This window comes from Desmodus rotundus, chromosome 10 (genome assembly GCF_022682495.2).
Source record: "Desmodus rotundus isolate HL8 chromosome 10, HLdesRot8A.1, whole genome shotgun sequence".
Lineage (NCBI taxonomy): Eukaryota > Metazoa > Chordata > Mammalia > Chiroptera > Phyllostomidae > Desmodus > Desmodus rotundus.
The window spans coordinates 49,986,157-50,533,037 of record NC_071396.1 but is presented as its reverse complement, the minus strand read 5'-3'; the positions used below and the strand labels follow the sequence as shown (position 1 = coordinate 50,533,037).

Below are 546,881 nucleotides of genomic sequence, written 5' to 3'. Positions count from 1 at the left end.
ACATACAGGCCTGTCCAAAGACACGACATACGTAAAGGCGGAAGGATATTCATAGCTATGTAACAATCAAAAACACCTAAAAACCAATCAATAGGTAATTGGTTAAATGAATTTTGAAGTGTTATTAAAAAGATGGATGCTCATTGATGTAGAATGGCATCCATAAATTTTTAAAAGTAGGCTGCAAAACAGCATTTATAATCTAAAATTATACACACACACGCACGTGTGGTATGAATGCAAATGTCTGATAGCAGTATCTATAGGTGGTCACATCTTGAAAGATTTACTGTCTTCTGTCTTGTACACTTTATATTGTCTGAATCCCTGTGAATGCTTGAGTTGAATTTATAAACAGGAGAAAAATCACACTTGAAATGAAGTCTTCCACATTTCTGTAGTAATTTGCTAATAGCCTTGTCCCTATGCTCACTTGTATGATGTACAGATTATGTATACCCAAGCATTACCGAGTCTTGAGTAAGGGCCTAGCACTGTGCAGGGAAGCAATGGTCCCTGCTCTGTTTATAATTCATGTAGGGAGATAAAACTTCATTCGACAAACTTTGAATGCATTCTACGTGCCAGCACTGTTAAAGACACTGAGGATACACTAAACAGTACATGGCATAATCTTTTCCTAGAAAAGCTGTAGTAAACGAACTTTAAATGATACCACCTCATGTTTACTATCAAATAAAAAAATAATATAAGCGAGGATGTGAAATTGTACTTGTGCATCGCTGGTAGGATCATAAAATGGGACAGTCGCTATGGAAAACAGTACGAGGTTCCTCAAAAAAATAATAGAATTACCCTATTACCCAGCAATTCTACTAGTGAGTATATACTCGCAAGACCTGGGAAGTAGGGTCTTGAAGAGACATTTGTACATACGTGTTCACAGCAGCATTACTGGCAATACTTCAATCATGGCAGCAAATCTTTCTGTCAATGGAGGAATAAGCAAATGTGGTATATGAGGTCTGTCCAGAAAAAGTCCAGCCAGTTAATGTAACGGGAATGGATTGCATGACACAGATGTAACCTCGGTGGCCCAGGAGAGTGGACTGGAACCCACGTACATGAACAATGACTTCAGATTTCACTGTTCTAGTCAGTGGTGGTGTTAGAGGCCTTGAGTGAGCATGTATACTGTGTGGCTATCACATTCATGACGACTTGAGTATAGCAACAAATCTGCATCAAATTTTGCATTGAGTTTGAACATTCCTCTGCAGGAACTATTCAGATGATCAGAAGGCCACAGCTATGGGTAACTGGTGTTTGGCAGCTTCATCACAATGCTCCCATTCACGCATCACGTCTCACATTTTGGTGAAACATCACCCAGGTGACTCAGCTGCCCTATAGCCCAGATTTGGCACCCTGCCAATTCTGCCTTTTCCCCAACTAAAATCACCTTTGAGAGGGAAGAGATTTCAGACCATTGGTAAGATTCAGGGAAATATGATGGGGTAGCTGATAGCGATTGGGAGAACTGTGTGAGGTACCAAGGTGCCTACTGAGAAGGGGACTGAAGCACCATTGTCTTATGTACAATGTTTCTTTTATCTTCGATAATGTCTTTTTCACATTACCTGGCTGGGTACCTTCTGGACAGACTTCATATACGTATCGTGGAGTGTTATTCAGCCTTTAAGGAAGGAATTCTGCAACATGTGACTTACATCACATTAAGTGAAGTCACAAAAGACAAATACTTTGATTCCACCTACATAAGATAGTCAAAATTATAAATTGTAATGATGGTTGTGAAGGGCTGAAGAGTTAACAGGTATAGTTTGTATTACAGTGGGGATGGTGATGGTCATACAATGTGGTATTATCAGTTAAAAATAGGATAAAACTCAAAACAAAATTGCCTAATAGGTAAAGGTCTTAGGAAAAGGGTGATGTGTGCCTACGTGTGTGGAGACTGGAGGGCATAGGCAGTTCCTCTTCTCCAGTCCGAGCAAAGTCCTTTCCTGCCACTTGTTTTGCGTAGCTTGACAGCTGCAAAAGAGTTGGAGACACACTTGGTGCTGTGAGCCCAAGTAGGCAATCAGGGCATCAGGGAAATGAATTAGGAGGTATCAAGTTTCAGCATCCCTTACACTAAAAAGTATTTAAACTGTAACTCTTCTCCCACAGGCACTCATGACACCACAAAAAGGAATACAGATTTTCCACAGACGTTTAGGTTTGTGAGATCACACTCTGGGAAACTGACCCCAAGATCATAAAATGTTAGGACATCCTGCTATCAGGGTGGGCACTTTTTGGTCTAATACACCCAACAGATTGCTCCTTTTCATACATTTGGCCTTTACATAGCTTGTATTTTGTGGAAATTAGATCTATAGTTCGAGAGGCCAGGAGTAAAAATTTTACAGTCCTTTAAGTCTTAAAAAATTAATACTGCCTTCTGAGGCTTGTCATCCAAAATTTTTCTATCTCAAGTAATTGGTATCTGTATCTTCAAACATTTGCCTAATACATTATCTTTTTTTAAAGAAAGGAAACCTGCATTTAATCAGTGGGGAGGGAAATGAACGACACAGATTTTCAGAGATAATTTACTATTGAGATGGTATGTGAGGGAGTTTTGGGGAACCACCACTGGAAAGCGGAAATGTGGTTTCTGAAATTCACACACAGCACGGAAGAACGTTCTTCCTTCCTGGTAGTCCTCAAGAGAACATCTGAATTACCCCTAATTACCTTTGAAGTACCACACTATTTGCTGAAAGTAACTCCCCAGAGACTGGGACACATGGGACCCAATAACCACCAGGTTGTATGTATGAAGCACTTTGAGCTCAGTGTCTGATAGAGTAAATGTTATTTTTCTTTTGGCTCTTAATTACTCCCAATTATTTGATGACCTAAGGATTATCAACCTCAAAGCCGTGGGTCCCTAGTCTCCTTCTGCACAAAGAATCCCCAAGTCAGCCTGTGCCCGACTTCTGCTTGAGCTTCTTTCCATGTACCTATGTGTCAGATACTCACTGAAAAAGGTGGCTCCTGGCCAGAACACAGCACTGGCAAATCTAAAGGTCCCCAAGAGCCCAGAGCAATGGGGGACAATCGTCAGAGGAGTCCAAGCACAGTCTCAAGCCACTTGATTCAACCCAGGAGACAGAAGCGACAGTATTTTAATCAAGCCCGAGCCAGTATCAATCAGCAAATTAACTGTATCTGAGTGATGAGAGGCAGTTACATCCATTTTCCTGTTCACTTGAAACTTCAACAGTTATCAAGCCTTTTCCTTAGCTCCTATGTTGTGATTAAAAGTGATGATAGTAGAAAAAGAAAAACAAAGGAAAAAAAACCTCTGGTCAGGCAAAATAGTGAATTCCCAAGACTTCATGTATCTGATTCTTTCTTCAAATGTCTAACTGCATCAGGTCCCCAGAAAATGATGACTTTTAAAATATTCTTAGCAAAAAATAAAGGATAGACTTGGAAAAGCAGTACCTATGGTTCTAAAATGGGGTGATTTTTTAAAGAAATCCTTTGCCCAGGCCCCCAAAAGGTAATTTATTTTCGTGTTTCCTAGATTTAAGATTTGGCAAGAGTAACAAAACCAGTTACTTCAATAGTATCTAAGCCACACATCTGACTGCAATAGCCTAGCAAAAACACTTCAACTACAGGTAAACCAATTTCCTCTTAAGTGTGGCCTCTATCCTTGATGCCACTACTACCCATTAATTTGTTAAAAATGCAAATTAAGACCCACCTGAAACCTAACACATCAGAAATTCTACACACAGGGCCCAGCAATGTTTCAAAGGAGCCTCCATGTAATTTTGACACTTGCTAACATTTGAGAACCATTAGTATAAAGAAAAAATATCTTAGCTTTACCCCTGACTTTCATAGGACAGGAATCAGAGTGAAGAAGGAGCACTTTAACCCCAGCTTAATTAAAACATCAGATTCCTTGCCAAGCACTACAATCACAAACTCATTACCATTCAATACTTGAGCTTTGAGCTATACACTAAACCCTATTTTATGGAATACAAAGCTGCTCTGAGCACTACTGCAAATCATCTTAAACAGCCTATTGGCGCTACCGTTTTTAAACTAATCTGATTTATAAAAAATGTTTTGCTGTATTCCTGCAGAATTCTACCACACAGCATGAGCCTGTTTATTTTACTGTTTTGAGACACTGAAAATCCATTGTGAACAAAGCCAGGTAAAAACTATGTGCACTCTTTCACTTTACAACCTTAATAATACCTTTCATAATACCTAATAGGTGTTCCTAAGCTTCCCTCAACAGGTTTAAGATTAAACTAAAGGATAAAATGGAGGCGGAAAAAACATTCTTAAACTCTACAGCAGCCCTGGATGTGAAACTGAAAGGTCCCCAGTTTGATTCCCAGTTGCACGCCAGGTCCCCAATTTGGGGATGTGCAAGAAGTAACTGATCAACATTCTCTCTTTTTCACATCAAGGTTTGTCTCCCTTTTTCTCTCTCCCTTCCCCTCTCTCTAAAAATAAATAAATAAAATCTTAAAAAAAAACTTTATAGCAGGTTTAAGTAGAAACATTCCTACTAAATAAAGGTTTGCCATAATCTGGGAAATAGTTGTTACTGTTTTATTTATCACTAGCAGTTTATGAGACTTTCTGCTTTCTAAATGCTCTCAAAGGAATATATTAAACATTTTCTACAACTTGGTACTTTGACAAGTAAAACCTATGGGAAAAAAGCTATCATTGACAGGAAACAATTAGGAATGCCATTGTACACACAAAGCTTTGTGTTGTTGCTGTTAGTTAAAAGTTAACATTGAACTACAGTAGGTAATTAGTAAAGACCAAAATTAAACTGCAGAAGTAAACTGGCAAGGATTTTTTGTGCATGTTACATTAAGAAATTATCACCTGACCCTCAGAGGTAGACCTTAAAATTTTATCCAACTACTTGATATACTTTTTTAACACACTTGGACATTTCAAAAAATATTCCTATAGCCTTGGCTGGTGTGGCTCAGTGTTGGCCTATACACTGAAAGGTCACCGGTTCGATTTCTGGTCAGGGCACAAGCCTGGATTGTGGATTTGGTTCCCAATTGGGGCTTGTGTGGGAGGCAACCAATCAATGTTTCTCTCCCTTCCTCTCTAAAAATAAGTACAACTTTGAAAAAACTGTACACAGATAATCCGTTATACCAAGAAACCCAACATATTAAAAAGGCTGATACAACTATTTCTCGCTATTCCATGTTACTTCTAATTTTACTGTTAAATACTGAAACATGTCTAAACTTCAGTGTTTGCTATTTCTTCATCCTTAGCATTTAACTCCCAAGGTTTTACATGACCACGAACAGCTTAATTTTGTTAAACAACAGGAACAAGAAATCCACCAGCACCCAAAACTTTAAAACTCAGCTCTTTAGTAGCACGCTTTAGAACACTCTAGATTAAAAACGTAATAATTTGTTAAAGCATGCAAAAAAGGGTAACAGTGAATAAAAACCACAAGTGACAAATATATTGGTTAACATTCCAAACATGTATAACCAGTGAACATGACCTAAGCTTTTATTGTATTCACTTCAGAAACTTGAATCCACAGATATAAGCAGTATATAACCAGAAAGTTACAAGTAAACACAGATTATACATGCAAATTTCTGTTCACAAAGGTCACATGTGCAGGTATATGGATTAGAAGCGTGCGTCTAGATTATAGCCAAACTGTTTTTAAAATGCGTAAGTGTAAAATTACATCTTGAAAATATGAAAAGATGGTCTACACACTTCAAGAATCAGATGTTGCTTATACCAGATGTATGACAGCTACAGGATTCAAGTGACAAGCAGTAAGGTTTCAAAAAATTAATACTGGTCGAAGAGAATGGGAATTTTTTTTTTTTACATTTCACCAAAATACATTGACTACTAGAGTACGAAATCTAGCAGAAACTTAGGGGAAAAAAATTACAAAATCTAAAGCCAATTATAATTAATATTTCTTATTACCTAAACAACAGCATAACATTAAAAGAAAACTGCACCTGTATTTAAATTGCTACTCTCAGTTAATGAAGTTCTGAAAAAATGAAAAGCAATCAAAAAAGCTTCAAACTCAAAAGAAAAGTCTGCAAGGCTCAGAGTAAAATGTGGAATGTTTCAGATGAAAGTAATAAAAATACAACTGGTTTTGTTCTTTATTGAATGGAATCAAAAGTCTTGACATTTCTTTGAAGCTCAGAACTACTAAATTTCATTTCTTTGAATAGTTCTATGTACCTTTTTCTTAGCGGTGCAAGTTGTCTTAAGTAGTTTACGAAGTCAGTCACTACAAAGTACTTGTCTGTTACCATTCTGATAAAACAAAAACAATTCTTCATTAACTTAACCGTATGTTTTTGCTGTAACACCTAACACATGAACAGACATCTATTATTTTTCCACTAAAACAAAAAGAGTACAATAGTTTTCTTCTAACTATCAGTATTGTATTTAAAAAAGGTTAACATTAAAAACAAAGAACCATTATTTCCTCTGAAATCTTTAAGTTTCTTGCACATCTTAAGTTTCCTTCTTCTGCCTGCGTTCTTCGGCCAATTTATTCAGAAATTTCTGAAAAGAAAAAAAAAAAAAAAATTACAGGGATTGAGAAACACAAATGAATTAACTCCAAAATAAAAGTCTATCCAACTTTGGGGATTTGAGTATAATTTAGCCTATAATCTTATCACTATTTTAAAGACTCACATTCCTATTATAGTATACAAAACTAATCTGGTTCAGGACACCACAATAAGGCATGGGAGGAAAAAAATGGTAGAATGTGAAAAACAATTATTTCAACGTGCAATTAACACTAACATAAAGATGAGAAAAATAAGGCCACAGTCACAAAATAGAATTGCTACCACTTCAAGAATATAGATTGGTTAAAATGACATGAATTTATTCAATGCTCCTTCCACTAAACCAAATGGGCAACATTTTCTTAAAAGGGTCAGCAGTAAGTTTTTAGGTTTGTGGACCATTTGGTCTTTGTCTCAACTATTCAATTCTGCCATTATAGCAATATAAGTGGCCATAAACAATACTTAATGAATGGTAGTAGCTGTATCCCAAGAAAACTATAAAAAATGGCAGCTGGGCTGCAAGTGTAGTTTGCAGATCCCCGTATTAGAGCTGTAATTTGTAGAGGTCCCAACAACAGAGATTGGTTAAGACATTCATGAAAGTACAAAAACTATAAATAGTATTGTCCTGGCTGGTGTGGCTCAGCGGACTGTGTGTTAGCCTGTGAACTGAAAAGTCACTGGTTGGATTCCCAGTAAGGGCAAATGCCTAGACTGTAGGCCGGGTCCCCGGTTGGGGGCGTGTGAGAGGCAACTAAACTGATCAATGTCTCTCTCCCACATTGATGTTTCTCTCCCTTTCTTTCTCCCTCCCTTCCCTTCTCTCTGAAAATAAATAAAATCTTAAAAAATTTTAATGAAAATCTAATCTAAAACATCAAAACCTTCTTTACTTTTGGCTGAAATTCATCAACTGTACAGTTACTGGAAATCGATGAGGATTAGAAGCCATTATAGCCTTAAAAAGTAAAAAGTAAAAATAAAGTATCAAATAATTTATCATTAGCAAGATACTACTTAATAATTCTTGAAGTTGACAAAGATCTTTTAAAATACGAAGAGCCACCTCCTAAAGTATATCTAGAAAATATTAGAAAGCATGATATTCTTTATAAAGTATCAAGCACCCAGAGACATTTATATATCTTTAAATAATACATAGTTTTTGCCACTGAACAGCTTAATATCAAACCAGGTAAAATATGAAATTGCTTCTACTGTTGAAAATAACCATCATTCTTTTTACATATTCACGATGGTAAGGTACATGTAGACAGCAAAGAACACGTTTCTAAAACAAGTGATACAAGCCAAGAACTAGATTATTTCATAAATTTTAATATCCATCTAGTCAACTCATAGAACATGTTTGATGACTACTTTTGTAGTTTTATATTATAAAGCAGTGTAAAAAACCAAGTTATCTACAATTATGAGTTCAGTTCTTTAACTTCTACTTAGATGTTGTTTTCCCATCATCTACTTCAATACTCAGTCCTTAAAGAAGCCACTAAATTACCAAATTTTAAATTATTGAAATAGAAATTTCTTAGTCTTTTGGAACCTCCATCTTCCAGTAATTTGCCAAAATGACTAACACAAAGGGAAAGAGGAGAGGTACCCGTTATATGTTCTCTGGGCCTTTTAGAAAACATGGAGTTGTTCCTTTGGCTACAGAGGAACAGAAAGGAATGCCCCACAAATGTTACCATGGATAAACTGGAAGAGTCTACAATGTCACCCAGCATGCGGTGGGCATTGTTGTTAAACAAGCTAAGGGCAAGATTCTTGCCAAGAGAATTAATGTACAAATTGAGCATATTAAACACTCAAAGAGTCGAGATAGCTTCCTGAAACGTGTGTAGGAAAATGATCAAAAAAAGAAGGAAGCCAAAGAGAAAGGTACCTGGGTTCAACTGAAGCAAAAGCCTACTCTACCCAGAGAAGCACACTTTGTGAGAACTAATGGAAAGGAACCTGAGCTGTTGGAACCCATTCCCTATGAATTCATGGCATGACAAGTGTGGAAAAAAAAAATGACTTCTATACTGATAATAAAATAAAATAAAATAAAATAAAATAAAATAAAATTCTTAGTCTTTTGTGCTTTATTAATTTATCCCATTAACCTTATATTCTGTTGGTCATAAAAGTTACTGAAGACTATCATTATTAACAAATAATAATTTAAAGTCCGTGTAAAAATCATTAAGTATGACAGGACATAGCACTTAATAAAGCTGAAATTCATATTCAGCTTTATATTATGCCACTTGGTCTTCTGGCATCCAGAATTTTCCAAATTAGACAAATTATAGTCCACTACCCACTTGAGAATACTACGACTAATTTTATGACATGGTTAAAAATTACTAAATTATCATCATTTAATCAGTGTTATTATAGATAGTCTGAATAAATGTTTATAGAATTGATTTAACTACTTAGGGCCCATCAATAAAGACAGAAAACTATTATCTCTGGGTCCAACAAAGGTAATGTACACATTTTATTTTCCATAAACTTGTATGATTTGTTTGTTTTAACGGAGCTCTTCTAAGATTTAGCCTTACCTTTAATTTCTGATAATGAGGAAGGCTGCTGCAATGAGTATTCTTTGCAACTTCTTCATTTGTATAAAAGAGTGAACACAGCTTACAGTAAAACCCTGTTTTAGGTATCACATAGTCTATACCTAGAACACAAACATACATTCTTACAAATTCAGTAAACTGAGTATTAGTGTTCTCAAATTTTTGTGTGTGTGAGAAGTCCAATATAACCTAAGCTAAAAAAAAATCCAACAAAAAACATGACATTATTGAGTTGTATTTAATTGATGTTCAAGGTCCCACCTAATAGTACTCTTAAAAAGGCACAAATATACAGGTAAACAAAACAAAAACAAGGTGAAATTCTCAGAAAGCTTTGAGAAGAGTACATATTGTGTAATGTTAACAAAAGATAATACAAAATAAGGTGACTTGAGTAAGAAAAGAGAATATATCAAGATTTACAAGTTGTTCTGTACAGAAATAAATGTAAAATGCTATCAGAGCTTATGTAAGACCAATTTTAAAATCATGTAAGAGTTTGGGAAGGGTGAGAGGGGTAGAACAAAGCCTTAAATCTCACCAACAGGAACATTGGGCTGATATGGTCCAATTCTATACTCATCTGGGATTGTATAGTCTTCCTTGTTTTCATCGCTTTGGCCATCTGCATTTTCACTTGTGTCTTTGTTGGGATCATCAGCATTCTCAGCAGACTCAGCACCAGGTTCTGCATTTTCCTCATTTTTAATTCCGTTTTCCAACGCTGCTTCATTTTCTTGATCAAGTTCCTCCATCTTGTCCACCTTAATTTCAACCAAACCATCATCATTTTTGTCACCAGATTTAAATGCCATGCCCGATTTACGAAGTTTCTGAAGTTCCGAATCTTCCTCATCACCAACCTCATCTAGAGTGACAAAACCTTCCATATTCCCTGGGAAACGACGCTGTTAAGAAAGACAAATTTACTCTGCAACAATTGTCCTGCAGCATCCCTTCCATTTGCTTTACTTGAAGGGAAAGGAATAGCGTCTTTTGTCTCTATGCATTCTCTCAAAATACTGACTTTCCTTCCCCCCCCCCCAATCACTGATGATATAAAAAAAAAAAAAAAGCACAAAAACTTAGCTTGTTTTAAAGCTAAATAACTGAAGACTTGCCTTACACAAAGACTACAAAATAAACGAAACAAGGGCATTCATATTCTACACTGAGACTTTTATACTAATAGGGAATATATCAAAAAAGCTGATTAGTTACAAATAATCAAATGATGTCCTTTGGAAGGCAGTATCTTACAATACCACTCCTTTAGAAAATACTCAATCTGAAACAGTGCAGTGGATTAAAAAACAACAACAAAAAGCAAGCAAGCTCTGGAGCATGACCCGCCTAGATTTAAATTTTGGCCTTGTCACTTATAAGCAATATGATGATGGACCATTTACAATTTATGGAACTTCTCCATGCCTCAATTTCCTCATTCATAAGATACAGATAACAAAGGCATCTACTGTACATGGTTACTGTTAAGATTAAGTTAACGTACACAAAAGAGGTTAGAAAAATTTACGGCATATAATAAGTGCTCAATAATCACAAGCTCTTAACAATCTGGAGGTAAACATTAGTTTTCCAATAGCTGAATGTTGTTTAGAAGAAACTAACAAACTATGATTACAAAAATCTCATTTCAAGAGCCATTTAACATAAGGGGCTTCAAAGGCAATTTAATGCTCAACTCATTAATGTAGGTAGTTAGTGTAACATAGGTCTTTACTGTTCTTTGCATCATGTATGTATTTTTATATTCATATTCACCTGATATGCTCTTTCCATAACGTGTTCTAAGAAAAATAAAAGTTATTCAAGTATCTGTCCTGGCTGGGTGGCTCATGGTTGGAGCATCATCCTGTATACCAAAAGGTTGTGGGTTCAATCACAGGTCAGGGTACGTACGGGACACAATTGATATTTCTATCTTTCTCCCTTTCTCCCTAAATTCAATAAACACATCCTTGGTGAGTATTAAAAAAAGATTGTTTTTAAAAAGTTATTAAAGTATATGATCAAGCTCACGTTTTTCAAATATAAAAAGTCTTTGACAATTTTTGAATGAGTGGAAAAATGTTTTAAGTATCTTTGGTCAGTTAACTTAATGCAAACTCACACCCCATCTTTTAATAAACAGGATGAACTATATAGCTGCCTCCAAGTACTCACACACTATCACTACAATACAGAAAAGTCTTTCTCCATTACTAGAAAGTTCTCTGTGAGTTGGAGTTTTTAGGCAACGACAAGAGGTACTATTTAATCTATTTATTGCAGAGTTTAGACTTAAACGTTTGTATTGTTGTTCATATCTGATTTTTTTCCCTAACATAAATGACTAATTCTCTTTAATCTGATCCTGCCAGGGTGAATAATTTGAAACACTGATCTAGTTTTCTGTTAGAACAGGTTAATGTACACAATCTTCTTTACCTTTTTAAGCTTCTTCTTTGCAGCTGAAGCACTCATACTTCCATCTTTTTTCACAGCTTTGTCTGAAGGTTCCTTTTTCCCATCAGAAGTCACATCACCTAAATTAGCAAGATCTGTCTCATCTCCCACTGAACTGCCACTTTCTAGTAGTGCTGCTGCTTCTTCTTCATCCACGAGTAGCTCATCTTCAGATTCAAGAAGCATGCTAGGTTCTTGTTCTGCCTGGTCATCTTTTGTATCTTTTTCACCATCTTCACCTGATTTCTCTTCTTGTTCTTTACCTTCAGTTGTATTTTCAGTCTTCTGGGAACCGTCAGTTTTGGATTTCTTATCACTTGGAGATTCTTTGCCGTCTGGAGAGTAAGACCTTTTTCTGAAATCAAGATACACGTCAATTAATTCTAAGTTGGAAAACAAAAGTTTAATACAATAAGGTTTATACACACACAGATACAATGAAATTACCGAGATTTATCTTTTTTCAGTAAGTCAATGCCTCTGTTAGGAATCTAAAAGACAAAATTTTGCATTAGTTACGTTAATATATTAAAATATTCATTTGCAGGATATATAATTATCTCATTAATTGATAATCATCCTTCATATAATCAAATAAGCTTATTCAGTCCCTATAAATATACCCAAGAATTTAAGCTACCTACAGTAGGCAGTTCATTACAAACAGCATTTCAATAAAGCAGTAGATAATAAAACATTTTGGTAGCAGAAATGTTAAAATCTAACATACAATAAATATATAAAAGCAATAAAGGTGCTTTTATAGAACACTAGATAAAAAAAAACTTCTGCTACTGTAGAATACCGGAAACGGAGAAGATGTTGCTCTTTTAATAAACAAACCCTATATTCTTAATAATTATAAATGAAGTACTACATACCCTTAGTACCAATTTTTTGTATTTTTCAGAAAGGTCAACTTTCACACATCTCCCTTGAAACCAAAGGGCCTTTTTCAAACAGTGGTCAACCATTGCCATCGCATCTTCTCTGGTCTCCATCTCAATAAAGGCCTTAAAAAAATAAGAAAGAACATTATTTTTCAAAGAATTGTATAGAACTCTAGTGCTTATTATTCTTTCCATCCACTTGTTAGGAAAATTTCATCTTTAGCAGAGCCATTGGTTAAGAGTAAAAAGTCACCCAATAAAATAAGGACAACTTAGATTTACAAAGTAGCACCAAATATTAAACCATGTATTTGAAAGCTTTCTGCAAAAAGCAAAGTAATAAGCTTAGAAGGTATTACTCAAAATACTGTAATAAAAAGAACAAGAAGTTAATAAAAATGTCTGAAAGGATATAACCTCAGAATGTAAATTATCAGATGGTGCACCAATTAAGTATCAGCTGAAAAAACAAATGAGCAAACCAAATTTTTAAAAATCATGTATAATTTTGGTTGAAGTAAAAAAGAGAGAGAGAACGAGCGAACAAGCACACACACACCCTGGCCAGTGTGGCTAATTTGTTTGAACATCATCCCACAAAGTGAAAGTCTGTCAGTTTATTCCCGGTCAGGGCACTTAGAAGAGGCAACCAATCTATGTCGTCCCCTTCATGCCACTCTCTCTTACTTCCTTCCCCTCTAAGAATAAATAAATAAAATTGAGAAAGAGAGTGAGTGACAGAGAGAGAGAGAGAGATAGAGAGAGAGAGAAACATCTATACAAACACAGGAAGATTTTTAGAAGCAAACCCTGGAAACAAATAGAGTTACCAGCCTGAGCAAGAGAGCTTTACTTTCCACTATACTCTTTGGTTATTTATTCAATGCTTTACTCTGTATCCCCCACAATGTAGTACAATGTGGGGGAAAGAAAAACATCAACCCTGGCTGGTGTGGCTCAGTGGATTAAGCAAGAGCCAGACTGCAAACCAAAAAGGGTAGCTTGTTCAATTCCTAGGTCAGGGCACATGCCTGGGTTTTGGGCCAGGTCCCCAGTAGAAGGCGCTCAAGAGGTAACCACACACTGATGTTTCCCTCTTTCTCTCTCTAAAAATAAATAAAATCTGGACTTCTGACCAAGATGGAGGCGTAGGTAGAGACACACTGTGCTTCCTCACACAACCAAAAGAAGGACAACAATAATTTACAAACAAAAAACAATCAGAACTGACAGAAAATTGAACTGTATGGAAGTCTGACAACCAAGGAAATAAAGAAACATTCATCCAGACCAGTAGGAGGGGAGGAGATGGGCGGAGGGGACTTGTGGCAAGGCAGAGGCTGGCAGACCCAGCAAGGTGGCAGATTGTGGAGTGGGATAAGCAAAACTGCAGCTGGCCCACAAGGTAGCAGCTGGCGGACCCGGTGACAGCGTAACCCAGAGGTCCAGTGTGGGGAGGTGAAGTCTCAAACCACTGGCTGAAAACACTTGTGGGGGGTTGAGGCAGCAGTGGGAGAAACTCCCAGCCTCACAGTAGAGTTCGTTGGAGAAACCCACAGGGACCTAGAACATACACAAACCCACTACTTGGGAAGCAGCACCAGAAGGGCCCAATTTGATTGTGGGTAGTGGAGGGAGTGACTGAAAACCAGCAGAGAGTGGAGCAAGCGCCACTCCTCTCTATCTGACCAACCCCCACATATAGCGCCACAGTGCAGCTATGAGCGTTACCCTGCCCTGGTGAACACCTAAGGTGCTGCCCCTTTATGTAACAGGCCAGCCAAGACCAAAAAAATGGCCCAAATGACAGAACACTTCAAAGCTCCTGAAAAAATACAACTAAGCGAGGAAGAGAGAGCCAACCCATCAGATGCACAGTTCAAAACCTGGTAATCAGGAAGCTCACAGAATTGGTTGAATTTGGTCACAAATTAGATGAAAAAATGAAGGCTATGCTAAGAGAAACAAAGGAAATTGTACAGGGAACCAATAGAGGTGGGAAGGAAACTGGGACTCAAATCAACGGTGTGGACCAGAAGGAAGAAAGGAAACATCCAACCAGAAAAGAATTTAGAAACAAGAATTCAAAAAATGAGGAGAGGCTTAGGAACCTCCAGGACATCTTTAAACGTTCCAACATCCAAATTATACGGATACCAGAAGGAGAAGAGGAAGAGCAAAAAATTGAAAACCTCTTTGAACAAATAGTGAACTTCCCCAATCTGGCAAAGGAAATAGACTTCCAGGAAGTCCAGGAAGCTCAGTGTCCCAAAGAAGCTGGACCCAAGGAGGAACACACCAAGGCACATCATCATTACATTACCCAAGACTGAAGATAAGTAGAGAATCTTAGAAGCAGCAAGAGAAAAGGAGACAGTTACCTACAAAGGCGTGCCCATAAGACTGTCAGCTGATTTCTCAAGAGATCTTACAGGCAAGAGGGGGCTGGAAAGAAGTATTCCAAGTCATGAAAGGCAAGGACCTACATCCAAGATGACTCTATCCAGCAAAGCTTTCATTTAGAATGGAAGGGCAGATAAAGTGCTTCTCAGATAATGTCAAGTTAAAGGAGTTCATCACCACGAAGCCCTTATTATATGAAATGTTAAAGGGATCTATCTAAGAAAAATAAGATCAAAAATAGGAACAGTAAAAATGACAGCAAACTCACAGCTATTAACAATGGAACCTAAAACAAAAACAAAAGCAAACTAAGCAAACAACTAGAACAGGAACAGAACCAAAGAAATGGCGATCACATGGAGATCACATTATCAACAGGGGAGGGGGAAAGAGGGGGGAAGGTACAGAGAATAAGTAGCATAAATGGTAGGTAGAAAACAAACAGGGGGAGGGTAAGAATAGTATAGGAAATGTAGAAGCCAAAGATCTTACATGTATGACTCATGGACATGAACTATAGTGGGGGAGTGTGGGAGGGAGGGGGTGTGTAGGATAGAGTAGAGTGAAGGGGGGGGAAGGGGACAACTGTAATAGCATAATCAATAAAATATATTAAAAATAAATAAACAAAATTTTAAAAAATGAAAACATTTATCATTGTTTGGCTAAGGAAATTTACCTGAGATAATAAAGAAAGTTACTTCTCCTTGCTTTATTAAAAATGAGGATATACCAAAGAAAAAAATTTTAAGAAATAATCTTTCTTAAAACCTCTACACATATATTACCTGACTTTTCATTCTCATCAGTATATAATTCTTTATTTTCCCATAAGGCTCAGCAAGCTTAAGGACAGCACTGTCAGAATAGCCAGAATGAGGTAAGTTGCTGAGATGTATCACACGTCCAAGCTCTTGCTTTTGATCAAATTTCTGGTCTGGCTTCCCTTCAGGTTTCTTTAATTTAATAAACAGAAAAAAAAGGTAGTGTCACATGTTGGTAGGGATGCAGTAATTGTTAGTTAATACTTAATATTATCCTAGTTATTAGCAGCAATTTAAAGTAGTTACTAAAATGATACAAAAAATGGTAATACAAATACAATTCTGAAAAAAATATAGGTATTACCTTTATTCTTTTGTACTTCTGGGATAAATGAACTCTCACTGGCTTGCCAAATACTAATGCTGGTGTTGTTGTATAATAATCTACTGCAGCTTGAGCATCTTCTGTGGTCGCCATTTCAATAAATGCCTGAAATTGTAAACACACAGGCAAAAAACCATTTCAAACAAATATTGTTGAAAGTCTTTCCAGACATTTAACCATTAAATAAAAAATACTTTTAAGAATCTAAAAGTAGAAATACCAACACTGCTGACTTGCTATTTTATTAAAGGTCCCCTCAGATTTTATTCATGCTGCTAAAACTATCACTTATGCCTAATGGACTTGAAATAACAATTTAGCACAATTTTGGTAGAAGTTTGAAATGGCTTTCCAAAGAATTATCCTTTTAGAGAACTTACAGTAGTTTAATAATGCCAATTTACAGCTTAAGAATCTCAATTTATAAACTCAGTAATTATCCATTAGTAGAATTTAGTATTGCAACAGGTTCTTGAATAGTGTTTCGTTATAACATTGTTGAGATGGTATAGGAACTTAACTCTTGTTTATACTAATTAGCTTGTGGTAAAAATGGTTTCATTTTATGTCATTTCATTTAAAGAGCCTATTAACACTATATCAACACACTTCACTGGTTTTTCCTCTACTTCATTCCATATTGATGATTTAAGGTTACATTAAGTTCTTTTTCTTTGCATTTGTTTACATCGAGTTCTTTTACTAATACAAAACCATGTAATCTGTTTAGGAAATATATTAGTGATGAATATATGTTACATTTATTTCAACTCATACCTCATTAATTTTATTTAAAATGAGATGATTTGAAATGACTCCAAATGGTTCCACCAGCTGTAGTAATTGGTATCTCAAGTTTTTCCCTCGCTGAAAATCCATGATGTGAACAACTCGGCTAGTTTCCTATGCATTAGAGGAAAAAAAAAAAAAACCCAAGCCAACAAATCCTTTTAAAAGCAGTGAGACAGGTTATGTGTCACAAATTTGACAAGTCTAGTCTAATGTTAACCAGAATAGATTATTTAAAATGACAACTCACATAACATTCTAGAGGATTTAAAAACTAGACATAAAATGTCAGTGGGGTAGGGTAGACCTCATTATTTCAGAAAACAGTCTCTACACTGATTTTTAAATTGAATGCTGTGAACACTACTGGATAGCAAAGTTCTTAAGACCTTGAATCAAGGTGGGATCTCTCCATTACAAGTATATTAAAGTTTTATGCCCTGGCTGGTGTGGCTCAGTGGATTAAGTGCCAGCCTGCGAACCAAAGGGTCACCAGTTCAATTCCTGGTCTAGGGCACATGCCTGGGTTGCAGGCCAGGTCCCTAGGAGGGGGCACAAATGGCAACCATACATTGATGTTTTTTGTTCCTCTCTTCCCCTCTCTAAAAATAAGTAAAATCTTAAAATAAAAAAAAGTTTTAACTCTTATCAATGTCCTAGAAAAGCCTGATGGCTTCAAACTATAGCAGTTTTCTGATAGTAAGGACTATGACATAGATTCAATTAGCAAGGATTTAAGTCAAATCACTCGTAAATACAGTGATCACAACAAATAGAGTAAAATCAAGAGCCGTGTTACTGACCACTCTGCCTTTTTGCATGTGTCTTGGTCCTTGCAGGTTCCCGTTTCCAGCACCTTTATTGGGGAAAAAGCACTTTTTTCAGTCTTGTAACAAACTTACTTGCTGTAAGCCCCCCCGAGAGGGCCCCGGGGAAAGCCCAAGGCCTGGTGGAGGGGCTCCCGTTGCCTCCCTGGGCTCCTGCCATGGGGCCTGGTCCTACTTGCTGTAACAGGCAATTTCAATAGAAAAACAAACAACTTTCAAACACTAAAAGGATATTAAAAATAACACGAGTGTCATGTCTTTCTGTGCAATGTTATTTCTGAGTAACAGTTTAATAATCCTTCTTTTGCCCATAACCACTATTTATTTTTACAGTAAAGCTCTTAGGGAATAACAACAACATAAATTTTATAATCACCCAAATTTCCTCTTGGTCCAACTGCTGGTCCCCCAAGGTGAAATGAGGGAGGTGGAGGCCCCAGAATTCCTGGTGCTGGGTTTGTAGATTGCTGCAACATGAACGGGTCACCCCTGGTAATGTGAAGACAATTTATGAGGAGCATGACAAAGACATCCGTCAGAAATAATTAAGATTTATTTTTAAAACACTCCTTGTATAACTATGATTCTAATCTTTGGGGGCATTTGTGTATGAAGCAACTAAGGAAAAAAAATCTTAATAGTAATAAAATAAAAATTACTACATGAAATAGTTTTTTAAAATTCTTTCATACACAGTGACTTTTCCCTCATATTCAAAAAATTCAGAAAATATTTTGAAAGTTTAACCTGAATTCCTTATACTGATCTCCTTTACAAACAATAGCTTAAAAGTTTTAACTTACATGGTGTGTCCTGTATCATTGTCAGGATTCCATTCTGGGTAGCTTTAAAAAGACCAGAAAATTAACTTTAAAATAAAACTATCCTTTTCACAAAGTAGCCTTTTTGGCCTTTAAAGTAGAAATTACTTACTAGTAAAGTCATATGAGAGTCTAAATGTTAGAAATATTATAGTTTAAACGTGTCATATATAGATATTTCCCAAAGAAAAACTTCAAAACTCCAAATTAATCCAAATGAACAAAAACCAAACCAAACCAAACCAAACCTTATTCTGTACTGCTTGAAAATGTAGGTAGTCAATACTAAAATTAAAGTTTTGTGTTATTTGTTAAGTCTCAAGTAGGAAAAGTATTGTATGAGGAATTGGAAGGATGGGCTGTATGGAGAAGGAAGGACCAACCACAGGTTTTCTTTCTCCATTTTAAGTACCAAGAGCACACTGGAAAGGACAGCCCCAACACAGCTAGGTATATACGAAAATTGCAATCCCAGGACAATGGTTATTGTGTGTGCTACTTAGGCAGGGAGATTCTTCAGGAATTCAAATTTCATTCTAGCTTCAAATCAGAAACAAAGGTATTGCAAAACCAAAAAATACATCCTGAAGGCTTTTGCTTAACAACTAATTTGTAAATGCTAAAGACTTCCCTCTTTTGTGTATTTGGTATTTTTAGAGCCTGTGTTATGGCTATTGAAAATATTCTATGTATCAAAAGCTATCTTAAAAATTGTCTTGGTTTGTATAAAAGAAGACCGATAATTTACTATAGAAATATTACGTAACAAAGTACTACTATCACTGAATCTAATATTCCATATAAGATCCCTTGTAATTAGCATTGCCTGGGCAGTTATCAATTATGCAGTAATAACAATGTGGATATTAGAAGTAAATAACCAACTTCCAAAAATCAACCAATGGCTGTTTCTGATTCAGGATTAAGGATGCTTTAAAGGTATTTCAAACTCCTACATTTCAAGAAGAAGCTGGCATCGACGACTGTGACTTGCTCCATTGATATGTTGACTCCACTCCTGCAGCAAAGTAAATTAGTAGAATTAACAAAAATAAACCCAAAATATTTTCATTTGAACCATTCAAACTCTTAGGATGTCAATCTATATGCGTATCATAGGCTGTACAAACACCTGCACATTCACTAATCATACTGAATTTAAAACCATTTCTCCGAAGCCATATATCTTGATCCTGCCCTCAAATACGCCAAGCACATTCTTGGAAAAACTGGATTAATTTGGTTAATATACTAATAGACTTGACAGGGAAAAGATACAGAGTTAATAAAGATCAAGAATAGTAACTGACCTTGAGATCAGCAAGACAATTTGTTGTAGACCAAACTAAATTACTCATGTCATTTTAGAAATGCTTTTTTACAGCATTCTAAATATGACAAAATAGTCACTCTTATATATCTACTTTCCTAGGAAATATATGCTTTAAATGAGAATTAAAGATATAAGCTTTAATTTCATCCAGCCTTTGAGGTATGATCCAAGTATGTTACAGACGTAAAAAGCTAAGATGATTAAACAGAAATGGCTTTTCTAAGGAAATGCTCCCCATTTATCCAAAAATGAAGCCCCCATTATATTTAGCAACAATAAAGAAGCAATTTTCAATGCCTGTTTCCAACTTTTAATGAAAGAAACAGTATAGTCAGTATTTGCTTTTGGTCATCTTAAATTTAATGGGATTAATATTTTTCGTATTTCATATATAAATGATTGATGTTTTAGGTGACGTAAGGAGAAGTTGTTAGGACAAGTAGGCTGTGCTATACACTGCCTGGATTCCGCTTCCAAGGTTTCACTTACTTGCTAGATGTGAATCCCTGGTACAAAATAAATCCACTGTGATTCAGTATTTTCCTTTGGTTTTATGAAAAGTAAGTAACGAAAGGTAAACTGCTTATCAGAACAGTGCCAAGCACACAGAACGTGCTCAAAAAGTGAATTATTTATTACACTGCTTTATAAAAGCTATCTTGTTTTACAATTCCTGCTTTTTAAGTATTGTTGTTTTATAAATTCCCACAAAATGAGGCAACTTTTGCAATACCCACACTACCTAATACAATCATATTTGGAATATAAAACGTGGTCGGGCAATGTTTTTAAAAAGGGTCTCACTTAGAGCTGAATTAAAAGAAGGGAGTAAATTACAAGAGATGCCTTTTTGAAAAGCTTTAGTTGTATCTTATAAATGGGATCCTAATTTTAAAAACTGATTTATATGACAAGTTTATATACATTCCCATGCCATAAGAGAATTAAGTAAAATCCTGTGAGAGCACTATGATGGAATACATCCACACAGAACGGAACTTTTCAGAACTTGAAGATCTAGCTCTCAAATCTAGATTGTCTTTTGAAAATAATGGCTATTAACTAAGAAATTCAAAGAGATCTCTCCAGCTGGCTCTACATCCAGATATTTGGGATATAAAAAGGTTTTTACTTGTAAAGCAACAGACCACTGACTTGTTGGAGACCATTTTTAAAATGGCTGTAAGCAAGGGGCACCATAGGTAAGTTCACAAAATCCAGAAGAGGGATTAAACAAGTAATTTAGAATTTTCTGAACTAAAAACATTCTTCAAAAGTAGTGTGTTGGGAGAGGAGTAAGAGAGCCTATTAAGGCATGGTTCTAATTCATAGGAGATGGAAAGGGTCTCTTAGTTGAACAGAAAGTATTAACATCCAATCCCCCATACCCTTTAAAGGTTCAAACTTATGCTAAGTGTGGCTAACCTTTGTAAATACTGAAGTACCAGAAGGAAGGCCAAGATGAAAGAATCAGTTACCAATCTCCCAAGCCCACCCATACTATCTGTATTACCACACCTCATCTTTTACTGTTTGGTTTAAGGTGAAGATTAAGAGTCAAAGGGTTTTTTGAAAACCCCTTTCTTTGGATTCTACATTGAGGTAATTCTCACATCAGATTAATAAAGAACAAGAATTCATGGTCTGAATTCAGAAGTTCTGTCAGAAAACAGTTATATAAAGAAAGGATAATTTGGAGAAGCAATTCTGGAATGGCAGAATAAAGAATAACATGTCTTCTAGAATAATAGTAAAAGGAAAACTATGAACTCAAGTGACAAGACAGCGAAAGGGTAGCTTTCTTTAAGTGAAAGAATTTGAGGTTGTAGAGAAAAGCAACTTGACGTTCTAAAATGACGTAGAAAGAAAGAAAAGCAACACCATCACTGAAAGTCACTTAAAATAGCAAAAATAATGATGACTAATTAGAGGAGGCTTTTCACCTAAAAGTTTCTCATTTCATTTTACTAAGTTTTGATTGTGTACGTTATTTAATGCTACCACTAAGTGGAAAGAACAGATTTTCCAAGTTATGCAGCAATACCAGAGAGCAGGATTAAATGTTAAAAAAAAAATTTCATTATCTACTTTCACTGCAGGAATTTTCTCTGAAGTCATTGTTTCTGTATCAGCTATCAAATAATTAAGGACCACTGCTAAATGTGAATGTTTATTTTTTCCAATAATGCAGGTACCCAGAAAACATCAGCTCTATTAAGGAAGCTAGAATACATGGAAAATCAATCCAGGTTGCTTACACTTCTTAAAATTAGTCCAATTTACAATTAACTATAAATGTTGTAAACAAAAGAATCAAAGGGCCTCTAAAAACTAGTTCTTAAATATTCCCAATACTAAGAAAACCAAAACAAGCTAGGGCGTAAGTATTTTTACAGGTTAAAAGTACCTCTTGCACTAAAGTTAGGATACCTTATTCTTGAACCCAAAGTTTCACCAAAATTTTTACTGTTCTATGTTAATTTAGACCTATTTACTATCATTTACTAATATCGTTGTCCAGGAACTAGAAGTAGCAAAATTTGGAGATAAGTGAATCATATATATAAAATAATTTTTTTTTTGTTCAAGTCCTCCCATGGCTTCCTTTTTTGTTCCTTTACTCAACTGATTTTCTATATGCAAGCAACAAGGTTAAATTACTGCTCAAAGTCAGGAAAAGGGGACTTCTAACAACAGGTTTTGATTTATGATGACTTCAGTAACCAAGACTTTAAATCCCTACAATCACTTTCATTTGAGACACTTTAGTGATTTTCCTTGGAATTTAGAGATCCTACCTGAAAACATCAATCAATATTGCAATTACTGCAAATAGGCAACAAGTTAAAAATATTGAGTCACGCAAGTTTAATGAACCTCTTTGTTAAATCAGCTCCCATCAGATCTAGAACTTGAAATTTAGTACTGAACAAAACTAAATTCCATGATATACACAGTATTATCCAACAAATTTGAAAAAGAAAACACCAAAAACACCTACCAAACAAAATTTCCAAATTTCTGAGTTTTGGATTGTCTTAAATGAAAATCTATGAACTTAAATTTAGTATTTAATGTTATTGACTTTGGTATGAAATAAAGATTAAAATATTCCTTGTTTGTCTATAAAATATTTCTTGTATAGTACTTAAAACTATACATGAATTAAGACTTTTATAATAAATACATATTAAGAATTATGTTTAAAAGACATTTTTAAAGTACTCTGTAAATTCAAATATACATTGTCTTAATTATCTGAGACAAAAATACTAAGATACAGATTAAACAAAATCTATTAATTTATGATTTAGTTTACTCAAAAAACAATATTCACTAAAAATTGCATCTAAGAGGAATAAGAAAATGACCTTTCCAGATGTTACTGTAAATTAAAAAAACCCATGTTAACAGTAACCATCAATTTCATGGCAGCAACATGTTCCCATTAAATAGAATTAACTATACAGCACATCAGGAAAAACGGATGGTCAGATTATAGATCAAACCAGTAGAGTGCTATAATGTTGACTTTTAAGTCAACTGCACTGTATATTGAAAAAAATATCAGAGAATAAGTAAAATGGCAACATTGAAAGAGAAAGGACAACATATTTAAAAGGGCATTTTGAAAAAGTTCCCATTTTGCCAGATGTGATAATTAAAGCAAAGGAGAATTCGATATACCTTTATTTATTTATTTTTTTGCTCAAATGACTATACCAGATGTCTAAGCCTAAGTCAGAAAAAGAATATGCTTATGAGGAACATAGAGCAGGATACTGCAGTAGTCGATTTTTCTAAGTCTCTAAAGGGATAGATGCAGTATGTGATAATAAAAAGTGAGTTCTGAAGTATGTTTAAGAAAGTTGTGGAAAAGGAGAAAAAAAAATGATGAAAAACTCCAGTCATAGTATGAGAATTTGTGTTAAAGGGAAATTAAAAAAGGAAGAATGAACTAATTTAAAATATAAAACATACTGAAACACACACCAGGGCTCTACATTAACTCTTTCCCTGTAGCCACAGATAAGGAAAAAAAGAGAATTGTTCAAGAATCCATCTTTACTACATACAAATCAGCAATCAAGACAGATGGAGAGCTAAAATCTAGCATCCTGAATGGCAGAGCGCATTGACTGCAAAAAAACCCAAAAATAATTAAAACAATTCAACAAAGCAGACAAAAAAAACTGCTTAAATATGATTAAGAAGAATATACTGATGCCAAAAACCAACAAGATAATCCGAGTGGATGACAGCTTTGTGGCCAGAAGTAATCTAGGCAGATTGCATTAATGTAAAGCCCTGGTTTAAAATGCTCAAAAAACAATTAACCTTCCAAATAAAGTGTTCTCAAAAGTGTAAAAATTCTTGATCAGCTCAGTGTCACCAGACTACAGAATTAGAGTAAAAGATATAGGTAAATACAGAATAGACACTACAATGTAAAAGAAATTAGAAGCATCTGTTGCATTAACTCACCTTATTAGAATGAACTGGCAAGTCACATATAGAGCACAGATGGGGATAACCCTTCGGTAAGAGTCCATGGAAGTCTTCAATATTGCTACTTGGAGGAGCGCCCCTCTTTTTCTCAAAGAGAGATCTCTCTTGTAAGGGGCCAGGACCACGTCCCATTCTCTCATACTCACTGTCAAATTTATGATAGTTATGCGAAGTCTCGCCAAAAAAGGAATCATCCCTACACCTTTCTCCATCTCTTAATCTGTCATCTTCATAATCCATTCTGTCATAATAACCAGATTCTTGAGAACGACTTCCATGGTCATAATCAAGCACTGGGTTGAGACTAGGACCACGATCATCAAAACTATCTCTTCTAAAGTGCCTTTTATCTTCCCAATCATCCCTAGGTACTCTGTATGGTGGCTCCCGTGTAGCAGATCTGCCATCTCTACCATAACTCAATGTAGGGCCTTCTTCAGTTCTCCTCCTTTTAAGTTGTAGAAGGATTTGGGGCAAATTCTCAGGAGTAATCTTGTCCTCTGGATAACGACTCAGTTCATCTAAGTCTCTAGCAGACAAACCAAAGCTGGCCAAAATGTTACTGGCCTGGTCTGCATCTCCACGGTGTTGAGAAGACAAAGGGAGTGGACCTCTACTTCCAATGTTAAATATAGACTGCAAATTATGGGAAGAAGTACTAGCAGAAGACAGTGCACTATGAGCTCCTTGTTGATTCAATGAAGAACTCATTCCAAGATTCATTAAACTAGCAAGGCGTGCAGTACCCTGGTTCATCCTTCCAAGAGATGCTGGCATACTTAAAGACTGGGTAGCAGCAGCAAGAAGGCCTATTCCTGCTGCAGACAGGTCACGCCCATGACTCTGCGCGTCCCTACCGAGAGATGACTGCTGGAATGACTTGGACATTGTAGAACTATTTCTTGTCTAGCTTATAGATTAAAAAAAAATTTTTTAAGATGGCCAAAAAGAAAGCTCAAACTAGAAAACTAGGTTAACTGTGCTTCAAAAAATGGTAACGCCAAGAAAAAGGATCAATAAGGACTGTAGAATCTTCTTCAAGCTGAGAACCAGCAGACAACTCTGTAGAAAAATAAGCAATTTTAGTCATAAATCCCTTTAAGTAGATGCCGTTTTTTAAAGAAAAAAACTTATGCATCATGTTGATTAAAAAAAAAACATTCAAGATCTCAAACTTAACAAGGAATTTATTATATATCTTAAACAGATTCCAGATGTATGCAGAGCCTGCATATATTTAAAAAGTAGTCTTCCATGCTAAAGTTTTACTATTAAAGGGAATTTCATACTAAATTTAAAAACATTTCAATTGAAGGGTTAGATGTCTGAGTACATCAAAATTTTGGTAAAAATATAGATGGGACTCTTCTTTCAGAAGAATAAAAATACACCCTATAGTATGATGCTTAAGTTCTAGAAGACTAAAAACAAACAAAAAAAAATCAATGTCAACAAGTCAAAGATGAATCAGTAGTATTCTGCTTTAGAAAATGAGACCTATTGTAAGTATCAGAAAGAACCAAGTAAAATCACAAGTAAGTGAAGTTTAGGTGTCAAGTACCTAGTATAAGATCTAAGACCAAACACAATAGCTGAGATCTTTATACAGCAAAATCAATTTGAGGTGAAGACAGATGTGAAGAAAATTAAGTGACTTCCTAAAGTTCAAGGATTTCCGCACAAATTTAGGCCATATAAACTAACTGCCTTCTCAGTGTCTACCCTATGTTAGGCAGTGCTTATTTCATTTCTAATCTTATAAGCTAAGAACTAAATATGGTGAGTATAGAAATAAGAGACCTTCCAAGGGGGGAAAAAACCCCAAATACAGGAAGTGTAGGTGATTTAAAGAAGTGGAACTCCCCAAATTAGCATCCACCAACACTTATTTAATGCTCAGGGCTTCAGTACCTCTAGAGCTCAAAACACATAAAAAATGAAAACAAGATCTTGCTTGCGTAGACTTCTGGAAACTCCTCCCAAGAATAGCCATAATCAACTGAGAAATTTAAATTCCGAATACAATCACCCAAGTTGTGTTTCTAGATGAAATTATTTTCACTTTCTTTCTTACTTTCACCTCAGAAAGTCATGTAGGAATTTGCAAAGTATTTACGCACGATTCTCATAAAATTATTAAATGATGTACATAACAAATGGCCTTGATGAAACAATTTTTTATAATCACAACTACATACAGAAGTTGAATTGCTTGCTGTGGAATTCTACGTAAAGGCTTTGTTCGGTCAAGTTTTATGTTTGATCATTAACTTTATTAGTAAAAACCAGGCAATAGTCAATAGCTACAAGTCTATTATGGAACCAATCCCACCAATGATAGAATAAAGCAAGGAAACACTGGACAAATACAGTGGTAGAGGAAGCATTTTTCAAAAAAGGCTTACAGGCAGGGCTACATGTTACAAAATGATGTAAAAAAGTTAAAAAAGACACAGAAATGCTATCAGAGGTGACTGAATTACAGATGTTTTTGCACACCAAGAAAGATGAACTTGAGAAAGGACATCAAAGAAACTAGTTCTGGATGAGATCCACTATATAAACTACGTACGCTTTAGATAAGATTAATAAAAATAAAGACAAGAGTGAGTGGACTTCTTTGGATGAAAGTTTCTTTGATATGTCTTATAAAGGCCATACAGAAAAGCATTTGAAATACTGTGTAAAAACATTGGTAGGACCTTCTAAATTTTCATGTATACTTTATTGTAAAACATCAAAACTATAGGGTTTTCAAAATCAGTACTTCAAAGTACCAATGTTGTTATTAATTGCAGGTTTGCTCTTCATGTTATAGCCAAAGCTTTGTATTATTGAAAAGCCAGTTTTTAAAAAGAACTATTCTTTTCCCTTAGGGAAATTATACAATAGTATTATGATCATGTGTAAAACTTTTAAATTCATCACATTTTAAGAAAATGCTTGTTGGATTAGAGATCTCAATTACTTTTCTTTGTAAGATACAATGAAAACAATGGATCTGCAAAAAAGAAAGGTTAAGAGAAGGTAGAAGATAACCTTAAAACAGAAAATGGATGTCAGAAAAAGGGCAAGACAAAAAAATGTAAATTCCATGACAACTTGCAATTTCATTAAGAATAACCTTAAATATTTTTGACCCAGAGTTTCAACTTAAATACACCCCCATACAAGAATGTGAGAATAATATTAGTGAAAAGGCAATCAACCCAGACCCTCGAAACACACACAATTAAACAGAAGTCTTAAAATTTTTTTTTCTTGTTAGAACGAAGAAAGTAAGAGAAATCAGACATGACAACACTGTTTAAAGAGCTTTTATAAAAGAATTCCTTTAGCATCTTTGGTCAATGGTAAACACAAGACAAGCCATTTTATAAGGCTCATTTAAGTGAAAACTACCACCTATTAAAATTAGCATAATACTGGATGTTTAGTAAAGATTTTAAAAAGAGTAGCTTCTTTTACTGTAGGTTTCCCCCTACAGTAAGTCATAATAATAAAATTGCCTTTACACAGTATACGAGAGGTTAATAAAAGTTTGAAAATAGATCCTTGAAGAGAATTCTAAAATGTAATGTCAAAACCTTAGTTACCCACTTTAGAACCTCTCACTTACGAAAAAGTATCTTCACTCCCAAATGAGGAAAACATTAAAAAAGAAGGGTTATCATCATTATCCATAATTAGGTTTCACAAATGCCATTTACTACAATCTGACACTCAAATTCATTTCTTCTTTTAAAATTTTATTTATTTGTAGAAAGAGGGAAAGTGAGGGGGAGAGAGAGGGAGAGAAACATCAACGTGCAACAGAAACACCCATCAATTGCTTTTCACACACCTCCAACTGGGACCTGGCATGCAACCCAGGCATGTGCCCTGACTGGGAATCGAACCTGCGACCCTGTGGTTTGCAGGCCGGTGCTCAATCCAGAGTCACACCAGCCAAGTCAAATGCTTAACAAACAAGCCTAAAACTCATTTTTATAGACAATTTTATTAAATAATTAACCTAGAACTTAAAGGTAGTTTATGGCCTCATTGTAAATGCTACTAAGTATGTTAGCTTCATATTCAACATCTGAACAAATATTACTTGTATGCATCATTAAGAATTAACTTTGAGTTAGTAATGTTCAATCCTCCCACTCCATGGATAGTTAGCTATCTGATACTCTTTACTAGATTTGTCTCCAATTAAAAGTGGAGTACTAAAATATTTCAGAAAACAAAAGTTTAACACTCAGAAAGTTCATGAAGAAAAAAAGCAAAGACATGGTTGTTCCATATCTAGATTTTCTCCTATGTAAAATAAAATTACCTATTAGTTCTATTATTCATTCCTTCAGAGGATTATTTATTTAGCACAATTACTAAAACAAGCATATAATTCTTTTAAAGATATGATGAAAGAAAATCTTTAGCTTCTAACTTCAAAATTTTAAAATGCTATGTTTTAATGGAACCTACTACCATATGGATCTTTAGCTATGCTCTTAACTGTGTGAATTACTTCTTTAAAACAACTAATTTTAAGATGACAGAACCATCAAATTTGCAGCGATAACTCAGGAAAAAACACCTTCATGCTGACATTATTTTTACCCTTTTCACATAAAAACTTACAAGCACCAGCCAGAAAACTATGGTTTCTAACAGTATTCCCCCTTCTGATTTAAAAAACACAAAGGGTAGAAGAAATTTTCAGATTTCCCAAATGTTCTATCAAGGTCAAACATCCTTGATTTGTTAACTTATTCTTATGAAAATGTTAAATATTGTTTAAGGAAGTAACCAACAATACCAATGACAGTAAAAATGCCCTAACCGTGTCAATCATAGATGGCAGGGATTGCTATTAATTTCAAACAAGCATCATTTAGGAAGGTAGCTGCTTAACTTTTGTCAATCACAAAAAAAAGAATTGATTCCTGTGGTCAGAACTTCTAAACCAAGCACCTCAATCATTTCCAATTAAAGTACAGGGTTAGGCCCTGGCCAGGTAGCTCAGGTGGTTAGAGTGTCATCCAGATATACCAACATTCAGGTTCAATCCCCGGCCAGAGCACACACACAAAGCAACCAATGAATGCATAAATGGGTGGAACACCAAATCTATGTTTCCTTCTTTTTTCCAAATCAATTTAAAAAAAAAGTACAGATTGCTGGTATCCATGAGAAAACTACTGAATTTACTGGAAATGGCGCCTGGAACTTTGCATAAAGTCAGGGTTATGTTAGTAATTCCTTAAAATTTTCTTATTAATTTTATAAATAGTTCTTTAACACTTTCCATTTTAAAGTGTTAGTAAATTTTCATTTTAAAGTTAGTCACCATCAATTATTTTCTCAATGTATTTTATATTTAAGGGTTTAATTTTTCAAAAACAATTGTATGAGGAACTACTCAGTTTTTTATAGACCTTAAGCTACTTTAAAACCTTATACTTTCTTATCTACTCTTCAGTGCTTAATTTTATACCACTACTGCATACCTATGAGTGACTTGAAAGGTTTTTCAAAATAATTAATTTAAATAATAAACTCCTTAAGAAATAAAGTCTCAGTTCTATTAATTTCAGTTTTGTATAAAGCAATACATGCAGTATGTGCCTCATCACACAATAGGAAAGATGAAACATTATAAAACGCAGTGCCCCCCCAAAAACCCCAAAACAAAAACAAAACACCCCTCCCCCCCAACAATTAGTATTTTTAAGTGCTTTAACACTATTGCTCTTAATCCACTTTATAGACCTGGATTCAAACTTCTAGACCACTTCCTGATTCTTAGGCTACTGATCAAAGTGTTGCAAAGTGTCTTCAGCTGCTAAAGTAGAAAGTATGTTAATCAGCAGAAAGAATTCCTATTCAGACTTGGAATATTTTTCTTCTTCCTAGCTTTAAAATTATTTCCTAGTGACTTTCAATTAGACATTAAATATTTTAAGATTTAAGCAATAAAGGAAACTAATTAATAAACCCATACTACAGGACAGAAAGTTATTCCACTTACTGGACAAAATTTTGACCCTTTTATTTGATCCGATACTACTAATATGGATGTCTCTTTTCTCTACTTATAAATAGCAAAATTAGTAGTTTTCATTAAGTCACCATTCTGCACGCTTTAGATTTTTCCCTATCCTCACTTCATGTTCTACTTTCCTGGCTTCCATAAACACTTATACAACTCTTTGATTTGGTGTATACTGAGATTTTTGGAGCTCACAATGCCTTGATTTAAATCCTGGTTCTATTACAAAATAGCTGTGTGACCTTGGACAAATTACTTGCTTCCAATATGTAAAATGAGAATAAAAATAATACCTATTCCATAAGACTGTTAAGATTTAATAAATTAATCTATATAAAATACCTAGAATGGTGTCTGTCACACGGTAAGATCACAATCATCTACGTAATCTGGTCCTCAAGACCAAGGAGAAAACAAACTTTAGAGATAAAAGGACTGACCAAGAGATAGATGCATAAAGAGCTTATAAACCATTCACTTGCACTGTATCTTTATGTCCCATCCATTTCTATGAAAGTCAGAATTCATATTTGAACCTTGTTACCAAACCTGAAGTCATCTTAAAAGACCAGATTTAAAGACTGGTAGTAACTCAGACAAGTAAAATCAATGAACAAAAGTGAATTCTAGTTAAAGTGGACAAATTAAACCTCTACCTTCTTCATTCTCCATGCCAATCTACCTTTAAATTACCTTCTAATTCTCCAGAACAAAGTCTTTACCTGTCTATTTCCTCTGCCATAACCTTACTAGAGATCTTCAGTCCTGCTGCCTTTTGGGTGGCCTCCTTGCATGCATCCATTATATTCAGCTTCCAATATAAACTTCCAAAAGCATCACTCATTATCTTCCACTCTCCTGCTTAAAAACATACTACACACCTCACTACTTACCACATGAATTTCACACTATGGTTTTCAATGCCTTTCATATACTGGTTGCCTCCTACTTACCTAAACCACTTTCCACCATACAGCAACACCTTATGAGAGAGATCATTTTATGAGCAGGTACAGAGGCTGCTCAGTACCTGTACAAATTATTGGCCAGAATGTCTCTCTCCCCTCACATTTTCACTGCAATATAGATACTATTATGGTACATATACTGATCTATTCTGTAACTGATTAACATTTAGGCTGTTTCCAGTTTCTGGACTTACCAAGAGGACTATAAAAATTTCTTGGTGTCTCCTGATGCTTAAGTATAAAACTGCCTCCTTCACGGTGCTTTTCCAGAATACCACAGCCCATACAAGGGCACAGTTAAGCATTAAAGTTATTCCAATGTTTCACAACTCACAGCAAGAATACTGGGTTGGCCAAAAAGTCCATTATGTTTTTTCTGTACAATGGTTCTAGCAGTGCTTAGCTGTCTTTATTGGAAACAATTTTGTTAGATTGCATTGTCAGAGCTGTCATATCAGCGTATGTTAATTAAAAAAAAAAAATCAAAATCGGTGAACTTTTTTTGCAGAAGATACAAAACATTTTTGGCGTATTATGTTTTATTATTTCAAGTAAGGCAAAACTGCAACTGAAATGCAAAAAAAAAAAAAAAAAAAAAGATTTGTGCAGTGTATGGAGGAGGTGCTGCTGTGACTGATTGAACGTGTCAAAAGTGGTTTGGGAAGTTTCCTGGTACTGCTGACCTCTGGCCAAATACTTCTTTGCTATGGGGCTGTCTTATGCATTGGAAGTTGTTTAGCAGCATCCCTGGCCTCTACCCACTGGAATCCAATAGCAGGAGATAGCCAACATACTCAAAATATCCAAATCAATAGTTATTAGTGAAAAAAAAATGTGTCATTTATTTTACAGAAAAAACTAAATGGACCTTTTGGACAACCCGATACAGATGTTTGTATTTACTTGTTATTGCTATTCCTTTTCCAACCATTGCCTGCTCAAACACCTGACTTTAAAATTTCACACATGGTATAGGTTCTTCTATACCAGAGGAAGATGTTTAATATCCTAATAATCCCCACAAAGGAGGAGGGAGAAAACCATACAAATCACCTTGACAAACTATAAAGTTCTTCACTAGCAACCTATGATACTGCAAATCAGAGATCCTATTTCAGACCCTATTATCAATTTACTACTTTCCATGCCTGCTGCATTGACTACCTGCCCACTACGACATCCACTACAGGTGGTCTCCCCCAGCCTTTGCTCCTCTTATCCAGTAGTGTATCAAAGAGCAGTAGCTGGGAAGAACTACACCCAGCCCCCATCAAGGCACCCTTTTTTGTTTTTCCCACTAATGGATTTTTGCCTAAGATATGTACCACAGGCTAATTGGGACTCTAGATCGAAGAAAATGTCAAAGATACGCTATTTAAAAAGCTTTCAAGAAAAAAGTATTTATTTTATATCAATTAGCCTTTAAAGAGACTAGCTTTTTCAAAATTTTAATTGATCCAGTGAGAAGGGCTCACTACATAGCTACAAATTAAAAGAGCAAAACTACACCAGGTACAACCTTTCACCCCACCTCAAAGAACTTAGTAACCTCTATCTGAAAGCCAGTCATGTACACTCAGAACACATTGCCACAAGCGTGGGACACTTAATGCAACTGTAACTAAACGAAGTATATAAAAACAAAAGATGTGCTAAGAACATCTAATAAATCCTTATCCAATTCTTTGGTTTTGCCCATTTGTAAAATAGTTAATGGCTATGATTCATATTGTAAACTAAATAGCATAAATCTCAGTAATAGCAAACTTAGTATTTTAAAATAAGAATGTTTTCAGATTCCTGTGTGTCTACATATAACCAGAGTATCTTACACAACAAGAACTACTACTTTTTGTCACTTGTAAACTGCATTTCAGACTTCAAGATGCTGGCTCACTTCTAACAATTTCCATCAAAAATACACGAGGATCCTAAAAAAACAACAAAACTCTGATCTTTTTAGCACTTCTAACATTTACAAAAATGTTTCCTTGCCCTCCCTTCTTTACAAAAGTAAATATAATTTCTTGAGGAAATTTCAGAAAAACTCAGGGAAGGAAATATGAATCACACATAACGCCAACATTCAGAGCTAACATTTTGGGGTATATTTCTATTTTATGCTTATTCACACATTCCTTTAAAAAACAAAATATTAAATATGGCATCAGCAGTTTTATTATTTTTTCTTCCCAATTTATGCTATATTCCGTTATCATTTCCCTGTCATTACTCTCCTTTTATACACATTTAATAGCCATACAAGAATGAGATCTCCAAATGTTGAATCTTCCAGGTTTTTAATATGCTTAATAACAGATTAACATTTATGTACATAAATCTCTAACTTCCTTGGTCTTTAACCCTCTATAAAATTAATGATATGAACTAAATTTTATTTCTAAAATTATGCAACAATTTTTTTTGTATTCCTCCATTAAAACTTGTTATCATTAACTGACTTGTAATATTATTACTGTTTACACTTCCCTAAAAATATTAGCAAAATAAGTATGCTTAAAGACTCCTTTAACACATGATATTCAGGTCAAGAGTGGTTAAATCCTTAATTAGTTCAAAATGCTACATAAAAGCAACCGCACTAACACATTGCTGAGAAGAGAGGTATGTAAAGATGGTAAAAAGGAAATTTCCTTTCTGGGTATACACTAATATTAGAGTATCATGTTAAATGTAAAGGAAGAAATGTACATTTAAAGCACTTCAACACAAACATCTTCTGGCTAAAGATTGCTTTTCCAAAATGTTATGTAACCAACCAGAAAAATGTAGTACTGAATGTAGTACTTCAATTGTGTTTAATTTCAAGTTTGCAGAAACATTCTTACAGTTAAGTAGATAGACACCACAGAGCTTTCTCCCAACAATCAGTCTTCCCTGCCTTCTTGATTACTAAAACAATACTAACGTTGAAAAACTTACGTCGATAGACTGTATAGGTGACTAACCATTGAGTTCTTAAAAGGAAATTTTATTCTGAACATTTAAGCCTCAGATACTATTTTTGCCTGCAGAGTACAGGTTACATTTACCTAGGAGAAAACTGTCTTACCATTTAAAAATGTTCATCCAAGCCCTCTTCCACGAGCAAAACACAGCATCAAAAATCTACGACCTGGGAAATCAACGACTCTCACATTACTCCAGGGCACTTGAAAAGACTAGAAATTTAGGAATATCCATGACCGTTCTAGAAATATCTGGATGGAAAAATTGTCAGTGGGCCAATAGAAATATTCCACATAATAGGGCCACAGAACAGTAAAAACACCAAGGAAATATTCCTCTACGGTAAATGGTTAAAAATCCCCGTAGAACACAAAAAGAACACTGCACAGCGCTGGCAATGAAAAGAACAACGACGCGAAGCCTACGCCGCGGTACTCCAAGCCCTTTGTCTGGAAACCGGAAGGTCCCACACGACACGATCCTCCCGAGAGGAACCTAGGTTTGTAGTATTTTAATAAAGGGAAAAGGAATGTGAGGCGACTCTTTAAACAAGAACAAATCTCGTGCCTTGCAGCGTACTGCAGATGGCTTTATCCACGACGCAATACGAAAAACAAGCGTTAACGTTTCATTTTTCGGCCATTTTCAAGCGCTTGGGGGTGGGGAGGGATTGTTTCTGAGGTCCGGCTAAAATAGCGCGCGCATGTGCGGGCGGCTGGCGGGGGGGGGCCGTGGAGTCTTAAGGGGCGCTCTGAAGCGATGGGCGAGGAGCAGAGCGAAGGCCTTGATACCGGGGGGGAAAAAAAAAAAAAGGCACGAGCTGCTTAAACCGCCAAGCTTTTCAGTCTGCGAAATCCTCCATTTTGGGACACATTTTCAGGCCCAGAGTGGTAAAAATAAAGCCAACATGTGGAACCGGCACTACCCAAAGACTTCGCTCTCTTAATTATCCTCCCAAACGGCAGGCCCCCGACGGACAGTCGGTCCCTCAGGCCTCCGGGGCTCCTCCCGTGCTCCTCCCTTCTCAACGCCGCAGCTCGCGTGTAACGGGCTCGTCGTCCCGCCCCCGCCCACAGAGAGTCCAGGACGCGGGAGGCTCGGCTGATCCGCTGCCCTCGGCACCCCCCAACTATACCACCGCACCCCAAGCCCTTGGCTGGCCGCGCGTCTCCCTCCGGGACCGCTCACCTCCGCCGCCCGAGGAGACTGGTTGCGCCGCCACTGCGCTCCTAACATGGCGGCCGCCGATGAGGCGGCTCACATACGCAGAGAGGAGGGAGGCAGAGCGGGCGAGCGGGAGCGAGCGAGAAAGGCGCGCCGCCGGCTCTCCACAGCCCCTGTCGCCGTCGCTGCCTCCTCCCGACGGATGCGGAGAGCCCCCGGCCACCCCACCCCGATTCTTACCCGCTTAACGCCTACCTTAAGAAGAGAGAGAGGGAAAAGGAGAGCTACCTCTCTCCTAGCAAGCGGGACGCGGAGGCTCCCACAATCCCTCGCAGCAACGGCGCTGGTAGGAGGTGGCGGCAGCGGCGGCGGCCAAAGCACCCACTCTCGCGAGAGAGCTTGCCCCCACCCACCTCGGATTAGGTTCTGCGAGCGTCAGGCCCCTCCCCCTCCCCAGCGTTCGCCTTCTTCGCGGTGGTCGTTGTTCTCTAATCCTGGAGCCCGCGGATGGCGGGAAGTAGAGGGGCGGCTACAGCCTTCGGGTTCGAGACCCATTCACCCCCAAAGCCTTTTTCCAAACCCTTAAATTGCACGGTGTAAAATTTAAATAGGACATGTGTTAGAATCGAGTCGCAGGAGTCCCTGGCTTAGACCTTATTTCTACCCTCAGGTAATTTTGACTATTCGCCGAGGAATTGTAGGAAACGTCAGGAAGGGGGAAACGACACCATTTTGGCTGGTTTTTACTATCAGGGATTCTGTGTAGGATGGTCTTTGAGGCGTAAGACAGCGAACCCATGCCACCGAAAAGACCGCCATCGCCAATTGGTGAATTTGACTAAATGTAAAACACTCCTGAGACAGTCTCCATGAGCAAAGGAATAGCACGTGTGAAAAACCTGTGGCGGACTTTGATAAATTGCATAGATAAATCTGCGGGGAAATAGTCCTTGCCCTGGGGTTTCGAATGCAAAAGCAGAGGGACAGTCATCTTTTGAAGTCTGAAGTAAATCAGTGAATACAAGTCCTGATTTGATAGCATTCCAATTTTTGTAATCTTATATGTGCTCGGTCAAATTCTCACCTTTGAAAAATTATTCTGGGTCCACTGTGAGGATAGTAGAGGGGCGTACATAGATGGAGAAGAGTAGAGACAAGCAGAAAATTGAAGAGATCATTTAGGACAAAAAAGTAGCTAGTTCTGTTAATTTGGATATGGAAGATGAGGGAGAGAAGTGTCATGGAAGAATGACAACTAAAGTTAACAGTACTATTGAGGGGGCAATGGAAAATCTTTCAGCTGAGGAGGAGACAATAGGCAAGTTGAGTCTGGTATCAATTTTTAAAGTCAGGAGTGGTATTCACGGGTCTTGAGCTTGGAGAAAAGGGTTTGCGTTAGTGACAAATTTGACTTGATAGAAATGAAGCAATGGGAATTGATAGTGTGGTGAATGGAGGCCTTAGGAACAAGCCTTGAAAAACGAACTAGGTGGAACTGAATGGCAAAGGAGACCAAGTTGGGAGGGGGGGTTGGGGGGAGCAATAAAAAAAAATCATGACAAAAGAGGCGGCACAGAAATTTTGCTGCTTTGACAGCCAAAATACATAAAGGACAAAATGACCAACAGAGTGAAAGGCAATCAAGGTCAGACCAAGAATGAAACCATCTCCAAGAGTTAGGAACATGGGCATCATTATGTATGAACATTGAACTGCTTCCAGTAAAGCAGAAGAAATCAGACTGGAGGTGCTGAAGTTTATGGGAAGCAGAAGATGGAAACTACCCAATGCAGAAGAGGCTGACTATTAAGAGACTGGAGGAGAAAGCAGGGTTAAGGAAGGGTTTTTGTTTCACTGTGGGAAATTTTGAGCACACTTAAGTTGGCAGGAAGGGCATCTTAGGTTCGAATTGGTTGAAAAAACAAGGAAAAGAAAGGATGATTCATAAGGAATGCTAAAACGGATGGGAAAGAAACATGTCTTTACTGTAACAAGAGATACGTAGTGGATGATGTTTTCACTAGGTTTGAAGATATGGGAATTATGAAGTCAGGGTGACTTCAATCTTCTGTGACTAAGTTTTCTGTTGAGAGGTCTAGAGTTGTACCAATGAAAATTTTAAGTAGCCAATGTGAAGACTGGAACTACAATACAATCCCACATCTCCAGGTGTGCTGTATGATTTTCTACAGGTTTTGAGAAGGCATTTCAAGGCATGGGGCTCCCTTGAATAAATGTTTAAGCCCATACTGCATATTCAGCTTTGGAATGAAATCTTGGGGGATCCTAATTCCCCAGTGGATCTTGGATCTTCTACTCAAAACCAGATATGCATTCTATTTTGAGCCCTTTGATTCCAACTTATCTTGGCTAAGACGTCCCTTTATGTTGTGTCCAGTTCTTAGGGGAAAAGCTCTACTACTCTGGAGACAGAAACAAACATGAATGAATCTTAGTTCAGATATGTACTTACTTAATGCTTCTGTATAAGGCTGTAATGTCATCTGATGATTTTAAGAAGAAAAGTCAAACTTTTTCAACTGAGCGGTTATTTATTTAGAATCTGCTTAGTGGCTCATCAGCAAAAAGATACATTGGAAACCACACACAAGATTTCAGTCATCAAGTGCCTATTTCATGAAGGACACTGTGTAAGAGTGGGGATAGCCCTGGCTGGGTTGCTTAGTTGGTTGGAACATTATCCTGATGCACCAGGGTTGCAGGTTTTGTCCTGGTTGGGGCACATATAAGAGGTGGCCAATGAATGTGTGAGTGGAACAACAGAGCAATGTATATTTCTCTCTCTAAAAATCAATTTAAAAAAACAAGTGGGTATATGCTCTGGCTGGTGTGGCTCAGTTGGTTGCAGCATTGTCCCTTAATTGAAAGGTTGAATGTTTGCTTCCTGGTCAGGGCACATTCCTAGGTTGAGGGTTCATTCCCAGGTCGAGGCCTGAATGGGATGCAACTAATCGATGTTTCTCTCTCCCTTCCTCTCTCTGTAAAAGCAATGAAAAAAATGTCCTCAGTTGAAGATTAAAATATATATATATATATATATTTTTTTTTTCTAACAAGTGGGGATAAAATGATGGGTAAGAGCAATTGCCAGCTTGATCATCATGGTCTGATGAAGGAGTTTGGACAGAGTCTAGCCTCAAGGTGGACCTGTGTCTGAGAAGAGATGGATCAAGAGCTCTATTCATGTTTGTGTTACTGGAGAGTGGTTATGGTGGGCACCAGGGATGGTAATGAATATGGCTACAAAGCAAGACTATCTATTGAGACTTTGAAAGGTCCAAGTGACAAGGTTAGTACAGTTGTATTTTATAAGCCTTTAAAATTTTGTGTTGATTTTAGAGAGAAACATCAATTTGTTGTTCCACTTATTGCATCCATTAATGAATGCATATATTTATGCACTCATTATTTTTAGAATGAGGAGGGAGGGAGAAAGAGAGGGAGAGAAACATTGGTAGGTTCTCTCTCACATGTGCCATAACTGGGGACCAAACCCGCAACACAGGCATGTGCTGTGACCAGGAAACAAACCAACCAGTGACCTTTCACTTTGCAGGGTGATGCCAAACCAACTGAGCCACACTGGTCAGGGCCATTGGTTGATTCTGGTATGTGCCACAAGCAGGGATTAAACCTGCAACGTTGGTGTATAGGTGCTCTAACCAACTCAGCTGCCATGACAGGGCCTATTACGTAAGCCTTTAATAACAGGATAATCACTTCTTGGCCTTTTGGCTAAATTCAATTGTAAAAGGACAGCATCTCAATTTGAGACCATAATGAAGACGTTTGCAGTTTTGAGCACAGGAGACATTGAAGACACGGACTGGGTTGGCCAGAAAGTTCATTAGGTTTTTTCCATAAGATGGCTATAGTAGTACTTAGTTGTTTTTAACTTTACTTGAAAAAATTTTGTTGGATTGTATAGTGACAACTGTCATATCAGTGTGCATTTAAAAAAAACCATCAAAATTGGTGAATTTTTGTGTAGCCATTTTAATATTGAAGATGGAAGATATACATTTTCAGTATATTATGCTTTATTATTTCAAGAAAGGTAAAAACATAACTGAAATGCAAAAAAAAAGTTTTGTGCAGGGTATGGAGAAGGTGCTGTGGCTGATTGAACATGTCAAAAGTGGTTTGCGCCCTGGCTGGTGTGGCTCAGTGGATTGAGTTCCAGCCTACGAACTGAAAGGCCACAGGTACGATTACCAGTTAGGGCACATGCCTGGGTTGTGGCCCAGATCCCCAGTTGGGGGCATGCGAGAGGCAACAGGTTGATGTATCTCTCCCTCTCTTTCTCCCTTCCTTCTCCTCTCTCTAAAAATAAATAAATAAAATCTTTAAAAAATAAGTGGTTTGCAAAGTTTACTGCTAGAGATTTCTCGCTAGACAATGCTTCACAGTTGGTAGACCAGCTGAGGTTGACAGAGGTCAAATTGAGACATTACTGAGATCAACATTATACCATGCAGGAGATAGCTGACATACTTAAAATATCCAAATCAATAGTTATTGGTGAAAATGAAAAATGTGTCTTTTATTTTATGGAAAAACTAAATGGACTTTTGGCAAACCTGGTATTTTGACACCACACATTCGCTAAGCAGTTGATAATGCATTATAATTTTCATGGTCAAGTGCCATTATTCCTATTTTACGTAAGAGATTAAAAATATTGCCTAGCACTGACTTGTGTGGTTCAGTGGGTTGGGCATTTTCCCAGAAATCAAAAGGACTTCAGTTGATTCCTGGTCAGGGCACATGCAGGTTGGGGGCATTAGAGAGGCAACTGATGGGTGTTTCTCCCCCCTTTCTCTCTTCCTTCCTTCTAAAAAGAAACAAAATCCTAAAAAAAAAAAAAAAAAAGAAAAAAGCAAAACAAAACCAACAACCTTGCCTAAGGTCATGAAACCAAAAAGCCAGGATTTGGATACAATTCTGAATAAATCTAAATCCAGCTTTTAAGCATTATACTGTACTGTCTTCAGCAGACCCATAGTCTCACAATCTCCTGGCAGGCTACCATCTTTTCGATACTTTAGGTTATTTCAAAGCAGAAAACTGCTAATCAGTGGTTCTTTCATCAGTGGAGGTAGAGAAGGAACTTAAAGAGGAGCTTTTGAATAGGGAATACATATAATAAAATTCAAAGAACACAACAAACTTTCCCTCCAACCTGTATTTCCCTACATGAAAGCAACCACTAGCAACCATTTCTTGTGTATTCTAAGGATTTTCTATAAGTATATGAACATTAAAAATTGTCTTTATTTATTGATTTTAGACAGAGAGGAAGAAGGGAGGGAGAAAAACATTGTTGTTCTACCCCTTTATGCATTCATTGGTTGACTCCTGTATGTGCCCTGACCTCGGATCGAACTCAAAACCTTAGCACATTGGGACAATGCCCCAACTGAGGCACCTGACCAGGGTAAATATCTAAACATTTTGTGTTTGCACATAATATGATGAATTAAAGACAGCCATGAGTTCCACTCTTCTCATGGACTAGAGAAATCAATTTCCCCTCTACTTGAATCTGGAAGGTACCTATAATTGGTTCTGATGAACACAATGTGTAAGTGACTTTTAAGATCTGCTTTCACCCAAATGGAACCCAGTTGCCATGTGGTGAATATCTCAACCAATTTGAGAAGGCCACACATCAACAGAACCACAGCACTTCAGTGCAGAGACTCAGTTGAGCTCCTGGTGACAGCCAGGGCCAACTGCCAGGCAAACTGAAGCCACCAGATAGCTGTAGCCCCAGCTAAGTCCAATTAACCCACATTAGTTTAATATCTGTTTGAACTAGGACAAAGTTTTAAGGTGCTTTGTTGTGCAGTGGTACATTAAACAAAGCTTTAAGACTGTACACTGTTCTCATTTTATTTCTTTGGTTATCTTTCATTAAGTCTGTCTAGTATTCCATTATATGGATAGTATAAAATTTAACAAATGTTCTTCCAACTTACAATTTAGGTATTTTCCTATTTTCTTCTATTCAAAGCAGTGATAAAAAATTCATGCACATATTACTCTAAACATGTAAAACTACGTGTAGTTCAAAATAAACCCTTTGTTTTCTAGAGCTATGCTGTTCACTGTTTAACAGCCATAAGCTACACTCCTTTTCTCAACCTTACTATCTACACTTAGCTAGCAGACAATTGGGAGAACATTTTTGTGATTGCAGAAACCTTTTTTATACAATGCTATTCTAGAGCAGGAAGCAGGCAGTTTCTGTAAAGGGACAAATGAAATTTCAGGTTTACGGGCCATGTGGTCAGAAAAAGCAGTCAGACTGCTGTGTGTCTTTTACTCTATTGACTTTACAGAGAAGGAAGAAACATAATTTGTTCCACTTATTTATGCAATTCATTGGTTGATTCTTATATATGACCGGAATGGAGACCGAACCCACAACTTTGGCAAATCGGGAGGCCTCTCTAACCAACTGAGCTACAAGGGCCAAGGATGACTGTGTTCTTAACATTAAAATTGGAATATCGTAATTTTTGTGTCACAAAACATTCTTTTGGTTGCATTGGAATTGCTTAGTCAGAATGTCTTCTAAATACTAGATTGCCTTCCTTAATGATTATACCAATTTTCTCTGAGCCAATGAGTGCCTGTTTCTCCATTCCTTTAGTAGCTGCTGTTGAAATCTATTTGAAAATTGACTGCTAGAGAATGGAATCTCAACTATGGATTTTATTTGCTTTAACTAAGGTTAAGTATCATCTTCCAACTGTTCGTATCTTTTGCCCATTTATATATTGGGTTGTTGAGCTTCCACTTTTTGATTTATAGAAATTAAAGAAAATTAACCTTTGGCAAACATTCTGTATGTTGTGTTTGCATACAGAATCTTTAAGATCTAGTCACATCATCCATTCTTTTTAAGTATTCTTCATTTTGTTTTTAACTTAGAAGGCAAAGCCACTACACGATTATATGAAGAACAAAACTGCCTGTTTCCTTCCTGTACTTTTACAATTTGTCTCAGGATCTATCTCTAGACTTTTTTTTTTTAAAGGATTTTTTTTTCTTAAAGATTTTATTTATTTTTAGAGAGAGAAGGGAGAAAGAGAGGGAGAGAATCATCAATGTGTGGTTGCCCCTTGTGCGCCCCCAGCTGGGAATCGAACCAGCAACCCTTTGGCTTGCAGGCCAGCACTCAACCCACTGAACACCAGCCAGGTATTTCTAGACTTTCTTACCTGTTCCATTCATTGAGTAATGTATTCAGGTACCAGTACTACCCCATTTTACTCTTTTTGCAATATTTTCATATGGCGTAGGCCTAGTTTTCCTTTGAGTTGTAATTCTGCACATTATAGTTTTCCAAATGTATGTTAGAATCAATTTGTCTAGTTCCAAAAATATTCCTGTTATTTTTACTCAGATTTTTTAAAACTTAGTTTTCTTTCAAATTATTTTTATGTTGAGATTTCTTTGACATGGTATAGCTTACCATTTAAAGTCTCATTTGCCTATCAATATTTTAATGTTTTCTTTGTATGTAACCTATGCATGTCTCAAATATTCCAAGTTTTATTTTCCTTCCAGTTTACCTTCAAACTTGCTAGTTCAATGAACTATTTTCAATTGACACTCGCAGTATTTAAGTAATTCACCATCTACAAGTAATTTTCATCTTCTTTCCCATTTACACGTTTACTTTCTTCTCTTGCCTGACTACCTCTGAACGAAGGTCTCTTTTTCAGTAGGAATGCTTCTAGAGTTTCCCTAATATGCATTGCATAGGCTTTTAGAGTAAGATACATTTTTATCAGGTTAGGAATCGTGACTCTCAGCAATTTTAGCAAAAGCCATTTTAAAGCTATAGGGAGATTATGTAATTTTTGAGATTAATTGCAAATATTCTCAGTGTATTCTTAAATAACCTGGAAATGACTTCTGTATTGTGTCATTACATAATGTTTTTTTAATGTGTATCTACAGATGAAGTCTTTATCCCTTAATTTAGCAGGTATGTACCAGTATATATGTGAAGTTAAAAAGGAAACACATCACTCCCATCCTCTAAGAAAGTAAATCCTTGAAGAATTTAATAGGAAGTGATAAACCCGGTCATAGGGCAAGACTAGGGATAGGGATGTGTGACCCATTCAGGCCCTCCAGAGGGACATTTTTTTTTTTTTTAAGATTTTATTTATTTATTTATTTAGAGAGGGGGAAGGAAGGAGAGAAAAACATCGATGTGCAAGAGAAACATTGATTGGTTGCCTCTTGTATGTACCCCACCTGGGGACCGAACCCACAACCCAGGCATGTGCCCTGCCCAGGAATCAAACTGCTAACCTTTCAGTTTGTAGGCTGGTGCTCAATCCACTGAGAAAAAGGAATCATCCTCAAGCTATAGCAAGAGTGGCTATGATGCTGATGGCTTGAAAAAGGTTTTTTGGAATTTTAACAGGTATAAGACACTAGAAGACAGATATTTCAGTAGTCCCTGAAAGATGTTAGTCTGAATGAGGTTGATGATGGTAAACACAAGTAGATATTTATAATAATTAGTTGGAAAGACTTGGGGTACTATACATGAAAGCCCCAAACCAACCACTAGCTTTGGAGATTCAATGAATACCACATTAGTTCTTGGACCCACCAACTGTGTGACCTTGGGTAAATAACAACATGTACCTTGTAGTAGAGATTTGTTGAGAGGATTAAGAGATGAATAGAATAAATTTATTAGCAGTTCTGGAACATGGTCAATATACAGTAAATGTCATCAATTTCCTACGCTGCCACATGTTCTGCAAAATATTTACATAAATATGCTAAAATGACAAGATCATAGATTCAAAGATTATTCATTTTTATAGAGCCCCAAGGTAAATACGTTAAAATTATCCATTTAAATCTGGTTCTAAATTTCATCCTGGCACCTACTTGTTAGTTATAATTTATAAAGATGTTTCACAAATTTTCTTAACTATGAAGACAATTATGTGTTACCAAAGTGACAAAAGTCCACACATATAGTTAACGGATGTCTCAAATTTGAACAAATCCTCTGCAAATCAATTATTTTCATTTAATACTTTTTGAAACTAAATTTAGTTCCATGTAACTGTGCACTATGGTATATCTTTAAGGTCCATTAGCAAATGACTTGGAAATCTGACACCTTGTTTCCATCTTTTGTTTCAAAAAATAATTTTTTTAATCCTCACCCAAGGTTATCTTTATTGATTTTAGAGAGAGGAAGGAAGAGGTGAAATACTGATCAATTGCGTCCTCTAAGTGCCCCAACCAGGAATCAAATCCACAACCTTTTGGTGTTTTGGTGGACAGGACGATGCTCCAACCAAGCCACCTGGCCAGGGCACAAAATTTTTTAAAAAGAACAAAACTAGCACTCCCATTACATTTACTTGAGTACTATTGAAAAGCAGGATATTCCTATGACCTTCCTCTAGGGTACATTACACATAGATATTAATATTTACTAGTGAAGGCTCTTTAGTTAGTTGTCGGTAGAACTGAGGCTACTTGGTTATACGGGAGTGAGATAAACCTTTAGAAGCTGGAGAATGCCTTTTCAAAGGACTCTTGCATAGCATCTGACTCTAGCTCTGTGGTAAAACATGGTGCAATGACACATATATTGGGTGTTCAGACAGTCAGGAATGGAGGCTTCTCTGCAGAAGTGCAGCTGAGATTCTAAAGTAGACAAAAGGGAGAAGGAAAATGGAACCAAAAAGAGAAACAGTATGTGCAGAGACCTAGTCTCAAAAGGCTTATTATAAAAACCTGAAAGAAACCAGTATGGCCAGAAGGTAATCTGAGGGTGATAGATGGGGCGAGAGTTAAGGGCTAGACTGTACAAGTCCTGGCATGTTAAGTTAGGGTAAGCAGGGACTGTATCTCTTTCATCACTTATCCCCAAAGTCTAGCATAGAGTTCAGTGGATAAAAGCCACGAAAAGGTATCAGTCTTCTGACAAGATGAGTAATTGGCTTGGGTTATTTCTTCCTCTAACATACCCATGAAAGTATTATACAAAGAGGGATTTAGGATCTGAGATATGTAATGTGAAACGTCCTCTGGAGAAACAGATTATGACTGGATCCTACTATACAAGGGCAAGAAGTGGAAAACCCATTGTGGAAAAGAGAAAATGCATGGGAGTAGTAGTATAGGCTGAGACAAAACTTTGCTATTATGTCCTTTCCCTCTCCTGTTCATTGCCTCATGTCTAAACCATCACTGGCTGGGGTGGCCAGTATGTCACAACTTTACTTAGCCCCTTGAGTTCTCCTCTAGAGAATTACAACTGAGAAGAAGTAGAGGAAGTTCTACTATCTGCCACTGGTGAAGCCATGATTCTAACGCAGAGCCTCTGTGCCTTGAGGGTATCTCCCTTCTCCTTCAACTCATTGGAACACTAGGGCCTGGGCTCGTCTCCTCCCTGTTACAAGAAACTGGTAACAAAATTCCCATCCTTTACTGTGAGCTCCTAGGGTAAAAAATATCAGTCACTTGGGGAATACAGTATCCACTATAAGAGACAATAGGCTCGATCCCTGTTCTACAGTAAAGGGAATAAACAAAGGCAATGGGATAAAATGTACTGAATATTAAAAACAGAATGTTTGTAACATAAAGGAGGTAATGAACTATGGATCCTAGTTAGCACACACATAGATCTCATCGTTCTATCTTCTAGACAGGGCCTAGAACACACTCAGCATGAAGAGGGGCTGTGTCCTACCACACAGGTGCTAGCACTTCTAGCACCCAGATCTTGGTTCCTTAACGCCATTAAATTATAAAGGAACCAGGGCCCCTTCAATGACTGGTTGACACTGAAATTGGGCCAGGAAAAATAAAAGATGAGCCTGGAGCATTTTGTAGTGCCATAAAGTGAGAAGTCCTCAAAAACAATAACCCCGCAATGATGGGGGCATACTGAAAAGACACAGGAGCCAAATGAAACAGCTCCAAATGTCAGGGCTGGAATGATTTGAAAATAAACTATTATTGGATTATTTCCCCACGTACACAGTAAGTATCCATGAGTCCATAGTTATATAAATAAGTTGCACGAGCCCTGGCTGGTGTGGCTCAGTGGATTGAGTGCCGACCTATGAACCAAAAGGTCACTGGTTCAATTCCCAGTCGGGGCACATGTCTGGGTGGCGGGCCAGGTCCCAGCGGAGGTGCATGCAAGAGGCAACTGATTGATGTATCTCTTGTAACATTGTACATCAATGTTTCTCTCCCTCTCCTTCTCCCTTCCTTCCTCTCTCTAAAATTAAATAAGTAACATCTTTAAAAAAAGTAAGTTGACTGAATGAGGGAGAAAAGATCAATTTCTTTCTAAAAAATTCTAAGTAACTTATGTACACATTCCACCTTTAAGGAGGGCAAAACTCCCCTCTCCTTAAGTGTAGGCTGCACACAGTGATTGGGAAGAGTACAGTATTGGGGCTCTGGCCACATAGCTCAGTTGGTTAGAGCATCATCCCAATATGCCAAGCTCCTGAGTTAGACCCTTGGTCAGGGCAAATACAGGGGTCAACCAATGAATACATAACTAAGTGGAACAACAAACAGATGTTTCTCTCTAAGATCAATAAACTTAAAAAAGGAAAGGGCACAGTATTGGATAAAGGGGAGGAATTTTAGAGTGGACAAACCTGGCCAGTAAGACCTCAGCCAGGTGATCAAGGCTAAAATCAACAGTAACAAACCATACTGATATTATGTACATTAAAAAAAAAATTCTTTATTTTTAGGGAGGGGAAGAGAGGAAGAGAGGGAGAGAAGTATCAATATGAGAGAAACATGAATTGGTCGCCTCTAGTATACCTCTTCACCAGGAACCAAACCCACAACCCAGGCATGTGCCCTGACTGGAAATCCTTTCACTTTGCGGGATGATGCCCAACCAACTGAGCCACAGTAGTTAGGGCTGATATATGCATGTTTTTTTGTCTTGTTTTTTAAGATTTTCCTAAGCATGTGTCTGACGGGGAATTGAACCGGCAACGTGTCACTCAATCCACTGGGCCACACCAGCCAGGGCTGTATTATTGATTATGTGATAAGAATTGCACTTTTCCTCTGGGGTCTTCCTCTCAAAATCCCTTAAGCCCAAACTAATCACGAGAAAAGCTCGATCCTAACTGAAGGACTTTCTACAGAATACCTGACTCAAAACTCAAGGTCATCAAAAACAAGGTAAGTCTAAGAAGCTGTCACAGCAAAGAGGTGCCTAAAGAGACATGACGACCAAATGTATCTTCAATGGGGTCCTGGAACAGAGAAAGGACATTAGATAAAAATTAAGGAAATCAGAAGAAAGTATGGACTTCAGTTAATAATAATGTATGACACTGGTCCTTTGTCACAAAGGTACTATTCTAATGTAAAATGTTATTAGGGGAAACTGCGTGTGGGGTATGCAGGAATTCTTTGTACTATCTTCGCAACTTTTCTGTGCATCTACAATTATTCTAAAATAACAGAAATTTCAAGTTCCATTTTATCACCCCCCTCCCATGTAGTACAAGCAGTACAGAACATTCTCACAACCCAAAGCGATTTTACTGGAGAACAGGGTGGGCCAAAGTAACAGTGTCCCCTTTAAACCAGGCCTTAAGGTACTCAATGGACAAATACATGATCCAACACGCTGGCTCATTAAAATAGGAATAAACAGAAAGATGTTTTTAAGCATTTTAAGTATTATAGTTAACTTGTTAATTCAGTGAAATTGTTTCCCAAGAGAATATTGACAGGACCATTAACTGGAGCAATTTATAAAGCCCCAGTTAAAGCAGCAAGATTAGATTAACAGGAGTCATTGTCACCTTGTTTTTTTTTAAATGAGAGCTTGAGTAGTTTAACAAAGGTCACACAACTTGAAAGTGGTAGAGCCAAGGCAGTCTAGGGATGTGTTCTTTTTTAATTTTTAATTAATTTTATTATTTGTTTTAAGATTTTATTTATTTCTTCATTTTTAGAGAAGGGGGAGAGAAAGAGAGGGAGTGAAACATCAATGTATGGTTGCCTCTCGCACACCCCATACTGGGGACATGGCACGAGACCCAGGCATGTGCCCTGACTAGGAATCAAACTTGGGATGCTTTGGTTCGCAGGCCCGTGCCCAATCCACTGAGCTATACCACCTCGGGCCCATTGTCACTTTTTAAAGTTTTTAATTAGCTGCTCTTATCAGGTTGTTTTCCTTTGTGTAAATTCCTAGGCACTGAGCCTCCTTTCCATGTCCCTTTGGAGCCTGTAGAATTTATTCCTCAGGGATTTAGTTTTCCTGATTAAAATTAGACATGAAATCCAAAATTTCAATGCAAAAGTCCATTGACAATAGTTTTTTGACCCTGAAAGGAAAATAAATTGATAGGTGACAGGTTAGCATTCAATACATGGGGCCCCCTATTCACCCTGCTTTATTTTTTCCTCTTAATATGCAACAAAGAGGGGCACTTGTGTTTACTGACGGTTACTTATGGCCAGAGGTGGCAGCTTGGATATTTACAGACTGGTAAATCTGCCAGTCCAATCTCAGCTTCCATTGCAACATGGAAAAAAAATAAGGAAAGAGAAGGAATAAATAAAAAAAGCTACTTTGAAATGTTTTATTTCATCTTCTTAGGCTCACTGGGGGGTTAAAAATATCAAGTCAACAGGGAGTAGTAGGTGACTAATTAACTTCATTTATGAAGTAGGAAATCCCATTAAATTACCTTAATGTGCATGATTAAGCCATTGAAACCTCTTAGGGTATTAAATACAGGCACAAATACCAAATAAATTATCCCTTTTCAAGTAGCAACATAGGGACCTCTCTCTGCACCTGGGTGGCCTTACCATGGTCAGGAAGGCAATCTGCTCAGCGGAACTAAGATCCTCTATTTAAACCCTGGCTATTCATGATACTAAGTATTTCCCCTTAGAAGCCATTTCTATTTCACTATCTAGGACTGAGGCTGTGATCAGGATCTGCAGGAAATGAAAGGCTGCTCTCCTTAGGACCTCTTTCTTAGGTGTACATCAAAAAGAGAACCACTATGACAAAAGTAATCCATGCAAAAGGTATACATAGACCCCGAATATAAGAAATAAGGACTATTCTGCCCTAAAGGGTCACCGGTTCGATTCCCAGTCAGGGCATATGCCTGGGTTACAGGCCAGTCCCCAGTTGGGGGTGTGTGAACAATGTTTCTTTCACTGATGTTTCTCTCCCTCTCTTTCTCACAGCCCCCATATAAAAAATAAATTAAATCTTTTTTTTTAAAAAAAAAGACTATTCTACTACTAAAGTCACCTAAAAGACGAAGAGTTGAAGGTTGTATGGTAAAGTCTTGCTAACATGGAATTTTTTGCATGTTAGCACTAGCCCTGAATCTGTCACTAATGAGCTGTCAAGTCTCAAGGCCTAAATTCCATTCTCTAGAACAGGGCTTGCTACACTATAGCCTGCAGGCCAATTCTGGCCTGTTTGAACGACCCTTAAGCTTAAAATGGTTTGGGGGAAAATGTTTTTTGCAACACTGAAAATTTTATGAAATTCTAATTTCAGAACCCATAAATAATGTTTTATGGGAACACAATAATGCTCACTTGTTGCCATGTTGTCTGTGGCTGCTTTTACAATGCAACTGCAGAGCTGAGTGGTTGCAACATGTGGTGCACAAACCTAAAATATTATCTGGCTCTTTACAGGAAGATTGCCAACCCCTCCTCTAGAATAACAGTGTATAATAAAACTTTCTTCATTGATGGAATTATTCTGAGCTTTCCAATATGGTAGTCACTAGATACTGAGATGGAGAAAATGATTTTATTTAATTTTCGTCCATTCAAATAGACACATGTATTGCACAGCAGGGCTCTAGGAAATGAGAGCTTAGTTTAGGTTTAGTTTTCCACCTGAAAGAAAACCTCACTTCTGTTTTTCCTTTGCTCTCACAATACTACCACACTCTCAATACTTCTGACACCAGATATGTAGGTTTTTTCTCAAACCAAGCAAATCTGTGTCACCAGCTGGGTTTCCTACAATTTAACTCAATTCTGACACTATCTACAGCTGGAGACAGCATCAGATACCACAGGTTAAGGACACATTCCCCATGTCTGTCCCCCACTCACTGCCAAATCAGAAGTCCAGCTGTCCTCGTGCTTCTGACTGATAGGCTAAAAATTGGAGGTTCTACACTAGCTGGGTGGCTTAGTTGGTTGGAGCATCATCCCATACACCAAAGGTTGTGGGTTTGATTCCCCATTGGAGCACATATAGAAGGCAACTGATCAGTGCCTCCCTTTCTCTCTCAAATCAAAAAACACATATTTGGGGGTAAGGATAAAAAACAAACAAACAAACAAAAAACAAAAAAATACCCCCCTGGAGGTTCCCACAACCTCCTCCTCAGATTCAACTAATTTGCTAGAGCAGCTCAGAGCTCAGGAAAACTGTGTACTTACTGTTTACTGAAGTATTATAAAAGGACATGATAAAAGACACAGAAGAACTTCTGGATGGGAGAGGCCCAGGACAAGGTATATGGAAAGGGGTACCAAGCTTCCATAACCTCTCTGGGTGCATCACTCTCCCAGCACCTCCATGTGTTCACCAGCCTGAAAGTTCTCTGAATCCCACAGTACTGGGATTTTTATGGAGGCTTCATCACATAGGCATGATCAATTATCAACTCAATTTCCATCCCCTCAGCCCTCTCTGGAGAATGGGGGAGCGGTGGGACTGCAAATTCTAAGTTTCAGTCCTTGGTTTTTCTGGTGACCAGCCCCCATTAGAAGACACTCCTGTCAGCTGGGAAATTCCATGGGATTTAGGAGCTCTAGTCAGGAACCAAAGTAAAAAACTGAGTATTAAACACAAGGTGCTCTCGTTACTTACAAAGTTACAAGTGTTTTAGGAGCTCTGGGCCAAGAACCAGGGGCAGAGACCGATATATTTCTTTCTATTATTTCATAGCATCCATCAGGGCTGAAGCAAGTTAGTTAGAACCCACATGACAAAAGGACTACATACATTAATTATCCTGCTGCCACACAGGGCTGTCTGTCAGACATCTGAGGTCCTGATGGAGGCAGGTTGCTCACTCAGGCGAAGATACCTAGGGTTCAGAGAAAAGGAATGACAGGCTATCCCTAACAGGGGTCCTTTTCTAACAGAAAAAAAATTGTTCACACCCAGACTAGGACCAACTCCACAACAGGAGTTATTCCACTCTCAGAGGTGCAAAACGCTGCCCAAAGGTACTTGGCTACAACACCAAAACAGTGATCGGAGCCAGACCTCATGAAAGGCAGTGCTTGCTCTTCCAACAGTGTAACACCATCCAAGGCATCACACTAGCCTGGATAGCTGACAACCGCTGGATAATACTTGAAACAGCTTTCTTATTTGTTTCAGATACCCAGGAACCCAAGGCAAAAGACATGGATACAGGTATCCCTATGAATTAAATCTTAACTACAAAACAGAGGCCTGGAAGCACTGATTACAGACACTGCTGCCAAATCCTTTAAATAAACAGGACACAAGAATCCCTTTCCCATGCCTTCAGTCATTTTATCTAACATTCAGGGAATACCTGCCATGTACCAGGCACTGTGCTTGGGATCTAGCAGTGAGTAAGGCAAGATACAGTATTGTTTCCCTTATGAAATTTACAATCTCCCTATAAATTCCTTAGATGGAATGATACAGATACTCCACATGCCTTCAGACCATAACCATCAAAATCATACTCAGGCTTAATTTACTGGGGAAAAATATAGGTAATTTTGCCTCCCAGTGTTTTCTGATGGACACCAACTAACAGAGGCCTGACACATAGTCAGTGTTGGAATGAATAGGGACATTTACCTGCAAACTCCATAGACTGTCCACCTGCCACCAATTTCCTCTCTTCAAGATGGCCAAGGATGCCCTACTTTCAAGTCATCCTAAAAAGAAAAAGATTTCACTCTTGAACAACCCAGACAAAAACAGCAGCTCCTAAGGCTGCTGTTCTGTAAAGATGTAAGCAGAATGCCTCCTGCCATTTATAATTTAACCATATTTTACACCCTCAGAAATCATTTTATTTTCCATTAGTTGCCTTTTTCTTGCCTATGTTTACCATGAAAACTAACCATCCCTCAAGCCCTCTAAATATCACTAAAGACCCCATATATAAAAGGCTTTATTCATGACAAATATCCGAGGTAGTCAAACAAAGCACTCAACTTTTAGCTAAGAGAATCCTTTTAAGGGGAAGCCAATTGATAGAACAAAACTAGCTTTGATAAATAACTTCCCTGCCTCCCAACACCCTCACCAGTTCCTCCTATGGAAACTAGGATGCTACTTTTCACAGATGCAGCAACTAAGGCAGCCCTATTGGACAATCTCCAGCATCACCCGAAGTGATAAAATGTTTGCCGAGAACTGAGAACCATCTCTTCTCAGAAAATTAGTATTCCAAAACAAAATCACTACCAAAGGGGCTCAAGATTTACTGTTTCGAAGAGGCAACAACTCTGTTCACTCCTGGAAAATCAGTAAGAAACCAACACAAATATACTGTCAGCCTAAAGCAGAAATTAGTATGGTTGTAGCTAAGCCTAGTGTCTAAAGGCCCTCAATCAATTGCTATTTTTATATTTTATTAATGAACTAAAGAATGCCCATAATTTTAAAGCAAATTCACATCAACATTTCCCTATAAGGCATTCTCATAGATAAACACAGCTATGAAATCCCTCTACAAAGGGATCATCCTATCTAGCTTTATGGTGGGGGGAGTGGGAGTCATGACCTTGGATTTCAGTGAAATTAGCAAAAATCCCATGGACTTCCTCCCTGTATAAGGCATCCTTTGAGCACTTGGTAGGCACTCAAAAATAAAAGCCTGACTTTTCTTCTGTACTTATACATCCCTTCATGGCTTTATTATCTTTTTTCTGTTTCCAAAGTGTGATTCACACAAATTAATATCAGCCAAACCTGTTGAGGCAGAACCACTCAGAAAGATCTGAATTTTTAGGTTTCTCTCTGCAAAGTCATGCTCTTACATATTTAACCTATAGGATAAGCAACTGTGCTGGCATTCTGGTACAGTTAACAACAGTGTTGGCATGAACCAGGCCCAGAACGCCAACCAGCGACTGGCTGCTGTTCTCCCAGCAGTGGAACACTTGCCTAGGTACAAGGCAACCTAGGCAGTTGCCTACAGCTGGGGCCAAAGGTAGGCGAATGGAGTTGCACTCACCTGACATGCATCTGTTCAAAGTCCAGAACTGCCATCAAAACATTCCAGGTTAGAGCCAGCCAACAGTCAGTGAATACTTGTGTGGAGTTCAAGACCCCTGCCCTCAAAACTCCGTAACAGGACCTGGCCAGCGTGGCTCACTTGGTTGGGTGTCAGCCCGCAAAGCTAGAGTTCCATTCCTGGCCAGGTCACAAGCCTGGGTTACAGGCCTGGTCTCAGGTTGGGGCACTTACAAGAAGCAACCAATTGATGTTTCTCTCCCTCTCTTTCTCCCTACTTTCCCCTCTCTCTAAAAATAAATAAAATCTTAAAAAGAGAAAAATGAAATGGTGAGGCCTGAGCCACAGAAACAATAGCAGGCAATAACTTCTTCTTGGTTAGTGTTATTTTCACATGTTATTGTTACTTATGTCTCACAGCAGTTCAATGGAACAAATAAATGGTCTAGTAAAGAAGTATCAGGAAGCTTAACAGCCAAGAAACAGCTGACAAGTCTCTACCTCAATCTCATTTGTAAAATCGGAATGTTATTAACAGTACTCTGTATACAAGGTGGTTTGGAGGCTTAAATGGAACATAAATTATGCCAACAGGATGATATCTGGTATAGAATGGGTGGGCAGGCAGTAAACACTTGCTATTATCAGGATCTACATTGCAGGCAAGGAGATGATGGATACAAGTGAGTAGAAGGGAAAAGCTGCCCTGACCGGTGCAACTCTGGGTTGGTTGCAGACCTGCAAGCCCAAAGGTTGCTGGTTCATTCAGCGTCCAGGTACATACCTGGGTTTTAGGGGTCCCGGGTTGGGGGCAAACAAGAGGCAACTAATCAATGTTTCTCTCCCTCTCTCTAAAAATAGATAAACAAAAACTAAAAAAAGGGGAAAAGTTACCATGGGAGAACAATGGGCAGTGAAAATTGGCAAGCTGATTAAAACTAGGTAATGGAGGGCCTCAATTGTGGGATCTCATTAAGAAATATAAAAGCAGCACTTTGGAAACATAATTGAAGCAGTAATGGATTTGAAAGGGATCATCCCGACTAGCTTTGCAGTGGTGGGCGAGTAGGAGCCATGAACTTTGAAAGGAAATTAAGACAAGTTGACATTATTGCCAAAGACCTCGACTATTAGTCGAAAATAACCAAAATGTTTGTAATGTTAATAAACATTCCTACTCACTCACCCTTGTAATTTACCTTTTTAATATAAGGTTAGGGTATCTAAGACCATACCTTTTAATGTTTTTAAAAGATTTTATTTTTAGAGAAAGAAAGGGAGAGAAACATCAACGTGTGGTTGCTTCTTGTGTGCCCCGAAATGGGGACCTGGCCTGCAACCCAGGCATGTGCCCTGACTGGGAATCCAACAGGCAAGCCTTTGGTTCGCAGGCTGGCACTGAATCCACTGAGCCACACCAGTCAGTGCGCCTCCAAATAATGTAGAGGAAAAGTAAATTACAGTGGGCTCATTGTCCAGGGCTAAAAACGAAATCTAAAAACGGCCTGCCCCTTTCACGGGCTTGGGTTGAAGGAAGTGAAAAATTCCACCGGACACGTGTTCCTCAGAACCGTCCCCAAGTCTCTGGGCCTCTTGCCTGGGGAATGAGGCTGTCAGCGACCAGCTCTAGACGACTCTTCAGGGACAATAGGGATGGTAGAAAACGGGACGACTCTACGGCTACGAAGTCCCAGCGACTCTTTAAGGTGCCCTCCAAACCCGGGGTCACGAGGAAACGAACCCCAATTTCGTCTCCTGCCTAGAAAGAAGCCTCCCCACAGCTGCCTCTCGTCCCGGCCTGGTACACCTCCAGGGCCTCTTCCTACCTGGCCCTTACTCACCCTCAAGAGCCCGGAGCTCCGTGGGGCCGCTCCGGCCCAGGCAGAGGCCGCAGAAAAAAGGGCAGCCGGGCGCCGAGGGAAGTCCCGCCCCCGGGAGGCTTCAGGGCGGGGCTCCAGTGAGCGGGCCCGGAAGCCCCGCCCAGGAAAGACCGAGTAGGCAAAAAATGCACTGCGGTGGCGTAGGTGAGCATGCACGTTTTATGAGTTAGGACCCAGAAGAGAAAGGGTTAGGACCCAGAAGAGAAGGGTTGGAGTACACTTATTTGACCGCCATCCCCTTTGCTGCTTATGGATGGAAGGGCCGCCGAGTTTGGAATGGCCAAAGAGAAAACCTGGTGTGTCTTAGTGCGGCAGTGCTTTCTGCCCACAGACATCCAGGCTCCGCACGTCCCCCGCCCCCATCCCCACCCCGCCGGACGTTGGTTCTCACACACCTGTCGCCTTTCGTTTCCTGCAGGCTCAACCCACGCTTTTTCCATCTCCCACGCAGATCCTCTGTCTGGCTTTCTCCAGCAGTACTTTCACTCGGCTAATGGATCGTCCACCCACAAAAGTCACCTTGGTTTTCAGAATCTCTCTGGTAGGTTTTCTTGTAGATTATGCCTGTCACTCCTACAGCCTAACCCTGCGGGACTACATCCCTGGTGCCTGTAGTGTGATCCTTAGCTAAACTGCAGCAGCCAAAGAACACCGGCTTTCTCTGCCAGACTTGCACCGTGGCACAATCAGCCAGAGAGGCCACATCTTGGTCTGGACAGATTGCTCACCAAATTACCAGCATTTCTTTTGAACACTAAAACTTGCCCCTCTAGCTGAAGTCAATATGATTCTGTCCTGCTGATCAGGTGGTGAAGCTGGAGCCCAGAGGGGCAAGGCTCAACACCAGTAATTCCTAAATCCAGTCCCCAAATTCTAGAGCCCCTCCCATCCTCTGCAGCATTCTACCAGCTCTACTGATCTATTGCACCTGGCACCTTTGCCAGGCGAGCCTCTGGGAATCAGCCAACATGTTTTATTACCTTTTATCAGCTTTTTCATAATGGAAAAAAAATGTGCTTCCTGTGCACACAGACCTCTGCTGAGAAAGCCCAGAGCCCTACACTGATTGTAGCAAGCGACCCTATGTCAGAAGGCCAGAGAGTCACTGGAGAAGTGGCAAGCACAAATTCTCTCCAGTTTTGATAGATTTGGACACAGGCTGTGGTTGGAAAAAGGCTTACATAAATAGGATAATTTAAAAAGTCACATGAGCTGTGCTGGCCTGGTAGGCAGGAGCTCTGCTTTGCAGTTAAATAGGAAGGTGGCTGAAGCCTGCTGCCGTAATCAATGCCCACATCCAACTGTCATCTTGTGTTCGTAAAGGAGGGTTATGAAAGCTATAAAATCGGGCAGATTGGGTGGGTAATTGTCCTGCGGAGCTCTACTAAAAAAGAAAGTACATTAGCATCTCATATATTTTGCTTTCTTTCCTTCCAAACACACAAAATGGAGAAGGCAGAGCTGCCCTGAGGATTCAGGAAAAGGAAAGATGAGGTTTGTGTGTATGTATGCATATGTGCTTTCAGAGAAGAGACAGGAAGTAACTGAGGCTAGAGAGATATCAAGGCCTTTGGGGAGAGAGGAACCAATGACCTGGTGTCAACTGGATTCACAGATTAGTCCAGGTAGAAGGCAGGATTGTGTGGAGGGGAGGCCATCCATTATGAGTAAGACTGAGTGGTGGGCCATGTTCTCATGTTATATTGCAAAGACATGCCCTAGCTGGTGTAGGGCATATGCCCTTGGTGGATTGAGCGTGGGCCTGAGAGCCAAAGAGTCACCGGTTCGATTCCCAGTTAGGGCACATGACTGGGTTGCAGGCCAGGTCCCCAGTAGGGGGGCACGCAAGAGGCAACCACATATTGATGTTTCTCTCCCTCTCTTTCTCCTTCCCTTCCCCTCTCTCTAAAAATAAAAAAAAAAACCTTAAAAAAAAGAAAAGATGGATACAATTTTTAGTTATAGGCTGTTCAGTGTGTCTTTTGGAGGAAAACCTAGATTATGGTTTTATCATTTCCTAAAAATCTTTCATTCTTAACCTCCATCCTTTTAATTCTGAATTCATTTTGGTGGGTTGATTTATGTGGTCTTCGACCTGTAATAACTACTTTTCTACTTGTTCACTTGTTTCTTGAAGAAAAAATTGTTAGGAATAATAACAAAAAAGAAAAGGAAAAATTCCAGGAAAAAATTCAACCAGATGAAAAGCAAAGGATTAGGGTAGGTCCCTTAGTTCTGAGTTTGACCTCATAATTGAAAGGTTGGCCCCAAGGGATAATAGGTCTCCAACCTGCTTGCCTGCCTTTCCCTTTCTCTATCTATCCTCTTCTTCTTGCTTCCCTCCTTGAAGCCTTTTGCTCCTAAGACTGTTCTTTTCCTCTCCTACCTGGACAGGAAATACCAGTAGAGAAATATTGTATTTAATCATTTGTTCAGTCAGTCAATCAATCAACATTTATCAAGCATCTACTTACCATTTGCCAGACTCTGTTCAGGCACTACAGATAAAGTCAGAGCAATAGAGATCAATTCCTGACTAAAGTTTACAATCTAGTGGGGAGAAAGACAAGTATAGGTATCCTTGGCATATGTCAGGGGTAGCTAACCTAGGCCGGGGAGTGAGGGAGAGTACTAGAGAAGGCAGTATTCCCTCTGGCTGATCCTCAGGGCTTAGAGTAGAGGAGAGATTTCTTCACCATCCCTGTCTTCCTCTTGTTGCTGCTTTCTGTAATAGCTACCCAAGTTAGAGTGGGGTCCTGCAGTTGTTATTATATCTCAAAAGCACAGTTGGATTAGCAGGGACAGAGAGAAATTGGAACCCTCATACACTGCTGGTGGGAATGTAAAATGGTGTAGCCATGTTGGAAAAAAGTCTGGCAGTTCCTCAAATGATTAAACATAGTTACTTTATGACTTAGCAATTCCACTTCTGGGTATATACCCAAGAAAATGAAAATGTATGTTCACACAAAAACTTGTACACAAATGTTCATAGTAGCATCATCCATAATAACTGAAAGGTTGAAACAACCCAAATATTCATTAAGTGACAAATGGATAAACAATGTAGTATATCCATAGGTGGAATATTATTTAGCTTTAAACAAGAATGAATGAACCTTGAAAATATTACATTAAATTAAAGAAGCCAGACCACATACTGTTTGATTCTATTCATATGAAAGTCCAGATTAGGAAAATCTATAGAAACAGATAGTAAATTCGGGGTTGTCTAGGTCTGGGGATTGTGGGATGGGGTTATAGCTAAAGGTTATGGGGTTTCTTTGTAAAGTAATGAAGCCCTGGCTGGTATGGCTCAGTGGATAGACTGATGGCCTGCAAACCAAAGGATCGCTGGTTCGATTCCCAGTCAGGGCACATGCCTGGGTTGTGGGCCAGGTCCCTAGTAGGAGGGCATGCGAGAGACAACCACACATTGATGTTTCTCTCCCTCTCTTTCTCCCTCCTTTCCCCTCTAAAACAAATAAATAAATAAAATATATTAAAAAAAATAAAGTGATGGAAATGTATAGTGATGGTTACACATATCTGTGAATATAATAAAAACCATTGAATAGTAACTTTAATGGATGAATTGGATGGCATGTGACTTACATTTCAATAACGCTATGAAAACAATGAAAAGCAGACTCAGGGACATGAAAGATCTGCAATTCTGATTCAAATTGTGGGTTCAAATTGTAGGTAACATGGTCCTTGCTTATTCTAAGGACTAGAGAGGACTTCATGTGGGGTCCTGTGTCCTCTCAGAGGTCCTGCCTCCATATACAGAGAAACTTAATGCATTTGTGTGGGCAGCACAAACAGATACAAAGGGGTAGATTGTGCATTCTCATACTTCCTCTCCCTCATAATGATCAATTCTCTCAAAATTATTTTGTTCAACCTTTATAGTGTACCTACTGTGTAAGGTATATGGACTTGAAAGAGCCAGAGTCTCTTCATTCCTTCCAATGGTTGAAATTAAATTATTAACATAAAATCCTCCATGTAAACAACGCTCTTTAGAAGATAGGCAATGTGGTACAAAGAATAGCTGCAAGGCATCCTGGGATGCCTTGGCTCCCTCTGTGGCGCTTAGGGAAACATCATGGTGACATCAGCGGGAGCAAAACCAATTCCCAGGCTTTCGTGATGTTGAGCAAGTTCCAAAACTTGGCTCTCTCCTCACATGCCTCCAATCACCCCTTCATTTGGTTTCTAGACTCAATTAGTCTATTTCCATACCCCTCATTTTTGCACCATCCCCACCCCCACAATGTCCAAATTGGCCCTCCAATACTAAACCCATTTGCTGGAAATTCATTAGCTGAACACATGGGAAATTACAGAGGAGATTTCACTTGTCACTTAGGCTCAAATATAGAAAGTAATTTTAAAAGGACAGTGGCAAGAGGCTATATTTATCTTGCTTGTTTGTGCTGATTTTTATCTTACTGCCTCCCATTCTCTTTCTGGCTACCTCACTTTTTCCTTGCTTCTTTTTAAAATAAAGTTTGGCCTTTTAATCTTTGTCTCAGGTTCTTTTATCTTGCTTTGTAGATTCTTCTGCCTTCATCATCAAATCATTCATTCATCAAATATTGAGTGTCTACTATGTAGCAGGACCTGTGCTAGGCATTAGGAGGGATGCAGTAATGAATAAGACAGACATATCCTTATCATGATGGAGACTACAGTCTGATGAGGCAGGTGGACATCACGTAGAGCGAATTCAGACTTGATCACAGGAAAGGCTTAAGGGAGTTAATTGTACTTTTCTGATGTTTAGTTTACCCTGCAGTGAATAAATGGGCATGAGAAAATAGCTAGAATCTTAGCATGTTTGTGGGGTTAGAGAACAAATGAAATATATTCCAGGAATACAAGGAAATGGAAGACACTGATTTCTGTGTGATACGTACAAACCCCCTGGGTAAAGAGAACAGGGATTTGGGAGTCAGATGTGGATCTGATTCTGACTTCATCATTTACATATTAGCTATTGGACTTTAGGCAAGTAACCTCTGGACCTCAGTTTGCTCACCTGTAAAATGGGAATTGTAATCTCTACATTTTAGGTAGTGAAGGTTTAATGAGATACCATATTTAAGGGACCAGGCAAATGCCCAAAGTATGCCACTTCCTTTAACAGTACTCTCTATTCCACCTTTGAATCCCACAACTACAAAAAAAAGCCCACCCACAAACACTGTCCCCCTCCCCTCAAAACATACCTGTCTCCCAACTGGTGGGAAATGAGTTTCTTCAAATGATATTCACTAACCATATAGCCAGAGAGATGGGTTGTTACTACATTTGTTACTATGCATGCAGCTTATGCCAGTCAGATCACTCCCTTCTTCTGGGGTAAGGGAAAGGCAGTAAAAAAACGAAATTATAGGGAAAAGATTGAAATGAAATACAGCAAAGGACTCCCTCACTATGCGGGGTGGAAATGTGGGTGGATGCCAGTGAGAGCTACAGAATCTGCTTTTCTAGGAGTATCTGTTTGGACTGGGGTGAGACAGGCCTACCTTGAGGTGGAGAATAAACGTGCCAACCTCTTCATGTCCCATTTAGCCCAGGAAATCTTTGTGGGAGGAATTGCTATTCCTTTTCCAAGCCACGCGTGCTCTGGGGAGGCGAATGCTGCCAAGAAGGCTTATTGCTCACAAGAAAAGGAAAACTGGCAGCTGCCATTTCAGGCACTTAATAAGTGCACTAAATTGAGAAGCTGCTGGTTTGGTTTACCTGCTTCCTCCCCGCTGATGAAGGAGAAATCTCTTCAATCAGAGCTTCTTTGAAGCTGAAAAGGAAGGCTGGGCTCCAACTAAGAAATTGGTAGAGGCGACTGTCAGAGGAATAAGAAGGCTCAGTGGGCAGCACCAGGATTCCTGAATTCCCAATCTCACCCCCACTCCTGGGAAATTTCAGAATGCCTTTGTTATGCAGGGTTCTTTCCAAAGAGGATGAGTTCAGTTGTCCTGTATTCCTTCAAAATCATTTTTCTTTCATCTTATTTCTCCTTTCCTTGTTCTTGGTTTCCTTTTCTCCTCTCTTGTGCCTTCTTTTCCTTTTTCTCCTCTTCCTTCCTCCTTGCTCCCTTTATCTCTCTCCTTCAAATCTCCATTTCAGCTGTTGGATCTCCTCACCCACCCCAAATGGGATTTCTGTTTGAAGAATTTTAAAATTCCTCCTTGATCTAAAATACTATCCTGATAACAAAGGCAATGCTCTTAGCAATATTTCTCCAAATGCGGTCAGGTACCTTGGGGGAAGACCTTTCCTGCAGGATTTTCAGGGCCTTTCATGTGCTAATGTAGATTGTGAATGTTGGAGGGGTCAATAGAAATTGAAACCCGCCCTGGCTGGTGTGGCTCAGTGGATTGAGTGCTGGCCTGCAAACCAAAGAGTCCCCGGTTCCCAGGCAGGGCACAAGCCTGGGTTGCAGGCCAGGTCCCCAGGAGGGGCGTGTGAGGGGCAACCACACATTGATGTTTCTCTCCCTCTCTCCCTTCCTTCCCCTCTCTCTAAAAATAAATAAATAAAATCTTTAAAAAAAAGAAAGAAACTGAAACCCATATTTCCCAAACCTCGACTTTTTCTCCCCCAAAAGGGCTTACTCTGGGATGTGGTCTTTGGAGCACATTTCAGAAACATTTACCATGGGTTAGATTTAAAAAAAAAACTGTAATATTAATCATCATTTGATTTCTACAAATCACACCCATTTGATTTCTACAAATGATAATTAATACCATAATAACCTCATTTTACAGATGAGTAAAATCGAGGCCCAGAGAAGTTACATGCCTGGCTCATAGTAAAATAGCTAGCCAGCAAGCAACAAAGCCAGGTCTTCTCACGTATGACTCTAGTCTGTCTGCACTGCCTTACACTGCATTTAAGTATAATATGTATAAGACATCATATCATGGCATGTGATACATGATATGGAATCTAGAAGACATACATACTATCTTTGGTGAAGTATGACAGTCATTGTTTTCTCGCTCATTAAATGTGTATTACACATCTGTTATGTGCTTATCACTATTCCAGGTGCTGGGGATAGAGCAGCGATAAAAATAGGCAAACATCACAAATTCTTGCCTTCATGGAGCTTATTACATTCCAGTGCAGGAGACAGACATTACAAGATAATTAAGTAAACCATATTTTATTCTTATGTTATATAATCATAAGGGCTAAAAAATAAAAATTAAGTGGCAAAAAGGATAGGCAGATGTGGGAGTTGCAGTTTCAGGGTGCGAGGGGTCAAGGCAGGCTACACTGGAAAGGCTCCATGTGAATAAAGACCTGAAGTAGATAAGGGAATGACGATGTGGATATTCAGGGGTTGCTGGGAGGGAGCAGAGAGAAAAGCAAATTCAATGGTCCTGAGGCAGGAGTGAGCCTACGGTGAGGCTGAGCTGGGGAGAAGGTGGGATAGTAAAAGATGAGGTTAGAGAGACTGAGAGTGTGGGATGCAGATGCCAGCTCTGATAAGGAAATAAAGTGATATAATGCAGATGATATACCGTGATGTAATAATACCATGACAATTTATTATGTTTCTCCACAACAAATTACCCCCAAACTTAAACGTTTATCTCGCCCAGTTCTGAGAGTCAGGAACTGGGAGCAGATCAGCTGAGCTGGCTCAGGGTCACGCATGAGGCTGCAGTCAGGCTATCTGCTAGGGCTTCAGTCACCTGTTAGGCTTGCCTGAGGCTGAGCTGCCTCCCAGCTCACTCTTGTTGCTGTTGACAGATGGCCTCAGTTCCTTACATGAGCCTCTCCATAGGGGTTTTGTAACACGGCAACTAGCTTCTGCCAGAGTGATGTATGTGTGAGAGAGAGAGAGAGAAGAAAGCCAGTGGTGTCTTTTATTACCTAATCTTGGAAATTATATACCATTACTTCTGCCATATTCTATTGGTCAAACAGATAAACCCTTGTACTATGTGGGAGGGGACCCTTTTTTTGAAAGAGAGGCATCCTACCTAGTCTAGAAGAATGATGACAGGGAACATAAACATTTGTTCTGTCCCTGAGGCCCACTACTGGGTCTGTCCGGAGACAAATATGGTTGTCCTGAGCCCTAGGCGGGCCCCTTGTCCAATGCCAGCCAGGTTTGGCCTTGGTTGTGTAACCAGAGTCAGCCAGTTTCTGAAGTTGAGCAGCAGATGGCATCACAGCCTCAGGAGCCAGCAGCTGAGGCTGCTGGCAAGAGCAGCAGCTCTATCAGAAACTCAGGCTTGTTCTGGGCCTCAGGGAGCTCCTGGGTGGTGGGGCCCTGCCTCCCTAGCTCTAACTCAGGGAAGTTTCTGCACTCTGCTTGAGTATTGGGTATCGTTGGGCCGGTATCTCAGAGAGCAGAGCCTGGAGCCCCAGTTAGGAAACAGATGGCAAACACAGGGTCTTTTCTATGATCTTTTCTGAGGAAGATGAAAACCAGAAGTTGTTGTGCCAGAGTGACTGTGATTTTTCATCACAGCCTGACCCTTACTCATGAGGGTCTGCATGAAATATATCCTGGTTTGGAGGCTGGCAGGTCCCTGGCAGAAGCCTCCTGGGGTGGCCAGATGGCGCCAGAGACAATTTGCAGGATCAGAGGGCTCTGGAAAACATCTAGGGAATCCTAAATGCTCCAAATTGAATCCTTTTTTCTTTTTTTTCCACAGTGACCCAGACAAGGAGCTATGCCCAGAGCTGCCTTCCCAGCAACACAGGCAGGGTTCAGCCCTGCAGGCCTTCTGTTTGTGCCTCATTCTCCCTCCCTCTCCTTGTATTTCTGACTCCTCTCTGTTCTACTTTTTCCCTCTTCCCTTTTTCCTCTGTCATCTCTATCCATTTATGTCTTTCCCTCTGTGGATGGATCTCTCTTTCTCTGCTCCAGGATAAAGAAGAAAGCCGGTTACCACACTGCCTTGGCCCAGGGCTCACTGGCATTGGGCTGTAGCACCATTGCCTGTCCTTAGGGACTCGGACCCCTTCACTAAGCCTACCCTTCCTACCCTTATTCCCTTTCTCCCTGCTGTTGCTGCTTGACTGCGAGTCCCAAGGAGACCTGGACAAAGGGAGGTCCAGAGGTCACCAAGAGAATATAGTCTCCTTCCCCTGAGTTTGTGCTCCTTGTTTTGTGGCTCTGGGAAGGAAAGCCCTCAGGGACTTCCCAGTAGGACTGAGATTCACTGAGCTTCCTCCTCACTAGGCACCCACCTATGCCCCTAGAATGTGAACTCAAAGGCAGGACCCCTTCTACCTCGTTCACTGTTGCATTCACAGTCTCTAATACTCAAAAAATATTTTGTTAAAAACAATGAGAGGATGGATAGAAGGATGAATGCTGACCTCTGTATTAGGCATTGGAGTACAAACATTAAAGGTACTGTCCAGTCCATAAATAGAGAGGGATACCCAGAGAAGCAATCACCTATCATCCAGAATAATGACTATGAGGTTGGTGGTGGCAGAGGCTGCCGTGGGTGCCTGAGTCTGCACTGTGAAGACAGGGAAGGCTTTGTTCACTCGCTACTTTAACAATTGTTCGTGGAGAGCCCACCAGTACTAGACTCTGGGTTATAGCAGGAAATAAGGTAGGCTCCCAGGTAGAGGTCGGAGTAAATAAAAAGGTAGTAACAAACAGATAAATGTTGTCCTAGGGGGAATAGTGTGGGGGCAGAAAGCAGAGGCAGCTTGCCCAGTCTAGGGGGTTCTGCAAGGCACTGTGGTAAGGTGAGTTTAGGCTGAGACCTGCCTGAAAGGTTAGTAGAAGTCAGCTGGGGAAAAAGGAGGGAAAGGGAATTCCAGCCAAGGGAACACCATACAAGGTCAAGAGAGAACAGCAAGTTTCAACGAACTGAGTAACTGTGTGTAAAAATCTGACTGGAGTACCAGTAGAGTAGTGGGCAAGGTGGGACAGGGCGGGAAGACATGAAGCAAGAGGAGTGGGTGGGAGTGAGGTGGAAGAACTGCCAAAGCCAGGTTAAGAAGTTACATCTTTAGCCCTCACTGGTGTGGCTCAGAGGTTTGAGTGCCAGCCTGCGAATCAGAAGGTTGCTGGTTCGATTCCCAGTGTAGGGCACATGCCTGGGTTGTGAGCCAGGTCCCCAGTAGGAGGTGCATGAAAGGCAACCACACATTGATGTTTCTCTTTCTTTCTCCTTCCCTTTCCCTCTCTAAAAAATAAATAAAATCTTTCTTTAAAAAAAAGAAGTTATATCTTTACCTGGAGGACATGGGAAACCATCGACAAGTTTTAAGAAGGGTGCATTGGGGGAAATGGATGGTGTAGAGGCCAAGTGGCAGCCTAGAGACCAGTGAGGGAGTAGTTCAGGCAAGAAATGATAGACTAGATGATAATGTCGGTGGGCTAGAGGTCATGTTTGAGTCAAGACTGAGGATAATTAGTTTTCCTGGTGAAATACTTGGGGCAGGGCAGACGCTGGCATTCCAGAGAGAGAAAATGCATATGCAAAGGTTTCAAGAACTTGGCATGTTCTGGGAAGCATATGTGGTTATGTATTTTTAGCTAGTGAGAGGGCATAAGGGTAGATAGTGGGAGATGAGGTAGGGAGGAACAGCTAATCTTTGCTGAAGAGCCTTGGAATCCCAGGAGGAGGCCAGACCTCTTTTGTTAGAGTTGGGGGACGATAGGGGAGGCCATCCTCTACAGATACCTGAATTATCTGAAGGGCTTCCAGAGGGTCCTAGTCCATCCAGGCATTTTCTTTCTTTTTTCTTTTTTTAAAGATTTTATTTATTTATTTTTAGAGAGAGGGAAGGGAGGGAGAATGAGAGGGAGAGAAACACCAGTGTGATCTGTGAGAGAAACATCAACGCGCCCCAACTGGGGACCAGGCCTTTAACACAGCAGGTCCCCCCACTGGGAATCGAAATGGCAACCTCTCACTTTGCAGGACGACACTCAACCAACTGAGACACACCAGTCAGGGCCACCCAGGCATTTTCTGAACAAATATAGAACCTGAAAGACAAAAGCAGACAGAGTCCAGGGAAGTGAAAGAGGATATGGGAACTGGAGAAAGCAAGCTGGCCAAGACAAGGAGTGGGGATATGGGAAAAGAATGACTGCCTGCTAAGCATAGTGACATGAGCAAGACTGGGTAAGATGGGCCCCATTAGAACCTGGCAATTCGTCCTCCACAATTATCCAGTCTCTGCGTTACTGTTTTCTTTCCCTGTTCTGTCTTTAGACCTCAAAGACTTCCCACAGATATCTCTAAGTTTTTCTCCATAGGAGGGATTTGGAAAAGGATAAAGGGCATGATCAACTAGTGCAATGATTACGAAAATGGGCTCTGCTTCTTCCCTGATTTGCAACTTAGGGCAAACCACTTCCTGGAGTCATGTTTCTCACCTGGGAAATGGGGACAATAATAATAATGCCTACCTTCTATGTGCCAAATGGTTAAGGTAATATGAACAGAAACTTTACCCAGTTAAGGTTCTCAAAAAATCTTTGATGTTATTAAAATTTTGCTATGAGCCAAATGGGATGGCAGGGGTGGGGTGGGATGGGGGTTCGAGTTGAGAAGGGGGGGATGTAGAAAGGGATGTATGTAAATGAGGACGGCTGAGTGGAAAGGGGGTGAGTTCCAACCTGTACAGAATTCTTCAATGGCTTTCATGGCCTCTGGGACAAAATCTTCCACCAAGACTGGTTCCTGCCCCTGTTCTGCCCCATCTGCCACCGCTCTCCCAACCCCACTTCACAGACTGACCATGACACTACCATCTGTGATTCCCAGAGCATACCAGGTTCTTCACACCTTACACAAACTGCTCTTCTGGAGAGAAAATGGCCCCTCACACCTGACTTCGCACCAAATTTCAGGAAGCTCTCAGAGACCTGGAGCAGATGTTGGGAAGAGACCCAGGGTGAGTTCTTTGAGGAAGGGGGCTGAGGGACAAAGGGGGGGAGGAGCAGAAAAATGAGAACATGGCTCAAATAAATGGCATTTGACATAGTATAACAGGCCCTTGATTTAACACCATTTCATTCAACATTGTTTTGTCATAACATCTATGAGATGCCATAGGAACTTAACTCTTGTTTATATCAATTAGCCTATGGTAAAGTTGGTCTCATTACTTGTCGTTTTGCTAAAAGTTGCAGAACTTATCAATGACATTAGGTGAGGACTTACTCATCTATTCAGGTGAGACAGAAGGGCAGGCAGGCCAATGGATATGCTTGTTTGGGTGGTGAAGTAAAAACTTAAGGAGAGGCAGAAAAGGGGAAAGGTTTAGGGGAGTCCCAGCATTCACCTGGCCTTTCACACCCCCTCCTCTGTTTTCTCACTTCTTCCTTCCTTTAGGGTCTAAGTTCCCTGGGAGAGAGTGTAGCCCAGAGACTTATCTGTTCCTGTTAGGAGCGAAGGCCCCCGTTACACAAAGGTCCCATTATTATACAAGGTGGAAAGTGATTTATAAAGACTTGTGCTGGAGGGCTCTGGGAGCCTAGAGGCACATGTAGCTAACTTTGTTCTGCTATGCCACAGGGCTGCTGTGAGGACTGTGGGAGATTTAATACAAGGAAGCACTCAACACAGTGTCTGGCAGGGAGAGCTCTCATCACTATTACCCTAGTGTGGGCAGGGCCTCTTTCTTAAGAGGAAGTTTGGTTACCTTCATTGGATTATACTTTCTTGGAAGGAAATGACTACTATCTATCTTGTTTTCTGTTATACAGACAATACCATATCACACTGCCTGGCACACGATCAGTAAATATTTGTTGGATGGATGAATAAATTCCTATTTTCCCAATAAACAAACCAGGACTGAGAGTTTAGGGGATTAAAACCCTTCAGCTAAGTTAGTGGCAGAGCAGGAACTGAAATCCAAGCCTCCGGATCAGAAAGATGCAGGCCCGGGGATTCTTAGATCTCAGTCCCAGTGCCCCTAGAGCCCACCTGTTCTCTGATACAGCTGAATGGAGTGATGGGATGTGTGGGAATGGCGTGGTAGGAAGAGGTACACACGGGCCTTCAAAAACACCTCAAGTGGACTTTGAAGGAATCCCGTGCCTGTGACTCTCCTTACTCTCCCAGCCTCTCCTGACCAGCTATGAAAGTGAGAGAGCCTGACACCCACCCAAATAACCTCTGAACCTTTTGCACCCCACTACTATGGGCTGCCCCCCAACAGCCAACCATTCCTCGTGCAGAATTGTTCCATCCCTTTCACCACCACATTCTTGACTGCTGAGAAACCTTTCTTCCCTCCCTTCCTCCTTCCCTTCTTCCCTCCCTCCCTCCCTTTTTTCCTTTCTTCTTCCCTCCCTCCCTTCCTTCCTTCATTCCTTTTTCCACTTTGCCTAAAGTTCTCCGTTTCTTCCTATCTCTTCCCCTCTCATTCATTCCTCTCTTTCTAGATTTTTGATCTTGCTCCCTCCTCTTCTCCTTCTTTCCTTCCTGTTCCTCTCTCCCTTCATAAGGCAATAGCCTTGTTCTTTCCTCCCTAAATTCAAGGGCAGTAGTGCAGTAAAACATATCACTGTCAACAGAGTACATTTCCACTGTATTCATCCCCATGCAGAGAAGATTTATCAGGGTCCCTCACCCTATACTGTTATGTAAATGTGGTAATCCAGTGAAAATGTGATATCTGAGGAGTCTGAGGATAAAGTCACCATAAAAACTATCAATTTTGCTCTGGGGCTTGGGTTTGGTTAACTCACTCACTTCCTTGCTGGCCTCCTATCTTTCTCCCTGGGGTGGGGGGTGACTTGACAGGTGGTGACAGCTTATGAAAGATGCTTTCTGCCTCCTTGGGTCCTCAGAGGTCAGCTGGAGGATCAAATGGTTGTAAAGTGCCTGGGGAATTATAAAGTGCTACATAATTCAAGGGTATTATTATTTCTATTTTCATGTGGGCCATCTCTGTGCCTTTTCAGTGTGACAGATGTCTGCTCTGTCTGCAAGCTTGGACTAACCCCACAGTTAGGTGTCTGTACCTCCTTCTGCCAGCCTGTAACTATAAGCAATGCTCCTTTTCTCTCTTTCTAGGTAGCTCCTGGGCACCCCAGAATCACATTGGTGTTTGTTTGTCCTAGGTGTTTAACAGGAAGGTAAGATTTTGAGAGGGACAAGAATCCTCTGAGTAGCCCTCCACTTTCCCACCGCTCAGGAGTGGAGTGGGGCAGGCCCACCATGCCATGGGGAATACCAGGGAGGCGAGTGTCAAAGCCCTTAGCCCCAGACTTCAGGGCAGCTGTACTGAGGGCCTCATAATTGCATGTTCTGCCCTAACTACACTGACCCCCATTCCCAAACAGGCAGGTGAACCTGGTGGTTAAGAGTCCTGGGTCCTGGGTTCGAGTCCCAGTTCCAGCCCCAGTTCGAAAGTATTTGGAAAAATACTTTCCAAATTATTTTTTTTCTCTTTTCTCATTGTCAAAATGGCAGTGATGACACACACTATTGGCCTCACAGAGTTGTTGGGAATAATAAATGACAAAGCATGTGAAACACTTAGCATGTAGTAAAATAGTTTTGTTGTTGTTTTAAGTGTTGCTCAGGAGGCTTTCTTTCTACATCATGGGCCCTGCGCCTCAAAGGTCTGGCCATCGGGATATAGACCTTGCCTGGACACTTCCCCTGGGAAAGGGTCTCTAGGTCTGGGTTGGGCCTGCTTCCCTTGGGATTAGGCTGTTTCAACCCAGCAGCCCCTGGAGGCCAGAGTTAAGAGAAAGGAGGAGGTAATGGAAAAGCAAGAAGAGTTTTGGGGGAGGAGGAAATGTCGAGTCAGAGCTGGAAGTAGAGAAGGTGGCGGGGGTGGGGGGAGGAGGGAAGAAGATAGGATGTCTCTAAACTGCCAGAATCTGGATAAGGCTGCAGCTCTAGGGCCCTGGCACTTTCTGCCACCCCCAGTCTTGTGAATGAGTCACTAGAAGGAGGAATGATGGAGGTGTCATGCTCTGCCCACAGAGCATCGGGCTGTTCCCCAAAAGAGGGCTGGTGGGAGGGAGAAGGAGATGCAGAGGCTTAGGGGCTGCGAAGAGCTAGGAACAAGAAGAGGAGACAGGAAGCACTCCTAAGGCTCCGCTCACCTTTTGGAGGTCAGGGAGGCAGTCCCCATCCCCTCCCTACCTCTTGTGTCAGCTTCACTGCCCATCCTGGCCTAGAGTAATCAATCCACAATTCTGTTCTCTTCTTCCTCTGTCCTGGGCTGGCTCTCTCCAGTTTTCACCACAAGGGAGTGCTTCACATTCCTCTGGTCACCCACAATGGGGGGAGGGGACAACTCAAAATATCCTCCCCTTTTACATTATATTAAAAAATTTTTTTTAATCTTCACCCAAGGATATGTTTATAGATTTTGGAGAAAGAGGAAGGGGGAGAGAGAAAGATAGAGAGGGAGAGATTGATGTGAGATGTGAGAGAGAAACATCTATTTCATAAGCACCTCAACAGGGGATCAAAACTGCAACCTAGGTATGTGCCCTGATGGGGGGTGGAACCTGCAATGTTTTGGGTGTAGAGGACGATGCTCCAGCCAACCAAGCCGCTTGGCCAGGGCATATTCTCCCCTTTACAAGTCTTTCCTTCTGTCCCTGAGCAACTTTTCCATGATGATTGCATTTTCCCTTCCTCCCTTCCTTCCTCTCTCCCTCCCTCCATCCCTCTCGCTCTTTCTCTCTCTCTCTTCTCTCCTTCTTTCTTTCTTCTGTTCCTTCCCTCCCTCCCTCCCTCCCTTCTTCCTTCCTTCCTTCCTTCTTCCCTCCCCTCAGCCTTCTTGCTCGTCAAAGTCAGGGACTTCTTTATGTCCCTGGAGCCCAAGTAAGCATAACTGTACAGATGTGGCCTTGGCCCACAAATACTGTTTCTTCTTCTCCCCTTCTCTAGTGACCACTCTTTTCTATATTTTTCATTTATTGAGCAACTACTACATGCCAGGTGTCTTTACAAGATAATTTATTTAATCCTCACGAAGACCTGATGCCCATTTTAAGATGAGAAAAATGAGCTCAGTGAGAATAAGTAACTTGTCCAAAATCACAGGGTCAGCAGGTACCAGAACTGAGATTTGCCAGCAAAGCCCTCAGATGTTGTTTTGAGAATTTTATTATACTTTAAAATACAATAATCAGACTTCTTAGTTGTAACAATTGCATGCAGAATTTTTAGTTAATTTTTGAGTTGCCCATTGCTTTTTATCCACATGTATGTATGTGTATATATATTGTATTTATTGAAATATAATTTGCATGCTATACAATTAATTTAAAGTGCACGATTCAGTGGTTTTCAGTATATTACAGAGTTGTGCAACCATTATCACAATCAATCCCAGAACATTTTCATCTCCTCAGAAAGAAACCCCATCTGATTTGGAGTCACTTCCCATTTCCCCCTCAACACCCTCAGTCCTTGGTAATCTCTAATCTACTTTCTTTTTCTATAGATTTGCCTATTCTGGACATTTCCTATAAGTGAAATCATCTGTATATGGTCTTTTGTGATTGGCTTCTTTCACTTAGGATAATGTTGTCAAGGTTAATTTATGTTGTAGCATTTATCAGTACTTCATTTCTTTTCATTGACAAATAATATTGCATTAATATTAATGAAATGGAACAATAATGTTCCATTGTATGGATATTGTTTGAATATACCATATAATACCATGTTGTGTTTACCCATTTATCAGTTGGTAGGAATTTGGATTGCTTTCACTTTATGGCTGTCATAAATAATGTTACTGTGAACATTCATGTATACATTTTTCTGGGAACACCTGTTTTCAATTCCCTTGGGTGTATATCTAGGAGTGGAGTTGCTGGGCCATATGGTAATTCTATGTTCAACCTTTTGAGTAAATGCCAGACTGTTTTTCAAAGCAGCTGCACCATTTACAATCCTACCAGCAGTGTATGAGGGTTTCAATTTCTCCACATTCTGTCCAACACTTGTTGTTATCTATCTTTTTTATTATTGCCATCCTTGTGTTATAAAGTAGTAATTCATTGTGGTTTTGTTTTTCATTTCTCTGATGACATAAAAGATGTTGAACATCTTTTTATGTGCTTATTGTCCATTTGCATATTTTCCTTAGTGAAATGTCTGTTAAGGTCCTTTGCGCATTTTTATATTGGGTTATTGGCCTTTTTATTATTGAGTTGCAAGAGTTCTTTAGATAGTGTGGATTCAAGTTTCTTATTTGCAAGATATATGACTTGCAAATATTGTCTCTCATTATGTGGGTTGTCTTTTCACTTCAGTGGCGGTACCCTTTGAAGCACAAGAACGTTTACTATTGAGAAGTCCAGCTTAGCTTTTTTTTCTAGCTTGTACTTTAGGTGCCATATTTATGAAGACTTTGCCTAACCCCAAATCATGAAGATTTACTCTTGTATTTTCTTCAGAGTTTTATAGTTTTAGCTCTTACATTTAAGTCTATGATTTATTTTGAGTTCATTTTTATGTATGATTAGGAAGGGTCCAAGTTCATTCTTTTGCATGTGGATATCGAGTTTTCCCACCATTATTTGTGAAAAGACTGTTCTTTCCCTATTGAGTTATTTTGACATCTTCGTTGAAAATCAACTAACTATAAATGTGAGGGTTTGGTCTGTAGTCTCAAGTCTATTCCATTGATTTATATGTCTATCCCTGTGACTGTAACACTCGGTCTTGATTATTATAGATTTGTAGTGAGTTTTAAAATCAGGAAGTGTGAGTGTTCCAACTTTGTTCTTCTTTTTTAAGATTGTTGTGCTATACTGGGTCTCTTGCATTTCCATATGATTTTTTAGGATTGCCTTGTCAATTTCTGCAAAGAAGCCAGCTGGAATTTTGATAGGGATTGTGTTGAATTTGTAGGTCTATTTGGAGGAGAAAGCACTTGCTCTTAACTAGGACATCATAACAGCTATCAATCCCAATGCAAAAGAAGACAGAAGGAGCATACCAGAGGAGAGAGATAGAGATAGAGATAGGAAGAAGAAGAAGGGGAAGAAGGAGAAGGAGGAGGAGGAGGAAGAGAGAAAGGAGAATAAAGGAAGAACAGTGGTTATACATATGGAGCAAGTGGAAATGATTCCAGATATGAGAAGGCCCCAGGCCAATCAAGAGGCAGAATCTTGCAAACACTAAATTCTTCCTTACCAGACACATCTCCAGTGAAATCAGTTTCAGTTATAGGTTGGTAGATGGCATGACTTCTCTCTTCTCAAGATCATTCCTTTCTTTCCCCTAAGAATCTCTTTCCAATACCCAAAGGTTATGAAAATGCTTCATATGCCTTTATTTGTGGGTTTAATGAAAGCTCCCTGTTGAACAGCTCCATGTCTCAACAATGGAAAGAAATGAATCTCACCTGTACCCCCTTTTCTGCAGCAGGAAGTGTTGTAGCCCCTTCTTGGTGAGTAGCAGGGAAGTTGGCCTGCCCTGGGGCTTCTTTTTTAGGGAGACTGGCATATGGAGGGTGTGCATGGGTCTCCAAGGGTGCTCTGGGATGTGCAGGGTGGGGAATGCGGTGACACTCTTTTACAGTCTCATGACCTGGAGAACTCAGGCCCAAAGAGTCTTGCTAAAATTGTACCTTCTGTACCACCTTTCTTGCTAATAGCTGGTGAGGGAGTGAGGATAAGGGAGCTGGGGGTACAGGCTGGAGGAGAAATGAGCTTAACTCCCTCCTACTAAATGGAAAAGAAATGATTGAAATTGTTCATTTAGCAAACGATTTAACATGCTGTAGAAACCCCTGTTAAATGACTGTTCTTATCTCAGTCCCTGTCTCCTGGAAAGAGCAGCTCTGGGCTTTGTGAAGACCAAGGCACAGTGTCTTCTGAACCTGGTCAAACAATCATCACCAATAGGAAGCTAAAAGACACAGGCAGGAAAACTTCACCAGGTTTCCCTGCCTCTTCCCACCCATTCACCCTAGTCCCTCATATCATCAGTCAATTATCTGGTTAGCTGAGCCTTTTTTCTGCCCATTGTAATATAAATAGAAAGCCTTTTATGGGTCCCCATTAAGCAATGTGATCAGCATCAATTACCTAATGAGACTCTGGAAAGTTGTGATTTAAAATCCTGTCCTTAATTGTGACTCAGTTTTGTCTAGAGCCAACATGATAATTACAGTGACATCCAAACTAATGACACTCCAGGTGTGGGGCCTCTGCTCCCAGCCTGGGTTTGACCCTGGGGAAAATTTACCCTCTGCTAAGGGGGCTGATCTCTGTACTTTGTTCTGAAAGGGGCAGTTTTATATGTCCTACGAGGCTCAGGGGGCTATGGGTAGATCTGCCCAGTTCTGCCCTATAGCCTCATGGTTTCTGGGCATGGAACAAAGAGGGTGAGACCAGAGGAAAACGCAGGGACAGGGAAGATCATTAGCTCCTGAGGACAGGGACTTCTGTCTGTTTTGTTCTCTGCTATTTCTATTGAGCCAGTAAGACTACTTGGCACATAGTAGGGGACTCCATAAATACTTGATGAATGAACGAATAGAATCCTGGTTTGGTCCCTTCGGGCGGCAAGCCCTTTTCTTTGCAAGTTTAGGTGTAGTTCCTTGTTAGACAAAGAGATTTTTGTGTTTAGTGATGATCTTTCTATCCTGAAGATTTAGAAATCTTACCACATTTGGCTTAGTGGCCTCAGACACAAGTATTTCAATATTGACAGTCTGGAGGGTTCCATCTTTCTCTCTAAACACCGCTTCCAACCCCTACCAGGCAGCCTGGTTAAGGATTATATTCTGGGTTTTTTCCAGAGCAACACAGTCGATTCCTTTTCTTTCTCACTTTTCTTAGCTTCCCCACCTTGGGTACGAAGCAACTTGCCAAACTGAATTTTCAATTGTCAGTTGTCATTTATTCTACGTCTCAGCAGCATTTGACCTAGTTGATCACACCCTTCCTTTGGAAACACTTTCTTCGCTCGGCTTCCTGGGCACTAAACCTCATGGTTTTCTTCCTGCCTTCCTGGCAACTGCTTCCCCTATCTTCATGCCCTCAGGCTCATGAAGGGACTTATGCCTTGGGGCCCTCTACATGTTCAAGGCCCCAAGCAAGGGTCCCTCTTTTGTCCAGACTCATTTCTAAGTGATCTTCTGTAGCATCCAGACTCCTAATTTATATCTCTAGTTTGGATCTCTCAAATTGTTCCTATTTTTTCAAAGATTTTATTGATTTTTTTTTTAGAGGGAGGGGAAGGGAGGGAGAAAGAGAGGGAGAGAAACATCAGTGTGCCCAACGAGGGACCAGGCCTGCAACCCAGGCATTTGCCCTGATCAGGAATTGAATCAGTGACCTTTTGGTTCCCAGGCCAATGCTCAATGCACTGAACCACACCAGCTAGGGCTCAAATTGTTCCAATTTTGATTATTGTGAGATCTTTTAGTTGTCTATTATGTTCCTTTGATATACCTCCACTATTGGATTTTTGATTGAGCTTGCTCTTTTCTTTCTTTGTTTCTTTGTTCCTTCCTTCCTTCCTTCCTTCCTTCCTTCCTTCCTTCCTTCCTTCCATCCTTTCTGGAACTGCAAGATGCTTTAGGCTCCTATTATATATTTCATGCTCCAGCCCTAGAATCAGCCATTTCTCCCAAGGGGAAATTATTACAAAAAAATTTCACTACCTGAAATTACATTATTTCTTTACATTCTATCTGTATCTCCCACTAGATCATCAAGTCTTTAAACAGGACCTTTTCTGTATGTTTACTGCTATTATATATATTTTATATTATATATTATATGTTATATGTAATAATACTTATTATATAAAAACTATACTATCTAGATTGGTACCTGGCACACAGGAGGATATCAATAAAAGTTTAGTGAATGAATGAATAAATGAATAAGTAAGTATTATGCCTTTTACATACATGCATTCTTCATGGTGCTTTGACACTCAACAAGAATTTGATCAAAGAACAGATATATAGATGGATGGACATATGAATGTATGAATTAAGAAATGAATAAATGAATGACTAAACAGATGGACAGATTATTGGATGCATGAATGAATTGAGAAATGGACGGAAGTCGGTGTTACCATTCTGTGCTTGTTATTCATGACAGAAACTGAAGGGTAAGGGGCCTCATTCTTGATTCCTTTCACGCTTTCTTCTCCCACATTCAATCAGCTGCTAAGTCCTGCCAATTTTACATCTCGAATATTTCTTAAATCCATTTCCTGTTCTTTATTTCAACTGCTATTGCTTTAGTGCAGGGTCTCTTGTCTGGATGCTGCAGCCACCTCCTAACTCATATCTCTGTCCTCAACCTTGTTCCCACCTCCACCACTATCCACATTCCTGTCAGAGGGATCATTCTAAAATACAGCTATACCTGTGTCATGCCTCTGCTTCAATCCTTAGTATGAAATCTAAGCTCCTTAGCATGATATAAAGCATCTATGATGACCTGGACCTTGGCCATCTCTCTCGCCTCTCTTCTGTGCACTGATTGGTGAGCCTCCAAAATACCAAACTGCTGATAGTTTCCGCCAGCAATCATGTTGCTTCCCTGTTCTGTCCTTTGCTCATATTAGTTCCCCTGCCTGAAATGTCCTTTTTCACATCCATAGCTCAGAATTCTTGTTTTAAGTTTTTGAAAGCATGTGACATTGCAGTTGTGATTATGCTTATTAGCAGGGCCAGGAATAGGGTGCAAAATTTAAGGAGAGCTGTGCAAGTAAGAGTGAACACATCCTTAAATTTGGTACCCCAGGTATCTCACTTGATTCACCCTAGTCCCTGTTCTAGTATGTTCTAGACTGGGAGCTTCTGGGGGGCAAAAACTTTCTCTTTTATTCTTACAATCTAGCACAATGACTGGTGTCTAGCCGATGCCCACTAAATGTGGGATGGAGGGAGGGAGGAAAGAGGCCCACTAGAGGCCCACTGCCTGGGTCTTCAGATCCAGACTCTATCTCTTTCTAGCTATGGGAATCTGAACCAAGTTCCTCTTTGTTCCCCAGTTTCTTCATCTGTGGAAAAGAAATAATATCTCCACTATAGGATCACTTTTTCCATTTTAAGGGAAATTATTCATTTCATCAAAAATGTAAAATGTATTGACCTAAAATTCTTTATTGTATTCCTTCATGACTAAGTTTTCTACTATATCTGCAGGCATATCCCCATTAAAATTTTTTGATATTGTTTATATCTTTTTCTTTTTTAAACATTTATTTTTCAATTACAATTGACATTCAGTATTATTTTACATTAGTTTCAGGTGTAAAGCATAGTGGTTAGACAATTATATAATTTATGAAGTGACCCGCTGACAATTCAAGTGCTCACCTAGTACCGTACATAGTTATTACAGTATTATTGACTGTATTCCCTATGCTGTACTTTACATCCCTGTGACTGTTCTGTGACTACCAATTTGTACTTCTTAATCCCTTCGCCTTTTTCATTCAGCCCCTCAATTCCCTTCCCGTCCGGTAGTCATTAGTTTGTTTTCTGTATTAGTCTGTTTTTGTTTTGTTTGTCCATTTATTTTGTTCTTGAGACGCCACATATAAATGAAATCATATGGTATTTGTCTTTCTCTGACTTATTTCACTTAGTGTAATACCCTCTCATTCCATCCAAGCCTTCTTTTTGCCTTTATGAAGCTTATCAAAAAGTTTTCTTAGTCCTGGCTGGTGTGGCTCAGTTGGTTGGAGTGTTGTCCTTTTACCGAAATGTTGAGGGTTCAATTCCTGGTCAGGGCACATGCTTAGGTTGCGGGTTCAGTCCTGAGCTGGCGCAATTACGAGAGGCAGCCCATCAATGTTTCTTTCTGGTATTGATGTTTCTCTCCCTCACTCTCTCCCTCCCTTCCTCTCTCTCTAAAATCAATAAGCATGTCCTTGGGTAAGGACAAAAATATAGTTTTCTTGATCTTCTATAGCACCTCTATTTCTAATTCGTTAATTTTTGCCTTTCTCTTGTGATTTCCTCCTTTTACTCTTTTTTGGATTAGTCTGTTCATTTTTAACTTCTTGAGTTGGATGCTTTTTTTCAACTTTTGCTTTTCTTTTTTTTTTAGATTTTATTTATTTTCTTTTAAAGATTTTATTATTTAGTTTTAGAGAGAGGGGAAGGGAAGGAGAAAGTGAGGGAGAAAAATATCAATGTGTGGTTGTCTCTCATGTGCCCTCAACTGGGCACCTGGCCCACAACCCAGGCATGTACCCCCACTGGGAATTGAACCAGCGACTCTTTGGTTCGCAGGCCAGCACTCAATCCACTGAGCCACACCTGCTAGGGCCTGCTTTCCTTATATAAACATTTAAATCCATACATTTCCCTTTAAGTACCACTTTGCTTGCCTTCTACAACTAACTTTCATTTCTAAATATTCCTTTTTTTTTTTTGCCCATGAGTCTAAAAGTGTTTGCAATGGGGCCCTTGTTATCTTTCTGTTGTTAAGATCTATTTTGATTAGAGAAAGTGGTCTATTGATTTTTTTTATATCTGATGAGATGTGCACACCAGTCTTGTATGTGACCCATTTTTTATATGTTCCATGGGTGCTTGACAGGATAATTGTTAGCTGCCTCATAGGATTATTGTAAAGATAAATATTAGATAACATCTATGAGCACTTAAAACAGCGCTTGGCACTTAGTAAGATCTCAAGAAGCAGGGGCTCCTGTTGTTTTGTTATTGTTGATGGATGGCAGTCTCAGTTGCTCCATGTGACACTAGGTGTCCTGGGAATTAGAGAAATTGAGCTTTCTCCTGCAAGCCAGTGCTCTACAGCTCATTGTATACTCTGGCTACAGCGTCAATCAATCTTTTTTTAAAAAAGATTTTATTTATTTATTTTTAGAGAGAGGGGAAGGAGGGAGAAAGAGAAGGAGAGAAACATCGATGTGAGAAAGAAACATCTATTAGTTGCCTTTTGCAGGTCCCCAAGTGGGGACCTGGTCTGCAACCCAGGCATGTGCCCTGACCAGGAATTGCACAGGCAACCTTTCGGTTTGCAGGATGATACTCAACCCACTGAGCCACACAGCCAGGGATCAATTAATTTTTGACACACACAGAAATTTTTGACACACACACCTGGCTCATTACAGTTGAAAAAGTTCATCATTTGCATCAGACTGACCTGTGTTGGGTCCCTGGTGTGGCCCCTCACTAAATGTGTCATACTTTCCCTCCCACAAACTTCACTCTTTTCACCTGGGTATGATCTTGGACTTTGGCTGTTGGGAAAATTAATGTCAAAGCTTTCAGCATAGGGCTGGGCACAATGTAGACCTTTGTTGGCCTTGGTTTATTTATTTATTTTTCCTTTCACTGAGCTGGCAGGGACAGAGAGGAAGGAAAGTTAGAGTTATAAGGTTGCAGCCATCTTCCTTCTCTTTTTCTGGACTTCTTTCCTTGGGAAACCTTCTCGTCCTTGTGAGGCTGTGCTACTCTGATTCTCCTCTCCAGAAAATGGCTTGAAATAAGCCATGACTGAGGGAGAGGGGAGAGGGAAGGGAAGAGGATGTTGACATATGCAAATTAGCACTCAGCCTCCTGCCAAATTAATGTGACACCTGTTTGGACAGAATTTTCCTTTTATCTTTTATCTGGAACAGCCCAATTAATTTTTTTTAGGCCACCAATTACCATATTCCATAGATGACAGCTCCTTAGGCCCTCAGTGAGAGCATTCTCCTTGGCAGCCACAGAAACTTGGGATTTGCCTCTGCTTATTTCTGGGGTCCCCAGGTGGGACAAACATCTCAGGGACACTGACTTCAATTTCTCCTACTTTCTTTCCTTTAAGTCTCAGTTCCAAGTGTGTAAAGTAGGTTGGCCAGTTTTCTTATCTTTGAATCCAAGGAAGAGGAAGCATGAAACACACAGAGGGCAGAACTAAAAGGGGCAGAATGAGGGAAGCCCTGGACAGGGGTGTTTCAAAAGCACCCTCAACAGAACCACAGGCATGGAAACATGGAACAGACTGAAAGTGACCAGAGAGGAGCAGGGAGGAGGATAATGGTGTAAAGAAGGGGAAGGGACTAGACAAAGAACATGAAAGAACATGTATGAACCCTGGCTGGTGTGGCTCAGTGCATTGAGCCCTGGCCTGCAAACTGAGAAGGGTCACTAGTTTAATTTCCAGTCAGGGCACATGCCTGGGTTGCAGGCCAAATCCCCAGTTGGTGTGTGCGAGAGACAACTGATTGATGTATCTCTTACACATCAATGTTTCTCTCCCTCTCTCTCCCTCCCTTCCCTTCTCTCTAAAAATAAATCCTAAAAAAAAAAGAACATGTATGAATAACCCACGGACATGGACAACAGTGTGGGAATCTACTGTGGGAGCAGGGGTGGGGAATGGGCAGAGAACAAAGGGGGAAAAATTGGGACAATTGTAATAGAATAACAATCAAAAATGATTAAATTGAAAAAGGTAAGGACAAAGAAGCACCACAGACAAAGATAGTCACTTTGCCTTCATTCTCACCACCACCTCTACTTCATTTGCCCCTGTTATTTGTCCCTCCTACTCTAATTCTCACACACAGATCAGACAAGATTGATTTTCTCTGCTCCCGTCTCCAGGCTGCTAGAGAAAACCACAGACACATGCTTACTGGCTCCAATGTCTGATTTCCAGTCATGATCAGGTGTCTTCAGGGCCCCTTGGAGATCTTGATGATCACCCTCGGTCCTCAGCCTCCTTCATTCTCCTGTTATGGACATTGGGGCTTGTTTCCAGTTTTAGCCATTGGTAATAAAGATGCCATGGATAGTCTCGTACATGTCACTTTGTAGACATGTTTTCCTTTTTGTAGAGTAAACATCTAGGAATGGAATTGCAGGTTATAGGGTACCTGAAGCTGTTTATTTAACTTTATAAGAAAGTGACAACAATTTTCCAAAATGTTGTACTAGTGGTGCCTTTACTAAAAAGAAAGATCTCTGGATTCTATGCCAGACTTACTGAATCAGAATATTCCAGGAAAAAAGATCAGAAAGCTATATTTTTATAAAGTTCCTCCATGTAATTTTAATGCAGGTAGTTGATTAATTGGCACTTGGAAATCACTGGACAATTATTTGAATATTTACTTTTTTGTTTCCCATTCCTTTTTCGGTAAATGTAATTCTGGCTTCCATGTCCACCATGTATTATGGTTGCAAATAATAAAATAGTTAACTAACAGTGGGTTAAGCCAGTGATTTTCAACCTTGTTCACCTCATGGCACACATAATTACTAAAATCCTGTGGCACATCAAAAAAATATATTTTTTGCTGATCTGACAAAAATATAGGTATAATTTTGATTCATTCACATCAGATGGCTATTGTTGTGTTGGCTGTTGTCATTTTTTAATTTGATGACTTAAGGGAAAAGAGGTCAGAGCCCCTGAGTAAATAGGTATTACATGTTTTAAAAATTCCTGTGGCACACCAGTTGGAAATTGCTGATTTAAGCAATAAGGACATTTCTTTATGTCAGGTAACAAGAAATCCAGAGGTAAGTAGCTTCAGGTTCGATTGTTTAGGCACTCAGTAATGTCATCAAGAATCCAGGCTTTTCTCATTGGCCATCTTCAGGGTATTTATTCCATTCCTGGGCTTGTCCCTTCATAGTCTAAGATGCTGCCATAGCTCTGAACAGCATGAGCTCACACAACAATTTCCAAGGCAAGAAATAAAGGGGTTGAAGATATCGATTGTATTGAGGAGGAAAATCTTCTGGGAGAAGCTTCCAGACTCTCTCCCAAGTACCGTTATCCAGAAGTAGGTCACTTGTTTACCCTTAGGTTTAAAGTGGTGAGAGAAGGGGTACTGAGAAAATATGCGGCATTTTTGAGTCCCTGTAGTGGGAGGTAGTCTTACCCAGTAAGGAAGAGGAGTGGGAAAAATGGCTTTTGGGTAAGTAATCAGCAGTGTCTCCCCCAAGACCTCACTAAAACTGCTCTTAGAAAGTCACCTTATCTGCTAGATCTGATGACTTTTTCCAGTTTTCCTGGTACTTGGCCTCTCTGTGATATTTTACATTGCTGGCTTCCTCTCTTGAAACTCTTGCTTTTTTTTTTTTTGCTATACGTTCTCTCTGCTTCTCTGATCACTTCTCCTTGGGCTCCACTCCACTACCTTTCTGTTATTTATAGGTTGATGTTACCCTGAGGTTTTAACCAGACACTATCTGGGCACCTCTGAGCATTTAAACCAAGCAATCTGCTCTAACTGTGTGACCAAGATCCAATGAGATCTGTTTGCGGCCTATGCCTTGAAACTTTGTACTTGGCCATGGACTTCCTTCCCCCTCTATAGTCCTGATTCTCCCTCTGCCATGTCTTTGTCTCTTCTTTCCATTACAGAGCTATTGCTCTTGATAAGGTCCTTACCAGCTTTTCCTTAAGGACAAGTTTTTAAAAGTTATTTATAACATCTCATAGAGTAGGTCCTAAAACTGAAAGGGGCTGTTTGTTTTCTCACACTCTTTCGAATTTTGGAATAGAAGCTGGACTTCTCCACAAAATAAAGGGACGATGAATTTGGAGTACCAGAGTTTAAAATATCAAAGAGCAAGGGAGAGTAGAGTCAGTTGAGAACTGGGTGATGCAAGAGTTGAGAAGGACCTGCCACTTAATGATTACATAAGAGAATTTGGATAGACATGTCTGGAGCTGCCTTTTCTTTTTAAATTATTTTTTAATATACTTTATTGATTATGCTATTACAGTTGTCCCATTTCCCCCCTTTATTCCCCTCTGCTCTGCACACCACCTCCCACCTGCATTCCCTTTAGTTCATGTCCATGGGTTGTACATATAAGTTCTTTGGCCTTTACCTTTCTTACACTATTTCTAAACTTCACCCTGTCTATTTTCTACCTACCATTTATGCTTCTTATTCTCTGTACCTTTCCCCCTTATCTCCTCCTCCTACTCCCCCACTGATAACCCTCCATGTGATCTCCATTTCTGTGATTCTGTTCCTGTTCTAGTTGTTTGCTTAGTTTGTTTTTGGTTTTATTTTTTAGGTTCAGTTGTTAATAGCTGTATATTGTCATTTTACTGTTCATAGTTTTGATCTTCTTTTTCTTAGATAAGTCCCTTTAATGTTTCATATAATAAGGGCTTGGTGCTGATGAACTCCTTGAACTTGACCTTATCTGGGAAGCACTTTATCTGCCTTTCTATTATAAATGATAGCTTTGCCGGATACAGTACTCTTGTATGTAGGTCCTTGCCTTTCATGACTTCAAAGACTTCTTTCCAGCCCTTTCTTGCCTGCAAGGTTTCTTTTGAGAAATCAACTGATAGTCTTATGGGAATGCCTTTGTAGGTAACTGTGTCCTTTTCTCTTGCTGCTTCTAAGATTCTCTATTTTTAATCTTGGGAAATGTAATTATGATGTGCCTTGGTATGTTCCTTCTTGGGTCCAGCTTCTTTGGGACTCTCTGAGCTTCCTAAACTCCCTGAAAGTCTATTTCCTTTGCCAGATTGGAGAAGTTCTCCTTCATTATTTGTTCAAATAAGTTTTCAATTTCTTGTTCTTCCTCTTCTCCTTCAGGCACCCCTATGATTCAGATGTTGGAATGTTTAAAGATGTCCTAGAGGTTCCTAAACCCTCTCCTCATTTTCTTGAATTCTTGTTTCTTCATTCTGTTCTGGTTGAATGTTTCTTTCTTCCTTCTGCTCCAAACCCTTAATTTGAGTCCGGGTTTCCTTCCCGCCACTGTTGGTTCCCTGCAGATTTTTCTTTATTTCACATAATGCAACCTTCATTGCTGCCTGAGTCTTTTTTATGCTGTTGAAGTACCCAGTGAGTTCCTGGAACATCCTGATAACCAGTGTTTTGAACTGTGCATCTGCAGGTTGGCTATCTCTTCGTTGCTTAGTTGTATTTTTTCTGCAGCTTTGATCTGTTCTTTCATTTGGGTCATTTTGTTGTTGTTGTTGTTGTTGTTGTTGTCTTGGTATACCTGTTATATAGTAATCGGTGAAGCCTTAGGTGTTCACCAGAGTGGGGCAACCCACCTTGCTGGGTTGTGATGCTGTCTGTGGGGGAGGGGTCCAAGAGGGAACAGTGCAGCTTGCTATGCTCTCTGTTGGTTTTCAGTCACTTCCCCAGCTACCCTCAATGAAATTGGGCCCTTCTGGTGCTGATTCCCAGTGGGTGGGCTTGTGTGCATTCTAGGACCCTGTGGGTGTCTCCAATGAACTCTTCAGTGAGGCTGGGAGTTTCTCCTGCTGCTGCTTCAACCGCCAAGGATGTTTTTAGTCAGAGGCTTTGAGGCTTTATTTCCCCACACAGGAACCCTGGGTTGTGCAGTCTGTCTTGCTCCCCAGTTGTTCCTCTCAGTTTATTGTCAGGCAAATGTGGGACCGCCCAGTCCTCCAGCTGCCTCCTTGCTGTGAGTCCTCTTCACCCAGCTGCCCATCTCTGGCTCTCCTACCGGTCTGGATGAATGTTTCTTCTTTAACTCTAACTCTTTGATTGTTGGACTTCCATACAGCTCAATTTTCTGTGAGTTCTGGTTGTTTTTAAATTGGTTGTTGTCCTTCTTTTGGTTGTGTGAGGAGGCACCTACGCCTCCATCTTGGCTGGAAGTCTAGAGCTGTCTTTTCAAGTGAAACAATGTTTTGTGACCCTCCCTGTGACTGTACAAATTTTTACTGAAAACTTCTGAAGCCACCAAATGTGTAGTGTGACTCAATTCCAGGAAGACACCAGTGAGGGGGTCCACAGGTTTATGAGGCTGTAAGTGTGAACAGCCCCACAGTCTGAGTCACACCCAGACTATTAAAGACTCTCTGATCTCTCAATCTCTGGCCTCAAGCCACTTCCAGTCTACCTTCCATGTAGCTGCCAGAGTGATCTAAGACACAAACCTAGGTCATTTCCATGTTCAAATTATTTAGAGACTCCTTGATCAGTGTTTCTCAAACTTGGGGTCCATGGATCACTGGGACACATTCTTGGGGCCTTCAGTACCCTTTAAACATTTACTATTTAATTTCAGAATTAATTAAAAAATTTAAGCATAATCTGTAATACCCAGATGACCACCTTATAATCAAGCACTTTGAGGAGATCTTAGTGTTGGTTAACATTTGTATTTATTGATTGGGTTGGTGCCAAGTGATCTTCTGAAATGACAGCATTTAAATTTTAATACTGTAATTATTTTTATCTCCTTGTTCATGGATATATCCTCAGCACCTAGAAGAGTGCCTGGCACATTGTAGGTGTTCAAAAAGGAGTTCTGCAATAAATAAATGAATGAAGTGTCTCCAAGTGAGTTCTGCTATCCTGGAGGATTCTCTACAGTTTGACATTTCAGCATGGCATGTGAGGGTATTCACAATCAAGCCTGGAATACCAAACTAGTAATTTTACCAGACAGTCTGAGCAGGATGTGGAGGCGTAGCCCTTTTTAGAAAATAAAAAAGTGAAAGTACAAAGGATTTATGTACATTTTGACAGGGCAGATGTGATATGTAAATGAATTGCAAATATAATGCAAATGACATACAAGTCCTCATGGAAATGAGCATCTTGTCTTTGGAATCAACTGTGGGGGAATTCACTGATTTGTTTGTGGAACAGGCAGTAAATCTTTTGAGGACTTAGGATGCAAGTTGCTGTAGTGGGGATGTGTGTGTTTTGGGGAGGCGGGGTAATGGGAAGTGTTCTCTCAAGGGGGAGTCAGTGTAGTTCTGTAAGCCTGAAGCTTAGTGTGAAGCCTAACACAGTGTGCAACCTAATATGCAGTTATTCTGCTGTGATATTCCAAAGGCTGGCCTTTTGGAACTGGTGTAGGGTGGGGGGCAGTAAAATGCAACTCCTTGTATCCCTTCAACTTTTTGGTTACCTTGCATTTTTTGCCCCACCCATCTCACACTATCCAAACTTTGGTCTACCAGATTAGAGAGTAGGAAGTTAGAAATTCCTGGCCCCCGTTCCTCATCATGAAGACCACAGAAGAGCCTGTGATAAGAGCTCTTGTAAATCATACCTGAAGGTGGGTAAGAGGATGATACGGAGTTCTGCTTTTCCTAATCTCATGACAAGAATTTAGCTAGATTTCTGCTAGACCTGTTAGAAAAGATGGTTGGTTACAAGAAGCCCTGAGGGCTTTCTGAGAAATATAGCTGCTTAATTTCAATGCCAGTGATGCAGTATCTGACAAAATTGGAAGCTTAGTTGGAAATTGAAAGGAAAAAAATGTCAACTGTGATTTTTTTCATTAGAAAAACCTGTTCTTTCCTGTCCTTGAGGTGAAAGAAAATTTTTGGTTACACAGACTCTTCTCCAATGATTATAAAAATATTTGGCAAATGAAATAAAAGAGCCTCTAGCAGCTATATTTTAATATAACTCAAAATCACTTTTTTTTTCTCTTACACTTTGCTCTGCAGTAGACGTGGGTTTAAATTCCCACCTCCTGGGTATACAAACTTGGGCAACTTATCCAACTTTTCTGAGGCCCAATTTCCTCCTCTACAAAATAGAAATAACAGTAGAATCCCCATGAGGTTTCTGTGAGGGTTAAATGAGATAATACGTGTACTTAGCACAGTGCCTGGCTCTTAGTAAGCATTCAATAAATGTAGCTATTTTCAGTGGTCATCTGTGGATTTGCTACTTAGAATCCATTTACCCTCCATCTGATAAACATGCCCCATTTCCTTCTGGTGAACCATTATTCTCTCCTCAGTCCATGTGGTTCTAATGAAACCGATTCCGCCCTCAGCACCAGGAGTAGAACATGTGACTTAGATTTGAACCAATCAGACCATTCCAACCTCCAGGCCATATTGGTTGATTCAAAAACAGGGACATACGTAGAGTTACCATATGACCCAACAATTCTACCTCTAGGTACATATACTGAAGGGAATTAAAAACAGGTGTTCAAATAAAAGCCTGTACATGAATGTTTATAGGGGCATTATTCATAATGGCCAAAAAATGGAAGCAATGCAAATGTCCATAATCTGATGAGTGGATAAACAAAATGTTGATATAGCCACACAATGGGAATATTGTTTAGCCATAAAAAGGAAGTACTGATTCATTCTACAACTGAAAACATTATGCTAAGTGAAGGAAGACAAACACAAAAGGCCCTATGTTATATGATTTCATTTGTATGAAATATCCAGAATAGGCAAATCTATAGAAACAGAAAGCAGAGGAACCAAGATGGCGGCGTAGGTAGACACACTGCGCCTCTCACAACCAAAACTGACAGAGAATCGAACAGCAAGGGGGACCGACACCAAGGAAATAGAAAATAAACATTCATCCAGACTGGTAGGAGGGGCGGAGACGGGCACCGGGGTGGAGAGGACTCGTGTGGCTGTGGTGGGACTGAGACTGATGGAGTGTGGGACAAATGGCGCAGGCAGTCCGAGCACTAGCAGACCCTGCGGCCCCACATTTGCACGGATGAACCCAGAGGGCCGGACTCAGAGTGGCGGAGAGCGGGGCAGGCAGAGTGGCGGGTAGCACCTTGCGGCACCACATTCGCCCACAGATAAACCGGACGAACGGCGGGCCCCGAAGCAGACCGCGCAACCCAGGGCTCCAGCTCGGGGAAATAAAGCCTCAAACCTCTGATTGAAAGCGCCCCTGGGGGTTGGGGCGGCAGCAGGAGAGACTCCCAGCCTCACAGGAGAGGTTGTTGGAGAGACCTACAGGGGCCTAGAGTGTGCACAGGCCCACTTACTCGGGAACCAGCACCAGAGTGGCCCAGTTTGATTGTGGGTATCGGAGTGAAAGATTGAAATCCGGAGGAGAGTGAGGCGGGTGCCATTGCTCCCACTCGGCCCCTCCCCCACGTACAGCGTCACAGCGCAGCAACCAGCATTACCCCGCCCTGGTGAACACCTAAGGCTCCGCCCCTTAAAGTAACAGAAGCGCCAAGACCAAAAAAAAAAAAAAAAAAAAAAAATGGCCCAAATGACAGAACACTTCAAAGCTCCAGAAAAAATACAACTAAGCGACGAAGAGATAGCCAACCTATCGGATGCACAGTTCAAAGCACTGGTTATCAATATGCTCACAGACTTGGTTGAATCTGTTCGAAAAACATGAAAAAATGAAGCCTATGCTAAGAGAAACAAAGGAAAATGTACAGGGAACCAATAGTGATGAGAAGGAAACTGGGACTCAAATCAATGGTATGGACCAGAAGGAAGAAAGAAGCATCCAACCAGAAAAGAATGAAGAAACAAGAACTTGGAAAAATGAGGAGAGGCTTAGGAACCTCCAGGACACCTTGAAACGTTCCAACATCCGAATTATAGGGGTGCCAGAAGGAGAAGAGGAAGAACAAAAAATTGAAAACTTATTTGAACAAATAATGGAGAGCTTCCCTGATCTGGCAAAGGAAATAGACTTCCGGAAGTCCAGGAAGCTCAGAGAGTCCCAAAGAAGCAGGACCCAAGGAGGAACACAACAAGGCACATCATCATTACATTACCCAAGATTAAACGCAAGGACCTACATCCAAGATTACTGTATCCAGCAAAGCTATCATTTAGAATGGAAGGGAAGATAAAGTGCTTCTCAGATAAGGTCAAGTTAAAGAAGCTCATCATCACCAAGCCCTTATTATATGAAATGTTAAAGGGAGTTACCTAAGAAAAAGAAGATCAAAAATAGGAACAGTAAAAATGACAGCAAACTCACAGTTATTAACGACCACACATAAAACAAAAACGAGAGCAAACTAGGCAAACAACTAGAACATGAGGGTTGTCAATAAGAGAGTGGGAGGGGGAGAAGGGGGTAAAGGTACAGAGAATAAGTAGCATAGATGATAGGTGGAAAATAGACAGGGGGAGGGTAAAAATAGTGTAGGAAATGTAGAAGCCAAAGAACTTATAAGTATGACCCATGGACATGAACTATGGGGGGGGAATGTGGGAGGGAGGGGTGTGGGCAGGATGGAGTGGAGTGGGGGGGGGAAATGGGACAACTGTAATAGCATAATCAATAAATATATTTAAAAAAAAAAGGAAACAGAAAGCATGTTAGTGGTTGCCAGAAATTAGAGGTAGGGGACATGCTAATGGGTATGGGGTCTCTCTTTGAGGTGATGCAAATATTTTGTAATTAGATAGTGGTGATAACTGTAAAGCATTGTGCATATACTAAAAACCACTAAATTTTATAATGTAAAAGGATGAATTTTATAGTAAGTGAATTAAAACTAAACTAAAAAAAATGGTCACATGACTCAAGCAGACCAGTGAGAGCCAATAAGACTCAACCCAATTCTTTGGAGCCATGAAAGGAGCAAACTAGTTCCCTTTTTGTAAGACTCCAACTTGAGAGAACATGGGGTCTTAAGCTGCTGACCAATTTTGCTATGTGTAGAGACTGAGATTGAACCATCCAAATCTGAAAGTAGACCCAAGAAATGAAGTGATATCAGGACCTGGTTATACATTGGTTATTAGTAAGAATGACTAATCATCCCAGTTTGCATGGGACTTTCCTGGTTTTAGCATTGAAAGACCTGTGTCCCATTTTGGTCACCTGAGTTACAGCTCTAAATCTACCTCTGCTTGAAACTCAGAACTCTCCCTGTGGACTATCCGATTACATGAGTCACTAAATTCCCTTTTGGCAAGTGTCATGGGTTGAGTTTTCCGGAGGCTGGCCCTGAGACAGAGTTTAGGGTTCAAGATGTTTGTCAGGGAACAACATCTATGAAATGAAGGAGACAGAAACAGAATATTGGGCAGAAGTCAAAATGCGATGTAGGCTCTTGGCCAATCCAACAGAAAGCTATGGAACTAGCATTGTTCTTCAGAAGTCCCACATTGAGCCAAAAAGGCTGGGCCATTATACTCTTCCCTGCTTCTTTTCACCGGCAAACTTCTAGTCTCAGCCTAAATGTTTTCTTTTTGAGGGGTCCTTTCCTGAAGCCCTCAGTCATGTTAAGTGCCATGGCACCTGGGGTATGTGTAGCGATTTGATTATTATTATTTTTGGTTTTATGTTTGTCTTACTTGTATTCCATTAGTTTCATGAAGGAAGGGGCTGTTCTGGTTAGCTATTGCTAGGTAACAAACTACCCAAACCATAATGGCTTAAACAGAGGCTGGCAAAGTAGGGCCCATGTGCAGATCCAGCTCACAGCCTGTGTTAGTATAACTGGAAAACTAAGAATTTTAAAAACATTTTAAAGGGGTTGTTTAAAAAAACACAAACAAGAATAATACATGACATGGCCCACAAAATTTACAATATTTCCCATCTGGCCCTTTATAGAAAAAGTTTGCCAACCCCTGGATTAAAACAACAACTGTTTTGTTCCATCTCATAATTTTGTGCATCAGGCATTCAGGAAGAATTTGGCTGAATGACCCTTTTGCTCCATGTGATATTGACTGAGACCTCTCAGTGGCACTTGGCTGGAGGCTGGTCTGGTCTGGAGGGTCCAGAGAGGCTTCACTCATGTCTGGTACCTCGGCAAAATAGCTGAAAGGCTGGGCTCACCTGGGCCTCTCTTCCTTTCTACACTGTCTCTCCCTCAGGGTAGTTAGACTTATTAAAGAGTGGTTCAGGTCTCTAAAAGACCAAAATGGAAATTCTCAAAGACTAGTCTAATAACTGGATAGCTTCACTTCTTCTGTACTCTGTTGGTGAAAGCTAAGTCACTCTCTCATCACTACATCCCCAGCTCTTAGCACAGCACCTAGCATATGAACTCAATAAATTTGTTAACTCATGGACACACTCTGGGAGGTAGAATCTGACTTACTTGTAATATGAAAATATTGGATTTGGAGCTAAAGGTCTACTTGGCCCCTTAGGAGCACTTTGTTCTACATGCTCTATTTTGGGACTATCATGGGCCCAACACTGTGGTGCATCTCTCAGAGTATTTGAATTTCAGTTTCCTTTTTGGTTAATGAGGGGCAATAAAACCTGCATCCCACAGGATTTCTGTGAGAATTAAATCGTATGATGAGTGTGAGAAAGCGTTATAAACCGCACAGTTCTGTTTAACGTTGGGTTGTAATTATTGTCATTGTTCCCTCGGGTGGGGTGTGGACAAGGCTAAAGCATCTAGATCCCTGCCGTGGAGAAAGACCCCTCAACTTTTACTCCACTCTCCAAATCTTACCCCTGCCAGTTCCTGAGGAACAGACATTAGGAGAATGAAGCAGGGTTCCTATGGCTATGCTACTCGCTTTCAGCCAGGGAAGATTTATTTCCCCACAGGGATTCTAATGATGATTTGATGGATTTCATAATTCCATAATGGTCTTGGTGCCAGTGCCTCCCACCCTGGGTGTCTCTGCAGAGGCCGTGGGGAAATGGGTAGCCACGCTAGTTAAATAAATAAGAATGATAAGTTGCCTGTGACCAGCCCCATGTTGCCTGAGTGGGCCTATTGTGGGCTCCGACATATGGAGTAATAAAGATGCTGCTGAGAAAAACTACGTAGAATTTGTCATCCTCACCCAGCTCAGAGAATATAGTTTTCCTTTCCCCAGAAGAGCCTCCCTGAAATCCTCTGTCCCAGAGACACTTCATACCTTTCATTTCCTGTGCATCTCATTTTTGACTGCAAGGACGATTTGTTTGCCTGAGTAATACTTCTTTTTCCATCCTTTCCACAAAAGCTCCTATATAGCCTGGGCATGATGTATAATGTGCATGTGATGTGTGTAGGTCTAGGGGTGGGATACTTACTTAGAAAGCAGAGATATAAAGTGGGATCTCCTGTGCGAGTTTGTAAGTACGTGCATCTGTGTGTGATTTAACTTTGCCCAGCCTGCAGCACAATTTATGCATAGTCAACAGGCAGGGAAAAGAATAGTACTAGTAGCTAGAACTATTCAGTACTTGCCGGGCCAGGCACTGGGATGAAAGCTTTATACACATCATCTCATTTAATCTCTTATTATAGAGATAAGGAAATACCCCTCCAAAGTTAGTTAGTGTTAAGCAGCTTGCTTAGTAGTTGCTTAGGGGCAGTCGGGACTTGAACCTATGTCTGTCCAATTCCAAAGTCTGCTCTTAAGCTGCTCCACAATGCTCGATTCAGGATCTCTGCTGACAGTGACATTGGATTCAATCATCTAATGTTCTGAGACATGCCATATGGCAAGACCTTATCCCCACATTTGATTTCCCAAAGCTTTGGTGCTTGGGAACCTTTATTAAGGATAGTATCAGAGGAGAGAAGGGTTCTCTTTATTGGGTTGCTCACCTAGGACTGTGCTGGCACAATCACTCACTGTACCAACCATGCCCAGGATTCCCTTGTCACAGACACCATCCCTTCTGCAGCTCCCTGCTGGGAGAGGCAGCCCTGACTCTTGTGCAGTGGTAAACACAGATTAGACTAGGGAGAGGGCCTACAGAGACTGTCCTACAACAGCCTGCGGTGGCCTGGGTCTTAGGGCTCTTCCAGGTGTGTGCATAGGAGTGGAGATTGCAATTGGAGCCATTCTGGCTCACCCCAAATTTGGTATGTGAACTTCAACTGTCGTAGCCAGTCATATGTTGGTGTGATGCAGGTGACAAGAGTGAGAGAACAAATGGTCCAGGAGAAGGAGAGACAAGAGAGTAGTCTGTCTTTAGACAGGTCACCAGGTTTTCAGTTCCAGCCCCTACCTGTCTGTTTTTACACCAGGTCTGGGCAAACGTGAACTTCTCTGTTGATAAAGGGGTGAGGAGTTTGGAAGCGTGAGGGGGAAAAAAGCCAGGAAGAGGTGGTATGAACTGGCTGGCTAGGTGCTGCGAAACAAAAAATGATCCGTGGCGGTGGTGTAGGTGAGCCAAGGACTTGGGAGGAAAGGACCGCTGAAATAGCTTTTCAAGTTGTCTGCTATGGGATGTGTGGTTTTCACGTTCTTCTCCATCACCACTATGATACCTTCACACTGATGCTTTTTCAGGTATGGGTTCCTGAGGGGGAAATGGAACAGGGTGAGGGAACAGCTGACATCTAGGTTATATTTCATCTGTCCCTGGTCTAGTTTCCTTATGATCTCTGATTGGTTCTCAAGGCTACTCTATGTGTATGTTTGCATAGTTCACTAGATGTGCCTAATTGCATAATTATGTATGTAATATATCTCTGGCAATGGACATATCACTGTGTGGCAGTGTGTATGTATGTGAATGCAAGATGTTTTAATTTATCTACACGTCTAAACATGTCTGTGCACTGGGTGTATGAGCCTGGACGTGTAAGTTGTGTGCATGAGTGTGGGTGTTTGTATGAGGGTGTGGGGCTTGTGGCCTACTGTGTTTTCCAGAGGTGGCTGCCATAATATTTCATCCCACATGTTCTTTTTACAATATGACACTAACACTCCTGTCAAGAGATGGGCTTGGTTCCTTCTCCTTAAATATAAAGACAACTTTGGGACTCCATCACTGATAGAATATGTGACTTCTGAGGCTAGGTCATAAAAATACCATGCACTTTGCCCTGACCAGTGTGGCTCAGTTGGTTGGTCATCGTCCACAAAGCAAAAGGTCACCAGTTTGATTTCTGGTCAGGGCTCATGCCTGAGTTGTGGGTTCGGTCCCCAGTTGCACGTGCTGGAAGCATCTGATTGATGTTTTTCTCTCCTATTGATGTTTCTCTCCCCCCTTCCTCCCTCTCTCTGAAAATAAGTAAATAAAATCTTAAAAAAATACCATGCACTTTTACATATTGTTCTCTTGGGACGCTCATTCTTGAAAACCAGCCACCGAGTTTGAGGAGGCCAAGCAGCTAATGCAAGAGGCCGCTTGTCAATGTCCTGGCTGACTACACCAGCTGAGGTCCCAACCAACAGGCAGCATCAATTGCCAGTCATGCTAGTAAGCATCTTGCCTTAGTTGAGTTAACCCAGCTGGCAGTACATGGAGCGCAGTTGATTCTTCCCAGCCAAATCCTGCTCAAACTGCTAAATAAATTATTGTTGTTTGGGGATGCTTTGTTATATGGCAGTGGATAACCAGAACAGGGCTGTTGCTGTGTCTGTCCTAACTGTGTGTGTGTTCCTGTGACTCGGTGTCTTCACAGGTGCCTATAAGCAGTGCATTTGTGTCAGATGTCTGTGCACATGAGTAGGTGTGTAGTTGAAGGTGTTTCTGGAGACAGAATCATGGTTGTCAGGGGTTTGCTTTGGCCTCAGTGGCAGCTGTTTGGTGAGAGCATTTTGAAATCTTGTCTGTCTTCTAGGTCTCTTCTTTTGAGTGTTTTCCCTGTGAACCAGAGGGGCCTATTTAGCTGAAAGCAAATGCAGCTTGCATTTTACTTTTTCTGGTCAAAGCTCCCTGGAGCTGCCAAGACCTCCCATGAGGTGGGAGACTGCCACTTGGAGGTCTTACAAACCTTTCACTGGGACTAGAAATACTGTTTTAAATTTTTTTTCCCCTCCCCTGGCTGGTGTGCTCAGTGGATTGAGCGTGGGCCTGTGAACCAAAGGGTCGCTGGTTCAATTCCCAGTCAGAGCACATGCCTGGGTTGTGGGCCAGGTCCCCAGGAGGGGGCGTGTGAGAGGCAACCACGCATTGATGTTTCTCTCCCTCTCTCCCTTCCTTCCCCTCTCTCTAAAAATAAATAAATAAAATCTTAATCCCCCCCCCCACTTTTCTGCAATTGAAGCCTTCAGAAATGATCCAGAAACAGAGCAAAGCACAGTCATTGTGGGATGTGAAGTCTCTTAGGGTGAAGAGACATAGAATTCCTGACTGCCACCAAGGAAGCTGCTGATACGGGCTCAGGTGTGCCCAGGTTCCAGAATAGTGATCATCTGGTCTCTGCACTGCCTTGGCTGCTGCAACCCAACCTTTGAGTGCAGTCCAGAAAGTGGAGGACTCTGATTCAGATAATCAGTTCCTCTTGGTCTCCTCTGCAATGTCCCCCAGCTTCCTGCTTTTTTCATTGGCAGCTTGACTTAGCTTTCCTGGGAACACCGAGAGTTCTGGCTTCACACTCCTGCCCTCATACTGCTTCTCAGGGCCTCTCAAGCACTGTTGTCCAGTAGAGTTTTCTACGATGACGGAAATGTTCTATAATATGACCATCCACTATGGTAGAAATTAGTCACATGTGGCTACTGAGCACTTTAACTGTGGGTAGTGTGACAGAAAAACTGATTTTTAAATTTTATTTAATTTTAATGAATTTAAATCAATATGCTACATACAGCTATCGGCCACTGTATTGGACAGTACAGCTCTGAAGAGTTCAGAGAGAAGAGTTTTTGTCTGATCTGTAAAATGGGGATACAACCATCTACCTCACAGGGCTGTCTGGAGCAAATAAGATGATGAATGTGAGTTTTACTCACATAAGGGAGACACCCGTGTGAGCTGAGTAGGCTTATTCTTATTGCTCTTTGCTAATATTTTTGTTTTTATGGCCCTTGCTGGGCTGTTTTGATCTAATTTGTTTACGTTTCTGTGTCTCTCATCAGACCCTGGGCTCTTTGAGGGTAAGAACCTAGTGGAGCTATTTCACACCTGAATCCCCACAGTCACGTGTGACTTGGTACTGATTTTTGAGTGAACAAAATGTCTGCAGTCCAGGCGGGATTCCTGACAGCAGGATTTAGAGTGTATGGTGAAAGCTGCTGGGGAAGAGAGACGTAGAACAGAGAGGGGAATGTAGGACAAATGGCGGTGAGAGAGAGAGCTAGGAACCGTGCTCCCCGCATTCTACATTCTAGGCTTATCCAGAGAAAGCAGGGAGCCAATTCTTGATGCCAGGAATGCTTTCACACAACTGGGTATCAGGCTTGTGGGAGATTAATTGAGAAAGGCTGATCAGAGGAGAAATGATCTACTCAACATGTTTTGCTTGTTGAGGAAGGCGAGATTGATTATATAATGCTCTGCCTAGCCAGGTGCTGTGGTTTCCTTTGATTGATGGTGGCCAGGTTGAAGGTGATGCCTCACGCTCTCTACCCTTCTAAGCTTTTGCTCTTCTGGGGATTGGAAGAGGGAACTTGGAAGATCTCCAACAGTTGCAAGGGAGAACTGGTTGTTGTTTCCTTATTTAAAATGAAAATTTAAACTTATTTCTGTTCAAATCCAAGCGTAATACAGGCAAACAAAGAGGAGACTACTGTGATCCCCACCTACCCACTCTGATCTGTAGACTTGAAAATTCCCACCTTTACAGTGGTCCTCCTTTTTGGGAGCCATGAAAGTAGAGGCTGTCTGCTTAGGCTTGGCCCTACACACTGGTTTCAGCAGCTCAGGAGAACTGAGCTCGGAGCTAGTTCTGCGAGGGTTCTCAGTCAGGGATTTTCAAGGTTAGGAGACTGGGGGACACAGAATTTCCCTTCCCTACACACTTGAGCTGGTTAGATCTTTCCCAAGAAGGAAGCTGGGCTCATGAGTGCTGGCAGCTCTGTGTCTAGCTGGACTCTTCTCTTGGCCCATACATTTACTTATTCATTCTATTATAAGATTTTAGCTTATTCTATTTTTAAGCATCTCACTCTTGTAGCACATTATAACTTTTGTCAGGCTTGATTGTAATTTATATGTTTTTTTAATTTTAGATTTTTAAAAATATATTTTATTGATTATGCTATTATAGTTGTCCCATTTTCCCCCCTTTATTCCCCTCCGCCCTGCACACCCCCTCCCACCCACATTCCCCCCCTATAGTTCATGTCCATGGGTCGTACATATAAGTTCTTTGGCTTCTACCGTTCCTACACTATTCTTACCTCCCCCTGTCTATTTTCTACCTACCAATTATGCTTCTTATTCTCTGTTCCTTTTCCCCCCTCTCCCCTTCCCACTCCCCCACTGATAACCCTCCATGTGATCTCCATTTCTGTGATTCTGTTCCTGTTCTAGTTGTTTGCTTAGTTTGCTTTTGTTTTTGTTTTAGGTTCAGTTGTTAATAGCTGTGAATTTGTTGTCATTTTATTGTTCATAGTTTTGATCTTCTTTTTCTTAGATAAATGCCTTTAACATTTCATATAATAAGGGCTTAGTGATGATGAACTCCTTGAACTTGACCTTATCTGAGAAGCACTTTATCTGCCCTTCCATTCTAAATGAAAGCTTTGCTGGATAGAGCAATCTTGGATGTAGGTCCTTGCCTTTCATGACTTGGAATACTTCTTTCCTGCCCCTTCTTGCCTGTAAGGCCTCTTTGGAGAAATCAGCTGACTCCTTTGTAGGTAACTGTGTCCTTTTCTCTTGCAGCTTCTAAGATTCTCTCCTTCTGTTTCATCTTGGGTAATGTAATGATGATGTGCCTTAGTGTGTTCCTCCTTGGGTCCAGCTTCTTTGGGACTCTCTGAGCTTCCTGGACTTCCTGGAAGTCCATTTCCTTGACCAGATTAGGGAAGTTCTCCTTCATGATTTGTTCAAATAAGTTTTCAATTTCTTGTTCTTTCTCTTCTCCTTCTGGCACCCCTATGATTTGGATCTTGGAATGTTTAAAGATGTCCTGGAGGTTCCTAAACCCTCTCCTCATTTTTTAAAATTCTTGTTTTTTCATTCTGTTCTTGTTTTTTTCTTCTTTCTGCTCCAAACCATTGTGAGTCCTAGTTTCCTTCCCATCACTGTTGGTTCCCTGTAGATTTTTCTTTATTTCACATAATGCAACCGTCATTGCTGCCTGGGTCTTTTTTATACTGTTGAAGTACCCAGTGAGTTCCTGGAACATCCTGATAACCAGTGTTTTGAACTGTGCATCTGATAGGTTAGCTATCTCTTTGTTACTTAGTTGTATTATTTCTGGAGCTTTGAAATGTTCTTTCATTTGGGCCTTTTTTTTTTTTTTTTTTGTCTTGGCGCACCTGTTATATAGTAATGGGTGGAGGTTTAGGTGTCCACCAGGGTGGGGCAACCCACCTTGCTGGGTTGTGATGCTGTCTGTGGGGGAGGGGTCCAAGAGGGAACAGTGCTGCTTGCTATGCTCTCTGTTGGTTTTCAGTCACTTCCCCAGCTACCCACAATGAAATTGGGCCCTTCTGGTGCTGATTCCCGGGTGGGTGGGTTTGTGTACGTTTTAGGACCCTGTGGGTCTCTCCAGCAAAGTCTCCTGTGAGGCTGGGAGTTTATTCTGCCACCTGAACCCCCACAGGTGTTTGCAGTCAGAGGCTTTGAGGCTTTATTTCCCTGCACTGGAACCTTGGGTTGCGCAGTGTGTCTCGTTCCCCAGTTGCTCCTCCCAGTTTATCTGCACGAGAATGTGAGACCGCCCAGTCTGCTAGCCACTGCCTTGCCTGCTGCAGTCTTCCAGCCGCAGCCTAGCCTGGAGTCTTCTCCACCCTGTTGCCTGTCTCTGCCCTTCCTAACGGTCTGGATGAATGTTTCTTCTTTATCTCCTTGGTGGTCAGACTTCCACACAGTTGGATTTTCTGTCAGGTCTGGTTTTTTGTTTTTAAATTTGATGTTGTCCTTTTGGTTGTGTGAGGAGGCACAGTGTGTCTACCTATGCCTCCATCTTGGCTGGAAGTAGTACCTAAATTTTAGATTTTATTTATTTATTTTTAGAGAGAGGGGAAGGAAGGGAGACAGAGAGGGAGAGAAACATTGACTAGGGACCTGGCCCACAACCCAGGCATGTGTTCCAATTGGGAATTGAATTGACAACTTTTCAGTTTGCAGGCCAGCACTCTATCCACTGAGCCACACTTTATTGTGCTAGGCAGTGATGGAAGCTAGGATTATTCCTGGGTCCAGCTACTTCTCTCACTGATCTCCTGAATGTTTCCACCCAGCCCCAGGGAAGTGTCCTATCTAGACCTTTCTAAAAAACTGGCACTACTCACTCAGCTATTGCCCAGGGGCTTGTTTTCCCACCCCAGGCTACTGACCAAGGTTTGTTTAGTGGCTGCAAAGTCAGTTTTGCACCTGGTTGAAGTAAACAAAATCGAGAAAATAAATAAATTTTTAGAAGCTCACATAATAACATAGAAAAGGGAAAGGAATGCTAGTGACAGGGTTGTTTCTTTTTTCTTATTTTGCTTGCTCTTGGGGGAATTCTTGCTATTTGGGGATGATACTTTTCTTCAGTCCTGAATGACCAGGTATCACTATCTGCACTCTGAGGGCTTGAGAGAGTACCCCTCAAGCGCTTGGTCAAGTGAGGCAAGGTGAAGGCTTAACAGTAACATGGGAAAAGAACAGGACTTTTGGAGGCACCCAAATGTGGCTTGAATTTCCAGTTCTATCACTTTCTGACTGTCTGACCTTGTATAAATCCTTCTACCGTTTTGAGCTTCAGCTTCCTCATGTATTAAAAGGGGAAGGTAAATCTGATCTTACAAAGTTATATAAATAAGTACAATGTGTATGTAAGCAGTAGACACCTATTCAGGGGTAGTGCACATTAGCGGCACAGGTGATTTTTATTTTTAAAATATTTGGTTATCAAAAAACCACACAATTCACACACATATAAAGGAGGTGACTTGCAGGTGACCTATTCTGCATGAATTTTCAAAGGACTATTTATTGTTTCAGACTCTTGGCTTTATCCCAAACTAAGACACAACAGCTTAATTAATTGTACTCTCCACACCTTCCAGTTTCTTTCTGAGAATCTTTCCCGTAGAAAGAAATTAGGGTGTTAGGCAATCGGATAAGAAACTTCGAAGTACAATTTTGGTCTAGCAAAATCAAGTCCGTGGCCATCTCTTCTAGACATCGCTCAGTCTGGCGGAGTGATTAGGCGAAAAACGTCCCAGGAAGTTTGAGAAAAGAGACGCTAGGGGGTGGGACTTAACAAAAACCGGAAAAGGCGGGGCTAACAATTATAGTGCCACTAGGGCAGTGAGGCGACTGCTTGCTTTTCTGGAAGGTGGCAATTGGGTGAGTCGGCGAGTGACGTAATAGCCGCACGCTCGCAAGTTCAGACAGTCACCGCCGCGTCTGCGCATCGGGAGCTGGTTGACGCTGCAGCCGCCTGGAATTGTGGGGGTTGTGTCTACCCCTCGGCTGCCAGACGGGAAGCCGAAGGTAGGGGCGGTGGGGGCCGCCCGTCCCTGGAGCTGGGCGGGGGGGCTCAGGGCACCACCCAGGCCTCCTCCTGCCAGCGGCCCCTGAGCCCTCCCAGCCCTGTGCTGGGGTCCCCACGCATCCACCCCTAGTGTCTTCAGAGCGGGACGTCCACGTGGGCCCTGGGCTCCTCAGTAGTGTCTGCAGATCTGTTCTGTCAGCCCAACGGCCGCTTTCGCTACTTTTCCCCACTCATAAGGTCTCTAGAAGCCCTTCCTATATGTCAGGAGACGAGGCAGTGGGCGTCTGAGACTGGCTTTTTGGCTCCGCATCTGTTACAGTTTCCTTTCCTGTTCCCTCGGCCTCAGTTTGTGCCTCTATCGAATGGCTCCAGTGTTGACACTTGTTCTAGGTTGAGACCTTTGCTGTCTCTTCCCCGTATGGAATTACGCCTTAACCCCCATGGTATTTCCACTCCTACCTTGTGTTTTTCTTTGTCCTGGTAGAGAAAGACTTGCTTTAAAGTGGGGGTTACAGACTTTGATTGTGTGTCAAATCACATTGGAGTTTGTGTGTAGCCCTGGCCTCAACTCAGGTGTTTCGGATAAAGCACAGCCTGGGCACCTGCAATTCTCAGGTGGTTCTGATTCAGGTGGTGCCAGAATCCTCACTTTGAGATTCTCTGCTTCAGAAGACAGGAGAGAATCAGTTCATCTATGAGCCCCTGTCCTGTGACTTAAGGTGGGAAAAACCAGGAGTCAGGAAATGCCCAACATTTGTGAGGCCAGTGGGGGCTTCCCTTTGCACTCTAAGAGCTCGAAGGCCATTTGGTGCCTTTAAAAAATATATTGGGGACTCATGTAAGATCAGTTTTCTAATATTTTTCGATGCCTGGTTTCAATGAAACCCAGCTGGCTTTCTGACCTCAATTAAACAAAACTGCCAAGTGCTTTTGGAGGGGGGTCGTTATATTAACCCAGACTATGTAGTCAGGAGGAAAATGAATCCTCCATGTTTGCTAAGAGAAGAAATGATATGTTTATAAACAGTTTGTTTTGACAGTGTAAAAGATGTTTTGTATCTGTGTCTTTTTAGCTCTCACCCTACCCACACTTTTTTCGTTTTTGATAAAAATATAGCCAGGTTTGGAGATTGGTTGGGATTTTACTGGAAGCCAGGGTGTGAGGATATCAGGATTGATGTTTGTGTAACATGGATCAAGGCTAGGTTTGTGATTTTAGTTGAGAACATGGGTCTTACTTTTTAAGGAAGGTATTGTCACATCAGATTTATTTTAACCTTCTGGATATTTAGTGAATTTAATATGCGAACACATAGTGTTCAGATGAAATTGGCTACAGAAAAGATTGGCCCCATTTTACAGATGGTGGGAATAGGGAATATGTTAGTAGTGATGAGGTAGCCTAGGAACGAAAAGTTACTCTGATTCCTGCGTTGTTAACCCTTTCTACTGTCTTTGAAGACCAGCTATTACTTGCTTCTCTGCAGAGGCCAGTTTTGAGCCCTGGTGTTTCATTGACACCAAAAAATTAAGTGAAATTGAAAAGTTAACAAAATGGATTTTAAAATAAACATGCCAGAACTTAACCCTTCAATAAGTGTTGTTCTCCTTGGAGTAATATGTGTAGGTGTGGGTGGTGGGGGTTGAGGGTGGCATCGCTTATGCGATATGGCCATTTTCTAAAGCAGTTTTGAAAATTCACTTCTGAAATGGTCTTCAGAGACATTACTACATGACACCATGCTGTATTAAAAATTTTTTTAAAATTCCAAATGGTGTGGTTGATAAACTTTGTTACCTGACTTGTCTACAGATGAGTTAACAGTTCTTTCGAAGTGGACATAATGCTTTTTGGGAGTGTGGCAAACATGAGTTTTGATTCTGAGTCTATAATTTATTATCTGTATGACCTTGGACAAGTTATTTCATCTCTTAGGTTTGGTTTTCCACTGCATAAAAATGGTGCCAAAAAGGTTGGGGATCACTGCTCTGAGGGTCCCCACCAGACTTGGCATCTAGGGAATCCGTGGGTAATGGCAGCTCATCCCCAGCTAACCCTCTGAACCTGTCTCTAAGACCCCCCTTTTCTCTGACTCTCCAGTTAGCTGACAGCAGACCTGCCTTGGCTCACTTTTTTCCTATAACGTTCCTGGACAGCCAAAGTAGCCCACCTAGGCTCTCTCCTGTCATTTCTTCTATCCTAGACCCTTCTTGTTTCACAGTCCCCAGCTTTAATAAACATACTCTCAAATTAAAAAAAGATACTTTGACCCTGGCTGGTATGGCTCAGTGGACTGAGCGTCGGCCTGCAAACTAGAAGGTTGCAGGTTCGGTTCCCAGTCAGGGTGCATGCCTAGGTTATGGGCCAATGTTTCCCTTTCTTTCTCTCTTCCTTTGCCTCTCTCTAAAAATAAATAAATAAAATCTTAAAAAAATACTTTGATTAGTGATTAAATGAGGTAATACATTCACATGAAAGCTCTCGGGATATAGGAATGCAATATCTGTTTTTACCATCAAAGAATGAAGATTTGTTATTAAGAATATTAAAAAATGGGAATCTCTAAAAGCAAGTTGCATGTTTTTGCAAATAGATGCCTTTGAATTCTCTTCATTTTGTTTGTGGATTCATGCTCTTCTCATCTTGCCTCTTGTTCTTTTTCTCCATTACATTCTATCTTTTTTTAAGTGGAGCTTTGCTGCAGAGGCTGTCTGCCAGTGTATTGGAGTAAGCCTCTTTTCAGGACGGCTAATCTCAACATTTTTAGAGTGCCATCCCTTTGGTTGTGTATTCCTGGGGATTTTTTCTGGGGCCTCAGATGGTGCTTAGATCATGCTCTGTAGCACAGGCTTCTCTAGCTCCCAGACTTCGTGTGTCAATTTGGAGATGTGTCCTTGCGGAGCTAATCTTTTTCTTTCTGAGTGAGTGAGGATGAATACTTTATGCTTTTCTGAGTTGGCTTTAGGCTGCCTTAGTCTCCCACAACACAGAGCTGCTTACTTTAATTGTATGTGGTGTAAGGGAATATTCTGCCCTTTTCTTTATTCACTTTCACCAAGGGTTTCACTGCTGAGTAGGGGAGGAGAAGAGCCTGTCACTATTCAGGTGGGTCTTAGGGTGGCCTCTGATTCCCAGCATCAGCAACAGTTGAGTTTGTCTTTGGGACAAACACCTCTAAAAGATTCAGGCCGCTCAGGACACATGAGAGGAGTCTCCCAGAATTTTTGTGGTTTGTTAAGGGTTTATACCTGGTGTCCTCACTTGTACAATTTTCTACCTTCTAGACAATGAGACTTCAATAGCAATATAACTAATTATGTTCAGCCCAGACTTGAGGTTTTTTCAGATTCCCTGAGGCAGCTCATTGGCAAAGGTATGGTTGTGATGGCTGGTCATGTCTGCCCCCATTCTCTCTCTCTCTCTTTTTTTATTTCCTGCTTTTTGCTTTTATTAGCATTTATTTTATGCTGAATTTATTCCTGGGCCATAAGTTTTTTGTTTCTATAGTTTTGCCTGGGATATCTTTTTCTTGTGTGCAAACTCTTCTTCTGGTTTAGGAATAATGTGCTGTTTTCCAGTAAGGATCATCACAGTGTGGCAGGGAGAACTGATATATGGGTTACTCCATTCATGAGCTCTTTAAGTTCTGCCTCCATCTTGGGAGCTTTGCTTACCTGGATGTGCTCAATAACCAGAGAGTCTGCATCTAAACCATTAAGTTCAGCATTACTCTCTGCACTCTTAAGCAGGTGCAGCAAAAATTTAGCACTCTTTTTGAGCCACTGACCTTGTATCCAGTCCCATTGTTTGGCCTGGGCACACCTACCAATTCTAGCATTGTAGTGATGGAATGGCCAACATTACTTCTGTAAAGTGACATCTTTCAGATACTTAGTGGCTTTTTGGATATGTATACCCTTGATGGTCTTGCCCTCATTTTCTTAATAGCGCCCTTGGCTTTGGTGTTTGAAGCATTGAGAAGTGTTTTAGTAAGTTACGGGCTGCTGTAACAGAATACTACACAGTGGGTAGCTGAAATAACAAGCATTTATTTCTTACAGTTCTGGAGGTTGGTATGCTCAGGGTCTTGATGAAGGCCCTCCTCTTGGTTCACAGCCGCCTTCCTGCTGTACCGTCACATGGCTCAGAGCAGAGTGAGCTCCTGTCTGGTCATCTGTCTATAAGGGCAGTGATCCCATCATTGGGCTTCACTTCACCCACATGACCTATCTAACCCTAATCACCTCCCAAAGGCCCACCTCCAAATACTATCACATTAGGAATTAGAGCTTCAACATATGTATTTGGGGGTGGACACAAACAGCCCATAACAAGACCGAAGTGGCATAGTCAGTGAATGAGTAAAAATTCCATGCCAATGCCTGAGCCTAGGGCTCGTCAAATGGCATATTTCAGTCTTGGTTCAGAAATGCTGCTGGAATGCTATAAATCCTTCATGACTGCTATAAATCCATCATGTTTCTTGGAGTCGCCTCATTTGTGAAATTTAATGCCTGTATTGATCTCTCCTATAAGGAAGGTGAACAATCATCCTAGTTTTCCCAGGACTGAGGGATTTCCCAGATGTGGGACTTTAGTGCAAAGTCTGGGGCAAACCAGTGCAAGTTGATCACCCTACCTGTGACTGTTATGCAAATTAATGACTGTCCTTATGGAAACTGAGTCTGCCCTTTGTATTGTACATCGTGTTTTTTAAACTTTTGTTCATTATCACTTTTTGAGACTTTTCCTAATTGGCACCGCCCCCCAAACCAACTGAATTTTAATACCACAGATATATTATGTACCTGTTTATGTACTTTGGCCCTTTGGAGGACCACAAACTGTTTCAATATCTAAGATTTTTCTTCCCCAACAATCAATTTTCACCCCCTTGGGGGCGATATTGCCCTCACTGAGAGTGCATGTCTTATATTCTCTCTCTAATACAGTCATCAAGGCTTGTTTTTTATCTAGTAGATCCAGCTATTACTACAAACTTTTATCTCATCCAATTCGCACATCAGCCTTCTAAGACAGTTGGTATTCCCATTTTATAGATGAAGAAACGGAGGCTCAGTGAGGTTAAGTGATTTAAGTCTGCTGTAGCCAGGCTTTAAACTCAGTTCTGACTCCAGAGCTCTTTCTGTCGCACTGTGCTACTGCCTCCCCACCCCCACCTGGGTGTCTGCAGTCATCAGAAAGGCATTTGACCATTCAGTTTATTTTGTCAAGGCCCTACTAGGTGCCAGGCCCAGTGGAAGATGCTGGGGACACTAATGTGAAAAAGTTCTTGCTGTTGAAGAGCTTACTTACTGTTTTTCCATGGTGGGAATGCCTTAAGGGCTAGTGTCCTTGTTACCCTTTCCTGTGTGGGCTTCTTGTGAGAAGGCTGGCTGTGGCTAAGCCATGGCTGGTTGTCATGGAAAGATTTCCATTAGTTGGCCTTTAGGAGGTTCAGAGCTGTGAATGTGTCCTTACTACAGGGTAGGGCAAAAGTAGGTTTATAGTTATTCATGTGGAAAATAATATAATTAATAAATAATAATACAAGTATAAGCCCTGTGTTTTGCATACTCACAACTGTAAACCTGCTTTTGCCCCACCCTGTATATCCATTTTCCAACCAGCTGAGCTGTTTCTAATTGCTGAGCATGTTGTGTATAGAGTATAACTGAAAGAGTAAACTTCTTAGCCATTATATACTCATGAGCATAAGGATCGGTAAGAATGACACTTTTGTTTTGCTTATTGATATTCTTAATAATTCAGAGCAGTTTTTTGTCCTCTTGTGAAGTTATTCATATTGTCTCAAAGCCTAATACTATTAAGAGAATTTGAGAAGCAATGGGATGTAGGTGAAGGTGGGAGGGATGATTTTTACCTGGCCTTTTCCAAAAAGGCTGGTGCAATGAAGTGTGTCCTTTATTTATTTTCTTTCAGATCTTGGACTTTTGAGGTGGTCCATTTACCATCTGCTTCTCTGTTGCCTCCTCTTCTTTTTTCATAGCTGAGCCTCCTGTGTTGGCACAGGTATTCCTGGACTGGAACTTGGAGCCTTTGGGTAGTGTCTGATGTTTGGCTCATGTCACATGCCATATCCATAGAGAAATGGTTAGGGGTGTGTTTTTGAGGTCTGCTTTCTGGCTATGCCTTCACAGAGGGAGGGAGATCTTGATTATGCCTTTTAATTACCACTTATTATCATCACAGGTATAGGGACATCACAGCAGTCACTGAACTGATCCATGTCTAGTCAGTTCTCTCTCTGCAAGTATTCTGCCTCTTCTATCTTATGAGGGGAGGCGTTCTAGAAACTGGAAGAATATGAGATGCATCCTGAAGTTCTGGTGAGGAAGACTAATGCCATTTTAAATGGACATTTCTTTACTTCTGACAATAGTTTCATACATATGCCTTACATTTCTGTGAGGATTCCAAGGTGGGCACCAGCCATCTGACCGAACTCTAGAAGACCAGCAGGCTTCAGTTCACTGCAGGTTATATAAAGTACAATAGGACAGTCAATAGATATAAGATTGATTGGTCATGCTTTGAATCCAGTGGGTAGGAAGCCTTGGAGGCGTAAGGGGCCAGCAGGTCCTAAGCAAGGTACTTAAGGTTGACTTTTGTGACCCTCCCTATCTGATACTCATGGGGTATTCAGTTTGATTGTATTCATGAAGCAAGGTCTCCATCCTTGGGCCCAGCTGCTGAAGTCTAAAATCGTGTATCTGGGCTGGAAGAGATCATCCTTGGGGTCTTTATGTCAATTTCGTTGCAGACATCAAGGTTGCGTCTGGTTCATTCGTGGTTCCTTGCGTGAGTGAAGAGTCAGGAGGTAGTCTTTTAGGTCTGTCATTGCTCACTGTTGTAGTTTTGCGTTTGATGGGTTCTTATTTTACTGATGACACACCTGAGCCCCAGAGAAATGAAATGGGTCGTGTACCTTTTTTAGGGCCACCAGTGTATTAGTAGCAGAGCTGAGGCTCAAGCCAAAGGCCTCACAGAGGGTGGCCATAGAAGTTGTTAGAATTATTTAAAGCCTTGTAAAGATGCAAGAGGCTATTGCAGTGAAAAATCTCTAGAGGGGGAGAAGGCCCCTCTGCTGACTATTTCTCCTGTTTGCGTTGAAGTGTTTCCTCTTGCTGTTACCCCTGAGAAAAGAGATTTGAAGTTTCTCCATTTTAGAAACAAATAGCTCTTAGGCCAGACTGCTCTGTGTTCTGTAGAGAATGGGGCCAGGGTATCAGTGGACCTTTTTGTGGTGACCCAAGCAAACCTTTAATACATGTCTAAAAGAAAAACAGAAGGAATGAATTGGTAGGTCAGAGTGGTTTAAAACACTTTGGAGTCAGCTCACTTGGTTTCATATTCTGCTATCTATTTGCTAGTTGTTAGATGGAAAGAAGTCACTTATTTTCTCTAAGCCTTAACTTCATGCTCTGTAGAATGGGAATAGTAATGGTTACTTTTGTAGCCATCTTGAGAACTAACTGAGGGAATACATATGGAAAGTACTTCTCCAGCACAGTGTGAGTGCTGTGTACTGTCAACAGCAGCAGTTGACAGTTCCTGACCCAGGACTTGGTTAGAGGATAAAGTTATGCTGATCAAGTAAGCTTTATCTTAACCATTACGTCATTGCCTTCTTTGTTGGTTGGTTTATCATTCATATCAATATTCACAGCCAGCTCATTCTGAATAACTGAAAGTTGTGAATAGGAAGGAACTTTGCAGCTTCTCTGCTGTCACCTTCCTTTCTCCATTCATTTCTCACCTTTTTGAGGCTTTCTTTAACCAGTGAGCTAGCCAGCAGGCCCTGTGTCCTGGGCAGTGTCTGACATGGGGATTTTATTTATTTAATTTTCAGAGAGAGGGAGAATGAGAGGGAGAGAAACATTGATTGGTTACCTTTTGCACATTCCCTTCCTGGTCCCTGGCCTGCAACCCAGGCATGTGCCCTGACTGGGAATCAAACCCGGTGACCTTTAGGTTTGCAGGATGACGCCCAACCCACTGAGCCACACCAGTCAGGGCTGACGTCGGGAATTTTTTTAAAAAAGATTTTTGTTTATTTGTAGAGAGAGGGGAAAGGAGGGAGAAACAGAGGGAGAGAAACATCAATGTGTGGTTGCCTCTCACATGCCCCCACTGGGGACCTGGCCTGCAACCCAGGCATGTGCTTTGACTGAGAATTGAGAAGTGACCCTTTGGTCCGCAGGCTGGTGCTCAATCCACTGAGCCACACCAACCAGGGCTGACGTCGGGATTTTAATGGAGCAGGACTGTCTGGTCCTGCGTGGGGCTTTCCAACAATGTGTTCTTGTCTCTTGCCTCTGCTCTTCAGCCAGACATGAAGCAATGAGCTCATTGAGGGAACTTTGACATCTGTCATGGCTTTCTTCTCATTTGTATGTCCATTTCTGGTCCAGTGCAAGGTGTGGGAGGCACAAGTAAATACATTGATCTGACTTTGTCAAGTTGACTCTCTTTCCCTTTGAAATTTACAACTGGTCCAGTTTAGCAATGGACGGGGGGAGTGGGAAAAAGCCCCTGAATCTCCTACCCCACAATTATATTGATCTCAAGCTGAGTTTTTAAAAAACTCGAGCACCATAACTATAGCCTGTGCGTTCTCTGAATGAAACAAATGAAAACACTATTTTGGGGGAAGACCAATCTGAATTGGTAAAAATAGGAATTAAAAAGTGTTTTCAAAGAAATGCCGTTGTCTTAAATTTTTGCAAGCACATGGCAGTATCTAGCTCACATAGTCTTACACTGCTCCTCCTGTTTCCCTAACTTCCCTAGAGTTAGGACATGAACCTCCTCCTATCTCCTGCTTCAGCTTCCTCCAGGACATTGTGTTCCATTGCCCCTTGGGGTCTTCCTAAACACAGTGCTGGTAGAGAACATTTATGCTTAGAAGCCTTCAGTGGCACCCACTGGCTGCTGAATAAATTCCAACGTTTCAGTTGTCTTAGTGTTTCATGCCTATTGTGGAGTATTCCTGTTCTGCCACTATAATTACATCCTCTACCGTTACCTGTGTGTACACTTTGCTCCTGAGAAGCTGGTCCATGTAGTCTCTAAGCATGCCTCATATGTTTGTGTCTCTGCCAGTTCTTTTGCCCAGAGTACCCTCTCCTTAATTTCCTACCTTATGCTGCACAGTTGCCTTCTTCAGGAATCCTCACCTGGGACCTCCTTATTTGTATCCCCATAGCAACTCTTTGATTATAGAATTCAGCATACTTTATCCTGGTTAGTTATTTTGTCTCTTATTATGTGAGTTTCTCAAGGACATTGACTATGCTTTACTTTGTGTCTGCACCATAATGCTGAGTGTAACACGGACATCATAAATACTTGTTGGATGAATGAGTACGTGAAAGCCTGACGAGTGGTAACCATCTTGCTCAAATCCCAGTTCTTCCCTGAAGCATTCCTTGGTCCCCAGCCATAGCGAGTCTGGCATGCTGGACTCCCTTTGTGTCTGAAGCAGTTCTATTCTTAAGAGTAAGTCTTATATCTTTCCTACTGGATTAGAAATTCCTGGAGGACAGGCACTGCATCCCTTATTCTTCTTTGTGTACCCAACCCCTAGCATAGTTCCTGGCTCATAGAGGGCGTTTAGTAAATGCTTGTGAATGCAGGAGTCCTGCTATTTGGCCAGCTATTGTGTTTACCAGTTGATCAGCCTCCTTTGTCACTCACTGGCCAGAGGTCTTCAACTCAGATGTTTTCAGGACCAGGTAGGGAATAGTCAGTGTGAGGCATTAGGGAATGATTGGCCTCTGTCAAACTGGAGTGCTCTTATGTTCCGTGGGGGCAGCTGCTACTCACCCTATCATTGTCATGCGTGAGTGTGGCTCTATGGCCCCATCATTTCATATTATAAGAGAAGCCAGAAATCCAGATTTATGTGAAACCCGAGGGACTACCAAAGCACATCTATGGTCCAGATTTGACCTATAAGCTACCTATTTGTGACCTTTCTGCCACTAGGTAGCAGAAAGGGTAGAGGCTGGATTTTACACATTTAAGTTTTTTGTGGAAGGAGAAAGGGAGAGGAGGTCATAGCCTGAATGCTTTTCAGGGAGTTTTGGTGAAAGCCTAGCTGTAGTCTTGAGTGTCCTGTAGTGTTCTGTGACTAGTGAATTAGTCTCTTCAACTGAGTCCTGAGTAGCCCCATCTACGGTCTAGGTTTTGTTCTCCCTTGTATTCTGTCCCTAAAAAGATGCTGACTCAGGGACTTTTGTGACTTTTGCCCTTTTTTGCCCAGCCTCCACCGAGGCAGGTTTGACTATTGTTCCTACTTCCATCCCTGTTAATGGCTCCTCTGAGAAGGCACTCTGGGTGAATAAACACAACCGACAGGGGATTACATTATACAAAATTATTGCCTAATAGAGGCCAGCCAAGGGGCAAAGAAGGATAGTAGCCAGAAGGAAATCTGGACCCCTGTGGAACTTTTTGCAGGGCAGTATCTTATCCTCTGGCTGTCCTGATCTTTTCATAGACCCTAAGCGCCCCCAACAGTGCTTACTTGCTTGGCAGTACCTTCTGGGTCTCAAAAGTGTTGCCACCAGTCGTGTCCCCATCTGAGCAGAAACTAGCTGATTGTAGTATCTCTGGAAGAATACATGAGAGACTGGAAAGAGTGGTTGTCTGTGGTGAGGGGCCCTGGGTAGCTGGAGAATGGGGAGGGAGGGAGACTGACTTTCACTGTATACCTTTGTGTGCTTTTTCAAATTGGAACCATATGCATATATTGTTCTTACTTTTTAAATTTTATTTATTTATTTTTAGAGAGAGAGAAAGGGAGGGAGAGAGGGAGAGAAACATCTATGTGCAACACATTGATTGGTTGCTTCTCACCCCGCCCCCCCCCCCCGCCCCGCCCCGCCCCCCCACCCAATTTGGAATCTGGCCTGCAACCCAGGCATGTGCCCTGACCAGGGATCAAACTAGCAACCTTTTGGTTTGCAGGCCAGCGCTCAATCCACTGAGCCACACCAGCCAGGGCTGTTCTTGTTTTTCAAATGTACCTGAGCAGACCCAAATGTATCTCCTCTTGAAAGTCACTCTGTTCTCACTTTATTCCTGAGTGTGAATTTCTCTACAGATTTCTATACCCAGTCACTGTAGAGTGCCTCTTCTGGGTGACAGTTTGCCTCTGAGCTCCCCAGAAGTGTCTTAGGGTTTCTCACCCAGCAGTCTTTGGAATAACAGGCCTAAAGTGTGTTCAATAATTTACTGTTTTTAAAGGGCTTCCAAATACGTTATTTTATCCGGTCCTCACAACATTGACATTTTATGAAGGTAAAAGATTGAGGTTTGAAGAATTTAAATGACTTAAGGTCATACAGCTAGTCAGGGTAGAGCAGTGACTAATCCAGGTAGCCTTATTTCATATTCAGGCCCTTTGCTATTAGCTCTTGCAATAGTGAGGTAGTCTTCTCTTTTTGCAATTCTCTCATGGGTTTCCAGAGTTGTTTTAGTTGGGGCAGGAGTGGAGCTGTAGTGTTCCCTCATTTGGTTCAAGCCTTTCTCTCTTAGGACTCTGATGTTATGTATGCCTGTGTTCTCTGGGAAAAGGGATCAATAGTATAGGTTTCTCCATTTTTCTAGACAGGGTAAGGCTTCACTGGTGCAGTTCTTTTCAGGGAAGCTTGAATTGACAGCTTGGTTTCCTATTCCTTGCTGAGTATTATTGCTGTTATTAGGCAGAGGACTTTGTTTCCAGGTTACAAATCCTTTTGGCAAAGAAGTAAGTGTGGAAGAGAATCGGAAGGACTCATGTAGTCCTTGGATATAATTTAATGCTCCACATCCCAAGAGAGTAAACGCTGTAAGTTGCACAAGATAGATTTGGATTAATATCCTGACAACATATGGCTTGACATGTAGGTCACCCCTGGGAGACCCTCCTCACCACACACAGCCCGCCTTTGCCGGTGGCCCCTTCCCACAAGTCTTCCCAGCAGCTGTTGTGCACCTGGGTGAATCATCAGATTTCCTACACTTCAAAACAAAACAATGTTAACTGATGAAAGCCCTCATACAGGAGGCAAAATAAACAGACAACCCTGAGAGAGAGGCAGTATATTTTAGTTTTACTTTGCTTCCCTCGAGTTTGTCCAGAGTATTCACTTCCATTAGAAACACTAGCTGATTCTCACCACTGGTCTCTTCAGAATACAACACTGGATATTATATTATGCCTTTTCTACTCTGCTGCCCCTGACGTCCTGGTGGTTGAAGGTCTCTGGAAGCTCCAGAGAGGCAGCAAGCAACATGGAGGGAAGGCTCTATTTGCTACTGAAGCCAAAGCAGAAATCCATTTTACCCTCTCTATTCCTACTTAAATCAGAATTAGATTACTTTTAAAGAGAATTCTGTGCATTACTGTCACAGCATAGAGTAGGAGAGGCTCCTGGTACCTCCTTTGCAATCTTTGAAGAGGACTCGTTGGGGACACGTACAGATCATGCTCAGGTTGGCTATTCCAAAGAGAGTTGTCCCAGAGATAGGTACCAGCTAATGGCTTAGTTAGGCTGTCACTGGTTGGTTAGGCAGCTTTGTAGGTCTGGAAACTCAGTTAGTTCACCCAGGTTTAAGTTTTAGTGGGCTGTCTGAAGAACAGAAATTCATGAGACCATCAAGTCACAGTTCTAGTTAACTAACTCTAAGAAACATGACTGCGTAGTTTGGTTTGTGTGGACAGGTAGGAGCATTGTCTCCTCTATAGGGAAGGTTATCTGGGAAGTCAGCTCACCCCTGAATGACGGGAAGGTGAAGTATGTGGAAAGCTCTTGGCTATATCATCAGCTATACCCAGATTTAAACCATGTACTAGCTGTGAGACTTCAGATGAGTTACTTAATCTCTGCTCCTATTTCTTCATCTGTAACCCCCCTGTGGTTTTCAGACACTCACATGCACGCACGTGCACACATATACACACACACATTGTAAGCACTAGGTAAAATATTTTGCCCCATATAGTCCCTTCTTTCCTTCCCTCTCCTCTTCTCTCATTGTAGCATAGTCCTTTTAGGGCTACATAGTATTGGGTTGGCCAAAAAGTTTGGTTGTTTTTCTGTAAGATGGCTCTAATAGGGCTTAGTTGTCTTTAACTTCATTTGAAACAGTTTTGTTAGATTGTATTGTGACATCTGTCATATCAGCATGCATTTAAAAAAAACAGCAAAACTGGAGAATTTTTGTGTAGCCATTTTAATGTTGAAGATGGAAGAAAATAATGTAACATTTTTGGCATGTTATACTTTTTTATTGCAAGAAAGGTAAAAATGCAACTGAAACACCACAAAAAAGATTTGTGCAGTATATGGAGAAGGTGCTGTGACTGATCAAATGTGTCAAAAGTGGTTTGTGAAGTTTTGTGCTGGGGATTTCATGCTGGATGATAGTCCAGGGTTGGGTAGACCAATTGAAGTTGATAGCGATCAAATCGAGACATTAATTGAGAACAGTCAATGTTATACCACATGGGAGATAGCTGACATACTCAGCATATTCAAATCAATAAAGTTATTGTTGAAATGAAAAATGTATCTTTTATTTTATGAAAAAAACTAAATGGACTTTTTGGCCAACCCAATAGTTTGATCAAAATGTTTCTTTCTTTTCCGTAAGATCAGGTACAAGACAGGGATGTTCACTTTCACCACTCTTATTCAACATAGTTCTGCAAGTCCTAGCCAAAGCAGTCAGACAGGAAGAAGAAATAAAAGGCACAAATTAGAAAGGAGGAAGTAAAACCGTCATTAGTCGCAGATGACATGATGTTGTATGTAGAAAACCCTAAAGATTCCGTCAAAACATACCAGATCTAATAAATTAATTTGGCAAGATACAAAATTAATATTCAGAAATTGGTGGCATTTTTAATACACCAATAATAAACTATCAGAGAAATTAAGAAAACAATCCCAGCCCTGGCTGGTTTGGCTCAGCGGTTTGAGCGCTGGCCTGTGAACTGAAAGGTCATTGGTTTAATTCCCAGTTAGGGCTCATGCCTGGGTTGTGAGCCAAGTCCCCAGTTGGGGGCATGCGAGAGGCAAATGACTGCTGTATCTCTCACACATCGATGTTTCCCTCCCTTCCCCTCTCTCTAAAAAATAAATAAAATAAAAAATATATCAAAAAAGGAAAACAATCCCATTTACTATTGTAACAAAACAATAAGATACCTAGGAATAAATTTAATCAAGGAGGTAAAATACCTGTACTTGGAAAATTATAAGATATTGAAGAAAGAAATTGAGGAAGATACAAATAAGTAGTAGCTTGTACAGTGTTAATGGATAGGAAAAATTAACATCATTAAAATGTCCATATTACCCAAAGCAATCTACAGAGTCAACTAATGGTATATCTCCCAGAACTAGAACAAATATTCCCAAAATTTATATGGAGCCTAAAAAGACCCCAAACAGCTTGAGCAATCTTGAGAAAGAAAAACAAAGCTGGAGGTATCACACTACCTGATATCAAACTATACTACAAGGCTGTAGTAATCAAAACAGCATGCTATTGGCATAAGAACAGGAAGTATAGATCAATGGAATAGAATAGAGGGTACAGAAATAAACCCATGCCTTTATGGTCAATTAATATTTGACAAAGGAGGCAAGAATATACCATGGGGCAAAGACTGTGTCTTCAATAAATGGTGTTGGGAAGATTGGATAGATGCATGCAAAAAAATGAAACTAGACCAGCAACTTGCAGAAGAATAAACTCAAAATGGATTAAAGACTTACATGTAAGTTACAAAACCATAAAGATCCTAGAAGAAAACATAGGCCATAAAATTTCAGACATCTCTCAGCAATATTTTTGCCAATATATCTCCTAGAGCAAAGGAAACAAAGGAAAAAATAAACAAGTGGGACCACATCAAACTAAAAAGCTTTCGCACAGCAAAAGAAACCATCAGCAAAATAAAAAGGGAATCCACCGAATGGGAGAACATATTTACCAATGATAGATCTGATAAGGGGTTAATTTCTTTTTTTTAATTTTAAGATTTTATTTTTAGAGAGAGAGGAAGGGAAGGAGAAAGAGGGAGAGAAACATCAATGTGTGGTTGCCTCTCGCACGCCCCCTACTAGGGACCTGGCCTGCAACCCAGGCATGTGCCCTGACTGGGATGTGAACCTGTGACCCTTTGGTTTGCAGGCCCACACTCAGCCTACTGAGCTACACCAGTCAGGGCGAATTTCTAAAATATATAAAGAACTTATATTACTCAACACCAAGATAACAAACAACCCCATTGAAAAATGGGCAAAGGACCCGAATAGACACTCCTCCAAAGAGGACATACAGATTGCCAATAGACAAATGAAAAGGTGCTCACTGTCACTAATCATCAGGGAAATGCAAATTAAAACTACAATGAGATATCATGTCACACTGGCCAGAATGGCTACCATCAATAAATCAACAAACAACAAATGCTGGCAAGGATGTGGAAGAACGGGAACCCTAGGGCACTGTTGGTAGGAATGCAGTCTGGTGCAGCCTCTGTGGAAAACAGCATGGTGTTTCCTCAAAAAATTAAAAATGGAACCGCCTTATGACCCAGTGATTCCACTTCTGGGAATAGATCCAAAGAAGCCCAAAACACATAATTCAGAAGAACATATGCACCCCTATGTTCACTGCAGCATTATTTACAATAGCTAAGATCTGGAAAAAGCCCAAGTGTCCATCAGTATATAGATGGATAAAGCTGTGGTATATTTACTCAGTGGACTTGGCCATTAAAAAAAAAAAGGGGGAATCTTATCTTTTGTGACAGCGTGGATGGACCTGGAGATTATTATTCTAAGTGAAATAAGCCAGTCAGAGAAAGACTGACCATATGATTTCACTTATGTGTGGACTCTAATGTACAAAATGAACTGACAAACGAAATAGATACAGAGGCATGGATACATGGGACAGACTGACAGCTGTCAGAAAGGAGTGAGGCTGGGGGTTGGATGAAAGAAGGTGCAGGGATTAAAGAAATATATATATAAAACGTAGAAACAGACATGGGGAGTGGAGGGTAGGTGGAGGTGGGCAAAGAGGGAAAATGGGGATGGAAAGAGACATTGCTTGGGGCAAGGGATACCTGATGCAGTGTGTAGATGATGATTGGTTGAGTTGTACACTTGAAACCTGTATGGTTTTATGAACCAGTGTCACCCCAATAAGTTTAATTAAAAAGACCCCCCAAAAAAAGTACCAATACATTTGGTACCAATACATTGGTACATTGGTAAAGTACCAATACAAAGAATACAATGTATTCTTTGCAGATTCTAGCTCTCATCAATCCTTTCCAACATAAGGAGTCTCTCTGGTTACCATTCAACCTACAGTTCTTTGCTGAGCACTCACTGTGTATTAAGTGCTGCTTGGCTATGGGAATAGGGAATATAATGGTGAGTGAGACAGATATGGTCCCTGCCCTCAGTAACACATCTCCAAATCCTCTCTTTGGATGGGTTACTTCTGTGGATGACTATTCTTGTTCACTCTTCGTTGCTTCATACTAATTTCCTTCTGAGAAGGCAGTCTTTTCCCCAGATCTAGGGGACCATGATCCTTTCTGCTGCCTGAGTCTTGCCTGCTGGCTTGACTACTACCAAGTGATGAGAGCAGTGGGCTGAGGCTGAAGGATGAAGCCCCATGCACTCCTACTGCCTAGGCCAGGCATGTCCCAACGGCCTGCACTTGGCACTCCCTTAAAAATTATTTATTTATTTATTTTCAGAGAGAGGGGAAGGAGAAAGAGAGGAAGAGAAACATCCATGTGTGGTTGCCTCTCACACACCCCCTACTGGGGACCTGGCCCACAACCCAGGCATGTGCCCTGACTGGGAATTGAACCAGCGACCCTTTGGTTAGCAGGCCAGCACTCAGTCCACTGAGCCATACCAGCCAGGGCTGCACTTGGCGGCACTCCTGAATGTTTCTTTTTCTCCTTAAACACAGATTACAGTGTTCACTGGTAATTTAGATTCAAATAACCTTCCACCCTCTTTCTGCCCCCCCCCCCCAAAAAAAAGCCCTGTGTATTAACAGGGTAGAGAACAAAGTAGGCCAAGCCTGGTCTCCTAGTGTTATGTTATTTTATCATGTATGTTTTTTATGTAGCCTCACTCGGGTTGCTAAGGGTTGCCTTTTAATAAGGTTTGTGTGTGATTCATGCATATTGATATTCTGCAGTCATAGAATCTCACATCTTTCTCTACCTTGTTTGTCATAAATAGTGTGACAGGCAGATTCTGGGCTTTGACTGACAGGAAGTGGAACTTGTTTCTGGCCCTTTGTGGACCCTGGATAAAGAAGCCTCAATAGCCAGGTCGATGGATTTCTCAGCTTCAGAATAGGGGCTTGAAGACTACCCTCCTCTCCCTCTTCCCCTCCCTTTTGCCAGTTTTACCAGCCGTTGCCAAGAAGTGTGTGTGGGGAAGCAGACTGGTCCTCTGGGAACCATTTATTTGAGGACTCCTAGTGGAGAGATGCATTTTCCTCTTCTCTTGCTGTGGTATGTGTCATTATGATTTGGTACTGCTTGTCCCCCTGCAGTACGAGGCTTGTTGGGGTGTTCAGCAATAAAGTGCTTGCTGGTTGGTGTTTTCCCCAAATTCCATCATCTTCCCAGGAGCAGGGGAGTGTGTCAACAATTAGGGACCTGGGTGAGTCTCTGTTTCTGGCACTGTGACCACTGAAAAAATGGTGGCTGAGCCCAGATAAGCCATGTTTCCTACTGCCGCTGGGGCTAGGCATTTGCTGCAACTAGATTTAGCTTTAGGAGTCACACTAGAGGTTTGGTTGAAAGGAGAGAGCGCTACTACTTATGGACCAGTTAAATCTATCAGCCAACATATGTCAAGTACAGGAAAAAAGTGAAATAATGTTATTATAATGGAATAATATTGTACTTATCATTATAATAATCAGTTGGCATAGTTTTTGATAAGAGGCACATCCTGAAATGAGTGCAGGGGAAAGGGTTAACCTTGAACTACAACACAACGAATGCTTAACCTTGCAGGAGATGCTGTGTGGATGTGGACGATTCAGGTATGGAGTTGCTACTCTATCTGCATAGCTAGAGGAGTTATGGAGACTAGCTGGGGTTGTCTACCCTGCAGGTACTATCTCTCTCATGGTGTGACCCAGCATACACTGTTCTTTGGTTTAAGGTGTTCTGGGTTGTAGGATTACCATCCCAGCATCCAGCAGCAGTGGCTTCTGAGAAAGGTGGACTTCATCTCTGTGGAACCATTTGGGATTTTCAGAAAATTCAGCCTCATCCCCACAGCTACAGATGATGAGCTCCACTCCCAGCTGCGAGCTGAGCTCCACATCTGGCCTGCATCCGTTCTGAAAAATACTGGTTGTGGTGGGCTGTGCTCATGGAAGAGAGCTTGTCCTCACCCAAGAGCTTGCCAGAGCTGCATTCCCATTCTGGTTAGGAAGGAGGTGATGAAGTGGGGAGGAGCAGAGCTGGGTCTGAGATGATCCACAAAGGCAGCACTGGGGTAGGAGAAAAGAGTCTTTGGATTCAGGCAGACTTGGGCGTGCTCCTGACCTTGCCATTCACTAGCAGTTGGACAGATTGTTTAAGCTTGCTGAGCCTCAGCTCCCTGTCTGCGTTTTGTGCTCATCTATATCTCATTTGTTTTTCACTAACAATCCTGTCTCTGAAGTACCAATCACTATACCTGCCACTAAACAGTGCTCAGTAAATGCTTCTGCTTCACCCATCCTACCCCCTGCTGCCTATACTGAGTAGTAAAAAGGCGAGGATGAGACCCTCCTTCTTCTGTAAGGAATTATGGCTTCAATTAGAGTTTTATGTGAGCTTATGTAGGCCATAGTGTTGCTTTTCTGAGCCATGATCCTAGACCTCCTCTGAAGCTGCCTCATCAGGGGAGACTTTGATATTTAATGTTTGGGCACCTCTCTGCTTTATCCAAAGAATAAAAGATACGTTACGTTTTAAAATCTCCTCAGGGAACGGCATACTGCTTCTGCCTCAGTCCCCTGCAGCCTTGCTCCCCTATCCCTTTTCCTTTGGGTGGTTCACTTGGGGGCACTGCCTGCCCTGGGAAGTACTTGCTTTTTCAGAGACTGCTAGTTGTTTGGCTCAGCCACTTTACTGAGTAAAGGTTTCAGTGTTTCTATCTGGCTGGCCTTTGCTGTGGACTTTTATTTCGGAAACCTGGAGCACTCACACAAGGTGATCTTTTTAGGCTATTTTTGGCTCTAGACCATCTTATCACTATGGCTACCATCAGCATGAAGAAGGACTGGACATAGAAGGTAATTTCTGTCAGAAATTTGGGAAAGATGAAGAAGGGAGGGGAAAGACTAATTTGGCCTGATGTCCCACAAGGGGAGAACACCTTCTCTAAGCAGAACCCTTTGATTTGACAGAGCTTCATTTCTCTCTGAAATTTTGTTCTTTCAGTGAACAAACATATACAGCAACTGTTACATTGTAGACACTACGATACGCCCAGAGATATTGTTGTGACCAAGTCAGATACAATACGTGCTCAAGATGTATTGATGAACATAGACATTAATCACACACACACACACACACGGTCACTAATATTTTGGTAACTGGCATGTATGTCTTTCTATGTACTTATACGTGATTTATGATTTTATATGAAGAAAAAAAAGGAAAGTGGTAACATGGGAACATTTGACAGAGATTTGACTTGGTTCTGGGTTCATAGGGCATTAGGAAAGGCTTCCTTGAGGAATGATGCTTGAATTAAGTTGTGAAGAATGAACAGGTGTTTACTAAGCAACTCTACATGCATTTCAGCCTGAGGGCCCAGCACTTAGAAAGGCTCTGGGGTAGGTGTTGGGGGGATGAAGAAGCCTGACTATGAGGAACTGAAAGGAAAAGTGGCGGGAGCACAGAGAGTGAGAAGAGATGGATATGAGATGAGGCTGGAGGGGCTGGCAAGGGCAGGCCAGGTCAGCGGTGGCGAGGCGTTTGTATTTACCTGGGGAACAGGGGAAGTCTTGGAGGGGGTTAGTGGTGAGGTGATTACATTTGCAGTATGAACAGATCACTCTGTCAGGTGTGGATTTTGATGAGGGAGTGAATGAAGATCAGAAAAGAAATATTATTGTAATAGGTTGCTCGTTTTCCTTCAGTCAGCTAAATGATAGCCTTGAGACCAACTCCCTGAAATGTTGCCTGTTCCTCCTGAGCCAAGTCCTCTCTCAGTGCCCATAGTCAGTTGTTGGGGCCACCTGGCCACTCTCAGACATGGCTCAGGGTGCTTGGCTTTTGATACCTTCCCACTTTCCCAGAAAAAGGCCTGGAGGTTTTAGGCCTGTCACTTGTTAATAACTGATAGCTACAGAGCCCTTTGTAATCTGTTGTGTCCCTGTTCCTTTGTTGGCTGTCCTACTGGCTGAGGGCTACCTCTTTCACCTTGGGCCACTTAAGCCGCTGATATGAGCAGCTACCTGACATATGATGTGCCAAGTTGACAGAGCTAGCACCTGTGGTTTCCCATTGTGATGGGATAATGTAGGTGTGCGTATGTTCTCTTTTTGGCAGCAGCCAATGTCTAGAGGGCTGGCAGTGGGCTGTAGTTATTTTTCCCACTGTGTAGCCAGGAAGACTGAAGAACAGGAGAGACCTGTGGCATAAAGAAGCCTGGATCAGAGTCGCTCACTGTCAGACCAAATGTTACGTGCATAAGTTGGTGGTTCCAGACCCTAGACCAGAGTTCTCCCTCAGTGGTACAGTGGCCTCGCCCATTGTTCTGTTCACTTACTAAGCTGGAAGGCTGTGTTGCTAAGTGGTTAGGAGCATGGCATGTCCTTTGGACTTAGGGCAGACTGTAGTTACAGTCATATCTTCACCACGTACAAGCTGTGTGAGGTTGGACAAGTTACTTCACTTTCCTGACTTACAGCTTTCTTAGCTTTAACTAGGGAATAATATTTTTTTAAAAAAGATTTTTACTTATTTATTTATCTTAAGAGAAAGGGGGAGGGATGGAGGCAGAAAGAGAGGGAGAGAAACACATCAATCTGTTACCCCTCCCATGCTCCCAACTGGGGACCTGCCTCCCAACCCAGGCATGTGCCCTGACTGGGAATCAAACTATTGATTTCTTGGTTTGCAGGCCGGCAGTCAACCACTGAGCCACACCAGCCAAGGCTGGGGAATAATACTTCTGTCTTATAGGGTTACTGGGAAGTATCAATGAGAATACAGGAAAGAGCTCAGGTTCCTTTACAGGGTAAATACTGAATAAAAAGTGTTCATATTGTTATGGTATTTGGCTACTAACTTTTGTTTGTTTTTTTAATGTGTCTACTATGTGCTGGGCTCCATTCTGGGGATAGTATAAAGATGTGGTCCTGGCTTTGAGATGCTTAGTCTTGTGGCCACCTTTTCTGTTATTTGTCTTCTTCTGTGCGGTCATGCTTCTGCAGAACAAGGGGATATACCTTAGGGAGTCTCCTAGAAGGGATCCAGATCGAATGTCCACTGTTGACTTGATCTCTTCCTTCAGCCTCCTTGTCCCTGGCCCCTAGCATGCCCTGATTCCTATTTGTTCCCTGCTTGGGGTGGGGAGTGGTCAGTTCTCAGTGGAGTAGCCCTAATTCTGTTAGGACTGTACCACCTGGAACAGCCTTCTCTCTGTGCTACCTCATGAGTCTCCATTTCTGGTAGCAAACATCTCTGGGTCCTCTTATTCTTAAAAAAACTCACAACTCTGATTTTGCTGTTACTTTTCTTTTGGAAAATGCCATGTAGGATGGTTGACATGAAAAAGACCATGAAAAATAAACTATTTGGTATTTTCTGTAAAGGTTTGTTCAGTACCTAGTTATATGAAATAAAATACTTCCCAATGGTCTTGGGGTGGTGGGGAGAATGACTTGTGTTTTGTGGAGGTGTTGGGGAAGGTTAATTTGATTCTTTTGGTGGGGTTGATGGGTTAGGGGAGAAAAGACAAAGCCTTTAATTGTCTCTGAATTGGTGCCTATATTGGCTGAGAACATGAGAGGATATATTTGTCTAGAGCAGGGGTGTCCAACCTTTTGGCATCTCTGGGCCACACTGGAAGAAGAGTTATCTTGGGCCACACATTAGATACACAAACACTAATGAAAACTGATGAGCAAAAAAAAAAGGTTTTAAGTGACTTTATGATTTTGTGTTGGGTCACATTCATAGCCATCCTGGGCCATATGCAGCCCACGGGCCAGACACCCCTGGAGAGTGTCTAGAGCTGGGTGTGTAGGCCTTGATCTATGCCTGTGCTTTTTCCCCCATTTATGGAGTGAGGGTTGCCATGATGAGTTTATATGTCTCTTCATTCACGCACCATTTAGTGAGCTGTGTGTACTGTATACTGTAAAAAGGAATGGAATTCTACTTCTGCTGATTGTTAGCTTCTTTACCTTGTTCTGTTACTTCTGTGACTCAATTTCCTCATGTGAATAAGGTTGTATTGATACTCATTTCCTGGGCAGTTAGGATGAAATAATGCACATTTAAGTGCCTGGCACATAGTAGGTGCTCAGTGAATTCTGAGGATTATCATGGCATAAAAGAATTTAGACCCCATCTGGGAGAGAAGCCACAGATGGGACCACAGGTGCTATGAAAGGCTGGCCAAGGACATGGAACAGTGAGATTGAACTTGGCTTGTTAGGGAAGGTTCCTGGGGAGAGTATTTGGAGTCAGACCCCAATCTGTGTCCCTTACTGGGGAAAATGAATGACTGTGTCAGTTAGAGGGAAAGCAGTAGACAGAAGGCTTCAGTGGTAACTTCAAGAAGAACTGTTGTCTGTTTTCCCTGTCAGGGAAGGGATGGAGTTATTTGAACATAGTGGCTGGGAACTCTGGCTCTTTCAAGTCAGGCTAACCTGGATTTCAGGTTTGGCTCTGCTGCACACATCCTGTGTGGCCTTGGAAAAGTCACTTCCCCTCCTTTATTGTCTTTGGTGTCCTCGTCTGTAAAATGGGAATGATAGCATCTACTTGTAGTGTTGATTGAAGATTGAATTAAACAATATATGTAAAACACTTAGCATAGTGCTTTTCCCATAGTCCATATTCAATAATGGATAGATTAAAAAGCAATTAAGCATTTCTCTTGGGAAATGAAACTCTTCTATACTTCTGTGGCCAGATAAACTTTTAAAAGTCAGTCTGCATCTTGGAATCATTATCAACTCCCCTCAATAATGAGGGGTATGTTATGCCCCTGCCTCACATCCTCTGCTGGCTTAGCATCATGCTCAGAATAAAGTCCTCGCTCCTGTGGATCGTGAAACACTGTAGGTTTCTCTGAAAGAAATGGGCGTGCCGAAGCACTTGATTGTCCTGATGTGTAACCTGTATGGTGGACAGGAAGCCGCTGTCAGGACAGAATATGGAGAGCCAGAATGGTTTCTAATGGGCAGAGGTATTAGACAAGGGTGCATTGCATACAGAACATACATGAAAAACTGGGCTAGACTCAGAGGAAGGAGGGATGGAGATTGGCAGAAGAAATACCAATAACTTAAGATATATAGATGATACTATTTTACTGGTAGAAAGTAGTGATGATTTGAAATGGCTTCTGATGAAAGTGGAGGAAGAAAGTGCCAAAGCAAGTCCGCATTTGAACATCAAGAAGACAAAAAGCATGACTTACACAAGAAATACGTAACTTTAACATAGACAATGAAGATAATGAAATTGTTAAAGATTTTGCTTATTTTGGTTCAGTCATCAATTTAAATGGAGACCACAGCCAAGGAATCAGGAGAAGGCTGAGACTCAGAAGGGCAGCAGTGGAAGAATTAGAAAAGATCATCAAGGGCAAAAATAATGTTAGAGACCAAGGCTAAGATCACCCGTACCCTTGTACTCCTGGTTACTATGTATGGACACAAAAGCTAGACAGCGAAGAAGACTGATAGAAAAAAAATTGGGTTCATTGGAAATAATAGTATGAAGGAGAGCTCTACAGATACTCTGAACTACCTGAAAGACAAACAGGTGGGCCCTAGAGCAAATTAAGCCTGAGACATTGCTGGAGGCAAAAATGACAAAACTGAAACTGCCCTACTTTGGGTACATCCTGAGAAGGCAGGTCCTTTGGAAAAGACAGGCTGAGAAAATAGAAGGCAGCAGGACAAGAGGAAGACCAAATAGGAGAGGGATCGACTCCATACAGAAGCCATATTCATGTGTCTACAGGAGCTGAGCAGGGCTATTGAGGACAGCACATTGTGGACATCACTCATTCATAGGGTAACCTCAGAGCTGACTAAATAGCAAGTAATTACACCCACCCTATTCTGGTTACGGGCTTTTCACGAGCAGATCCCTGCTTGCCTGCCTTGGCAGCTGCATTTCCTACACTCTGCCCTGCACCTTCAATATACTGGCCACAGTGACCTTTCTGCTTTTTGCACAGAGGGCCTTTGCTCCAACTGCACCCTCTGCCTGGGATACTCTTCCCTCACCTTCTCTTGATTGGCTCCTTGTCATTCACATCTCAGTTCTGCTGTCACTTAGGAGAAAGTGTCTTCCTTCCTTTCCTCTGGTGTAAAGTACTACTCCTGTCACCCTAACACAGCCATCTGTTATTTTCCTTGTTTGTTTGCTTCTTGTTGACTCTTTGTTTTCCCACGATGTAAATTCCAGGAGAGCAGGGACCGATCATATTTCTCATGCTCACAGCTGTGTTCCCAACACTAGGAACGGTGCCTGGCATATAGTAGATGAGCAGACAGCATTTGTTGAATGAATGAGTTTGGGGATGAGAATGGATTCTGTTATTCCTCAGAACCTGGGTTACACAGGTGTTCACATTCATACTGTTCTTTAAATAAATGTAATCAAAATACCTTGCTTTTTCATTACTTATTGTCTCCCCATATTAACTGGAACCTTCTGAGGAGAGGCTGGTTTTCTTGGCTTCATTTTATATGGTTCTCTTTCTTCCTGGCATTTTGTTACTAGAAAGGGGAATTTATGGTTGCTAGATTTTGGGTATAGATTTTTAGGTTTTCTGTTTATAATGAAGCCAGCTTTAGTGCATTTGCTTGGAGTGAAACAAATGCAGAAGCTCACCAAGATATGACAAACTTATCTTACTCTGATTTTCTGCCGGCACTTTTTGCAGTACTACCTGAGTTCTTCGACAAGGGCATTAGACAAGAATTGACAAATTGACAGTGGCAAGATAGAAACAACATATGGAATGCGAATGACAGGATGGGACATGGAGAGGTCAGAGGGGATAGTGCTTCTTTCTGGCAGTGGTCTAGTTTTTATGGAAAATATTAGTGGTATGAGTGAGACCCTTGCAGAGTGCCTATAACCTAGGAAGCTGCAAGGACTGTAGGGGGGGATGCTGGTGTGCCCACCTGGTGAAGCCTAGGCAATCCGTTTTCTTCATTTTGTGAGGGATGTGCTCCAAGCTCCCTGGAGTAAGGAGGAAATAGGACTCTAGCCACCTTTGTAGGTGTTTGGGTCCTAACTATTATTAGTGCTCAAAACCTGGTTCTGGATTTAGAGAATAAAATCCCAGGCATGATTAGGAGCAGGAGAGGATGTTTGGAGCCAGCAGAGTTGGACTTTATTCCTTAAAAGTTTCCGTATTTTTTTGATACCTAGAGCCCCACAGATCCTGGTCTCAGCTCATTCCCAACGCTCCTTTTCTCCCACTCAGAGCTGCATTCTCCTTTTCCTTCTCTAAGTACATGGTTACCTTAACCTACCTTAGATATTGTTGACTCTTCACTATTTATTAAGCTGTCAAAAGAGGAACATTGGACAGCCTCCTTATCAGTTCTCCCTTTTGCTTATTTTCCTTCTTTGAAGGACTTAGCCTTGTGGCTAACGCAGGATGTTTGGTCACTCGTGCTATAAAGTCAGTGTCTTATCTTGCTATAGTTACTGACCATCCCCTATCCACCTGGGACAGCGATTTTCAACCAGTGTGCCACAAGAATTTTCAAAACATACAATTCCTGATTATTTAGTCAGGGGCACTGACCTCTTCTCCCTTAGATTGTCAAATAAAAAAATGACAACAGCCAACACAACAATAGCGATCTGGTGTGAAGGAATCAAAATTATACCTATTTTTTGTCAGATCGGCAAATAATATACTTTTTTGGTGTGCTGCAGAATTTTAGTAGTTTATGTGTATGTACCATGAAGTGAAGAAAGGTTGAAAATCGCTGCTCTGGAGTAATCTTTAATTTATGTTTAATTAACATCTGTAAGTCCACTTATAGTAAGGCCCCCTCTTCCCAACCCCTTTTATTTTTTTTAAGATTTTATGTATTTATTTTTAGAGAGGGGCAGGGAGGGAGAAAAGAGAGGGAGAGAAACATCAGTGTGGGGTTGCCTCTTGCACGCCCCCAACTGGGATCTGGCCAGCAACCCAGGCGTGTGCCCTGACTGGGAATTGAACCAGCGACCATTTGGTTTGCAGGCCGGCCTTCAATCCATTGAGACACACCAGCCAGCGCCTAACACCTTTTATTCAAGAATTTCAGCTGCAAGCCAGCAAGACAAGCATTTGAAGATTCTGGCACCAGAGGTAGCTTTTTGGTAGGCAAGCCAGTGACTCTCAAGCAACTTTCACTGGACTCAAAAATCATTATTAAGCCTCTTTTCACTTCTTTCACTTTCACTTCCCCTTCTCAGTCTTTTCTGAGCTAAATGTGACCTCTATTCCTTTAATCTTTTCTTACTTGCTCTATTTCCTGGTCTTTGCATTGTTTCTGCTGGTTTTTATTCAAAGAAATGTTTTCTTTCAGAATCTCACAGCTTTCTTTCTGCCAGGGTTGCAGGTAACATGTTAGGCTTCATCTCCTCCTCCCTCACCCTCTGCTCCCCAGACTGTAACTTGTTTTTTTGTGATTATAAAAATGTGTTTGGGATGGGTAAAATGCACTGTTACACTCTTCCCATTTTGACTGTCAAACTAGAGATGCTGTTAGTCTTCAGAGGTGGTGCTGGCCTAAATTTCTGTGATGCCTAATCAGGCTACACTTTTCCTTTTTTTTTGGTTAAAAAGTAAACTTGCATCTTCTTATTTTGTTAGATTGATTTTCTCTTCTTAAATCCTTTCTTTTCTTTAGAAACAGTTGCTGATTTTGTGTTCACAAAAATTTGGAGGATCAGGCCTGTTAGCCCTGCCTCTATGTTCTTCACCTGTGCATCTGATAGAATAATAAACAGCTCTCAAATGTCTCTCTTCTCTTACACACCGCCCCCCACCCCCAACATGAACACATTAATTTTCTAAGGAATGGATACTTCTCTAAGAGGAATTCATTCTGTTTAATGGAAATGCCCTTCATTACATCAAAATTCAGGAAACTTTGAAAAAGGTAGAATTAGTGAGTCTCCAACCCCCCAAAGGCCTCAAAGTTCTTAAAATAAACCTTAAAAAACTTGGTACTCAGAGAACTTCAGCTAAGCAAATTGCAAACCTGATGTAATAAGACTCTTCTCTCCTCTGATCTTTTTCCTTTTTCTATATTTTAACATCCCCTTATATGGTCTTACCTTGCCAGAAAGTTGATTCTGTTCTTCCTTGATAGCTCTTAGCAGAAGTAGCAGGGCTTCTAGCTCTAAGTAATGATTTACATTTCTTCTTTATTCCCTCTTTTTTGCCCCCAATTCCTCATCTCCTGCACTCTGCTGACCCCTCCCCCGTCAGAATGGACAGTGTCACCTCCAGTGACAAGTAGCTTTGGAATCTGATGTCAGCAGTACTAGTCTAGTGATTTGGGCAGAATTTGGGGGCCCGTTTTGTGCATGTGCTGCTAGATGAGGAAATGGGGACTTTTTGGTCTTTGGTACCATCTTTCTTTCCCTTGCCCATCTAGCCCCTGTGAGCCCTGTTGCCAGGGGAAATGGAGAAATATTTCCATGATTAATTCATTATTCTATGAAGTTATAAAATAACATTTCAGAGCAAGATGTCAGGGAGTCTCCCTGAAGTTCCCATGGAACAAGTGACCTTTCAGTTACATTTTTTTTTTTTCAACATCTTCAGGGACCCATTTGAAGAGAGCTAAAGCAATAATTAGGACTTAAGCAAAGAAAACGAATTTGGAGCCAGAATTCTTTAATGAGAAGCTTAAAAAATCAGAACCAGCTGATACATAATAAATAGGAACTTGAGCTTTGTTCTCCTTACTTATTCCTTTCCTTTTTGCTGCATCATCATCATCATTATTTAATCCTTCCCAAGATTTGTGTATTCTCCATTATTTCCCTGGTGTGGAAGGAGGATCTTGGTGACAGCCTGCTGAGACTCAGGCAGGTAGAGGGAGCAGAGGTGGGCTGCCTTTAGGAATTGCTAAATCCAGGGGTTTGGGTTCATCCGGAGGAGGAGTTAAGCTTGCTTTCATTTCTGGATCCATTTGCATTCCCCCAAGGATTCTTTGGGACTGACTCTATTTGACAGATGATTATCTCTAACAAATGAAAGGAAATTTCTGGATGGTTCTTAGAGCATTTTTGCCAGTCTTTCTGAGCAGTGAGAGGCTCAAGTCAAAGATTTGTGGCTTTGTCTCCTTAATGTCTTTAGGTGACAGTAGTAAGGCTCCCAATTCATTTGGGAGGCAGGTAGTTTGATATAATAATTAAGAGCTTAGGGCATTGGAGTCAGATCTGTTTTCTAATTCTGTCTCTGCCACTGGTTAGCTTGTGACCTTGGAAGATGACTTAGCCCCTGGAGTCTTAGCTTCCTCATCTGTAATGGGATAATGATAGTACCTATGACATAGGGTTGTTGTGAGCGCAATATACATGGAGTAAATACTCTTCAAGTGTTAGTGGTATTGTTATTGTAAGACACTGATGGAAAATCAGACAGCCTTCTTGACAAAGGAAAAGGAGGAAGTTGTTAGAAGAACCTTGAAGGACAATATGGGGTTGAGGGGGAGAAAAAAAAGCATCTAGCAAAAAAGAAACATAGGAGAACTCTGGGTACTCTAATGAGTTACCTATTGTTTTACTACGTTAGTAAGTCCCAAGTTTTCCCCTTTGCTAATCCACCAAGCTGGTTACTGGCCCCTCAGCCAAGATCGAATAGCCATAGCAGCCACAATGTCCTCCATTACCAAGACATTGTTATTTTTACAAAACGTACTGCCGTGTTTCACCACCTGCTCTTTGAAGTGTTATAAATAATCAAAGCTGAGCCATACTTGTCAGAATAGGTTCAAAAACAGCATTTTGGGAGCTGTACCTTTGCCCTGACAATGTGTTTATTAGCCTGCTTATTAATTCCAGGATTGTTTAACTTGAGGCACCTCTGCACCAGCCTGTTCATATCAACAAATCCTGAAGGCTCAGAGACAGGGGCTCAGTGTACTTTCTCCTTCTCTCTTGTCCCTGGGGAGTCATCAAGTGATGAACAGGGAGCAGGGAGGAGACTGAACTCCTTGTGGCTGATGCTCCTCCCCAAATGTGTCTGTGTGGGAAAGAATAAATTGAAGGCTGGATGGTACAGAGCAACAGGGGTTAGGAACCTCTAGATGTTTTGGAAAACAGTTCAGTATTGATACAAATAAATTAGATCAAAACCTTTGTTAACCGGTTTGGTTTGCTTTCAAATCAAGATGTTGGCCTCTGGGTTATTTCTCTCCTTACCTGATAATTAGAATACTTAAGCTGTTAATTCAGCCCCTGATAAGGCTTTGCTGTGATACGGGATGAGGAAACAGGCTTGTCTGGGACACTGCAGCAGATGGGTTGTCAGTGCTGATTACTTCAGACCTTGGCAGGATCACACACCGGAGTGCTCTGATCTGTCTTGGAGAGGCTATGTGCAGAAACAGAGCACGGCACAGGGCTTGAAAGTACAGGCCTGGAGTCACAGATTCAAAGCCTGGCTTTGTCACTACTTGTTTGTTTCCTGTGGCTACTGTAACAAATTAACACAAACTTAATGGTTTAAAACAGCAGAAATATATTCTGTCCTAGTTCTAGAGGCCAGAAGTCTGAAGTCAGTATCACTGAACTGAAATTGAGGTGTTGGCGGGGCCACATTCCCTCCAAAGGTCTTAGGGCAGACTGTTCATTGCTTCTTCCAGTTTCTGGTGGCTGCTGACATTCCTTGGTGGTGGCTACATCACTCCACTCTTTAAGTTCACCATCTTCAGATCTTCAAATCTCTCTGTCCTGTCTTCATATCACCTTCTCTTAAACACTTGTGTCAAATCTCCCTCTGCCTCTTTCTTATAAGGACGTTGTGATTGTATTTAGGGCCTATCCAGATAATTCAGAATAATCATTTTAAGGCCCATAATCACATCTGCAAAGATCTTTTTTCCTCATAAGGTAACATTTATAGGTTCCAGGCATTAGGACGGATATCTTTGGAGGCCTCTTAACTCTGTCTACCACACCGGATGACTTTAGGAAGTGACTTTCATTAATATATGTTTGTTTCTTCATCTGTAAAATAAAAATGGTAATTGTATCTTCTACACCTTGTTTCTGTGAGGCTTAAATGACACCTTATGTGACAAACATTTGACACAGTGTTGTGTGTAGTTGTGCCTAGTACTGAGTATTATTATTTATATACATGTATATGATACATTACCGTCATTGTCATTCAGCTATCTTTTGTCAAAGGGAGAGAAATAGTTCCTTAGTTTATTTGACTTGGGACAGTTTTTCCCTCATGCTACCCACCATGACCCCCAGCAGCCCTAGGATCTTTGGCCATTACCTCCCACAGTCAGCAGGTGTGTTCCCAAGGCCACCTTCTTACCCAGTCCTTCATTTTCCAGTGTGGGCTGGTCTTTGGGAACAGGCCTCACTTTTCAGATCTGAATGTGTCCCTAAAAATTTATGTTATAGCCCTAACTCTTAGTATGGCAGTATTTAGAGGAAGGAAGTAATCAAGGTTAAATGAGATAATAAGGGTAGGACCCTGATTTGATAAGATTAGTGTCCCACTCTGTGCACCCCCACACTGAAGAAAGGCCATGTGAGTACATAGGGAGAAGGTGGCTATGAACAAGCCAGGAAGAGCACTCTCACTAGAAACCAAATGAGTCAGAACCTTGATCTTGAACTTCTAGCCTCTAAAACTGTGAGAAAACAAATGTCTGTTGTTTAAACCACCAAGTCTATGGTATTTTGTTATGGGAGCCCTAGCAGACTAATACAGGGGGTATAACCTGGCTTATACCCCCCTTGTGCCCAGAAACTTAGGGAGAAGCTTGGAATCTGGAATTATTCCTATTTACCATTCAAGGCAGTTTTCTGTGTTGCTGCTTTCCATGGATAATTGTAACTCCATAATGAAGCATGGAAGAATATTATTTTTACAGTGGCATTTAGTATCTGATAGCTATTTGCCAAAAGGTACATGTCCCCAGTGAAGTATTGTAAATATATTTTATCTATTCTATTACCTGCTATTTCATGAACACATCCCTGAAGCGTTTTAATATTGTTTTTCATACTTGTCTTCAAGTGAGGAATTATTCTGATTTGTAACTTTGGGGGATAATTACTATGTTCATTAATTTCTGTTCTTTTCCTCCCCTCCATTCATTACTGGTTTCTTGAGAAAATCTTTTCCTAAATCTACACCAGCCAAGATAGGTCACTTGATTAAAAGGGCATTTTACAACGCTGGTTTCTCTGGTTCCTCGGCACACTGATGGGAGAGCTGTGTCAGCATCTTCCTAGCTGGGGTGACCGTTTCCCTGGTCTGGTCTGAGACGAATAAGAGGCTTTTGGGGCGGGGGGCTCAGACCTCCGGGTACATTTCAGAATATTTTTTCATACTGGGATATTCCTGAGCAAGGGTCACGAGAGGCTCACCTGGTTTTCTTTTTCTTTTAAAAAGATTTTATTTATTTATTTATTTTTAGAGAGAAGGGAAGGGAAGGAGAAAGAGAGGGGAACATCAATGTGTGGTTGCTTCTTGCATGCCCGCTACTGGGGGCCCAGCCCTCAACCTAGGCATATGCCCTGAATGGAATCAAACTGGTGATCCTTTAGTTCGAAGGCCAGTGCTCAATCCACTGAGACACACCAGTCAGGACTCACCTGGTTTTCTTATCAGAGATTGAGTCAGGGGCATAAATTAAGCATGTGTTAGGTATAGGACATTGTGTGTGGCACTGTGGGGGACATGGTTCTTGGCTCACAGAGCTGCTCAGTACATGCTGATTAAGTGAATATGTGGCTGGTTAGAGTGGACTTAGTATTCATAGAGACCGAAAGGCAAGCCAGGGGGTCAGTGACTGGGGGCTTGTGGGTGGAGGGTGCTATAAACCTCCCTGGAAATCTAACAGAATTGGGAGCATTTTCTTGAGGGCCGTGATGGCCTAGCTCTTGAAACTGCAAGAGGAAGTAGAGGAGAAAGGCTATGTTGAGAATGATTAATTTTGCATTTTTTTGTAATTTTAGCCTAAATTTTGTAATTTAGTTATGTCCTGAGTAAGTACACAAGTCTCATAAATGTGATCACCCAAGACAGTTGAGGGAAGAGATGGAAAAATAGTAGTTTAGATTCATTGGCTCAGGGTAGGGTAGAGGCAGGGATGTATGTGAGTAAGGTGCCTGGGAAAAGAACTGAAGAAGGTGAGAAGGAAGCCAGAAAAGATTTGAATTAATGTGGAACTGAAGAGGAGCCCAGCTTAGAATAGTCTGATCTGAGCTAGATATCCAGGGAAAGAGCACCGGAGGGATTTTTGTCTGTAAAAATGAGGAAGGATAGAGAACACTTAGCCTGGACTACTGGGGACAAGGGACCATTGGGAAGAATGGCTTAATTTTCTCACTGCCCACACCCCATGCATCTTTCTGCATTATGAACTGTGTCCTGTCATGCGGCAGTTATTTGTTTATATGCCTTTTCTCTTACTAGAGAGTGGGAGAGGGGGCTCGATCATCTCTGTGTCTCAGTTACTTAATGCTGTGTTCGACACATAGCGCAGGTCACTGATGATGACCATGCTTGAGGTGAAGGCCTTGGTGAGCCACCCTTTAAGACTGAAGTATGAGGGGTAGGAGTGGGGCAGAGGGGAGATGAACACATAACTGGCTTTAGGGGTGACTCAGGATAAAACTGAGAAGTGAAGCCTGACATATAATCTAAACCATCCTTCAAGAATTCACTGAACATTGCTTTTGTGTCAAGCTTGGAGGTAGCTGGGCGGAATGGATGTGGTCCCTTTTGGACAACTATTATATATAAGAAAGTGTAATTAAGTGCTATAATCAGAGAAGTACACGTGCTGTGGTAGTACCTCATCTGGACTAGTGGGGAGGGCCTCTTAGAGGAAGTGTCTCATGGGACGAGTAGGAATTTGCCTGATAAAGAGGTGGGGAAACGGAGTTCTGAGCAGCGGGTTGGACATGTACAAAGGCCTGGAAGTGTGAGACAAGATGTCTTAGGGCATTGGAAACGAAGTTCCTTAAAGCCAGTTGTAGACAGGGAGAAGAAAGAAATAAAGCTGAAGGTGCCATCTAGGTTGGATGGTGAAGGGCCTGGGTATGGAATTTGGCCTTTATCCTGAGGGCTGTGGAAAATCATTGAATGTTTTCAGGCAGGGGAGGGTAGGAGCAAATTCATGCTCTGGCTATAGAATAAGCCCTCCAATATTTAGTCTAGGTATATACTGGTAATTTGCTGGTGTTCTACCCCAACATCTTCTGACACTGCAGCAGAGTCTCCCATTTGCTCTAAAACACTGAGTGCTGGAGCCTGAAGTGTGGGCGGAGAGTGTGGCCTGTCGCAGGCTGTAGGCTCTGGTGCTTCATCTCAGACCCAGAGCCCAAGGCTGTGTGGCTTAGTTTATGGTCTTCAGGACTGTAGCTCTCACTTCATTCCTTTCAAGCCGCTTAAAACTCCTCAGCCACTGCACATTTTTCTGCTCTGTGCTCTCAACAAATTGAAAATTTTTATGACAATGTCAAATCAATGGGAAAAGTTTTGAAAAGTAGGATTGAGAAATAAAGACTTCTTTGCCTTTTCTCCCTGCAAGGGAATTTGAAAAATACAGAAATTCTAAGTTATATGTTAAATATCCTTGGGGTTTCCTTTCCTTTCCTTTTGAAAGTGTTTTACGTTAACCAAAAAATCCAACAGAGATGCTTTTGGGAAGATAATTCCTTTTGGCTGAAGCTTAAGCTCCATGTTGTGAGCTTTTTAATTTTCTTTCTTCGGCAGTGAGTTGGGACCCAACTGTGCAGTCACCAGAGCTCATCACAGTCTTGTTGCTGGGCAGGTTATCTCCGTGAATCTCTGTTTTCCCCTTGTATTTACCTAATGAAAGCCAATTTAAATCAATTTTTAATCAAGGAGATGAATGACAGGTTTTTCCTTAGAAAAGAAACTTCAAGGCCCCAAAGTACTGGATACAATAAAAAGTGAAATTTTTATTTGCAGGTGTGTCATTAGGTGTGGCTTTAGTGTCAGGAAAATAGCAGGTGCTTTTATTTATTTATTTATTTTGACTGCCTGATGGAACCTGTGGCCCTTTCCAAGGCCACGGCTCTTGCAGCTTGCAGATGTCAGCCCTGCATCTCCCTGTGCTTGTGGACTGGTAGGTGATCCACTGGGGGTCAGGATTCCTTCTGATAGCCTCATGGAATGGATCAATGAGCACAGCCTCAAAGAATTTGTACGTGGAATCTTCACCAACCCAGTAAGAACTCGGGACTCTCAGAGTCCCACAGTGGCATCCTACTTGTCTGTTGGCAACAGACTGAAGGCTTTGAGCAAACTTCAGCTTGTTAGCACCATGACACACAGGCTTGCCATAGGTTACACCCTTAGGAACAGGGTTTTCGCAGCTGCCATAGTGCACATGAATCTGATATACGATATAACCTTGCTTGGCCTTCTATCCCAGGCTGTGCTTTATCAGGCTGGGTGGGGTAGGGGGGCCCTGTAAAGCGCAGAGTACTGCCAGCAGTGCACCCTGAGAAGGAAGTGCATTACATTGGACTGCTCCTGGATGTACCTGTAATCACCCACCTTGGCTTACTTGGTGGTTGTGGCTAGATGGAATGGTAGAGCCTTTCTCCCACCCAGGAAGTGCTTTTAAAGTTATATTTGGAAATACACCATTCCAGAAGTTGAACAAGAGCGCCTTTATGCTCTGCCCCTCTTCTCTTTAGTAGTTTGTGCATGCCTGTGTGTTTTCAACACCTTGTACAGGTACATAGTACATGGTAGGTACTTGGAGGCATATGAATGAATGAAAGGATAGTTTTGAGCAGGTCCTTTTTTTCTCTCCTGTTGCCCCTTCCCTCCAGCTCCTCAGCCTGCCATTTGTTCATTTCTTTATCCATTCAACATACATTTATTCTTTTGGGGCTAGTCTGCAGGCCAATGATAGGGAATGGGATGAAGGGAAGTTTCCATGGCTGAGAGGCATGGCCACATCTTTCCTTCTTCAATACCTATTTTGTCCTTTATTTTGGGAAGTTGGTTTCTAAGCTATCAGTACTAACATCATCCTTCTGAAAGTTGCCTTCTTCCACCTGTTTTGGTGGAAGGAAATGCTTCTTTTATGTTGAGGGAGGGTGACAGAGTAGGGATGAAGATTCAACTCAGTGGCTGCCCCTATAGTAGGTCTCCATGGGGTGGAGCTGTAGGGAGCCAAGCTTGCCTCACCTGGGATTTAATTCTCATAATCATAGGTCCAGTTGTGGGCTCCCAAGTCATTGGAATCTTCAGAGGACTTGTGCCAGGCACCAAGACCTCCCTGCAGCCCACATTGCAGTTACTACTGTGATGGAATGGGCTGCTTGAGTACAGAAAATGGCTTTTATTGATAGTGTTTCAGAGGGGTTTAGAAGGCTGGATTTTGGGTATTCCAAAAGCCCTGGGCTGAACAAATAAGAATGTCATTAAAACTGTGTGTGTGCCTTTGGTTTCTTCATTGTGCTACTTGGCTTGGTTCTTGCTTCATTGAAAGTCCACTTGGGTTGCCCTCACCTGAGAGGTTGGGGGTAGCTTATAGCAATTTGGGCAGGTGAGCAGGAAAGGGTTTAGCAGATAAAATTGATGTACTTGGTGATGGATGGACACAGGGTGGACGGGCAGATTGGGCAGAAAGGAGGGAGGTGTTGAGGAGAGCTCCTGGGTTTCTGGCTTGCACAGTTGATCTAGGCAATTTGAGAGGATTAGGAGTGTTGGGGGGAAGAGCATGAGCTTAGCTTTGAACCTGTTGAGTATGAAACCTATTAGAGGAGAGGAGAGTGGGCGTATCCCTCAGGGAGAAGTGGCACAAAGACTGTGTCTAGAATCTTAGGCTGCTTTCCTGTGCAGGTTATCTACTGGGGTTTTAGGCCACTGTAAGGGGTAATTAATACTGTCCAACTCCAGATTCTGTTTACTGGCTCTTTTTATTAATAGATGCTGAGAATTTGCAAGAGCCAACAAACCACTAAACTGTAAGGCAAAGGAATTTGTTCATAAGTAGAGTTCACAAACAGTGGTGACCCTCTTATCTTAGCAGGTTTATAACAGGCTTCATTTTCATCTCTTTGATCTCCCGTTTACCAAGGGGCTGTTCTGAAAAGGAGATTCTGGAAGTTTGCTGAAAGACAGTGCAATGAGCTATGTGTTTGAAACTCATCCAGCCTGCCTGGCAAAACGAGTTCTTGTCTATTATGTTGCCACTCCCCATAAGCCTTTTGCTCTAGCTGTTGTTGGAGTATGTGCTCATTCCTAGTCTCATGCCTCTAGGTCTTCAAAACACACTCTTGTCCCTGGGATGCCTTTCTCATTGCCTTTGTTTGGTTGGTTCTTTTTCCCCTTTTAATTTTTAAAGCTCACCTCTTCCAGGAAGTTCCCCTTGACCCCAATCTCCGAATGGAGATATCAGTTCTCTTCTGCCTCAGAGCCCTCTAGCTATCTCTGTCAGGCTCTTTCAACCCTATAGTAGTTATAGTGCTTATTATATAACTACAGATTTACTCATCTATCTCCATGGCCCATCTGGAAGCTCCTGGAAGACAGGATCCCTATTTACTTAGTCTTTGTATTCCTAGCACTTGGCACATGTTTGGGATACAGCAAGTCTCAGTAAATATGTGTTGAAAGATAAATAATCTGCTGGTTTGAGGTGGTGACAACTGAATATATGTTCTGTAGTAAGCAGTAAGGATTCCTTTATCTTTTCACAGTGCACAGATTTTTGGTCTTTTGTTAGCTCTCCTATATGGGAGTATATGGGAGAGTGAACAGGGTCTTTGAAAAAAATATTTTTCTGGATTGGTGTGGCTGTTAACTGCTCATCTGGGTTTGAAATGGCTTTGACACGGGTGTGAAACTGCAGGTAGTAAATGAGCAGTGTGTCTGGGTTGCATGGGTATAGCGCTCTTCTGTTTTTCTGGATGCTGTCCACGTTTTCATGAGCTACAACCCAAACATCTGGCTTCTCTAAAGTCAGGGTTCGTGCCTTGTTGTTTATTGAAATGGTTGCCTTTCAGGGTAAAAGTCTGTAATACTAACCAAGCTTCTTCTACAGTGTTTTCTGTGTTGGCACAACCAGAGGCTGCAGTAGCTGCTTTAAGGAGAGCTATCACAAGTGGAATCCCTGAGCAGTGAGAATCAGGATGGAATAATTGGGAAGAATTGCCTCCTACTTTGTGACAGAGCAAGGCCCTTCAGGCAAAATAGAAGAAGGTGTAGAGGAGGTGATGATGACAGAGACAAAAAAGCAAGGCCAACTGATAGGTGTGGTGGTAGTTTTGTAAGGAAACTAGAAAGAACTGGAGCCCCTGCTGTAAGGGTGAGGCAAGGGAGGACCTCTTGGCATCCCTCACACCGTTGATACTCTTAAAATGATAGTCTTACACATGACCCAGTGGGATTGGGTTCAAAGCATCTGCTGCCCATAACTTGGGCTCTAAATGCTTACTGATTATTGGCTAAACGTACTCTGCCTGGAGGCTGATTGTGAGGTTGATTGTTTCTAAGTTGTATTTACCTGGGCAGGTCGCTAGCTGGCAAGTCATTCCTTTTTAGCAAATCTGGGGCCGTGAGAAGGCGGCTGGCAAGTCATCCCCATGGAGTCTGCTGTGGCAGGAGAGACTTCCAGGGTCCCGCTGGCATCCCCATCACAAGCTCATTCACTGGAACCCAGAGGCTCCAGTCTAGGATGTTGCTGTTGGCTGAGCTGTACCCCTGTCAGTTGCAGGCTGATGACTCCTGGCAGGCTGGGATTTGGTTGGTGGCATCTTGCACAGCCCCCTGACCCTACCTGCTGTTATGCATCCTGTTGTATCTCTCTCGTACACATCCTTGAATGTCTTGTGATACACCACTCTTAAGAAGAACCAATATTAGAGGCAAAAGTGTCTGTCTTGGGTTTATATGTGCTTAAAAAAGGTACACTTTAAAAAATGTAGCTTGGTTTGGCGGTTTTCCATGCTCAGAATGTGTTTGTCATGTTTTTGCTGCCCTGCAGAGACCAGCAGGGCTGTGAAGAGAAACCACCTCATTAGGAGACTCTAGAAGAAAATGGAGCTCTGCTGGCACTTCTCCAGGGATATGGGCTTCTCCTCTTCCAGACTGCCAGGGCCAGGGCACGGGAACTGCTCCCCCGGGCCATGTGCTCTATGCCAGTGTCCAGGGATCTTAGGGAATTTAATTAAATAACTAGTAGACTAGGGGATGTTTAAAGTTAGATTTTTGCTAGGTTAGATTCCCAGTCAGGGCACATACCTGGGTTGTGGGCTGGGTCCCCAGTGGAGGGCGTGTCAGAGGCAACTGGCCACTGATCCATGTTTCTCTCCCTGTCTTTCTCCCTCCCTTCCCCTCTTTCTGAAAACAATTACCAAAAAAAAAAAAATCTTCAAAAAAGTTAGATTTTGTTGACATTAAACAGTTATTTAGTTTATTAGTGCTTTTTAATATTGCCCTTGAACTCTAGTTTGGTTACTGTAGTTCACATAGATATTTGACAAACCCCAGTTCAGTGTGGAGGCATGGGGCATAGTGGACGTGAAGCAGGAGGGGGAAGAGAGAACATATTTACAGCTGCTGAAATAACTCAGCTTTTTCCCTTGCTGATTGCTCTCCTCTTCTGTACTGCTTATGCAGTAAATTGTTAATGGGACGGGCTCTTGCTGTGCCAGTCAGGGTTGGGATGGGGCCATTTTGATTGTTGGGAATAAAGTCTGAGATTGGGAGGAACACTTTAAGTTTGAAACTAATGCCACATTCCCCCCACTCAGTCCCAGCACAGGATCTAAGTAAGCTTTGGGTTTGATGTGAGGGCTGCATCCTGTTGGGTGAAAGCAGGCACTGAACTGTCGTTGGTTGGGTAGTGAGGGAAAGTGAGATGAAAGTTCAGTTTACAGAGCTGCAGACAAGCTGAGGTGCCCATAGACAAAAGAGTTGACTTCGGCCTGGTTGGCAAGCCCTTGTAATGTCTCCCTGCCTGAAAAATCTGCTCTGCACACTTGCCATGGTGAGTGTCATTATTCTGGATCAAGGTGTTCATCTCTCTACCCATTCATTCACTTCTTTATCAGCCGTACTTCTGTTGCATGCCGGCTGTGTCCTAGAACCTGCACTAGCTAGGGATGGAACAGTGGATGAAGAAGGAGTCCTTGCCATCAAGGAATGTGTATTGGGTTGGCCAAAAAGTTTGTTTAGTTTTTTTCATATGATGGCTCTAGTAGTGCTTAGTTGTCTTTAACTTCATTCAAAACAGTTTTGTTAGATTGTATTGTGAAAGCTCTTATATCAGTGGCATTTTATTTTATTTTTATTTTCAAAAGATTTTATTTATTTATTTTTAGAGAGGGGAAGGAGGGAGAAAGAGAGGGAGAGAAACATCAGTGTGTGGTTGCCTATCACATGCCCCCTACTGGACACCTGGTCCACAACTGATGCATGTGCCCTGACTGGGAATCAAACCAGTGACCCTTTGGTTCACAGACTGGCACTCAGTCCACTGAGCCACACCAGCCAGGGCTCATCGTGCATTTTTAAAAACTTATCAAAATCGGTGAATTTTTATGTAGCCATTTTAATATTGAAGGTGGAAGAATATACACAACATTTTTGGCATATTATGCTTTATTATTTCAAGAAAGGTAAAAATTCCCTGTCCCCACCCCTGATCTACTTTCATCTCTATGAATTTGCCTATTCTAGATATTTTATATAAGTGGAATTATACAATATTTATCCTTTTGTGTCTGGCAACTGAAATGCAAAAAAAAAAAATTTGTTCAATGAATGGAGAAGGTGCTTGACAGATTGAGCATGTCAAAAGTGGTTTGGGAAGTTTCTTGGTACTGTTGACATTTTGGCCAAATAATTCTTTGCTGTGGGGCTGTCTTATGTTGGAAGATGTTTAGCAGCCTCCTTGGCCTCAATCCTCTAGAAGCAAATAGCAGGAGATAGCTGACATACTCAAAATATCCAAATCAATGAAGTTATTGGTGAAAATGAAATCTGTGTCTTTTACAGAAAAACCCTAAACTGAATTTTTGGCCAACCCGATATTTACATTACTGTTTGGTGGGCCGTTATGATAGCTACTTACAGAATTATGGGAGTATGTTGAATACCAACAAAATATGGCAAATCAAACCCAGCAGGATATGAAAATAATCATCTGACCAAGTTGGACTTATCCCAGGAACGCAAGGGGGGTTTCACATTAGAAAATCTGGGCATAAAATTTACTACATTAATAGGTTAAAGGGAAAACTTTATGATCATCTTAGAAGATACAGAAAACATATGTAATAAAATTTAGCACCCATCCATGATAAAACCTCTTAGCTATTTAGAAATACAAGGGAATGCTTTACCTTGACAAAGAATATGTACACAAATAAACTACAGAAAACATTTTTATTTCTTAAATGTTTAGAAGAGAGACAAATATAATTAATGTACTTATTTGCCTATTATCTAGTTTCAGTAATTGCCAACTTATGGGCCACCTTATATTCTTTTTTAGTGTGGTAAAACACATATAACATAAAATTTGTCATTAAGCCATTATTAAGTATATAATTCAGTGGCATTAATTACATTTACAATGTTGGGCAGCCATTACCACTATCTACTTTTAAAACTTTTGCATCACCCCAGTGATGAGCCCATTAAGCAGTAACTTCCCATTACCTATTCCCTGTCCCCACCCTCTGGTGACCTCTGATCTACTTTCATCTCTATGAATTTGCCTATTCTAGATATTTTATATGAGTGGAATTATACAATATCCTTTTATGTCTGGCTTATTCCACTTAGCATACTGTTTTCAAAATTCATCTGTGTCTTAGCATGTATCAGAACTTCATTTCTTTTCATAACTGAATAATATTCCATTTTAGTAGGTTAATAATAAGTAGGTTAATAATAATACCATAATTAATTAATAATACAAAAACTGTGTTTTGTCAACTCCCAACTATAAACCTGCTTTTGCCCACCCCCATATACACCACATTTTAAAAATCTCTTTGCTTATTGATGGTTAGATTGTTGCCACCTTTTGACTGCTGTGAACATTCACATGCAGGTATCTATCTGAGTCACTATTTTTCAGATATTTGGGTATTAGAAGTGGAATTTCTGTCCTGGCTGGTGTGGCTTAGTGGGCCGAGTGCTGGCCTGTGAACCAAAGGGTTGTCAATTTGATTCCTGGTCAGGGCACATGCCTGGGTTGCGGGCCACGTCCTCAGTTGGGGGTGTGCAAGAGGCAACTGATGAATGTTTCTTTCTCTTTCTCCCTCCCTCTCTCTTAAAAAAAAATAAAAATACTTCATTTAAAAATTCTGATGAAGTTTAACTTACGTATTTTTTCTCTTGTCTACTGTTTTTAGTGTCATAGTTAGGAAACTGTTGCCCAATCCCAGGTCATGAAGTTTTGCCCTTATGTTTTCTTCCAAGAATTTTATATAACTGTTAAATTTAGTTTTTTGATCCATTTGTAGTATGGTACCCTTGTTAAAAATCAGACTGCAGATGTGAGAGTGTATATTTATGTCAGTACCATGCTGTCTTGTTTACTGTAGCTTTGTGATCATGTTTTGAAATTGGGACATGTGACTCCTCCAACTTTGTTTTTCTTCAAGATTGTTTTGGGTATTCAGAGTCCCTTGAAATTCCATATGAATTTTAGGGTGTGTTTTTCTATTATTGCAAAAAATGCTTTTGGGATTTCAACAGAGATTGCATTGAATCTGTATATTGCTTTGGGAAGTATTGTCATATTAACAATATTAAGTCTTCTAATTTTTGAACACAGAATGTCTCTTTATTTAAGTCTTCTTTAATTCCTTTTAGCAAGGTTTTATATTTTTTAGTGTATAAATCTTTCACCTTGGTTAAAGTCTTTCTTCCTTTGGTAAATTTATTTCTAAGTATTTTGTTCTTTCTGATGCTATTTTATTTTATTACTTTATTTTATTTTTTTAAATATATTTTATTGATTATGCTATTACAGTTGTCCCATTTCCCCCCCTTCACTCCACTCCATCCTGCACACCCTCTCCCTCCCACCTTCCCCCCCTATAGTTCATGCCCATGGGTCATACATATGAGTTCTTTGGCTTCTACATTTCCTATACTATTCTTAACCTCCCACTGTCTGTTTTCTACCTACCATTCATGCTATACTTATTCTCTGTACCTTTCCCCACTCTCTCCCCCTCCCACTCCCCTGTTGATAACCCTCCATGTGATCTCCATTTTTGTGGTTCTGTTCCTGTTGTAGTTGTTTGCTTAGTTTGCTTTTGTTTTTGTTTTAGGTGTGGTTGTTAATAGCTATGAGTTTGCTGTCATTTTTATTGTTCATAGTTTTTATCTTCTTTTTCTTGATGAGACATTTAACATTTCTTATAATAAGGGCTTGGTGATGATGAACTCCTTGAACTTGATCTTATCTGAGAAGCACTTTATCTGCCCTTCCATTCTAAATGAAAGCTTTGCTGGATAGAGCAATCTTGGATATAGGTCCTTGCCTTTCATGACTTGTCTTGCCTGTAAGGTCTCTTTTGAGAAATCAGCTGACAGTCTTATGGGAACTCCTTTGTAGGTAACTGTGTCCTTTTCTCTTGCTGCTTCTGAGATTCTCTCTTTATCTTTCATTTGGGGTAATGTAATTATGATGTGCCTTAGTGTGTTCCTCTTTGGGTCCAGCTTCTTTAGGACTCTCTGAGCTTCCTGGACTTCCTGGAAGTCTATTTCCTTTGCCAGATTAGGGAAGTTCTCCTTCATTATTTGTTCAAAGAAGTTTTCAATTTTTTGCTCTTCCTCTTCTCCTTCTGCTACCCCTGTAATTCAGGTGTTGGAAAGTTTCAAGATGTCCTGGAGGTTCCTAAGCCTCTCCTCATTTATTTGAATTCTTGTTTCTTCATTCTTTTCTGGCTGGATGTTTCTTTCTTCCTTCTGGTCCACACCGTTGATTTGAGTTCCAGTTTCCTTCCCATCACTGTTGGTTCCCTGTACATTTTCCTTTGTTTCTCTTGCATAGGCTTCATATTTTCGTCTAATTTGTGACCACATTCAGCCAATTCTGTTAGCATCCTGATTACCAGGTTTTGAACTGTGCATCTGGTAGGTTGGCTATCTCTTCGTGGCTTAGTTGTATTTTTTCTGGAGGTTTGATCTGTTCTTTCATTTGGGCGCCTGTTATGTAAAGGGGTGGAGCCTTAGGTGTTCACCAGGGCAGGGTAACACTGGTTGCTGCACTGTGACGCTGTATGTAGGGGAGGGGCTGATAGGGAGCAGTGGCGCTTGCTCCACTCTCTGCCGGTTTTCAGTCACTCCCTCTGCTACCCACATTCACATTGGGCCCTTCTGGTGCTGATTCCCAAGTGGGTGGGTTTGTGTGCATTCTAGGACCCTGTGGGTCTCTCCAGTGAACTCTCCTGTGAGCTGGGAGTTTCTCCCACTGCTGCCTCAACCCCCACAGGTGTTTTCAGTCAGTGGTTTGAGGCTTCATTTCCCCATGCTGGAACTCTGGGTTGCCAGGTCTGTCACCTGGTCCCCCAGCTGCTGCCTTGACAGCCAGCTGCAGCTTTGCCCACCCCGGTCCTCAATCCGCCACCTTGCTGGGTCTGCCAGCCACTGCCTTGCCAAGAGACCGCTCAGTGGGGCTGCCCGTCTCTGCCCCTCCTACCGGTCTGGATGAATGTTTCTTCTTTATCTCCTTGGTTGTCGGACTCCATACAGTTCGATATTCTCTCAGTTCTGGTTTTTTTGTTTTTAAATTGTTGTTGTCCTTCTTTTGGCTGTGTGAGGAGGCACAGTGTGTCTACCTATGCCTCCCTCTTTGCCAGAAGTCCCCTTTCTGATGCTATTTTAAATGGAGGTATTTTCCTTTTAAGAACTTTTAAAAATACTTATTTTTAGGGAGAGGAGATGGAGAGAAAATTCAGTGGGCAAGACATGCATTGATTGATTGCCTTTCACATGCCCCCAAGTGGGGATCTTGCCTGCAACACAAGCGTGTGTGCTGACTAGGAATTGAACTGGTGATCTTTTTTTTTTTTTAAATTTAGACAAGTACCTTTATTTGGTTTTAAACACATAGCAGCAGTACACATGTGTGTGAGGAGGCTGATCAAGTCATGTAGGGGAAAGGTAACAAAAGATACAAATAACTGTCCATGTCAAAAGCATAAGAGTCCTGATATCCTTTCTTAAAGAACAATTGCATTCTATACAAATGAGAGGGTTGTGACAAATAACTTTGAAAGTTCAAGAGCATTTCACAGTATTAAGGTATAATAATACACAAGAAGTCGGATCATTGGGGAACCAAGATGGCGGCGTAGGTAGACACACTGCGCCTCCTCTCACAACCAAAACTGACAGAGAATCGAACAGCAAGGGGGACTGACACCAAGGAAACAGAAAATAATCATTCATCCAGACTGGTAGGAGGGGCGGAGACGGCACTGGGGTGGAGAAGACTCGCGTGGCTGTGGCGGGACTGAGACTGGCGGAGTGTGGGACAAATGGCGCAGGCAGTCGGAGCACTAGCAGACCCTGCGGCCCCACATTTGCACAGATAAACCCAGAGGGCCGGACTCAGAGTGGCGGAGAGCGGGGCAGGCAGAGTGACGGGTAGCACCTTGCGGCACCACATTCGCCCACAGATAAACCGGATGAACGGCGGGCCCCAAAGCAGACCGAGCAACCCAGGGCTCCAGCTCGGGGAAATAAAGCCTCAAACCTCTGATTGAAAGCGCCCCTGTGGGTTGGGGCGGCAGGAGAGACTCCCAGCCTCACAGGAGAGGTTGTTGGAGAGACCCACAGGGGCCTAGAGTGTGCACAGGCCCACTTACTCGGGAACCAGCACCAGAGTGGCCCAGTTTGATTGTGGGTATCGGAGTGAAAGATTGAAATCCGGAGGAGAGTGAGGCGGGTGCCATTGCTCCCACTCGGCCCCTCCCCCACGTACAGCGTCACAGCACAGCGACCAGCATTACCCCGCCCCGGTGAACACCTAAGGCTCCGCCCCTTAAAGTAACAGACGCGCCAAGACAAAAAAAAAAAAAAAAAGGCCCAAATGACAGAACACTTCAAAGCTCCTGAAAAAATACAACTAAGCGACGAAGAGATAGCCAACCTATCCGATGCACAGTTCAAAGCACTGGTTATCAATATGCTCACAGACTTGGTTGAATCTATTCGAAAAACAGATGAAAAAATGAAGCCTATGCTAAGAGAAACAAAGGAAAATGTACAGGAAACCAATAGTGATGAGAAGGAAACTGGGACTCAAATCAATGGTGTGGACCAGAAGGAAGAAACAAACATCCAGCCAGAAAAGAATGAAGAAACAAGAACTTGGAAAAATGAGGAGAGGCTTAGGAACCTCCAGGACACCTTGAAACGTTCCAACATCCGAATTATAGGGGTGCCAGAAGGAGAAGAGGAAGAACAAAAAATTGAAAACTTATTGGAACAAATAATGGAGAACTTCCCCGATCTGGCAAAGGAAATAGACTTCCAGGAAGTCCAGGAAGCTCAGAGAGTCCCAAAGAAGCTGGACCCAAGGAGGAACAAACCAAGGCACATCATAATTACATTACCCAAGATTAAACGCAAGGACCTACATCCAAGATTACTGTATCCAGCAAAGCTATCATTTAGAATGGAAGGGAAGATAAAGTGCTTCTCAGATAAGGTCAAGTTAAAGAAGCTCATCATCACCAAGCCCTTATTATATGAAATGTTAAAGGGAGTTACCTAAGAAAAAGAAGATCAAAAATAGGAACAGTAAAAATGACAGCAAACTCACAGTTATTAACGACCACACATAAAACAAAAACGAGAGCAAACTAGGCAAACAACCAGAACATGAGGGTTGTCAATAAGAGAGTGGGAGGGGGAGAGGGGGGTAAAGGTACAGAGAATAAGTAGCATAGATGATAGGTGGAAAATAGACAGGGGGAGGGTAAAAATAGTGTAGGAAATGTAGAAGCCAAAGAACTTATAAGTATGACCCATGGACATGAACTATGGGGGGGGAATGTGGGAGGGAGGGGGGTGGGCAGGATGGAGTGGAGTGGGGGGGGAAATGGGACAACTGTAATAGCATAATCAATAAATATATTAAAAAAAATAATACACAAGAAGTCTTACAAGCTTCTCTCTTGTCCAGTACTCTCTGAAGTCTCATTTGTTTTTCAGGGGGCCTTTAATGCTCACTGTCTGTTGGTTGTTCTTTGTGGTCTCCTCCTCAGAATTTACAGTGTCTGGTGTAGGTTCTGCCTCTTTCTTTGTCTGATCCACTGGGGCAGGCTTTTATCCAGACTTTCGCTGCACAAATTTGGGTGGAAATTTTTGTTCCAGGTCTAGGAGTAAAACATCCACACGTTGCCTTTGGAAAATAGAGCTTGGTTCTTCTTTCCTTTTGGTTTTAGGTTTGACTTTATCTTGCTCTTCATGATCTTTCAAGTGCCACCAATATATACCCTTTGGAAGGATGATATCGATGTATGACATAGCTTCATCAAAAGCTGACCGAATGCCATGCACCACAGTAAGCACTCTAGAGTTTATAACTGGTCCTGAGTCCGGTGTCTGATAGATCACTCCAGCAATGATACAGTAATCAGCCCAGTGGGATAACTTTGTTAGGGGACTGCTGCTGGTGCTTCCGAATAATAAAAAGAATGGGCTCTTCAGCATGTAAAAGGATGTATTCCACGCCAGCCATCTGATTTAAGTGTTCTACTGTTAGTCTCTGCATTTTGACCACTTCATTATTACGTGTTCTGTCGTAAAAGGGATTGCTTCTTTCTGAAAAGTAATCTAGGACATTTCCATTGTTCAAAGCGGGGATCCATGAATTGTCAACCCAAGAAATTCCCAGAAGATTGTCTTGGATATCCACCGCTGCCATCATTCCAAAAGTGTTCAGGGGCTCATTTTTGGGCACAGGGAAAACGTAACAACTATTGAACTGGTGATCTTTCAGTGTGCAGGCCAGTGCTCAATCCACTGAGGGCTGGAGTTAACTTCCTTTTTGGATTATTTGTTGCTAGTGTATAGAAATAGAATTGGCTTTTGAGTGATTTTGTATCTGCAACTCTGCTGACTTTGTTAGCTCTATCAGTCTTTTTTTTTTTTTTTTTGGCATATTCTTTAGTGTTTTATACATATAAGATCATGTCATCTGTGAATAGAGATAGTTTTGCTTCTTCCTTTTCAATGTGGATGCCTTTTATTTCTTTTTCTTGTGTAATTGCTCTGTCTAGGATTTCCAGTATTATGTTTAATAAGTGGCAAAAGCAGATATTTTTGTGTTGTTTCTGATCCTAAGAGAAAAACTTTTTCAGTCTTTCACCATTGAGTATGGTGTTAGCTGTGGGTTCTTCATATATGACCTTTAATTATGTTAATGAAGTTCTCTTCTACTTCTGTTTTATTGAGTTTTGTAATGAAAGGATATTGGATTTTGTCAGATGCTTTTTTCCTGTATCATTTGAGATGATCAGGTGTTTTTTTCCCTTTATTCTATCAATGTAATTTATTAAGTGGATTAATTTTCATGGGTTGAGCCATTCTTGAATTCCTGGGATAAATCCCTCCTGATTGTGTTGTATAATCCTTTAAATATACTGCTGAATTTGGTTTGTTGAGAATTTTTGCGTGTATATTCATAAGGGGTATTAGTCTGTAGGTTTGTTTGTTTGTTTGTTTTTTGGGGGGTGGATAAGGTCCTTGTCTTGCTTTGGTATCAGGGTAATTCTGGCCTCAGAGAATGAGTTAGGAAGTATTCCCTTCTGGGCTTTTTTTTTTTTTTTAATTTTAGAAGGCTTGGTATACTGCTCCCTTTAATAGGCACTTTGCTGGCTAGGTGGCCCTGGTCTGTGTGGCAGGAGGGTACCTATTTGGAGCTCTGGCCTTGAAGATGGGCCAGGTCGACTTTTCCATATTTTTTTGTCTCTAGATGTCCATCTCGGTCACTTGTTTAGGGAGCCAGTCACACTGTCGATGCAGACTGGGCGCTCTGCTGGCAAAAGGGTCACGTTGGTAAGTTGGTCTTTATGCTTGTGGTTTTTCCCTTGTGCTCTCTCTTTCCTTGGGTTGTTGGATGGATGGTCTATTCTTAGGGTTGCTGAATAAGAACAAGGCCTCTGAGCCATCCCAGGGGTCAGATCAAGTCAGCAGGCAATGGAGCTGGTCCTGTATTGAGAATAATATTTATTTTAAATGTTTTCTCATATATCTAGCATTTCAGGAAGAAAGACTCCATTGAGCACAGCTTTCCATAATTCTGACTTCTTCCTTGATCATAGAGGTTTTCTCACACTTTTTTCAAAGTAGTGATTCATAGATGTGTGCTGTTATGTTCTGCTTCTGCTCACCTATTTTATGTATCTGTTTTCGTGCATCACCGAAGTCTATATTTTCATCTATTCAATGATATTATTTTCTATTGTGCTGTTTCAGATGACCTCTTTTTAGATTGTTGACTTTATTCAATCAGTGCTGAGCAATGAAGATACAGCAATGGGTTAGGTGGACAGTTGCCCTTGCCCTTGTATAGCTCCCAGTCAGGTGGGTTCTAGTTGCTACAGGCCTGTGAAATGGAACTGTACTGACTACCTAACACAGCCTTGGAGAGGATGAGGAAGTTGTATAGTCTCTAGCCCTGGCTCCTGTTGCTGCCTTTTAAAAAGTAAGCGATGCCTTGGCAGGCCAGTGGCAGTTCTGCTTATAACCGGGCTCAGTGAAGCCCAGGGCGAGGAGTCCTGGGACCATGCAGAATTAGCTCTGAAATGGGGCTGCTATAACAGAGAGGACTGCTGTTTCCTAGGCAATAATACTCTGCTTAATATTTTTAGTGCAAGGTCGTGGCAGAACTAAATGTGGTTTCTGATCCCAAACTGGTAATAAGTGTAGACATATTTAGAGTCAGAAACAATACACTTAAAATTCTCTGCTCCTTAATTGTCCTGCCAAGTGCTGAGTTTAGGTTTCTTTGTTTCTTGGCTACCTATCCAGCCTCCCACCATCTCTCAGAGAAGGCGCCTGGATTTTCTCTGGGTGTTAGGTGGGATTGTGAAAGCCGTGAGTTATGGCTCCCTGAGCTGCATTGAGAGGCATCTGATTTTTATGTTTCTGCCCACGTATGTAAATGTGTACATTTAAAATTTCACCCTCCTTTTAAGTTTTTAAGGATCTGGGATTATACATAGCCTTGGACTCTGAGGCATGTTAAAAATAAAATATGATGTTTCAGTTGCTGACTTACCTGGAAGACACAGCCAGTGCCAATGTGGTAGTAGCGAGTTCTGGGCTTGGTGACCCGTCTTCATGCTGCTGCTGCATGTTTCTGTAAGTAAATGCTGTTTTCTAGGGGCTCCTCAGTCAATTTAAGGAGCACCCTAATTGTTGCTCATCTCATCATTTCAAAGCCATAATCTGTGCCTCAGTTTGCCCGGGACAGCATCTATTTTCTCATGGCATATTCCTTAAGAGGGCTTTCTTTTAAATATGGTGCTGTCTGAGACTCAATGTTAGAGCCATGCTATCCACTGGCTGTGAACAGGACGTCAGCTGAGGCCAGTGAGGGTATCGTTTCTACATTCTGTTTCATAGTATGGTGCCCACTGTGCTTAGGGGGCTGAGGCTGATGCTAACATATCTTTCTGAGGTTTCTAGAGTGTGAATGCTGAATACTTGTAATCCAGAGTGCCAGAGTGGCTGGCAGAATACGGGTTGGTGTGCATACTGATTTGCAGATAGTCCATTTGGCACTATAGACTGGAAGTCTTACCTTCTGTCCTATCATAGTCTCACTTAGAGGCCCTGACCTTCTCTGTAAGCTTGGAGACAGCAAGGATAAGGAATGATGAACTCTGGGGTGTGTGGATAAGTGTGTGAGAGTCCCTGGTATTCTTTGGAAAGCCCATTGTGCATACTGTCAGGAAATCTAGTTATTATTTTGAAAGGAGAGAGAAGAAGGCCTTGGGGTCCTTACCCTCTGGATGACAACTGGGTTGACATCTTGGGTTCTCTAAGCTGTGTAGGTTTGCCCTCACTGCTCCTGCTCTTCCTGCTCCCCCATAGAGGTAGGAGAGTAGGAGCAGGAATTTGGACACAGGCCTGAGTCACCAGGAAGCTGGGCTCTAAAATGGCTGTTCTCTGTCTGAAGTGGCTGTTCTTCAGTGGGCACTGATGCAGAGTCAGCCAGTATCGATGAAAGGTTTCAATGGAAGTGCCCCTGCAGCCACCTAGAGTGTAGTTCGGGTGTGTGGGCAGACCTGTGGTTCGGGGAAACTGGGTTCCAAGGAGAGGCTTGATTGTTAGAACAGAAGACAACTCTCTATGAGGGTGAAGCCCTCTCCACTTTTGTTTATCCTGTCCTTTGCTCAGAATTTGCTCTAACAATAGTTGTTAAAAACTTCTCAAACCTTCACTTGTGTCAAGCACTGTGCTATGTGTTTCAAGTTATCTCAATACAGACAAACATCTTACAAAATAGTTACTATCAAGTCCCTTTTCAGATGAAGGAATTAAACCCTGGAGAGGTTAAGCAGCTAGCCCAAACTCCCGCAACTACCTGGGAAGACCTGGGTTGAAATTCAGAGCACACGTTATTTTCATTACACTGGAGTGGAGATGGAGTAGAGAGGAAATTCTGGTAACCTGTGTTGTTGTCATCAGACACAGGCCTATTTCACTCTCAGGATCTCGGTCAGGGTCAGGAAGCGAGTGAAAGGAGTAGGTCTCTTTGCCCACAATCTGCTAGGAGCTTGCAATCTAGGGCTTACTGGAAAGTGCATTGACTAGGTCTGGGGTACTTCTGTAATTTACCTGGTCACTTGCTGGTGTGCTGAGGCAAGCCCTGTTCACCTTTTGGGCTCTGTTTTTTTTTCATCTGCCATGTCGAAATAATCCTGTCCTATATGTTTTCTGGCTGGGGAACCATGGCATATCAGGTTTGTGGACTGTTGGAAATGAGCTTGGATATCATCTTGGCCAACTATCACCTCATTTAGTTCTTTCCTCCTCTCTGTTGAGTGTTTGCCAGACAGTTGGTTATATATGAGGGGAGTGCATGGTGCTGGGCTCTGTGAGGAAGAGTAAGGATGCTTTTGCTTCCTGTACAGCTGGGAAACCTGAATGATGGGAGGTGAAAAGGTCAAGCCATACAGGGTACCAGTGATCTAGCTGCAATTTGAGTTAAGGGCCTTCTTCCTCTTGAATGTCTGTGCCTCTGATGTGGGCAGGGCTGTGCCAAGGGCATTCAGTGGTCAAAATGTATGTGTGTGCATGTACACTCTCGTGCATGTGTGATGTGCAGAAACTTGGAGAGAGGTGGGTCTCTCCACAAGAGGGCCCCAGTAGGCTCATTTAAAAATTTCTCTCCTGACACAATGTATACTTTTTATTTACACTGTTGCAGAGCAAATAAAGTGAGTCCAGTTTCTGTGGCTGATTTCATAGACCAATGGATGGGCCGCACGGTCTGTGGAAAGAGCATGAGTTCTGGGGCCAAACTGCTTTTAATCCTCATTCTATCATTTTCTGGTTGTGTGGACTCGGGCAAGTTACTTAACCTCTGTGAATTTTAGTTCCCTCATGGGCAAAATGAGCAGCATATGAGAAAAATGAGCAGCAGTCAGAGGGTTGTTGGGAGGAGCAAATGAGTTTAGAACTTTGCTTGGAACATAGAAAGTGCTCTATAAATGTTGACTATAATTATTATATGAAAGAATTTATTTTCCTCTACACTGCACAGGTCCTGCACTTGAGTACTACGGGCTTGGGTAGTATTCACTGGGGCATTTCTCTTCATCCCTCACACCAAGTGCTACAGTTATGATTAGTACAGCTCTCCAGAGTGTAAGGACTAAAGCTGCTTCTGTATCCTGAGGCATGGCTGAAAGCTCAGAGAAGGTGGAGTTGTGTCTGAGGGAGTTTGTTCTTGTGGAGTATGCTTCCCTGCCCCTCACTCTGCTGTCGTGACTGTGCCCACTACTGTCCCAAGATGTGTGTGTTGAGGGGTGGTAGCTCACGCCATCATAGGAATCTGTTTTATGGCATCAGAGAATCCCTCTATAGGACCACTGGAGTCAGTTTTTTCTGTTATTATTAAGACTACTGAAAATGTTGAAAAAACTGGATTCAGAGAAGTGGCTCCAAATCTCCAAATTTCAGCGGGCCAGTCAGCCTTTCAAAGTGTTCTATTCTTGTGCCCTCTTTTGAAGGTCCTCTGGCAGCCTCATTGCCAAATCCAGAGGATTTTCTCCTTGTTCTGATTGATCTCTTGACATTGTTGCCCATAACTTTAGGGTTCTCTCCTCTCTTGACCTGTGTAATTCTTCACTATTCTTGTTGTTTCTTGTCTGGTTCCCTTGCTCCTCTTTCTTTTCCTAACCTCCAGCCCTAACTTGGAGACTTTTCTTGGCTAATTGTTTCTTTCTCTCTATGGTTTCTCCCTAAGACAGGGATTTTATTCTTGTTGCCTTGGTTATTACTCTGTGTTGATGGCATCAAAATTCTTGTCCAGCGCTAGCCCTCTCTACCTTTTTTTGTCTTCAACAGGTGTGAAGTTGCCAGGGCCTTCCTGGATTCACTGACAAGCTCTGTGCCAAAAGGCACTGAACTCTGGTTATTCTGTATGTAGATAGGTATGGAGCCCCTGCTGTGTTTTCCAGATTTTTAGCAGTCCAAATGAAGAATGAATTTTAAGTTGTCTTCCAGCATTCAGATTCTGTGAAGGCTGTGGCTGAGTAGGATAGTCCGGAGAGGGCCAGGCTGCACAAGTAGATTTTGGCTTTGTAGCTCTCTGGTCAGGCAGAGGCTTGGGTTAGTTGTGAACTCCAGTGGAGACCTTCTAGCCTCCAATAGCGTCCTCTAATTACTTTCTTTCTTGGGTGCCTTGGATTTGTTGAGAGCAGTCCCCATTTGCTTGGCCTTAGGCATGACTTTAATATTTGGGGCAGATACTGTTCCCATTACATAAATGGTCAGTGGCTTAAGGATGGTCCAGAAGGGTCAGAAGCCACATTTCTTTTGCTGTTCAAAGGCTTTTTTCACTTAATTGCTATCTACCTCCTGAATTTTTGTTTAGTTTATGTCTTATGGGGGAAGAAGCCTGTTTGCCTGACTATTCCAAACTTATTTCCCTTGTCTTTTAAATTATTCTTTAAAAATCCATTTCTTTTCCCAAGCCTTTGCACTTTGTTCTCTCTTGTCAGGGCTGTCCTTTCAGTGCCCTCTTTGCATTGTTTCTTCAGCTTCATATTTGCCTGCTCAAATTAGGCAGCAAGTTTCTGTTTGTGTAGTGGCAAGTGACTGTGTGTGTGTGTGTGTGTGTGTGTTTGCATGAGTTTGTGTAGCCCATAAATAGTAATGAATGTGTGTCTATGAGAACAGCTCATCCTCTAACCTTCAGTTTGTAAAGCAGAAAATTGTTTGACAGCTGTTCCTGCAGCTGGCATCACTACATGATTGTGGCCTGGCTCTCTGGACACTAGCACGCTGGGAAGAACACTGAGTGGGCTGGGCGTGTCTTGGGGCTCAGCAGAAAACTGACTTGGGTCTCTCTATTTTCAGCTACAGGGTGGGAGGGGGGTGTCTTTCTCTAACACTTGTTTCCTTTACCTCCTGGCAGTAGATACCCAACAAAAGGCTTTGGTTCTAAAGTTTCAGGTGTGGGGTCAGCTTAGAGGGCATGTAGATTCTGCAAGAGGCAGGAGCTCTGGGGAGTGGTTCCAGGGTATCTGACGTTATCCTTACCGCCTTTGGGTCCAGGAGAAAGTTATCGCCCCTGCTTTAATGAGGTGTGATAACCAGGTGCGAGCTGCTGTGCCAAGCACTTTCCATGCATTGTTTTATTTAATCCTCCCTAACACTCTTTGAAATAAGAGCTCTTGTTATTATACCCATTTTTACAGATGGAGAAACTGAGGCCTAGTGAAGTAGTGTCCAATATCACATAGCTAGGAATTGGCAGAGCCAAGAATTGGCCTTAGGTCAGTCTGCCTTTAAATCCAGCTCTACAATGGTACCTCAGTACTCGTCATTAATCATTTTGGAACTTGTGATGAGACCAAAACTGACGAGTACTGAACGAATTTTTCCCATAAGAAATAATGTAATTAGAAATAATTTGTGAAAGTTCCCCAGAGCTTTCACATTTTACTGGGCTAATATTAAGTAATGAGGTGCTTTAAAAAATACGGAACCTTAAGACTAAACAGATACGGATAAAAAAGCCATTAATTACCTAAAAATAAAATAAAATTTAACTTCACTTTATCTGTACCAAGAGGAGTTCCCGGCATAATGGGATGGTGGAGAGGTAGAGGAGGAGGAGGAGGTGGAGGAGGAGGAGAGGGGTTAATTATTCGAAGAGGCCTCTTCAAGACAATTTCAGGTGACTTCTCAGAGGTTTCTTCTGTTTCTGTCTCTTGACTTCACTGAACACTGTTGGAAACTCAGGGAGTTTCACTAAAAACCTATTAAGAGAAACTTGTTTCTGTCTATGTTTCAGAATGTTTCTAAAGTGTGACATCGTTCATTAAACAGTTCCACATTTGGCTTGTAAGAGCTTTGTCTGGATGATACTTTTCCACAAAGTTTTGAACTTCAACCCATTTACTGTACATTTCTTTTATCAGTGCAATAGAGGCTTCCTCCCTTCCCTCCTCCTCACCAGAAGAAATGTCCTCAGTCACTATTTGTTGCTGCTCCTTTTGAAGTTCCTGCAGCTCCTCAGTGCTCAGCTCTGCTCTGTGCTCCTCCACTAACTTCATCATTGACCTCCAGGCCCATGGACCTGCCAAGAGACACAATATGCTCCACTGTTGGGCTACCAGGATCACCCTTAAAGCCTTCCAAGTCCCTCGGAGTTACAGCTTCAGGCCACAGTTTCTTCCGGGAAGAGTTCATGGTCTTGTAAGAGACTTTACGCCAGGCCTCATCTATGAGAGTAACACAGTGAAGGATATTAAAATGGTCCTTCTAGAACTCTCTGAGTGTCAGCTGTGTATCAGAGGTTACTTCAAAACACCTCTGGAAAAGGACCTTCGTATAGTTTTTTGAAGTTGGAAATGACCTGCTGGTCCATGGGCTGGAGCAAAGGAGTTGTGTTAGGGGGCCAGTACTTCACAGTTATGAAATTCAGCTCCTCAAGTAAGTCGTCTGTCAAGCCTGGAGGGTGAGCAGGAGCATTGTTCATAATTAACAAAGCCCTTCAAAGGCAGTTTGTTTTCCTGAAAATATTTTTTCACACTGGAGCCCAAAACTTTGTTCATCTACTCTAAAAGGAACTGCCTTGTCACCCAAGCTTTTAGTATTGGCCCCCCACATCACATGTAACTTGCTTTTTATCACATTCTTTCTCTTGAAAAGTCGTGGGTTTTCACTGTGATACACTAGTAGAGGCTTAAGTTTTCAATCCCCACTAGCATTCCCATACAACAACAGAGTTAGCTTGTCCTTCATCAGCTTGTGCCTTGGCAATGCCTCCTCCTCTTGAGTGATGTGGGTTCTGTTAGGCATTTTCTTCCAGAGCAAACCAGTCTCATCGTAGTTAAACACTTGTCGAGGGACAAAACCCTCAGCCTCTACATACTCCCTAAACTCTGCAGCTTCTTTGTTGTCACTGGCTGCCTCTCCATGCCTCACCATGCTATGAACGCCAGTTCTTTTTTAAAATTTATCAAACCATCCATGACTGGCTTTAAACACTTCAGTGCTCTCACACCCTTGTTCCAGGCTTGTCTTTTAACAGCTCAGCATGCAATTGCCTAGCTTGCTTGCAGGTTATTGCCTCAGAAATTCTATCACCCGCTGTTTTTCATTAGTCCAGATGTAAAGCAATTTTTCAACTTCTTCCAATGTCTGTGAATGTTGCTTACTCACAGACTTTATACCTTTAGCAGCATTGGCTGCTTTAATCGCTTCCTTATTTCTCACTATCATCGAGACCCTCGTTCTCCACACTTTGAATGTACGAATGATATCAGTCATACTCACACCACTTTCATACTTAGCTATGATCTCTTTTTTCTTTTTGATTATGGTTCTCATTAACTGCTTTTTAGGCTTAGTGGTATCACTCTTAACCTTTTTGCTACCCATGATTAGCAGTTAAAATGCACAAAAGTGTGAGACAAGTAATGATGAATATGTGGGGGTTCTGCACTCTTCAGGAGCTACCGTGAGACTGATGCATTGACCTCTGTTTCATCACAAGAGAGGGCACCAAGTGGCAAGCGAGCGGTGGGTAATGAAGATTTTCTCTTGTGGGGTGGCGTAGTGACTCATACAAGTTCTAGCAAGTGGGGTGAGTCCTAAGCAAGTGCGGAGAGTGCTGAAACTTTTTTTTTTTTCTCGTCCAAATGTGACGAGTACAGGGTTTGATGAGTTCTGAAGCTGACGAGTACCAAGGTATGACTGTTCTACACTTTCTGTCCAATGTTTTTATCTCTGCTTCAATTTTCTCCTTATAAGATGAAGGTAGGAATTCTTGTTCTTTTACTTTTCCAAAAATAATCGGGGAAACAAATACATAGACGTACTGTGTAGGTTAAGAGCATGAGCCTTTTATAAGGTGGAGTTCCAAATGCTCCTAGATAGGCTGCTGAGGTGCCTCTGCTTACTGAGGACCTTTGTGACCTTTTCCTGGTCCCCTGTGCTTGAACCCTGAGACTGGAAAGCAGACACTGTCCATGGGGCCTGCCAGCAGTCCAGTCTTCCTTCCTTTGTTGGCTTCCTGCATCCTTTCCTGCCTTAAGAGAAGATAGTTATGGGAGGATGTCTTATTTACATAGAGCCTAGTACCCTCCCCCAGTCCTGTCTGAATGAGTGGAGGACATGAGGCACCAAGGGAAGTAATGGCTAGCTAGTCCATAGGCCGCCTTTCCCCTACACTCCTATCATCTGCTCTGGCTGCAGTAAACTGGCAATACAGATTGCTGAGAGCATCCGACCTTAATTTAAGTGGAGGTACAGCCTACAAATGGCCAATTTTGATAGGAAAATGAGCATCTCAAATACCTTATCTCTTTTGTCCCAAAGCCCAAGGATACATAAGGAACATTGAAATGTTTCTCTTTCTTGGACTGAAAGATAGTATTTTAAGTTGGAAGGAGGATATAAAAATAAAGGTGTAGGTCTGTCCTCCATTGAGAGCCAAGGAGGGTTTGTTTGCTGGATGTGCAGAGGCAGCTGATGAGGTGAACCCAGGGTTAGCGGGTGGTAAGTGGTTTGCAGAGGGCACTAACTGCAGGCCGAGTGTGCCAACCTGTGCCTCAGTGGGTTGCCTTGACTTCGGCTTTATGTCAGGGTCTGAGGTTTTCTTTTGCTGCTGCTGCTTAGGTCCCTGCTTGAGGTGGTGGGCCACCCTGGCAGAACATACCTGTGTCCACTTCCCCTTCTTTCCTCCTGTCTTCCCAGCTTCAGCATTAAGCCCAGGGAAAACAATGTCTGCTTATTGTCCACCTGCCATATCCTGAATAAAGAGGAGAGCAGGTAACATGGCTGCAGGCCAGGCCACAAGAGGACAGAGGACACCGTTATCCATGCCTGCCTGCTGCAGAGTTTGCACTTGCCCTCTGGGGGCCCCTGCAAAGCCTGAGAAACTGTCTCACACCTTTCTTCCAGTCTCACTTCATCTAGGTCTCTCCTCACGCACCTTCTCACACTCCATGTTCTCTCTCTCCTTGTTTTATGGAAAAACATACATGGAGGTAATAAATTGGTCAGGTATGTAGTCCATTTAGAATTATTGGGAAGACACAAAAAATTTGCAAGTGATCTCCTCGTCTTTAGTATTGGCAGAAAATGCTTCTGAGGGCGTTAGTGTGCGTGCGGGAGTTGGAGGCACTGGGAGCCCTGTAGAAGCTGCCATTTATCTCTTCCCTCACTCCCCTTCCCACTCCAGGAGTGGGGAAGCTGCTGTTTGTGCATCATCCGCTGCCCCCAGTCTCTTCTTCCTCCGTCCCTTCTGGGCCTCCTGCTCCTGCTGATTTGTCGTCTCTGCCTTTGACATCTTTATTTTCGTTAATCTCTTCCTCCTCGTGTTTTCCCCAGCACCAGTTCCAGTGTTTGTCCCTGTCAGAGGGAGCATCTAACTCTGTGTGTACATGCATGTACACATGCATATACAATCTCATGTGGGGAGAGGAAATCTGTGGATTTGGGGATAATCTTTGTTCTCTCTTATTGTATGTTGTCCTCATCATGCTGTGAGTCCCCCACTTCCATTTTTATTCCTTTTTTCCCCCACAGCCAAGGCTGCAGGGGTAAGAAAGGTATCTCAGGACTCACTTCCCTTTCCAGCCTTCTCTCTCCTGATGTGGCAGCCTCTGCCCCTCATACATCTTCATCCAGCCTGACTCCCAGCCCCCTCACACCCAGGTATGGCCAGGCACCTGTCCAGAACCTAGTGCCATGCTGTGAACTCATTCCCTGTCTTTCAATGTGATTGGTGCCCCAGGGAGCCAGGTTGCTGAGGGAAGCTCATGTGGCATTCAGCCGGTCCACTTTGTTGACCAAAAAAGAGGGGAGAAGCTGGCAGAAAGCAAAGGCTTTTGCTGCTGGGTGAGTGTAGCAGCTATTTATAGCACCCAAGCCTTTGCTTTTCCATTTGGCTGTGCTTTTTTAGCACTGTGCCGGTCCAGCAGGGCTGTTTTCTTTCATGGCTCCAGATGTCCTTAGGGAAAGTTTCTGTCTGCCCTTGAGAAGGGGTGGGCTGGGCAAGAGGGTAATAACTTCTGAGAGTGGGTGCAGGCAGGGCTTTCGGTAGCACTGCAGTCCTGTCACAGGACCAATTTCTTGAGGTGGAACATGGAGGAGTGTGGCAGGAATAGGAAAGAGAAAAGGTAAACATCATATTCTTAAGAGATGTTTCCCCATCATTAATTCAGTTAAGCCTCTATTGAATAAATGGCCTAATAAGGTATATAGAGGCCGAGTGATCACCACACAAACCTTTTATATAAGGGTTTGGACTAATATTGACATGTGCTGAATTTTTCTGAGACTTTCTTTTTTTTAAATCTTTTATTTAGTTTTTCTTTCTGCCTTTCCTAGATTATTTGTCAATTTGGATAAATTCTCTTGACTTCCACGCTAGTTTACTGCCCAAATTATTGTCACCACTTCAGACAGAAACTTTGTACCCAGTAACTTCCCTGGTAACCTGTAACCTACTTTATCTCTCTCTGAATTTGTCTATTCTAGATATTTCATTTAAGTAGAATCATATAGTATGTCATTTTATGTCTAGCTTATGTCAGTTGGTATAATGTTTTCAAAGTTCATTCCTGTTGAAACATGTGTAAATAATATTCCATTGTATGTAGACACCACACTAAAAAAAATAACATTCATCTGCTTGATGGTTACTTGGGTTATTTCCACCTTTTACTTATTCTGAATAATGCTGCTGGCATTCACATGGAAGTGTCTGTTTGAGTCACTGTTTTCATGTCTTTTGGGTGGAATCTTACGTGTGAGTGGAATTGCTGGAGCATATGTAATTCTATGTTTAGCTTTTTGGGGAACTGCCCTATTGTGTCCCACAGCAGCTGCCTCATTATATATTCCCACCAGCAGTGTATGAGGGTTCCAGTTTCTCTACATCCTTGTTAACATTTGTCATTTTCTTTTGTTGTTGTTGGTGTTCTTGTTTAATTGTAGTGGATTTAAAGTGTTATGGCATTGTGGCTTTGATTTGCATTTCCTTAGTGATTAATGATGTTGGTAATATTTTCATATCCCTATTGCCATTTGTGTATCTTTTTTGGAGAAAGTCCATTTTTAATTTAATTTAATTTTTGATTTTAGAGAGAGGGGAAGGGAGGGAGTAAGAGAGGGTGAGAAACTTCGATATGCGAAACACCGATTGGTTGCTTTTCATGTGTGTGCCAGGAGACTGAAACCAGCAGCCTAGGCATGTGCCCCAACCTGCCTGCAACCCAGGCACGTGCCCTGACCAGAATTGAACCAGTGACCTTTTGGTTCGTGGGACCGTGCCCAATCAACTGAGCCACACTGGCCGGGGCCCATTTTTAATTTGGGTTGCTTGTCTTTTTCTTGTTGAGCTGATGGATTCGTTTATAAATTCTGGATATTAAACTCTTATTAGATATGTAATTTGCAAATACGTTCTCCCATTTTGTGGGTTGCCTTTTCATTCTATTTTTTAAAAAAATACATTTTATTGATTATACTATTACAGTTGTTCCACTTTCCCCCCCTTTGCTCCACTCTACCTGGTACCTCCCCCATTCCCTCCAGCAATCCCCCTGCCCTTAGTTCATGTCCATGGGTCATGCATATAAGTTCTTTGGCTACTCCATTTCCTATACGAATGTTCTTAACCTCTCCCTGTGTACTCTGTACCTACCAATTTGTACTTCTCAACCCCTGCACCTTTTCCCCCATTCTCCCTCTTCCCCCTCCCAACTGATAACCCTCTAAATGATCTTCATATCTATGATTCTGTTTCTCTTCTGCTTGTTTGCTTAGTTGCTTTTTTAGATTCAATTATTGATAGTGGTGAATTTATTGCCATTCTACTGTTCATAGTTTTTATCTTCTTCATTTTCTTAAATAATTCTCTTTAACATTTCATATAATAGTGACTTGGTGATGATGAACTCCTTTAGTTTTACCTTCTCTGAGAAGCACTTTATGTGTCTTTGGATTCTAAATGATAAGCTTTGCTGGATAGAGTAATCTAGGATGTAGGTCCTTGCTTTTCATCACTTTGAATACTTCTTGCCAGTCCCTTGTAGCCTACAAAATTTCTTTTGAGAAACCAGCTGACAGTCTATGGGAACTCCTTTGTTAGGTAACTATCTGTTTTCTCTTGCTGCTTTTAAGATTTTCTCTTTATCTTTAACCTTTGGCATTTTAATTATGTTGTGTCTTAGTGTGGTCCTGTTTGCATCCATCTTGTTTGGAACTCTCTGTGCTTCCTGGACTTGTAGGTCTATTTCCTTTACCAAATTATGGAAGTTTTCTTTTATTATTTTTTCTTTATTATTATTTTTTAAAAATATATTTTATTGATTATGCTATTACAGTTGTCCCATTTCCCACCTTTGTTCCCCTCCACCCTGCATACCCCTTGCCACCCACATTCCCCCCCTTTAATTCATGTCCATGGGTCTTACATATAAGTTCTTTGGCTTCTACATTTTCTATACTATTCTTAACCTCCACCTGTCTATTTTCTACCTATCATTTACGTTACTCTTTGTACCTTTTCCCCCTCTCTCCCCCTCCCACTCCCCCACTGATAACCCTCCATGTGATCTCCATTTCTGTGGTTCTGTTCCTGTTCGCTTAGTTTGTTTTTTGGGGTTTTTTTTTTAGGTTTGGTTGTTAATAGCTGTGAGTTTGTTGTCATTTTACTGTTCATAGTTTTGATCTTCTTTGTCTTAGATGAGTCCCTTTAACATTTCGTATAATAAGGGCTTGGTGATGATGAGCTCCTTTAACTTGGACTTTATCTGGGAAGGACTTTATCTGCCCTTCCATTCTAAATGATAGCTTTGCTAGATAAAGTCATCTTGGATGTAGGTCCTTGCCTTTCATGATTTGGAATACTTCTTTCCAACCCCTTCTTGCCTGCAAGGTTTCTTTTGAGAAATCAGCTGACAGTCTTATGGGCACACCTTTGTAGGTAACTGTCTCCTTTTCTCTTGCTGCTTTTAAGATTCTCTCCTTATCTTTAATCTTAGGTAATGTAATTATGATGTGCCTTGGTGTGTGCTTCCTTAGGCCCAACTTCTTTGTGACTCTCTGAGATTCCTGTACTTCCTGAAAGTCTATTTCCTTTACCAGATTGGGGAAGTTCTCCTTCGTTATTTGTTCAAATAGGTTTTCAATTTCTTGCTCTTCCTCTTCTCCTTCTGGCACCCCTATGATTCAGATGTTGGAATTTTTAAGGTTGTCCTGGAGGTTCCTAAGCCTCTCCTCATTTTTTTTTGAATTCTTGTTTCTTCATTTTGTTCTGGTTGACTGTTTATTCTTCCTTCTGCTCCAGATCATTAATTTGAGTGCTGGTTTCCTTCCCATCACTGTTGGTGTCCTGTACATTTTCCTGTATTTCACTTTTCATAGCCTTCATTTTTTCCTCTTTTTTTTTTTTTGTTTTAACATATTTATTGATTATGCTATTACAGTTGTCTCATTTCCCCCCCCACTCCACTCCATCCTGCCCACCCCCCTCCCTCCCACATTCCCCCCCTATAGTTCATGTCCATAGGTCATACTTATAAGTTCTTTGGCTTCTACATTTCCTACACTATTTTTACCCTCCCCCTGTCTATTTTCCACCTATCATCTATGCTACTTATTCTCTGTACCTTTCCCCCTCTCTCCCCCTCCCACTCCCTTAATGACAACCCTCATGTTCTAGTTGTTTGCCTAGTTTGCTCTCGTTTTTGTTTTATGTGTGGCCGTTAATAACTGTGAGTTTGCTGTCATTTTTACTGTTCCAATTTTTGATCTTCTTTTTCTTAGGTAACTCCCTTTAACATTTCATATAATAAGGGCTTGGTGATGATGAGCTTCTTTAACTTGACCTTATCTGAGAAGCACTTTATCTTCCCTTCCATTCTAAGTGATAGGTTTGCTGGATACAGTAATCTTGGATGTAGGTCCTTGCGTTTAATCTTGGGTAATGTAATTATGATGTGCCTTGGTGTGTTCCTCCTTGGGTCCAGCTTCTTTGGGACTCTCTGAGCTTCCTGGACTTCCCGGAAGTCTATTTCCTTTGCCAGATTAGGGAAGTTCTCCTTCATTATTTGTTCCAATAAGTTTTCAATTTTTTGTTCTTCCTCTTCTCCTTCTGGCACCCCTATAATTCGGATGTGGGAACGTTTCAAGGCATCCGGGAGGTTCCTAAGCCTCTCCTCATTTTTCCAAGTTCTTGTTTCTTCATTCTTTTCTGTTTGGATGTTTGTTTCTTCCTTCTGGTCCACACCATTGATTTGAGTCCCAGTTTCCTTCGCATCACTATTGGTTCCCTGTACATTTTCCTTTGTTTCTCTTAGCATAGGCTTCATTTTTTCATCTGTTTTTCGAATAGATTCAACCAAGTCTGTGAGCATATTGATAACCAGTGCTTTGAACTGTGCATCCGATAGGTTGGCTATCTCTTCCTCGCTTAGTTGTATTTTTTCTGGAGCTTTGAAGTGTTCTGTCATTTGGGCCATTTTTTTTTTTTTTTTTTGTCTTGGTGCGTCTGTTACTTTAAGGGGCGGAGCCTTAGGTGTTCACCAGGGCGGGGTAACGCTGGTCACTGAGCTGTGACGCTGTACGTGGGGGAGGGGCCGAGTGGGAGCAATGGCGCCCGCCTCACTCTCCTCCGGATTTCAATCCTTCACTCCGCTACCCACAATCAAACTGGGCCACTCTGGTGCTGGTTCCCGAGTAAGTGGGCCTGTGCACACTCTAGGCCCCTGTGGGTCTCTCCAACAACCTCTTCTGTGATGCTTGGAGTCTCTCCTGCTGCTGCTCCAACCCCCAGGGGCGCTTTCAATCAGAGGTTTGAGGCTTTATTTCCCGGAGCTGGAGCCTTGGGTTGCACGGTCTGCTTCGTTGCCTGCCGTTCGTCAGGTTTATCTGTGGGCTAATTTGGTGCCGGCGGGGTGCTACCCGCTGCTCTGCCTGCCCCACTCTCCGCCACTCTGAGTCCGGCCCTCTCGGTTTATCTGCGCAGATGTGGGGCCGCGGGATCTGCTAGTGCTCGGACTGCCTGCACCATCTGTCCCACACTCCGCCAGTCTCAGTCCCGCCACAGCAACGCGAGTCCTCTCCACCCCGGTGCCCGTCTCCGCCCCTCCTACCAGTCTGGATGAATGGTTATTTTCTATTTTCTTGGTGTTGGTCCCCCTTGCTGTTCGATTCTCTGTCAGTTCTGGTTGTGCAAGGAGGCGCAGTGTGTCTACCTACGCCGCCATCTTGGTTCTCTCATCATTTTTTCCTCTTAATTTGCAACCATATTCAACCAATTCTGTGGGCATCTTGATTACCAGTGTTTTGAATTGTGCATCTGATAGGTTGGGTACCTCTTCATTGCTTAGTTGTATTTTTTTCTGGAGCTTTGGTATGTTCTTTCATTTGGGCCATTTTTTTGTGTGTGTCAGCATGCCTGTTATGTAGTAAGGGGCAGAGCCTTAGGTGTTCACCAGGGCGGGGCAACCCACGTTGCTGGGTTTGATGCTCTCTGTGGGGGAGGGGTCCGAGAGGGAACAGTGTTGCTTGCTCTGCTCTCTGCCAGTTTTCAGTCACTTCCCTGCTACCCACAATCAAATTGGGTCCTTCTGGTGCTGATTCCCCAGTTGGGTGGATTTGTGTATGTTTGAGGACCCTGTGGGTCTCTCCAGTGAACTCTCCTGTGAGTCTGAGAGTTTCTCCCACTGCTGCCTTTACCCGCACAGGTGTTTTCAGTCAGAGGTTTTGAGGCTTTATTTCCCTGCACTGGAACCCTGGGTTGTGCAGTCTGTCTTGCTCCCCACTTGTTCCACCCAGTTTCTCTGCTCATGAATGTGGGACTGCCCAGTCCATAATCTGCTATCATGCCGTGTCCACCAGCTGCTGCCTTGCCACGAGTTCTCTATACTCCGGCTGCCCGTGTCCACCCTTCCTACTGGTCTAGATGAATGTTTCTTCTTTAACTCCTTGGTTGTCAGACTTCCATACAATTTGATTTTCTGTCAGTTCTGGTTGTTTTTTGTTTTTAAATTTGTTGTTGTCCTTCTTTTGGTTATGTGAGGAGGCACAGTGTATCTACCTATGCCTCCATCTTGGCTGGAAGTCCCCTTTTTATTTTTCAAATAAGTCTTCAATTTCATGTTCTTTCTCCTCGCCTCCTGCACCTCTATGATTCGAATGTTGGTATGTTTGAAGTTGTCCTAGAGGCTCCTTAGCCTATCCTTGTTGGGTTTTTTTTTATTCTTTTTTCTTCTTGTTGTTCTGATTGAATGTTTTTTTTTCTTCCTTATGTTCCAAATCATTGGTTTGATTCACAGCTTCATCCATTCCACTGTTGGTTCCCTGTAAATTTTTCTTTATTTTCTTAGTGTAACCTTCATTTCTGCCTGGGTCTTTTTTTTGTGCTCTTGAAATACCCAGTGTGATCCTCGAGCATCCTAATAACCAGTGCTTTAAATTCTACATCTGATAGAGTGCTTATCTCCATTTTGTTTCGTTCTTTTTCTGGAGTTTTGTTCTGTTTTTTCATTTGGGCCATATTTCTTTGTCTCCTCATTTTGGCAACCTCCCTGTGTTTGTTTCTATTATGTAGAGCGGTTTTGACTCCCTGTCTTAGTAGTCTGGCCTATTGTAGGAAAGCTCACCAATAAGTTAGATGGGGCAAAGCCTTTGGTAATCACTAGGGCGGGGCAACCCATGTAAACCACGTTGGTGGAGTCTCTGATATGCTGCTGCTCTGTGTGGGGGAAGGCTCAGAAAGGGGACAATGTTGCTGCCTGGCCTCTGGAGTTTTCTGTGGGAGGAAGCTATCCCCTGGCACTTGCCCTGATGCCAGACACTTCATTTTCTCCCCATATGCCACTGGAGCCCATCTAGCTGCTGCCCCAGTGCTGGAGGCTACAGGGAGTGAGTCTGTGTGAGTCCGAAGTGTGTTACTGGCCCTGTAACAGGAGACATCTGAAAATCCCACAGTTTCTTCCCATACCCCAGTGACCACTGGTTTTTATAGCCAGAAGTTATGGGGACTTATCTTCCTGGCACTGGAACCCTGGGCTGGGTGATCTGGTGTGGGGCTGGGATCCCTCTCTCCCAAGGTATCCCTCCAGATTTATCCACCGCACGTGAGCGTGGGACTGCCCATTCTGTGTCTTTGTGTATATCTGCCCCTCCAACCTGTCTGGATGAATGTGATTTCTTTAATTCTGTGGTTGTTGGTTTTTCATATAACTCAATTTTCTGATGATTCTGGGTGATGGTTGTTTTGTAGTTTATTTGTAATTTTTGCTGTGGTTGTGTGAGGAGGCAGCCTGTGTTTACTTACGCCTCCATCTTGAGCAGAAGTTCATTCTCTTGATACTGTCCTTTGACATGCAAGTTTTAATTTTGATGGCGTTCAATTTATCTATTTTTTCTTTTATCACCTGTGCTTTTGGTGTCATATTTAAGGAACTGTTGCTAAATGTAAGGTTATTAAGATTTTCCCTATGTTTTCTTCTAAGAGTTTTGGCTTTTAAATCTAGGTCTTTGATTCATTTTGAGTTACATTTTTGTGTATGGTGTAAGGCAAGGGTCTACTTTATTCCTTTGCATGTGGATATCCAATTGTCCTGGGATGGTTTGTTGAAGAGTCTGTCCTTTCTGTAGTGAATATTCTTGGCACTCTTACTGAAAATAATTGACCACATATGTGATTATTTGTGGGCTTTGAATTCTATTCCATTGGTTTATATGTCTAGCCTTATGACAGTACCACACTATTTTCATTACTGTAGCTTTGTAGTAAGTTTTGAAATCAGGAAGTATGAGTCTTCCAATTTTGTTTTTTTCTGCTCTGGGTCCCTTGAAATTCCAAATGTATTTTGGGGTAGTCTTTTCCATTTTTGTAAAAAACATAATTGGAATTGCATTGAATATGCATATTGCTTTGGTAGTATTGTCATATTATTAACTCTCCAGTCCACGAACATGGGATATCCTTTCATCTTTGTGTCATTTTAATTTTAACAGCTACCAGGGCCTGCACTTTGAGTTGCTTGGCTGTTTTAAGAGTGATGTGAAAGGTTTTGTGGCTTGAGAATATTGAATTTTGGTGGTTTAGGGGATGCTGATAGCATCTGTCTTCAGGTCTAACTGCAGCTATGGTTTAGAAGTGAATGATTATGAAGGCTTATGCAGATTTGGGCCCATGTCTGTCCACAACACAAATCAATTGGTTAGTTTCCTTTTCTTCTTACTATAGCCAATACCACCCTGTACAGTCTGTTATCAAGTTGATAATGAGGAAGAAAGAGACCAGGACTGGCTCAGTTCCAATAAAGGCATGTCTCCCCTTGGGTGGCTGGACTCCTTATGGGAGGTGGAGTCTTCATTCACATTGATTTACCCCTGTGGCAGAAGACCTATAGTACCTCTATGTGGGAAATGTTTGACATTCATTGAACAAGTGACATCATGGAATCACAATGCTGGGTGATCAGACACTGAGCTTCCTATTGAAATTCTGTTTTCTGTGTTTATATTCATCAGGTCTCCCTATGCTTCCCCAGGGCCTGGTCCTATCTAGAATGGCTCCTCTGGGCATGCTGCTCGGGCTACTGATGGCCTTTTGCTTCACCTTCTGCTTCAGTCATCAAAACCCAGTAAGTATCTTATCACAAGAGGGACCCCTATTGGGTTCAAAAAGGCCTTTATGCCACCAGGCTGCTGTGGGAGTGAGGTGAGCTTTTATTTTTCTTATAGGAATGTGGCCAGCACTGGGTCACAAAGTATGCATATTTCGTTCCCTCTATCCCTGACTGGACTCTGTTTAAAGCTCACAGTACAGTTTCTCTTTGGGGAAAGTATGATGATGATAATGATAATAATTTAATAATAATATGAAACTTACCATGTACTAGACATTGTTATTAAATGCTTTATATCTCTTCTCACTTAATTCCCCCAACAATACTGTGAAGTAGACAACTATAATTATCTTCAGTTTGAGGAGGAGGAGACTAAGGCTAAGAGATTTTAAGTATCTTGGCCAAATTCATACAGCCAATTTTTGGCAGAGCTGGAAGGTCAGGATTTTCCCCCAGAGCTGGTGCCTGTGTGGTAAGCATGAAGTAAGACTTTTCCTTCCTCTGCTCCAGTCTTCCTTGTGCTTTCTCAAGTCTGTCTGTATCTCTATATCCTCTTTTCTTCTGTCCTTTTCTTGCTGTTCCTTCCAGGCCTCTCTTTATTAACCTAGGCTTCATAGTTTAGGGTTTTTGTCATTGCCGCAGATAGGAGCAAAGTGCCCAAGAAGGTCCTGAACTTGGCCTGGCTGCAGCATGCTAAGGCCCCTGGCCCGGTTTCTCAGCAACAGCCTGCCCTTGACCAGGTCCTAATGTCCTCAATTTCCCCTCCCTTGGGAAGCCTTGACTGTCAGTTCTGACAGTTTTCCTCCCCTGGCCACCTTCCCCAACCCTGGGGACTTCCACTAAATGTTGGGTAAAGTGCTGGAGGCTTTGGAGCAGGAGAGCTTTGAAGTGTAAATAACAATTGTGATGAATTTAATGACAGTCCAGCTCAGATGAGGTTCACCTCTTGGCTCATGGCAAATTTCCACCTTGTCTCTGAAGTCATTTGTTTTCTGTCTGAATTTCTCCTCACTTTATGGAGCAGGAGAGGACATACAGTTGGGAGTTATGAATCCTTTTGAACTTTTAATGTTCTCTAGAATTTCGTTGGTACTGTTTTTTTGTCCTCTTCTTCAAGAGCAATGAGAATGAGATCCCATTGGCCCCTGAGGGTGGGACTGGCCATAGCATGAGCATTGGGGCTGCCTTTGGCATAGCCTGACCCAGAATAGCACCCACACGTCACAGGGGATCAGGGCTGTTTCCCCCTCCACACCCCCAACCTGCAGCTCATGAGGACCTGAGTGCTCCCCATCGTGAGCTTTAGCAGATGCACAATTAACAAAAGCATGCTGATGGATTTACTTACGGACTATGTGTAAGTAAGTCCCTTTTGGATAATAGTCCAACCAAAAAGATGAGCTTTCAGAGCCATAATTATTCTGGCCCATTTATATTAGTTCTATTGAGACTAGTCTCAGAAAAATGTTAATACTGACTTTCATCAACAGAAGCTGCTTTTATCCTTGTGCCTCTTCCTAAGCTGTAATCCATTTGTCATAATCTTTCATCATGTGCTTAGCACAAGTAGGAGTTGAAGCATCTTTTCTCTCATATCATGAAAATTGCTGCCCTGATGGCATTTAAACTCCAGATGATGCAGCCAGCCACCTTCACACCAGTGAAAATGGCCAGTGGGTGAGGTGGGGGGTGGTCACGATCCTTTCTTCAGAGCCTAAAGTCCAGGCAAGTGCTTTTGGAGACCTGGAATTGTCCTCCCTGAGGGCATTTGTGAAGATTAATGACCACCCTGGAAAGGTTAACCGTGTGTATCAGGTATGATCTGGAACTAGCCTTTCTTCCTGGCTCTTGCTGTGGCACCTCCTGGTGCTACATCTTAGAAGCAATGTGGATGGTGAAGTGATACGGTTGTGTGGTATACTGACCTTCAAAAAGGTGGTGAGTAATGAAGGAGATAGTGGAACCCAGTGGAAGGAGCACAGACCTTTGATAAAATCCTTTTGCCACCTATTTTGGCACTTTGACCATTTCTGAGCTTTGTTGCCTTATCTATACAACAGGGTTGGTACTTCCTTCTTAAGATTTTAGTGTAGATCAAATGTGACTCTCTCTCTCTATATATATAAAGCACCTAGCATTGGGACTGGCACAATAAGGTGAATGAGTGGTCAATAAATGGGAGCTATTATTTTTAGTAAGGGGTTGGCTGCTTCTGGGGTTTAATTTAGGGCTCTGTCAGACACGTTTCTGTCCCAGAATGTTACCCTGGCAGTCTGTTCCTGTCACAGCATCTACCAACCTACCATTAGAGATTCATTCATTCCCTTGGATCTTGAAGTTTTTGATCTTTAAGAATCTCTTATTCAGATACAAGTGCAAGGAAGTGTGACATGGTAAGCTGTTGTCAGCTAACACCTTAGCTGGGATTTCTTGCCAGTCAGTTGAGAGGAAATTGGTATTTGGAGTGATGGTGGCAGGGAGAAGAGAGAGCTGAGGATTCAGCATGGAAGGGAACCCTGAGAAGCCAGATGAGAGGGCACCAGAGTACAGGTCTTACTTCAGAGCTGACCAAGGGCTGTCTGGCTTCTCTAACCTCTTGGTCTTTCTTTCCTGTTCAGGACACTGCCCAGGCAGAGGGACTAGTCTTGCTTTCTTTGGGATTGTGGTTTCTCCCTGATCCATGAAAGCCTTCCCTTGGGAAAAGGGCTGTGCTGATAGATGTGCTAAGGTAATCTCATTGCCCCTGCTTTTATTTCCTCAGTATCCGGGACACAACCATTAGGACACATGACTAAGAATGAAAACACAGAAGTTAGTCAGAAATCATGCATTGGCTTTGGAGCCAGGCAGGTCTAGACTTAAATCTCTGCTCTGCCTTTCCCAGCATTGTGATTTTGCACAGGCCCCATATCCATCCTCATCTGGAAAATGGGTGTAAAAGTATGTGCTTCACAGATGAAACTTGGCTGAGTTGTGAGGCATGGAAGACACTGCACCCCAGTGCCAGGCATAGGTTAAGAAGGGCTTGGTAAATGGTAGCTACTGTTATCATAACAACCTCACCCCCTTGATGTTGCTTTTTCTCAAGACCTTTTATAGAATTCCTCTTTTGAACTGACTGTCTAACTTAGGGTATGTCCATATGACTGATCTTCTTCAGTGAGTCCAAAGTCACTCTGAGCCAGATTTGGTGAACAGGGCGAGCCGATCAGACAGGGGAGCATCAGCTTTGTATTACCCCCACTAAAACCTGAGGTGTGCGGTGAAATAATGACAGATTGTGTGCGAGTGGTGTGTGTGGTTATGGCTTAACATCTGGTTCAAAAGTGAAAGTAAAAGGAAGCCAAAAAACATTTTGAGCAGTGACAGGATTCTTGCAAAAGTGTTTGGCCTTCATAAGACTTCAAGTTTATGGCTCAGTGGTTCATTATTCTCCTCTAATCCTTCTTGAACCTACTCTGATAACCTTATTGAAGAAATCTAGAAAGAGGATTTCCCAGCTCTTATTAAAGCAAACACTAGACCTACTGCGATATTCTCATCATCACCATTCTTGCCTTTTTCTGCTTCTCTCTCTTAGTTTTTTTTTTTAAACATATTTATTTTTTTAGAGAGAGGGGAAGGAAGGGAGAAAGAGAGCGAGAGAAACATCGATGTGAGAGAGGTACATCAATCGACTGGTTGCCTCTCGCACGTTCCCAGCTGGGGACCCGGTCTGCAACCCAGGCATGTGCCCTGACCAGAAATTGAACTGGTGACCTTTTGGTCCTCAGGCTGGCACTCAATCCACTGAGCCACACCAGGGCTATAGTTAGTTTTCATTGTATTTTTTCCATTACCATTTATCCCTGCTATATCCTCTTCCACCTCCACCCACCTGCTTTTCTTGATGATGAGAATTTGGTGCTTGTTTATAGCCACAATTGCCAGGAGTTACCTGGTTAATAGATACACCGAGGCAAGAGTTGTAATTTAAAGCTTATAGATGCTTAGTTTGGTCCTCTTAGTGTTCTAAAAATAAGAAAATTTCACGTAAAAATCTAGTTTTCTATTTTCAAGTCGAAGGCCTTCATGGTGCTACTAAGGAGTAGCAGCTGCATTCCTTAGTCAAGGCAGAAGGCTCCAGTTTTTACAGTTCTTCCATTCCCTGTTGCTTTGTACCTGGCCTACCACACTCATTTATATCCATCCCTGCTTGGCCGTGGGAGGCATTTGACCCACATACATCGGAGGTAAATTTTATTAATATTTTCCTAGTTCCGCGGTCTAGTGTATGGTACTTCAGGCAGAGGCTGACCAGCATGACTAGGCCCTGGAGTAATAGGCTCCAGGTACTTAATGGACAAGGTGGTTTTTGTTCTGGAATGTGTGGCTAGTACCTGGCTTCCAGCAGACTCAGCTAATTTGTGCTTGGCCTCAGTCCAAGGCATCCAAAGGACGTACCTGTCTTTTGGGGGTGCTGGTGTTCCTTCCTTCCTTTGTTTGGTGATTACACATTAAGCCTTGTGCTAGGCGGATACAGGGTGAAAGAGACGACACAGAGCCTGTCCTCAGAAACTCGGCTGTTGGAAGTTTGATGTTCATGCTCTCAGAATGTAGGGTGCCTCCTGTCAGTGTGTCTGCTCTTTAGTCTCACGGGCACATTTTCTCTTCTATTCCTAGTATTCTTTTGAGTTCAGATTTGTGCAAACCTCAAGGAGAAGGAGTAGGAGGGATTTGTGGGGCCAGACTGCCCAGGTGACCACAACCCAAACCTGACCTGCCTAAGTGATGCCATATTGTGTAGTCTATGCTGGATATCACGGCACAGACTCATCCAACCTGGACCCTCTGACTGCCTTTACAAGTAATGAGAGTAACAGCTACTGTGTATGCAGGGCTAGTGCTTTATCTGATTTATGAGCTAGATGCTATTGTCTCCACTTCACAAATGTGGAAACTGATACTTAGAAAGTTAATTAACTTTCCTGGAGTCACAAGAAACTGGAATTTGAACTTTACATTATCTGATACAGAGCTTGAGTTCTTAACTATTATGCTACAGTCATTGCCTCTCATTACTTATGACATGATTTCAGGACCTATTTTTGCCCCAGATAGTTTCCTTACCGGTTCTTAATAAGATCTGAAATCCTGCCATCTGAATTTCATGTCTTCGTTTCTTGTTAAAATGTAAATCCTTGTAAGGGCTTTACATTGTTATCACCAACACCTTAATATCTTAACTTTTCCTCTGACAGTTAATTTAAGGTCAGACCTGAGGGACCCAGGCAGGTGGGGACACATCTGGAGCTGGGGCACTGCTTGAAAGAGATGCAGTGTTACCTCCCATGCAGGGTTTGAATTGTTGGGAACCAAAATGAGATATATATATATATAACGTACCTAGCACAGGTTTGGGTTCATGGGAGGAATCCATGAAATATACTTATTGTTGTTAGTGGGAGAGTTGGGAGGTGGAGGAAAAGTGATTGTGGGGGAGGTGGGAGGGCTGAAATAACATCCCCCCGTGCTGGTGTAGGTTCCTGCTTGCCCTCCCAAATGTAATTTTCCAGAGCTCTGGAAACCCCTGGTTCCAATTTCCTGAGGCCTTACTGTTTTTGTGTAAGAACAGGTTTAATAATGGGACAGGAAAGCTGGGAAGGAGCAAAATGAATAACACTTTGTATTTATCTTGCATCTCTGTCTCCTGAGCTCAAACTGCTCCACTGACACCATCTCATTAATCCTCCATGCTCTCCACAGGGTGGAAGGAAACAGATTTTAGGAAGAGGTTTCCAACCTGGGCTTCTTCCTCTCTCAGCCCAGCTGGACTCTCAGCTTCCCACTTTGCACCCCTTATGCATGGGTTGGAATGTCCCAAGTGATCATTTATGCACCATAGGCATCCTGGGGAATTGCCAGGTACTTACTGTGAACTGCTGGGCTGCTTGGGAATCAATTGGGCCTCAGCTGCTAGCCTTTGTACATCTGGGGTGGCCATTTGAGGCCTTATCTCCTGTTCATATGTGTGTTTTTTCTTTTATTTTAAAAAAATATATATATTTAAATTATAAGAGTAATAGATGTGAATTTTAAACATCAAACAGTGTATGGTAGCATATCAAGTAAAAAGTGAAAGGCTCTTATTATTTCTTTTTGCTAATCCGTGTTCCCAGTATGTTCCGTTAACCCCCTGAAGATAGGAAACCTGTGGACTTTTTCCTTACACATATACAGAAGTGCCATATACACACAGCACGTGCTATGTTCATTTAACCATATCGACTCACTCATATTGGTTCTGGGCTAACCTCGTGAAAGGTCCAAACCTGGCTGGAGAGGGGAGGAGAAGCATAGAGGGGAGACAGTACCATTTTCTTTCTATTGCCTCGTGCTTAGCTGTGGTCAGTCGTGCTCTGTGTTGTTTTTTTGTTTTTCTCTTTCTCTGAAGGAGTTTGCGCTGACCAACCCAGAGAAGAGCACCACCAAAGAAACAGAGAGAAAGGAAACCACAGCAGAGGAGGAGCTGGACTCCGATGTCCTGGAGGTGTTTCACCCAAGCCATGAATGGCAGGCCCTTCGGCCAGGTACCAACCCTAGCCCTGTCCCCATGAAACACATTCCGAATTCAAATTGCGTATATCCTGTGTCCTGGCAAGGCTCCTTTGAAGGAGCAGCCACTCTTTGACCAACTGGAGGGAAGCAGCGTGGTTCATCAAAGTGGTGGCTGCTGCTGCAGGGCTTAGGGACCTTCATTTTCCAGCAGAACAGAGATTTCAGTGCCCTCGAAGGAAGGCGGGTAGTGGGTGGCCAAGCTTTCTGAGCAAGTGATTGAAAACTTTCTTTCCTTGCATTTCTGAAGCACAGGAGAGGCAGTGACATGTGACTCACTCTGCAAATGCTATTTTGGGCTCTTCTGTCGGCTTAGTGCTGCTGAAATACTGTTCACAGGAGAGTCCTGAGCACTGGTGTGGGGCAGGAGTGTTCTTTTGCTAAAGGAACCTGTGCCAAGAAACAGGGGCTGGTCCTGGCCTGGATTTTAAATGGGGCATCCTTAGAAGGAACAACTTTCCTAACCTTTTTATGAACCCATGCCCAGGGCTTAAAATAATAATGAAAGTAGCTGGGAACTGTGGAGTGTTTATCACGTTCAGGTACTGTGTTAGGTACTTCATGTGCATAATCTCATTCAATCTTCACATAATAGGACCTATTACCTTTATTTTCCTATGAAAACATGGAGGCTTAGAGACGTTATGTAACTTGACCTATGTCGTTCAGCGAACTTGTCCTATGTTACTGACCTTAGAGCCCGGACCTATCGTCTTCCCCCCTTGTCCTTCTAGTCCCAATTGTCCTTGTCCCACTATGATGACACTTGGGACTGTTCTGAGGAGTAGGCTGTTTGCATTCTGCACTGTGGCAAGGTGGATGGTAAGCCCTGGCAGCTGCCACAGTGTGGTTTCATCAGCTTCTTGCCAGTATTTATCACCATATCCTCCCTGCCTCCATTGCTGTTCTACAGGCAGGGACAGCATTTGCTGTGCCAGCCAACTTTCTGGTAGTAATATCACTCCTGTTGGACTTGCATAGGGGTAGTTGCTGCCACAGAAGAGTGACAAAGCACCAAGGAAGCCAAGCAGGAACTAATGGTGTTAGGTAGAAGGAGGTTTTAGGAAGAGAGGTACTAGCTTCCGCAGATGCAACCTCTGTCTTCCCTCCCCTAGCTTCCTGGAGAACTGAGGACCCTGGTCCTTGCAGACTAAAACTGGAGGAGTTCTCAGGGGTGGGGATAGAAGATGTGGGCTGTATCTACTGTTTTTATGTGGTCGAAAGTGCTTGTACCACTTGAAACCAGGCAAGTGCCTGGAGTAGATAGAGATCAATGTCCCATGGCTCCCACTCCTACCTTCTCAGTTTTTGCGGTACTCCTCAAGGCCCTGGTCCACATTGCAGAACAAACCTGAAAGTTCTGACCCAGGGCCCTTACCCAGCCTTCTGGCCAGTGGAGCTGCTGTTAATGGTTAACAAAGAGCCCCCTCTGTAGCCTTGCGGGGAGAGAACCAGAGCATGTATGACACAGGAAGGCTGAGAGCTCTGAGTGCTTCCTGGAGAATTAGAGTGGAACATTGATTTTTACATTTAACTTGATGCCCCATCGACATCTTCCTCTGTCTTCTAGTTTCTCAAGAGCCCCTTGTAAATTCTTCTGCCCCAAATTCCCTAGAAGCTGTCCTGAAGGCTGTTGTATTATGGTTGAACACAGACACTCAGCCCCCACAGCTTAGGGGCAAAACAACTTTGCTTTCCAGGTGTACCTGCCCCATTTTAAGAGTTATTCTGACTCTAGTGCTTGAGAGTGCAACCAGTGGAGGAAGACAAGATTCTCTTAGGCCCTGGTGTAGGACTGAGGTGTTCCGTGTGTATATTGAGAAGTTTTCATATGTATGTCTTTCAGTAGGAAATTGACCTCGCAGTGGTCCGTGTGGATAGCTGGCACTTGTCTTCAGTCAGAGTATAAAATTTAACTCACCACATTCTAAATGCTGCCTGGGATCTTCCAACACAGCTACTTAAAGGAATGTACCCAGACCTGGGAACTTGTTTGATGGTAGACAAATGGGGAGGTAATATAATTTTGTGGTTAAGAGGATTGACTTTAGATTCAGCTGGTTCTGGGTTCAAATCCTAGCTTTGTTACTTAGGGGATCTTGGGCAAGTCACTGAATCCTTTTGCTCTTCAGTTTCCCCATTGGCGATGTGGGGGAAATGCCCTGCCCTACCTGCTGCAGAGGCTGTTGCGAGGGTTCTTGATGCGAAGACATCATTCAGTTCATAGCAGTTTCGATTTTTAAATGGTAATTTCTCCATTTGTGCCACTGCCTCAACTTGATTGTGGAATTAGATGCCAGTGAGGGTGTATGATTGTGTAGTCTTCCTGTCCTTTCTGGCCTTAGATGGTGAGAAGGAGAGACTTCCATTGTCATGAAATGCTTTCCCTCTCTCCCTCCTCAGAGGTTTTGAAGAGGGAACAGGAGGGGTTAGCAGAGCATTTCCTGCCAGAGTCAGGGACACGGCACGGGAAGATGGTGGTGTATCTTTTGGGGACCTTTAAGAAAATGGCAAAGTGGCTAGTTTATGTTGACCCTAGTTCAGTACCTTTTGTCCCCACCAGGCCTCTGAAGGGAGGACCTCAGCTCTGTTGTCCTCAAGCCTCCAAGGAGGAGATACTGGTATACATGGTCTGGGTTCATTTGAAGGCAGGTTTACAGTCAGGTGTTGGGATATCAGGGACCAATCCGTGACTTCATGGGTCTTTTCATCAGGCCAGGTGGGAATTGGGCTCCGGCCACTCAGCCCTGCAGGTCACTCTCCTGAAGAATGCCTGCCTCTGGTACCACTGTCAGCATCCTCACTGTGAGCCATTTGTTCCTGGAAGTGATTTTCTTGTCTCTCTCTCTCTCTCTCTCTCTCTTCTGGTTTATTTTGGGATCTATCTCACCTTATGGAAACACAGTAAGCATTTGAGTGTGGATTCAGCATCAGCTGTTCACAAGCAAACAGAGGAAAGCTGTTTGCTGGCGGTCCTGTGGGTCTGGGCAGGGAACTCAGGAATTTGTCCTGGGGCTGAGGACCCCTGAAACCCAGGGATTTGTGCCTGTACACTTGTTATTATGAAAGCTGGTCACAGCTATATATAGTGGGGCTTGTGCCCCTTGGGCATTTTCTGACATTGTGTTTTGTGCCAGACACTGTACCGGTAGCCAGAGATACAGAGAATAGATCACATTTACTGAGCATCAGCTGTGCCAGGCATTCTTAGAGGGCAGGTGCTATAACTACCCTCATTTTTATAATAGACAAAACTGAATCTCAGAGAGGAAAACTGACTTAGCCAAATGACCAATAAGTGGTAGTCAGAATTCAAACCTAGCTTTGTCTGGCCCTAAGCTTGAGCTCCTAGCCACTGTGCCATGACCCCTGCCTTCCAGTAGTGCATAGTCTCACAGAGGCTACAGAGACAGAAAAAAGCACCAAAGTGCCTTTTGGATGTTCTGGTGGAAGTGTCTTGTGCTCAGTAAGGGCACAAGGAAGGGGTATGGGGAGGCAAGGGCCTTCTCTCTCTCTCTCTCTCTCTCTCTCTCTCTCTCTCTCTCTTTCTCTCTCTTTGAGATCTTGGTGGAGTAGAGGGTCAAATTTTATGATGTTGAATCTGTATGGTCTTGGTCAGGTTGATGAGACTCTTTAAACCTTAGTTTCCTCATCTGAAAATAGGGATAAAAATATCTACTTCACAAAGATGAGATTAAAGCAAGATTAACATGTGTTAAATGTTTCACACAGGGCCTGGCACATAGGAAATATTCAATAAGTGGCTGTAGTTGTCGTATGAAAAAATATACCTTTGCTGCCTCCCTTTCCTTTGGGATCTGAAGGATAAGTGGAGGCAACAAGGCAGCCTGGGCCAAGGGCTCCCTCTCCCTGCCCATTAACCAGTGCTGCGTGTTGGCCTCGTGAGGGCTCAGGAGAGCGCAGACTTGGGGTTCCTTATTGACCTGAGCTGATTTCCAGGTGGCTGTGAGAACCTCTGAAATATTAGCATTAGCACAAAGAGCCCATTTGATGGGAGCACGCAGGAAGTCTTTGTAGGAACATGTTCATGTGAGGGGGTTAAAAAAAAGAAAATCCAAATCATCAACTGATGAGAGCAATCCAAGAATTATAGAGCACCAGCCATCTGGTCAGATCATTGCAGATCTGCATGAGCAATGGGAGGGAATTGAATTTTAAAAACCTCATTTATAGTAGACCAACTACTCTGTTTCAAGTATTTGAGAGAGGAGTCTGATTTCCTGCTGTCTGAAGGAACACTTGTCTGTTATGCCTTTGGCCCCTTGCAGCTTGGATGGGGCTGTGTGATTCTTCCAGTCCTCCAGCATGAACTGGGTGTCCAACAATTCACTTTAATTCTGATACTACATACCCGGACTTAGTGTCAGACCCCACAGTTTAATGGTGTAGTCCTTTTGCCTCTACTACAGATGCGTTGCAAGCTCCAGGCTGTTTGTACTTTTTGACTGACCAGCTATAAGTTGGGGTTTCCCATGACCCCCTTCTCAGGTTCAATAATTTGCTAGAACAGCTTGCAGAACTCAGAGAAACACTTTACTTACATTTATTGGTTTATTGTAAAGGGTACGACTCAGGAACAGCTAAATGGAAGACATGCATAGAGCAAGGTATGGGGGGGAGATGTTCATAGCTTCCCCGCCCTCTCTGGGAACACCACCCTCCCAGCACTTCTCTGTGTTCACCAGCCTGGAAGCTTTCTGGGCCTTGTTGTTTAGAGGCTTTTATGGAAGTTTAATTACATAGGCATGATTGATTACACTATTGGCCATTGGTGATAGAACTTAAATCTCCAGCCTCCCCGCCCCTGTAAATAGGGGAATAGGGCTAAAATATCCAACGTTCTAATCATAGCTTGGTATTTCTGCCATCCTAAAATTGTCTAATGGCCCCTTACCAAGAGTCATCTCACTGACATAATTCAGAAATAAAAAAAGATAATCAGCACTGACTGGTGTAGCTCGGTGGCTTGGGAGTCGTCCTGCAAACCAAGAGGTCCTTGGTTTGATTTCTGGTCAGGGCACATGCCTGGGTTGTGAGCCAGGTCCCCGGTTGGGGCGCATACAAGAGGAAACAGATTGATGTTTCTCTTGCACATCGATGTTTCTCTCCCTCTCTTTCTCCTCCCCTTTTCCTCTAAAAAATAAAATCTTAAAAAAAAAATTTTTTATTCAGTTACAATTGTCTGCATTTTCTCCCCTAAAAAATAAAATCTTTAAAAATAATAATAATAATAATTAGTCAGGAAATTCCAGGGGTTTTAGGAACTCTGTGCCAGGAACCAGGGATGAAGATCAGATATACTTTTTATTACACCACAGGCTGCAACTGAGATAGTACTAAGGGGTCAAGCTTCCAGTGCTTTCTGCCACCTCCCCAGCTCTGTGGCTGGGAATTAGGTGACCTTCCCTTTCTTCCCTAGTGTGGAAGGATCTTCATTAGGAGTCATCTCATTCCCCAGGATAGTTCACAGGAGTATGACTTGCTTCTGTCCCTTCCTTCTCACACAGGTGCACCCCCTCCTCCCCTCCCCTGTGTAGGCCCATGAGCACTGAGTGTTCATACCTAAGCTCCTGTAGCTCATCAGAGTGGTGCAGTGGGACTTCTTGGCTGCCACCAGGAGGTAATGGCCTGAGGGAAGCGTATAAGATGGGGCCTGTATTGCATGATCTTTCACCCTGGCCCAAGTGCAGTGGTGGAAGTGTGGAGCAGGAGCTGGATAGAGGTAACAGCATGGTTTTTGTGTGCTGTGGGGTAGTCTCTCTCCTCTCTTGAACACAAGTTGCTGTCTCTAGCAGTTTTTTAGAATGAAGTGTTCAACAGGAATTATCTTTGGTGCTACCTCTTTCTGCACAATGCTTTCTTCCCCAACTTTGAAGCCTTTCAGGTCTCCTGGGGATTCCCCAAGAACTTCATTTGTTCCTCTCCTCTTATACTTCTGGCCCATTTTCCTCATTATTGCCACCTTCCCAGCCTTTGTTCAGCATTCTCCACTCTGAGCATCTCTTTTGCTCCTTAGTAATATGAGTTAGTCAGAGGGAACTTGGGGTATAGCAGGATGTCAGGCCTCTTGAGGCCTGTAGGAGCAATTTCTGAGGCTCCAAAATATCCTTTACTGGGGGATAAAAGGATGGAAGGCGTGAAGGTACCAGAAGGTTCTATGAGAACAGTTTTGATCTCTTCATTTCAGAGAGACCTCCTTTCCCATATGTAGAGTTCTCCCAGGATGGCTGACCATTGCCCCGTAGCAGCCAAATCCCACAACCCCCCTAGGGGAACAGGTGGTGGCCAGGGCAGGAAGGCTGTGACCTCCATGGCAGCCACTGCCAAGGCTGAGGCCACTTTGAGAGTAGCTGGCTGAGCTCCGCGCTGGCACCTGAGCATCTCTGCCTGGGCTTTGGCCTTTATTACATGGATGTGGCAGGCCAGGGTCCAGTTTGCAATCTGTGAACTTGGGTGGTAATGGAGAGCAGCTGTTGGCCGTCCACTTTCTAATAAGCATTTGTATGCTTAATGCTCACCCTGGGCCCCTATCGTCTTATTCCTTTGCTTCCCCCATCCACCTGTTCTCTCTGAGGTTTAATAAAGAATATTTAGCAGAACAGAGTGGCACAGTTCCAGATCTCAAAGATCAGATACTCAAACTGACTGAAATGAAAAACTTAGACTGGAGTAGGGATAATGGAAAACTAGCTGCCAAAACCAGTTCCAGCCCTCATGCCCAGGGCTTGGCTTAATTTCCAACAATCTGTGTAGCCCTAACTTCCCTTCTTCCTCTAATATTGGCCTCACCCTGCTGTCTAAGACTGTCCAAACTATCTCCAAGGTTGGGTCTAACCAAGGCTGGGAATAGTTCTCAAGGGCTGGCCTAGAGCTGGAATGACAGGCGCTTTTCTAGAACCTGGTCCATTTTTACTTTTGGCACATCACTGGAGGTATGAACTAACCAGTAACTTAAGAGGAGATAATATTTGACTAGGTAGAGAAGAGGACAGGCAGGAAACATGAGTGGAAGGGGGATGACATGAATAGAGACATAAAAGTGAGAGGACATCTCCCTGATTGGAGAGGCAGGGGAATAATGGGATGGTGGTGGTGGGAAGCATAGGGGAGCAATGGGAGGAAGGGAGGGGAGATAAGGAGGAGAATTGACAAGGCAAGTAGATCTAAAGATGTGAAAGTGAGTTTAAGTTCTGAGTGAATAGTTTGAGTTCAGTCAGGGTCTGTGCCATGAATGGATGATGAAATGAAGAAGGATGATATGAACTACTGGGTTTGAGAATAGTGGAAAAAGAGAACCAAAATGGTAATTTTAGAGCTAGCCTCATAAAAACACTTGTTTATTTCATATTTTGTACATTTGTTGAACTCCTTTAATGTTTCAGGTATAGTGCTTGATGCAGGAGATACCATGGTGGGACTCAATAGAGGCTTGTCTGCATGGGCTCATGGTATAGGAGGACCCCCAATGGGAATATAGCTCCGAGAGAGCACAAAGGAGGCACTCTGATGGGAAGATTTCCCAGAGGCAGGGTCATTGAAGCTGAGTAGAGAGAGCTTTTATGTATGCTGGAAGGCAGAGGGGCAAGGAGCCAGTGTTGACAGATTTGAAATCCCAGAAAGGAGATCACTGATGAGGCAAAGTTGTTTACGTGGCAGATGGAAAGTCTTGGCCTTGTGAATACTATAAGCCTTGGAAATCGGAAGCAAAGGCCAGAAGAAAACAAGGAAAAGTGGGAGACATATAGAGGGAAATTAAGGAAGCTTCCATTAGATGTCTTCAGTTTTCTGAGCCACACCAAGGGTGGGGCTTCTACCTTGGCTGATGAAAGAGAAGGATTTGATTGGGTGCTTGGGGAATGGAGAGGTTAAGAAGCACCCCTGTGAGGAAGGTGCTTAGACATTCATAAGGTTAGAACTAAGCATCGCCCAGCATTAGGAAAGGCCCAGTTGACCTCCAACATTCTGACTTGGTAGTGGGCCAGGATAAGTAGATTTGGTGACTTTCTAGAGCAATCTGAGCCCTGGACAGTGGCTGGCTGGAGTATGAGGAGTGATAGATAGATCATTAAGGGATTGTCTTTGGAGGTCGGTGAGGGAAACCTTTGTCTGGCCTACGGGGCAAGCTAGAGGGCTTCACTGGAAGCTCCTCTGAATCTGCTCCAACCTTTCCTCTTCTGAAACAGGCAACATGAAGACTCTTGGAGGCCCCTGGCAATGCCCAAGGTCACAGAGGAGGTGGCACCCCACTGGCTGCTGATCTTCTAGGCAGGTTTGAAAAGAACCTGAATAATCGCAGCTTGTGTGCAGGGGGCTCTTTTGTAAGCCTTTTGTTGTTTGTGCTGTCCAGTCAGGCTGATTGTATTTCTGTTCATGGTAGGAGTTTGTTTTGTTATTGTCCATAAACTAATAGGTTGTTGATCTTGCCTTATTTCCCATAAATGTTGATTTGGGCAAACAAAGATTGAGTTGTATTTAATTTATTTAATTCCAGAATAATCTGTTTCTGTTTTGTGTAATGCAGTTGTTTGAAAGGAGAGAATCATTTCTTTGGATTAAAAACTTTTCAGATTTGATTATCTGTGGCCATAATTAGTTTATCTGGGGAGAGGTGAGTTTTAATGGAATAGTAATATGGCGTATTTGTAAAGGGTTTCCCCCCCCCCCCCTTAGGAAAAAAAAAAAACTCTTTCTGTCCCCAACCCAACAGTCTCCTGAAAGTTGCATAAACATCATGTTGTTAATCTCTGTTCTTCCTCCTGATTTTGCCAAGTCAGGCTTTTGGATAGAGGGTGAAGAGGTTGTCCAGTATTTCATGGCCAAGAATGACTGAGGCAGAATAGGGCCCAGGAATTCTAGTCTAACTGTTGGAGAAGGGAGGAGAACTAACATTTTTTGGGAAAGCCCCTCATGCTTGGTGCTTTGTGTACATTATTTAATAAGGCTTCAAGGTGTTCCACAAGGGAGTAAGTTACCTCTTGCATGGTCTCTTTTGGAACCCATGTTTGGTCAGTGAAGGAGCCTCAGGTCCCATTACTTTTCCTAGGATTCCCTTTCTTCTGAAGATAGAAACTGCAGGGTCATTAATTGAAAGCAGTACTATTTGGGGACAAAATACTGTGAATTATGGGGGAAATTATTCGAGAGGTTTCAGAGTTATTCGAGCTTCCCCATCTTCATTTCCTGGGTTAGATCATAGGGGTAGATCCAGATTCACCTAAACACAGTGGAATGAGTGGCCCTGTGCACAGTGTAATTTGAGGGCTGTAAACTGGTTTCAGATTCCCACCGGGTTAGACTGCAGATGGGGAGGCTGGAGGAATTGTTTTCTAAATACCATTAGCATTTTAACCTCTAGTATTCGATCAAAATGGCTAGCTGAGGGTGCCTTGGAGTTAGGTATAGTAGATTTCAAAGGGAAGGAACATTTTCTTGCACAAACCTGACAGTAATAGGGGTAGCCAGATGAAATACTTGATTTACAGGAGTCCGCGTTAGCGATAGGGTTGAGGGGTACACTTGGGGGGTGAAGGGAAATGGGGAGTAGTAAGAGACAAGTCAAAAGAAGGCCTAATCTTTTCACCTGTTGGCTGGTATTATCTAACACTGCTTATGCATGGCAGTGAAATTCTTGGTTCTCTAGTGACTCAATTTGAACAAAATGTCCTCTCTCACTCTCTTGCTTTTTACCCCCTCTCTTTCTCATTTTTACGCTCTCAGCTTTTCTGCCTTGCTGCCTGCACTCTTGCCTTCTTTCCTCCTTTTCTGTAATGGACTCTACCTGCAGCTGAGTGGCAGGTGGCAGGGATGGATAGATGTGGAGGTGTATAGTTGGGGGAATATTTTCTTGATGCTGCCAGCATCAGAGAAATACTTCCAAGCCAGTCCTTTCAGCCACATATTTCGCTGATCAGTTAGAACAAGAGGAAAAACACATTAGCATTGCCAGAGAAGGGATTTGAAGAAAATCAAGTCCGTGGAACTGAGTGATCTAGAGTCATAAGCATTAAAAACAAATCCTGGAGTACAGCTGGAGTTTTTCCTGGCTTATCTCCCACAGCCCTGTCCGTTGGCACACCCTCCCCACGGTGCTACATGAATGGGTTGTGTCTCAACTTTGCCAATGAGCCTAATGCTGAAGAGGAGGTACCAGCTTGTATTGCCTATCATTGGACATTTCTGGGCATGACATGGAAAAGAAGTAACCACAGAAGGGTGCATGTGTTCATTTTGCATCCCTCTTCTCCCCTCCCCTTGCCCTGTGACCACAATGTCTCAATATACTTGGAACGTCCTTGGAAAAGAGTTCTTTTGAGTTGAACACATCTAAGAACACATCTGACTTGCTCATATGTTTCCCATCTGCCTAGTACTAGTTGGGAGTGAAGTCTCAGGAGAACAATGACCTTTTCTTTGTCCTTAGGCTAGGAAGGTGTTGTCAAGAGAAGGAAATTTATGGTTGTATAGGCAGAACTTAGAAATGAAAGTGGATTAGTTTACCTCCTTTGAAAAAAAGACAAAATCCTAGAATGCCCTTTCTTCAAAGAGACATGTCCTTCAGAGAGGGGATTGATGGAGGGCATTGATGGAGGGCAGAATCCAGGCTGTATTTGGCATCTAGCTGTCACAGTGACATGACACTACAGACTAAATAGAGTGTTGTAATCAGTCTATCTGGGTTCACAGCTCAGCTCTGCCTTTACATGCAGGTGGGTAGCCTCGATCAAGTTACTTAATTCCACTAAGGTTTAACGAAATATCCTATAATGAAATATCATCTGCAAAATAGGGACAGTAACAATACTTACTTCAGAGGGTTGTTTTAAGTAGTAAGTGAGCATATGAAGTGTTTAGTGCCAGATGCATAGTTATAGCTCAATAAATGTTAGCCTCTTTTTAAAAAATATATTTTATGGATTATGCTATTACAGTTGTCCCATTTCCTCCCCTTCACCTCTTTATTCCCCTCCACCCTGCACACTCCCTCCCACCCACATTCCCTTCCTTTAGTTCATGTCCATGGTTGTACATTTAAGTTCTTTGGCATCTACATTTCCTATACTATTCTTAATCTCCCCCTGTCTATTTTCTACCTACCATTTATGCTACTTATTCTCTGTACCTTTTCCCCTTCTCTCACTGTCTCATTCCCCCACTGATAACCCTCCATGTGATCTCCATTTCTGTGATTCTATTCCTGTTCTAGTTGTTGGGTTTTTGTTTTGTTTTGTTTTGTTTTTAAGGTTTGGTTGTTAGTAGCTGTGTGTTTGTTATCATTTTACTGTTCATAGTTTTGATCTTCTTTGTCTTAGATGAGTCCCTTTAACATTTCATATAATAAGGGCTTGGTGATGATGAACTCCTTTAACTTTATCTGGGAAGCACTTTATCTGCCCTTCCATTCTAAATGTTAGCTTTGCTGAATAGAGCAATCTTGGATGTAGGTCCTTGCCTTTCATGACTTCAAAGACTTCTTTCCAGCCCTTTCTTGCCTGCAAGTTTTCTTTTGAGAAATCAGTTGACAGTCTTATGGGCACCCCTTTGTAGGTATCTGTCCCCTTTTCTCTTGCTGCTTTTAAGATTCTCTCCTTATCTTTAATCTTAGGTGTAATTATGATGTGCCTTGGTGTGTGCTTCCTTAGGCCCAACTTCTTTGTGACTCTCTGAGATTCCTGTACTTCCTGAAAGTCTATTTCCTTTACCAGATTGGGGAAGTTCTCCTTCATTATTTGTTCAAATAGGTTTTCAATTTCTTGCTCTTCCTCTTCTCCTTCTGGCACCCCTATGATTCAGATGTTGGAATGTTTAAGGTTGTCCTGGAGGTTCCTAAGCCTCTCCTCATTTTTTTTGAATTCTTGTTTCTTCATTTTGTTCTGGTTGACTGTTTATTCTTCCTTCTGCTCCAGATCATTAATTTGAGTGCTGGTTTCCTTCCCATCACTGTTGGTGTCCTGTACATTTTCCTATATTTCACTTTTCATAGCCTTCATTTTTTCCTCTTAATTTGCAACCATATTCAACCATTCTGTGGGCATCTTGATTACCAGTGTTTTGAATTGTGCATCTGATAGGTTGGGTACCTCTTCATTGCTTAGTTGTATTTTTTCTGGAGCTTTGGTATGTTCTTTCATTTGGGCCATTTTTTTGTGTGTGTCAGCATGCCTGTTATGTAGTAAGGGGCAGAGCCTTAGGTGTTCACCAGGGCGGGGCAACCCACGTTGCTGGGTTGTGATGCTCTCTGTGGGGGAGGGGTCCGAGAGGGAACAGTGCTGCTTGCTCTGCTCTCTGCCAGTTTTCAGTCACTTCCCTGCTACCCACAATCAAATTGGGTCCTTCTGGTGCTGATTCCCCGGGTGGGTGGGTTTGTGTATGTTTGGGGACCCTGTGGGTCTCTCCAGTGAACTCTCCTGTGAGTCTGAGAGTTTCTCCCACTGCTGCCTTTATCCGCACAGGTGTTTTCAGTCAGAGGCTTTGAGGCTTTATTTCCCTGCACTGGAACCCTGGGTGCAGTCTGTCTTGCTCCCCAGGTGTTCCTCCCGGTTTATCGTCAGGCAAATGTGGGACCTCCCAGTCCACCAGCCGCTGCCTCACCCACCCAGGTCCTCGAGCTGCTGCCTTGCCCCGAGTCCTCTATGCCCTGGCTGCCCATCTCTGCCCCTCCTACTGGTCTAGATGAATGTTTCTTCTTTAACTCCTTGGTTGTCAAACTTCCATACAGTTTGATTTTCTGTCAGTTCTGGTTGTTTTTTGTTTTTAAATTTGTTGTTGTCCTTCTTTTGGTTATGTGAGGAGGCACAGTGTGTCTACCTATGCCTCCATCTTGGCCAGAAGTCAATGTTAGCTTCTATTTCTGTTGTAGTAAAAATGAATTGATATCAGGCAAACCTAAGTTGAGGTACAATCTAAAAACATAACTGACCAGTACTCTTCAAGTATGTCCAAGTCAAGAAAGACAAAGACTAAGGAGCTTTCACAGGTTGAAGGAGACTAAGGAGATGTGACATCTAAATGCAATGTAGTATCCTAGGTTAGATCCTGGAACAGAAAAACGAATACTAAAGGAAAAAACTGGTGAAATCTGAATAAAGTCTTTAATTTAGTTATTACTATTGTACCAAAGTTAATCTTAGTTTTAACAATTGTTTTTTGGTTACATAAGATGTTAATATCAGGGGGAGCTGGGTGAAGGGTATATGGGAACTCTATAGTCTTTTTTCATCTTTTCTCTAAGTCTAAAATTATTTCAAGATAAAAAATTAAAACAAAGTAAGTGAATGTCCAAGTGACCTGTTAGATAAAGGAGAAACTGACCAGAGTGGAGCCATGCATAGCAGGTCACAGCTGCCTCTGTCTCACCTCCTGTATCAGAGGGAGGGCTCTTACTAAGGGGCCCTAACGCCTGCCTCGTTAGCCCCTGCACCTCTGCTGCAGCCTGGGTTCTAGGAAGATAATCAGTCAGGTAACTACGCAGACACACACCCCAGGTCTGATCCCTGCCATAGAGGGACTGGGGACGAGGCCACTCATTTGGCATTAGAACTGTGCAAGGCTGAGTGGTCAGGGCACTTGTCTCTGTTCCTTGGAAAATAACTGAATTCTGTCTGTTTTAGCTCTCTGTCTAAGCACCAATTACTATGGCACTATGTTTGCGGATTGGAATGCCTACCCCTTTGCTCATACTCACTGTTTGATCATCCAGAAGAGAGGAAAGTAAGCTCAAACACAGCTCTGCAATAATTTATTTTCTTTCCTGTTTTAAGTGCCTTGCTCTTGCGCAAAGCTGGTATTTTGCTTGTTCTTCTTGGGTGCAGAAGATACATGTGCTTTTCTTATGAGTGATGTGGCCATCTCTGTGGTGCTAGTAGCAAGGCTTGTAGAAGAAAGTCATTATTATCATTGGGAGAATGTGAATCTTGGAGTTTTTATTTTTGCATTGAAGGCAGCTGTCAGGGGATCTGGAAAGTATAAGTCTTTCATTCCAGTACACAACTCCCTCACAAGTATTTACCCTTGGAAACCCATATTTTCTAAGTTAAAAAAAAATCAATGCTAAAAAATGTTCTTTGTATTCTAACTCAGTGACTAGGTATACTGCTTTTGGTATTGATTTACAAATTTTATTGTCAGACCCTTGGGATGTGTGTGGATTACTCAATAGTGTGACAAATGGCTGGGCTCTGAATTATGTATAGTATTACATTGAGTTCGTAAACCATATTTCTCTATAGGTTATTTTAGGTGTAAGACTGGTGAACTGTCATGTCACACGTGACTGAAAGGAAAAGGAGGGGAATGGTGGTGTGAGATAGAAGTGTTTGGCTCAAGATTGATCAAACTACCTTTGAGGACTTGTGAATGCAAAGGCTTGAAGTGGACAGACCTTGGGTATTGATTGGGAGGATTGGGAGCGCTCGGGCTAGAGAAGAGAGAGACTGCTTCAAATCACACCTTTACTGCGTATGTTCAGGCTAGAGTCCCAGTGGAAAGACTGCTTCTACTCTATTGGGGCTTTTATTCAGTCACATACCAAGTGGCTTGAGACCAGAGAGTCCTACACCCTAAAAGGGCCTTCCACACTTCTTCCCCCCCGCCCCCACCAGCCACTTGTGCTGATGGATGTGCAAACCCTTTACAGACGGTTTGGCACTGCTCGGCTTGTGGAGCTCATCTGTCTCTTTTGAATGAGCAACTTTATGTTTACAGCTCCGTTTCCCCTGCACAGAGAAAAATTGCTTTTGCCTTTTGAGGCAAATGTTTACCTTCCCTAGGGAAAGGCATGTTCTTTGGGGGTAATGTCTGCTGGTCCAACCCCACCCCTTGTGGGAGCATAAGCCTCTGCTTAAGGGTGGACTGGAGGAGGTGGCCATTGGAGCGTGCACAGTTGCTACTGGGGCAGCCATCTGCCAGTTTCTCGGCTCACAGCCTGCCTCTGAGCTGGCTGTCGGAAGTGTCTCACTCCTGGGCCTGCATGCATTATGCACAGCCTATTCCTTAAATGAGCTTTCTAAGTGTATATAACTCCTTTCTACCCTGTTCTTGTATGGTCTGCCTCAGGGCACCATTCAGAATTTCCCCTAATTATGCTGGAGCTCAGCTTCTTAGTGTCTAGCATTTAGAGTTTCTGGTAATAGCTGGCTTTTTTTTTTTGTTTGGATAGAGTTTTAAAATTGCAGTGAGGGATTGATTTATGGTTATAGGAATATTTGTTTCTCATAAGGAAATTATCAGTACTGAGATGATACAGTTTCATGGCAGTGCTATTTTAAACTCTTATCAAAGCCACAGTCTAGCCCTCCTACCGTCCTCCAGAATGGACCCTTTGCAATTTGGGGAGGCTGTTTTAGTATTAGAATGGAATCTGTGTTTGCAGTTGCACACCAGCACCTTCCTGGCATGTTGTCTCTCTCTTCCCCACCTTCCCTTCCTGAGATGGAGTTTTTTCACGTGATGCTTAAAAAAAGGAGATTCTTAATGTGACTTAGTCCTCAGCCACAGATCTAGGGCTCTTGCCTTCCAGTAAATTTTGGCAGGCGTGCTATGTGCATGAAGAGCGTGTCATGCCTCCCTATCCCAGCGTGGGTCCCCTCCTTCCTTGCGTATGCATCTTGGGTAGAGTCTGCGGTGTCCAGCTTCTCATCTCTTTTTTCCTTCCAAGAAACCCCTGCTTCTCCTATAGGGCTATCCTTTAATATCCATGAGGTATAGGGAACAGTCGCTCAACATTTCAGGGATCTCGTAGAGAGACCTATGGGAAGAATTCAAGTCCTTCGGTTTTTGAGTGCTTGCTATGTGGTTACCACTGTGTTGAGTACAATGAGAGCATAGCTTAAGCACCAGAGCCCACGTAGGAATCCATTTGAATAAGAAGGCAGGCAGTTTCACTCCTCCACTCACAGATGTCTTTGTGCCTATCATTAGAGTGTTGACCTAAGTCATTTAGGCCTCCAGACTAGTGCTGGTGAGGCCATGAGGTTGTTGTTGAGAGTGAGTTACTGATGGCATTGAGGGGAGGGAAAGAAACATCAGGTTCTAGAAAATCCTCAGCTATGAGGACTTGGTTAAACTTTGTCTTCTTCTCACCTATCCCTAGATAAGTCAAAAGAACCTAAGATAACAGAGTGGAGGGCAGAATGGCACTTTGGGGGACCAGAAACAAATCTATGGGGCAGAGAGAGAATTCTGCTCACCCACCAACCTGTTAGAACAAGAGAAAGGAGTCCCCTCCTCAGCTTCGCCATCCAGGGAAGCCCACGCCAGGCCTACTGTTGGCACAGGCTAGGAGGGAGTGGTGAGCCCCTCAGAGACTGCTCCTTAGGGATATTGTTGCTACTTTGATTCTCCTGTTCCCCTCTTCACATAGGTAGACAGCCACAGGAAAGCAAAGGGGTCCTGAGCTACTTGGCTCCTGCAGCAAGGATACTGACCATATGGGGAGAGACTTAGGGCAAGTCTGGACCAGACCAGAAGTGGCTTCTTTTTACCCTAACCAATGGGAAGTGCTTGTTTTAGGAATAGTCTCCCTATCCCTTAGTCTGTGTAGGTGTATCTGTAGCTAAGTCTCTCCTTTCTAGTCTGATCTTTTTGGGCTTTTCTCCCCATCTTGGGCTTCAGCAAACTGACTTGCTGGCAGCTTTTGAAGCCTTCCCAGGCCTGTAGCACATAGGGTTTAGCAATAACAATATCTGTTGTAGGGTTGCATTTACTGGATGACCTTTGATATTACCTTCCCCATAGTCCATATATGCCCCACAGGGGCCTCTTCAAGGGTCTTGGCTTCCCTTGAACTTCATGCTTACTCCAAATCCCACACACATTTCTGCATTTTTTTCATTTTAAACATGGTTGTTGATGGATTGGAGCGATGGAGCGTGAGTTTGCTTTTCTCTGCACTGTACGTGCAGTGCTGCTAATTTCATTCTCCACACTCCGTCTCTGAGATGAGCAGGGTCCTCTGTGCCCAGGTTTAGTATTGCAGTGTTGCTGGACTCTCCTGGCAAAAATTAGGCTAATGTCTCCAATGACTACATTAGCCACTGAAATGAGGTTCTAAATTGAAGGCACAACACCAAGTCTCTCTCCAAGGTATCGCCTTGTTCTGGCTTTTATTATTCAAATTAATTCTCTCAGTGATTCTTTTCAGACTGACTGGTTCGCAGGTTCAGTGCAGTGCATTGCACTAGCTGAAAGGCAAGACCGCCTTTTAAGAGGAGGGAGAAGGGAAAGGAGAAAAAAGCAAAAGATGAATGCTGTGGTACAGAGTCAGCAGCTTGTCTGTTCTAAGAAATGCTTGGCTGGTCTGTGCAAGCCCTAGAGGTAGGAGAAGAAGGCGCCAGACCTGGGATGGGGTGGAAGGGATGGCATAGGGGTTGGGTGATGTCAGTGCATTAGTGGCATCTGTGCCTTATAAGTTCACGACACTTCCTCCTTCCCTGTCATGTTTACTGAGCACTTAAATAAATATACCGTATTTTTTGGACTATAAGATGCACCCCCCAAAATGTGGGGGGAGGAGAATGGGGGTGCGTCTTATAGTGCAAATGTAGCTTACCTGGCTCACTGGAGGGGGGGCGGCGGTGGTGGAGCTAGGGTTTTTTTTTCCTATTTTCCTCCTCTAAAACCTAGGTGCGTCTTATGGTCCGGTGCACCTTCTAGTTCCAAAAAATACGGTAGGCCTTACAGGGTGCTGAGAAATCCTGGGTGAGAAACCAAAGACAAACACACTAGGATCTTCTCTTCAGGAAGCTGATAGGTTTTTTTTTGTTGTTTTTTTTTTTTTTTTAGTAGTTATTATTTAAAATCCTAACACAAGAACACAAGGATGTTCATTGATTTTGGAGAGAGGAGTGTGTGTGTGGGGGAGAGAGAGAGAGATAGAAACAATGATATGAGAAACATTGATCTGTTGCCTCTTGTGTGTTCCCCAGAGATCGAACCCACAACCTAGGTATGTGTCCTGACTGGGGATCAAACCTGCAACCTTTTGGTGCACCAGCTGACTGGAGATCCAAGTGACTGAGCCACCCAGCCAGAGTGAAGCTATTAGTCTTACAGTTTCACTGGTTTTCTCTCTGTCTTGGGTGTGTGGGTGAGGAGATCGAGGGGACAGGTTTAGGCTTATGATTTTTGCATTTTATATCAGAAATAGGAGCCTTGTAGCAGTTAGATGCTTAGAGAGCTGAGAATTTGGCTCTTAGATATTTGTTAAAAAATTTTTTTTCCTGCTGACAAAGTAATGTTTTTAAAGCAGAAAACTTAGAAACACAAAAGCACAAAGGGAAATAACAAAATCACCCTTATTCCACTCTCTAGGTGTACAGATAACAACATTATGACTTGCCTTCTTCCAGTTGTTTTTACAGAAGTGCTGTCATTCTGCGTATGGTATTTTCAGGCACTTACTTTCCCTCTAGAAACTAGGGGCCCTGACTGGTGTGGCCCACAAACTGAAAGGTTGCTGGTTCGATTCCCAGTCAGGGCACATGCCTGGGTTGCAGGCCAGGTCTCTGGTTGGGGCCGTGAGAGAGGAAACCACACAGTGATGTTACTCTCACACATTGATGTTTCTCTCTTTGTCTTTCTTCCTTTCCTTCCCCTCTCTCTAAAATAAATAAATAAATAAGTAAATGTTAAAAGAAAAAGAAAGTGAGAGCTAAATTTTGCAGTTTTGAAAGCTTAGAGCCTCTAGCACATAATTAGGTGTGCAGTGAACATTTTCCAGGTGCTGGTCTTTTTCAATTGTATGAATATATCAAATTATGCTTAATTGATTATTACTATTGTATATTTAGGTGGTTTCCAGTTTTTTTTATTGTTATAAATAATTCTATAGTGGACACCCATATATGTGTGTGTGTGTGTATGTATGTATGTATACATACATACATACATATTTTTTATGTGCTCTCTATGTTCTTAGAAGAGATTCTCCAAAGAAGTGCTCATCTTTTATGATTCTTTTGCCCATCATCTCAACTGAAGCAACCTCTTGTCTGGGCTGTTAGATAACACCATGGTTTTGAGTATCTCTCAAACCTGTTCTTCATCACACATCAGATGCCCTGGGATTTCCTCTCTCTGTGGTTCCTGGGTACTTTTCTCCTGACCAGGAAATAGCTGGCTCCAGGGAAGACTGGGTATAAAACACAGGACACATGTTCTCATTTTTTTTGTGCCAAGACTGTAGGATCCCCAGGGACAGAAACATTGTCATCTACCTCCTTGACGGAAGCAGATATTGAGAGCCTGCTCACCTGTGTCCAGCCCAGTGCCAGATAAGGGATGAACACAAAACAGGTCCCTACTCTCAAGGAACTTACAGATTGATTGGATAATGGGATTGACATAAAAACAATTCACACACATTTATTGAGCACTTGCTATATGGTAGGTACATGTGCCAGGTTGTTAGGGGAATAGAAAAAAATGATACTGTTTTTCTTAAAGGAAGCTGCAGTACATATAAATAAGAGCTATACAGAGGTAAAGCTAATTAGACATACAGGTCAATAAGTGATAAATATCTAATTGTACAGATAGCAAGTGTTACAGGAATAATTCAGAGATTGGCCGCTTTGGAGAGGAAGGTCGTTCATTAGGGGTTGGAGTAGTTAGATAAAACTCAGAAGCCAGGACACTAGTTGGTGCTCATAGAAGAGCTGGCATTTGATGAGGTGGAGTAGGAAGGTTTTCTAGGTGGGAGGAACAGCTTACAAAGGGATGGTGGCGATAATGACTGACTTAGTTGAAGACCAGTTGCACAGTAGCAGAGGAACAGATCGTGGGTGGGAATTTTAGAGAGGTGAGAGAGAGTTAAAGTTGCCTACTGAGGGACCTGAGGATTATGGGCTACAGAGCAGTACTAGGTACTAGTAGGTAGGAAAAAACTTGCTAATTTGTTTCTCATTAAAGGCAGGTAAGAAGGCAGGTCTCTTAGTGACAGGGTATCCTGAGGCTTAGTCCTTGGACCTCTACTCTTCTCTATTGACACTTATGTCCTTGGTCATCTCATCGAGCCCAATGGCTTTACATTTCATCTGTATGCTGATGATGGCCAGATTTTTTTTTAATCCTTACAGAAGGATATGTTTTTTATTGATTTGAGAGTGAGAGAGAGAGAGAGAGAGAGAAAGGCTGATTGGTTGCCTCCCATATGCATCCTGACTGGGGATCGAACCTGCAACCTTTTGGTGTACAGGGCAATTTTCTGACTGAGCCACTGGCCAGGGCTTTTTTTTGTCTTTTTTAAATCTCCAGCCCATACTTCTCTGAACTCCAGACCCACATACCCATCTTTCTGCCTATGGGATACTTCTCTGTGGATGTTTAATAGGAATCTCAAACTTACATGTCTAAAACTGAGCTCCTATAACCTTCTTCATCTCAGTTAATGGCAACTCTCTCCTTTCAATTACTCAGGCCAAAAATCCTCATAGCCATTTTTGACTCCGTTTTTCTCTCCTGCCCACGTCCTATCTGACAGTATATCTTATAGCTCTATTTTCAGAATATTTCTGGATTCTTACCACTTTTCATTACCCCTATGGCCAGTGTACCCCATTATCTTTCACCTGGATAATTTTTTTCATTTTCACTAATAACTTTATTGATTTGGATATTTCGACTATGCTGGCTATCTCCCACTATTGGCTTCCAGTGGGTAGAGGCCAGGGATGCTGTGAAACATCTTCCAATGCATAAGACAGCCCCACAGCAAAAAATTATTTGGCCAAAATTTCAATAGTACCAAGAAACTTTGCAAACCACCTTTGACACAGTCAGTCAGTCACAGCACCTTCTCCATATACTGCACAGATCTTTCTTCACATTTCAGTTGTGGTTTTACCTTTCGTAATAAAGCATAACATTCCAAAAATGTTGTATATTTTATTTTGTCTTTAATATTAAAATGGCTGCACAAAAATTCACCAATTTTGATAAACTTTTAAAAAATCAATCTTTAACACCAATCCAAAAGAACCTATACACTCCAATGTTCATAGCAGCACAATTTACAATAGCCAAGTGCTGGAAGCAACTTAGGTGCCCATCAGTAAATGAATGGATCAAAAGAACTATGGTATATTTACACAGTGGAATTCTATGCAGCAGAAAGAAAGAAGGAGCTCCTACCCTTTATGACAATATAGATGGAACTGAAAAGCATTATGCTAAGTGAAATAAGCCAGGCGGTGAGAGACAAATACCATATGATCTCACCTTTAGCAGGAACCTAATCAACAAAACAAACAAGCAAAATATAACCAAAGACACTGAAACTGAGAACAGGCTGACAGTGAACAGAGGGGAAAGGGGAGGGAATTTAAGGGGAAAAGGGTGAAGGGTTTGCAGGAACAATTATAAAGGACATAAGGACAATAATGGGGGTTGGAAATGGGAGGGAGGTGGGGAGGGGTGGGGGGAAAAGGCAGAAACTGCTTGAACAACAATAAAAAAATCAATGTTTAAGTATATTTTATTGATTATGCTATTACAGTTGTCTCAATTTATTTTTCCCCTTTATCTCCCCTCCTCCTTGCACCACCCGCCACCCTCCAGCATTCTTCCCCTACTCCTAGTTCATCTCCATGGGTTATACATATAAGTTCTTTCGCTTCTTTGTTTCCTGTACTATTCTTAACTTCCCCCTGTCTATTTATGCCTACCAATTATGCTTCTTATTCCCTATACCTTTTCCCCCCATTCTCCCCTTCCCCTTCCCCCCTGATAACCCTCCATGTGATCTCCATTTCTATGGTTCTGTTCCTGTTCTAGTTGTTTGCTTAGTTTTTGTTTTTTAGGTTCAGTTGTTGATAATTATGAGTTTGTTGTCTTTTTACTGTTCATATTTTTGATCTTCTTCTATTTCTTAGATAAGTCCTTTTAACACTTCATATAATAAGAACTTAGTAATGATGAACTCCTTTAACTTTACATTATCTGGGAAGCACTTTATCTGCCCTTCCATTCTAAATGTTAGTTTTGCTGGATAGAGTACTCTCAGATGTAGGTCCTTGCCTTTCATGACTTCAAAGACTTCTTTCCAGCCCCTTCTTGCCTGTAAGGTTTCTTTTGAGAAATCAGCTGAGGGTCTTGTGGGAACTCCTTTGTAGGTAACTGTCTCCTTTTCTCTTGCTGCTTTTAAGATTCTCTCCTTATCTTTAATCTTGGGTAACTTAGTGATGATGTACGTTGGTGTGTTCCTCCTTGGGTCCAATTTCTTTGTGACTCTCTGGGCTTCCTGGAAGTCTATTTCCTTCACCAGATTGGGGAAGTTTTCCTTCATTATTTATTCAAATAAGTTTTCATTTTCTTGCTCTTCCTCTTTTCCTTTTGGCACCCTCTGATTTGGATGTTGTAGTGCTTAAAGTTGTCCCAGAGCTTCCTAAGCCTCTCATTTTTTTGAATTCTTGCTTCTTCATTCTGTTCTGATTGAATGTTTATTTCTTCCTTTTGTTCCAGATCATTGATTTGAATCCTGGTTTCCTTCCCTTCGCTGTTGGTTCCCTGTATATTTTGCTTTATTTCACTTTGTGTAGCCTTCATTTCTTCCTTCATTTTGTAACTGAGCTCAATCAATTCTGTGAGCATCCTGATTACCAGTACTTTGAAATCTGCATCAGATAGATTTTCTATCTCCTTGCTGCTTAGCTCTTTTCCTGGAGTTTTGATCTATTCTTTCTTTTGGCTATATTTCTTTGTCTCCGCCCATGTGTTATATTGTAAAGGGGCGGAGCCTTAGGTATTTGCCAAGGTGGGGCAACCCTCTTTGCTGCCTTGGCTCTGCCTGTGGGTGAGGGGCTAGGGAAGGAACAATGCTACTTGCTTCCACTGCTCTAGCCCCACTTTCCAACAAACTCTCCTGTGAGACTGGGAGTTTCTCCTGCCTTCACAACCCCCCACAGTATTTTACAGCTAGAGGTTTTGAGTCTTCAGTTTCCCAGACAGCCAGCCCCACCTTGCCCGTGGGGTCTGCTATCTTGCCACCTGTTCTGTCTGCCCAGCTGCCAATCTCTGCCTCTCCTACCGGTCTGGATGAATTTTTCTTTAACTCCTTGGTTGCCGGAGTTTCATGCAGTTTGATTTTCTGGCAGTTCTGGTTGTTTATTGTTTTTAAGTAGGTTGTTATCCTTCTTTTGGTTGTGTGAGGAAGCAAAGAGTTTCTACCTATACTTCCATCTTGGATGGAGCTCCTCACCTGGGTTATTGTGATTATTATAGTAGGCTTCTAAATTGCCTTCCCCCGTCTGCCCTTACCGCCTACAGTAGTCATCAACACGGCAGCTAGAGTGGTCCTTTTGTCATGTGTGCAAAATATCCTTTGGCTTTTTTTCTCCTATAAAGTAATAGTCGGAGTCCCTTCCATGGCCTACACAGCCCTATGATGTGATTTATGATTACCTTTGTCACTTTATCTCCTACTACTTCCCCTCACATTTCCTTTCCTCTAGCCATCCTGGCCTCACTTCTGTTCCCTGAACGCACCAGGCGTTTCACACCTTGTGACCTAGAATGCTCTTCTCCTAGATAGGTTTGTGGCTAGCTTCTTATTTCTTAGGTCTTTATGCAGAAGTGACATTTTCTTCCAGTGGCCAAAGCTGGAATGATTTAAGCAACAAAATAATGTAGAATTGGATTATGACCCAACATATAAAATAAACAACATGAGTGTGAACTCTTATAAACAAATGATTGAATGAATGAATAAACAAATAGAGAAAAGATAAATCTCTCTTTCAGAAGAATTCAGTAGTATATATAGATGCTTCTACCCCCAGGAAGTGGGGCTTAAATTTTTTGAGTGTAGTCTGAACTTGGTGACTCACTTCTAAAGAATAGATTATGGAAAGCAAAAATAGTAACTTTAGTGGAGAAACCCACTAAGCATAGGATGTGAGAACAAGGGCTCTTCACCCCTGTGGTATTCTTCCTCAAAAACCAGTAACCCCAGTGTCGTCATGAGAAAAACATCAGCCAAATCCATACTGAGGGCCTTGTACAAAATACCTGGCCAGTACTCCTCAAACTCTCATGGCTGTGATAAGTAAGGACAGACCAAGAAATTATCACGGACCGGAGAGGATGACATCCAAATGCAATGTGGTATTCTGAATTATATGCTGGAACAGAAAGAGAACATTAATGGAAAAACTGGTAAAACACGAAGAGTCTGGAGTTTAGTTGCTAGCGGTGTACCAGTGTTGGTTTCTTAATATTGACAAATGTACCAGAGTAACATAAGATGTTTATATTATAATGTTAATGGTATTGAAACTGGGTCAGAGGTGTACAGGAATTCTTGGAGCTCCCAGTACTTACCATTGTAAGTTTTCTATAAATCAGAAATTACTCCAGACCTGGCTGGTGTGGCTCAGTGGATTGAGTGCTGGCCTGTGAACTAAAAGGTTTCTGGTTTGATTCCCAGTCAGGGCACCTGCTGGGGTTGTGGACCAAGTCCCAGGATGGTGGCATGCGAGAAGCAACCGATCGATGTATCTTCACAATGCTGTTTATCTCCTTCTCTTTCTCCCTCCCTTCCCTGCTCTCTAAAAGTAAATGAATAAAATCTTTACTAAAAAATTACTCTCCCCCCCCCAAAAAAAAGAAAGAAAAAAGTGATCTCCTCAAACAAAGCCTTCCCTGGCCTCTATCTGAAAAATGCTTTTTTCCTCCTTGACATCTCATATTCCTTTTCCTGCATTATTTTTCTCTTTAGCATTTCTTTGTTTAATACTATATATTTTACTAATGTTATTTATCATCTGTTTTGACACTACAATGTAAATGCTGAGAGAATAGGGATTTTGGTCTGTCTTGCTCACATCTGGATCTTCAAGGCCCAGAACTTTGCTTAGTTCATAGCTGGTGTTCAATAAATACAGTAGTTGTTAGTGAATGAAAGAATGAATTCCTCTGTTGTCTCCCTTTTGTCCTTAAGCAGCATGAGGATTTTGTGTTTGGGCCTTCCTTTCTCCTTTGAGATTTCTGGTGGTTTCCTGTTCCAATGGGGGAAAGGACACTTGTTTCTTTTCCCCTTTAGCTCACATGGAAATGAGAATCATGTCAGAAGTGGGTATGTGCTTCTAATATGTTCATCCTCCGGTTGGAAGAACAAGTAAATGGCATCATTTACTACTTTGCTGGCAGAAATTGTTGCTTCTGAAGGTGGGGGGCTGGTTAATGAAAAACACTTTCTTCCCTACACCGTTTCCACCCTGTGTTTAAACCTGTGATCCAGGACTGGCTGGTTTGGCATGATAGATGTGGAGTGTGTGTGGGTGTGAGGACAGTGAGGGAAGCATGGTATTCTTTGATCTCGAAAAGTAAAACCAGTGAAGGAAAGTTCATTTAATCGTGAATATGTGTTGAGCACTAAAAACTTGAAGATTGACGGTAATGGGAATGTGGACCAGTTCAACAAATTCCGGACAGTAGAACCTGATAACACTACTTGACCTCAGTGGGACTAAACTTAGGATAAAGTAAAGAAAACCTACTTCACACAATGAATAGTAAAATACATGGTTAAAAGTATGGATTAAAAAATGTTTTTGAAAAATGTTTGGATGATAGTGATATAATGGGCAAGCGATGGAGAGAGAGATTTGAAGACTTCATTTAACATCATAGAGGAGGACCAACCTCTGTCACACTGAGTGCCCATTCCAGGAAGTCCTCTCATACTTTTTATTTATTTTTTATTGTATTTTTTCCCATTACCATTAATCCCCCTCATACTACCCTCCTCCTATTTTCATACTTTTATGGAGGTGGTTTTGGATGGAAACCTGTACTGTCAGCTCCTCTTCAGGTGCAAGAAGTGGGGGAATGTTGGAAGAGAGATGGGTCTGACTGAGCTCTGGAGGACTGTGGGCAGCACCTGTTTTTTTCCTGCATTGGAACTTGATTATCTCATTATATTTTTAAAGCCTCCATAGGACACACTTCCCGAAGAACGGAGTCAGGCTGATTTGAGGCCTGAACAAGTCGTCAGGACCAACAAAACTGTAAGATAAAAGTTGTTTCCCTTGTGCCTGACACTCTTCATCTCCTATTGTTTTCAGATCCTCCTTGTCTTTCCTGAGCCGGAAGATGCAGCGGTTTTACTTTCTGTAGTTGGTGCTGTGCCCATCACACCTGTGGTGCTCTCTGAACGAAAGTTTGCTCCCTGCCGGGCACAGGAATTGGTCCCCGGCCTGGGGCTAGATTCTTTTTGGAGACAAATAAGCAGAACATCTTGCATCCCCTTCCATTTTATCTGTCTTAAGGAAGAGGCCAAGGGTCCCCTCCCTTTGCAAGTAGAGCAGAATGTACTTTCTTGAAACTATTCAGATATCACAGTTGGGTTCAGTTATCTACAGAAATAGACATATAAAAAGAAAATTTATAAAGAAGAAATTTGTACCAAATAACAGGCTATGTTTTTGTTAAATTTTTTTCTTTTCCAAGGCCATCCAGTGTAAAGTCTGAGTGTCCAGGAGATAAGAAAAATAAATCAAAGTACTTACAGATTTATGGAATGTAAATTTGAAATCTCAGTGGTCATATGCTCTTCACCAGCAATGCATCCTGCCAGGGTCTTTCCCTCCTTGACCTCCTTCCTAACTTTCACTCTCCCGCCCTTATTAGAGGGTCAGACAAGAGTGCTGGCCTCAAGAACCTTAGGTGCTCCAAGTCCTGAGCTCTGCCTGCCTGTTGCTCCAGCCAAAGTAGATGGCCTAAGTTTTCATACAGCTGACTTATTCCCTTCTCTGGGTCATGGTGTGAACCTTTTCCCTACTTGCAGGGTCATATTACAAATTGTGACCATCTGACAAATTACCACAGACGTCGTCTCACAGTGTGTGTAGGTCAGAAGTCCAGGTACTGGTTAGCTGGGTCTTCTCCTGAGGGTCTCATAGGCTGAAGTCAGGGTGCCACCCGGCTGTGTTCCTTTCTGGAGACTGTGGGGAAGCATCTGCTTTGAAGATCACTGAGGTTGTTGCTAATATGTCTTTGAAATTAACTCCTAGGAGCCAAATTTCTGAGTCAAAGGTAAATGCAGCTGTAAGTTTATTAGATGTTGCCAAATTCCCTTCCTTAGCGGTTGTACCATTTTGCATTTCCATCAGCTTTGTGTGCAAGTGCCTGTTTCCCTAAAGTCTCACCCGCAGATGATGAGAAATGGTTTCCTTCTGTAGGTTTGTTTTACCTTTCTCATGTTCTGAGCAAAGTTGAGCATCTTTTTGTATGGTAAAGGGCATTGTATATATTTTTATGTGAACTAACTGTTCATATCTTCTGTCCTTTTTTCTATAGGGTTCTCTTGGTCTTTTTCTTTATTTTTAAAAGCTCTTTATATTGGGGATATTAATACTTTGTCTATAATATTAAGTTGCAAATATTTTCCCAATTTGTCATTTGTCTTTTTACTTTGCTTATGATATTTTCCATGCATTTAAAACATTTATAAACTTATATAATTAAATTTATTAATATTTTGATACTACTTTTGGATTTTGAATCATAATTAGGAAAGTTATTCACTATATCCAGGTTACAGAGGAATTCACCTGTTTTCTCCTGGTATTTGTATAGTTTCATTTTTTACATTATATACAGTTTGTTTGGAATTTTCCCTGACGTATAGGCATAAAGTATGGAGTTAATTTTATCTTTTTTTCCGTATGTCTCTTAAATTATCCCAATAATGCTTATTAAAAAGTCTGTCCTTTCCCCACAGATTTGAGATGCTACTAAATTTCCATATGTATTTGGGTCTATCTTGAAATATTTTCCTGTTCCATTGCTAATTCTGTTATTCATGTAGCAATTACCATACCATTTTAATATGTAGACTTTGTAGTATGTTTTATTATCTAGCAGATCTTTCTAGTTTTATTTCTGTGCATTCCTCTGTGTATGTATGTGATGAACCCCAGAGAAGATCCAAGGATTGACTTCTGAGAAATTTCAGCTCTTGTAGGTAGGTAGGAGAGGATAAGCAAAGGAACCTGTGGAGGGATAGACTCTAGGGGTAGAAGGTAATCAGAGGTGTGCAGTCTGGAGGAGCTCAGGGCAGAGTGCTTTAGGACTGAGATACTGGTCACTTGTGCCAGGTGCTGCCACAAAATCTCATGAGATGAGGAGTAAGAAGCACCAGTGGCTGTCACTGGGTGGCAGTAGAGTAGAGTAGTGGGCTGTGGAGTGAGGGAGAGGTGAGGAGGTACATTCAAATGTAGACAACCCTTGAGAAGTTTCTCAGTATAAGAGAAAGGAAAGGAAATGAGAAAAGCTAATGCTCAGAAGGGATGTAGGAAAGTTTTTCTTTTCTTTATTATTTTTTTAATAGCTGAGGTGAAATTCACATAATATAAAGTTAATCTTTTTTTCTTTTTTATTGTTGTTCAAGTACAGTTGTCTGCATTTTCCTCCCACCACTCCCCCCCACCTCGGCCCCCCCCACCCCATCCCACCTCCCCTTGGTTTTGTCCAAGTGTCCTTTATAGTTGTTCCTGAAAACCCTTCCCCTTTCCTACCATTATTCCCTCCCACCTCCCCTCTGATTACTGTCAGTTTGATCTTATTTTCAATGTCTCTGGTTATATTTTGCTTGCTTGTTTGTTTTGTTGATTAGGTTCCACTTAAAGGTGAGATCATATGATATTTGTCTTTCACCACCTGGCTTATTTCACTTAGCATAATGCTCTCCATGCCAGTTCCATCCATGTTGTCGCAAAGGATAGGAGCTCCTTCTTTCTTTCTGCTGGGTAATATTCCATCGTGTAAATGTACCATAGTGTTTTGATCCACTCATTTACTGATTGGCACTTAGGTTGCTTCCAGCACTTGGCTATTGTAAATTGTGCCGCTATGAACACGGGGTGCATAGGTTCTTTTGGATTGGTGTTTCAGGGTTCTTAGGATATAATCCCAGCAGTGGAATTGCCGGGTCAAAGGGCAGTTCCATTATTACTTTTCTGAGGAAATTCCACACTGTTTTTCACAGTGGCTGTACCAGTCTGCCTTCTCACCAACAGTGCACTAGGGTTCCCTTTTCTCCACATCTTCTCCAACACTTGTTGTTTCTTGATTTGTTTATGACGGCCATTCTCACTGGTGTGAAGTGGTATCTCATTGTGGTTTTAATTTGCATCTCTCTAATGGCTAGTGATGCTGAACATCTTTTCATGTGTCTCTGGGCTCTCTGTATGTCCTCCTTGGAGAAGTGTCTTTTCAGGTCTTTTGCCCATTTTTTAATTTTTTTTTTCCTGGAGTGGAGTCATTTGAGTTCTTTATATATTTTGGAGATCAAACCCTTACATATTTGCCAATCATAAAGTTAATTGTTTTAAAGTGAGCAAGTCAATGGCATTTAGTACATTCGCAATCACCACCTCTAGTTTAAAACAATTTTATCACCCTAAAGGGAAACCCCATACCTGTTAAGGAGTTATTCCCCATTACTTCCTCTTCCTGTCCCTTGGCAACCACCACACTCTTTTATGTCTTTATCAATTAGTTATCCTGGATATTTCATATAAATGGAGTCATACAGTATGTGACTTTTTTATGCCTGGTTTCTTTCACTTAGCATAATGTTTTTAAAGTTCTTCCATGTTGAAGAAACTGGAGGGTATGTGTAAATGCTGATGATCTGGTACACAGGGACAGGTGGACGATTCAGGAGAGAGGGTGGTTAAGAAGTAAAGTGGACACCATCCATTTGGAAGTGAGAAGTTGGGGAGACCCCATCTGATAGCTTCTATGTGCTCTATGGTGTAAAAGGCCAGACCTCCACTAAGAGTGGGGAGTCAGAGGTCTCTGTGAGGATATATTATCTGAACCAGTGATTGAGTAAAGGGGTAGAGCTTGCTAGCTAGAGAAATGTGGTTATGATTGGTGGGTGGTACTAGATACTTTAATCTTTGCTCTCTCTTTATTTCAGTTCACAAAAGATCTTTTGGGAGAAATCCTCCAAATGTTTCATCACAGAGGGAATATTTCTTGTTTTCTACTTCCTTCCTCTTGGATAGTGGTCTAACCATATGAGAGCTTGGGGTCCTGCCTCAAGCAGGGCCCCCAATGTGTAGCAGCTTCACAAGTCTGAAAAATCTTTAGTTGGGTTCTCCTGAAGCAGAAACTGAGATCGAGGCTAGTATTTATTAGGGATCAACACATATGCAAGAAAGGAGAAGGAAGCAAGATCGGACAGAGGAAGTAGTGAAACTGTGACGCAAGCCCAACAAAGCCATGGGCATTGAGTATTGTCCCTCAGATTGTCCTACATTAGGCCAAAATGGTTAGGTTTTTATACCCATGCCTGGTTTAGTCATAGTTACAGGCTGTTGCCAAAGGTCATGACCTTGATTAAAGTAGCTCTCTGCAGGAGAGACAGACCTTAAAGGGACTGACACTGTAGATTGCCTGCTGACTGGAGCAAATCTTTCCTTGAAGGGGGGGTCTGAGCATATCTGTCACAGTATAGGCTGTCTAGCTGGGAGTTGAGCTGGAAAAGCTTGAAGTTGAGGCATGTGGATAGCATACTTGTACTTCTTCAGGACTACTTTTCTCATCATTGCCCTGGAAATTGTTCTTAGAAGCTGAGTTGATGGACAGGAGCTAGGTGGGCTGGTGGAATTGGCACAGGAAGTTACACTCTACTGCTCAGGTTTAATGAGCTGAGCCCTGGCATTTGAGGACATGGGTACGTGTTCCCATGGGGAGTAAACCCATTTATTAGAAAGGCTTTATTCTTAATCAACTGATGAGGAGTGATTTGGATTTTGAAAATGTTTCATGATGTTATTGAATTTATTGTTCTTTTTCAGAGAAATGACAAAAAAGAAAGGGCACTTAGTAGTCAGCAAATATTTGCTGAAAAAGTGAATGAAAGAACCACTGTGGGCAGAGCAGCAGCAGGAGGCAGGGGGTCAGAATTCTGTGTCATTTTCAGATGAGCCTGCACTCCAGAGGTAGCAGCTTGACAGGCTTAACAATAGCTCAAAATAAAGAGATGGTGAAGATAAGAGTCTGGAGCAGAGATGTACTGGTCCAGGTAGGGTAAGGAGGTTCCCAAGTTATGGTAGACATGGGTGCCAACTGCCTCAGCTGCCTTGTTAGAAAAAGAGAGTAGGCACCTGGAAGTGGATGGGTGGCTGGACACTTGCCACATGTCACCATTTGGGACATGGGGGAGATGGTCTGGTAACTTTTACCCTGAAGAGGCTTTCCCCCTCTCTATTGTCTGAGAGCTATGTGGTCTTTTCCTACTTCTGGAAGCTTCCTCCCATAGCCTCACAGCCCCCCGCCCCCAAGAACTTAAACCAATATTACCCACTTTGATTCATTGATTGCCCCCCAATTCCCATAAGCTGTTGTTTTACCTCAGGGACCCAGGCTTGTGGCCCACCAACTCCATATTGGTTCTTAGAGTCTCTCTGTGTCCTTATGGCCTCATCTCCTCAATGCAGTATGGACTTCATGGAAAGAGGTGGGACCATTGTATGATGTTGGATTAGGAATGAAGAAATGCTAGTGGGTGGAGGGATAGGGTCCTGGGATCGGGGCTGGCGATCATGTCTGATTGCTAGCCCTAAGAGTGGAGTTGGAGCTGAGAGAGGGGAGAAGGAAGAAAGCCTGTGAATATAATACTTTATTATTATTTTTAATAACTCCTACATATGCAGAAGTTAAACTTGGGATATTGCTTCTACATTTGTTTTTTCATTGGAGTCCATTCTCACCTCTTCTCTGGCTCCTTTTCTTCCTCCTGCCTTTCAGCTTTGTGTTGTTATGTCGTAGCTATTATTTTTTCTCTCTCAGCTTTCTGCCTCATGGATCCGGCCCTTACTGCCATGCAGATGACTCCTAAGCCTGTGTTTCCAGCTTCAACCTCACCCCTGAGTCCCTAACCCATATTTTCAGCTGCCTGATATTTATCCACCTGTCCCACTGGTGCTTTATGCTCTTTTAAACCAAACTCAAGGTCATTTTCTTCAAAACCCATTCTTCTTCCCATTTAATCATGGCATGATCATTCTCCCAGTTACCTCATCTTGAAACTTTGGCATCTCCCTCCCTTTCTTTTCCCCCAGCCCATTCTCATCAGTCACCTCGCTTTGCCATGTCCCATAATTTATTTTCATTCTCACTGCTCCATCTCATTCCCTCCCTGACTTCTTACTGAGCTATGTCTCTTTTCCCAGTTTCCCCAACTCCAGGTATGTCTGCCTCCTGGTGCATCGTATACATTGTATTGGCCACTGAATTGGTCTAACTACTGTTCTTATTGTAATATGATTTTCCCCTGAAGAAACCAAAATGCTTCCCCATTACCTAGAGAGTTAAGTTCCAATTTCTCAACCTCGATTGTGAGGCCCCACAGCTTCTCTCTTTCCTCCTTATCTCCCATGATCCTATGCACACTCGCCTTGTTTTCTAGCCATGGGACAGCTTCCGTTTCCTTGATGTGTCCTGGACTTTCTTTCCTGCCTTTGTTCGTGTTACTTTTTGTCCTGAAGCTTCTTTTCCAGTCTGTTTCTCTTCTCTCTTGCCCCCTGGCCTACATAATTCCTGTCTGTTAAAATTATGTTGACTCGTATTCACTGCAGTAGAATACTATGATACTGTTGAGAAATGGGGTAGATGTACATGTGCTGACATGGAGCGATATTGAAGGCATGGTGCTAGATGATAAAAAAACATGCTATACAGAAGAATATGGTATGATTCCATTCTTGAAATAATTATTAGTAATAAATATATATGAATGTATATGGAGGAAAAAATTGGGAAACTGGTTTATTATTCTTTTTTAAAAATTTTTATTGTTATTCGATTACAGTTGTATGCCTTTTCTCCCCATCCCTCCACCCCACCCCAGCTGAACCCACCTCCCTCCCCCACCTCCACCCTCCCCCTTGATTTTGTCCATGTGTCCTTTATAGTAGTTCCTGTAATCCCTTCTCCTCACTGTCCCCTCCCCACTCCCCCTGGCTATTGTTAGATTGTTCTTAACTTCAGTGTCTCTGGTTATATTTTGTTTGCTTTTTTCTTCTGTTGATTATGTTCCAGTTAATGGTGAGATCATATGGTATTTGTCCCTCACCGTCTGGCTTATTTCACTTAGCATAATGCTCTCCAGTTCCATCCATGCTGTTGCAAAGGGTATAAGCTCCTTCTTTCTCTTTGCTGCATAGAATTCCATTGTGTAAATATACCATTTATTATTCTTGAAGAAAAATAATTATAGGTATGATAGGATGATTATATATTTCTGTAATATTTGAATTTAAAAATATAATCTTTGGCAGTTTGGTCAAGATGGCAGCATAGGTAAATGTGGTATTGGAATCCTCCCACAACCACATCAAAATTATAATTAAGTTAAAACAGTCATTCAGAACCCCTGGAAATCTAGCAGATGTCCTACAACTGAGGATATTAAGAAGAAGACACATGAAGACTGGTGGGGGGGGCATGGAAATGAACAGGCTGGTGCAACACCCACTTGTGGTGGTTAAAAATCAGGAAGGACATTCGGCTGCAGAGGTCTCCCTTGAAGAGTGAGTGGTCCCAGCCCCACATCAGGCCCCTCAGCCCAGAGTTCCAGTTCCAAGAACAGAAGTCACCATAACTTCTGTCTGTGAAAACCAGTGGGAATTGTGGTTGAGGGAGACAGAGGGCTTCTGGAGTCCCAGGCATTCCTTTTAGTGGGCCTACTTGGACTCACTTGCTCTAAGCTCCAGTGCTGGGGCAGCAGCTGGAAAGGCATCAAGGACATACGCGGAGGAAGTGAATTGTCTAGCATCAGGGTGGGAGCTGGAGGGGCAGCTTTTTCCCAGATAAGTGCTGGCAGAGGCCATTGTTCCTTTGCTGAGCCCTCCCCCTGCAGAGCCAGCAGTTGGGAACCATATCTGAGTTCATCAACTTGGCTCACACTCTTTGCCCTGCTCTGGTGATTTCCTGACATACTGTGCCATGCAACTTGTGGGTGCACCCAAGCCATTTCCAGTGGCTTTTCCATGTGAATGGCCTATCTGGGCTCACACTTCAGACTTTCCTAAAATCTCTCAAACAAGCAGCATCTGGCCTTAGTATGCCCGGTATCTCTCGCTAAGTGACCCTAGGCCCAGCAGCACTAGCAGCAGACAACTTTGGTTCACAGCACCTCCAAGCTCAGCACAAGCAACAGCCATCTACAGATTGCTTTGTAGCACATGCTGGGTGGCCCTGGGCAGGACACAGGTGATGGCTGACCTTGGTTTGCTCATCCTGGGAGGCCCCAGAGCCACCTCTACAAGTTACACACTCAAGGGGCGAGCACAGTGGGCACCAGAGCCCTGCTGAAGTAAATTCTGCCCCATGGGGTGGGCCCCTACACAGCTGATCCTCCACAGAGGTTGTACACAGTCCTTGCAGCTGATTGGCCTGGGGGGTAAATCCCTTCCATTTATGTGCTAACAGCAATCAAGGCTCAAGTACAACAGAAGCGTGTACAAAGCCCACACAGTGTATGCATCTGGAGTGCCCAACTCAGTGATGAGGGAGGCTGTGTCCCTGGACCCTACAGAACATCTACTACATAAGGACACCCTACCAAGTCCAGGAGATGTAGCATCTCTACCTAATACATAGAAACCAATATAGGGAGGCTGCCAAAATGAGGAGACAAAGAAACATGTCCCAAATGAAAGTACAGAATAAAATTCCTAAAATAGAAGTAAACAAAATGGAGACAAGCAATCTACCAGATGCTGAATTCCAAACAGTGGTTTAAGGATGCTCAATGAACTTAGGGGAAGAGTAGATAAACTTAGAACATCAACAAAGAGATAGGAAACATAAAAATGGAACTAGAAAATATAAAAAAGAACCAGTCAGAAATGAAGAATACATCACAGGGTATTGGCAGTGGAGTACATGAGGCAGAATATCCAATCAGAGATTTGGAAGAGAAGGATTGTTGTGAAAATGAAATGACATGTGTAGCAGCTATTCCAGTACCTAGCACCAATTGGTGATTGGTAACTGCTGGTTTCCTCTTTTCTGCCTTATTCCCTCTTACCCCCTTAAAGGTTAGAAGTCTCATGATTTACTGTATACATATTTACTAAGCTTCAATGAGAATGCTGGAGATGACCTCACATTTTAGCAGGTGTAGCCTGTGTCACCCGAGGGTTGTCTTCTGTGGTCTTTGTAGCCATCCGCGTGGTCTGTGAAGGCTCTCTTCTTAGCAATGGCTCATGGCACAACAGTGTGGTATAGTGGAGACAGCCAAGGGCTAGGGCAAGTTATTTGAGCTCTTTGTCATCTATTTTCTTATCTGTAAAAAGTATTATTTGCCCTGTTTAGAATTTATATTGTAGTCCAACTTTCTGAGAGGACATTGCCCTACTCCCATTGTTCCTGAGGGATATTGTGTCCTTTTGCATGCCTTTCTTCCTATTGCCCTGCCTGTACTCACTTTATCTCTTGAATATCTGTCTTAGGACAGGAATTTATCAAGTAAACTATCATTGATACCATATTGTGATAACATTGGTAATGCGGCGTTCATACTGTGGTAGCATAACTCTTTTATGAGACTGACTGCTAATTAAAAGGACTTAAAGTAGTTTTTAGTAAAAGATGTATATGTATGGAAGACTGTTTAAACATAAATTAAAATTTATTTAAACTCCCTATGTGTGTAGTATGGAGGAAAACAAATGTAATAACCATCTTAGCTACTTTGGTTACAGGACCTAAACATTAAATGTAATTTTGAATGTCCTGGCAGTTAAGAAAAAGGAGAAATACAATGAATCACATAATTATTATCTAATAAAATAGCCAATAATTATATTGGTTGTCTGCTGAGAAATAAACTTTTTTCCTGCTACTAGTAAGAACAGATATAAAAGCATTTTTAAGTATATTTTATTGATTATGCTATTTAAGTTGTCCCATTTTTTTTCTCCCCTTTATCCTTCTTGCCCTTCATCACCCCTTCCCTCCAGCATCCCCCCCACCTTAGTTCATGTCCGTGGGACCTACATTTAAGTTCTTGGGCTTCTCCATTCCTATACTATTCTTAACCTTCCCCTGCCTTTTTGTACCTACCAATTATGTTTCTTATTCCCTGTACCTTTTCCTCCATTCTCCCCCTTCCCTCTCCCTGTTGATAACCTTCCATGTGACCTCTATTTCTGTGATTCTGTTCCTGTTCTAGTTGTTTACTTAGTTTGTTTTTGTTTTTTAGGTTCAGTTGTTGAGAGTTGTGAGTTTGTTGTGAGGCATTATTTCCTCACACTGGAACCCTGGGTTGCGTGGTCTGTCTTGCTCCCTAGTTGGTCCTCTCGGTTTATTCGTGTGCAAATGTGGGACCTCCCTGTCCATCAGTCACTGCCTTGCTGTGCATCCTGTCCGCCCTGGCTGACCATCTCCACCCCTACTACGAGTCTGGATGAATGTTTCTTCTTTAAGTTCTTGGTTGTCAGACTTCATATAGTTTGATTTTCTGGCAGTTCCCCTTGTTTTTTGTTTTTAAATTGGTTGTTGTCCTTCTTTTGGTTATGCAGGGAAGCAAAGCGTATCTACTTATGCCACCATCTTGGCTAGAAGTCAAAAAAAGCATTTTCACAATAGACATTAAAACATGAGATGGACAATATCTTTAACAAGACTTTTTTCTGAAAATGTAGAAAAATTTTTTCCCACTTTGGTCTTTATATAGATCTGAACAAAATCTGAGGTTAAAGGAAGCAGGGTTGAATAAATTTGTTTTGTAGGGGATAAATCCAGTAAGCATTCTTTTGTTTTAAGCGGACTGTAATGTAGAAAGCACTGAGCAGAATGGAGAAAGAGCCTTTCAGATTGCCTTCCTCAGATGTCTGCTCTCTCAGGCTGATTTTGACAGGGACTTGAATAGTAGTCAGATTACAATTGAAAATTCTGGTCAGGACTTGGTACATTCTAACTAGTCAGTATTTTTATTTTCCAAGACAACCTTAGCCCACAGCTTTTCATCTAGAATGATCTACTTGTGTTCATATCGTATGCATTGTAGTAATGTGGAAATGGATAGATACATGTTGACTTTTTAATGAAAAACCTAATGAATTGTTTAAGTATTTCCATTAGTATGTCCAATGGGTGGTAAAATCTGTATCCAGCAAGTTTTGTGTTTATGTATAGCTTTATTTGGAGTCAAATCCATCATTCAAAATCCACTGCCAAGTGTAATAACTTGCCTCAACCCCCTATTGAAAATGATAGCCTTCAGTCACATACAGATCGTTTTGAGATCAGAAATATAAACATAGGCCTAGGAGACTAGCTCAGAGATGTTAGTTGTGGCTGCATGAGAGAATGTAGATACCCCAGATTTTCTTATCTGTTCTCTGTGGTTTTTCTCTTCTTGGGACTTTGAGGTTGGTGCAAGGAAGAAAAAAAATCACTGGAAAATGTTGATGTAGCCAGTGCACATTTGCTAATGGAGATGATTGCTTTAGACCTCAGAAGTGGAGGAAAACCACAAGGCTGTATATGACTAAAATTGATTATGAAGTGATTTTCTTGCTTCGTTGAACCTTTTGGTTTCCACTAGTCTCATAAGAAGGGAGTTTAGTTTTCCATTTAGTTCTTTTTGCTACTACCTGAACTAAAGAAACCCAGGGCAGTGCATTATTACTTTGCCCCTTGTCAGTAAGTTATTTTCTATACCACCCTTCTCCATCTTTGCAAGGGATATCTGAATTGTTTGGGAGGGTTTGGTATTCTGTAGTTGTTTTTATCCACTACTTATGTTTGCATTCAGTTACGCTCAGCCTTCCTTTCAATTATGGAGATGGCCCTTGAGCATTTCTGTTTCGTGGAGTAGGTACCTGTTTTAACAATTAGCTCTGAAGAGAGGGGAATTACCCATAATTCTTGTCCTTAGAAGAGATATAGTACTAATGGATCCCCGGCCTCCTATTTGACTCCTCTGGAGAGCCACTGCTCTTGTTTACTCCTTGGCTCAGGTTCTCCTGAATTGGAACTGGCAGGAGATACTCTGTGCTATAAACCAGATTGCAGTCCCCTAGAGGGGCCTCTGCTGCAAGGCCTCAGGATTCCAGTTTATGTTTGTGCTGCCCATCATGCCTCTCAAAGCCTTTTCCCATCTGATATTTGACTGGGCCCTCACAGGACTTCAGGGATGTGCCATTTGTGAAATGAAGATACTGTGTGCTGTTTAATATGGTAGTCACTAGCCATTTGTGACAATTTAAATTTAAATTAATTAAAATTAAACCAAATTTACAGTTTAGTTCCTTAGTTTCATTAGTGACATTTCAGTTGCTCAGTAGCCATGTGTGACTGGGGCTTTGGTGGACAGCATGGATTTAGAGCATTTATATCATCACAGAATATTCTACTGGACATTGCCGATCTAAAAAGTGGATGGCTGATGCTAGTCTGCCTTAATTGATGGCTTATGTGGAAACAGAACCTCCTCTTCTACGTATCTATTAAATCGCTGCTTGATGATTGTTATTATTTTGCTGCTTTATTAATTTAAAGTCATCAAATGAAAAGTGCTAGATATCGCTAGCTAAAGTTATTGGCAACAAAGCCAGCTTCTCTGCCTCGTCTTGCCTGGAATTTTATATGTGCGCCATGTGGTGGTGGTTCTCCAACCACTGGAAATGAGGAGTTGACATGCAGGGTTTGAGTCTAAGCTTCTTAGCCGAGAAGCTGTACCTGATCATGTGGTGGCTTCTGTAGGCTGGATCCTGCCTTCTCCTGTATGGCTCTTGCTAGCAGGAGGCATGGAGAAAATAGGTCTGGTAAAATCTGGAGGCTTAGTTGGGAAGATCTTTGGCTTTCAGGACCTATAGTATGAAAAATCAAGTCCTTAAGGTTCCAGAAGAGTTGAGATGACTCCAGAAATGAAGTTGTGTGTGTGTGTGTGTGTGTGTGTTGAGAGATTGGGAGGCTTTTTGTCAATTATAATTTTGCCCCCTATAATTCTTTGTAATTTTTTTCAGGCAAGGTGAGATTAGCCAAATATTAGAGACACAAAGAGTGTAAAGTAAACAAATATTGTTATATACCCAGAAATGCGAACGTGAGGTTTTACATGGAGAAATACAGCCATATTGCATAAGAGACTCTAGAGAGACAGCTTTGTACTGAAGATCACTGGGCCATACAAAATCTTTGCAAATCCCAGATCTGCATGTGTGCCTCCTTGCTCTGTGTTTTAGTTTGTCTGGGGAGTTAGAGGGAATGAGGACAATGGAAGGCACACTTAACATACACCATTCCTGCTATCTTGTAATCCAGTCCTCTTAGAAAGCACTAAAGCATAGGATATGTCATAGGATAAGCTGAAGGTTTGGGCCACAGAGATGACTCTCTAACTGTGAGATTTGATTGACAGGATTTTGGGGTTTTCTAGGATTGCAGTGTCTCCCTGATAGCTCTCAAGTCCCAGCACCTCAGTGACTGTTTTGGTGCCTCTGCAAAGGGTTGTGCCCACCTGCTCTTCCCTTTCAGGTTGAATGCAGAATTACTCAGAGAGGAGGCTTTTGGGAAAGTTCCTGTGATGTATGGTGAGGCCTCAGTTTGGAGTTCAGGAGATATGATGGTAGCTGTCAGGAAAATTTAAGGGAGATTAAACAAGAAATTCCCAGAGAGAATTACAAAAATCATTAGATTGGAATCACAATCTAGACAATAACATTTAACATTTTGGGGAAATGGAGTTTTGTTCTAGTTGGCCTCTTTTCCTAGATTTGGGCCTGTTGGGAGTTCAGTTATGAGAGCTGATAAGAGCTTGGAGAAACACCAGTCCCATTTGACGGGTGGTCTCTTAGGTGATCATTTTTCTATTAAGTCTCAGCATCTCTCTGTAGATCGTACAGTGCCCTACACATTCCACTGAGCCTGCAGTCAGCTGCTGTTTTTTTCTGGGGACATGCTGCCATGCTGGGAACTGTATACTCAAGTTTAAAAATCACTGTCCCTGGCCACCGTGAGCTTGTAATTGAAAGTCATGGAGAACATTTATCTGGTGCTTATGATGAGATATGCAAAATATGTAAAGGTGTGAAAGAATGAGGAAGTCTTATGTACTGGATAATAGAAACTTGAGGGAAATTGAAATGTATGTCAGTTTTATACTTTTTGTAGTTTTGAAGTAACTTATTTATTTTGGAAACAAAGAATTATGTGTTTTGTTCATTAAAAAAGGTATCATGTATTTAGCAAGATGAAATCCCAGAAAAAATTTGTTTTTAAGTTGTGGAGGAGGGGTTGGCTAAAAAGAACCAGAATCAGCCCTGAGAAAGGAATTGCTTTTTAAATTTCTTTCTGGAGTCTGTTTTATTGCTCAATTTGGGTCACAATGGTCTTTGAATAAGAGTGACTGTTAGCCATACCCGTTGAAGGGAAATTGGCTTCTTAATCGCTGTGCTGGTGAAAAAACAGGGTGGCTATAAATCTGACCTTTTTGACATCATGTCCCCATTTTTTCAGATGTCCACCCACCTGTCGCAGGCCCTAGGAACAATCATTTAGTCTTCTAAGTGGAGATGTTCTGAGCTACCACAGCTTAGAGATTGACTGCCGGTGGGGCAGTGTGCAAATGACTATATCAGTATCAAGCTTCAGCTGTTCCCAAGGTCTATATATTCACCATTTTAGTGGCTTGCCATGTAATAATGCATTTGACTTTTAGCTTCTGTTGCTAAAGTAATGGTAACATATTCTCTTTTCCATTTGTTTATTTATGACTTGTTTTCTACCCTTGCAAAACTTGATATAGGTACAAAGCTTCAGAAATGTGCACATACCAAAGTAATAGATAACTCTGATTTGGTTACAAGGCAATAATTTAAGTTGACAGGTTTAGCTGATAACATAAAACACAAGAAAGAAATAGGATCAGTTTATAAATGTCAGCAGAACCCTTGAGAGAGAGTTGCTGCCTTGGAGCTGACTCTGGTACTGTTGTTTTGTCTAATATATTACAAAGCGAAATAAACTGATATCTGGAAATATCTGGCTGACCAAGATGAAAAGAATAAAGCTGCAAAATAGTTGCTTCCTTTATGTCACCTTTAAGCCACTTTCAGAAGGGACTAAATGAGAGGATATTAAGGTCCTTGGAAAGACCTGGGGGTGTCAAGAGGCCAAGAGACTAGATGATGGACCTGCTTGTGGCAAGTTCTGTTGGGAATCACAACTTGCCAGTTCTCTATGCCCCACTGTGCCTTTGTCCTGAGAAAATGGAACCTTGTAATAAAGGAAATTGTGAAGTCCAGATGTTTGTGGAAGGTTATTATAGGTTCTGTCACTATGCCAGCAATAGCTGTCCAAAATGATGATATGAAATATTTTAGTGATTTATAAAAATTAAAAATCAATTTAGCATAATGGGGCATTGAAACCCAAGATCATTGAAAATAAACAGTTTTCCTGCTTTACCTCAACATTTATTCCCCATAAATGCACCAGCGTTTATGTAGCATTATCTTATGATCGTGTTTTATTCCCCGTAATGTGCTCATTATCAATGTCTGCAGAGCCAAGGGAAGTGGTAGGGAGTGCTTAGGGCATCCTGCAGTAGTTGATTTTTAGGGAACTATTTTTAGTTTTGTATAGTTAGTAGGAGTGGACATGAAAACTAAGCACACATATGATTTTCATGCCTCTGAGTGGCTGCCACACACTCAGAAAAATCCTTGGTGTATTGCTTGTAGTCTGTAGAGCAGTTTGTACTGATGTCCTTGTTCTGTCCCTCATGTTGCAGAGGAAGAACAAAGTTCCAGAGGATGGAAAAATGTTTTAAAAGTCACGCTTTCATACATCTGCCTCCAGGCAGACAACGGCAGTGAACCTGTCTGGGTTGGTCTAGACACCCTCCTTTCAGAGGTTTATGTGGATAATGCTCACAAGCTCTGGTTGCTGATATGTACTTTTCAGTCATTATGGGCATTTAGCATTGTCTCAGTCTGTTTGGGCTTTTATAACACAATAGCATAGACTGGGTTGCTTATAAACAACGGAAGTTTATTTTTTCACACTCCTATAAGCCGGGAAATTCAAGACCAAGGCCCTAGAAGGTTTAGTGTCTGGTGAGGAGAGCTCTCTGACGTCTCTTTCATAAGGTCATGAATCCCATTCATGAGGACTCCGCTCTCATGGCCTATTCCAAGGCTCTGCCTCACTGATGACTGTCTAATTTTCTTTATTCTGTAGGTCATTTTCTGTTTTTGCTTAGAGGCCCAAATAATCTTTTCTTTTCTCATGAAATCCAATAATTTTACTAGAATATGTCTTGCTGGTGCACAGGTACATAGTATATTCTTTCAATATATAGTTTTTTAGAACTATCTTTTTATTTTAGGAAACTTTTCTTGAATTAATGCTTTTTGGTGTTTGTTCTCTTTCCGTGTTTGGACTTTCTTTATCCAATATTGGATCTTCTGTGTCTGTCTTCATTGTTTTTCAGTTTCTGACAAATTCTTCCTTTTTTTTTCTTTATTTCGTTTTGATTTTTCAGATTTTCCTTTCACCTTCTATGTATCTTAAGGCATTTTCTGTTGTGATTATTTGTTGTTCTACTTCTAATTTTTCCTTGAGTTCTGGCACTTCATTTCTTATTTTTGTTCTTGAATAGCTTGTATCATTTAAAAACTATATTTAGCTCATTTAGAATGGCTATGTCTTTCTGGCTTGCTTTCATTATCTGTAGGGATGTTATTCTTCTCTTTATCCTTTTTTTCCTTCTTATAATAACTTTACTGTATAGGATTTGGCCTCAGTACTTTTCTGTTGCTCATTTTTACGTGAAATTAGATTTTTAAAAAACTTTTAGAAAGAAACGTGGTTTTAATTACCTTTTCTAAATTTATAGTGCTTCCTCTCCTGTTGTTTTCAATAGTTTGAAAACCTGGCAGCTTGCTCTGTGAGGTTTCCTGGCACTGTTTTCTCCCCCAACTTGTATCTGGGCCTTTTCTTTCCTGTATTATTATTGTTCCATTTCTGCTCAATTTTGATTCCATGCCTAGAAGTGTCTTCTCAGTGTGGGACTCAGTCCTGATAGGGAGCACTGATTGATTGTATTTTAGAGTTCAGTGGGACTAGGTGTAGCCCCTTGAGAACTTACGTCAGGCTTCCTGCACTTGCCCAGTTTTGTACTGGAAAAATCCTTCTTAGGTTCAACCGCAGTTCTCCTATTGGCCCGCTGTGGTTTTTAAGTTATTTTTTATTAAAAAAAATTTTTATCCTCACCCAAGGATAAAGTGACATAAAGCTCCATAGCTTTTACAGAGAGAGGAAGTGGGGGGGTGGGGAGGAGGTAGGGGAAGAGAGAGAAACATTGATGTAACAGAGAAACATCAATTAATTGCCTCTCATAGGCTCCCCAATTGGGGATTGAACCACAACCTAGGTATATGCCTTAAATGGGAATTGAACCCACAACATTTTGGTGTATGGGATGATGCTCCAACCAACTGATCCACACTGGCCAGGACTTCACTCTTTATTTATTGATTTTAGAGGGAAGGAGGGAGCGAGAGGGGGAGAGGAAGGAGGAGGAGAAGGGAGAGGGGGAGAAAGCAGAGAGAGAAAGAAACATCAATTTGTTGTTCCACTTATTTATGCATTCATTGGTTGTTTCTTATATGTGCCCCGACTGGGGCGGTCAAACTCACAACCTGGGCATATCGGGATGCTGCTCTAACTAACTGAGCTACACTCAGCCAGGGCATGGCCCATTGTGTGTTTTAGTGCAGCAGTTCCCAACCTTTTCAAGTGCATTACATTCAAGCTCACCTCCTGCTGTGTGGCCTGGTCCCTAACAGGCCACAGACCTGTACCAGTCTGTGCATGGCCTGGAGGTTGGGGACTCCTGTTTTAGTGAATATTTTCTTTTTCTTTTCTCAAGTCTGTCAGACACCTCTTGGTTCCTGTGTCTGCCCATACAGAAACTAATATCATACAGATCTGATGTCATTTGGTGATTTGTCTTCATCTGCTTCTGTTTTGGGATTTGAAGGTATCTTTTCACTTAGTTTTGACATAAATGTTGCTTATGGGTTTGGCTTTGCTATCTGAGTCTTTTTTCTTCCTTTTTAATGTGGGGATTTGGATAGATTAAAAACCTAGCTACAAAATTAGCTGCTGCCACATTAACATGTATGCTCTTTAAAAAGAAATATAAAATCATGTATTTGCAACTTGTTCTTTTTGCTTAGTCTTTAGTCATCTTTTATGTCAGTCTCCCTCCTCTTTGTTGAAGACTGTTGAATTCCATGAAAGGGATATGCTGAATTGTATGACAGACAGTTTGTTGTTTCTCATTGTTCATAATTACTAAAATTCTATAGTGAACATTCTATTCATATATCATTGTGCACTTATGCAAATGTCTCTCTATTGGATAGATTCCTAGAAGTGGAATCTTCTGGGTCAAATGCAAAGAATAGTTACAGTTTTAATAGATGTTATCAGATGCCCAGAGGCTTTGCACTAATTTATATCCTTGCCTACACTGTCCTAGAATGCCTGTTGCTGTGTGGCCTTGCCAGTTACTGGCTCAAAGCCTCTCTCTAAGGTCTGCATGTTTATGTATGTGTTTGGAGGGTGATTTACAGACCTCTGTAAGAAACTGATGAAAGATACGAACCTTCTCAGAAAAGTGTTATTTTACACTTAAATATTTCCCATACAATTTCAGTGTCTTCACCAGCTGGTCTCAGGTGACCTGGTTCTTATTGTTGACTTCCCAATCGCCATTTCTCTCTTGCTTCTGCTTTGTGGACTTGGGAGCACTTGCAAGTTTAATGATAAGAGTAGTTGTGGAGCTATGACCAATAGTTCATCCACCAAAGCCTGTAATCAGAGATGATAATGCTATGAAGTCCACAAAGAAGTCTGATTTACTAACAGTTAAATGGGTGATTTACTAACAGTTAAGTGGGTGATTTACTAAGCCATGTTTCTCTTCCGTTCTGTTTCAATCTCTTGCTCTTTCTGTCTGTGCCTCTCTTTCATTTTCTTTGTGGGTTGAGGGGTGATACTGTGGAATTAAAACACTTAAAAATACATGTTGTAAAAAAAATACATGTTGTATTTATTAAATTTTATATTCCCCTGGCCCCGAATTAAAGACTGTCTTTGCAGTAATCCATTCCTGTGCTACACATTTCAGAAAGAGAAAATTGTTTGCTTTTCCTTCCATAAAATCACTCATCTTTGTTTGGAAACATATACATAATGGCCATTTTCTATGTACCAGGCACTCTGTGTAAAAACGTAAGGAATATAAAGATGTCCTGACTTCAAGAAGACTCTAACCTACTGGGAAAAAAATTGACCAAGTATATTTTTATGGATTTGTTTCTCTCACTAGCCTAGTGGTTTCCCTAAGAGTAGAGAGGCCATGTCTCATCCTCAATTTTCCTATAACCTGGCATATTGTGGGTGGTCATTAAAGGTCTGTTTAATGGGTAATAAGAACCCAAATGACTAAGAGAAAATAAATGGAGGAAGTGTCATTAGAAAGATACACATAAGGAAGATACTCTGGAGATTGGAAGGAGAATGTATAAGATTGTATGGAATTATTCAAGCTATGTCATTAAAAATGGATTTGAATTCGACAGACTTAAAGCAAGCAAAGAGGAGCAAAGAGGCAGTATCAAGGATCAAGGAAAGCATGGGGTGCATTCGGCCAGAGCTTGGGGTAATGTGGATTAGGGGAGATGAGACAGACAATACCAGGCAGGGGCCTTATTGGATTAGGTAGGCTTTGAACATCAGCAGGGGGATTGGTACTTTGGAGGGCAACATAGAACCACTGAAGGTTTTTAAGAAGGGACGTGCCAACAGAGCTGTCCTTGGGAATGCTTTGCCTGGCTGCAATGGCAGAGGCCTGGCACAGGGGGAGATCCATTTATCTTTTCGGTGGAGATTAGGTCTCATAATCTCCTATGGTCCCTTCTAGCTCCTGATGCCGGTATCCCTGGAGTTCTGTGGGGTTTCTTTTTCTTTTGTAAATTTGAAATGGGAAGTGGAAAGAATGTGTCCTGGAGAAGGCTTTTTGGGAAGTGGTTTCTATCAAAGGATCCAGACCAGAAGTACTCAATAGGGAGTGAATCTGCTCATGATGGGCAGGGAAAAGGCCAGAACTTTCAAGCACCACCTGAGTCCCCTGTAGGGAACTTGAGAATGTGAGGCAGGAAGAGTGTGCATAATCAAGTGACAGTTGCAGAGTTCACATTAGGTGCTCAGGATTGGGAGCACTGTGGGGAGACCCAGGTCAGGGCAGTATCAGCTGTTGTGGTGATTGGGTAGAGATGTGGAAGAGGCTGCTTGCTGGAAGTATACTCATCAGGTTTGCTGGAGCACCAACCTTGTGCTCAGTGGCCTGAAATATCCAGGCCTCCTCGCCTATGCTTGGGGTGGGTACCGCTAGCACAGCCTCCAGAGAAGCAGGGAGCCAGAGCAAGGCATCTGCTTTTAGAAGCTTTATAGTGCATTGCTGCAAAACTGACTTAAACCTGTGATTTATGTTTATCAGGAAACCTGAAACCCTTCTTCCTTGTTGCTGGCTGGCAGTTGTTCTTATTTAAATCTTCCCCATATTTGCCCAAGTCATGCTGTCGAATATGGACTCTGATTTCTGTTCTGATGTCTTAGGGCGTAGGAAAGAGATCCTCTCTCCACCTGCCACCCCCATCTTAAATGTGTTTGCCTGCTGAAGGTCCAAGCCAAGGAAAGCTGTAGTGGGTGTTTCCAGGGAGGTATAGGCCTGGTTTAACCAGTTTATTTGCTGCCCTCTCAATTTGGATGCCCTGAAACCTTCATTGTTATTGAACTTTTTGCAGCCTTGATGAGGCCATCTGATAATGAAAATTCTACAAAAATCATGTATTCACTTATTTTCTACAGAACCCAATCAGGTATGTACTGAGAGCCTATTAACACTCGTTCTATCTATCATGGTCCTATAGCTGGGAAAACTCAGCGAGTCAGAGAAAGGCAAGAACCAGGCAAGCAACAATATTAAGAGTTTTCTAGAATCAACCCCAAGCATCTCACATGCATTATCTTTTACTCCTCACAGTGAACTCTATGAGCTCTATGAAGTGGGTACTTTGAGACCCTTTCTGTATATGGGCCACAGAGGTTATTTTCCCAAGGTCTATGAGCTTTTAAGTGGTGAAACTGGACCTGGACCCTGGGTCTTCCTTAGCCTGTGCCCTCCATCGCTGGACAGTACAACTGCCCAAGTCAGTCACTCAAATGCTAAAGGCTATAACTGCAATGCAGGAGAGGAAAGCAAAGCACAGCACTACTTAGTAGGTCTCTTAATACTGACGATCCAAAACTTTAAGAGGCAATAAATTGGGCTCATCATTACACTTTGATAGGTGAAAGAAGGCTTAGGTGACTGACCTCATTTTGTTGTTTAACTAGCCTATTTAAAAAAAAAATCTTCACTGAGAATGTGTTTATTGATTTGACAGGGAGGGGGAGAGAAACAGAGAGAGAGGGAGGAAGGAACAGGAGGAGAGAGAGAAAGAGGAAAAAAAAGAGAGAAACATCAATGGAAGAGAGAGACATCAATTGATTGCCTCCTGTATGCACCCCAACCAGGGATCGAACCCACAACCTTTTTGGTGTATGGGATGATGCTCCAGCCAACTGAGCTACCCCTGGCCAGGGCCAACTTGCCTGTGTTTAAGGGAGGTTCTCCCACAGTGGGGGTAGGGGGAAAGACTTAGGACCAGTTGTTTCTTTGACTGTCTTCTCTGTTGCGGCATCTTCCTCTTTTCCCATTCTGATTTGCCTTCTGTCCCAAGCTCCCTGAAAGAGACTTAAGAGTCCCCTACTTTACAGCTGATGTAGAGAGAAATTCTGTCCTAGGAAGTTTGCTCCACTCATACCTATAGATTTTCCTCTTTCCATTGCAGGTAGCATCCAAGTTGAGGGGCTTTTGCAGTAGGTATTGAGGACATTGTAGAGGTCAGGAGTAGCTGATACTGTTTTGAAATAATTCATTGAGCCATGTCTGGCCATGGCTGTAACAGGTTCTGTAAAGGAGAACAAAGAGAGCCAATTATGATGTCAGGATCCCTGGGTATTAATGGGGTGGGGGAAAAGGATGAAAATTAGTGCACAATATCTTGGCACTTTGCTTTTTTAACCCCCTTATTAAATTATGCCTTCTGTTTGAGGAAAATGAATGAGAACAAAAAGTATGTTTAGAATAAACATTTGTGTTTTAAATTTGACTAATGAGTGGTTTTAGCACTTTCATTTGGTTCTTAGTCAACCTGTGTTCAAATTGTCAATGAACCAATAAATTTATGAAAAATAAAAGTCAGAAATGGTTGCCACTCCTGCTAATGAGCTGCTAATGAAATTGTGCCTGGGTGGGAAATGCAGGCGTTCTGGAGTCACCTCGAGTCTTTTCCAGAAAATGAGCAATAGTGGAGCTAAGGCCCCGGCCCCATGGGAAATAAGTGTGTTTAACTCCTTTAGTTCCAATTTGCCATTTTTCTTCCACCTCATTATTAAGTGAAGTTTATTGCCAGTACCTCATGGTTAATGCCAATTATACTGAGAATTTTATTTTATTTTATTTTACCTTATTTTATTTTATATATTTTATACACTCTGTAGGCTTAAAACCTGTCTCTACTATGGGCTTCCTCTAGCTCCCCCCAGATCTGCTGCCTTAAAGGAACAGAGAAGAATTTTTAAAATGCAGTTTTATTTGACTCAATTCCTAAGTGGCTTTAGAGAGCTGGAAGTACTGTAGCTGTGCTGTGGTTTAGATCCAACTACCTGACCCTTAGTCTCTTGTTAATTCCCTTTCTCTTCTAATTTCATTGAGACTTTTCTCAGTCTCTTCACCCCTAACACATACACATACACACAATTGAAAATAGATGGAAGTCTGAATATATTCAAGATTTTGTAGGGATGAAGGTGTATGTGGTTAGTGGGGAGCATATCTTCTAAAAAAAATACAAGAAAAGAAATGACAAGAACAAGTAGATCACTGCAGTCAACAGATTTATTTAAAACCAGATCCCTAGCATGGCTATGAAAGCCCAAGGGCCCTGACTAAGGGGCTGTGCTAAACCTGTTAGCCTCACTGGGTGTTCTTGTAAGCTAAATAGGGGCATTGGGTACATCAAAGGTAGAGGTAGAATAGGGAACAGAGGAAATCAGTGGTTTAGGAAACAGATGTGAGATGCCCATCATAGGTCTCTGGGTGAAAGTAGCCCTTCTGCTCCTCTTTCGTGTTCTCCATTACTCCATTTCTGGTTTTATTAAAACCTGGGGCTCTGACAGGTCCCCTGGGCTAATGGGAGAAGTCACTGCACATGCTTAAAGGTCTGGTGCTTTACTGACAGGAGCATGATAGGATTTCTAGTTTTTCTGCTTAAAATGCTATACTATTGTTTCATTCTTCCCATTCCTGACCCATTTCCCCTGGTTCAGGCTTTATTATGTCTGACTAGGTCAAGTATAACAGCTTTCCAACTGGTCTCCCTGCTTCTTGTCTCCCTGTTTTGTATGCTGAGCGCCAAATGCTTCAAAGGGAGTTAGTTACTACCTCCTGAATACGCCCACTGCCTTGCTTGCCTGAAAGATGTTCTCTGGACTCCGAACTCTGAATGTTGTTGGCCCTCTCCCTCTTTTACTCTGTACTTCTCAGTGGCAGCAGTTGGTCTTGTTCATGTAGTATCCTTCCCAGCGTTTAGCACAGCAAGTGACCCTCAGTGGGCGCAGTAAGCAGTGGGTGGTAGAAGGAATGCCTAGAAAAGAGCATCCTCTCGTCCAGTCCTCACCAAATGTCGACCAGCCAGTTGTGGAAAGAGCCTCATTGTGACCTCGATTCGATTACTTTGAGCCTTGGTCTTGATGGCTGTTCACAGAGCACCTCTTGGACTGTAACACAGGAAATCTTCGAAGTAGCATTACTAGTATTTGTCTTTGAAGAGCACTGCTCTTGTGCATTTGGTATATAGACGTTGGTGACCAGCTGCTGTGTATCCTTGAGGCCCGGGGAGGAGACGTTGGTTAGGTCACAGCAGAGCAGATTTTGGGGTTAGTTCTAGCGGGTGGTGGGCATTGTTAGGGTAGCTGTTCCCTGAGGAAAATGGTGGGACCTCTTGTTCTGAGGGGCTTTAATGGAGGTGAGAGTGTTCCATTCTTGCTTGGAAGCCATGCCAGAGTACTCTGCTAAGGCCTTGGTCAGATTCTAAATTCTGTGAATTAGAGTGAAAAGTCAGTTTGGAGAATATTTTTATTTTTTTCCTCATTTTGTCATTTTTTAGTCCGTTTAGAAAATGCATAAATACAACTAACTACAATCTAGACTGGTTCACTGTATGTTTCGCTATTTAAAAACAGATCGCCATTTGTGTTTCCCTTCAAAAATAATAACATTAAGCTTTATTTCAGTGTCAGCACCCTACAGAGGTTTGTACACATTTTATTTTTTTTAATTACTGGCTCAGTTCAAGTCCTGCCTTGGAGACAGTATAGATGCTTATTTGTGTGAAGCAGGGATCATGCCAGGACTTGTTTGGGGGTATTGAATAAAAAAGCAGGCAGAGAGGGCTCTGGTAGTCATGGCAACTAGGCCTATAAAGACTTAGCTCTGACCAACCCGGGTTAGGAGCTTGGAGGCCCCCTGGTGAGGTGAGGGCATTGCTTCCTATTCTATATTCCATCTATTCCTTCTGGTCTGGGGGGTGGGGGTAGGGAGCTGGCATTCAAGGTGGCCTTTCTGGAGGCCTACTGTGTGCCTGGTGTTGATCCTGAGCTGCGGGCACAAATAATTGGCCCCTGCTTTTCAGAAACACAGCATAATGGGGATTTTTTACTGTTGTTAACACATACGTATAGGACTTGATAAATAAAATGTCTGTGTTTCATCCTGGTTGACATTTAACTTTCCGAGGCTGTGTTTTCTGAAGCGCTTCTTCTGAGCACTGACACAGTGTTTTCTTATTTGTTCTTCCCAACAATCTAATACATTAGGGAAAGCAGACACAGTAGTCTTTTCATTTGGCACAGAAAGACCTGAAGAGTCAGGCAGAAAAAGGAATTTGGCTAAATTCACCTGACACTCGAAGACAGACCTGAGGAGAGAGCAGATTTCCAGGGCTCATGGTTGCGTGGCTGGAGCACTCCTTGATTTTCTGCCCTTGTGTCCAGGTGTGACTTGAAAGGGCCTAGACATCCCTGGAGGGAGGTGGTTTCCAGGCAGGAGCCTCCAGAGGACACCTGTACATACGTCTCTCCTCTCCCAAAGCCATGTAACTGCTGAGGCATCTGATGCTAAGGCAAAATGGAGAGCACTGTGGCATCCATCTTAGTTGACCCTGTTTCCGCTGAAGCAGGCGGTCAGGCAGTGGGTGCTAACCAAGGAGGGTACTGCCACTGTGAGTCTTGGAGGGGCAAGTTGTTTTTTTTTGTTGCTAACATTTTATTTTTTTTAATTTTAGTGATTTAAGAGGGGGTAGAGAGAAAAAAAACATTGATTTGTTGTTTCATTTATTTAGGCATTTATTGGTTCATTGGTTGATTGTTCTTTGTACCCTGACTGGGGATCAAACCCACAACTTGGGCGTATGGGATGACACTCTTAACCAACCGAGATACACAGCCACGGCCTCAAGAGGCCAGTTTTTAGTCACTGGACACTGGGGTGAGCTGGGACAAAGATTGAATCAGGCCAGGTTTGTCAATAGGTGAAACTTCACCAGCAGTCACAAATTGGTTGTGGGCTGAATTTCATTTATAGATATGTTTTGTTTGGCTTTTATATTTTAAAGTTTGAATGCTTTAGAGGGGGCATTTTTCTTAACCCCTATCACTTCCTATGGTCTTACAGATGGCCTTCCTCACTTACCTCTCTTACTTGCCTGCCTGTCATGAGCATTTATGTTTGCTCTTGGCTCTTGGATCACTATTTCTCACCTGCCCTTCTACCGGGGTTCCTCTTGCCCAGGTGCTTCATGGCCTTGGCCTTCCTAGGCCCATTTTCTTCTTCTTGCTCTGCCTGGAACTGCCCTTCTGGGGCTGTGTTTAGGCTCTGAGTTTAGCTCTCTTAACCGGCCCCTAAAAGTACTTGCTGTCACCTTGGACTGTGCCTGATAATTGCTGTTTCAGGATTCAAAAGGATCTTTATCTAAAGAAATGATTTTTTAAAACAACTTTATTGAGATAAAATTTATATGCCATAAAATTCATTCATGTAAAGTGTACAATGGGAATAATTCTCAAATGTCCCTAGATGGGTGATTTCCAGACTATGGTGTTTCATGGACCAGAAAAAACTTTAAAAGAAAATTTGGGGCACCAGAGGCCAACTTTTTTACTTCACTGAGTTAAGGGCCTTAACATAGAAACACTATCATCCATCATCATCATTATCTCATTTTATAAAAGGACATTTTAACACTAAAAAGGTATACGAGTAGAAACTATATATTGTAATTTCAGAAAAAGGAACTTTTTAATGTTGGATACTTCTAACTTCCTTCTTTCAGGACCATTAGAATGAATTGCCACAACAAATAAACCATTTCAAAACTTGGCTTAGAACAACAGTAGTTTCTTCTCATACAGCTCTGACTCTTAGAACTGTAATAATAGTTCACATATTCTTCAGATGTCCCCCAGAAAAACAATTAAACCAACCAAGATGTGGAAGAGTGGGAACCACAAAATAGAATACAGACACTACTAACAAATGACCCAAGTACTGCAAATTAATAACATAATTATACTGAGTGGGGTAGGTAGGGAAGAAAAGAACTAGCCTAAGTGTCTTTGTGAAATGTATCTTGACTAGATATTATAAAACTAAAAACAGGTACTGTGAAACCACACAAAAACTTGTACATAAATGCTGTAACCCCCTTTGGTAAATGTGTTTCTCATAAGAGTATGGGTTAGCAATTTTCAAACTAGTTTATATGTATATTAGAGTTGAACAACAAATAAATATATTTCAGGTAATAAGAGCAGGTTTCTCACTGTTGGAGAAAGAAGTTACAAATAAGGAAAGGGGGAAGGCAGATAATGCTGTGGTGTTAGATTGGGATCTGAGATGTAAGTATAAACTTAGTTTTGAATAGACATACAGACAAATAGATAAAGAAGTATATATGTGTATAAATGCATATATGTATACACATATACATAAGTCTATATACAATGAATTGAGCTAAGACACATAAATATCTTAGTCCAGTCCATTGAAAGAGTCTAGAAGCAATGACAGCCTAGTAGTAATGAGCATATCTAGCACTCGGATCTTGGTTTTTAAACACTGTTCTTCAAGAAAAGGACATGAGGATTCTTTGAGAAGTAGTTGATTCCAAGGCTGGGGAAAGGAAAATACAGGATGAACTCAGAACAATTTATGGAAACAGAAAGTAAGGAAATACCTGAAAAAAGAAAATGATGCGGGGGAAGGACTTGTTAAAGGAACACAAGAGTCAACCGGAAGGAGTTCCTGATTGTCAAAGCTGAAACTATTTGAACAACGAAATAAATAATTATAGCTTGAATTATAACTTATAGAATTAAATATCTCTGAGTCTAGTAGGGGAGGGGAGAGGGTGAGGGGATTGAGGGAAAAAGGAAAAAGGACTCATAGACATGTATGACAGTGTGGTATCTGCGGAGGTGGGGGGAGAAGGGGAGTATAAGGGAACTAAATGGCAATGGAAAAATACAATAAAAAAAGATCTATGAATCTATACTAGTATAAGTAAATATTTAATAGATGAATGACAGTTTTTCATGTGGTGAAATTTCAATTAATATGCGATGAGGGGGGAAGTAGAAAGTTGCCACTGATCATCACCACAGTGGTTATTGTTGCAGAAGGGTTCCCCTAATGGTGTGGTTTGAGGAGAAAAAAAGGGCTTTGGGTAATCTCAAAGTATTTCCCTATGGTTTCTTTTAACAATTCAGTGGTTTTTAGGGTATGCACAGGATTGCGCAACCATCACTACTAATTCTAGAACATTTTCATCATCCATAAAAATAAATCTCGTGCCCATTAGTGGTAATTCCCCATTGCTCCCTTCCCCTAGTCCTTGACAGCCACTAATGTGCTGTGTCTCTTGACTGGTATATTCTGGACATTTCATTGAAAAGGAATCATACAATGATACATGGCTTTTTGTATCTGACCTTTTCACATGGTGTAATGTATTCAAGGTTCACCTATGTTATAGTATATATCAGCATTTTATTCTTTTTTAATGGCTGAATATTATTTCACTATATGGATATACCACATTTTGTTTATTGTTTTATCAGTTGATGGACTTCTGAATTTTTCCACAATTTAACTATGATAAATAATGCTGTAATGAGGATTAATGCACACATTTTTGTATGAACATATGTTTTTAATTTTCTTGGTGTGGAATTGCTGGGTTCATGTGGTAACCCTGAGTTTAACTTTTTGAGAAACTGCCAAACTATTTTCCACAGTTTAGTAATTTGCAATTATTTTGGTTTGCTACAGTGGGTAGCAATTACTTTCCTTAGTTTATCAAGGCCAGTATCACCAGTAAGAGGACATATTCACATCATAAACCTTGTGATTTGATGCACGGAGAACACCCCTGCGTCATTTCTGGAGTGCGTCTGTCAAGAATGTATGACCTTAGTTTAATTGTGAGAACATAGCAGGTAGTCCTGATCATATTCCTCAGGGTGTCACAGTCTTAAAAGACAGGGGAAGGCTGAGGAACTCTGGCAGACTACAGGATGCTAGGGAGGAATAACCAAAGGCCATATGGGATCCTGGAACACACACAGAAAAGGACCTTAGTGGAAACACTGGTAAGGTTTGAAAAGGATATTTATAGTTTGGTAAATGGTATTGTTAAGTTCCAAGTTCTGATAACTATCTATGGCTATGTAAGATATTAACATTTGGAAAGGTTATGTTAGCAACATATGGAAACTGTACTATTTTTGCAACTTTTTGGTAAGTTAAAGGTGGTTCAGAATAAAAAGTTAAAAGGAATCCAGTCTTTTATTCTTGCTCACATGTCTGCACATCAGCTATAGCTGGCTGACCATGGCTGGGCGTAGCTGGCTTTAGCTCCAGTAGGCAATTTGGATCCAAGTCTGCTCCATGGGTATCTCATCCTTCTTGGTCTTCTCATGGTGATGGCAGAATTCCAAAAGGCGAACCAAACACACAGGCATATTTCAAATCTCTGTGATGCATTTGCTAACATCCCATTGGCCAAGGCACATCACAAGCCAAGTCCAAAGTCAAGGGGTAGAAAAGTGCACTTTACCACTTTAATTTTACTCTTACCATATAAGAGGGACTGCATGACAAAGGGTGTGAATACAGGCAGGGGGAAGATAATTTGTGACAACAATGCAATATACCACAGATTCTCCCCCTGGCCCCTGTGGGGAAAGCAGGAGTGTTACCTGGGTCTTGGCCTGTGACAGGGAGTCCCAATGGGAGTTAAAACTCAAGTATGACGTGGCCTTACTTAATCTGGACAAAGCTTCTCTTTATATATTATAGACCGAGTTTCCTCAGGCTGGGGTCTGTCTCCAGGTAGTCTGTGGGGGAAACAGACACTGTAGCTTTGCAGGCCTCTCTGCCTTTCTAGGTCCCCATCTTATTTTTTTGCCTGTTCCCTTGCCTCCTGCCCCCTCCTGCCCTCTAACTCTTTACATGTATCTTGTGACTTTTTGCCTCTGCTCTGCTCTTCCCCATGTTGTGGTTCCTTCACAGAGGCCCTACAAGGATGCAGGGCAGATCATTCTCTCTGTCTAACTTGGCCTTTTTCCCAACAGGGTGGAAACATTTGAAATATTGTATTTTCTGCTGCCTCTGCCACTGCTGCTGCCATGGCTGGTTTCATGTATTTTAAATGAACGTAACCTGTATTTTAAGTTAATGCTATTGTGGTTGTTCTTGCCCCCTGTGGTGACTTATGTGAAAGGAGTAATTTTGGAATTTCCCCAAATAAAATAAATCGATTCACATGAGATCCTAGTTTCTTCCTTGGCCAGCTTAGCATGGTATAACTTGTTATGTTTTGAAACTTATAAAGTCATGTATTTTCTTCCTTTTCTATTTTTAATTTTTTAAAAGATTTTATTTATTTATTTTAGACAGAGGGGAAGGGAGGAAGAAAGAGAGGGATAGAGAAATATCAATGTGTGGTTGCCTCTCACACACCCCCAACTGGGAACCTGACCTGGTCTGCAACCCAGACATGTGCCCTGACTAAGAATCAAACCGGCGACTCTTTGGTTTGCAGGCCAGTCCATTTCTAATTTTGATCAAAAGTCTGAAAATTTAATTATAAGTAGTAGCAGTGGTATTAGTTCTGTTACTACTAAAAATAACTATTAACATGACTACTAATTATTATGAATCTACTTGCCCTAGTGAAAATCCTTGCTGATCTTTCCACATACCTCTAGATTAATTCGTATTTTTTCTCTTTCATGTTTAATTTTTCACTGAACAAAGAATTTTTGAAGGTTTATTATATGTACTAGGCCCTGGGGAAAAAATGGTGAGAATTTTATATTAACTAGATAAATTTAAAAAAAAAACCGCTAAAATATAACTGCTGTGAGGTAAAGTGCTATTGAAAAAACGGGTCGTAGAGCCATGAAAGCCTTTAGGGGGCAGCTGGGTCTGGTCTGGGGAAATAGAGGATGCTCTCAGAGGAAGCGACTCTTAGCTGGGATTGGAAGGAGAAGGAGATGGAGGGTGGGGTTGGAAAGAACATTCTGCGCAAAGGGAGCAGGAGTGGAATGGTCCCAAGGTAGGAGGGAACGTGGTTATTTCATGGAATAGGAAAAGGCCAGTGTGTCCTTGAGTATGGGGAGTGAGTTGTGAACAAGTTGAAGGGGCAGGTGAGGTCTAGATACTAAAGGGTCTCATTGGCCAGCAATGAGTTCTTAGAGGACTTTCATCTCTAAGAACAGTAGGAGGCCATTAAAAGGTTTGATGCAGGGGAATGACATAGTCAGGTTCGTATTTTAAAGAAAGAAAATCATTCATTATTGAGAACATGTGGGTTGGAAGATAAGCGTGGATAGGGGAGGTCAGTTGGATGGCTCTGGCAGTGTCCAGAGAGATACTGATGGTTTGCACAAGAGCACTGATGGGGAGGCCAGAGAGGAGGGTATGAATTCAAGAGACATAAAGCAAGAAAAGTTACCAGGTTTTGGAGGTAGATTGGGTATGGAGTTGAGGGTGGCAAAGTAGAGAAGTATGAAGGATGACCTGCTTAGCATTCAGCCAACTGTTGTTTTGTCAGTTTGGGATCTCTCCAGGTGAGACAATCTCTTCTCTTCACATGTTCACAGATGAGGTTAATTCTAAAGAAGAGAACTCTTTCCCCATGGTTATAGGAATAGGATAGATATTCTTGTTCTTGCTAGTATGTAGCTTCATCTTCTCCCAGAACCAACTGCCTCAGCCATTAACTCTATTTTCCTACCCCAACTTGGGCTTCCTGATGACTCACCAAGCCAGCAGCCTCCACAGTCCTTGCAGTTCTTCCAACCTCTTCTGTTCTTTGCCGCCTGCATGCAGCCTGTCAGTTTTTGTGTCTGAGCCTTTGCATGCAGGGCTCCATCTATTTGGGATTCCCCTTTTTCCCCAGTCTGGCTCTTACTTTTTGCCTCATTTAATCCCCAACTTAACCTTATTCAGAAAGCTTCCCCAGAGAAAGTTTCCCCTCTACCTGAACATATTTTTTATAGTTGAAGCATTTTGGATAGGTTTGGGGTTAGAAGGGGATCATTATGCACATACACTCAGGTACTTAAGTCCCCATTTATATTTTAAACAAAGATACAGACACTCCCTGCTGAAGTGGGATGGCAGGAACAGAACAGTGTGCCTTGGCATGGTGTTCCCTTGGCTCCTTGGTTCTGTGATAGAAGCACAGTGGTTGGTGGAACTTGGAATTCACTCTCGTCCTGCCAGAACTGAGAAAACCTGAATTCATGGTATATCATTACCCTTTTATAATCAGGGTTTACCAGATCATTCTGAGAGAACTTTTACAGATTGTTATTTATTTATTTATTTTTAAATTCTTGAATGAAGCTCAGCATCAGCAGGGCAACGCCATCCTCTGTCAGGAAAAAGCAGAGTCAAAGCTCAGGTGTCAGAGCAGCATCTCTGCTTCTAGATTTCCAGTTCCTGAAGAGCTCTTTCCTGAAATTCTCTATACCTGCAGCCATTAACATTCCTCATTTGTGTTCCTAAAACCTATATACCACAGTGGCCTGGTGTATAGTAGTCATTTGGTAAATATCAGTTGCATGAACGAGTAAGTGTAATAGCCCATTTGTAGTATGTGATCTTGCAAGTTGCTTTTTAACTGTTCGTGGTAATTTTGTCCAACGTGTGTGAACAGCCCATTTATTCACAACACTTGTTTGCCCAGCTGAGATCAGCTCTTCTGATATAGGTGGGCGTCAGTTTGTAGTTTTTCTTGGTTCCAGTCCCTGCCTTCTTGGCTTGTCATGTCCTGCTTTTCTATCTCTTGCTTCTTTCTTCTCATAAACATTAAGTACCACAAATTTTATGTGTCAAGTTCTGGCCTAGAGGCTGGGGAAATAAAAAAGGAGGAGAGACAGTCCCTGTACTCAGGGAGGAGAGAGCCCCATCGAGGGAGCCTGATTAAATTGATGAGGGTGGTGAGGTGTATGCTTGCTTGAATGGCAGGCTGTCTGGGGTTCTGTCAGGGAAGAGCTACAAAGGATGTAGTGGAGGAGGCACTAATGCGGCCATGTCCTGCAGGGTAAGTAGGTGTTCACCATTCAACTACTGTACATAACAGAAAGGCTCAATTTAAAGAAAACTGAATGGCTCAAACATGCAGGTTCTAACTGGGGAACATTAGTTTCTGGACTAAAGTGCAGATACCCTTGCCCTCCTTGCCTCATCCCTTTATTCGAAGGAGAATTGTAATTGGGGTGTGTGAGAGAGAGAGTGTGGGGGGGGGGAGCGAGAGAGCAATAGAGAGAGGTGGAGAGAAGTGGAGAGAGGGAGAGAGGTGGAGTGAGGGTGGGTAGGAGAAGGAGACATGGATGGATCCAGGTAAATGAATACTGCAGTTCGTGAACTATTAAGTCCTGCTGACTTGTCAGCCAGCTGTTCCACCAGTGTTCTTCTGAGGACAGCATACTTCATGAGCCTTCTCTCTTCTTGGCTTTTAGGTCAGGCTGTCCCTGCAGGATCTCATGTGCGACTGAATCTCCAGACTGGGGCAAGAGAAGTGAAACTCCAAGATGAAGACAAGTTTCGAGATACTTTGAAAGGGTCGAAAAGAGGCAAAAGGTACCGTGTCAACCCTAGCAACTGGGAGACTGATAGCACTGATTTCGTAGTACTGAAAGTAATGACAATGCAATGTTCCTCACCCAAATTTATGTGACTTTTAAAAAAGTTTGAAATTTAATAGGCTAGGATTTGTGGTAAATCTCTCAGGGTTTTATGGAAGTTCCCTTCTACGGTCTTTGGAAAGAAATAGTTTCCAAAGCAAATTGATAATTTACAAAAGGCTGTAGGGAGAATGCTTAACCTGCTTTAAAAATGAAGCTATTTTTCCCAGTACTTTAAGAGCACCCATTTGAATCTCAACAATTAATGCGCTGATTACAGATGAGTCATCTATTCATTAAAACAGGCCTGTTAGGCCTTCTGCTTTGCAGTAATACTTCCTTGGTGAACAATAAAATTGCATTTTAAAGTCTTTAATTCAGACTAACTTTTCCTCTTGTTAGTCCATATTAAATTAAAACAGACTCTCTTATGGTATAAAAGTTCTCCAATGGTAAGAGGTTGCTTTATTTTTTAATAACCAGTTTAGATTCTTTGATTTTGGACAATTTAGAGGCTCTATTTTTCTGTTAATTTGCCTTGAATTACTGTTTTCTTGGCTTTCTATTTTCTGCATGAGAGAGAAGGAGGTTGAGCATGGGATTGCAGGGGCTGCTGGAATTATGCAGTTCAGAAGGTTGGTATCAATACCAGCCATGAAGTTTCTAACACAGGGATTAGCAAGTTATGTCCCGTGGGTCATATTAGAACTGCTGTCTGTTTTCGTATGGCCCACACGCTAAGTTGGTTTTAACATTTTTTAATGGTTGGAAAAACAAAAAGGCCCTGGCTGATGTAGCTCAGTGGATTAAGTACTGGCCTGCGAACCAAAAGGTTGTGGATTGGATTCCCAGTCAGGGCACATGCGTGGGTTGTGGGCCAGGTCCCCAATAGGGGGCACGCGAGAGGCAACCACGCATTGATGTTTCTCTCCTTCTCTTTCTCCCTCCCTTCCCCTCTGTCTAAAGACCAATGTATTTAAAAAATAAAAACAAAAACAAAAGAATATTTCATGACTCATGAAAATTGTGTGAAATTCAGATTTCAGTGTCCATATAAAGTTTTATTGGAACATAACTATACACATTTATTTATGTATTGTCTGTGGCTGCTTTCTTGCTACACTGGCAGCGTTGTGTAGTTGGGACAATCACCATAAGCCCCACAAAGTATTTTCTGGTCATTACAGATAGTTTGCTGCCCCTGCTCTAATACATGTTAAGTATTGGGAATCAATCATAGATTGAATGGAGTTAGTGTTACTTAGTCCTTGCATATTTATTATTTTAATAATATTTTGCAGTTAGGTATGAGTCAGGAAGGGACCTGCGAGACCCAGTTCTTACCTGAGTCTTTTCCTTGATCTACCTGACAAAAAAGACAGTCTGTCCATGTGCACTTTCAATCATGTGGCATTCACAGCCCCACAAAGCAGCCTGTTTATATTTGGGCAGTTTTCACTGTTGGACAATTCAACTCTATATTGTGATAGATAGGACAAGGAGATATTTGTCCTCCTTACAGTCACCCCGAACTGGGGAAGACCTTTACCTTCCTACAGCTCTCCAGATCAGCCTATACCTGGGGTGACCCAGTTGACACGATGATTCCTTTCTCTCAACCACCTGAGAAAGAATCAGATCTCATTGTTGTAACCCTGGAAACCTCCCTCCATCCCCAGCACACATATACACACATGTCAGTGAGTCCAAGTATTCGAGGAAGTTTTTCTCACATCGAAGCCAAGTCTTATTTTCTAAATAAAAAGCCTATTTTTTCTTTGTTTAAGAATACTGAATTAGGAACTGCATTAATTTGGAGTCTTTTATTTGTTGGTTTTAATATCTTGGTAAGTTATTTCTCTAATACCTGACTGTAGATCATCAGTAGAAGCTTACTGCTTTGTCTGTTGTCCATATCTTTTCAAAATAGGAAGGAGAACCACCCAAATGGTCTGTAGTAGACACACCATGAGAGAAATATTTGTCTCCATTCCCAACTCTTTACTTTTCTCCTTTGGAACGTTTTTGAGGGCTCTGCCCTGGAATGGCCTCCAGGGTGTGCTGGACATGTCCTCTTTCTTCTCAGCATTTATAGCAAGTGGCAAACCTGTCTGAACAGGAGCCCAAAGGCACTGACAAGGTGGTGGTGTGGGCGTTCACTGCCACAAGCTCAGGAGTCTTGGGCTGCTTTTGGTGGTGACTTCCTTCTCCTGGGGTCAACTTCATCCTGTGCTCCTCCAATTCTACCACACAGGGTCTTCTGGCTCTTCAGCACTGTCATGGAAGCAGAGTCCAAAGGGCAGGGCTAATTTCCAAAATTGTTATAATATCTTACTTATCTGCATGTTCTGTTTCAGAGGTCAAGACCCACCCATTTCCATCAGATTGCCAAAGAAGTTGGTGATCACACAGAGTTAAGAACCACTAACTCAAGAGAGCTGGGGATAGTTAATTCAGCACAAGCCATGGCCTCTTCACTAGTCCTGCTGGGTTTGTGACTGGCCAGACTGCTTCCTGGAGCCATAATACCTGTGGGCTCTATAGCCTGGGACAGGCTCCCTGACTCTGACTTGTCCCAGAGGGTTCTCCTGGCACTGCCAAACTGCCTGTTTGCTCCTAGCGGCAGGTTGTCCTCTTGCTTTTTGTGTTGGGCATCACCATCTCCACTGGTTTTAGCCCTTATTCCTGTCAGCATCCCTACAGCACATCTCACTTTTTGCCCCGGAACAACCAGCTTCTTTGAATCATCTTCCTGTGTTTGCAGGGAGAGGGACAAACTGCATCCAAGTTTTCCAATCTTGGATTGAGTATTTACCATGGTACAATAAGGTATAGTAGTTAAATGAGTGGTCCAAGAACAGGGCCATTTACTTGCTCCATTCTTTAATTTCCCAAAAGACCTATTGAGTGCTTATGTGCCATGCATTGGGGATATAGTAGTAAACAAAACAGACAAGATGCCGGCCCTATGGTGGCTGGCAGACAGAAAAACAGGTAAATAAACATACAAGTGAGGTAATTACATATTATAATAAATACTAGGGAAGAAATAAACAGTGCGATAGGTGAGATCACATTAGACAGGATGGTTTGGGAAGTCCTTGTCAAGATGATGTTTGAAATGAGACCTGAAGAATGTGGGGGATTTAGTCAATGCAATGGGCTAGTTTTGTATGTTTAGGCTTAGCATTTCAGTCAGAGGGAACAAGAATTGTACCTGGCTTTGTCAAGGGAAAGGCTTTGTCAAGTTCAAGAAACTAAAATGATAAGGGTGACTAGGCCAGGGGAAGGAAGAAGACTACTAGGAGATGAGATGAAAGAGCTACAAGGGACCAGATCACATTGAGTTTTGAGGAGCATATTGAGTGTTCTTCCTTTAACTAGAATTGTATGGAAAGCCACCAGAGGATTTGGGGTGGTAAAGTGATTTAATATAATGTAGTTTAGCAAGATCACTCTAGTTGATATGTGTATGAAAAACAGATTGAAGGTAGACAAAAGAAGAAGCAGAGATAATTAGGATGTCATTTTAGTGGCTCAGTAGTTTAGGGTGTCATAATATAGAATAGATGGATTTGTAGATTTAATTTGGAGGTAGGGTTGATAGAACTTGCTTATTATTTAGATGTAGGGGTTGAAGGAGGGATGGGGCCACAGATTTATACAAAGCCTCATTTTGGGATTTGTCCAACTCAGTGCTTGGAGTTACCATTTATTGAAATAGAAAAGATTGGGAGAGGGTCAGATTTCTGGGGAAAATCATCAAGACCTATGTTTTAGATGTAATAAATTTGAGCTGCCAGTTAAACATCCAGGGTCTAAGATATATCAACTAGGCTTCTGTACAGGAGTTTGACTAGTATTCAGAGGAGAGGGTTGGGGCAGAGATGTAAATTTGGGCGTCATTGCCTGGTGGATATTTGAAGAGAACTAAGGGAGCCCTGGTGTGGTTCAGTGGGTTGAGCGCTGGACTGCAAACCGACAGGTTGCTGGTTTGATTCCCAGTCAGGGCACATGCCTGGGGTGTGGGCCAGGTCCCCAGTTGAGAGCATGCAAGAGGCATCTAATCTATGTTTCTCTCCTACATCAATGTTTCTCTCCCTCACTGTCTCCCTCCCTCCCCTATCTCTAAAAATAAATAAATACATAAAATCCTTTTCAAAAGAAAAGAACTAGTAGGGAGAATATAGAGATAGAGAAGAGGATATTGTCCAGAATTGAAGTCCGGGGCATTCCAGCATGTATAGGATTCAGGTAGGAGATGAGGAAGGGGGAGAATCAGGAGATCATTTTAACAAGAAGCCAGGAAAGGAGAGTGTTTCAAGGAGGGAGGGGTAAACTGTAAAGGCTGCTGAGTGGTTGAGGAACATGACATTTGTGAAGAGTCTGTTGGATTTGGCCATCAATTATTGGTAATTTTGATGAGCAGTTTTAGTAGAGATGTAGGAAGAGAATCCATATTAGAGCAAATGGCAATATAAATAGCAGGATGGTGAGTGAAACAATGTGTTTAATGTGTTCATAGTTTTACTCTGAACGGGAGCAGGGAAATGGCGTGATAATTTAAGGCTGGAGTCAAAATAGTGTTGATATGCTGATGGGAATAAGCCAATCAAAGGGAGAGACTGATGATGCCGGCTGGAGCTAGTGGTGTAAGCATGTAAGTTGAAGCTTTTGAAAAGGCAAGTGGGATCTGGAGCTTAAGTTTAATAGGAGCAGGGACACTGTCATCTATTATAATAGAGGGAAAAGCAGAGAAGGTAGGTCTAGGTGCAGGTTGGTGTGTAGAGCTGATGTTGGGAAGATGAGGGATTTCTTGAGCGTCTATTTTTTCAGCAAAGAATGAAGTGGGAATACAGCTGAGGATGGTTGTGTGTGCATGAACGCAGACACACATGTGCACTCTCGTGGCCTGGAAGAGCAGTAAACAGAGATATGAGACACAAAGGGATTCTTCCTGACCAAGTCTTAGAGGAGATGGAAGATAAGTTTAAGCTACGGCCCTAAATACTTAGATCCTTGTTACAGGTAAGGGGCAGGGCAGTGGCTTCCTCAAGCAGCTGGCATTGGCTGATACTCTGCCAAGGAGAAAGAATTTCTCCCCTCTCCTGTAGAACTGTGGTGATGATTTAAATGAAATACCACTTCTAAAGGAGTGACACAGTGCCAAACACATGGTTAAGTGCTCAGTAAATATGAGCGATTAACTATTATTAATTTGTTTGGGAAGACTGAGGTTTACAGAAGACAAGTGTTTTTCTTAGTGCCCTAAAAGGTTTCTAGGACAAATCAAAGACAGAGTGAGCGGAGTTCTGAGAGCATGTCCTTCTCATGAGGCCTGCTAGGATCTTGGACTATGAGACTGATGTGCTCATTTTGCCTGGAGTAGAGCAGTCCACTAACTCCTTCCTCCCCCATCTTGGTGTATCTCCTGGGTTATACTTACCCCTCTTCCCCCCACACACCGGGACAGACTTGTCAAGCACAGCCCACATTCTGTACTTCCCTTTGTCCATATTACTCTTGTTCCTACCTCTGTTCACTGAACTGGAATGGATGCTGCTGGTAAAACATACCTCCTCCTCCCTTCCCCATTGCCGTGAATGTCTTCTCCTCAGTCAAGATGAATGGCTGTGGTTTGGGTCAGCTCCAGGGGTCTTTGGGAGGATATCATTCTGTAGTCAGGTTCCTGAGATTACATCCACATTGGTTCCTTTCCTCCCTCTTCTTGGAGGCTAACTATGGAAGGTGGCTGACCTTGATTCTGATCTTTGGTATCTTAAATCCATTCCTTTGTCAGGTTGATGCATACCTTCTGCATCTACTCCGTGCTTGGGGGTTGGTCTTAAAGATGTGAATTTATCCAGCCTGTTTTCATGAAGACAGGCTTGCTTGTCAAATCAGATCAGGCACATGTTTCGGGAGACTCAGGTCTCTGTTGGTTTCTTTCCTAAATAATATAAGTAGGGTCTGTTATTCTCTCTGTCTGTATCTAGTCCCCTTCTAGTGCCCTGACATGTGCTGAGAGAGCAGCATTACAGAAACGTTCCAGGCTTGTTTTTGCTTGAGTAGCTGGCTGAGAGCTCTGTGTCCATGGTGGAACTCTTCCTGTCCCATGCCATTTCCTCCTGTTTCATGACATGACCTCATCTTAAGCTGTGTTTTTCCTCCTCTAGCTTTAATATAAAATCACCCTGTTGGACTTATGGCTGATTGAAGGTAAAGGTAGAATGAGTGTACTCTGAGTTAGAGCTGGCCTGGCTTAACATGCCTTGGAGTGCCAGCTACCCATGGGGGGTTTCTTGGGAAAGATGGTGCCTTCCTCTTAACTCTCAACTTCTCATTGGACAGGCTGGACATCAACACCAACACCTATACATCTCAGGACCTCAAGAGTGCACTGGCAAAATTCAAGGAAGGGGCAGAGATGGGGAGTTCAAAGGAAGACAAGGTATGTGATTTTTTCCAGGGAGTTCGTCTAAGTCTGCAGGATGGCCTTGAAGGGAATCACTTTTTCCTGAAGCTTTTGCAGTAAACATGGGATAATAATAACAATAATATTGTAAAATAATTAAAGAGCAGTTAATGCCAAATAAATAACCCTTTATAGACTATTGAAAAAAATGCTGGGAGCATTTCTGTCATTGGTTAGGTTAGGATCCAACTTCCCATTACATGTTTGGGGAAATTGAGGCACAAAGCACAGGTGGCTATACTCTCCATTATCACAGACATGAGTGAAAAGAATAGAGGTTAAATCTTGGATCTCACACTCGGATTACTACAAATTTAAAGGACAGAGGTGCTAGACCAGGAAGGAAGAAACCTGGATTCTTGTCCTTTGAACATGTAGCAAATGTATTTTTTTTCCAGGCCTCAAGGTTTCTTAAATATACAACACAGGGCTGGGACAAGAGGGTGGCTGAGGTTTCCACCAGTCCTAAACTCTATAAGCTAAGGGAATGGGAAGGAATAAGAAGCAGAATTGCAGATCTTTGGCTAGGCCCCTAACGTCTAGGAGGGCTTGTAGGAACAGACCTATACCAGAAAGAAATCTTATTCTTAGGTGTATCTCATGAGCTTGTGCAATAGTGAAAGAATGTAACAAATCATTTTTTACATTTCCAGTTGAGTCCTGTCCTTGAAAGAACCTTCTTAGATGGCTGCCTTGGAGACCTTTTTAAGTTCTCCCTCCCTCTTCCTTCTCCTCCTTTGCTTTGTCTGTCTCCTTGCTTTGCTTTATCTACCTGTCTGCCTTTGCACCAGAATCCTGGCAATATTTTGGAGGGGCAGCATCAGGTTCTTGACAGCTTGTATGTTAGTGGAGGAGGCCTAAGTTCCTCATACTCTTTAGAGCTAAGTATTTCTGAGACAAATGAGCCCTTTTTTTTGATGTGGGGGAGGACCTAATTAGGATGTGTTAATATGCAGCCCAAGTCTCTGTGTCTACTCATCTTACCAAAGTCACATCTCCCAGCACGGAGAGTGTATATGGTATGAGAAAGTGATTAGCAGGATGGCAGTAGCAGCAGCAATGGGTGAAGGAAGGTGATGCATAAAATTCCATCCTACCACATGTGTATTAACTATGGGGGTGAGAAAAAGCAAATCCCCTACCTGGTGAAGGTAAGGCCAACGGAGGAGCAGAAAGATCAGTGTTTTGTGGTCAGGGTTTGGGCTCATTCACACTTATTATCCCCTCACTGTGGGCTCAATGTGGGGCTGACAGGAACATAAAAGCCAGGCTTTTTCCTTTGTCTTCTCTATTGGTGGAAGACCCATTGCACATCTGTTTATTGTTCTTGTTCTCTTTAGTGATGTTCTTCTCCCATAATTCAGTTAGAGTGGAAAAGTATGAATATTATAAAAATATTTTTTAAATGTAAAAGCAAGAGATTAAGTTTTCAATTGTTTTGCAATTAAAAATAATCCTCTCCCTTTGCAAGGGGAGATCCCAGTACCAGTACCCAAGTGCATGATCCCCATCCCTGTGTTGGCTAATTTGAGTCAACTGCCACTTCCGCAATACAGCTGCCACAATCTTTCTTTACTTTTGTGGAACTCAGGTTGTTAGCTTCTTCAATGAGGTGCTGAGTCCTGGGATCTTTCTCCTGCTTTCAATTGGAATCTGTTTGGACTGACTCTGGTCACTGCCAGTGCCCTGGGACAGGCAAATAAATTGACTCGAAGTATATAGATTGGAGAGTTTCTTTCTTTCCTTTTTTTTTTTAAGTATATTTTATTGACTATGCTATTAAAGTTGTCTCATTTTTCCCCCTCTTTGCCCCCTTCCACTTGGTTCTCCTCTTCCCTCCAGCAATTCCCCCTCTTAGTTCACGTCTGTGGGTTATGCATGTTAGTTCTTTGGCTTCTCCACTGCCTGTACTGTTCTTAACATCCCTTTGTGTATTCTGTACCTACCCAATTATGCTTCTAAATCCCTATGCCTTTTCCCCTCACTGTCCCCCTTCCCCCTCCCAGCTGATAATCCTACAAGTGATCTGCATATCTATGATTCTATTCCTGTTCTAGTTGTTTGCTTAGTTTGTTTTTGTTTTTTAGATTCAGTTGTTGATAATTGTGAGTTTGTTGTCATTTTAATGTTCATAGTTTTGATCTTATTTTTTCTAAATAAGTCTTAAATAAATATGGCCTTCTTAAACTTTTGATTCTGGACAAGATGAAGTAGACTCATTTCTCTTTATTCTTCCTTCTAAGGACAACTAAAAACCCTGAATGTAATACTAGAAGTGAATAGAAGAAGATCGATCCTAAGAGGTGGGAAGAAGAAGGCAGACTGGCTAGGGACCTTGGAAGTTGATGAAGGACATGGCAGCGAGTTCCTTGGGCTCTCCCCGCTTTATATATTTTAGAGTCGCCACTGGAGAATCCCACACCCTGGAAATGCCAATGGGTACAGCTAGAAAACAGCCCTAAGAAAGGCCTGCTCTTTCTAGAGAAAGGACCAGGCAAAGGGCAGCCAGGCAAAACAACTTTTGGACAATACCTGTCCTACTTTAGCCAAAGACCATGGAAATCTTCCCATCTCCACCCTTAGTGCCAGTGAAAGTTGAATAGGGAACTTGGATTTTCACCTCCCATTTGGTGACAACAAACTGCACTCTCATTCCTCCACCAGACTGGTGTCAGCAAAAGCTGAGCGGGGAGCCTGAGTTTGCACTCCCTCTTGGTGGCAGTGAGAGGGTGTGAAGCTGTGCTCTGTTACCTCGACCAACATGGTTTCAGTGAGAGTTGAGCAGAGAGTTGAGGCAGAATTTCTCCCCTCCACCCAATAGTAGGAGACCATTCTTTGCTTCCCCCACTGGTGGTGTCCTACCAGTAGAGACCAGGTGTTTTTCATCCTCCTCACGGGGGGCAGCATGATCTCCTGTTAGGGTGGGATCAGCAGAGGCCAAGAAAAGACCTGAATGTCTGTCCCCTGCCTGTCAGTTCTAAGGAGGTTTTTCACTTCTCGCTGAGGTGATGTGGGGAGGGAGGGAGTGAGAGGGGAGCACTGAATGGAGAGTCTGTACTTTCACCCTTCAGTGGTGGCAGTGAGGCAGTGTGATGCAGCCTTCTGCTTCCCACTCTGGGGCAGTGTCAGTGGAAGTAAGTGAGGAGGCTGAATTTCCACCCTAGATCAGCAGCAACGAGGCAGTGCTTCCATCCTCCAGCAGTTGCTGTCAGTAGAGGCCAAGGAAGGACTTCTACACTCAAGGTCCAGTGCCCAGTGGTGGTAGGTGATGTTCTTTTCCTCCCAATTAGAGAATGGTGGTAGGATTTTGGAGAGAAGGGAGCTAGAAAAAGGGATTTTGCAAATGATGTTCTGGGCATACTTCCTAGTGACTCACATGAAAAACTGACCAGAGTTAACACAGCAAAAGATTTAAGAACTGAACTACAGTGTGGAATACTGCCCAGGTGTTTAGATTAGCTTCCGGGTAGCACACAAAAGAAGCAGACCAAAATAACACTGCAAAGGCTCTGAAAATTTAATTGTTTTGTAGTCACAGTTATGCAATAAGGCCAGAAACAGCATATTAAACCAAAACAATGTAACTGCCTACTGAAAAGGAAGATTCAGTAGGAGTCAGAGTCTTAATAACAAAGTGTCCAGGATCCAATAAAAAATCACTCATCATACCAAGAACCAGGCAAATCAAAACTCAAATTAGGAAAGACAATTAACAGATTCCAACAGTTAGATGACTCAGAAGTTGGAATTATCTAACAAGGATTTTAAAGCAACTATCATAAAAAAGCAATTATGAACACTCTTGACACAAATGACAACCTCAGCAAAGAAATAGAAGATATAAAAAAGAACCAAATGGAATTTACAACTGAAAAATACAGCAAAAAGTCTCAGCCATACCACTCTGAATGTGCTCGATCTTGTCTGAAAAATATAGCAAAAAATTTTTTAAAAAATTACTGGATAGGCTTAATAATAGTGGAATAATGAGAGGGAAAAGCTTCAGTGAACTTAAAGACAGGTAAAACTTTCTTATTAAGAGAGGAAATAAATTAGGGTCCTATAGGACTACAGGCGTACCTCTTTTTATTGCACTTTGCAGATAATGTGTTTCATCAACATTGATGCAAGACCTTCTACCAACAAAGAGATTACAACTTACTGAAGGCTCAGATGATTAGCATGTTTTAGCAATGAAGTATTTTTAAATTAAGCTATATACACTGTTTTTCAGACATAATACTATTGCACACTTGGCAGACTACAGTATAGTGTACACATAACTTTTATATGCATTGGGTAACCACAGAATTTGTGACTCACTTTATTGTGATATTTGCTTCATTGTGTGTTCTGAAACCGAGCCTCCTATATCTCCTTGGTATTCCTGTATAACAAAAGATCTAACATTTGTGTCACTGGAGTTTCAGAAGGAGAGGAGGAAGAATCTGGGGCTGAAAAAAAAATCAATGCAATAAAGATGGAAAAATTCCCAGAGATGATGAAAGGCATAAATGCATAGATTCATGAAGCTGGATGAATTTTAAATGGCATAAATGCAAATAAATCAATACCATGACGACTTTCCTTAAACTGAAGAAATCAATACCATGACAACCTTCTTTAAGAAGTCAACCTTCTTAAAACTAAAAACAGAAGAACTCTTGAAAGCAACTAGACAGAAACATCATCTGTAGGGAACAATGATTGAATAACAGTGGATTTTTCATCTGAAACCACAGAGGCCAGATGAATATATGGTACAGCATTTTTCAATTGCTGAAAAGAAACAAACTATCCACTCAGAATTATACAGCCGGTGAAAATATCTTTCAGGAGTGCAAGGGAAATCAAGACATTCTCACACAAAAGAAAATTAAAAGAATTTGTCACCAGTGGACCTACCTAAAAGAATGACTAAGGAATATTGTCCATATAGAAAGTAAATAATAACAGAAGGAAACCTGGAACATTAGGAGGAATGAAAGAAAAATGGAAGGAGTAAAAATAAGGGAAAATATAATGGATTATCCTCTTGAGCTTTAAAAATTGTGTTTTGATAGTTGAAGCAAAAAATTATGGCAATATAATGTAACTCCATATACATTACATATGAATGCCATTACCAGAGTTACTGCTTTTGTTTCTTTGCTGCACTTTCGTCTTTGTTTTTGGCCAGTTCTCTCTTTCGATGAGCTCTCTTTATGCAATGTTAAGTGGGTTTATCATTTGGGGATGAGGAAACCATGCAACTACACAGTTGACATCTGCGTATAACTGGGTAATGGATGCACAGGGCTCAGTTACGGACAGACTCTGAAAGAGATAATGTGATCATCCACTGACCACGATGGGCATTTATGTAGTGATTTGTGGACTGAAGAGCCCGCAGCAAAGTTGATGTTTTATGCAGTTACATTTAACAAACTATGGCAACTGAAATTTGTGTCATGTTGGGAGACTGATGTTACTTAAACTGTGGTATTTGAAATTGGTGTATATCAGATTGGTGCAAAGCAAGGGTTGTCTGTATCTAATAAAAGTCTTGTATCTAGAATATATAAAGAACTCTCAAAACTCAGCGGTAAAAACCAACGACCTATTTGGAAAATGCGCAAAGGACACGAACAGACATTTCAACAAGAAGGATGTGTGAATGGCAAATAAGCATATGAAAATGTTTTTTTAAAAGATTTTATTTATTTATTTTTAGAGAGAGGGAAAGGGAGGGACAGAGGGAGAGAAACATTGACTGGTTGCCTCTCGCATGTCCCCATGCATGCCCCCAACCAGGGACCTGGCCTGCAACTCAGGCCTGTGCCCGGACTGGAAACTGAACCAGTGACCTTTCAGTTTGCAGGCCAATGCTCAATCCACTGAGCCACACCAGCCAGGGCTGAAAAAATGTTTAATATCATTCGCTATTAGAAAGATGCAAATTAAATCTACAATGAGATATCACTACACATCTATTAGAATACCTAAAATAAAATGATGATAATACTAAATAATAGTGAGAATTTGGAGAAACTAGATCTTTCATGCATTGTTGTTGGTAATAAAATGGGACAGCTCTCTGGAAACTGCAATAGTTTGTCAGGTTCTCATAAAACAAAATATATGTTTATCATACAACCTAGCATTTGCAGTTATGGGCATTTATCCCAGAAAAATAAGAATCCTGAAACAACTCAAATGTTCTTCAACAGGTGAATGGTTAAACAAACTGTACATCTGTACAATGGAATACTGCTCAGCATTAAAAAGAAATGAATCGTTGATACACGGACTAACTTGCGTAGATCTCAAGTGTATCACGTTCACTAAAAAAAAAAAAAAAGCACCAGTCTCAAAAGGTTACAGACTATGTGATTCCATCTACATAACATTCTTCAAATGCCAGAATTAGAGGTGGAGAACAAATTAGTGGCTACCGAGGCATAGGGACAGGAGGGAGGAGGGGGCTCACCTATAAAGGAGCACAATGAATCTGTTTGGTGGGGATGGAACAGCTCTGTTGCTTCGTTGTTCTGATGGTTACATGAATCTATATATTGCATAAAATTGTCCAGAATGATGCACACATACATGCAAATGTGTACATGTAAAAGCTGGTGAGACTTGAATAAGGCTTGTAGTTTAGTTAACAGTATTACACCTATGTCATTTTCTTGGTTTTGATATTGTGCTATTGTAATTTAAGATGTTACCATTGGGGGAAGTGGAATAAGGATACCCTCTGTACTATTTTTGTAACTTTCTGTGAGTTTTTAATTATTGCAAAATAAACAGCTTTCTTCTCCTTCAAAAAAGGCCTTCCTGAGGGCCAGTTACACATCATTTTTGTGAGGCAGAGGTGACTCGTTTCGTATTCTGCTCACTTGTCTGTCATTCCCCAGCTCTTTGCCTGGCCAGAGTCTTCTGGTAGGTTGTAGGGAGAGCATTTCACTGTTGTTAGCAGGCTATAGTATCCTATAGATGTGATCAGTCTGGTAGGAGCTTTATCTTTTAAAAGAGACTGAGCCCTGACCAGTATGGCTCAGTTGGTTGGGCATTGTCCCACAGGCCAAAGGGTTGCCGGTTAAATTCCTGGTCAGGGCATGAACCCGGATTGTGGGTCAGGTCCCCAGTTGGGGGCTTGCAAGAGACAATTTATGTTTCTCTTCCTCTCTTTGTCCCTTCCTTCCCTTCTCTCAAAAAATTAAAAAAAAAAATCTTTAAAGAACAAAAGGAGAGAGAGGCTGATTGGGCTCTGGCTGGGTAGCTCAGTTGATTAGCACGTCATCCCGATATGCCAAGGTTGCAGGTTCCATCTCTAGTCAGGGCACATATAAGAAGCAAGCAATGAATGTGTAAGTAAGTGGAACAACAAATCAATGTTTCTCTTTACCCCTGCCTTCCTCTTGTTCTCTCTCTAAAAGTCAATTAAAATTAAAAAAAGAAAAAAGAATTCTGCTATCTGGAAGAGGGCCTCACCTGACCATGCCGATCCTCCGATCTCAGATTCTAGCTGTCAGAACTCTGAGAAATAGATGCTTGTTATTTATAAGCTACAGAGAGAGAGAGAGAGAGGGAGGGAGAGAGACTCATTTTTTTGGCTGGTGTTTCTGTGGAGTACTTATAACGGGAGGGAAAACCCAAAGGTAATAGATGAGCAATTTGGAACTGACAGCTGCTCATCATCCTACTTTTCATAAATATTCGTGCCTTTTAATTTTTCTTGAAAGATAGAGACACAAACACTGTGACACAAACCACTGTGACATCTCAGACTCTTTATAAATACTTCCCTCTAAAATTGGGAAGAAGCAGGGAGTGTCACAGGTATCTAATTAAAATCTTTTATTCACCTCCAACACCACTTTATTTTAAAAGTCTTTATATGAGTGCAGGGTGGGGAGGGTTTGAGAAAAAGTTGCTTGAGATTTGAATATAGTACATACAGTAATTTAGGCACTTCAAACAGTTGAACAAATTGTACACCTGTAGTTAGATTGACAGTAATGACAGTGAATTAATTTTCATGAGCAAATTGCTCCCACTCTTACATCTCTTTACCCACACTTTTCTACGTCCAGGTTTCCCTACAATGTTGGTGGATTGGGCAAGGCAACACCAAGATATTTTATGATTGTAAAATATAGAGAACCAAGGTGTAGATTATTCCACCTTAGACCTCAACCTTTTCATCTGAGGTTAGGGGTTAAAGGTAAGCTTGCATTACTTTCCCTGAATTCAGTGATTGCAAGAATAAGACTTTTCAATCTTCCTAAACATTGGAAGTCAGACCAGGATAAGAGAGCCTTGGAAAACCTTGAGTGTGTTTTGGGGGCAGATCGCTATACAGGTAGACTCTGGGAGCATCTTAGAAGATATCAGGATTTCTGACAGTGCACATTAATAAAAGTTTTGAGTCCTGGAGAAGCAGTTCTTTGAGGATGGGTATCTGTGGTAGACCATGGGAGTCTTGGGAAGATGTCTCCAGTCGATTTAATTAATCATCTCTTTGCTCCTTAGGCAAGACAGGCTGAAGTTAAACGGCTCTTTCGCCCCATCGAAGAGCTGAAGAAGGACTTTGAGGAACTGAATGTTGTCATTGAGACTGACATGCAGATCATGGTACGGCTGATTAACAAGTTCAATAGTTCCAGCTCTACCCTGGAAGAGAAGATTGCTGCACTCTTTGATCTTGAATATTATGTCCATCAGGTATTGTATTTCATTGTCCATAAGTCTGATTTTTAACTGACAGTTTTAAAAATAACCCCCCCATCTTAAGTTCAAGGAAAATGTATTAGCATCTTTACTTCTCTCAACACGTACAGTATTTTTAATCTAGGCCAATATCCACTGTAGTAAGATACATTCTTAGAGGCCAGAGCCAACCTCTTTTTCATTTGGAGTATTATCTCCTTTTTTTTTTTTAATCAATGATGATATAGCAGAGATAAATAGATGTGGTCCTTGTTCCACGTAGATCACAATTGGCAAGAGAGAACAATTAAATAAAAATCAATTGAACAATAATCAAATTAACAATTTAATAATGAGATAATTTAAGATTGTGTTGAGGGCTCCAGAGGGTAATGTAGGAACGTGTAACAGGGGAACTTAGCCAGGTCAGGGGCGTTGGGGGAGGCTTCCCTGAGGATGTGACATTTAGGCTGAGCATTAAAGGATGCTAGCCAAAGAGGGGAGACTAGAGTAGGGGATGGCAAACTATGGCCCATGGGCCAAATCTGGCCCACTGTCAAAACTTTGTTGGGACACAGTCATACCTATTTGTTTACGTATTGTTTTATCATTTTGGGCTGTTTTCAGCTATAATGGCAGAGTTGAGTAGTTGTGACAGAAACCATGTGGCTCAGAAAGCCAAAAATATTTGTTATCAGGCTCTTTAGAAAGAGTTTGCCAACCCTTGGATTAGCATTCCAGGCAGAGTAAACAGCATGTGCAAAGATTCTAAGTCAGAAAAGAACTTGGTGAGATTGAAGACCTGGAAAAGGATAGAGTGACTGGAGCATAGTGACCAGGGAATGGGGTAGCAGAGATAAAGAGGAAAGGTTAGGGGGTTGGGACTGCCATGTTCTCTCTGATTTTATCCTTGAGCCTAAGAACCATTGAGCATTATCATATAATGGGCTCATATTCAAGTGCTTTGTACATATTAATTTATTGACTTCCACAACTGGCTTATAAGTAGGCACTGCACTGTTATTAATCCCATTTTATAACTGAGGCAAATAAGGTCACAGATGTGATTGCCCAAGGTCACCCAGTTAATGAGTGGTAGAGCTGGCATTTGCAACAAAGCCTGTCTGACTCCAAACTCTGTTTTAACCTTTTGGCCACTCTGCTTCTCACAGGATACTGGTACCATTTGAATGAAGTTCAAAAAGGAATAAGAGAACCTAAGGGAAAGGAGCCAAAATAAGCCATTTATTTATTCCATATATTAATTTATTGGTATCTTTTAAGTCCCAGGCACTGTTCCAGGCACTTAGGATACATCTGTGAACAAAATTAGACCTTACCTTCTAGCAGAGGCAGATAAACAATAAACATAACTAATAAGTAAATTATAAATAATATGTTTGAAGATAATAAGTTCTATGGATAAATAAAAAGACCAGGGAAGGGAATGATCCTCGCAGGCAGGAGAAGTAGCAAGGACCCTTAGTCCTAAGGTGGGAGCTATCGGAGGTGTTTGAAGAACTGCTAGGAAGTCAGTGTTGCTGGAGCTGAGAGGAGAGGGAGAGAAGCAGATCACTCAGAACGATGATGGGAGGAAGATCATGGAGCTCCTTGTAGGCCATGGAAAAGAATGAAATTGCACATTACTAGAGGATGTTGAGCAGAAGAATGACATGATGTGACTTATTTTTAAGGATCCCTCTGGCTGCTGTGTTGAGATTTGGAATGAAGCTTGGGGGGCTGGCATGGGTAGAAGCAGGGAAACCGGATAGGAGGCTATTGCAGCAATCCAGACTAGGATGGTGCTGGCCCAGGAAAGCTGTGTAATCATAATCAAAGGCTTTTTGAGATCCTCACCAAGACACAGATCTTCACCATCCTCCCACACATGCCAGTGTCCTTGTTCTCTATAAACTAGGCTGAAAGACTGTCTTTCTTTAGGGTTTGCCAGCCTTTGTGATGAGGGAGGATGAGTGTGTACTGTATCTGCAGGAATTATGGGGCAGCCTCTTCATCTTCTTTCTCTGCTCATAACTCTTTCTCAGGCCTCAAATACAGGTCTGTGATCCTCTTAGAGAAAAAAATGGACCTGGGTTCTCTTTTCTCTTTCCAGGCTTTCTCTCCAGGGTAAAAAACAAAAATTCCAATAGCTTTTCTGTCATAGATATTTAAAGGACTAAGGATCCTAGGGGTTTTTGGCTAAGTCAGTCTTGCTCTGATGTTGACAGCTTTTATTTTCTTATCATCTTAACATACTTGGATAGATCTTTAGTTACCAGGTTTCTGTAATCTCTTCCTTTAGTTGCAGCATAAAAGGCCAAAATGACTAGAAAGCTTAAAATACCTGGAGGGGAATGAGTACACAGGATGCTAGCAGAGCCCCCCCAAATTTCTTTTCCCTTGCAAGCTGTGTGGTCACCTGGATGTGTCATCTCTAGGTTGACATCCTGTTTTGCTTTTATAGGTCAGTGGTTGGGGTAAACAATTTCTTAGACATCACCAAACTCAGCCTGAGGTCAGCCTAGTAACCCGTCCCCTGGTAGAGGCCACACTTGCCCTGTTGACAGAAGAGTCATAAATGTTTTGGGTCATTAGCCTTTTGATTGGAAATATAAGGTCCTCAGTTGGGGCTGGTATGTCAGGTTTCTGTGCAACGCTGTTAAGTTGTGATTTCACGGGGGGATCAATGAAGATACAACTTGGCCTTGAGTTCCAGTTGCAATGGGGAATTGGGTGATGTAGTGTTGGCTTTGAGGAACATAGGACTTTTCTTGCCAGGAACTTCACTGGTCCACTCCTAGACTCACTGATTAGAGGTTTTGAGAACCATGGGCTTCAAGGACTCAAATTGGATCTGCCCAAGCATTCCTCCCAGCCGTATTTGAATTATTAAACAAGATTTGTGAAAAGCAAAACCGTGTATGTGGAAAACACTTTGTGAGTTATTTATGAGGAGCAGCCTCTGTTTGCCCATCCACCCTGGGGCCATGTGTTTGCCTTCCCTCACATGACTTCTCAATTATTTACTATCATTTCTCCCTTTCTCTATTTCCTTGGCTTTCATTGTCTTGTCTGTGTTCAGGTTCTCTTTTTTTCCTCCTGAGTGTTGGCACAATTCCCTTCTGCCCCATTCTTTATGCACTCTCTCCCTCTACCTTGAGCTCCTCTCCACCTGTCTCACCCCACTCTGAAGGCATCCTAGGAAAAGTTTTGGCCCCAGACCCAGATTTTGTAGCTTGAGTCTTCTGCAGTGGGCAGAATGACTCCTTTCTTCCTCATCTCTAGTGAAATAACAAATGAGAAAACATCTTGAGAGGGCTGAAGCGCTTATAAATGTCAGCATTTATAGCACTATGAATTATCTTTGTAGTAATAAAGATAAACAATCTAGGACAGAACTGTTGTGACGCTGGGCTGTGTTGTTTTGGGGCATTCAGAGTGGTAGCTGTTTGTTAGGAACTCATACAAGCTTTGATATGTAGCCATCCCAGGCATATAAGGACAGGACTCTGAGCCATGGTTTTGTACCCAGAAAACCTGGAGAAAGGAGGATCAAAGGAGAGGCAGTGGATTCTTAGATTTTAAAATCAGAGTATGTGAGGAAGGATGGCTCAGTGTGTGTTATTTGTGCTTATGTCAGTAAAGGACCCAGTTCTGAGTCTCCCTAGTTAGCTGTGCTACAGCCCAATAATCATTCCTCTTCATAAGGACAGATTAGGGCAGAAAACCCCAGCCCTGGCTTGGGGCCTCTGTGGCAGAGCAAACTCCATACGTACTTCATGTCCCTGGATTGGCCATTTCTTCAGGTCTCTGGTACTGAGGACCCATCCATTTTATTGGAACAGATACCCCAGATTGCCTTAAAAAAACCCAACTCACAGTTGAGTTTATTGAAGTAACATTTTTTCCTGACCAAATTCATTCATTTATTTAATGATTACTTATTGAGCATGTAACTATGTGCTTAGCGCTGTTGTAGTCACTAGACCTGCAACACAGCGGACAGAGACAAAAAAACCCCTGCTATTGTGGAAATAATGTCAGAATGTATAAGAATAATCTTCTAAGTGGTAAAAACAGGCTAGGCCTAGCCCAAAGCAGAGTGAAATACTGTTGTTAAAACTCGATTTCTCTGTTAGAGCCCTCTTCAGTTTGGAAGGACACAGGTAGGCCAGGGCAGTGTGGTGTCTGGAGGAAAAAAGTGGGTAGCAGTCACGTTGTTGTTGGGCTCTACCTTCCTGGGTTTTCCTGGTGACTTGTAGAGTGGGATCAGCATGTTGGCAAGAGGCAGCTTTTGTAGCAACAAAGATATTTTCAAGGGAGACTTGTAGCTACTGCATGAAGAAAACAGGATCCAGTGACCTTTCTGAGGAAGTTCTTCTTGTTCCAAGGTACTAATGAAGCTTGGGGGATGAGATGCCCCCTCTTCCATAGAATAACAGATAGGCTGTCTGGACTTGAGGCTCTCAACCTTAAATGATAGCCTAGACCAGTGTGTCCAGTAGAGCTTCATGCGATGATGGCAATGTTCTGCACTGCCCAGTAATAACCACTGGCCAGAAGTACAGTCTAGACTAAAGCCTTTGAGAAAGAGACTTTTGTGCAGATTTTATCACGAATGTACTCAGATTCAGTCAATGTTGGACTGCGTGAAGTGAGGCAGAGGGCAGAGAGGGTGCTATTGTTACTTCTTTCCTGTTCTTCCAGATTATTTAAAATTTTGGGTTGTTTTTACAAACCCTTTGCTAGTTAGTCAGAAAGGCAACCATTGCTTTTTGCTTGACTTTTTAGTTTGTTTTTTGAATAGTCACTAAAAGAAAGGCTATGAGAAGAGCTCTTCTTCCCTTGATGGCAGTACTGTACTGAGCAGTGCCTTTGTTGCAGATGGATAATGCCCAGGACCTGCTTTCCTTCGGTGGCCTTCAAGTGGTGATCAATGGGCTGAACAGCACAGAGCCCCTGGTGAAGGAGTATGCTGCATTTGTGCTGGGGGCTGCCTTTTCCAGGTAAGTGACAAGAATGGTCTTCTCATCAACCAGGACTGCTTGGGCTCTTCAGGTGAATTCTAGCTTTACATTGGACTGAATGACCTGGAAAAAGGTAATACTCGAACTCCTGTACATCCCTTTCTCTATTTCACTGTTATCTTAATGAGACAAGAGGAAGAATTTAATTCTGCTCTTATTCCAAGTAGATAAGAATTTTCACCCCTGTCGTCACCATTTATACCTCTCTGTTTCCCCTTATCTTATATATATGGACATTTAATGACATATTTTAGATCACATTCTCTGTTTTATTCAAAGCATTTATAAAGCCATGCAAACCATATAGAGTTGAGAGGAAGGGGGATAAACTGTAAGAGTTAATCCTTCTGGAAATGAAGCTACAAACATTTCGTGATGAATAAATTATGAACCTGACTAAGGTGAGTCTTTCGAGGGGAGATATGTCTTTCCACTAGTTGTCTGGAACCAATCAACATGCAGTCATGTTATAGGACTCTGGATCGAGAGTTGTTAAAATTTCTATTAGTCTCACTTTTATTAGAAATCTGATCTCTCCAAAGAGTGGATGCCTCAAGGTGTGTGGGCACCACTTCATTATACTCATACTAAGAAGAGTCAGGATGTCTTCAAACTGCAGTTGGTCTATTGGCGCTATAGTTCCTTCCAGTTTTGAAAATATGCTCCTAGGACCATTGTTTCTCTAAAACAGAAACCAATACTCTGATTCTTGCTATAAGGAAATGGGTGGTGACTATTAGGGGTTATCTTGCTTGGATGCAGGGATTGGTGATTTTATAGGAGAAAGGATATTATGAACATCTCTACCTTTGGCGGCTTTGTTTTGAAAAGATTTCCTTTGCCTTTCATCCATGCTTATCTTTTGAAATTAGATCTCAGTCTGATGTCCTCTCATTCTGAAAAGCTTCAGTATCTTAGTAAATTAAGGGGCAAAGCAGGGAAGGCCAAAAGAATTGTTCCTTGGGGAGAGAATGAGTGCACCGCAGGCCTTTGTTTCCCTTATCACTAACCCGCCTTCATCTTAAAGCCCTGGTTGTCCTGAGGTTGTGTTGTCCTGTGGTTGTGTTGTTGATAGTCAAGGTTGTGGCCTCCAATGCACTCCATTTCCCTCGGTCTCACCTACCAGAGCCAGATAGTCTCCCAGGATGCTTGTACATCCGCTGGAAAGGTGGAGAATCTGAGTTTGTCATTGGTAGCTGTGATCTCAGCCCTGGAGAAGTCCCAGGTCTTATCCTCATAAGGCTTTAGAGGTTTGAGAACTTACTGAGCTCACTTTTGTTCCTCAAGCCATAAAAGAACTAAACCAAACATTATTAACTTCTCTCCCCATTCCGTTTTTGGATATCTTTTCCATAATCCCAAGTACTTTCTTTACATTTTCAATCTGAACAAATGATCCTACTTGTTCCTTGCCATTGCTTTTGGAAATACACTTTTGGGGGGAAACTGTGTAGCATCTTGATGTCACTTCTTAGTTAAAGGGGACTAACTAAGTGACTTGAGAAGTATTCATTGGATCTGCTTAGCAGACCATAACCCGCCTGGAGGCTGTGCCAATATGTGATACTGTTAAGACTTTTCTGTGATTGTATTAGGGTAAGACCATGTTAACATTTATGCAATATCACTAAAATTTTAAATAGAGATAAATATAAAATATTGCAGTTTATTGTTTTGGTGACAAGCATACTGCTGTATTCAAAATGTTCTAGCTGGGCTTATGATGGCTCACTGGAGGGCTGTTGCAATGACAACATGGTATCATGCCAGAACTTTTGGAAGCCAGCAGCAGGCTTTTGAACATCACAAAAACATCAATGTTTCATGCAAAGAGGGACTTAATGCAAGGTAAGAATATTTCTGTGCAGAGAGGCAGGTTTCAATGCTCTAGTCTGGTATTCATTATTTCCTTTTGATGTCCTAAGTATTGGTTTGCAGCTCCTTCCCTGCCCCCAGCCTAGAGGTGTGGACAAACACACCACACATGTGTGTGTGCACACATGCACGCGCACACACAGAGTGATTGGATGAGCATGCTCTTTGTTGGGAGTCTATTTAAGGGATAGTGAGCACATTCAGGGTTCGGAGGTGTTATTTAGAGGTCATTCCTTCCAGTTTTATGCTGATGGGCAAGAATACTGCTCAGTCAGCCCTGGCTGGGTGGCTCAGTCGGTTGGAGTATTGTCCCATGCACCAAGTGTTTGTAGGTTCAATCCCCAGTCAGGGCACACATGGGAGACAAATAATTGATGCTTCTTTCTCACATTGATATTTCTCTCTGTCTCTGTCTTCCTCTCTCTCTAAAATCAGTAAACATATCTTTGGGTTAGGGTTAACAAAAATTTTTTAAAAAAGAATACTGCTCAATCAGTCCAGATGTTTGAGCATTTGGGAGAACTAGGCACATCACTATACCTAAAGTCAGAAAATATAGTTCAAGTCTAGTCTCTACGATTTCCTGGCTGTTTCCTATTGGCAAGTGATTTCACCTTTCTAAAACTTAGCTTTTTCATTTATTAACTAGGAACAATAATAGGTGTCCTCTGCGTTTAATAAGGTTGAGTGAGTATGAAATAACGTAATATACAATAAGTCCTGTGAAAATGTTTATAAAGCATGTCAGTGATAAGGGGTATATAACATCATCATACTTATTGTGTGTCCCTTTTACTATGAGTTTTTACTATGAGGCAATTCTTATTTCTTTTTTTTTAAATTATATTTTATTGATTATGCTGTTACAGTTGTTCCAATTTTTCCTCCTATGCCTCCCTCTACCTACTACCCCCACTCCCTCAAGCTATTCCCACACCTTCGTTCATGTCCATGGGTCACGCATATAAGTTCTTTGACTACTCCACTTCCTATACTGCACTTTATATCCCCATGTCCATTCTGTAACTACCTATTAGTACTTCTTAACCCCCTCACCTCTTCACCTTCCTCTCATCTCACGCTCTCTGTATCCGTGATTCTGTTTCTGTTCTTCCAGTTTTCTGAGTTTGTTTTTTAGATTCAGTTGTTGATAGGTATATATTTATTGCCATTTTATTATTTGTAGTTTTGATCTTATTTTTCTTAAATAAGTCCCTTTAACATTTCATATAATAATGGTTTGGTGATAATGAATTCCTTTAGTTTTCTCTTGTCTGGGAAACTCTTTATCTGCCCTTCAGTTCTAAATGATAGTTTTGCTGGATAGAGCAATCTTGGCTGTAGGTCCCTGATTTTCATAACTTTGAATATTTTTTGCCAGTCCTTTCTAGCCTGCAAAGTTTCTTTTGAGATATCATCTGACAGTCTTGTGGGAACTTCCTTGTAGGTAACTTTCTTCTTTTGCTACTTCTAAGATTCTCTCATTATCTTTAATCTTTGACATTTTTTTTATGATGTGTTTTAGCATTAGCCTTTTTGCATCCATGTTGTTTGAGACTCTCTCTGCTACTGGACTTACATGTCTATTTCCTTCACCAAATTAGGGAAGTTTTCTTTCATTATTTTTCCAAATAGATTTCCAGTTTCTTGCTCTTTCTCTTCTTCTGGCACTCCTATGATGCGAATGTTGGAATGCTTGAATTTGTCCCAGAGGCTGCTTACACTCCCCTTGTTTCTTTGGATTCTTTTTTCTTACTGTTTTGATTGGTTGTTTTTTTCTTCCTTATGTTTCAAATCATTGATTTGATTCTTGGCTTCATTTACTCTACTGTTGTTTCCATGTAAATTATTCTTTGTTTCGATTAGTGTGATCTTCATTTCTAACTGGATCTTTTTTATGCTGTGGAGGCCCTCACTAAGTTCCTTGAACATTCTTATAACCAGTTTTTTGAACTCTGCTCAAATAGATTGCTTCTGATAGATTGCTTATCTCCATTTTGTTTAGTACTTTTTTTGGGTTTTCACCTCTTCTTTCATTTGGGCCATGTTTCTTTGTCTCCTTATTTTGGCAGCCTTCCTGTGGCTTTTTTTTTTTTTTAAATGTATTAGGTAGAATTGCTATGATTCCCTGTAATTCTCATTCTTTTGTTTTTATAGTACAAACATTTACTTTCTCGTTTTCTCTTCTGTTAAGGTGTTTATGTTCTATGTATCTCTTGCTGTGCTAATCTTGCTGCTTTATTTGTCTACCTGTTTTAATTACTTAATAAGACTGCCATGTGCATTTGTGTGGATGACAAGATCTTTTCCATGGTGTTAAATATGAAGTGATTATTCCAAGATCAAGAAGAAAGAGTTAAGAAAAATGTAATTGATGTGGCCACTGAATATTACATGGCCACTAAAATAGTTTGTTCCCTTATTTAAATATTATTCACACTTACTTGTGGGTTGTACACACTCATTTTCTGCTGTTTATTGCCCATTATAAGGCATCTCTTGCATAAGAAGATATATGGAGATAGGGAGATAGGAGTCTGATGCTTTTGGCAGCTTCATCATTTTATGGTTTCTTCTTTTTTTTTTAAAAAAAAGGCCTCCTTTCTTCTTCAAGTCAGTTATTTTCAATGGCTTTTCTAATACCTGAGTTCATCTCCTGATGGCACCTGTGTGTGTCTGTCTGCAGTCTGACTTACTAGAAGTCTTTGGAGTCCCAGAGAGGTCATTTGTGTTTCTGTGCATAGGAAGTCTCACAGGCCTTGTGGATTTTAGAGGCTAAGCAGCCTTCTGTGATCTGGGTTTCTTTTATTTCTTAGCAAAGTGGCTGCCTCCTTTTGTTTTCTTTTTATTTCCCTATATGTAATCTTGACCTTTTAACTGTCAATAGTTAAATTATCAAGAAATTGGTGTGCTTACCGTAGGGAACACTGGCTTTTGCTGTTCTCATGTCCTTGCTTCAGTCACTTTTGGTGTCCTATATCCATCTTTAATTACTCTCACTTTCATCTGCATATGTATGAATTATTATGCAATTACATGGGCTTGTAAGTGCTCATTGTATACAGTACTTTTGTTTGAACTGTCCACAGTTTTCAGGCTGTCATGGACCTGTGTCTGGAATAAAAGGGCATGTATATACATGTGGCATCAGTCGTGTGTTTCAAATGAACAACCTAACCCTACATCTACAAGAACTAGAGGAACAACAACAAACAAAGCCCAGAGTGAGTAGAGGGAAGAAAATAATTGTGATCAGAGCAGAATTAAATGACACAGAGACTAAAAGAACAATTCAAAGGATCAGTGAATCCAGGAGCTGGTTCCTTGAAAAGATAAACAAAATTGACAACTTTTAACCAGACTCATCAAGAAAAAAAAAGAGAGGACCCCCCAAAAAAATCAGAAGTGAAAGAGAAGTTACAACCAATACCACAGAAATACAAAGGATTGTAAGAAATTACTGCAAACCAATATGCCAAGAAATTGGGCAACCTGGGTGAAATGGACAAATTTCTAGAATGGTACAATCTTCCAAAACTGAATCAAGAAGAAGCAGTAAGCCTGAATAAACTAATAACAGCTAGTGAAATTGAAGCAGTATTCAAAAACTTCTGGCACACAAAAGCCCTGGACCAGATGGCTTCATAGGTGAATTTTACCAAACATTTAAGGAAGAACTAACTCCTATCCTTACAAGGCTATTATCACCCTAATTCTAAAACCAGGTAAAGGTACACCAAAGAAAGAAAACTACAGGCCAATATTTCTGATGTACATAGATGCTAAAATCCTCAAAAAATATTGCCTCTCCAGATTCAGCAATACATTAAAAAGATCGTATGCCATGGTCAAGTGGGATTCATCCCAGGGATGTAAGGATGGTACAGTATTCCCAAATCAATAAATGTAATATGCCACATAAATAAAATGAAGGACAAAAACCACATCATATCAATAGATGCTGAAAAAGCATTTGATAAAATCCAACACCCATTTATGATAAAAACACTCAGCAAAGTGGGAATAGAGGGAGCATACCTCAACATAATAAAAGCCATATATGAAAAACCTACAGCCAACATTATACTCAAGAGACAAAAACTAAAAGTTTTCCTCTTAAGTTCAGGAATAAGACAAGGGTGTCTGCTTTCACCACTGTTATTCAACATAGTACTGGAAGTTCTAGCCACAGCAATCAGACAAGAAAAAGAAATAAAAAGGCATTCAAATTGGAAAGGAAGAAGTAAAACTGTCATTATTTGTAGATGACATGATAGTGTACATAGAAAACCCTAGAGTCTCCACCAAAAAACTTTGACCTAATGAGTGAATTTGGCCAAAGAGCGGGATATAAAGTCAATATTCAGAAATCAATGGCGTTTTTGTATAACAACAGTGAAATATCAGAAAGAGAACTAGGGGAAAAATCCCATTTACTATAGCAACAACAAAAAAAATAAAGTAGCTAGGAATAAATTTAACCAAGGGGATAAAAACCTATACTTGGGAAACTATACAATACCAAAGAAAGAAATTAAAGAAGATACAAATAAATGGAAGTATATACGATGTTCACAGATTTGAAGAATTAATATCATTAAAATATCTGTACTATCCAAAGTAACCTATAAATTAAACAAAATTTCTATTAAAATACCAATGGCATATTTCACAGATCTACCATAAATATTTCAAAAATTTATACGGAACCAAGAAAGACCCTGAATAGCCTCAGCAATCTTGAGAAAGAAGAACAAACTAGGAGGAATCATAATACCTGATATCAAACTATACTACAGAGCCACTGTAATCAAAACAGTCTGGTACTAGCATGCCCTGACTGGTGTGGCTCAGTGAATTGGACATCATCCTGAAAACCAAAAGGTTGCTGGTTTGATTCCCAGTCAGAGTTGCAGGCCAGGTCCCCGGATGGGGGCAGTTAAGAGACAACTAATTGATGTTTATCTCCTTTTCTCTCTCTCCCTCCCTCTCTCCCCCTCTCTCTAAAACTAAATAAGTAAAATCTAAAAGAAGAAGGAGGAGGAGGAGGGGAAGGAGAAAGAGAAGACACATAGATCAATGGAACAGAATAGAGAGCCCAGGAAAAAACCCATGTCTCTATGGTCAATTAATGTTTGACAAGTCAATTAATGTTTGACAAAGGGGACAGGAGGATACAATGGAGCAAAAATAGTCTCTTCAATAAATGGTGTTGGGAGAACAGGATTGGTACCTGCAAAAAAAAATGAAACTAGGACACCAACTTATACCATACACCAGAATAAACTCAAGATGGATAAAACACTTAAGTAAGTCATGACACCATGAAAGTCCTAGAGGAAAACATAGGCAGGAAAATTTCAGATATCCCATGTAGCAATGTATTTGCTGATCTATCTCCTAGGGCAAGGGAAATAAAGGAAAAAATAAACAAATGAGACTACATCAAACTTAAAAGCTTCTCCACGGCTAAAGAAACCATAATCAAAGTGAAAAGGAAACTGACCGTGTGGGAGAACATATTTTCCAATGATACACTGGACAAGGGATTGATCTCCAAAATATGTAAAGAACTCATACAACTCAATGCCAGGAAGACAAACAGTCTGATTAAAAAATGGGCAAAGGACCTGAATAGATACTTCTCCAAGGAGGACATACAGACGTCCCATAGACATATGAAAAGATATTCAACATCACTAGCCATCAGAGAAATGCAAATTAAAACCACAGTGAGATATCATGTCACACCTGTCAAAAGGGCTAACATTAATAAATCAACAAACAACAAGTGCTGGTATGGAGAATATGGAGAAAAAGGAACCCTAGTGCACTACCCTAGTGCACTATTGGTGGGAATGCAGACTGGTGTAGCCACTGTGGAAAACAGTATGGAATTTTCTCAAAAAACTCAAAATGGAACTGCCTTTTGGGTATATTTCCAGCAGAGATTCCACTGCTGGGAATATATCCTAAGAATCCCAAATCACCAATTCAAAAGAACCCCTTTTGTCATGAACATATGCACCCCTATGTTCATAGCAGCACTGTTTACAATAGCCAAGTGCTGGAAACAGCCTAAGTGCCCATTTGTAAATGAGTGGATCAAAAAACTGGTATGTTTACACAATGGACTAGTATGCAGCAGAAAGAACTCCCACCTTTCACGACAGCATGGATGGAACTGGAGAATATTATACCAAGTGAAATAAGCCAGCTGGTAAAAGACAAATGCCATATGGTCTCACCTATAAGAGGAATCTAATGAACAAAACAAAACAACAAACAAAATAGAACCACAGGCATGGAAACATGGAACGGAGTGGCAGTGACCAGAGGGGAGGGGAGAGGGGGATAGTGGTGGAAAGAAGGGGAAGGGACTAGTCAAAGAACATGTATGAATAACCCATGGACATGGACAACAGTGTGGGGATTGACTGTGGGAGTGTGGGGTGGGATGGATGGAATAGTGCAAAGGGGGAAAAATTGGGACAACTGTAATAGAAGAATAATTAAAAAATGATAAAAAAGAAGTGCATGTGAGCAGTATGTTCCTACCACACCTGAAATTTTTCAAGAGTATTTTGTAATCATAGACATCTCTGTGGCAGTCTATAATATCAACCACTACGTTCGTTTGGAAACTTTATTGATTGGCTGCCATGTGACTGTAGGTACACCCTTGGCTCTTACATATCCTTATTCTCTATCCTTTCCCTTTATGACAACGCCTTCTTACTACGTCCTAATTATAGCTATTCATCAAGATTTTTCTGGCCTTATGCTCTTTCTCTGTTTTCTCCACCAGTGGTCCTACCTTTTCCCATGGTTTCAAATCCTACCTCATTGTGGGTGACTCCAATGTTTATGTTGAAGTCCAGGCTTGCTCCTCAGTCCCATCCTCCATTTCTACTAAACTGTCTAATTGCACCTTAAAGTTAAGGAGAAGAAAATGGAATTCATTTTTGTTTCTCTCACAAACTAGATTTTTCCTCCCACGTTCTTTTTATCTATTCTTGGCAGTACGATTGTCCCAAGCTTGAAACTTTTGAGTGGTATTTTAGTCTTCTCTCTCCCTATTTAGTTGGTGAATGAATCCTGTGGAGTTTTATTTCCTCTGTTGTTGTCTACTAAACAATTATTTATTTTTAAAAAAAAACTCCACTTTAAGGACCCTTGCTATTGTGAGGGAAGCAACATGTTCAGGGAGAGGATGCCCTCTCCCACTGCTAGGAAATGAACCATCAATAGTCTAAGCAAGCACATTAGTCCCATTCTCTGTGGACATAGACTGATTTAGAAATGGGCGTGTGGCCCAGTTCTGACCAATGAGACATAAAGAAATGCTTGCTGGGAAGGCTTCTGGGAAGGATTTTGCTCACTTATAATAAGGTAAGGAGACCTGCCTACTCTTCCTGCCTTTATTGCATTTGTCTTGGAGCTGTAACAGTTGGCTTAGGTCAGTGAGGTGAAAACCGCAAGGACAAAAGCCTCCATGCTCAGGAGCATGAAAGAGAGGAAAGACAGAAGGAAACGAGGTCCTTTATGATACCTCAGGAGTAGATGGAACCATCTACTCCTAGACCTTTGTTGTGAGACAGAATTAAATGTTTGGTTTTTTTTTAAACAGTGTTTGTCATTATTCTGTTACTTGAACTGAACACATTCATATTAATAAAATTTCTAAAATCTCTCCCAGATATTATAAATTATTTAAAAATTCACCTTTCTAGTACTCATCTAAATTTGCAAGTATATATTTGATTACGTGTTTGCTGTTGATAACCCCTGTTAGACAGTAGGAGGAGGATGGGATTCTTTTTCTATCTTAATCTTGCTGTTTTTTTATTGCATAGCATAGAACATAGCGTTGAGTGCCAAAAAATAATTATTTAATGAATAAATGAAGAAACAAAAGAGTAAACTGATACCTAGGAAATGAAATGTTTTTCCAGGTAGCATATGGGGGCTGAGGGTAGAATGCTGTCTTTATTATTAATGACATGATAATGGGTGATTCAGATACCACTCTTTGACCCTTTAAAATCCAAGGCTATGCAAACGAGTGTGTAGCCACTCTGCCTACCCCTCCCCACCCTGCAAAAAATAGGTTAGAGATTGGGATGAGATCGGATATTGCAGATACCAGTATTTGAATAAATGCTCAAGTGTGACCCCTAGGACTTGTTCTGACCTCTTGATTCCAGGAGCTAAATTTTCATACATCCTTCAGTAACAGGGGAGAAACTAAACCATTTTGTAATAAATTGATTAGTACAAATATATTAACCAAGATTGACCATAGCCATAGCTCTTAAAGCTGCATCCAAAGTCTTTTTTTTTTTAATGTGGCAATTAATGACAAATGGAAAATGAGCTATAAGCCTGGCCAGCCACCCTGAGTTTTATAGAAACCAAGACTTCATTTTGGGGAGGGAGGCACCACTTTGCTTAATCAGCCTGTCTCTTTAGCATTAAAAAAAAAAATCTATTTCTGTGATGTACTCCTGTCTTCTCCATATCCTCTGTGTGGCTGCCTTCAGATTGTTTGTTTGTTTTTGTTGTTATAGTCTACCTCCTTCTCAATTTCTTCCTTGCATAACTCCAGCCCGAAAAGTTCCATCCTTTCGGCTTCATTAGCTATTGTTGTCTGGACTCCTAAACCAACTCTTTAGTACATCTAATTCTCTGTGTATGCCAGTCCTTTCCTGTCTCTGCTCCCACCCCCCAAATGGAAACCTTCTTGCTAATGGAAACTTGTACCTAAGTCTATGGTACCAACAGCTCTGTACAGAGGGTAAGTTTCATGTGGCTGCTTGGAGCATTTCAAGGTACAAACTAAAGGCCTAACACAAACGTTGAAATCATCAAACATCAGTGGAAGGAATGAAGCCACTAAGAGCAGGGAAGCCTTTTATTTATTTTTCTCTTCTATTTTGTTTGATTTTTCTTATAATGTGTATTGTTGTTTTAAGTTTTAATTACAGATAAGTAACAAAACAAAACAGAACTGGGAGACTGCTGTATCTAGCAAATGGTGGTTTACATTTCCCAAGAAGTATGCTTGGTTCAGAATATCTGAAGATGCCGGATTAAATATTTAAACATTTCCTTAAATGCTCAATTAAGCTGATAAACTGTGCAGCCGCTGCTCTGCATAACTAAAGGGGAAATTAGTAACATCATATTCTTCATGCAGTGGCCCTGGAAGAAAGTGAGAGAAGTCGTAGAGACAAATATAATGGAAGGCACAAATTCCGGGAGATCTGGATCACTGAAACAGTGAGACTTAAAGCTGTCCTGGGGACATTTGCCATTCCCTAGTGGCTGCGAGCTTTTGGTTTCAACAGGCTTTGTAACTTGGAGAACAGGAGACAAAGCCTACAGACTATGAAAGGGAGAATTAGGAAAGTGAAAATCTCCCACTCAAAAGGATATATTAGGCAATTCCGCTTTGAATTAAAGGGAGGAAAATTCCCCAGAAAATATTTACCCAGTATAGCACTAGAGTACATTAGGGCTGGAAAATAATATTCCTTTTGTGGCCTGAAAATCTTCAACTTGAGAATTTAGTCTAAAATGGTCTCAATAAATAATAAACTGGGAAAATGTTTGCAATTTATATTACAGGCACAATATTAATGTTCCTAATATATATATTTATAAAGAGCACCTAAAAATAGAGAAGAAACACATTAATAACCCTGTAGAAAAGTGGGCCAGATACATAGAGTTTGTAGAATAAAAGAAATAGAAATGGCTTAACCATGTGAAAAAATGCTCAACCTCATTCATAAGATAAAGACCAATTAAAACTCCACTGAAATACTGTTTCTCGCCTAACATATTGGCAGAAGTTCAAAGGTTGATAGCGTATTCTTTCCGTTTGTGGTTTCCACATCCTTCGTATATACCAAGGTATGTTTATAGCAGTCAATTTAAGTTGATGGTTGCTTAAGTTCGAGCACATTCTAAAGTCACTACCACTTTTACTCACCCCCTCCACATTTATGTTTTTGTCATTATTTTTTACTTATTTTGTGTATGTGTATTTGTGTGTATTCCTTAATTTATTGTTATAATTACACAAGATCTTTCTATTTTCGCTTTTTAACCTTTGTACTAGTTTTATTGTTTGTTGGCCCACTGCTTCTATTATTTGTTTGCCTTTGTCATATAGTTTTTTTCTTTGCAATACTTTCTTATTCACATTTTTGATATTTTTTTCTTCTTAAAAAGTGGTAATAAACTCCTTCAGCCTTTTTGTTTCTGAGTAATGCTTTATTTCTCCTTCAATTCTAAATGATAGTCGTGCTGCATAGAGTAACCTTGGTTGTAGGTCTCTGCTTTTCATCACTTTGAATATTTCATGCCATTCTGTTATGACCTGCAAAATTTCATATGAAAAATCAGGTGATAGACTTATGGTAACTCCCTTTTACATAACTAATTGCTTTTCTCTTGCTATTTTAAAGTACTCTCTTTTTGACTTTTGGCATTTTAATTATGATGTGTCTTGGTGTGGGCCTCTTTGGGTTCATTTTGTTTGGGAATCTATGTGTTTCCTGGATCGGTATGTTTTTTTTTCCTTTGCCAGGTTAGGGAGGTTTTCAGTCATTATTTCTTTTTTCTAAGTATATTTTATTGCTTATGCTATTACAGTTGTCCCATTTTTTTCTCCCCTTTATCTCCTTCCACCCTATATTCCCTTCCCTCCAACATTACCCCCCACCCCTTAGTTCATATGCATAGGCCATACATACAAGTTCTTTGGCTTCTCCATTTCCTATACTATTCTTAACCTCCCCCTGTCTATTTTGTACCTGCCAATTATGCTTCTTATTCCCTGTACCTTTTCCTCCATTCTCCCTCCTCCCCATCCCCACTGAAAACCCTCCATGTGATCTCCATTTCTGTGATTCTGTTCCTGTTCTGGTTGTTTGCTTAGTTTGTTTTTGTTTTTGTTTTTTATGTTCAGTTGTTGATAGTTGTGAGTCTGTTGTCATTTTGTGATTCATAGTTTTGATCATCTTCTTTTTCTTAGATAAGTTCCTTGACATTTCGTAAGGGCTTGGTGGTGATGAACTCCTTTAACTTATCTGGGAAGAACTTTATCTGCCCTTCCATTCTAAATGATAACTTTGCTGGATAGAGCAATCTTGGATGTAGGTCCTTGCCTTTCATGATTTCGAATACTTCTTTCCAGCTCCTTCTTGCCTGTAAGGTTTCTTTTGAGAAATCAGCTGATAATCTTATGGGAACTCCTTTGTAGGTAACAGTTTCTTTTTCTCTTGCTGCTTTTAAGATTTTCCCCTTATCTTTCATCTTGGGTAATTTAAATATGATGTGTCTTGGTGTGTTCCTCTTTGGGTCTAACTTATTTGGGACTCTCCGAACTTTCTGGACTTGTATGTCTAGTTCCTTTGCCAGATTTGAGAAGTTTTCTTTCACTATTTTTTCAAATACGTTTTCAATTTCCTGATCTTCTTCTCCTTCTAGCACCCCTATGATTCAGATGTTGGAACATTTAAAGTTGTCCAAGAGGTTCCTAAGCCTCTCCTCATTTTTTTGAATTCTTATTTCTTCATTCTGTTCTGGTTGAATGTTTATTTCTTCCTTTTGTTCCAAGTCATTGATTTGAGTCCTGGTTTCCTTCCTGTCACTGTTGGTTCCCTGTATATTTTTCTTTATTTCACTTTGTGTAGCCTTCACTTCTTCTTCTACTTTGCGTCTGTACTCAGTCATTTCTGTGAGCATCTGATTACCAGTGTTTTGAACTCTTCATCTGATAGGTTGGCTATCTTCTCGTTGCTTAGTTCTTTTTCTGGAGTTTTGATCTGTTCTTTCATTGGGGCCATATTTCTTTGTCTTGGTGCACCTGTTATGTTGTAAAGGGCAGAGCCTTAAGTATTCACCAGGGCGGGGCAACCTACTTCACTGCATTGTATGTGGGTGAGGGGTCAGAGAGGGAACAATGTTGCTTGCTAGCTTACTCAGCTCTCGCCCCACTTTCAGTCACTTCACCTGCTACCCACAAGCAAATTGGGCCCTTCTGGTGCTGATATCCAGGTGGGTGGACTTGTGTACCATTCTAGGGCCCCGTGAGCCCCTCCAACAGACTCTCCTGTGAGACTGCCAGTTTCTCCTGCCACTCCAACCCCCACAGATTTTTACAGCCAGAGGTTTTGAAGCTTTCTTTTACCTGCATTGGAACCCTAGGTTGCACAGTCCGTCTTGCTCCCCAGTTGTTCCTTCTGGTTTATCCGCATGCTAATGTAGGACAGCTACCACCTCACCTGCCTGGTCCACCAGCTGCCACCTTGCTGTGTGTCCTCTCCACCCCGGATGCCAGTCTATGCCTCTCTTACCAGTCTGGATGAATGTTTCTTCTTTAATTCGTTGGTTGTCGGACTTCCATACAGTTTGATTTTGTGGCAGTTCTGGTTTATTTTGCTTTTAAATAGATTATTATCCTTCTTTTAGTTGTGCGAGGAAGTGAAGCATATCTACCTATGCCACCGTCTTGGCCAGAAGAAATCTGTCATTATTTCTTCAAATAGGTTTTCATTCCCTTGCTCCCTCTCTTCTCCTCTGGTATCCTCTATAATTCAAGTGTTGGTATGCTTGCTGTTGTAGTAGAAGTCCCTTAAACCGTTCTTATTTATAATTCTTTTTTTCTTTTTGATGTTCTGATTGGGTGTTTTCGACTACCTTACCTTATACATTGCTAATTCGATCCTCTGCTTCATCTACTCTGCTGCTGATTGCCTCTGATATTCAGTTATTGTATTCTTTATTTCTGATTCATCCCTTTTTATGGTTTCTATCTCTGTTGAGGTTCTGAGTTTATCTATTCTTCCCCTAAGTTCATTGAACATCCTTATAACCAGTGTTTTGAATTGTCTGGTAGATTGCTTGTCTCCATTTCATTTAGTCTTTTTCTGGAGTTTTATTCTGTTGTTACATTTGGGACATGTATCTTTGTCTTCTCATTTTGATTGACTTCTTGTGTTTGTTATTATGTATTAGGTAGATCTGCTATGTTGGCAGAGTGGCCTTATGTAGTACGTGGCCTGTGAGGCTTGATGCTGCAGTCTCCCTGTTCACCTGAGCCAGCTGTTCCAGGAGTGTCCATTGTGTGGGCTGAGTGCCCTCCTTCTGTAGTTGAGCCTTGATTGCTGTTGACACATCAGTGGGTGGGAATGACTCTCAGGCTGACTGGCTATGAAGGATGGCTATGACTACAGTGGACAAGCTGTTGTGTGCGGACTGACCTCATGGAACAAGAGTTGCTTTAGTCAGGCTGTGGTGCCAGCCGAGTCTGACCTTTGGGTGTGTCATTTGGGGATCTGGTTGGATAGTGCTGTGGTGTGGTCTGATGCCAGCCACTGAGTGTATTTGTTCTGGAGCTCTTGGGGAAGGGCTGCAGTGCAGGCCAAGGTCAGCCATCATTTGTGCCTGGCTTGGGGCCATCTGGTAGGAGCTGCAAAGTGATCTGTGGTTGATTGCCACTTATGCTGGACTTTGGGCAGCTTGGCAAGACCTACAGGGCACAACAAGGCCAGCCACTGCTTGTTTGGTGTTTGTGGACCTTTGAGAGATTTTAAGAAAGTCCGCAGTGCAAGCTAAGACAGGAAGTTTGTGTGAAAAAGCTCGTGGAAGCAGCTCTGCCAGGCACATGGGTTGTGTGGAGCTGGGTCCCAGAGAATCACCAGGACAGGGTGAACATTGTTTGCCAGATTAGTGAAGAGCTCAGATTCAGCACCACCTGCACCTGCCAGCTGGGTTGAGAAAGGGTTCAACAAAGGAGCCACAGCATCTGCCAGCACTTTGGTCCCTGGAGAGAGTTGTTCTGACCCCTGTCCCTACAGCTGTCTCCCTGAAGCTAGTCAATTTAGTTTTTCCCCATGTGTCACTGGCACTTTTCAAACTGCTGCCCCTGTACTGGGGCCCAGAGTGAGTGAGTTTGTGAGCAAGTGAATCTGTGCGAGGGCCCTCAAGAGGAACACCTGAGACTCCAGGAGCCCTCTGACTCACTTGGATGCAAAACGTACCGGTCTTTATAGCCAGATGTCATGGGGACTCCTCTACCTGGCACTGTTGTCCCAGAATGTGGAGCCCAGTGTGGGGCTGGGACCCCTTGCTCCTCAGGGGGAACCTCCACAGCTGAGATGTCCTCCCTGATGCTTAATCGCCACACTGTGGGTTTGGGACCTTCCCTTTCCTTATCTCTGCCCCTCCTACCAGTCTCTTCCCAACTTCCTCTTTATATTCTTAGTTATAGGGCTTCTGTTCAACTTCAGGTGGTCCTCAATGATGATAGTTTTATAAATTAGTTGTAATTTTGATGTGATTGTGGGAGGAGGCAAGCACAATGTTACCTAGTCCACCATCTTGACTGGAAGGTAATGTAGAATATTTCTATTGTGATATATTGTTAAACAAACAAAAAAAAGGTAAAGTATGAATGACTGCTATTAATCATGTGTATTGCTTAATTTTTAAAAATGGATAAAAGGTGGTAACTATCAGGAGTGGGACTTGGCAATCATGTAGATATTTTATGTAATCTAAAAACTCAATTAAAATGTAAAAAGTCCATTAAAGTCGAGAGCAAAATGAAACATTTGAATCTGTCTGTAGAATTGGGGGCACAATGACACGTGGAGAAACTTATTTTGTGTGATTTTACAACCCAGTAATTTGACTATCCATCATGATTGGGATATATTCTAAAGATAAAAAAAAAAAACAAAAACACCCTGCAAAACTTTTCAGAAGTCCAGCTGTTGATGAGAGTGTTGATGTTGTTATTCTGAGACTGTTGTATGTATTGTGGGGTAAAGCAGATGAGTGATTATGCAGGTTTCTCTAAGAACCAGGATTTTCAGATGACAGAATAGATGATATGATGTAAAGACTGGGTAAAATCCCCCTTAGTTCCGAGTATTCATATGAACTCAATGATAAATTTTTGCATTTTAAAAGTGTGCTTTTTAGCTTTATCCACTGAAAGGTCTGGACAAAAAGATAAACCTCATAACAATGATTAACTCTGACTCCCAGATTGTATTTTCTAAATACCATTTCGCTTTAAATTAACATTTTCCACTAAAAGGAACTTCGTTTTCTCTGAGAAATGGCTGATTTCAAGTATGGAATAAGACGTGCAAAATGATCTTGCATACCAAGGAATATCTTAAAGATAACTAGGGTCTTGGGTAAAGGACTCAGGGCTCACCCTGAAAAAATTCCTATTGGCCATAGGTGGGACACTTCAAGTTTCTAGAATGATAATAACTGCAATGAATAGAAGCAAATCAAATATGTTTAAATTCTCAAATTCAGCATGATACTAAAAATATTAAACCTACCTCATTGGTCGTCTTCAAAGGGTACTAGGTAGGGAACCAATTAATAATAAAAAATAGCAAGTAAATAGAAAAAAATAAAGCATTCATCCTACTTTTTCCAATATGAATGGAAATAGTGTACTCAATAGTTAATGTGGGGAAGTTTATAGAGAAATTCCAGCCAAAAAAACCACCCACAGACAGACAAAAGAGTGATGTAATCAGAACATCGCCATTTTATAATCTTTAATGAAATAATGGATCTTGGTAATAATCATCAATGGCTCCTAACACCACAAAAAGGAAGTCCAATCAGACATTTTATGCCTTGTAGTGGACGATGTGGTGCATACCTAGTTATCCCTGCAGAGCCAAGGCATTTATTCCCCCGAGTCTGGTGGTGGTAGCTACAGAAGACCTTTGATACAATTTCCAAGACTTAATCTAGAAGGAAGCTGCCTTCCCCAAGGTTTTGGCCCCTTCCTGGTGGTAGCCTGCTTCCAGTGACACAATGCAGGGATTCAAAGGGCTTCCACCATTGCCTCAAAGGAGACAACTCTGAAAGACCATCATAGCTCCAGAGCTCCCTCTGGGATCAGCAGAGAGCTCTCATGCCATTGCATCACAGCTGAACTCCCATTGTCTAATCTACTTCCCTCCTCCCTCACAGGTATTATTCCCAAGAGCACTCCCCAGTAAAGCTCCTGCCCACAGATCTTAGACAATGTTTTCCTAGGGAACCTCATTCTGACATACCTCGGGACAGAAGCACACACCACCACCCATGAAGTCATCTGGATAGAAAATCAAATATGAATCTGATCAAGAGCCAACCTGAAGTTTAAAGAAAGTGCTAGAGACAGCCCTGGCTGGTGTGGCTCAGTGGATTGAGTGCAGGCTATGAACCAAAGGGTCGCTGGTTTGATTCCCAGTCAGGGCACATGCCTGGATTGCAGGCCAGGTCCCCAGTGGGGGCCACGTGAGAGGCAACCACACATTGATGTTTCTCTCCCTCTCTTTCTCCCTCCTTTCCCCTCTCTCTACAAATAAATAAATAAAATCTTAAAAAAAAAAAAAAGAAAGAAAGAAAGTGCTAGAGACAGGCCATATGTTAACCAATGTAATGGACCTGTAATCAGCAAAGTTCAGATCAGACTGTTGGAAACTGTAGAACTACTGGTTTTTTCAACAAATAAATTACAAGGAAAAAATGGAGGGATGAAACCTATAAATTAAAAAATACTTAAAATAAATATCAACTAATTACACTTATACTGTATGTAGATCTTGACAGCAGTCTATTAAAGAATTATGAGATAATTGAGGCCATTTAAACAATTATTTGGTATCTGACAATATTAAGGAGTTATTATTAAAATTAACTTTTAACATGAAATGGTATATAATTGGTTTTTTTTTTTAAGAGAATCCTTTTAGAGAAATATACTGAAAAATTGATAGGTAAAATGCTACGGTCTCTGAGTTTTGCATTATACTTGTATCTGGAGGAAGTGGGCAAGTGAGTAGGTTGGGGTACAAATGAAATAGGACTGGCCTTGACTTCATAATTTTTAAAGATGAGTGACAGACCCATGGAGGATTATTATTCCATCTCTCTTAGTCTATAGATTAAAATTTACATAAGAAAAAAATTTAATGTAGTTCCAAATTGACAGAATTTCCAGGTTACTGGTAGAAACAAATATAAATCCTGTTTGGAGGATCACATATTAAATCCAGGCCTGAAAGCATCTCCAAAGAAAAAATTTCCAGTGATCATGAGCTCACAATCAAAACACCACAAAGTACACATAAAAAATATGACATCATTAATGAAAGACAGCAGCAACTATAATCAGACCTGCAAAACTACAGATAGTAAAATTCTAAGGGTACAGTATATAAAATAATTATGTCAATGTTTAAAGTAAGAGATTTTATTAAAAGTATGTGTGAAGCATAATAGATGATCAAAAATGACAGTGTATTGGAAGATTTGTAAAAGATACATACTGAATTTCTAGAAGTGAAAAATATGATAATTATACATTATCAATTCAGTAGATATGTTAAACAACTGGTCAGACACAATTACAAGATGCAATGTGGAAGTACAATACTGAAAAATGAAAAAGAGGTTAAGGGACATGGAGAATAGAATTTAAAGGTCTAAATGAGATCCAGAAGATAGAGAATGTGGGAGAGGCTATTATAAAGCAGTCTGGCTGATACTTTTCTAAAACTTGTAAAAGATATGAATTCTGATTCAGTATCCCACTGAATCCCAAGCAGAATGATTAAGAAGAAATACATGTGTATTGACACAGTGAAACTGTAGAAAGATGGATATAAAAACAGCTAGAAAAGACAGATTAGCTACAAAGTGCCAGGAATGGTACTTGGCAAAAAGAAGGAAAACAGCTTTGCAATTGATATTCTTAGCCTACTTGCTTGGCTGGAGAACTAAGCTCTGGTGTCATTTTCATTAGTTCTAGGCAGTACTTGCCACCATGATTCCGTGGCCTGACATTTCTTTCTTGGTTCCATGTGTATCCCATGGAAGAATGCACCATGCTCCACAAAGGTGGAGATACTTCAGATCTGCTAGGTTTCTCCTCAAGTGCGTATTTATGGCTGAAGTTATTGGAAAGAGGATAATTCATCTCTTTGAGGAAAGAAAAGAGTAGAACTATAGAGTCTAGTGGAGAAACAGCATGGGCTTTTCTATTTCATTCCTACTTTCTTCTTGCTGCCTGCTAGGCCTCGTGTCTCTCTCTTTCTGTTTTCATTGTTTAATGTATCACTACTGGTTTTGCAGAGTATATACTTGCTCATCATAATACTTAAATGACATAGGGGAGATTGACTTCCCGCATGACAGTGTGAGGAGCTTTGCTGACCCAGTGAAGCTAGTGAAAATTATTATTATTTTTTAAAAGTTAAAGCCTCTGGAAATGGTCCTAAGGGAAAACATAAAATAAAGAGGCATCTATTCAAGGAAATCTAGAAAAATTCACTAGCAGACTAAGAGTCTGTGTTATTCAAACCAAGCCAGCACCTTCCCTCCCCACTTCCAGCTCAGTGAGATAGAGACCCCACTCTAAATTGCTGCAGCATAGAAGAGACTCCAGACTCCCTCTACCTGCAGCTCTCATTTGGAAGGCTTTCTTCCTGGGAGGAGGAGAACTTTAGCTTTCCTCATCCTGCCCTGAGCTTCTTGTTGCTGAAGCTAAATTGTGGGCGCATGCATTCCAAATTGGCAGCTCCCCTTCTTCTACCTATACCCAACTTGTGGAATGGAGAATGTACGTGGGGTGTGGAGCACTTCAACACCCAACGCTTGGGTGTGGGTCCCTAATTGCCCTTGACCTGGCTCATGAGGTAGTTATTGTTTGCATGCTGAGAGGACCTGTGGCTGCTGTCATCCAACCCACTGAGCGCTCAATTCCTAGAGTCCTGATGTCACTCAGAGAGAAGCTTTTCATTGTCTCAACTCCTAGCCTCCAGCAGCCCTGGCTCAGAGATTTTGCCCAGGGGAGATGCAAGGCCATAAAACATAGCTCCTAATCTCTTACCAACGGAACTGATTTTATTTGCAACGGAGTATGCAGAAGCTCAAACCTAAGCACACTCTCGAGAATAGTGGTGGTTGTGGTGATAGGCAACTGGAGGGAAATTAATGAATTTAACAAAGGTACAGCCTAGACTATCTGCCAGCTAGTTTGCAGGAGGGACCTAGGGTCAGAACAAATTTCATGCAGGGACCTCAGAAACTAGCCCTTCGAATGAACTATGAGTTGACTGGGTTAGTTTTGTAGAACAGTTAATATCCCAGGGCATTGTTGAAAACAGTAGAGCTCATTATATTTTAGGGATTAACCTTTAGTGTTGCAAGTATTTTTTCCATGTTTTTTTTTTCCTTTCAACCTTCTATATGGTACTTTCCTATATGGAAGTTAATAATGTTTATTTAGACAAAGTTGTTAATCTATTATTTCATGGTTTCTGTTTTTTATGACATACTTATTAGTAAAGCCTTTTCAACATCAAGAGTATATAAATGCTTCTTATTCATGTTATTTCAAAAATATGAAATATTTTGCCCTGGCCAGGTGGTTGGAGTACCCTCCAGTATGCCAAAAGGTTATGGATTTGATTTCCGGTCAAGGCACCTAACCTAGGTTGCGGGTTTGATCCCTGGTTAGGGTGCATATGGAAGGAAAGCTATCCATGTTTTCTCTCTCTTCCTCTCTAAAATCAATAAGCATATTCTTGGGTGAGGATTAAAAAAAATGTTAAAAAAATATATGGAGTATTTCAAACATACAGAGAAATTTAGAGAATTTTGTACTTATTACCCACATTTAATAAACTAAAATTCATTCTATTTGCTTCAGAATTTTTAAAGAAATAAAATATTAGATATAGTTGAAGACTCTTACATAATCCTTTCTAAGTCAATTTCCTTTCTTCCCCCCCGGAGGAGGAGAAAATACACTGTTCTGAATTCCGTGTGTGCTATATCTATTTTTAATAATTTACCATATGTATCTGTCTTCATAGTGAAAATGTGTGTATGTATGTATGTATTTTAGTTTCTGCCAGTATGATGAGTGTGAAATGGTATCTCATTCTTCTTTTTAATTCACTCTTCCCTGACTACTATAGAGGTTAAGCATCCTTCACCCCTCCATAATTGGCATCATACTGTACATACTGCTCAGAAATTTTCTCCCTTTCTCCCATTCTCCTTTCATTTCTTCCTTTTCCTCCTTTTCTTTGGTGGAGTGCATTTTTGTATGTTTTTGTGCCATCAGGGCTGCCGCTTTAAAAATCACTTCATATCTTTTGTCCATTTTTTATTGTCTTTTATTTGCTTAGTAGGCATTTTTATATATTATATGTTATATTTACATATAGCATACATATTTTCAGATATATATATAGTCTGGATACTTACCTTTTGTCAGTTACGTGCATAGCAAAGATATTTGGGTATGTGGTTGTTCATCTGACATTGCATATATTGCCTTTTGTTATACATGCTTTAACGTATGTTTATAAAATCCAAATTATCAATCTTTTTATTCATAGTTTGTTCTTTATATTTTTTAAAAATCCTCATCTGAGTATATGTTTATTGATTTTTAGAGAGAGGGAGGCGGGGAGGGGGAGAGAGAAACATTGATCCATTGCCTCCCATGTGCACTCCGACCAGGGACCAAACCTGTAACCTAGGTATGTGCCCTGACCTGGAATCGGACCTGCAACCTTTTGGTGAATGGGATGATGCTCCAACCAACCGGCCTGTTGGGAGCCACCTGGCCAGGGCTGTTCTCTTTATGTTTTAAGAAATTCTTCCTTACCTTGAGGTTATAAAGGTATTATCTTCTAAGAATATAAAGGTATTATCTTTAGATTTTTATTCTAAAATTTATTTTTCTGTGCTTTGATACTTAAATTTAATTTTAGTTTTTACCATGCGGCTAACTAGTTTTCCTGGCACCTTGTAGTGAGTAGTCTGTCTTTTCCCCAGCGAATTACAATGGTTCTTTCACTGTACGCTGAGTTCCCTTATTCCTACATCTGTATTCTGATCCATTGATGTCCTTTTCTAATCCTTGCGCCAATCTCATATTGTTTCAATTACTATAGTTTTGATATCAGGTAAAATAAATCCTTTTTTCTTCTTTTATAAAATTGCCTTGGATATATTTGGCCCTTTAATCTTCCACACAGACTTTAAACACACTTTGTCAAGGCACACAAAATCTCTGGATATTTCAGAGTTGCAATAAATTGATAAGTTCATTTGTAAGAAATAACATATTTACAAAATGTTCCCATCCATGAACATGGCATATCTTTTCAGTTAGATATTTTTAAATCTTTCAATAAAGCCTCATAATTTTTTCATATAAGTATTGAATCTTTTTTGTTATTTTTAAGTGTCTTTTTGTTATCTTTAAGTATTTGTTATTGCAAACAGGATCATTTTCAAGTTTTCATTTTTTTATTTGTTGTAGCAGTATATGATTTTATATCTAACAAATTTATTGCTTTTAATAATTTATTTTTTCTTGGATATTCTCTGTAAACAGTCAAATCATATAAAAACAATAATTTATTTCTTTTTAATCTTTATCTCTCATTTATCCTTTTCGTATTACATTGTTCACCTTACCTACAGTGCTTATTGAAATACTCGTAGTAGGCATTCCTGTCCTGTTCCTGTCTTCAAAGAGAATGCTTTAACTTAAATTTCCTCAGTCTCCATTCTTTTTTTTAGAAATATATTTTATTGATTATGCTATTACAGTTGTCCCAGTTTTTCCTCCCTTGCCCCCCTCTACCTGGTACAGTTTCCATTCTTCATGAGGTTGTTGGCTAATATTTTGTTTCTACCTTATTTTTAACCAACTTCATAAATTATTCAGCATTATCATAATTGATGTTAATATCGTACATATCAATGTGGTTACTAATTTCTTTGCCAACTTTTTCTTTTGGGGGCTCAGTTTTGTCTAGTTACCCTTTCAGCAAATGTTTGGAGTGGTCAACTTTCTTAATTTTTCCTGATGCTATCATTATTTTGCTCTCCCTCTTGAATATCTAGTTATATCTAGTTATCCTTCTGGTATCTGTTATCTATTTTGTTGAGATTTGAAAAGATAATCTGAGGAAATACCAGTGACTCAGTTTCTTTTCTGTAGATTTGGCAAGACTTGAAGAGCATAGTGTACTAGGGAGGACTGGACTAACCTGGACCAGGTACAGTGTGGACACGAGAAAGCCTGGTTGTGGAAAAGGAGACTGATAGGAGCAGGGGCCTCACATATATTGTCTTATTTCATCTTTGCAATAACTGTTGGGGTGGGTAACAGCATTTGGGCTTTATAGAAGAGGGTACTTGCACTCAGATAATTTGTTGGAGGGTTATTAAACCCAGAGCTTTAATGTCAAAACCTTTGTTCTTTCTATAGTTTGAAAAGTTAACAGACTCCCATGGCAAGAGCCATCCCTCTATGGGTCTTGAGTTAGGGACCTTAGTCTTTTTCTTCATCATTTACACAAGCTCTTGACTTTGATATTCTGAGGTTGCATGGAATGAGATGGGAGGGAAGAGGTGGGACTTATGGAAAAGTCTCCTTTTTCAGGCCAGCTCCCGTAGACAGTAGTCTGAGAGGTAGTCAGGAGATAACGTAATAAAACTCTGCTCTGTCCCTTCCTTCCTTCCATGGTCCACTTATGCATTAGGAGGTGTCTAATGGGCATTGACCGAATTGAGCCTCATTAGGAATTTCATGCCCACAGGCTTCTGCCCATTGGCGAGGAATCCTGACCAACCTTTTCAGAAATAGTCCTGGTCAGACTGGGCAAGCATGTTTTAAACTCTGCTGCTGTGGTTCATTTTTCAGAACACTCTAACCCCTTCTGAGTGTTTTTTCTATGAAATTTAACTCACAAGGTCATAGATAGGGAAACTTCTTCTGGCATACTTCCTCTTTTCTCCCTTTCATCAAGTGTTTCACTGTTTTGTTTATTGAATTCTGATCAGTTAGAAGTTTTCTGTCCCAGCGTTTCTTCTGCTGGTAACAGTAGTCTTTTTTTAAAGAGGAGAATCCATAAAGGGTGGGAGGAGAGCAGGTATTGAAAGATGTCAGGAAATATCGACCTTGTCCCACTCTGATGACAGCGATGCTTTGCTATCTGTGCTGCTGGTGCTGGGTAGAGTCGGTGGGAGGGAGTCTCAAGGCTTTGTCAGGAAGTTGGCTACATCCCATTATCTCAGAATGCCTGTGAAATGTCTAAGGAACTGCATTGGGTAAAAGGCTGTCATATGGCTGTGGAAGAGAAGGATTTCCTTGTATTAGACAATTCATAATCCCTTTGTTTCAGAGAAATCTCTAAGACTGACTTCCCAGGCTGTCTCCCAGCCCCTACTGCATTTCATTTGCCTATACAAACTTGAGATTTAAAGCTAATTTATTTTTATCTCATTTCAGCTTTTATACTGCATTTAATCAGTTGCTTTGGTCCCACTGTTACTTCAGGCAGGCTTGCCGGGAAAGGATTATAGCTGGGCCCTGGTGCCCCAGCCTCATCCAGAGCATCTGGCCAACGTGCCAGAATGCAGAATGTCTTAGGCTTCCTGCTCTCTTTGACTGGCAAGCGCAGGGAAGTTTAGGCTGTTATGGAGCCTTCCCTTTGCAGAACACCCAGAAAATAGGAATGATAAAGGGGGATGAAGGCTCTTTTAAAAAGCCAGCTGGAAAGTGTATGAAAAATAAAATGTAAGCCACCTGCCCAAATCCCGGGAGTCCTCCCCAAATTACTTGTTGTGGTTAGACCATTTAAGTTGTCATGGCGAGGAGTTGAGGACAGAGGCTGTCCCAGTAGGGTTTCTGGTTAACCTTGAACTGGGATTTCTTGGGCATCCTGAGATGCTTTACCTCACAGTGGTCACTCTGATACCTTCATTCTGAAGGAGTGTTTTTTTATAATTCTCATTGTCTTGGTGGAAAACTCGTTGGGGTAAGTTTATGTCTACACTGGGTTGGGCACTAAGATTCAAAGAGAAACAAAGGCCAAGCAGGAAGTGGGCCCAGTAGTAAACTTACTGGGCAGTTCTTAGCCAGAAAGAGAAGACGAGAAGAGGCAAGCCCTGGTACATACCTGTGGTATTTTAACACAAATTCCCTGTTGCCCAGATGCTCTTGCCAAAGAACTATGGATAGTGATGAGTGGTTGATGGAAAGGAGCCTCAAATCCCCCTCAGTGCCTCTGTCGAAGTGATTTGCTCAAGACCACAGAGCCAGCCAGCTGGCAGCCAGAATGAGATGAGTGAGAAGCTCTGGTTTGTCAGACTAAGATATGGCCTTCAGGTAGCATCTCCTGTCCAGTCAGAGACCTACTGGGCATGTTCCTGCAAAATTCAGATAAAGCCCCTTCTCCAGCCCTGTAACACAAAATGAACTTTGCAGTTTTACCTTTTGCAAAGGTGAGAATCTGTTGGGGGGTTTATCAAACTAGATGATGCCTTGGTGCTAGATGGGGCAATGGGTGTCTTATACAAATTTGTTAAGCCTGCCCACCCTCCTTCCCTTTACTTTCCCCTTCCCCTCCCTACTTTGTTACAAAAGCCTGTCTTCAGGTATTCATAATGACCATCTCTCTTGCTGTGGCTAATCTTGGCCTTGTGTTCTTGAAGTCTGAACTCAAAGGTTCACTAAAATTGCATGGCTAAGAGAGTGCAAGATTTTTGTTTTCCCCATGGAATGTGGCCTTACATCTCTGTAATATTTTGGTAAAATTTCAGATTAGCGTCTATGGGGTGATTTGCTTACATTTAAACTTTATGTCTTCAACTCTGATTTGAAAATATATTCACATGGCTCAAAATTCAAAGGGCACAAAAAGTCCATGGTAAAAACACTTCACTCCATCCCTGTGCCATCCACCTTCTCTTCCTCAAGGCAACCAGTGTTGCCAGTGTCTTCTAGAAAGATTTCTACATAGTCAAGCACAAACATCCATAGAGTGTTCTTTCCCCTATTTTTTACAAAACGTAGGTTACTACATATACAAGTATATGATTCCACAATTCGCTTTTTCCTTTAACAATATGTCCAGGATATCATTATTTATCAGTACATAAGGAGCTTCTTAGGAGGAGACTTTCGTTTTTCATAAGTGTAGAATGACTCAGGCGGAAGCTTTTGGGGTAATGTGTGCATTGACCAATATTTAAAAATGCCAGTGCTCCAATTAATTAGACCTTAGGCAAAATGTATTGTTTAAATGAAGGATATATTTGATTGTTGTGTCTAAGAAGTGATTACTGATGGCTTTTTCGAGTCAGTATGTCTCACAAAGCACCTTTGATGATATGTTTGGGATGACGGTGTTGTTAATTTTGTTTGGGAGTATGTGCAATTCAGAATTTTACTCTAAAACCTGTTAAGGCAGTGAAGCAGTCACACGCTGGATCTCCTTGACTGCAGTGTTTCCCCTGCACTGTGTTGGGGTAATTTTGGTCACTAGGCACTTTGGACTCTGGAGATGACCAGATGCTTTGTCTTTGCAACTGCAAAAAGTAAAAATAATAAGCTTGGCTAAATACTGAAACCTGCTGACAAGTTGGGAACGCTTGCAGACCCAGGTGGCTGACTGGTTGGGCTGTGACCCTTTTGTGTTCTTGTTCTCCCTAAAGAGCTGATCTTCAGAGGGAAGGGGAAAAGTTGGGGGTGGGGAAGAGGGCTCTAACTTCAGTGTTTACCAGGGCAGCCACTTTACTGCTTCTAGGAGAGCCTGGCTGTTAACAGAAGACAAAAGCTACATTTCTTGCCTTTAGGGGGCTGTAGGGACTTAAAATCCTCAAGGACAGCTTAAGATATCCAGAGTCCTGAACAGTGGAAAGAATATGGTGCCTGTCCTCCCCCTTCTCCTTCTCCCCACATATAGATAATTCAGAATAAAAATAAGTCCAAATTTTAAATTGTCCACTAGCCCCAGGATAGGTGACTAATTAGACTTTTTAAAAGAATATATCAATACCAAATTGATTCAAAATGTTTTTCCTTATTTTTTCCTTTCCTTTTTTATGTTTTTCCTTATGTTTTTTTGGAGGGGAGGGGTACCCATGCTTTGCTGATGCTCAAGGACAAATTGAGTGTCTCTGTTGTATGATCCAGCATTGAGAGATTCTAGTTCTCCTGAGGGACTGCCCTCTTCCTAGGATTTGGGTGGCAGGAATTATTTCAGAATGTCAAGAATTTTGAAGTTTTTGAAAATGTTCTTTTGTTTATTTAATAATATCTTTACTCAAACTGAACATAAAAATAGCTTTGAAATTTTCTTCCAAGAAATGCATTTTCTTCTTGAGTGCTCCATGATGAAATCAGTCTTAATTTCAGTTCAACTAGTGTGAAAAAACACACAGTGAGTGATTATTAGTCCCCAAAGGAGACAAGACAGATGGAGCCCAGAATGGAATTGGCTTTATGATTAATTGAATCCTTGAAGAGTTGAATAGAGTTAGAGCTGATTCGGCCCAATCAGTGCCTTGAGACGGCTGGTGCTGTCCCAAGCCTGAAAGAGGAAAGGGTCGCAGTAACCCAGATTTATCCTCTATTAAAATGGATTGGATGTATGCACCAGACGGTTCCCATTTTTAAACCATTGATGCAGGATAATTGGAATGGAAACAAACAAGATTAGAACTAGATTACAGGTATTTGTGCAAGTTGCCTCCTAAATCAATCAGAGTCCATGATTTGTTCTGAGTGTGTGTTATCATTAGAGTGAATCATTGAAACTCAGTGACACATCTGGAGCTGTCCAGCCACAAGGGGAAGAGGCAGGAGAGGGAGCGGAGAGCTTCTTAGGGTTGGGAACTAGGTACAAGTGGTTTTCTGTCTTTTTTCTTTCCAGCAGAGATGCATAATGTATAGGTTTGAAATAAAATGACTGCTTCTTCTCCACAGTGAATAGATGGATGTGTTCCTTTTTAAGGTTTGGATCAAATGGTCACCTAGGGCAGCTGCTGCCTGCGGGGACCCTGCAGTCCAGGCAGTGGGAAGGAAGACGGCCTGGTGCTGTGGGGGACTGCAGCCACATTAATCACCAAGTCCATTAGGATGATGGGTGCCTTGGTACCCTGCCAGGGGCCCAGTTTTGCGCAGAGCATTGTCTGTGGAGCTGGAGAGCTCGGGTTTGCCTTCTTGGACTGCCACACTTCCGGGGTCAGCAGCTGAGGGAGGGAGCCCAAGTTCCCTCCCAGCCATCTCCTACCACTAACTCTTGCCATGGATATGGGGTGGGAGGTGGGGCAGGGGGTCTTGCTCCAGAGGGTGATTCTGATCTAGTCCTGAACTCCAGAGTCTGAACACATAGGTCACAGGCTCAGGTCTACAGCCAGTTAACATTTGTGTAATCATTTTATAAGAGGACTAGATATCTGAGCTTCTTTGTTGCTGGAGAAGAGTGCCACTGTCCCTTTCCTTCCTAAGTTTTCTTCCAGGTGGTGATGCCTGTGCCAAGTCCCTGGCAGCATGCTGGGTTTAGGCCCATAGAAGTCCCGTCTGATAGGCAAGCCTAATCCTTACCTTTGAACTCTGCTTTTTTTTTCTTTTCATTTTTCTGTTTGAGCTCTTGTGAGTCAGACTGCAGGCAGCTCATTTACATGGGAGTCAGCCAGAAAGAAGGAAAGCCACTTGAATCCTACGTGCATTTTGCCGTGGGAGGTGTTTTCCTGTTGAATTGCTAACCAGGCAGGTCAGAGGGAATCAATAAGAGATCTCACTCATCCCTAGATGGAAACGAATACCTCAGAAGGGGGCCGGGGAAAAAAATCTTCTTGATGATATTTCTCAGTTCTGGCATACCTAAACAGGCACTCTCCCCACAGGAAGGAGGTAAGGTTTCTTGGTTTCTAATCAGAGAAGGTAAAACCAAGACCCTTGCTCAGGCCACTGTGAACTCAGCTGTGAACTGAGCCCTGCTTCTCTTTTCCGCATTTCCCACTGCCGTGTCCTGCAGTTACCTTGGCCCTGCTAGCTGCTCCGGCTGTAGCTTCCACTGCAGCTTCCACTGCTGCCATTGTGTCAGGCACAAAGGAGTTTAATTTGCCTATTTCACTGGAATTCCCTTTGTGAAGAATAGTGTCTGAGAGAATCAATTGTAACTCCCACATCTAATACAGGCTTTATTCTTGTCAGAGGCATCTCCTCCCTTTCCAGCTCAGCCTTGACTGGACCCTTTGCCCTCCCCACCTCCAGCCTGGACCCCAAGAGCAAGCAGTGCTCAGCAGATTTTCCTTCTTGCTTTTGTGTGGGGATGTGGGGATGCAAGGGGGGTAGCAGTCTTGCTTTAAGGGACGGTGCCTGATTCCATAGATCTGAAAGGCCTTGAGCATGCATGGGAAAGGGAAGAATTGGCGGTACATTGTCAGTCTTGCTTGGGACTAAGTAATCCAGAGTCTAAAGAGCATATTTCTCTCTTTCTGTGCTTGTGCCTGGATCTTACCCCCCATCTGCCTAGAGTAATACTTCTGGAGTTCTGGAAATGCAGCTGTTCTATTCAGTGACAAGAGGACAGGCTAAACATGTAAGCCTGATGGTTATGTAACGTGAAAGAGAAACTTAGTGTTTGCCTTGGCCTTCAATTCTCCAGACTTTTGTTGGAACCTGTCCTCTGGGGCAAGGGAGAAGTCTATCCACCTTTGCTAATCCCCCACCATAACCCAATGTGACAGGAAGCTCTTATTGTAGCCTCCAGGATGACACATACCACTTATACCTCTTATGTCCCATCTATCTGTTCAATACCCAGTGCTATGCAGGGTGTGTCAGAGAGATGGCTGATGAGCTATACCCAGCAAAAGAAGCTCTTGTCCAGGGGTGGTCTTTAGGGAGAGGTATGCCAACTCAGCTTGTGTCTCACAGAGACTGTCTCTTTCTGCTTGGGCATCAGCATTGTTCACATTCACAGTTTCTGGCTCTCCTCCCTTTCCCTCTTTTCTTGGATGCAGCGTTCTGTATTATGACTAGGTGAGTGGATAAGCTCTATTGGGGAGGGCTGGTGGAATGTGGGAGACACATTAGAATGGAATGGGTTATGGTAGGACAGACGTATACTCAGGCAGATATCTCCTCTGTGTCTCCACAGTAGGAAGGGGATCTTTCCTTGCCCTGCTCCCTCCCCTCTCTGAGTGGCATCTCAGTCTCTGGACTAGGCAAATGTGATTCTTGATGAAAATCTGGAAGGGCGGCACTAAACTAGGCAGCAGTCATAGCTAAGGGCTTCCCACCAGGAGAGATGCTTTTTGGAATATGCTGGATGCCATGGGTGTGTTGTTAAGAAGTAGTTTCATCTGCTAAACACCCTAAAAGAACCATGCTGGGGAAGCCCTACAGGAAGCACAGATGCCATCTAGAGATGCAGAGGGACTCAGAGGCCAGGAGCACCTGTGTCCCGCTGACTTGCACAGTGACATTTGGCTGAAGCCCTTGGCCTCTCTGAACTTTTACCTGGAAGTAGGGAATATTGTCTCTCTTACATCTCCTGGAGTGATAGAGAGAGATGAGATTATCCCTATAAAATGCTCTGATTGTCTTGGTAAAAAAAAAATGATGTATTTCTGCCAATTGTTGTTATAAATAGTGACTCTTGCAAATCAATAGGGCATCACTCTGAGAAGCTGCAAATACTGCCCATGCCTGTTTATTTTCCAATTTGTTCTCACCTTTTCCTAGTGAAGGGAGGGGCAGATGCCGCCTGTGCTGCTCACCTCACTGGTGGTTGCGAAGACTAACCAGAAGACGAGCATGGCCAGACCATGACCTGGGCGAGGGCATTCGGGAGCTGTGCTTCTTGCCTGTGGTGAACAGGCTCAGAGGCCAGCTTGTATGACAAGTGTTTGCTGAATTTCAACTCTGTTACATTTTAAGGAGATAGATAGATGTATTTGGCATATTTACTGCCCTTAATATGTTTAGAGTTCAGACCAAGGCATGAAAAATGTTTAGAAATAACCAGAGTACCTGCAATATTCCAGACACTGAATAAAGAGGTTTACGTACATTTTCTCATTGACTCTGTCCAAGTAAGTACTATTAGGAATGAGTACGATTATCATTTACATTTTACACATGAGGAAATAGGTCTTTGGAGGTCAAGTACTTCTCTAGGATCACATAGCCAGACTGTGGTTAGATCTAAGACATGAACCTAGGCAAAGTGATAAAAAGCCAGGCTCTAAACAACTGTGCCATGCCAAGCAATGATAAATGCAGCGAGACAGACAGACAGAGATGCTCAGATGTAGACAGAGATACTGGGAGGCAGACAGATGGGAGGAGGGAAGAATGGAGATGGAGAGAAGATGAAGGGAGGAGAGAGAGGTTGAGAGAGAGAGAGCGCTAGGTATCTGGGCTCCTACTGTTTTTTCTGCTGTGAGTGATAATCAGCCTTATTCTTTGTCTTTCTTTCCGTGCTATAAGTTAGATCCACCCCCAGCAGGAAAATCAGGATGTGTATCAGGAGTAGGAAGTAGATAAGATACTCGATTCTGGTGGCTCACCAATCCCATGAAGTGACTCTTGTCAAACATTCCCATCATGATGTGGACTTTGTTCCCTGAAGAAGGTAGTTTGGGTTTTTTTCCCTCTTTTTTCAATAAATTTGGTTCTGGTGCTTCTGTACTTGAATTCTCCAATGGGGTTCTTCATTCACTTGCCCCACCCCCTTCCCTAAGGGGGAGGAATCGTTGAAGGAGTGAGTGTCCACCTCAGCTTGTGGTCCTGGGCCCAGAATGCTTCTCAGAAGAAAATTATCTCCTTATTTCTGTGGACAGGCACCCAGGATGAACTTCTGATGCGAAAGGGAGGCTGCCAGGGCGGTGTTAGACCCGCTGCAGTGGGAGAAGAGTTTACCTGTTATCACCAGGCAGGAGAGGGGCCCTGCCATTGGGGAGTGGGTTAAGCACAATATTTTTAGCAAGCAATCCTTTATTGTTTCTTCAGCCACTTTAAAAATAGATACCAAAATAATAAATAATAATAATAATAATAATAATAATAATAATAATAATAATAATAATAAAAAGAAGAAGAAGATACCATTCTTTCTTTCTAATTGCCACCATTTGTCATCCTCTGTCCTTGCTTTTCACACACTGGATGGTTCATGAATATTTATTTACTCTCCTAGAGGCAACTCTGTGTGTGTGCGTCATGCACCTCTCAAACTCATTCTGCTCCTCCTTCCTTTCCTGTCATAAAAGGTGACATAGTGGAAGGCAGGGAATGGAAAGCAGGGGCCCTTGACTTGGGACCGTTTTCTTTGATGCTAAACCGATGTGTCACCATTCCTCTCTTCCACCTTCTTACTTCTCTGTTAGGTTACCACTCCCCCTACTCTAGTTGTCCTAATTGTCTACCTTTTTCAGAACTCAGCCAGCTTTGAGGTCCCATACCACACCTCCACCCTGTTTGCTTGGCTGGTGAAATGCCTCCCCTCAGCAATCAAGTTCAGGATCCCTGAGGTGCTTTGAGGAGGTACACTGGCTTGGACATTCAGCTCTTCAGATTTGTTGTTGTTCTTCACAAAGGATAGGTGAACGAAGTAGGGAACCAGCTGTCACCTCCTGTTTCCTTAGTAAAGCCTCCACTCGACAGCCACACCGACACATAAGCCCCAGCAGTTCTGAACAAAAAAACCTGGAGCCCACCTCAGGGATGTTACACGAAGATGAGGACTCTGGAGAAAATCTCCCCCTTGTGGTTGGGCACCTCTGCCAGGGGTGGCCCCATTCCTGAGCCGTTGGTCTGGTTTGGGGCTCTCCAGAGTGGCAGAAAAGACAGGATGACTGATGAGGATTCAGATGAGGGAGTTTCTTATTGTTGGTGTGCACTTACAGCTGTGTTTCATCTAGCGCCTGGGATGCCTTTTCCCCATCCTCCTGTGGAAGACTACATTTTTTCTCAGTAGCTTCTCTTGACCAGAAATGATTCCAGATGTCATCTTACTTTCACTTCTGTCTCCTCGCAAAGGAGACCTCTCTCCTAGCCCATGACAATACTTTCCTCTTCTGGCCTTAAATATTTACTCATTCAACGATATGCATTGAGTACCTACTATGTGCTTGGCACTCTGCTGTGTTGGGGATGTGGTGATGAACAAGACAAATTGTTGGAATGAGTACGATTATCATTTACATTTTACACATGAGGAAATAGGTCTTTGGAGGTCAAGTACTTCTCTAGGATCACGTAGCCAGACTGTGGTTAGATCTAAGACATGAACCTAGGCAAAGTGATAAAAAGCCAGGCTCTAAACAACTGTGCCATGCCAAGCAATGAAAAATGCAGCGAGACAGACAGAGACGCTCAGATGTAGACAGAGATACTGGGAGGCAGACTATTCTTAAATAGTTTACCTTTCAGTTAGAAATTAATTTTTAAAAGTCAGCTACTACAACATTAAAGTTAAGAACCTTTGTGCTTCAAAGAATACCATCAAGAAAGTTTTACAATGAAAAAATTTTTGAATAAACAAATCAGTTTAAAAATAAAATGAAAAGAAATTGCCATTAAAAAAAGTTTATGACAGCCCTGGCTGGTGCGGCTCAGTGAATTGAGTGCCGGCCTGCAGACCAAAGGGTCACCAGTTAGATTCCGAGTCTGGGCACATGTCTGGGTTGCAGGCCAGGTCCCCAGTAGGAGGCACATGAGAGGCAACCACACATTGATGTTTTTCTCCCTCTATTCCTCCCTTCCCCTCTCTCAAAAATAAATAAAATCTTTTTAAAAAAAGTTTATGGCAAACCACAGAATGAGAAAAAATTTTACAAATCATATATCTGTAAAGGACTCCAGAATATGTAAAGAATTCTTACAATTCAATAATAAAAAACAACCCAATTAAATAGGCAAAGAATCTGAATAAACAGTTGTCCAAAGAAGATACACAGTGGCCAATACGCACATGAAAAGATTTTCTACATTATTAGCCACCAAGGAAATGCAAATCAAGACCACAGTGAGATACCACTTTACTCTCACTGGAATAATTATTACAGAAAAGACAGATAATAACAAGTGTTGGTGAGAGTTGAGAAGCTGACGCTGCTAGTAGGAATGTGAAATCCAGCCACTTTGGAAAACAAGCTTTTAATTCCTCAAACGGTTAAACATAGAGTCACCATATGATCCAGCAATTCCACTCCTAGGTGTATAACTATGACAAATGAAAACAAATGTCTACACAAAAACTTGTACATGACTGTGCGTAGAAGCAGTAGTATTCATAATATCCAAAAAGCAGAAACAACCCAAATGGTCATCGGCTGATAAATGGGGTAAATACATGTGGCTCATCCATACAATGGAATGTTATTTGACAATAAAAAGAAATGAAGTACTACACATGCTGCACATGGATGAAACTTTAACACATGCCAGATGAAAAAAGCCAGTCACCAAGGACTACATGTTGTGTGGTTTCATTTATATAAAATGTCCAGACTAGGCAAATTTGTAGAGCCAGAAAATAGTGCTTTGCCTAATCCTGGGAGGGAGGGGGTTAGGGAGAAATGGGAAGTGACTGCTAATAGGTATGGTTTTGGGGGGAGGGTGGATGGTGCAAATGTTTTAAAATTGGTCGTAGGGATGGTTGCACAGCTCTGTGAATATAGTAAAAGCTACTGGAATATAATAAAAGCTATATTTTAAATGGGAGAATTGTAAGGTATGTGAATTATATTTCAACAAAGTTGTTTTAAAAAGTCAGTGATAAGTGTTATGAAGAACATAAAATAGGATGATGAAGGGATTTTTTAGGTGGGTTAGAGACACCATTCTGGCCTCAACTCAAATGTCGAGAGGGAGTCAGAGATAAGCACTTTAATCTAAGAGGGAATAGCTAGTGCAAGGGACCTGAGGCAGGGACAAGTTTGGCTAGTTCATGAGGCCAGAAGACCAGTGTTGCCAGAGTAGTGTGAGCCAGAGGGATACTAAGGCATGATGTTGGGGAAGTTGGCAGTGCACCTAGAGACCGAGGTAGGATATACTTGAATTTTATTCTAAGGGTAGTGGGAAGCCACTGGTGGCTTTTAATCATGGGAACCACAAGATCTAGTCTGCATTTTTGAATGATTCCCCTGGTTGTTTTGTGGAAGGTAACTCTTTGTGTTTTCAGAATGTAGAGCTTCCTACCTCTTTATCTTATGTCTCTCATGGTAGGAAGTTATTGGTGTCTCATTCAAGTCACTCCTCATCAGGATACTGGATGTTAGATCGGATGGCCGTGATACCCCTTCATAACTTCATCATGAGGTTCTGGCTTTCCAGACTCAGGACCAGGGTGCTGACTTGATTTTACAGTGCTGGGGCTGGCTCTGACCATGGTACCCCGATCCCAAGATGGAGAGGGTGGTCCTACCATCTCCATGGCTAGCAGCACACCCACTTCTTTCCTCTGAGATCGAGGGCATTCTGGAGGATGAGCAGTGCAGGGTGCCGTGGAGAAGGCCATGATACCCCTTCATAACTTCCTCATGAGGTTGCGGCAAGGTTGGAATGAACTTTTATGTGGCTCCAGTTAGCTCCTGAGAGTCCATGTGATGTGGTGAATTAGAATATAAGACTGGAGCTTGTGGCTTGCATTTGAATCTGGATTCTTCTGTTCACTAAGCTATCTAACCCTGAGGAGTTTCTTCATCTAAAATGGGGATAATAGCATCTACCTAGTGCTGGTTGTTGTGGAGGACTAAACACGTTAATACATGTAAAGCATTTAGACAAGTGGTGGTCGGAGTGTTAACTGCTCTTATTAGCTTCTCTTTGTTCACCCAAAAGTTACCTCAGAGGCTCAGCTCAGGCCACAGATATACTTTTCTGGGGAAGGCTGTGGCTAGCCTAGTCGTGAGAGCTACACTCACACTGCAGTTTTAAAAAGAAATTTCTTATGTATTGTTTCCTCTGAACAAAAGGAATATATGCTCAGTGTAAGCTTTCTAAACATTAATATGTAATGCAGAAAGTTAAAATTATATCAAAATGATGTTGCTGAGAAGAACTGCCCAATGGTAGTTCACTCACTCATGCAACACAAAGTTGTTGGGTGCCTGCTCTGTGCATGTTCTGAGAGTTACTGTAAAGAATAGGGGGGTGATATACAAACAGTACCTAGCACGTGCAGAGCACCCAGCAAGCACTCAGTAATGGTAGTTTCTGTTATTGTTATCATCATCAATCCAGCTGGAGGCGGAGGTGTGGACATTGTTTTTTATGCAAGCTTTTTCACGACTGGAGAGCTGGGACGTCTGGGCCGTGAAGGCCAATTTTATGTCTGGTAAAGTGTTGTGGACCTAGAGACTTAGGCTTTTGGTGGCCGGTAGCCCTTACACCAGACCTGTTTCTTCTATTGCCGCATTACTTGCAGGGAACAACACTGTGACACATTTCTCTCCTTCTTGTCATTTATAAGTTTTTCATTGCTGTATAACCATTTCCAAATTTAGTGGATTATAACAACAATAATTATTATTTCTCACAATTCCTGTGGGTCAGGATTTGGAAGTGTAGTCAAGATGTTGGCTGGGACTGGGTTTGCAGGATCTGCTTCCAACTCACTTGCCTGGCAAGTTGGTGCTGGCTGTTGGTGGGGGAGGTCCCTCTCAGTTTCTCTATGTGAGCCTCTCCATAGGGCTGTTCTGGTATCCCTGTGGCTCCCTCTGGAGTGAGCAGCATAAGAGAACAAGGCAGAAGCATCAATGTTTCTTATGACCTAACCTCAGAAGTTAACACCGCCACCTCCTCTCTATTCTTTTGGTCACACAGATCAGCCATAAAGGGCATAAAATCACCAGAAAGTGAAGATCGTTGGTAGCCCTTTTGGAGACTGGCTACCACACACCTGGTGTCTAAGGACCCTGTCAGAGGCAGCATGGGAGGAGACCGCAGGCATCCAGGACCTGGTCAGGCACAATATAAATACTTATCTACGAGGTGGGCAGTGCTCATTGTGTCTTACAGAGCCTATACCCCTCCCTCGTGCTCTGGCCTCGTGATGCTGAGCTGCCCAGCTCAGTAACTGTGACCTGGCTAAAGTGGTGGCATGTCACAGGGATGACAGTGGTTTCATTTCTGAGTCTTTGATCATGATGATAGATGAAGCACATGGCTAGAAGACTGTGCTGTCTTGTGAGTCTGCCAATGGCTTGTGCATCCAGACTCCAGATTTCTTGAAGTGGACTGCTCAGCTCACTAGCCTCTTCTACAGGCTTTCAGAGGAGGGTCCATTTTTGGTACCTTGAAACCCAGTCATTTCAAGAGGAAGATGGATAACACTATATTAAAAAGAGGCTATTTTCATTCTTTATAGTTTCATGTGTTCTGTAAGGAAGACTGTCTGTTACAGAGTGCGAGAGGTAAGAGCTTTTTCGGTAAGAGCCTGGGCTCTGGATATACAGCTTGGCACTGTGCATCATGGGCAAGTTGCTTAACCAGTCTAAGCCTTAGTTTCCTTAACTAAGAAATGGAGAAGAGAGTGGTGCTTCACAGACTCACTATGAGGATTAAACGAGATAATGTACGTATATAGTATAAGTAAAGATCCTAGGACAGAGCATAGCCACATGGTAAAGAAATAAAATAAGAGCTGTCTATTAATATTAGTAATGTCAGAATCATCCTCATCATCATTATTATGCTATTGACCCTAAGAGAGACCAAAGGTGGTGCAGGGACATACCAAACAACAAAAGGGAATCTGGGCATGGGAACCTGGTCTTCTTTCCTCTTGTAGCATTTCACTGTCCGTGTTAAATGTTCTTCCATGTGATGCTTGAACCACAAATAGAAGTTTGGGCAACTCCCAATTGTCCCTTGTGTGAATAATTTACTCTGAGATAATCTGTGTACCTGGCTAGCTTCCCAAATCAGCTGAGTGGATTATTCTCTTCTTTCAATTATTCAACAGTACAAGTAATTGGGAGCTGGCATTAAAATGTGAACACCGCAAGGCCACCTCCTGTTGTTCTCAGTTGCTTGGCCTTGTCAGTAGTGATGTTTCAGAGGAGCACGGAATCTGTAGAGCAGAGCCCAAGGGGAGAGGACAGAGGTGATGACAGGCATGAGGGTGAAGAATGAGAGCCCTAGAATGACACGCCGGGGGAGGTGAAGCTGCCAGCTGCAGAGCAGGAGAGCCCAGAAGGAACAGTTTATAAAGGTGGCCTTATCTCTTGCCTGGGCCAGAGGGAGAGGCCCTGTTGGAGCCAAGAGTCATGCTTCACTGAGGAATTCTTTGGATTTCAGTTTGACTCTGAGATGTTAGGTCTTCCTGGAGTCTTCTAAAATATGATTGACCACCCTCATCTCTTCTGTTTGCTGCTCAATTTGGCCTCGGGGGACTCCGCTAGGGGACCCGGGGAGCTTCTCCTCTTTGTAGAGTCTCTGTATTGAAAATAGCATGTGTAGTAATGATCCAGCCATATAAAAAGCAAATGAATGAAGATAGGGTAAATTTCTAGTACATATATATTTTAAAATATGTAATAAAAAAATCAGCTCTTATCTCTAAGAGTGAGAAAGGGATTTTTCCTTCCTATTTTACACCTTCTATGCTATTTAAAACTGTATTTTTACCACGGGCTTATTTTCTTATTAAAAGAGAAAATGAAATGAAGACTTACAAGAGAACTTGCTACTGGATTTTTGAGTGTCAGCCCTTTGAACCCCCATGGCATGTAAACTTCAGCTGGCTTGAGTCCTGGGGCAGACCCAGCAGTTTGTTCAGATCTTCCAGCCGTGTGTCCAGAGAGGCATTATTCGTGGATACCTTGGCCCAGGCTCTGAGTCATGTTCTTATTGGGGGCTCCGCAAGTACTTGTCTACCCCTAATTACTCATGCCTTGGGCCTGAGGTTGCTGTCTTCTCTCCTGCTGAAATGACGCCTCTTTTTTCTCCTTCACTGAGGACCCAGGAACCATTTGCCCTGGGTCTGTTGGACCTGCAGTTATCAAAATAGTCCCCTTTTTACCTCTGGGGAGGCAGATTAAACTCTTGATTCAGGTACTATTTCGATGTATGTGGTTTCTCCAAGTTCAGTAGTTTGAATGAGGAAAAAGGTTAGTTGCCGTTTGAACTGTTTCCCTTGGTTAAAAAAAAAAATACCTTCATTTACTTTATGACTCAAGAAAAGTTGTTTGAACTCAGTTTGGGGTTCATAGTTACTGAGGTTAACTCCAGGTTTTGGCTGGCCATTGGTTCCAGCGTATGCTTGGGAGGGGTAGGGGCAAATGGGAGATAAAAACTCCCTGGTCCTGGGGCCATAACAGCAGTAATAAATTGTGGGGTGTGTGGAGCAAGAGTAGAGCCAGCTCCAAGAGCTCTGGGCCAGAGAGCCCATCGATGGGCAATCTACTTTGCAGCCTGGCTGGAAGCTCTTACATGTGGGCCCAGCATGGCTGTGCTGAAGCAGACCTTCAAATGTAGCTTTGGAGTACCATACATAGCCAGAGCATTTAGCTGCTCCATCTGGTAACCAAGCTTTATTTTCCTGCATTTCTAGAGAAGGCCTCAGTGGCAGAAAGAATTTAACAGCCACATGTTGACCAGTGTCATTGGCCTGGTCAGTGGTAAAGCTGATGGAATCATTTAATGTGCAGAGCTTGGGAGCTGAAGCCTAGAGATGCCTCTGCTGGGTCTGGCCCCTGAGGGTCCCTGCGATCTCCTTTCCCCAGCTGGCCTGGGAAAAAAATGGCCCCTGGCATATGTCTCATCTCTCCTGAGGGACCCTGACAGAACTCCTTCTGGGCTTTTGGAGGAAGGGTGTGATCTGTGTGGCCTGAAGGAGGTCTGAATTCCCAAAGTCCCCTGAGAAGGGAAGCAGCTTTAATAATTAGCCAGAGAGACAACTGAGGCTATTGGCTAGAGCCTGTTGAGGGAGTTAGGAGAGTGTGCAGTGGGTCATGGAGGTGAGGGAAACCAGGGACCTCTCCTCCTCCAAGCCCTTTGTGCTAGGTGCTGAGCAAGTGGTGGTGGCTTTTGTGGCAGTGGGGATGTGGTGGGTTTTTTATTTCTGTACCTAAAATACCTGCTTCCCCTCTCCAGGAGGTAGGAATATCTTGCAATAGAGCACATCTCTGTGGAACCATTCGTGCGAGTATGAGTGTGAATGGGAGCGGTTCTGGGCTGAGCCTTATCCCCATCCTTGGTTCTTTATCAAAGGTGCTGAACTGAGGTTTCCAGGTTGTTTATTCTCCATGGTTGGTGCTATCGGAAGGAGGTTCAAGTTTGTAGACGCAGAAAGCCTCCAAGCAGTTGGCTGCCTGAGTGCTTTATGCTCTCGTACTGTGGATTTCCTAAGTTTGGAACTGTTTGGTGTCCACATGGTCCCATGCTTGGACCTTGGGGACAGGGCAGGCTACAGGATGAGTTGCTGTTAAAGGGACAAGTGGCAGGGCCTTTGGAGCACTCAAAGTTGGTAGGGTCACACTGGATCTCTGCAAGCTGAGACCCAACCAGACTATTAACATACCTGGATTGACTTCCAGCCTAACAACCAGTTACTATCTAGTATCATAGCTTGAGGTGGTATAAAACAGTGTGGTAAGCTGTGAAGCACTTTATTTATGTTATTTTCAGTCTTTCAACACATTCCTCCATCTACCTCCTTTGGAAAACACTTCCTTTTCTTTGGGAATCTCTTCATCAGTACATGTGGTCAAGTAAGGCTGTTAATCTTTGTGCCCTACCTCTTTCTTTGTCAGGTAGGGCTGGTCAAATGACCTAAACTAGCCATATGTACAGTGATTGGTCCCTGTTGGGCATGTGACAAGCAGGGCCAAGCAAAGTCTTGCCCTGGAATTCTATACTGTTTGAGAGGGAGAACTCTTTATGCTGAGATTAATGTGTTTAGGGGCTGCCAGTGGCCATCAGACTCATCCCTGCCTGGAGAAAGCAGCTTCATCTAGAGAGGGAAGCAAAGCCACGAGATGCAGCCTGAGAGAGCCTGGCACAGTGCTTGAGCCTCTGGACCCAGCTGTGCTTTTGCTGTTACGGAACATTAAGTAGGGTCCTGCTGCCTGCCACCACCCTCTAGGCAAAATTCCAGAGGCAAAGGTTTGGTGATAAAGGAAAGGAGTCTTTATTCAAAAGCTACACAATTTTGAAATCTAAGCTTTTTAACTCTTTAGGTATAGCTTTAATCACTTAAGCCTATCAATTAAGGCTAAAAAATCTTTAACACCTGAGTTCCCCTATCATTCCCCCATTAGTATTTAATTATCTTATTTCTGTAGGACTAGTTTACAAACTAAAACATAAGATACAAAAACTACACAATTTTGGAAGAATGGCAGGCTTCTGCCTCAGAACCCATGCCCTCTAGAACACCCAAGGAAGAGTAAACCTGCCACCCTCTACCAGGCCAGCCCAATCCTAGGCTGTGCCCCGAGTTCCTTCACCCATCAAAAGTCCATCCAAAATACCGTTCTTTGGGAAACGCAGGCCCAGCCATCCTTGAGGAAGAGAGCCCGAGAGCCAGTCTCTGCCTTCTTTTTATTTTAAATTTTCTGCCCCATAATTCCATGCACTCTGGAGGCTTTCAGCTTCTCAGCCAATCCCGTCCTAGGCTGTTTACCATTGCCTCAGGCAACCTCCTCCTACGGCTCCTCCCTACTCCTCCCTACTCCTCCCCTGTGATCTGAGCAGATCTCTCTGTGTCGTTACTTTTGTCATTCTTCATGATGCGACCCAACAAAATTTTCCCCTTTAGATGTGTCTGAATTCTGTTTTGGTTTTATAAAAACAGTCCTGACTAATACAAAACACTTCCAGCTAATTTAGCTCCTTGCTTCCAAGTTGCTAATTCATGTTCAGGAAAGCTGCTTCCTTGGTGGAGCCTTGAGCCTAACACTGTGCCTCACACACACTGTATTCACTTCATGTTTCTTATGTGGGTAACTGTACCCTCACCATCAGCCACCAACCTTTGAGAGGGGGATGGAGGCCTGAGCCTGGGTCGCCCAGCCTGTGCCAGTGAATCTTGTCACTTGTGCATGCTTTTTTCATCTCCTCCTTCTGCTTCTGCAGAGATAAATACAATCTGTCAGTGTCACTTTGCAGGGACCTTGCTAAATCTGCCAGTGGTGGGGAGTTTATCAGTCTACCTCAGGTTGCCATGTTTCAGGTGTAGGCTGGGGACCATAGTCCCGTGGCATAACACTTGGCAGCCGAGAGTCTGATTACCTCCCTCTGAAATCTGCCTATCCCCTAGTGCCCAGCTTGAGCTGGTGCTGAATTTATTGTACCTAAAACATCAGGTCAGCGTTAGAGGTTCCTTCCCACTGCTTATTCCCCAGGCTGCTTGTGCCAGCCTCAGGGCCCTCATGAGTCTGTTAGGTGTCTCTCTGTGGCAGATTCATTGTTCCATATTTTTATTTAATTACTTACTTTTACAGCTCTTAGAATAAATCTAATTATCCATCTGTTATGCTACATTATGCCACTGCAGTTCATGCAGTTCTGTCTCAATGGATGATATTTGTCAACTTGACCGTGCCCTCTTCCAGTGTTCATGCTCCTTTTCGTGGTTCTGTGCCACTGCCTCAGTGGATCCTCAGCACATCAATCCATCCACGGCCCCTAGGCAGAGTTGACTGCGAGTAACACAGCAGAGGTTGGAGTATTGCAGGAGGAAGACAGTGGCCAGGGAGCCATCTCCGATGCCATGCTGACCTCACATAGGTCTGGAAAGTTGGATTGGTATTAGAGTTCCAGAAAAGAAAGCAGAAATTCTAGCCTAGGGTTTCTGGTCTTTAGCCAGAGGATTGGTGTCAAGGACAGCTAGGTGAGGTTAAGCTGAAAGGAGATGACATCGTCCATCTGTGGACAAGCCTGTAATGGCCTCACTGTGGCTGGTGAGTGGTGTCTAACATTAGAATTGAGTCAGGGCTGATCTTAGACACAGCAGAGGTGGAAGTTACCTACTGGAGGTTGACTTCAGGAACCATGTGGAGAACCCTAGCTCCAAAATCTCTTTTTCTCTCTCCTGCTGCTGCCTAAAGTTCCATGAATACCATTGGGAATTAATTTCTTGTTTAAAATACACACACACACACACATATGTGTGTGTGTGTGTGTGTACATACCTATTACCTTTCTTGTGGGCAAATGCATATACTCTCAGAAGGGGTGTCCCGGGTGGGGGGGTCATTGACTACCTCTGCTGTGTCCCTTTTCTCAAGCAGGCAGGGATATGTGGTGATGGGGACACATGAGGGATTTGGTTAAGTGAATCGAACTAAAAGTGGGGGAGAAGAGAAGGCAAAATTTAGAAAACTGGTTGGGGTCTACCATGTGTGAGTTCCCTGGAGAGGATAAGGTGCTCGGAAGGGGAGGGAGGTCATGTGCCCAACCCGTCCATGTACCTAGTTATGGGGCTGGACAGTCCAGGCCTTGGTGTCCCAGCAGGGGAACAGCTCTTGCTCATTGAGTACCAGGCATTGGGTTAGACCATCTAGAGTGTGAGGTTACAGGTGAACAGGTAACAAGGTACAGCCTTAAGGGAGTTGACGGTTTAGTAGGGGAAGCCAACTTTGATCAAGGCTGTTGAGCGCAGTAAAGGTGAAAGGGGTCCCCAGGAATGCACAGGAAGGTCAGCAAAGGTTTCTCTGAGGAAATGTTTGGAGTGAGACTTGGAGGAGCAGGAACTAGCCAGATAAGATGGGGCAGGGATGGAGAAGGCTGAGGGAAGGGCAACCCAGCCCGAGGCGGCAGAGAGCACAGATCATTTGAATTGTGACATAGGGTCATTTTCAGTGGATTCCTCAATGGAAGCACTGAGGCTGATACTGTTTCTGCTTCCAAATCGTGTATGCTTGGGGGCCAGGGGAGGATCTGTATGTGGCTGATAGGCTTTCTGTGGTGGGGGCGCTCTGATCAGAAGCTCAGTGCCTAGTCCTCCACAGTGCCCATGACACTGGGCAGGGGCTCCTGCATTGCTCCAGACTCCTCCTCCCTCCCACTCCCAGCCCACTGCCCCGCCTTTGCCATAGCCCACATTAAAGGCCCTCCAACTTGGATGTGGGCCCAGGCTGGAGCTCATTACAGCCCTGTGGCCAGGCCCTCCATTTCCCCTTCCAGGTTACGACTTGGCAGGCATCAAAGAGTGCCAGGAACACCCCACAGGTCTTCTGTCTTAATGATCTTGCTCCCACCCTCAGTCTGCGTGGTCTCCTTAGACGAGCTTTTCTCCCCAGAGCCTCTGGTGACTTTTTACAAGCTTTTGCTCATTCCAATAAGCAGGATTCAGTGACTAATTGCTGGTATTTTTTTCCTCAAGATTCTATTTATATACGCTGTCATCTTGCTGGTGGGGGCTGCTGTTTCCTGCTACTGCCATCATTAGACTGAGGTCTGTGTGGCATTGATGTCCACACTTTTTCTTTATTCTTGTATTTTTCTGTCATTTTGACACATTTGGTTCTTTGAACATCTAACATCTCTTTTATGCTTCTCATCTCCCACAGAAGATTGTTGTATTTTGTCCCCACCGAAGCTGCATTTTCCTTTTGTCAGATTTCTCACTTTCTTCTTATTGTATTTTGATCAGCGTGGCTATGTAGGTCTGGGTTTTATTGGGAACTTTTCATCTTCTTGGCAGTGGCCTTCAGGGCCTGGGCCTTCTAGCAGAAACTGGGCTCTGCCTGAGGCCTCAGAAGCAGGCCCTTCCTAGCCAGCGCTAGAGAGAGTCCAGCCTGTCATCTGACCAGGGACCCTCTAGCCTAGCAGTTCTCAAACTGAAGCATACATTAGGAGTACCTGGGACGACTTGATAAAGTACAGGTCGCCAGGCCCCTCCGCTAAAGGTTCTGATTCAGTAAGGTTGGGTTGGGGCCTGAGAATTTTTATTTCACACTGTTTCCCAGGCTGTACTGGTACTGCTGGTCCAGAGATCGTACTTTGAAAATCACTGTTTAGTATAATTCCTCCTTTGCCTTGAGCCAAAGTGCCCAGGGTCCTGCAGAGGAGAGACTATCAGAGGACCACGTTTCCTCTTCTCCGTACTGGGTCCAGTTCTGCGAAACTAAATGATGGCAGATGTTGGCAGTGGCACCGTAATATTTCAGCAGCTCTACAGTGATTTCCCTTGCCCTGTGTCATTTGATACTCACACTAATGTGAGTAACCCTTTGGTTAAGTAGTGCAGCTTCTTGACAGATGATAGAAGTAAAGTGTAGATAAAATAAGGATACTTTCCAGGCCATTCAGGTAGTTGTTTGTGGTGTAGTCCCAGTGGAATCCAGGTCTCTTAGCTTCTGTTTTAGGGTTTTCAGAACTCTGCCACTTATTAGCTAGGTAACATTGGGGAAAATTACTTTCTGTGACTCAGTTTATTGATTAGTAAAATGGGAGTAATTATAGTATCTGCCTCATAGAGTTGTCATGAGGACTATATGACTTAACATTTGAAAAGCTCTTAAGCACTATTAAATGGTGACACTCCAGAATCTATTCTCCTAATGACTGTCAAAAGGGCTGCCCTCATTTTTGCATTTCTGTTGTCACAGGACAGCATTGTCCAGGGCCTTCAGGATAGGGCTCAAGTACTTTGGAAAGGTGCTTCTGTCTGTGGTCCCCCCTGAGGGAACTAGCAGCAGAGGAAGTTAGGTAGGTGTCATTTGCCTCTAAGAGTTGAAGGTGGAGCTGTAGTTGGTGGGTGGGGTCAGGGTGTGAAGTCAAAGACCAGGAGAAGAGCCACCAGGAGAGCAAGGCAGCCCAGGTCCCCTGATGCACTTCTCAGGAGCTGCTGCAGGCAAGGGCCTTTAGCGCTCAGCCCAGTGTAGCTCCTGGGGCCTGAAGGGGGCAGGGGGTGGATAGTTTGAAGGTGGGAGAAGCTGAGTCTGCCTTCTTGGTGTTTCTCCTCCTTCTGCCTCTCCTCAGCCCTCTGACTCAAGCATTTATAGAAATAGCTGGGGTCTAAGTAGAAGGCTGACCCTTATAGTGCTGCTAACAGTGAACCTCATGTGCCCAGCAGTGTTACATTCAGTATCTCATTTAATCCCTGCAATGACCTTAAGAAATGACCCTCGTTTCACAGATGGGGAAAGTTGGGTAAAAGACAGGTTAGTTAAGTCATGCAGAAAGGAGGTCCAGGATTCAAACTTTGTCTGTCTGGCTCCAGAGCCTGTGGTCTTACCACTGTGAGACCTCCTCTTTGGACTCTGCAATGATGGTGTTTCTCTCTGGGCTGCCATCTTCCCCGCACCCCCTGTAATGGTGCCTAGCATTGTGCTGCTTCCAGAATGCTTTGCCCCTCAGCTTAGTGTCCAGGGTACAGGACTGAGAAAGTGTTCCATTCACCTCTGTATCTTCCGTAGAACCTAACACAAAGCCTTATAAATGTAGGGGCTGACCATATGTTTAGTTTATGCCTCTTGTCCTAATGCCTCATTTTACTCTTAAAAGTGTCCCAATTTAGACCATAAATTATATATAGTCACCCCACTTACACATGACTCGTTCTTCCAACCCAGGAACAGTGGCATTTTAATAGAGGACCCGGAAAGAGAGCGTTATCTTTAAGACTCAAAGAAATAAATCCCAGATGGTGAAATTTCAAGCACTTAATTTTTTTTTCTTTTATTGATTCTAGAGAGAGGGGAAGGGAGGGAGAAAGAGGGAGAGAATCATTGATGTGAGAAACTTCAGTTGGTTGCTTTTTGCATGAACCCTGACCGGGGATCAAACCTGCAACCCAGCATGTGCCCTGACCAGGAATCTAACCCACGAGCTTGTGGGACAACGCCTAACCAACTGAGCCACTCCAACCAGGGCTTTTGCACTTTCATAGACCAGTGGGCAAGATGCCGACAAATGTTCAGCTCAGCGTCCCACAAACCTACCACATGGGATTATTTCTAAGGCCAGACTTGAGGCCTGAGAGGGTCACCAGGCCTGTCTCAGGTTCAGCAGGGGAGGAGTACCACTGTGGTTTCGTGGAAGTGTCTGACAAGCAAGGCCGGAAAAGGAGATGGGAGCAGAAAAGCTTTTGCTTTCCCGCTTCTCCCAGTCAGAAGCAAGCCCCTGCCTAGCATTTGGTTGTGCTTAACTCCCCTAGCCTTCTGGCAGCAAAGAGCTGACTGGGGTTGGTCCTCTCCACGGTGCTGAATTCAAGCCCTGGTCAGACTCAAGTGCTTTCTTGTCTTGGGTTCTGCCCACCTCAGGCTCTACTTCCATACCTTGGACATGGGGCCATGCAGGTCCCATCCCAGACTGTGGCCTTGCTGCGTTTGCAGCCAGTTGGAAACTACTGCGCATGTATCAGCTTACACTGAAACTTGTGTACTGTTTTTACTCTTGGGTTGTAATCTAAAATGCAGCCAGACAGGCTTTAACAAGCACTAAATTGTCAAGCCTTTTGTTTCCCTTGATATTCAAACCATAGAGATTTTGTGTTTGATTCAGCAACAGTTGCTGAATCTTAAACAAACCATTTACATTTTGACATTAACCATTTTATGAGAGTAACTTTTTCATTGGCATTAGAATGATTCCAGCAGAAGGCCTTTTAATGGTTTCTTAGAAAAAAAGTTAAAATGGTTTGTGGAAGGCGATTCTTAACATATTCTTTGGGGAAAAAAAGAACTTTATCTGACTTCAGTTGGTTAATACATACAGACATTTTAGCCTTTCTCCTTGTATCTTAGTGACTTTTGATCTTGCCAAGGTCATTTTTCCAGGACACCTTCCTGGCCAAGCCCTCCATTTTTCAGATTACACCTAATACTGAAGTCACCCCTTTTACATAGAGACTTGTCTAATAGAGTATTTCTCTGCACGTCTCTGTAGGCTGTTCATTTTGTCTAATAGGGGCAGAAACTATTTTCATTCTTTGCTTTGGCCCCAAGATGCTTAGCTGAGGAACCTGTGCACTCTGGGCCCAATCAGGATTTGTTGACCAGCTAACTGGGAAAAGAGCCTCAGACAAATAGCACACTCGCAAACAAAACCATCCATCATTCTGTCTCCAGAGCTATGAGTAATTGGGGCTTTTCTCTAGTTCTTAAAGATCTCCTCAGAGTGGGAAGTCTTCACTTTCCTTTCAGGCCTCCACTTCCAGTATCTGGTGAGTCAGGCTTGAGGACCTCAGGCAAGGTCAGGCCTCCCAATTTTGTTCCTGCATCAGCGGAATTTCTGTGTCCTTCTTAACCTGGAGGACACCTGGTGAACCCAGAGCCTGGCCAGAGTCAGCTGATACACTCCACAGAATTTTCTCCGCTGTAATGATGTGAGACACGTGGCCGGGGCAGGAAACCCACGCTCACTCGGGCCGTGAGGCCAGCTACAGGAAATGGAGCTGGCCAGGGAGGCCATGTTGATCTGTGCTCATGGAAAACCAGGAGCCTGGCGCTGCACTCGCCTCTCGGAACTAGAACTGATTGTTCATAGATCTTTCCAAATGCCAGTGATTTGCAGTGTATTTGGTTGGTTCACCATATTTAAACTGTCAGGAGCTTTAAATGTCCAAGAAAAACCTCATCAAACAAAGGATATTGGGGGACTTGTTAGGTAGGTTGCACAGCAGAGAGATTGTAGTCTATATGACTTCCAAGTTCTGTAATGGAAGTGTTTCAGTGTCATCATTTTCAGCCATAGACCATCCCACGATCATTGCCTTTTCTTTTGCTATTAAGAGATGGCTTGTTTGTAAACATTTCTGGAGTTGTGAAGCAAAAGCAAAATAGGCCCCGCCTGATTCCATTTGCTCTGATTGTGAAGATGAGATTGGAAGGATTGACTTCTCAGCACACACCTTAGAACTCTTGAGAGCAAGATCTGGGTGAGTGAGGAAGTTCTTCTTGAGCCATAAAGGGCCTGTTGAGAAAGGTGTATTGCCTGCAGCTTGGAACAAATTGACCAGGTGATTTTCTCTGGAGGCCTCTTACCCTGTGGGTTCTGGCCTGCTTAGCTCTCCCTCAGCCCCCAGTACTTAGGGGCACAGTTGTACCACCAGCTGGAGTAGATGACCTAAAGTAAAACTGTCTCTGTTCTCTAACAAACTTGATAAGTCTCAGTGTGTGAAAATCTCTTATGTTTTAGCCTAAAGTTTCTTCTGCTTAACCCTATTACTCCTACCTCACCTCCCTAGACTGCCTGAGACAATTACTGAGAGACATTCTTTGAATTATTATACCCTCTCTCTTCCATGTTCCCCACCTCGTGGTCTCCCTTTTGCCAGTTCTAATTAGCTTCTTTGATCCTTCCTCCCAGTGACTCCCTCTAGCTTATTAATTACATTTCTCCCTCATGAATTCTTTCTATACTGACTTTGTCTATCTAGCTAGAGGAGCTGAGAATTAGAATCTGGGGCCACTCAGTGGGAGGTGGTATATTCTTCTTTGTTCCCCACCACAGGTAGCCCCTCCCACTTCTGAGAAGCCTGAAAACCCAGGCAACTGTCTTTCTTAGCAGAAAAGTAAAAATAGTAATTTTCATTAAGTAGTATAATGTATTGTACAACTATTATTTGAATGCTTGGTATTTGCCAGGAATTGTGCTAATCTCTTTATATAGTATCATATTTCATTCCTACAATTCCTCAAGTCCCATGAGATAAATATTATTAATGTCCATTTTACAAGTGAAGAAACAGAGGTCCAAGGAGGTTTAGTAACTTATTCGAGTTAATACAGATCGAAAACACTGAAACTAAGACTTGAACCCAGGTCTCTCTAACTCCACTAGTTTGCTTACTGAGTTTGGGCTCTTTGGTGAAACAAAAGTCTAGACCATTGGCTCTTAGCCCACCAGAAACCAGACGCACTTGCCCTGGGATAAGGGAGTGCAGAAGGGGCTTTCTAAATTGAGATTACAAAACTGGTACAGAAGCAAGCTGGCGTGGCACTATGGAGCAGGAAATCGCCTTCTGCGAAAAATAATACTCTCATCAATTCTTGACTTGCTTTAATTTTTAATTCACTTTTCTGATAGTGTGATCTCTCAGAAGGTTGTCTGTTTGTTTGGTGAAGTGAAAGCGTTGAGAACCTAAGCAGAAAGTTTTTATGTCTAGAGAAACCAAGGAAAATGCACAACTCTCTGAGTTTGGGGGAAAGCAGATTTTAGAAGGGCCAGGGAAAAGTAGGTACAATGTCTGAGCAAGAGCTTCGAAAGGAGGGATCACTCATAGTCTGATAAATGAAAAGTGTTTGATGTAGTCACAAGTGATTGCTGCAAGGAACAAGAGGAGAGACACCTAAAGAAACCAATATGGCTGCATGGGGAGCAGTTAGAGTTGAGCTTTTGTCTAAGAGGAGAAAAAGGGGCCTATAACCAAGAAGAGCCAGAGAGGAAGGGTGTAAACCTCTAAGAACACTGTCAGGAATACCAGGTGGGTGAGCTCTGGGATGCTAATAATAAAGGACCTGCCTGAGCCCTCGCGTTCAGAGTGAGAGGAATGATGAGGAAGGCGTTCAGCCACCTGCTTCAGTGAGATGATTCAGTGTAGCAGATAAAGAGAGGGCATCTCCATCCTCTGTTCTATTTCTGTTTTGCCTTTGACTTCTCTTTTGAAGAGAATGGCCTTTCTGCTAGAAGGATTCAAACAAACATGGTTAAAAGGAACTTGAGCCCAAGAGTGTAAAGAAGAAGGAACAGAGCCACTGGCTTCTCCAAATTAGTTAGAATCTGAAAAAGAAAATGAAAATTATGGACAACGTCGTGAGACTTGTGTGTATGAATCTTTATGGCATCATGGGCGTCGAGAGAGAGGCAAGGGGACGGTATGGGTAACTGTTTTGGTTTGCAACACGATTTATGAGCATTTCTAAAGAGAAGAGGTGATCTCTTGGAGCTAGCATGAGTTCGGTAAAAACAAGTCTTACCAGATTAGTTCTTTCCTTCCCTCCCTCCCTCCCTCCCTCCCTTCCACAGAAAAGTGCATGGGTCTTACACACACCACTTGATAACTTATTAAAGGTAAATATACCCATATAACCACTAACGGGGTCAAGAAATAGAACTCTACCCTGGCCGGGAGCTCCATTGGTAGAGAGTCATCCTGATACGCCAAAGTTGTGGGTTCGATCCCTCATCGGGGCACACACAAGAATCAACCAGTGAATGCATAAATAAGCTGGACAACAAATCAGTTTCTCTCTCTCTCTCAAATCAATAAATAAAAATTTAAAAATAATAGAACTTTATCAGCACCCCAGAAGATTCTCTCATGCTCTTTCCCATCCTAATTTCCTTTTCCAGAAAGATTTGCCAGCCAAGGAGACTGTACCAGCTTTATAGATGCAGAGGGAGCTTGCAATTCAGGAAAGCATTTGGCAGAATTTCACAATAATCTAATAGGCCAGGTAGAGAAATGATGATAAAGACGTGTGGATTTGTAGCTGTTTAGGTCTGATTTGTACAGTCAGACCTAATAAATGTTTATTTATAAATGGCTCTGTGTCAACAGAGCCTTCACTCCTTACCTATAGCAATGTGCCAAAGAGCTGGTGTCAGACTCTGTCCTGTCCAACTTGCATTCAGACTCTTGTGTGACGACACGTGGTAGATGGTACAGATCACAAGGGATAATCCACGTGTTGAATATGTGACAGAATGAGAATTTGGAAGAATAGTGGCAGGCTAGGAAGAAGGGCCCAGGTAGTAAAGTGACATTTAAAATTTTGTTATTAAATGTTTAATCTTATAAATAACCATAGTCATGTTTAAAAAATAAATCTTACCACAAAGAAATATAGATATAGTGTTATATCACCCATACCGCTTGGGACTTGCTTTTTCTCTGTTGGTGTGTGTTCACGGCTGTGTTGGGGAACCCTTGACTCGTCAGAAGATTGTGTGAACAGCTTCCAGGGATTTGATGCAGGCAGGCCCAGTGTGAGTCAGTTCTGTGACCCTACTACCAAAAACCTAGATGTAGCCTGAGGAATTAGGAGTAGAATGGCCCTGGGGCAGAGGTGCCTGGGCCCACTGGACTCTGGAGGGGTTGGCCCGGCTGGAGCCCCATGGGTAGGTGTGGGTACCATGACTGCGGGGACTGGTTGGTACGTGGAGCAGCATCTCATAGAGCATTGTCAAGAAGGCAAAGGATTTTCAGAGTCGCGCAGAGAATGACTGCAGGATCCCATGATGCCAGATTGTGAAAGGGGAGCTTTCTCTGGACAGCTGGTTGCTCCTAAGCTTCAGAAGGGCTGACCCTCTCTACTTTGAGAGGGCAGACTGGGACCAGTTGGTATAAGTTTCATGAAACTAGATTTCAGCTAGGCATCAGAAGACATTTCTCTAACAGCTGCAGGAGCTTAAAACTAGCCTTAAGGCTGCCTTGTTCAATGGTTGGCTTCCTACTGCTCTAGTTTTCAAGTACTTGGTAGCCAATTATCAGAGATGCTATACCAGATAAAAGGTTGGGCACTGGGTCTAGTTACCCCAAATGCTGGTCCTCATATCAGTACCAGACCTACTGATAAGAATCACATGGGTCCTGGCCAGGTGGCTCAGTTGGTTGGAGCTTCATCAGGGTTGTTGGTCTGATTCCCTGTCCTCCTTCCTTTCCCCCTTCCTGCCCTTCCTCTCTTTCCCTCTCTCTAAAATCAGTAAACATCCTCAGGTGAGGATTTAAAAAAAAATCATGTGGGGCATTTATGAAAAATCAGGTTTTTGAGCCCCATCTTCTGAGACTGTGATTCAGCATGTGTAGGGTAAGGTTTAGAATCAGTTAAAAATTTCAAAAAGTTTCCCACATGCTCCTTGGAGAAATGGCTGATTCCATGGCAAGTGCGGGAAAATACAGTGTCTTATACAAAGCTTGTACAAGAACATCTTGTACAAGGAAGTGCTCAGAGAATGAGGTAAACATGTCATTAAGACACAGAAGCCAGTGCAAAAAGCCTCTGGCGGTTAAATCAGGGATAATTTGAGCATCAAATTAAATAATGATAGAAATGGATTATAATCCATAGTATAAATAAGAATTCATGGATCCATACTGATATGAAGGAAGGAAGGAAGGGGAAAGAAAACCTCTTCTTTGAAGTAGAGTGCCAACAAATACAGATGGAAGAAATAATGGAGTCTGAATATCATCATGTGACAAGTATCATAGTAATAATTATTTTAAGTAAGAATTATTGACAAATGTCAGAACTAGTGGGTGAAAGTTTGATGAGGAACAGGCTGTCTTCATATTTCAAAGTGTCTCCCTACAAAATATTTATTAATTTCAAAGAGACAAATAGTATTTTTATGGTGGAGACATCTGGCAGATGGCCACCAGGACCAAGTAATCAAAGTGAACACCACCAGTGCGGGCCTGACATCAGTGTTTCCTGACATGCTGCAAAATGGATCTGTAGCTCATGCATCCATGTTAATTTCCTGATTTTGATCATTGTACTGTGGTTATGGTTTTGTAAAATACACATTTTATACATTTAGGAATAAAGGGGCATCATATATGCACCTTACTCTCAAATGTTTCAGAAAAGAAAAAATACATGGGAATAGAGAGAGAGAGAGAAAAAGAAAAGAAAGAAATGTGGTAAAGTGTTAACAATTGGTGAATCTTGATGGGAGTTCTTTTACTGTTTTGCAACTTTTCTGTAAGTTATTTTTCCTGTGTAATTTCCTGAAACTTCTTAAGTGCTCTGTCTGAAATAATGTCAGGGCAAAATGTGCCCCGGGTGATTGCGATGCAGAGCTGTGTTTGAGAGGTACCAGATGTCTGTTAGGAAGGTTCTTTGGTGCTCTTCCCTCTGAGGCCCCCTTATCCCCCTGGTGGTGGGCAGATTATTTGGGGGGGGGGGAGTGTCTGGAAGGAGATACTCTTGCGAGGGCTATCATCGTGGAGAATTGTGGGTATCCATATTTGCTTACATGACTGGCTTCTGGTTGGGAACTGGATGTGAATGGGTCCGGTGACACTCCTCCCTCCCCCTGTAACAGAGGGAGCTCCTGAGGGGCCCAGTGTGGTTCATTCCACTCTCAGGTGGTGTAAGGGTTGTTGCAGGCTGAATGTTTCCTTTTTCCTGGGGCTTTACTTCTATGTAGAAGAGTTGTCATGTGGCATTTATATTTTTGGTGAACCTGTCCTGTTTTTACACAAGTTGGTAATTGTCCGTATCTATGTTGATAGATTAACTGATTACCTAACCCCATTAATCCCTAGATGGCAGGCTAATATAAATCCCTAATGAACCTACCCATTTCAGGATTACACATCTTGAAAGTCCTTGTATTTTGTGGATGGTCAAGGCCACACACGAGGGCACAGCCAAGGTGGGGCCACCAGAGAAGAATCTTTCTCTCTGGGCAAGAAGGCGAGCATGTGCAGCTTCATCAGGCAGGATAGTAAATGACGCTAAGCCTGACCACAAACATACCCTCTGAGATACCCCCCCTTTCCCCACTGCATAGCATCTTCTCAGGGAGCATTTCAGAGCAATGGCAGTTTTTTCCTCTTATTAAGAGAATGAAAAGAGCCCTGGCCTGTGTGGCTCAGTTGGTCTTAGCAATTGTCCTGTACACGGAAAGGGTCACCAGTTTGATTCCTGGCCAGGGCACATACCGAGGTTGTGGGTTCGATCCCTGGTCAGAGCTCATACAGGAGGCAGCTGATCTGTATTTCCCCCTCACATCAATGTTTCTCGCCCCCCCCACTCCATCCTCCCTCCTTCCCCTTTCCCCCTTCTCTAAAAATCAATGAATATGTGCTTAAATGAGAATTTTAAAAAAGAATGAAAAAAATCCATTGTTCTGCTTAGAAATATTGAGGACTCATTACAGAGCACACACCCCAGTGTGTCCTCAGTGTCCCTCAGCTCAGACTGGGGCTCTGGGTGACACGTGCTCTGCCTCGGGGCTTCCACCTTAGTGTTTCCTCAGCCCCCATCTAACTCATCAACCTAACCCTTATTTCCCATCCTGGAGCTCTGCCTTTTCCAGGTTTTTCTCCTTTTTCCAGCCCTTGTTGCAGTTCATCCCAGCAGGATCTCTGCGTTTCTGTTTCTGTGCACACACCCCTGGCCCCAGCAGCACCTGCCTTGTGGCCATGCAACCTGTACAGGACCCCACCCTGAAAAGGGCCCAGCTTGGTTTAATGCTGTGCCCTTGCCATCTTGAAATTCCTTGTGGTTTTTGAACAAGGGCCCACATTTCTAATTTGCGCTGGGCCTGAAAACTATGTAGCCTGCCGTGAGAGCCAGGGGTGGACAAGGGCAGCTCCTGTGTCTGAAGTGAGCAGTATTCTTATGGGTCCCTCTGGCCAGGCTTGGCTGCACACCCTGAGATCAGCTCCTCTACCCTCCCACCGACACTTGCTCAGCTTTGTTAAAGGATGACCTCTGACCCTTGGCAGATTGCCCACATCGGTCACCCTGACCCAAATGATTTGGTTTCTGCAAATGCAATCACTTCCATTTCTGCCATACCCTGCCCCCCTCCCAAGATTTACAGAGTAGCAGCTGCTGCTGTCCCTCTGCACACAGGCAGCTGACTTGCCTGCTGATTGTGAACATCCCAGTAATCCAAGTGCTAATGGTATTTATTCAGTCTAGCCTGCTTAGCCCTGAACAAGGTTTATTCTCATTTATCTCGTCGGAGACGAGCTCCGTCCTTAATATCCTTCTGTTGACTGTGAGCACACCAGCGCCACTGATGTCACTGTGAGGCTTGCCAGGCCCCTGCCCTTTTAACTCTCTCACATCCCCAGCTGTCAGGACAAGTGTCTTCCAGCCAGCAAGACCCTCAGCCCCTTACTCTCTCCCCTGCCCCCTGCAAAGGGGAATGGCTCTGGTCTAGATTTTGTAGGCTGGGAGGGGGATGAGGCCAGCTAGGCTTCTGAGCTGCATAAAGCTGTTGGTGTCTGGCCCTCTGGGCCACATTCTCAGGAAATGCCTGTCCCTGCTGTCCCTGCCGGGATGGACTGAATGCCATGGGAAACGTCTCTCCCAGCCTCCCTCTGCTCTGTTTCCTCAGCCCCTTGACTGGGCAGCCCTAAAAGGCTGTTTTCAGAGGGTACTGTATGGAACCTCTGCAGTGTTCGCAGAGCCACGGAAGCCCTGAAGCCTGGGGTAGAGCCCAGATTTATGTGGGGCCCTCATTTAGGCTGGTCAGAAGAAAAGGCCAGGCAGGGCATGGGCCCAGGGCTGGCGGGGCCACTGGGCTACTGGCCCACATTTGGTGCACGGTCTTGCTGTGTTTACCCAGGTCCTTCAGAATTGCTGCAGATGAAGAAGTAGATTTATTGCTCTGTGAAGGTGATTTCAGCAAGTGACAAAAGGCATCAGGCTTTCTCTCTTTCTCTCGGTTTCCTTCTCCTGTGTGTTTACCTCTGTTCTCTCATACTGTAAATGGCTTTCCCCTTCGGGTTGGGGTGGCCCCGGCACTGCCGGCACAACTGTAGGTGCTGTTGACTTACAGCCATCCCCCTTGTGGAGAAGAGAACTTTTCTTCCGATTCCGGTGTAGAAGACAGAAGGGCCCTGATTGCCTAGTCCTGAGCTACCCACTGAGGCCAGGGGAGGCAGGGCTATGATGGGCCAGCACTCAGCCACAAGCCCTCCCCTGCAGTCTGAGGAGTTGGAACCCACCCCATCAGGACCACAAGGAGTGGGGAAGGCAGCGGTATCTCACAGGAAGGAAGGAAAGGGTGCCAGTGCCAGGAGGCTGGGCAGATCCAGGCATACCACCACACCGCCAAAGCTGACCTGACCTAGGAGTGGTGAGCTATGCCTGGGTTAGCGTCTTCTTAGCTCATCTCCTGTCTCCAGAGTCACTGGCCTGGGACAAGTCCTGCTCCTGGCTGCTCTCTCGTGTTGTTTCTCACTCCCCGTTTTGCCCTGAGTGTGAGCTGAAGGAGGAGGAAGAGGAGCAGGTTCCATTTGCTGGGCAGTGTCTGGGTCCTGTGTCTACCCTTCTTGGTCCCAGCCAGCCACCTCCTTGGCACTGCAACCAGCCTGGCCTCCTGGTGTCAGGTGAGCTGCACCCCTCAGCCCTGTTTTTCATGACTCTCCAGGACAGCCACCCACTGAATGGTGTCCTTGCCTCTGCACGTATGATCGTGCTGTTCCCTCATCGTAGGAGCACGAGCACTTGCCCTTTCTCCTGCCCACAGGCTGTCTTCCACACCGCTCCTGGGGCTTCCTGCCGTCTCACCTCTCCCATGCAGCCCTCCTGGTTCCTCTAGAACCCCCACAGGCCTTAGGTTCAGAGCCACCTGGTCTGGCATAAAGTTACATAACCATTTATGTATTCATTCACTCTGAAGCCTGTAAGTATTATCTGGTACTGGGGCCTCCTCTATGTGTGAATCCTGGCTTGTTCAGTGTTGAGTGGCAGAGAACAGGCTGAGCTTCCCCAAGGACCTGTCCTGCTTGGGGGCTTCTCTGAGCAATTGCCTGGCAGTGACTCATCTCTCCTTCTTTCCAAGGACAGAGTCAGGCTTGCTCTAACCTGCACTGGGGCTCTGTGGACAACTGGTGCCAGGGAAGCCATATCTCTTACTGGCTTTTGGCATCTTTTCTTTACTCCCAGTTTATTCTTTCTCTGGGGGATCCCAGTGATTTACCTGCAAATACATGCCCGCCCTCTTTACCCCTGAAAGTTTGTTTCTTGTTTGTGCTTTGGTTCCCTTTAGGGATTTAAGTCTTCTCTCTCCTTCTGCCAAGCAAGATCTGGGCAGGCAGATTCCAGTTCTTCTACATGTTGTCTCTCCCCTCTCCCAACACTACCTTATGTTAGTGATAGGGCTGCGGCTCTGGAAGGTGCCCAGGCTGGTCCGTGGACGCAGGTCTCCTTGGACGCCCACTCTGTGCCTGAGCTCTGGTCTTGACCTCTCGGGTCCTCTGGGTGGTTGTCTCGTCTCTGCGTCTTGTTCTCAGTACATCCGTAGACTAGGATGACGCTTCATGCGTTCTGTGGAGGGCCTTGACTCTGCCACTCCGCGACCCCACAAAGATGGGGCTCATCAGCGGCGCTCCCTGAAGCTGACATGACATTTGTTGGGCCTTGCAGTGTCCCTTCCTTGGGAGGCAGCATTTGACATTTGTGTGGTGGTTGTCTTTTCGTAGCCCTGCCTGTTGCGGGAGAGATTCCTCAGGCATATGATGGTAGAAACAGCCCTAATTTGCTCATGATTTGATGAAGCAGCTGCCTTTTTCAAGTTGGGTGAGGGGCTCAGCTCCCAGTCCCTCATGCCTCGATGCTCACCTGCCTGTCTGGAGAGGAGCAGCCAGCTCCCTTCCCCAGAGACCCCCGCCCATCTCCAGGCTGCTCCTCAGACACAAGTGGAGTCGCAGTGGGACAGGCTGGCACCCACCCTGCATGCCCTTTCTGGCCGAGAGATGAAGGCACCTCCCATTTTACAGCGGGAAAACTGGCTCGGTGTGCTAAGTCTGCCTTGAGCCTTGAAGCTGGTGCCTAGTAGGAGTGGCAGGGTGGGCCATCTAGGACTCTCTCGGGCCCATCACTGTGCCACTCGGGCAGCATTTATGGAGTGCCTACTGTGTGCCAGGGCCTCTCTAAGCAGCAGCGTGCACGCTCCCTTATTACCCGCCTTCCCTTTTCTCTGGGTTTTGGACCAGGAGCTGACTCCCTCTGACTTACCTACACCCTGCCTCATTCTCTAGTATGCCATGAGGCCCCCCTGCCAAGGTTGGGGGTTAGGAGGAACAGGTGTTTTGGGGGTTCTCCAGGGAGCTGGTGGCCATGTTAAGGTAAGGCAGCCAGAGGTTGGTAGAGGCTTGGTACCCTTTCTGGGCTGTCTGACCTCTGGCCTCTCCCCTCGCCTTGGCTGCTGGCCTCTGGCTTGTGATGTACCTGCTGCCTTTTTTCTCTGAAGCCTCAGAAGTGGCTGAGGAGGGAGCCTTGACCTTCCTCCAGGGCCTAATGACATAAGTCCCTGTGTTTGGCACTTGTTCCTTAATTGATCACTAATTTGATCTGAGAAAGCAAAGATTCTGCAAAAGGGTATCCTGCTGGGGTTCCCAGCCATGTCCCCTGCCTGGCACCCTGCCCTAATGGAGGGCTCACCTTCCAGGCCCAGCGCCCTGTCATCCAGGAGGGCTGTGCCTGAAAAGTGTGTTCGAATCTCACCGCTCTTTCTCCAGTCTAAACTGCGGAGAGTTCCCGAGGCAGCTGTGGGTTTGAGAGCTTCAGCATTGCCTGTTTGTTGGTTGGCACAATCATGGTTATATTCATGTGTTTATTCACTCATTCCCTGTTGTTCGGGGTCCTGTGACATGGCCCGTGCTGTGCTAAATGCTGAGAGTACAGGGATAGAGAAAACCGCAGCAGCTCCTCTCACACAGGAGAGGGTCTGCTGGGAGGCAGTGGGTTCTGGTCCCATTTTAGGATCTGCACAGCAGTTCAGAGGCTCTCTGGATCTTGTGCTTCCTTCTCGCTTTCATCCTACAAGTGTTTACTACATGCTGTGCGTGCTCCACCGAGGAGAAAGAGAGAAGAATGGGTCCCTGCCCCTAGGACCCATTAGTAATTGCCCCCCAGTGTGTGATGTGCCTAGGGTTATGGAAGGAGGGGCACCCAACACGGGCTTGGGGGAACATGGAGGAAGGTGTTTCTCCCCAGGGATGGCTGGTGTGGTGTCAACTCCTTAAACACCCAGATTCCTGGGCTGGGCACAGTGGTGTTACCCCAAGTTGGCAAATAGGTGCAAAGCCATGTTTTCCTGGGCTTCCTTCCCCTTAGCAACCCAAAGGTCCAGGTGGAGGCCATCGAAGGGGGAGCTCTGCAGAAGCTGCTAGTCATCCTGGCTACGGAGCAGCCTCTCACTGCAAAGAAGAAGGTAGGTTTCCGCTCCCTTTCTCCTGCCCAGCCCCAGCACACCTGTGGAGCCCAAAAGGCATGGGTACCTTTCCAGGCTGTGCATATCACTCTTGGGGGCCTGAGTGGCTGTCTGCTGGGTGGCGTAGGGGGAGAGGTCCTACACCACCCAGCAGATGGGTGGCGTAGGACCTAACCTAAAAGGACCACTCACCTAAAGCAGCATGCCGAGGCATCTGGAGGCCTGAATGTAGTTCCCATGGTTTGGCAAGTTTTGGGTTCTATTCCCTGGCTTCCTGCACTGGGCCTTCTGGATGGTGCTGAAGGTGTCTGACCTCTCTCCTGGCTCTCCCAGACCTGGGTTCTGGGGTGTAGCTATACCTGAGGGTAGTGGGTAGAGCCACGAAGAATGGGAGCTGGGCTCTGGTAGTTAGTGCACCTCCAGCTGCCTTTTCTGGGCCTTGGGGCAGGGCCAGCTCTGTATGGCCCCTCACCCTTCTGGATCTGTGTCTCTCCAGGTCCTGTTTGCTCTGTGCTCCCTGCTGCGACACTTCCCCTATGCCCAGCAGCAGTTCCTGAAGCTGGGGGGCCTGCAGGTCCTGAGGAGCTTGGTGCAGCAGAAGGGCACAGAGGTGCTGGCTGTGCGTGTGGTCACCCTGCTCTACGATCTGGTCACTGAGAAGGTGAGTGAGTGCCCTGACTGCTCTGCTTTCCTCTCCCTTTGCTGTTTGCTTCTGGCCATTTGATCCTGGCCCCTCCCATGCCTCCTCCACCCATCTCTTCATCCTCATTAGTAAGTGCTCTGGAGCAAAAGTGCCAGTCCTGAGCCGGGCGGGCAGAGATGCTGGGGGGCTCTGCATCAGGGCTCTGAACCCAGGATTTCTGAGACATCAGGGAGGATGTCCTATGGTAAATGACTGCTGATCTGAAACCTGAGGGCTGGTGAGGAGGGGTGGGGCGGGTGCTGGCAGTGGTCCGAGCAGTGTGCCAGCCTAAGGACCAGTGTGCTGGAAGGCCAGAAATAGTCAGGGCTAGCCCTTCGTTGAATGGAAGATGATTTGGCTGAAGCGTGGGGTGGGGTGGTGAGGAGCAGGTGGAATGGAGCAGCTGTGTCTAGGAGCCATCACAGCAGCCAGGAGACCCAGGAGCCAAGGACTGGAATGATGCTGACTCTTAAGATTCTAGAAACCTGGAGTTGCCTATTCTGGGAGCTTTGGCTCTGGGCAGGGGTTCAGAATGGCTGCCCTGAAAGTCTCTGGGGACCCCAGGTGCTTGCCACCTGGTGGAGACTTGGTGCTTAGCCCACTTTGGTCTTTGTCAGCCTAAAAAGGGTCTTAATTAAGGAGAGAGTAAAATCAGCCAGGCATGGATTCTTAGTTCAGCTGCTGCAGAGCGCGTTGGCAGGGCTTTCTCAGCTGCCTGTCTCAGGCCACACTCTCCCTAGAGCAGCCAGCCTGCTGACTGGGGGAGCAGGGCTGGGCAGCCACTGCTACTGCTGCAAGTGTTGGAGGCTGAGGCGCCCAGCCCTCCTCCCTGCCCCTGTCTGTGCTGTGCTGAGGGTCAGGGTCGTCCACTGCTGCTCCACTCTGTCAGCTGTCGCTTTTGTGTGTGCTCGTCCTCTCTCACTCTCTGCTTCTCTCTCTCTCTTTGTCTGTCGTGTCTCTCAGCCTGTTTCTCTCTCTCTCTCTCTGTCTCCCCAACACCACCACCCCCGCCTCCTTTAAGCTGCAGAAACCCAGTTTCTCAGAACAGCAGGCTGCACTGTGGTGCTCACATCCAATTAATAAGGCCCAGGCACAGCTGACATCCTGGGAATGGGCCAGCGAGCCTAGAGAAGGACGTGCTCATTGGCTGGAGAAACTGATTTCTCCTCTGTTATCTGGGGTGTCTCTTCACTGCTCCCAGCCCTGGCGTGGTGGGCACTGGCATTGGTTCATCCTTGGGGGGGACCACTGGGCAGTCCCGCCAAGGCTGCCCTCAGTCAGCTGGCCTGGGAGCCTACCTTTGAGTCATTGGTGTGCTGGGAAGATCAGGGAGGGACCGGGTCTCTCAGCACACACTACATCCTACAGCCAGAGAGCTTTAGGACAGATATCAGCATACTCCTCGTTGGAGGCAGTCAGGGCTTCTTTGTTCTGTGGTTCCGCAGGAGGAGTAAAGAACTAGCCAAACTGGGGATGGGTCATGAGCCACCTGAAGGTGGCATGTCAGGTTGTCATTAGGGGTGCAGGTTAGGTGTGGGGAGGTAGCAGCTGAAATGCAGGAGAGTGTGGACCCTTCTCTGTCTGCTGCTCTTGCAGAGGTGGGGCCCACTTGTGGTCCGCAGCCCGCATGCCTTGTGGAGCTGAAGGGCCACAGGGAGACCCGCCCGCTGGTTCCTTCCGTAAGTGTTGACGGGGTATCTGCCCTGTCTCATGCCACACCAGGTTCGTAGTCCCTGCCCTCCTGGTGCTTTCACACAGACACTTATCAGAGAATCACCAGAGCATGTAGGCTTGTGGTCAGTGCCCCGACCTCTTCTGGGGAGTCAGGGGAGTCCCGAGATTTGAGGAGTGAATCAGGTTAACTGGGGAGTTGGGTTGGGTGACAGTGCACCTCGAAGTGGGAGCTGCACCTCCAAAGGCCCTGGGGGGAGGCAGTGTGACAGGTGCCAAAGTGAGGGCGTGTGTGGGGCTGAGGGCAAGTGCAGGCAGAGGGAGGCAGATCCTGTAGGGCCTCGAAGGCCCAGGGGAGGGATTTCATCTTTATCATCAGAAATGCCAGGCTGTGAACCATTCAGGGCTGGGCAGCACTGCCAGCCATCAGAGGCCTGGGGAAGGCAGGGAGTGGGAGGCAGTGACCTGCAGAAGGACAGTGAGGAGCAGGGTTCATGGGGCAGGGAGCTGGGAGGACTGGGATGTGTTTTGGAGGCTGAGCTGGCAGGACTCAGGGGTAGGGTAGGACAGGACAACCAAATCCCTCTCAGCCTTTTCTTTCCCAAGATGTTGACCTCTGCCCCTCCCCGGCTGCTTCTTCCCTCCTAATGGCCCTCCAGGCCTTCGAATAACCTACCGTGGCCCCTGATCTTCTCTTGGGCTTCACTCTTGCCTTCTCCGTCCCCTGAACGCCTCATTCTCTCCTGGACTTGGGGCAAAAACTCCTTCTTTCTTCTTGCAGGTACATTTCCACCCCTGCTGACCCTCCACCTCTGCATAGCCTTCCTCTGACATTTGAAATAAGCTGCTAATTTGTCAGGTTTCAGGTGCTTCCTTTCCTGCCTCTGGGAGCCTGGCAGCTTGGTTTTCACCATACTCTACTGACAGGGCTGGGCTTCTGCACAAGGCAAGCATATGACTTGCTCCCTAAACTTTCCTCAGCTCCCCAGACCCTTGGCATACAGGCCACTCTCCTTGGAGGGATGCCCAGGACTCTGTGTGTTCTGTGTTCCATTGACTGGCATAACCTGCCATTCTTCAAAGTGAAGTGGGCCCAGGCCTAGTGTTGCGACTTTCCCGTATGTGGACCCTCCACCCATCCCTCTCCACTTGGACAACTCCCACTTACCCCGCAAGACTCAGGGAAATGCTGTCGTCCTCTATCCCCGTCCCTGCCCCTGTGCGGGCGTGGATCTGCAGCAGTGGCGGTGGCGATCATGTTGCTGATCGAGCTAACACCGTAGTGGTGTGGCTGCCGTGTTAGTAATTGGTATCGAAGCTCGCATTGTTGGATGTGCTTGTGCGCCGGCCAGTGTCTGCAAGTGTCCTATTGTTTCGAGTCCTCCCAGCAGTCCTGAGGGGTTGTATCAACTCCACGTAAGACGTGACAACATTGGGTCTTAGGGAGGCCAAGTGCCAGCTCGAGTTCGTTCAGCTCTCAGTGGTGGAACAGAAATTTGAACCCAGACTGTCTGCCTCTACACTACTGGACAAAATTTACTGTTCTCTTTAAGAATTATTCAGTTAAATTTTTTTCTTCTGCTAGACCCTGAGTTCCTCAAGGACAGGGACTGTCTCCATTTCTCCAGCATCTGGCACATTGCACAGCTGTTTTGATGAACGCATGGGTGGACAGATAGGTGGGTGGGGGAGCATTGTGAAGCCATGAATCCTGCTGACCTTCTCCCATTAGGAGCCTTTGGGGCCCAAGGGGATGAAGGAAGAGGGTTTGAACTCACAGATGAGCCACATGTCTTCCTGTCTGAAGGTCAGAGCTGACTGCTCTGTGTGTTCTCTCCTCCCCACCCCGTCCCTCGCACCTGGCCACGCGGATGGCAGATGTTTGCCGAGGAGGAAGCTGAACTGACCCAGGAGACGTCCCCAGAGAAGCTACAGCAGTATCGCCAGGTGCACCTCCTGCCGAGCCTGCGAGAACAAGGCTGGTGCGAGATCACTGCCCACCTGTTAGCGCTGCCTGAACATGATGCCCGTGAAAAGGTTCTGCAGACACTGGGGGCCCTCCTGGTCACCTGCCGGGACCACTACCATCAGGACCCTCAGCTCAGCAGGATGCTGGCCAGCCTGCAGGATGAATATCAGGTACTAGCTGCCCTGGAGCTCCAAGACGGCGAGGATGAGGGCTACTTCCGGGAACTGCTGGGCTCTGTCAACAGCTTGCTGAAGGAGCTGAGCTGAGGCTGCCCCTACCAGTGGACTGGACTGGGACGCTGAGAGGTACTAGCATGGGTGGGTTCTTCCGGGGACAGCAGGCAGGTTGGAGGACTTCGCTACTGGGGTCTGGGCATCATCTGGGCAGTGCTGGATTGGCCATTAAATGGAGGCATGAAGGTCATTGTCTGTCTTCTGTGTGTCTGTGCAGACTGGGCACAGCCCTCTGCTAGTTAGGTGGGTCAGTGTGTGATAGGTCCCAAAGGGCCGCTAGTGACATGCTGCATGGTCAGCCCAGGGCATCTAGTCACAGGCCCCATTGGGAAGGAGCTGGGCTGAGGAGTTGGAAAACCCGGGCTGGGACCTAGTTTTTGCTACCCAGTTAGCTCTGCCACCTTGGGAAGCCCCTTAACTTCCCTGAGCCTGTTTCCTCACCTGTCAGAAGGCTGGCCGTTGAAGGAGAGAAAACGTGCATACAGGACTGCCCGTGTGCCTGGCCCCTGTGCTTGTTCCTTCCCCCACCCTGCTATGCGGGGAGGTCTGGGGATTATCTGCTTGCCCCTCCTCTACTTTGTACCCAAGGGATAGCTTCAAGGCCACTGGCCCTGGCAAAGGCCTGGGGGCATCACCACATGTGAGGATGCTGTGCCATCCCAGACAGCTGATGGGGCCCAACTGGTGGAAGAATGCTGGGGAGGCTTGCTGACTCTGGAGGCTTCACTCTGGGTGAGGGATGATCTCACTGAAGCTGGTAGTCAGAGCCCAGGCCGGCCTCTCTCTGCCCTTGCCTCTCTCCTGTGTCCATGCTGAGCTGGGCAAAGAAAGCCCAAGGGGGAGGCCTTGAAGGCAGGGGGCAACCAAGTCTGGCAAGTCCCGGCCCCCACCCCAGAGAGGCTGGGAGCCTGCTGTAGGTTGCCATGGCAACCTGGGCTCTGGGCCTTCCTGATTTGGATTCTGGTGCGTTTGTTTATCAGCCTTTCTCCAGCACCAGGGGCTCATTCCGGCTGCTCAGGCAGCCCCTCCCAGCCTGCATGTGGAAGTCTCCTCGTCCTGGCTTTGCATACGGAAATCTCAACTTCACTGAGCTGAAGGGAAACTGAGGCCCAAAGAAACCTGGAGTTGTGGGTGGCTTATATCCCTGCAGTCCCTTTGCTCAGCCTCAGACCTTGTCTTGCCTACCTCATGCCACAACACACAGGAAGCTTGGGAGAAGACTGTTGCCTGCACAGAGCCCTCCCAGGTCGCAGAGGAAGCGAGAGCCCGTTTCACCAGGGTAGGAAGCCTCAGGGTTCCGGCAGAGTGCGGATCAGCCCCGAAGCCCATCAAGTGTTGGATACTGCCTCACTGCCTTTAAAGTCTGTCAATAGCTTTCAAAGTACATGTTATAGATGAGAAAACCATGGCTCAGAGAGGCTAAATGACCTGCCTGAGGTCACACAGCTTGTGAGTGGCAGAGCTGGGGTTTGCTGGGCTTGAATGTGCAGCTTGGGAGGGAATAGCGTTTGATGTGACAGGCTGTGATAAGAGGGCCAGGAGAGATGGCAGAGCAGGGCAAGCTTCAGAAAGGAGGTACTGGGGCCTGGCTGCGGCCAAAGTCAAGAGTCACTTTAAAGATGGGGTCAGCAGACTCTGAAGGTGGATTTGAGAAAGGGGAAAGGTAACACATGGGGAAATGGGGAGAACTTGGGTTTGGGGCTGAGTCTGGTCTGGGCCTCATCCTGGCAGAGGTGAGCGCTGAGGCCGAGGGAGCAGGTACACTCTGAGCAAGGGCTGGCAGGAACATAGGGAGCTGTGGGGGTGACTTTGTGAGATTCTGGGATACTACCAGGCTGGGGCTGACAATCCCCAGAGCCCTTGAGGCCTTGGTAACCACCAGAGTCTGATCTGGGATATGGGAAGGGGCCTCCTTGGAAGGAATTGCACTAGTAGAGGCCTAACTGAGGACCTCTTCCACCCTCTGGGATGCTACGGAAGGGGGACTTTGGGCCATGAGGTCCTAGGTAGAGGCAGTCCCTGGGGCCAAGGAGAGAGCATCTGGGGTCTGGTGCGGGAAGTGAGATCAGTGGTAGGCTGCTAAGCCCGCAGGCCGGGCGGTGGGTCTGCCTCTACCCTCCTCCTCACTCTACAGACAGACGAGGCATCAGCAGTGGCGAAGTTTGGTCTGCTGGATGGTCTCGTTGGCCTCATCTGGGTTCATGCTGGACCTCTGACTGCCTGGTCCTGGGCCATGTAGCTGACCCACCTGCTCAGGTTGCTTGGGTGTGGGTTCTAGTTCCAATGGTTCATCACTGATTGTTGTCTGCAGGTCTAGAAGGACCCCTTCTCTGCCTGCCTTTGAGCTCCATCCTGGGAACTGTGGCCAAGGAATGTGACCTGGGTTCAAAGTTAGGCAGGAAATGGTAGTGGGGGAGTCATAGCCATCAATACTTGGGGTGATGTGACTTCTTCCTGCCAGAGCCCGCAGGCTGCTTTCCTCTCCCACCCCTCTCATGCTGTGGGGCCACCAGGCTCTTGGCCTATTGGGAGGACTGGCTAAGAGCTGTGACTTGCTGGTACCTCATAGGCTCTGGCTAATTGTTGGTTTCCTGCTCCTGGACTGGGCTGAACCAGGCCCTCTGTGTGGGAGGATGGCAGGAGTGGGGAGTGGGATATCCAGTCCCCTTTCCCATCACTCAGCTGTCTTGGTTTTTAATAATTCACTTGTTCATTCATTCTTTCATTCAAATCATATTTACTGAGCACTTACTCAGCGTTAGGCCCCAGGGTTCTGAGATTAGTAAGTCACAGGCCTGACGGTCAGACAGCTCGCAGGCTGGTGGGAGAGGCGTGTCAGTGTGGCGTGTTCATGTTGTGGGGAGGCCTTGGTCGGCGCAGCTGAGGAGGCCCCTGAACTAGTTGAGGAGGTCAGGGAAGGCCTCCCCGAACTGGTAGTTGCCAGTGAAATGGTGAAGGATTTCAGCCCCAGGAAGGCCTGAGCTGAGAGGGTAGCCTAACTGAGAACACAGGAGTTCATTGTAGCTGGGAGTGACGGGTGTGGGATGCCTAAGGTGGAGCTACAGGGGTCAAGGGGACCACGTTCTCTAGTGTGTTGCCAGCCTTGGCAAGGAGCATACCCTGAGCCTAGCGGAGCCAGGAGCCAAGGGAGGGTTTGGGGCCTTCTCCAGCTGCTTCCCACTCATTCACAATTCATTCACAAATTCATTCACAAAACACATCTGACTGAGGACTAAGTAGGAGCCAGGCCGTGTTTTAGGGCATGAAGTGGTGAGTGCCCGAGAGGGGCAGACCATGACAAGTAAGTGCACGATATGATGCCAGGCCGCGAGTGCCGAGAGGTGTGAGGAAACATGAAACACGAGAAGGGGTAAAGAGTGGTAGGGAAGGCCTCCCTGAGGGTATGTAGTGTGGACGGAAGGAAGCAAGGACGCAAGGCTGTGAGTTGTGGGGATCGGAGGAAGTGCTTTGTAGACCAAAGGAGTAGCAAATGCAGAGGTCCTCAGGCAGGAGCATGGGGCAGGGGGTGGTTTGGACATGGGGAGGAGTTGGAAGAAAAGGAAGAGTCACTGAGAGGGGAAAGGATGGGAGGGTTTTCTGTGCAATGGGAGCCATGGCTAGTTGTGAGCAGAAGAGCAACTCGATGTGACTGACATTTTAGCAGGACCACTGTTGCTATGGTGGCAAGAGAGGATGAAGGAGCAAGGACAGAAGCAGGGGCCCAGTGCAGGGTCTGCTGCAGAATCGGGGGGAGAGCTGATGATGCCTGAACCACGGTGATGGTGATAATCGAAGGCAGTGTGACGTGCTCAGACTCTAGATACACATCGATTCTTTAAATTTTACTGATTGATTTGAGAGAGAGACAGAGACAGAGACAGAGATACTGATCTGTTGTTCCATTTATTTGTTCATCCATTAGTTGATTCTTGTATGTGCCCTGACCAGGGATTGAACCTGCAACCGTGGCAATCGGGACAGTGCTCTCACCAGCTGAGCTCCCCGGCCAGGGCTCCCAGATACATTTTAATCATGGAACTGAGAGGACATGCTGACCCACTGCATGTGGCCTGTGAAGAAAGAAGGGCCAAGGATGGCGTCTCACTTGGGAGCTTGAGCAAATGGGCCCCTGGAGGTGTCGTTTCCAGAAGTGGGAAGAGAGAAGGGGAGAGAAGAGATTGAGACTGCATGGTCGACATTGTTTTGGATGTCGTCTTATGGGGATGTCGGCTGGATATTCAAGTGGGATGTTGAGCAGGTAGCTGGAGAGCCGGGAGCCTAGGGAAAAGGAGGTCACAGGTGAAGACAAGTGTGGAAGGCGTGTGTGCTGGAGCCAGCTCATAGCAGCCCGTAAGCCACGTCGGTCTCAGGCACATTGGGAGCTGGTTGTTAAATACAGCTATTATTAAAAATCAAATTATGTAAGCTTACAATTAATCTATTTAAAAAGCAAGGTAATTTTTAAAAATTAGTAAGAAGAGCAAATTAAACCCATAGAAAGCATAAGAAAAGGAAATAATAAAGAGCAGAAACCAATAAAATTGAAGACAGAATAGAGGAAATCAATGAAATGAAAATACGGTTCTTTGAAAAAAGACAAATTACCAATATCAGGAATTAAAGAAGTGATATTACTTCTTTAATAGGGTAATAAATGAATACTATGAACAAATCTAGGTCTATAAATTTGACAACTTAGAAGAAATGAGGGACCAGTACCTTGAAAAAGACTCTTTCGGTACATTAGTTTTCTGTTGCTGCTGTAACAAAGTAGCATGAGCTTAGTGCCTTAAAACAACCCAGCTTTTTGATCTTAGTTTTATAGGTTAGAAATCTGACAGTTGTCACCGTGTAAAAATCGGAGCCATCAACAGTACCGCATTCCTTCCTGACAGTTCTGAGAGGATCCATTTCCTTGCCTTTTCCAGCTCCTGGAAGCCTCCTGCATTCCTTGGCTTGTGGACCTTTTTTCCTTCTTCAAAGCCAGCAAAAGCAAGTCCATGTCTCATATGACTGACTCTTCTGCCCACCTTTTCCACTTTAAGGCCCCTTGTGATAAATTGGCCTCGCCTGAATCATCTAGAATAATAACCCTTATTTTAAAATCAGCCATCTGCAACCTTAATTCCCCTTTGCCGTGTAGCGCAGCATATTCACGGCTTCCAGGGAACAGGACGTGGGTATCTTTGGGGAGCCATTATTCTGCCTCCCACAAACACCAGCTACCAAAGCTTAGTACAGAGGCCAGAAGTAGACCCATACAGATACATTTAATTGATCTTTGACAAAGGTGCAAAGACACTTCAGTGATGAAAGGATCATCTTTTCAGTAAGTGGTAAAGCAACAACTGGACAGTTTTATTTTAAAAACGTTTCAAATATATTTATTGCTTTTAGAGGGAGAGGAAGGGGAAGAGCGAGAGAAACATTGCTTGATTGTTTCCCATATGCTCCCTGACCGGGGATCGAACCTACAACTTAGGTATGTGCCCTGACCAGAAATTGAACCCCCAACCTTTTCGTGTACGAGATGGCGTTCCAGCCAACTGAGCCACACTGGCCATGGCTGGACAGTCGTATTTTGAAAAACAAATCTTGATCTTTGTCTGTCATGTTATACAAAATTTAACTCAAAAGCAATCATAGACCTAAAGGAAAAATTATAAAACTTTTAGAAGAAAACAAGAGGGTAATCTTTGTGACCTTGAGTTAGGCAAAGACTTCTTAAATATAACAACCAAAAGCACAATTCATAAAGTTAAAAAGATGATAAAATTGACTGTTAAAGTTAGAAACTTGGTCTGTGAAACAAATAAGAAAATAAAGGACAAGCCACAAGCAGGGAGAAAGTATTTGCAAGTCACATGTCTAACAAAGGACTTACATCCAGAACATATAAAGAATACTCAAGACTCACCAATAAGAAAACAGTCATTCCAGCCCTGACTGGCACGGCTCAGTTGGTTGGGCATCATCCTGCAAAGCAAAAGGTACACAGTTCGGTTCCTGGTCAGGGCACCTGCCTGGGTTGACGGTTCTGTCCCTGGTCGGGGCTCCAGCAAGAGACAACCGATCAATGTTTCTCTCACATTGATGTTTCTCTCCCTCTCTCCTTCCCTTCCCCTCTCTCTAAAAATAAATAAATACAATAAAAATAAAGAAAGGAAGCCCTGGCTGGTGTGGCTTAGTTGGATTGAGTGCTGGGCTGCGAACCAAGAGGTCGCCTGTTTGATTCCCAGTCAGGGCACCTGCCTTGGTTATCGGCCAGGTCCCCAGCTGGGGGATGCGAGAGGCAGCCAATCAGCGTACCTCTCACACATTGGTGTTTCTCTCCCTCACTTTCTCCCTCCCTTCCCCTCTCTCTAAAAATAAATAAATAAAATCTTTTGAAAAATAATCCAATTTTAAAAAGGTAAAAAGATTCGAAGGTATTTCACCAAAGAAATATAGATGACAGATAAGCATGTGAAAAGATGCTCACCATTTTTAGTTGTTAGGGAAATGCAAATTAACACAACAGGACACTACTACACACTTACGAAAGTGGCTGAGAAACATTAAAAACCTGAACAACCTGACAATGCCATGTGCTGATGAGGGTGCAGAGAGCATTGCTGGGCCTGCGACATGATGCAGCCACTGTGGAAAATGGTTTGCTGGTTTCTTACGAAGTTCAACATACGCCATACAACATAACCAATCTCACTCTGGTATTTACCCAAGGCAAATGAAAATCTGTGTCAACTGCTAATATCAACTATATTTTTAAAAATAAACCACCTGGAAACAACGCAAATGTCCCTCCCCTGGGGGGTGGACAGGCGGGCGGGCAGGTCGGTGCAGTGCAGCCTTGCCCCGCAGCGGAAGTGGACGAACCTGCTGCACTCCGCACCCGCTCCGCACCGTGTGCGCCACAGGCTGCATACTAATTCTATTTCCCGGACATTCTGGGAGATGTGGAATTATCGGGGGAGGGTTTTGCCAGGGACTGGGGCAGGGCAAGTTCCACTAGGTCAGGGTAGCGCAAGGGAATCTTCGGGGGATGGCGATGCGACTGTGCGGTCTCGAATGTGCTGGTGGCCGCACAACTCGATGCGCTTGTCAACACCCACAGACGTGTATGCCAGAAAGGGTGAGCCTCACTGTCTGTGAATTTAAAACTAAAAACTCTAAAGGTAGCGAACAGTCAACTTTCTTAGTTACTTTACAGTCGGCCATGACCTGTGCTCTGAGGTTACTTACGCTGTAGTGTCTGGGTGGCGGAAACCCCAGACAGCAGTGCACACCTGTCTTCCCAGCTCCACCTTGGAGAAGTCGGATGTGGTGGGAGTTTTTCCACCATGGTTACTGGGAAGTGCTACAGATCAAGGCTTAATTTATCATTTTGTTGTTTGTCTAGACTTAAAGTGATGAAGAAAATGGTTTGAATATATTACATAATAGAGTCAATTAAACTTGCAAGTGTCATCCATTGACAGCACAAAACACCGAAGGGATGGTCCTGCAGTATTTGACCATTATTATCTGATGTAGCAAAGAAGTCGTCCCCTGGGGACCCAGGGAAATCTCCACCAGTTTGTTTGTTGTTTCACTTTCATCTTACTCCTTCCAGTAAACACGGGATCAGCCAGCGCTGTCTCAGAATCAGACTTGTTTGTCAGTTACGCCTGTCAGTTACGCCTGTCAGATGGATGCAGGATTTCAACAAAAATTAATGAGAGCCTGTGAGAATCGGTTGGCTTTACAGAGTTTACAGTAAACAGGATTGTATATTTTGTTATGTTTGTGAATCGTGTACTACAATTCCTTTATAGGAGTTAAATGTATATAAATGTGTGTGTGTATGTGTGGGTACACACACACACATCCCTGGCTCCGGAGAGCTGGTGATTACACTTTTACCAGCATGCCACCAAGGCTTAGGAATCATCCAGAAAGGAGGAGAAGAGGACCGAGGTCGAAGGCCTGAACCGCCTCCACGGTAGAGGTCAGGAGGAGAATGAGCTGCTGAGGAGGGAGGAGCAGGGGTTGGTGCGGGCGGGGCATATGGAAATGCAGAAAAGGTGTGCAGTGGAGGGAGGGGGTGGACACCAACTTCACTTGCTGCTCAGCTCAGAGAAGGACTGGACGGGTGTGAGCTGGGGAGAGTGGAAGAGGGAAGTGGAGACAGAGGGCCTGGCGGTCATCTAAGGCCTTCTGTGCAAGGGCGGGAGGGGAGACATGGACTCAAGGGAAGCTTTTCGTCTTGTCTTTTTAACTACATGTGTTGTATGCTGATGAGAGAGACATAAGAGGAAGGAAAACTTGGCAAGGCGGGAAATAGAGGGGAGAATTGTGGGGCAAAATCCTTGAGTAGGCCAGGATCCAGTGACAAGCCAGGGAGTGGCCTTAGCCAGGGACCTGGAGAGGTCCGGCATCTTGAGAGGCATAGTCCTGAGAACCTGGTACAGGGGTGGGGCAGACGTGCGTGGGAGTATGAGGGACTTCCCAGCTAGTCAGTCTTTAGGGAGAAAGGTTAGGGTGGGGGCAGGGGAGCACAGGCCCTGCACTGCCCTCTGGGGCTCCAGAAGGGAAGATCAAAACCTGGGGGCTTTGGAGGGACTGGATTCAGAAACTGGGTGGGGATTTTGGCTGCTTGTCAGCGTGTGACTTGCATGTAAAGATTGAGGGGTGGTAGTGGTGCCGATACCTCACAGGTTGTAAAGATGAGATGGGGGATTGCGGGTAAAGGCCTGACGTGGGCTCTGGACATGCCTCGCACATGGCGGCTTCTCTCTTCCTTCAGTGGACAGGTGACCCTGGCCTGGGTGGAGGTTGGAAGCTGTGAGAATCACGCCTGCAGAGGTGAGGGTAGGGCCTTTGAAGTAACCTGCCCAGGGGCCATGCAGGGCTGTGCAGTGTGGTTAGCAGGGCAGGGAGGGCAGCTGCTGCCAGCAGAGAGGAGAGCTGGCCTCTGCAGTCCCTGTGTGCAGGTAGTGGCCAGAGCGGTATGAGGAGTAGCCAAGCCCAGAGTGCCAGGCTGGCGAGGCACCATCTTGGATGGAGGTGTCATTGAGGGTTGTGTTTGCCCTGCTGGGAAGCAAAAAGCCTCAGGATGCCAAGGGGATATGGTTCTTAGGGGGCAAAGAGGCAGGACCAAATACCCCAAGGTCACGTTGAGGCAAGTCTCCCTGATGCTCAGCCCAGACCGCGCTGCTTTAGATTGTTGTCTCCGAGAGGATGGAGGATGTTGGCACTTCTGGGCAGGGCCGCCGGTGCCTCCTCAGTTGCCTCCTTTTCGCCTTCCAGAATCTTTTGATAGATTGGTTTAAATCAGTGAATGGTTTGGATGGTTCAGCAGCTATTTCTCAGGCACGAACCAGGGCCCTTGCTGGATGGTGTCTGGGCAAGACCAACAGTATCTGTTCCGCTGGTGCTACTTGGATGATTTTAGGTGATATGGGAACATTTATCAAAATATATTTTGATGTATATTAGAAAAAAATGTAACTAGCACATGATTTCACAGATGTTGTTTAGGAGGAGGTGCAGTTAAACAAAAGTTAGTCTTTTAAGTATAAAATGGTATTGAGTTTGGGATGATGATATGGCCAAGGCAACGACGAAGTGATGGGCTCAGGGAGAGCGCGGGGCCTTAGGAACCACCACCAGGGGGCAGTGTGTGTGTGCAGAGGGCAGGGTCACAGTGCCAAACACACTGGGAAGAGGCACAGGGCTGCCAGCATGTCAGATGGGGTGGTGGGCAGCCCAGAAGGCTTCATGCAGAGGCTTGACTTTTTAGGAGGTGTTTCTGGAAGAGTCCTTTGCTATAGGTAGGAAATGGATAATGGATGCTAGGGGCTGATGTAGGCCGCTTTAGAAACCTTTGCAGCAACTGAGGAGTAGCGCGTTGGCCTCTGCTGGAGAGAAGTGGACGGGGGCTGGGGCCTGCTGGGGTCCTGGGCTCTAGGACATCCAGCAGATGATGTGAAGTGGCTGAGGACAGACGTGGATCTGGAGCTGGAGCCTGGAAGACAATTTTGGAATGTGACAAATGATGGCAACAAAAACCATGAGAAAACAGCTTGGATGTTGAGAGTTGGGGTGTGGGGGGCAAGTAGAGGGAGGCCAGAGCCTTCTGGGTCCAGCCCCACTGGAGTTCCCCAAGATTCAGCCAGTGCCCTGGGGCTTGTAGAGTCAGTGATGTACAAAAGCAAGATTCCCACCCCTGTGAAGCTTACAATAGAAACAGATTGACTTACAAATGTCAAGCAAGTTCAGTGCTTTGAAGAGAAGACATGGTAAGGATTTATCAAAAGTCTTCTCCATAAGGGGACTTCTGAAGAGACACCTGAAAGATATCTTAAGAGAACATAGATAGGTCTCTGAGGACAGTGCGTTCTAGGCAGTGGAACCATGGGGCCAAAGGGCGAGTGACAAAGAATGGCGAGGGGACAGGCCAGAGAGGGCCGAGAGACCAAACTGTCATTTTGGACTTTAGCTTTGCTGGGAGATGGAAACCACTGCGCGGTTTCAGCCCAGAGAACGACGCAGTGGGACCTGTCTTACAGGATGACTGTGACTGGATGTGGGGACAGGGTGATCAGGGAAGCTCGATGGGGAGGTTCCTGCAGTGGTCTGGGTTCCGATGACTGGGAGTCTACCTCCTGGCACTTTACCCCCTTGTCCCCTCCCACAGTGTCTGTGTGACCAACAGGATATGGTGGCAGTGATGGTGTATTAGAGATCAGGTTTTAAAAAACCGCTGTGGCTCCCATCTGGTTGCCATTCTCTGGATCATTCTCTCCGGGGAAGCCAATGACCATACTGTAAGCTGCTCTGTGGGAGGGCCCATGTGACCTGGAACCCAGGCCTGCCAGCAGCCACGTGAGGGAGCCTGGAAGCAGCCCCTTCAGCCCACTGAGGCTTCAGAGACAGCAGCCTCACGAGACCAATTCAGAACGTCCCACTAAGCTGTACTGGATTCCTGACCTTCAGAAACTGAGGTAATGTTTCAGCTGCTAAGCTTCAGGGCAATTTGTTACATAGCAATAGGTTGCTAATACGATGAGAACCAGGTGAAAGTAAATGGAAGTGTTAAGAAGTAGTTGGACCTAGCATACATTTTAAATACGGACAGATCAAGTTTGAGATAGTAAAAGGTCCAGGTGGAGAGTTTAGTTAGCAGGCAAGTTATAAAAGTCAAGTTACAGGAGAAGTTGGCATCTGGATTGGTTAAAAATCAGAAATGAGGAGAGCCAAAGAGGCCCAGGTGCTGAGCCCTTGGGCAACACAACTTTTAATGACTAGGATAAGACGAAGGAGCACATAGTATGGAAGACAGAAAACCAGAGTGGGGTGTTCTAGAAAGCCAAGTGAGGACCTTCCAGGAAGGAGAAGAGTCTGCCGGGGCACTTGTACGGTGAAGTTGGTAAGGTGAAGGAAGCTCCCTTCATAGCGGGGGACAGCTAACTGGAATGGCAGAGAATGGCAGTGAGGAAGAAGGGGTGACTAGACACATCTCTTTAGGGAGTCTTGCTTAAGGTGGGATGTGTTGCTGAGAAGGGACGTGGCGTTAGGATCCATTTTGTTTTGGAAGCTGCTTTTACTCAGATGGTTGTAAGCTGGTGGGAACTCAGAAGGAAGGGGGTGCTACCCATGGAGACTTGCAGGAAGCCTCCAAGGTTTTGACCTTCCCCTTGAAGGGTGGACATGTCAATTCCTGAGGTGGGCATGGTCTTCCCTGGTGGGCTCGTGTGGAAGCTATAAGCCTGGGCTGTGCCGCCTGCGGCCTAGAGCCAGACACAGGGGACACTTTTTAGATGCTGCGGGCAAATCCAGGAGATGTTTCATGTAAAACTCGACTTTTCTGGAAGGCAAAGGAAAATGACTATGGCTTGTTAGACTTGGTTTAAAGGTAGACTTTATTGGGAAAAGTTAGTGTAAAAACATTCAAATTCATAAAATTTAAATAAGACAGTAAAATTATACCTTGTAGCTACAGTAATCACTATATTAATCACAAATAAGGTAAAGTCTCAATTACTGCCTAAGCAAACACTATTTTGTGGGGCTTCTGTTGCAAGCCCAGGCAGGAAACACTGCAGTTACTAGAAGTGAGCCCAATGATGTATTTGCATTCGAAGCTAAAGAAAGGGGAAAAAAAGCATGTTCTGATTACAGCATCACAACATCTAGCCTGAAAAAAATCAACTTTATTAATATGCCCTGCAGCAGAGTACATTAGTAATTATAACCATGCATTAAAATTCTCATTTCATGTCACAGAAGAGAGTAATCAGTTTTCTGCACGATGCATTATGTTTTACCGAGTTCATGTGGTTTGTCCCGCTCAGGACCCTTCTAGGAACGTCTCCGGGGACAGCTTCTTGAGATACCCAGTTTGCTTACCCTGGGTCATCTTTGGTCATTTAATACCAGCCAACCTGCTGGGACCCAGGGCTGGTGGGAGGCCCTTCCCTGAACAAAGGGTGAGTCAGCTCTCCCCTTTTCTCAAACCTTAATGCCGCACTACACAACTTGGTCAAGAGTGTTACTAACGAGTTACTGTGGGATTCTCTTTGGTTATGGAATTTTTATTTTATTTAAGCTTATAAAAATATAGCTAAAAATATGCTCCTGAATTCTAAAAGTATTTGTGACCAGCTTAAACACAAATATGTATTTCCCTGTGGAATCTAACGTGAGTGGTCTCCTTAGCAAATACATTTGAGTGAAGAACAGAGACTGATCTTAAGAGCTCTGAGACGTGGGGCTAGCTGGCTAGGGCAGCCTTAGATGCTGTCCATGGCTCTGAACTCGCTGAGGGCCTGCACTGGGTTCACGTGCTTCTTCTGAGATGCCCGTTTAATCTTGGTCTGTGTCTCGTCCTGTTTCTCTCTCTTCACCAAGGGCTTTTTCTCAGGTGCCTTCATCTTCCATGACACAGCTGGGAGGTTGAGGGAAGCCATACCCTGAGACTTCTGGTACTTGGTGGAGGCCACATAGGAGGCCTTCACCGTCTGCACCACGGCATTCATCAGGTTTTTGGCAGCCTGGATCAGGGACATGGCGCTGTCCACCTAAGAGATACAAACATGGGGCAGTGAGGAGCGAGCCCCCTTTTCTCCCCCTCCAGGGCAGGGGATGGCAGTAGTCCCATTACTAATTAACTCTCTCCCAAGAGCTTGCTGCTCTTATCCAAATACCCTGAAAACACCTGTTTCAGATCTTTTGACGAAGAAATGGTAAATAGTAACAAAAATCTACGGCATTATTGTCTTGCCTGCCCCCACCCCTCAACAAGTTTTTATTCACGCAAACTGGAGGAGTCAGCCATAGTAGAGACTCACCGCTTTCCGGCCTGCCCAGGGGCACTGACACTGTAGCAGGTGAGTGAATGGTACCAGCACGTACCACTAACACAAATTTCCTCTGAAAGGAAATTCTGTGGGATTAGCAGAAGCCACAGGTCACAGGGAACTAGTGGAGCCCAGCACAGACACCACTTTTGCCCTGACCCACGTGACAAGGTCGGAACTGTGAAATGGTAGAGACGGGGGTGGATACTAAATCTCCTCTCCTCAGAGATTTCAAAAAGCCTTGGTATATCATCTTTGCAATTTTTGAATGGAAGGTAGGTACCTTTTCCTAGTGGGAGGCCAGCCCCATCGTGGCTTACAGTTGTCACGCACCACACAGTGCTGAACAGAACTGTAGTTCAGCAAGGAGCAGACAGGCAGCTTGGCCTCCACGGACTGAGAAGAAACTTCAGGGATTTCCACAGCACTTTCCCAGTTCAGGGCAGGTAAGGAGTTACGTGGACAAAGGCCAACCTGTGCCCACCAACTACTTCATTTCACAGGTGAAACTTACCCCAGAGACCACGAGCTCCCCACCAAGGTTCTGCACCTCGGCCTTAACTTTGCTGCAGATGTTGAGCTGGTGGCAGTAGAGGGCGATTCGCTGTAGGTAGGCCAGCAGGTCCTGCTTGCAGGCTGAGTCTGGACACTGATGGGCAAGCAGGTTTAGCACAGAGCACCCCAGGCCTGACCCAAACCACCCACCCCCAGGGACTGTTTCTAAACCTCTCAGCATACTACCAAGAGGCTCCCTTCTCCTTGCCAGCAAAGGGCATGAGAGACGAGTTACCCGATTACTTGGGGCAGTCATAGCCCTGCGCTGCTTTGCTTGGGCCCAGGCCCTGAAGGCGAGAGAAAGCCTCAGCAAGCAAGAGCTTGGTTCTGGAGAGAAGTCAAGAGTGCTCTGAGGCTCTCTATCTGCTCAATTATGACACACACTGTAAACACCCGATGAAAGGAGAGGTTCTCTCCCGGCAAAGATGGAGGAAGAGTAATCAGCAAGAAAGACAGCATCGCGAGGTCATCACTAGGGTGGCTGCGGCTTAGGAAGCTTTAGCCAAAGAAAGAAACACAGAGGACTTCTCGAGTATTTACAGCAAGCAGTTCCCTCTGTGAGACTGGGCACAGTGAGTGCAAGGGTGGTAGAGAGACCGAAATTTTGAATTGTATTCTAAGCAGCTTACAGGACCGCAGCAGAACCTTGTCTGATCGGCATTTAAGATGATCATGTGGGAAGACTGTACTGACAGCTGAGGGAGAGAGGAGAGGCCACAAGAAGTAGTCCGGGCGCAGGGCTAGGGGAAATGCCAGGGTTTAGTACTGGATTCCACGGAAGAGGAGTCAGGATGACTTCTGAACCTATAAAGGGCTTGAGCGATGAGGCGCCAGGATGCTGGCTGAGAGGCTGGATACCTCAGGGAAAGGGGCTGGAGGGAAGGGCTTATAACCGCGCAGAACTGTAACTGAGAAACGGTGTCTTTAATAAGTGAGCCTTGAAGCATCAAGGAACATGTAAACTTTCCAAGGAGTTAGGAAGCACATTTCTTCATAAAGGGTTTTTTTTTTTTTAAATGAAGGCTGAGTACTTGAGAACCCCCAGTGCTGAGGGGGACATAGGTGTCTGTCGTCCCCAACTGGGCACATTAGGCAGATTCTTGTGTGAAGTAAATCCACCAGAAGAGGCACTCACACACCTATGTCAGTGTGTCCAGCTGCAGAAGCAGCGCCTGCCCGGAGCTGAAGTGCAGAAGGGAACTCAGAACAAACAAGTCACCAGCAGAGGCTGGCTTTTATCTGTCAAGATTTCAGGACAGACATACCTGCTCCAGACATGTTCTCTAATGCAATTGGGCTTGCCTCTAAAAGACTTGTCAAAGAACAAACAGGAATTCATAAACCCTTAAAAATCGATGTTGGCTGGTGAGTTAAGAACAATTTTTTAGATGAGAAGAGTGTTGTATCCCGTGAAAATGGTTATTGCCACCTCAGGAAGGGACCGGGCTGGGCTGCCTGAGTCCCTGGGTGAATGTAAAAGACCCACATGGCAAGTGTGTCACTCACATGGTCTGCGATGGTACGACCAAGCTTGTCCATCCTGGATCCTGCCTCAGCAATTTTCTTGGCGGCACTGATCACATCGGATGTATTTTTGAGTGGTCCTTTACCTCTGAAAAAAGAGAACAAGGATGGTTGCAGATGAAGCCCTCTGGTGGGTAGGAAAGAGAAGAGGGCTACAGCGCAGCACGGTCCTGCCTGTCCGAGGTGGCCTGTGGGCAGAGAGCTGCCCCGGGCGGGCAGTTGGTGAGGCCAGGCGCTGCTCACCGGGTGAAGTCGGTCATCTCCATCATGATCATGCACATCTGCTTGGCCAGCACGATGATGTCGTTACCACTGTCGTCCCATTTGGACACTTCAGCATCCAGCTTGCTCTTTTCTTCCTGGAAGCTGGCCACCTGTTCTGCAATCTTTGCTTTTTGCTCTTGGGGAAGCTGAGCCATGATTGCCTAAAATCAGAAGCACAGAAAGCTCTTACATGAAGAGAATATGACATTCTCACAGTGCATTAGCCAAAAACATTTCCACCGAGTGTTCTATGGCATAGATAGGATAATGCTTTAATAGGTTTCATTTTGCCTGAAGGGCCATTTCTTCTCACTTTGCCTAGAACTTTATGGCAGCATGAATTCCCAGCCCACTTTGAAGAACAAGTTTTAATGTGGAGAAAAACAAGAATGTGAGGGGTAGAAGACTAATGTGGAAGCTTCGTGACCACATTTGCACATAAACTGAACCTGCTTCATTTAATTCTCTAAAAGTTTCATCTTCTGTCTCCTGCCATGGAGAGCGGAGATGAGAGGCGGGCTAATGCTCCCACCCTTTCCCTGGCCAGTGCCAAACAACCATTTCCCGTGGCTGCGCTGCCTCCCCAACTTTTCAAGGTGAACTGGAAGTGGTTTTAGAACATAAATTTCACAGAAGGCAAGAGAACCTTCTGAGGAACACACGTTTTACATATTTCAGTGGCATTTAAAGCTTATCAAAGCAACCTGAGGAAGCCTGCTGCCCAGGTCCAGGTCCGTCTCCCTGGGCTCCTCCCCACTCAGCTTCCCAAAAAGCTCATGACATAGTGGGGCCTAAAGCAGGGATGCACTCATGTTCAAAATTATTTTTGAGAAATGAAAAAAAGACTCCTCAGAAATAAATATTTCTAGGCATACTCCCCAAAACATAAATGCTGTTGATTGAAGATTTAATGACTCAAATGAATGGAAGGGCTCTGACTGATTTTCTTAAATGTAACTTTTTTTTTAACCCAGAAATAAAGAGTTCATACCCATGGTATCACTGAGATGGGCAAAGACAGTTATTTTTGATTTCACAATCCTTTTAACAAACGTGGTGTTGACCAGATCGTAGGGATCTCCTGATGCAGGACTCAGTCATAAACCGAAGCCCCAGGACCATGTTCCTGCCTTGCTCCCAACTGAGGAGACACTTTGGAGGAACCTACCATTGACTAGTAGGTACCACAACTTAGGTTAACATCCTACTGCATAAAAACATAAAAGGAGGGAAAACGGGTTACAATACTGAGAGTGGTTTCCTGGAAAAGAAAAGCTAAGACCTGAGAGGGGCAGGGACGGTCTGCAGAACAAGTTTAACTGCTTCCTTACCCGGGCACTCTGGCCAGCTATCAGCTGGTCATCTTCTGTTTGGATGCTTGTCCTGCTTCGGACATCAAAGTCCTCTGTCTCAAAGTCGGAGTCATCCAACTCCTCAGGAGTCTGCCACCAAAAGGGAGATTGTAAGTCAGACACAACCTTGGGCTTCCAGCTGTCCAAACCTCTCAGCCCACACCCCCGCTCCGATGTAGGAACACTCAGAGTTCGGGGTTTTCATGAGCAGTACGCTAAACAGGTGTGGGTGATAAAGCTGGAATCACTCAGTACTCACCCTGCCTCGCTGATGCACATGTGGGCAGTCTGCCCCACAAGCAGTAGGTGAGAGCCCACCCCACGCTTCCCAGAGAGCCTAGGGGCTCCTTTCTGGGGACTGGGGCTTCAACAAAGAGTCTAGACTTTCTCTGATACACGTTTTTTTACTTTTTAATGTACTTGTCCAATAGCTGCATCTAAAAACAAAGGTAAGAACTGCTCTGGGTAGAAAAGGTACTGTATTAAAAATAGAAGTTATTTTATACAATGTTAAGCAGATTCTTATAACTTTCCTACTTTATGACAAAAATTAAATGAAATAAATAATACTGTGCCTTCTCTTAGGTTACCAAAGGCTGTTTTGAGGAGTTAAAATAGACAATGTAGTTTATCTATTTTTTTTTCCTTTGGTAAAAGGAAAAAATGTGGCAGGTAAGGTCTGAGTAAATACCAAAGGGATCGACTGATTAGTGGTCCTAGCTCTGCTTGAATTATGAAATAAAATTCTTATTTTGTACAACCTCGAGCCTCGCATGATTAACTGCTGACTTGAAATATAATGTCTTCTCCAAGTTATCAGGAATGCGGGGTAGCAGGCAGAAAAACTGGGGCTGGCTCTTGGACAGGCCTGCCTGGGACAGCAGGGCATGAGGCAAGTCCCTCATCTGCATCAGGACCTACTCCAAGCCCAGCCCCGGGACTTGCTGTGAAGCTGAAAGGCGAGGACATGTGAGAAAGCATCTGAAACCGCCAGGAGTGGGTGCGTGTGCAGCGGCCAGGCCAGTCCCTCAGTGAGGTGAGGACAGCAGAGGGCGCACAAGACACCAGGGAGCCACAGAGAGCACGCCAATGCAGGGTCCTGCAGTCTGACCCGGGAGCGCAGAACACTGTGCCACCACTGCCCATTTTACTCCTTCCAGAGCTGGAAGAGGAATCCAAGCTGCCTGCCTGCCCCCAAGATGTGATTTCCCACAACCCTACTTGCTGCCCCAGTATGGGGACTCTGGAATTTGCAAGCATCTCTTGGAGAGTATGCAGTTCCAGCCCTCTTAAATCTCCAAAGGCATTAACCTCCTCTTTATCATTAAGGTTTCTTTTAGTCTATTTCTAGGGGTCTTGTCATCATGGAAAGAACTCTGGAGAAAAGGGCTGCGTTCATTAACACCGATGTATGTGACCGGGGGACCCCTTTACACCACTGAGATGGAGCCACTGGGTTTAACCTTGCATTCAGCCAGGCCTCTGCAGAACATCCATTTTTCTTTAGCAGCAGCAAGACTGAGGAAAACAAAAGGCTCCACCAGCTCTGTGCCCCCAACCCCAACCCGTCCAGGTGGAATGGGGCCTGCAGGAACAGCGCGCAGCCAACCAGGCAATCCCTGAACAGGTTTTTTCCTCCTCACCCCAGAGCAGTGCAGTGTTGTCTATGAGCTTCTACACTGTATATAAAATGGACCCAGCCTAACGCAACTGCCTTAGAAATAAAGGGCCTTTGTTTCCAGCCGACAATGGGCTAGGTTCTAAGGCTACCCGGCTGAGGGGATAAAAAGTGGGACAGCATTCCTATCTACCTTGGGAGGTCTGACTAGCAAACCTTGAAGGTGTGTGTAAATGAAGATCTTCCGACCCAACGAGACTGACGGCATAGCAAGACAGCCACCCATGCCACGGGCAGGCCCTGCTCTCGGCTTCCAGAGCCCCACGCCTACGCCCAGAACAGCATGTGAAGGAAGGACAGCTGCTGTGGGAAAGGCAGCTGTGAGACCCAGGCCTAATACCCCGGGGGTACCCATTACAGAGGGGGTGGTAGCTTCTCAACCTGTTAGTTTATGCCAGCCCAGCAGGGGCCCTCTGGACCTTCAGATGGTGAGAAGATGCTACTCGCTGAGAAGATGGGTCAGTCGGGGCCCTGAGCAGGGAGCATTTCATTCAGCTGTGCTGAGACAGCGCGAGGCTGGGCCATGAACCAGGGAACACAAGCAAGGGCTACCGCGGTCCCTCATCCTCACCCTGAACACACTGGGTTCTAGCATCCTGCCTGCCCCCCTTTAAAGAGAGGAGTGCTCCATGGGAAGAATAACTTCATCCTGCATTAAGGAAATATCCCTTCTCTGAAATTAACTGAAAAGCCTTTGTTTTCTGTAGTTTCCCTCTACCTCGAATGGAAACCCCATACTGTGGTGACTGTTTGCCCTGAATTAAATCATCAAGGCCAGCTCACACTAGCTCCTATTCTCCACCTGAGTTTGAGCTCTAAATGTGCAACTAGAAGTCATTTTAGACAATGTAATTAAATATATTCATTCTAACAGCTTTTAGATTCATGCTTTTAATATACTGCCAAAGCATCTACTGAGTTCCAGAATGATGCATTGCTCAAGTTTGGCAAATGACAAGAAAGAGCTATTAAAACATCTGGAACGCAGTTACTCACCCTTATCATCAACACCGCTTTCCTGATGTCCCGGATGCCATCGTACACCAGGCGGGAGGCATCGATAAACTCGTTCTCATCCATGGGCTGGGCGGGGTCCGAGCTCAGGGCTTCCACAGCAGCTTCTACTTGCTCAGTAAAACGTGGCATAACTGTGCACAAGAGAGGCATGGCAGACCCCGCCGGCCCGGCAGCCACTGTCATTCCACCAGCCCTCCCTAAATCCTCACTCAGAAAGAGGAGCCTCTGCTTCTACCTCTGTGACAAATGTTAATGCTGAAATAAATTAAATGCCGTACTTTACAAAGATCAAATCGCCATTTTCGTCTCTGACTGGATTTTGCAGTATAGGGTTTGGATGGTTAAGAACTTGAAGTGAGATGATTAACATGAGGCATTGCTTTAAGAATGGGGCCCTCCTTAATTTAGCCTTTATTCACCAACAGAAGACTTAACTGCAAAGTTCATCTTAAAGAGTGTGTTCGAAATTATTCCCATCATTAATCATGGGACCCACATGAAGGAAACATGTCTGTGAGGCCTTAATTGGTCTGACCAACGCCTCACGAGTGTGATGTACAACCCAAAACTCTTGTCATAAGACCTGAGTCCTGGTCCATTTCCCAGCCGTAGAGCCTGGACCAATCAGATGGCCTAGCCCACCAGGCTGTCTCTGTGTGGGGGGCACCAGTAAAGCAGGGAGTTCCCATACCTGTGTTGGAGAGAAGCTTGGTAGCTTCCAGCACCTTCTCTGTGTAGACCCCTGGCTCATAGTTGTCCATCTCCGAGGTGACTACATGAATGACCCGGGCTGCCCGGCCTCGGATTGCACCTGCTGTGCGGTCCAGCCCGTCCACATCTTTCTCTTGGAGAGCAATGACACACTTGTTCACATCTTCCAATATGTGATTCTCTGAGGAACAAGCAAAAAGCTGAGTAAGGGAGGAGGCGGCCTTCCACAGGAAGGGGACAATTATTTTTCCTTTCAATTTTTTTCAATTACTTTTGACATGTAAGTTCTCAGGTGTACAACATAGTGATTAGTCATGTATGTACCTTATGAAGTGAACACCCACCTGACACCACAGCTCCCACAATACTGACTGTACCCCCTATGCTGAGATGACAATTACTTGGAAGCTGGCGTGTGTCATTCAATGCCAGCTATGGTGCCAAAAGCTTTACATGTGTCATTTCACTGAAGAGAACAGATTAACTGTTGGATTAGCTGTTCCACAGAAATTCAACTTGTAATCACCTCCAAGCATAACAATCTTCATTCCAGATTTAAAAATAGAGAAAGAGGCCCATCTTTAAGGCAAAGCTGTTTAGCCAAGTAGACAATTCAGAGAACAGAAACCTTAACTTCTCTTTACCTTAAATAATTTCACTGATCTTGTATCCAGAACAAAGTCTAAATTAGAAAAGGTTCACTCTAAGACTACCCCCCCAGGCCCTCACCTCTCCAGTAGATGCCGATAGGAGCCCGAGACTCTACCAAGAAGCCAGCACAGTCCTGGGGCAGGAGACGGTGCTGGGAAGCAGACTGAAGCCTCTTCGGGAGGGTGCTGAGGGAGCAAACCTCAGGGGAAACATTTTGTAACCTTTTTATGGGCTACAGGTAGGCCTGTTGTGAAATTTGTGGAAATCCTTGAATTCTGTTAAGCTGACAAGTGGCTCCTACCAAACACAGAGCTAGAATCAGAAGACCCTCCAAAACTATTTTTCCTCAAAGTAAAAAGCTTCACACTAGATCCTGAGAACCTCAGAATAAGGAGTTTGCTTCAACCTCATCAACAGTAGCAAAGCTTAGATAATCCAAACGTTCGAGAGCAAAGTGGGTAATAAATTACGGGCACTACAGAGCCGTCACAGTGGATGAGGTCGATCCGTAGGGGCAGACCCGGAATGGGAAGGGAGTGTTCTCGCTCACCCAGAGACCACTGCCAGCCAGAACGACAGCGCTGCCTGGGCGCCACGGGGCGGGTGGGCAAGGGGCACAACAGGAAGCCTCAGGTTTGCTACACAACTGAACCTACTCTTACCACATGATCCAGCAATCACACTCCTTGGTATTTATCCAAAGAAGATAAAAATTTATGTCCATATAAAACCCTGCATATAGATGTTTATAGCAGACTGAAAGCAACCAAGATGTCCTTCAAGTGGGTGAACAGATAAACCAAACTGGCACGTCTAGATAATGGAATATTTAGCACTAAAAAGAAATGAGTTACCAAACCACTGAGACATGGAATAATCTTAAGCGCATAGTATTACTAAGTGAAAGAAGCCAATCTGTAAAGGCTACATGCTATGTGATTCAGGCTACATGACACCCTGGAAAAGGCAAAACTATGGAGACAGTAAAAAGATCAGGGGTTGCCAGAGGCTGGAAGGAGGTGGGAGGAATGGGCAGCGCGAAGATTTTTTTAGGGCAGTGAATGCTCTATGAGATACTATAGTGATGGGCTCAATGGTTCAAAACTACATAATGTAAACTACTGAGAGTGAACAATAACGTACATTATGGACTTTGAGTTATTTAATTTTAACAAAGGGGTCACTATGGTGGGCGATGTTGAAAGTGGGGAAGGCTGAGCATGTGTGGAAATAGAAATGAAATGGGAAACTCTCTACCTTCCTTTTAATTTTGCTGTGAACCTAAAATTGCTCTGAAAGTCTTTAAATATCAATCAATAAAATATCTTTCCAAGGAAAGCAAGAATGTAATAAGAATTCCTATTATAAAAGGGAAAAATGAACAACCACAATAGTTAAAAAGGCTGTAATTTAGTGTCTACTAAGTAAAAAATTAGACTTGTTAGGATTTAAACTGTTGTACTATTTAAAGAGAAAACATTAAAATTTTTACATAAACAAATTTTAGGGGGTAATATTTGAACCAATTATAAGAATTAATGGAGTTCTGACAGGTGTAGCTTAGTTAGTTGGGTGTTGTCCAGAAAAATGAAAGGTCATGGGTTCAATTCCCAGTCAAGGCACACGCCAGGGTTGTGGGTTCTGTCCCCAGTCAGGGCGTGTACGAGAGGCAAGTGGTCGACAAGGTGTGGTTGCCCCTCACAAAGCCCCATACTGGGGACCAGGCCCACAACCCAGACATGTCCCCTGACTGGAAATCGAACCAGTGACCCTTTGGTTTGCAGGCCAGCATTCAATCCACTGAGCCATACCAGCCAGGACTCTTGCTTCTACTTTTTAAAAAAGATGTATTTATTTTTAGAGGTAAGGGAAGGAAGGGAGAAAGAGAAGGAGAGAAACATCCATGTGTGAGAGATACATTGACTGGTTGCCCCTCACATGCTCCCCAACTGGGGACCTAGCCTGCAACCCAGGCATGTGCCCTGACTGGGAATTGACCAGCAACCTGTTGGTTTGCAGGCTGGCACTCAATCCACTGAGCCATTCCAGCCAGGGCTAAATATTTTCTACCCTCACTGAACAGCTGTGTCTAGGAAAGTCCCAGCCAGCGGAGGCCAACACACACCCAGGACACAGCATCAACCCTGTTCTCTACACTGGAGTGCTAGGAGGAAACTGATGTTCTATTGGACATGTGCAAACATGGGAGGGCTGGAGGTGCCCACACTAATTTATACCAAAAATTACTTAAGCTTTAATTGAAATTCCCAGGAAACTCGGCATGGTCCAGTATAAGTAGACACACCGATCTGTACCCGTTCATTAAAGACTCTGGTTATTCAATACAATCTTTTTTGTAGGTGCTTCTAATGGGGGGGGGGGGGACGACACTCATACACATACAACAATCTATCTATAAGAGATCATACTATGGACACTATTATGCCTGTTTTTCGCTTGAAAACTTTTCCAGGTCTGTCTCTACAGACCTACCTCATCTATTTTAAAGGCTATGTAGTACCCTATTAATAGATGGAGGGGCCATAATTCACTTGTCTGGCCTTCTCTCACACATTTTGGTTGAAGTGAACATCCTTGTACAGGTATTTTGGCAAGCGTTTGTGTACATGTCTCTGGGGAAAGTTTCTAGCAATGGGTTTTTGTTAACTCAAAGGCATATATGTTTAAAGTAGATGTTTGGTGCCTAATTGCCATCCAGGAACCAAGCCAAGCAGCATTCTCCAAAAAGGACGCATAACTTATACTTCAGTCCACAATGTACGACACAGCCTTTGCTCCAAACATCTTTCTTGATGCCATCTTACGCACACATAGGACACAATATGTTATATCATGAACTTAATAAATAACAGGGAACATTCTGAGTGATTGACATTTAACTAAACGGTAGCCATTTCTTTTTTAAAAATCACAATGAGGAAATTAATGGCAGACAGAAATACTGAGTGACTTGCCTGAGGTCACACAGCTAGCGGGCAGGGAGTTCAGCTACCTGTACCTCTTCCTCAAAGGAGAGAAACTCTTCAGTTTTGCAGTTTTGCAATTAAACACAAAAACAAAAACTAGCTACAATAATCCTTTTATTTAATGTCCTCCAAATCAGACCAAATTCTTTGAGCACACTGATACCACCCTTGTGTGTTGCCCCGAAGTATCTAATGCAATATATTATATGTTTCTAAGAACATCTGGTAAAGAAATGTAATAAACCAGTTAGAACCAACTGAATCTTTAAAAATTAAAAAAAAACCCAAAACTTCCACATGGAAGCAGAGTAAACGAATGAGAAAGTAAATTGCATTTCCATGGAAAACATTTATCAAATACAATTCAAATGAAATGTAAACAGTCTTTATCACTTTGATAAATTTCAAACCACCATCCTTAAGGGATCCGTCCATGTAAATATATCCATGGTTTGGTGAGTGCTCTCTAGCACCCTAAATGATCGCCAATATTTACACGGCAGCATTGTGAATACAACAGCTTGGGGAAAAGGAGACCCTATACCCTCTTCCCTGGGGGTGGCATGCACACACCTATTTGCAAGTGCCACTGCCTTGTGTTTGATGCAGTAACCCAAGTCCCCCCCGCCCTGCAGATTCAGAAAACACTGGCATCAGGGTCTCGGTGACCTCACCAGATTACCAGATTTATACACAAGATGATCACTACCTCTTTTTTTTTTTTTTTTTTTAAATCCTCATCCAAGGATGCTTTTTAAATGATTTGGAGGGAGGGAGGGAGGAAGAGAGAGAGGGGAACATCAATGTGAGAGAGAGACATCGACCGGTTGCCTCCCACGTGCACGCTGACTGGGGTCAGACTTCGGTGTACGGCCGGTGATCCAACCGACAGAGCCACCTGGCAGGGCTGACAATTACTTGTTCAGCCACGAATTTAGGATATGCTTTGTGATGTAAGTATTAGAGAACTTTTGGAACCAATGGAACAGAATATCCAGGAACAACAGAAATAAAGCTGTACAGGGTCCTCTCAGTCCTATTTCCTAAATAACTGCCCCTTGGATGGGCTACAGCAAACATCCAGTCCCCACAGATTCCAAAAGGGAATGTGATGGGGTTAGATTTTTAGTGGAAATATTCCACAAAAACTCTCCAATACGTCAAGCAGCATTCTCACTTTTCATCTGGCGACATTTTTGGAAGCCCACCAGCCTTAAGCCAAACCCCGTGCTGGGCACTTGCCTGGCAGCCCTTCTACTGAGAAACACACTCCCTCGCTGAGGGGATTCCTGAAGCAACTGTGTGAGGGTGAGGGGACACCGGCCAAGGGGGCAGGTCAGGGTGAGGCCAAGCCAGGGCTTCTCATCTAAAGACTGCGCGTGAGTACTGCAGATGGCGCCTGCTCTCCAACCCACGGAGCACATCCGGAGATGCTGAGTGGCACGAGGACCAAGATCTGGGACCAGCGGGGGCCTGCCCAGTTAGAACTGAGGTTGTTCTCAATGACAGCCAACCAGGACTTCCTTACAAAGGCTGTGCGTCACGTGAGATGGGGGGACTAGAGATGTCTCCCCACATAAAAAGTGCTAAAGCTGCCGTGAGTGAAGCAGGTATGTGAAGACAAAAAGGAGTCTGAATGCTAGAAATTAGCTGGTTAATGTGGAATTCTGCACAGGTTTGCCTGTCTCCTCCCTTCATCCCATGCCCCTAAGAAGTATGTCATAAAAATTAGAGGAATTTTAATTATTTAATTACTTGACACTGCTAAGAAAGTCTGTGACAAAACATTACAGAAACATACCAGGGGAGATCTCTAAAATTCAGATGCTCTGAAACCACCACTACTTTCGGACTGAAACAATCATTCTGTGTTTTATATGCTAACCGGAAACTGTCTACACTCCTTTCCATCAAGTCAACCCTTATACTTTCCACGTCGGCGTAAAAATTGCACACACCAAACCAAAGTGCATCTGTTACAGAATCTGATCTCTCTTTGCCATTCTTCTGTGTTACGTTACACATCCTAAAGATACGGCCTGGATCCGCACACCACAGAATCCCTTTTGTTCTCTGATTTGAAGGATGACGCATGAGGGACCTCTGATGCTCTTACATTTTTATTCTGCTGTAAGAAAGACTGAAAATCCCTAGAGACCAAGCCTGAGAGAGACCCACCCTAATCACAAAAAAAAGGAAGTTCAGGAATGGCATAGCTTTCTCCAGAGGGGAGCTTTGCATTGAGAGTTCAGAATTAGTTGTTTGCTCAAATTTAAAAGTGCTATGAAGATGGAATGTTTTCCTCTAAACCTACGAAAAAGAATAATTCAGTATTTCATTGGGAAAAATAATGGGACGGCCATGATTTCCAAAAAAAGCCATGCTGCCTTTTGGGCACCTGCAAAGATGTGCTTGCAAATGGGTTTTTGCTCTGAAGCACCAGCACCTGTAACTTGGCAGTCCTGCAACAGCACGGCTCGCCCCTTTTGTGCAGTTTACATCTTGCCTGCTCCTCACTCTATCCATTAGAGCCACCAATCCCAAGGAAAGCCGGCAGAGACAGGGGAACATTGGTATGCGGAACACCCTGTCACCTTACACAGGTCACTGCTGGAGGACTGTGCTGTGCGTGTTCTTAGGCCCGCTTCTGTTTCAAGCCCCACTGCCGTTCGCCTTTCCTACGGTCCAGCCTATGGCTCCCTGGGGTGACAGGTAGTTCCAGCCCTACAAGTACCCAGCCGCTGACACTGCCCACAACTGCTGGCCTCAGGAAGTCTGGCACCTCCAGACAGCAAGCAGTGCAGCCAAGGGCAGCAGAAGCCCCATTAAATGGAAAATGCGTTTATACTTGCTCAACTCGAAGGAGATGGATGGAAATTTATCTCTGTATGATGAACAGTGAATTGCAGTTGACAGACATTTCCTATATGAATGCAATTTACTATCATTACCAGTTTGTTTATATAATGAAATCAACTGTTTTTGTGAGGTGAATTACTCAGATTTATTTTTGTAAGTTCATAATTAAATGGCACTTAAATATTTCTTCTCTGTTTTCTGTCTGTGCATCATGCAGACAGAGTCTTTCAAAAAGTAGGCAGTTCAACTATGATCACTTGTGAGGGAGAGAGATTTCCAAGCAAGGAAAAAAAAAAATTCCACAAAAGAAACTAAAGGTGATGGTGTTGGGATTCCTGTCTCCTAAGTTTCACTGGCTCATAACAAATAACCACGGCCTCTACTAGGACAAAGGACATATTTTTTCTAAACACAACAGCAGGAAGAGGGGTGGAGGGCTACGGTGCTGTACAGGTCACAGGTGCAAACCTCTGCCAGCTACTTCCTAATTCATGCTTCTAAGACCAAGACCAGCCCCACCACGAGGGAAACCCTCCGATGCCACCTCCCACTGGCTAGGGGCCTGTAGTAGCTTCTTTTGTTTTGTTTTGTTTTTAATTAAAATGCAAACCAGCACAATAGATTGCTAGAATAATTCAACTGCCCTGACTTGGGGGCATTCTCATCGTCAATTATTACAAAGTCGGGCAAAAGGAAGTGTGCGCGTCCTCACGTGCTTCTCCAGAGAACCAGCTCATTACCTGAGACAGCCAAGAAGTCATCAATGGAGGTAATGTCATCGACAGCATCCGTGAGAACACGCACTTGTTTTTCCCACTGTTCTTTAAAAAGATCCATATTCTCTTGGGCCAGTTTACTCTGTGGTTTTGCTGCTAAAGCCAATGCAGCATTGATAACCTGCAAAGAGAGTAGAGTTCACTGCTGACCTTTCAGAGTCATCAAAATAAAGCAGATGGGACAATAGGTTAGTAGAGTGGCTGTGGCTTTGTCTCACATGCACCTCACAGGACAATGAAAATTTCACCATAACACAAAGACAGAAGTGTTAAACAATAGGTTCTTATATGTGAATGTAGGAGCAACATGTTTGAAATATAGAAAAACAGTAATACATTGAAACTATGGACAATTACAAAAATCTAGTATTTCCACTCTGTGATAGCAAGTCTGTAATTTTTGATACTACATTCTAGGCTTTTTCTCCTCATATACATATGTATGTAAACATGCCACAAAATACACAATTAGAATTATATGGTACGTAAAACTATCTTGTTTCTTCTTTTAAATACTTCATATCATTAAATATCTGTTTAAAGCATTAACTTTGTTATTCCACCTTATGAAATAGGAACCACATGCCTTCAGGTCACGTGTAAAACTCCTAATACACTGGAGGAACACGCCACAGACGGAGCCTCCAAAGACAGCAGTTGTAACAAAGTGAAGAATTAGCCCACTGGACTGGTGAGACCGTTCCTCTTCCTCCCTGAACAACTGGAAGTGAAAGGCTATCAAGACAATCAATGAAAGATTCCTAGGCATAGGGGGACTATGCCACCCCAGTTAGTAATTACTGATAGCCCACTACTTTCAAAAGTATGTGAGTTTGGACAATAAATTATTTGGAAGAAGAGACACCCTATATTTCTCATGTGTAATGCTGTGGTCTCCTATATTCATTATTTCGAGGCTTGTTTTTTGTCTCTTTTCCTTCTTGCCATTCAGTTCCACTGGGTGCTTCACCAGTGTGGGCTACATATTTCATTAATTAACTCATTAACTCATTCATGTATCAATGGATCAGAGTGGAGCTCTACCTTGTAAGAGTATTTGGCTGAAGAAAATATTTCCAAAGAGAGCCAAGTAAAACATGGGCACTGACTTAATTATATGTTTTAAATACTAAGATAATTTTCCATTACAGAGAGAAAATTGCTTTCTTTTGTTCTTATTTCATGCAGTATAATGGAGGAACAGTCCCTTGCCTAAGGTTAACATTCTCATTTTGACTACAAAACTGTTTACAAAGGACCCCTGACAAATACAGTCAAACCTTGGCTCTTGAACAATTCAGTTCTCAGAAAATCTCAGTCGTCTAACGAAACTTCGGGTCTTGATTCTCTGCCTGACAACTCTTTCATGCTGATCCCTGTACGATCAGTCACACGTCTCTCTGGCTATAAACAAAGGAGATTCGGTTTTCGAACAAATAGCTTCTCGAACAGTTTTCTGGAATGAATTAAGTTTGAGAACCAAGATTCCACTGTACTCATTTTTGATGACTCTTAGAAAATTAAAACTAGAAATGTATAAAGTGGGATACTGAAATAATAGAAAAAGCTGTCGGAAAACAGACAACAAAATTACTTTTCCATGCAAATGATCTTTATCTAGGAAATCTTAGAATTAATAAGAGTTCATTAAGGTAGCTAAAGAAAATATATATGAAAATCAGTAGCTTTTCTATATGCTATCAAAAAGAACAGAAAATGGCCCTGGCTGGTGTGACTCAGTGGACTGAATGCCGGCCTGCGAACTGCAAGGTCGCTGGTTTGATTCCCAGTCAGTCAGGGCACATGCCTGGGTTGCAGGCCAGGTCCCCATTTGGGGGCGCATGAGAGGCAACCAATAGATGTATCTCTTGCATACTGATGTTTCTCTCCCTCTCTTTCTCCCTCCCTTCCCCTCTCTCTAAAAATATCTTTTTAAAAATCACAGTTAGTTTCATATTATATAAAAAGTACAGAAAATGATAAACTGTCAGATCTTCGTAAAAGTGATTAAGAGCAAAATATGTGGGATTAAATTTGTAAAGAAACCCACTGGACTGAAGTAGCAAGAAGTGACTAAACTTCTCTGAGGTACATTTAGAAACTTGAATAAATAGAAATATATTCTATGTTTAGGAGAAGACTGACATTTCATCACAAATTAACCTGGAACAATAAATTGCTGAGAATAGCCAAAAAATCTTGGGGATAGAGAGCAAGAGTAAGGAGGAGAGATAGTTTATAATATAAAGCTAAAGTAATTAGAGCAGAATAGTCTAAAAACAGACCCCATCATAAAACAAATTCAGTGTTATGATAAAAGTGCTATCACATATGGGTGGCAAAAGGTACACTTTCTATATCTGGTGGGCTATTTTGAGAAAAAGTTATAGCTTCACTTCATACTTATATTTATGTGCTCAGATTGTGTCCAGAGAGATGAGTTAAATTTAAAATTACAAGGCTAGAAGAATATATTTATGTATGCATTTACTAAACAAAAACCTAAACAGAAATTGTTTTTTATGTCTTAGAAAATGCTCCTCTATTTCCAAATAACAACTGGAGAAGTCAATTTAGAAATCTAACTATGTTACTTTTGTATTTAAGTATGTATATATGACAGATGAAGTACTTCATGTTAGGTAAATCAGGGGAACAGCGAAGTATCGGGAGAAAATAGAGGAAAGACACGGATGCCTTACCGAAGGTGAGTCACAAATGCCCAGGAAACAACTAGGGGGAAAATGTAGTCTCACAAAGAAATGCAAATTAGAGGGCTCTATGAACCCACTAAGTTCTGAGTCCAACTCTGAAATGACATTTTGTTCTAGAACTTCCTCTTGTTATTTGTAAAATATAGCTAATACCACCCACCCTAACTCAGGAGGACTACACGCCTTCCACAGCGCTTTGTCAGTGAGGTCTTTCTTGACCATTCCACACCAACCTTTGTGGGATACAGCTACAGCAGTGCTTCGAGAAAAATGGATAGCATTGAGTGTTCATTAGAAAAAGTCTCAAATTAGTGATCTAAAATCCTTTATCTTTAGAAACTAGAGACAGAAGGGCAAATTAAACCCATAGCAAGCAGAAGGAAAAAAATTATAATAGAGCCCTGGCTGGTGTGGCTCAGTGGATTGAGTGTCAGCCTGCAAACCAAATGGTGGCCAGTTTGATTCCCAGTCAGGGCACATGTGTAGGTTGTAGGCCAGCTCCCCACTATGGGGGTGCATGAGTGGCACCCACATATTGATGTTTCTCTCCCTCCCTTCCCCTCTAAGAATAAAAATAAATAAATAGAGTGCAATTGATGAAATGCAAATTACCCAAATTCACCCACGAATAAACAGCTAATCTGAATACCCTGATATCTATTAAAAAACTGAATTCACTGTTGAAAACATTTCCATGAAGAAAACTCCAAGCCACATGGCTTCATTGCTAAATTCTTCCAAACCGTTAAAAAAGGACTAGTACCCATTATACAGACTTATCAAGAAAAATAAAACAAACTAAACAAAAAAACAGGAGAGAAAGAAACACCTCCAGCTTTTATGATATGGAAATCAAACTTTACAGAAGAAGAAAACAAGACCATCATCAACATGCAAGCCTTACGGGGAGACTGCAGTGTCTCTTGAGGCCTGTTACCTGCAGACCTCTCTGTGCGTGGTAGGAAGGGAGCGGGGAGATACACAGAAAATGCTGACAAAAACTTTTAATTGGAAGCATCTCCTTTGAATTCTTCTGTGAAACTGCTTTGTAAGAAAAGATTGGAGAACAGGGAGTAGAAAATGAGGTGATTCGAAGGTAGATGGTCCCATGGTTGTGAAATAATAGACGAGTGAGAGCTGAGGCCGCAGGCTGCCTGGCCCATGTGCCTCAGATGTTCTTTAAAGAGCTGTGCATCTTCTCACTACCTACAGACCAGGCCTGTTCGGGGCTGTACTGTTTTGATGCTTCTCCAGCCTGTCAGCCACAGAAATGATCAGTGTTGCCACAAGCACAATGGGAGAAGTAACATAGAAGTCTAAGGAGGTAGAAGAATGTACAATTTTGTAAGTTCTCAATTTAGTTAGTGAAAAGTAAAAAAAAAAAAAACAAAAAGAAATGTAGACAAGTACTGGCTTCAAATACTTAATTCACCCTTGTGTAGATTCCCAAGAAAGGCCATGTTTTATTTAAATCAGGCTATATGAATTACTAAAGTGCTGAGTTTATATTAACATAAATGTACAATGCTCATTTCTCACATAATGAACTAAGAAAAATAGTGAGATCATCTCTATATAAGATAGATATCATATTAAGCATCTTTACGATCACAATGGTATGAAACTAGAAACCAATTACAATTAAAAAAAGAAGAAAAACACTCAAACACATGGAAGCTAAATAACATGTTACTAAACTATGAAAGGGTCAACAATGGCATCAAAGAAGAAATTGGAAGTTACCTTGAAACAAATGAAAATAAACACGCAACCACCCAAAACCTATGGGACACAGCAAAAGCAGTTCTAAGAGGGAAATTCATAGCATCATAGGCCTCTCTCAAGAAACAAGAAAAAATCTCAAACAACTAACCATACAGCTAAAAGATCTAGAAAAAAAACAACAAACAAAGCCCAGAGTAGGTAGAAGAAAGGAAATAATAAAGATTAGAGTAGAAATAAATGACATAGAGCTATTAAAAAAAAAAAATCAATGAAACCAAGAGCTAGTTCTTTGAAAAGATAAACAAGACTGACAAACCTTCAACCAGACTCATAAAGACAGAGGACCCAAATAAATAAAATCAGAAATGAAAGAGGAGAAGTAACTGACAACAAAGGAATACAAAGGATTGTAAGAAAATATTTATGAACAACTATATGACAACAAATTGGACAATCTGGGCAAAACAGATCAATTCTTACAAACATACGATCTCCCAAAACTGAATCAAGAAGAATCAGAAAATCTGAATAGACCAATTACAACTAATGAAAATGAAGCAGTAATCAAAAAACTCCCAGCAAACAAAAGTCCTGGACCAGACAGCTTCACAGCCTAATTTTACTGAACATTCAAAGCACACACACCTATCCCTATCAAACTATTCCAAAATTTTTAAGAGGAGGGAAGGCTTCCAAGCTCATTTTATGAAGCCAGCACCATCCTCATTCCAAAACCAGATAAAGACACTACAAAGAAAGAAAATTATAGGCCAATATCCCTGATGAACATAGACACTAAAATCTTCAACAAAATATTAGCAAACTGGATCCAGCAATACATTTCAAATATCATACACCATGACCAAGTGGCATTTATTCTGGGGGTGCAAGGCTGGTACAATATTTGCAAATCGATAAACATGATCTATCACAAAAACAAAATGAAGGATAAAATTACATGATCATATCAATAGATGCAGAAAAAGCATTTGATAAAACCCAGCATCCATTTACCAACGTCATACTCAACAGTCAAAAACTACAAGCATTTCCCTTAAGATCAGGAACAAGACAGGGACGTCCGCTCTCACCACTTTTATTTAACATAGTACCGAAAGTCCTAGTCACACCAATCAGACAAGAAGGAGAAATACAAGGCATCCAAATTGGAGAGGAGGAAGTAAAACTGTCATTATGTGTAGATGGCATGATACAGTATATAGAAAATCCTAAAGACTCCACCAAAACACTACTAGCTAAAACTTACAAATTTCAGTATATTAGCAAGATACAAAATTAATATTCAGAAATTGGAAGTTCCAGCCAAGATGGAAGCATAGGTAGAAACCCTTCACTTCCTTGCACAACCAAAAGGAGGATAACAACCAATCTAAAAACAATAAACAACCAGAAGTGCAGAAAATCAAACTGCATGGAACTCCAACAACCAAGGAATTAAAGAAACAGTCAACCAGACCAACCAGACTGGTAGGAGGGACACGGGCAGTGGGGTGGATGGAAAGAACCCAGGCCGGCAAGGCAGAGGACTGTGTGGGCGGGATGGGCTGAAAGGACCATGGCAAGGCAGTGGAAAGTGCAGGCAGCGCTGACTGAAAGGACGCCAGGAGACAGTGGACCACGTGGGTGGGGCTGGCTAAACGGGAAACTGAGACTCAGAGCTGACTGTGGACTATGCGGGGCTGCCATGGTGGGAGAAACTCCCAATCTCACACGTTGGAAAGTAGGCTAGAGCCATGCAGGTGAGCTGCATTTGTTCCCTCTCTGGCGCCTCCCCCACAGCCAGTGCCACAGCACAGCAAAGAGGGTTGTCCTGCCCTGGTGAAAACCTAAGGCTCAGCCCCCTTCCAACTTCACAGGTGCACCGAGACAAAGAAATACAGCTCGAATAAAAGAACAGAGAAAAACTCCAGAGAAAGAGCTAAGTGGTGAAGAGATAGCCAACCTATCTGATGTGGAATTCAAAACACTGGTAATCAAGATGCTCAAAGAACTGATTGAGCTTGAATGAAAAATGAAAGAACAAATGAAAGCTATCCAAAGTGAAATAAAGCAAAATAATCAGGAAACCAACAGTGACAGGAAGGACTCCAGGACTCAAATCAATGGTTTGGAACAAAAGGAAGAAATAAACATCCAACTGGAACAGAATGAAGAAACAAGAATTCAAAAAGAGTAAAGAGAAGCTTAGGAACCTCTGGGGAAAGTTTAAACATTCCAATATCCGAATTATAGGGGTGCCAGAAGGAGAACAGCAGTAAGAAATTGAAATTTTATTTGAACAAATAATGAAGGAGAACTTCCCCAATCTGGCAAAGGAAATAGGCTTCCAGAAGTCCAGGAAGTTCAGTGTCCCAAAGAAGAACACAACAAGGCACATCATCAAGTTACCCAAGATTAAAGATAAATAGAGAATCTTAAAAGCAGCAAAAGGAAAGAAGAGAGTTGTCTACAAACTCCCCTTATGAGAGTGCCCAGAAGACTGTCAGCTGATTTCTCAAAAGAGACCTTACAGGCAAGAAGGGGCTGGAAAGAAGTACTTTAAGTCATGAAAGGCAAGGACCTACACAAAGATGACTCTATCCAGCAAAGCTATCATTCAGAATGGAAGGACAGATAAAGTGCTTCCCAGATAAGGTCAAGTTAAAGGAGTTCATCACCACCAAGCCCTTATTATATGAAATGTTAAAGGTACTTATCTAAGAAATTGAAGATGATCAAAAACTATGAACAGTAAAATGACAACAAACTCACAACTATCAACAACTGAACCTAAAACAACAACAACGATGATGAAAACAAATACTAAGCAAACAACTAGAACAGGCACAGAATCAGAGAAATAGACATCACATGGAGGGTTTTCAGTGAGGAGGGGACAAATTGGGGCGGGGGGGAGGTACAGGGAATAAGAAGCATAATTGGTAGGCATAAAATAGATGGGGAGAGGTTAAGAATGGTATAGGAAACAGAGAAGTCAAAGGACTTATATGTACAACCCATGAACATTTGAACTAACAGGGAGGGGGGAGAATGCTGGAGGGTTGGGGGGTGGAGGGATAAAGAGGGAAAATGGGGAAATTGGAATGGCATAATCAATAAAATATACTTAAAAAAAGTTGGTGGCATTTTTACACATCTATTATAAACCATTAAAAAGAGAAATTAAGAAAACATTCTCATTTACAATTGTAACAACAACAAAATAAGGTACCTGAGAATAAATTTAAGCAAGGAGGTAAAAGACCTGTACTTGGAAAATTATAGTATACTGAAGAAAGAAACTGATAAAGATGCAAAAAAGTGGAAGCATATTCCATGTTCATGGATAGGAAGAATTAATATCATTAAAATATCCATACTACACAAAACAATCTATAGATTCAATGTGATTCCTGTTAAAATACCAATGGCATATCTCACAGAACTAGAACACATATTCCAAAAATGGTTATGAAACCACAAAAAAACTCAAATAGCCTCTGCAATCTTAAGAAAGAAGAACTAAGTTGGAGGTACCATGCTACCTGATATCAAACTATACTACAAGGCTATAGCAATCAAAACAGCATGGTACAGGCTCTCTGCAATAAATAGTGATGGGAGAACTCGACAGATATATGCAAAAATGGCATCTGGTAATGCACATGATGTCATTACCATGCCTGCAAATGGCTATTGTATTTGCCATCACTGAACCTGCCCAGTTCATTCCTACTCTTGCCCCTTGTAAGCAAGGGTAGGAATGAGCCCAGGTGAGAAACTGGGAGAGAATAATCACACCTGGAAAACACCTTTTTATTCAGGGCATATACCCAATACCAAGTGTGGTCTGCCCACTGTCTGTCTAAGCCCTTGAGTTGTGTTCTAGCGGGAGAAATGAAATTACAAAGGGGAAGGACAAAGGATGCTTTCTGATGGTAAACTCAAACCTGTGCGATATGGCATGGCCACCCACGACTTATGCACATCATTACTTCCATTAGGGTCTATCTACTAGACTCTCCATGTGATTTTCCCCTAGGCTTTAAGATCATTTATATAAATACTCTTGCTAGGTGTGATCAGCATATGTTACCATCTGCTTCAGCTGATATGTGAAAGCACTGTTGTTTTTCAAGCATTTAAAAACCAAATGGAGACATTAAAAACAAATACTGATAGGATAAAATGGCAAACTTAAGGGAAAAAAATGCCAAATCTTTAGAAATATGCTCTAAATTTATTTCATGTAACTTGGTCATACATTAACTTTCTGGAGGTGATTCAATCCATTGTGCTTATTATCTGCACAGCGAGCAATCACTAGCAGATTTCATGACTGGATGAAAGCTGAAGAAATGTCCATCATATAATGCGAACTCTCAATTGGCCCATCACACTAATATTTAGATAAACCAACTCTCACTGGGAAACTATTCACATGGTTGAGAATGAGAACAAATGTCCTAATTAACCTGTATACCAGTAAGGATCTCATATTAGTAACCAGGCTTTACTTATTTCTATCACCTACTTTGAGTGTCAGGAATTATTTACTTGTATGAAAGAGCCAGAGTATTAGTCACAGTATATTTTAAAGGTGGTTGCAGACATAACATAGAAACTTCATTCCTGTGACCTCTATTCTATTACTGCAGTTCCCTTGCTTATTCCCCTTTATTTGTGGGCACTGCCATCTGGCAGGCCATTTAGTGAGAAGTAAATGTAAGTCCTCAAAGTATGCCCATGAGCACTCTCTGCTTGGGAAACTGGAGAGGCAACCTCTTCCACTGACACAGTATTTATGCTGCTTAGAAATCCCTGTGAGTGGCAAAGAGTAGCAGGCCACACAAACAGGGTCAGGTCCCCTCACGGGTGCACACAACACACTGGGCGTGAAACAACAAACACCATTCTTCGGTGTGCTTCAGAGTCTTTCTAGCGTCCCAGATGCTTAACCAGCCTCATCACCAGTCTTCCAAAATGCCATTATAAATGGAGAAAAGTTCTCAAGCATTTACTTTGGTAGCTGACTGAATTACATTATTAATATCTGCACCATAAGGCTACTTTAAGACATCACAGAGTAAGGGTTCCGGCTCTTAAATGTTTCCCCCTCCCCCCAACACAGAGACCCAAATACTAGGCATTGAGATGGGAGGGCAGGGAGGTGGTTGTTACACTTTTGGGCTTGTGGGGTAACCACCGTGACTGCAGGACCGCCAGACGCTACAGATACCCCAGTTCAAGAAGGGGGTAGACTGAAGAGTGTGGTCACTGCCCACCGTTTGTGAGCAGCCGAGGACACTTCACACTTTTAATGAAGGGCAAGGGGATAGTAGCATGTGATGCCCTCAGGAAATGTCGCTTGAAGTTAAAACATAAATTTCTCCAACCTTTGCAGACTCTGAATCAGTGTTTTTGTCTCCATGACTCTTACCTGAAATCCTAAAAATAAAACTAACAAAATAAACCTCATCTCCATTCTAACCCAAATCCAATTTGGTGGCACCTTACACATTACTGGTCATTCCTTACCTGAGGGCAGAGGGCTTCTAGCTGGCTGGCAGACATTCGAACAAGCTTCACACCTTCTTCATTGTTTGAAATGGAACAGGCCAGGTTGGCAACCTAGAAGAAGCAACACCGTAAAAGAGTCTTTGAAGATTTTTCTCTTAGACTGCAGAGGAAAACAAACATACCATACACTCACCTTAGCCCCTGACCTTTATAGCTTACAAGGATACTTTTTTTTTTTTTAAGTCCTGTGCTAAGGAAATTGTACCAATTCATAACACAGGTCACATTGTAAGTTGGGGGCAGAACCTTAAAAGATCCCGTGGCCTGTAACTCACAGGCTTCACATGGGCTCCGAGCTGCCTGAACAGTAACTTCAGGAAGTTCTCCCAGTGGGGCAGTGACAGGAGAAAAGCTAGGGCACCAAAGGCTCCAGTAAAGAACTGCTGGTGCCCTAGTGTACTGCAGCTGTTCTCGAAGTAAGGAAATCGAGATTCTAAGTTATTATTCTCATTTGATAGGTGAATGGATGCTTACTTTAAGCCAAAATGAGCTTTATTTGAATACAAATCTATTTTTTCAAATTAAGAAAAATAGCATTAAGACATTAAGATGGACACAAAGCCACCCTCATCAGAAAAGGAAAAAGAAAGCAATAATGTCCCATCGTTAAGAGCAAAACTGTCCTCTAGCTGGCTTCTCAAAAGCACTGACAGCTGGACTCTTTCCCCAACTACGCAGCTTCATTTGAACTTCCCGTCCAACAGACTCAATGGCGTTGCTCATGTAGCTAGAAACAGTGTTTCCAAGTTGTGCCGTACTTCCTCTGCCCATGCCAATAATGTCGCTCTGTAGTGACTGTTAGGGCTCCTTAGTGGTAAGCTTGCCAATTCCATTAGTAATGCCACAGACCTACTGAATACATGGGCTGAGACACATCTTTCCCCAAGTTGCAAATTGAGTTATGAATGACAGAGGAGCAGGCAGCTGAAAACCAAAGGCAATTTCCAAGAATATAAATGCGAGAGTAAACAAGGGCAATGGCAATAACCTTTGATTTTTCACTCCTCCACCCAACTTAAGCACATAAAGGCACAAGAAGAAAAATATATACTATTATGGCTGTTGTTTGCTGTGTTACAGTTAGTCATTAACAGATTTCTGCAAGACTCACTATCAGAATCTTGTACTGTCAAATCACAAGAAGAAATAAAAGAACGAACATGCAGTTTAAAAACAAAATGTAAGGAAACTGAAAATTAAGTCAGGTCTTTAACGTTTAGTGGCCTTCAGAATCACATAAAGAAGTGACATCTATTCTCCCTGAAGGTTACAATTCTACTTTCTAACGTCAAGTGGACCTGAGCCAAGAGGGACTTTTCTCTTCATGACAATCGATAGAGCTGATTGTAGATCCTTATTTGTTTAAAAATCGCTACAAATTATGACCTAAACTAAATTTTATAGAAGACTTTAAAAAAAAATTACCCCTCAACTGCACATGTTATGATGCTATAATGAAGGAGAAAGCTTAAAGTAGATATGTTCATGCCCTAAGTAGGAATTTTGAAAACCACACATAAAATGTGCGGCCGATACTGAACTAGCAGCAGAGGGCCCTGGTGAGGTGAGCGAACTGATGCCAGCACCCCCGCCCCACGCCCACCATTTAGGAAGCCAGCCGAATGTCAGATGCGGAAAGGTCTGCCACTATGTTTCTGTCCTCCATGCCTTAGTCACTACTCATATAATTTCATTTCTATTTATATTCTCCCAATTTTATGAATCTGAAAAACCCAGAAAAATATTTAAATTAAGGAGCAAAAAACTGTATAAAGTATTGTCTACTAATAGTGTGGCTGAGGCTGAAATGGCTGACTTTGGTAAACCACCTTTCCTATTTCCTGATAATCCTAACAAAACAAAGGTTAGGAAAGACTTGCTCTTTGCTTTAAAACGTTACAGACACTGCCTGTCTCAGGAAGCCACCCTGCCTGGCCTGGGAGGAGGTCGGGGGCACCTGTCACTGACAGTCTTCTCCAGATGAACGCTCAGCTCAACCTCCAGGGACAAGGCTACTCACTTCTAACAATGAAAAGTGTGCAAATGCAGCCTCTCGACCACAGTTCTCTGAGGAGCTAACCTCCTATGTTAGTGCCAGACTACAGGAACAGCTCAGGGCGAGGGGAAGGGTTTCCAAAATCCCTCCCTTCTGGACTCTAGGAATCTGGGATGGCAGTTAATAGAGAGACTGAAGAAGACTCTGAAGTTTGAATTAAAAACACCCAGAGCAGCTAACTTCCAGAGCACCTGGCTGAGCTGAGACTTTGTAGAGCACTGAGCAGTATCTCTGCAGTTGTTCTGGGAATAAACTCTTCCGTCTTTACTATCACAGTAAGTCAAGGTACTATTAGCAATGTAAATGTCTTCGATGCCTGCGAATCCGAGAATTGGGCTAGAACTGACACAGTGACCACTGGCGCTGACATCACGAGAGCCTCTACTGCACTGCTTCGGCCTAACTCACGTGAGTCTGGGTCTTGTTAAGGAGCAGAACATTCCAGAAAGCTTGCAACTCCCTAATAAAAAACAGCTCTAGGTTGGTGCCAGTTTCAGGAGGAGCCCGGGAACAATCTGTGCTGTGAAGGAGACTGTCATAGCCAGGCTGTGTCAGATCAACAAACGTGACATCTGCACATGACAGAAAGATAACGTTTCAGAGATTCAGAAAAGCTCTACCTTCACTCCACACTAGATTTTCTTTACTTACGTAAAACTTATGAAACAAAGTTCCATAGTGGAAAAATATCCCATTATGACCATTTTCCTCCATTATACTCGTGCTGATGACTTTAAGTAAAGTGCAGAGTTGTTTAAATCACGCACGCGCTGTTCCCACTGCCCTCAGTAAGTGCTCATGCTTTTGCATTTGGCTGAAGTGCGACACTGCCCCTTAATCTGGAACCGCTCAAGAAAGACAAGATGAACTCTGTTCTTGGTGACAAATTAATGACCTCTCATGACACACTCATTCCCATTCTGTGGAGTGAGACAAGCAGAAAAGCTGTGGGAAGGGGTCTTTTAAGTCTAAGTGGCAACATCACGACCTGGGAAGCAGGCTGCAGGGCTGAAGCTGACTGAAAATCTCCCTCACTTGCCATGTAGCCTTGAGTCAAGCTACTACTACCTGAATTTTCTTCTTTAAAATGATTGAGTCTAGCTCTCAAAAACTCTAAAATAACAGTAACTCAACTTTTCTAAACTTGTCATAGATCTGAGATGTCCCAACTGTACATCACATAAATTTTAAAACCACTCAAGAAATTTCTAACGATCACTCCCAAGCCCACAGGGGAACGATGATGGAACAGAGGGTGAGCTTCCGCCTTCCCAACTGCCAGGGGAGGGTGCTGGTGATCTTAGGAAGACAAGACATGTTACCAAAAAATGAAGTATCCATGGACAACAGCAAAGTTCCACACTAGATTGTGGTGGTGGTTACGAAGTTCTGTAAATTTAGGAAATCCCTGAGCTGTATACTTAGAATGGGTAAATTTTATGATACATAAATTATATCTCAATACTGCTATTAAAAAAAAATTCAGGGCTAGCAGATGAGTAATTAAAGGAAATTATCCAAGGCTAGAAATGAGAAAGCAGAAATTCAGAGAGGTGCGCAAGCACTGAAAAGTGTTTACTTGGGATAAGGGTGGGGGTGGAAGGAAATGGGGTACATACCATTCTGTGGTCAGAACTTGTGTTTTTAACGGACCAAGGTGATGACCTTCACTTCGGATCACAGGCTCTGCACAGAGCTGAGCTGGCTGAAAGCCAAAAGCCTTAGTGATAAGAGTGAATGAACAAAGAAGTCGCTATGAAGATGGAAATAGGAGAATACTTGCCAGTGTAAGCTCTAACAGTTCACTCAAAGAGAAGAAAAGAAAAAGTCTCCCTTCCCAAATTCTCACCAAAAGCTGGTCCTCCACAGGGGTTCAGATATAGAAATTATATTATTTATTTGGCCCCAAAAGCTTTCAGGCTTAGGAGGCCATGTATTACTGGTATCCCTAAACAACTGGCAGAAGCAAATATAAATGGAAATTTTCTCTGATGAAAGATAATCTAATCCCAGGCCTCAAAGAATTCCTATCTGCAAAATACCAGGATGTGAATTCAAAATAAAAAATGCAGGAAGTACACAAGGAACTGAGCCATCTTAGGCAAGAGCAGGCTAAAGAGCGGAGTGATTAGATCCACAATGACTGCAGATGCTGAGATGATCAAAGACGGAATATTAAAAGATGTTTCTTATGTTAAGAGAAATTTTAAAAAGTATACAAAGTAGAGACAAGGAAAGAATACACTCAGAAAAATTACCAGACAGATTTGAGAAGGATCAAAATAGAACTTAGAGAGAAAAGTAGTAACTTCTGGCACTCTTGGAAATTTAAAATAATCTTGACTAAAACAGTGCTGCAAATAGAATTACTAACCTGTAAAGTCAAAGTTAAGATTTAAAAAAAAAAAGAGAAATTTTCACAATGTGGAAGTTATAAAAAAAATGAAGAGAAATACAAGATAAATTCAGAAGGCCTACTATTCAACCATGCGGAATTTCAGGAGGAAAGACAGAATGGAACAGGTAATACTGAAAGAAATAGTGGCTAAATATTTTTCAGAGTGAATGAAATCTAAATTTTAGATTTAGGAAGACAAATTCTAAGCACGGCAAGTAAAAAGAAATCCACACCCTGATACACTGTAGTAAAGCTTCAAAACAACAAAGACAAGACTGTTAAACAGCCAGGAAATAAATACAAATTATCTACGAAGAAAGCTCCGTAAGACTGACTGCTGACTTTTCAACTGTAACCACGGAGGCCAGAAATAGAGAAATAATCTTCAAATCACTGGGGGGGGGACCATCTATCCTAGGACTATAACTACAATGAAATTATTTTTTCAAGAATTAGAGCACAAGGATGACATAAAGTCAAAACTAAAACCACTTGAAAGCATTTACTCCAGACGTATCCCCTCTGCACCCACTAAAAAAGTTTCTAATGAATATGCTTCAGAAAGAAGGGAAGTAATCCCAGAAGGAAGGTTTAACATGCAAGAAGCAATGGGAAGCAATGAAAATATGGTATCAGATAAAACTTATGCAAAGTTGAAAAAATGAGTAAGGCAATACCAATAGTGTCTAAGTCACAGCTATAAATAAAGAGAATCAAAATACTGGGCAGTATTTAAGTTGGAGAACAGAGTTAAAGTATTCTAAGATTCTTACATTATTTCAGGAAGGAAAGATATTGAGTTGATTAATCTTAATCTCTGAGTTGAACATGCATGCTAAAATATCCAGAGTTACTACTAATAAAACAGAATATATGATTTCCAAACAAGAGAGGGAAAAGATAAAAAAGAAGGTGGGAAGTCTCAATCAATCTGAAAAGGGAAAGACAAAAGCAAAGGGTGAAAGAGAAAGAACAAAATCAATGGTAAAAATGAATCTAATGTCATAACTATAACTAATGTGTATGTACTAAACTCTAATAGAAAAAAATAAACTGAGTAAATGGTTAACTAAACATATGCTCTTTACAAGGTACATTTAAAACATGAAAAAACAAAGACGTAACATTACTTTTCAGAAGAAAGGAGAAAGCTATGCTGGGATGACCAGGAAAAAGCACGTGACGCAGATTCGTAGCGCTCTGACCTCCCAATATTGTCACTGGGGAGCTGAAGGCCACGTGCTGGGCGAGCCCCTCACTAGGTCATGGCTGCAGGGACCGCAACTCAGTAGGAATGCAATGTTATAACCTTGCCTTTTTCGAAGGAACTTACAAGAAAAAAAGAAAGTCATGTGGAACTTGCCACTGTATGTTAAAATGTTGAGGACCCCATCTCTTCACTGCCCCTTATAGAAAAGCCCCATGTGAGAATTCTCTTTACACTTTATTTTTAGAATAGGCTTATTTTCCATCAAAGAAATGGGCATCCTTCCTCCATTCTAAAGACAAGAACTACACAACTACTTGTGTTCCCTCCTTTTCTCCTTGCCACCAGGCAGTGCAGTGCCAAATCCAAACTCAAGCATGGCAATCATAGCTCATAATTGTCTATTACTCTTTTCCTACATTCTGATTTTCTACATCTACCTTATATCATATGTTTTTGTCCTAAATAAGTTATGTCAAATCAAATTTTAGGAAGGGCAAGATATAAATAATAAGTATCTCTAGCAACAGGGTTAGAAATAGTGAATTTACTAAAACATCATAAACAATTTTAAACAATTTGGCTATTGTTTAATAAGTAATAGGCTTTCATTTGTAGATTACCACCCAGATGATGCTGTAATCATTTCCACTTTTACATGTTATCATATATACCACTTTAATAGTTCTGTATTTTTCACCCTGACTGGTGTGGCTCAGTGGGTTGAGTGCTGGCCTGCGAACCAAAGGGTTACCAGTTCGATTCCCAGTCAGGACACAGGCCTGGGTTGCAGGACAGGTCCCCAGTTGGGGGCATGTGAGAGGCAACCACACACTGATGCTTCTCTCCCTTCCTCCCTTCCCCTCCCTCTAAAAATAAATAAATAAAATATATAAAAGTCCCCTATTTTCTATCTAACTACCTGAATAATCTATCAGTAAAGCTAAAACAGGTGCCTGTCTAAACATAAGTCCATCAGCTCTACTGATGAGGAAACAGGAGGCCTACGTTCCTCTGAAGCAGACCAACACTGGGCAGAGCGCTTCCTTCATCGTTCCTACCAACAGTTCAACAGAAAAGAACCCTGATGCTCCCTGAGAACAAGGTTCATCTGCTGCTGCCTTCACGTGACCACCCCAAAAAGGGATTAGGCAGTTAAGTTCAGCCAAAAACGCTCGTTAGGGGGTAAGATGAAATAGTAAGTGCAAGACTTTTGTCTCACGCAGTCCCATTCATCTGAAAGACCTCTGAAAATGTGAGAAGACCAAGCTTAATTAATATGCTTAGAAAATTCTTCTGGTGCCCAAGGTCACCATACCACTCAAGAACACCTGACTATTTTCATGCAAACGTCCTACAGTCCTAAAAAAGTTGAACTTTCATTTAATTTGCTATTTGCAAGAATTTCATCCTACAGTATCATACAGGAGCACAGAGAAAACACCCAAGGTGTCACAGGTACATCGTGTAAGGTCAGTGTTTAATTCAAAAGCTTCTACAGAGCCTTCTTCGAGGCCACCTCACTACACATTACCAGCATACCACAGAGTAAAAGTTCAAGTGTGGATCATTCAATTTGCAGTTAAAACACATTTCAAGCCAATAAGGTCATAGCCTATGAAGTCCTGGGTAATGGGAAATACTTGGGGGCAGAGAGGGGAGCCCCACAAGTCATGACAATCTAGCCCAACAGCACACCAGTTATATTTACATTTTGGTTCTCAACTCACAAAGCAACGAACAAGATATCTTATTGTAGCAAGTTCATTACAATAAGAGGCCCATTTTAATACAATGTCTGGGGCTAAAGGGAAGGGGATACTAAATAATATGTAGTTTTTACAGGCAAGATTTCATATGGCATTTTTCCTATTGCACTCTCAATTCATGAAACTGAAAAAGGATTCAGAATAGAGAAAAATTAAAAGGGAAAACTGACTATTCTTTACCTATTAAGCTGCTCACAGCCAAAGGATGTGGGTAAAGAATGAAGCAATTAAAAAGGACACATAGGTGTTGCATTATTGACAAAAAGTTATTATTTCTGACAAAATAAAATTTTCACCTCAATACACTTTAAATGGAAGAGCAACATAAATCATTAACTTGGTATGTGAGAAAGAGTCAAGTATAAAAGGCGTTCCATTTCCTGAAGCACAGCCACGCCCGTTTATAAACAGGAAAGCAAAGACCTCAGTGCTGTCTGTCCTCCAGAAAGGCAGAGAACGGTGACGAGAATTTCACCCAGGTCACCAACGCTGACCTCAGCTCCTGCTCACCTAGTCACTGGCCTTGAACAACACAACCTCTACACACCCTTCCCTTAAGAAAAGGGGCTTCAATACCTTCAATAAGTTGGGAGGTACTGGATTCCACTGACAACTGTGGTGTGAGGTAGTCAGAGGTATTAGTCAGATTCTGAGAAAATAAGTTAAAAGCAACTTCACAGCAAACACTGTTATTTGCCTTTTCAAGTAAAATCACAAAAGTCATTTAATAAGGATCCAAGAGGCAGCCAGCACCATACAGCCCTCTAAACACTGTGCACATAGAGGGTCTGGAGAAATGTGCTCTGCTCGCAAAACTTCAAGAGTCAGTACGTGCTTTTTATTCTCGAGACTAATCCTGTATTTCCATAATGTGCCATACAAAGAAGACACCATAATAGGTTTCCATTTCTAAGTGGGTGTTATCCCTAAGACTACTTAAAAACTATTAATACATTTGAAGCAACTTTATACAACACTCCAAATTAAAGCATTACGTTTTTATATTTTATCTGGTCTGAGGGGAAAGTATTTCTATTAAAGCAATAAATAAGACTTCCAAAAACCAAGTTAGCAAGTGCCAACACATCTGCTCCAATTTTATTTTGGTCACATATTAAAATGCTGTTTAAATAATAGTTTTTGCTCAGCTCCCCTTTCGAATGCTGATAAAATGGGTAACTTTTTCCACATATAATTTCAGCACCATTTGCGTCACATTACACAAAATACATACATTATATAAATATTTTGAGTGTCTCTCGCTCTAGTATAAGGTAATCTTCATGCAGTATGGGTTTTGTTTCATTCACTGCTAATTACTTAGTGCCCAGAACAGTGACTGGGAGATATTAGGAACTCTACAAAAACCTATTAACAATTTTTTCTCCCTCCAGTTTGGAAAGCTTGCTATAGGTTTTTGAAAGCTTTGTTCTAGCAAAAGAAAATACTGCTCAAATCAATGTCAACTAATCTTTAAAAAGTTTCCAAAATATTCCCATCTCTACATCCTAAAAGATCTTACAATTCATCTCATGTATACACTGTACGGAATGACGCTCTCTTGAACATTACAAACACTTCAGAAAAAGGCAAAACTCACTAACAATGATGTTCAGTCATAAGGTAAAGCTCTGAAGTTCTTAAAGTACATTCCTCAGACCACTCACAATCAGAATCTTTAGGGATACCTTTGAGACCAGTAGGTTCATTCCTCTAATAGTTACTGAGGACCTACTATGCTCTGGGCACTGTTCTAGGCCTATATTCCCAAAGAATTTAACATTCTGTTGGAGTATGATACGGGAACAGAAAAGAAAACGAAACAAACCCAGTAACTTCAGAAAGTGAAAAGTGTTATGTGGGGTGTAAATCAGATGATAGGAAGAAAACACAGTGGAGTGTGGGTGGAGGGATTGAGGGATCAGGAACACCCCTCTGCACAGGTAACATCTGGACGGAGACCTCTATGATGAGAAGTGAGCAGGTAGCTCCAGACAGACAGCCCAGGGAGTGCAGAGGGCACGAGGTGGTGATATGGCTGTGGTCAAAGAGAAAGAAGCAGTCTAGCATGGGGACAGGAGGAGGGGACTAGAAGGGAGAGACAGGAAAACAGGCATTTGGAAAGGTGGGCAGGGTGCCTTCTGGACATGGTTAAGAAACTGGATTTTAGGATTTTATCCCAAGTGAGACTATAACCCACAGAGAGTGGTGGTGAGAAGGGTAATATTGATGGATCCTGAAGCAAAGGAATGGCATAATCTGATTTGATCAGATTATGCTTTCACAGAAGAAACTAGAGAGGGACAAGAGTGAAATCAAAAGAATCAATTAGGAGACTGTTGCCAAGTCCAGTGAGAGATGATGGCTTAGACTAGAACAGTGACCATGGAAATAAAGAAAGAATGATACGGAGACTTTTGAATAAAATATGGCATATGAAAAATAAATAGTGAAAAAGAAGAATCAGGGATGACTCCTATACTTTTGGCTTGAACACGTAAGTGGGACAATGGCAAATAAAAAAATGCAAGGGTGTTTATCAGACTGTCACATGTAATAGTAAAATACGGAAACAACCTAAATAACCTACATGCCTCGTGGTAGGGGACTGGTTAAATAAATGGACTAGTAAGCAATCAATATAAATGCTATAAATGAATACTTTATAACACAATGAAATGGATGTGATATAATAAGCAGAGCAAAAACAAATTATATCATAACACGTTATGATAACCATTTGTAAAAAAAAAAACAAAAAAACAAAAAAACAAACCAGTATATCAATTTTGTATATTGTTTAAAAAAAACAAATAATAGCCCTGGCTGGCGTGACTTGGTGGATTGAGCGCCGTCTGTGAACCGAAAGGTCACCAGTTTGATTCCCAGTCAAGGGCACCTGCCAGGGTTATGGGCCAGGTCCCTAGTTGGGGGCGCGCCCAAGAAGCAACCATACATGGATGTCTCTCTCCCTCTCTTCTCCTGTCTCTAAAAATAAATAAAATCATTTAAAAAAATACCCACATATAAATAAAATAAGTGTGAATCTACTTCAAAAAATTACTCCTTTTTTTTCTTTGTGATTTTCTTTATTTTACTTTGGTGGGATGACGCTCTAACCAACTGAGCTACGCAGCCAGGGCCAAACTTGTATTTCTTTTACAGTTTTTTTTTTTAAGTCGTATTTTTAAGTGGCAGTGCCCCCAAACTGCACCTAATCTAAACATTTGGACACTTTCATCTTTTCTCCTCGGCACCTTGCTGCATAGAGATGCTTTCAGCTGGGTGAATGAGCCTAGCAGTGCTGCCAAAGAGCAACCATGGGCAAACTGGCCGGTCCAAGTTTTATGTGCCTCTAGGCCCCTACTGCAGCAATCACAGAGCATCACCAAATGGCTCTAGGAAGAAGCCTGGCTCCACTTCAGTGCTGAAGAGCACATTTCCTAACACCCAATAAATCAGACTATACCCTCTAGGAAGCAGCTGTGAAAGGAGTTCATCTAACCCCAAGGAGCAGCTATTGGATACACAGCAGCATCAAAGTGTTCGTGGGGAAAACTGGTGAGGGTGGGAGGGAGAGAAGAAATGACTGGACAGCACATGAATAGAATCTGCTGCTCTGGGAAGCAGACAGGCAGCTGGAATCTATAAAAAAGGCTATATAGCATAAAAATAGCATATAGAAATTATGCTTCCTACAGTTACCCCAATTTTAATGGGGTGATCATGAAAGACACTGAAAAGGACATGAGGGTAACAGTGTGGACATGTTTATCTAGATAATTTAGAAAGCAGGCCAAAAATAAAGGGATTCTTAACTGCCTGAAAGGCCAACTATACAAAGAACAGTTCAATCAAGAGAATGATTTCTAGTAGCAAGCTGAAAGTTCTATCTTATGCCTTGTCTTAAGACAATTTTCTAAATCTCAGATTGAATAAAGGAGAAAAGATACACTTATTTTAAAAAGAAAGAAAGAAGGAAGGAAGGAAAGAAGAGGGAGGGAGGGAAGGGGAAGGAAGAAGAACGGAGAGAGGGAGGCAGGACACAGTTTGGAAGGGGCCATCAATAATATCAACAGCAACAATCCTGACAGGACAAAACACTAAGCTGAATCTCAGAAGTTTAAACTGGGTGACTGTCAAAACCACCAGAGAGCCAAACAACTATACCCACACAGACAAGAATGGATAGAGGGGACTCAGCAACAGCACCTTAGGAGGAAAAGCCCTGAGCTGACTGACTGTGAGCTCAGTGGAATCAACAACTGAAGCCACTACCCAAAAAGCCATCCTGGGATCCACTGGTCAGAGCCTCCTTCCAGAATGATGGAGGCCTTGGCTACTCTGTCCGCCTGCCCCTGGAGCGGGGGTTCGATGAGTGCTGGCTGAGCGGTTGGCATTCAGAGAAGAGGAATGATGACGAGAGCCTCTGGAAAGCCTGAGCAAGTCACCCAGAGCAGCGCTGTCCAACAGAAACACAATGTGAGCCACATACGAATTTTTTAAATTGTCAGTAGCCACACTTTAAAAAGGTGAAGATTTGCACAAAGAATGTATTTTATTTAATCCAAAGATACATTTCAACATGTAATCAACATAAAAAGTTAATGAACGTTTTACATACTTTTTCCATACCACATCTTCAATATCTACAGGGAGGGAGCTTCCCACTACAGGAGTCCAAGAAAAGATAAATGACAATTTATACACCAGAGTGAGAATCACAGATTATACGAGGTTAAGAATCACTCACTGCACTGCAAAGAGATGGACCCAATTCCCAGGAAAGGACAGAAAACCTGGCTTCCAAAGGGGAGAACCTCCAGAGAAAGGGAAAGCTCAAACAATGCAAGGAGTGCTAAGTAAGAGAAGTGGGGGGGTCACTCGGCCACAAACAGGACCTACACAGAGCTGCACGACACAGACCTGCGCTGCCCTCCTTCTTTCATGTAGTGTGTGTGTGTGTGTGTGTGTGTGTGTGTGTGTGTGTGTGTGTGTGTGTGTGTGTGTGTGTGTGGCTGCAAAGCAAGGTACCTGAAAACCAGGCATTCCACATACTGTTGAGATTGGAAGGTGTTGTATAATAAGGTATGTTTGGTCTTAGGCCCAGATTCCTGGGAGGAAACTTCTAAATCCTTGGGAATTCAGTAGTCCTAGGAGGGTCTTTGTTATTCAGCATTGGCCCAGACAGTTCATACTAACGAGGTAACTCTGGGTGGGGCACCTAGATACATGTTATGCTAATGGCTGATTGGGGACAGAGGCAGACCACGTGTGAACCAAGTGATTACATGACTGGGATATTCAGCCCAAGCTTCAGGGAAGCAAGGGAAGATGGAGACTGAGTTCAGTTGAATCATGGTTCTATCAATCACGCCTACATAATGAAACCCCAGTAAAAACTCTGGACACAAACTCAGTGGAGCTCCCTGGTTGTTGAGTCGTCAACACACCAGGAGGGTGAAGTGCTCTGATTCCATGGGTAGAGGGCAGAAAACTCCATCTTTGAGACAAATAGAGAGAAAACCACCGGCTCCAAATGGCATTGTTCGGGCTAAAGGCCCATGACACCAAACCTAGATTGAGTTGCCGTTTCAACCTCTCTCAGAAACAATCTTAATCAACCAGTCTGTTTTCTCACCAATGAGGTAATCTGTCGTGTGGGCCCTTCACCATACATACTGCCCCCCTGCAAGAAGTAGCAATCTGCTTTTGGGTTCTCTTTCACCCAAAAATAATCCTTTCTTTGCTTTTGTTAAGAGCGCCCTTACCCCTACTCTCTTCTATAAAACGCTTCCATTTCGTACAACCCCTGGAGTGCCCTTCTAGTTGCTAGGTGGGATGCTGCCTGACTCATGAGGAACTTAATAAAGCCATTAGATTTTCACATTTACTTGGTTGAAATTTTTTTTTTTTTAACAAGGCCTTTTCACACTTCACCCTATGTGTCTTTTCATTTGGCTGCTCCTGATTTTTATTCTTTACAATAAAATGTAATCATAAATAGTATAGCACTGTTCTGGGTTCTATGAGTTGTTAATAGGAAATTACTGAAACTGAAGTAGGTCATAGGAACCCTCAAAAGTTGTAACCAATTAGTTAGAAGTGTGGGTGGCCAGGGGAACCTCCAAACTTGCAGCTGTGGTAACTCCAGGTAGTTAGCGACAACTCTATTTCAGGATTTTATTTTTTAATTATATTTTATTGATTATGCTATTACAGTTGTCCTGATTTTCCCCCCTTCACACAGCACCCCTCACTCCCTCAGGGAATCCCCACACCATTGTTCATGTCCATGGATTATGGGTGTTAAGTTCTTTGGCTACCCCATTTCTATTCTGTAACATCCCCATAGCTATTCTCTAACTACTTATTTGTACTTCTTAATCTCCTCACCTCTTCATTGATTCCTCCACACCCCTTTCCCATCTGGCAACCATCAAAACATTCTCCATATCCATGATTCTGTCTCTGATCTTCTTGTTTGGTTAGTTTCTTTTTAGATTCAATTGTTGATAGTATGTATTTTTACCATTTTATTGTTCATAGTTTTGATCTTCTATTTCTTAAATAAGTCCCACTATCCTATCATATAATAATGGTTTGGTGATGATGAACTCCTTTAGTTTTCTCTTGCCTGGGAAGCTCTTTATCTGCCCTTCGGTTCTGAACGACAGCTCTGCTGGGTAAGAGCAATCTTGGCTGGAAGGTCCCTGCTTTTCATGGCTTTGAGTATTTCTTGCCAATCCCTTCTAGCCTGCGAAGTTTCTTTTGAGAAATCAGCTGACAGTCTTATGGGAACTCCCCTGTAGGTAACTTATCATCTCTTGCTGCTTTTACACTTTAAACATTCATTTCCTTTTCACGCACATATGCAATTATATATCCTAGTACCTCTAACAACGTAAATGTAAATAACTGTTTGCAGAATGGTGCTACAAAGCCTTTGGTTATGACTCAAGCAATGAAAAGCCACTTAACACATACATCTGTGTGGAGATGAGGGAGTGGAGGGCAGAGAGAGGGGAGAGGTAAGAAAGGGGCCAGAACTGAGTTGAGAGAGGGATCGCCAAACTCTTTAACTCTAAAAGGGGCCCTTGGTTACTGATGTTCAGAATGAAATAAAAAGCATAAATAACCATGGACAAAGCTCCTGGAGCAAGGTCTCCAAAGGCCCATCTAATGCTCCTCATTGGACAAAAGGCTGTCCATTAAACCAGTAAGTTCAAGTGGCATAGCCCTCATTTTTGGAGGGATACAAGCCTGGGGACTTTAGGCCAAGTTATTTAACCCTAAACCGTAGTTTTCTAACCTGAGAAATGTTGTTGTGGAAAATACATTGTACTTGCATACAAATGGTACACAGTAGGTACTCAGCAAGTGCCAGCTGCATTGGCTGGAGAGGCTGAGGATGACAGTGAGGGCCCACAGGGCCCTCCAGCTGCAGTATAGACCAGGGCTTCCCGCTGAAGTTCAGCTGCCACACGGAGCCCTTCCCATGCCGTTACTGGAATCTGTTACTCATAGCCTCGGGCTGGTAGTGTCCTTGCTTCCTGCCTCACAGGCACACTTTCTAACGTGCAGGCTACTTACTGAGGCTGGCTTCCTGAAGACAATCTTTGTATACTTGGAGGTTACACCTCATGCTGCCATATAACTCTTGTGAACAAGATTATGCTTAATGGAGACAGAAAATGAAATTCTTCCGATTTTAATTCCAAATGCCAGAATCATTAACTTCAATAGCAGACTGACCTATGTATTATGTACATAATTAATTCATAATGTTCAAAGAAAACTAGATGTAAAATTAGTAATGCATTTAATGTGATTACTGATGTTTTCCTTGGAATACTTTATAGTATTAACTTGGCCTAATGTCACTATAAATTCAGAAGTACAGGACACAGATTTTTACATAAAAGCCCCATTTCCTGTTCTTATGTAATGACTAACTTACCAAATGGTCTATGAAATCTTTTTCAAATATTAGATGTTTTACATTAGGTTATACAATCAAATAACTTGGGTATATGCTTACTATGTGTCAAATTTCTGAAATAAAGTAATAATTAATAAATCAAACAATAATATAATTTCAGTTATCAAAAGGTAAGAACAAGCCTTACTTACCTGGAAATTAAATAGCAATTCACTCCTATTTCTTCTTACAAACCAACCACTTACATACAGATTTTTACTAATCAAACACATCTAATGAGCAGCATGTTAGGGCTCAGTGTCTTCAATTTTAAAACAAGACAAATGGGCTGAGTCTGTGTCTTAGGCAAGTGCTAAGCACCTGACATACATCATCTATTTTAGACCTTAAAATAATTCTAAGGTAGGTATTATCAGCATCCACATTTTACAGGCAAGAAATGGGAATTCAGGGCGAGGCTAAGTATTGGGCTGCCCAAAAACTCCATTACATTTTTTTCCATTGGATGGCTCTAATAGTGCTTGGTTGTTTTTAAATTCACATGAAACAATTTTGTTAGACTGTATTGTAACAGCTATCATATCAGCGTGCATGTTTTTAAAAATTATCAAAATTGGTGAATTTTTGTGCAGCCATTTTAATACTGAAGATGGAAGAAAATATGCAACATTTTCAGTGTAATTATGCTTTATTATTCCAAGAAAGGCAAAAATGTGACAAACATAAAAAATGATTTATGCAGTGTATGGAGGAGGTGCTGTGACTGATCGAATATGACAAAAGTGGTTAGCGAAGTTTCTTGGTACTATTGACATTTTACAGCCAAATAATTCTTCGCTGTGAGGCTGTCTTATGCACTGGAAGATGTTTAGCAGCAACCCTGGCCACTACCCACTAGAAGCCAACAGCGGGATATAGCCAACATACTCAATATACTCAAATCAATAAAGTTACTGGTGAAAATGAAAAACGTGTCTTTTATTTTACAGAAAAAACAACGGACTTTTTGGCGAACCCAATCATTTGCCAGGATGCAAACCCAAGCAATGGGATTCTTGAGCTCCGTCTTGTAGCCGCTACTCCCTTTTATAGTGTCTTGTGAGTTTCATCAATGTCATTATCTATCTTTATTAGCATTAACACTCAATAGAGATGTTAAGTTTACAGTATAGGGATTATCTATTTTTAATCATGTGCATAATTAATGTAAATTGACCAAAATGGTACTTTCAGATGATGTTAAGTAGTAATAAAAGACTTTCATCTTAGACATATTGTATATTAGATGATCCCCTAAAATGTTTAGCTGATTAAATCATGTGACTAAAAATCACCACACTCCATTAAATTACTTACAGTTAAAGAAACTGCTAATACACTTACCTCAATCAATTTGTTGGCATGTTCACGGAAAACTTGGGCATACTCTTTAACTTCTTTCTCATTTCCATTCTTTGCAGCTTCAATCAATACTAAAAGTGGAACATTGGTTTCCAGGAATGAATCTGACACGTGGTCCATGACAGCTTTGCGAAGCTAATAATTAAATTGTAAAAGTTTGATTTGATTTCTAACAAGAAGCTAGATTGCTTTTTTCTCGTGTACTTTTAAATTTAATGGAAGCTTACGATAACTTGGCTGCACTTACTATGAGGACAAACCCCCTCCCATGTATCCATGCAGTTACACAACCTGCAATGTAGGAAATGCCTGACTGTGCAGGTAATGGTTTAGCAACAGAACCTCAGTCTTCAACATTACACCCTTTTTTCTTGGGATTTACAAAATTTCCTTGGAACTGTGAAGCTTATATCTTAAAGGAATAATAAACTAAACAGAAAGCAGCTCTGAGTTAAATTGGCAGCCTTGGAATACATGTAATTAGCCCAAATGGCTGAATAAAAATGAGAAGAGAGGAAAAATGTACTTTCTAGTTTATCTGAACAGAGTTGGCATACTATGAACTTTAAAACTGAAAGGTCATCTTTATAACCATTTCTAATGCTACTCCAATAAAGGAATACAAAGATACAGTCCCTCTTTCATTTTGTTTTACATTAGACATGACGGTAAAATGTCTCTCCACTTAAGTATGGAAATTGTATTACCACTACAACTTCTTTTTAAGTCTTAATACATTGTTTTATAAATTCAGCCTTACATTTTTTAAAGATGAAAACCCAATATGATTCAAAACATTAATTGAATTAACATTAAATGAAGAGATTCTTCCCTCTATGTTTTCTAACTTGGAAAACTGAGCCCCGCAAATATATCTACACCCACCATACGTGTACTGGAAATTCATCTCCACCAAGGACCTAAGGAAGCTGTGAGTGTGCAATCAGAATGGGGTAGGGCAGATGAATGGCTGCAATTTCTGTCTCAGTGGATTTCCACAGGTCCCCAAGTCATTTTAAATTGATGTCCTCACCTGTACATCCTTTTCACACAAGAGCCAACTTATTCAGTCCATCCCAGTAGGACCGTTTATCAGTCCAGGTCCCCAAGAGATTTTATTAGCCACTTAGAAGCTTATTAGCAACAAAACAGAGATAGTCAGTTTCCTGTGAAAATCAATCCTTACCCCTTATAAAATGTTCCGGGGCCACAACTACAAAACTGAGAACTTTAGGAGGCAATCAGCACTTTCTTTAGCTTACCTGTCTACGCAGGTCCCTGGTCTTCTTGGTCATTTTATCTATTGCAGAATTGAGTGCATCACTTCTTTCTTTACGTCCCGCCTAGGAAAAAAGGAAAGAGATGCACCTTTTAGTGATTCACAAATAGACTTAATGATAGCCGTAGCTATTTATGTTCAAATTAATATTGAAAAAACAGTCAATTTTTTTTAAACCCAAAGTTGGAAAATACACTGGGGGGAGGTAGCACAGGAGACATGGGCAACCATGTGGCTTTGTTCATAAAAGCATAACCTTAACGACTCTTAGGCTCCACATCATCTGATGATGGGAATTGCGGGAGTTTTATCAAAATAAGAGAAGCCAAGGAACAGGACTGTCACTTCAAGTTCCATTTAAAAAATATTTATATTTTAATTCAAGGTTCAGCATACACAAATTTCATTAATAAACCAACTCTTCTTGAACTACAGGCTAGAACAGGTTACATCTGATTTTGGTGAACTCTGAGATTTGAAGAATGTCAAAATATGAAAGTTGGCACCTGGCACTAAAACAATGTGAAAAATGAATTTTAAAACCAAGATATACTATGATGGGTCAAAGTTAACAATGAATATCATGCAGCTTGAATAAGAATGCTCTGTGAGACTATTTCAGCCATGTATTTTTTTTAAATCTAGGCTAAGCTTAATGCAATTATGTTATACAGATAAGAACATTCTAGCTACTCTGAGAGAGGTACGTAAGTCAGCAGCCAAGGGGATAGGTTCATATTCACCCCAGAGAATATCTCAAGCAGAATCAAAACAGATGGTAGTAGAGGCCTGGATGGTGTGGCTCAGTGGAGTGAGTGCTGGCTTTCCCAACAAAGGCTCGCTGGTTCCACTCCCAGTCAGGGCACATGCCTGGGTCGCAGGCCAGGTCCCCAGTAGGGGGCACAAACACCTATTGATATTTTTCTCCCCTCTCTCTAAAAATAAAACTTTTTAAAAAATTTAATAAAGAACGTTGCACTATATTCTTAGATACTCAAGCACTCCAAGAAAATTTCTGTATATAAACCCAGTGAAGTTTGTCACTGCTCCTAGCCGTGTTTTGGGGGAAGGAATCATGTATTCCAGAAAACATCTATTTATCAAAAACCCAAAGGCTGGATTAAATGACCTCATGAGAGCCCCATTCCCTGTAACTTCAAATACCCAGAAATTTCCTCAATTTGGGAAGATTTACTTAGAAAAGTTATATAAAAGCCATCCTTCAACTTGACTTTTGAGAGAATTATAGTCACACCACAAAATTCACTTTAAGATGCAACACACGCCATGAATCTGTTAATTCTTTATTCAACTACCCTAAAAATCAATTTGTCTTTCTTGTTACTTTAGGAAATAAGAGGTTTAATGCCTCATGAATCAGGAGGGGGCGGTTCAGAAACAGTTATTTACTGAACCTTTCAGGTTATACTAGTCAGACCACCTTTTAAATCGAAGCATCTCCTTAAAAAATATACTCCAAGTAGGAAGTTCAGGGTTCCAGTTATTAGTGGAACAGGGATCTGGCCCTGAGTAGGTTTGCCTGGGGTTGGCCAGTTGTATGTGGGTTCTTGACTTCCTACAGGAAAGACTTTAAGAGTCCAGGTGATTTTGAAAGGACGTTTTTTAAAGATGGGATCAGTGAAACAAAGAAGTGCTTAGGATATTGGAAGCAACAGGAGAGCCTAAGCGGGGCTGCCTTGGCTCTCTGGAAATGTTATAGGAAAGAAATGAGCCTTGGCCCAGCTGCTGTTAGTTCACTGAGAAATCAGAGAAAAGGGGGCCTTGGGGACAAGGTCAGGTGGTTAGTCTGGGACAAGCTGCCGCTGCCCACTGCTCCCTGGTTGCAAGCCTTGTAGGGTGGGGTCCCTTAGAGTTTAGGAGATGCACACCTGTAGGGGAAGAAGCAGGGGAAGGGAATAGTGCTTGTGTGCCTGGGGCAAGGGAGTGTGAGCAGGAACCTTCCTTTTGAGGGGATTTAGGGGAACTCTTGGGGAGGATCTCAACAGAATATTCATCAACTTTATGCTGATGTACCAAAGTGAGATTTACTCCCTTATCTTCATCTGTCCTGGGGTATGGTTGGCAAAAGGCACTAATTGGATTTCTGCTATCTATCTCCCTGAGTTGGATGATTTAAGTTATTTACCCTCTGGTTAGAGGGAAGTGTACACCATTTACTCTTAAGTGTCCTTGGGTTAGGGCAGATAGGATTTACTAGATGGCTGCAAACTGCTTGTTTAACTATCTAAGTTTCCCAATTCTTCTTGTCCTGGCTTATCAGCCTGTCACACAAGCATTTCAAATGCAATCGGAATGAGTATCCACGTATACACACACAACCCTGACGATGAACGTGATGAAAGTAGAAAGGTTTTGATCTGTAAAACAAAACTTTACTTCTCTTTGAAATTACAGCTGTTAGGGTTTTTTATTTCTAGTTTTAGGTAGGCCAAATTAAAATTGCTCAATGAATCTTTAAAATAAGTGACTATCGGCTCCCACCTAATTTGGAGACTATTCCACTGAGCAGAGAAACCAGATAGGTCACTCAATTTTGATATGTAATGTCCCTGCTAAGCAGTGACAAAAGGGCTTAGAAGAAAAATATAAGGCATGTTTGGGGTTTCAGCATAAAGCTTCTCATCGGCAAGTAAATGCCAGCTGAGAGGCAAAGGTTATTGGCTGGGACCGTCTCCAGAAACATAGTTCTGGCTGGCAAAGTAAAGAGCTTTCAAAACCCATTTTTAATAGAAGCAGCTCCCCCACCTTCCTTCATCCTATGTGAACAGACTTCTATTTATTTAGACACACTCTTTACTGAGCACCTACTCTGTCCATTGGAGTAGGCAGGACCAGCCATAATCCTTCTATCAGAGGCTTTATAATCAGATAAAATAATTCCGAGAAACACTAATTCAGCAACACCCTGTATCATGGTGGGCCTCTAGAGTTCTGCAGGACATAATGGCAGGTCAAAGTAGTAAGTAAAAGTTATGTAGAAGGTTACATTTAAGTTAGGTGTTGATTTTTTTTAAGTATTAAGAACTAGTATTTCATGGAGGATTTTACCCATTTTGGAGGTAACCTCTGAAATAACAGCATTTCTCCCCCGAGGAACCAGCTCCTGCCTCAGAAAGAGTGAGCAAGCACTCTCCTATAACAAACGTACTACTTGCCCAACCACTCACACCGCTGCCACGGACCTGTGCACCGCTGCTGCCGGGGCACATGTCCACCACTCCGTCACCCACAAGCAAACCCATCTCTGAAGGCCCTGACTGCACTCCGACCCTTCCCTTTGAGAAGGGATACAATAAGGGATGGTCAGGAAGGGATGAAGTATGCCCCTGGCATCGGGGGCGTAATTTAGGCCCTAGAAACAATGTGACAAAGGTTCCCAGGTGAGCCTGCAAAAAACTAATCAACCTAAAGGGTAAAGGCACAAGATAAACTCAGTGCTTCCAGGGAAAAAACACAGTGAACACTTCCAGTTCTTTCTGGAAAAAACATGCCATATGCTGAAGGAGCTACCTGGTCTCTTCAGAGAGGGCTCTTCGGCCAAAGGCTTCCTTCTCGTCTTATTCTGCTTTCTCCCTGTTGGAGCCCAGCCACGACCATTGCTTCAGTGACGATGCTCACTCTGCCACCTTCCATGTCATGACCCACCAACCGCATTTTACTTCTTCAGGCATGCCATGCTCTCTCACCAACTTAAAGTACTCTTCTCCCCTTCCAAGTCCTATCCACCCTTTAGATGAGACAGCACGCTTCCTGTAGCCACCCTCAACTCTAAGTTCAAGTCAGATACCCCTCTGGAGTGCCCCCACAGCACCTTACACTTTTCCCCAGAGCCATTTTCCAATCATACCTGTCTCTCTCCAGTTGGACATGAATGAAATGAGAAACGTATCAAAGTCATTGGACTTAATGTGTGATCTCTGCGGCAAATTACTGATCTCCTGATTTCATGTTATTAGTGAAAATATAAGGGTTTCAAATAATGCCATATACTGCTTTCTCTCTTCATTTTAATCTAGAATAAGGCTAGAGAGAGTAGCAGAGAATGGCAAAATCCAAAATTTTAATCCTGAAACATTTAGGGACTATTTAAAAGAAAGAAGGCATGATTAATTCAACAGGAAGGCCTAATTAGATACAATGTCTCCATCAGCCACCAGAAAATTAAACAAAATTTAAAAACTAAAACTATGGCATTCCACAAGACCCAAGTCAGAACGAGCACCTGAAGCAGCCCCCTCTCCCCACCACCAAAACGACGAGAGAAATGAGTGAAGCATCACCATGGGTACAAAACGGGAAAAGTGAGGCTGTCATCCAACGGAGTAAAGCCTGGGTGTGGAAGTGATATCTGCGGTGCTGCTGAAGGCTTCAGTGAAGAACAGGGAGCTATAATATTAAAGATACACTCAAGGAAAATGTCTGAACACCAAAGAACACTGGCATCACCTATTACAGAGTCGATCCATGTCTTCATGAGTACGACTAAAATAAAAGCTTTGCTGTTGACCGGGCAACATAGTATCACGCACTAAACATTCGGGGAATGACATGAGAAACAACTTGACCTGGCTGTTCTACCTGGCCCACAGATGGCTGATGGGCTCTGCGTAAGCTGAGTATGTGACAAGACTCACTGGGAGCCTTAGGCAAAGACTGAGAGCCTAATATTAGAATATAATGGTTATATATACCTGCATTTCCAAATTCCTTTCAAAGAGTACCCTTTCCTTCAATTGCAAAGAACAGAAGTTTCCAGCTTGCCTCATGTTACCTAGTTTATCCTAAATTTTTTTCAAAAAACTGGTAGGGAACACTAATGTAACAGACATATTACCCCACTTTCCTTTTCTTCCCCTCTCAGACAACAGAAGTCTAAAAATGCGCTTTACTGGTTTGCCTGGGAACGTTCGCAGATGACAGCCAGCCTTACACGCCACCTTTAGATTTTTCTCAGCTTGATGCTGCATTTACACCTGAAAATATGCCCAGGCATCTGTCTAAATGTCCCATCAGTTATAATAAGCTTAGGTATTTTCAGCTCTGGCCATAGACACATGCTAGAATATGGCTTTTGAGGTATTCCAACATGGCATAACTACACCATGTCCAGCTACATGGCTGCTACAGCACAGAACTGCAATTAACTGAATCACAGTGAATTTGTGGCACTTTTCCATCAAATCCTGGGAGATCAGAATGAGCATGTGAACTATTTCTGTCTCTTTCTGGGGGGGAAAAAAATGACAAAAATCCATGGTGGAGAAAAGTTAGAGAGCCAATACTAAGAAGTCCCTGGCACGAGCTGAAGCATGTAGCTGAGATGTTCCAATCTCTTTTGAGATACCAGGGGGGTTTTTTTCCTTTAAAAAAGAGAATAATCATCTATTTGTTAAATAGCTTTTGTGCACAGTAATTTGTTAAGTTCTCAGAAGCACAAACAGGTACAAAAAGCCAACAGGTACACAAAATAAATATATAAAGGTCAACTGAGTAAGAATTTAAATTTGAAGCTACTAACAACCCATTGGGGGATAAAAAAGCTCAACTGTGGGTATATTTCAGAAGCATTCTTAAATGCTCAGTTAACTGGTAAAACTGGACTAAAATTTGTGATAAACCAGGAAAGTCTTCTGGTTTCTATACTGATTTAAAAAAAAAATTCTAAAGGGCTCAGATCCTCTCTGCCCTACTTAAGATAATGGTTTAACAGGGAATCCTTGTTCTCTAAAGATTATACATCTTATGTTCACTGACTGGTGCAAGTATTTGTTTGTCTTAATATTTAAAAAGCTTCTCATCAGGTTAGCCATTCATTAAAATTAAGTATACAGAGCAAAACCATACACCTTTAAAAGACAAATGACTATCTGAAATAAATATGTAAGATATTTGGCAAAGTTCATTTATTTAATAAGGAAAAATATCTTTAAAATCTTTAAGAAAATGACCAATTCTAGGAGTGGGGTGTGGGAAGGGCAAATGAAATAGTCTACAGAAAAGCACAAACACTACACCTACATACAAAATGATGCTGAATCTTACTCATAATTAAATTAGAACAAACCAAAAAGCATTTTTCACCTATCAGATTCCCAGATATTTTAAAAGTTTGCTGGTTTCCAATAAGGTGTTTGGGGAGAAGAACTTGGGCGGGTGGCTAATGCATATTTACAGGCTACTATGGGAAGTATGAAATAGTTTAAAATTTTTTGCAAGGCAATAAATATGACAATGTCTATCAACTCTAAAGATACACATCCCTTAACCTGAAACTTTAAGGTCAGAAACTCGTATTAATACAAACTTGCCTAAGAATGCAAAGATATTAAAAAGATATTCATTTTATACTGTTTACAAAAGGCTAAAAACCTCAAAACAAACATGTCTGTAAGTTGCAGTATAGCCATATACAGGAAAAGCTATGCAGTACTTAGATACACACATCCACAAACGTACAGATGGGAAAAACTATGAAGCCACTGGAAAGAGAGACAAACCTCCTCAGCCTCCCCCCACACGGAACAAGCAGCAGGACAGAATCAACTCCCACAGGAGCTCACGCGTCAGCAAGCCACACTTCAGCAACATGGGTACACACATCTCAACTGCAACTATAATGTTACATACTGCAATAGCCTTTCATAGTAAGAAATGATCTTTCACTCTTTGGGCCAAATTTTTGTTATTGATTTTCTCTGCCCTGATGACATCACATATTTCACTATTTTTTGCTTGCCTTAGCTCATGTCACTGTCCCTCTACCCCAGAGCAAATTTAAGAAGGTTCTGAGGGAATGTGACATTTCCAAGCTTCAGCAACCAAAACTTGCTAGCATCTAGATAATATACATGCAAATTCATCCTTTTAAATTTAGCCCATTGAGTCAAAGAGTCCACTAAAATTGAAAGGGATTCTTTAAGAAAATATGAATGTGTATCTTCCTCTTAATTCTATCCTGTGCAAATGGCTTTGAATATAGCACATGGCCATCTATGTAGGCAGGAGGAAATACATCTAAATAGAAAGCTACTCGAAATGTGGAGAGGAAAAAGCAGGAAGGACAAATCCAAGCTTGGCTATATTTCAGAATAATGGAGTGGGAGAGGGGAGGGCGGTGGTGGGGGAGAAGCCTGCCTTGATATCAGGTATTGTGATCCCTCCTACTTTGTTCTTCTTTCTCAAAATTGCTGCGGCTATTCAGGGTCACTTATGGTTCCATATAAACTTTTTAAACATTTGTCCTATTCCTGTGAAATATGCCATTGGTATTTTAATAGTGATTGTGTTGAATCTATAAATTGTTATGGGTAGTATGGACATTTTGATGATGTTAATTCTTCCAATCCATGAACACGATACATGCTTCCACTTGTTTGTGTCTTCCTTAATTTCTTTCTTCAGTGTTGTGTAGTTTTCTAAGTAGAGGTCTTTTACCTCCTTGGTTAGGTTTGTTCCTAGGTACTTTATTTTTCTTGTTGCTATAGCAAACAGGATTTTTTTCCTGATTTCTGCTTCTGATATTTCATTGTTGGTGTACAAAAATACCTTTGATTTCTGAATACTGACTTTGTATCCTGCTATTTTACCAAGTTCATTTATTAGGTCGAGCAGTTTTTTGGTGGACTCTACAGGATTTTCTATGTACACTATCATGTCATCTGCAAACAATGATGATTTCTTTCCAATTTGCTTCTTCTTTCCAATTTGGATGCTTTTTATTTCTGTTTCTTGTCTGATTTCTGCGGCTAGGACTTCCAATACTATGTTGAATAGAAGTGGTGAAAGTGGACATCCTTGTCTTGTTCCTGATCTTGGTAGGAAAGCTTTTAATTTTTGCCCACTGAGTATGATGTTGGCTCTAGGTTTCTCACATATGGCCTTTATTATGTTGAGGTATGCTCCCTCTACTCCCACTTTGCTGAGAGTTTTTATCATAAATCGGTGCTGTACCTTACCAAATGCCTTTCCCCCATCTATTGATGTGATCATGTCATTTTTGTCTCTCCTTTTGTTTGTGTGATGTATTGTATTTCAAACTATATCACAAGGCCACGGTAATCAAAACAGTCTGGTACTGGCATAAGACACATGGATCAATGGAACACAACGGAGAGCCCAGAAATAAACCCAAGTCTCTATGGTCAATTAATATTCGACAAAGGGGGCAGAAGCATAAAATGGAGTAAAATTAGCCTCTTCAACAAATGGTGTCGGGAGATCTGGACAGCTACATGCAAAAAAATCAAACTCTACCACCAACTTACCATACACAAAAATAAACTTAAGATGGATAAAAGACTTAAATATTAGTCACAACACCATAAAAATCCTAGAGGAGAACACAGGCAGGAAAATCACAGATACTCCACGCAGCAATATTTTCCCTAATACACTCCCTAGAGCAAGGGACATAAAGGAAAGAATAAACAAATGAGACTTCATCAAAATAAAAAGCTTCTGCACAGCTAAAGAAAACATCAGCAAAAGGAAAAAGTAACGAAACATATGGGAAAATATATTTGCAAATGATACCTTGGACAAGGGTTTGATGTTCAATATATATAAAGAACTCACACGACTCCACTCCAGGAAGACAAACAATCCAATTAAAAAATGGGCAAAGGACCTGAACAGACACTTCTCTAAGAGGGACATACAGAGGGCCCAGAGACACATGAAAAGATGCTCAGCATCACTAGCCATCAGAGAGATGCAAATTAAAACCACAGTGAGATATCATTTCACACTGGTTAGAATGGCCATCATAACCGAACACTAAGTGCTGGAGAGGTTGTAGAGAAAGGGAACCCTACTACACTGTTGATGGGAATGCAGACTGCTGCAGCCACTGTGGAAAACAGTATGGATTTCCTCAGAAAACTAAAAATGGGACTGCCTTTTGACCCAGCAATTCCATTGCTGGGACTATACCCTAAGAATCCTGAAACAGCAATTCAAAAGAACCTATGCACCCCAATGTTCACAGTAGCACAATTTACAATAGCCAAGTGCTGGAAGCAACCTAAGTGCCCATTGGTAAATGAGTGGATCAAAAAACTATGGTACATTTACATGATGGAATACTATGCAGCAGAAAGAAAGAAGGAGCTCCTATCCTTTGTGACAGTTTGGATGGAACTGGAGAACATTATGCTAAGTGAAATAAGCCAAGTGGTGAAAGACAAATACCATAAGATCTCACCTATAAGTGGAACCTAATCAACAAAATAAACAAGCAAGCAAAATATAACCAAAGACATTGAAAATAAGATCAAACTGACAGTAATCAGAGGGGAGGTGGGAGGGGGTAGTGGGAGGAAAAGGGGGAAGGGTCGTCAACGAACATGTATAAAGGACACACAGACAAAACCAAAGGGGGGTAGGACTGAGGGTGGGATGCAGGGATGGGTGGTGGGGGAATGGAGACAAATGTACTTGAACAATAATAAAAGAATGAAATGCAAAGGAAAAAAATGACACTGGACAAGCCAAGAGTGATGATTCCCTGTGGGGACATCAAGCAGTGGCGCTCTGGGTATTTGTAACCCACACATTGGGAATTTATGAATTGTTCCCAATGCTCAATGCACACTTCCATAAGTCCTATACAATGTTTTAAAACCTTGCCTACTGTTAGGTCTTCATATATATTAAAATTGTGTGTTAAATCAAAAAAAAAAAAAAAAGATTTCTCCTTACAATTTACAATCTAGAAACAACTTGTAAGAATTTTGTTCTTTGTTTTAAAATAAAAGAGAGAGAAAAAAAAAAGCAGCAGCAGCAGCCTGCCTTGCAAAGAGGAAGACATAAACAAGATGAAACCAAAGGCAACAAGAGTAAGAAAAGGGCTTGGCAATGTAAGTTTCGATCAATCTGTGCATTAATCAAGACTTCAGGGTAGTTCTGTTTGGTTTGGTTTGTATCTATAGGGGGAGAAATCAAGGAGTTTCATGGTTTAAATGAACCTCTGCCCAAACTTCTATGGAAGATTTTCCCTGGCCTAACATCTGACTCAGGTGCACCACACTGAGATTTACTGACAAATTATCTAGCCATGGGCACAGAATACAAAGCTAGCACAACAGAATTAGGCTGTCACATGATCCTAGCCCTGCCACTCCCAAAGCAGGAAATGCTAGAAGCACGCACCTCTAAAACAGAATAGAAACCCCAAACTTTCTAAGTTGTAGCATCAAAAGAACACACACCATCACTAGTATAATCATCACTCCCCTTCCTACTGCTTTCTCAGTTATATTTACTAACAAAATAACAGAAGGACTGTTAAAAATCAAAATCAATCAAGGGCAGTGATGGAGACAATAATCCAATCAAAAATGGAAATTCTGGGACCCTGATGTGGGGAGTCATCTTTTCTTTCTTGTTTTTTTGAAGATTTTATTATTTATTGTTAGAGAGAAGGGAAGGGAGGGAGAGTAATATCAATGTGTGGTTGCCTCTTACACACCCCTAGTGGGGACCTGGCCTGAAACCCAGGCATGTGCCCTGACTGGGAATTGAACTGGTGACCTTTTGCAGGTTGGCAATCAGTCCACTGAGCCATACCAGCCAGGGTGAGTTCTTTTTAAAGGCTTTTAACAGAAAAGATTCCCAGCAACACAGATATACTGTACTTATTTACACAGTGGTCCCTTGTTACTGTAACAAGACTCAGGAGCCTAGAACTCTGAATGCTCTCAGAACCTCTGGCACTACCTGGGACTATCAACTTCCCTTTAGCTCACCTCCAATGTGACGGATTGGTGAAACCATTAATCCTGACATATTCTCTCTGTCTCTGTCAGATAGGTTCCATTTCCTTCAAAGATAACAAGCTAATATTTAGCATCACCTCAGTCATTTTTTTGTTTTTAAGTAATAAACCGAAAATTTAAAAGTAGTTACGTTTGCCTCTAAATGTATGCATGTTTGAAAGCACTGAACAACTCCAGGATTTACAATATTCTCCCATCATCTTTCCATTCTCCCCCCCCCCCAAAAAGGCTAGGAAAACCCACCTGCTCTACTTACAGGTCTTGGTACTATATAGGCACAATTAAGAGGCTGTCAACTAAGAACCCCAAAAGGTTCTTAGTAAGGCATGTACTCACATCCATAAAATCTAGGGCCTCCATCCTAAAAACTATGACTTTCTGACGAATGAGAGGGCATCTTTCAAGGAGTGATCAAGACTGGCAGCAACAAGTTTTATGTGACCATACTTCCCCAGAGCACCTCTGTACACCTCTGGTGCTGGGGGATGACAATTTTAAAACTTGGGCACAATTAACTAAATATATGGCCTTTTAGTACAAAGCAAAATCAAGCCCTGCCTCCACCACAAAAGAATAGGAAATTCCATGTAAACTTCTGTACCCGGACTTCTCCAAGTGGGGAAATAATTCTTCCTAATCAGCAAGACACATTAAAAGCAAACTTTCAGGTAGAGGAATGCAGGTAACTACAGCATCTAAGCTCTGCTACTTGACTCATAATCTGCATAAGCCCACTTACAGAGGGAAGAGATGGTGGGGTTAGATATTATTGCTCCTTTGATTTGGATAGTACTCTCCAGAAGTAGTTCGGCCACTTTAAGTCAAAGGCATATATATGCTGTTCTAAAACAAAACCCAAGAAAAAGTTTTATTCAGAAAGAACGTGGGTTTCTGTTCAGTCCTCTTAACTAAAGAAAGATAAAGACCAAAATATGATACAGAATTCCATCAACAGGAACTGTGGGCTCCACCAATTTTAAGACAAACACCATCAAAAGGTTCCACTGCCTGGACCTTTTGGACCCAAAAAGAGGCCAAGTGAGCAAGACGGCTGGTGACCTAAAAGGAACTGTGAATTCTGGGTACTGTGATAGTGCATTACTGCCCTCTATTCCAGATGCAATGAAAATAATTGCAACTTGATTGCAGTGGTGCTTCTCTCAGTAATTTTTCTTGCCCACAAATCTGGTATAATGGTACTGGGAAAAAATATTTTAAGCATTTCCTATTTGTTAGTATATAAGAGGTAGGCCAAGTGACCTAGAGAGCAGAAAGGAACTAAGAGTTCAAAAAGGAGATGCTTTTCCTTCTGCTTTTCACATACAACTCATTCCTAATTGTGGTTGCTCTAATCCAATCGACTCTAATGCTTTTCTCCGCATGTAACTAAAGTGGTTACTTCAGGGAAGAATTAATCCAGATCCTCCTGCCTGGCAAAGGTTTTGGGGGATTTTTTTTCCTTCTCATCAGAGGGTGGCTGACTTCAATGAGGGCATTTACAGTATCCCAAGGGCTTCTTTCCCTTAAAAAAAAAAAAAAAGAAAAGAAAGAAAGAAAAATGAAACCTTTATCAGATTCCCCCCTTGGAAGTTTTGGAAGCAAGTTCCTGCAGAGCAGTAATTCTGAAATCTAGGGTCAAAGACCCTCTAAGAATCTGATTAAACCTTATTCACAGAATAATGTACAAGCACCAAAATTCTACAAGCCAGTCTGTGGACCCATGTTAAGAGCTTCTAGACTACAGAGAGACAAGACTATGGAAAGGCTCAAGGTCAGTAGCAGGAGCAGCATCCTTGAAGTCTAAAACAGGACCTCTCCCTCACTTTCTTAACCGGAAAAGAAAAACGATGGGAGTACTAAGGCAGGCTCATTCCTGAGAACAGGCAACTTTGGTTTGGGGACTTCTCTTTGGCCTGGGGAATCTGTCTTAGAACTGTGCTATATAGGCTAAGACCCTGCCTGTCAAATCTTCGTTTCCCCTCTGCCTTCCGAGATGTCAGACCCGCCCTACGGGTCTAGCAGCCCTCACAGTATCCTGCTGTCTTCTCTCTTCCGTTTTACTTCCCAGGCATCTTCCCCAATAAAACTCATACTTCTAATCCCATCTTGGAGTCTGCTTCTAGAAAGACTCAAACTATATATATACCTGCAGTTGCTGCCATTTTCACAGCACTTTTACACAGCGCCCTGAGAAAGAGACCTTGAATTCTTCAGTCCTCACTCCAGTACCATACTCCAACACAGAATCTATACCCCTTAAGACAATGACTTCTTAGACTTGCCCAGTAGGATTAAGGCCCTGGAAGCCAATAGGCCAATGATGTTTCACATATATCATATATAATGGGTAGTTTTAAGATTTCTATCTTCAGGTGTGATATAGATCCTTCATAACAGATAAGGGGCAATGTAAGAAAAACTGGCATAGAAGGCAATATTAATAAGATGTATACGAGGTCTTACCTTTGTCAAGCCTAAAAATGTGCTCCTGACTCATGCTAGAAATGTCTTTCACGCTTACAGGACACTCAACATGGAGCTGTACAGCCCTGGCCAGGTGCCTCACTTGACTGGAGCGTCATCCCATATGCAAAAAGGTTGCAGTTCCGATCCCTGGTCCAGGTGCGTGTGTAAGAGGCAACCAATCAATGTCTCCTCTCACATGGATGTCCCTCTCTCTTTCTCTCTCCCTTCCTCTCTCTCTAAAATCAATGAACATATATATCCTCAGGTGAGGGCTGAAAAGAAAAATTAAACGCAGAGCTGCACATTCATAACCAAGCTCTGACAAGTGATGAAACTGCTCAATAGGGAGAAGACAGAGTTAAGTCAAGCAAAAACAGCGAAGGCAAAATCATATTCCAAAGTTTAAGAGACCTTTTGTATTCACTAGACAAAGTAAGAGACTCAGAGTCAGTTCTTAAGTGTGCCAATAAGAGCTACTAAGTGTGCAAATAAATGGTCTATTATTTGAGTGCCACAACACCTAACTCCAGAATGATCTGAGGCTTTCATCCGAAGAAGGAGGTGAGATTCTGAGGTAAATACAAGGGATCATGTCAGAATCCGGCCATGCTGTTATCACTTGTCCTAAACCATTTCTCGTCCACTGTTAAAGCTTAGGGAATGCAGTATTAGATGACCTACGTTTTTTTCTCCTACCTTTTTCTCCTGTGATAAAATATTATTATAAAATAGGACAGAGAGGAAGAAATCTTTTAAATTAGAGCTCCTCTGAAATTCTCAAAGAGAAAAATAAACAAATGCTTTGCAAGCTTTTCCCCCCTTTATTCTTGGTCTGTGATGTTAATCTCTTAGCGACAAAGAAGCCAAATCCACTTATCTGGTTTACCAACACACTGAATGCAAATCGCAGTCATACTTCCATTTTAACAAAGCATGACAACAAGGTGATTGAGTAGCTTCCCAAACTACCAGAGCAGAGGGCACTAACTTGCATCAGCTGGCATTAGATCAGCACTTCATAAATTGTGCAGGATCCTGATCATTTAGATGGTCTTTCTACGCAGAATCGGCAGTCTAGCACTGGCTCTCACAGGCATTAAAAATCATCACTCTGCTCACCCAACTCACTGCTCAGACTGGTCTTCTTGAATGCAGCCTTTATTAAAACCTCACTGCTGCTTCCTACACTGAAGGAATACCATGTTTTTAAGCCAGGATTTCTTTCTTGTTTTATTGTAACCGGGGTCTTACAATGACCCGATACTGTTACAAAGCACAGTGCTTTATAACAGTAAAGCTTCTGGAAAACCCAAACAAAAGACACGTCACCGGGTGACGTCAGCCTATATACAGTTCTGTGTGGTCGCAGCACATAAGCAAATCCATTCTTGTGCCATTTCTCGGAAAAGCTTTTCAGTAAATGCACTCATGCTGCTCCAGGAGCTCTTCTCTGCAACAAGCCTCCCATCTGCCATCAACAAGTTAAGACCGAGGGAACTAACAGCTGCGGGAAGGAAAGACTGATGCTTTGATTAACCAGCCGAGCAGTTAGAGGAAGACAAAACTAATAACTTACATTCAAATGTAATCTAAGGGACCAGAGTGGTCACAGAAAATGAAACCAATGCTTTTGAAAGGAATATCCTAAGGAAAAAAACAACTCACCCTGGTGGATTCAGTTTTACTCAGAAAGCCTGGAACACAGAAAACAGGAAACTGGTCAAAGGCTCCTGCATGTTAGAGCCTTTTACAGACTCACTGCGTTGAGTCTAACAACCGCGACTGAATGCAGCCTCCAATGTGCTCAGAAGAATGGGTAAGTCCATGCATTTTACGTGTCTTCTACAGTCAGCAAGGAAGCATGCTTTTTAAAATAAACCACTGAATTCACTTGTTATGAGGGGAATCACTGTCATATTTTTGTATCTTGAACGTTTAGTTAAAAGCATATATTGCTGATGACAGGGTATGCTTTATCTTCTTAATGGTTTAAGTTTTGTTCCAGTCATACTAACAAGGTTATTAGCTTTTCTGCAGTAAATGAAAAATGAGTTATATGCAGTGAAATCTTTCACCATAATGTTATGGGGTTGTGTTTTTTTTTTTTGACTCATATGTTCTGCTGAAAAATATCCTATCTTCTTGTTTTCCTTAAATTATATTCTGCAGGCTTACATTTCAAGTGGCCGTTAGGGGCCCCTATGCTGGCAGCAATATATGCAATGAGTATGGTTTTAAAAATGCTGCCTGCCCTGGGAATGGCGTGTCCACCCAAATGCCGCTGTGAGAAGCTGCTCTTCTACTGCGACTCTCAGGGCTTCCACTCAGTGCCAAACGCCACAGAAAAGGGCTCCCTGGGCCTGTCCCTGAGGCACAATCACATCACAGAGCTTGAAAGAGATCAATTTGCCAGCTACAGTCAACTTACCTGGCTCCACTTAGACCACAATCAAATTTCCACAGTAAAAGAAGATGCTTTTCAAGGACTATATAAACTTAAGGAATTAATCTTAAGTTCCAACAAAATATTTTACTTGCCAAACACAACTTTTACTCAACTGATTAACCTGCAAAATTTGGACCTGTCTTTTAATCAGCTGTCATCTCTGCACCCAGAGCTCTTCTATGGCCTTCGGAAGCTGCAGACCTTGCATTTACGGTCCAACTCTCTGCGGACTATCCCAGTACGCCTATTCTGGGACTGTCGTAGTCTGGAGTTTCTAGATTTGAGCACAAACCGTTTGCGAAGTTTGGCTCGTAATGGATTTGCAGGATTAATCAAACTGAGAGAGCTTCACCTAGAGCACAACCAGCTGACGAAGATTAATTTTGCTCATTTCCTACGGCTAAGCAGTCTGCACACGCTCTTCTTACAATGGAACAAAATCAGCAACTTGACATGTGGGATGGAATGGACCTGGGGCACTTTAGAAAAGCTAGACCTGACTGGAAATGAAATCAAGGCCATCGACCTGACTGTGTTTGAAACAATGCCTAATCTTAAAATACTCCTAATGGATAACAACAAGTTAAACAGCCTTGATTCCAAGATCTTAAATTCCCTGAGATCCCTCACAACTGTTGGCCTCTCTGGCAATCTGTGGGAATGCAGCCCTAGAATATGTGCTTTGGCCTCCTGGCTGGGCAGTTTCCAAGGTCGGTGGGAGCAGTCCATCTTATGCCACAGTCCTGACCACACCCAAGGAGAGGATATACTAGACGCAGTTCATGGATTTCAGCTCTGCTGGAATTTATCAACCACTGTCACAGCCATGGCTACAACTTACAGAGATCCAACCACTGAATATACAAAAAGAATAAGCTCATCAAGTTACCATGTGGGAGACAAAGAAATCACAACTACTGCAGGCATATCAGTTACTACTGAGGAACACTTTCCTGAACCAGACAATGCCATTTTCACTCAGAGAGTAATTACAGGAACAATGGCTTTACTGTTTTCTTTCTTTTTTATTATTTTTATAGTGTTCATCTCCAGGAAGTGCTGCCCTCCCACTTTAAGAAGAATTAGGCAGTGCTCAATGATTCAGAACCACAGGCAGCTCCGATCCCAAACACGACTCCATATGTCAAACATGTCAGACCAAGGACCGTATAATGAATATGAACCCACCCACGAAGGACCCTTCATCATCATTAATGGTTATGGACAGTGCAAGTGTCAGCAGCTGCCATATAAAGAATGTGAAGTATAATATCTACCCATCATCAAAATTATATCAGATAAGTAACCTATTTTACATAGTAGGGGCTAAATAAATATCTAATTTTTAACAATGGTGACATTAAGCCTAATTTTCAAAACCAAGTGGAGACTTAAGTTTTTGAAGTATTGAAGTGTTTTTAATTTTTTTAATGAAATCATATTTTAAGTGTGAAATGAAGCAATGCTCACATTAATTTGCACTCTTGCTGGAAAGTCTAAAAATGCTTACTTCAAAATAAGACATTTCATGTATGTGGTTGTGTACTATTGAGTGTAAACATTTACACTAAGGTCTCCATATGCTATTTTTTCCTACTGAGAATGGTTCGGAAAGAAGCTACTGAGCAGAAAAAGGTGCGGATCAGTACTTGTCTGGTCACTGCTTTCCATCCCAAGTACCACCACTGGCTTGCTGCTTAAAAGGAGACTTAGCAAAGCTCTCTTGTATGATAATTTGGTATTTACTCAAATCTACAATTTACTGCCAGTGTGGGAAGTATAATTTCATGTATGCTGAAGTCTGGTAAATATTAAATACTCTTCTTCCAGAGTTTTGCCTGGGTTAATAGGTATTATCAAAGTCCACATCATAAAATCAAATCCTTTATGTAATTCTAATAAGCTCAGTGACTCTTTAATATATTTAAACAATGAATCCAAGTGATTGTGAAAAGGTCTCATTACAATGAAATCAATACTAAATAATTATACTGATTTTGCACCATACATCTCTAGTTTGACATGAATAACATGTTGATTTTTGTGGCACTTAGAAAATTGTTTTAAACTAGTATTACATTACCATTTCACTAATTAGTTTACTAAATCCTGTATTTACATTTATAGGTGAGAAGGATTTAGAAATTAGTTTGGAGAGAAAAGAGAGCAACTGAGTCAACTCAGCCCTATGACTTGCTCCCTCTAGTTTGAAAGCACACACAAAATGCTCTCGCTCTCGCTCTCCATCCCCCTCCCGCTGTCATGATTGAAGCTGCCTTGAGAAAGGGTTTAAACCTCTTTCTCTTGCCTTTTCCTGATCCTCAAACCTCAGAGCCAAGTCAAAATTAATTGGCTATCAACAGGCATGACACTGGTTCTTATTAGAATACGTTATAAAGGAACCATTAAAAAACCACTTTCTAAATATTATATAGTAAAACCTGACCTTTTGATAAAGATACATATTCACGCTGTAAGAGCAGTTCCTTCTAAGTGAAGGGAACAACATATCACCGAGGTAAACCTTTCCGTGGTAGAACAATCTATCTACATGTTTATGCAGCCACACAGTGGCAACTCAAAGGTGGCACGGAAGTTAGGGGATGAAAGGGAAAGGCAGCATTCTGAAATCTGACTCACAGAAACAGGTGAGCTGAAGTTAAGCAGCAGCCAAAGAGTGAGGCAAAGGGGTAGCTGTACACTATCTACAGGGCAAGGCCCTAGGACCTGCAGCTGAAAAGGGAGGAAGAGGTTCTCTACTGTTAATATAAACATTCCATAATTAACAAATGATAATGATGCCACACTTTTCATGTAGCAAAGAGCCACATTTATTAATTTCTTCAACTATGATTTCCATGGAGAAACTATAACTTATTTTGAATTCAGATGCAAGTTACCAATTCACATAGAATTTTTCCATAAATAAAGTTCCATGTATGTTGCAGCAAAAAAAGACATTAGACTACTGGCTTGATTTTAAAAGAATGAGCATTTTTTACAAATGACACTTACTGTATGTGAAAAAGAAAAAACACGACCATAACAGAAAAAGGTTATCTTTTCCTTAATATGACATCCTTCATTCAAGGCATATTTTCTTCATTGGACTGAATTGAAAACATGTTAAGACTACTAAGTTTAACCCATGAGGTTTAACTGTAATTTTTTTAATACTAAGAGAGGGGTGTCTGTCTACATTTCAAAGAAAGCATGTCTCAATAAAAAGCAGACAAGATCACATATTATTGTAAAAATGTACACTCTACATTTTTTAAGGTGGGTAAATTAGTTTGGCAAAGTCTCAGCCCAGTTGAGTTCAGCTGATCTTGAGCAGTGAGCATTTCATCTCTGTTAAACCCTGGGCCTGCCTGGGAAGGGACAAAAGCTGATTTTACGGCATACAGCACAGCACACTGCTTCCCCACAGAAGGGCTGGATCTGAAATCCCCATTACAAATGAGAGTTCCACAAGGTAAAATTTACCAACTCATTTGTCAGGAAAGCCACGGCCATTTGTCAGAGCAAAGCTTTGTCACAATACAGCTGTGTTCTGAACACACAAGATTCCACTCGCCCTGAAGGATAGCAAAGGAGTATTTTCTATCATTTCAACAACAATCAAATTTGACTGAAACTATGAGGACAAGGGTGAGAAGTACTGACTGGGAATCCCCACATTAGTACTAAAGATTACAGTTAGTAAAATGGACCACCAATCAGCAAAATCCCTAATGAATATAGAAAAGTAAATTGGAAACTCAAGCCATTTAGTAATTCAGGGGGAACAGGAGAGCCAAGGCCAACACAGCATACTTTCAAGTTAAAAAAATAACTGACTTTTCCCCCTGCATTTTCTTGGTAATGTTCTCTGGAAAAAAGTGAGTAACGATGCCAAATGGCATGTTCCTTTTTCATTAAAGCGCAAACTTCCCTTTGAGATTGCCTACAGAGGACAGGGTTCCATTTACTTTGGGTCTTTGTGTGTTTCGGTCTCAGCACAGGTGTGAGGATGAGACTGCTGGTCACATGTGCTCTCCCTACCAACTGGCCGGGGTGAGAGAGCATTGCAGCCACGCTGCAGACCCTGCTAAGGCAAGGTTAGGGCTTTTGTTTTTCAGTTTAGTTTTATCCTCCTCAGCCTCCTCTCCCATCACACCCAGTCCCTGTGCCCCACCTAAGGTTAGAGGAAAATGACCACTTACCAAGAACCAGAAAAATAATTAAATCTCTCTGGAAAAAGGAAAACTAAAGAAGGTTATGATTATGCTGTACTCACCTAGTAACCAAAAGCTAGTTTGGAATTATTTATATTCATTTCTGTAGTTTGCCAGGGATTTCAATCACCTCTCTAAAATGAGAGTGGGCTGAAAAATTCGCAAATCCACACACAACTCAGAAAGAATACCCACTGCCAACATCAAATAGCAAAGATACTAATTTTTTAAGCCAAAAATCTGCTCTAACACATGTAATTTCTTAATGTGCCTAAGTTAAGTTCTGTACCAATTTAATGAATGGAATTGACTGAGCTTCCCAATTCCACTAATTATTAAAATCCACCTGCTTATTCCGATGCTAGTCACCAAGAGCTAGACTCCATCTTTCCAATAAAAATAAGCCCCATGAAGCACTAGGTCTGAATTCTAAAATTGAAAAAAGACATTTTCTTAAGGCATACTTCCTACACAGAGCTATGGGGGAAGGATGTAAATACCCCCATTCTCCCTCTACATTGTGGATATCAATATGAAATTTGAAAAAATATTTTTAGAAGCTGACTTACATGATTATTTTCCTAACAGAGCAATACAGTGACAGACCCATCTCAAAAATCTGTTTTGAAACATGCTTTTCATATCTTATTGGTTAAAGTGCTTCAACCAGAAAAAGACAAAGGTGATAAGGCCATCCATAGATACTTAAATATTTCTGCCCCTTAGCTAGGGAAAACTTGAATAATTTAAGGCCAAAACAAACAGAAAATGATGGTTTAAGCTTTCATCCTGTTATGGCAAATATCGGAAACACCTGCTACTCCTTCAGGTAATCTGTTCTTCCTTGGTAATTTAAAAAAAAGCTTCATCTATGGAATGTTTGTTTACCCTTTCAATCCACACAGACTGGAAACCAAAACTGCAGTCCAAACACATTGTGTTCAATCACTTAAGAGCCATTGGGGGTGGCGGGGGGGGGGGGGGGGGGGGCAAATGGGATGGGAGGGGTGGGAAGAAAATACTATTACACTGGGGTTCTGGGGGGAGATGGTGAACAAAGTGCAGTGTACAGGAAAGTTTTGTTATTAAAAGCGTGTATACTGAAAAAAGTGAATGTCTTTTTTTTTTTTTTTTTAGCTTTTCTTGGTAACCTTTTTTGATATGTAAAACCTAAAAACCATTTGTGACAGATACAGAAACCTTAAGTGAACAGCTGTTTTGTACCATGTTCTCTATAATGCCAAACGTGCCAGCTGAAAAAAGGACAACTGATATCACCTATCTTCATGCAGAGACAGGCGAAACTAGTAGGCTGAGAAGAAAGGAAAGGTAAGGGGAGCTTAAAAGCCACCATGCCAATAAACAACAGTCATGCAATAAGAAGTTGTTCTGTCACAAGCCTTAGCAGGTGGACATCAGCTGTCCATGGGGCTCCTAGGGCCTAGGGTTGCTCACTGTCCCCCAACTTCTTTAATAGTAGACTGCTGCCACAGCCTGGGGAGCTTTAAAAAGGCACTCAATTGTCTACCCCCAGCAAACAGCAACTTGGCTTCCACCTTGGGGGTCCACTGGGGTACCTCTCAGCAGCACCTTGCACACCACTCCTAAGAGGGAAGACCACAGGTGCTAAACATCTGGGTTCTCTAGGATCCCTACATGACCAACTCTACATCAGACACCAGCTCACTAAGTATGGACAGGGGAAAGGAAGGCAAGATTTTTAACTACTGTCCCTCAACTGGCCTTGGCAAACATCCCCAGGATAGGATGCTATGCCTGGGCAGCAGTGGGGGCAAAAACTGCCCTGGCCCTCAGGAGGTGACTGTCAGGAATCTGCCATACTTTCCAGAATGCACCTACTGCTTCTCCAGGCCTAGAGCACTGCAGAGAACCAGACATGCGGGAGAAACAAGGCTGCCCACTTCTCCAACAGCCGGGGATAAGCAAATCAGAGAAGCAAAGAGAGCTCTCTCACCAAAAATCTCAGCAGTAACTGGGGCAGAGGCAGGAAGCACGGAACAAAATTTTACTGTCAAACTCATCCAGTATGCACTAGAGGGCAGAGGTGATGATGGTGGTTTCAAAGTGTACAACAGAACGAATTCCTACACTTACCAAGTTAAAAGCAGAGCTTATTAATGTAATTCTCATGCATTTTAACCTTGAAAATCCCATGTAAAGCTACACTTGATTTCTTTATCAGTTATTTTAATTAGTTTTGCCTGTATGCCACAGCATTCTCAAGTTCCCACTCAAATTTATAATAGATTTCTTCAATGTCTATTGAAAGAGATTTTTTCTTTCTTTAAATATATCTAACCAGCTGGGTACTCAAGTCTCCCTTAGAGAGACAAAATGTACTACAAATTGTCTTTCACAGAGAGAGAAGGGAAAAAGAGGTGAAAATCATAGCTATTCCAAACATCTTGCCTTAGCATGAGTTCCTCCTCATTCATTAGCCAAGATTTTGGGAACACTCTTGACAGACAGATGTTGAGCTTCCCTTCCCCTACTGAAAGGAGACATTAAAGAGCAAGAAATCTCCAACAGCAAGTGCAATGGGGTACCCTATCCCACAAAGCTCACAACTAACACATACCAACCCTTTATACACAGAGGCCCAAGAGCACAGCCTAATCCATGGCCTCCAACTCAGGAGGTCCTGCTAGAAACCAAACATGAAGGAGCATCTGTGAACAACCAGACAGCAGGGTCCAATGGCTCAACCAACACCCAAAGAGAGAAGGACTAAACTTTAAAACAGCAGCCCTAGAGACAATTTCCAAGGCCTTTTTACAACTTTCATCAAGAGACTTCACAAAAACACACAGTGCAGAAATGTAAAAATGTCGTAACTTTACTGAATACCCATTCACATTTGTGTTTAGTGCACAAGAACACAGGCACACAATCTCCAGGTTTCTTTTTCGGGAAAATCATTCCACAAAAACACTACAGCCATTTATATTAGCTCACCTGTTTCATCATCATGAGAACCAAAAAAGTTCCTCTTGTATAAATAAAAACATTTCCCATGGCCTGGGCTGCCAATTACACACAGGGCAACTGCTCAGCTGCTAAAACCCCTGAAAACAATGTATCATTTACATATAGCCTACTTCTTTAAAGCCAAGTAAACTCGGCATAACATATTCATAAGTACAGAATGGCTGAACTAAGAATGTAAAAAGATCAAAAGCAGAGACTGGGGATGTTTCACAGGATATAGGAACCTCTTGAAATTATAATACAAATATTGTGAGTCTAGAGATTTCACCAGATCCTAAGGTTTTGTTTTGTTTTGTTTTGTTTAATCCTCACCTGAGGAAATTTTTGTCCCATTGCTTTTAGAGAGGGAGGAAGGGAGAGAGAGAAACACAGAGGGGGGAGAGAAGCATCGATCAGTTGCCTCCATAAGTACATGGACCAGGGATCATAAGCATCCAGACCAGGTGCCACCCATACCCACACCTAAACCAGGGATTGAACCCACAACTTAGGTATGTGCCCTGACCAGGAATTGAACCCACAACCTTTTAATTATAGGCCAAAACTCCAACCAACTAAGCCACACATGCCAGAGCAGATCCTAAGGATTTCGATAAGTCACAAAAAAGCCCTGGTAGAACAATGAAAAAGTTATTTCTAGTATACATTAATTTGGCCTTCATCTTCCTGGTGGTCAAGGCAAAGAACAAAATTAACAGTTTTCATCTATCCAAGAAGTAAACTGGCTTCTTTTGGGGGGAAGACACTTCTTTCATCTGATAAAGGGAACATACTAACTTAACAGGGGGAGAGACACTTAAGTGCAGAGGTCTATGAAATATTTGTAATACAGAGCCAGCTATAGGAACAATAAGGAAACATGTTAGACAGTATCGCCAAGAAGGTTTTAGAGAACAGACTTGTTCTTCATGTCAGCCCTTGAAAAAGCTAAGGGTAAGGGGCCCACACAAGCATGCTACATGCTTTGTTGTGACTAACCTTTGTGATGCCCCACAGCTGGAACCTATAAAGTAAGCAAGAATGAACATGTACCTACTTAGAAGAGCAGTTCTTACTTCTAGTCAGGATGGCAGCATAGGCAGACACGGCTCACCTCTTCTCACAACCACATCAAAATTACAACTAAAATATAGAACCACCATCACTCAGAACTGTCAGAAAACGAGTTGTATGACAACTACAGGATTAAAGAAACCACATCCAGCCCTGGCTGGTGTAGCTCAGTGGATTGAGCATGGGCTACGAATCAAAAGGTCGCCAGTTCAATTTCCGGTCATGGCACGTGCCTGGGTTGCAGGCCAGGTCCCCCAGTGGGGGTCATGTGAGAGGCAACCACACACTGATGTTTCTCTCCCTCCCTGCCTTTCCCTCTCTCTAATAAATAAAATTAAAGAAAGAAAGAAAGAAATCACATCCATCCAGACTGGTAGGCACATCCATCCAGACTGGTAGGAGGGGTGTGGAGGGGTGCAGACCTGGAATAAGCTGGTCCCTCACCCACATATGATGGAAAAAATTTCAGAAGGGATATCTTGGGAACAAGGAGTCCCAGCCCCACACCAGGCCCCCAGCCCAGGATTCCAGTTCCAGGAATATAAGTCCCCACAACTTCTGGCTGCAAAAATCAGCAGGGATTGAGTCGGGGGAAGAAATCACTGCAGCCCCAAGCAGTTCCTCTTAAAGAACCCGCACATAGGCTCACCTACTCACACTTATTCTCTGAGCTCCAGCATCCAGGGAACAGCTTAAAAGGCTCCAGTGGTATACAGGGAGGAACTGAAGTGTCTAGCATTAAGGCAAGTGGGCCACTGTCCCTTTGCTAAACCCTCCCCGCACAGAGTTGCCAAGCTGCTGCCATATCTTGAGACTCCATCAACCTGGCTACCACTGTTTGACCCACCTTGGAGATCCCCAGAGACTCTACCCCACCCAACTTACTGGCCCACCCAAGCTGCTTTTCTGTGTGAATGGCTGGTCCTGGCTCATGCTTCATAACTTCTTAAATCCTATCAAACAAGGAACAGCTGGCCTCAGTGAGACCCAGGCCCAACACTAACAGCAGTCAGCCTAGATTCACAGCTTGGCTTCACCTGGGAATCTCCAAGCCCAGCATAAGTAGCAGCCATCTCAGATTGTTTTATAGCTCAGGCAGGGTGCCCCAGGCAAAACACAGGTGGGGGCTGAACTTGGCCAGCACCACCCAGGATAGCCCAGGGCCAGCCCACCCAGTGGACAGCTACAGACCACGTCAGAGCACTGCCACCTTGCCCCTGCACAGTCTGATCCTTCACAGAAGGCCAAGGTTGGTGGTCAGTGGTCATAGCCAGTCCTTGTAGCTGACTGGCCTGGGTAAACCCCCCACACTGATCTGCCAAATGCAATCAAGGCTCAACTACAAGAGGAGGGGGTACTCAGTCCCATGAAGGGCATGCCCCGAGAACCCAGCTCGGGTGATAGGGCAGGCTGTGCCACTGGACCATATAGGACACCTACTACATTAGGCCACATTATCAAGACATGGAGTCAAAGTAGCTCTACCTAATACATACAAACAAGCACTGGGAAGCTGCCAAAACGAGGAGACAAAGAAACACGGCCCAAATGAAAGAATAGATAAAACTCAAGAAGAAGAGCTAAATGAAATGGAGATAGGCAATCTATCAGATGCGAGTTCAAAACACTGGTTATAAGGATGCTCAAGGAACTCAGTGAGGACCTCAACAGCATGAACAAGATCAGTGAGAAACAAAGGACACACTAATCGAAATAAGGAACAATTCACAGGGAAACAACAGTAGAGTGGATGGAGCTGAGGATCAAATCAATGATCTAGAGCATAAGGAACCAAAAAATAACCAATAGAACAAGAAAAAAGAATCCAAAAAAACGAGAATAGCATAAACAGCCTTCGTGACAACTTCAAGAGGTCCAACATTCGCATCACAGGGGTGCCAGAAGGTGAAGAGAAAGAGCAAGAAATTGGAAATCTACTTGGGAAAAATGTGAAAGAAAACTTCCCCAATTTGATGAAAGAAATAGACATGCAAGTCCAGGAAGCACAGAGAGTCTCAAACAAGATGGATGCAAAGAGGCCCACTCCAAGACACATAATTAAAATGCCTAAGGTTAAAGATAAAGAGAGATTCTTAAAAGCAGCAAGAAAAAAAGAAACTGGTTACCTACAGGGGAGTTCCCATAAGACTGTCAGCTGATTTCTCAAAATAAGTTTTGCAGGCTAGAAGGGATTGGCAAGAAACATTAGAAGTCATGAAAAGCAGAGACCTAGAGCCAACATTGCGCTACTCAGCAAAGATATCATTTAGAATTCAGGGCAGATAAAAAGATGCCCAGACAAGAAAAAAACTAAAGGTGTTCATCATGACCAAACCATTATTATAAGAAATGTTAAAGGGACTTATTTAAGAAAAAGATCAAAACTATGAATAATAAAACATCAATAAATATATATCTATCAACAATTGAATATAAAAAACAAACTAAGCAAACAAGGAGAAGAGAGAGAGAATCATGGATATGGAGAGCACTCTGATGGTTGCCAAATGGGAGGAGAGAAGGGGAGAATGGGTGAAAAGGTGAGGGGATTGAGAAGTACAAGTAGGTAGTTACAGAATAGCCATGGGGATGTAAAATACAATGTAGGAAATGGAGTAGCCGAAGAACTTATACCTGTGACCAAGGACATGAACAATTGTGTAGGGATCGCCTGAGGGGGTCTGCGGTGCTGGGCTGAGGTATGCAAAGGGGGAAAATCAGGACAACTGTAATAACATAATCAATAAAATATAATTTTTTAAAAAGCAGTTATTTCCTCCTTAGGGGACCCCAACTATAGTGTTCCATCACATTAAGGGACATCCAGTAAATACCTACTCTATTACATTACAAGTCTTCTAGACAAGGAATATAATTTAAAATTTAAAAATGTTCCACTACGTCATGAACAAAGAGAAGCATATTGTATTTTTCGAACCATAAGATGCACCTAGGTTTTAGAGGAAAACAGGAAAAAAATTTTTGAAGCAAAAAATGTAGTAAAATATTTAATAACATAAATAACATAATATCTCAGCAATGTCAATGTAAGCTACATTCAGACTATAAGACACACACCCCTTTTCCTCCCAAATGGTGGGGGGCGGGGGGGGGGGGGGGGGGGAGGGTAGTGCATCTTATAGTCCGAAAAATACAGAATCATCTCTAGTTGTGCTGGTGATAATAATAAATGTGCTCCTTGGGAAAGACTCTATAAGATGATAACTAATTTTCCTAAGAAAGAACACATTTAAAAAGATAAAGCATTCAGTGATCTGAATAGCTGTCAGAAATTTAACTGTCTCTTTAAAATTTAAAACACATTCCCCATGCCATTAGAAAAACCACCTATATTTCAACAGGAACAAATAGCACAGTGATTAACAGTCCTCCTCCACACTTAGGCCTGTGACCCTGGACAAGTCCTTCAACCTCACTATGCCTTGGGCCTCTCATTCCTATCAGGAAATTAATAGCAGTAACAACCACAAGGGCATTTAGTACATATAAAGTCCTGAGAACAAGCTGGATATAATAAATATTCAATAAATTTGTTATTCTTAATAGCAATATGTGGACCAGGCCCGGTCAAGCAGCTCAGCTGGTTAGAACATTGTCCAGATATGTCAAGGCTGTGGGTGCAATCCCCAGTCAGGGCACATACAAGCAGCAAACAATGAATACATAAATAAATGGAACAGCAGTATGTGGAGAACTAGGTGTGACAGATTCATCAGGTAGAGAATATAATCACACTAAAGACATGTTAGACCCCTGTATTGCTCTCCGAAACTCTCTACTTTCTACTCTTACTTTCCTCACTGAATTAATGTATAGCCTTCAAAATGAACATTAATAATTAGAGTGCTTTTAACAAGCCCACAGCCTGGATACCCTTTTTATATTTAATATTGATATAAAACTGACCACATTATCTCATAGTCAAGTAATCTGCTTTATCAAATATACAATATTAGACATGACATTTCTCTGGTTTAGGTTTATAAATCAAGGCTAAATTTCTAAAGATTTAGAATTGCTTATTCCAAAATTCCTTCTGGGTAAAGTAGTCACTTAAAATCAAGTAATGTGTCTTGTCTTTGCTCAGTAAAATCATGTAGGACAACATATACTACCCATTATCATAAATATTATTTTTCAAAAGAAATAAATAACCTCATTGATATCTCCATCTTCTGACAATTTTACTTTAGGACAAAATACATGACTGAAAATTAGAGATCACTATGATGTTCTTTTTTAGCTTAGAAAAAAATGTACTTCAAGTCTACCACATCTAATTTAGGAATCGGCCCTAAATTATGACAGATCGGGTTCGTAGGCAGATTTACCAGAATTATTGTGGGGTTTGAGGGGGGAGATATGAGAGCTTAAAAACACAAAGATTACCCATCAGTCCAGGGCACACAGGAGGGTATGTGTTGTGGTTGCTGAATAGTGATCCTCCATATTAACAAAGTCTCTATTAAATACAAAGCTTCCTCAGAATTAACCTGTCCGAATGAATACACACGTTTGGTCTTATCAGAACTTGTAGATCACATGGCCCAGACTTTTCAAATCAAGAACTTCTTTCCTGGTACTGTCTTTCTAAGATCATGATCCAGTTTATCCTACAAAGAAAATCACTTTACCTTCTCCTTCACCCACAACTTTTCTCCACTTTCTTACATCTTTTGAACCTGGGGTTTTTCTCTTTTCTTACTTATCAACACATGAACAAGCTCTTCACATACCTGCTTCTCATCATGGCTCCCAAAATACCAAGGATAATCACATTACTGAATGAAAAACCATTCAGTTGTAGTATATACACTGCTGAGCACCTACCTTCTAAGAAATACTTATAATTAAAGACGTACTCCTCAACTCCACAAAACCAAGTTCCTATAAGCTGCAAACTTATAGGAACTTGGTCCATACAAATTAGGGAATACTGCTAGAAATACGAGTACAATCATTCATCTACATTGTCTTCTCAGTCTGCCTTCCCTTTGTATAGATTCAAGTATCAAATAACGTTTATTCACTTTGCTTTTATACTCAAAAGACCAGAAATACCAACCATTTAAGAATGAAACCCTTTGCTTTTAATAATGAGCACTCAGTCCAGCTCTCTCACCAAATATAATCCCCAACACCCTTCACATCTTTAATACAAATAGCTACTTCGCTGGTTTTATTTGGGGGTGGGGAAAGTGCCTTGGGAAAAAGAGGACAAGGGAGTAGAAGACACGATTGTTATTATTTTCAGAAACATCAAATTCTTGGGGTAATAACAAGCAGTTACCCTTACTTCTCTCATCTCTGCTCTAAAATTTCATACCTGTTTTATCAAGATTCCAAAGAATTAACTCTGAAAACACTGACTTTTCACATGAAAGTATGTTCTGACACAATTTGTGCCCCAAAGAAAGACAGCAGCATCATTCTGAAACCTGCACGTGGCACACTCTGAGAAGTGAGTTCGGAAGTGACCTTCACACTGCTACTTCTCTCCGATCAGCTACCCTAACTCTCCCTTGAAATTCACCAGGGGAAAAACGGCAGTGAGAGAGGAAGGAAAAAGAATTACTACCCTCAGCACACTCCTGAAGGCATCAGGGACAGTGCCACATCGCTTCATCTCCCCCTCTTTTCTCCTGACAATCCCTTCAGGCCAGTGTGCGCAAAACTGGTCTCTGACACTTACCACCATCTGCCAATAACTAGAGCCCATTTTATTATTGTATTAAAACTGCCAGTCGAAGATTTAGCTATTATTTTGCATGAAAATCTAATAGCAGGTGATCAGGAATTTTCCCCCTTTTGATGAGGCATTCCTGAAGTGTCAAAACCATTACGGTGCGTAAACAGCATTACCATCCAGTTCTCGCTCAACTCAAATTAGACGTGAGATGAATTACAGATAGAATGTAAAGAATTAGACAAATTGTAAAAGGGTTTACTTCAGCTAGTTGACATTCCCACCAAATATTGGGTTGGCCAAAAAGTCCACATGGTTTTTTGCCATAAAATAAAAGACACATTTTTCATTTTTACCAATAACTTTATTAATCTGGATATTTTGAGTATGTTGGCTATCTCCCAGGTGGTATAAAGTGGATTGTTCCCAATTAATGTCTCAATTTGAACACTATCAACTTCAACTAGTCCACCCGACCATGGAGCATCATCAGGCGAGAAATCTCCAGCTCGAAACTTCCCAAACTTTTTTTGACACTTCCAGTCCCAGCACCATCTCTGTACACGGCACAAATCTTTTTTGCACTTCAGTTGCATTTTTATCTTTCTTGAAATAATAAAGCATAATACGCCAAAAATGTATTTTCTTCCATCTTCAATATTAAAATGGCTACACAAAAATTCACCAATTTCGTTAAGTATTTTTTAAACATATGCTGGTATGACAGCTGTCACAACATAATCTAACAAAATTGTTTCAAGTGAAGTTATAGATAACCAAGCACTACTAGAGCCATCTTACAGAAAGAGAACCAAATGAACTTTTTGGCCAACCCAATACATCACCATCGATTATTATAAAATTACTAAGCAGATATATTTCTGTTAAAATCACAAATCTACTGGCTTCTCAAAACAATAATATTTTAAAGATCTCACCTTCTAAGTATCTTATGTTAAATTCCTTAGTTTAGATTAAGCACACTACAGATGGCACAAATAGGAAGGGATGGGACAGAATAAGACTCAGTCTTCACCACATTGAAGTTGAAGTGTTTGTTAGCCATTCAAGGAGAGATCACAAGTCCAGGGTACAGATAGGCCGGGAATATAATTTTGAAGTCATCATCAGTGAAGAGAGTTATTTAAAGTCATGCGAATGAACGAGATCACCAAGGGAATGAGGGTGGATGGAGAAGAAACTCCACAACCACACTTCTCTTACACCAGTTTGAGGAATTCATCATATGGCAGTCAACAAAAAAGTATGGATTTTCAAGGACAGCACCCCCTGAATGTGGAAGGCACTTAAACAAAGCATGTTCTATTGGAAAAATTAATGAAACTAGGTCAACTTAATTCATTAAAATAAACTGAGACATTTCATGTCAAAGGAACTGTTAGCGATTAAGGGTCTGCACACATATGACTATCATGAGTCCACCACTCATCACACCTCTAAGTATGTTCCCCAGGTGAAGTAAGTGTTGGAGAGAGCCCTGCCCTCGATGAGGTAAATAAACTAAAGAACAAATAAGAGATCACAGAACAATCAGAAAAGCAGGTTTTAATTTGGGGGGAAATGTACACATTATGTACTTGAACTACAAAGCTGCCAAATAATAAAAAGATAACCACATAATTTTCTCTATCTTCATAGAGTTTTGGGTTATAAAGTATGTACATATATCAAAACTTGTGGAATAGTACACTTAAAATTTGTACATTTCACTATGTTTAGAGGTATAGTATACAAATGTCTGCAACTGACTGAAACGCATCAAAACAGTAACACAGATACAGGGATGGATTAATATGTGATAAAACATATACCAAATGTTGATCACAGAGTCTAGGACATGGGCATATACAGGGTCCAGCACAAATAATGCCCCCTTTTTTTATTACAAAATCCTAAGCATGTAATTCTTAATATAACAATACATAGTACACCATATGACGTTTTAGGTGAAATGTTCAAATTAAAACTATAAATTATTACACCCATATCACCCTACCCACCACACTCAAACAAGCCTTACTTCTGTATATGAGTGGTCACTGTACAATTCTTTCAGCATCTCTGCGTGAAAATTGTCATAATAAAATGTTGGGAAGGAAGGAAAAATATAATTACAATTGTAATTTATGTTATTGTCAATCTAACATACTATTCCTCTACTAGACCTACAGTGTTGCATGGTGGTTAAGAGCTTGGACTCTAGAGCCAGGCTGGGTTCAAGGTGTAGGAAGCACCTCCACTTACTACCTGGAAGACCTTGAACAAATCATTTAACCTCTATGCCTTAAAAAGTATCAAACTCATGCTCTGAACATAAAATGGGAATGTGTGTAAAGCACTTAGAACAATTCCTGGCCCATAGTTAGTGCTAAAGTATGAGCTATTTTATTATTATTACTACTACATTTTTTAAGCAATTCAGCAAGTACTACTTTAACTTCCACTATCCAAGATGATAAGGTGATAGGCCCTTGCCCTCGGGAGTTTATAATTTAGCTGGAAATAAAATTTACAATATTCAATAAATAACTAGTAAAAGAGAAGAAGCCCAAAAATATGAACTGGACGGTACCACCTAGATTACTGGTATTTAGAGAACAGGGAAGGCACTGAAGAATGCAATGGAGAAATAAGCTTTACACCTGGTATAAAAGTACCAACAGGATTTCAATACGACTGGGGGTGCAGGGATAGCCAGAGCCACTGATCTGATGGTCGGTACTCGTAAGTGCAGCTACCCACAGCCTGACCAAGATAGGACCGTGTACCAAAGGGCCTCTGTGACCAGGAAGGACGCTTAGATTTAACATGGTCAACAAGAGCAGCCAACTCTGGGTTTTTAGAGATGGCTGGGCTATGATGATCAAGATGGTGATTTAGAAAAACGTATTCTGTCCATTTTTCTTCTTTTGCTGAGAAAAACAAAACCTTCAACTTCAATTATCAGAAAAGGGCTGCTAAGGAAGATGGACAAGGGAAAGAGGTTTATTTAAAGGACAAGCAAATGGTAAGAACGAATGGTCATTTGAGATGGAACAAATGACTTTAAGAGCTTTGTTCAAGAGAAATGGGCAACAGACTGGCATGAGGGAAAAAGCAGTAAAAAAATAAATAAGTAAATCACTCATTTACCCAGATGTTCTTAGTAAAACAAGCCTCCAAGTTCCCATGTTAAATCTCAGGTTTTCATGATTAATCTCTAATCTAAAACTATTTTCTGAAAAGATATATAACATCTCCATGCTTCCATATTTACAGCTTTCTTTTCAAGTGTCAATAAGGACTTCCCCTCATGAATTAGACAGAAAAAAGGCAGAAGCATTTTCTACTTTGTTAAGTATGGGGCAAAGAACTAGTTTGGGTCCCATTCACTCTAGTAAATTTTATCCCTGTCTCCAATTTTAATTACGTATTCAAAAATTTTGCAAGGCCAGGAAGGCTAGTCTAAAACTGTATAAGTTTTAAACTGCCCTGGCTGGTGTAGCTCAGTGGGTTGAGCGTGGGCTGCAAACCAAAGGGTAATCGGTTTAATTCCCAGTCAGGGCACATTCCTGGTTTGCAGGCAGGACCTCCGGGGGGGGCCACGTGAGAGGCAACCACACATTGATGTTTCTCTCCATCTTTCTCCCTCCCTTCCCCTCTCTCTAAAAATAAATAAATAATCTAAAATAATAAATAAATAAATAAATAAATAAATAAATGTTTCAAGCTTTTAGAACAGTAATTTCTGACTCCCTAATATGGTACAAATGTTAAACAGAAATGCAGGAGCACAGTGTAGTGACAACCTGTTCAATTTGCTTCCTCATATACTACAAAAGAACTGTAAGGTTTAATTTGTTACTTTCACATACAGAGGTTCATTAATGCCTTCGTTGTTACAAACCTTAGTGGAACTACTTTTTTTTTTGTTAAAAATATGTGAAAGGGCTGCCAATACAATTTTAATAGATGACCCAAACCATTATCTACCTCCCATCTTAATAACAGAAACTGAAGATGAAAATGACATCTTAAAGGGTTACACTAACAATAGCAACAAGTTCCAAAATTTCAGAATCACTTCATTCCCAACCTAAATTTAACTCAATCATGTCTTTAGTTCCCTCTCTATAATCAAATACTTTCTTTTTCTCTAGAAAGACTCTTTCAGAAATCCTCATAAATAAAAGAGCTCTTCAATGTCTCAAATGAGAACACACATTTCTTTTTTCCCCCCACATTTTCATTACAATCAAGACTAGCTGATAAATTTCTCCAATTAGGCAAACCACCAAAATTGTCAGATGTCCAGGCTTTTTCCACAGACTAAAGAATTCTACATCAATTTTTATTTAACCAAAGCAAGGGAAAACCAAAATAAGGAGAAATCAACTCTTGTTAGTTTTTCTAAGTCTTTTTACAAGAAGAAAAGGGACATGCTTTTCCCTCCACTAAGAAAGTGACAAAGTAGAGACCTGTCTCATCCACGAAACACGGTATGGAAATATGGGTTTCCCACACACCTCCAAGCAAGTGTCCACAACTAAGAACCACTAGGAAACAGCGTTCCAAGCTTTACCAAAAACAGAAGGTAAAAACTCAACAAGGTGTAAATTTTTAGGAAACAGGCTAAAAAAAAAAGTTTTACCCAGTATGCACTGGAGTTTCTGTCACTGCTATTCAAAGGACTTCTACTGATAAATCTGCAATTTATGCATCCACATATCCACACAAAATTTGCAGATGTGGGTAAAAATAAAACACAATAAATACTCTTAAAACTATTTATGAGCATAGAAATCCTGCAGATGTGATGTCAATCAGAATTGTGAAAGAGAGGTTTATAACAGAATGCTGTAGAAGGAAAGGCTCTGAAAACCTTCATTAAACTAGCTCCATGACCGGGATTCTTCTTCCATCCATCCAGGTCAAATAAATTCTGATCCTAAGCAACTGAAATGGCCTGTTTGAAAACAATTCGTATAAAACCTAAAATCTCAAAGTCAGGTAATTAACTACTACCTTGTATTCAACCATGTAATTTTTGCAAAGGAATTTGTATTTGGAACATGTCAATTTATACGAAAACTCTCATTTGGAATGAGAAAATTCTTTTCTACATCCACTGAGTTGAAGTCTTTTCATTTTCTTTTTTTACTTTCGCATGTGTTTCATACACACACAGCCATGCTACTTTTGAATATTTTTGTTCAATCCTTAAGCAACAACTAGGAAGCACGCCTTTGTTGTACAGGTGTGTGATACCAGTCCCGCAGAGTTAATTTCCCTTCCAGAAAGTAAACAACTAATGGAGGCTTTTAAGCCTCAAATACTGTATTTTTTGGACTATAAGATGCACTCCCCCCACACCCCCACCAAATTTGGGAGGATAAGGGGGGGGTGCGTCTTATAGTCTGAATGTAGCTTACCTGGCTCGCGAGGGGGCGGGCAGCAGTGGAGTGGGATTTTTCCCTATTTTCCTACTCTAAAAGGTAGGTACGTCTTATGGTCTGGTGCATCTTATAGTCCAAAAAAATACGGTAGTTGCTATTACTGTCAGTAATTCTTGATTAATAAAACTAATTGAGCAAACAGTGAATGAAGAAAATGTTGTTATTCACCTATAAGCATTTCTAAGGCCAAAAAATAAAATAAAATCTGTTAGTATTGAAACACAACTAAATTTAGACTACTTTCCCAATTTTAAGATTAAGTAAATATTTACTAGAATAACTTGGTATGTGACAAAGTAGTATTTCAATTAAGAAAAAAGATGGTTTATTAATAATTAGTACAGACGTAAGTCACTATCCAACTGGAAGAATATTAAGTTGGAGCACTTCTCTCTCACACCAGGCAGATGAAAGACCGAATGAATTTGTATTAAGTTGGTTTAGCTATTCTGAAAATACATTTCCCAGAATTCCCTTCTCTGCACAATTCCAGGTTAGCCTGAGACATCCTTGATATCCACATGAGATATCCTTGCCTGACACCTGGAAGGCGGAAATGATACAGCATCCACCTTTTTTTTTTTTTAATCCTCACTGGAAGACATGCCCACCAACTCTAAAGAAAGAGGAAAGGACGGGAAGAAAGACAGAAACATCGACCAGTTGCCTCCCACATGTGCCCTGACCTGGAGCCAAACCCATAATCCAGGCATGTACCCTGACCAGGAATCAAACCTGCAACCCTCAGGTGTACAGGACAATGCTCCAATCAACCGAGTCACACTGGCCAGGGTAGCAACCATCTTTTTAATGCTGGGATGGTAGGTATAGGTCAAGGTGCTATTGCAGGTCATACACACTGCTGATTTTCTGCTGGATCACTTTGTTAGCTGAGGCAGCAACCAAGACCACACACCTCTAACAGGACTTTCTCCTTCAGCTTTTCTGATCGAGGCTTAGATAGAGTGGGAGGCCAAAATGAGTTCCAGACTGTCCACATGTGACCCGGTTCATGCTCCAGGGTAACCCTGCTTCACACATAGCATCTGCTATTACTGACTGCACACCCTGCTAACTTCTAGCTCCAGCATCAGCCACAAAAGGAACAACCTCACAAGCTTACATAAACTGTTTAATCTGTTCCCATGATTACATAAGGTCAAATCCCTGTAATAAATTCCTTACATATTTTTCATAGTTACTCTGCTTCTGTGATTGAACTCTAAGTGACACTAAGGGATGTGTATACGTGTGTAAGTACGTATTCCAAAGTGGGGAATACATTTTTACCCCTTGTCGTAAAAACAAAAGATAAACACACATTCATGAAAATAAAAATAAAACTTTGATATAGTGAAAAGAAAGCCATAAATAATGTTAAAGGACAATGACAGATTTAGAAAAAATACATGCCACGCAGATGGCAAATACTAGGTTAACAACTATAATGTTCGAAGAGCACCAGGAAAAAAAAGAGATACACAAGCCATTAGAAAAACGAGCACAGGTATGAAGAGGCAATTTGCAGAAGAGCAAACCCAACGACTGCACAAGTATATAAAAAGATTGTTTGAATTCAAGAGTGGTCAGGGAAATGTAAATTAAAGTAACAACGGGCTATTACATCATACCCATCAGATTAGAAAAATTAAAGCGAATAACACCCATTATTAAAGAGAACACAAAGACAGTTTTCTTACCTTGGCAGTAGAACTGCAACTGGTTTGGCCATTTTTGGAAAATAATCTACCAAGATCCATTCAAAGAAAAAAAATGTGTACGTACCATTCAACCAAGCAATTTGATACAAATAAAATCTAGAGCCTATCTCATAAAACTAAAGCACAAACACCAGGTACATTGTTCATGGTGCTTTAAAAAAAATTTTTTAAGCAAATGCTTGTAAGAAGAGGGGAGCTGTCAAGTAACCCATAGTATATCCACATCATGAAATATTATTCAGCAACTAAAGAATGAATTAGAGGTAAACCAGGAGACTTTAAATGATTTTAATGAGGTATTGCTGAACAACAAAATGCAGGTTTATAAACAATAATCCCACTTTGATCAAGCAAACACCTACGCAAAAATAAATAAATACCTATGGGTGGGGAAGAGATTTGTGACCTTTCATCTGTCACAGAAGCAGAGAAAAGTGTGGAGATATTCAGACCAGACAACACTGGTTCTTTGAAGAGAAAGATGTGGGACAACGAAATCTGAGTGGAAAGAGGAAGGGGAGAGAAACAGTGGAAATATGAGGACCCAGCACTGCTTTACAGATCCCATTTATAGAAAAGCTGTGTGTAGTTGTACTGAACTTAAAAGGAGGATTATCTTTGCCTTTATACATTTTTGTACTGCATAGTTATACTTGTTACAAGTGAAGCTTAATTTCTTATGATTATAATATTTTATAAGGCAATTTAGGCTGTAGGAAAGAACTATTATTCAACTATAGTGGCCATCAGTTTCACTGGATCCTAGAAAGGAAGTGACTATCATGTAAAAAGGAAAAAAAAAGTAGAAAATGGAAGAAGAATGAAGGCAGTGGCAGAGAAGATGTATGGCGCAGAAGAGGCTGAAATCATTGTCCTGGACTGCTGCCCAAGAAAGAGATGAAAGAAAGTATCTCCCTGAGCTGAGCCTGGAAGCAGGAAATATTAATATGGGTGGAGGAAGTCTGGCTATTGGCCCACAACCTCACAGACAAGGCTCATATTCATAGGAATGCACTGAGGCACTGTTAGAAATATTGCAATATTACACACAAACACACACTAAAGTGTAATGCCAGGCCTGGCAGAGGACCCCACAATCCTGATCCAGAACTCTTACGCTACTAATTGGGTAGCACCTATGTTAACCAGATGTACAGGTGCTGACTGATCTCCCCTGCTTATAGGCACTAGTCATCCGTCCTGCAATGTCCACGTTTACTAACAGGCAATGCAGCATCACCTCCTGCAAGGACCAGCTGCCATAATCAACTAGGTAACTTCCAGAGAACGTGACGCCAAGGACTCCAGAAGTCCTGGGGTCAATTACTAGCAGGACAGGAAGAAAGGTTCCATGAGATAGGTGCCCCATAAAGAAAACAAAGAAGGCAATGTGGGTTCTCCTCTCCTGACTATTACCTATGACATACTCCAGATAGAGTATATTGTATAACCTGAACCTGAACTTCCCAGGCATATGTCACTGGTAACATTACATGACATGTTTTCAACTGGACAAGGCAAAGGGTACTTTTTGTTTGTTGATTGAACAGTCTTCTTTCTTCCTAGAGCATAGCATGTCTGTTTTCTACCTTGGCTTTAGGGGATGCTCAACATTCCCTAAACTGAAAGTAAAAACTCTGTGCATGGCTAAAGTTAAAGATCCAATATTAGTAAGCAGAAACTACTATAAGCCACCAAAAAGGACACAGGGTTTATTGGGGGTATCTTACATCTTTTATAGTGGTTATAGACAAATTTTAAATCTGTAGAGATATTGCCTTTGGGACTCCAAAACAAGAAAGCATCACTCAAAGTTGAAAAAGGACAAATGAAGGTTTTCTGGTCAAGAACCAGGGCTAGAAGTTAAAGACCACAGACTTGTCAGATAAGCCAAAGTGAAAGAGACTACAGTGAAATGACAGAACCTTCAAAGTTACGGTGAATAAAGACTACTTTAAACCATCTGTGATGAGAAAAGGTATTAAATTATGAAGTGTAAAGAGACTTCACACTCAGGAATAAACATTGCAAAGAAGACAGAAAATGCCTATTGGCTATGTAGATAATACATTAAGATGTGCTATCACTAATAGTAATTATTTGTTAAATAGAAGCAACCTCAATGTTAAACAGAACAGTCAATAATGAAGCATCTAATCTAAGGCTACTCCATCTGACTTGGTTGAGAAACAATTCAAACATGAAACAAGACACAGTGATTATATTTCAGACATGTGAGGACTTCGTTGCAACAAGGGACCATAAGCTGATGACACAGTAGAGAGAACAGAAACAGAAGCCTCTGAGATTAAATATCTAAGAAAGAAGGAAGAAAGCAAAGACAGACAAGAAACAGCTTTCTTAGGAGTAATAAGAAAAGAGAATACAGAAGGTTTTGGCCAAAGAGGCTGATGTGAAATGATACTCCGTGGCCATGAGAGCAAAGTATATATAATATTTAGGAAAACATTTTTTAAGGAAAACTACAAAATAAGCAGAAGTCAGCAAATTATCATAGTAAAGCCTATTTTATAATCAAATAATATGACAATACCAACACACATGCAATCTTTAACATGAGTGTCTGTCTATGTATGTGCTTTACAGTATCTATATAAAATATTTCTGGAAGGAGAAATAAGAAACTATAAGGAGAGAAACTGGATGGCTAGAAAAAAAAATGAGAGGGAACTTTATATACTCACTATATATTCTTTTATATCCTTTTAATTTTGAGCTATATAGATATATTACCTATTTTTAAAACTTTTTATTAGGTATTAAGAAATAATGCAGCCATAAGGATCTCAGCTCAACAAAGACCTACCTTTTTTCAAAACAAACCTATGAGAACCAGCAAGTGGAATGCTTCCTATTACTCTTAGCTTTAGTATCATTTCCGAAGCAATTAACCATTAATCCAATCAGCAAGTTCCTAGCTCCTAAGAGTGATGACTCCAGCCAGCCATGTGCCTCACTTCCAAGTCAGCCTGGCTTAACTATAAAGATTTTTCCTAATAAGATTTTTCTCTTCAGCCATTTGACAGCTCTAAAGAGAGTCGAAGACTGTAACATGAAAGGAAAAGAAAACTTCTAGACCTCACACTAGATATTCCGATGTCTTTATACTATACAGGCAATTCCTAAACTTACTTTTTGGTTAATTCTTTAACCAGCTCAAGGGTACATAAATTCTCTTAAACAATGAGTTAGTAGGTATGTTGTTAATACCAGAATGAGTCTTATTCATTACACCAATTTTCTCTAGTGCTAGAAAGATGTGCTAATAAACTAGAGAGAAAATATAAATACGACTTGTAGACAATGAACAAGAAAACAAACTATATGGATAGTTATAGTGTTCAAATAAAAAGTCTATTTCAAGTGCAATCACCAAATTAATCCAAAATGGATGGGAAAGAATAATGAAGAGATTTTTTTTACAGAGATGCCTACATAAAACTCAATTCAGAGAATGAACACTGTCAATCCAGAGCTCCCTTCCCCCATGGCAGATAACTCAGAATTAACTATAAAGAAGTATGCCAGACCGAAGCGAAATGTACATTTTAATAGTAAAGAGAACATATTATGAATCTGGGAATTAGGCCACCAACTTCAGGCAAGACAGTTAAGACAGAGAGAGAATAAAATAACCTCTGCAACACAGTCAGCAGGAACACACTTGCTAAAAATTAATATAGTCTTTAGACATTATTACCATAATGCACATAAAAAAGGGACAATTTTCCATCCATTTTTGACCTCGGCTGAAAGAGAGGGGGGAAGGTAAGGGGAGAGAGAGAAGGAATTAAGCTCTTTCACTCAGCAAAATGAGAAATGCAACTACTCTAAGAAACCACTGGAAAGCAGAACAGGTTAAAATAAAATTTAAAAACAAAACAAAACAAAACAGAGAACCTGAAGTTAAACCATTCAAAAACTGAAATTTATTGGTAATAGTACCAGTAGTATTTTAAGGACAGGGACTGGTTTACACCCTCCCCCCTAAGCTGTGTTCATATCACACACTATCAATATCCCTAACTCAGTGTGGTGGCAACTGAGACTTGGGGGAGGGTGGGTAACTCTTCATGTTTGGTGCAGCTATTAAGAGCTAAATAATGTCGCTCTACAGAAAACCCCTTCAAGGAAAAATGTATCTTAAGCCAACAATCTATGCACGCTAGAACACGTAATTCAAACATCTCTGGAAGAAAAACAGTTTCAAATTGGGTAAATTGTACCACCTCAGAAGCAGGACCACAAAATCCCAGCTAAGCAAAGAAAATTTAAAAGATATAGAGGAGCCACTTGCTTTATGTCCAGAAATTCAAGTAACAGTAACCATCCCTGATAACGTCAAGGAGAGATATACCAGCCTACACAATCTCTTGTCATTTTCTGCTTTTACCTTCAACTCCTCAGTCTCAGATAAAAAAGCACCAACTTCATTAGTACCAAGCTCCAAGCAGCAACAACAGAACCGGGAGCTGCCCAAATACTTTTTCTATAATTCACTGAAACTTTACTCGGGGCAGCAAAGACTTGCTCTATCTCCAGGGATATCAATTTTGAGATTCCCTCCCCCAAACAGGCTTCACAAGTACCTGCCCACACTGATCTGAGAGTGACTGTCTCTTCCAAAACACATCTCTTACTTCCTGCCGTAGCACCTGAAATTCTACCATCATGCTTCTCTGTGAGTATTTGTTTTAAAAAGCAATTATCCCCAAATAAAACAAGAGTAAAAAGTGGAGGAAAGAATACTTGACTTTCTCAATCAACAATTTGCCTAAAAAGTTATGACAGCTAAAAAGAAATGTTTTCAGTTTCCCCCTAGTTGCAGAAAAAACAAGAATTTTCAGAAATTCCTGCTCTTACATGAATTTGGCTCTGGTGCCTGTTACAGTCTGGTCTGGTAGGAAGCCATCAGTAGATAAAGGAACTAACTACACAGAAAGTTAACATTAATGGGAAAACCCTAGAAAGAAGTCATTGTGGTTAATCTGACCACCCGTTGGTAGCTGTAATTTTATGTTACATACACAGAGCAAATTATAGCGAGACTTATTTTCTGTTCGTAACATTTTTGCTGGCTTGTATGATACAACTGAACAAACTTCTGAGACAAAGCCTCAGGATCAGTGAAAGCTGTGAGGAGGCTGCTAACTTTGGACACCTCTTCATCACAGAAAAGGCTAGCCCCTTGGATTCACCAAAGTTGGTACATTTGCAGCTCACCTCCACGGGCCAGCAGTAAACCCTGCCCAACCGGCGATGCTGGTCTGGCAGGTGTACCACAGGAAAAGCACGGGTGACACAAACTCAAAGTCCACACTGTAGAGCTACAAGTACTACTCATGGAAGTAAAAGGAGCAAAAATCTATTGTAGAGAAACAAAATAATGTTGCTTAAAACAAGAGACCCCACTTACAACCTCTGCTACATCTTTTGTGCAATTCCTTCCAGTTCAAGTTGGCTTACAATACAGCCATGAGATACTAGATGTATTTATGAGCACCATTATTTCAACCCAAATCCATTACATTCCTCTGACCACAAAAAAGAAAAAAAAAATCCAAAAAGACTACATAATTAACGTAAAAGCTGATTCCTTTTCACAGTTGTATAATCAAATTAGGTGTTTGTGTGCAGAATCTTCAAATGAAAAATACAAAGTATTTTAAAATGTGATAAATTAAGGGTCAACAATATGCATACTGTATAGATCCACCACTTTTTCACAAAGACAAAACTTAAATAATAGCTTGAAATAATACATGTTCTGTATCTGATTTCTGAGTTTTTAAACTATTTTTGATTCAACAATCTTAATATGACATATTCATACTTTAAATAAAATAACCAAAGAAAATTGCAGGCCATTAGTCTGTCTGATTCAAAGTCAAGAGATCAAAGAGGCCAACTCTGTGCACAATGTAGGTTTTTAATGTAGCCAATGTCATTCTGATGGCAGTGAGACACCGACCTCATTTCAAAATGGGGACATTACTTCATATAGGATAAACAAAGTGCCTTGACTCCAATAGGAAAAATAATTTAAAATACACATCACATCATTAGCATACACGTATGTCAAAAAAGATGGGAATATTTTTAAACATCTTTATTAAGATATGCAATTTATTGCCCTGACCAGCATGGCTCAGTGGCTTGGGCATCATCCTGCAAAAGGAAAGGTTGCCAAGCCAATTCCTGGTCAAGGCACATGCCTGGGTTGTGGGCCAGATCCCCGACTGGGGGCATGCAAAAGGCAACCAATCAATGTTTCTCTCACACTTGTTCCCCCTCCCTTCTCCTTACTCTAAAAATAAATAAATAAATTCTTTAAAAATTTCATTATAAAAAATATGCAATTTATTAAGATATAATTCACATACAATTCAGCCAGTCAAGTGTACAGTTCATTTTTAATATATTCACAGATATTTAAAACCATTTCCATTAGAACACTGTCATCACACAAAAAACAACAAGAAAAAAACACTCAGACCCTCCCTAATCCATGTGGCTCAGTTTGTTGGGCATTATATTGCAAAGCAAAAGGTCACATTTCAATTTCTGGTCAGCGCACATGCCTGGGTTGTGAGTTCTGACCCAGGTCAGGGCACATACAAAAGCAACCGGCTGATGTTTCTCTCCCTGTCTTCCACCCTCTCTAGAAATAAACAAATGAAATCTAAAAAACACAAAACAAAAAAAAACCCAAAAGACCTTGGACCCTTTAACTATCACATCCTTGCATATGAATATTCAAGTACTAAATTTTAAATATCTAAGACATAGGAAACACACTTGATTATCAGTTTAAAAGCTCAAGATTTTTGTCCTTTTCTGGAAACTAATTTTTAGTATTCGGTCTAAATTTGTTCCTTATACTTCCAGTATCATAGTTTACCCAATCTCTTTCAGAAGATTCTTTAGATAACTCCTATTTGGGAAAAAGTACACCCCCCCCTTACACATACAAATGCACACCTTTTTAGCACCTACCACCAATTAAACAAAAATACATAAAACAAAGCCCATAAACACACTTGTAAATGTTTTAAAATACTACATACAAATAACTATTCTTATTCTATGGTACATGCCTTTCTTGGGTTTAGAAAAGTAGAAACAGGCTCCAAGTCCCACTGTGCCCGACTTATTTAACAGGGCCTAAAAGAATGTTAGACACGCTCTTCCTCCACCCACATACACACCCCCTAAAACTGTTGATTCACCGGATTCTCTGCTGCCAAAGAAAGTAGACTAGCTTAGTGTTTGACATTTCCTTTTGGCAGTCATTAGTCCTTAATGTGTCACTGTCTAGAGGCTAAATGGAATAGTTTTACTCCTTTTCTACTTTAACAGATCACTTTCTGGGGCCTGAAGAAATGTACCAAAGGCTAAACCCACCTACAAGAAAGCCACTGATCAAAGGAGTTACAATATAAAAATAATGTGATCAAAACACCTCTCTCTCCATAAGCCTCTTATCACTAGAGCCTGAGCGGTAACTTTCTACACGTGAGCATTAAAGGGGGAAAAGCTAATATTTCCCAAGACCTCTGGCAATGTCAGTGAACCACCTACCAACAGAGGGAGAGGACTGCTTCTAGCCAGTCTTGCTTGTAAAATGGTGCTTTAATGGTTCTTCATTCCCACCAAGCCAAGAGGTTTGCCATCCCCTGCATATTAATTCCTAATTTTTAAAAAGATTTACTTATTTTTAGAGAGAAGGTAAGGGAGGGAGAAAAAGAGGGAGAGAAATATAGTTGTGTGAGAGAAACATCAATTGGACACCTCCTGTAAGAGTCCCAACCAGGGACTTGTCCCACAACACAAGCACGTGCCCTGACCAGGAACTGAATCGGCGACATTTCATTCCACAGGACGATCGATGCTCAATGAACTGAGAGCCACTCCAGTTAGGGCTAATTCTTAATTCTAAACCTGTTATTGTTATCCCCTTAGCCCACTCCTCAATGCCAGCCTTACATTTCTGCTTTGTATATCCTATTTGTTATAGTTTTATACTTCTTCAGTGTTTCATAATAATAAAATAACTTCATTTATGGTTTTGGTTTTTTTTTACCTACATTGTACCAACATTACCTCTTCTAAGCCAGATCTCCTCATTCTTATTTTTGCCCATGAAACAGCAACAAAAAAGGAAAAACAGAAATAGATAATAGTGGATAGGATGTTTATATTCAAACAGGCTTTCCCTAGTCAGAGGCCGTATTTTTTAATAATCAGTGGGAATTTGAAATCTTGTTGACCAACAAAATAGTGTTTAACTAAAAATTGTGTTGGGAGTATTTGAGATCTTGCTTCCCAGCAACTGTCCTCAGTTTGGGCTCAAATAAACTCTTATAAAATTTTTTTTTAAATGGTGTTGAGGCAACTTCTCAAGTATAGGTAACCTGCAAAAAAGACAAGTCAGGCCCCATCCCCACAAAAAAGCTCTGATTATTGTCATTTATTACATTTCATTCAGTCAAGATCTAGTGAACAGCGTAAACATCAGTACTAAATTACATTATAGTCAGGTAGATAAGCAATAAAAGATGTCTCACTATATACATGATGCAGCTTTAATATTATGACTTACGAGGACAACGGCTCTGGTAATGCTCGAGAAACCGGACTATGGGATGCCTATCAGGGCTGTCCAACCTTTTGGCATCTCTGGGCCACACTGGAAGAAGAAGAGTTGTCTTGCGCCACACATTAAATACATTGTGACACATCATTACAAAAAAATCTCATAATGTTTTAAGTAAATTTACGATGTTGTGTTGGGCTGCAGTCATAGCCATCCTGGGCCACATGCAGCCCATAGGCCGAGGGTTGGACACCCTTTGTTGATTAAGCAATGACCATTTTTGACTTTCTAAAAAAGTGATTACTAAGAATTTAGCCAAGAAAACTCAGCATCATGCAATGATTATACTAGTTACACCCTTTTTGGAGAAACAAGGAACTCAAATCCGATCTAGTGACAAAAGGTTTACTTCAAGGGCACATGTACACAAGAGCTGGGCAACTGGCCTTAGAAGCAGCCAAACGGGGTCCTCCCCGCAGCTGGCTGCACCCTTCTCCAGTCTCAAATACCTGACCTACTCTTAGCCTCTATGCTGCCTACCTAATTCATAGCTGCTACTTACCCACAAATTCACTTTGTCATGGCCCCTCATGACTCTGACTCCACTTAATAGCATAATCTCCTACCTCAGTACCCATTTACTAACTGCATCATTTTCCCATTGTTTTCCATACAAATTCCCAAGAGAATCTAATTGGCCTGAGAGACATCATAGGTCAGCCTATGAACTCAGGATTGAGAAGGGAGCTGGATAAAACAAAGCCTTCCTGAGGTCGCAAGACAGACAAATGCCCTCAGAAGGGCTGTAAACATGGCAAGAGCTGTGCCCTTAAACATCTAATATACTAACACCTATTCAAATAGTCATAATGATACAATATACCATTTTAAAACTTTTTATTATGGGATTTCCAAACATCCAAAAGGACTGTGAATAGTAAATGAACTTCCTTATGTAACATCATCATGCTTTAACCATCATCTTTCTGCTTTCTTGTTTCATTTATCACTCTTCCATTAGGTTTTTTTTCCTTTTTGGTGAACTATTTTAAAACTAAGACCATATCATTTTGTAAGGGATTCTCTTCTATGTACCATTCCATATAAACCTATGTCCATAAATGGACATTCAAAAGTTGTCAAATCTTGAGGGTTAAAAGAACTGCCACTTGACTAAAACCTCAAGTCAAAAACATATACTTAATGACATTCGGAGTGGTTTTAAGAAAATGGCTAATTTGGCATTAGCTGGAAAAACCTAGTCAAAAAGAATAGTTTGATTCTAGCATCTACAGTTGGCCAAAATGAAAGAGCTATATAGCCATCAAATAAGGCTAGTGAATGGAGTCAGTTTTTTTTAACACACTGTGACTATAAAGTTCAGTTTTAAAATTGCAATTATTTTCTGAATGCTACAAAATTTAATATTGTTTTAAGAAAGAAAAATCCGCCCTGACTGGTGTGTCTCGGGTGTGTTGGGTGTTGACCCACAAACCAGAAGGTTGATGGTTCAATTCCCAGTCAGGACACAAGTGGGCCAGGTCCTCGGTTGGGAGGTATGAGAGGCAACCAATCAATGTTTCTCTCTTTCTCCCTCCCTTCCCCTCTCTCTAAAAGTGAATAAATAAAATATTTAAAATAAGAAAAATCCAACAAATGTCTTTTTAAAGTTTTGAGTCCATTTCCTCAATTAGAAACTTGTAATAGTCTAAAAGATGAAGGGGACAAGGGGACCCTTTATTACACTAGAAATCACTAAATAAGGGTATATATGAACGAGCAACCTTTTTTTAAATTGTTTGAGAGACAAGAAAAACACTGATGTGGGAAAGAAATACTGTTTTCTCCCATATGTGCCCTGACCAGGGATCAAACCTGCAAACTAGGTGTATGGGACAACCCTCCAACCAACTGGACCACCTGGCCGAGGCTGAACAACCAACTTTTAAAAGCCAAACAATTTTTCCATATATAATGGCTTTTATCTATTTTCACCAATAATATAGAATCTTTTATTTTTTATTTTGTTTCCTTTTATTGATTCTGGAGACGGACGGGAGGAATAAAGAGAAGGAGAGAGCCCTGGCTGATGTGGCTCAGTGGATTGATGGTGGCCTGAGAACCAAAAGGTCTCCAGGTGGATTCCCAGGCAGGGCACAAGCCTGGGTTGCAGCCCAGGTCCCCAGCAGGGGGTGCGCGAGAGGCAACCGCACATTGTTGTTTTCCTCCCTTTCTCCCTCCCTTCCCCTCTCCCTAAAAATAAATCAGTAAAATCTTTTTTTAAAAAAGAGAGAGGGAGAGAAACGTCAATGTGAGACAGAAACATCAATGGGCTGCCTCTTGTACACACCCTGACTGAGGACAAAACCCACAACCCAGGCATGTGCCCTGACCGGAAATGTAGCCCCTGACCTTTTGTTTTGTAGGATGACACCCAACCAAATGAGCTACACCAGCCTGGGCAAAAATACAGAATCTTAAATGTGCCATAAACAATTATGTTCTGCTTCCCAGCAATGAGCATGTTTATTATTATGAGCTTTAAAGTTTATAACTGAGTGTCACTGATCAAATATTTACAATTTTTCTCATAAAATATTTCAAGTTATTTTACATTAGGGAATAATAATGTTCATATAGACACAAGATCAAGGGCAAGCCAAAACATAAGCCTTTTTATTCCTAGAAGATGAGTTTCATATTTGAATCTACAAAACCAATAATTCTTCCTATAGCAAGGAGAAGTAACTCAGGACAAGTATGCTTTGCAGTTTAATTTAAAGGATAATTAGCAAAGAGTCTTGAAATAACATGCATTCTATTTGGTGCACTATTACAAACTGCAAATTACAAAACCAAAAGTTAGAGTATCTGCAACTGGAGTAAAACCAGGACAGGAAGACAATCATTTCAACACATCTGAAAATAATACTTGTAAGATAATTTACTGCTCAGATGTTATTTCAGCATAAAGCAACTCAAAGGAAATATCTTCCTTATGTCTTCAAATCATGACATTATGAAAAGGTCTTAATAACATTTGTAGAGAATGACCAAACAAAGTAAGTTCTCAGCAGTCTTTGGTTCTAAATATCAAATATTCCACTCTAAAATAAACAAGCTATTAGTGACTGTCAAGTAGTTACTTAGCGGTCATCAGATGTGAACACAGATTCAGCCCCAAAATAAACAGAAAGAATAAGGACATTCACTCAGAGAAGAAAAACATCACATTCCACAGACTTTCACCCTTCTATTTTTATGTTATGACTAAGAAATATGAAAACCAAAGTAACTTTCAAGAGAGCAGGCCTGAAATCAGAGAAGAGGAAATTTCCTGGCAGATAGGGCTATACTCTGGAAAGGACAGTTTGGCAAATCTACAAGTGTTTATTAACTACTTTAAGTCCTCTAAAACACCTAATTAGAAAAAATTTTTAAAGATCAGTGGACATAAAATATTAGGAGAGTTATGATGGATGAGCTTTTACTCTTACATGTTTGTCACATACGGGCATTGTAAGTTGAACAGTTAACGTCCCAAAACGCCTAGTTTGCTACATTTACAGAATTACATTATTTTAAATGAATCCATTTCTTATCATCAACATATGACAACTCTGTCAAAAGTAAAGCCTATTCCTTGAGCCAAAAAGAATGAGGAAAAATAATTGTATTATAATTTCCTAAAATAATACTAACTTGCACATATATAGCACTTTACAGGTTTATGTTCACATCAAATTCAGCATCTCCCCTGCTTCAAGTGAGGAAGGAAAAAAAAGACCCTTCCTGTCAGCTGTGATCAGACACTTGAACTACAAGATCATGCAGACTGGTGGTGGGGACTAGCTCCTCGGCTCTTTGCTACAGGCACAGAACAAGGAACGGAGCAGTCATACGAAGCAAAAGAAGACCTGCCACAAGAGAGAAGGGAGCAGCCTATGCAGATCTCTTTCCCCCTTGTTACTGGCCACATTTTCTGCTCTTTTGTTTCAAGGCATTTTGATATTTCTGCAAAACCACTACCCATTATTCCATCCTCATCATTTTACTTGGTCTTGTTTGTGTGATTCCCTGCACCTTTTAACAAAGTCAGGTAGAGGGGCACCTATTATTGCCTATTTTAGAGCAGAGAAAACACTGTGGGGGCTACTTGATCATGCTTTAATGAGTCCTATTCTACTAAGCATCAGCTTATTGTCCACCTGCTGTGGTGTCACATGTGAAGAGCACCACTTGGAGTAGCTCTGAAGTAAAAATCAAAAAGCTCAGTTCTAGTTAAGATAAAGTAAACATGTTCCATCCTGTCTACACCACTGAATGCAACTAAAAACCCTGAGCAGAAAGGAAATGAGAAAGGCCAGATCCATAATTGTACCTGAAGACTTAACTTCTCTCAGTAATACTTAGAAGAAGAAGAAAATCAATCAATAATAAGAAAAACAGAAAAACTCCATCCATCAACAGCAAAGAATGTATTTTTTTCAAGTGCAGACAGAACATTCACAAAGGCAGCATCTGACTCATTATAACACAAACCTCAATAAGCAATTTAAAGAATGAAATCATCATGCATGGTATGTTCTCTGACCATACTGATTTTGAATTAAATTTAAAAATCCATAACAGAAACATAGATAGTCTCCAAATACTTGGAAATTAAACAACATACTTCCAAATAATCCCCTAGTCAAACAGGAAGACTTAATAAAAACTTAAAAATATTTGGACAGCCCTGACTGGTGTGGTTCAGTGGGTTGGGCATCATCTCACAAATTGAAAGGTCGCTGGTTTGATTCCCAGCCAGGGCACATGCCTGGGTAGTGGGCCAGGTCCCCAGTTGGGGGGGCTTGTGAGAAGCAACAATCAATGTTTCTCTTTCTCCCTCCCTTCCCCTTTCTCTACAAATAAATAAATAAAATCTTTACAAAATACATTTTGAACAAAAATGAAAAAACTGTGTCAAAATTTATGGTTGCAGACAAAGTGGGACTTATGTGGAAATCCTCCCTAAATATTGACATTTAAAAAAGAGGAAAGGTCTCAAACCAATAACCTAAGTTCCTACCTCAAGAAATTAGAAAAGAACAAAATAAACTGAAGGTAACCAGAAGAAAGAAAATAAGAAAGAGCAGAAATCAGTGAAATTGAAAATAATAGAGGAAATCAATGAAACCAAAATCTGGTTCTTACAAAAGAGCAACAATATAAATGATACTCCTGCAGCCAGACTGACAAAAAGAGAACAGATATAAATTACCAACATTAGGAATGAATTAAGAGAATATGGCTACAGACACCCCAAAAACATTCAAAAGATAAGAGAAAGCTGCAAACAACTCTTTGGATATAAAATTTGACTTATTGTATAAAATGGACCACTTACTTAAAAGGTACAAACTTCCAAAATCTATCCAAGAAGAAATAGATAACCTAAACCATCTTATATCCATTAAAGACATAGAATTTGTAATTTAAAACCTTTAAAAAGACTCGTTGTCTGGACTAGATAAAGGCTTGACAAACTTCTGAGTAGGACCAGATAGTAAATATTTCAGGCTCTGGGAGCCATTCTGCCTGTGTCACAAATACTCAACTATGCCGTTGGTGGGAAAGCAGCCACAGGTGACAAGTAAACAAATGGGCATGGATGTGGTCCAAAAAATTTTATTTGCGAAAATAGATGGCAGCAAGACTTGACCTGAGCACTATAATTTGTCAACCCCTGCACTAGATGACAAATAATGTCACTTCCAAATTCTGAACTTTACAATTCTATAATTCCGTGGTCAAAAAAAACCAGTTTGATACATAATAGTTCAAGAAAAGGATAATACAGCCCTGGCTAGGTAGGTCAAGTGGTTGGTGAGTTGTCCCAAATGCCAAAAAGGCTGTAGGTTTGATCCCCGCTCAGGGCACATGCCTAGGCTGTGGGTTCAATCCAGTCAAGAGCATGTACAGAGGCAACAGATCAATGGTTCTCTCTCATATTGATGTTTCACTGTCTCTAAAATTCAATTTTAAAAAAACACCCTCAGGTAAGGATTAAAAAAAAGAAAAACATATCCTCAGGTGAGGTTTTAAAAAATAAATTAATTGACAACAAACAAACAACAAAGGCTATCGCACAAGGATTAGTGACGCTGTGTTGCCTGTTAGATGTACACTACAGTAAACAAAAAGAACGCAACTCACCACTGCAGTCAAACTAGCGTTGAATGAATCCTTACCTCAAAAAGATGAAATCAAGGCCTAGGGTGAAATATTCTCAATTTTCCCTATTAATATGCTTTAGAAATATAGTATATGATTACAAACAAATCCTAAAAATCCAAGACACATAAAACTAAGGGTCTACTTTATTTTGAAATGTGCAATTATGGCCATTAAGAAACTGTCAAAGATGTGGGGGGAAAATATAGAAGAAAATTGATATTGCCTATCATCCCATCACTGAGTGACAACTACTAATATTCTGATATATTTAGAGGTTACTCTTTTAGCCCAGAAACATTTTCTATATATGAAATCTTTTCAAGCCTGCCTGACATCTAAAGAGCAGAAAGTAATACCAAGTGTGGCAGACAGACAAAAGTAGAGCAAGGACAATAGGTCAGGTACTGAACCAAAGGTCACCTAGAGCAGAAAGCCCCGGGGTCTCTAGCAATGGGCAAAACTGGGAAAACAAGGACCTCCTCACCTGCAGGATAACTTTTCCTCTCCTAGCATATCGCTCACTGGTCAGACCCTCCCCTGACCCTTCGTCCTCTGGCATGTCACTAAGTCATGCGGGTCAGACTCCGGTACTACAGGAACCAGGAAGGGGGCTGGAGAATATCCCTTAAGCATTAAGCCCCCAGGACAATGAGATTCTGACCTATATCAAATACATCTAGCTCACAGTTGCATTTCACCTCCAGACCCAGAAAAGCAGCAAAACCAGAAAAGCAATGCCATGGCTGACCCCAAGACCAGCTGCACTGGCTAATGACCCCTTGCCCTAGAGCTGACCAATCAGTGGAGACCACTACCATGAAAGGACACACCTTTAGGGAATACACCTGTGCCATTCTGGTCCCCCTCCTTTCCCCTACCCAGGATGGGACCTTTACACTTCTCCTTCCTAAACTTCAAGGGCCCTTCTTTTACCTCTGTAACTTGCTTCCTAAGCCCATTTCTTCTACCACTCACTTCTTCTATGTCTGTGACATTACAAATAAACTTTCTCTTATAGTTTGAGTATTGGCTCTGAATTCTTAGCCAGAACTCAAGCACCAATGTTGCTGAACCAAGGTCCGGTCTGTCTCCACTGGTCTAACACCTGGTGTCATTCTCACTGCTGACAACACAAGGAAAGTCTAACGGCAATCTCGTGGGGGATAAAACCCTATTCATCTGCAGCATGAGCCTGGGCAGGTTTCCATGTCTGCATCATTCTGATTTCAAGAGACCACTCCGTTATTGGTCCATTAAACCAGTACTATTTCATCTAGTATATAAATAAACATGCACCTTTTTGTATATAAAAGATCAAAAACTTGGCTATTAAATACTGCAATTCATAATGCCTGAGTAATATACATAGGAAGTACCTCAAACCTCTTAGAAAGCAATACAAAATATAACTGGGGTGAGATGTCTTCCTCAAGAGTTAAGAAGCTCTTTTAAACCTCTCATCCATAAAAGAAATCACACATTAATTTTTGACAAATAAGGAATTCAAATTAAATAAATGCTGTTCTGTCAAGAGAAGCAAGTCCTACATATGCTCAAATTTTGCATTCAATGCAACATCTATTTATATCTAAATTCTCCCAAATATGCTAGGCAGCTCACAGAAAAGCTTACATTAACAATCAATAAAATCGTAGGCATACAAAGCTACAGAACTATGGACTAGCAATACAGGTGAATGTCTACTGCAGTAAACCCATGAGTCAAACAAAGGCAGAAACCAGAGCATATTATATAACAAAACTCAGCCCCTGTAGCTGCACATCACAGAGCCAACTGAAACATCTATGACACCAGAGTTAATACCAGAGTCTAGAATGGGAGGATATGCTAAAAAGCTTTCTTGTTCTGCTCACTTCAAGCAGCCATACCAGGCATAGTTCTATTTTATTTAGTGAGGAGCATCTGATTTCAGAACATTTATAAAGTTCTACAGTGGAAAATGCCACCAGCCATTAAAGATGATGACTTAAAATTGTATTTGCTAAGTTGCAAAGATATGCAATGACAACAGTATTAAGAGCTCAGACTTTTAAGTCACAGAAATCTTGAGTTCAAATGTCAGCTGTATGTATGTGTATTTTCAAGCAAATAACAATTCAGTAAGGGTTATTATGGGAGTAAAATAAGCAACAGTGTATGTCTCTTTATCACAATGGCTACCATATGATAAGCAGTATGACACAGATAATCCTTATTTTTATTGTTTAAAAAAGAACAGGGGAGGGGGGTTCCCCAGAATAAAGTCTGGAATGCTATACACCAAAAATAGGTAGCAGGATTACAAGTAATATGTAATAAACACAGTCTGTGATCAGAAAAAATATTAAGCTATTCTAATTTTGAAAATAAGAAAATCCAGCCATAAAATAATGCAGTAGTCAGCTCTTTGCAGAGTCCTTCAAAGGCTGGGAAATTCTGGCTATGCTAAAGTGATTCCAGGAAGTCGTTTGCAAAACGGAGAAGAGATTAGCATCTAAATGAAGTGCTTCCCTTCACTACAATAATAATATATCTTTGAAAGTGAACATTAACTGCACCCTATTTATACATTCCATGTCAAACTATTAACCAAATCAAATAAAAATATTGTATTTGATATATTAACATAATGAACCCCCTCAAATACATGACCAGCCCAATACAAAAAATGTCCAGTTACTGCATTCCTCTTCCAGGATTCTACAACCATTGCATCCATTGTTCAGGGCAAGAACAATGATAAAAATGTATCCTTAAGTAGCAGCATCCTCACCAGGTACTGAGCTGTACAAATTTTCTTCTGCCTAAAACTATAGTTTTAGCTATTTTCCCATTGCATCCATTGTTCAGGGCAAGAACAATGATAAAAATGTATCCTTAAGTAGCAGCATCCTCACCAGGTACTGAGCTGTACAAATTTTCTTCTGCCTAAAACTATAGTTTTAGCTATAAAAAAATATAAGCTACGATACCTATACGTATGGATTACTGTACCATTCTGGACAATCAATAAAGAAGTTGATGCTAAACTCCTATCTACTCTCCTTAGCTGGTTGGTTACCCAGTACTCAGAACTATCCAAGAGAAATATAACACAAGCAAGAAACATAAGAAACGTAAACTACATAAATAATTTAAAATTTTCTAGTAGCCATACATTTTTTAAAAACTGTAAATGTAAGTTTATTATTTAACCCAATATATCCAAAATACTACCAAAGAGACATTAGATATTTTATGTCCTTTTCTATGTACTAAATCTTTGAAGTCTGTGTAGTTTGTACTTACAACACATCTTCATTTAGACTAGTCAAATGTCAAGTGCTCTCAACAGCCACATACAGATACTGGCTTCCATGCTGGATCGCACAGAGCTAGAGCCAGAGCTACTCAAGCCCAAAGCACGAGCTTCTTACCAATTCTAAGTCCTAACTCCAGTCACTCAACAAGGCAACCACGAAAGCCTGCTCAGGGCAAAACCAAATGAAATTCATTTCAAAGACTGAGGGTCTTCTATGTTTCAGACACTATGTTCAGACACTGTGTTTTCATTCGGGGTTCTTTTGGGGGAGGGTGGGGGTTTTTTATTTGGTTTTTGAAGAGTCAGGAGTTAGAGATAGGTGTGCTTGGTCCCCATACATTCTACTATTCCAAGAACAACTCACAGCACACGCCCTAGCAAAGGGAGAAAGGAAAGTTATTAAGAATCAGCATGTTCCTCAACAGAATGAAAAATGTTAAATAAAGAATTCAGCTGTATAAAGTACAGGGCTCTTCAAAAGGAGGTTTTTCTCTGGCACTGAAATAACTTGAGAGAACCATTATAACATACAACTGGGCTCCAAAGTCAACTACATATTAAAGGAACAAAAATTTTAACCCATTAACCTAATAGTCAGTTTTAATCCATTAACCTAATAGTTTGAACCCTACTTACATGTTTTGTTTATATGCAGAGAACATTAAGACGGTCAAACTATTTTAGATTTAAGAAACACCTACATAGAAGAAAGGAAAAAGAACTGGAAATACATATCCCTAAATGTTAATAGTAATGGTGGTTCAGTACTTTAATGCACATGTATGACTTTCAATTATAAAAAAATAAAGTGGCAATAACTTTTTTCAAACTCAATTACATTTCCTTTTAATTCAAGCCATTTACTTTTAAACCTTTAAAGATTACAACATCCATTCAAGCTGTTTTTCTTTCTCCAGAACCCTCATGGGCAGAGTAACCTTAGGCTGATAGAGCTGGAACAAATTAAACTTTACCACAATAACCGCATTTCATTTCAAGGAAACTTAAAAGTCATTTGTGGAACTACAAAGATCCACTAAATAATCTGAGACGTTTCCATGTTAAGTAAGTAGGGGTCAAATGCATTACTTTTAACAGTAATATCCCCAATCCTAAAGCAAGTTAGCAACAGAGCCAAGAATACCCTGCAACTCTTCAAACAGCAATTCAAGCAGGACCATTAAGGCTGCTAGAGTCCTGGCCCTTGGAGCCTTTAAAAGGGAGTTTGGCCTTCCTCTGATGTTAGAATTAAATTTAAATCCACTCTGATCTAAAATATCACTTTTACTCACTACTTATTTCAGAGCATCTGGTTTAATTTTTTCTACAAATGTCATGTGTATACTGAAAGATCTACAGGAAGTAGAGTAAACCATCCATGGCCTCCTCCCCCATAACCTTCTAGAATGTAAACCAGAAAGAGCAAGAATCTTTGTTAATGTATCCTTAGCACTATGAATATCCAAAATTGTTCATTTTATGAATTTTCCCAAGTCAGCATGAGTTCATTAGGCAAACACTTACTGAGTACCTCTTCTAGCATGATACCACATACACCCTGAAAGAGTATTTTTAAAATAGTTCGTATCTTTCAAATGCTTAAAACTAAGTTGTAGAAGTTAAGTAAAGTATATACAATTAAATAACAATTCAAGGAAGTAAACCGGTGCAAAATTTCAAACAGCAAAAAAATAATAAAGAAAGGCGCAGTTTAAAATGGCCTTCAGCAAAGAGATGCGGGAGTGGGGGGTGATGTGGGTCTTGAAGGAAGAACATGTTAGGTTTAAACAGTTGGGAAGGGAATTTCAAAAACATAATGAACAATGTCCTACCAAAGGCATGAACTCAGACTAGCCTGAACAGATTGAAAAAATAGAGAAAGTGAATAGAGCCTGGAATAAGGCAACAGCCGTGGAGACAGAAAAAGACAAATGCAATAAACCACCAGAGCGCAGCTTCACCACCTTGACTGCACACTGGACTCACTTAGGGAACTTTTAAAAATACTGACACCTAGGCCTCAATGCAGTGATTTCTGACTTAACTGGGGGACAACCTACACATCAGGATTTATAAAGTTCCCCAGGGTTTCTAAAGTGCGTCCAAAGTTAAGAACCACTGCCTTAGCAGCAAGAACCAGTGTCCCTAGGTAAGTGGCAACACAGAACAAGGAAGACAGACCCGAGATTATGCAAAGATTTTGAGAGTATGTATCTATAAAAAATAATAGCATTACTGGGAGAATCCAGGAAATGAAAAAAGTAAAAATATGTGGGTTCTTCTGGGCTTTACCATCCACATGCTGTCTACAAAGTTCCATATGGCAACCCAGTTTTAGTTAATCCAGACTGTCTCAATTCTCTACATACCATAATTATTTGCCTAATATTTTTCAACAGAAATAATCAAAACTTAAATGAACCATCTTTTTAAAATCAAGGTAGAGCTCAATCTAAAGAATATAAAGTAAATCCTCCATAAAGTCCACTTGGGTTTCCCAGCTAGAAACACTCTCATCCTCCTTGCAATTTTAGCAGTACCTAGGATAGCATTTCCCAAAAATGCCCTGTACAGGCCCAGTCTGTTCCAGAAGGGAGGAACCAGTGCCTCATCCCTCCTTTTATACAGCGCTCAGCATACTACTTTGCATGTGGCACATACTCAGTGTGAACTGAATGACAGGCACACACTACCAGTTAAGTTCTGATTGTCATTAGGGGGTCTCAGTGCTTCTGAATGCTTACTAAATAAGCAAAAATGCAATATATCCCCAGGTGCTTCTTGCAGACCCTTTCACTGTTCCAAGTTTTCAGGGGTGTTTCACTGCCCTCCCCCTTTTCCTTACTCCATCACTTTTGACAGAACCTAGCCTGCTCACTGCTACATGAGTTAATACAAGGAAATTAAGTATTTGTATCTTTAGGAGAAACATGCCCAGAGACATCTTCTAAAATGTATTTCTGAGTCAAGATCACTTCTTTCAAAACCCCCACCGTAAATCAAGCCTCAGTCATTGTTCTAAGTGCTGTTATGGTCTCCATGTCTTCAGTATAAATGAGTGTTTCCCACCTTTACTTACATCCATGCCCAAATAAAGTACTATTTGTCTGATACTTTACTGAGAAACCAGAGGTTTGCTCATGACCAGGATGACTGGCCTGAAATCTGACCAACCTCGAGGCTCAAGGGAAATCTTACAGACTGGAGCAATGAGAACAGACTTACCACACACTCCCTGCCACCAAAGGCTGCTTTTAAAGTGGCTTCCTAATCCTAACTGCATCGGACACTTTTACACCACTTCAGTACTACATGACACAGCAGATAACTGATCCACACATATACCACGAGTCCTTTGTTTCCACATGAAAATCTCCACCATTGTGAGCCAGTCTTCAAATTAGGTTTTTTAATATTTTCTAATTTTCTAGCTTAGATATAGATTTTTAAATATGTCCTACATTTTCACTGTGACTTATCAACCATCATTTCCATGTGATTTATTTAAACATCTAATTTCATTTTTCTGTGGTAGACTGCATATGATCAAAACATGGCAGTGACTTAAAAAATTCAATATGCTTCACTAATTCCACAATATGGAAGAAACAAGATAAACACAGGAAGGCATTCATCTTCACCCTAGGAATTCCATCATGACTCACTACTATAATCTGCTCACTTATACAGGCATTTAAGTAAACAAAGATGATGTATGGCGAATGAACGAATTAGAAAGTACCAAGATCTTTTCCTGAAAAGTATTAAATAGGCAAGAATCACTAGTGAGAACTAATTTGTAGTGTTCTTTTTCCTTTTAAAATGATTTTATTTAATTGTTCCATTTATTTCTTCTCTGCCACAGTAAAACATTGGGTACAAGGTCTAAACTACAGTAACCCTAAATTAGCATTAAATAACGGGAATGGAAGAAGGATTAGGGAAGGAAAAGAAAAAGGCATCAACAATGCAGGAAAAAAAAATCAACCAGTATTTTCTACAGCAAAAAAGTCAGGTGTCAAATTTCACAACACTGGTTTTTAAACCCAAATCTTAAAAATTCAAAAACACTACTCAGTTTGCCTAATACAGCTCTATTTGGCAATTACCTGCCATTCTATATAGTTCATGAAAAAAAAAATACCAACTATACATACATTTTTTCAGCATTTTGTTTTGCTCAAAATTAATTGGCCATCTAGATGTGATAATAGAATTTTAGAGACACTGAAGGTCATTATCCTTAGGAGATGGATGCTGAAATATTTACATGTGAAGTGACATAGTGTCTGCAACTCACTTTCAAATGTTTCATTTTTAAAAAGGTTATGTATATAGACACATATAAATATTTATACACACAAACATGCACAGCTTTATTAAGAGTCAGTGAGCCTAGATTAAGGATAGATGAGGTGCTGATAATATTATTTTTATAAGTTTAAAATTTTTCGAGATAAAAAGTTGAGGAGGCAAGGGGCACATAGAAAACTATTTATGGCCCTGGCTGGTGTAGCTCAGTGGACTGAGTGTGGGCTGTGAACCAAAGGGTCACCGCCTGGGTTGTGGGCCAGGTCCCCAGTGGGGGGACATTTGAGAGGCAACCACACACTGGTGTCTCTCCCTCTCTTTCTCCCTCCCTTCTCTCTAAAAATAAATACATAAAATCTTTAAAAACAAAAAAAAGGAAAAGGGAAAAGAACCATTTATGTATCCCTTAAAAATTTTGCCTCATCCAAAAAAGTCTAGAAGTCAAGAACATATTTGCCACTTACAGTTAAAAAATCTCAGATCCAACATTTACTATGGAAAAATTTTCTTATTTCAAAAATGAAGTTCTGATAACTCACATTGCCCATGTACTCTGAGAGCAGGTCCTGCAAAGCCTGGCGGACAGCATTACACTCGGCCACAATTCTCTCACGCCTGTCATCACGAGTGCACGATGAGTCGGCCATCAGGGCAGCCCCACTAATGATGCTTTCCAGGCGCTCCTCCAGGGAAGGTCTAAAGCGCTCCTCACTGAAGCTCAAGGGGTCCACAATGATTTGTTTCTGCAGAGAAAGCATTTTTGAATGTTACTGCTAATCTAGGTTCTCTCCATTGTTTGAGAAGGTAAGAAAAGTGCTGGTTATAGAAACATCAAGATTTAACACAAAAATTACAATGCCTGAAAGAAAGTTATACTCCTTGATAGATGAGGGGCCATCCCACACAAGCTGGCCTATGGATCACTTCTCAAAGAAGGCTCTGGAAGCAGTACTATCCAGCTGAATAAGGCCGGGATAAGGTATGCCACAAAAGGCAAACAAAAGCATGCCGGTATAAAAATCATGTTCGAACTACTTAATCTGAAGATCTAAAGGCCAGCCTATATAGTATGAGTAAATTGTTACCAAACGAGAATTACAAAGAAAATAAAAGCTAGCTTTCTCTTTTCTACATAGAGTACAAAACTGCTATGTGACACTAGCAGAACTGTCTCACCGTAAAAAAATTAGTAACACTGACATCTATTCTCAAAGTTTCAGAAAAGAATGCATTTATAATCAATTTCAATATATTTTCCTCAATTTACACATCTCCACAAATGTTATGAACAATTCAGTCTCAAATTTATCCTGTTACCTGTCTATATTTAAGACTTTCTTTTCTCAAAGACCTCCAGGTATCTATAAGAGATGGTAACAATCTGTCCCAACAAAACTAATCTGTGACATCAACTGCCCCAATAAGAATAAATCTTTCTCTGTTTCCCATTCACTCCTTTGATTTAAATCCAGCTTTACCAGTGAATGAGGTCAGGTCACAAGTAAGCTATAGGTTCAAGGTCAAATATCAACACCCCCTGAAAAGCAGCTATTGGACTCCCTCCAACTTCTTCACTTGATAACAATTTATCTTTATACTAATAAAAGTCTGTGCAAATATTCTGCCTTTAATTTTCCTTTATGGGGACTATGTTCTTATTAATTTCAACTTAAATGCCAAGGTTTTTCTTAAAAAGCTTGCCCTTTCCCAATCAGTGTACATTTCTTCTTTCCCTTCCAAAACAAACCCTCAGTTTCAAAATTTAACATGCAATACCTTGAGTTCATTAGGAACCTACATATTAGTTTATCATTTTTCGTACTGGATTAGGTTACAGCCAGATTTCACTAGTCAAAACAGAACACACAATGCTCTCCGACCAATAGGAATGAGGAATGACTGGTCACAGAGCTTAAAGAGTCCTAGAGCTGCAGTCCACCTGCAACCATTCAGTACGATCCCCTCATTTACGAATTAAGTGGCCTCTGATTTTACTCAACTTAGGGCCAAAAGTAACCCTTACTGCTTTGAAAGAGACCACTACCCAATACTGTCAAATTTGAGTGGGAAAAGCAACAATGCCAGTAAATTATAAGATACATCGTAAGAGTTTGCTATAAAGTAATTTAATGCTTAAAGTTCCAGAGTAAAAATTCAGTTTTAACACCATGGTCTTTAGGCTTAACACTGTTTTTACAATTTATGAAAGATATTAAGTCAGCTGTCCAAATCAGCAAGGATCAGTTACCCAAACCAAAGTAGAAGGCTGACACAAAGAAAAGAAAAGGTAACAGCAAGGAAAAAATGTTAAAAAAAAAAAAAAAGAAAGAAAGAAAAAGAAAAAGAAAGAAAGCACTCCGCTGTACTGATTATTTCCTTTAAAGCAGGGGTGTTAAACTCATTTTCACCTGGGGCCATGTCAGCCTTCGGGTTGCCTTCAAAGGGCCAAATGTAATTTTATGACTGTATCAATGTAACTACTCCTTAAATAGGGACAAGGAGCTCTACATTCCGCCCTTTGAAGGCAACCACGAGGCTGATGTGGCCCCCAGTGAAAGAGTTCGACACCCCTGCTTTAAAGCATTCCTACTTATGAAAAGATGCTTGCCACCTGGAAAGCATTTTCCCCTTATGTTACTTACAAAAATATATTAACCCAACAATTGGTTCTAAAAAAATTTTGTTTTTTAAAGACACTTAAACTGCCACCATCTACTGGAAGCCAGAGGCATTGTGGGTAAAAATTTTAAAAACACAAAACCTACCCAAAACATTAAAGATTAGATACATAGGACAGCGTGTACACAGAATATACAGGCATCATCTATAAAAAGTGATTACATGGCATTATGCTACAAAAGTAGTTTAATTTGCTTTCACATGATTAAATTTGCTTTCACATGATTAAATTTTGTCTATTATTACAATTTAGTCATTAAGAAGAAAAGTGTATCTAGGCAGACAAATAAGATTACAATGGCACTTCTGTTTCAGTTATTTATGACATGTCTGTATCTCCCATCAAACTGTACAGTTGCCTCTGTATCTCCCATCGCTTCACATCTGCCAAAAGGTTAAAAGGTTGTTTGAAATGAACTGAACTCATATCCTCAATAAAGAATGACCTCATAAGAGCCAAGGAACTTACATGTATGACCCATGGACATGAACTAAAGGGGGGAATGTGGGTGGGAGGGAGTGTGCAGGGCAGGGGGAATAAAGGAAGGGAAATGGGACAACTGTAATGGCATAGTAATAAAAAAAAAAAAGAATGACTTCATAGGGAACACAAGATGCATAAAAAAATTCAGACATTTAATTCAAACTAAAAAAAAGATAAATGCTTTAGACCAAGTCAAGATCAGTAGACTGATGATTCATAAAATTTCTTTCCATTTAGATTGCAAATCTAAGTAGAAATTGAGCTTTCATTGGAAACCTTGTTCATATTTCCCAAAACATTTGTTAACTTAGGGGATGGTCAACAGCCTGAAGTTTCCTCCCAAGCATAAATAACTTACATCAAAGTTATTGAGCGCATACGCCAGTTCTCCTCCTCCTCCACCCTGGTGCTGGGAGGCATCATCTGATGTGGTAGCCTGGGCAGCATTGGAAATGCCTGTGACTGCCTGCTGCAGCTGCTTGTATATCAGGTCTCTGTTGGCCTTATAGGCTGCAACATCAGGATGCTGTAGGCATGCCTGGGACGCAGTATAGAGAATTGGAACATTTTTCTGCAGGATTCCTCTGGCTGCAGCCATCTGATCACGATGGCCCACATCTTTCAGTTCCTACAAGAGTAAAAACAAGAAATGGAAACAGTCTTCATATAAGGGTTCTATTCATATAAAACTATGTCAGTAAATACTAAAAAGTCAGAATTTCTACTAATTAAACCAATACTTTCATTAAGTCTGGCTTGAAAGTTCATCACCAAGAAGGCAGTATGGCTTGGTAGGTAAGAATTCAAACTTTTCCAAACCACACAGACCTGGATTTCAATCTCCAACTCTACTTCTTCCTGGCTATTGTGATCTTATTTTAACTTTCCATGGTCAATTCTACTTTCTGCAAAATAGGAACAATAAAAGAACCTCCCATAATTGTCTTGAGGGTTAAATGGCATAATGCATATAAAGCACAGAACTAAATAAAAAGTCATAAAACTGACTAGCATCTTCATTACAACTATATAAATGTTTGGAACAGTCCAACCAAAATAGAAAAATCAATCAGAGACACATCTAAACAAAAGATTATGAGGAGTTTTTAAATTAAGTTGTAAAATTTCATTACAAGAGTTTTGTGAAACCTGGGATGGGATATCACAGGTGTACATGAACTATGCAAACCAGCCAGATGTTCTCCCAAGTACACACTCCTCCCCTCCCTTCTCCCACCCCAAAGAACACCTTAGGACAGAGGTCATTAGGCATAAAGCTGAGTGAGGCTGATGTGCTCCATGACTAAATCAAATGGTGTGTATCTCATTGCAATACTCTATATACATGTGGTTGGAAGTGAAACTGTCCTTTTTCAATTTTCTCTACCCCATAATTACAACATAATCCACAGTTTAAAGGATTTGAGGTTCCTGGCATGGTTTCTACTACCAGCTTCTACGTAGTAGACAAGCAGGGTCTACACAAGCTATGCGTAGTGACAAAAGATACCAACAATAAGATGACAATGGAGTACTTCTGATATCCCACTGTTACTGAAATTACTCAAAGAGAAAAAAAAAACTACCATATTTTGCCATGTATAATGCGCACCCACGTTTCTGTGTGCATTATATATGGATTATTATACCCATGGTATGCAATCATTACAACCATGTATAATGTGCATCCGTATTTGTCCCTCAAAAGTTTGGGCAAAAAAGTGTGCATTATACACAGAAAAATACAGTAAGTCTTTAATAAATATGAATCAAAAAGCTAAATCTTTAGTAAATGCGGATCACCACCACAGAAGAGGGCTGTCCTGAAAAAGTTCGGCCATTGTTAATATAACAAGAATGGTTTGCGTGACATCGGTGTAACCTGGCAGCACAGGAGAGTGGACTGGAATGTGCATGTGTGAACAATGACAACTTCACTGTACTAGTCAGCAGGGGTGGTAGACACCATTGAAGTAAGCATGTGTACTGTGTGACCATTGCATTCAAAATGGCTGAGCAAGTAAGGCAACAAATCTGCATCAAATTTTGTGTTAAGCTTGAACAGTCCTCTGTAGAAACTATTCAGATGATTCACAAGGCTTTCAGGGATGATGCAATGAGAGCAGCACAAATAAGTCTGGCACAAACCCTTCAAAGATGGTTGAGAATCTGTTGCAAGTGATCCATGTTTTGGAAGGCCTGCAGCAAGCAGAACTCCTGAAATTGGTGAACGTGTATGGGCTGCAATCAACAAAGATCGGTGACTGACAGTGTGAGAACTAGAAACTGATCTAGGGATTCCAAAAACTACTGTGTCCAAGATTTGATACAGGGTCTTGGCATGAAACGTGTCCTGGCAAAATTCGTTCTGCAGCTTTTGCCACCAGAGCAGAAGGAACACGGTGCTTCAGTTGCTAATGACTTGATTCAAACCGCTAATGACAAACCAGATTTCCTAATGAAGGTCATAACCAGAGGTGAATCGTGGGTCTATGGCTGTGATCCAGTAACAAAGGCCCAGTCGTCCCAATCGAAGTTGCCTGGTTCTCCGTGCCAAATAAAGTGCAGCAAAATTGCAGCAAGATCAAGACCATGTTAACTGTGCCTTTTGACTGGGAAGGAGTTGTCCCTCACCAGTTCGCCCCTCCAGGCCAAACAATTAATAAGGAGCACTACCTCAATGTTCTTCACTGGTTGAGAGATCATGCATCATGTCTTGTACAGAGTTTTCTGGCAAAACATCAAATCACCCAGGAGACTCAGCCCCTCTACAGCCCAGATTAGGTGCTCTGCGACTTCTGGCTTTTCCCAAAACTAAAATCACCTTTGAAAGGAAAGATTTTTCAGACTGTCAATTAGCTTCAGGAAAATACAACAGGAAGCTGACAGTGACTCCGGCAAAGGATTCTGCAGTGTTTTGAACAGTGGAAGATACACTGGGAGAACTGTGTGAGGTCCCAAGGTGCCTACTTTGAAGGGGACTGAGGCATCATTGTCCTATGTATGATATTCTTCCATCTTGTATCTTCTTCAATAAACTTCTCTATTTTTCACATTGTGTGGCTGGATACTTTCTGGTCAGACCTTGTAAGTACCCACCAGAGCTGTTTCAACTCTATTTTATGTGACCATAGAATTTCAATGTTAATGCCACCAACTGAATCTTCAGAGTACAAATTTAAATGTGTTAAAAACAAGTATTACATGTGTCAATATGTAAAAGCAAAGTGACTTAGAAAAACCAGAGTCAATTACTCAAAGTCTGACTCCAGCTATTTAATGGCTCATCTTTCTAGATGTGATCCTAATTAAGCATCAGAGACACCAAACTGGCTCCCTTTATCTGAAACTTCATCTCACTATATATTTTAGGTTTGTATCTTTATTCAAAACCTTGTATAATATGACAGCTTTCTTCTCCTAGAATGCTTTCCTCATTGGAACCTGAATTTGCACGTAATAGCTCACAGCACTCCAAATGCCCTGTAGCACAGTACATTAGGCTAAATATTCAGAAACAGGACCCTGTGGATTTAGAGAATCTGTGATTATTTCAAGACTCAAGCTACAACAGGGGGCTATGGCTAACCATTATGCTTAAACAGCTGGTGCACAAGTTCTAGGTAGCATTTTCTAAATGTCTTGTCCTCACCACAACCTCGAGGACTTTAAGTCTTCATTTGCCTTTAAACACTTGTCCTATGCTTTATAAAATATTTCACAATCAGCTTTGACATTCTTCCTAAGCACCTATAACCTACATCAGTACAGCCTCTTATAAAAGTCACCAAAGACTCTTGTGGTCACCTAAAGTTAATAGTGTCAGAATTACTATTCAATGCGTGACTTTCCTAAAACCACTGCCTGGCCTGGTATGATAAACTTCTACCTTCTTTCCATAGACTACATTAGGTTAAACATTCAGAAACAGGGCCCCATGGATTTAAAGAATTGATGATCATTTCAAAACTCAAGCTATGACATGGGGCTAAGGCTAACCATTATGCTTAAGCACATGCTCTGTATGACATTTTCTAAATGTCTTGCTCATACCACAATGTATCTGCATAAATTCCTATTTACCAAGTATTGGGGAATATATTTTATTCTATGATAAAAATGACAAATATCATCATTTGTACTAACTGCTAAAGTGTCTACTTTCCTTAGAACTGCTTTTGCTGTAGCACTAAGAAACTAGTTTAAGTACAGATAAGAAAATGAACACAATCACAAGGCAATACTATTTACTATAAAAATAATGATCAACCTTAAGTATTCTTTTCAAGATGTATAGTGCCTATAAGTAATCCAGATTAGTGGAAAAAGTGAGCTATTAAGAAATAGTATATTTAGGAAAGTAGAGTCCCCTGTCTACTTTAACCTTCCTGATGCACCTTTACCAATTCAGTTACGTTTCAAGCAGACTCAGGAACAAACAGAAAACAGAAGGAAGAAGTGACTGCTTTCAATGTAATGTGAACTAACCGTCATATGCGGGGACCAAGAATCAGAAACTAACTTTTAAGCAATCTGTAACACTCTCTCTTACCAAGAGCTGGAAATTCAAGTGAAAATTTCCTCTCATTTCCCTCTCAATATAAAATCGGAGCCATGAATACATTTGATCAGGTGTCTTCTCTTGCACTCAAATGACTATACTTAAAGAAATGGTCCATGGTCAAACCCAGTCAGTCCAGAAAATTTACACATACAACACTGGCAGTACTATCCAATACCAACGTGTCTGTTCGGGTTTTCAGAAAAATAATCATGGAAGTCAGAGTACACAGACTAGGTAAGAATTTACAAATATGTCAACGAGCTAGAGTTGACAATGTGAGGCAGAGGTAGTCCTCCTCACAAGAATTAAAATTTTACAAATACCTTAACAAGCCAAAGTTGACAAGGTGAGGCGGATGCAGTCCTTCTCACAAGAATTAAAATTTTACAAATACCTTAACGAGCCAGAGTTGACAATGTGAGGCGGAGGTAGTCCTCCTCTCAGGAACCACAGTCGATGCTGGCCCATCCTAACCTCTGCCCCATCTATTTTACTGTTATCATCAAAGAAGAGCCTGCAGCCTCATGGAAATTCAATACTTCTAGTCAGCCAATAACATTCTAGCCCAAGTAAGTAATAGATTTGGGCCATAATCAGAATTCCATTCCAAGATAGATGTGTAGTATAGAGAAGTGACTTATTCACCCATTTGCTAAATAAATATGTACTGAGCTACTATATATAGGCAATGTTCTAAGCACTAGGGATTATAGTAGCAATTTAAACAGACAAAACCCCTGTTCTCTGGAGCCAGAGAGACCCAATTCAAAATCTGGCTCAACCACTTACTAGATGATTGACCTTGCCAAAATTTAACCTCTCTGTGCTACAGTTCCTTCATCTATAGAACTTACTATCTGATTAATTACAGTATCTATCCACACTATTTTGTGAATATTAAATGAGTTTTGTGTTTATAAAGGGCATATAACAGTGTTTAGCATATTGTAAACACCTTTTAGAGTTATTCGTTATTTTCAGCAGCATCTCTCAGTGGAAGGGAGCTCCTAGTTTTGTGGACTCCGGTCTCTGTTAAACAGTCCCCACACAGATGGTAGTTCAGCCAGGCTCTATGAGTAAACTCCCAGGGAGCCCCAAAAACACTGGGGAGAGGGGATGTGTAAGGATGTGAGTTTTAGCATGTGAAAGACTTTGCCAAAAGCCATAGCAGATTTCCTCCCTATTTTTAAAAAACAGCTTGCCTTGGGAGAGTAGATGGATAAATGGAATGATATCCCCTGCCCCTGGAGAACTCTTTTACACACGTTTGTGCTCAGAAAAACCTTAAGAACAAACAGGTAAATTCCAGAGAGCCTGAGGACCTTATGACATTTAGCATTTCCTTAACAGGTGGCTGCTGCTTAAATGATACAAGAGGTTAAGGGAGCCAGTACACACATCGAACCCAAATACTGCTCTTGAGGAAATACCCCTTTCTGGACTAGTGTTGTCTGCAAAGATAAGAGACTCGATGAAGAGGTAAATTATTACATGCCATGCCTGGGGACAGAAACAAGTCTGGGGGTTAAGCACACAGTAATAGAGGAAATCCTGCCAGAAAACACAGAAAAATGAACCAGTTACTGAAGGAGGCCAGTGAGCAATATCCAAAAGGGAAAACGAAGGTTCCACCAGGCTTGGGACCTTAGGATATAATGAGTAGCAGTCTAGCCTGGCCCAGTGGCTCAGCTGGCTGGAGCATCATCCCATGCACAAAAGGGCTGCAGGTTTGATGTCCAGTCAGGGCACATATCTAGGGTGCAGGTTTGATGCCCGAGGGAGCACGAACAGGAGTCAACCAATCAATGTTTCTCTCTTTTTCACTCTCTCTCCAATCAATAAACATATCCTCAGGTGATGATTTAAAAAAGAAAGGAGTAGCACTCCAATTCCCCCCAAAAAACACTAGTTTATAGGAACAGACACCAAGGCCCAGATCCTATAAAAGGCCATTTTATGAACAGGAGGCACACAGGAGCCTACAGCCAGCCTACTGAATAAATTTTACTGTAGGAGGTTAAAGAATGAGGCCCAAGGAAAACTGTAAATGACCGTGACATACTACAAACCCAAGATAAACGTTAAAATGGGAATGTGTATCACTCAAGATACGAGCAGTAAACAGATAGTAAAATCAAACCAGGTAATTCAAAGACTGTTTAGGGACTACGCCACAAAGGTATGGGCAAATACAGGGAAACCACAGGTTGTCAGAGCACTTAGGCCTTAAGAGACAAGAGGAGGCAGAGGTTGGCAGAAACCAGGGAACAAGGTACGTGGAGAATACCTCAAACAAGGGAAATGACTTTTAGCCACCCAGAACAATCAGCAGGGAGGGAGCCAGGGGAATAAAACCCTAGCCTCACTCTCCTTTGTCCTCCGATCTCCTACAGGTGCTCCTATTGGCCAAAGCAACCAAGAGCCAGAAAGTAAAGGAGCCCCTGGATGCAGTCCAGACAGGTGAGGTTCCTGGGACAGAGAGCTGGGTGAACAAGGGCAGAAAACATATGGAAGGGCAAAGAGAAGATCATCCAGCATGTTAGCTAATATCTTCAAGATTTTTATGACATCTTATTTTGGAAATGTTTGAAATGTGCTACCTTTTTATTAATACATCAGAAATTATATTTAAAAAATTCATGGATTCATGGCACACAGAATTAAAACTTAGGCAGCATTTGTAGTAAGTTCCTCCAAAAGCATGCAAAATTCTGGACTATTATTATGTTTTATCTCAAGAATGTCACTGACTTACTTATTCCATCATTTTACAAAGATAAGCAATAGTGCCAGTCTAAATATTCTCATTTTCCTCATATAATATTAAGTCTTCATAAACCACAATCTGACTAGGTTTTAAAATAGTGTGATTATTTGCCACACTTTATTTTTAAAATATGTCTAACATTTATTTCAGGTACTCAAATAAGAATTTATATCAAGAACATTAAGTAAAAAAAATTGCAGGCATAATTTGGCCAGCTTGCCATATTAATAGAATTAGCATACTCTTATAACAAGTTCTTCTAAGGAGCAATCAGCCACAGCAAAAGGAAAAAATTACTTGAGATTCATGTGACTGAGACATAAGCCAACACCAGGACAGATGCTGGAAGTACACTGAGCATATACTAACTATATTACTGAGACAGTACACCAAATCCAGCTGTATTATCATGTGCAAAATTAAGTACTAGAGAAATAAAACCAGGATCTCTCACAAGTGCAGATTCAGTCTGATCACATCTTATAGCTTGAAATATGAGCAATAACTATTATTCACTGATTGCCCACTGGTGAGAGCCTACTTAGTGCCTGGCACTATATTAAATACTTTACATATATTACTTAATTTAATCCTCTCAACCCTGGAGGGTGGAATTATTATACTAATATAAATATAACCAAATGAAAGTTACTAGGAAGTCTTCAAAGCTGAGGCTGTCGTATATTGGACATTTAGAGTCAGAGCTCTTGTTGGGTGTTCCCATCCTCGGGAAGGCTAGTCCATGCCAGATCATAAGGAAGATCTTCATTACTCTGAGTCAGATAGAGTAACTGCTTTCCTCTCACCAATGATCAGGGAGGAATGGCAGTATTACACGACTCAGATTTAAGGCAAACGTATTAGGGGCTTCTGGACTGTTTGCTTATAGACAGACATATGGAACAGTCCCTTTTTTCTCATGGACATATCGATGTGTATAAATGTCACGTCTAGAGCTTCAGCAGCCACCCAGTGCCAGACCCACTAAAGGTGGCAGTGCTGGAAAATGTCAAGAACCTGGATCCTTGCCCTGGCCAGGTAGCCCAGTTGGTTACAGCATTATCCTGATATATCCAAGTTGTAGGTTCAATCCCCGGTCAGGGCACATACAAGAATCAACCAATGAACACATGAAGAAGTGGAACAACAAATCAATGTTTCTCTCGCGCTCTCCAAAATATCAATTAAAAAAAATTATTTTTAAATACCTGGATCCTTGGAGATACTGCAAAGCCTTTAACAACTCTAACAAATTTAACAACTCTTAAGTCAGAAACATTAACTTGGGACCTCCAATTAGTGAGAAAATAAATCCTCCACTGTTCCAGTAGTTTTGGAGCTGGCTTTTCTGTGAACTGCAGTGTAAAATACCCCAACTGATATAGGTATTGGTTAACAATAAGAATTCCTATTTTCAGAGCTTCTTTAAAAGTAAGAATTAAAAGCTTGATCAGGACTGTGGAAGTTGTAAGAAGCTGAACATTGTCATATGCATCTCCCCTACAGAGCACACATCTAATACAGAGGAAGGGTACAGGGAAAACTTCAAAGCATCTCAACAGCAAAAACACCAAAGAGCTAGCAAAGCTTGGAAATAAGAACATTGATCCACATGGCACACAACACAAATTCCCAAAACAATGGAAACTACTAATAGTGATTAATAAGAAATACAGTTGACCCTTGAACAATGCAGGGGTTACAGGTGTTAATCCCTCTGACCTATTTGGAAATCTACGTATAACTAGTTGGCTCTCCACCTACACAGATTCCAAGCCAATGAATCTAAAATATGCTTAAAAAGTGAAAATATAAGCCCTGGCCAAGTAGCTTAGTTGGTTAGAGCATCATCCTGATATGCCAAAGTTGCAGGTTCAATCCCCAGTCAGGGCACATATAAGAAACAACCAATGAACGCATAAATTAAGTAGAACAACAAATTGATGTCTGTCTCTCTCTAAAAATCAATAAATTTTTTAAAAATTTTAAGTGAAAAATATGGAGAGGAGAGATACTTTCTGATATAGAATTCCATTACATTTTAACTAATTTAAGGTTTTGAAAAAATCTTAATTAAACTCCATTACCAACTCAAGTTAATCCTTGAATGCAATGTAACTATCACCTCCTACACTATCAAAAATTGGCTGGCTACTTAAAGGAAAATTTTTACAAGATTGAAAATAGGAGTATAATATGGATACAACTTAATTTTAAAAACACTAAAAAGATACTTGTAAATTAAATGTTTTTTAAAAGATTTTATTTATTTATTTTTAGAGAGAGGGGAGCAGAGAGAAAAAGAGAGAGAAACTTCAATTGGCTGTCTCTTGTATGCCCACAACCCAGGCATGTGCCCTGACCCCGAATCAAACTGGCAACCCTTCAGTCTGCAGGACAATGTCCAACACACTGAGCCACACCAGTCAGAGCATGTAAATTAAATGTTTTAATGGAGCTGTGTTCACAGAGGGAGGTATTGGTAACTTCAGAAAACGTAGATAAAATAAATCTTCCTCACTAGGTAACAATATAAACAACTTCAATATATCCCCAAATCATGACTGTACCTGTTGCCTTTTAGCTGCCATGATGTTCAGTTTATCCACTTCAGGTTTCAGGGCTTTGTACTGTATTCCCAAGTCTTGTTCAGTGCCAGCATTCCTCAGTTTCAAGATACCATCTTCCACCTATTAAACATAACCCCCCCCAAAAGTAAAATTCTCAACAATGTAAGTCTATATATAAAGAACCTTTTATGCCTTTTAACAGCGACACACACAGCAATCCAAACTTTTTTAGTTTACATGGCACTCAAACATCTGAGAAGCTACTACATAGGAGCTTTATGAGAGGTGGAAAGGACAGTATGACTGACTTCTGTTTAAAGGATACAATTTAACATACATTGGTTTCTCAGCTCTGGAACTCTACTGGAACAAGAAAATGTTTAATTGCTAAAATAAGAAAGGAAAGAGTCAAACAATACATTTGCTGTAAGTTCTTCATTAAAACCAAGACAACACAGGCTTACAGTAGAACCATATGCTGTACACTAGGAACAAAAGAGTAAGTCAAAATTAAACAAAAACATTCCTGGTCCTTTTAAGTAAATCAAGTTCAAAACCAACCCAAATCCCCAGGAATGCTGAACTAAGTATGGCCAGCAGCAGTCTCACTGTGCTAGTGAAAAAAATTTCAGACATAGGCCTGTACTTACAACTTTCAGCTGAACAAGTAATTTGTAGACATCTGCCATGTCAGCCAAAATAAGCAGCCGGGTAACTGCAGACAGCAAAGCTCGAGCTGCCCGAACCATGTTGCCACGCTTCACAGAAGAGCAGGGATCATCCGCAAACTCTCCTGCGGCACTCTTCATCAAATCACCTGTTTTACAGAATGAAGAAAACAAACAGCGGAAATGAGCAAATGGCTGGTCTACATTTCAAAAACTAAAAATTTTGTATATTTCATGCATGGAATTTAAAGTTTTTTTAAAATTTTTGTAGTTGCCTTTTTCTTTCTTTTTTTTTTAGGGCTATTACTAAGAAAAGCACCCTCCTATGTTGCTGATGAGAGCACAATACCTAGAAAATGATTTGGTATTACATATTAAGAGTCTGGAAAAATAATTCTTTCCAGTGATCTAATAACACTCCTTTCAAAATAGGAACATTGTATGTATCCTAAGAAAACTAAATCCAAGACTTGAGTGGGAGAAAAAAGTGGATCTAATGGAATCTATCCTCACATCCACAGAATTACACAGAAACACAGCAACCATTATGTAGGAGCACCACATGTCATTAACCATCCCCACTGTCTAATGCGTACGGCTCGGACAGTAACAGAGGCTCACTGATATGTGGAAGACAGAGTTCAGTCACTGAATCACTCATTTTTCTCATAGTGGAACACTGCCAAGAACTCAAAATCTCCACAATAAGCATCTGGTTAAGTAAACATGATCTAACCTATCATTGACTATTCTGCAAATATTAACATATGTATGAAAAATGTTAAGGCATATGATGGAACCTTAAGCAGAAAAAAGACAAAATGATAAATGTATGTAATCTGTGTTTTAAAAAAAATGATTTAAGTCAAAAGGCAAATAATACTTATACTAGGTTACAATCTGATTCTTTACATTACTCTGTATTTATAAAAACATTTTCTGTAACAAACAGGTATTATATCCATAATAAAGAAAATTAAGCTAAAAACATATACATTTTACTGATTATTAGGAATATCCAGCTTACACAATCCTGAGTTCAAAATGCTAAGAATTTATTTGTAACATTTCCCAGAAACTTGTAAAATAACATAGTTTTTGTCATTTGTTTCTATTAATACCCATTTAAAGTGCCTATATTGTCCCTCTTTTCTCATAGCTAGAAGCAACTAGAGGACCAGTGCTATGTCTGTTCACCAGTAATGCTACTACTGACAGTACCTGTATGGCAACTACCTTCAGATTCCCGGAAAAGGCCCTGGCCAGTTGGTTGGAGCTCTATCTTGTAAACCAAAAAGTCACAGGTTCAATTCCCAGTAAGGGCACATACCTGGGTTGTAGGTTTTGCCCCCAGTTGGGGTGCATGTGAGAGGCAACCGATTGATATCCCTCCCATATCAATGTTTCTCTCCCTCTCTGTCTTCCTCCCTTCCCCTCTCTCTAAAATCAACGGGCATGTCCTCAGGTGAGGATTAAAAAAAAATTGATTCCTGGAAAGCATATACTCTCTCCCTTGGCTGAATCTGACCACTTCAGTTTAAGCTTAAAGACCATTCATTCTATTAATACTTCCACAAATGTAAAAAAGTGCATTCTCAAGAAATCTAGCTACTTCCAAAGAGATCTACCAAATATCTCCTAGCTATCCAATTTACTTGCATAATATGAGCTGAGGGGAGGGGTAAATCCACCCTCACATTTATATATTAATCAGGGTTAGAAGCACCATATACACTGAGAATAAAGAGAAGCTCCAGTTCTGCATTATTTGTCAGGTCAGGAATAACTCACAATAAAGAATTTCACAATTAAAAGTTTTTTCTGTACATAAGATACCGACATGTGGCCATTATTATGTGGATACATGACATTACAAATGTTATCTTATGGTACTTTAAAAGACACAGCCCATTCACTTATTTATTCATTCAACAAATATCTGAGCACCCGTGACACATCAAAGACTGTATGCAGTGCAGCGACAGAGTGCACAAGAAACAGCCCATGTCCTCATGGAGCTCTATGGCGGGAGGAAGACAGGCAAGCAAACAATTAAAAGCTAATTAACACAAGGCACCTGTACTCAAAGGGCTCACATTAGGAAGTATTACAATGCACTCAGAATTACAATAGCCCTGTGGACAAAGTGCTATGGAAAGATAGTACGAAAAGCTATTTACTCACATGAGAAAGCCTTGCTTGTCAAAAGCCTTGCAGAAAAAGATATTTGCCTCAAGCAATACTAATACTAAACAAGAGATATAATAGACAGAATTTCACCTATTTACTGAGAGATTATTACACACTAAAACAAACAAATCAAGTGCCAGACATACAAAGCTGAACAAGACTATCCCTGCTTTCAAACGGTTTATAATCTAGAAGAGAGAAATGTGATCATATGGAAATCATGTGGCATTATAACATACAAGCTGTAACAAAGTCATAAAGTCCCACAGGGTTTCAAAGGAGGATGCACTAACGACCAACAAGTTTTATGGAAGACATGGTACTCCACGATGGACTCTACCCTCCAAGGATAAGGACTTTGGACGGTAGAGTTGAAAGAGTTATCACCTGAACAAGACAGGAAAAGCAACACAGTAACATCCAATATTTATTACATGTCCATTCTATGGCACTATGTCATATTTAATCCTCTGAACCACCTAGAAAGTAAGCTGTATTAGCCCTTCTTTACAAACGAGACAACTAAAGCTTAGATAGGTTAATTAAATCGCAGTTGCCTGCTAGTGAATGATACGAAGATTTACCAGTGCTTATGTTCTTACAACCACATATTAAGATGAGGTATACAAAAAGAAGGCACATTTGGGGACTGACTTCTCTAAGTAGCAGCACATGGGAATAGAAAGACCACAGAGAGAGTACACAGAAAAATCCCTGAACCAAAGAGCAAATTCAAAGTCACAGACACAAAGGATTAACCTAACAAAAGTACATACAATAAACCTGACCAGAGACAGAGGTCAGAAAGCCACAATGAGAGTCCAGGAAAGAAAAGTAGTAAATTATAAAGGAAGGAGGTCAAATAATATGATAACCTTTGATTATGAACAGTGAGGGAGAAGAAGAAAGCAGCAAAGATTAATTAAAGGTTTCAAGCTAGGGTTGTTCTGAGACAGAAAAGAAGGCAAGAGCACTGTAGAGATGCACATAAATTGGGGGAGTTTAAAAACAAAAGAGCTGAAGCCTTTGACACTGTATTTAGAAATAAGAGGAGGAATACTCTGTGGCAAGAGAAAAAAAGAGAACCAAGATGATGAACTATCAAAAAACAGGACGACAAGAATTTCCAAGAGAAAACAGGTCAACAAAATCAAATGCATACACACAGATCAATGGAAGAGAATTGCGAATCCAGAAATATAGTCAATTCATTCTCAACAAGGCTGTCAAGACCACTCAATAGGGGAAAAAAAGTCTTTTCAACAAATAGTTCTAGGATAACTGGATAGCCATATGCAAAAGAAAAAAGTTGGACCCCTACCTCACACCATATACTTTCAAAAATATCACAGATCAAACCTAAATGCAGGGCTACAATTATAAACACTTATAAAACATTGATATAAGTCTTCATGACCTCTGGCAATGGTTTCTTAGCTGTAACACCAAAAGCACAAACACAAGGAAAAATAAATTAACTGAACATGATCAAAATTCAAATTTTTCGTGCTTCCAAAGATACTACCAAGAAAGTAAAAAACCCTGACCAGTGCGGCTCACTTGGTTGGGTGTCATTTCACAAAGCAAAAGGTCACCAGTTTGATCCTTGGTCGAGGCACATGCCTGAGTTGTGGGTTCAGTCCCTGGTGGGGGCGCATATGAGAGGCAACCAATCGATGTTTCTCTCTTACATTGATGTTTCTCTCCCTCTCTTTCTCCGTCCCTTCCCCTCTCTCTAAAAATAAATAATTACTTTTTTAAAAGAAGGAAAAAGACCCACAGAATGGGAGACAATTTTTGAAAACCATATAGCTAATAAGAATCTATTATCTTTAATATATAAAGAGCTATTAGAACTCAACAATAAAAAGATAAATAATACATGCCCTGGCTGGTGTGGCTCAGTGGATTGAGCGTGGGCCTGTGAACCAAAGGGTTGTCAGTTCGATTCCCAGTCAGGGCACATGCCTGGGTTGCAAGCCAAGTCCTCATGGGGGGTGCTCAAGAGGCAACCACACATTGATGTTTCTCTCCCTCTCTTTCTCCTCCCCTTCCCCTCTCTCTAAAAATAAAGAAAATCTTTTTTTTTAAAAAGGTAAATAATTCAATTTAAAATAGGCAAAGGAATTATATATACGTCTTTCCAAAGAAGATACATAAATGTCTAATAAGCACATGAAAATATGTTCAACCGCAACAGCTATAAGGGCAGTGCATATCAAAATCACAATGAGGCATCACTTCATATAATCAAAAAGACAGCCCTGGTTGGTGTGGCTCAGTGGACTGAGTGCTGACCAGTCCAAACCAAAGGGTCACTGGTTCAATTCCCAGTAAGGGCACATTCCTGGGTTGCAGACCATATCCCCAGAGCAGGGTGGGCGAGAGGCAACCACGCATTAATATTTCTCTCCCTCTCTTTCTCCTTCCCCTTCCCTCTCTCTAAAAACAAGTAAAATCTTTTTTTAAAGAGACAGATAACAAACGTTGGTGAGATGTGGGAAAATTGAAAACTACATACCCTACTGTTAGAAATGTAAAATGATTCAGCCACTTTGGAAAACAGTCTAGCAATTTCTCAAAAGGTTACATGCAGAGTGACCATATGACCTAGCAATTCCACTCCTAAGTATATACCCGAGAGAACTAAAAACATCTCTACACAAAAAATTTATACATGTATGTTCACAGCAGGCACTGTTCGTAATAGCAGAAATGTGGAAACAACCCTAACATCTACCAACTAATTAATGGATAAACAAAAATGTGGTATTTGTGCATATTAGAACTCCCAGGATTGCTGTGGAGATAAAATCAAATGTTCGTAGAGTACTTACAGTAGTGCCTGCACTTCCACACTAGCTATGATCACTGTTGGAATTAGAGATAGATTGAGAGGGAGAGGGAGGCAAAAAGACAGTAACGACATAATTGAAGAATGAAGATTCTAGATCACAGAGGAACACACATAATCAGGGCCACAGAAGGAAGTGAGAGCCATAAGAGGAGGAGGAGTTCCTGTACCCTCAGATGAGAAGTGAAAGCAGAGGTAGCAAGAGGCACTTCCATGCACTGTTGGAGGAATCTCAGTTTTCTCAGAAACAGTAAATAAGGTTCTCCTAAATACTGAGCAGGATAGAAACAGAAGTGAGGCCTGAGGATAGTGGAAGAAATTTGAAGGAGCTGCTGCTGGAAATGAAAAGGGGTGTTAACCAGAGGTAAACATAAGAACTGTGGGCAGAAGTAAGGCCTAGATAAGGCCAAACAGGATGAATTTAAAGTAATTTCTTTAAACTATAGTTCATCTAAATGAATCAAAACTCTTCAATGATTAGCTCATGTTTGAATGGAGAAGTGAAAAGTCTTATAAATAATTCTGATCACTTAACCTGACTGTACTAATCCCCCATTTTTCACCAACTCTTAATTTCTCTCTTCACCATAACCTCCTCCTCCTCCTAAATTCTCACTCCCACCAGATTCTTCTTAAACGGTCTCATGCCTTTGACAGCTAGCATGATATCATTCCAAAATAATATCAGGTGAAATGACAGCAAATAAGTTGAACTGGAAGGAAGAAGCAAAGTGAATGAAATATATTTACATCTACTCTAAGCTCTTCTAGCTCACAGCTATACTAATGGCAAATCCTTAACTTCATGGCTAACGTGCTATTAGTAAAGAAAAAAATCTACCAGAAACATACTGTATGATGGATCAAAACGTTCAAATTTTCTCTACTCACAAAACTATGAACAAATCTGTAAATAAGTTACTAGCTAAAAACAAGGTCTTCAAACTTCTTTTAAGGGTCATCTCTGTAAAAGGAATATGACACTAAGATTGACTTAGGATGTTTAACAAATGTAAAATACATATACAAAAAAATCAAGGATTCTTTAAAACAATACAGTATATTGTAACTGTCGATTAGTTTAAAGCATACTTGTAAGAGTTATCAAAAACACTCTTTCCTCATAAAAAAAGACAAACTGGGAAAACTGAGGCAGGTAATTTGTCCAAGGTCATATGATCAGCAGTAAAGACTAAGAATATACCTGGGTCTTCTGGCCTTGTCCCAACTGTCTCCAGTCAACTACACTACATTTGGTGTTAACTAAGACACAAAGAAGATGAAACTTAAGAGGACCACTATTACTGTTCTATCTGTCACAGAATCAGATCTGTCAACATGCCCATCGACTAGCATTCTTCCCAAACTAAGCAGAGGATAAAAGTTAAGTTCCTTTGGAGTTCAAAACAAGGACAAAGGGCAACTGTAAAGGAAGTAAACCAAAAAACGCTGAGTTCTACATTAGAACAGGACAAGAGCAAGACCACTGTGAAGCATCGAACATCGTGAGTGATTTCTTTTCAAAGCAATCCAATTCTTTATAAAGTTCTAAGGAAAGGACAGGCCTGAAAACTGTATGGGTGTGTGTTTGAGAAGAGACAGACAGACAGTAAAAATAAAAAAATAAAATTAAAAAAAAAGGAAAGCTTGGTTTTTCTTTTTTAAAATGAGCCTACGAAACATGAGATATTCTATTATGCTATGCCTTTAAGACAAAGAATGTTACAAAGTAATGTTAATGAATATACACTTGACCCTTGAACAAGGGTTTGCACAGGTCCACTTAAATGTAAATTTTTTCCAATACCTGTAACTGTTCCAATCTGTGGTTGGGAGTCCACAGATGAGGAGGGACAACTGTATGCACTGATCTATGCCATTTTATATAAGGGATTTGAGCATCCTCTGATTTTGGTCATTGAGCGGGGGTCCTAAACCAACACCCACAGATACCAAGAGACAACCAGGTTTGGGGGGAGTCAAACGTTACACTCAGATTTGACTGCATGGAGGTCAGTGCCCCTAATCACTGTGTTGTTCAAGAGTCAACTGCACTTTATTATCCCAGAACACTGGTTGGCAAAGGTAAAACAAGGTAATGAAACTGGGTCTGAATCCCAACTTGGCTATTTGGCTGCTGTGTGACTTTGGGTTGCCTTACCTCTACCTGTTTTCTCTTGCATAAAATGAGAATACTATCTCCACTTCACTGTGTTGTTCTGAAAATGAAATGAAGCAATAAATACAATACAATTAACAAATACTTCCATGCCCTTTCCACAATACCATCCACTTTCTTCAATTCTTAAATCTATTCAGAACATGGTTATTGCTCATATACCAACTGTATATGTAAAGTCATGCTGGCAATTTTCCTAAAGGATGGAGGAAAAGATGGCTTTTAATTTGTAATGTTGAAGCAGTAAAGAGGGAACCTCCTTCATGCTACTGTCTATAATACAAAAAGTAGTAAACAACCGGTCCTTTTGTGGTAATAGCTGCAAGCAAAACTTGACTTTAGTTCTACTTTCTGGGCATTAGTTTCCCCAACTGTTTTTGTTGGTTTTGTTTTGTTTTGTTTTGTTTAAGAAATTAAGCCAAGTTCCTTCCTGTTTCTGGGAACTTGTCATCTCCCTCACCTATCCCATTTACAACTTCACATACAAAAAAGTTCATGTCACACGACAGGAAAAGCTCCCAACCACAATGCCACTGCAGAGAGTCCAAGGTCGTCAGAAATTCAGCTACATAAACATCTCTACAGCCTTCGAAAGTCCTCCAAGGATACCCCAAAAATACAGCAAAATAATACTAAGGATACTTCTAATATGTTCCCTTTCTACCTTGAGGCCCAGAAAAAGGTAAGAATTTTGCTAGCCGAGCAGAGGAACATGGGTTTATCTTCTGTAAATTCCATAATCCACCCACTCCAGGAATCTTCATTAATGGGGATTTGTTTCTAAATTTCCTCCTTGAATAGCAGATATAAAACAATTTTTACCACACAATGAGAATGGAGAACACAATATGGTTATGTAATAAGGGTGGGATGGGGGAGACCACACCAATATACACGAAAATATTAACACAGGTGGTATATCACAAGGTAATACAGACTGAAGGGTGATTATTTCCTGCTGTTTGTTTTTTAAAATTCTCTATAATGTATATACTTTTAAAGAAAAAAGTTTTTAAATGATCAAAAAATGTAAAATATCTTTATGTCTACGATACATAAAACTCAGGGTTTCCTAGAAAGGAATAACCTAAAACACTCAAAAAGTCTATATCCAAAATTTCCCTTTTTTAAGGTATAAAAAACTCGTGGCTATTAGTGTCACTGCAAGAAGAAAAAGTAAAATTAGCACACATTATGAAATATAAAAGCTTTGTGAATCAGCTGTCTTGAGAAGCTTATCCAAAATATAGATAAGTGGTAAAATAAAGGGGGCATGCAGCCCAATCACGTTGACATTATTTTTTGTTCAGTTCCTGCAGAAGTTCAACTATCATACAGACCTTAAGTAGACATTTCTTAAATAAAACATTTTTATGAGAGCATATTATTTGTTACCAATTGCCAAATCCAACAACAGAGAAAGACATTTTTAGACATCCACCTGAATATGCTTTTGAGGACCAGCAAAAACAGCTCAATGTGAAAATGACAGCAGCTTCCAGGAGAATGGTTAAGACACTTACCATCTTAAACATGTTCAAATTATTCATTGCAGAATCAATTCTGTGGCCCTAAGAGGATTCTGATTTCCCTTCTCCCACTGGTTTTCCAGATGTCCTAGCTCAAGTCACTTTGATCTCTTTACCTCAAAATGATTTTAAATGTCTAAAATCTTTTTTCTTCTCAATTCCTCATACGACACTTCTTATCAACAACAGCCTTCATTCAGTCTTTCAAATAAAAACCACCCTATTTACCAAATTTCTTTTATATATTTGAAAAGGAAATAGAACTCTGGAGAGTTAGAAAGCTCTTTGGTTTTATGGTTCAAAATAGTCTCCTTAAGTCGTATTACTATTCTGTAGAGGATATTATTCAGCCATTAAAAATTACATTGTAGGAAAATACTTGATGATACTAAAAGATATTCAAGATCCATTAAGTGAAAAAACTGACAAAATGGAGCAAAACGTATTTCTATACACATGAATACATTCATAAAAAACAAACTGAAAGTCCAACCAAAATGTTAAACGTTGGTTTCATCTCTGGGTAACAAAATTACAGCTGATTTTTATTTTCTTCTTTTTGCTCTTACTATCAAAAGCATGCTTACTGCAAAAAAAATTACTTTTGTTTAAAAAAATGTTTCCAATTCTACCCAGGGAATAGTCATAGGAAAGGAAAAAAACAACAACAAAAGAGCAAGCAACCAACCAACATCACAGTAAAGTATGTTATATAATACATACCTTCCACCACCCCCGACCCCTTATTTAACAGCTTGGCATCTTTTCACAGGGCAGAAAATTTTTTTTAACCAGCCCCGGCTCTTGAATACCTAAAACTTCTTTATCATGAGATTCCTAATTCCTGATTTACTTTTTTTTTTAAATTACTTATTGTTGTTCAATTACAGTTGTCTGACTTTTTTTCTGTTTTATCTCCACTGATAAAACTACTTTATACCAAATTCTGTAACATACAATTGAGGGATCTCATCAGAAAGTGACATGACTATTCTTATTTTATCATTCCATCAACTTCCATTTTACAAAATAATAAACTGACAGGACCAAGGCTTCACAAAATTATTTGCTAACTTCTAGATAATCAAGAATTAATACCCATTTCCCAAGCTGTCCCACTCCCTACCCCTCACACCCCCCAAGTATTTTTAATTCATTTTCCATGGCCTTCTAATGAAATAAGACATTTTCCACTCTTGTCAATGAAGATAAACTGGCAATATAGTTACAAGAATAACAGATTTCATAACACAGTCCTTTGGGAAGGAACCAAATGGTGGTATATATCTGGTATGACCCACACGCCCTATGACGTAAGAATAAAGCTGAATACAATGCTCTTCCCTTTCCACCTTCACATTTCCATTCATCAATGGGGGTATTTGGCCCAAATCACAGACGCCTAGATGGTACCTCCATAATTAAAGAAAAACTGATGATTCAAAGAATTCCTGAAAGATGCTTTAAGACACCTTTCCCAGGGTGCCATTTTTAATCCACAAAAATGTTTATCTTTTGAAAATCAACCCAGGAAATAAATGTTTGATATCATGTTATTTAAATACTAAAAGCCCATCAGAAACACTTCAGAGCACAGCCAGAAAAACTCTTAACCTACATCTTTCCCCACCCCGAAGGGGTAAAGGAACAGAGCTTTGAATTTTGTCAATACTTTTAACAGTCAACAGAATGCATTGATTTTATTTTAAAAAGTTAAAATAGAGTACCACATATATTCACGTTCTCATTTTTCTTATTAATTCAAGTATGCCCTGCTGCTATTCAGGAACACTCCAAAGAGAGGCACTTACTTCCTGATTATGCATTCAAATAAATGCATGACATGCATTTCACTTTCTTAAGAAAATAACTAGTAGAAACCATGTTACTGCAACATCATGGCTGAAGTCATGCCGAAGTCAAAATTGTAATACCTGAGATAACTCCCTTGGCTACACTGGACTTACATTAAGGCAATAATATTACCCACTGTAACTTAAAAGTATTATTATCCTGGCTAGTGTTATTTATTTTTGTGAGTTTAATAAGATAGCCAAAAATACTTAAAAAGAGAAGCTTTTTCAAAATCACAGGAAACATTAAAATTTAATAAGCTCACTTTCCTTCCCTCACTTCCAAGCTGGCTACAGCAGAACCCAAGTCTCTGCAGAGCAGCATATGCTCACACAAGGGTAGCGATCCAGAAACAGACCGCATCCTTGACACATCCCAAGTCAAAGGAAATGCGTCCTCCACTCAAGAGACTTACAGTTTAAGTCAGACAGACAACCTTAAGACATAAAACACCCAAATGACAACCAGTTAATGATTTTTTGGAATTGATATTTTGCTTTTCTACTCAAGTTAAATGAAGAGCAAAAGAAAATAAATTGTGACAGTGGAGGAATGAGGGTCAATAATGAACAAGTTTTAAATTAATCACAGTCTTCAGGAACATACGAAGGGTAGGATTTAGAGTGGGAACACTTCTAACAACAGACCCAGCCAGGGGAATCACATGAAAAGAAATAGCCACAAAAGTAAGAGGAGAAAACAGGATGAAAAATCTACCAAGATGGCAAGGGGAAAAGGCAGGATAACATGAGAAGCCAGAACGCAAAGCAAGAATATGAGAAATGTCAGCTGATTTCTTGTGAGGTTTAATTTCTTGTAAAGAAAGTGATTACACTACTCTGAAATCCTAATTGACTTAACTTTAATCTTTTTCAAAATGTTAAATGTTTCTCTGCTATTGCTCTTCCAGAGCATCATCATTATTATTAACACTTCTGAAACCCATACTCAACATTCTAGGTCAGGAATACTTGTCATTTTTCTCTTGTGAAATAGTCAACAGCCCATATATAAGGTCAAGCTCATGACTGCAACCTGATTAAAACCACACTAATAAGACCAAATTACAATGCAATCTCTCTCACATATCCATATAAAACTTCGAAAAGCTATACTTCAAGTCCTTATATCATAAACTTGGCAGACTGACTCTACTATGCCTCCTATCTACCTCTCAAATAGTCACTGACAGCTGCTTTGTCCTGATCACATCTGCCTTTTAACGTCTGTCGTCCCGGCTGCCTGTATCAGATGTGGGTACATCAGTCTGAAGCTGTCAACATCTGCACTGGAGAGGATACCAATTTTCACCTCTTTCAATCTGACTCTAGTCATTGCCAGGGAGAAAATTATGCTTCAAGAGCCTGACAGCTTATGTTCAATATCCATCCTTTTGTCAGGGATAAAATATATCATTTTCCTTAAAACTGCCTTTCCAAGATTCGTAACGAAAAGCTATATGCATGCACACCTACTTACATATGTGCACGTGCACACATGTGAACACATGTGTGCACATACTCCCCTCTCCACGTGTTTCCCCCCATATAGAAGTCATTCAAGCTGACCAGGGAACATGGCATCAATGTCTTCCATTTTACTATATAATTAATGAGATATATATAAAAGAATGTCTCTTAATTAATATCCATTAAAAACCCTCACTACCTGTCCCTTCTTTATGATACTGTCCTAAAGAAACCGTCAGTTTTATCTGACTTGGCAATGCTGTGCTTTCAAGATATGAAAAGCTAAGAAGTTGTCTGTGCAACAAGACCATTGAAGAGTATGCTCTCCAATCAATTACAGCTGCTAAGATCACAGACATGCTAGCAAACTCAATAGTTTTAAATCTCTTGTTTTAGACCAGTGAATACTGCCTTCTTGCTCTAAAAATGCCATTTCTACAGAAAAAAAGTGGTTCTTGTAACAATTGAGACAGTACTGAATAACACTGACTGTTATCAAAAAGTTGAAGTCCTGCTCCTACTCAAAAATAATGCACTTTCATTATAATCCAAGTTTATCTGAAATGGAATCACGATCTGAAAACCAGAACTTAAAAAGAAAGCCTCCAAAAAAACATCCTAAGACAAATAGTGCCTAAATATAAATAGACATGAAAGGAGGGAAACTATAAGCCAAACATTAAAGTTATCTGCTTTCTACTTATTAGACAAAAAAACCCTCTATTTTTACCTCCTGGCCATTTGGGGAGAAGGTGTATGTAGGTGTAACTATTAAATGTCTTTTCAGTCTGGGAGAGGAGGCTGCAGTGAGCTATCCAGATGTTTTCATGCTGTCTGTCACGTGAGTAACAGCGCACACACACGAAAGAGGGCTTCCTGGTTAATGGTGTGGCAGTCAGGGAAGAAAATTCAAGCCAAATGGTCTGGAAAGCAGTAAAAGTCACTGGCTTTACCTACAACCCTTGCTCAGTTCAACAGAACTCTACCACCATTTGCACAACTATCATAAATCTGGTCCCACCATTAAAACCACTACAGACACATGCAATCATGTCTTGATTTTCAACTCCAAGAAAATTCTACATCTGCAATATCAGTCGATAAATGATTGGAAATCTAAAAAATCAGCACCTCTGGCCCAATAGGCCTTGTCTCAATTTTTGAAAACCTGGTAGAATTCCAATGAATAAGAAAACCAACAGGGCTTCAACAAATCAACAAAGAAGCACTTCTCACTGTTATTACCTACCACTGCCCTAAGGGCTCTCACAAACACCATTACGTTTCAGATACGGTAACTAAGATACATGAAGAAACAGCATCAATTAGCTCCAAATAATGCAAAATTTTTAGAAGTAGCATTTTATACCTATTAAAATAGCAAAAAAATTTAATGAACTATCCCATTAGTACTTGTCAAGAACAATTTATTTCTATTCGACATCACTTTATTTTACCTCCTATTCCTTTAAAGAACTCTCCTCCCCTTCTCTCTTGTCCTGGGGTGGACATGTGGTCCAGGCTGGCTAACCAGTCTCCTCTGGCAATAGAACTGGTTCAGGGCCGAGCAAAACCCAAGCAAAGCAAACCAGTCCACTCTATGACTATGATGTAGACACTGAGGAAGAAAAGCTCTTTCTCTGCTGGAATGACAAAGCTAGGATGACCACTTCAAACTAGAGGTGGGCATATTTTCCATGTGTACACATGAAATTAGAAGTAAACTAAAATACACGGAGGCAAGTGATGAAGAAAGCCTCATACCCTCTGAGTCAGTCTCATCCAGCCATGCCTGAACGCAGTATCTACAGGTCCTCAAAATGTCATTTTGTTCAATGTTGTTTCAATATAACATTGATTTTTAAAAAATGATTCCCAGCCAGGGCCACTGCTGTGTGGAGTTTGCACATCTCCCCACATCCACATGGGCTTTCTCTGTGTACTCCAGCTTTCTGCCGCATCCCAAAGATGTGCACATGAGGTGAATTCATGCATCTACATTGTCCTAGTATAAGAGAAGGTGGGTGTGGGTGTGAGTGGCTCTGCAACAGAAAGGCGTCCTGTCCAGGGTGGGTCCCACCTTACACCCTGAGCTGCTGGGATACGCTTCAGCCACCCACAACCCTGAACTAAAATAAGCAGCTTGGAAAATAATTCTCATGTTTTTATTAATCTTTCTCAATTATTTGTGTAACTCACATTTATTTCAATGTTTAATATTACAAGTGTTTGGGGTCTTTACTTAAAAGTTTGACAGTGCTTTTGTGACTAGAAATATGCCACAGGAACCTAACTCTTGTTTATATCAATTAGCCTACAGTAAAACTGATTTCATTACATGTTGTTTCATTTAAAATCTCGGTTTCCAAGAACCTATCAATGACATTAAGTGAGGACTTACTGTACTCCTGAAATCCCCAATTATAAAGGTCCATAAACTCCCCTTTTGCATAAACAAGTTTTGGGTAAACAAACTGAATTTCTGTAACTTATAATTGCTAATATGTGAACATTAGCAAACTGAAGATATAACCCTACTAGGGAACAATTTACTAGTACATTTTAAAAGCCCTAAAACCTATGTTCCTGAAGAAACTTTCTGAATGGTACTTCCATAGGTAGACACATACATAACACTTCAAACTGTACATTGATTTGTGCACTCTGCCATAAATGAATTTTATTCATAAAAAGAGATGTGTGCCCCTATATTCCTGCAAACATACCTTAAGGATACATATATGGTTGTTTTTTTAAAGGAAAGCACTATATACACATGGTGCTCATGTACTGCAACATTAATAATTTATATCAAAAACATAAAAACAGCCCTGGCTGGTGTGGCTTACGGGACTGAGTGCCCGCCTGCAAACCAAAGGATCACGAGTTCAATTCCCAGTCAGGGCATATGCCTGGGTTACAGGCCAGGTCCCCAGTAGGGAGCATGCAAGAGGCAACCACATGCTGATGTTTCTCTTTCTCCCTCCCCTCCCCTCTCTAAAAGTAATCACCCCCTGTCTGCTAGAAGACAGTCCAGTCTCTCTTCATCAGAGACGAAACACAGTCATCCAGCAGCTCTTTCCCTACTCTGGTTTCTCCGACACAAGCTTTCTCCCAGGAAATCCATCGTTACCCAGTACACCAACCATCGATTTGGCTCCTTTACTGAGCAGAATGTCATTACAACCAGTGCAGGAACACATAAAAGTGTACCTCAGCTTCTTTGGGCCTTCTCTCCATCCACCCAAAATGCCTGTGAGCTACTGTAGGCAAGAAGTTACTGGTGTAGCAGCAAGTCTCTGACTTGGTCTTTGAAGTGCAACTGTGAATTGTAACCAATGGATTAAAAATCCCTGTTTTAGTAGAAGCTATTCCTCATCACTCCACTTCTCACTGACCATCGCTGGTCCTCTTTTTAAAATGTCTCTCTTTTTTCAAACAAGTGTCATTTAGGCTTCTCAACCCTGTCCCTTGATGTCTCCTACCCAGCTGAGAGCCCTCATTTTCTCATCAGAGCCCTATCTGAGGATTCATAATATGCATTTAGATACTTTTTTCTAGGTGTTGTTAAGCATATATACGTATGAGGAGTAACTACTAATGTGTATTAGTATATAACCATATAATAATACATATATACCCATATAATGGGTATTTTGGGATGATGAAAATATTCTAAGTAATGGTGATAGCTGCAAAACTTTGTGAATATACTAAAAATCGCCAAGTTATACACTTTAAAAGGGTGAATTTTGTGTTATGTAAATTATATCTTTTTTTTTTAAGGTAAGATTTGCCACCTCTACCCCTGTATTTACATTCAGCACTGGGAAGTAAAATATTTAATTTTTGAGATAACATTTTCTCACACACTTCTTTGAGAACACAGTCAATTATCTTCCTAAAACACTTAAGTGCCTATCATGGACCAAAAACCATGACAGGTACCACAGAGAATGGTCATCAGACCAAGACAGAACCTGCCCTGTTGGAGCCTAAAGAGTGGAAGATGACAAATTATTTAGCTGCCACTGTGATAAGAGATAGGAATAAAAAGTATAAAGTATAAATAATTCAGGGTGGGAGTTGGGGTGGTAGGATCCCCAAAAGAGAAACGAGCACATCTAAGAGGCACATGTATGCCTCAACCCATATAAGGTAGTTACAACAACTAGTTTGGACTGATTGGCAGTACAACAAAACCCCTAGATCACCGGGATTTGGATGCCATGCAATTGACAACTGGCTCCCATCTACCACTTGAGGCTCACTTGGCTATTTCAATGGCCCTGAGATAAAGTGACCCTGCATTTATATATGCGCATCTTTACCCACTGGCTATGCTAACGATAACATTTTGGTATACTCACAAATGTTTGTGTTTATTATTCATGTAATCAGGAGCAAATACAAGGAGAAAATTAAGTTTTGCTGAAATAGTATATACATTCAACTCTGGTTATTAATTATGATTGCATAGAGAGCACACTGCTCATACAAACTCAAAGATAAAGAAGGTCTAATTTTTGGCTCAAAAGAGTTATAAATAAATCTTTTTGAATACAGTAAGCTCATACCTTTGCCCTGGGCAGGTGGCTCAGTTGGTGGGAGTGTCATCCCATACACTAAAAGGCTGCAGGTTCAATTCCCAGTCAGGGCACATACTCAGGTCACGTGTTCGGTCCCCAGTCGGGGTGCACACAGGAGGCAATCAATCAATGTTTCCCTCTCATATCAATGCTTCTCTCTCTACCCCCTCTCTCTAAATCAATAAACATATCCTCGGGTATGGATTAAAAAAATAAACTAGTATCTTTAACAGTCTGGGAAAACCCTAGATTCGTGGTCAACTAACTATAGTCTGTGGGTTAAATCTGGTCCACGTTTTATAAGTAAGTTTTACTGTAAACCAGCCATGCCCATTTATTTATGGATTTTCATAGCTGCTTTCTCAATACAACTGCAGAACTGAACAGCATCAAGAGAGATCTTATCACCAAAAGTATTTCCTACCTTGCCCTTCATAAAGAAAAAAAAAATGCTACCCTGTATTATAGACAAAAGTAGTCCACACTGATTGAGAACAAAGAAATCTTCCCATATCCTTTAGCAATCAAGTTCCAGTGGAAAAGCAATAGACTTGAAGTACAAAGAATTCTAACTACTTCATTAGTCAGTCTACTATGAAGCTCTAGGTAAATCACAATTACTCTGTGTTTTACACACCAATAAAATTCAGAGAATTTAGGTCAGTTTTGCCTAAGTGCTCAGGGCCACTGAAGACAGGCCTGGGTAAGGTGTTTGTATTATTTTTTTTCAACCTAACAAATTATCCTAAAAGTTGGTAGCTCAAAATAAACATATTTATTGTCTCCCTGATTTCTGGTCAGAAATTCGGGGTTGGTTGGAGCTCCTATCATCCAAAACTTGACTGAAGCTGGACGATCTGCTTCCAAAGTGGCTTACTCACATGCTCAGCAAACTGGTGCCGACTGCTGGCAGGAGACCTCAGTTCCTCTCCATTGGAGCTCCTGAGTATCCTCATAATATAGCAGCCAGTTTCCCCCACACTGAATAATCCATGAGAATGAGCTAGGTGAATACTATACACTTTTTATGACTTTCCTTTGAAAGTGCATTGTATCACTTCCACCACATTCTATCTTTTACAGAGAGTCTCTAAGTTCAACACACATTTAAAAGGATCAAAATTGGGCTTCACTTTTTAAGGAAAGGGTATCAAAGAATCTGTAGATATATTAACACCACTACAGGGTTTCAAATAATAAGTAAACACTTGCAACATTGTAACTGACAAAGCTTGGTTGATTAAAGAATCTGTGCTTAACCATTTTCATAATATGTATTCTTTGTTCTATTTATGATAGGAGAGACATTTCAACACCATTTGTTAAGTCTCCAAAGAAAGTAAGCCAACAGAAAAAAGCAAGGCACTTCAGCTCTTCATATCTGATGCAGTAATGATGATGAGAGGCAGTTATATTTGTTTTAGTCCCCCCGCCAGGAAAAGGCAATTTATGGTGAATAGATCATGATCATAACTAATTGCAAAGTTGGGCTAGAACAGACAAGTACTTATGATTCAGAGTCACATAAAAGATTTTCTCAGATATAAACAAAAACAACAAGAAAACAAATTTAGAAATGCATTCAAAATTGGGGGGGGATGTATTCTTACCATGAGTGCTACAGATTTGCATCAGAGAAACTTCTGAAATAAGAAACATTTACAGAGTGAAAAAGTTACCTGCAACAACTAAATGTATTTTGAAAATAAATGTCTTAGTTACTAGACTTAGTTACTTTGGCCCAAGTTCAGAACTTGGCCAAATTCATCTGTTATTATTGAAGTTTCATTACAGGGGGCAAAAAGCCTATGGAATAAAATTTTCACAGAGGACAATGAAGTAATAACCATCCTGATTTTCTCACAAGCAGCTCAAAAAATTGTCTTGAACTGAACAATTAAACTGCTTTAAAATAAATTAATTCAAAACCCTTTGTATTGGATTGAATAGTGTCCCCCAAAATTCATGTCTACCAGAAGCTGTGAAAGTAGTCTTATCTGGAAACAGGGTCTTTGCAGATATAATCAAGGTAAGATGAAGTCACATTGGATTAGAGTGGACCCTAAGTCAATGACTGATATACTTATCAGAGGGAACTTTGAACACTGGCACGCAGGGAGAATGCCACGTGACAACAAAGTCAGAGGCTGAAGTGATATGTCTACAAGCCAAGGAACACCAAGGATGCCAGCAACCATAGAGCTAGGAAAAAGCATGGAACAGATTCTTCCTCTGAGTCCCCAAGAAAGAATCCAACCTGACACCTTGACTTCAGACATCTGGCCACCAGATATGTAAGAGAATAAATTTCTGTTCTAAGCCAAGTGTGTAATAACTTATATATTACAGCCTAAGGAAACCAATACATCCACTTAGCTAGTATTATGAATTTAAATAATCTCATCATTTGCAGTATCAGAAATACTGATCTTCAGCTTGAAAACTGAGAAAAATATTTACCATTCAAGGTTTTTAATTCAAAAATTCAGAACTAAAGATGGCATCTCTCACTTAACCCATTACCCCTTTTAGGGTACTGACCCAGGGATGAATTTGACGTAAGGCCCCAAAGGACTACGCATGCACATTACTGTCAGCCATCAGAGATCCACTGACATTCTCCCAAAGGCCAGTCAGCAAAACACCTGCACAGAGTAGGGGCTCAGTTCCCCTTAGCTGATATCCAACAGCCCTACAGAAAGCTATGTCTTTGCTGAAGTTCTCCTGCTGGATCACAAGTTTAACACAAGCCCACAGGTTACAAGAAGCTAATTTTTCACATTTAAGTCCTCTTATCATACTTGTAGCCTCAGAGTGGTGACGGTGTTTCTAACAGTAACTACTGATAGGTAACCTCTGAGTATAATTTTACCTTCTACTAACTCTGAGTTTTCCCGAAACATGATTTTTTTAGGCTCACATCCAATTTATTTCAAACTCGAACCAGTGCAAATATATATGTATGCTTGACTCAACATACCAGTCTGACAGAATGGGGCAATTTCTATGGTATTTTCAGAATTACTGGACATTTTTCCATTTTATCACTCATACCTTCAGCATGAACTAAAAAAAAGTATTACACAGGATAAAAGGAAAACTTCTGCCCCATTTATTTTCTATCGAATTGTGTTACAACATTTCTAAGACTCAACTTTTACTTGGAACAACCAAGAGAAGTAGATTCAGATTCTCAAAAAAAATGTTCCTCTACTACCTCTCCTGATTAAAATTTCAGCCACTACAACTTCATATGTCTCCAATAACTGAATATTACTAGTAACTGAGCAACTGGCAAGCATAAGAATGAGAATATTGCCCCGGCTGGTGTGGCTCAGTGGATTGAGCACCAGCCTGCAAACCAAAGGGTCTCCAGTTTGATTCTCAGGGCACATGCCTGGGTTGTGGGCCAGGTCCCCAGTCGGTGGTGTGCAAGAGGCAACCACATACTGATATTTCTTTCCCTCTCTTCTTCCTCCCTTCCCCTCTCTCAAATAAATAAATAAAATTTATTTTAAAAATGGGAATATTGACCTCAAAAAGTCACCTTCAAGAATTCATTTTCTGGAAAGGCCTGCCTCTCTATATATAAAAAGCAAAATTAACCTACCTTGTTTTCGAACATCTTCTACAGCAGCCACAAGCTCCTCCTTGAGAAACTGACTCTCCTTTGCAATTTTATCCCCTTTCTCCAAGAAATTCTCAGTTGCTTGTTCAACAGATGCAGCCAAAACATGGGCCTTCTTAGAACGACCTCTCTTCTTATTAGAGGGCCCCTTACTATTAGTGTTTACCAGAGTCGTAACCTAAAAGTTCCATTTTAAAAAATTAAACTGCAATCAATTAAAATGAAAATAACAAAAAGACTAACATCTTTAAAGATAGCAACTATAAATTCATAAAAATGAAACATTACATCTATGAGATTCCATTAAGCTTTAAAAAATAACATAGAACTCTCTCCATATTTAAAATATATAATAATGACCCTCTATTTAGTTTCCAAAATAATTTAGCTCTCAATGTGTAAGATAAGAAATATAATAAATATTTTAATTCCTCAAACATGATCATTTGGTTTTTAGCTTCATTTTATAAATAAAAACTAAATTAGAAACAAGTCAGGCATCTCTACTTGTTTTCATGTCATCAGTAAGTTCCGGGGAGGGTGGAGGGAGGTATAAGAGGGTATGGAGGGATAAATGGTGATGGAAGATTTGACTTGGGATGGTGAACACAATACAATATACAGATGATATGTTATAGCATTGTACACCTGAAACCAATATAATTTTATTAACTAATGTCACCCCTAATAAATTCAATTTTTTAAAACATTCCAGAAAGAGGTCAACAGTGAACTTGGCTTTATCTGGAGGTCACATTTTTCCCATTTCAACCTATGCAAAATGTTTTAAGATAACTTACTCCTGAAATCTTTCCACAGTTTATTCACACAAATTTCAGCAATTAATTAGTGGAGGCCCTTAAGAAAAAGACAGCTGTCCAAAGTAGCCTCCCATGAGGGTGTTTTAGGTCCCAGAACATTAACCACCATAAATACATATAATACCAGATAATCTGTACAATGAAGACAACTAAAGATTGGTTATTAGCATCATCTGTCTTAACACAAAGACCTACTGGCAGCTGCTGTAGATGGGCTCCAATAAAGTAAATATACCTGAGTCTTACTGCACAGGGCTATATATTTTTAAAAACATGTGTACATACATATGTATGTGTGTGTATGTGTATATATATATATTTATTTATAGTATTAGCTTGTATTTATCAGTTGGAATGGAGCTTTTTAAAGGATAGCACATAGCACTACATTTTGTCTGCCTCTCTCTCTCTCTCTTTCTCTCTCTCTCTCACACACACACACACACACACACAAACTGTGCCAGAACAGTAAAAGCACTAAGCTAGTTGCTAACAGTTAATGAAATGTCATTACACTGTGATACTGTATTTGTAACAGAACGTACCAAACCTATACCCTCACATTACATTACCTGCTAATACACTATGAAAGGTATTAAACAGGAAGAAGAGACTTAACACTCAAGGCTCCATATCCCATCTTTCTTGGATGTTCCAAGAAAAGAGTGACGCCAAGAAAACGTCTGCAAAGCGCAAACATCTGGAAGTTGCAGTGCATACTACTGGCCCGTATTGTTGCCAGCAAGACTGAAAGGTTGTTTCTAAAGGGTTAAATGAATCCACACAACAATATTTAATTATCAGTGGAGGCAAATCATGTAAGTACTATCAACCTAAACTCAAGCACTCAAATTAACCTTTGAACTAAATAACCCTGCTCTGTTTGTTTACCCAGACCTGCTGCTATGGAACCCTGTTATCAAACAACTGTGTACTCCGAGTTTTCAGATTCTTACCTGTGTCACGAGAGGCTCCAACAGTCTTTCAACTGCCAGAGTCCTGATCTCTAGACTTTTGGGGTCCCATTTGAAGTTTATGTTGCCTGCGTGGACAGCAGTCATTTCTGAAACAGAAACAGAAAAACAAAGTCAGGTAAACATTAAACACAAACAATGAATTATGTAACAAATCTCCTACTTAAGGACTTGTGTATCAAGAAAGCTACATTCACTACAAAATGAAAAAAAATTCTTACTAGCCTGCATATGAAGGCCCAGTAAGTCCTAGGACCTATTAAGATTTCAAGTTTACAAAAATTAGAGGTACTCCAAGAGGGCACTCCCAAACATGTAGAGCTTTTACCTTTGGGCTTCCCTGGCACCAAGACAGTTCTACTTCCAGTTTTTCCACACCAAAAGGAGGACGAAAAGCTACAGTGAAAGAAGACTAATACAAAAGAATCTTATTTTTCTTACTGCACAATATTTACAGTATAGTATTGCCTAAACATTACACAGAACACCTTGCCTTACTCTATTAAAACATAAGGCTTAAGTCTGATGCCCTCTGCACCTACAGCGATTATCATTCACAGTCAGAAATCTCAAGAAACAGTCAAACATCACTGTATCGGTATCAAAGTAAACTTCCATTAGACAGAGGCGTTAAGACTAGGGGGAAAGACTTCAATGAAAACACCAAGCAGTTAGGTTTTGCTTCTAATAGTGCCTTAAAGATTAAAGACAAAAAGATAGGAGAGCAGTGTAGTTGAAGTAAACACAAATAAACTTTCCAAACAACGCACTGTTGACAGAACTTTAAAACCAAAAAGGGTCCATTCTTATAACTAAAAAATTCAACTTCTAGAATTTTATCTAAATGAAATATTGAGATGCATGTTAAAAACCTGGATAACATAATGTTCACAACTGCACTGTATGATATAATCATTAAAAATTGTAAACTACCCGTCAAACACATCATTTAATAAATCACAACCAGCCAACAATCAGTACTCCTCAAAAAAAGGCTTATTCCAGGTCTGAGATTAACAAGCAGTTGTGCAGAAAGCAAGAAAGGGCACAAAAATTAACACAATCATATCAAAAAGACACCGGAACCGAAGGCTCTACTGCCCAAATTTACAACTTGAGTATCAAGAACAATGACTGTTAACTGACCACTGATAGACCGACCCATCCTATGACAAAAGAAAGAAGGTAGAAGAAATTTCTTTACCATGAATGTAGACTAGGGTTAGGAAATGACCATTTTGCAAACCCCAGTGTAATAACTGACTCAGGTAAGTATTATCAATGAATATTAACACCATTAGGTGAAGGGGTACTGGGGAACAGGATATCTGTCAGGTGCCAAAGTACCACCTGACAGATGACCCAGTAATTGCAAAGAGGTAAGAAGTACCTTTACAACATTGAAATTTAGTAGTCATGTCCTTAAACAAATTAACAAAGCATTGCAAATAATGAAACACCTGATATTATATGCTCCCTAATATGATAAAATATAAAGTGTCCTACATTACCTATAAAGTATTCTTGATGAAAAAAAAACTTCTGTTTTTCAAGAGCCTCAGTGTTACTATAAACTGAGCACCAATAGTCGTGCAACAGCAAAATTAAATGTTCACCTTCAGTCCAATGAAGCCTCTCTGTGAGGATTCTACACCTTTTTCAATGCCATGGATCCCTGTGCAGTCTATTACCACCTATAGAGCAACTTGTCCCATTGAAATAAAGTAAAAAGAAATGGACAAATTTAATTTCAACAATACATTTTCTTTAACACAATATACTTAAAATATTTTTAAAACATATAATCAGAATTTTTAAAAATTTACTAGAGATATTTTACGTAGGTGCTAAGTGTTCAAAATCTGGGATGTTTCGCACTTAGGGCACATTTAAATATAAACAAGACACTTCGAGTGCTCTAGAGCCACATGTGACTAATGGCTTCTGTACTGGACAGTGCAGCTAGAGACCCTTTCCTGGAACGTTTTTTAAATGCATGAAATACAATTCAAAGGTTTATAAAGGAAACACATATTAAAATTTAGCTATCAAAATACAAACAAATGTACAATACAGCAATATAGGTGCTTCATTACTAACATTAAACAAAATCTGGTAAGAAATCTTGTATCTACTTGAAAGTAATAAGCATGCACATTTTTTCAATACATCATAATATAATTAATTACTGCAGACACGAAAAACACTGAAATTCCTACTGGTAACAAAGTTACAGATTCAACTTAAAACTGGTTCGTTATCTACATTAATACAGAAGGAAATGCTAAATTCCTGTTGGTAAAAACAAAGACAAAATTTTTCTAATGTAAAGTCAACTGCAGATTAAGAAACCACCCTAATCTAGACTGAATTTCAAGTTTATAGGAAATATATGTTTATAGAGGATACAGATGCATGGTTTAAAAAAATACCCACCATGAGGAAACAAATACAGAATATACAGCATTCTAAACAGACAATGAGGCCTTAACTATTCAGTCAACATTTAAGAGGAGAAGATGGGAAGACTATTGTAGACTATAAGGACCAGGAGATGTAAGAATCTAATACATGTATCCAGTTTGAAGCCTGGTTTGAAACAAACAGCTATTAAGTTGGCTGAAGGAAAACTGGTAAATTGTTAATATTTATTAAATATTAGTTGATATTATGAAATTACTGCTCAGTTTCATAGGTGTGATGATGAAATTGTGGCTATGTACAAAAAGGACTATTTTTAGGAGATGCATGTTGAAATATTTAGGGGTAAAGTGTCAAAATGACTGCAATTTTCAAATGGTTCAGCAAAAGTGAAAACATACATACAGTAATAAAGAAATTATAAAAAATATTCATAATTGTTACCTCTGGGTGGAGAACACATGACTAGGCAGATTTATTCACAGATTTTTTTAAAATATATTTATTGATTATGCTATTACAGTTGTCCCATTCCCCCCCCTCACTCCACTCCATCCTGCCCACCCCCTCCCTCCCACATTCCCCCCCTATAGTTCATGTCCATGGGTCATACTTATAAGTTCTTTGGCTTCTACATTTCCTACACTATTCTTACCCTCCCCCTGTCTATTTTCCACCTATCATCTATGCTACTTATTCTCTGTACCTTTCCCCCCCTCTCCCCCTCCCACTCCCCTATTGACACCCCGCCATGTGATCTCCATCCCTATGGTTCTGTTCCTGTTCTAGTTGTTTGCCTAGTTTGCTCCTGTTTTTGTTTTAGGTGTGGTCGTTAATAACTGTGAGTTTGCTGTCATTTTTACTGTTCCTATTTTTGATCTTCTTTTTCTTAGGTAACTCCCTTTAACATTTCATATAATAAGGGCTTGGTGATGATGAACTTCTTTAACTTGACCTTATCTGAGCAGCACTTTATCTTCCCTTCCATTCTAAATGATAGCTTTGCTGGATACAGTAATCTTGGATGTAGGTCCTTGCGTTTCATCTTGGGTAATGTAATTATGATGTGCCTTGGTGTGTTCCTCCTTGGGTCCAGCTTCTTTGGGACTCTCTGAGCTTCCTGGACTCCCTGGAAGTCTGTTTCCTTTGCCAAATTAGGGAAGTTCTCCTTCATTATTTGTTCAAATAAGTTTTCAATTTTTTGTTCTTCCTCTTCTCCTGGCACCCCTATAATTTGGATGTTGGAACGTTTCGAGATGTCCTGGAGGTTCCTAAGCCTCTCCTCATTTTTCCGAATTCTTGTTTCTTCATTCTTTTGTGGTTGGATGTTTCTTTCTTCTTTCTGGTCCACACCATTGATTTGAGTCCCAGTTTCCTTCGCATCACTATTGGTTCCCTGTACATTTTCCTTTGTTTCTCTTAGCATAGGCTTCATTTTTTTCATCTATTTTTTGAACAGATTCAACCAATTCTGTGAGCATCTTGATAACCAGTGCTTTGAACTGTGCATCCGATAGGTTGGCTATCTCTTTGTCACTTAGTTGTATTTTTTCTGGAGCTTTGAAGTGTTCTGTCATTTGGGCCTTTTTTGTTTGTTTGTCTTGGCGCGTCTGTTACTTTAAGGGGCGGAGCCTTAGGTGTTCACCCGGGCGGGGGTAACGCTGGTCGCTGCCCTGTGACACTGTACGTGGGGGAGGGGCCAAGAGGGAACAATGGCGCCCGCTTCACTCTCCTTCGGATTTCAATCTTTCACTCCAATACCCACAATCAAACTGGGCCCCTCTGGTGCTGGTTCCCCAGTGGGTGGGCTTGTGCACACTCCAGGCCCCTGTGGGTCTCTCCAATGACCTCTCCCGTGAGGCTGGGAGTCTCTCCTGCTGCCGCCCCAACCCCCACGGGCGCTTTCAATCAAAAGTTTGAGGCTTTATTTCCCCGCGCTGGAGCCCTGGGTTGCGAGGTCTGCTTCGCTCCCCGCCGTTCGCCCGGTTTATCTGTGTGCGAATGTGGGGCCCCAGGGTACTACCCGCTGCTCTGCCTGCCCCATTCTCCACCACTCTGAGTCCGGCCCTCTCGGTTTATCTGCGCGAATGTGTGGCCGCAGGGTCTGCTAGTGCTCGGACTGCCTGCTCCATTCATCCCACACTCCGCCAGTCTCAGTCCCGCCACAGCCACGCGAGTCCTCTCCACCCCGGTGCCCATCTCCGCCCCTCCTACGGGTCTAGATGAATGTTTATTTTTTATTTCCTTGGTGTCGGACCCCTTGCCGTTCGATTCTCTGTCAGTTCTGATTGTGCGAGGAGGCGCAGTGTGTCTACCTACGCCGCCATCTTGGTTCTCCCACAGATTTATTCTTTTAGCTTCTTAGAAATTTTATACATAAAATTTCTCCTTTAAAAACTGGAGGAGTCCTAACTGGTATGGCTCAATGGGTTGGCTGTTCTCTGCCAAACAGAAAGGTCAAGGCACATGCCTGGGTTGCGGGATATGAGAGAGGCAACCAATGGATGTTTCTTTTCTCTCCCTCTCTCCTTCCCTCCCTGCCTTCTCCTCTCTAAAAATAAATAAATAAATTCTCCTTTAAAAAATGGAGGCGCCCTGGCCAGGTAGCTAGTTGATTGTCATCCAGATATACCAGGGTTGCAGGGCTGATCCCGGGTCAGTGCACACACAAAAATCAACCAATGAATGCATAACCAGGTGGAACAACAAATTGATGTTTCCTTCTCTCTCTCTCTCTCTCTCTCTCTCTCAAATTAAAAAAAAATGTTTTTAATGGGGCAAAGTTGTAGAAGTTTATGAGTAAATGTTCAAAATACATACTGCTGAAGATGTATATTCATATACAATATGCAATATGAAGTATAACTGCAGGGGGGAAGATATCTGGATGTAAAAACCAAAATATTAACAATAACATTGTCCCTAAGAGTTGGGGGTGGTGGGTAGTTTTAACATTCCATGTTGCTTAACTGTATTTTCTGATATTATAAAACTACACAGGTATTTAGAAAGTCATTTTTGTAATAAAAAGGAGAACCTTTATTTTACAAGATGTAAAAAGGCTGATGCAATCAAAAGGCATGCTTATCACTAACCCCTTTGAACGTGTTTCCTCATTTATAAAATAAGGTATTGCCTTCAGAGGGTTTTGTGAAGATTAAATGAAAGTAGATTATAATCTACTGGAAAATATGAGAATCCATGAACCCATGCTAATATGAATACAGGAGAAAAGTTCTCCCATACAGAAGAGCACCAACTAATAAATGTAAAAGAAATAATGTATTTAGAAAAAAACATCTCCTCTTAGGAACCATCATAATAACTGATTCAGGCAAGAATCATCAAAGAATGCTAAATGGAGTAGGTGAAAATTTACTAAGAAACCGAGTATTTATTTATACAGTCTCATGGTAACTCCCAAGAGAAACCTGGCAGATACCACCTTTATCAAGTGATCAAAATTAATATCCCCAATAATGGGACAAACTGACATCATGTACCTCTTTATAAGACACACTCTAAGAGCACTGGCTGGTGTGGCTCAGTGGATTGAGCACCGGCCTGTGAACCAAAAGGTCACAGGTTTGATTTCCAGTCAAAAAATACACCCTGAGAAACGATACATCACTTTCTGTTGGTATTTCCTACCAAAATTACATAACCTCAATCTCATCACGAGGAAACATCAAACTCAAAGTGAGGGATACTCAACAAAATAACTGACTATAGTCTTCAAAAATCAAGGTAAGAAAAACAAAGATAGATTAAAAAATTCTTCCAGATTAAAGGACATTAAAAAGATGACAACTAAATGCAGTCATTCTGGATGGAAATTGTACTGGGAAAAACAATTTTTTTTTTGAAAGTTAAACATTTTTTTATTGTTTATGCTATTACAGTTGTCCCAACTTTTCCTCTTTACCCTCTCCCCCCAGCCCACCCTCTGGAAGAAAAAAATATTGAAACAATTAATAAAATTTGAAAATGGATTATGAATTAGATATTGTATCAATATTAAATTTTTTAATTTTCATCACTATACTATAATGAGCATGATGTCTGCAACTTTCTTATAGTTCAGAAAAAATGTATTAAATACATGTACATATACAGAGAGGAACGGAAAGTGGGAGAGAGAGTTGGAAGAAGGGAGGGAGGGAAAGTATGAGGAAAATGGGAAAAAGAGGGATAGGAAGGGAGAAAGGATGGAGAAAGAGGGGTAGGAGGAGAGGAGGAATAGAGAGAAAGGGGAAAAGCAAAGGAGAGGAATAGAGGAAAAGAAGAAAAGGAGGGGAAAGGCAAGAGATATCTTGAAATGTGGCTAGTGTGCCTGAAGAATTGTTTTTTTAATTTCATTTTAATTGTTAAAATCTATATTAAAATGACCAGTACAAGATAAAAAAGCACATATCTGTGACTAGACCACTCTTGACAACTTTAATATAAAAATATCTTGCCCTGGCTGGTGGGGTCAGTGGATTGCGCACCAAGTAGCCTGCAAACCAAAGGGAAGCCAGTTCGATTCCCAGTCAGGGCACAATCCCTGGGTTGCAGGCCAGGTCCCCAGTAGGAGGTGCACAAGAGGCAATCACACACTGATGTCTCTCCCTCTCTACCTCCCTCCCCCTCTCTAAAACTAAATAAAATCTTTTTAAAAATTAAAAAAAAAATACCTGTTTTCATCATCTCCCATAAACGCATGCTTGAGTGACAATGAAGAGGTAGATATTTTGAAAATATCAGCACAGGTATCATGTAACATTTGACCAAGACTTATCTAACCATCAAAAAATTCTAGAATCACTGGAGATGGGGTGCCAAAAGGAATTCAGATTTGCTTAATCTGGTAATACAGAATGCCAGTTTCCAGGGAATTTGTTTCATTCCATGTGGGCAAATGTGCTCTCCACACATATTATGTCAGGCCTACACTTTAGTTTTTAAAGGTTATTTGTCCACTAAGCTGATCAGCCCAAATCAGTAAACTTTTAAAGTTTGAAAGTTTAAACTAAAGATGAAGTACTATAGATTGCTAAAGGGCTAATAACAATTCAAGCAAATGTCATCAAATGTCACAGATAAGACTTTTCGGAAAGAATGATTTACCCCATGGATTTCTTATCCTAGCATTCCACAGCCTCTGCATCAACACAAATATAACAGAAAACCTTTCAAGGGTTGTAGAGGGAGGGAGGCAAGAGAGAACTAAAGCCGGTCAGCCTACCCCCTGCCTGGGGAAAAGCACTAGGCCTGAGGAGTTGGCAACTTGAAAACCAGCAAATCAAGGTCCAAGCAGTACACACGCATCCTATTGCTTTAGAACCCACAGCTCAGGCCCACTTTTCCTACCTGAACAAAACTGGGAACCAAGATGAGAGTACTGGTCTGAGAGATAGGGTCTCAGGCCGAGGGAAGCTGTGGAGAAGAAGGAGATACCTGGAAGGTGGAGGAAAGAGGGAAGAAGCTGCCCAAGGTGAGCCTGCAAACACTGGGCAAGCTCAGTCAGGAAAAAAGAAAAAGAACAGAAAAAGCCTTTTGAAACTTGGAGAAACAGCGAGAGAAAGAGTAAGAGTCTCCTGAATATTTATTTGCACAGATGTTAATAATCTTTTTAAAGCCTTCCTGGTCTCCTCTTTTCCTAATTTTGATACTTTGGGTTACAAAATGATTTCACTTTCTTAACTCCAATAAAGGCAGAGTATAAGCATAATAATGAATTGCCAATGGCACCTGACTCTATGCTAGATGTTAGGGACTGCTAGGAGGGACCAGGACTGGTTAATCAGGAATACATGTGCCCAGCTGCCCAGCAGCTCTAGGCAATCTCTATCATGCAAACCCAGGGTTAGCAAGTCATCGGATTTTTCAAGAGATCTAGAGATGCAGATTTTCACATGAAATCTCCCAACTTTAAACATTGGCAAAACTAGTTCCAAAAAATTTTACCATTGTGTGGGTCAAGCAAACATGTCTGAGTACTAGGCTTGCCCTGTTTGACAACACTTTGCAACTACTGTACAAGATTCTCCCCTAAAATCCCTTCCAATTCTTCATTCCAGAACTCCACATCCTCTTAAGTAATTAATGTCTCTGAGGAGGTCTCTAGGCATCCCCACAGAAGTTCACCAGATGCACGCTCCCACTGAAGGTGTTAAGGCAAGGACTGACTCACTCACTCACTCACTCACTCACTCACTCACTCACACTGAGAAACCTGAAACACACTAACACTTGAAAATTGGGCACCCATTCAGTGTGTTTTCAAGGCTTTCATTAACCGTGATGGAAGCAGACTCCCCTGCACAGCATCTTTAATCAAAGGCCCTGCCAAGGGTGACACTGAACACTATTCAACTATACTAGAGAGCCAAGTTATACTTTTGGTGACCCCAACGCTAAAAGGATTCCAAAAAGTAGAAGTATTTAAAATCTAATGAGAATATGTTCTCTGGAAAGAACACAGCTTCTGGTACTAGCTTTGTCACTACTTATTAGCTGACTTTGGGCAATCACTTCACCTCTCTGGATCCTCAGCTTCCTCATCTATAAAATGAAAGAGGTTAAACTGTAAACTCCAAGTCCTTCCAGCCCTGAAATTCTAGTATTCCTTTCATTTATATTATCTCTCCATAGCCTCTGTATTGTTTTATTAAGTGTAATGAATTTTCTCCAGGTTTGGCCTGTGGACTTTGTAGCTATATTTTAAGTTTAAGGATGATAACTATGCTTATGTTTTCTTTATATCCCTTAAGTTGCTGGCAAGGAAAATGCTTTATGCAGAGCAAACACAGTATTAGTTGAACTGAACTTATGCAACCTGATTTTAAAATATTTACAAGCCTACGAAGACAAAGCTCCTGCCTTAATCTTAGTCATATCTCTGCTTCTCTACAATTAATGATATTGTTTAGAGTAGCTAAACAAATAAGTTTTAAACTCCTGGCAGTTTCTAAGTTTTCCAATTAACTTACAGAGCACTCCTTCACAAGATCTATTACAAAACCTACTAGAGTTAGCCAACCTTAATGAATTACAACGACCTTAGGTTTTTCCAGGAGGAATCAAGCTTAGTGGAACTAAATAAAAAGTTAAACTGTAGTTATTCAGTTTTCATTACCTTATAAACAGCAATCCTGGCTATAAAGCAAAAGTTCACTATAAATTCAGAAAGGAAAAGAGATGTAGGCATTTGACCAGCAACCTTTATGATAGAGAAATGAAGAAGCAAGCAGAAAACAAAAGCACAGCTCCATCAGAACTAAGGAGACTGACTGCTGGCAAACTGCCTCTTTCACGCAAAGAGCTACATACTTTCTTCAAAGACATTAAATGTTCATTTACAACAGAATGGCCACATCATTCTTAAACCATGTCTGCTCCAAAGCTTTAGAATATCTTTACTATGCTACTCAATGCCAGTTTTTTTTTTTTTAACAGCAAGGTTAAGGTAATGCAATGTTAGGATGGTTCATTTAAATGCAAATCAGAAAATTTAGTCTTAAGAGTACCCACAGTAACATTATCTGTCACACTGCAGAAGATATAGGACTGTGGATTACCAGTGCAGTCACAAGGATGCCAGGTTGCTTTTGCATTAAACAGAGTTAACACAGCTATTGGAATCTCAACTCTGAAATCTCCCAGTAACTGTCAAAAAAACAAAAAACAAAAAAGCCCCACACAGATCAAGGTAACCCTTGTAATTAAGAATCACCTGCCTCTTTTACTAAATCCTCTAAGCCTGTCACCTTCTACTGGTTGGGGATTGAGGGAGGAGGGGTGGAAGGGGGTTAACAAAGCAAGAGGTATAAAAACATACATGTTCCATGTAAACAAAAGAAAATTTATGGTATTTTCCCCAAAGGTGTAGTCTTTCTAATCACAAATACAGTATCATGGTCCAAAAAAAAATGCTTAGCCTCGATGAAAACTAAGAGTCAAACACATTCGGAAAACTTCCCCATCTACTGTAGAGTAACTGGATTAAATAAGCCATCGCTTACATCCATCTACTCATCATATACGTTTTATATCAGGCACTTATATGGCACATAGAAGTTGCCAATCTCCTTCCAGGTACATAAATCTATGAGAAAAACGGCACTTGGCTAGGCTTTATTATTTTTTTAAGATTTGACTTATGATTACAGTTATTTTTGAAGGTAATTATTTGTTAATCATAACAAAACATTTAATCACTCTCATTGTTCCTTTTCTTCTTTTCTTGAGGCAATGGGGAACACAGGGGCAGCAAAAGGAAAGAACTGCCCTGGCAGAGGCATCAGGAGACACAATGGTTACCAAAAACACTACGCAACGGGTAAGAGGTAAACCTTAAAAAAAGGTTCAGCCAGCCACTTAGCCACTCAATCAGCAAATCCTTGAGTGTCTTATCCATACAGGCACTATTCCAGACAGCACAGAACAAGACCAAAAACTACCTTCATGAAACATACACTACAGTAATGGCATAAATACAACAGTATCAGTGCTAGGAAAAAAATTAATCAGGGTAACGGAAATGAAGCTCTGTACGGTCCTTCAAGGGCCTTTCTGTTTTGATAACATTTGAGGTGAAATCTGAAAGACATGGAAGAGGCAGTCATGTGAGTGTCCGGGGAAAAGCATTATAGGCAGAGGGACCAGAGACAAGGCAGCATCTCCTAGGACGTAGAAAAAAAAGAAAAACAACGTGGCTGGAGCACAGAGCAAGAGGTGGTGAGAGATCAAGTGAAGGAACAAAAATAAACAAACGAAAAGCTCCAGAAGTGACTATTTGCAGTGAGGACTGGATACCTATGTTCATTTACTTAGCTTCCACCCCACATGACTGAGACCATTAACAACGGAAGTGTTTAATAGAAAACTGCACTCAGCCCTCCTGACAGACAACTGACGTGGACGGATGCACAGGAGGTCCCTATTTCCGTAAGAAACTGGATGACTCTGTTCTGAGAAGAAAAGGAAGGAAGATGAAACCAAGTATTTGGACTGGAGGCACAAGAGAAAAGAGACAAAAGGAAAAAGAGGTTTTTGTTTTAAAACAATGGGACTAAAAGACAAACTTTAACACAGCTGAGGAGAAGCCTACAGGAAGAAGAGGACTCTAGTTTTCTTGGGAGAGCCAGGAGAAAAGATGCCTGCACTTTACTAGAGTCTACAAAGTTACCCAGACTGTGTGAGAAAACAAGAAAGAATTGTCTCTAAAACTGGCATTGTAGAATATGTATCTTTGATGACCTGTTTTGTCATTCATTAACTCACCCAGGACTGACCAATTACCATGTCCCAGGATCCTGCTAGGTGGTAGGGACACAAAGACCAATTAGAAACCTCTACCAGATCATCACAGCAATTAATGATTAAGTACAAAACGGAACAGGTGCCTTTACAATGCAGAAATCTGGCAGATGCCACTTAATCAAGTGGTTAAACTTAGCCTCACCACTAGCAGAACCACCTGACAACAACTGCAATGCCCTAAGAAAGACTCATCTTCACATAGGTAGTATTCTTGCCAAAAGCAGAAACAATTACACAAATCTACACTGTAGGGTATCTACAAAACTGGCCTAAACTCTTCAAAAGTGTCAACGTGATGAAGGAAAAAAAGGGCTAGAAATCAAAACTAGAGACGTGACAACTAAATGCAGTCTGTGATACTTTACTGATTCCTGGATTTAAAACAAAAAGCTATAAAGGACATCACTGGAACAACTGGTGAATTTAGTATGAATAAGGACTGTGCATGAGAGCAATACTTCTAGGAATCTTGTTAAAATGCATATCCTGATTCAGTAGGTCTAGCGTAGGAAGAGTCTGCGTTTCTCACAAGTGCTCAGGGAGAGCAGACACTGGTTCTTGGACCATTCTTAAATTTTAAATTAAATAATGTTACTGCATCAATGTAAACTTTCTTGTGTGATATTGTAGTTATATAAGAGCAATGTCGTTATTCTTAGCAGTTACATGTTGAAGAACTAAAGGGTAAAGTACCCTGGTACCTAGAGCTTACTGTCAAATGCCTCAGAAAAATGTTTATATAGAGCAACTGAGCAAATTTTGAACAAGTTAATAATAACTGGTGAATCTAGGTGAACTGATAAACTAAGTGTTCATTGTATTACCCTTTCAACTTTTCTGTACATTTAAAGATTAAAAAAAAGTTGGGGGAAAACGCTCACATTCTAGACAAGAAAATAGTTACAATACATCAGCAACTATGAAATTGCAAATTGCTCCATCAGTGCACAAGAGGAGCACCCAGGAGAGTCCCCAACTGGCCAGGAGTCCTCCCTGAGGGTACAATGTACAGGATGGGGGGTGGGGGTGAGGCAGCTGTTTCAGATTCTGCAAAGGGACAGTGGCACCAAAAAACTTTGGCTCCCTCTAAGAACCACAAATGTGAGTGAAAAAAAAAAAAAAGAAGAAGATAAAGAGTGAAGTGGTAAAAGAAAGGCTGAAAGATAAGCAAAGAAGCTAAAAAAGGTTACAGGTTTGGACTTCATCTTTCCTACTTAAAAAAACTTGGGACCCATTCTGTTTTTACTATTTATACTAGTTAAGAAATCCTGAACCACCAAACTCCCCAGCCCCGCCCCCACCCCCCACCCCACCCCCGCCAGAAAAAAACAAAGGAACAAACCCTACCTCTTACAGTCACCACAGTGAAGGCTAAAAGCAGCCAGCAAGTGCCTTCCTGGCCAGACTGGCATCTCCCCAATCTAAAGGACTTCACACACACAACTGTAGAGCTGAGTTCCTCAAAAATCCACAGGCCCCAAACCAAGCATTTTCCCACCAATCTGTTCCCCTGTGGCCTTCCCCATCTCCACTGACCAAGGTTCCACCAAACCAGGACCCAAAGAATGAGGCTCTACAACCCCCTTTTCTCCTTTTCCCTCCCCCACCTCTGCACCTCAATAAAAATCTTTCTCTAATAAGTCTTCCCATCCTCGGGGCTCTCCTAGATCCTGATTTAGACTATCTAGGAGTCTTCTCCTAACAGGCCTAATTATTTATCATCATTGTAGGGTCAACTCCCCTCTGAAAAGTAACTTGGAATTGCTTCCAGACAGGATGAAGCCTAAACTCTTCGGAACAAACCTGACGCCCACACTACCCTGTCAGCCTCATCACCTGCCTGCATGCCGTGAAACTCTTCTCCAGTGCTTGTGCATCTCCCCAGAGCTTTATGCAAGCCCTTTCCTCTGCTCAGACCACCCTTCCAGACTTTTCTATCTTCAAGACTCACACAAACGCACTCTGCTTCCTCAGAAAGAGATGTTCTCCAGTTTCTGGATTCCCCCAGCATTTTAAAAGCATCTCATCTCTATCAGAGCCCCTGTCACAGAGCAGTGTGTATCTCTCCTGAAACCGAGAGCTCTCCGAGCACAGGGACAGACATGGCTTTTTTGAGCGTGGTAACTGCCATCTAAAACATTCTATAAGTTACTAACTAAATTGGCTGAAACCTGTTTTAGGTTTCATCTAGCATGTAAAAAGAAATAAGCCCTAGCTCGTGTGTGTGGCTCAGTGGATTGAGTGCTGGCCTGCAAAGCAAAGGGTCGCCGGCTCAATTCCCAGTCAGGGCACATGCCTGGGTTGTGGGACAGGTCCTCAGTGTGGGGCGTGCAAGAGGCAAACCACACATTGATGTTTCTCTCCCTCTCTTTCTCCCTCCCTTCCCCCCTCTAAAAATAAATAAGCCTTTAAAATATATATAAAGAAATAAGAAATGTCTCTTATACAAATTAACAAAAATGGGTACAGATTGCTATTTCTTACCTATCTCTGGTATTACTAAAGCTAATCCCATTAGTTTGTAAATCCCCTGAGGTTAGCAACGGTGATTGTAGTCTTAACATCTCTCCCAGCACCTGCTTTGAAATGCAGACTTACAATAAATGTATAGTATTTAACTGAATCCTTCCTACTGCAGTAGAGATACAGCAAACTAAATACTGCCCTAGACCCTGACTCAATACAGATACCCAAAACACATCACATCTTTCACTGGTCTTAATGACCCTAAAGAAGCTTAAATTTCTCTCAAAGGTTGCCATCTTTCATTTCCGTGGATTTCCCCCACTTCTCTCAAGCTATCAAACTCACATTTCACTTAGCCACTTCTCTGCAAAACAACAGGTTTCTAAACATACACTTCAAAGTCAGTCCAGAGCTTTTCTGAGAACATGATGACCCCCAGGTCCAAGGAAGCAAGAAAATGATATGATGATTACAAAAAACCTTTGCCAATTTAGAGATTCCCCAGAATAGAAAATCTCCATAAACACTGACTTGTCAGTGATAGTAACTTACTCTTTCAGCTTCTCCCTTACTCACTGCACTATCATTTTTCATAAACCATGATTAACAGTCTGGATTAATACTGAAATATTTAACATTATGAAATATTCAATATACAATGACAGAATAGTAACAATGCATCTTTGCTTGGAAAGAAAGCAGGTATTGGAGCTGCACAGGGCAAATGGACTATTAACAAAGACTCCCATCCTTCATGTCACTAGAAATGCATTTTCTGAGTTATGACAGCACTTTCAGTTTCAAGAACACTCTGCAGTCCAACCTGGTTAATAAACCAGTACAGGATTATGTAAATTGATAATTAGCCAGGCTTCTAACTCACACCTTCAATTCCTAATGTCAAATACTCCCAAAATAAAATAAACCGCAGCAATAAGACATTTTCAAAATACAACTGATGATCTACTTATGTGTTACAGTATTTGATAATAAAATCTCAGAACAAGAAAATGAGAGAAATCCACAGCTTAATGTAATTCAATGGAATAGCCAAAACAATCCAGGAAAGAATTAGTCTTTAAATTATCAACTAAGGAATAAGATTAGTTAGCCCTGACCAGGTTACAGCATCATCCTAATAAAGCCAAGGCTACAGGTTTGATCCGTGGTCAGGGCACATACAAGAATCAACCAATGACTGGGGTGGGGTGGAGGGATGGGGAGAAAAGGCACACAACTGTAATTGAATAACAATAAAAAAATTAAATTAAAAAAAAAGAACCAATGAATGCATAAATAAGTGAAACAACAAACTGATGTTTCTCCCTTCTTCTCTCTCTCTCAGATCAATCAATAAATTTAAAAATAAAAGAGTAAGACTAGTTATTTAATACTAAAGTTAAATTGGAATAAATTATTAATTACATAATTTTAATACAAGTGATAAGTTTTATTCTCTGTAAAGCCCTCTGAGTCTTTTTTTAAAAATCTTACAGATGAAAATTATAATAACTTCCATGATATAATGCCCTCTCTTCTTTTGCTATAATGGGAACATGGAACAGATGACAAGAAATTTTAAAAATCAAATCATACTACCCATATGATGGTAACTGTTTCCAATGATCAAATCTTTGTTATAAATGTTTAGAATAACACTTGAAGTTGCCTTTCAAACTGTATTTACATTATATGCATTACTCCAAACTTGCAGCCAGTGAAAAAGCACAAATTAAATTCCAATCAAAGAGTAGGGTTGACAGATGACAGTTCATCAACAAGTAAATAGAAATGCATGCTAATTTCAAGCTCCATTAGAAATGAAGTTGGGGCATGCTTGAACGTGGAGAAGAAAATATTTGACAGTTTTAAAAAAAGAAGAAAATAATGAACATTTAGAGGCTCCAACAGAGAAAGGGCAATGTTGAAGTTTTATTTTGAAACACGGTTATTTCTGCACACTTTGAACTTTCAATAATGGATAAATTTAGTATAGTGCTCTTAAAATGAGCAAGCAGCATGACACAGGGCCAGTCAAGCCAGACTGTCCACTTCCCCACAATGTCTGGCCCACTCGACCAACACCCACACCGCTGGGGCACTGAGCAGACCACCAAGCTGCACAAGCAACACTTTCTAGGTCTGGAAGCAAGCACTGGCACCTGGGCAAATTTTCAGAATTGTTGCTCTGAAACTTTCCCAGATGCCTGATGTGCTGGACTTCTTGAGAAAATAGAAGGTACTACTATGACTTAAACCTTCGAACATGTGCTGTATAACCAAAATTCCCAAGTCTTCTAAAGGTGTGGTTTCAGTCACTCATGAGGGAAAAATGACTTGGACTAAGAAAGCTGAAAGGATAACTGACTTCACATTTTTAACTATTTCCTTATTTTATATGTAGAAAGTAACAAAATATACATTTTGAATGAATTTATTTTTAACCTGTTCATTTTTTTTCACTTTTTACATGCAACGAAATTCACTTTTGGCATACTATTCTATGACATTTGACAAACTTAAAACAGTTACGTAATCACCTCCACAATCAAAATATAGAAAAGTTAAACCACAAAATTTAAATGCACGAACATTATTAGCTTCAAATGCTAATTTGGCATCAAATAAGCAGTGTGGTACTGGCATAGAGAAAAAGAGATAAACACAATAGAACCGAAATTTGCAACACAATATATAGTCAAATAATTTTTGACAAAGGTGTCAAGATTATTCAATGAGGAAAGGACAGACTTTCAACAGTGGTGCTGAGAAGATGGTAAATCCACATGTAAAAGGATGAATTTGGACCATTACCTAAGAACATACACCCAAAATAACTCAAAATGGATCAAAGACCTAAATGGATGCACTAAAACAATAAAACTCTTAGACGATAACATAAGGCAAAATGTACATGACAATGGATTTGGCAATGATTTCTTGGGTATGACACCAAAGGAAACCCCAGGTAGGTGCCAAAGAAAAAATAGATATGTGGAACTTTTTCAAAATAAAAACGTTTCATAACTTCCAATAAAGATGGAGGCATAGGTAAATTCGGCTTGCCTCCTCGCACAACCACAGCAAAAATTACAATTAAACTACCAAACAACTAGCACCAAGAATCATCAGAAAATCGAGCTGTATGAAGTCTAACAACCAAGGAATTAAAGAAGTCACATTCATCCAAACAGGTAGGAGGGACAGAAACATGGAACAGGTAGTCCCACACCCACGCTGTGGTGGATAAAAATCGGAAGGGATAGCTCAGGAGCGAGGGATCTCAGCCCCACACCAGACCATTCAGCTCAGGGCTCCAATGCCAGGAAAGTAAGTCCCCATAACTTCTGGCTGTAAAACCAGTGGAAGTTGGGGCAGTGAAAGAAACTGCAGGATTCTCAGGCATCTCCTCTTAAAGGGCCGGCAACAGACTTACGACTTGACTTAAGACTCATTCCCTCTGGGCTCCAGCAGCAGGATAGCAGCTGGAAGGGCACCAGTGGCATAAGGGGAGAAACGAAGTGTCTGGCATCAGGACAATTGCCAGGGGACAGCTTCCTCTCAGACCAAACTCCAGAGGCCCAGCAGCGGCCATTGTCCCTTCTCTGAGCCCTCTCCCACACAGAGTTGCCATATCTGAGACCCCATCAACCTGGTTCATATGGGTTGCCCCACCCTGGCGATTACCTAAGGCTCCACCTCATCCAACTTATGGGTGCGATTTTTCTACATTAGGCCATGTTACTAAGACAGGGAGTCAAAGCAGCTCTACCTAATACATAGAAACAAACACAGGAAGGCTGCCAAAATTAGGAGACAAAGAAATATGGCCCCTATGAGAACGGATAAAACTCCAGAAGAACTACTTAACAAAATGGAGATAAGCAATCTATCAGATGCAGAATTCAAAATACCGGTTATTAGGATGCTCAAGGAACTCATTGGGTACGTCAATAGCATAAAAAAGACCCAGGCAGAATGAAGGTTACATTAAGTGAAATAAAGAAAAATTTATAGGGAATCAGCAGTGGAATGGATGAAGCTAAGAATCAAATCAATGATTTGGAACATAAGGAAGGAAAAACATTCAATCAACAGCAAGAAGAAAAAAGAATCCAAAAACAGAGGATAGTGTAAGCAACCTCTGGGACAACTTCAAACATACTAACATTTGCATCATAGGGGTGCCAGAATGAGAAGAGAAAGAGCAAGAAACTGAAAATTTGTTTGAAAAAATAATGAAAGAAAACTTTCCTAATTTGGTGGAGGAAATAGACACATAAGTCCAGGAAGCACAGAGTCCCAAATAAGTTGGACCCAAAGAGGACCACACCAAGACACATCATAATTAAAATGTCAAAGGAGCAGCAAGAGAAAAAGCAGATAGTTACATACAAAGGAGTTTCCATAAGACTTTCAGCTGATTTCTCAAAAGAAACTTTGCAGGTTAGAAGGGACTGGCAAAAGTATTCAAAGTGATGTAAAGCAAGGACCTACAACCTAGATTACTCTATCCAGCAAAGATGTCATTTAGAATCAAAATAGAGATAAAGTACTTCCCAGACACGGTAAAGCTAAAGGAGGTCATCAACACCAAGCCACTACTGTATGAAATGTTAAAGGGACTTATTTAAGAAAAAGAAGGCATGTAGTTCAGCTGGTTAGAGTGTCGTCGTGATATGCCAACATTGTGAGTTCGATCCCTGGTCAGGCCACATCCAAGAATCGACAAATGAATGCATAAATAAGTGGGACAACAAATTGATGTTTCTCTCTCAAATCAATAAACAAAAACTTAAAAAAAAAAAAGAAAAAACAAAACTATGAACATTAAAAAAAGCAATAAATTCACAACTATCAATTAAATCTAAAAATTTTTAAAAACTGAACCTAAAGAATAAACTGAGCAAACAAGCAGAACAGAAACATAATCATGGGTATGGAGATCATTTGGAAGGTTATCGGCTGGGGAGGGGGAAGGATGAGAATGGGGGAAAAGGTTCAGGGATTAAGAAGTACAAATTGGGACTTCCAGCCAAGATGGAGGCATAGGTAGATACACACTGCCACTTTGCACAACCAAAAGGGGGACAATAATAAATTTAAAAACAAAAAACTACATCTGCCAGAAAATCGAACCGTATGGAAATCCGACATTCAGCCAGAATGGTAGGAGGAGCACAGACCCGCACCTGGGGTGGAGAGGACACGTGGCAAGACAGTGGTGGCAGGAGGACCCGGGTGGGCGAGGCACAGCTGGCAGACCCAGCAGTCCCACATTCGCATGCAGATAAACCAGAAGAAACAACTGGGGAGAGAGACAGACAGTGCAACCCAGGGCTCCAGCGCAAGGAAATAAAGCCGCACCACCTCTGGCTATAAAAACCTGTGGAAATTACGCCAACGGGAAAAACTCCCTGCCTCACAGGAGAGCTCGTTAGAGAGACCCAGAGGGTCCTAGAAGGTACACAAGCCCACACACCCTGGAATCAGCACCAGAAGGGCCCAATTTGCTTGTGGGTAGCAAGGGAAGTGACTGACAGCCTCAAGCAAGCAGCATTGTTCCCTCTCAGCCCCCTCCCCCAGGAAGTTCCTGAACTTCCTTCAGGGGTTGAAGGCTACAAGAAAACCGAGGCAGCTGTTTTGCATCTTAAGAAACTTAAGGCCTGGTCTATGGCCATACCACCCTGGATGTACCTGATCTTCTCTGATCTTGGAAGCTAAGCAGGGTAGGGCCTGGTTAGTACTTGGAAGGGAGAAACTTAGGGCCTGGAACAGTATCAAGAGGCCTATGTCTCTCAGCAAATGACAGCTAGCAAGGCAAAGTGAGAAATCATCATCATCACAAGGGACCTTATATCATCTATAATGAAGGCAACAGTATCAAGGTCTTCATAAACATCCCTGGAATTATGGTGCTTAATGTAAGCAAAGTGAACATTTTGAAACCTGCTGCTGGTGGGCATGTGGGCCATTTCTGCATTTGGACTGAAAGTGCTTTCCACAAGTTAGATGAACTATATTATACAGCACCTGGCATTAAGCTGCCTCCCTCAGCAGTAACTACAACCTTCCCATTGAGCCAGATGCTCAATACAAACCTTAGCAGAATCTTGAAAAGCCCAGAGATCCAAAAAGCCCTCCAAGAACCACACAAGATTCATCAGAGTCCTGAAGAAGAATCCACTGAAAAACCTGAGAATCAATGTTGAAGCTAAACCCATACGCAAAGACCATGCGCAGGAACACCATTCTTTGCCAGGTCAGGAACCACAACCTCCAGATGGAGAAAGCAGCAGCGCTAGAAGCCAAACCAAATAAGAAGGGGGTTCCAGGCAAGAAGCCTGTGTTTGGGAAGAAAAGAGAACTGCTGGCGTTAGGAAACAGAAGAAGCCTTTGGTGCAAATAAAGGCTACAGGTACCAAGAAACCAGCATGAGAAGCCTGCAGGAAAGAAACCCATCACAGAAGAATAGAAGCCTGCTGCATAAACCTAAATTTGTTTATTCCATAAAGGTTAAATCACTTTGCACAGCTAATTTTGAGCAAAAGTCTGATCAAAGGCAAAAAAATGCTATGTTAGCATTGTTCGATTACATATTTCATCAATTTTAAAGTATAGGCATTTCATATTCTTAAGTCTTTAAAATCTGGGTATGTCTTACAATTGATGGCATTTCCTAGTTTATTGGGAGTATTTCTTTTTCCTTAGTGGTGCATAATGGCTAACCTTATGTTACTAATAGCAGAAATGTTCAAGTTATGACCAATGGACAGATTATAACAGAACATATAAGGTAAAATCTGGTTTTTATAAAAGTTATATATATATAATCAATATACATGCCTAGAAAAAAAAAACATTAGAGGATATACACCAAAATGTTAACAGTATTTATGGATAATATGAATGAGCTTTACCCCCCCCAAAAAAAAACTTTAATAAATTGGATATAAAGCCATGCCTTCACCGCCATCTCAACCTGGCACAATCCTACATAGAGCCTAAGTAACTCAGTATGCATTAAACAGTATCTGCTATGGGTTTAGAAATAAGTCAGGTATCACAGGAGACAGGAAGATACAAAAGATTGTAATTGCCTTAAAGCTCAGCATCTGGCAAAAGAATTTATGGTCTAGAAGAGTCTTAAGAAAGGTAAATCAGCAACTTAATGTTATTTAAATACTAAACTAGCTCACTGGTTTTATTTGTAAGACAACCCACTTCATATGGATAAAAACTTGTCTTGTCCAACACTCCATAACTGAAAGAATAAATCAGCATTTCATCACATTAGAGGCTAAAATAAATATCCTTTGTAAATCATCTTATTCATTACACAGATGACAAAGTTCAAACTCTCAAGCTGGAACTCACAAGATTAAAAACTCCAAAAAACACATTATCACCATTTATCAGATAATAGACATCTAATCAATGACAAAATAGCAATAGCAGAAGACACCCTACTGCATAACTCTTTATTGTTTATTATGACCTGTTAAGAATTCCATTTTTTAAAAATTCTCTCCCGCAGATCTCCCTTGCTTACCATATGCTAGAGGGTAAAGTGGTTACTACAAAAGAATCTAGGAATCTAGTTCCTGCCCTCAAGATACCCACGGTTGGGCTGAGGGGCTGGGGGGCCATGGAGCAGGAGAAAGGCTCCATGGCGTTCCATATGGTCATGATTTCTAAGATGGCACCAAAAGCACAGGCAACAAAAGAAAAAATAGATAAACTGGACTTGATTAAAATTTAAAACTTTTGCCCTGGCTGGTGTGGCTCAGTGGGCTGAGTGCCGGCCTGTGAACCAAGGGGTCGCAGGTTCGATTCCTGGTCAGGGCACATGCCTGGGTTGCGGGCCAGGTTGCCAGTAGGGGGCGCAGGAGAGGCAACCACACATTGATGTTTCTCTACCTCTCTGTCTCCCTCCCTTCCCCTCTCTAAAAATAAATAAATAAAATTAAAAAAAATTAAAACTTTTGTGCATCAAAGGACATTATCAACAGAGTGAAAAGGCAATCTATAAAAAGTATTTTTGCAAATGATATACGATAAGGGATTAATATCCAGAATATTTAAAAACCTTTACAACTCAACAACAAAAAAAAGTATCTTTTTTGATTCAACGGATGTTATCAACAGGGTAAAAAGACAACCTATAAAATAAGAAAAAGTATTTGCAAATCATATATCTAGTAAGGCACAGGTGGCAAACACAAGGCCCGTGGGCTGAATCCGGCCCTGCCTGGCACCTTGTTTCTACCTGACGGCTGCGCCGAGCTCTCGCTTAACTGTTAAAGAGTAGGTACCTTTATACAGTCCTAAAATTACACTCCGCCCTTTGAAGGCAACCGCGAGGCTGATGTGGCGCCCTGGTGAAAATAAATTTGACACCCCTATAATAAGGGATTAATATCCATACTATTTAACAACCCAACAACAACACAAAAAACTGATTAAAATAGGCAAAGGACTTGAATAGAGATTTCTTCAAAGAGATATACAAATGACCAATAATCAAATTAAAAGATGCTCAACATCACTTAATTATTAGGGAAGGGCAAATCAAAACCACAATGAACTACCACCTCACATCCATTAGGATGGCTATTATTAAAAATAAAAATAAAAAATAAGTATTGGTGAGAATGTGGAGAAATTTGAAATTAGAATCCTTATATATTGCTGATAAAAACATAAAGTGGCACAGCTATTGTGGAAAACAGTATGGCATTCCTCAGAAACATAAGTATAAAATTACGATATAATCCAGAAATTCCACTTCTGGGACTCTACCCCCAAAAATTAAAAGCAGGAATGCAAACACACATTTGTACAACCATGTTCACAGCAACATTCACAACTGCCAAAAAGGGAGAGCAACCCAAGTGTCCATCAACAGATAAATAGATAATGGAATGTTATTCAGCCTTAAAAATTGACACATGCTACAACATGAGAACCTTAAAGAAATTATGCTACGTAAAACAAGCCAGTCATAAAAGAACAAATTTGCAATAGCAGAAGACACCCTACCACATAATTGTTTATTACACTTATTACTACCTTGAGTAGTCAAATTGTTCATTGTTTATACCACTTATATGAGGTACCTACAGCAGTCAAATTCAGAGGGAAAAAGTACAACAGTGGTTGCCAAGGGGCTGGAGGAAAAGAAGTGTAAGTTACTGTTTAATGAACATGGAGTTTCAGTTTGGGGAAATGAAAAAAGTCCTGGATATGGATGATGGTGATGGTTGTACAATGTGAATGCACTTAACGATACTGAAGTATATACATAAACAGTTAAAATGGGAAATTTTATGTATATTTTAGCACCAAAAAACCCCAGGATATGTGCCCTGGTTGATGTGGTTCAGTGGATTGAGTGGTGGCCTGCAAAACGAAAGGTGGCTGGTTCCATTCCCAGTCAGGGCACACGCCTGGGTTGCAGTCCAGGTCCCCAGCTAGGGGCTTGCGAGAAGCAATTGCTGGATGTATCTCTCACACATCAATGTTTCTCTCCCTCTTTCTCTCTCCCTTCACCTCTCTCTAAAGATAAATAAAATCTCTATTTTAATGTTTAAAAAAAACAGGATATGTGAGTGAGAATGTCATGATCAGGCACAAATTTTAGAATTTCAAATAAATTAAAAACTTTCAGCAATGATGACCTATGCCTCAATGAAAAACAATGTTAACCACCCTTCAGAGATGGATAGCGTTCGTGTCAAAGGATGGAGCACCCCAATACAAATGCTTGGCAAATGCAAAAGACATGCAGCAACAATTTACAGTAGAAAATAGGCTAAAAAAGTAATTTTTCACTTTTTTAAGGGCCAGAATTTAGAAGACCTTAAATTCCAATGCCAATCTAAGAGTCTAACGAGTGCAGCAACAAGACGGCAGTAAGTTTCACAAACGAGAGTTCTGCTTCTATGTAAGACTAAAAGGTGGAGGGGAAGACAGGAAGAAATTCAACTAACTCTGGTGAACACTTATTGAGCAATCTTAACTCTCAGATTAGAACCTGAAGGGAACAGAGGGATTGGTACTAACTGCAAAGGAACAAAATGGGATTCCTGGAGTACATGTAATTTTCTATTTCTTGATCTGGATGCTGGATATGAGTGGTATTCTGACAAACAATTTATTCAGCAGGTACTCATGACTTGAGTACTTTTCTACATGTATGTTATACTTCTATGTGTTTTACTTTAATTTTTAAAAATTTTATCAAAAACAAAGTCCTAGACCCCACTTCTAAGAAACCCCCAGGTGTGAGGAAGTCATACCTTAAAAATACTTATCAAAAAGTATATATATATTTATCAAACTGTACAAAAGATGCAACCACAGAATTTGCACAAAGTACCCAGAAGCCCCGAGAGCCAAGAGAAAATCCAGAGTCAGTGACATCTAAAGTGGGTTTTAAAAAGTACTTGAGTTTGTCAGATGGATGAGGGAGAGAAAAGGATGCTCCGGACAATAAAAAAGGGAAGAAAAAAAAATAGAACAATTTATCCAGAGAACAAGTAGTTTCATAGTTCAAAGATAAGAAGATAATCTAGAGTAAAAGCACAGAGAATGGAAAAAAGGAATTTATGTAAAATGAAGACCGGGTAGAGAAGATTTCATCTCTGCTTAGATCTGGGTAGAAAGAAAGAAGAATGAAATGGAGATAGTTCTCAATCTGACCAAAACAGCAATTTGGTATTCAAGATCCTCCATAATCTGTATCCTCATCTGCCACAGTTCCACCCAAAAGCCAGACTCCAGACAGAAAAGACTCTTTCCTCCTCCACTCAACAAAGTACCTAATTTGCCCTCCATACAGGGTAGAGTGCCAAAGACTAAGGCTGTCCATCCCTGTCCTCACAAAGCTGGCAGGCTCACTTTGTAGCACAAAAAGCAAACACGACGTCAATAATAGTACAGTATAATGGAGCACACCATCCGGTGAGAAGAGGTTTGCTACCAAAAAGTAAAGTGCTAATTTGTGTCCCAAGATAAGAGCATTACATGAAAGTGATGGTATACAAACGGGGCAGGGGCTGTATTCCTGCTGGGAGCATCACTGAGGAATCAAGTTACAGATAAACCTAGGTCCGACATCCAATCCATATCTAAGCCCTGTCTCCTTTCTCCAAAACCAGCTCCTTCATCCCCAACACATTCACTCCTCTCCCTAGCTCAACTCCCAACTTCCACTTGTACACAAATACAGGCCCTACAAGCACTAGCAAAGTGACCTTAAAAAGGAAATTAGATCATGAAACTCCCTACAATGGCCTCTTAGAGATCTTAGAATAAAATCCAAACATGTGACCTGGCATTTCCTGGCGAACTCATGTGAAGCCTCGCCCACCCAAAGTGTTCGAGCTACACAGGTCTTCTCTTAGGCCTCTAAACACATGGAGTTCTTCCCTACCTCAGGACTTTTACAGAGCAGAGGCCCCTGTTCTCTATCCAAATCTTCAGTAGCACCCATACCACCACCCCAACAACCAGACCTGTCTGTCAGGTCTCACACTATTGTTATTTTCTCAAAGAAATTCCAAGGCCCTGCCAGTTATTGCTGATTACCACCTCTTGTTTAGGTCTCCAAAAGAAAGAGTTGTCTCATTACAGGTGTGTTGAGTTTGAGCACCTGGGGCACCCAATAGCTCTCTGGTGTACAGGTGACTAAGACCTGCACTCAAAATTGCAGCTTGGACTTTAGCACACAAGTTTGGTGATAGAAAGACAGTTCTGAGAAGTGATCCTCAACTTGAATGAAGAAGGCACCCCTGATCCCTAAGTCACTGTATGGAATGAGATGTTGCTGATAGGAATGAGGGTGATGCCACATCAATGGCGCGAAGGACTGATATACAGAACAGAATTTTGGCTATGAGCAGACTGGGGGGACGGGGTGATGGAGAATGAGAGGCAAGAGCCAAAAGAATAAAGAAAACCAGGAGAGAGTTATATCACAATTCCACAAATTCCCATGCAGTTCTATGCTTCCTCCTTTGACAAAACCCTACTCATTTTCATCCAGTTCAAATGCCGCCCACCCCCCAAGCCTTTCTGGCCTTATCCAAACAAAAGAAGCCCCCTCCTCCATGCCTCTGTAAGTTTTCTCTTATCATTAGTATTGGGTTGGCCAAAAAGTCCGTTTGGTTTTTTCTGTAAAATAAAAGACACATTTTTCATTTTCATCAATAACTTTACTGATTTGGATATTTTGGGTATGTTGGCTACCTCCTGCTATTGGCTTCTAGTGGGGTGGAGGCCAGGGGTGCTGCTCACATCTTCCAATGCATAAGACAGCCCCACAGCAAATAATTATTTGGGCAAAATGTCAATAGTACAAGAAACTTTGCAAACTACTTTGACGCATTTGATCAGTCACAGCATCTCCTCCATACACTGCACAAATCTGGGGGTTTTTTGCATTTCAGTTGCATGTTTACCTTACTTGAAATAATAAAGCATAATATGCTGAAAATGTTGCATATTTTCTTCCATCTTCAATATTAAAATGGTTACACAAAAATTCACCAATTACTATTTTTTTTAAATGCATGCCAATATAACGGTTGTCACAATACAATCTAACAAAACTGTTTCAAATGAAGTTAAAGACAGTTAAGCACTACTAGAGCCATCCTACGAAAAAAACTAAATGAACTTTTTTGGCCAACCCAATGTTACATAAGATTAGACCCACACAAGTAACTCAAGTAACCCATCAGTACTGTTTAGGGCACTTAAAGCAATCTGCCTCCCTTCTACTACACACACCTGGGGGTGTACCTTCCCTATTACACAGTGAGCTCTCAGGGGTAGAGGCCGTTATCTTAGTTACCAGTGGGTCCTTAAGAACATGGGCAAAGAAATTATTTTTTAACAATAAAAGTCAAGAAGAGTAAATAAGTGGACAGAGATCATGGACAATTTCTCTGCTCCTTCCTCTTGTAAAACAAATAACACATCCTATTTACTTTGATTTACCAATTTGTTTCTTAAAGTAACAGACACCTGTACAGTCTTAAAAAAAAAAAATCACTGCTAAACAAAATATCCGAAATGTGTATCCTGTTGCAACAATACGGTGTAATCACTTCCTTCAACACAAATATGAAATGCCCTTAACTTAGTTGGAGACTTAACATATTCTTTTCTAAATTGTGAATTCTGTACAAAACAAACACAAAAATGTTACAAAGACGCAGGAGGACAACAGAGGGTGTCAATCCTGGAGTTGAGCCAATTGCCGCCTGCATTATTGGGAAGCCATTCCTGCCAGGCCAAGGTTGGGCATTCAGTCAACATTTTTTCCAACAAGTGCTTCACTACGCGCACACTCCTTTAAAAGTCAACAACAACAACAAAAAAAGACACTAAGGCCACTCAGAACTAGGGCTGATCCGAGCTGAGCTTCCAGTTAACCAGAACAAGAAACCCGAGGAACAGCGCAACGAAGGTTAACTCGGTACCCGCCAGAAGTCCGCACGGGCGTGGCGCACCTTCCCGGGCAGACGGGGTCAGAGAAAGCGAGCGCACAAACTTTCGCGTTCGTTCGCGCCCGGGAATGCGGGTGTGCGGGCCGGCCGACTTTCCGGCCCGCAGACCGCGAAGTTTCGGCGACGGGGGCGGGGGGTGCGAGCGCGGAAACCACAAACCACAGTCACTTCCCCGGGAAACTCGGCTCCCGAACGTCCCCGCACCGCGAACAACGCGCAGACGCCTCAGCACCCGGCAGCCCGGGGGGCCCAGCGGGGGCCTGGCGCGCGCACCGAGTCCGCCCGAACAAAGTTTAGAAGCCGGGAGAAACTTTCCCGAGAAGGAGAGCGGCGGCCGCGCGGGGCCTGTGACTCGCCGGGCCCCAGCCGCCGTGGCCCCTCAACTTCCCGAGCGCCAGGAAAGGCCGGCCCCGCCCGGCCGGCCACGGCCCAGGCCCAGGGTCCCGCGGGGCGAGCGGGCCGGACGCCGCCACGGCGCCAGTCCGGAGCCCGATTCGCGGCGGGGTCCCGGAGGAGACGGCGCCCCTCCCGACCCCCTGAAGAGCCCTCCGGCCCGGCTGGGGAGTCCACGCCCGCGCGAAGAGAGTTACCTGCGGCGAACGGGGCGAGGGCAGTAAAATTCCCGAGGCCCGATGCCGACCGAGGCCGCTTTGTCTTCCTCCCGTCCGGCTCCGAGGAGGAAATGGGCCGCCGGACGCCCCCGCCCCCGGCCCGCCCCCCGCCCGCGGCCCCCGCCCCGCGGCCTGGGCGCCGCCCGCCCGCCCTTCCCGGCACCTCCCTCCGACGCGCTCTTCCCGGCGCCTCCCGCCGCTGCCCTGCTTTCCCGGCCCTCGCTTTGGGGGAGAGCACCCCACCGAGAGAGCCTGGCGACGCCGGGCTGGAACCCCCAAAAGGACCTCGTGCACCCTGCCCTTCCCGCCTTTCCCCTGCAGTTAACGCCTCCCAGGCTCCTAGTGGGCTCTCAAGCAGGGAATGCCCTCCCACCCCACCCCGGGCCCCGAGAGGAAGGAGGAGCGGTGATTCCCGGAACAGCCGGAGTGGGAGGGAGGGCAGGTGAGTCACCGCTCAGCGCCCAGGTGAGTCTCCGGGCGCGGTCCGTGAAGGCCCCGTCTCTGACTGGTGCCCCAAGGAGCTGGGCACACTCCTCTGAGGAGTGCCACGGGTGCTTCCCAGTCACAGCCTTCCAGAAAAGTGCCGCAGGCCCACCCCCTGCTTTACAAGAGAAACTGAGGCCTCAAGGCTTGTGGCAGAGCGGCACTGGAACCCGACTCGAGGGACCTCTTATTGCGGGATGGAAGCCCTACTAGAAATCATCCCCTCACTTGACAGATAAGGAATCCGAAAGGACCTGGCTTCTCTCCCTATCCCTCCAGCCACGTAGGAAATTTTATTCCCACACATTCTTCCTTGCCTTCCTGGTGAATTCTCAAAAAACTATAAAACAAACCAAAAAAATTACATGTTCACTATCAGGCCCAATGATGTTTTTCCTGTCTGAGCAGGGTGCTAGGGAGATCTGCCTTCCACATGTTCACCCTTTACTGCTCACACCTCCCTCTCCCCCAGGAAACACAAATGCCTGGAAGACAGGAGCTGTATCCCCTGGCACTCAGCACAGTGCTCATCCCCTTGGCAGTGCCCAGTTAACATCTGTCGGTGGATGTGCCCAAAACCTTAACAAGGCCATTCTTATCCAACTACACCCCATTCTGTTTCTGGCTCCAGAATCTTTGCCCCTTTGGTCTCCCCTGCCTGGACTTGGTTGTGGCTTCCCCCCACCCCCCCACCCCCATACTTGGCTACCTGAAAACATAGTAGTCAATCAATAAATATGTGTTTGAACTAACAAAGATAGAGTTAAAGGATTATGCTTCATATCTTTATATCCATCACTCCACTCAGGAGGACCAGCCACTTAATTTGTGAGACCCCTTGTTCAAAAATTGTTAACAATTTCAAGACACCAGCAGTGGAGCATTAAACCAAGTGTGGGGCCTTTCTAAGCATGGGGCCCTGCTGTATAGATTGAATGTTTGTATCCCCCAAAATTCATATGTTGAAAACCTACTGCCCAAGGTGATAGTATGAGGAGATAGGGCCTTTGGAGGGTGACTAGGTCATGAGGGTTTGGTGCCCTCACTTTTAACAAAGTTCCCAAAAAGATACCCTGCCCCTTTTGCCAAGTGAGGACACAGCAAGAAGGTTCTGACCAGGAACCAGGAAGACAGCTGTCACCAAAACATGACCACGTTGGACTCTCCAGAACTGTTAGAAATAATTTCTGCCCTGGCTGGTGTGGCTCAGTGGATTGGGTGCCAGCCTGTGAACCAAAAGGTCTCTGGTTCCATTCCCAGTCAGGGCATATGCCTGGGTTGTGGGCCAGGTCCCCAGTTGGGGGAGTGCAAGAGACAACCCATCGATGTTGCCAACTGATGACCTCCATGATGCCAGTTCTAGTGGTCAGTCTGTGTCCACCACTGACTTCATTTGATCACTCTCCTCCTTAAAACACTGTCTTCTCTGGGCCTCCAGGATACCAGGCTCTTCTGATTTTCCTCCAACTTCCCTGGCTGCAACTTCTTAGTCTACTTTGATGATTCCTTCCTAATCTCCCTCTAAATGTTAGAACAGCATTCTCAAAGTGCAGTCTGAAGACTCCTGACACCTTTGCTCAGGGTAGTCAGTAAAGACTATTTTCATAGTAACACTAAAATATCAGTTGCCTTTTTCACTCCCAGTCCCTCATAGTGGATGGTAGAGTGTTCCACAGGCATCACATGGAATGCAGAAGCAAATCTGAGAATCCAGCTACCTTTTGTTGAGTGCGACATTAAAGAGATTCACAAAAATGCAAAACATTGCCCCTGAATTTTCTTTTATTTTAGAAAACATTGTTATTTTTCTGTTTAAACTGTTATTTATGATAACATATAATACAGTAAACATTGATAAACTCATAAACAAAAGCTCTTTGAGATCCTCCAAAATTTTTAAGAATATAAAAGGGTCTGGAGATCAAAAAGTTTAAAAACTGCTGTTAGAGTATCTGTCCTGAGCTCTGTCCTTAGACCTCTTTATCTGTCTGCCCTCAACCCAGGGGTGATCTCATCCAGTCTTTTGGTTTTAAATATGCTGACAACTTCAGGTTTATATCTCAACCCGAACCTTTGCCCTGAATTCTGAACTCCCATATCCAGCTCCTGACTTGATACTTCCATTTGGATATCCAGTACACATCTAGGCGTCTCACACTTTATATGTCTGTATGTCCAAAACTGATTTCCGGACATCTCCATTTAAACCTGCTAATCCCACAGGTTCCTTCATTTCATTAAATGGCAACTGCATTCTGCTTGTTTAGGCCAGAAACTTTGGAGTCATCCTGGACTATTTTCTTTCTCTCACACATTTCACGTCTAATTCCTCAGGACATCCTGTGCCTCTACCTTCAAAATATATTCAGAATCCACCAACTTTTTACCATCTTTGCTGTTACCATCCTCATCCTAAATCAAGCCATCATTGGTCACTTAGCTTGAATTTTACAGGAACCCTCAGTCTAATCTCAATTCAGTGGCTGAAGTGATCCTATTAAAATGTAAATCAGAACATATCATTCCTGCTGTGCCCAAAACCTCCCAATGGCTCCTGTCTCACTCGGTAAAAGGCAAGGTCCCTAAGAGAGCCTCCACAGCTCACCTGCCCCCAGCACACTTCTCTGACACACTGGCCTCTTTACTATTCTGGGAACACATCAGGCAGGCTCTTACCTTAAGGTCTTTGTTTTCTGCCTGGAATGCTCTCCTCCAAATAGCTGCCTGACTCACTCTCCCACCTCCCCCAGGTCTTTGCTCAGCTGTCACTTTCTCAGTGAGGCTTCCTCTTGGTCACCCTATCTAAAATTGTAACCCATTCCCCCACATCCCATCCCTCCTTACTGGCTTTATTTTTCTCCTTAGGGTGTATCACCATCTGACATATAAACTCATATATGTATATTTATAGTCACAGATTATAAATATGTATATATTCATATTTTTAACTTATTGTTTTCTCCTGTCTTCCTCCCCACTACAATTTAAGCCCCACAAGAGCTAGAATTTTGGTCTGTTTTGTTCAGTGCTATGTCCCTGGTGCCCAGAATAGTGCCTGGCACATAGCAGATCTCTCAATAAATATTAGTCAAATGAATGAAAGAATCAGGAAGTGGTATCTAGAAAAGATGTCGATAAGGCAGGTAGAGAGGGAAGGGAAGCGTTCAATTCTAGACAAGCACATTGGAAGGTCCTGAGTCTCATTGCAGGAAGAGAAGCTCTGTGATTTGGGAACTGGTAAGGTAGGCGGAGGCCCAACTACACAGAGCTTTGTAAAGCTTTAGACTTTATTGTGAGGGAATGGGGAACCACAAAGAATTTTAAACAAAGAGATAACATGACCATATTTTGTTTTTTAAAAATTCACTTTGAAAAAAAAACAGATTGTAAAGCAATACACATAATATCCCTTTTATGATTAAACAATGAATACATACTTGTTTTAATGTTTTTTTCTCATAGCAGCTGAGCCATTTAAAACTTATCATCTGTTCAAAACACTCCAGTTCTTCCCATCTCACTCGGAATAACATTTACATAATCTTTCCCAGAAGCCTCAGACCCATCTTTGGCTTTTCCCCTTCCATCCTTCCACTCCAGCTCACACTGGGGTCCTGGACATTCCCCTGACACATCAAGCACTTTCCTGCCCTGGGGCCTTTACGTTTCCAGTTCCCTCTGCTTGGAATGGTCTTCCCCCAGGTCGCCCCCTAGCTCACTCCACCGCTTCTTTCAGATCTCTGCTCAAATGTCACCTTGTCCTGAAGGCTTTCCCTAACCACCCCTGATAAATAACACTAGCACCCACTTCCTTTCCCTCCCTTCTTCATTTTAGTTCTTTATCCTACCATTCTTCATAGCACTTGTCACCACCTAACACATTATATGCTTATTTATTTACTTATTGCCCGTTTTCCCCAATGAAATATAGTGTCATTAAAAGACATCTTTCTCCTTCTGTTCACTGTTGTGGCTCCAGCACCTAGAACTGTGCCTGGTAGGAAACCAGTTGAATGAATAAATAGTTACAAGTCTGTAAGGATACCCAGCAAAGTGTTAAGTGCTCCTTAAATGCAGGGAGAGAGCTGGAGGGACTTTGAGGTTTACTAAATATATAGGATAGTATATAGTATATGTTAAGTATAGTGAGATAGAAAGAAGTGGGGAGATTTGGGAGCTATGCAAGAAGACAAAGAATCCTCAGTCTTGCCAGCAGATTGGATACAAGGTTTCAGACTTGATCAGCTGAAGATATAGTGGTGCCATTTACCCAAATGGAGAGCCCTGGAGGCAAAGTATGTAGGGGTGGCAGGTGGAAAACAATGCAGACAAAGGGCTATTTTTGATCATGCTTAGTTTTAGTGCCTAGCAAACACCCAAGAAGAGATATCCTGTAGGTAGGAGTATATCCAAATCTGAACTCAGGAAAGGCCCCAAGTGGAGCTAGAATTGCGGGAGTCATCTGCTCCTGCAGAATATATGCTAAAAAGAGGTGGAAGCTCAGGACCAACATCCAGAGGAAGAGGAGCCAGAATAGGAGACTAAGTTCCCACTGCAACCCAGAGACCTCTTTTATTTTTCTAAAATGTACCAATTCCTTTCTGAAACCAGGGTCTTGGCATTTACTGCACCCACTACTTGGGAATCTCTTTGCCCTAACTCCTCAGCCTGGCTCCTTCTTATTCTCTATTTTATTTAGTGTCATACATATTGCATATTTGAGATCACTTACATTGTTTTTTTCTAACCGATAAGCCATTTTTTAAGATTTTTTTTTTAGAGCAGTTGTAGATTCACAACAAAACTGAGAGGAAGATACAGCGATTTCCCATATACCCCTTGTCCCTACACAAGCATGGCCTCCCCCATTATCAATATCCCTACCAGAGTGGTACATCAGTTAAAACTGATGAACCTACTTTGACACATCATAATTGCTCAAAGTCCATAGTTTATTTTATTTTTTAGATTTTATTTATTTATTTTTAAAGAAAGGGGAAGAAATGGAGAGAAACACTGATGCACTTGAGAAACATGGATCAGTTGCCTCTCACATGCCCCCAACCAGGGACCTGGCCCACACCCAGGCATGTGCTCTGTCCAGGAATCGAACCAGCGACCTTTCCGTTCACAGGCCAGCACTCAATCTGCTGAGCCACATCAGCCAGGGCAATAGTTTACTTTCACTCCTGTACATTCTGCAGGTTAGGACAAGTGTGTAATAACATGTATCTATCGTTATAGTATCATACAAAGTATTTTCACTGCCCTGAAAATCCTTTGTGTTCTGCCTATTTATCCCTGCCCACCCCTTCTCATTCTTGAAGGCCAACTTTGACATCACCTGATCAGAGAGGCTCCCTCCCCCAACCATACGCCCCACACCCTAGTCACTCTTCACCACATTACTGCATCTCTATTCTTTATAGTATTCATCCCTTTCTAAAATTGTCTTGTTTTTCTACTGGTTTATTTTTGGTCTCTTACGTTAAACTATAAACTCTATGAGGACAGGAATCCTGTCTTTTTCACTTTTCTGCTCCTATAATTTAATACGGTGCCTAGAACATAAAAGGTACTTTAAAAATGTTTGCAGGAAGAGAATAGCCATAGATATAGGAAGAAAATCAAGTGTCATTGAAACCAAGGGCGTGGTCACTAGTATCAGCTGATGGCATTTGGGTCGAAACTTCAGGCTTCAACTCACTGCAGGTTACTGACATAGTGCACATGGTCACAAGAGTTAAGCTGCACCAAGAATGTTAAGGGAAGAAAAAACAAAAAAGTCAATCAGCAAGACTTTATGGAGTATTCTAAAAAGTAATACAAAATGTCAATAAAGATGAACATTTTAGAGGTTCTCTACATTATGAGGGTTTCATTATTATTTATATACATTGTGCTGTTAAATAGCTTTATGGTTTACAAAGCAGTTTCCTGATTGTGAGCCCATTTGAGGCACTCCACATTCCTTCAGGTAGGTAGAGAACCAAAATGAGTAAAGATACAAGAATGATGAAGATGAGAACCAACTTGGAAGCTTTGGAATGAAAGATTGGAAAATCTTTCCCTCTTGTGGCCATGAAATTATGAGCACTCCTTTCCCCATTAAGTTCCAAAGAAAAAATCAAAAAGACTCTTGGCTTAGCCTGGGGAAAGCCAACAAAGGAAGTTAGATTTGGACAAGAATCAATAAAAACTAAAGGTAGAACCAAAGTGTGGGACTGCATCGCGGTCAAAGGCAGTCAGATGGCCGGTGGCTCTGGTAGCCTTTCAAATGGGTGGGGGGTGGGGGAGAAGCAGTAAAGCCCTGCTCACCCTGAGAGCTTTATTTATTAGATTAGCTCAGCTAACAGCAGGGTAGTTCCCTCATTTCTGTGTGGCTAATGCACACCTCTGGCTGCACATTAGAATCACCTTGAGAGCTTTTTAAAAAATATACGTAGAGACCATCCCCAGAGGTTCATATTCAGTTATTCTTAGGTGGGGACTAAACATTTTTAAAATCTCCCTGGATGATTCTAATGTGCTGCCAGAGTTGAGAATCACTGATACTTAGTCTAAGTTTGAGCTGAAAACAAAGTATACTTAAAATTCATTCGTTAATTCGTTTGCTCAGACAGTAATAATTATGTTAACACTCAATGACTAAAAGTAATAACAGTTCATACTTACTAAGTCTTTGGTGCATGCCAGACTCTGCGCCAAGAGCTGCACATTTACCCAAGCCTCTTAACAACCCTAAGTCATCATTGCATTCCTCGTCCTATAAATGAGAAAACAGGCTTGGGTCACACTGGGAATATGTGGCAGAGCTGAAACCTGGATCTGCCAGAACACAGAATCAGGCCCTTAACCGCCCCCACTTAGCCTCTGAAATGTCAGTGGCTTTTTAAAATCTTTGTTGAAAAGCCACATTCAAAATAGTTTCTATGTCAAGACTATACCATGACTGAGATAATTTAAATGTCTTGTTTGCCCTGGCCAGTGTGGCTCAGTGGATTGAGTGCTGGCCTGTGAACCAAAGGGTTGCTGGTTCGATTCGCAGTCAGGGCAGATGCCTGGGTTGTGGGCCAGACCCCCAGTAGGGGTGTGTGAGAGGTAACCAACTGATGTTTCTCTCACACATTGATGTTTCTCTCCCTCTTTTTCTCCTTCCCTTCCCCTCTCTCTGAAAATAAGTAAATAAAAGTTTTACAATAAATAAATACCTGGTTTATGCTGTATACATTTTGCCTTTTTGCACAGCTTTAAGCAGTTTAATAAATGGGGCTGGTTGGGGGCTTTTGGGGTGGTGGGGGGAGTAAGAAGTGAAGGAGCTCCCTTATTTCCCTTCCAGGCCTTTTCTAATAGAGAGTGCTGTTGGCTTTAACCAGTAAGTTAAGCTTTAAATAAAAGAACCAAACTTAGGCTCTTGACACTTATGTAAAATGTGTAAGGTTCTCTTTTTCATGTTATTCTTTTTCCCTGCAGAAAATGAAATCAACATTTAGTTCTTAAAACCAAACAGCAGTTCATCATTCTTTCCTCTCTGATATGATCAAAGACATGTACACAAAGACAAATACTTCCCACCCCTTCATGCTCGTATTTTTGTTGATAACAATGGAGAAAGACAACCTGAAAGGAAGAAAGTTAGACTGTGACAACCAAGCAAAGTTGTATCTAAAAAAGAAATATTTTAAAAGGAGAGGGGGCTGGAGAAAGGGGATTGTGCTTTATTCTTCTAAGTATCAATGGGCTTTATTGTGGAAACCTGATTCTTTGTATTCACCATTCTAAAAATTCACTTGTTGTCTAGCACCTTTAGATTTTTGCAGGAGTATGAAAAGTGCTATCACATAAGAATTGTTACATTGTGATATAAACTGATTTAAATTAATATCCTTTGGATCTCAGATGTTTTGGTGAATGAGTCATTTATTCCATTGATTGCTTATCATATAACAATTTTCCTAAACTCCAAGACACTTTGAGAAAAAGAAAACCTTTGGAACACAGCAGAGAGATACACCTGTCAGGAATCATTACATGTCCCTGTACATCCCCATGTGGGCATTCAGAATGTAGGGGAACTTAAAGTGGAAGCTGGGGCCTCCTTTGTTTTTGGTTTACTCAGGGTGAATTTGATTTTGGGTTGACTGGAGTCAGGGCTGAGTAGGCCCTGGGATTCCAAGACTCCAAAGCTCACAGTGGAATCCAGTGCCTTCCATCACTTCTTACCAATCCAGATTCTTAATTTCTTTAATCATAATAAATCACTCTTGTGTCTCTGCCTGTGAGTCTGGCAGGACCAGCCTGTCCATCACAAAAGGCTATTATCATATTCATTCATTCATTCATTCATCCATTTATTTGCTCAGTCAACAAATGTTTTGGAGCCCCTACTATGTGCAACTCATTGTATTAGACTCTGGAGATACAGTAGAGGGCAACTGTCATGAAATTTACATATTATAGAGGAAGAAGATAGTAACAATTAAATGAACAATATGACTTCAGATAGGGGTAAGTGCTAAGAGTGATGGGGAGGAGGTGTGCTCATTTAGATAGTGGAGTAAGGAAAGGCCTCACTGAAAAGGTAATGTTTGAGCTGAGACTTGAGTGACCAGAATGAGCCCTATGATGGGGCAGAATATCCCAGAGGAGGAAATAGCAAGATATCCCAGAGGAGGAAATAGCAAGAGCAAAGGGCTTAGGGTGGGAATGAGCCTGGCGTATTAAAAAACCACAAGAAAGGCCAGTGTGCTGAGGGGTAGTAAGTGAGGAAAGCAGTAGTACTAGATGAAGTCAGAGAAGTACATAGGTAGTATGGAGTTTGGGGTGTCCTTTAAGAGTAATGGGAAACCCCTGGGGGTTAAGAAGTGGAGTGAACATGATCTTATTTGCATTTTTAAAAGGTCACTTTGCTGTATTAAGAATGAAGTATAAGGGAACATGAGTGACTACTTGTTATCATTCATTCATTTATTCATCTCATCTATTAAAAAATATTATTTGAGTGCCTAATTGCCAGGCAGTGTGCCAAGCACTGGGAATCATGATGAACAAAACATCATTCCTTCCCTCAAGGAGCTTACAAGGCAGCTAGAGAGAGAAGGACATGGGCTCTTACAATATAATGAGCTAAGTGCTGTGCTGGAAGTAATTTCCATGTGTTGTGGGAGGAATTCATTCACGCATTCATTTAGTAAATATTTATGTGTCAAGCTCTTGGGATACAGTGGTGAGCTAAGCAGACAACGCATATACCCCCATGGTGCTTACAGATTAGTGGAGGAGACAGATATCAATTAAACACTCTCCCAGGCCTATCATTACCCTTTGTGATAAAAACTACGAATGGAAAATAATGTAAGAATGTATAAGAGGGGAGCCTGGTAGAGTCTGGGAGGACTCTGGAGGACCTGACAGATGAGCTGCAGGTAAGTAGTTAATTAAGTAGAAGAAAGATAGGAAAATTGTCAGTTACACCTCAATAAACCTGGGGGCGGGGGAAGGGGAAGAGTGCTTTGGGCCCACTGAGCTCCAGCCCCAGCTCTGTGGTTCAGGAAAGACTTTCTGACATCTAAGCTAAGGCCTGTAAGACAAGTAGGAGTTAGCCAGGTGTAGGGGAGTTGGAGGGGAACGGAAGGCATTCCAGAGCACGGGAACACCCTGTGCAAAGCCATGGAGGCAATAGAACATAGTGGATTCTGGGGAAAAGCAAGGTGTTCTATAGCTGACTATAGAGCAAAAAGGCACAGCAAGGTCAAAGAGAATGGAGAAGTGACTAGGATTAGAATCATGCCATGCTAATAAATTCTTTTGAACTTCATTCTGGAGAGAACAGGGAACTGCGAAAGAATTTCAAGCAGAAGAGTAACCAGGCCAGATGGAGTATTAGAAACGCCTCTGGCCACAGAGAGGAGACTGGGCTGAGCCACCACAACATGGCACACTTCAGCAGAGCAGATCCTGTGGACAGTGGGCTTTATGCCCTCAGTGAAATCCATTTGGGGGATTTTTCTGGGTTGAGCAACAGCCAGTTTAGTAAGTGACATTGGCCACCCTTTTACTGCCTTCCCACTGCCCAGGACTGCAGCAGTCATGGATTCAGAAGACATCTGCCTGCTGGGCTGAGCAACAACCCACTGGTGCCTCCAGGACCGGGCACTCCAGGGAACTTAGCCGCCCCAGCCTTGTGGGCCATAATGTGGTGCGCAGAGCAAGGTCCCCTTGGATCTCAATTGTTTATTCCTTTCATTAATTTGCTTTAGATGAAGCTGTGACTACTATCATTTGCCCTCAGCATTTTGCTCTCACCTTGAACTTTCAACCAAACATCTGGCTGTTTGGACCAAAGCCCTTTTTACGTGGTGGTAGGCAATGTCTTTTGACTGCCCTGCCCTCCAAGGGTAACGTTTAGGGGGTGGGGAGATGTCCTGTATCTCCATTGAGTCTGAGACCCAGGAGACCGGGGCTTCAAATGGCTTCTCATTTAAAGGATAAAATCTAAACAATTCAAGCTGGCCTACAGGGCCCTTTGTGATCTGCTGCTTTCACCAGGTGTCCCCCTGCCAGGGAAGAGGGGAACAAATCTTGCTCCAGATTTCCCCGTGACGGTGCCTTGTTTTAAAAAACAATTTTATTTATTTTTAGAGAGAGGGGAAGGGAGGGAGAAAGGGAAGGAGAGAAACACTGACCGGTTGCCTCCCACATGCCCCCAACTGGGAACCTGGCCCACAACCCAGGCATGTACCCTGACTGGGAATCAAACCAGCAACCTTTTGGTTCACAGGCCAGTGCTCAGTCCACTGAGCCACACCAGCCAAGGCAACAATGCCTTCCTATCATTCAGGTCTCAACTTAAATGTCACCTCCTGAATTTGGCCTCCCTAACCACCCACTCTAAGGTAGCTAGATAGTCACTATCCCATCACCCCAATGTATTTTCTTAGAGCATATGTCACCACTGATGTCACACATCAATAAGCGAGCACATGTCTACTCACTTTTGTTGGTCCTCTTCTTCTAGGATGTGACCTAACAGCTTGGATCTTGTCTGTCTTGTTCACCACTTAATCCCCAGTACCTGGAACACCGTCTGACACATAGTAGGTACAGAATGAATGAATGGTCCTGCCTTGCTAATTGAAGCCCCTAATGACTTCACCCTGAAATGACTTTCCTTCTCTTCTAGGCCCACTTCCCTGCCATGTACTTATTCTCCCTTTCCTTTCAGATTCTGAAATCCTCCCAGATACTCAAGCCTGAAACACACCTCTGTCAAGGCTCATCTCACTGTACTGAAATGATACCTTTACCTGTTATCTACCCCAACTGCCCACATGTGTGAGCTCCTAAAGGAAGACATCATTCACCTCCTTACCTCTATTACGTAACACAATCACCAGCACACAGGAGGCATGCCAGTAATGTTTGTTGATTGACTAAATAGAAAAATGTGGTTCAGAGAAACATGGACTAGGAAACTATGGCCATTTTTATGGCAGTGTTAGGAGGGGTTGTCATAAATCTAGACCTACAGCAGAGAAGCAGCCCCCTTCCTATGGGCCAAACCAGAAAAATAACACCCTATTAAATTCTGATAATTAAGAGCAAAGGTGGGTGAGTATAGCCAAAAAGACCCCATTCCTAACCATCCATGTACACCCTATTGGGCAAGAGCTGTTAATGCATGGGTGAGAAGTACTTCTTACTGTCACCTCAGGTAGGATCAATCAAGGAGGCCTGGGAGAAGTGCTAGCTAGAGTTTGCACAGTGTTTCCCACTCCACCAGGTATGTCCTCAGACCTGATCTCACTGGGGTCTGGGCAGAAGGAAAGTAGGGTTCATCCAATCAGTGAGGCTCAAAGACGTCCAGCAGCCTGCCCAAGGAGACACCACCAGGAGTGAGTCGCTCTATAGCTTTGCCTTTATTCTGCTATTTGGGAGACCTTAACATGCTAATCCAAGCTTTAGTTGCTAAGCTCCTAGAAGTCTAATTATTATTGTCTAAGATACATAACAGCAGAATGAGTAATTAGATGCTTTTAATAAAGTCCTTTTGGATGAAGCTGATGCTGATGATGCTGATGGCAATTTTGACAATGATGACAATGAAGATGCTATCATTGAAGACAAAGGTCAGGAGGGAGCCCTTATCTGAGAATGAAGCCAGAGTCAGCAGCACAGGCCAAGGGCTGATCAGGATGCAGCATTGCCTAGCAGTTGAGCTGGGCTCTGGCTGGGCTACCTGTGACTGACTTCTTATTGACTGTGTTGTCTCACCAAGCTTCAGTTTCCCCAAGGGAGATTATTACCCAACTCTTAGGGTCGGCAGGAGGCTCTTTGGAAGTAGTCTCTTGTAAAGCATTACCATGTATGACATGAACAGAAAATGCTTCATAATGCCTGTATGACAGAAAATGCTTCATAATGATACTAGCAAATTCTTACAAACAGTATCCTATATGACAGGCAATGTTCTAAGCACTTCACATATATAGCTCATTTGTGCAACACTCTGTAAGGTAGGTACCAACATCAACACCCTGTTTTCTAGATACAGGAACTGAGGCACAGGGAAGCTGAATAATTTGTCCATGGTCCCAGAGTCAGAAAGCACCAGAGCTGGGTGCTGAAACACAGGAGGTCTAAGTCCGGGTGCACTGCACAGCTATGGCGGCCATGGAGACGCACTGCTCAGCTTTCCCTTTGAGAGAACTGTTACAGCAAGCAGGGCTCGGAGTCCATAAACCGACTTAGTTTATAAATGCATTCACTCATCCATACTTTTAACACGTATTTATCGAACAACTCCAAGCATCAGGCCCTGTTCTAGGCACAAGGGATACAAGCCAGACACAGCTCTTGCCTGCAGAAAGCATGCAGTTTATTGGAACCTAGATACATGCCCAGGCAGTTACACTACACCACTGTGTGGACCAGGAGCGGGGCCCTCCAGCCCAGCCTGATTTCTTATAGAAGGCAGCGTCTAAGTCAAGAAGTTAACCAGGCAAAAGAGAGGAAATTTTAAAAGGCGTTGTAAAGCTAGAACCTAGGCAAGGGAGATATATATAATAGGTTTGGTTATCTAAGGAGGACCTGCCTCTGCCCCTGCGTGCCAGAAGTGATTAATGACTGCGTGTGTGTGACCCACTCAGGCTGAGCAAGGGATAAGACCTTAACCAGTCAAAGAAATTTGGGCACAGGCTCTCAATGGAGAAAGCAAATGTCCAGGAACCCAGCAGAGGAGAGAAACTAACCTTAGATTAGAAATATTGGCTAAGCCTTAAGCTCTCTGAAGCACAGATGGGGGCTTCTCCACCTCTGTGGAGTCCACAGGCCCAGGACAACACCTAGCACAAAAAAAAAACCCAGTTGTAACTGATGCCCATGGCATCACTGTTTCTCAGCCTAAGGATGCCCTGGGCAACAGGAGGACGCTCTGGACAATGCTGACATCATCCTAAGCCGCTTAGAAGTGCATTTGGTTCAACATGAAGTATGGAGTCCAGGGCCACAGAAGTGATGCAGAAGAAGTAAGAGAGCCCAGGCTTTCCCTGAGGAGGTCTGAATTATTTGTCAAAGGCAGCAGCAGCACTGCTCATCCCAGAACTTTCAAGAGAGGTTGTAGACCAGCAGAAATTAAGTACTTTTTCAAATATTTCTAATGCTTTTTTCCCAGGAAGAATGATCTCTTATTAAAAATTGTATTTATTTATTATTTTTAGAGAGAGGGGAAGGGAAGGAGAAAGAGAGGGAGAAAAACATCAGTTGGTTGCCTCTCACATGCCCCCAACCCAGGCACATACCCTGATGGGGAATCGAACCAGTGACCTTTCAGTTTGCACGCCGGTGCTCAGTCCACTGAGCCACACTAGCCAGGGCTCAAATACTGTCTTGAAATTAACGTTTTTCTGATCAGCAGCACTTGCTGTCTATTTTCTGTATCCTATAATTCTTGTTGGCCAAATTCTATATTGGCATTTGGGTATAAATAATATTATTTAATGAGATAATATCAAAAGGGCTCAAAGTGTGCTGACAGGCACCACCATCTCATTAAATGTGAATATCTTTACAATGTAACTTGGGTTTAAAAAAGAAACAGTAGACAATCATGGCGTGGTATTTATAGGTACGTAGGTTAGGCAGGTGCCCACACATGCCACCACACCCCTCTGAATGGTAAGGCAGCTCCTCACTTTCCCCGGGCTGGGAGGGGATGGGCTGAGATGACCTGGCAGTGCTTCCTCAGTGTCCCCTTCCTTGAGAGTCAGAAAGTGCACCCCCCACCCTGCCACTCCCACCTCCAAATTCATTGCTTGGTGAAGCAGCTGTCAGCAGGTGGCCTAGGGACTCAAGACCCATCTCTGTGGTCAGTGAGGCCTTGGCACTGAAAGGGGCAGGAAACGCGCAGTCTGGCAGCTGGACCCAGTAAGATAGGAAACCACAAAGACCAGTATTGGTCGGCATGTCCTGCCCATGGAAGGAATGTCACCCCTACCTCTCAGGAACAGGCCTGTGTGGGTGTTGTCCCTGGGGGGTAAACTCCCACTGGTCTTCTCAGCCAATTTGACAATCAGGGTAAAAATAACACTAGCCACATCATTTTCCAAAATTAAGGGCGATGCTATAGCAAATGTATGCAGATGTATACAGACACAGATGGGAACAAGTGTATTTAATTGTAAATGAGTCAGAACGGAGCAAATGAGATTTCCCTTATATTTGGGTTCCAAAAATTACAGAGAAAATGTGCCTGAGGCAGAAACAAACCAAAAGAAAAAAATGAATCTCTCTCTCTCTCTCACACACACAGGGGTAGGTTATTGAGGCAGGAGCCACGTGAGAGGGAACCTTTGACATCCAGAAGGCTGGGGTGGCTTCGGTCTCTTCCACTGGGTTATAAAAGTGCCCTGACTCTCAGAGGCCCTAAAGTGACCCAAGTGCTAATGCATGGACACACACACAGACAGCAGGACTCGTGGTGCCTCAGATTCATCTGGCTCATAGGTGCCACAGAAAAGGGGAGAGGAAGGGGGGGCTATAGTGAACTGTCTCCAAGGAGGGAAGCAAAGGCCAACTTTGGTGACCTCAGAGAACCGAACTGAGGCAGAGAAGAAAAGAGAGAGGAAAAATGTCTCTGCCCAGCTCCCTGAGGCCAGAAAGAGGAATAATGACAGAATAATACTTCTTGTTTGGAAAGCACCACTTCTCCTCAACAGCTTTAAGGAAGGCACCCAGTAGAGTGCTGAGCTCTTGGTAGAAGATCAGGAAGTACTAGAAGAAGGAAAGGAAAGAGAAAGGATGAAGGAAGGAAAAATATGTCATTCTGCAAGTCCTTCCCATATCTGTGGACTGAAGGAAGAACGGTGGACGCAAAAAGGCAGATTGCCCAAGTAAAAGGGACCTCCTTCAAAAGACACACATGTGCCCTCCCTCAAGGTTCAGGGGGAGTTGGGGTATGGGCAGGAGAGTACTGACCAGGGGTCCGCATGTTCTGCCAGGCCTCCTATGCCTGAAAGCTCATCCCTCCACAGGCAGCAGTCTGGAATTCATACCTACCCCCACCCGCCCGATCAATTGTAATTTCCTCCTCATAGAACAGAGAACATCGGTTTCACCACAGCAGGGGAGCTGTCCTGAAACACAAGCAGAAAACTGTGTGCATCAGAGCTCAGCACCTCCCAGGCATCTAAGGAATGCCTGCAAATAGATGAATGTGTGAATGAATACTGCATGAATGCATGACCACAACAAAGACTCCCCACCCAAATACTGTCTCACTCGGGTCTTTAGCTCTGTACCCGTCCCTCCCCACGCTTGTTTCCTCTGTGTACTACAATATTCTGCCTCCCAACCTCAAGAAGCAGCAAATCCAGCCTTTTTCCTTGGGTCCAGCTCCCTTTGCAGGAGGATTCCAGGAAGGCATGAAGCACAAAGCCTCCTCTTGGGAAAAGGATGAGAACTTTTGCCCCAGACACCCTGCATTCTTTGTTCATCACATCTGCAGTCCTTGCCTTATATCCACAGAAAGTCCAGAGGGGCTAGATTGGCCCAAACCCCACACGCACTCACTCCCCAGCCCACTCTCATCCCTGGGATGTCAGTCTTGAACAAGCCCATGCTGCGTGCCTGGTGGTTTGCAGGTCAGCTCCAGGGAGGGGTCCTTGTGCTTTTAGTGCCACATACCCAGGAGAGCATATGCCTCAGTTCTGCAAGTCTTCTGAGCCACCCATCCCAGCACCCAACTTGCTAGATGCAGTGGATGCAAATGCAAAGAAGAAGATGAAGAAATCCCTGCACAGTGCAGCTGTGAGCAGCCCAGCATCAGCATTGAGGCTCCAGTCTGCCACATGCCAAGCCAGTCAAAGAGTTTAGTTAAAATGCAGTCAAGGAGAATTGAAGAGCCTGCTACAAGCTGAGGCCCATGTCTGCTTTTCACAGGCCTTATTTCAATATTGATTTCCAAAAAAGCTCAGTGTCCAAGCCCTGCCCACTTTCTGCAACCCACCTCCCCTCACCCTGCCTTGCTTCTGTGTCTGATTCTGCATTACATGTTCTACTTTCTAGCTCCTTCATCTCCCTTCCTCTTTTCTTCTTCTCCCCTCTTCCTCACTTGTTCTGTTTGCTCAGCATTTTACATTTCATGTCTGATGCTCTTTCAGATACATCAGGCATGAAAAGATGAATTCAAGGACATATGTGACAGAGCAGGGACTGTGGCATATTCCAAACTATGCAAGTTTTGAAAAGATGGGAAAACTCTATTAACAGAATAACCACCAGAATGATATACTATAAGAGGGAAAGAATCTGTAGATGCTTCACCCCAGTGCTGGGCATTGAAAAAGCAGCCTCTGTCTTTCATTTCCAACACCCAAGACCTAAAAACTGACATCTAATGCTTATGTTTTGTGAGACATCTTTCTTGGTTTCGGTTCCCCCAAAACAGACCCTAAAACAAGAGTTCAAGCTCAGATAGTTTATTTGGGAAGTGATTGCAGGAAATGCTGGTGAGGGAGTGAGAAAGTGAGACAGAGGGGAAGGAAGCCACTAAAGGGTGGGCTATAAGGGGTCCTAGATGGACAACTGGAGCTCTGATCTGGGAGCTCTGGAAGAGTAAGTAGTCTTACAATCAACACCCTTCAACCTGAGTCAATGAGTGGGTTTCCATTCCTTAAATGGGTTTCCATTCCTTGACACTAAATAGCCCCTCACTAAGATATTGCCCCCTTTCCCTCAACACTCCTAGTAGCTAGGCAAGGCAGCGCAAAGCTCCCTTGCTCCTCCTTTCTCTTGCTCCTGTGACCTTAAAAGGTCCCTCTTCTCCACCTCAAAATGTCTCAGTCTTCACCCATTCTTTTTTCCTTTGCTCTGGGCTTGGAATTTTTCTGCCATCTGAGCTTTTGTGTGCGCGCACACACACACACACACACACACCCTGCTTCCTCTAAGACGTTATCAGGTCTCCTCCTTGAATGATGAGCAGGAGTCCAGAAGGGAGTGTTCCAGGTGGCTGAAGCTGTAAGAGCCCTCACATAAGCTGGGTCTAAGAGTGTTCTGCCCAATGGCTTCTGATGACCCACGATAACAAGTCCAGGGATTCAGATGTCTTTTCCTGTGTGTCACATAAATTAACAAACATTTATCGAGGGCTTTACTATATATGTACTAGGCATGGGCCAGACACCAGGAAGAGCAGTGAATAAGACAAACACAGTTACATAGTCCCCATCCTCACAGAGTTTACAGCACATTGAGGGTGAAGAAGAGAAGAGTACAGATCATTGGAAGGTTGCCCTTCTCTGAGCCAAAAAGCTTTCAAGGGAGGAACCCAGAACCACCTGCCCTCCTGATCTCTGTGCCCCTCCCATCTGTATTTACACTCCAATAATAATAATGGTCTCCCAGTACTCACATGTGGTGTAATTCCTTCCCATGCTATGCCAGAATCAGTCTATATGGCCAATAGACTATGGCAGAAGTAATGGTATGTCACTTCTGATATTAGGTTGCAGCTTCTGCTTAGGCACTTGCTCTCTCTCTCGCACTCTCTCTCTCTCCCTCTCTCTCATCACTTGCTCTGAGGTTTGGTTGCCATATCATAAGCATCTCTGTGGAGAAACTGAGACTTCCAGCAAATAGCCCCATCAGTGACTCATCCTAGAAGTAGATCCTGCAGCCCCAGTAAAGCCTTCAGATAACTGCAGAGCCAAATGATGCTACCTCCTGAGAGACCCTGAGCCAGAATCCCCTTTCTAAGCTGCTCCCTGACTTCTGACCCCCAGAAACTATGTGAGAAAATAAATGTTTATTTTTTAAAGCCAATATATTTTGGGATAATTTGTCACACAGCAACAGATAACTAATATACTGCCTTTCACCTTATCACCTCCTTGATATCCTTTCTGCTTGTCTGATATGGTCCTCATTGTCCACCTGCTCACTAGTATCTCTTGGTGAGCCAACAGAAAGCATTACAATATGATTCCAAAGATGCTTTCAAAGCTTTAAAGGTGGCTAAAACCCTACACATTCTTCTTTTACTTAGCAGCTTTTCCCTGAATTTATGTTCCCTTGTACAACTGAAGGAGAAAAAAGAAGCTGTAAGTTCCTGATTCATTACACTCAGCTCTTCCCCTTGGCCTTGTGAGAGTGATTTGGTCTGTGAGACAGAGCTCTCTCTGAGCCCCTTAGAGCTTGTACTCTCTCTGTGAAAAAAAAGGAGTGAGGTTGGACCTCATAAAATAGGAGTTGAGATTTAAATCTGGAATTTGCGTCCTCTGAGTGGGCTCCAAGCCTGAAAGCTTTCTTACCCCCTCTGATTCAGACTCTCTGCCTCATTAGACTGCTCTTTCCATCAGAGATATGCAAACACTTCCGTGGGTGGTTTCCTTGAAGGGCATGAAGGAAAGACACACTCAAATACAGAATTACCTTAAAGCTTTAAGTGCAAGGCTTGGATGTGCTTAGAACAGAATCATAGGGCTAATTTCTCTATCAGCTCGATTTGGTTTTCCCCTTTTGGCTTTAATTTTCTATCCTGAGAATAAACTCTGAAAATCCCCAAGGAACATTAAACCACCTTCCTGCCTCAGGTCACCACCCTAAGATTTGGCATTGAAGGACAATTTGTCCAAGCTTTGTGACAGTCCAGAGTGGGACATAAGACAGTAAAGACAGAGGCAGTTTTAGTTATTTTGGCAACACTGGTTGTGCTCCTGTCCTTTGGGGTGAGTGTGAATTATTCTGAAAGGCATAAAGGAGATGGGGGATACAGAATACTACTTATTGAGCCCCTACTATGCACAAGGTTGTTATTTCATTCCTCACAGGAACCAAGAGCGGGGGCAGATTTGGTGGCAGTGTTAGAACATGGCTTTAATCTTCCTCTCACTGAGAGGTAGGGTCTATTCGATGTCCTCTCCACTTGAACCTGGGCAGGCTGGTGACTTCTTTGACTGTAGAGTATGGTGGAAATGATGCATGTAACCCCAAAAGCCAGGTAATACAAGGCCATGAATTCCTGCCTTGTTGGCTGGGCCACTCACTCTTGGAACCTGGAGCCATCATGTACGGAGTCCCAGACTCCAAAGGCTACCATGCTGTGAGGAGGGCCAAGCCATGTGGAGATGCCAATGTGGAGATGCTCTGGTCCACAGCCCCAACCAGGAAAAGTTTCAAGTCATCCTAGCTGAAGCCCCAAACATCATGAAGAAGAAAAAACCCATCGCGACTATGCCTTATCCAAATTACTGACCCATAGAATCTGTGACCGTGACAAATTATTTGTTGTTTTTTAAGTATAATTGATAGACATCATATTAATTTCAGCTGTACAACATAATGATTTGACATTTGTATACACTGCAAAGTGATCACCACATAAGTCCAGCCACCATTCATCACAAATTGGTTGGGTTTTTTATGCCTCTAAGTTTGGGCTTGTTTGTTACACAGTAATAGATGACCATAACAGTATTTTTATTCCTGTTGCACAGATGTGGAAACTGAGAGTTGGAGGAATTACTAAGTTTTAAGGCTATTAAGTAGCAGAAGGAAGATCTGAACTCAGGTCTTTGACTATAAAGCTCATTGTTTTTTTCAATAGGGGCCCAATCAAAGATAGGCTATCAGAATTTGCTGGGTTGTGGGGCTGGAGAGAATCATTCAGTTGTACTTATCCTCAGTTGAACCACACCCCAAATCCTGTACTCACTTTCCCATCTCAGGGCAGGCATGCTCACACACTTCAACTCCTGGGGACATTTGGCAAAAATTAGCCCAACTTCTCTGATTGGTTACTGTCTGATATAGATCATGCAGAGCTGAAGCAGAATTCCTGAATCTGGAGACCTCACCTCCAGTAGGTCAAATCTGAAGGCTGATGCCAGACTGACCCATTTTTTCAGGCAGAACCTGACCTCCAGGAGATGCTCTGAGCTGGCAACTCTCTGAGGACCAATCAAAAGCCCGTTGAAGATTGACTTTAAAAAACATGGGTCCACCTGTGAGGTGTAGGTGAGCTATGTTTGGCCTTTTGTCTCCTGTGGGGAGGGGATATAGGATCTCTCCTCTGCCTTCCCTATTTACAATAGTGCTGAGAGTTTCATTTTATTAGTTTTAGAAAGTCTCTGGAGGTACCAGATGCCAGGTGCTATAATAAGTGTGAAATTTAACTACTTTTTCATCAAGGCAACAAAAATCCAGCCTCAGAAATTCAAGTGTTGAAAACCTGCTTGTAAAAGGCAGACACCCTATTGTCAACTTTAAATAAACTGCAACTGAAGCACGATCAGGCACCAACTTATCATCACAAGTCCTCTCTGGAGCTCTCGCTCTCCAGAAAGAGACAGGCAATGAAAACTCAGTCCAGGAAGGAGCCTGGACGGAAGCCACAGTCCTGCTCCCTCTCATGGCTGGGGACTTCCAATGGCCCATCTTTTTTCCCAGAATGTACCATTCTCCCCATAGAGGCTCATCATCTCACACTGCACATCTCCTTCAACACCCTCACCACATCCTCCCAGCCCCATCTCCCTGAGTAATAATTTCTGGTGAGTGCTGTAGGTCGAGTTTTCCAAAGGTACAGCCATGGCCATTAACCTTTAAAGAGCAAAATGCCAATAGCACTGCATCATAGGGAGCACACCTTCTATTTACAGCTGCTTTTTCAGATCACAAGGTACTAGGCAAAGAGGGAATTGTGCTCTAATAACAAGCAGTTGCTTAGAATTAATGCGGGAGAGAAAAAACCATGAAGGGATCTGAGCAAGCCACAGAGAACCCAGGTCAAACAGAGGAGATGTTGGGCAAACATACTGCAAGACAAGTCTGCAGCCAAAGCTACTAGGAGCAGCTTCAGCCAATTTTACAGGGAAAGGAAATTAGCATTTACTGAGCTCTTACTGTGTGTCAGGTGCCATGCAAAATACAGGGTCTGGCACAAATAACGCCCCCTTTTTCATTACAAAATCATAAGCGTGTGATTCTGTAACATAATAATATCACACTCAAGCACACCATGTGACATATTAGGTGAAATGTTCAAATTAAAACTATAAAGTATTACACCCATATTATTACCCTACCAACCACACTCAAGCAAGCCTTACTTATATTGGACCCTGTATTTTACATACATTATGTAATCCTCATTTCAAACCTGTGAGGTGTCATATTATGAATGAGTAAACTGAGGCTCAGAATAAAGTAATTAATTGAAGTCAATTGCCCTAAATCACACAGCTAGTGTGGGAGGGATCTGGGATTCAAACTCAGATTTGTTTACTCTACACTCTTTATTTTACCTACTACTGGACAGAGGTATTTATTATCCTTGCTTTACACAGATATCCCAGTATGTGACCCCCATCCTCCTCAAAATGAAAAAGGAAAAGAATAAAAGTTATTCCTAACATGTTTACAGAGTGACCTGAATGAGAATCTTTTATACCCCTTGAGAATGTCTCAGAAGAAACTCTGAGTGTTGACTCAGAACCTGGAATCTATGCCGTGGAAGCGCTCACCATTCCTAACTCTGCCTCCTAATGTCCCTCAAGTCTAACCAAGACCAGCCTAAACACCTACCCATCCACGATGATTCTCAAGTGCCTATACTTCCTTCTTTTATTTAAATTCATTAAAAGATAACTGCAAATAACCACCTCTTGAGGCTGAACGCTGATGCCCAGCCATTTTGCCCACCCTCATAAAGCTCAGTGTTACAAGCAGGGATCGGGGGTCCCTCCATATGTCAGCCACATAGGCCACTGCTGACACATCCATCATCCCAGCCCACTGGTCCCTTTGTATCAGAAAGTCCTGGTGCTTTGGGGCCAGACATGGGGAAGGAGATTCTTGAGGGCCCAACCTCTTAGAGTAGCTCACTCAGAAGTGCTGTCAGGGAGTGGGGATCAGGTCTGCACAGCTTGGAAGATCCTGGACTTTAGATTTCTTCCCAATCTGGCTGCCCTCCAGGGCACCCTCCTCTCTACCACCAACACTAGGACCCTCAATGAGCATAGGTTTGGGCGAAAAAAACAAAATGCAAAATGGAAACTTTCTGCTCATTCTTCATTATTTCTCATGACAGAGAAACCACTGTTCATTCATTCAGCTAAAGCCACAAACTTAAGAATCATTTTAAATTTCTTTCTTTCTCTTATATGCTATAATATTCAATCCACCAGCTTGCTGACACCACTTCGAAATATATCCAGAATCCAACCACTTCTCGCCACCTCCAGTGCTAGCACCTCAGTCCAAATGCCCATCGTTTCTTATTTGGACTACTGCAGTCCTAACTAGTCTTCCTGCTTCAGTTCTCACTCCCTTCTAGTCTATTTTATGCACAATATCTAGAATTGCACTGTCTAATACAGTAGTCTCTACCCACGCATGGCTATTTAAACATAAATAAAATCAGAAACGAAAGAGGAGAAATAACAACTGACACCAAAGAAATACAAAGGATTGTAAGGAAATATTATGAACGACTATATGTCAACAAATTGGACAACCTGGATGAAATGGATAAATACCTAGAAACACACAATCTTTCAAAAGTAAATCAGGAAGAATCAGAGAATCTGAATAGACAGATTATATCTAGTGAAATTGAAGCAGTAATAAAAAAACTCCCAACAAACAAGAGCCTTGGACCAGATGGTTTCACATGTGAATTTTACCAAATATTCCAAGAAGAACTAACACCTCTGCTTCTCAAACTATTTCAAAAAATTCAAGAGGAGGGAAGACTCCCAAGCTCATTTTACAAGGCCAGCATCATCCTAATTCCAAAACCAGATAAAGACACTACAAAAAAAAAAAAAGAGGAAATTATAGGCCTATATCCCTGAAGAACATAGATGCTAAAATCCTCAACAGAGTATTAGCAAACTGAATACAGCAATACATCAAAAAGAACAGACACCATGGTCAAGTGGGGTTTATTCAGGGAATGCAAGGTTGGTACAACATTCATAAATCAATAAATGTGACACACCACATAAACAAAATGAAACATAAAAATCATATGATCGCCCTGGCTGGCGTGGCTCAGTGGATTGAGTGCTGGCCTGCAAACCAAAGGGTCACCTGTTCGATTCCCAGTCAGGGCACACACCTGGGTTGCATGCCAGGCCCCCAGTAGGGGCTGTGCGAGAGGCAACCACACATTGACGCCTCTCAATGTGGGAGAAAGGCTCCCTCTCTTTCTCCCTCCCTTCCCCTCTGTCCAAAAATAAAATAAAATCTTGTGAAAAAAATCACATGATCATATCGATAGATACAGAAAAAGCATTTGATAAAATCCAGCATTCATTTATGATAAAAACTCTCAGCAAAGTGGGAATAGAGGGAACATACCTAAACATGACAAAGGCCATGTATGACAAAGTCACTAACAGCATTACATTCAATGGGCAAAAACTGAAGTATTCCACTTAAGATCGGGAAGAAAACAGAGATACCCACTTTCACCTCTCTTACTCAACATAGTACTGGATGCCCTACTCATAGCAATCAGACAATAAGAAGAAATAAAAGGCTCCCAAATTGGAAAGGAATAAGTAAAACTGTATTTTCAGATGACATAATACCGTACATAGAGAACCCTAAAGATTCCACTAAGAAACTAATAGAACCGATAAATGAATTCAATAAAGTAGCAGGATACAAAATTAATATCCAGAAATGTGTAACATTTTTATATGCCAATAATGAACTGTGAAAAAGGGAAATTAAGAAAACAATCCTATTCACAATTGCTTTAAACAGAATAAAATATGTAGGAATAAATTTAACCAAGGATGGAAAAGACCTATACTCAGAAAATTATAAGACACTGAAGAAAGAAACTGAAGAAGATACAAATAAGTAGAAGCACATACTGTGTTCATGAAAAGAAAGAAATAACATCATTAAAATGCCTATATTATCCAAAGCAATCTATAGATTTAATGCAATTCTCATTAAAACACCAATAGCATATTTCACAGAACTAAGCCAAATATTTCAAAAATTGATATGGAATCACAAAAGGCCCGAATAGAAACAGCGATCTTGAGAAAGAAGAACAAAGTTGGAGGAGTCATGCTACCTACTATCAACTATACTATAAGGACACAGTAATCAAAACAGCATGGTATGACATAAAAACAGACACATAGATCAATAGCCCTGGCTGGTTGGTTCAGTGGATTGAGAGCTGGCCTGCAAACCACAGGGTGGCCTGTTTGGTTCCCAGTCAGGACACATGCCTGGGTTGCTCGCCAGGTCCCCACTAGGGGGCGTGCAAGAGGCAACCACACATTGATGTTTCTCTCCCTCTGTTTCTCCCTCCCTTCCCCTCTGTCTAAAAATAAATAAATAAAATCTTTAAAAAGAAACAGACATAGGTCAATGGAACAGAATAGAGAGCTCAGAAATAAATACCTTTATGGTCAATTAATATTTGACAGAGGAAGCAAGCACATACAATGGACTAAAGATAGTTTACTGAATAAATGGTGTTGGGAAAATTGGACAGATACATTCAAGAAAATGAAACTAGATCACCTTACATCACACACACACACACAAATTCAAAATGGATTAAAGACTTCAGTGGATAAAACAACTGTGGGACATTTACACAATGGAATACTACTTGACTGTAAAAAAGAAAATTTTACTCTTTGTGACAATATGAGTAGACCTGGAGAACATTATGCTAAGTGAAATAAGCCAGTCAGAGAAAGACAAATACTATATGATTTCACTCATATGTGGAATCTAATTAACAAACTGAACTAACAAGCAAAATAGTGACATAGATAGAGAGCAGGCTGACAGCTCTGGGGCGAGGGGTCAGGGGGTAGAGGGAGTGAGCAAGAAGGAAAAAGGACTCATGGACATGGTCAACAGTGTGGTGATTGCAAGTGGGGGGAGGGTTTAAGGGAGATAAATGATAATGGAAAAAGCACAATAAAAATGAAATTGAAAAAAATAAATGTAAATTTAATTAAAATTAAATAAATTAGAGATGCAAATTAAAACTGAATAAAAATAAATAAATTAAAAAAAAATTTTAAATGACAAGTAAGTATGTTAAAAGATGTTCACCTCATGTGAAATTATGGATTTGAAATTTAAAACAATGAGATATCACTACATTCCTATTAGATTCACTGAAGTCTTAAACACTGACAATACTGAATGTTGGTGAAGATACAGAGCAATGGGAAATCTTATTCATTGCTGATAGAAATAAAAGTGGTACAGTCACTGTGAAAAAAAATTAAATTAAATTAAATTAAATTAAATTAATTAAATTTTAATCCCTTTTGTCATACTCACCACATTTCAAATGCTCAGTAGCCACATGTGGCCAATGACTGCCATACTGGACAGAGTAGATATGGAACCTTTCCATCATTGAAGAAAGTTCTATTGGACAGCACTGATCTGGAGTGAGACTTCTAACACTTCAGTGAGAGCATGTCTCTCCACCTGCTCAAAATGCTCCAATGATTTCCTATCATACTTAAAAAAAAAAAATCCTGACTGGTATGGCTCAGTTGGTTGGGTATCATCCTGCAAAGTGAAAGGTCACTGTTTCAATTCCTGGTCAGGGCACATGCCTGGGTTGCAGCCCAGTCCCTGACTGGGGTGTGTGTAAGAGACAACTGATCCATGTTTCTCTCTCACATCAATGTCTCTCCCCCACGTTTTCTCCCTCCCTTCCCCTGTCTCTAAAAATAAATAAATACATACAATTTAAAATCCACAGACCTGACCATGATCTATGTAATCATGACATTACATAATCAGGTCTCCTCCTATCCTATCTCATTTTTACCTCTCACTCAGTTGCAGACCATGGTCTCAAATATACCACGCCTGCTTCTTCTTCGGGGCCTTTGCATTTGCTATTCCCTTTGCCTTGAACACTTTCCCTTAAATAATCACATGGCCCACTCCTCCACTTCATTTAGATCTCTGCTTAAATGTTTTCTCTCCTACAACTACTCCATCTTTTTGAAAAAGGAGTCATGTTCTCTCCCTCCAACCCAATTGCTCTCTAGCCACTTATTCTGCTCTAGATTTCTTACAGCACTTTTTACTGCTCATTCTATTACATATTTATTTGCTTATTGTCTGACTCTCCCACTGAAACCCATGCTCCACGATGACAAAGGCTTTGCGGTTTTTGTTCATTGCTCTATCCCTTTGTGCCTAGAACCCTGCCTGGTGTATAGGAGAGACTGATGACTTGTTTATTGATTTATTGACTGCATGTTTTTTGTACTGCAAATGTCCCTGAGGCAAAGGATTACAAAAGACTTGGCCACCTACTTGGAAGGAGAAGAGGGAAAAAAATGTAGAGAAAACAAATGAATTAGAAATTCTGTTACAAACCTATATTATAGATTTTGGTATAGAATATATGGATAATCTTATGCTTTTACAAGGCTTGTTTTGAAACAGTAAATTGGTCCAAAGTGATTGAGCTACTTCAACTCAGCACATGTGTTATGAGTCATGCCCATCCACACAGCTGGTGTTACAACTCTCCATCAGATTTTAGATAACCCTCCTTCCACCTCTTCACAATTACTCACGAGCTGCAACTTTTCTGACACCCATTTCCACAAGGAAACGTCAGGTCCTTTTCAAATCAAAGTGCCATATTACTATAGTATTTGTTTTTCTAAACTACTTAATATCTGTAGAGCTGTGTTACCATTTTTATCAGGCTCCTATTTTTGTTTTTCAATATGTCATTGGTGAAGCTTCCACTGTTGAGCCCCCATCCCCATTTTCCCATAAGCCCTGAGGGATTTTTAGGAGCACACAAGTCACCTTATAACAGAACTGATATCCTTGGGTACACTTACCCTCTCCCCCATCCAGAGGAAAAGCACCTGAAGGACAGGAAGTATTTTTGGATTCCTTTTCTAACCCCCAAGCTCCACGTCCCCACCCCAGCATGTGGAATAGATGGTTATGAAATGTACGTTGCTTAATTTGTTCCACCCTAGCCCCCTTTCAGGAGACTCCCCATTAGACTGCATCGAGCTGAGCTTGGAACAGGGGAGGTTAAAGGAACTGTAAAGAAACTGCCAGGAGAGTTTTTTGTAGGTAGCATTGTCCTCCCAGGGCTTCTGGAGGTCCTACTGCAGGGAACCATTAACTTTCATCTGAGAAGATGGGAGCCAGCTCTGTCCCCCACCAATGCCCCTGAAGGTGGAGAGTGGAGGAAAGGGCATGCATAGGCCCTGGATGTTGTGCCAGCAGTAGGCCCTGCAGCACCCCTCGAAGGATGCAGCAGTTCATGTAGTGGGGCCTCTTATAAGATACATTAACATTACAAAACTTAATGGACCAGAAAAGGAAAAAATTAACATAAATTACCTTCTGCTGAAATCCTGCCTTCCTTGGAAGCAAGAGAAAAAGTTTAATGCCGTGCCAGAGGAAAATCAGGCCATATGAAGCAGAAGCCTTAATGGGCTAAAATATCACTTCCGACCCTCCCTCAAAAACAATACTCCCCGATCATCTGGGCCTAGTAACAAAGTATGCAGGGCCAGTGGCGCAGAGAAGCTGGTTTCACTTAGGCTGATTCGTAGTGCTGTGTGGGCTTTATGTCGCTTTTGCTGGATGTGCAATGCTTTCCTTGGGGAGATGGTAACTTTTTCCTCTCTGGGAGAACCTTGGGGGTGTCCCTGAACCCCAATGGGCCTCATTAAGTCCTTGTGGTGAGGGAGTCATCTTTATTAGGAAACTACCTCCAAGGCCTCTTCGGATGTAAAAGATGTATCTCCCTGCCACTTCCCATACCCCTTTGTCCCCCTCGTGCCTGAGGGTCTGAGTTGGTCAGTGAATCAGAAGGAAAATGACCTACAAAGGGTCTGGTCCCTGAAAATGGTCTGCAATCTCAATCTGAAGGAAAATTTGAGCTTCTCACCCCAAATCATCTTTGGTTAACTTTTGCTTTTTAATTGAGATATAATTCACATAGCATAATATTATTTTAAAATGTACAATTCAGTGGTTTTTAACATATTCACAAACTTGGGCAACCATCACCACTATCTAACACTAAAACATTTTGATCACCCCAGAGAGAAACCCTGTGTCCATTAGCAGTCACCCCTCATTTCCCACTCCCGCCAGCCTGGGCCACCACTACTTCCTGTCTCTAAGCTTTGCCTATTCTGAATATTTCATATCAAAGGAATTATACAATATGTGGTCTTTTGTGGCTGACTTCTTTTACTTCACATGTATCCGTACTTCATCCCTCCTGGTTCCTGGCTCCGGGAGCTTTTGTTCACGTAAATTGATCTGTATTCTGTGTATTTTCCTGTCTCTCCAATTTGTAGGTGGTGGTTTGTCCTGTGACCTCAGTTTCTGATGGATCCCAGAAAACTTGTTGATTTTCAGTTTGTTCAGCTTTTTTTTATTATTATTATGAGGCAACTGGGATTTTGACTGGAACTGAGCTAAATGTGTAGATTAATTTGGGGAGAACTGCCATCATAACAGCATTGAGCCTTCCATGAATCTGGAGTATCTTTCCATTTATTTGGGTTTCCTTTCTTTTCTTTCAAACAATATTTTTTATTTTTCAGTGTACCTTTGCTTAACTTTTGTCCTTCCCTGGCTCAGCTGCTACAGAATTGAAGGGGTAAGATGTGAAAAGGGGTCCTGGCTGGGTGGCGGGCCAGTTGGTTGGAGCATCGTTCCATACACCAAAAGCCATGGGTTCAATCTCCAGTCAGGGACATACCTAGGTTGCAGGTTTGATCCCAAGTTGCAGTACATATGGGAAGTAACCGATTGATGTTTCTCTCTCTCTCTCTCTCTCAAATCAATAAACATATCCTCAGGTGAGGACTTTTTTAAAAAAAAAAACATGTGAGAAGGAGTAAAGAGGGTTGTCACTTTTCTCAGCTAGGGGCAAGACCAAGACCCAGAAATCCCCTGGGATGACCCATGCTGGGTACTGGGCAGTTACAAAGCAGCCTTCATGCTGAAGTGCTAGGCACAGCTGTTAGTGGGTACCTGGCGCTGCGCCACTCTGGGCCACTCACTGACTCCGTTCTTGAATGCTGAGACAGAAAATTGGTCAGGCTCAGTATTCCGGGAAAGAATCTTCTTCTTGGGCCAGTCTTGGAGCAGCAGCCCCAGTGAACCTGAAGTCTGGTCCCCAGCTCTTATCTGCCCTTGGAATTTCTCTTGCCAGGAAGGACAAGGTGACTTCTCCAGGAATGTCATTGGCAGAGAGGACAAGAACCATGCAAATTTATTTCCAAGCCTTCCCTTAATCACATCAGAGTCCTTTGCAAGGAGTCTTGTAGCCTAAGTGGAGTCTGATAATTACAAATTATTTCTAGCAGAAATGCTGACTGTGGGAAGGCAGATTAGAGCAAATTCAATTCATATTAAAGCCATGGTCAGATCATCATGAACCCTTAGGGTACTTATTTTTCCATCAGTTCCTTCTTGGTTCCTCCACCTCCCTTTCTGGCCTAGCTGAGCTGGAGACTAGCCTAATACAAATAACAGCATTAAAATAAAATCATGTAAAAGCTCAGGGGAACACACCTGAGTAATGGAGATGATAATAAGCTTGGACAACTACCCCAGCCCTCTCCTCTTACTCCCTCAAGGCAGATGAAATTTCACAACTGATTTGGGATCCCTTCTAACAGTAAACCGGAGGAAAACTATTGCTTAAGTGGTTTAAGAAAAAAAATTGTAATAATGTACCAGATCGCTATCACTCCACTGATACTCAGTCCCTGCATCTCTGAAGTAATTTCCACTTTCTCAGTTACAACAGGGGGGAGCTGTGAGTGTTGAACAGAACAAAGAGATAAAGCTCTGAGACGTAAACCAGCACAGAGGTGCCTTTTTCATTCGTCCATACATTCATTCATCAAACATCTGAAAGCTGACTGTCCCGGGCTCTGTGCTGGCTGCAGAAGATGGTGAGATGAAGGAGGTGGGGAAAGCTGTCCCTGTCTCCTAGTACATGAGGAGAAGTAGACTTCCTCTCAGCTTGGATTGGAGCAGAGAAGATAGGGAGGGAGTGGTCATCTCTGCTCTTCTTCAAGGGGCTGGGAATTAGAGCTGCTAATTTATCATTTAAAAAGAAAGAAGGAAGGGAAGGGGAGAAGAGGGAGGAAGGTTGTGCTGCCCCTACAGGAGTGCTTTGGAATGGACAACTCAATTGTTCTTAGATATCTGATTCTTTGGTCATAGGGTCTGGCTTGAGGAATGCAGAAGATGATCAAAAAATTATGAAGAAAGTCCTGGCTGTTGTGTGGCTCAGTAGATTGAGTGCCGGCCTGCGAACCAAAGGGCCACCGGTTCGATTCCCAGTTGGGGCACATACCTGGGTTGCAGGCCAGATCCCCAGTGGGGGGCATGTGAGAGAGAACCACACATTGATGTTTCTCTCCCTCTCTTTCTCCTTCCCTTCCCCTCTCTCTAAAAATAAATAAATAAAATCTTTTTAAAAAAATTATGGAGAAAAACCAAGAAGAGTGTGTCTAAACCTAAAAGGTAACGTTTGGTAGAAGCCGCTCCCATAACATGGAACTCCTCCCTGCCTACCTTCCCAAGAGATGGTAAGGATAGGGAATAGGATGGCTGAAGGTCTTGAGTTAGGTAGAGGGGAAGGGGAAGGGTCAAGGTCACAGTTCTCACTGGAGTAGCAGCAGCAGCAGCACTCCACTGTGGGGTACATCACTTGAAAGCAGTGGGGGCTGCTTTACCTTATTACCACAAAAATTCTATGGCTTTTTATTGTTGGACATGGTGGCCATATTTCCATCTCCTCTGGGGCCTGGATGTTTGGTGAGAGTCATCTCTCAAATCTTCTCTCAGTGTGAAACGGATTGCTGCATTTCCAGGGCTTCACTGTCCTCACCAGGTAAAAGCACTCTACCAGTAATGAACATATATCCACTCTTTTTATCAAGAAAAAAAGGAAAATAACTCAGCCAGCTTTAGCTTACCTTTCATTGAACATCAGCCCAGCTTGTTTCTAAGGACAGCCCTGATGCGGAGCACAGAAAGTTGCTGGGGGCCTGGAAGACACTGAGCGAAAGACTGGGGGCACAAAGGGCAATAGGGTGCCCTCCTTACCCCTTCAGAGTATACACCTTTCCAAAATGACACTATCCCTTCCCAAGAAGCTAGAGGATGTGACTACTCGAAATTTAAAACCCCTTTGTTTCTCACGGAACATGAATGACAGCGGTAGCAAGAATAATAACTATGGCATTTTACAGTTTTCAAAGGCCACGCAGATACTCATTCATTTGATTCTTACAACCGCCCTGAAGGACTAGCAGAACAAATGTTGTGTCATTTCCACTGATAATGAAACTACAACTTAAAGAAGGGAAGTGACTTACCCAGTATCATCAGTCGGTGTTGGAGTCAGTGTCTGACATCCAAGCTGGGCAGTCTTTCTGTACCTCCGCACCCAGACATGGGGTGGCTCCTGTGGTGGGGGGAGTCCTGGAGGGAGTAGCTGGTGCAAAATGGGGTAAAGCCTATAGGGCTTTACACGGGTCTGAAAGATTACATTTGAAAAACCCGAAACAAGCTGTGCGTTCCCTCAATTCCATCTTCATAAGCTCCTCTTATACCAGTGCTCCAGCCACCCTGGCCTCCTATGGCCAATATTCTCGAGTACCAACTTACAGCCAGCTGTGCCCACTTCTTCCTTGCTAAGAGAACCCTACTTTTACACTCAGAAGCCTGGTTTTTGTCAGAAATTGGGAGTACTGGTTCTTTAACAAAGTTCGGTAGAAGCTAAACTACTTACCTGCCCAAATTCTAAACCAGTCTGAGTCTAAACCATTCATTCCTCTTGCTACAGACCAGTTGAGGAATGAGTATGGGATGAAATTTTGTGAGATATGAGATACAAAGAGAAATCTGTGTAGACTCAAGGGAAGGGCTTCCTTGTTCTGAAAAGGGAAGGATTGCCTTCTTCCTCTGGACACCGAGAATGAGGAAGTTGTATGGGATTGGAGCTTTAACATCCATCTTGTCATCTTGAAGGAATTCACCCCAAGAGTGTGGCTGAGCAGAAAGAAGGGAATAGTCTGGCCCTAGATGATGTTGATTTGCTCAATTAATCAACCTTAAAACCCTACCCTTTCTGCCCCCAGGCTTCTTTATGTGAGGTAATGGCGCCATTTTGAATTGGGGCAACTTTTCTTTCTTTGCACTGAAAGTGTTCTGAATGATACATCTTCCTGAAACCTGAAACCCTCCAAGCTCGTTCTCATTTCAGGGCTGGTCCACCCATCTGGGACACTTTCCCACCAGATGTTCACATGGTTGTCTCCTTATCATTCAGGCCTCAGCTCAAATGTCACTTTTTCAGAGAGACGTTCTACCAACTACCCAATCTAAGCAAGTTTTCTACTTGCTATGTTTCCATTTCAGCACCTATTAGCATCAGAAATCGCGTTTTTATTTGTTTATTGTCTATTTTCTTCAGTTGAGTATAAGCTTCATGTGAGTAAGAACTGTGCCTGGCTTGCTCACCTCTGTATTCCTAGCATCTGGCACAGAGCCTACCACATAGCAGGTGCTCAGTAAACATTCAATGGATGAATAAATGAATCCCAAAGACAATCTCATCATGCTGTTCCTCAGTCTCCCTCTCCCACATTGCTGTTGGGGAGATGTTTCTGCAGTTGGCTTTTAATCAATTCCTTTTACAAAAATCTAAACCTCAGGACCAGTAAGAAATAAAGAAGGCAGCAGAGAAGAAAAATTTCATAAAATCACAATTATTTTAGGCTTAAATATAAAAGGAGAGAAGCTGATTGCATAACATATGTAGATCTATGCAAATTACCATGCAAGTTAAATAGGGGAGAAGTCTGAAGTAGTAAGAAGTCCAGAGTACCTTGCTGAGTGTGTTTTCCTTCTCACCAGGAAGTGGTGGTCAATTTCCTAGGCTCAGAAAGTGGGGACACTGACATACAGTGAGAAAAAAATCAATTGAGTGTTACACAAGTAAAAAAGAATTTAGTTACTGTTTTTTTTTTCTAAGAGATAGAAATAAAAAAACATTCCATATATCAACTTTAAATAGTAGGAACACGAAGCATAAAACTAGTCAGTTTTATATGATGGCCAAATAAGATTATAGAATAAGAGGGAGAAAGGAAACAGAAAAAAGAAGAGAAAAGGAGAGACTGAGAAAAAACCCTCAAATTACTTATATCCCTCTGATACAAGAACCTTATCGATGTGATAATTCTTTATATTCATAGAAAACAAACAAAAACAAAACCAAAAAAAATTCTACACAAACAACCCTCTGGGTTTAAAAAATACATATACATGTTCAGAGTTTGTTATTAAAATTGTTTAAATTCCTACCCAAACTTTGGGAGAAAGGGTACTCATTCATTTTTTCAACAACTATTTTGGGGGTACACATGTCCTGGGCCTTGAAGTAGGTGCGGGGGAACACCTGAGAATAGGATGTGGGCACAGTAACTGCCTTCCTGGGGCTTGCATTTTATCGGGTTCTCTGTTCTAATTTTCAGAGGAAACACCCTGTACCTACCTTCTCTAGAAAAGAAAAATTATCCATCTCATTTTACAAAGGAAAAGTCCCATGTTTTGGAGCACTGCTTTGTGGGTGGTCCACGTACTGCTGTTAAGGACTTGAGGGCCCAGTCACAATTCCCCACAGCTAAGTGCCCATGGAATTGCCTTTTGGCAAAGACCTCAAGGGGATGCCAACCTTATATGCTGCATTTCCTGGGATACTACTGATTTCAAACATTTTGAGCCAACCCTCAGCTCCTGAGCTATCACTCTGGCCACCATATTACCTCACTTCAGTCACTGCAGTGGTCTCCTGACTGGTCTCCTTGCTGCCAACCTTGCCTTCCTTCTGTCTGTGCACCACACAGCAGCCACAGCCATCCTGTTCAAACCTAAGATAGAACGGCAACTTTGCAATGGCCTCCCGTTCACTCAGAGAGTCCCTACAATGGCCCACAGGCCAGCAGTCCTGTTCCCGCAACCTCCTCACCTTCCCATCACTCAGCTCCAGCTACGTACCACCCACACAGTCACACATTAGTCTTTGCACTCGGCAACCCTCTCCCCAGAGTACTGCCTCCCACAGCCCCCAAATTCACACAGCACCTTTCATGCCTGCACTCAGTTCTCACCTTCTAATGGAGGCCTTCTCAACTACCCCCATTTAAAATGGCAAATCCCTTTGCCCTACACCCTTCCTGCCCTCTTTTCTGGCTTTATTTTTCTCTATAGCTCTTATCACTCTAATTTATTGTGTATTTCACTCATTTGTCTTGTTTATTATCTGTCTCTCCCCCATAGAATAAAAGCTCCCTGAGAGGTAGGATTTTTGTCTGTTTTGTTCATTGTTGTATTCTCAGTGCCTTGAAGAGTGACCGACAAATTAGGTATTTGAAAAATATTTGTTGATAGTCCTTTAATTTAAATTTACTTAGTTTTATGGGAAATGTGACTACGTTCTTCTCATTTTTGTCATTTTACAGAGGACCAGTGAGTACTTCATCAACGGTTCAGCCTCGTCGTCACACTCTTGATTGGGAAGCCCTGGCCCAGAAGCTGTTAAGCCCCTGGAGACAAACCCTGGCCCCGAACCCCGACATCAGTCCCAGAAGGGGGGGGCCCTCTTTGATGCAAGGTTCTCACAGGCTAGGTACCTGAACAGCAAATGTCAGAGCCTCCTCCTAAATGCAGGCAGATTTACTTTGCAGACACTGAGGATGCATTTTAATTTGTTGATGTGAAACCTTAATTGAACTAAACTGCTAGAGGTAGTCTCTGTTCTCTGTTATAGTCTTAATTTAGTTGGCAAAACAAGATATCATCAGAGGAAAATCACAGGCAAAGATGCCGTGCCCAGAGGGTTTGGGGAACACCCTTCTGCATTTGCAGGTGGGTTCGTATGTGATTAGCACAAGCAGGAACCCCATCCACACAACTCAGGATGCCCACTTGGCTTTCCAGGGATACTCAGGGGGTGTCACATGGACTCAGGCACATAGGTCTTCCCAAAGCAGCCAGGCTAACGCTGCTTCCCTCCTGTATTCCATGTTCTATTTTTAGTATTAGAGCAGAGAAGAGATAGAGAAAATCTCACCTAAAGGTATTAAAGTGTGAGAGGTGCCAGCTCTATTGCTCACTTGCTACGGGACCTTTAGCAGGCCACTTCCCCTACCTGGGCTGTGGTTTCTCCATCTGCGCAACAAACAGGTTGGAATCCATGTCCCTAAAGGCTTCAGTAGCTAAGATGCTATGTATGAGTCTCTCAGGCCTGTGTCAGCACCCAGGATGAGACTCCTGACTCTTGTCCACAAGTCCCTGCTGAGTTCCTAGCCATGGCATATGTGCACACCAATGGCCTCACTGTCACTGCCAGGAGGTCAAGCCACAGGCCTTTCACTAATGTAGCCATATCCCTGTGATTGTGTGAGACACACAGAATCTCAGCTACGATTCTGGTTAGGCCCTCAGGAAGGGGTCTTAAATCATAGTCTTGGTGACAGATGCCCTCTCCATTCTGTTCCCAGACCTCTGCCCCCAGCGGCCTTCTACATATGCTACTTGCCCCATCCTGGCAGCTTCTTGCCACTAAGCCCGTCCATATCAGGAGAAGCTCCTGCTGGGCCCTTGCTCCAAGCTCACCCTCAGCTGCAGCTACCCAAACAGGCTAAGGCAAATAACCTGAGGCAGTTGGCAAGAATCAGCCCCATGGACAGTTCAGCTCAGACTCCTGAATTATATCATTCCAGAGACAGTCTCTGCAAGGGAGTTTCCAGGGAAGTGACTCAGGTCTTGGTGATGAAGCACAGCTGTAGAAGGGCTAGGGGCAGCTTCCTTGAGGGTCAGATTCCCAAGCTGGCAAGTCCTCACTCTAGTGACTCATTGGCTGGATTGCCGGTCCCAGTACCTGCATTTAGTCACAGGTTCTTCTCATACTAGGAATCAGGTGCCAGCAGATGCAATGACATGTACAAGGAAGATCACAGCTTTGCAGTAGAAACCACCTGGCTAGTCCCTTCTGCTCACTGAGTCTGTTTCTTCTTCGGATAGGTGGGGATAATAATACCTACCTCAGAGAACTGTTGGGGGAACTAGATGCTATAATGCTTCTACAGTGCCTAGCACTGTGCGTGGTCCAGAGACCGTACTCCCCATACGGTGGCAGGTTATGTGTTATCCCAGTGCTTGGCATCTGGAAGATGCTCAGTAAATGCAGTTGTGATCATCGCCCACCAGAAGACACGCAGAGCTGCAGAGCTCCTTTCAACTCTATGGAGATGGCAGTAAATTGAAGATCACACAGACACATCCCTGAGGCTCCTCTCTTCCTAAATTCTGTCTTGCTCTGCTTCTCTGAAAATTCTGATAGCTGGTTGGTGGCATCATGGCACTTGGGAGATAAACTGTGAGTCTGCCTCCCTCTGCCCTTTGTGGAAGCTGGAGATGGCTTTTTCCCATACCAGGATAGAAGGATTGAGGATGTTTATCTAAAGCCAGCAGGGCTTCTTGCTCAGGAAGGGCCTGGACTTATGAGCAGCCTTCCTTGGGGGTGTGGGGGGGGGGACTTCCTTTGTAGAGACTGGGCTCAGCTTTTGATGAGGTAAGACTCTACTCAGATCGTCAGAAACCTCCCTCAGATTCTTAAGCAAAAATTGAATGCGTTGACTAACAAACTTGGAGAGGATTTGAATCAAAGGGTCAAAGAAAGCTCAAAACCAGGGCCACAGGGACTGGAACCAGGAACTCAACATTCAGTGATATGTTCTCCCATGAGAAAATAAACCTTGCTGATGTGGTAGAGATTGGACCCACTTTACGTTGGGAGGCCAGGAAAGGTCAGTTAAGGGCAGATCCGTAGATGGGCAGCTCCAGACAGAGGTAAAATAATCGCCAGTACAAAGGTCCCAAGTCAGGAATGAGCTTGTTCAAGAAACAGAAGGAAGCCAGTGTGGGCGGAGAGCAGTGAGCCAGGGAGAGCAGAGATATGACAGCCAGGAAGGAGGCAGGGGCCAAATCATTAAGGATATTGTAGGCCAAGCTATGGCATTTTTATTGTACTCAGAGGATTATGGGAAGACTTTGGAGGATTTTAAACAACAGAGGGAGGTGATCTAACTTACATTTTTGGTTTTCGTTGTTGTTGTTGTTGTTGTTTTTAATACTTTGGCTACTGTATGTAAAGGAGACCAGAGGTCAGGGTAGAAAGACGGGTTGAGAGAAAGTCTAGGGCAGGCCAGGTTTGGGCACGAGTGGCAATGACTTCTATTCTGGACATTTTAAATTTGAGATGCTAGTTAGACGTATTAGTACCCTAGGGCTGCTATAAGAAAAACCACAGCCCTGGCTCAGTTGGTTGAGCATTGTCCCACACATCAAAATGTTCAGGGTTCGATCACCAGTCAGGGCACATATGAGAGGCAACCAACCAATCAAAATGCTTCTCTCTCACATCAATGTTTCTGTTTCTCTCTCTCTCTCCCTCTCCCTCCCTCCCTCCCTTCTTCTCGCTCTAAAAATCAATAAACATATCCTTGGGTGAGGAATAAAAAAATAATAATACAACATAATGATTGCACTGCATGGTATCTGCATTCAGCACTTTATCCCTGCTGTGTGTTCAAAGGACAGTGCAGTATAAATTCAGTATCTGGCATCATGGGTTTCCTTGGCTTCTTGCATATTAAACCTGGTATTTTTATTTTGTTTTTCTAAATATATTTTGTTGATTATGCTATTACAGTTGTCCCATTTTTTCTCCCCTTTATTCCCCTCCACCCTGTACTCCCCCTCCTACCATCATTCCACCCCCTTATTTCATGTCCATGGGTTGTACATTTAAGTTCTTTGGCTTCTCCATTTCCCATACTATTCTTAACCTCCCTCTGTCTATTTTATACCTACCATTTACGCTTCTTACTCCCTGTACCTATTCCCCCATTTTCCCCTTTCCCCTCCCCACAGATAACCCTCCATGTGATCTCCATTTCTGTGATTCTGTTCCTGTTCTAGTTGTTTGTTTAGTTTGTTTTTGTTTTTGTTTTAAGTTCAGTTGTTGATGGTTGTGAGTCCCAAACCAGATAGTTGTCATTTTACAGTTCGTATTTTTCATCATCTTTTTCTTAGATAAGTCTAACATTCCCTTAACATTTCATATAATAAGGGCTGGGTGACGATGAACTCCTTTAGCTTGACTTTATCTGGGAAGCACTTTGTCTATCCTTCCATTCTAAATGATAGCTTTGCCGGATAGAGTCATCTTGGATGTAGGTCCTTGCCTTTCATGACTGAATATTTCTTTCCAGCCCCTTCTTGCCTACAAGGTTTCTTTTGAGAAATCAGCTGATAGTCTTTTGGGAACTCCTTTGTAGGTAACTGTCTTCTTTTCTCTTGCTGCTTTCAAGATTCTCTCCTTGTCTTTAACCTTGGGTAATGTAATTATGATGTGCCTTGGTGTATGCTTCCTTGGGCCCAATTTCTTTGGGACTCTCTGAGCTTCCTGTACTTCCTGAAAGTCTATCTCCTTTGCCAGATTGGGAAAGTTCTCCTTCATTATTTTTTCAAATAAGTTTTCGATTTCTTGCTTTTCCTCTTCTCCTTCTGGCACCCCTATGATTGGGATGTTGGAACATTTAAAGTTGTCCCAGAGGTTCCTAAGCCTCTCGTCATATTTTTGAATTCTTGTTTCCTCATTCTATTCTGGTTGAATGTTTATTCTTCCTTCTACTCCAGATCATTGATTTGAGTCCTGGTTTCCTTCCCTTCACTGTTGGTTCCCTGTATATTTTGCTTTATTTCACTTTGCATAGCCTTCACTTCTTCCTCTATTTTGTGACCATGCTCAACCAATTCTGTGAGCATCCTGATTAGCAGTGTTTTGAACTCTGCATCTGGTAGGTTGGCTATGTCTTCATCACTTAGTTCTATTTTTGGAGCTTTGATCTGTTCTTTCATTTGGGCCATATTTTTTCGTCTCGGCATACCTGTTATACTGTAAGGGGTGGAAACTTTATCTACTGTATAAAGAGGCAAGGCAAATTATATGAGTACATTTACGGGTAGGTAAGTAGAATTGGGGCTAGGGAAATGAGGGAGAACCTTGTCTAATTGCTTCTATATTCTCCATGAGGTATGAAGCAAGGTCATCAGCTAAAAGTGAGGGGTGAAAGGTGTTTGAAGAGTTAGGGTAAGTTAGGAAGCAGAAGTTTTGAAGAGTGAAAGATGAACATATTAGAGTATGAGGAGGATTACATAACAGTAAGTGTCCTCTCAAGATTTCCCATTCATACTTAGGACTCTTCCTAGATATCTTTCTTCTGAGTCTGCACTTCCTCTCAGGAAAGGGCTCTGTTGGCCCTAGTTAGGTCATATGCCTATCTCTGGTCCAATCACTGTATCCAGAGGATGAGATAAAGCAGACCTGGGTCACATGACTACCCCTGTGACTAGTGGGGCTGATGCTGTGACTGGCAGCCCCAGCAGAACCACCAGAGTGGGGCAGGGGTAGTTCCCCAAAGAAAACAGAGACATTAGGCAGACAAAAAACTACAGAGAGGTTCATTATCCTCTACTGTTCTCACAAGGTTGTCCTGAGGCTCGGTGAGACAACATCTGCAAAATTGTATCACGGAATGCATAGCACATCTACTCTCATTTGACTGGCCAAAGCAAGCCACATAACAAAACCTGGTAACAACAGGGTAGTGAAGTATCCTCCTTCCATAAGAGATACTGAAAGTCACATGGTGATATTTGGTGACTTATAGTACTTTCACAGAGAGGAAAAGTAAATCATTGGGAAAAATAATATAATCATCACAAAGGGTTAGAAGTATGTGAACACTCATTATACAATAAAAGGGACTGGAGTCCTATAATTCAGGGAATTAGGAGTGAAAGCAGAGAGCAAAACTCTCCAGTTGGGGAAATCAAAGAAGGCTTCTTGAGGGAAGTGGCTTTTGGGCTGGGTTTTGAACAAACACTAGAATATCAAGATGGAGATAGAAGAAGAAGGCGGGGCATGCTAGCAGAAGAACAATATGAGAAAGCCACAGAAGAGGTAAAGTAGGATGTTCATACAGGGAATGGTGAAGGGTTTAGTTAGCCTAAAGCAGAGGAATTGGGAGGAAATAATGGAAAGACAACAAAATGAGTTTGTCTGCCAGCCTCTGAGAGCATGTGGAAGCTCTCATTCCCACTCCATCCAACTGCCTAAACAGGGGTTCCCAGGTTGGGTAAGTGCCTGCAATGGCTGGTAAATTAGTCCAGAGCAGGCCAGCCTTTGGCTAGATTCTTCTGCTCTTCTTGGTTGGCCAAGCCCGGGTTCTAGCCCAGAGTCAGTTTCTCTCTCAAACCTCTTTCACTCCCGGTCAGGGCACATGCCTAAGTTGTGGGAATGGTCCCCAGTTAGAGAATGTGCAAGAGGAAACTGATCAATGTTTGTCTCTCACATTGATGTTTCACTCCCTCTCCTTCTCCCTCCCTTCCCCTCTCTCTGAAAATAAATAAATACACAAATATTTTTAATTTTTTTGTTGGAAACTGTACTCCTAATGTTCTTATAGAGATTCTTATGGGCTTTCTGTTTGTTTCCTCTGCCTGTGTCAGCCAGTCTCTGATATCCAGAAGATACTCTCAAATTAGGAGGTGTTAAAACCAAAAAAGAGATCTTCCCAAAGGCAGGGAGATGGACAAGATGATAAGATGCCACCCTTGCAAAGCAAGCCTTGGTCTTCACCCTGCTGGCTTCTCTCCTCCACTGCAGCAATAAAATGAGTTTTTGTTTTGTTTAGAATAAGATCCCATAATTTATTTTGTTCATAATGTCATAAAAGAAAAATGTATTGGCTCTTAGTTGTGCATGCCAGTATGAATTTCATTGTCTTTTTGGATTCAGTTTATTATTACAGCAAGGATTTGGGTTAAATGTTTATGTAACAGAAACCTTCTGCTTGTTATTATGTGACACGAATGTCATGATCAGTAAAATTAATTTTATAACAATCTTGTTTGTTTTCTTGGTAGTAATCAAATGCAGTACACAGATGGAAAAAGCTTTGTAAGAGTGGGTCCTGGATTATTGGAATTAATGAGCTGCCCACCTGGTGGGCACATGGTCTAATTGATACGGGTCTAATTGAGCCCTTAGCAGGTTTACACTTTTAATCATTAATGCCCTGCAGCCTGCTAGAAGCATGGAAAGAAACAGGCTGATGAGGACATGCCAGAAGACAACAGCAGGGCCATAGGAGGCCTCCCAGTGCCCAGGAGGGGCCTGCCTGAAGGCACAAGTGGAGCTCAGGGTCCTGTTGCTGGAGCACAAGCCTTGGTGGTCCTGCCTCAAGGGAGGCAGTGAGATGTCTTCAATGTCAAACATCTCAGTAAGTGCCAAGGCACATCTCAGGCCTGAGGAGAGACTTGCATATCATTCATTCATTCCATCATTCATTAACCAAAAATATGTATCAAGCACCAACTTCGTGCCAGGCATTGGATACAGTAATAAACAAGACAGACAGGCTCTCTGTGCTGTCAGTTTCATCTTGGTCTGGAAGCATACAGTAAACATGTTAAGGAATAAATCAGCAAGATAAGATCAGTTAGTAATAAGTGCTGTGAAGACAATAAAAGGGTAATGTGATAAGAGTACTTGAGTGAGGGGAAGGCTTATTCTAGATTTCTAGTTAGGGAAGGCTGATCTGCAAAGCTAATATTTATACTGAGACCAGAGGCATGGGAAAGAGCCAGATTTGCAAAATGCTGGGGGGAATGCATTCTAAACATTGGGAACAAGTGCAGAGGCCCAAAAGCAAGAAAAGACTGCAATTATTTGAGGAACAGAAAAGAGACACGTGTGAGTGAAACATAGTGAGCAAGCAGGAGAATGGGGTTCAGATTGGAGAGTTGAATAAAGGTCAGGTTATACAACGTTTTGTAAAGTCAAGTATATCAGTCAATAGATAATCAGGGAAAATCAGAAATCACTCTAGGTATTTCAAGTAGAAAGAATTTAATTTGAGGAATTGGTCACAAACATGTTGGAAGAGCTGGAGGAGTAAAAAGAGGGAGATGAGGTTTTCCAAAGATTAGTAATTACAGGAAGTCACTGTCAGCCCTAAGGCTGGAAGGGTAAAATTAGAAACGATGATAACCATAGTTGAAATTTGCTGTGCTGCTGAGACTATTAGGAAGTGACCTGCCTGTACGAAGAGCAAACCAACAGCAAGTAATGTGGCCTTTACTAAGACGTGCCATCGAAATGCAGCAAGAACATGGATTCTCCCTTAGTCCTGTCTTCCAGTCTCCAGCCAGTGGTTCTAACTGGCAGAACCTCACAGGAAGCCAGTTATTAAAGGAGTGTAGAAAGTGTGCTGGCAGGCTCCCAGGTCTGGGGGGACAGTGTAGAGGTCGAATGTGGAGCTGACAACACTCTCTATTATCATTCCGCAGGCCTCCGTCATAAGCTCTGCATTTGATATGCAGAGCAGCACTATGATACAGCAGCCGTTTGATCACCTCACTTCACGTCTTTAAAACGGGGAGGACAATAGTCATGGGTTTGTTATACAGATTCAGAGAGATCATGTGTGTAAAATACTTGGCCTAGTGCCTGGCACTTAGTAAGTTCTCAATAAATGTTAACTGTAGATGAAGCTATACTGAAAGTACACCAATATCATGTGGGGGCCACCTAGCCTTTTTGATAAAGGATAAAGACAGTCTCAGCACTTGGAAAAGTTGGACCAAGGGCCTTAGGGGAGGTCACTCTAGGCAAATTGATAAAATTAGAGAATCTTCATTTCCAGTGGGGCCCCACAGGACTCATGCAAAGACCTTTGCTGTGCTCTGCTTTTATAGCCTCTACTTGGGGAACTCGGGTACCAGACAAGTAATGAGCATTGTCTCAGTTATCTATTGCTGTGTAGCAAAATACTTGAAAGCTTAGAGCTTAAAACAATCCTTTTTTATGCTCATGACTTCCTGGATCGAGAACTTGGGCAGACACAGTGGGCTATGGTTTGTCTCTGTTCTATAGTGTCTGGGACCTCCACTGGTAAGATTAGAAGGATGTGGTATGTCAATAGCTGGTGGCTGGAATCACCAAAGGCTCATTCACTTACATGTCTAGGGCCTGATCTGGGTTGACTTGAAGATGAGGACTGGAGGCCAAAGTGCCTGCATTTGGCTTCCTCGCCATATGGCAGCCACAAGGTAGTCAGACTTCCTATGCGGTGATTTGGGGCTCTAATCATGAGTTTTTCAGCTAACAAGGTGGAAGCTGCATCTCCTATTATGACCAAGCATCAGAGATTTCTCAGCATCATTTCTGCTGCAACCTATTGGTCTATAAATCCATAACCCACAAGGAGCCACAAGCCCACCAAACTCAAGAGGAAGGGAGCTATACTCTACCTCTCGGCAGGGGAAATAATAAGGTTCTACAAGAGCATATAGGATGGAAGATACTATTGTGGCCATTTTTGGAAAATAAAATCTGCCACAGTGTTCAGATTAGAACTCACACTTTCCCTAGGCCTAGGACCTTGCCAGCCACCCTGGGAAGACATGGTCTGAGCTCTCTGAGGAAGACAGAGCCAGAGATACATGCTCCTGTCTGTGCCCTGCCTTACCATTCAGAGGGAGCCTCCCCAAAATCCCCAAAAGAAGGAAATCTGTGGCCCAGAATAAGTCCTCAGAGAGTACACTGAATAACACTCAGGGGACATGTATCATGTTAGAGTTGGAGAGCAAGAGAGCTAGGGAGTCTCACCATGTCTGACACTGGGTGGTGATGATGATGGTGGTGGTGGTGCTGATAAGATATTCACTGAGTTCCTATTTGGGACCAGGCACTTGAATATATCTTTCTCATTAAACTTCCAAAAGGAAATGTAGATGCAGGGGAGTCCAACCTACAGCCCATGGGCCGCATGCAGCCCAGGATGGCTATGAATGCAGCCCAAGACAAAAACGTAAATTTACTTAAAACATCATGGGATGTTTTTCTGATTACATGTCCCAATGTAATTAATGTGTGGCTCAAGACAACTCTTCTTCCAAGTGTGGTCCAGAGACACTAAAATGGTGGACACCCCTGAATGTAGAGGCTTAAATGCACATCTTAAAAAATAAAAAATGATTGAAAATTAACAATCTAAGTATCTATCTTAATAAGGTAAAAAGAAACACAGCACAATAAACTCAAAGAAAGTAGAAGGAAGTAACAACATGAAGAACAGAAATTGAAGAAATAGAAATCAAATAAGCAACAGAAAGGATCAGCCAAGACAAAAGCCAGTTCTGTGAAATATGATAAATCTCTAAAGCTAATGATCAAGAAGAAGTTAAAAAAGACAAAAATAAACAATGTTGGGAATGAAAAGAGATATATTGCTATAGATACTTTGGGTATTAGAAAGAAAATACAGATAAGAGGATATTATGAATAAATTTTTATTTGTTGATTTTAGAGAGAAAGAGGAAGGGAGAGAGAGACGTCGATTTGTCGTTCCACTTATTTACGCATTCACTGGTTGCTTCTTGTGTGTGCCCTGACTGGGAATCACGCCCACAACCTTGGTGCACTGGGATGACACTCTAACCAACCGAGCAACCTGACCAGGGCCTAAATTTTCGTACCGATGCAACAGAAGATAAATGTGAAACAGACAAATTGCTTGAAATATATAACTTACTAATACTGACTCAATTTTAAATAGCAAATCTGAATAATACTATAACCATTAAAGAAATTGAATCAGAAGTAAAAAATCTTCTACAAAGGAAACACAGGCCTCACTGGCAAGTTCTGATTCTTTAAACACCCCATGAGAGCATTAAGATTCCCTTCTTCAAATGAGGGAACCGCAGCTCTGAGAGTTCAAGTGACTTGCCAAAGGGCCCAGAGCTGGTAGATGCCAAAGCCAAGATCTGAGCCCGGGTTGGCCTGGCTCAGAGCCAGGGAGTTTAGTCATTGACACTCCTCAGCCTCCCCTTCAAACACTATAACTAGCAGCATATTTGTGAAAGTGAAGAAGACCTTGATGGGGAAGAAAAATGCATAAACAGATCCAGATTTGCAGGAATGGAAAGTAAAGCTCTTTCTGCCCCGGGAAGCCCTAGAAACTAAAAATCTGGTTATGTCCACACGGAGAGGGAACCTGGAGACTATCCCAGGACCCCACTGCACCATACCTCAAGATCCATTCAAATGCTGCTAAGCTTCTCTGTAGTGGTGATATTTGAGTAAGTCTGGCTTTAAGTTCTGCCCGAAGTCCCATAGCTCCCCCAGGCTCCTGCACCCTTAGATGCCCATAGGACTTTATCCGGGCCTCTTTTATTCGTTGTCTTCTGTATATCATTTTCACTAATGTTTGCCAACTTTGAAAATGCATGGCTCCCTAGGAATACAGACCCTAGTTTGAGAAACTTGCATGGTAAAGTTAAATGTTGGTGTTCTCTGTGATCACTGGGGCTTTGGAAAGTGCAAGGCAGCTTGTGTAGTCATCTAGACCATCCAGAGCGTATTCTTGTTAAAAAGCATTTTTAAGATTTTTACTAAAATAAAAACTAAAGATTTAAATATTCACATAGCAAACTTTGTGATCCTTGAAGATAGATTTTATCTTTATAACAGCCATGAAGTGCTCCACAATATAATGTAGGATTTCACTATCACTCAAAATCAAAATTAAATCCACAATAAATTAAATGAAAAGGAAAAACCTAAGTTCTGTGGAGCACTAGACTATTCCATCTCTTCCCTCCCTCTTAGGCAATAGGATTATATACCCACCTTCTTTGCCAGGGAACTTTGGAGTTTCTTCCTGTGGATAGAGTGTATTTCTCTATCCTTTGACTCCAGGTTTGGCCATGTGACTTGTTCTGACCAGTGGTATTTCAGCAGACTTGACATAAGCAGACTTAAAATGACTTATGCATTGCTGCTGTTACTCTTGTGTTTCTTCCGTCTCCATGAGTAAACATTCCTTGACCACAGCCTGCTGGTCCTGGAAAAGTGGTGTGAGACACATGGAACAGAGCCAAACCACCCAGCCAAAGCCAGCCTGTAAGCAACTAGCCCCCACCTGGGCCCCACCCACATGAGCCAAATGAATGCTTACTATAGTGTGCAGTGAAATATGGTGATTGTTATATGGCATCATTGATGCCATAGTAACTGATATAAGCCTCTTCTTAGCAAGATCACCGGGTCCTCAGTTCATGCCAGTTGCCACAGCTGTGCCCCCGGCCTGTGCTGTGCCACACATCTGAATGTGGGGGTTCTGCGGCAGCTCTATGCCCTCAGTGAAAAGTCCAGCCACAGCGACCTTTGCCAAGGCTCCCAAAATTGTGGCTTTTGTGTGCTCATACCTCACAGGTACTCATGACCCTCAGTGATTACCTAGGTTTGATCCTCAGATCCATAACTTCAGGCAATTCATTTGTCTCCTCTGTAAAATGGAAACAATAATATCGCTTACTTCATAGGGTTCTTACGAGAAATAAGTGAAGGCACAGAAAGTGCTTAACACAGTGCCCGGCATATAGTAAGTGGGAAGGCTGGCTGTTACTATCGTTACGTACATGCTCACCCAAATAGTCTTCTTCCCAGGTCCTCTCATCTCCGAAGATCTGCATTTATGTGAGCTCAGGTCTCTGCTCCACTAGAATTCATCCCTTCACCCCCTTTCTAGTCTTGAGAGTTCCAACTAACCCTCCTGAGTAGGGCCCATCCCTCTTCTAACTGG

General features: G+C 41.7%; 4 protein-coding genes, 2 non-coding genes and 3 pseudogenes across 18 annotated transcripts; 4 read left to right on the top strand and 5 right to left on the bottom strand.

The window, feature by feature from the left end:
- Nucleotides 1-5,520: 5,520 nt before the first annotated feature.
- Nucleotides 5,521-55,789, bottom strand: MATR3 (matrin 3). Of its 11 annotated transcripts, none has more exons than XM_045184015.2 (17): nucleotides 55,701-55,789; nucleotides 52,474-52,553; nucleotides 51,634-51,718; nucleotides 24,387-25,472; nucleotides 19,525-19,586; nucleotides 18,551-18,592; nucleotides 18,124-18,236; nucleotides 17,724-17,776; nucleotides 16,909-17,034; nucleotides 16,111-16,236; nucleotides 15,771-15,938; nucleotides 12,571-12,702; nucleotides 12,137-12,180; nucleotides 11,672-12,044; nucleotides 9,765-10,131; nucleotides 9,203-9,324; nucleotides 5,521-6,612 (listed from the first exon to the last, which is right to left on the bottom strand). In XM_045184015.2, exons 4-17 carry the CDS (start codon nucleotides 25,296-25,298, stop codon nucleotides 6,562-6,564), a joined length of 2,691 nt encoding a protein of 896 aa, XP_045039950.1. In that variant the 5' UTR covers nucleotides 25,299-25,472; nucleotides 51,634-51,718; nucleotides 52,474-52,553; nucleotides 55,701-55,789; the 3' UTR covers nucleotides 5,521-6,561. The 11 variants fall into 11 exon arrangements, with proteins under 11 accessions (XP_045039950.1, XP_053769363.1, XP_053769364.1 ...); XM_053913388.1 differs by having other exon boundaries at nucleotides 9,765-9,987; XM_053913389.1 differs by lacking the exon at nucleotides 9,203-9,324.
- LOC128779469 (large ribosomal subunit protein eL21-like) lies at nucleotides 8,203-8,784 on the top strand (annotated as a pseudogene).
- LOC112318216 (small nucleolar RNA SNORA74) lies at nucleotides 51,784-51,984 on the bottom strand. The gene has a single exon (XR_002976189.1). It is a non-coding gene; the product is annotated as a small nucleolar RNA SNORA74 (small nucleolar RNA).
- Nucleotides 55,790-100,510: 44,721 nt separating the features above from the next.
- On the top strand, nucleotides 100,511-320,026 carry SIL1 (SIL1 nucleotide exchange factor). 3 transcript variants are annotated; one of them, XM_024575306.3, is made up of 10 exons: nucleotides 100,511-100,663; nucleotides 168,426-168,538; nucleotides 174,957-175,092; nucleotides 234,371-234,491; nucleotides 240,887-240,986; nucleotides 249,528-249,719; nucleotides 254,589-254,710; nucleotides 315,185-315,281; nucleotides 315,778-315,942; nucleotides 319,513-320,026. In XM_024575306.3, exons 2-10 carry the CDS (start codon nucleotides 168,434-168,436, stop codon nucleotides 319,867-319,869), a joined length of 1,395 nt encoding a protein of 464 aa, XP_024431074.1. In that variant the 5' UTR covers nucleotides 100,511-100,663; nucleotides 168,426-168,433; the 3' UTR covers nucleotides 319,870-320,026. The 3 variants fall into 3 exon arrangements, with proteins under 3 accessions (XP_024431074.1, XP_024431075.1, XP_053768410.1); XM_024575307.4 differs by having other exon boundaries at nucleotides 100,536-100,663; nucleotides 168,446-168,538; XM_053912435.1 differs by lacking the exon at nucleotides 100,511-100,663 and adding an exon at nucleotides 149,214-149,234.
- LOC112318034 (large ribosomal subunit protein eL15-like) lies at nucleotides 135,198-139,500 on the bottom strand (annotated as a pseudogene).
- On the bottom strand, nucleotides 147,436-148,117 carry LOC112318035 (mediator of RNA polymerase II transcription subunit 6-like; annotated as a pseudogene).
- Nucleotides 320,027-331,721: 11,695 nt separating the features above from the next.
- Nucleotides 331,722-499,196, bottom strand: CTNNA1 (catenin alpha 1). Its single transcript, XM_053913257.1, has 18 exons — nucleotides 499,060-499,196; nucleotides 470,742-470,848; nucleotides 468,947-469,142; nucleotides 448,655-448,821; nucleotides 448,005-448,124; nucleotides 438,462-438,731; nucleotides 435,480-435,683; nucleotides 375,605-375,685; nucleotides 374,325-374,477; nucleotides 357,528-357,620; nucleotides 347,515-347,671; nucleotides 340,258-340,458; nucleotides 339,546-339,697; nucleotides 336,851-336,961; nucleotides 335,499-335,680; nucleotides 335,238-335,343; nucleotides 333,691-333,825; nucleotides 331,722-332,897 (listed from the first exon to the last, which is right to left on the bottom strand). Exons 2-18 carry the CDS (start codon nucleotides 470,844-470,846, stop codon nucleotides 332,610-332,612), a joined length of 2,721 nt encoding a protein of 906 aa, XP_053769232.1. The 5' UTR covers nucleotides 470,847-470,848; nucleotides 499,060-499,196; the 3' UTR covers nucleotides 331,722-332,609.
- LRRTM2 (leucine rich repeat transmembrane neuronal 2) lies at nucleotides 389,095-395,390 on the top strand. Its single transcript, XM_024575205.3, has 2 exons — nucleotides 389,095-390,699; nucleotides 391,053-395,390. The coding sequence occupies exons 1-2, from the start codon at nucleotides 390,696-390,698 to the stop codon at nucleotides 392,597-392,599; spliced, it is 1,551 nt and encodes a 516-aa protein (XP_024430973.2). The 5' UTR covers nucleotides 389,095-390,695; the 3' UTR covers nucleotides 392,600-395,390.
- Nucleotides 499,197-537,705: 38,509 nt separating the features above from the next.
- On the top strand, nucleotides 537,706-537,843 carry LOC112318223 (small nucleolar RNA SNORA8). Its single transcript, XR_002976195.2, has one exon. It is a non-coding gene; the product is annotated as a small nucleolar RNA SNORA8 (small nucleolar RNA).
- Nucleotides 537,844-546,881: the final 9,038 nt, after the last annotated feature.

Coding starts and splice junctions, on each gene's coding strand:
- CTNNA1 (XM_053913257.1), bottom strand. CDS start 470,846: ATGACTGCTGTCCACGCAGGCAACATAAACTTCAAATGGGACCCCAAA. Junction 375,686..435,479: donor TCTCAGAGTACATGGGCAAT/GTGAGTTATCAG, acceptor CTTTTTTCCTAG/GCGGGACGTAAAGAAAGAAG. Junction 340,459..347,514: donor TGACTTCTTGGCTGTCTCAG/GTAATGAGCTGG, acceptor CTTGTTCCTCAG/AGAATCACATATTGGAAGAT.
- MATR3 (XM_045184015.2), bottom strand. CDS start 25,298: ATGTCCAAGTCATTCCAGCAGTCATCTCTCGGTAGGGACGCGCAGAGT. Junction 16,237..16,908: donor TTTTAAATAAAATTAATGAG/GTATGAGTTGAA, acceptor TTACAATTTCAG/GCATTTATTGAAATGGCGAC. Junction 6,613..9,202: donor CTCATTATCAGAAATTAAAG/GTAAGGCTAAAT, acceptor TTTTCTTTTCAG/AAATTTCTGAATAAATTGGC.
- SIL1 (XM_024575306.3), top strand. CDS start 168,434: ATGCTTCCCCAGGGCCTGGTCCTATCTAGAATGGCTCCTCTGGGCATG. Junction 249,720..254,588: donor TTGAATATTATGTCCATCAG/GTATTGTATTTC, acceptor CCTTTGTTGCAG/ATGGATAATGCCCAGGACCT. Junction 315,943..319,512: donor ACGATCTGGTCACTGAGAAG/GTGAGTGAGTGC, acceptor CGCGGATGGCAG/ATGTTTGCCGAGGAGGAAGC.